The sequence below is a fragment of the Oreochromis aureus genome, linkage group 8 (genome assembly GCF_013358895.1).
Source record: "Oreochromis aureus strain Israel breed Guangdong linkage group 8, ZZ_aureus, whole genome shotgun sequence".
Taxonomy (NCBI): Eukaryota; Metazoa; Chordata; class Actinopteri; order Cichliformes; family Cichlidae; genus Oreochromis; species Oreochromis aureus.
Window position 1 is genome coordinate 15,510,383 of NC_052949.1, and position 572,727 is coordinate 16,083,109.

The window sequence follows — 572,727 nt, forward strand, 5'->3', positions numbered from 1 at the left end:
TCCTCTTTCAAACCATCTGTCCTCTCTGTCCAAAATGTGAACGTTGGCATCCTCGAATGAGTGACCTTTATCCTTTAGATGCAGATGAACTGCTGAGTCTTGTCCCGTGGAGGTGGCTCTTCTGTGTTGTGCCATGCGCTTGTGAAGTGGCTGTTTGGTCTCTCCAATGTAGAGGTCTGGGCATTCCTCGCTGCACTGTACCGCATACACCACATTGTTCAGTTTGTGTTTAGGAGTTTTGTCTTTAGGGTGAACCAGTTTCTGTCTGAGTGTGTTGCTGGGTCTGAAGTATACTGGGATGTCGTGTTTGGAGAAAACTCTCCTGAGTTTCTCTGATACACCGGCTACATAGGGGATGACAATGTTGTTGCGTCTGTCCTTCTTATCCTCCCTCGCTGGTGTCTGATCTTCTTTTCTGTGCATCTTTGCTGACTTTATAAATGCCCAATTAGGATAGCCACATGTTTTAAGTGCTTCCTTTACATGTGTGTGTTCCTTCTTTTTCCCTTCAGGCTTAGAGGGAACATGTTCTGCCCGGTGGTGTAGGGTCCTGATTACTCCAAGTTTATGTTCCAGAGGGTGATGGGAGTCAAAGAGGAGGTACTGGTCCGTGTGTGTGGGCTTCCGGTAAACTTCAATGTTGAGGTTGCCATTCTCTTCAATGTGCACGGCGCAGTCCAGGAAAGGCAAGCAGTTATCCTTTGTGTCTTCCCTGGTGAACTTGATGTTTTTATCCACGGCGTTAATGTGCGCAGTGAAGGATTCCACTTCTTGTCTTTTGATTTTGACCCAGGTGTCGTCTACATATCTGTACCAGTGGCTGGGTACTCTCCCTTTAAAAGAGCCAAGAGCCTTTCTTTCCACTTCCTCCATGTAAAGGTTGGCTACAATAGGTGACACAGGGGAGCCCATGGCGCAGCCATGTTTTTGTCTGTAGAAATCTTCGTTGTATTTGAGATATGTAGTGGTGAGGCAGAGGTCTAACAGTGTGCAAATCTGATCGGGTGTGAAGTTGGTCCTGTCTTCCAAGGAGCTGTCTTCTTGTAGTCGTTTTCTGACAGTCTCCACTGCCTCCGTGGTGGGTATGCAAGTGAAGAGTGAGACTACATCAAAGGACACCATGGTTTCATCTGGATCCAGGGTAAGTTTCTGGACCTTGTCTGTGAAGTCGGTGGAGTTCTTGGTGTGATGTGGGGTGTTCCCCACAAGAGGTGCTAGGACGGTTGCAAGGTGTTTCGCGATGTTGTAAGTGGCTGAGTTTATGCTACTGACAATGGGTCTGAGTGGGACACCTTCCTTGTGGATCTTAGGAAGTCCATAAATGCAGAGTATGGCATCCCCTGGGTAAAGGCGGTGATATGTGAGGCGGTCAATGACTTTGTCCCTTTCAAGGTCTTGAAGGCAAGCTATAACTTTCTTTTTGTAGCTGCTTGTGGGGTCTCGCTTTAAGGCTTCATAGGTATTGTTGTCACTGAGGAGAGTAGTGATCTTTGTGTGGTAATCCGTTGTGTTTAGGACCACGGTGCACCTTCCCTTATCTGCTGGTAATATAGTGATGTTGTGGTCTTTACTCAGGGAAGCGACGACCTTCTTTTCTTGTAATGTGAGGTTAGACGGAGGGACTTTGGCACTGGAGAGGGTGGCTGAGACTTTCATCCTGATCTGTTCTGCTTCTGTCTGGGATAATTTGTTAATCCGTATGGCAGTTTCTGTGGCTGTGATGAGGTCCACTATGGGCAACTGTTGGGGAGAAATGGCAAAATTGAGTCCTTTGGCTAAAACCCTCTTTTCCGGTTCAGTGAGATTCCGGTCTGAAAAGTTCTTCACCCATTTTTCCTGACTGTCCTCAGGTGTGTGTTCTTCGCTGAGTTGTGTAGATTCAGGCTGAGGGGGGAGGGTTTTCGAAAGTAAGGTGTGGAATTTCCTGCGTTGTCTTTCTTTTCCTTTGGAGTGTTGTGCCCGCTGAGCGTTGTCCACAAACTTGTAAACCTCTTCTAGAATAGGAGAGGGTAGAAGGGTTTCCAGTTCCTGCAGTGTCTGGCTAATCTTGCTCTGGAGGGCATCTATAGTGAAATGGACCTGTCTTATCCTTTCACTTAAAAGCTGATTTTGTGCTCTCTGTAGAATCAAGTCCGCTCTGTGTCCCCTGACAGTGGATCCAAGGCGCAGGCTCTTGGGAACAACTCTGCTTTGTCTGCATCTCAGGTTGAAACGGAGATGGTTCCTATAATCCGCTAGTTTTCTTGATTCCTTTTCATACTCCCGCACCAGTTGAAGGGTGTTCCTCCCCCAGTGGTGGGACTCTCCACCACTGATCCTTAGAACTGAAGAAGCTTCTCGGATGAGAGGTGAAACGTCTTCAAGCAACTCAAGAAGTCCAGACGAGTGTTGGATTTATTAAAACAAATATATAATCACTAGGAACTGTGAGAAGTCAAAAAAACTGAGAGATCAGTAATTACTGATTGCACAATCTTAATGTTCACCACCCACTTATGAGTGGAAAATCTGTCAGCACGGCCCTTCTGGGTAGTATGTGATGTAGAGTTGTAACAGTTTTGAGCAGTGTTTTTTAAGTGTTGCAATCCAAACTGTTCCCACTTGTGCTCTCTACTTCCCGTTTATTTCTGCCCCTCCTAAGATCCAACTCTCTGCCAAGGACTTTGAGAATGAAAAAATTGATCGTCAGAGCATGCAGCACCAGTTACATAAGGTGCTGAAGGAGCTTCGCAAGGCCCGTGATCAGATTGCAAACCTGGAATCTGCTGTAAGTGTTAGACTTTAATAATGGAGAAGAAATGTGATGGCTCTTGTTGAACACTGGCGTCCAAGACTTCAGTCCCATTTTTGTATCCAATTAAAGCACCAGGGCTTCTGCTAAATGAATGTATTGTCATGTTTTGTGTTTCAGAAGCAGCCAAATGCTCGCTTTTCAGAGCCCAGCTCGTATAATAGCCTCGAGTTTGAGCGTCTCACTATTGAAAACCCTCTTGGCCCTACATCCCCATCTAAAGTCACCAACCTCCTGGATGAGAGTTTCCTGGAGTGCCCAAAGTGTCGGGCGCCTTATCCCACCAGTCGTCACAGAGAGCTGCTGACTCACATCGATTACTGCTTTGCGTAAGCTAACACATCAGTCTAGATGAGTGATTCTCAGTGTGCATGTCCGGACCTCCACTTAGTCAAAGGGGTAAAAACAAACACAAGAATCACTCTACAAGATTTCTGATTCATTCAGGAAATTTGTGTTTTTGAATCTAGGTATAATAAAACGATGAACAGGCAGTTTTAGACACTGACTCTACAAACATAGCACTGATAACAGAGTATAAGATATTTCTTAAAGTCACTGGAGACCACTTGCATTCGATCCTCTTCTTTTATCGCAAAGTTAGAAATACCACCTTAATGATCATTTAACATAAATGTATAAAATATTCATTTATGTAAGAAATCATGGGACATATTGTGCATTATTTTCCAAGAATGATGGTCTGTGGTGTCCATTGAAAAATGATTTTAAAAAATTTTTTTAAAACAGTGTTTTGGCTTTTTTACTCTGTTGTTGTTTTTTTTTTTTGTTTTTTTTTGTTTTTTTTTTGTTTTGTTTTTTTTGTTTTTCTTCCCCCATTCAATATCCAAACAGGTGCGATACTTGAATGCTTGTGTAGATACGTTTTTTGTTTTGTTTTTTAAATAGAAGGGATTTGAAGGATATTCTTAACATGCAAATCACTCAAACATGTACTCCAGCTCTTCTTGCAAGTAGAAAATCACCAAATATCTCCTCATTTACAGTTAAAAAAAAAAAAAAAAATCTTTAATACTCCATCCATATAGTTACATCTGGGGCCTTTCTGTTTAGATTTTGCTGTTTGTTAAACTCTTGGTAAATTCAGTTTTGTTTTGGTGTGTGTGTGTGTGTGTGTGTGTGTGTGTGTGTGTGTGTGTGTGTGTGTGTGTGTGTGTGTGTGTGTGTGTGTGTGTGTGTGTGTGTGTGTGTGTGTGTGTGTGTGTGTGTGTGTGTGTGTGTGTGTGTGTATCTCACAGTATTTATTCTTGTGTTTTTGTTTTTAATTGGTGAACTACTGTCTCTTTTCAGTGATTTTAGTTTTATTTTGCTTCAGTATGTATCACCAGACAATGTTTTGCATTTGTATTGGCCTTCTTTGTATCGAGGGAATATTGTTAATGTTATTTTGCATAAAAGTTTACAAGCCTGTCTAATATACTCCACTGATGAAACGGCTAAACACACACTTTCTAAACTCCTCTTTTTATTCCTTCCATCTTCAGCGGCAGCAGTAGTCGTGTTTCTTTTTGGCTGGCTTTATGTGAAAGTGTTATGACCACCTAATTAGCCATGTGTTTTCGGTTATGTCAGTGATGTTTGTGTGATTGCTAAAGCGTTTCTCTGTTTAACATGTAAACAGCTGTGTAAAGTATCCCAAACCATGACCAAGTTTTTCTCCCAAAGCTGATCGCATACTTTTATTTGCCTGAACTGAACCAGACTTAAAATGTACAGCAGTTGGGAGCTTATCTAGTCACATGTGGGTGGTTGTCCCTGTATTCTTTCCTGTTCAAGTGAAGCTCACTTCAATCTCCACCTTGACTTTTCAAGCCTGCGGCCATTTAAAGCTGGAATGAGATTGCATGAGTTAATTCCTTGTGCTAAACTATTTAAGGCAGGGATTACTAAAGGTCCTCCCGGTAGTGGGGGAAAGTGGTTAAGGTGTCTACTCTCGCAGCCTTGGCAGTGTGACCAGTTGACATGAGACAAACACTGCTGTGCATCTTATATGTGGTTGTTTTGATTTGGGCTAGCTCTCATAGAAGATCATAGGATCCAACTTTTATCAACAAGTTTACCTGTGTTTTTTTGTTTTAAACCTGATTTATTTTAATCATGTACACCAAAGTAGTTTTGCCATGATCTGTACTGTACTGTACAAAAATGTGCAATAAAGATGTAAATCTCCTCCCACCACATCACCCCTGTTTAGTTTTTCTTTCTTTTTTTTAGTTGTTGATATTTTGGAGTGGTTCATATCAATCTATACTACAAGATCAGTTGTGTTTTCCAGACAAACTTTAACCTATGCAAATGTCAGCTAGCATGTTGCTATTTTGCATGTACAGTGTTCACAAAGCTTATCAGCTAAAGCAGGGCTTCTTGTGGTATGTTTATGGCAACCTCACTAGCAGAAGCATAAAGAAGTTCACACCCCATCCTTACTAATTTAGCAATTAGTACCCATTTTTAAAAAAAAAGCAAGATCATCAATTTCTTGTTTTCCACAAAAATCATATTAATTAAACTGATGTTCACCTCTGATCAGAATGCGCAGTATGTGTTAATTATAAATATATTTTTCCATGCTAGTTGCTTAACAAACATGTAAGAAGCCACTGCTAGAAGCTTAATTTGTACCCTCGTGTTTTTTCCCTTTTGCTTTGTTTTGTTGTAGCGCAATTATAAAAGATTTAAAAATGCAAAAAATTCTACTTGGCTGTACTTTTGATGTGTTTTGTCTGACTGAATCAAAAAGCAACGACATTAATTCATTATTTGCGATCCAGGAACGTAGATAAATATTTAAAGGGTTATAAAGAATGAAGTGAGCCACAATGGTATGAATGTTTTATTTCAAAAACTGGATCAAGAAGCACACATCATACGAAGAAGAAACAACTTAACTGCTCTTTTATGACCCTATAAATATATAGCACATGAGCTAATGTGTATCTGTGTATGTATAGTTAAAAAACAATATCTCCTCGAGGACTACAAGATACTGTGTGTTCATTAAGAACACTGAACCAGTGTTTTCTTTATAATAGACATGGTGGTTCTTACCCAGAGCTGCAGTACTGCTAAAAATTCAGGTTAACAGACAATTGTTTGTCACATTGAGAGAGAGCTGATTGGTTGATTACATAATCAGTCATTCTGATTGTTTTTTTTTAAATGGTACTCATGAGGGAATATAGGAAGGGAACAATAACAACCATCTTTCCTTTTATTTTGAGATTGCAGCTATATAAATGTGACTGTTCATAGTTCAGTTTTGGTTCATTTTTAAAGAAGAATGTTCTGCTTTTTTATAATAGAGATGGAGACAGAAGAGGTGACTAAGCAGTGGGATTCAATCCAAGATCAGCAAAGTGTCACTGTGGGTCAAGAGATGTGCCACTGTCACAGAAGCCTGCAACACAAGGGAGAGAAGTACCACTGTTAACTATACGGTAGCTTTAATGTCTTTATCTCATGCATGCATTAGTACTGAGCGTTTTATTGTCCTATATTTTTGAAAATATTGGCAATATAGGCTGGGCAGAGACTGACCACAAGCATTTTCAGCTTTTAATTTAGTCAATTATTCACTTGGTCTTTTACCCTATTGAATGACGGACTGATAAAAGCCACAGATCAAAGAATCAAAGCATAGTCAACCCACCGGTGTGTGCAACACGTCTGTATTTGCCCAACAGACAGAGGTCTGTCTTCTTCTGGAGGACAACTAGCTGGTCTTCTGGCCTCAGGCCAGTTGGGTGACGAGAGAATATGAAGGAGTACCCATCTAGGCAAGTGCCATCAGCGTCCACTAGTCTGCAGGAGTAGTGGACCGCATAGTTGTCATAGTCAGTGTCAATAACCCAGTGGTCATCATCTAAGAGCATGGAGAGTGTGGAGGAGACGGAACAGGAGAGGTTACTTTTGCAAAACCATTCATTTACAAATTTTCAACTAACATACTGAGAAAAACACAAAAAACAACAAAGAAAGTATGAAGCCAAAATAACAGGAAAATATATGTATATATATATGTGTGTGTGTGTGTGTGTGTGTGTGTGTGTGTGTATATTTTTTCACTTTATTTTAAAAATTAAAGTAAAAATTTTTAAAAATATTGCTGTTTGATCCAGTGGTGGATACTGATATTTTAGTGATTGCATCCCATGTCTAAAATTATTACTTAACCTCCTTTTTCTTTAATAACACAGTAAATACATAGTCATAGCCTGACATTAAAATTGAACTCAACAAAAAACTATTCATTTTCCAGTGTCCAGGGTCACGAATTAAGTGCAGCAGTTGATCATTATGTTATATTATCAGTTGGCCTAAGGTCAAAACCCCCCCTGGTGGTGACTATCAAGTAACAATTACAGTGTCTGGTCGTTCATTGTTGAAAGGATTTCTTTTTAAAGTCTGAACAAAGGCAAATTTGATTCAACATGAAAGTTAAAGGTGCTTTTCACTTCATAACTTACTTCCTGTCTGCAAGTAGGATGCAGCTCCCCAGTACTTCATCTTAAACTTTGCAGGGTCAGCAGTCTCCTCGAATGTGGCAAACATGTGGGCACACATCTCCCAGTTGCTAGAGGTCAAACAGAGAGAATAAGTCATTACAAAAAATGTGAGACAAAAAAAAAATCTCATATTGCAAATTGCACACGTTCAAAGCAAAAGCCTCCACAGAACAGAGCCTACTTGAGGATGATGACTCTGCCCTGAGCGGTGGCAGTCATTTTGCCATCTTCTTCAATATTTATCTGGGCCACGATGTTGTCAAGCAAGAACAAGCCTTCTGGATCCTTCTTCCCTACAGCATACCATGTCCCCGCGTACTACGAGTAGAAGAACACATTAAAGAAAAATCACAGTGGAATAGTACTACTCAGAAATTATGCAAAACATTTTTTTAAAAATAACAACATAGTTAATATTTTTCAACTCACCCTAGTTTTGTCAAAATTCTGCATGACGTTGATGTTGGCTACCTGGCAGTCCTGTGCCCAGGACAGTGCCAGGAGAGAGAGGGCTACGACGTACCGAAGCATTCTACCTCCGAGGAAAGAAGAAGAGAAAGAAGGCACAGACCACAGACAGTTAGAGAAAAAAGGAGGCATAATGGAGAACAACAATAGAAATACAGACATGCACACTGCACTGCAAGTCCTCAAGATGAGCAGAATGTAATGAAACTCCAAAAAGTACTTCCACAGGGCTACAATAGTGTTTAAAAAATAAAAGCAATACCAGAAAAATTAGATATCTTTAAATATTTGACTGAAAATGTAAAAGCAAGAAAACCCCAAAACAATCCATATGAGTGTGTACCTTGATACCACAAAGACTCCAAAGAAATCCTCTGATTTTCAGTCTGGACTGGCCTTAAATACAGCCGGCCAGTATTACATAATAACTTCTGGAGACCCAGAGCGCCCCTGCTTTCCCCACAGCGAGTTTGCCTTCCATTGGACAAACATTTACATAACTGCAGACCCCACTCCTATTGATTTGTGTGTTCTGCACATTTGGTGGACCACCCCTCCCAATCTCCACCACAATATCTGTTTTTTCACTTATTGCTAAAGGATTCCTATTTTTATGAATGCAATGACTGCTAGAACCAGGAAGATCGGATCTACATGTATATGTACACATGTTGCACACGCTGAGAAAACAGTTTGTCACCAGACCTGAATAGTTTTTCAAAGAACTAACAGCTCATGTTTTCTCAGACTTGACTTTAATGAGTGAAATTCTTTTTGTGTGGATAGATCCATGTTGTTTGTTTGAAGAAAAATCACTAAATTCTTTTTTTGTGGCTCTTTCTGTATTTGCCAAAGAAATCATAAAGCACGCTTTGACCAACATCTGTGTTATTGCATCAGTTGTTTTTGTCTTCCAGCTCCGTGTTTGTATAACTGGAGCTCAGAGTCCACACTCGGCAGAAAATAATCAATGTGAAACAAAGGTGATTACGTCTTTTCTAAAAGCAAAGTCTGGAGTTTCAAACGGAGGTCAATAATGATAGGAACTGTTAGCACAACATACATGGAAGCTGATCTTTATGTATTTTAACCTTTGGGATTAATCCATGTCAATGAAATCCAGAGCGCTTAATGCTGTCGATCATAGCTGAACACAAAAGAAGTTTATCGATCGGTTCTTGTGCTGAAGAAAGTGGATCGTGCACAATCGCCATCAGGCATGAACAATATTGTGTTTCCCAAATGTTTCACGCTTGCATTATTCTGTTTTTTTGAGGGGTTTGCACATTTAAAATACACTTTGGCATAAAAAAGAAATACCTACTCTACCCTCCAAGACAGGTCTGTTTTTCGTCTGCTGGGGCTTTTTCTTTTAAATACATTGAAGCTGTTGTTTTTCACTAAGATCGTAAAACCAGTCTTCTGAGAGCTCGGCTGAATAAAGAGGAGCAAAAGTGAAGCCAAACATCTGCAGATTACATAACCAAAGAGCTGGCCAGCTGAAAAACAGGGCAATCACTCTTGAGTAGAAATAATAGCTCCTGGAATTTGGCCAGAGGTGCTGTAACATTTCACAATTGTGAACGCTGGCCAAGAACCTATATACACTGCACTGCCAGATTTGTCTGTGCGTTAAACATTTATTGTGTGCTGGTAAATAGGAATGTAGTGCTTAAAGTAAGAGCGAGTTTCTTTTTTCTTATGGAAAAATAAGTTAGTAAAAATCCCTGTATAAAGTTGGAACTTGAGTAAAACACCTCATGGCTACATCCACAGTCCCCATCTGAACTTTGGAGCTTTGAAGAGGGCAAAAGCACTGAACACGCTCCGATTGAATTTGGGTAAAGTGAGTAGTATGTCCCCTTGTAACATAATCCAATCAAATTCCACCCCTACCTGTGCCCTTAAGGGCCAAAATGTTGGACTGACATTGTCAAGAAGATGTATTGGATATACATTGTACAGATTTGATCATGATTACATGATTAGGAGTGCAATTTGTGAATCTCATCTCATCTTATCTCATCTTATCCAAATAGGTCACAAGGATCCATTAAGTGCAGTGTTTTTTAATCATTAATCGACCTATTTAACAAAATACTTTCAACTTTCTTATGTTCCAATTACTGGCATTCATAATTATTTTATTGTGTCTTTTTTTATTGTTGTCTTTTCTGTTATTATTCTGTTCCTCTACATAGTAAGTATATAAAGGATACTGAGCACAGAGCCTGAAAAAGTCACTTGGATGAACATTTCTCCCACTGAAAACACTACATCCAGATGCACAGAATCAACCTTTTGGGATATATAAAGGATAGTGCACATGGGGGTTGGGGGGAGAGGACACATTGTGTAACTAAGGTAAAACAAGTTCACATCTGTGAAGCTTAAGGTCCAAAGACACAATGATGTCAAACAGCGAATGAATAATTATCGACACAAATCGGGTGTCTGCATTATTTATAAAATCATTCTGATTTTGCTACAAATTCTGTTCATGATTGTTAATGTTACCATATGTGGACATTAACAAAAGTTAATAGTTAATGTTACATTAAGAATATCATCTATGTGTGATATCATTAGGGTCTTTAGAAGTGGTAGTAAAAACACTCCCTGATCACGATATGCAGTTATGGTATCCAAAACTTATTAACATCAAGAATCTAATGTTAACCATGCCCCAGATTATATAGAGATAGCACATAGACACATGCAAACACACAGGTCAATAGTCTGAGGAGTGAAAATGTGTCTGTAAAAACAATATGACCTGGACTTTGGGCACAAATTGGCTGAAGACCCTTTATATGATCCTTGTATGTAAGTTTGATTAAATTCGAACTAATACTGTTTCGTACTCTTGACACACAATGGATTCCACAAGCTCATGGGTCCTTTGGCTAGATGAGCTAACAATAAAATAAAAGCTGTGACACATTCAGGACTCCTGAAGATACCTGGTGTTAATCGAAACTGATTTAACTTTGAAAGTGTGACTTCATGTGTGACAGCTGAGCTGCCTGGTGTGTGCATAATTTACCATGACTGATCCTTTTCTACATATAGGTTTATATTTAATAGAGGGCAAAATGGTAGCGCTATGGTTAGCACCAATGGATGAAGAACATTGAGAAGATCCTGGATTTGAATCCATTGAGCTGCCAGGTGGGTTTTCTGTGTGGCATTGTGTTCTCCCTGTACCTGTGTGGGTTCTCTCCAGGTTCTCCAGCTTCCTCCCACAGTCCAAAACATGCTGTTGGGTTAATTGGTGATTATAAATTAGCTGGAGGTGTGAATGCTTTTCTGTCTCTCTGTGTTAGATGGGCAACTTGTCAAAGGGGTACACCACCTCTAACCCCATGACATCTGGGATAGGCTCCAGCCAAAATGCAAACCTGAACTGAATAAAAAGATGGATGGCTTTAATAGATAAAAATGTTCATAAATGATAATCCGCTGTCAGTGCATACTGTCATGTCATGAAGAATGACTCCTTAAAACACAACCGTACCTCCCCATTGATATCCTACTACTATCAGGAAGATCAAAAAGATTTGTTATGGTAGCATAAACTGCACATAAACACATCTCCTTATGTTTGCTAGTATGCATGGATCATGTAAAAGTAACAAACCATAACCTGAGTAGTGTGTGCTTATTAATCAAAGGTGCAGAAATCTTACAAAAAAAGGAAATAAAAGAAAGGATAATGAATGAGGGAATTTTTTTTTTTTTTAAATGTAAATGTATATTAGACTGAGAAATTTGGTGTCTTTGTATTTGGGAGGAAACAATTCCTAATAATGCCTATGCACCTGAGGCCTGTACTAGCTAGCTGCTTTTCATCCGTGCTGGTGGGCAGATAAAGTGTAATGGTTAGAAAATTTGTGTTTGGACATGCTTGATCTCACAGTGCTTCGTCTAACAAATGTGCAAATATGTTCCGACAGGACCTGAATTATGTTGGTCAGTGTTATCAAAGGTTCAGCTACTGAACTACTACTGAATGAATGGAATTGTAAAGAGATCAAAATAATTAGTCCCTTTGTCCATAGTGTCGTATCCTGAAAAGTACTCAAAACACACAAAATATAATAAAATGTTTTTTTATATTTGTAGAAAACACATATGAACACACAACCAAGAAAATACCCATCTGATAACTTTTCATATAGAAAAATAGCTGATTTTCTGTCTGCCTACCCTTCCTCCTCCACACACTAGAAGCCAACCACCTCCTCCCGCTGTGAAATTGACTAGTCTAATTTATTTCCACAAACCCTGCTAAATCCGCACGCCTACACACACACCTTTTGTAGTTCTCACTTTTGATAGGCTTGTCTCCTTAATCCTTACATCAGAAACAAAAATAAATAAATAAGTAGAAAAAGAATGGGACACTCCTTTTCTCAAAGGCCTGCCAGCAGCTAACCAGACAGTGGCGTTTGGTTAATAATAGCCAGCCATGGTTGTTTTGTACCCATCCAAGTCCAGCTAATTGGCCAATTTCCAGTTCCAGCACTGATGCCTCCACGAAGGTTTCATTAGAGCGCAGGTAGGCTGCCCACACACTGTGAGCTTTAAATAGACGATTATGCCCAGGGACACAATCGCTGCCAGAGACTGACGCTATTTAAGTAAACTACTTCCTCCACTGTAGCAGCAACCACAATAACACAACAGTGACAAACCTAAAGCAAGGTTGACTCGCTAGGAAAGCCCTCGATTTAATTCAGAACTCCAGTTAACAGTGACTGCACAGGGATTCCCAAAGTGTGGGCCGGGGGCCCCTGGTGGACTGCAGTAACAACATAAATTTAGTTCAAAACTACTTACTCAGTATGCACCATTACATATTTACATAAATGTATTTATTTATATAAAAAGTGAATTAAAACTGGTAATAGGAGATGTTTAGTTTTTGATAGTACTCATTACTCTGACCTAGATTTATTGGAGTTTGTGTCCCAGTGGTAGGTGGGTCATGCATTGGCCTTAACACTTTGCTTTGACTGGGTAGTATAGCTGGGCAGATCTATTTAAATATTGATGGTATCAATACTGATGCAGGTATTGGTATTAGAGTGATACTAGCCCAATAGTATCAATTAATATAATAGGATACCAGTTTCTATCCTATTATTTCAGTATGTAGGCCACTGAATTGTTTTAAATTAATTAATTTGTTTTGGAAATTACAATAATATACCTCAAACACTCACTATGAAAAATGACCCAAAGTGCTTAAGAGACAAAACCAAAAAACTCCCATACCAAAAAAAAAACAGTTTCAAAATAAGCACTGAAAGCTGTGTTTTGTTGTGTTAACTAATTGTTGTGGAAAGTAAAAATCACATTGATTATATGGTCATTTAAAATGTGTTCAAAATTTGCAAGCTGCTGCTGATTTATGTCATAAATCATAACACACCTACATAAGCTGCCTTTTGAAGTTAAAGGTTTTACTATCGGTATTGATATCAGCATTACTGGCTCTGCATTTGCTTGATATTGCATTGACAAAATTACTACTGGGTAGCACTAGCCAGTAATTTATAGCCAACAGTCTGTGTTGTTTATGCTGATTGAATAATATTTTCAAGGTAAAACATCATTTTGTCTTGTATTTTGATTAGAGTGAAGATTTAAGATTGAGTGGGCCCCATGAGAGTTTGTGGTTTTTGAGTGGGCCACAGCACTCTTGATTTGGGAATGGCTTGCCTGTAGGTTGGTAGAGGAAGTGACAGAGTACTGCTGTGTATCTCGTAGAAAGCTACTTTCAGCTGCTCGTTGTCACACGGGGTCACCACAGCATGCAGCTCCGCATGTTTTGTTTTGGCAGAGTTGGACGCCGGATGCCCTTCCTGACACAACCCCACAGGGGATTTGTGTCTCAGGCTGGAATCAAACCAGCAACCTTTCACCTGTTTGCTGAATGTGTAAACCACTAGACAATGGATCCACACTGATGTGACTCTTAAAAATGGCTAGAAATGAATATTAGGGCAAAAAAACCCACTTATTTTGGGGGCAAATTTTTAGTTGGGGTGCTGGCCAGCTACTTAATCCCCCTACAGCTGCAGGGATGCAAGTATCACCCAATTTCATGGCAGCCATTTTTAACCGAATCAGGTAAATACAGGTAACAGCATCTTACTAAGACGTTAATGAAGCTTCTGTCCCATTAAACCGCAGGGGCTAAATTAGCATTATTGGTAACACCTGTGTTGCTATTTCCTGTCCTAAAGGTAACTAAGGCCTGTGGACTTGAGTTTCTCGCCAAAATGCCTGACACCCTGTTTCTTCAGTGACAGCTCCCTTTTGTTATTCTTTACCTCTCCACCATGCCCAGCCTGACATCTGACCTGACAACAGTGTCTTTCTCCTCCCTCCACCTTCACATAGCAAGGATTGCCCGATATAAAATGATCTGCGCTGGGATTTGCGGCCTAAGGATGCTTAAAGCAGGAGGTTTAATGTCATGACGTCACGTTAATTAGCGCCACTCTGATCCTTTCAGCCTCTTAGCCGCATTCTGCCCTGTTCTGTCTGTCGGTTGCCACGAGATGCGTTACTCCCTTTGGGGACCGTGGAGGAGGATGCACGGAGGCTCAAACGGACACTATTGATCCATCCACCCCTGCAGGCCCCAGCACAGCTCCTACCCTCCAACTTGGCACTTTTTTCCCTGCAGGTGATGCTTTTTTAAAAGAAACAAAAAGAAAAAAGGGGGGGACTCTGGCATAAAAAAAGAAAGAAAAAATGGCAGATAAGGATAGTGTGGAAAAATATCTGGAAAACAACCCGCAGTTCGCAAAAGAGTACTTTGATAAGAAGCTGCGCGCTGAAGCTCTCACCGCCGCCTTTTCGGCCAACGTGGACATCAAAGACACCGCTTCCTTCAAGGATGTTAACGCCGTGCAAGAAGCCGCCATCATTTTCGAGCTCATCAAGGAGCTGCAGAAGCCGGGGAACATGGAGCAGTCCCTCCACAAAGTGCTGCAGAGAGTGGCCCTCATCATACAGGCTGACAGGCTCAGTTACTACGCCTGTCGAGGCAGAAACGGAACACTTGAGCTGGCCACCAGCCTCTTTGACGTGACTCCGACCTCCAAGTATGAGGCTAACCTGGTCGATCCGCAGACCGAAATCGTGTTTCCTCTGGAGATCGGTGTTGTCGGTTTCACCGCCACCTCCAAAAAACCGCACAATGTTCCTGATGTGTCAAAGGTGAGGAGTTGTGAAGTTTTGTGATAAAATCAATAAATAAATAAATGAAACAAACTCAAAGCAAAAGTAATAATCTAGGTTAAAAATAAATAAATAAAATATTTCTTTCTTTTTTTTTTAATAAAGGCTTTCATGCAGAAATCAGCTACTATAAAAAAGAGGCAATATCATAGTTTGTTTCCTACATTTATATTCATCTTCCCTGTATTATTTATATTTAATAAGGGTCCTGCTATAGTAAATACTGAAATAAGCTAATAACAGAGAGGTAACATATATTTTTCACATCGTGCCATGTATTTTCTAAACCAGGTAAATATCAGAATTATTTGTCATGTGTCTGCATCAACTGCAAAAATGTGCCTGCAGCATTGATCGTCTTCATCTTCTAACTAAAGACATTTACTAATTATATAAAAAATGTAATTTAGTTGTTTGTTTGAAAATTAAAAGTTTTGGTAGTTGATGAACATATGAAAATTTCATGGCCTTTGTAGTTTCAAATAAATAGTTTGGTTTAATAAGACGTGCTGTAAGTTATTTGCTTTTTCTCTCCACTCAGAATCCAAAGTTCTCCGACTTTGTGGACAAACAGACTGGATACAAGACCAAATGCATGATGACCTTCCCTCTGATGGCTGAAAAAGAGTGCCTTGGAGTCATCATGGCGCTAAACAAAATAGGAGCAGAGCATTTCACTCCAGAAGATGAGGCGGTAAGGATACAAGCTTAAGTGTGTATATATATACATATATATGGGTTTATCCCTAATGGCTTTCAGCGTGTGGCATTACATAATGATATTAGAGTGTCATCAAACGATTATTACGCCCTCTTTGTCTTAACGTCTAAACTGCATCTTATTTGGCAGTAATTGTGTTAAACACATGCGTAGTTGCTCTTCTTTTACTTTCAAAACCCTGCGCTGAAGCCATTTGAACTGTGCGGCTAAATAAAGGTTATTGGCGTAATTACATCTTACCAGTGGGGTGCAAAACACTCCAATTATGTCAGTGGGAGCCAATCAGACCTGAGTGACTCGGTGCGATTGCTTTCGAGCATTGACGTTTAAGTAAGGCATAAAGATTTAAGTATGATTCTGTTATCTCTGTAGTCTGCATCAGAGACCATTCACTGCTGCCTCTGAAGCCATACGCTCACAATGAGGCACAATTACTGAAAGATTAAACTGGGTCAGAAGGAAATTGTGTTTTTTTTACAGACTCTTGGGAGTCTGGCGATAGTGTCTGGTAACAGTGATGATTTTCAGAAGGAGAGAATTGGTTGATGATGTGCAGGGCAAAGCCTTTAACTCCTAAGATGAAAATCTTGCACCTTACAAACGTAATTTCCAGCATTTAAGAAAAAAAAACCACACGCACTTAGGATCAAAGTGAAATGAGATTTCACCTGCTTTCTATCATATTATTCCTACACAGCTACCGTTATGCGCCAAATCGTGTTGCGACGTTGCGCTGTTGCAGTAAAGGTTCTCATGTGTCACAGCTTTGAACCTGCTGTCTAATCTGATTTGGTCCTTAGCTCTTCCACAAGTACATGAACTTTGCTCAAGTCGTCGCCCTGCAGCACTACACAGCCTACATGTGGAATGTGGAATCCAGGAGAAGTCAGGTAAACCCAACTGTGCCGTGTGTTCAGTCTAAAATCACTGATGATTCTGTCTCCTTTAAAATCTGTATTTAAAGAAAAAACAAAAATAAGCATTTCCCCCACATGCTTTCCTGCATTCTGACTTTAGGTGCTGCTCTGGTCAGCCAGTAAAGTGTTTGAGGAGTTGACAGACATTGAGAGACAGTTCCACAAAGCACTGTACACCGTAAGGACCTATCTACAGTGTGAAAGATACTCAGTGGGTCTGTTGGACATGACCAAAGAGAAGGTTGGTTTTGCAGAATTGATTCAGTTATGCAGTTAGGTAGCTGCACACATAAATAACCCGATGCAGTCATTTCCTGGGTTTTATTTTCCTCCAGGAATTTTATGATGAATGGCCGGTGAAACTTGGAGATGTGGAACCTTATAAAGGACCCAAAACACCAGACGGCAGGGTAAGACGTTCATTTATATCTTCATTAAATCAGCTCTCTTTTTCCATGTGGCATTTTTACCTAATTACATTTTTTTGCAAAGATCATCAGGTTTGCTTTTTGTACAGGAAATCAACTTTTACAAGATCATTGACTACCTCCTGGAAGGCAAAGAAGAAATCAAAGTCATACCGTGAGCAACACCGGCTACATACAGATGCACTCAAACATTTCATTCCAATATACAACATAAAAGCAGACCAAAGTGCACTTCCCAAAAACGCTGACTTTAAGTAAGTAATTTTCTGCTCTTTATCACTTCTTCTCCTTCTCGCCTGTCAGCTCTGGCATCACTACATTACCCAAAATGAATAAAAAAAATAAAAATAAAGTCACCAACGAGGAGCCTATAGAGAGTTTATAGAGCTCCTCTTGGCACAGCAGTGCGTTAGGATCATGATATTCATTTGTAATTTAATTAGTAATTTAACAACAAGTCAAACTACTAATTAAATTGAGTACAATTACTTTAATAAACAATTTGATTACATGTGAATTTTCCTGGTAATTGTGTTGCATAAGTGCAAACTACAACTTTAAATCGACTGGAATCTGGTCAGATAAAACTTACTTGATTCAGTTTACCGCAAGAATGAATTATTTTAAGAAATAAACATTTTATTTTTATATTTCAGTTGCATTTTACTCAAAATTATTACCTCATGTTTATGGGGGCAAATAATTTTTTTCAAGTATGTGTCCTTGACTTGAAATTGAGAACATTATAAATTTTTCAAAATAAAAGTCCTAGTTAGTCCATGTACAAAATGGTCAAAATTGCAGGTAGTCAGTACATTTTAAAATACATGAAGCAGTCATGCTTGTCCACATTAATCTTCTATTTAGATCAGAAGTAATTGGGGGAGGGTCTGATGAATGTTATTTGAAGACTAACAAGATGTATATGAGTAAGTGTTCTTTGAAAGAGTCCCCACTGTTTAATATGCTTCTCACTCAAATTCACCTTGCTGTGTGTGCTCCTTTTTGCAGTGGTCCCCCAGCCGATCACTGGGCTTTGGTTAGTGGCCTACCAACCTATGTGGCAGAGAATGGCTTTGTAAGTACACTTTCTTTTTAGCTGAGTTACCAAAACTAGCAAAGAATGAAAGTAACTTGTGTACCCATCAACAACTGATGAAGTCTGATTAAAAACCAATTGTGCATATAACTGGTGCATTTATGTGGAATACAATCTGCAAACTTTAAAGGCCACATGCAACAATCAAAGATAGATTGATAAAAACTGTTGATACATGTGAAAATATTTCTTTGTGACTGCTTGCAGATTTGCAACATGATGAATGTGGCTGCAGATGACTACTTCACTTTCCAGGTGTGGGACTTTTTCCTCTCTTTGTGCTTGGATGGTTAACGCACATTAACGCAAACAACATAGAACGTATAAAACGCATTGCCGTGTCTTTCAGAAAGAGGCTGTGGATGAGACGGGGTTTGTCATCAAAAACGTCCTGTCGCTGCCCATCGTCAACAAGAAGGAAGAAATCGTGGGCATCGCCACGTTCTTCAACAGGAAAGACGGCAAACCGTTCGATGAACATGACGAACAGATCACTGAGGTTGGTGTCCTCTCTCGCCCTCGTTTTATGCCCCGTGACCCTCACACACAATGTCATGTTGTTGTTTGTGTGTAGAACTTTAACGCTCCTTCTCTGTAGCAGAAAATTGCATGAATTTGCATGTTGGCTGTATTACTACGCATATATTACATGAGGGAAAGTGTCCAGACATATCTGCAGCATGTAATGAGGTTTTTACAGGAGTTTGATGTAAATCAGGGTTATGCGGGGGTCACAGCTCAGTAGATCCTGCTTCTTTTTTCTCATGCTTTCTTGATCTCGTTGTTTGCACCAGGCCCTGACACAGTTCCTCGGCTGGTCAGTGCTGAACTGTGACACCTATGACAAGCTGAACCGTATGGAGTGGAGGAAGGATATCGCCCAGGAGATGCTCATGTACCAGACCACATGTACCACGGATGAGCTGCAGTCCATTCTGGTTAGCGTCACCTTGCCTTTTTCTTTCCCGAAACTTACCTCTGACCTCTCAGCATTTGTTCGAGAAGCAATTTAAGCAGGAATTTAAAGTAGTCAAAGGGTAATGCACTGTGAAAAGCTTATGGAGTAGCAGTCCTACATTACCAGCTATTAGAGGACTGATAGGAGGTCTAATGGATGATATATCCACTTGGCAAGAGAAGATTTGACAAGAGTTTACAAGGGTACTTCTGGGAGTAGTTGTCTGAAATCTCTGAAAGTATAGCGTAATGACAATGTGACGCATGGATGCAATGTAAATGTCAGCTGAAATGATTGTTCTCTCGTTTACAACCAGAACACCAAGGAGAAGTTTGATGCCGAGCCTGAAGACTGCGACCAGAAAGAGATGTACAAACTGCTGGTGAGCTGCTCATCAGTCAATCATTTCATTTAGTTTGAACCAAAATAAAGCTGGTCCACGAGAAAGACACTGTAAGTATTTCAGAGAATAATCCACGGATGTCCTTCTGTGTTCCTGTTCAGAGAGCAAACATCCCACCGGCAGACAACGTCAACGGCGAGAATCTGTACCTGTTCTCCTTCAGCGACTTCCCCGTGACAGAGTTCGACCTCATCAAAGCCGGCATTCGCATGTTCTTCGAACTCGGAGTCGTCGAGAAGTTTAAAGTTCCCGCAGAAGTGAGTCGTATAATCAGACGCTTGCTTTGATAAACCTGTTCAAACGAGACGCGCTCGAACTGCTCTCTCAGTTCTTTTATCATTTCTCAACGTGGCGTTCTTGTCCTTAAATGCTCCCGAAGCAAAGTTCTGATGCAAACATAAAGATGATCATCATGTTCCAAATCCTTTGGAACTTAAAACTGCTGCTATTTTATTAATAAGGAGAGAAGAGACGAGCCTTGGGGACACAGAATGTTCATGGCATCATCTGTGAATCTCTTTTGGCAACAGGCAAGCTGCCATGGCTCTGTTTCACTGGGAACAAAGAAGTGGATGCGATCCTTAATTAGACTGTCGAAGCGTGCCATGCTGTACTGCAGTTACAAATATGAGTGATTTTCTGTAGTGTAGCTGTAGGGCAAGAGTGGCTTTCCTTAGGCGTGGAAAGAAAGTGCACCAGCTATACAATTTCCTCTCCTTTTTGCTTTGTTTTTAAATCCGAACCCTCCCTTCCCCCCTCAGACGCTGACCAGGTGGATGTACACCGTGAGGAAGGGTTATCGTGCCATTACCTACCACAACTGGAGGCACGGTTTCAACGTAGGCCACACTATGTTCTGCCTGCTGCAGGTAAGGCCTGCACAACATCCAGTTCTTGCTACATAGATTAAGCATGAGCCTTTTAAACTTATCTAAGCTCTTATTTGACTCTTTCTTCTACTACAGACAGGAAAACTGAGGAAATACTACACTGATCTCGATGCCTTTGCCATGGTGGCTGCTGCTTTCTGCCATGATATCGACCACAGAGGAACCAACAACCTCTACCAGACAAAGCAAGTCAAACCGACTCTTTTATGAACGTGTTTGGCAATATATGGACCCGTGTCTAAACAGTGTCTTTTTCCCCCCCCCTGTAGGAGTGCATCTCCTCTGGCCAGACTTCATGGCTCCTCCATCATGGAGAGACACCATTTGGAGTACAGCAAGACTCTAATGGGGGAGGAGGTACGGCATTTTCTTCTTGTCCAGTAATTTCAGTTGTGATATTTAAAAAGGAAAAACACAAGCATTTGATCACTGTGATCTCCCGCAGAGCTTGAACATCTTCTGCAACCTCCAGAAGCGTCAGTTTGAGAATGTGCAGCACTTGTTCGACGTCTGCATCATCGCCACAGATCTGGCGCTTTACTTCAAGTAGGTTTGCTGCCACAGTTAATGCGAGACGTAAAAGAACGGCTAGTCGAAGACGTGATCGCAAAAGCTGTAAAAAAGCAGCCCAGTTTATGTGACCTGTTTCTCTTCACACAGAAAGAGAACCATGTTCCAGAACATCGTGAATGCCACGGAGCCAATGACAGACGAAAAAGAGGCCACGGCTTATGTTTCCAACAACCCCATCAGGAAGGAAATCGTCATGTATGTAAAGTGATTTAACGCGCTGAGAAACGTCTGTCCAGTTGACTTTAGAAACTATGTTTGAGGAGATTTCTGAGACAGCAGGCCACGGCAAATAATCAGCGTGTTGCATGTGCTGTTTTTTTTTTTTCTTTGTCCCTCTGACTGTGTGTCTGTCTCACACCTTCAGGGCCATGATGATGACAGGTTGTGACTTGTCAGCCATCACCAAGCCCTGGGAGGTACAGAGCAAGGTGGGTGACCTTTACAGCGCTGACATGGCCTGATTTCAAAATATCAAGTGAAGTTCACAAGAAAATAAAAACTCACACTAGTACGGGAAGAAATAAGCTATTTGTGTTATTCTGTTTGATATCAGTAAAAAAGTTCCATATTTATAGCTGCTAGAAGACATCCTGACCTGGTCCGGTGAAATCCCATGTGTAGTTTGAAGAGTACTGAAAATAACTGATAATGCTGGAGAATGGACTGAAGGAGTAAAATACATCCGCCTTATTTCCGCGGTGCTCGTGCTGTACTTCCGCCACTGCGTGCCTTTTATTTCCCTGCATCATGCTTTGTTCTGTTTGTCGCCCTGTTTTGTCTGCAGGTGGCTCTGATGGTGGCTGCTGAGTTCTGGGAACAGGGCGATTTGGAGAGAACTGTTTTGGACCAGCAACCAATTGTAAGAGCTGCACCCCCTCCTGTGGCTTTCTTCTTGTCCGTTCATGTTTTTTGGGTTTTTTTAGCATTGCAGAGCAACTGTTTGACCCTCTTTCACCTGAAAACTCTTCCTCTTGTCTCTCTCAGCCCATGATGGACAGAAACTGTGCCGAACAGCTCCCCAAGATGCAGTGTGGTTTCATCGACTTTGTGTGCTCATTTGTGTACAAGGTGAAAACTTTTTTTTTATTTTTACACTGTGCCGCCCTGCCAAACGATGACTAGTGGAGGCTGGTAGTGAAACAGATAAGAAAGGAAGGTCTATGTTGCAATAGTTTATCTGTATTTTTAAACAAGCGCCAACACTACTGCAACTGTGTAATCCTACTGTGAGGGGCCTTTAAGAAAGGCAGAGCCAAACAAAAATAACTTAGCACAGTCATTATCCTTACTCGGAGCCTTTACAGTGTTTCCAAGGCAATAATATTTATTTTCAAGCCCTCCTGAACCGCTCAATGAAAAGCCGGGTGTAAGTGTTCCCATATTTCATAAATAATAATTAGAACAGAGAGGACTCTGTGGTGATGAAGCTGAACATTCGATACAACAAAACGTCACTGCACAGCGCAGGAGCAAAAACATTCGTGGTGACTGCAAACTGGCAATTTCACACGCAAAGTCGTTATTAGCTTTACAGAAAGCAGCGCAGAGGCATCAACCATCTTAGGTTGTGTAACAGGATGTATTGAGATTACCTGTTGAGCCCAGAAGGAAGGTCAGCTACACGACAGGTGAACAAATTTAAAGAAACTACAGGACCTTTGACCCCTCCCCTCCCTGTACAGTGAGTTGCTTTGGTACTCGGTGGGGCCACCATGCTGGCGTGGTTTGGCTCTGTTTGTCTCCTGAGAGAAGAGACACAGGCATGTTCTGAGTGATCACCTTTGGGATTTTCCTAATCATGGCACAAAGAAACAAAGGACTCCGTCTGCACCTGATCAGTAAATTTATAGCAGGCGTCCTTCAGATACCCAGCATGCTCTCTGGTTCTGACTTTAAGCCCAGCCATTTCTTTCTCGGTTCAAGTTTGGGCATCAGTTCTACATCACTGGAAAGCGTGTATAAGAAATTTGTGTTGCTGTTAATTTGTCACCAGATGGTATTTACACTAGAATAAACACATAGGCTAGATCCATGAATCTGCTGTCCTTGCAGGCCGGTGCTGTGAGAGGCAGAACATATTAGTGCAAGAGGGAGAAAAAACTCCATTCTTCCAGTTATTATATAACATAAGTAACACATACTTACATTTCATTTCTTTTTCTTTTTCCAGGAATTCGCAAGGTTCCACAAAGAGATCCAGCCCATGTTTGACGGCCTGAACAATAACAGGGCACACTGGAACGAGCTGGCTGAGGTATACAACGCCAAGATGAAGGCCATTGAGGATGAGAAGAAGAGACTAGAAGAAGAGGAAGCCAAGAAAGGTAAGAATATCTTTGTGCGATCATTAATCTGTTGGCTTGACAGAAGAGTTCATCTTTCTTTTTTCTTCTTTGTATATTTAGCTGGTGGTGGTGGTGGCGGCAGCGAAGGAGGGAAATCAAAGACGTGCACCATCTGTTAAGTTCCACCAGCGCTTGGATCTGAACTGATACAGTCTGTTTAGGACTAATCTACACAACACTAGTCTTTCCTGGTCCGAAAGCTCATCTCATCGAAGCTTTTTCCTCGGTGTGGTCTCGCCTACACCGGTATAGTTCTGGTTATTCGCTGTTCACATTCATGTAGTCCGGTCCAGCCCTGTATGGTCTAGTCTGGTTCCGTGTAGCCTGCCAGGTCTGGTCTGCACTGCAGTCTGGAATAGACCCACCTAACCTTTTCTTCAAGGAGGGAAGAGTCAGAGACTTCACCGCGAAGTAAAGCTGGAAGAGAAGCTGTCCGACTTTGAAAGCACGACACGTTTGAATCTTCGTCCTTCCTGCTGAACAATGTTGTGGACATTTTTAATGACAAATCATACCGTCGCAAAAGTTCTGTAGTATTAACCAAAAATATTTCTGACATGTTTTAAAAGTGTGGCTGAATAATCTTAAATATTCAGGAAGGAAAAACTAATTATGCGTAGTTCAGATAGTGTGCAGCGTGTGGGGAGTACACATGCCAAAGCATGTACAGTGCTGCAGTAGACAATTCAGAGAGCGCTCCTGTTGGCAGTCAGTTAACACGCAGTATATTTTAATACTGTAGGTTGCACAACGCACTTAGCTGCTGCTATTTTGACAGTGGCAGACCTGATAAAGGGAGGGAGGGAGGGCAGGCTGGGACACGTAACGTCATGGCTACGGACCTGAGGAAAGGGGCTAAAGGAAATGTGTGAAATGAATTCCTTCACATAGGAAAGCTGCAATCTGAGGGATCTGTTAATGCTTTAGTGGCAATACCAAAAGCAAGGACTGATGTCTCTTACCTCAAAAGGCACTAAGAAGCTGTGTGAAGGTGTATGTATTTTAATATGCAACTCTATCTATATATACTTATATTTTTTTGGGATTCTTTGAGTATTTTGTACTTGGACTGTCTTGGAAGGAGGATGGAGGGGAGCTTTGAAAGAGGACAAATTTGCACTAGAATCACATCCAGACGTCGAGTCTGTGTTTTGAACTTGCGAACCTTTATCGTCAGCTTTGATGAATTCCTCTGAGCTGTGCTGAACTGGGAAAAGACACAGTTTTACTACACGGGTATTAAGATCGAACTTACAATTTCTTATCGATTCCATTTAAAAGTCTTTTTAAATGTGAATGATTTCACATGTTTATAGTTTATGGCATAGGAATTGTAAAATGTAAATTGTATAAACTTAATGAAAGTTGTAAAGGCAACTTTTGCTTCTTGTAAGCGGGCGAACGTTGCAGTAGATCTACCTCTTCTGTAAGAGGATTTGATTGCCAGCCAGTGTTTGCGATCCACACAGCTTTAAATAACCGTCTTACTGAGGAGGTAAAAAAAAAAGGCTTATCATATGTATGTGCAGAGACTTGTGTTTGTGAAGATGCAGCTAGAGCATCATTGATTGTACGGTCGTACAGGCCAAAGTCCTCTGCTTCTTTCTTCATTGATGCAACCGTGAGACAAATAAGGCAATAACTGCTCAACTCAGTGTAAATCTATGCCACCCACGTAAACCCAAATTGAACCGATCTGGTCAGAAAACATCAGAGTTTACAGTGCAAGCAGAGTGCACTTTCTTGTTAGCGCTGCGGCTGTGGCTTTCACCTTCCTATTACGCAATGTCTCCTCTAATCAATGGGGCATCAATCAGAGCCACTCGATCCTATCAGAAGGGCTTTGGAAGTACCTGGAAACTACCTTGTCTGCTGCTTGAGGTGAAGCGAGGAGCCGTTGTAATACCCGGATCCAAAACTGTGCAAAAAAAACAAACATTTACAGAATGTGAGAGATATGTTTCAGTGATTTCATAATCTTATCTTGCTGCACACATTTTATATGAAATCTTACACCATCAGTTCTGTCTCCAGTTATATAAAAAAAAAAAACAGCCCTTTGGCTTTTCCTTTGGATCCTTTGTGTGACACAAAAAAAGCACTATATACTTTCTACTTAATCCATCAACTGTCAATCAGACATTAGAACTATCATTTGATGTATGAAATGACCTCTGTATGAGTCATGAGATGTAATATGTGTAAGCAAATAAAGGATATTATGGATGCAAAAGAGTAAAGAGCATCGCTTTTTCGGGCTTGAAAATAGGACAGCACGTGCAGAGGCGACGCTTTCTCTCTTCTTCGTAAGTTGAGTTATGCACATTAAAGTTAAACACAGGCAGAGAGCGAACCTGAGATCCTCTGGGCTTAGCTGCGACAGTGCTCGTCGGAAAGCCATATATCACCGGGGGATCTTAGAGGCTCCAAAGCTGGATGAGCCATTGGGGAAAGAGGATCAGTGGATTGGTTGTGATCCCTGCCCGATTCAGTACCGTCTCACTTTTCTGCTCAGCGCTGTACCTGTGACCTGCTGTGTGCAAATTCTGCCTGGAGAAAGCTGGAGATTGCACATTGAAGTGTAGGAAAATAACACAATTAAGAGCGGCTGCAGCAGTGCAATCCAGCGTGTACATTGCATAGAGAGGACAGGATACTGCTGAGGCCTCCACTGACAATGTGAAATATGTGACATGAAACACAGAGCAGTAATTTATCATTTCGCCGAACGCTTCTGCGGCAATGCGACCCTTCGATCCCCGGAGAGTTTGGAGGTCGGCGAGTGCAACTCTCTTCACAGTCCACCTCTACTTGAATAAAAAGTTAGTGGCTTATTATAACTCAGATAGCTGAGATTCAGCTGATGTTAAGGCACAAGTATGAAAGATAACCAACCAATATCTAGTTTGAGGAGAATCTATTTTGTGGAAACTTGGACTTGAATACAGACTCGACTTTTTCTGGGTTCTTCAATGAGAGCGAAAAATTGGACGGTGTTACTTTTCATCTTCTAAATCACGAGGGAAAAACAGAAGCATACATTTCAAAGTCCTATCATCAGCTGGGATGTACACATTCCTTTCTGGATATTTGTTGAAGCCCTGTGCAGGCGAGAATTTTTATCCAAGAAAACAGACTTTGACAGCACAATTGATCAGCTGAAAAGGTGTACAAGTGTAGCTGCAGGCAGAATCGTATCCCGCCTAAACTCCAAAACAAGCTGTTATTGCTCAGTGGACTGTACTTAACTACCTGTTAGCTTACATCGCCATGAATCACACAGTGAAAGAGTGCTCCCGAGAAAGCAGAAAGTAAAAAAGGAGACAGACAGAGCAGTATGTGGTAATTGTCTTTATTTAAGCCAAGGGCTTTAATCCCCAGCAACATGTAGTTCCCCTCTGCAGTCAAAGATAATCCTTTTTTTTTTTAAGAGCAGAAGGTTTGACTCTTATGCAACACTTCACAAAACAATCATATATGCAGGTTTAGCTGCAAATGGGACGTGGGGACAAGGTTATTGAATTAAGACTTAATTAAGTTATGCATCATAAGCAAGAGGCAAGCTCCACGGCTGAAAAGAAACAGCATTTCCTCTATGTGCCACGAGGCTGGGTCGTAAAAAAGGGACATTAAAATGGTAAAATTTGCAACATTAAAAAAAACAGATATAAAGAGAAGGTGACAGAGACAGGCCATGTAAACACGATGTTTATTTCATTGGCAGTAATGGAACTCGCAGTGAAATAAACCTACATACAGTCAAGACTCAAACAGAACACCTTTAAGTATTCAGAAGACACACAGAAGTGTAGTCACAGCAGGGATGCCACTGATACCAGCGGATTCAAAGAAACATGTCTTCAAAGTACTCATCAAACTCTTCCTCCCTGAAGAGACACAACAAGCAAAACACAGAAATGTAAGTTCCTGTCATGCATGATACTGACACAAACTGTTAGATGCTTCTTATGGGGGGACCCCAGCATAACTCGGTCAGTGTCAGTTCTCTATATAGCATAAAATGATGTTGACAACACTGATCCACAACACAAACAAATACACAGTGAGGGGCAGAAGCAAGAGAGACTGAACATTTTTAAACAAGGCAAACAGACCTGAAATGCACTTAAGTTACCCACTATCACTTTCTTGACTGAAAGTAGATCCCAGTCTATACGATTGTCAGATTTGTAAGAGGCAGTTCTTTATGTTCTCCCTCATGACTTTATTTTTACATTAAAATAACATCAGTCTCAATAATATTCATTACACAGATTATAAAACCTAAACTAGCACAGCCAATATTTCGAGTAATAAGCCATTTGCCGCCAGTGAAATGGCTCAGAAGCATTACCATCATTATCCTATCAAAGGTCGGTGGAAGTTGACATAAATGTGTTCAAGATTTTGTGAGCAGCTTTACGCAGTGTATGTAAGCAGTTCTCATACTGCTATACAGGCAGCAGTAACCCATGTAACTGGTGACAAACGGGAAGCTTAAAACGAGCACTAGCGGTTAACCTCACCTCGACTTTTCCTCCACTGCAGGGGCAGGTCCTCGCCAGTGGTCGCCTTCTGATTGGTCCTCTGGCTCATCCCCAGCGTCAGAGTCTAGTAGGAGAGTTTCAGAGAGCAGTGAGTCGCACTCACAGCAAAGAAAAACTGGGTCAGCCGGTAACCTTTGCTCATCAGTTTCAATGTCAGGGTTTATGTGCACAATTCAGTTTTTGCATAGTGACTTAAATAGAGAAAAACCTTAGAGTTAGAGGTGTGGATGGAGTGTTTTGACCCAAATCACCTCCAACATGCGCATAACACACCCACTGAAACCCTTCAATAATATAAATGTAAAGAGTTGACATTTTCCTTTAATTTGTCACTCATATAGCCTCTGATCAACCAGTGAATGTTTAGGAAGTAAACTCCAAACCCTGCAGAAAAAAATTAGGAGTTCTTCTTCAAGAACGTGGCCTATTTCCTCACAAATTTATTCAGAAACAAGTTTTGGCAGGTTGTAGTAGACAAATATGTTATCAGCATAAGCCGCTAATTATGTGATGCTATACTGGGCCAAAGCAGCATATTTTTCCATTCATTTTCCCTGGCATTAATATAAAGTTTCTAGGGCACAAAGTGCTTCCCTGATATTAAAAATCTCTAACCCCTCTTTGAAAGCACTGCTTATACATTACACTAAATACCACAATCCGAAATGTAATGTTCTCCAACCTTCAACAATTGCTTCGAGCAAGTGTGACGCAGAAAGAAAGCATAAGAGTTTTTGTGTATGGACCTGCATGTGGAGCTCAGTGACATAACCTCAGAGTGTACACCTCCACCTACCAACCCATTTATCCAGCCAGACCTTGGCTGAACAAACAGAACAGGGACAAGGGGGCAAAGTCATACTTCACTTCATGCTGTTTCCAGTAAAGTTAAAAAACATACAGGAAAAAAAGAAAGAAAGAATGGAGACAAAAAGCATGCTGAGTCTGTCTATAACATTAACTACAAGGCTTATGGGAGTGTCAGGGTGCTTTCACTCCAGAAGTTTGGAGGAGAGTTTCAGTTCAGCGCTCAGGTGAAGGAGATCGTAAACTCAGATTCAAACATTTAAGAGCTAAAAAAGTTTTTTGCAACATTGGAAAATTTGGAAAAAATTGAAAGATATGTAAGATAGGTGACCGATCTTAATGTCAAAATGGCAAATTTCACCAAAAGGTTTAGGGAGCTGTGCATCCCTACATCATTTTAAAAATGTGTTTGTGGGTCTGTGTGCGTCAGGCCATCATGACATTACCTCTATCCGAGTTTTGCAATTCCTCTGAGCTGCTGGAAGAGGTGGAGCGATCTATAGAGAAACACACAGAGAGGCAACGATCAGAGTCACAGCTACCGGCCTTTGCTGACCTTAATGAACACTTTAAAAAATACTACGTGCATGACTTGCCACACTGTTGGCCACACTGATGCCAAATATCCTTGGGCAAGATACTAACTAACCCCAAGTTGCTCTTCGATGCATCCACAGGAGGATGAATGTGTGTAAATGTTAGATAGAAAGCACTTAAACAGAAAAAGCATAGAAAAAAGTGGATGAGCAAAGTTTTACAAAGCTCTGGGAGTGCTCAGTCAGGGCACAGAAAAGCTTTATATAACAATCAGTCCATGTACCATTTATAACAGCGGATAAATCAAAATTAAAGCGACAGTGGAGAGACACCCTTCAACTGTGTTATGAGAGTTAACATTGCACATTCTGTCCACCAGAGGGCACTCTGCATGCAACACTTTTTGCATAATTGCTAAAAACATAAACCTGACTCCTACAGCACCACCTATGGGTGCAGTACTTCCAGTTTAATGTGGTGGGGGAGGATAAATTATATGTTTCTAGTTCTTAATGTTTTTGCTGCACAAACAATTTAGTGAAAGAGGAGAAGACAGAACAAATAATAGCAGTTTTAATGCTTGGAGCTCTTGTAATAAAATAAGAAGATATCAAATGGAAATTATTACAACAAAAAAAAAAAAACTAAATGTCAAACACAAAAGAAAAATTGGTATTACATAATTTTGAAGAACATAATGCAAACAAGGTTGCTCCCAAGGGTATTTCTTCATCCTATTACTGTTTTAAAGGAAAGTTTATTTGGAAAGAAGAGCAGAGGAGTTTTACCTCGGTGCTTCTTGTGTTTGTGCTTCTTCGAATGTGACGACGATCTCTTTTTCTTCTTTGTTTTTGCTTTCGCTGGCTCCTGGTTCTCATCCAAGAGCATTTTAGTCTTTGGTTTTGCTTTCACCTCCTTCCTCCTGAACAGAATCACAAATTGACCAAACCGTCAGCCAAGTCACTGTTTCAAATGCTATTACGTGAAACCCTTCGTGTGGGTTGAATGGCACATCCAAAACACGAGTAAACTGTGGCTTTAATGAAAACATCTAATACAAGACTTCCAGCCATCCTTCAGCAGCTAAAGCAACACTATAATGCATACAGCTGCTTCCAGATTCAAAGAACTGTGATAAAATCATGACACTCTGGTAAGGTCAGACAGGAGATATGAATCATGTTTTGAATTCTAAACCTCTGCATGCAACAAAACAACACGTGCTGACTGTCCATGGTGACCTGGCCTACTTTTAGCAGACGAGCGCACTCTCAGAAATCAGTCTTCACGGGCAAACAGAGCTACATGTTCATGTAAAAGGCGAAGTGAAAGTCGGCTTACTTGTGATGGTAGTTGAGTTTGAAAGAGCATTCAGGGCAAAGTCCTAGAACAGAAACAATATGACATGTTCACAAACAGGCTATCTATTGTAGCGGCTCTAAAAATAGATCCACTGTTACTACTGTGATTGTTATTATAGTGACAGTGTCAGGGTGTTTGTGTGTTAATGCTCACACTTTTTGTAACTACTGAACTAACCTACTGTATGTCTATTATATAGTGGTTGAAAGTGATGCTTCTATAGAAGATTTCAGCATCACCCCGGTGTACACTGAGAAAATGTTCAACCTGATTCATATGCAGTGCTGAGTCTTCAAAAGTCTTGAGTCACCCTTCATTTCTTTATATTTGGCTTCCAAGAAGCGACTGTTGACATCAGGCTTCATGTATACAGTTTTTTGAGCAAGTTTTTCTGTGGACGATGTGGCTGCTTTGTCACCCATTTGTAGTCCAGTCCTTGTACCTGACCATTTCCAGAGTAACGTTTGTTTTTTTCAAGCAATTTAACACTGAACTCTGAATAATTCCCATGTGGAAAAGTCACCTCACCCAACAGATGAACCAATATAGTACCTACACATGACACACAGCTTTATCAAAGGACAAATTTAAAATTGTTACTAGCATCCCGTCGCAAAAACACATAACTAATTCTCATTTCTTTAGTCGAATTGATGAAAAAAAGCAAAAATGACACAATTTGATCAAAGCTAACACCATTTAAGATGCAGTAACTTGAGCGCCAGAAGGCAGCAGCCTGGGTTTGAATCAGACCTGTGGCCCTTTGCTGCGTGTCTTCCCCCCTCTGTCTCCACCGTCGCTATCTAATAAAAAAATGTTAAGAGGCATTAAGTAGTATTTTTGCTAGAAGCTATTAGCTTAAACCTTGGCATATCCCAGCATGTTATGCAATGTGTCCTTAAAAAAAAAATTGATGAAACTGGACAAAAGGAACGGGATGATCTGGACAGAGAACAGAACAAAAGCAGCCAACATCTAAAGAAGAGCCTTGAATGTCCTTCAAGAAGTTTGGAGAACTATTCCTGAAGACGACTCAAAGAATTGAGAAGAGAGCCTGAATAAGAGAGTTCAGGCTGTGTTGAAGAATAAAGGTGGTCACACCAAATATTGACTTTCAAGCTTGTTAGAACTGTACAAACTCTGTTTTTGTTTTGCACATTTTTAATAGATCTCTGGACCCATTTTCCTCGCTACATATAAAGAAAAGAGGGGTGGCTCAAGATTTTTGCTCAGCAGTATATAACAGTATTGCGCACATATAAGGGGAATGCTGTTGATAAAAATGAATCATCTGTGTATAAACTACAGAGAAGAAAGCATGAAAGAACCCAGTGGAGCTCATGTTTTTCTCCCAAAACACAAAAAAAATGATTCATAATAACTCTGCTCATGAAGCAATGCATCATCATCCTTATGGATTATATTTGTCCAGTAAAGCATACCCTGTTCATGCACTGGGGTTGCCAAATCACGTTTCATTACTGTTTAAACATTAGGGACTGTCTAAATAATGAATTTTAAATTGGTACAAATTGGGATTTTTTTAATTTTTTGTGAGGAGAAAGAACCTGGACGTGACCTGTAAGACCAGCTTGTTAAAAAGAGTCTGTCATTTCCTGCTTAACTGACTCCTCCAACTACAGTAATTATTTTCCGCAGTATAATAACCTGAAGGGGGATTATTATGACTAAGGTCATAGAGAGGGACCATTTGCTGGGCCACAGCCACACCTTTTCCAAAAAATTAGGCTATAAAATAAAGAGATGATTCTCGTCTTTTTTTCCTTACTGAGTTTCACCAGTGCGTTTCTCTTCTCCCCGTGTTCAACGTAGGCAAAATTCACCTCCCAGCTTTTTAGGCCTTCCTCCTTCTCGCAGCGTTTGTTTCCACACTGGAACTGACCTGGAACATGAAGGAGCTCACATGTACAAATCTGAATATTTCACACATTTACACTCATGTCACTCATGTCACACTTACACTCATGTCCAGTGTAGATAAATGTATTTTTTATTGATATAATGACTTACTGAGGGCTCCAACCAGCCGCAGGTGGCTTATGATGAATGTTCGTGTGAAATTCAAAAACTTAACAGTAGAAAAGTGAACAGAATAAAAAGATGTATTTTAGTAGTGACTCAGACTAAAAATCTCCAAACAGATTCTGTCAGGCAACCTTCAAACCCTGCTGCTCACTTTTACCCACCGCAGTCTATCTCTACACCCCTTCCTCCTTATCCCCTTTCTCCTTCTCATCTCCCTTTCTTCCCCTCGTCTCATCCCTTCAGGCCTCCCTCCAGCCGCTGTACAGGCTGCCTGTTATCCCCAGAGGAGCTTAAGGTGGCATTGATCTGGTCTCCGGGGTTCCTCCAGATTGCAGCAGAGGGAGCGAATGCGTCAGAGCCATCCAGTCTTGGCACGAATTCCTAACTCCGCGAGAGGAAAGTGATGCCTCTCCTCACCTGGAAAGGATTGCGACTCTGTAAACATTCAGGTGAGATGACGCAGGGCCCATGGCCTCTGGCCACTTTGAGCCATAGGGCGGACTCTCTCTTCACGTGCTGTATGAGATTAAGATCCAATGACGTCAGCTTAGAAGAAAACACTTCTGGCTACGGTTCAAATGAGGTTTACTTGAGTTTATGTGTGAGGGGAAGACACTGTACTTATAAAAGAGAGCCATGAAAGAATCCAACAATTTCCAGTCAAAAACAACAAATATCAGCTCCTTGGTGAGGTCACAGAGAACGTCAGGATGTCACTAAAAGTATTTATATTACTTGAAAATGTCAGCATATCCTGTTCCCCCCTTGTTCTACGTGGGCGTGACTTGGGTGAGGGCCATCTTCTCATCTCTGTGCTGTCTTAACGCCACGATTAGTGACCGATACCCAGAGACCTGGGAGAATCCTATACAGTCTTCACCCATTATCAGTGACCTCATTTACGATCATGATGCCTATGATAAAAAATTATTTTCTTATCTGCTGTTAAAGCCGGACGTAACATGTGCAAAGAAAGACTCTAAAAGGTTCTGCTTTGCATATTAAAAATACAGAAGCGCCCTTGAACATCATTCTGAGTCCCCTTGCTCCCTTTGAGAAGCAGCTCAGTGTAAAATAGAAAAGGATGTGATTTATTCGAAGGTTACAACATGGAGCGTTCGAATGTGTGGAGCCCTCCAGCTACACACAAATGTGACCCTGGGAGAGTGGAGTCAATATAAATCTGTTTCCAGGCAATTTTTTTGACAAATAAATGTCAAAAACTAAATACAATCAAGGCCAGGAAACAGTTTGTCAACGTATTTCTGATAGTTTTCAGTCCCTAGGCCCAAAAATTTCACACTTGAAACCTTACAACAAGTCCCCGGTACTGTATTTGGAAAACCGATTTAAAACAAAAAACTGGGACGCAGAGAGAATTGCTGCTTTATAAAACAAGTTTTATACACAGTGATGGAGTGGTGGTGACCTGACCGGGGTGGCACACCGCTTCTTTTTACCCAAAGCCAACTGTGGTAAGCGTTTGGGAAACCTGATGGATGGACGCGAGCTATATCGGGTTTTCTGGTGAAAGAAAAGAAGGATTTCCACTGTTGAGAGGCGCCAGGTATTTTCACACATCAGGGGAGCCTCACGTGCCACACGAAAGAGAAAAAGAAAAAAGCCGATGAATCCTGTTAGGAGAGGAAACTCCGGTCCTCCTACGTCATTGGTTAATAATGCCACCAGCCAGTGGCCCGAGATCAAGACGGATAACTACCACAGGACAGATGGGTGCACGATTAACAGTGACTGGATGATGTCAAAGGGAGTGACCTGAACTAGCGTGCATTCACTTTTTATTCACTCTTGGATAACTGCCAAGTCCACACGATGATGCGAAATGACACATTTGTCTGTTTTTTCCCCCCTTCTATCAAAGGGATTGCTATCAGGCCAGACGTGCCGTGCTGGGTTAGACAAAAAAGATCCAATCCACTTTCATGTGAAGCTACAACAAGGGAGCCAATTAACTTAGATTAGCACCGTGTGGAACTTGTGGAAACACACATTAGCAGAGCTGCACACAGAACCACACCTTAGTCTTGCTGCTAATTTTTCCCTGTGGTCACTTGTGGTGCTGCAGTAAAAAATTTAAAAAAATAATTCATTAAAAATCCCCTGCAGCCAGAAAAGGACTCTGGCCAAAGACCACTATTATGAAAAACTATTTACAGGACACAACCAACCGAGCACAAACATGGACAGTAATTGCTCTTCTTATAAGGGCTTGGCAGGCATCCAGCTGAGCGAAGTCACTGAACACACTTAAAAGTCTAACACATCGAACCCATAAAAACTTTTTCTTAAAAATCACAAATACCAATGCTTGTAGTTTGTTTTCTTTTACTTTTTAATTAGTAAGATGAAGAGAATTTGATTTTCTATGGACAGAATTTCTAGGCACAGCCAGGTTGCCGAGTGTCTCTGTGTTGGTGGGCTCAGGATCCCATCTCTGTGTTTTGTGGATTATCTTTCTATGTTGGCTTCATGAGAAGGTGGCGTGAAGCTCGCAGTGGAACGGTTCGAGGTCAGTTGTGAGGTCAGCGGGAATGAGAATTAGCACCTCCAAGTGTGACGCCAGATAAAGGTGGAGTGCCCACTCCGGGTCTGGACGAGTTGGTGCCCCAAGTGGAGGAGTTTAAGTACCTCTGAGTCTTGTTCCCAAGTAAGGGGAGGGTGAAGCGGGAGATTGACAGACGGACTGGTGTGGTGTCAGCAGTGATGCGGGCGCTGTAGCAGTCGCTTGTGGTGAAAACAGCGACGCTGTCGATTTACTGGTTGAGCTATGTTCACACCCTCACCTATGGCTACGAGCTCTGGGTAGTGACCAAAAGAATGAGATCGAGTAATTGGCTTTGAAGGGTGGCTGAGTTCTCCCTTAGAGATAACATAAGGAGCTCAGTCATTCAGGAAAGGTTCGGAGTAGAGCCGGTACTTCTCATTATTAAATGGAGCCAGTCGAGGTGGTTTGGCATCTTGGACGCCTCCTAGGTGAGGGCACACCTAGGACATGCTCTCTCGGCTGGCTTGGGAACACCTTTGTGCCCCCCCGCCCGGATGAGCAGGAGGATGTTAGCGGAGAGAGAGAGAGGCTGCTTAGACTGCTACTCCTAAGAGGCAGCAAACAGACTGATGAATAGAGATGAAGAGATGCTGGCAGGCCGACTTTATTGCCATAAGACAAACAGACAAAGCGATGATACACGTCAACTCCTGTTTCTTAGGGTCAGGGCTGTGAGCAAAAGCAAATACGCAAGTTTCCCATAATGCTGACCTGTTTGTTTAATATCACGATCATCACAAAGCTGCTTGTCACATGCAACAGCTTCTACTGCTGCAAGGTGAGCTGACTCTGTTCAAAGGTACATGGACTGTACTGTACTCTTAAGTAACTCAACCAGATCTGCCCCAGCCCAAAATGACCCTTCAGATCATTTAGTGAAAAGCCTGTGAGGATGCAGACTTAAGGTGGTCACTGTGAGTGTCTGCATCCGCTGTTGTTTTTCAGCTAAATCTTGATACTCACCAGGACTCTAACCTTGCCTATTCCCAGAGTGAAATGCCTTCAATAAAAGTGCAGCCTGTGGAAAATATATGGTTCCCTCAGGCAGACTTTTCAAATATTGGAAATGTAACTAGGAATCAGATGGATGCTTCTCTGACCACCCACTCCCACCTCTGATGCTTGATCAGATTTAGCCTGTTTTTTGTTTTTTGGGGGTCTGTCTTCCACGATGACTTTGAGTTCAGTGCTCAGACTAAATAGCATTACAAAGTTCTATGACTGCATTCTATACTCTATCAGCCCAAGAATATCTGCGTTACATCTATGTGTCCCTCTTTAAACCACAGAGAAATATTCAAATTTTGACATTTGTAAGGCGCACTCTGACACTCACACTTTGAAACAATAGGAATGGAGACACTGACACCGGCCGCTGTTAGACTGGGTAACTCTGAAAGGTTTGTGCACTGTCGGATAATGAGCTTCCACTTCTCACACTTAAAATACACTCAGTTACTTCTCTGGAGCTGATGTATTTTGTCTGGCAAATGAGAGCCCAGCAGGACATACTTACTACGTGCAAAGCCTGCCTAGAACACAGGCCGAGCCGAAGCAATCATTTAAAGCAACAGAAACGATCTCACCCCTCAAATTGGCTTGTCACTTTTGTTTTACTTAAATCGAAATTGAAAGGGTACCACCAGGATGTAGAATAGTATATAACATTATTTGAATTTGCTCATTTAAGGGTGGAGTAATTGCTTTATATGAACCTGACAACAATAACAAAAAAAAAATGTAGATGGAGCAGAGGCAGGATCAAACGTTTAGATAGGCAATGTGTGCCAGTGAGAACAGCATTACAGTAGTTGACTTGACTCAGCAGATCCCAGCAGTAATTTAAATTTTATATTTTATAACACTTGTAGAGGAATTTATGTTTCAAAGAATGAGGTTCTCGCTAAACTCTGAATGTTAGAAACATCCATTTCTGTGTCTAAACAGCAGATTTTTGCAATACAACACAGTTCATTGCCCTATTATCATAAACAGATTGGGGTCAAGTCAGCAATTGCATGCAATCAATTCCAAACTAATAACATCTTAATGTGGTTTTAACGCCAATGATTGCAAGCAGTCGCAGACCTGTCCCTAATTTTGTTTTGCCAGTCTCCAACCACTAATTTTTTCCAGTGTGACAGTAGTATAATGCATCACAACAGTGCAAGCTAAAAGTGGCTTCACATCATTCACAGCCACCAGTGGCATTTATTCCAAGGCAGCAGAAGCTGGGTCAAACTTAACTCCTGCTGTGTCAGTGTGTACCTTGACAGGAGGCCCGCCTACAACAACCTAGCCTCAGCTATCTTTGCTCTTTGCTCCACATGTTTTTATTCTTGCACTTTAAAGCAACTGTCTTCTGATTGGCTGCCCCTGATATTTAAAAATGACCAGCAAGTGGTTTGTGTTTCTGTGCTTGCAGTCAAGAGCAGTCTGACCTCATTATCTGAAACTTTGCTCATTTTTTATATGAATATGTCACTATTGTAATGGTATCCATATCTATTTCATAGTCAGAGGGTGAATACATGTCCATGTGCGCTCCATGGAAATCCACAGTCCACAGTTATACTCGCTTGTCTGCAAGCAAGTATAACTCCAGAAGTTTTCATGCTACTCTCCCATGGGTGGATGCACAAAGTAGAAAAACATCACTGACACTATGAAAGAAGACCAAAGATAAAAAGGCCAGATCGCTCACGAGGAATTATTAAGTAAAACTAATTAAACAAATACAAATGACAACTTCTGTTTTTAAAAAAGGAAACCAACAAGGTACCTTTAAGATCTGTTAATATTAGGCATTTGTAGCTTTCTCTTATATTCAACTACAGGAATTCATGTGGAACTTTCAGAAGTATAAAGGCACCGAGATGAGAAAAAGAAAGTTAGCAGCAAGGACTAGAAGCACATCTCATTCTTCAAAAAAAATCTGCAGCAAGACTCCAGTGGGAGGATAACCTGTGATCCCCCCCAAAAAGAAGAGAGAATGAAACCTTTTGGTACTGTGCACTCCTTGATCCAATATAACACTATAGCAATGAAAAGAAAGGTCAGTGTTCTTCGTGATCCAACCTTATTGGATGGAAACTAGTCAGCATTATCCACCAGCATGATCTGAAGTGCACAGAAAGCAGCGATGATAAGGGGATGGTGTCCAAAAAAGGTATTCATGCCAGAGCAAAAGTAAAACGTGGGCATCAGAGGTGGTACAAGATCAGTTTAATTGACAGGAAGCAGTACTACACACGAGCTCGGACTAGCAACACTTAGTCCAAGTGGAACTGCTGGTAATTGAACAATAAATCAAAAACGTTCACGTTGATGACTCGCCAACAGATTGTTGCCAAGATTCAAGTGTCTGTGATTGATGACACTCTATATCAGCTTACAAATCAAATCAAACTCCTGTTATACTCAATCCATGACAAAGACTTGCACCAGTGTATTCTTCACGTCTGAACGGGGGCGTCAGGCCCAACTTACAGAATTTATTTAGTATTGATTTCACTGGAGAGGGTTTAGTCCCATGCTCTAAACAGTACTTAAGGAGCATGTCTCTGGTAATTATTAATGTCCACAAATCACAGCTGAGGCAGCTAAAGTGCAGTGCATCTGACCTAATCTAATCCCACTTGCTGTAGAGTACTGCTACATGGCTTGAACTGTCAGAGTCCAAGATTACACCGTCTTAATCCGGAACAACATATTGGCTTAGTCAGCTTTCCCAGACACGCTGTTTGTGTGTTTATGAGGTTGTACTGGTATAAACATAATTATAATAATAATTTAAATGTTAAATGACTCTGCATATGTGTGTGTGTGTGTGTGTGTGTGTGTGTGTGTGTGTGTGTGTGTGTGTGTGTGTGTGTGTGTGTGAGATTGTGTATGTGTGTGAAGCTCACTTTATTAATGAGCTGTCAAGGCAGGCTCCCTTGCTGAGCAGCAGCTATTGTCCTTCCAGGTAAACTTATAAATACCACTGTCACACAAACGCAGCGGTAGACAGAGAGGTGTTGTACTAATCCTGAGCAATAATAGCAACAGTAATCATGGAACCACTGCCAAACTATCAAGCTAGTCCAGTGGTATCAGAAAGCTACAGTGTTGGGTATCAATGGACAGATTAATCCGTGGCTGCTTAAGATGGGAAGCCACAAGCAAACACGGAAAGAAAATTCAGATGAAAGGTCAAATCGTTTAAAGATTTATGACGCCATTCTGGAGAGCCATAAAGTCAAACCAAATTGCAGCAGGCAGATTTTTTTAAAGAGCCTGACATGTGGAGAGACTCCTGAGGGGAAGCACCAATCATAGGTGATGTACTGCTGTGTGAATTGTCTTTATCTCTGTCTCCATCTAGTGGAGAAGGTTGTGAGGTGTGGGTGAGAAAGCTATAATCCCACTTTACTATGGTTCACTGAGGTTCACTAAAATGTGAATTTAGAGCATCACTGCAAGAAAAAAACGTCACAAAGAGTAATTAAAATATCCCGTTTTCCAACAGCTTTCTGAATCCGGACTTTATGTCAGCATTACATAGAATATTATGTAATAAGGATTCAGTTCCAGCCTCTTGATTAAATCGGATCTCTTTGCTCAACAAGTATGCTTTTTACTGCAATTTAAGATCACTTCTCCCCTTAGGGGTCATCACAGCAGATCATCTTCCTCCCTTCCCCCTATCACCACCACCCCCTGCATGTCCTACATGCTGCCTTTCCTGTCTTCCTCCCCTCACGCAACCAGTCGTGGCAGATGGCTTCCCCTCCCTCAGCCTGGTTCTGCTGGAGGTTTCTTCCTGTTAAGAGGGAGTGTTTCCCGTCCCACCGTCGCCTTGTTCAAAGGGGGTAGTCTGATTATTGGGGTTTATTATTAATATTGTGTATTACTGTATTATTGTAGGGTCTTTACCTTACAATATAAAGTGCCTAATTTCTAATCTTGTCCATCCTGATCACTCCCATTTAAAAATATAAGCATCTCTAGCTTGGCTTCTTTCTCCCTCTCGTTCTTCCTTCTGTCACAAATTATCCCTGACACTCATCTCCACCCACTCCACCCTGTGAGCTCTGCATTATTTTGGATGGTTGACCCCAGGTAATTTATTCTACCTTCACTACCTTTGCTCCTTGCAGCATCATTGTTGCACCTGTCTCCTCCTCATTCACACACACACACATCTATTCTGTGTTGCTTCAACTGCTTTGCATCCCTCCTCTCCCCAGAGCATACCTCCACCTCTCCAGGCTGTTTTCCAGCTTATTCTCTTCCTTATTCCCACTACAGATCAAACTGTAAGTGCTCGATACAGCAACATTAGCAGGAACATGCAAGCATATAACAGGTGTATGCCATACCTTTTCCAGAGACAACTTCATTCTCTGTCCGCCATCGAAATCCAAACTGTTGGGCACAGATTTTTTAAATGAGGATAAATGAGCAAAATCATATACACGAAACCGACTAATGCATCAGATCACTTTGTCATGCATATAGCTTGCAAGCCATAGCTGTGTTTGCCCCACCTTTTAATGCTTATTAGTTTTCAAAGGCAGTTGGATCAGAAAAAGAACTGATAATATAAGGACTGCATATATTTGTGTTTATTCACCCATGCACTCTTATTATTAAATGCTGTGCATGCACATTAACTTGTTAATGTAAACACATCTATAGTAAGTGGTGTCCTTTTGACCCGAAGTACTGTAACTCGCCCTTTATAATTTTATTCGTAGGCGTTCTAGAATAACTAGTGAATAAATCAGGTGCACAACCTTTTTAGTGTTTAGCGGCTTCGACTTTTTCAATTGAAATGTTTCAATTTACCTACAGTGCCGCCAATAAACATAGATAATTCCAGGTATTCTGTATTGTGCTCCATGTCGGACGTGTAAGCGTAAAAGAGATCTGTGCACAGAAAACTCATCAGCACAAATGCAGGAGATACTGAGCTGGGCCACACGTGTGCCACTTTTCATCAGTTTTAAACGTTGGCCTCGCTCCAAAAAGGCTCAGCGATCACTGGAGACAGAGCAGAGCGCCAGAACACATCATACCCCCAACTTCAGGCTAAAATGGGCTCGCTATTATGGAGATTAGTGAGACTTAGATAATATTAACCTTTACACATGGCAACACCGCAGGGATAATTAGTGTAATCTTTTTTGGCATACTGGAGCAGGTCCTGGTAACGCTGATTGCTGAGGTGCCTACGGGCACTGTAATGTTATCTTATAGCACATGTAGGTGCGTAAGTGATAAATCGATTTCTAGGACTTAGAAATTGGTTCATAATGTTAGTAGTTTTGACTCCGTATACCACTAGCGTGGATTTGAAATCAAACAATCAAGATGCGACTGATCTGTAGACTTATTTTAATTGACAAAAAATGACATAAACCTGTCAGAGGGACAGCAGAAACTTTAGGAGTAGTGGACAGCTCAGCAACACTAAAAAGCCTGAAAGACCCACAGAAGATGGCTTTGACAGTGCTTCACAGTACAAATGGATAATGACCCAAAGTATGGTGCAAAAGCACCCCGTGAGTTTCATCTGATCTCCACTCAATGCAGCATGTTTTTCAGTTTAATGAAGATAAAGCTGAACGCAGAGAGACTCACAAACAAGCAGCAACCCATGGAGGCTACAGTAAAATCCTGGGAGAGCATCTCAAGAATAGCAACAGCATTTGGTGACAACAGTGGGTTCTAGGCTTCAGGCAGTCATGGACTCTAAAGGAGTTTCGTCCAAGTATTAAAAACAATATTTATATTTAAAATGATGTCAGTTTGTCCAATTAATTTTGATCCTCCGAATATGAGAGACTCTGCATAAAAGAAATATAAAAAATTGTGTAAAAGCCTCCGAATTAAAGCTGAAAGTCGGCACTTCCGTCACATCTTGACTGTTTGATTTAAAGGCAACTGCTGTGACGTCTCTGTCTGAGAGATTCTGAACCTAACTGTGCAAGCAGTCACAACACTGTGAACCTGGAGATATGTCGTGATCCTTTTACTGTTTTACCTTCTGTTTACTTTGATTTTAACTGGCTGCTTGGTTGGATTTGGGGGAAAATAATTGCCCAAGTGTGTTACTAAGTCACGTTATAGGGAGCTAAACATGGGACCTCAGTAATGAGGATGGGCTCACTGATCACGAATTAAACTTTAGTACAAAACCACAAGCATTACCTTTTGGCAATAACTGACACATGTAGTTTACTAAAGTATAGTAAATGTGATGTGTGCTTAAGTTGTCAGACTGTAATTATAATCCATTCTTTGATATAATGCAATAAATAATACTACATAAGTCTACATAGGTAACATGAATATTACGCATGATTAGCCAACATCAACATTCACTTTCTATCAACTTTATACTAAAGTTTATTTAACTATAAACGTATAATTTATTAAGAATGGTATCATGAAGTGCTACCTTCATTCGAACCGTAATTTAAGGTTTTAATTCCTGCACCTTGTGCGAAACTGGCTTTTTTATATGACAATTTTTAAATGCTTTCAAATATTCAAAAATGCTATCATATCATACTACAGAAACTGCTTTATATAAGCTGTATTACTGTTTAAAAATTGGTAAGAAATCAATTATATTTCCATTTCTCTCACCTTGTTTTCCTTGTATCTGCTGAGGTCAGCTATGCAGTATTCTTTAAACAGCTTGTCATAATACTTTTTGGCCAATTCTTTTTCCCTGCAACAGAAAAAAAACCCACAAGCAACTAAGAAAATCAGCACACACATCATTAACTTCTAGTGTAACATATAGACTTTTAAGAAGAGAACTGAACAGGTAAAAAACTAATTCATTATTACTGATGCCACTAAGTTGATCACCATGTCATGTCCTCCTCGTCCTCATCCCTCCAGAGAAAACGATGGTTTTCACGCAGCACGTCTAGATCTGTTTTGTCCTTGGCTCTACGGGGAATAAATGTAAAATGACAAAGTTTATGAGCGCGCAAAAACCGAAAAACAACTTCTGCAACTATCAATTTTAATGAAATGATTAACTGGATTGCAGTGATGTATAGACATATTGTCATTATTTTTGCCTGGAGTGACAGCAGCTGACTGTTCCCCAGAGTTGACTGTGAGTAAGATTACTCACGCTGAGCGCTTGAAGTCAACCATCTGTCCTCCGTAGTACAGTATGTAATCACCGACAAACTTCTTGTGCCGCTCAAACTGGAGACATCTGCTTAAGGTCATTCTGTTGTTCAATGTTAACTTTTGCAACTGTAAACACAGCCTAAAATTTCCCACCGCATCACATTTTAATATCTTAAAAAGTTACATTTCATCAGCCTCTTCATCGTCTACTCACAGCCGAAAGAAATGATAAATTAAGAAAGGATACAGCGTTCATCGATATCAGATGGGCTCGTCTGTTCCGGGCTTCTTCTCTAAACAAAACAAAAAAATATAAATATAAGTGATGCATTTTTCTCAAAAAAAGACAAAAAAACAAAACAAGATAATGTGTGATAGCTTGCAAAGAAAAAACAATCCACTGAGAGCATTTAATCAGAATAAGAAGTGACATTAACTGTAGTGTGCATCGGTAAAACGCGTGCAACTAAAAACCATTAGCACTTCGTCGATCTGCTATTAGTCACCATACCTGTCCACTTCATTTGAGTGCAAGCTGCGGTGAGCCACCTTGGAGTGGCGACCTTTCTGAAACGGCTTCTGTAAGATTTCCTCCTCATGTTTCCTGTAGAAGGTACACATAATAGCAGAAAGCTTGTGTTAGTGGATGGAGATGTCTACCCACACCAGTGTAAATGTAAACTAGTGAAAAAAATGGATTAAAAACACTTGTGTTTACTCCTATTATCGTTTGTACAATCCCATCTCATTTGGTCAGCACAGATACAGTACCAGGAGTTCGGTTGAGCCAAATGTGAATAACGCGAAAAAGTATCAATTAGCCTACGTAATTCTTTAGCCTTCATTTGACCTTTTAAGGCCTCTCTGTGAGGACTCTCCCTGTCCATCTTCATCACTGAAGTCAGAGTCATAACCGCCGCCCCCATGAACCTGAGGAAACACAGGAAGTGATTTGTGAATCATATCTGATGATACATGTTGCACTTACCCACACACTTTCTGGCAAAATTAGGCACATTAGATAAAAATGCATGTGTACACTTGCACTGTACATCCTAACTGTGAGACATGTATTACAACGTGTGACACGAATAGGGTAATGACTGATCTTATAGTAAACATGACACTATGTATTAACATCTGCTGCACACATATACATATATATATAAAACCATTAAAGGGTGCATTTCTGAATGAGGGAGGGCATTTTTGCATATTTCCTCTGATCAGTGCTTTCTCTGTCTGAAACAAAACAGACTCTCAGTCTCATCAGTTTAAGTCAACTTTCTTTTGATTGTCGATAAAGAAAGGGTTTAAACAGCAGCTGGATTGAGCTCCTATTTGCTTAAATCAACCATATTATATTATAGATGGCTCCTCACTTTCACACCATAGAGACCCAAAGGTGGGGGGAAAAAATAAAACAGAAACTCGGCTGCAGCAGTCTCACCTCATTCTTTCAAACATTAATCATGTTTAATACTGTAAGGGTATAAATATAACAGAAAAGAAAGAAAACAGGAAGCATAACAGGTCAGGTTTAAGTTAACTAGAACATATTCTATGCCTTTATAATTTGATCCAGGTCAATTTATTCTCGGGCCAAGCATTCCTTCATAAAAAGTGTCTACAAGTTTCCTGTCTGATGTGAATAAACAGAGAGTAGGAGAGTGATTTTATTGTTAGGTTTTAAGGTATTTACAATACTGCTTTTTGGAGAAAAGCATCTATTGTCACATAATTGTCCAATATACTTAAGACATGAAAACATAAAAACTAGAATGATCCCATTCTATTTTATTCCACAAGTGCCAGCCTCCGCTGGAAGTGGAGCAAATTTGGTGGGAACACAGACAGTTCTCACGTCTCATGAATGTTTCAAGCTTCCATAAAATCATCTCTTCATTTATTTAACCAACACTGGTTGATCTAAAAGTCCATCTTAATGGATATGGGATGAATTTGACCCAGTGTCTTGCCCCAAAAGTGATCGTCTGCTGAAAAAAATAATATCCGGTTGGCCTGTAATTTGTCAAACATGTCTGCACAGCTTGATGACATCAAGTCATTTCTACCCAGAAATAACATTCCTGTGACAAGTAGAAGCTGCAATCAATATTTGGAAATGTAAATTTTATATAGCCTTTATTTATCCACGTGAAAAGTTTCCTTGACATTAAAAATATGTTTGTCAAGAAAGATCCTGCCTTGGGTGTAGCAATAAAAGTGCAACAAATATAACAAAATACCTCTATAAAGGCATTTAAAGTGGCCAGAACGGTCTGTATCGATAATACATAATGTTGAACAAAAGGTTGGTACAATAATGCAGTCATAAAAATACTTTCAAAACAGGTAATTTCTTTATGCTATATGTAACCCCTTCAGAAATCCTTTTGGCTGCAGCCTACTTATCAATATAAGCAACGATATTAGCCATAGAACACACCCAGAAATCGGAAATTACATTTTAATGATGTAAAAAAAAAAAAATTGTGTAATTTATCTCTCAAAGTCACCAAATGTCTGGCTAAAAGAAGACAATTGGAGTAACTGTTACAACGAGAGACTATAGCAGCAGCTTTCCCTTACTCAGTGTGGCAGAGCAAGTGCTCAATGGTGGATGAAATAGTGAACAAAGTGAGATATTTTGGAGGTCCCGTCATCAGAAACGAGCTATGACACGGTAACAGGTGCACGACGACTCTGACTGCTGTGAATTTCACACAGGCACGCGCTTTAGCTCGTGCTTTGACCGCTTTGGACCTGTCACGCGCCACAGACACCGCTCATCCCTGACTGTAACCAGTGAAGCAGTCAGGAACCAACACGGCGTTAGTAGGCATACCTATCTGTGAGGGGAATAACTGGCTGCTAACAAATACGCGAACACGTCCTCACAGTCTTGTTTGCAAAAGAAGAGACGCGACTTTATCACATGTATAAAAAGTTTACCTTCACAAGATCATCCATGGCTTCTTTTTTTCCCCCTGCGAACTGCCGCTGACTGTTTACAAAATGTAATCGCCATGTGATGACGTAAGAAGTAAGTCGCGGTATGATGACGCAGGCAGACATGAATTATATTTAGAAGAATCTGAGAAAGATTAAGAAATAAGTCCAAGAATAATTTATCATTTCCTTTTTTTATGATATTAAAGCTTACATTGGTTTGTAGTCAGTAACTAGACTCTAAAGTCTAATTTTGTGTAAGTGTAATTGGCTGATAACAGTTTCTTTAATCGGGCATCTAATTATTTTCTAATTTATCAGTTCGTCCATCATCTAATTTATCTAATGACCCATTCATCAGGGGGCAAGTCAGCGTCACCAGGTGAAATGAATAATCTATTGGGGATGAAAGGGGGGGTGCAGTACAACATCGCGAGCATCGACATTCATTTTAGAACAAATGGCCCAGTTACACGGATCAACCAGCAATTGATTCATATCGTTCACTTCCGCTGAGGGACACTGGAGGATGTATTTGAATTGTGGACGGAAAATAAAGAGGACATTGTACCGTGTGAATGTTTTGAGTTTAATTCGGACTCGGGGTTATGAGATATGGTCGGGGTGAAAGGCTGACACAGCCAGTCCGGGAACAAAAATGCAGTGTTCCCTGACTTCCCATGTAACCCACCGAACCCATCAAAGGACCTCATCTGGGAAAGAAACGGCACAGCTCTCATCATTTAATACTGAAAAAATATGTCGTCCTATTAGCTATTTAACCACACATATTCATCCCTTTGGATAAACAACACAAAAGGCTTTTTACATACATGTCAGGCAAACACATCTGTTTTTAATAAGGATTTAAAACGAGTTTAAAAACCACGCAATCCAAACGGATGGAAATTTTTATTTGAAAATATTTTATTCATGAAACCCTATGATATGTTTCCCCGTGTATGCTATTCCACGACATTCATTTTAATGAACATAATATAAAACACTGCTCTACATTTTTTTCCCCTGTGTAATGATAGTCTGGAGATCAGACTTTACCAGCCATTTCTTATGCACCAATATCTGATTGAGTAGTCTTTTTGATGTATTTTTAACCGTATATTATGCCCGTCGTCTTTTCACATTTAATGTCATTATTATGCCAGAGAAGGGAAGAAAAGAGGCAGCATTTGAATGAGTGGGGCAGGTGCATTTGCACAGAGAGCCTCATGAATAGCTGCTCCCCCATTAGCCATGCACGGCTCTGAAGCGCGCATAAATAATAGCTGGCACCGCTGATAAAAAAGCGCACCTTGGGGCCTCTCTCACCCTCTCCCCCCTCCATCTCTCTTTCTTTCTTTCTTTCTTTCTTTCTTCCGCTCGCTTTCTCTCTCTAAGGGCATCTTCTTCTTCTTCGTTTTTTTGTCTTTTCTTTTAGCACAGCCTTTAGGCTACGGGACAACTCCAAAAAGCCTGATTTTTAGCCTTGCCTTTTACTTAGGCATGACAAAAATCTGAGATGTTTTCTGCTATTATGTCCCATCTGCCCCGCATTTGTAATCCTGCCCCTTGCAGAACAAATCCACTGGACTGGTGCCTTCCTATTGAGACGCTAGAAGCATAGAAGACTGCCTCCTCAGAGCGCTCTATCATTAAAAGCAAACAAGACAGAGGACCTCGGCTTTAAAAAGCAAAGCGATCAAACAATCTGAAAGCGTCAAATTAATATTTCCCGATTGGCTTTACACGTCGCAGATTTTGCTTGTAAGTTGCATGTGCGTGAGTGGAAGTACTCGGCTCGGGACAGAAGGAATGGGATACCCGAGCAGAGCAGTGAGGGGATGGAGAAGACGGAAAGGATGGACGCTCTTGGTTTGGGTCGTTGTTGTCAGCTTGGCTTTAGCTGACGGACGGAGAGTGAGGCAGCCCAGATGCCCCCACGGATGCACCTGCACAAAAGATAATGCACTGTGTGAGAGTGTCCGATCTGTGCCCCACACTTTCCCATCCGACGTCGTTTCACTGTAAGTGATGCTGCATGAAGTGGTGAAGTGTCAGAAAGCTGATTACATTCTGTGTCATATTTGCACTTTGATTTGTTTCTCCTTTTAATCAGATCTTTTGTCAAGTCTGGATTTAATGAAATTACTGGAGGAAGCTTTGCGCACACACCTACCCTACACCTGCTGTGAGTAATAGCTTTTAATCTATCTATTTATCTATGTATCTATCAATCTATCTGTTTGTGTATCTGTCAATCTGTCTGCCTATTTATCTATCTGTCCATTTATAATTTATGTCTGTCTGTCTGTCTCACTGCTTCCTTGATTTAAAAGTAAGGTTGTGTCTTAACAGGCGACTTGCACACAGGTTTAGACTCAGCTTTAAAGGGGGATTCTCTGTAATGGTGTCTGGATTATGCAATAGACCACATGGCTACAGCAACTAACAGCAAGAGGAACAGTGTGTGTGTGTGTGTGTGTGTGTGTGTGTGTGTGTGTGTGTGTGTGTGTGTGTGTGTGTGTGTGTGTGTGTGTGTCTTCCTTAGAAACAGGGTGGCTGAGATAAACAATGAGCATGTTCTCTTATTCTCCTGAAGAATTCAGCCCTAAGCTGTAGTCAAATAACAGGCTTGCACACGAGTGTTCACCTTCTCTTAACAGTGCTGTTGATTAATGGCCTTCATTATTTAGTATCTTGACAGGACTTGAGCCTATTGAGCAAATGCGTTCTTGCAAATCCGCAAATTAACAGCAAGGTCAGACTTAACTGTACTCTACGCCGCACATAATAACATGCTGTCAAGCGTCAGTCTAGCTTTCCTGGCACCGGTTCCTTCATTCTCTCAGATGACAGTGAAGTCAAGGCTAAATGTGCATGAAGCCTCAAATGTAGGAGGACGTAGCATCACGCATCTGAAGACTGAGCTTGTGACCGTTAGGAGGGAGGTAACTGAAGATGAGTGAATAAGTGCACTGCCTCATCTGTTATTATTCCCTGCAAAGGTGACTTGAAGCATCTTAACCTCCATTAAGGCATGCTTGATCAGTGGCACTTTTTTGTAGTCTGCATTAGCCAAATGTCAGGGTCACTGGCTTCCTCATTTTAAAAACTTTAACATCTTAGGATTGTAATATTTCAAGCTTGATATAATAAATAATATTGATGGTACTTTTGTTCAATATTTAAAAGAATAGAGCCACTCTGTACAGTAAACAAATGCCAGCTTAATAATAAACGAAAACCCTTTAAGATTTTTAATAATCTGGTGGAGATGAGGTGTACAATATGTTGCCGATGGACACGATTCTTATGTTAGTTATTTAAAAAGTGACTCAGAAACAAGTGGGAGGGAGGGGGGGGGGGTAAGAATATTGATTCTTTGCCATTTCTTATGAGAAATATGTAGGAGTGAGTGGCTGTTTCTCTGTTTAATCTGAGTCATTCATTGACCACATACACAGTGGGTATGTTGAATGAGTCTGTTGTCTATTACAGTATCCCAGTCCCCCATCCAGTTTCTCTGCTTTTTGCAATAGACTTACTGCCACTGACATTACGTAAACATCCATGACCACATTTTCTTATTGTTCACAGCCCACACAAATCAATATCTTCTTGAAGTTCATCTCAGTTAAGTTGTAAAACACAAACAACCAGCTGTTAAGAAAAATCTATGTACAGTTGCTTTAAATATGGCAATTTGCATTAGTCTAAACGCTTCCATCCTTTATATTTTGCTTCCAAAGAACCAGACTTTATCTATATAATATCTTTATAATTTTTAAAGTGGTCTTCAGCAACAGTTTTCCAGGCTTTCTGAAGACCTTTCAAAAGTTTACGTTGGACATTGGCTGCTTTTTCACTCATTTTCAATCCAGTCGTTCTACCTGACCATTTTCAGAGGAATGTTTCTTTTGTTGTTGAGCTACTTTTAAATTGCATTTTAGGCACTGTTATACTAGCCTGCCACAAAAGTGCATAATTTGTTTCCTTTTCTTTAGTTGAATCTATGAAAAATGCCAAAGATAACACTGTTTGACAGGCATAAAATAATATTTTTGATCCAGCAAAGAGCTATTAGCTGAAAACTTGGCATATCTCAGCATACTGTGCAGTGTGTCCTTTACGAAACTGAGGAAAGTGGACAACAAAAGTACAAGTACAAAAGCACAAGGCAACCCCAAAAAAAAAAAAAAAAGTAGATGAATAGTGTCTGAAAGTTATGTCAAAAAAGGAAGAAATTCAGCGAAGACCTGACAGGACCTGAAAAATGCATCTGGCCCTTCAGTTGATCCGTCTACTGCTCACTGAAGCCTCATCAGAAATGTCATCAGTGGAAGGGTGGCTGTCAAGAGCATTTCATAGGGAAACAGAAAAAGGTTCAGGTATGCCAAATTACACAAGAAATGGACTGAAAATCCGCAGCGATCCGTGTTATGGAGTGATGGATCTAAATTTGAAATATTTCATTCATCTCTATTCATGTATGGAGGAGGTCAGGAGAGAGGTACAATGTGAGTGTTTGAAACTGTCTGTAAAAGACTGTCGTGGTTTGGAGTTGGATTTCAGCCAGCGGTGTTGTCAAAAATCTATGGAAGTATGAATGCAGAAAAGTAATACCAGATTTTCATCCTATTCTTATGAGAAATAATATCTATCTATCTATCTATCTATCTATCTATCTATCTATCTATCTATCTATCTATCTATCTATCTATCTATCTATCTATCTATCTATCTATCTATCTATCTATCTATCTATCTAATTTTTTAAGTCATTTTTTGGTTTGTTTTTCCTTCACAGATTGTTCACAGCAAACTCATTTGATCTGATCGATGAGGATGCATTTCAAGGTTTACCACATCTTGAATACCTGTAAGTAACTGTTTTTAATTCATGTGCAGAAAACATTTGCTTACTGTTGTATGAAAGACTGTATCATAATTGCATATTTTTTGTATTAAACAAATACGAGGCACATGCTTTTTAATAACAGCACTATGTAAACCTGTGCGGAAATATTGCACTCAAAACCTTACTGTAGTGCATGCTTGGTTACATGATGGCATATAAATCTATCTGAACAATGAGGCTTTCCCCATAAGCATGTTTACACTAATGTTCCCTGTTTGGGTGCTCCATCCAACTACAACCACAGCTTAAGTCAAATTGTCTTAAATGGCTGAAAACATTTGTTTGCATTTTGAATGTGTTTACTGTATAATTTACTTTGACATGTTTTCCCAGTGTTTTACAAGCCTTAGCCATCATGTAAAACCCTCAATAGCTTGATTGCAGTAAACATCTCATCATCACAGAGAACACCCAGGAAGCTATGGCATTCATCTTACAGGATCACAATAGATTTCAGTATTCATTGTGTGTAGGATTTCATGAATTACTCTCATTCATTCTGCTTCTCATTCACAGATTTATTGAAAACAACAAAATTGCTGAAATATCCCCATATGCTTTCCGGGGCCTGAAAGCACTAGTACATCTGTAAGTATTTTGGTTTGAAAAAACTTTAACTCAGTTCTTGTTATCCTCTTTCTTCCTCCTGTCTTTACTTATCTTCTCCTTAATCCCTGTCCAGGGAATAGTCCCATCTCTCGTTTGTTCCTTTCTATTTTCTTAGAACTTGTGGCTTTTTCCTTTCTTCACATTAACCATCTGCATTGTCCCTTTCACACGTCTGTTTCATTTTTCGAGTAATCTGAGGTAAAAACTAACTGAACATTATTTTTCAAGGTATCCCGACATACCCTCCATCAGTTTGCCTTTTCTGTCCCTGTTTCACTTTGTCACTGTCTGGAATGAAAAGGTAGGCAAAAGCGCTGCTGCCAGTAATCATTTCTCAAGGTGACTGAAGATGTCAGCTGGATCAGGTTGCAGAAGGGCAGGTCTGGATGTTTCATTGCAGATAAGCTGTTCATAAATTTTAGACAGTAAAATAGACTTGATTTTGTCAAAGTTTTTCTAAAACCAAAAAAAGAAGCTGTTAGTGTGAATATTGGATACAACTGCTCAAAATCTGCCTAAAATAATTTATAAATCCACTATTCTGTCCTGTAGAACAAAACTATACGAAATATATGTATATTGAGTGCATGTCTGTACTTCTGGTATTTGAAGATTTCTTAAGATAGCATTCCATGTTAACAGAAATCACACTGACAAAGTCATTATGCATAAAAGATGGAAACACATTCTTAACAGTGTTTTTTCTAAACACAGTGACAATGTCACCTCAAAGCCTGCCAGAACTAAAGGTAGGTGAGAGCGCGAGTGACTTATCGGTCAAGTTAAATATAACTGTGCTGTAACCTTAAACCGGGTGACCTGTCACTCTGTGACGCTCCAACATGTTTTCCCTTTAACATCATGCAGCACAAGGCAAACAAGATTTTAGCATATTGGCCTTCCTTGTCATTCCTTCATCATCCTTATGATCACCACCATCTTATAAACTATATATTGTTATGAAGAGGAATAAAAATCAATTATCCCAACATCAGCAAAGTATAGAAAATAGTTTTATCTACAAGAAATCACAAGCAAATGGTTTTTAAAAAGATTTGCACTGAAAGTGAATCCACTTCAATGTGCTATGGATGAAGAATTAAGATTTAACAGCAATCCGTAGTCTCCAAACTTCAACAAAACAGGTAGCAAACATGCAAGAAAGGTAAACAGATACTGCAACAAGGACTAAGTGGAAAGGCAGGACTATTTATACACGTGAAGGTAATCAGGGACGTGCAAACAGCTGGGGGAAAGAAAAAGAAAGACAATCAATAACAGTGAGACAAATCAAACAGAGGATACATGTCCACAAACCCTCTTCGAAAACACCTGAATACCTGAATTAGGCTAGAGTTAACAAATCCATGGTGTGGTACTTTAGACCAACAGATATTCTGATAAAAGCAACATAATGAAACCTTGTCTATATAAGAATAATTATGTAGGTAACGAGTTTGTCAAAGTTAAAGATAACTTTACAGATGGAGTTTTCCTGTAGGCCAGATCATAATCATTTCAAAGGGAAAGTCAGATCCAAGCTCCAGTAGGGGATCACTGCTCTATAATTAAATCATTTTCCAATAATAATGTTTACAATAAAAGATGAACAGCTCAAACTGTCAGCTAAGATTTTTTATATTGCTAACATGACTCAGAAAGTGCCATAGTATGTAGGTGAAGATGCCCTTTTTCGGTTCCCTTGTAGAAAAAAGTAAACAAACCCTGATACCACATGCAGTATCAGAGGACACTTTAAGAGCATCACACACAGTAAATACATTATTAAAGGGGCATCTGCAAGGGGTTATATTTGAATCCTTTCCACTCTGCTCTAACCCCATGTGTTTGCTTAGTGCATTCTTGCATAAACTGTAAAGTTAAAAGGTCTCTCTTCCTTGGAGAACCAACTTTCATATAAATAATGCAGTGTTCATGGATTACGCCAACATTTCATTTCATTCACATCTCTCTGTGTGTTTTGAAGTTCAGTCTCTAGCTCCAGGGTTTGTTTTTGTTGGAGTTTTTTCACTGTTGGCCAAAAAATACCCTGCATTTGACAGCACCGGAGAAGCTAGACTATATACAAGGTAACAAACAACCACACACTCACTTATGACATACACTGAAAGCAACAACTCAGCTACATCTGGGGGAAAAAAAACAACTGCATCAGTCAGATAAGTGCAGAACATGATCAACTAGAAGTCAAAACATTTAATTAACACAGAACTTGGAATATGAAATAGACCCAGGCAACAACTTCTTCTCTTCTATCAATAATGACTGCTGCTACTATACAAATCAACAGTACAACCACGGGGCTGGGGTGAGATGATCAATTATCTAGTTTAACTGTAGAAGTCTATATACAAATTTTATTAATATCAAGGAATATCTAAACCAGTCTTTACATACATTCAGTGTCATAACCTTATCTGAAACTTGTATTAATATGGATAAAGGAATGGACTTTGAACTGAAGGGTTATGAATTCACGTATATACTTTAATAACACAATGTACTGTATGAACCTAGTCCCTAAAATAACCAGATCTACTAGAATCACATCACATTGTGCCACTCTCATAGACAACATTTTTACAAATGACACTGAACATAAGACAGTAAGTGCACTTCTGATTAATGACATCAGTGACCATCTTCCTGTTTTTACAGTCTATGATAGGAATTACAAGATTAAAAATATGGACAGAAAAAAAGTACACACGATTTAGAACAGAGGAATCAATAAATGCTTTTAAAAACGATTTCATGAAACAGAAACAGGTGAAATATATCAAAAACAAGATGCCAAGTAAGTATGATGAATTCCTTAGATTATTTACATTATATTTGTATAATACAAACTGTCCAATAAAGCAATATAATAGAAAACATGAGTATATAAAAATAATATTAAAAGAATATGAGAAAAACTGATCAGTGTTGTAAAACGTGGGTCTACACTAAACAACCATCACTGAACCTGGGATAACAGAGGAAAAACTGGATACCTCAATAGACAGAAATCATTATTCAATGCTCCAAGCAGCTGTTGTTTTGGAAATGGTTAAAACATGTAAAAATAAGAAATCCTTGGATTAAAATGATATTGATAAGTCAGTGGTTAAGAAAGCTCCTAAGGCTATTTTAAGATTTAATTTATAATTTATCATTTCAGACTGGTATATTTTCAGACAGAATGAAAATAGCAAAAGATAAACCTTTATACAAATCTGACAACAAACACCATTTCAAAGACTACAGGCCTGTTTCTTTACTACCTCAATTCTCAAAAAATCTTGAAAAACTGTTTAACAATCGACTGGAAAAACATATAGATAAACATAAACTACTCACCGAGTGTCTGAGGGCTCAGATCAAGCGGATCAACATCACTGGCACTATTAGATTCAATAGAATACATCACAAATTCCATAGACAAAAAGCAATATGTGGCTGGATAATTCATAGATTTAAGCATTTGACACAATAGATCAGGATATATTAGTAAGAAAACTGTAACATTATAGTGTCGGGGGGTAGTTTTAAATTGGGTTGGGAGTTATTTAAGAGACAGCAAGCAGTTTGTGAAATTAAATGGTTGTTGCTCTGTATGCATGGACATTGCTTGTGGTGTACCCCAGGGATCCGTTTTGGGGCCTAGATTCTTTAATTTATCAATGACATTTGTGAAGTGTCCAGAGTGTTAAAATGATACTGTTCCTGATGATATAAACATTTTCTGCACTGGTGAGGATCTGCTGCATTTATTGGATGAGGTAACTAATGAAATAATTAAATTAAAGCTTGGGCATGATTAAAACAAATTATCATTACATTTGAATAAAACTACCTAATAGAACTGTTCTTTGGAAAGAGCAGATTAAGTACAAACGTAAAAACTCAAATAAATGGTGTTCATTTTGAAAGAGTCAATATAATAGATTTCTTGGGGTAATAATAGATGAGAGACTTAATTGGAGAGCACGCATAAGATATACCATAATTTTCGGGCTATAAGCCGCTACTTTCTGCACAAGCTTTGAACCCTGCGGCTTTTAGTCAGGTGCAGCTAATGTATGTACAAAACAGGATTTTCCCCTGATTTTAGCTTGTGCGGCTAATATTCAGGTGCGCTTTGTAGTCCGGAAAATACGGTAATCATTCCAAAGTATCAAGAAACATTGCAATACTGAACAAGACAAAGGAGGCATTAGACTGAACATCACTCCATATTCTATAAGCTGTTGTGCAGAGGTCTGGGGCAATAACTATAAAAGTACATTAGATTCACTTTTTATTCTTCAAAAAAAAAAAAAAAAGGGGAGTTCAGAACTACCAGGTGACATTCAACACATGTTTTTTATTTTTGTTTTTTGAGATAAGGAAGCTATAACTTAATGGGTTTCTTCTTGAAAGCTGTGAGTTTGTGTAATACCAGGAACAAAAAATAACAAGTTTTTGTTTTTCTATGCATGGAGTGAAACTGTGGAACAATTTGAGTGTGGAGTTGGCCAAACATAAAGCAGTTCAAAAAGAGTTACAAAGATATGATTTTATATTTGTACAATTAAGTTTTTAAAAGTGGAAGTATTGGCTTTGTTGTGTGGAGGCTTAAAGAGCTACAAAAACATAAAGTACAAATTATCAGAGTATTATGTGTCATATACGTTATATTAGAAATATTTTCATTGCTATTACTGAGGTTTGTATCAGTAAGGAAGCTAAATAAATATTAACTGATAACTTATGGCGAGGAGGTGGGATTAAATAAGTGTGCACTTCTTCCCATTCCTTTTTAATATGTAAGTGAATCAGAACAGGTGAAGCGATATTGATATGTATTTTGTTTTATTTTGTATAGTACTTTTTTCCTTTTCTTTGCTAAATGAACTCCTGTATATTTTTACACAATTGAAATAAATTGAACACAAGTGTGACTAGTGTTATCAGAACACAAGACACAGTACAGTAACGCACAATTCAGGTATGTGAAGGACAGATCAGTGTGATTGCTCTCCTTTAGTTTTTTAATTTGACTTTTACATTTAAAAAACAAACAAACTGCTGTATCAAAAGAAAAATCCCACATCTGGGACAAATAGTATAGTAAAGTAAACATATTGCAGCTTAATTCGTTAATGTTTTTTTTATTGCCTTCCATTTCAAGCACCTGTTACATGTCATGAGAGGACTCTAGAAGTAGTCAGGTTTTGTGACATGTTTATTTGTTTGTAATGTCCTTGGTTTTATTCTGTTTCTCAAGTCCTTCTGGCCACCAACCAATGAAAAACACATTAAGGGAAATGGATATGTCGGAAGAGATGCACTCTACATCTAATGTAATCACTTTGTTTATTATTTTTTTTCCTTTTTGTTGATTAGGAGTCTGGCTTACAACAACCTTGAGACACTGCCCAAAGATGTTTTTAAGGGCATGGATGCTTTGACCAAAGTGTGAGTCTGTTTTTTCCTTAATCCATCCTTACAATGCAAATATACACTTTAGTTATTACTAATATGGTCATCAAGGGTTCATTGTATTTGTGTTTGATTACTATTTATATGCTGTATGTTTAGTCCTTTTCACACAGTTTGAAAAACATAAGTAGTTGCTAAATCTATATTAGTTTTCTCCTTCTTTTCAAAGAAAGAAACGATAACTGTGCAAGAAGGAAAATGAGAGAATAGTCTAAGGAAGTAAATCATCATAGAGGAAGCTATTACATACTGCGGTTGAGAAATTAAAAGAAAATACAAATCTAGAGAAAGGAAAGGCTGGGTTAAGATGCCACAATGTCAGGGTAAATGGTCAGCAACTCAATTACACAACAAAAGAACTAGATACTGGCTTAGGTCACACTGACACAATCAGCTAGATTAATTCCTGTGTCTCTAGATTCACTAGACTCCACATTCAAGCTTAATAGCTATTCAAACTGAGAGTGTGTGATAAGCAGAGACTACCCAGGAGATGGGACACGTGCTGTGCTTTAGTTGGTTTGAAGCTAAAGGGCAGCCAGGAGAAGCAGAGGGTATTAAGCAAACTGATCAGTTCTTGGAAATAAGAGGCCTCTAAGTTTTAAAAAGAATAAAGAAAGCAAGAAATAAAGAATAAATATTAATGATTTCATGTTGTAACGTTAGTGTTTTACTTGATTGTCATGGCAGGTTCTGGTTCTGTGGAGGTCTCTTTCTGTTAAAAGGGAGTTTTCCTTCCCACTGATTGCTGATTGATCCCATCTGGTTGTTGGGGTTTTGTCTGTGTTATTGTAAGGTCTTAACCTTACAACGTAAAGCACCTTGAGGAAACTGTCTAAATAAAATTGAACTGTATTTTACTTGTGATCCATTCATGTAGGGATCTGCGAGGCAACAATTTGATCTGTGACTGCAAGCTCAAGTGGTTGGTGGAGTGGATGCACCACACCAATGCCACTCTAGACCAAATCCACTGCAGTGGCCCACCCATTCACCAGGGGAAGAAGATCAACGACCTGCTGCCTCACTCTTTTGACTGCATCGCAGCGGGTATCTTCCTCTTGCACATCTCCTTGTATCACAGAAGCTAAAGCGACTGCTTCAGCATCTTTTTCTCATGTCTATTTAATTGTTATGTCCCACCTTTCAGAGTTTGCCACCTATCAGTCACTGAAGTTTGAGTCCATTTCGGTGGATGCCTTCACTCTTGGTAATGAACAGTATGTCGTGTTTGCCCAGCCTTTTGCTGGGACATGCAGCTTCTTAGAATGGGATCACGTGGAGATGACCTTCAGAACATATGACACCATTGAAAGTGAGTTGTTTTTTTTGTTTGTTCTTTTTAAAGTCAATACGAGAATGTGTAAATATTCTCACCTGGAATGACCTCAATGTGTATTATGTAAATGCATAAGAAACCCTATATTGATTGTACTGGTCTCAGTCTGGTTGGCTTCCCTATAGAACTTCACAATACAACTTTTAAGGTGACTGCAGTTGAGTATATATTTGATTGATGTAATTACTAGTTCCCATTCAAAGTAATTACCCGTTTAAGCCAGCAGTATAATAAGAGATGTTTGACACAGCATACCTGCTAATGCAGAAAATTTCCTCTGCATCCAGGCATAAATGGAGTGCCTGGATGTAGAAAGATATCAGATCCTAGCACTAGATTGTGCTATTTTCTTGAGAACATCAAGATGATAACTTCCAATTTATTGGTGAAGGCATCTCATCATGGTAAAGAACACTTCCAAAAATTCCTGAATCCAATTCCAGTTGTAATCTCTTCAAAATTCGGTTAAATTCCACTTTCATGTACATCTGCTTATATAGTTTAAGGCAGAGGTTCCTAAAGTGTGGGGCCCGCCCCCTAGGGGGGGGGGGCGCAGAGCCATTGCAGGGGGGACACGGTATGAAAAGAAAAAAGAAAAAAAAGAGCGCTTGGACACTGTGGACAGGTTTTTGAAGGGGCTCCCACACAAACGCAAAGCAGGAGATGAAGCATCGCCAAATATGTTTCCAAACCAACTTCCTTCCAAGCCAAAGACAGGAAAATATGGTGAAGCATATCTTCCCTTTGGCTTCACCTGCACAAGTGCCAAGGTAGGTCCCCTGCAAAATTAGTTTCCCTGCGTCGGGAGCACGCGCTGTACTCTCCAAATCACGGACAAACAGGATCCCACATTGTTGATTTTTAGTTCACAAACACTTCTTGTAATAACTAACTACTCCTGACATTTTGGACATGTTACTAACATGCCCAAAGCACGCGCTGTGCTCTCCAAATCACGGACAAACAGTATCCCACATTCTTGATTTTTAGTTCACAAACACTTCTTGTAATAACTAACTACTCCTGACATCAAGAGCTAACATGAGGTTAGCTCTTTATGCAGTAAAGTTACAGTGGGATACAAATAATATCAGGCTGATCCTGCCGTAATTTGTTCCCCCTGTTCAAATCACGGACAAACAGTATCTCACAGCTGTTTATGTGTTTAAACCCATTTTGCACAGAGAGGCATTTTTTGAAAAATGTATTGATAGCAATGTTGAATGTTATTACACAGGAAAAAAAACAACTACACGTAAAATAATTACACCGTGACGCCTCTGCCTTTCTAAATGGAGAGACAGTAACTGCGTGTGTATATGTAAGCGTGTAAAACCTGCAGATAGTCAGATTAACAGTATTTTGTCTCTATCTGCCATTCTGCAATTCATCTCATGTAAACAATAACGTGGCGCACAGCTTGACGTGAAAAAAGGCACATGCCTTTGACGTTGCGTGACGAACTCTGTAATCCTCGTCCACACGTAAACGCAAAAAAGGAGTTTTAAATAATCTCCGTTTTCGGTGAATCGCAACGCCCTTTACGTGTTGACGAAAAGCCCAAACGCATAGAAACAGCTGAGTTTTCAAAAATACCCGTGTAGTTGTGGACGTAGCGTAAAAGAGTTAGTAGTATATTTTATTACTACCTGTAATTTATTGCCGTTTACTTGTATTTGCTTAATTGTTTACTAAATGTTTGAGGTGTGAAATAAACCGCAATGGAGTTTGTAAACAAAATATGGGTGTGCGTGTTTGGAGGATGTGTTTGTGCGGGGGGGGGGGTTAGGTGGTGGGGGGGCGCGAACATTTTTCTTGTAAAAAAGGGGGGCCTGGCAAAAAAAGTTTGGGAACCACTGGTTTAAGGAATCCCGGTAGCAAACAGACAAATTTAACCAATGACTTGCCCCTTTTAATTCAATATTATAAGATCCAGATGCCTGTCAAATGTTAGACGTTCCACCAAAAAGACCTTTCCTCCCTAGTCTTCCCACATTGTTTTATTACAATAACTGCTCAAGGTAAAAGAAAGGAAAGTTGTCTAGAAAGGTGAATAGGTGAAAGTCTGAAATACAAATTTATGTGTCTATGGTTTCCTTTTATCTTCTTTTTCTATTAATCAACTCTAAACACCTCACATTTAGCCGACGAAGGCTCTTCTGAAGACTTTAAGACCATTTTGAGATCCTTGGGCAAACTATATATAAGAACCCTGAAGACCTAACAGTCAGATCTTTGCCAACAGTGATGCACATAACATTTTTATCAATCACAGAGGCTTACTTTAACCACAGAGTTACATTACTTCATTAAATGGTTTTGATAAGGTTTAGCTAGATGTACTTGAAAAAAGGAACTATGGGTTTCATGTAGTATTTGTAGTTGGACACTTTTTATTGGATGAAAAAAAGGTTAGTGAGCCTAATTGTTCTTACATTCTAGTACAAACAGTTGCTTGGGTTCTGTGCATGTACCGAATGTGTATTTTGTTCTCTCTTTTACTCTTTAGGCACCTCAACTGTCGTCTGCAAGCCAATGGTAATTGAGAACCACCTCTTTGTCATTGTGGCCCAGTTGTTTGGGGGCTCACACATTTACAAACACGATACCTCCGCCAGCAAGTTCATCAAGATCCAGGACATTGACATCCTAAAAATTCGCAAACCCAACGACATCGAGACCTTCATGATCGACGGAGAGTCTTTCTTTGTCATCGCTGACAGCTCTAAGGTTGGGCCTCTTTTCTGTTTTCTTTCACTGTTACTCAAAATCAACAAAGTATTTCATGGCAGGTGGCATAAATTTGCATTTCGCTAGTGATAGTTTATTTTTAAATGAATCCATTTCAGGATTCAATTGGAAATTGCATTACTTGTTTTTTAAAGTCTCAGTGGGTTAGCACTCCCTTACTTAACAGAAACCCTACAGTCCTACTGGAGCACAGAGGGCTTTGAACCAATGGCTCTTGAACTCTCCTTGAACTCTCCTAGAGTCAGGCTTCAAAGCAGAGGCGTTAGGGCCTTTTCAGTGGTGGCTCTTAATCTTTGGAACAACTTACCTTACTTAAGACCTGCCAAGTCCCTCAATCATTTTAAAACACCTTTTAAAATCTATTTGTTTTTGCTTGCTTTCAAATCTAGTTGAGCAGAGTATCCTGGCCTTTAATATGCAAACACAGTCTTATTTACTGCTTTTATTTGATTTTTAGTGCATAGTTATTGTTGATTTAGCGATCATTGTATATAGTGTATATTCTATATAACTTGTACAGCACTTTGGTCAACTGGGATTGTTAAAACATGCTACAGATATCAATTTTGACTTGACTTCAAAACAACAGTTACTGTAGACATGTCCTTATTACTGCGTCCAGCCCCTGCATGAATAAATATCCTCTAATCTACTCTTCCCACCACGTCAGCCAGTCCTTCCCCAGGCGTCCTTCTCTGCAGCATGTCGGTCTGTGTCTGCTCCTGCTGATTAGCTTGTATTGCCAAATGTTCACATATGCTCTCACATATGCTTGGGGACAACTCAGGCACACAAGCACACACACACCACCACACTCTGGTGTTTGGCTTCATGCAAAATTTGAAGTTTGGTGCCTAATTTTTTTTTCTTGTTGAGCTATAATTGTTTTCAGCTGTAAATCACTATTGAGTACTTAATTCAAATGCTTGTTCAAGTTTTGAATGAAGTTGGCTTAAGCTGATGATTTGTACTTATTTCTTCCTGTAGGCGGGCTCCACAACAGTGTACAAATGGAACGGCAATGGATTTTACTCCCACCAGTCACTCCACCCTTGGTACAGGGATACAGATGTAGAATATCTAGACATCTCCAACAAACCCCACCTGATTTTGTCAAGTAGTTCCCAGAGGCCCGTCGTGTACCAGTGGAACAGGAGCCAGAAAAAGTTTGACCGCAGGACTGACATACCGGACATGGAGGATGTCTTCTCCATCAAACACTTCCGAGTCCAAGGTGAGAACCATGCAAGCAAAAGGACACTGTGCAAACTCCTAGTTGCATCCATTATTTTAGTGCACCACATGCTTAATAATGGACTCAACTTTTTTTTTAGTGTGGTTAATAAAAACATTTATGACTTACTCTCTTAGGCTTGATTTATTACGCTTTATTTTCCCGCTGCATATTGTCGGCATTTATTTTGAAGGCGATAAGAGGCAATGTCACTGCCATAAAACCTGCACACAAATCATACTGTAAAACATGATAGTGGGGGGTGGGGGTTTCTCTCTCATACTGTATTAACAGGTTACCTATTAGTAGCTGATGTCAGGGAAAAGTTAATTTAAGGAAAGCAGTTTTCTTTCAAGGTTTACAACAGCTTCCGTATGTGTACTGGACACAGGTCTCCAAAGACAAATGACAGGAAATTAATTTGCAATTCCAACTTTATGGTTTCTCCCTCGCCTCAGACCTCCCAGCAGAGAGAAATGTGGTACACCAGGTGTTCTGCCTACCAGAAGAGACTCTCAGCCTTCTCTGAACAGGCAATCTAGGGTCTATACATAATATTATGAGAATATTATGGGTTTGCCATAACAGCTAGCCTAGTTAGGAGGGCTGAAAGAAAAACTGAGAGAAAGCTTTATCTGTCATCAAAACAAAAATAGCACCATTCCCAGAGTAACATCTGCATCCACTTCTTCTTTCTCCCAAAACAGTGCATAAGGCTGAGATCAGCCTGGCTCTGCTATATGAGCAGACAGGGAAGACACAGCCCAAGATCACAGCACACAATGTGTGAATATAAAATGAGTGAATGTGCATGAATAATGTAGCTCGAAATGTCTCCCACAGCTGAATAAATATTTGTAGCAAACAATGAATTATATTTGGGATTACATAATCTGTTTTTTCGTGAGCTTTCCTGTGTCAGATCCGCATTTAGTGGCTGAATGTGTAACTAAACAGCCCCTTGAAATCTTTGTCCTTTTCAAAGGTGATCTGTTTATATGCTTGACAAGATTCATCGGGGACTCCAAGGTGATGCGCTGGGACGGTGCCATGTTCAAAGAGGTCCAGACATTTCCTTCCCGTGGCTCTATGGTGTTCCAGCCCGTCTCCACCGGCAACTGGCAGTATGCCATCTTGGGCAGCGATTACTCACTGACGCAGGTCTACCAATGGGACACCAAGAGGGGCCAGTTTGTCCCATCTCAGGAGCTGAATATCCAGGCGCCTCGGGGATTTTCTCTGGTTTCCATTGACGGCCGGGTGTTCCTGCTGGCATCCAGCTTCAAAGGAAAAACTCAGATATACGAGCACCTCATGATCGATCTGAGCAATTAGGCCCATCGTCTAAATGCCTTTTCCCTGAGATTGTCGCTTTCGTCAGTCCCATTTTAATCAACCAACAATTTCCACCTTTGCTCAAACAAAAAAATAGATTTGTCAAAAAATAATGAGGCCCTTTAGATTAGTTTGTAGCTAAACCTATACATATTTTGTAATCAGCTGCAGTGGTCTGCCAGTCCTGTATTTATATCTCAATCCCTTAATATTTGGAAATGCTTTATTTTCCATTTGAAGCAGTGAAGTCAGTGATCTTCTTCATCTATTATTCAACTCCAAAGGCAGAAGACATTCACACATGAGTTTGCTATTAATCTACATACAGTTTTGTTTTCTCCTATAGGATTTTGATAGTGCTGATTACCATTCCTGTTTTTTTTTTGTTGTTGTTGTTTTTGTTTTTGGAAAAGGGGGCGAGAACGTTTTTGTGTCTTCGTTAATTAAACTGTACATTTCAGGAAAATTACCTCCAGTGGAAAATACATTATAGACTATGGGACATTAACCTACAATACTAATAGGTGTGTTGTGTTTAAGTACTGGATTTATTTGCTTGTGTAGGCTAGTCTCATTCATCCTGTCACATGAGCCATTCAACTGACAGGCTTGACAGATACCGTACAGAAAACAGACAATCTGACAAATCTACAAAACCCCCCTTTTCACCTTTAAATCTATGATTATAGATGTAGTGTTGTACTTAGCAATAGAGCAATTTGTCAGTATTTGAGACCTGAGCTTCATAATAATACTACTTTCAACCAAATGCAGGTAAAAATTGGACTACTTGCTGAGAACTGTGTCCTTTCCATGGCAGCTAGTTGGCAGCTTGTAATTATTTCACCCTTAGTGACGAGTGCTTCAATAAATGGAATGACAAATCTGCTAAACACTGTGAGAAACTGAGTTTAAAAAAAACCTGCTTCCTCTCTGCTCTCAGTTGAACAAGACTGTATGCGCGATACATTCATGGCGTCGATTTCTGATGAATGCCTCGCTAGAAGCATCCCACTGTGTCACCCAGCCCTCTCTCTTTCACTGCAACCTTACCCTTTTTCTCCCTCGCTGACAAAGCCATTGTTGTCTTTACTCCGCAATGAAAAGCCAACCACTGTGCCACACATACTACCTATGCTTTCACGCGCGCCTCTTATTCTGACACAAAAGAAGTTTGATGACAATTAAAAACTTCACTAACAACAATTTGCCAAAAAATTAATGTTTACGTTTTTACAATATTGTGTAAATTATGTTACTTTTGTATGGAGAGGGGACCACACTCGATGCTTCTTTTTTTAGTGTAGATATAGTGATAAGATTTGGTGTAACATGATACTTCTGCTGTAGACTTACTTGTGTCACTTTTATCTAGTTAAGTAAGGACAGAGGATATTAGATGTCCCTTTTGCCATCTTTTCTCATTTTATTTTATGTACAGTGGTAATAAAATACTAAATCAGCAAGCGACTTCTCGTATTGTTTTTTGTTCATATATACTTACAAACTGAATGAATTTAGTCTTTATGATTTGATTTGTATTCAGCTGATTCTCTTGACCTGATAATAAAAAAGTGTTTCTTTTTTTTCTTTTAAAAACACAATGGCATCCAGTCCTGAGGTGGAAACTGTATTGGGTCACCACATGGTGGTGGGAATAAAGGATTTAACATTACTGTTTTCACAAGGATACCAATCTATTAATGAGCAAAATGTGTGTTTCTTGATAAAAAATACTGTCAAAATTAATTCAAGCTAAATAAATAAAATCCTGAAATCTCATTATTATTGTGAACTAGGTTTACATTCAGAAATGAATGACAAACACTAAAACTAATTTTTCTGTTCAAGGATGCAAGTAATAAAATAAACACAAACCTACAAACAAATAGAACTTGTAAACTTTTGCGTGTGTGGACAGAGAGACCATTGTAAGGTTTATGCCACAGCTGCCATAACAATAACAGTATTGGAAATGACCAAGTCTATATTTCTGTAATGGTTAGTTCACCAGTAGAACTTCTTTAATTAAAAATGTAAATGTATGAAATGGGCATGGACGTTTAGGAACATTTTAGTTGCCTAGGAGACTTGGTTTGAGTCCACTTCTGCCCCCCCGTGGGTAAACTGAACACCGCACAGTCGTTAACAACCTGCCCCCTGAGATAAGATTAGTCATTAACCTCGTCTTCTCAGTCACTCAGGACACCGGGGAAGTCGCACGGTACTCTCACTGAGGCATGCTGCCGCTCAGCCGTCGCATCTTAGCATGGCAGACTGTAACCACTGCACGCACGAGCGGGCTTTATCCGTAGAGGCCGACGTTACGGTGGCGTTTTACAAAGTTGACAGCCATGACAAAAACAGCGCCTACGACCGACAAGAGCCTGGCACTAACGACCGGGCACCAGAGAGGATTCATCTGCGGAGCAACGGCCGAGCTTCGTGCGAGTATGATGATGAAGATGATGATGATGAGCAACTGGAGGTCGCGAGAGGAAGGGGAAATTCACTGGAAAGCAGCGGCGAGGAGAAAACGTCGTGCCCACCGGCGTTTTGCGTCAGAAGCAAGCCCCCATCCCCAGAAGGTAGAAGCGCACGCGCACGCACTTACAGTTAGCATAAAGTAATCGGCGTCTCCCGCTTTTACGACTTTCTCCTGCAGATAAACTTCGTCGTGTGACTAAATAATGTACTAATACACAAACCGTGACTTCCTGCGTAGCACCACGTTATACAATCGTTCAACGTCACGTATCGGTGATAGCGGAGATATCACGTGTATGCTACTGGCCTATAACTGTAATACAGTCAAGTTGGATTACGCACAATTTTTATATAAACTTATAACATCTTTTTTTTTGGGGGGGGGGCTTATTTGATAATAAAACATCCGTTAAAACACCCCATCTTATTTGTATGGTTATTTATTTCAGAACAAACTGGTAATGTTAAATAAAGTTATATACCAAATTATACTTAAAATATGATAAAACTATGTTCATCTTACAGTGATTCTGCCCAGTAGTGAACCTGGTTGGCTGGTGAAGCTGGTGGCCCAGTTGTTTGATAAGCCAGCTTAACATTTTCCATCGTGCTATAAAACGGATGCATGACTGTGCACTTTTCCAAAAGAGAAAAAAAACAAACCAAAAACGTGCCTACTTTTAAACAGGAGGTGGTTTATACATACTGATGTGAATTCTCTAAGACTAACTCTAAGTTTCTAAGTTTAACTTGTATAGGACTTGGTCCTGTTTTACCACTGGTATATTCCTGTACAAGGAAGAAGGGGGTTTATATTAGAAGTTGACAAGGAAGTAAGAAATTTCCACAGGACCTTTACATACCAGTTTTACTTTATTGCTTTTTGGTTACCTTTGTAGCTGGTGCATAATTGCTAAGTAGAACAGTACAGGGTATAAATTTGAACTCCCATCTGGTCCAGCTGTACACTTAAGTTTTTACAGATGTTGAATCAAATTATGTAATTAAACTATTATGTAGTTAAAATCAAAGAAAATTCCTTCTATAAAAGGATTCTATGACAACAAGTCTTACAGTACTGCTTTACTGTGACTAAACATTGCCGATCTTCTTCCTCGCCTGTGGCTTTGTACAAAGTTTGGAAAGCGAGCGGACTGGTGAGTACAAAGAAAAATCCTTGTTTAACCTCAGGCTGAAAGTCTATCCCTGCACACATATCAGTTCACAGTCAGGGTTTGCAAACACCACAGCCCACAATTTGGCATATCTTTTGTTTTATGGTCTTTGCAGCTGAATTACCCAGGCCACATGGGGTTCAATAACATATTCTGCTCCTAACTTCGCCATCCAATATGGAGTGCTGTATTAAGAACAACATAATATATTTTTATAATTAAAAATGTAAGTGATTTTCTTCTTATGGCCCTTCTCTTACATTCTTCTGTCTTTAGACTTACTTAAACTAATGCCTTCTTTTCTCTTTTTCCACAGGCCCAGAGAAACCAAATAGATGCCCAGGTCTTGGCTTGTTCTATGCTTTCCTGTCCACAGTTTTCTTCTCCATCATTACCCTCTTGGTGAAAACTATAGAGGGAATTCATGCTATAGAGATCAGTGCCATACGATGCTTCTTTCAGATGCTGTTTGTCACACCAATAATCATCTATTGCAAGTAAGCACGATAGCTGGTTTAAGATTTACACAAGCTGTAGAGTATATGACATAATTAAGGCCAGTATTTTTTGGTACATTTTCAAACCAACAATGTTTTTGGTTTGAGCAGATTATAAGAGGATAAAGTCAAAGAGATGGCGCATATCCTCACCTGTAATTTATCTGTCATTTTATCCCCTTTCACCAGGCACATGTCCTGATTTCACTGTCCAAACATGAGGTTTACAAAATATTGTTAGAGATTTGTTTTATTCCCCTCACTGTTGTTGATGGAATAATGTGCATTTAAATTCAGTGTGGGAAAATGTTTTGAATAATACTCCCACATCAAGTTATATAGCCACCTAAAATTAACTCCCCATTTCATAATCAGAGCTTAAGTATAGTCAAGTATATTAAACAAACCACTTGAGGTGTAATTTTTACACATACATAGACTAATATGCCAACAGGCAAACAAAATATAATCAAACTGGTTTGGCGGTGATTTGGCGGTGTATAAATAAAATTGAATTGAATTCTTTTTTCCCCTTTTTTCCCCCCTGTCAATTTATTCCACTAGCTTGGTTTGATTCCTTTAATACTGAGAAATATAACTTAAAAAAGGCACTGAACCTTGTCACCCATCCTTCTGTTCATCCTCCACATACATTTTAACTTTGATTTATCATTTACAGATCTGCCTCTCTTCCCTGTTTTCAGCAGCATCCACTCATGCATCCATCACTGTCATTCCCACATTACCTAAATGCATCATTTTCCTTAGCCATCCACTAATTTGTCATCCCTTAACTCCCTACGGTACTCGCATTTTCTCCATCCGTCCCTCCCTGAAATTTCAGTTTATTACTTCCTCTATCAGTCATTGTAGTCATCCTTCCATTCAGCCATCCCTTCATCCATCATCCTCATATCTCTGCTCCTCCAGGACAGGTTTTCTTGGTCCCAGAGATAAACGTTTATTTTTGATGCTTCGGGGTTTCCTTGGTTCCAATGCCATGATCCTGCTCTTCTATTCAGTTCAGCAGATGCCGCTGGCAGATGCCATCGTTATCACATTCAGGTGAGAGCTGCTTCAAAGCTCATTTATTACGTATCACTTCAAATAACGCAAACACTACAGATGCATTGCATCCTCCTTGAATTCATCAGCTACATTTACGCTTTTTCCATGCTTTTTTTTTTTTTCCTTTTTAACTCTTTCTCTGATTGAACCCTGCCCCCAGTAATCCAGTCTTTACCTCCCTCTTGGCTTGGATCTTCCTGAAGGAGAAATGTACAATCTGGGACTGTGTTTTCACTGTTTTTACCCTCACCGGAGTCATCCTCATTGCCCGACCGCCATTTCTCTTCGGCGAGAATGTTCATGGCATTGAGGGCGACTACACGAACCACATCAAGGGAACCATAGCTGCATTCGGAGGTGATATGATTTATCCAAACATTTACACTGAGTATTTTGCTGAGGATTTTGTTTGCTCTTATGGTCAAGTTGGCCATGGCAACCAGGGGAACTGAAACACATTTGTATGAGAGGGTGGAGTGCAAAATGAATGGAGGACAAATGGATATGTGGCAGATCAGATGAACAGTATCTGAAAGTCACGTCCTAATGAAATAGGAAATATTTTGGCAAAGACTTGACATAAGACCTAAGAGACGTATCTGGACCTTAGGATTATCCATCTACTGTTTACTGACACTCAGTTGCAGGACGAAAAGGTTTGCCAAATTACACAAGAGCGCTTGCCTAAGAGAGTTCAAGCTGTGTTAAAGAATAAAGGTGGTCATACCAAATATCGACTTTCAAGCTTATTAAGCATTGTACAGGCTTTGTTTCTGCATTTCATAAATCACTGCACCTGTTTCCAATTTCTCTAGCAAAATGATGGTGATGGGTGGCTCATGACAATAGCTAGCAAATATAGGAGCCTCCTATGCCACTCTGTAGAGGCATAATGCATGAAAAGAAACCCTAAAGTGATTTAAACAGGAAGGTGAAGGGAAAAATTGGCCATGTTGATGAAAATTGTTTGTTTTCATACCAGTGAAGTTACACTGGGGTCTGTGTGGACGGACTTTTATTAGAGTCCGCCTCAAGTGGCCACTCAAGGAACTGCAGTTTTTGGCACTTCCATGTTGGCTTTATATGTATGTTTTTTAAGAGCCAGCACGTTGCTGCTTGATTGAATGCTAAACATGGGTGACAGATTGTTTCCAGTCAATTGTGGCTGGGCTCAAAGCTGTCTTCTTTCTTTTGTAGCAGCTTATTAGTTTCTGTAAAAGAGGTTCGTTAGGTTTCAAAGCATGATACCCATATTGGATTCTCACTGAGTAACAGTTTGGCAAACATTTTATGGACTCATTCATTTCGAAATTTCAATCTTTGAATCAGCAGGAATGATTAGGAATGCACAGATGTTAATACTATATAACAATAAGTAATAATGTGATCACAAATGTCACACGACGAACCTCAAACATACGGGTTTAGGACAACATTTAACCTCAAGTAATTCAATCAGTTTAATAATAGCTTTGTAGCCCTGAAGCAATAGATCCGAACATACCCTTTAGCTGTCCTTCAAGTCTAAAGTGGTTCTTATGTATTTGATCATTGTTATTATTCTGCAGATTGATTTATTCGCTCTGTGTCTCTCTCAATGGTTAATTTATGTATAGGAGCAATTGGAGCTGCGTGTACATTTGTTATTCTTCGCAAGCTGGGCAAGAGTGTCCACTACTACATCTCCGTGTGGTACTATGCTGTCATCGGGTTAATCGAGTGCATCATCACCGTATCCGTCCTGGGTGAATGGAAAATCCCATTCTGTGGCCGCGACCGCTGGATGCTGATGTTGATCGCCATCCTGGGTATTGCAGGCCAGACCTTCCTCATAAAGGCTCTGCAGATTGAGAAGGCCGGACCCGTAGCCCTGATGAGAACTGTGGATGTGGTGCTGGCGTTCATCTTCCAGTTCATTTTCTTTAGCCGTGCACCGACATGGTGGAGCCTTGGGGGAGCGCTGTGCATCGTGGTGAGCACCAGTGGAGTAGCAATAAGGAAGTGGTATAATAGTTCCCGTAGGAACAGATGAGCAGACGTATCGTCATTTTAACTATTGATTACTATTGATTTTTTTTTCTCTTTACCATCATATGGTCTTAATTAACTTCTTATTTTACTTGTTATTTATATGCAAACCTGAGTGGAAGTTTAAGCTCTTTATAGAGTTAGAAGCAGAATTAGATCAGACCCAGTCTAATATGGGGCTGTTTTGGCTTGTGATGTATTCAGAAATGAAGTCAGTGCATCTATACACGTTGATTCTAAGAGTCAACCTGTGCAATTTAATGCTTGTATTTTTTTTTTTAATTAATCAACAGGTTTAGGTTTTTTTTAAAGAAACGAGAAAAAAAGACTTCTCCTCAAAACTGTACGCGGATCCCTGGAACTAGTGTGTATATGTACACAGTATAAATACAATGAAAAACATCCAATTTACTCCCCTTTTACTTTAACCTGAATAAAATAGCCAAAGAGAGGATAGCATAACCATATTATACTAAAAAGTGTGCAAATTTTGATTTTTATTATGATTTTACTCAAAAACAGAAAAATGTTTGAATCTGTTCAAGCTAAGACTACAACTATGATCGCTCTGCCATCGACAATGACAACAAAAGAACCACAAAATCAAGAAATGCACTTTAATACAGTCAGTCACTACAAATAATACAATAAATTCCAACATTGTCATGCTGTACTATTTTCTCAGGGATTTCTCAGCAGGGTGTGATGTTGGTTAGCACTCCTAGTGCTAGTCACTGGACCACTTGTATGTCCTCCCTGTGCATTTTTCTCCAGGTTCCCTGTCTTCAACTTTGCAGCCCAACCTCTAGCTGTGCACTGTGCAATATTTAAAGTGCCTTATGTAGGAAAGTTTTCCTTAATAAAGCGGCTCAGATCTCAGATAACTGTGCAAACTGTGCAAATACACATGAAAATGAATAAGAATTAGGGTGCTAAGAGAATTTTGTACCTAAAACACTAACTCCCACCCCCGCAATAGGCTGCACTGATTTCTTTATCAGCACAAGAGTCAGATCCTGTCATCACCTTGTGCCATTTTAGCAGGCAATTAGGGCATAATCGGTTCAGAAATATCTTTTCTATGATGCTAAAAGTGGGATGTCATTTGTGCTTCGTCTCTGCCAGAGGGCAGAGCAAGTGTGAGTAACCTGTCACTATAATTCAGCAGATCAGCTGGTAAACAACTGCGCACAAAGATCGCTTAAAGTATCTTACAATAAAATCTTGCTCATTTATTTCAAGGAGGTAAAGCAAAATAATGAGAGGTGAAACGGCATAATGAAGCGCAGGTTTGTTAATATAACCGTGCTCGTCAGACACCCCTCATTACTCAGGTGAATAGCTGCAAAACAGTTAGACTCAGTCTTCTATTTAAAGGCATATGTTCTGGTTTTGACCTAGTAGGGTTTTTTTTTTTTCATTTCTTTGTTTTTTTAATGATTTTTAGTTGATTTATAAAATCCCAGCAAATGTTATAGAGACTTTAAATATTTGAAAGCACAAATATAAAAGCTTCTCTGCTAAAAGCAGTAGTTTTTTTCTTTCTTTCACACTCAAAGAGTGTTTTTGCTGCCTCTGATGTATGATTTATGTCTAGAAATCTGGCTTTCCAGCACAGCTGTCTCTATGTTTTGTGTTTGTATCTGGTAGAAATTATTTTGGTATTTTTAACATTTAACAACAAGTTTCCCAGTGGCACGACCAGCGAGGTCATTTTCGCAACTGCAGTCCCGTATTTGACACAATTTAATTGGGTCCAATACAGCTGGAAAGGGAAAGCAATTAGTGGTGCTAGACTGCTACTCTATATCCTGCGGTGTTGTCTTTGCTGTTTTTCACACTCTCCTCTTTCTGTTTTTTTTTTTGTTTTCTTTTTTTTTGTTCAACTTGTGGAGAACTGTGTCTGCAGCACAACCTGCACAGTCAACACCCGTTCCGGCTATAATTATTCCTCTTATGCAGTAAATGTTAGTGTGCACACTGTTGCTTCTATGCAATGCGACAACTGTTTCCTTGTGTTATATAAAAAGTCCAGCTGGCTCATGTTGGTCCTGTAGGACATGACACGGTGAGCTGTAGAAGACTAAAGCAACATAAACTTTGTGTGCAATATAAAAATGCATTTTATCTACAGAATTCGCTGTGGTTGAAGTAAATCCCAGACGTGCTCTGAGATATTATGTAAAGAAGAAGCACTCAGTTTTATTGCCAAAATTAATTACTGATTCAAAAAAACATATTAGCTTGGAAATTAGTTGTCTCACTCGTTTTTTTTTTAAGGAACTAGTAGAAAATAAAGGCACTGTGACATTTGTCAGTTGTTCATGCATGTGACAGTCACATCAAATGTCCACAAGTTAATTTTCTTAAGTGTGTTTTGGTTTTACATTGAAGTTATTATTATTATTATTAGTTTAAATGACATGAATGCTGGTAGTGTGAGCACAATGTGTTGTTTTTCATCAGCTGGTAAGGTGAACAGTCTCAGGACCTACAAGCCTTAAAAACCTACTGAAGCTGTTTTTATACTATCCTTATTATTATTATTATTTATATCATCATTATCATCATTATTATTATTATCATTGTTATTTCTGCAATGTTTTACAGAAGCTCAGATGTATGTATTTCCACACAGTGAATAACTTTTTAGTATATTATAACTTAAAAATAAATCTTATTTGAATTTCTAAGTCTTACCCTTTGCCTCCTGTCTTTCCTCTCATAAAGCACTTGACCATCACTTCTTATTAAATCATTTAAATGTGACAGAAGTTTGTGGAATGCACACAAACTGTGTAGAGGTTTTGTTTCTACTTAAAACTATTGTCCAAACACCCATGGTGTTAGCCATAATGCTCCACTAATGGCTCAATAGGTGACAATGGTACAAACCAGGCCATGGGCAAAGAAGCTTTCAACAAACCACTGAGTCAGGTAGCTGTACTGCTCAGAATAGAACCTGGCTGAGTGAACACTTGTGTGTTCATACTGTGGCTTTTGTTTATCACACAACACGCAGTTGTGAGAGCTGTGTTTTTCCATGCATAATAACCGAGTTGCATTTGTACCACAGTAGAACCCATATCTTGCAAAAAGCAAAGACTTGTGCCTTGGGTTTAGGCACAGTTGCAGGGTAATTCTTCAGCCAGGCACTGAGCTAAGTGAAGTGTGAAGAGCCTGAACTAAAACAGTAGCTCTTTGTTTTTGAGGTAAAGAATAAATTTGAAAATTAAAGACAAAAAACGCCCCAAAACATGTGCAACAATGGCTTTGAAGCACCCCGCCTCTGAAAGAATATCTGGAGGAAATAATTGGAAATATTGCTTTGTTTGACGTTGTAATATTAGTGGTACAGGCTACTTTCAAATATGCTTACCTTAACAAGACTTCCTAAATAAAGAGGCAGTGTCATCCAGCAAGATATCTGGAGAGATAGCCAGCATCTGGATAAACATGTTTCATAGGATCAGCAGCAGATGGCTCCATTTCCACTCTGCTATTAGTTGCGTTTGTGCTTCAGCTACAATGAATACTTTTCTCATCAGTCTCTTCATTATAACATCACCGGGACAGCAAGGAAGTCATGCATATGTAACGGTTATGTTCTGACGGCAGAGGGCAGGATCCACAAAAATAAGGACGTGCCCTTGAACGCATCAGTAGTGCCACTTAAAACTTTGAATGGGTAGATGAGGATGAGGAATAAAAGCAGTCCAGTCTACATTAAATAAACAACAGTTAAAGTAAAACTGAGGCCCTCAGTGAGGCCCTTACTATGCGAAGATCCTCACGTTGTGAGAGAGTGTATTTTTTTAATACAACAGTGATTAAAAAGAAAAACAGTGGTTTTGGAGTACGATTTCACTTGTGTTTTCTCGTCTCTCACAGGCATCAAGTCAGTAACATAATCCATGCCTGCCTACATGGTATCTTCAGACCTATGTTTCAAATGGTGTTGTCACAAAAGTCATCTTCCACGAAACACGTGGTCCAGCACTGCAAATGAGATCTATCTACAAAGTTCCAGCACCTGTGGAAGAATGGAGCAGCCCTTTAAAATGAGCACTGCGCCTCCAACAGAATCCAGGAAAAACACAGTGCTTAAATTTTTTTTTTTTTTTTTTTTTTAAATATGAAAAGTTGCCGTTTGTTCCGGACAGTCACTTTGTTCGAGAAATCCTGTTGCTGTTTGTTCCGGGCAGTCATGACACTCAAAGCGTGCCTGAGCTTGTCGAGGTATAGAGGCTTTTTGCCCACGGGCTAAGGTTTCCTGGATAAATCCGTGAGAAATGGAAGGACTTTTTCCACAGCAAAGTGAGACTTTGCCCTCTGGCATATGTGTGTGTACTGACTGTTGCTTCAGTTAAGCTTAAAAACTGTTATCTTTTTCTTTTTAAGATGTCTGAAACATGTAAATATGAAAAGAGGGGCACGTGCTTAATCTACAGTCACGAAGGGGGGGGGTCCTTTATCTTCTTCTTATTTTTTTATTTATTTTACGTTGTTTTCCACAAAAATACGGGAGATAATATTCTCCCCAAGAAATCCTGCATTGCATTTAATGCTTCAGTTAGATTTCTGAATTTACTTTTCAAGAGGATAAAGATTTTTATCAGATTTTAAAGTAGTGTGGCGAAGCTTTAGGTCACATTTGACTTGCTGGAAGAGCTACCCGCCCTCTTTTTTTCTTTTTCTTTTTTTTTTTTATCACCAGGGAACCAGGGATTCCCAAAGGTTTTGCACTTTGCACGCTCCTGGGTGGAGGAGAGTTGGAGGGATGGAAGGGTTGCACATTCCTGTCGGATGGCATAAGACTTCCCATCAATGGAGTGGGTGAGGAGAGGGGGGGATTGGGAAAAAAATCCCTCATTTTCCAAGTTGAAATAGATGCAGTAATACGCTGTGAAGTGGAAAAGGGGTATCTCTTTTCGCGCACGTGCTTTTCGGCCCGCCGCTCATTTTAAGTCCCGGGCGGTGATAATCGTTTAAAACAATGACACAATCAAGACACCCCCATGAATCCCGCCTTTATCTGTCGGAAGAAAGCATTGCGCGATTCCAAAACTATTCGTCTTTTGATTGAACTAGTGCCTCACAGTGATCTGGCTGTTTCGCCGAGGTGAGATCTGTGTGTGTGAGACACGTCAAAGGATGGCAGCTGATGGCAGACGCTGCACCGGGGCAGCTATTTACCGGAGTCGGCTGTCAAAATGATTTCTGCGATTGCCCCCTGAGTTAAACCAAATGGTCATAAAGAGCTTTCCAAACGTTTGACTGGAGTGAATCATTCTGGGCTAGTGGCAACAACGTATAGGACATGCGGCATAAATAAGTGAATGACTGGCTACGGTAAGGAACTGCTGCCAGACATTCCAATGGAGTGACACACACACACACACACAGTAGGCCTGCTACAGGGAGAAGTGTTATTGTCCTCCTGTCTACGGCTCAGTTGGCTAAATGAGGGAAAGCAATGCTGCCTTCGGGTGCTATTGGCTATATTGCAGTTACGGGAAATACTGCGGTTAGGCTTGATGCGTTAAAAAACAGTCATGATGAGAGCAGGCAAACACATATACAGCATTTACCTGCATTGCCATTTCAATTGAGTTTTATCTCACCTCAAGGTGCTTTATAGTGTGAGATAAAGATCCTAAATTATTATAGAGAAAACCCCAGCAATCAGACGAGCTCCTATGAGCATTCACTTGGTGACAGTGGGAAGGAAAAACTACCTTTTAACAGGAAGAAACTTCCAACAGAACCTGGAGGGGAGTAGAGGTGTGGGGGAGTGGGGTCATCTGCCACAACCTCATTAGGGGTAATGGACAAAGCAAAACAGAACAAAACACATGTTGTGGAACAGAGCCAGAGATTAATAATAACTAATGATTAAATGCAGAGAGGTCTATTAACACATATTGATTGGAAAAAAAGGTGAACGAAGAAGAAACAGTGCATCATGGGAAGCCCCCAGCAGCCCAGGTCTATTACAGCATTACTAAACGAGCATTCAGTGCCCCAACTATATGCTTTATCATGTTTTGAGCCTAATCTTAAAAGTAGAGTGGGTGTCTGTCTCGCAAATCCAAACTGGGAGTTGATTTCACAGAAGAGGGTCCTGAAAGCTGTAGGCTCTGCCTCCCATTCTACTTTTATATTTTTTATTTATTTATTTTGGTCCTTAAGATAAGATGGGGCCTGATTATTGAAGTCCTTGTATGTGAGGAGAAGGATTTTAAATTCAGTTCTGGATTTAACAGGGAGCCAACAAAGAGAAGCCAATATGGGAGAAATATGCTCTGTCTTTCTAGTCAAGGACTGCTCTGCCATCTTTTACAGTAACAAATATGCATCCAGTTTGATTGTGCTGATCCTATATAGAGCATATTCACTATATAAAACAGGGATTATAAATTATCCTGTGCAAAAGTCTTAAACACCCCTCCTCAAACAACCCCGTAATTATCTATTTAATGATCTTATTGTAGGAGCAGACTAGGCCTGAGAACACTACATACTAAAATAGCTTAATTAAAGTACATGCCTTCCCATCCACTTTCCCCACCAGCAAGGAAGAAATACAGCACTGATGCCGCTCTCAAACTTTAGCACTTTTAGTAAAGTAAACTTTTAGTAGAGCAAATTCTTGTGCAGATAAGGAATGGATGAAAAAGAGGTGAAATAATAATAATAATAATTATAAAAAGAATGAGATAAGTGAATTTTTGGCTTTGGACCTTTACTTTGGCAGGATTTTTATCGGGTCTTGGTCCCGCCTAAGATAACATACTGCCCACTCTAACTGAGATATGAGCCAAACAGTGGCACTCATTGTTTTGCAATTTTATTGAGTCACACACAATACTAACAAATCACTCATTGCCCACTTTTTTGGGTATAGTGTTTCAGCTGCTGTTAACATGCCTATGTAATCACCCAATAACATGGATCAGTGCATTTAGACAAGTAGACTTGGTCAAATGAGTATCATTGAAATGGTACAATATACCTCAGTGTTGTTCCTAATGATGTGCATCCCTTTATGCACTGCCTTCTCAAAGACTGCAGTGAGTTTACTGTACTCCACAGTCACCAGATCTTAATCCAGTAGAGCACCTTTGGTATGTGATGCAATGGGAGATTCATGACATGGATGTGCAGCTGACAAATAAGCAGCAACTGTGTGATGTAAACATGTCAGTACGGACCAGCATCTCTGAGGAATGTTTCCAGCATCATCCTGAATCTAGGCCACAAATCATTAAGGCAGATCTGAAGGGAAAAGGGTGGTGGGCCGAACCAGTGTACTTATATTAACTAGACTAACATGTTTAGATTTGCCATCTTATTTCGTAGCTAATTTAAGTATTGTGTTTGAAAGAAACAGTTAAATGAAGGAAACACATCTGAATACCTAAAGATGATTTTAACAAATAACTTGTTGTAGGCGAGCTTTTTGATTAAACTGCTTTCTGCACAACAAATGGTCACCATAGTTAGGCTGTTAGGTCCATTAACATTGATGACAGAGGGCTGAGTCAGTGAGAAAGGACTGACTTAGTCACAGTTATCAGAAGATAAAGTCAAGGTGGGCCAGACAGTAGAGCAGGAAAGTGAAAGGTCAGGAGGACATACTGGCTGGGGCAAAACAACAACACCTGAAGTTCATTAAGGATAAGTATTGTTTAGGCTAGGGCACTGAAGTTGTGGGATCTGGCACAAACTTCAGAGCATGACACCAGCCTGTGAAGGGAATCATCTGCTCACCTCCACAGGCCCTCCATGATCCCGGCAGATCGAGGCAGCCTTTCGCCTTCCAGAGGGCTTTATTCTTTTCCCCTTATCAGAGACATAATGATCATTTGTTTCATTGATGGACTGCCTAATCTTCAAAATTCTGTCCTGATTTATTGAAATGGCTATAACTAGGACACAGTATAGCTGGATGCTAGGGTATCCGAGTCATGCCACGGGCACAGATGTGCTAAAGAACGTTTTTAGCTTTAAGGCTGCCTTCAGCGACGAGCACCTCCTTCTGGTTTGTTTTTTCTGGCATATTTTGATAAATCTGGTAATCAGAGCGCCTCAGTTTCAGTCTGGTTGAAACTGAATTGATAAAGAAAGGGGAGGTGGATTTGCACTTTTAGCAAAGTAAGTAAATAAAACAAATTCATGAGCAGAGCAAATCGTTTGAGAAATCAGACTTTTAGTTGATTATGTAGTCTACATTTATGCAAGTGTGTTTGTATATGTGTTCGAATTCAGTTGGAAAGGCTTTTATTTCACCTTCTACACACTGTAATGCTATAAAACTTTAGAGCCCTAGGTTACACATTGCTTCGTATCCACATGATAGGTGCCATCACTTTTACTCCTGCTCACGCTAGTTAAAAGCTGGCTCTTGTCTGAGCTTTCACTTTCCCACTCTGTCTGGTCATCCTCCATCTCATCCCCTGATGAGAGGCAGTATGTCCTGCTGTCCACCACAAAGGACACTGAATAGAAGTTTTGCTTTGAAAGGGTTAAATTTACTGTGCATTTCTCAAATCCTGCTAAATTGACATTCAAAATCTCAAATTGAGGAATCAATTTGGTTTGTAGCAAAAGAATCATGAAATCTGCAAAAATGTTATTATTTAACCTCATTCGTTCCCATTAAAGCATTTCAAAAACAAATTTCCGTCTTGTCTGTAAGTTAAACCCCCATGAATGTGGTACCACTAGAAAGCCCAGGATGTTCTTTTCATATACTTTCTATAATCAGGGGTGTCAAACATAAGGCGTGGGGGCCAGAGTTGGCCATGCAAATACTCCAATCTTGTCCAACTGGACAGTTTTGGCAAATGTGAAGGAAAACATAAAGTTTGGACTTTGAACTATAGTTTGAAAGGTTGTATAGCTTTATCTTTACAGATAAAGGCCTCCTATGTGGCCATCCATGCTACACCCAAGTAATTTGGTAAAAAAAAAAAAAGAAAAAGAAAAAGAAATGACAGTAAAGTTCCTCTTTTTTCCATCTACAATAGAAGTTTCTGTTTTTTTATTTTAGTGAATTAACAAATACTTTCTATTTTATAACTCAGTAAGTTTTATATAGTTTTACACGAGTATTTCTTACAACTTAAACACAAAGAGTCATACTGCCAGATGTCTTTAATTTACTACAGTAGCTTGTCTTTATCAAGTAGAGATGTCCTGTTGAAATTACGCGTTTTATTATATTAAGATATCTAAGGATTAAATGTGTAATTAAACTTTTTTACACTGAGAGACTTACACTTAATATCCAGCCCACTTAGCATCAAAGTGGGCTGTATTTAGCCCACTATGTAAAATGAGGTTGACATCCCTATTTTAGTGTTATGTATGCATTGGGAGTGCAGTATTCCGAGGGCCACTGAATGCAGCACAGCACTGAGCGGTTTTTCCCACCGCACACGAGCCGCTCCATCAACTGTATCGGCAAGAGTTGTGAAGCGAGTCAGTCACCGAAAACTTTGCACAAAGTGAGCCGTACATGTCTTCGTGCGGCGTTTAGGTGGATGCTGAGTGGATCTGACACGGCTGGTAAGTAAGTTTGTGTCACGGTGTCCTCATACGGTCAACTCACGTTGAGTTTAGGTAACCCGTGGTGAGTGTTTTGGTTGAGAGAGCGCGGCTTGTTTGTAAAGTTGGCTCGTAGCATCCGTGGTTCCCAAACTGATGTCCAGGAGTTCAGCATGTAGCCAAATGAGCCCGTTAATAAAGCTTGTTGCATTTTTTGACCCGAGTGCTAGAAATGAATGTAGGCTGACATTGTTTCACTTTTCTTACTGTGTTAAAAATGGGCTTCTACTGGCTTCTAACGAGTAGAAGCAGCACATGTGCTTTAATCCGCAGTGTTTTGTATGGATGCCTTATTTATATTAATAGCTTTGTTTTTTTTTGTTTTTATGTATTATTATTATTATTATTATTATTGATCTTTCGCTTGAGGTGTGTGTCCTCTCACGCGTGTTATTTTTGAGCCTGACAGGTGAGGTCACTGTTTGCACCCCTAGGCAACAGCGACCTTTGCCTGAGTTTCATGTGATGTTGCTTCAGAAGTTGCCTTTAAGTCAACAGGTGAATCTGTTCCGCATTCAAATGAACGAGAATCTGCAGGAGACACATACATATGAAGCAAGTAAACAAATATGCAAGGATATATAAAGATAATAGTGCAGACAACATGCCACAGTGAGAGATGCAAGCATGTAGTGAGATACATGCTTACGTGCGTGGTGTTTTTGAGCTAATAAGTAGATCTTTTTCTGGGCAGAGGAAAAAGAATCACCATGAAATTGAACGAGATGGGTATTGATAGAACTGAACGTCACAGCATTCATAAAGAGGGGATGGTTTATTTTACAAACACAACTTTTGCCTCTTCCCACATTAATATGGTTTGTTTTTGTGTATTTATTTAAGTTCCACCCAGTTTGTGTGTTTCGACATCACATCATGGCACATGACTGGAGCTGGGGAACACGGTGTCTTGAGATAGAAATCTGAAACAGACAGGAATGGTCTAGTTGGACTTGTTTCTAAAAAACTGGTGTGCATCCTCCCATCCATAAACTCAGGCATGTACAGAGGAAGTAAAGTACAGAGATCCTTGCCTGACTCAGTCAGACCTGACATTAGCTGGTCTTTAACCTTCCAGCTTCCTAAGTACAAAGTCTGTTTGATCCTGCAGATGTGCATGTAGCGTGTCTGGTGTGTCCATGCATGTTTGCATTCCAGGTTGCTCCTTCACGTATAGCACGCGGTGCGGTGTCTGAGGCAAACTATTTTCTCTGGATTGCTATATGCGAGGAAGGACCACTGGAAAAGAAGTTCTTTTGTTTTTCAACATATCACCATTAGTATGTGCACCTATTAACTGCCCCTTAATGCAAATGACTTATCAGTCAATCATATAGCAGAGACACTGTGCAATTAGGCCTGTAAACATGGTCAAGGCAACCTGCTGAAAGTGAAATGGAGCATCAGAATGATGGTTATTGATCTGGGTATTTCATAAAAAGGTGATCTACTGGGATTTTTCCGCACAACCATCTCCAGGCTTTACAGAGAATGGTCCGAAAAACAGAAAACACCCATGGAGTGGCAATTCTCTGAGCAAAAATTCCTTGTTGATGTCAGAGGTCAAAGGAGAATGACCAGACTGCCTTGACCTGACAGGAAGGCAGCAGTAACTCAAATAACCACTCCTTACAGCCAGAGTATGCAGAAAAACATCACTGATTGCACAACATGCTAAACCTTGAGGCAGATGGGCTACAGAAGCGGAAGACAACACCAGATGACTTTCCCAGATTTGATTTCTGCTGCCACATTCAGATGGCAAGGCCAGAATTTGGTGTAAATGACATGAAAGCATCGATCCATCCTAACTTGTATCAATAATTCAGACTACCGGTGGTGTTGTAGAAGTGCGGGGATGTGTTCTTGCCACATTTTGGATGCCTAAGTATCAACTGAGCATTGTTTAAACTCTGCAGCCTACCTGAATACTTTTGCTGTTCATGTCCATCCCTTCTAATGGCTGCTTCCACCAGGATAACACATTGCATGACTTGAAAGCTCAAATCATCTCAAACTGGTTTCTTGGAGAAGACAGTGAGTTCACTGTACTGAAATGGCCTTCACTGTCACCAGATCTCAGTCCAAAAGAGCACCTTTGTGATATTGTGGAACAAGAGATTGTTATCACAGATGCAGAACTAACAATTCTGCAGCAAATAGGTGATGTTATTGTGTCAATATGGACCACAATCTCTCAGGAATGTTTCCTGCACCATCCTGAATCTGTGCTATGAAGAATTAAGTCAATTCTGAAGGCAAAAAAGGGGTCCAGTCCAGTACTGGCAAAGTGTATATGAGTGTCTATGACTTATGCTGCACATTGGGTTACTTACAAACACTTTCCTTGCTTGTCTTTTGCTAGGAAATCACTCTCTTGCCTCTACAAACCACCACCATGCAGAGTTTTTTCAGTGAAAGAGGCACAAACAGCTGGGGCCAGTGTATAAAGCATGTGTATGCTGCATGAAATAGACCAGCTTGTAATGGGGCATACGTGAGGCCGACCAGCTGGTCAACCGGTTCGGGCCAAGAACATTGGAAAACAGGCGATTCCAGTCCTTGGCTGGTCGATCGTTGCACCTCTAATACAGACAAAAGGTGCTGGCATAGCAGACATGAAACGCCTCCAAACCAGTGCACCACTTGCATGTTAAACACAGGTTTGAATTAAATCGATCTGTCCCATATTAACCGTGTCTGATCTCACTATTTGAATCAGAACGAGACCAATGTCCGATTCAGATATCTGCCCTTTTGCCTGGTGGACAGACTCCAGCTTCACGTGTCACTACGCCAAACTCACAAATGCCATACCGGACTATTAATGCTTGCTGTGTGCCAGTAGGGCTGGGCCACTGGATGATGAGGCTCACAGTCCTCAAAATGTTGAGCTCAATCGTGGAGCTGAAGATTTGTAAACACTGCTTTATTCGATGCGTCACTGTTATTGCTTTCCAGTTAAGCTTATGTCATTTGTTCGGTCTTGCCTAGTGAACGACATCTATGAACAATACCACCAGTCCAGATCCCATGCAACAGGTCTGAGTGTTAAACCAGTTTTCCATTAACTCAGATTAATGTCAGGTTTGAACTTACCTTGATTCGGGCTTGTCTTGACAACAACTGGGAATTGACTAATTACCTGCACAGAATAAATACTTTACCAAGATCCTGACTGGTGCTGTAGCTAAAGCATATGTTTTCTCATACAGTTATTGGCCTTTTCCCCAAAATTTTATGTGCAGATTACAGGGAGGAGACTTCACAGATGAAGTTCATTTGATTTTAAGTAGGAAGCACATTGTTGTACAGAGAACACAAGGCTATAGTGAAAGTTTTGTAGCATATGTAAAGCGCTGTATGGCCACGGTTTTACATTTGTCATGCCACAACAGCGCTCTTTGTGTTGCTGCTGATACACGCGCGCAAACACACACACATTTACAAAGCAATCCCACTTCTGAGTCATCTTTTATTGTGCCTTTGTTTACGAGCACACGCTCACGCCACATATACACTGGTGTGCGTGGGCTCATCCACCGTGACAACACTCTTGGAAGCAGCCCTCTAACTGTTGGACACACAACCAGATATATGCACACGCACGCACTCACACAGCACCTCTTTCTCTTTCTGCAGTTTCCACTGGCGTCTCTCTCTGCCCTGCCCTCTAATCAAAGCCATATGTTCTCCAGATCCTTTGCATGAAAAGTCTGTTCTGTTCGCAGCACTGCTCTCAGTGAAACCAGCCACTTGCTTACTGACAGACGGAGTCACTGTAAAATTAAAATTAACCTGCAAAAGACTACAGATTTGAATTTCTGTTTCGCTCTTTGGGCGCTATCTAGGTCAATTTGACAGCAATATATTTTAATGACGGGAAGGTTCACACTTTAATCCATAATCCAATTCATATTCCTGTTTCTCAAGCACTTGTCTGCTTGTTTATAAGCTGATCTGGTGGATGGGTTTTAGCCCAATCTTAAAGAATCAAAGAAATTCTGTTCTTTAGCTTTGATTGTTCATGACGGATTCGGTGTACGTAGAATCCGAAACCTTCCCACTTTCGCTCATTAAAAGGGTCGTAACCATAACCTGCGCTCTTGTTATATAAACACCCATCAGAATCTGCACTGTGATTCATTTTAGGTCCCAAATGTTTAACAGTAGTTGATTTGAATGATTGTTGATACACACCTTAAATTACTGTAATGAAGGGATGTGGCATCCTGTTATTCTGGTTATGGATAAACTGCAGCGTCTTGTTATTTACAGGCCAAGTGGAAATCAATTTCAAATTTCTGCTCCAAATTTGGCCAAGTTCTGCCTTTCTGGTATGGCTCAGTTCTATTTCTTCACATTTTTTAAAGATAAAATTGTGCAATATCTTAATGTTTTAGCAGCAGAAGCACTACAGAAGATTTTTGTTTTGATTACGTTCGGGCATTAGCATGGTTGCAACACATTAACTGTGGCATTGATCCTTTTTCGGGGTGGAACCGGAACCACGTCGCCTTATGGATGAATGCCTATATCTTGAGCCAGATCAATACTTCTCTGCCCAAAATGCAAAGAAAACCCCACAACAACAAAAAAACCAACCCACAAATAAAGATGTCTTGCACATGTTGTAAACAGAAACATTCATTCTTTATTTGTCAGACGTGGTTTCTGTTACATTGTGAAACGCATATTTTTTTAAATCTTCCCACCAACGCCGACCTTCTTTTCTTCTTTCATTTTTCAGCTGTGAAAACTTTTAAGGAATGTGATTCTATTGTATTCGCTGTAGTCATATGATGCATCTTTTCTTCTCCAGCCCCATGTTAAAGAGAGAAGGAGGGGTGTTCTTTGTCCCAAAGAGTGCAAACTGCAGGAGGAGTTTCTGTTACTGGATCTTGCACTTGGCTGTATCGCACAGTTAGAATTTCCAGCACAGCTCCACATCATTAAAAATTTACTTGAAGTTATATAGTCTAAAGTATGTACTGGGTTCTTCGAAAGTAAATGATTTCATGGTTCTATTGGTTTTTAGAAGACTCTTTTTAACTTTCCCATTACGGCACCTCAACCTTGTGTTTTTGTTTCCAAATCATTTCTTTTTCTTTACAGTTCTCTTGGCATCAGCGAGGTATTTGTGACTAAAGAAATAATCTGCGTGAAACCTGGTTTTTTACTGTGTACAGTTGGGTGATGCGTCATCCTTCTGTACTCTTGTGACATCCTTTTTCTTTTTTCTGTGACCACCCCCCGCCCTGCACAACAGAGAAGGGGATTCCTTCTCTCCTTGGCCTACTCTTTGTGCTGTTGGAATGCTAAAGATCCAATGTTAAACCTCACTGGGCAGTATTTAGCAGAGTATTTTAGAGGCTCAGGAGGATAAGTGGCATTTCAGGTCTGTTTGAATGTAGATCTCGTTTTATGTTCAGACTTCTTCAGTGCCATTTTCTCTGACTGTCCTTTTCCCAATTACTAAGCAATATTAAAGTTTGCCTAAAAAGTAATCGTATAGTAGTAATCATATCAAGTGTAAAGAGCTTTTTTTTTTTTTTTTTTTTCTAAACCACTAACCACACTGTTCCTTTCTACCTCACTGATTGGCATTTGCATTCCTGCGCTCCATCTAAGGGTGAATCTAATGACATACTGGGCTGTGAGTCATCGTGTGGATGAGTTGTGAAATAATCCCTCATGAATGAAAATGAGAAAAAAAGGCTTTTATGCAAGACTCATGGCCCCCTGCTGAGGGGATTCACAGAGAGTGATTGAGGCCAGAGATTCAGAGGCTGTTCTACCTCCTGAGACAAACTCATTAAGCTAAATTGCTGCTCCTTTTGTTGCATATGTATGAAACAAAGGGTTGTTACACAAAAGGAGCATTAGTGTTCAAATCCACAATTTTGATAGGTGGAATGTCTTCAGTTAAGAAAGTGCCTTACTTTGAAATGTCAAATTTCAATTATGGCATTAAGCTAACATAGCAGTATATAGTGACACATGATACATACTTCTTCTTCAATCTAAAATCTGTCCAATTGTCATTATATTTCTAACTCTGAATCCAAAACTAATATCAGTGCATTGGCTTTTTGCTAAACAATTTATCTGGCCATTAATCGACTGTAACTTTAGAACTCAAGGAAATGTATTTCACATTTCATTTGGTAATACCAAACCTGTTGAACTGCTTCAGTCTTCATCACATACGTTCAGAGTATGAAAGAAGCTTTGTATAACTTGCAGTTCAAAATAATCCTTATGTGCTTAAGTTGTAGCCCCTCATCTAATGCCCGAAACAAGCTGCTTTAGCTACCTTCAAGGTCACGCACTCCTATGGCCAGCATTTGTTCTGATTGGATTTGCTTTGCAGGCAGAGGGTTTGAACAGCTGGTGGGCGTGCTTCTGTGCTAGCAGACAAACATGTCTTTCATATTTAAGATTTTCACACGAACTGACATCGCACAAGGCCATGTTTAGAAAGGAGAACAACCTAAAACTTCAGCTTTTGTTTCCAAAGAATTTCATACTCCTATATATGGATAGATGAATGGATATGCCAGAAAGTAAGTGAAGGAGTCCTGTGATGGCAAAAAGAGAGTGCTGATCTCAACATGACATGAGTCTGTTTGGGATTCTACAAAGACACACAAGAAGAGGGTAAATTCCGAAAAGCTGTTGTGGAAGACTGGGTTGGGAAAATCCAGCTGCTAAATATCTACAAATCGCATGCAACTGTGAAACTCTGTGCCAGAGTTTAATTTAATTTTTTTTTTCTATTGACTAAATTTTTAATTTTAAGTTGATTGATAAGCAAAAGCTATCCGTGGCTGTGTTTTTGACAATTACTCGATATTTCATGCGCTCCACTTTGTAAGCCAAACTGTCGAGATAAACGAGGGAACAGCCAACACACATAAAAACACATACTCAGCTCTTTGTCAACCATCTGACTGTGATTAGACCAGTTTTTTTTAGGACTTTCAGAGATGCTGAGATCATACCCTTTTGCTTTCATTACCATGTGTTGCACTTTATTGCAGCATGGGAAATAATGAACCCTATTGGATAGACTTGTATATAAAAAGATGTGCAAACCTTCAGCCTTTGCACTGTTGTGGTTGATGTTCACGAGTTTTCCTTGGGTCGTGTTAACAGATGCAAGCTTTCAATAACTGCAAGAGTTCATTCAATTATTTAACTTTTTACTTTATTGTTTTTCATCAAGTCTAAAACTGTAAATATTCGGTATTGGTTTCTGAGAGTCTTATGGCACTAAGAAAACTTCAGGATGTGACTTTAGGTTGAGAAACAGGCCCACTTTGTTTTTATTCTACAAAGATTAACGTGCTAATGAATATACTGTAGGTATAGGAGATTGTATAGGAGAAGTATACTTCCTAGCATGTCACAGTTTCACTTTAGAGATAAGAAATGATCATCATTTATCCCCCCCCCCCAAAAAAACAAAAACAAAACACTGACATATAGTGTATACCTCTTGACAGAAGAAGCCATTCACAAATATTTCACAGTGAGGAAACTCTGTGCCGCTGCCAGCTTTTACATTGTGTCACTCACTTGGATGTGAAAGCAAAACTTGTGTGAACCATGCTCAGACTCAAGAAAACATTTTTGATTGGCTGCTGAACTTGTTGTTGAAAGGCCATCCTTCATGTCATTTGTTGTCACACTCTCGCTCTGTTTAACACTCAAACACTTGCTCTCTTGCATTGATCCTGTCTCTGTCTCTCTCTCTTTTCAATAGACAGCAAGCGGGAATCCTGAATCACCTGGTAAATCGGGAGAATTAGAACGCAGAAAGCACCCAGAGCCACGTATCTAACTTTAAATGTAAGTATTGCCTCATTATAATTCCAATCAAATGCTGTAATCTTAAAAAGAGGATTTTTTTTTTTAGGTAAATGAGAAGCTTGGTATGAGGATTGCTGGAAAATATTTTAATAACAAGTGAAGTAGAAGTGATTGAGTGTTTTCTTGGTCAGTGCACTTGTCACTACATGTGACCTGATTTCCAGCGCGGGTGTGTGTTTGTGTGTGTGTGTTTCAGTCTGCGCTTTTAGCTCTAGGCTGAGATTTAGGCTGGAAGAGCCATTTACTTTCCCAGCCAGGGTCACAGTTCAGTTGATAACGAGAGCTACTTTAAACAGTGTGTGTTTACGTGTGCGTTTGAGTGCATGGTTGTTTTTATACCCTCACTTTCTGCACAGATTTGTCTGTTTAACAGCCATTTCTAGTCTGTAAATCTCACCTTTCTTGAACGCATAGGAACAATTTAGTTGTTCTATAAGTCATGAGTTGAATGCCAAATCTCACTTTGTTCGCACACAAATCCATTTTAAGCTACCGCTGTGTGGAAATGCTATCCTGTTGCTAATTTCAGAATGATTTGATGGCAAGAACAGCTGTCTATCGTGCACATGGCTCAGGATTTAAAGCTACAGTGTGCAGGTTTTTGCCTTGAGTAATGTAAGTGTTATCCCAGCACTGCCCTCATGACCCATATTTGGACAGGTTCATGCCCTAACATGTGTCACAGTTTGTTCATACACTTACATAAAGCAGCAGATGATGAACATGTGGTTTCTGTTTATAATGCCAGTGCTTTCTATATTTTTGAAGATGTCTTCTGCATATTTATTTCTCTACTCTTCCATTTTTCATTTTTTTGTGTTGTTTTGATTACTGTCATTGTCATGACTTGTCTGTAGAGTTTGTTAAACCACACCCAAGTTCAATAGCAGGTGCTCTACACATCATACAGGCAAAACTTGATTAGGGATTTAGGGCAGTTGTGAATAGAGGCAGGCACACACAGGTTTGCAGGAATATTTAGTAATATTGTATTATAATTGACACTTTTCGTAGTCATTATTTAGAAAATGCAATGTGAAACATTTCATTTGAGTTCATATCTAGCAGGAGGGACCATGTTGCAACAAATGCTGTAGCGGGAACTACTCTGGCAGGTGACTAATGTTGCACATTTTGTAAACTTTTGATATTTCTGGTTAAACGAGTTGGTTAACTGTGACGCACATAGGTGAGATTCATGTTGGCGCATAACGATCTTTGTCAAAGTAATAAAAAAAATTGTATCTAGTACCATAACAACTTGCTGCTAGTGATATTAGTAATATCAGCTCCTGGGGGTTGAATTTAATTTTCTTAGCCTAAACATACAGTAGCTGAGGCTTTTCTTGCAAGTATTACACAAGTGAGGTGACAGTTTTCTCATCTCATCGCCATGTCAGTAGGGCAAGTGTCAAAGACTGCTTCAGGCAGTTTGTGTCCATGTGTTGGAGTTTCGGTTAATAAGCACAATATTAACATTATTTGCTAGGATTCATTAAATTATTACATTATATAAAGCATGTTTGTCTTTTCAGAAGTTGCTATATTATAGTGTTACAAATGTTTAAAAAATGTACTTTTATATTTAAGTTCTGACGATATTTACAAATAGCACAATGACAAGATTGCATGTGGGCACTAAAGGTGGGCGGATCAGTCAGGCCTCAGTGTCGATACCAATGCTGGTATGTTGGTATGGCACTAGCCTGATAGGATCTATACTTTGTTTCTATGAGTTCAGTATGCATCCCAGTGAATTGTATTAAATAAATATTCTTATTTTAAAAGTCGGGTACGAAGTACGAATTTTGCGCTATGTGTTTTACTGCAAATTGCTGGAATAGTTTATGGAGAAAAATTTGTTTTATTATTTTTTTTGCACTTGATATTGAAATGAACAGACTTTGCCCATGTTTAGAAAATGGTGTAACTTTTGTAAATTATCTGTAAAAACTAAGCACACCTATTTGAGGATTGTGCTCACGTGGTATTTTGACCTGTTGGGTAAATCTGTCTCTAAATGTAAACTGTAAAGTCTACTTATTTTAAAATTATACTTAGGGAATCCTGCATCTTGGCATATCCTGGTAGCTAGTTTTTATTCTTTTACAATTTTCTCTGCAGCACTGATAAGAGTAATGCCGTGTCATCGGTGCACTGTCTGTTTCGTTTGTGTGAAATGTGTTCGGTATTGAGCACAGCGAGGAAAAATCAAGCAGTGCTTTCTGTAACTGTGGCTTCTTTAAAGGTTATAAGATTTCCCGTATTCAGTTATCAAATCAGTCCGATCAAAAAAGCCACAGTTAAGCTGCAAATCAGCAGTTGTTGGAGGTTAGATATCACTGCAGCTTACGAATGGAGCACTTGTCCTTTTTCATCCCTTTAGCCGAAGTTCTGTCTGATTGAAAGTAGCATGGAGCTTTGAAAAGACTTGAAACACATTCACCTTGATATGTGTGTGCATCAGTAGTCCTTTTTCTCTCCTGCAAACTCACACTAAATGTCTTGCTGGTCCACCCTCTCTGTGTCGGTCCCACATTCCTGCTGAGGCCCACACATTTTGGCAGGGAATAAAGGGCTGTGGTCACTCTAATTGTGAGGCTTTGGACGCTAGTTTTCGGATTTATTCATTGCTGGCCACCATGACGATACCATACACCACACAATTAGTATGTGTACATGTTGTGGTTGACTGTATCTGCTAAGGATATATTTCATAGTAACATGGTTCATAAATGTTCTCACTTTATTGCCACTGTGCTAGCAAAAAAACGTGAAATGAATTTTTCTTTATGTCACTTTAGAGAAATCCAAGAGTCCTGATTTATTGAACAATGTTTTGTGATTATTGCTAGCCATAAAATGAATTGTTCATGAACACAACTATGTGCATGAGCACATTGCACAAGTGCTACACCTTAAGAGATGAAGATATACTGTTTTATTGCCATTGCTGCAGCTGGGTTGATGAGTGTAAAATGAGTCTTCCCACAGTTCATGCTGTTTGTACAACCAGAGTTTCAACAAAGTTAGGAATCCATGTAAAACCATAATGCAACAATTTGTATATTTCGCAAACCCATTTTTTTTCAAATTCACAATAGAACATTGAAAATTGATCAGATGTTTCAAGTGAGACATTTTACAATTTAATGAAAAACACTGCCTTATTTTGTATTTGATGGGATCAGCATGCCTCAAAAAAGTTGGGATGGGAGCAACAGAAGGCTGGAATAGTAAGTGGTTCTAAGAAGAAACAGCTGGAGGAACATTTTACAACTAATTAGGTTAATTGGCAACAGATTGGTAACATTGGATATAAAATGATGGGTGTGTTAGAGAGGCACAGTTTCTAAAGATGAGCAGAGGTTTATCAAAGTTTCAGAATAACATTCTTTAATATAAAATTGTGAAGACTTTGAACATCTCATCAACTGCAGTGCATAATATAATCGTAAAAACTGGAGAAATCTCTGTGCGCAAGGGGCAAGGGTGAAAATCAGTATTGGATGTCTGCGATCTTCAGGCCCTCCGGTGGCACTGCAGTAAAAACAGGCATGATTGTCTCGTGGAAATCACGTTTCAGGAACACTTTCAAGAAACTATTGCCTGGGAACACGGTTCACCATGCCAACAACAAATGCAGGTTAAAGCTCGGTCCCAAAGAGAAGAAGCCACATGTTAGCATGATATCCAGAAGCCACTGTTTCTCTGGGACAAAGCTCGTTTAAAAAGGACTGAAGCAAAGTTTAAAACTGTTCAGTGGTCGAAATTTGAAGCGAGACTACATTAGAACCTTTTCAGATTTAGGGTTGTAGTCATTTACTTTACTAATTTAGTTCTTAAAGCTGATGTGATGAAGAAAAGAGACACAGAAGAAAACTCTAAAAACTGCCTTCACTTGGATTTGCTGATGATATGTTTTTCAGTTTTGGTTTGACTCCTTATCCTTTGCTTGTATTTGTTTTAACCTTGCTAGCTGTCCAACCTTGTCTTATCTGAATGTGTTTTAATGGCATAAAAATTGACAATATTAACTCCTTTTTTTTATGTGTCTGTGTTCTCATTGTTTCTCAATCCCAGGGCCTAAAAAGTGGATAGTTATGTCGCAGATACGCATCCAGGTTGAGACAGACCCAGCACCCACAGGGACACACGTGGCCTTGTAAGCTGTGGCGGCGACCGTATTATCAAGGAAATTCCTGAGTCCTCCAGGGTCACCTATCTGCTGGCTTCTCTATCTGCTGGTTTGTACAGCTGTACAAGCTTCTGTTTCCACAACACTCATACACAGAGCACGCTCAGCACTGATGTGGCGTCTTAGTCACTCAAGAGGTCAGCAGAAGCTGAAGCTATCATTTGCTACAGCAAAGGCCTGTGCCTATGGTGGAGCATAAAAACTGAATAAGAAACGAGGTGTGGGCTTAATGCAACACATACTTTAAAATAGAATTGATCTTTATGATTAAAGATTGTCTGTGAAGGTTCTCAGTCATCCAGGTCATCGTAGTCAAAGGAGTTTGCAAAGAAAAGCGTCTGGACTTCTTTGAGTTGCTTGAAGACGCCACCTCCTCTCATCCGAGAAGCTTCTTCAGTTCTAAGGTCAAATGGCCGAGAGTCCCAGATTTAAACCCAGTGGGAGTATCCCCCCAAAGAGGGACAAAGGACCCCCTGGTGATCCTCTAATCACATGCGACAAGGTGTGAAAGCGGGTGTGGTACCTAATCAGCCAGGGTTTCGGGTGAGCTCATTGTGAAACCTGGCCCCACCCTATCATGTGATTTCCTGAGGTCAGATGGCCCAGGATGTGAGTGGGCGTTAAGGCGTCTGGCCAAAGAAGGTTTTAGCCAAAGGACTCAATTTCGCCATTTCTCCGCAACAGTTGCCCATAGTGGACCTCATCACAGCCACAGAAACCGCCATACGGATTAATAAATTATCACAGACCGAAGCAGAGCAAATCAGGATGAAAGTCTCAGCCACCCTCTCCAGTGCCAAAGTCCCTCCGTCTAACCTCACACTACAAGAAAAGAAGGCCGTCGCTTCCCTGAGCAAAGACCACAACATCACTATATTACCAGCGGATAAGGGAAGGTGCACCGTGGTCCTAAACACAACAGATTACCACACGAAGATCACTACTCTCCTCAGTGACAACAACACCTCTGAAGCTTTAAAACGAGACCCCACAAGCAGCTACAAAAAGAAAGTTATAGCTTGCCTTCAAGACCTTGAAAAGGACAAAATCATTGACCGCCTCAAATATCACCGGCTTTATCCAGGGGATGCCATACCCTGCATTTATGGACTTCCTAAGATCCACAAGGAAGGGGTCCCACTCAGACCCATAGTCAGTAGCATAAACTCAGCCACTTATAACATTGCGAAACACCTTGCTACCATCCTGGCACCTCTCGTGGGAACACCCCACACCACATCAAGAACTCCACCGACTTCACCGACAAGGTCCAGAAACTTACCCTGGATCCAGATGAAACCATGGTGTCCTTTGATGTAGTCTCTCTCTTCACTTGCATACCCACCACGGAAGCAGTGGAGACTGTCAGAAAACGACTACAAGAAGACAGCTCCTTGGAAGACAGGACCAACTTCACACCCGATCAGATCTGCACACTGTTAGACCTCTGCCTTACCACAACATACTTCAAATACAACGAAGGCTTCTACAGACAAAAACATGGCTGTGCCATGGGCTCCCCTGTGTCACCTATTGTAGCCAACCTTTACATGGAGGAAGTGGAAAGAAAGGCTCTTGGCTCTTTTAAAGGGAGAGTACCCAGCCACTGGTACAGATATGTAGACGACACCTGGGTCAAAATCAAGACACAAGAAGTGGAATCCTTCACTGCGCACATTAACGCCGTGGATAAAAACATCAAGTTCACCAGGGAAGACACTAAGGATAACTGTTTGCCTTTCCTGGACTGCGCTGTGCACATTGAAGAGAATGGCAACCTCAACATTGAAGTTTACCGGAAGCCCACACACACGGACCAGTACCTCCTCTTTGACTCCCATCACCCTCTGGAACACAAACTTGGAGTAATTAGGACCCTACACCACCGGGCAGAACTTGTTCCTCTAAGCCTGAAGGGAAAAGAAGGAACACACACATGTAAAGGAAGCACTGAAAACATGTGGTTATCCTAACTGGGCGTTCATAAAGTCAGCAAAGAGGCACAGAAAAGAAGATCAGACACCAGCGAGGGAGGATAAGAAAGACAGACGCAACAACATTGTCATCCCCTATGTAGCGGTGTATCAGAGAAACTCAGGAGAGTTTTCTCCAAGCACGACATCCCAGTGTACTTCAGACCCAGCAACACACTCAGACACAAACTGGTTCACCCGAAAGACAAAACTCCAAAACACAGACTGAACAACGTGGTGTATGCTGTACAGTGCAGTGAGGAATGCCCAGACCTCTACATTGGAGAGACCAAACAGCCACTTCACAAGCGCATGGCACAACATAGAAGAGCCACCTCCACAGGACAAGACTCAGCAGTTCATCTGCATCTTAAGGATAAAGGTCACTCTTTTGAGGATGCCAATGTTCACATATTGGACAGAGAGGACAGATGGTTTGAAAGAGGAGTGAAAGAGGCCATCTATGTCCACTGTGAGCGACCATCTTTGAACAGAGGCGGTGGTTTACGACACCAACTGTCTGCCATCTATAATCCAGTTTTGAGTTCCCTCCCCAGACGCCTTAACGCCCACTCACATCCTGGGCCATCTGACCTCAGGAAATCACATGATAGGGTGGGGCCAGGTTTCACAATGAGCTCACCCGAAACCCTGGCTGATTAGGTACCACACCCGCTTTCACACCTTGTCGCATGTGATTAGAGGATCACCAGGGGGTCCTTTGTCCCTCTTTGGGGGGATACTCCCACTGGGTTTAAATCTGGGACTCTCGGCCATTTGACCTTAGAACTGAAGAAGCTTCTCGGATGAGAGGTGAAACGTCTTCAAGCAACTCAAAGAAGTCCAGACGCTTTTCTTTGCAAACTCCTTTGACCATGATTAAAGATTAATGACGACATAATTGATGCAATATAAATGTTATGTAAACAAGCAGGTTATTGTGGCTAAAGCGCAATCTATCTGTCTTGATCCGGGCTTGGTAATACTGTTTATCTAAAGCAGCTGAGTTGGTAAACATGAAAATGCCATAATTTTACATAATTTATGACATGTGAATTATTTTATGACCCCAGCAAATTTCATTTCCTCTTTCTGCTCTTTCAGTTACTTTGTGACTTACTGAATCATGAATTACATTGGAAGGTTCCAAAGAATCTCAGAGGTTTTACAGGAATTTATTTGACTTCTATTGCAGATTTTCTCTATAGGATTTCAGGAGTTTGTGAGCAGTAGTGGTTGTAATAATTCCTGTAGACTTTGGCAAAAGTCTGAAGATGTCTTGTTTTGATCTTCGAAGAGTGCAAAATGCAAAGATACTTAGAGGAAAAACAGAAATTGTAAACCATCAGAATAGTTGTCCGTCAAATCCACTTATCCTTACAGCTTTAACAGCAGTGTAACCACTTTAAGAAAAAAAACCCTCAAACCAAACCAAACCAGAAACCAGCTTCAGCATTTCTTCTACATTCTGTCATCATCAGTAAAGTGTTTCTTCTTTTCCAAGCCGCAGGGAGACAAAAGGACAAAGCAGGACACCGCAGGCAGACGTGATGGCCACTGAAGGAACCCAGACACAGGCTGGGCCAGCGGTACTGGCAAAGTCTGCTTCGCCTCTGTCCGCTGGGAGCAGACCGAGCAGAGAAGCCAAACATGCAAATAATGGCCAGGAAGTGTGGCGAGACGCTGACCAAATGTGTCAATCAAAACAGTCGAGCGGCCCTTCTCTCCCCTTATGTAGGAAGTCATCGTGTGACAGTGGGGAAGGCACCATTTTGGACCAAAAATATGAGTGCCACGATTACAGCTCAGAAGTCATAAGCACTAAAGAGAAACCTTATCCAGAGCTCTCCAAAAATGAAAAAATGATTCCAGTACTTAGGAAAAGTTCAGAGGAATCTCTGTGCCAGCTGGACACCACTGGAGACAGCGTGGATGCAGGCACTAACAGAACTGGCAGCACCCACTGCTCCTGTACCCAGTCTAGCCATTATACCAATGCGAACACCTACTGTTGCCACAGCTCTAGGTCCAGTCCAAGCCCTGGCTCCAGCCCTGTTCACAGTCCTTGCCTCAGCTGCAGGCCCTCTGGCCCCAAATACAGACACATCCGCCGCGGCAGCCTCCCTGTGTCTATGCTGGCTTTCCACAAGGTAATTAAACAAATGGTGCTAACCCGGTTTTATAGCATTTTTAAGATAAGCAAAGCAACCCTCACTGTCCCATAAATGTAAAGCTTTGCTCCATATAATAGCTCACTCAAGACACTGCTGTGTTTTGTTCTCTTGTTTTATGCTTCTAGACCTCACCCTACCTCTCATCCCAGGGCAGTTCCTCAAGCGAACCAAGCTCTTTGACATCATCTCCATCTAGTTCTCCTCTTCCCGTCCACTGCAAGCAAAACGGCCACATCCATCTGCACTGGCTCAAAGATGGGTACTCAAGTTTAGAGAGGCTCAACCGAAGGCCCCGGGTTAACAAATGCTCTTTGGAGAAACTTTTCCTTCGAAGGTCTTCTCTTGAAACCATGTCGTCGACCCCTGTTCACAACGAAAGGTCACCTGCAGAAGAGACGAGGGACTGCAGCCAGGATCACAGCAGTGATGAGGGAGAAGTAGAAGCGCATTCGGATAATGTGGATAATGATTTTATTCGGAATCGTAAAGAGCGCTCAACTGTCCTGGTGAGGCGGTTCTGCAAGAACAATCAGAAGGTGTGTATTTAAATTGATTAACATCATCATTTGTTAACCAATTAATTAATCAGTGTTTTTTCAGCTTTATTTTAAGGCTTTAGAAGTAATCTCAACTGCCTCTCTTTTCCATAAGGTGACCAAGTCGGTGTGCACTGGCACCAGAGCGATTGTCAGGACACTGCCGTCGGGACTCATCTCAGATTTTGTCTGGGCCGTGGTTGTTCACTACAGATGTTGGACTCCCAGAAAGGAGGATACATGGCTAAACGTAAAGCGGGGCGCGGGAGAAGACTTCAGAAGATGCAAAGAGATGCTGCGCTTTGCTGGACTTAAACTACATCAGGTAAGAGAGTGAATACATGCAGATAATGGAAGAAGGCACATGCTGTTAAAGCTGTTCGAGGACAACAGTGCGCTGTATTTATCCTGTCGTGGGTTGTTTATCTTTCACACCCACGCTACTGTTAAAATGCTTCCATTAAGACATAACTGTAGCAGTGCACCCTAAAAGGATTTCAGACACAGCTTTACTACCAGCCGTTCTTTTAAATAATTGGTCTAAGCCTAGGGTTATTAAGATTTTTTTTACGGGTTCAGCAAATGTGCTGTTCAGTCTCTAGTAGCGGAGCGTGATATATTAGTGTCCAATATATTATTGTCACATAGGCAAGCTAATTAACTGGACCATGAAGGCCACCCAAAAACCCCGGGCAGCTTTTGCACGTCTGTTCTTGTCTTGTTCTCTGCACTGCTGCCTTTTCGCACCGCTGGGACTGATCAGCTCCTCACTCGCACAGAGCAGAGACCACATGGCAAAGCTCTATCTTACTCAAGCCCTCCACATTTTGCTAAAAGTATAAACCTACATATAAATCTGCAGAAATCTATTCCATCATTGATCCACTGGACCAATGCTGGTGCATCTATGCTTTGTGGGTTTATGTGTGGTTTGCTTTTCAAACTCAGCTACCATGGGGAATAAAACAAAAAAACAAAATCTCAACACTTAATAGCTGTCGTGGCACAGGAGTGTTTATGATTGATTGTTTCATCTGAGGAAAAATTGTTCTTGCTTTTTTGGTGGGTTTTTTTCTGTTTGCATTGAAATTGCTGCCTGCAAAATGTGAAAGATGAATAATTTGTTCAAGGAATATGTAAATAGACTAACAGAGACATACTCTGACACACACGGCAAAGCGCGCACACACTGGCTCTTTTGTTCGGGGTAGGCCCCTACTGCGGAAAAATGATTTATTCTCTGTTGGTTCTGCTCCCCTTATTACTGACAGACTGAATGACTGAGCCTTCTGTGTGTGTGTGTGTGTGTGTGTGTGTGTGTGTGTGTGTGCGCGCACCCGAGTGAGTTTAAATGGACTGAGCAGGATTGGCATCTGCGTTAAAGTTACAGGCATGGAAATTGGAGAGAGGGCGAGCGAGCAAGACGCGGTGAGAAAGTTAGAAAGTGGTGGAAGATGAAGGAAAGGAGACTGAGCCCAACAGAGAGAGAGAAAGCGAAAGAGCGATCCAGGACACACTACTGTTTTTTTGTTTTAAAAAAAAATCAAGTTTCCAAGCAAGAGAGTGTTTTACACACATAAAAACCTCTCGCAGGAGCTGTTCAACTTTAGCAACCTTTGCAGGGAAAACGGCGAAAACTAGCTGGCAGTAGTTTCAGTAGATAAATAAGCCATGCTTTCCAGCCTTAGAGGTGCACATATTTTGTAGGGACTGAGAATCAGCAGCATTACGCATGCTTTCCTGTTGTTTTTTGTTATCTTATTCCTCCTTTTCCTGTAAAAACTTGAAACACATGGAGACTGAACGATACAGTGCAACCACTAAATTGCACAAGACTGAATGGCCAGAATTTCAGCAGTGTCACTTCAGATATTATGATTCCTAGTTGAGTGGAAAAGAAAAGTTTTAGAGGCTGGGGTTTAGTTTGCATCTAATGAATGTGATAACCAGAACTCTCGCCAGCATTTAGATCGCTTAATTCAAATCAGATCCCGAAGCTGGAGGCGTGTCTGTGCAGGAACATGAGTGTGTATCTGCATGTCAATGTGATTTTTAATTTTTTTTTTTTTTTTAATGTGTTACAATTTTACAATAAAATTTTGAAAATGTGCATTGTTATACGTGTGCGCCTAATTTTGATTTATGTTTTTTTTTTTTTTTTCCTTTTTTTTCCCTCAACAGAGCCAAATACTGTCTAAAGTTTCTCACGTGTGGAGGGCGCTTATGCACTGATGGCATTAAAACACACGTAGTTCCACTCATGTGCGCGCTGCAGCGTGGTTTCTGACTTTTGCCAAAGAGTTTTTATGAATCCTTTGTGGTTGCAGAATTATGGCTTAGGGAGTCCAGGGAGAGCTGCTTTAATAATGAGCCTATTGAAAACTGGGGAGCTGCCAGCAGTTCCCTTGTCAAAACACCAGCTGAGTTCCTCCAGTGAAGGGTCAAGAGAGAAACCCTGACAACACCAAGCACCGAGGAATAAGTTGTCATCAAGATCATAAAAGAATTGGAGAAGGAACGCATCCATTTACCAAATTATACAGTGAGACATAGATGCACTGATCCCCAAATCATGAATTTTCTGCTTACTTACTGGCTGATACACAGCAGATAGTCACAACAGGCTTTTTATTATATAACAGCATGTTTCTTTCAGGTAGCCGGTCATAATGCTACGGGCATTTTAAGCGATTGCATAATTTTTAACAAGATTCACACAAATTTGTTGACGCAAACCCTCAAACATTTACGGTCCGCTATGGTGCCAAGCCCTCGTGCACACAAACACGCCTCTAAGCAAATCAGACTTTATAGCGTGCGGGCCTCCTGCATGTGGCGTTTCTGCCTGACTCTGCAGTAATCGTGTTGAGGAGTTTTCTGGAGGTATCCTGTGGGTTCGTGTGTTTATTGCCTCAGCTAATCAAGCGAGCCAAAGAACACAGGATTATGGGAAGGAGGGACAGGAGCAGGGCAGCGAAAGAGAGTAAAGGAGAGGGGGGTAGGAGAGAAAGAGAAGGAGAAGATGAAACTTTAACAGTGGAAAAAGAGGAAAATTTACTATGGAAGAAAAGTGAGAAACCTCGTGGTGGTGGTGGGAAGAGGAAGTCAAAACAGCTATTAACCCAAGACAAAGCTGTGAACCTGAATGTTTTTATGTGCTGTAATTAATGAGCCTAAGCAAACCTATGCATTGTCACGACTATAAACTGTGGCCTAAACTGCTTGCAATACAAGCCGTGCATAGATGTTATAAAATATTTAAGATCTTAAACTATTATTTCTCTGATCAGAGTTTGCTTTTCTGACATCTGCATTTGTGCACTTGCCTAAATACAGCCCTCAAAACCAAACGGAGCTCTTTAGAATCATACTGCAGCTACTATGTCTAGTGGTTTTGCACCTTTATTTTTTACTTTATTTTTCAAAAATGGTTCCTCCGCATCCCAATTTCTTTATAAAATGTGCAAAAATCCTTATCAGAGTTTAAGTATAATTGGCAATCTTCCTGTTGAACTTTGTTCATGCTCTCCATGATTCAGTCTTTCGATCTGAAATTGCCAAAAGTATCAGGGAAGTGTAACATAAGAGGAAAGGGAAGTGTCTCAGTATGTTACGTATGTGGGTGAAAGCACTCATACACGTACCTGGCATGAGGATCAAATGGTCTCTGAAGCCAGAAACATTTTATGTTTGCCTTTGTGGAGTCTACCAATTAGAGTCCTGCTGAGTCCCTTTATTAAATTGCACTGATGTCAGGCAAAGTGGTAAGTGACCATTAAAAACCTTTAACATGAGCTGTATGGGCTAAGTGGTTATAGGGCTGGGAGATGGATGCTTATAAATATATCTTCTACCCATTACTGAGGATGCAAGTAGTTTTTAGGAGCATGAATGCATTGTTCTCTCTGGGGATGTTCTGTGCTTTCCTGTTTCCTCAGTGTGTCTTGTCATAAGTAGATCTATAGCCAATATGTTTCCATTTCCAGGAATATCTGTGGTGGGAAAATAGATTTAAAATGCCTTGTGCTGTCTATCAAAAACTGCTGTCACTGATGGTTGCTGAACAAGGCATCTTTAAAGCCAATACCATGGATCAGCTGCTAACAGGAGGCTGTCGTTAAAATGTAATCAGCTCACTTATGTAATCATGATAATGTGATGTGTTGTTAGAGTCACGTTCCCTTTTTATGCTGCATCTCTAAAAAGTAGTATGGTTTTTTTTCGTGATTTTGGTTTGGAGAACAACCTTTAACACTATAGTGTGTGCTCAACATCTCTCCCAACATCAGCTGGATTAAAGTCCACCCCTTGACCCCCTTCTAGCTGCACCTCTGTGCAACCCCACGTGGATAAGCAGTTTAATGGAAAAACATGTAACTCTATGAGAATATCAATGAGCCTCACTTTATGGTTTGCTGAAGAACAAGTCAGGGCTGCAAATTATAGGTGCAACATTATACAGAAGTCCATAATGTGCTCAAAGAGTTCTTCAAAGTGAATTAAGTAGTTTCACCTCACTGTTAGCAGCACACACACTGGAGGCTTACATGTGGTGACAGAATTTTGTCAAGGAACCAGATTATTTTCAGGTGTTTACTGTTGACGCAGCCAACAGAAGGCTTGTTTTGCTTTGAAATGCTCTAGCCTATGAAAATAACTAATGTTTAGAACATTTTAAACATTAGTTATTTACAGCAGATTAAAGTTTAGATTTCAAACTTTCTTTTTCATGGTTATTTCCTTTTCTTTGGATCCCACATTGTTACCTGGGGTCAGTCATCCAAAGCGACAGACAGTGCACAAGAGCGATAATGAAGAGAGAGCAGGCAGGGTGGAATGGGTGGAGAAGAGTGTCCGGGGTGATTTGTGATATAAGGATAGTGGCAAGAGTGAAAGGGAAGGCTGAGACCTGCTATGATGTATGATTTGAAGACAATGGCTCAGACAAGGAGACAGACAGGACAGGACAAGACAGGAGGCTGAGCTGTAGATGCTGAAATCTTCATTGGGAGTGACCAGGGTTAGAAATTAGTATTTCAGAGAGACAGTTCAGGTTTAGTGCAAAGTTAGAGAGGCAAGGGTGATGGTTTGGACGTGTGCAGAGGAGGGGTAGCGAATATATTGCACAAAAGATGTTGAAGATAGAGCTGCCACACAGACCACAGAGAAGATTCATGGATATGCAGTAAAGGAGGAAGTGGAGAGGGTTGGTGTGACTGAGGAGGATGTTAGACAGAGTGGAGGAGATGGAGACAGATAATCTGCCGTAGTAATCTCTTAAAGGAGCAGCTGAAAGAAGAGGAAGAATTGATTTTTAGAAACTATTACTCTTCAAACATTTTGAGTGTCTCAACAAGTGAACTGACTCATGGATCTACTCTTTAACTACTTCATTTTTCTGCTTTTAACATATATATATATTTTTTGTTAAATCGGGTGCTAGAAATACAAAATATCTGGCTACTAGGGCCACATACAGCCCACTTTGATCTTAAATGGACCAGACGAGTGAAACTGCACTTTCAGTCAATTTTAAGAGATTTAACTACACATTTAATCCCTGAAAGATCTTAATTTAGGATGAAGAAATGCAATTTCAACAGCATGTCTCAGTTTTTCTACATGCCAAATGTAAAATTACGAACAAGTTCTGGTAGCTCACTGCCCACACTGTCCCATATTTATAAAAAAATAAATTTTTAACTGAATTTTTTCACAGTAGACAGTAGAAAATGGGAACCTTTCTGTCGTTAAGTTGTTTATCTATTGCTTAATTACTCTGCTTTGGTATGAATGTCTGTGAGTGAGGTCTTTATCAGCAGGAAAAGCTGAAAAACCTATAAAAATAAAGTTAAAAGTCCAAAAATGTATCCCCTCCTTCATATTTTCCAAAACTGTCCAGTGGACCAGATTGGAGTCTTTGCCAGGCCAATTCTGCCCCCCGGGCCTTATGTTTGACACCCCTTCTCTAATAGATATTTGGCAGAGAATTCACTTCCAATAAACTGTATGAATAATAATTTGCTTTTGCTTTTTCAATACTTGGTTTGGCCTTGACATTTTTTGGGCTGTAAAGTTAAAACACTGTAAAAATACACAAACGCACAGCAGCTCACAATTGTTCAGACTCAGACATATAAAATAGATTTTGAAACACATTCTTAGGGCGAAATGACAAATTAAGTTTCTATCTGAAAACACACAAGGTGTCACATCCATCCCGGCTCCTTGTACTGTATGTGTATGGTTGTAGCTGTTGCAGTTGCTAAGAAAGCTCAGTTTAAAAGGCAGTCTACCAAAATCGGTTGCAGTCAAGTTTGATTCACAAAAACAACAGTCCTTGAACACACATGTCATTTGCTGCGTGGGTCGATTAATAGAGCAACCTCAGCTCTCATTACACGACTATTTTCCCTGTTTTTCTGTCTTTCAGACAAAATACAGGAAAATTTAAGTTGCTCAATTTTCCCCTGTGTTTGTCATCGGTGGTAATAAGAACCATACACACACGCTTCAGTTTCATTCAATTTACATTCAGTTTGAAAAGAAAAATACGACAGCTAAACCTGAAGATAGCCCTCAGTACTCTCCAGACTGAAGATGTTAATGTGTAACATGTTTATGCTAAAAGTTTAATCTCAGTCTGTGCAGTTAGTTTTTTTGCATTCGATCTAACTTTTTTTTGTTGTATAAAAAAAATTAACCTTGTCTCAAAGCAAGTCTGAGTGCGCCGTATATGAGTGTGATTTTTCTTTTTTTTCTTTTCATTACATCTCTGGAACAAATTTGATAACCATCCTCAAGGCTGTGGCTAATGTCAGTCTGACTTGCAGTACTAAATTACAGCTGATTATTTCTGCTGTGCAAATATATCTGCGCTGACCCGTGCAATAAGAGTGCAGCCTTTGGCATATGGCAGCTCCTGTTAAACTTCTTCATGTTTGCTCTGTTGAATGCCGTGTTCCCTTTAAACCTTTACTAGTTAAATATCCATGTGGAAGACGGCTTATGTAAGAGTCAGATAATTACTTCTGTATATGTCTCTACATCTTGGTTACCAATTAGTGCTCGCTTAAAATGTCCAGAAAATATCCGGTTTTAGACCTCTCTTTTAATGACAGATGTTGACATAAGCTCAGCTTGCATTGACTGATTGATTTTCCCGATAATTGTTTCTGTAAATAGGCTGGTTCATTTTATCCTTAGGGTCAGAGACCCGGCATTGTTTTCTTTCATTCTACGCATATTTGCACAGAATGGTACATTTATAATATAAAAAAACAAAAAAAAGTGCTGTATATGTGAAAAACTCCTTTCGCTTTGCAAGGATCATTTTGAATGGATGTCAGAATCTCTTGCTTACAGTGTGAGATGGTGATACCTGTGAACAAACATAGTAATCTATTAATCTAAATAGGTTAAGGTTAATAAAAAGGTTAAAGTGACTGAAGTTGCAGTCAAACTCACAGATGGAGCTACTCCACATGGATACCTTGTTTAATTTTTTAAGCCCACACTTTATGTTTACTCATTTATTTATTTAATCAACAGCTGGAAAAAAAAAAATTTCCATGATGAAAGTAAAGAGGAAAAATATCTAGATGATGCCAGGCTGTAAAATTTGCCTGAGCATGCCACATGTATATTTACAGGATAAACAGTAGTTATGAAACATTGCGTCTCACCAGCTTAGTGCAGGAAACATGCTGTTGTTATTTGTACGCCTAATCAGCAAGGAGTAGAATTTAGTTACATATATTTCATATACACACACACACAGACACCTATTTACAGTTGTGTAACCATGTTTATATATTTAACTTTTTATAGGTAGCATTCACTCAAAGTAATTGTTTTCTATATGACCTTATCAATTTCTCACATCATCGTGGAGGAATTTTGTCCCACCTTTCTTTATAGCGTTTCTTCAGCTCATTGAGGTTTGTGGGCATTTGTTTAAACTCAGCTCTCTTATGGTCCTGTCACATTGTTTAAGTCTGTTTGTGGTCTGGATTTTGACTGGGCCATTGCAGCATCTTGATGCTTTTCTTTTTCAGCCATTCTGTTGTAGTGTTGTTGTCTTCCTGCCAAGTTCTTTTTAAAGAGAAGAGGCTCTTTGGAATAATATTCAGAAAAAGAGATAATATCGAGTGTGTAGGAGTTCTTTTGGCGAAAACGCCTTGTTGATGTCAAAGGCCAGACTGCTTTGAGCTAATTGGAAGGCAGCAACAAGACAAATAACCACTTGTTACAACCCAGGTATGCAGAAGAGCATGTCTGAATGTACAACTTGTCAAATGTTGAAGCAGATGGGCTACAGCAGCAGAAGACCAAACCGAGTACCAAAATCTTTGCTTGACTCTAAAGAGACTTGACTTTAACTCCAACATTCGGATGGTAGGATCAGAATGTGGCATAAACAAAATGAAAGTGTGAGAAGCTCCTCAGTACCGATTAAGCAACATTTCAATTCCACAGCATACCTGACCATGCTCATGCCTTTAGGACCAAAGTGTACCCATTTTCTAATGGGTTGGGACTGGTTTCTTTAACATGACAGTGAGTTCACAGTACTTGGGTGGCCTCCACAGTCACCAGACCTCAATCCAGCAGAGCACCTTTGGGATATGGAATAAGGGGAAAAGGAGTTCCGACCAAGTACTAATGAGGTGGCTTGTGTGTTTGTGTTGTCTAAAATATTGCTTTGAGACAATAGTCTTTTCATTCTTGATTTTGAATTTTTTTTAAAAATCACACACCGACCCTACAGGAACACACACATCGTCTTACCCACAATGTATGTCACACTCATTTAACCTCGTGTCTATCCCTCTTGTGTTCTCTGTGTGTGCTGTGCCACTACAAAGGAATGTGCCTAGCAGGCCACTTTCTGGCCCAGCTGGGTGTTGTAGCTTAGCCAGAGATTAGTCTGTGTGTGTGTGTGCATCTCTGTGTTGACACTCTTGGTGAGTCAAAGTGCTGGTAACAGACAAAAAAGGGTAGGACAGTAGATGTCTTGCATGCCTTTGTAAGGTGTACTGTTTTGTGACAGTATCTCAAAACAATGTGGCCGCTCAGGTGTTAACACATGCTAAAACTCCATTCTCAGATTTTTCCTTTTTTAAATTCTACGTATACTTAAATCTGTTGCACTGGAGCACATGTAGGAGCTGTGATTGTATTTGTTGAAACAGATTTTACCTGCTGGTCTTCTGGAGTGACACAAGGATGTCAAAATGGCGTGTGTGTGCGTTTTCACTTTGCTTGGTTAAGAATGCGCGCTTCTGTTAGATGTTAGTTCAGGCCTCTCACACCTCTGTGAAAATGTAGGAAAACTGCACATCTTCAGAGTTAGGAAAGCATTCCTGCAGGGACACTTTCACTGTGTTGCAAGATCCAACGCACCAAAACAACTGTATAAAAGTCAAGATGAACTCAAAGCCTATATGTGTGACTCGTTAGATGAAAACCACAATATAGTGTAGAAGCTAATAAAAATACTAAAATTTTGCCCTTTTTGGCCAGTTTATTACCCTCTAACAACACGGTTTCTGTATGTATCACAGTATTTCCACACTTCTCTAGTGATATAATCACTGGGCCACACAAGCCACACAAACCTCTAGCAGTTTATTCGAAAGACATTTGCAGGCAAATGAACTAGCAATATTTCTCCAAAAAACAGATAAAGTGAGAGCCTGAAGCAGTTGTGGGTAGTGCTTTTGTTATTGTGTTATTGTTGAAACTCAAAGAATAACACAATTGCTGCAAAAAATAGCCAGCCACCTCCCCTTCCTAACGCTTTAGCTCATAACTTAACAGGTCAACCAGAGGGGATTTAGCTAAAATTAAACCCTTAAGCTTCGCAGGATGCTGTCGAGTGATGGTTTTAATTGCATCATTCGCTTTTGCATAGCAGCACTTAAATGCATCACCAAAGGCAGTGAGATTTAATAAAATAAAGTTTCTTTTGGTGTAATTTCAAATTGAACACCATTGACTAAACTGATAAGGCATATCTGAGTAGTTTTGGGAGCTCCCATACACAAACACAATCAAAGCTGGCAGCCAGCATGAGGTTCATCAAGTGCTGCTTAAAATATAGACGACAACTTAAGAGTTAATGAGCAGTAGCCATGTAGTCCTTAAGCCTTGATCTGGATTGAAAAAGCATTGCATTAAAGTGCTTTGCTCATATGCCCTCCCCTCTTTTTTTAATATAAAAAATATAATGGCAACTGCTGTGATAAAGAGAGAGAGAGCTGGTTGAACTGGGACTGAGCATAGCTGTATAAGTCGGCCTCTGGTGCCACCTAGTGGAGGATAAAATGTTTTATTGTGCAGATGAATTTGGATTGCTGAATATTTTTGGTATGTGAGCGTCTAGGGCTGCTGAACCTTGAGTCTTGATTAATGTTTCATGAGAAATCAGAAATTCCTGACATACAATCTCAACTTACTGATGCTCTTTGATCTCCGTTTGGCGCGTGGGTCCGTGCGTTTGCGAGTGTGTAAGAGAAGGATCTGCACATTTTAGTAAATCTGTGTCTTTGTAAGTAGAGTTACTTTGAGATGAAGGCTGTTGGTCAGGAAAAAAAGTCGGCAATGTCACGGTTTTGGAAATATTGATAGCCTTTTTTTTTCTTTGCTTTTTTGAAAGTTTCCATAGAAGATGAGTTGAAACTATTATTAAGCTGATAAAATGACTGCTACTAGATGTATAGGCTACTATTACCAATTACTGCCTTGCCTTCAAAATGTCAGAATGAATAATGTTTGTCACGTTCTTTAAAGCTCAGAATAACCTGTTTAACAGCCTCATTGTACCCAACTAGAAGTCATATACTGAAAGTAATAAATTATTGTTTTTTTCTGGACAGTTTTTTTTTCTTTTATTTTTTGTAATGGTTTACATGCTTATCCACCAGATGGCAGCATGCTTTTTAAATAAACAGTACGTTGCCATTTTCAATATTTATCTTTTCAGACTGTGTGTTAATATAATCTATACTTTGTAATAAGGACTCCAGTGTGGGGATGGCTGGCGTCTCTGCTCAGTGGCTGAAAAATTTGCAGTCTGTCGATGACAAACTGCAGTATATCATCGCCTTAATTAATATTGATCCAATAACATGTCTTCTAAAGGCAATTAACGCAGTAGATGTTGTATGATACATGAATCTGACCCCTCATTACTGGCTTAGGAGACCAGACTCATTAACTGCGTATTGATCAAAGCAAAGACCGAGGGCAGGCCAGCTGTTTGCTTTGTTCTGAAGACCACTTTGATGTCAGCTGCGCATGAAGCAGATTCATTTTTCCACTTGATTAGGCGCACGCAATAGGACAGACTGTATTCTGTTAGACCTGTGACTGTTCCGATTATGTGTGTCCACACCGGAGGGTACGCTCCGATTCCCCCGATTATGGCACAAATGAGCCCAGGCTTGAGTTTTTAAGCAAATTCAAACACCTTAATGTGTGGTAGCGTGTTTTTTTTTTTTTCTTCTTCCCACTCTTCTCTGTTGTAAGTTATTACTGGTTACACTTCAGCATAACAGATATTTTCTCTCACAAAAGCCACTTGTGTTTCTCCAAAACACAAGTAACTCGGTCGCCGCGCGTGTTTAATAAATCGATCATCCCCACACCGCACGTTTTGTTTGCCTCTGCTTATCCACGTAACTATAATCAAAGAATTCTTCTGCTAATGTTTTAAACTTGGCTGCCATTAACTTTCCTCTTTTATTTATTCATCTGTTGACCGTCTCTGATGTGTAAGCAGAGATTGTGTTTGCACACATAATAATAATACAGAGTTTGTTTGTAATAAACTGCAAGAGCTGTGGGCTACCACGTGTCTGCTGGCTTCAATAGAAAAGCTGTAATACTGGTCCCTTAATTAGAGGTTGGCATAGAAACACTCGCCAGAGCAAGGCTAATAGCAAGCGTCAAGTGGCTGTACCTCAGCTTCTATTGGTTTATTGGTCCCATAGCGTCACCTGAATAGCCAAGCTATGGTACATGGATATTGTGTAGCCATTATAAAGCTGTAAAGGTGACAACAGGTTTAATGCAGGAGGGTCCTGCCTTTGGCTTTTTAAGGATCGTAATTTAATGTTGCTGAAAAAAAATTGAGTCAATCAAGCTGTTTAATAAGCAACACCACACATTCCCTATTAACAATACATCCGGTGTAACCGTTCTTAGCGTGTTATCTTTGTTAACGCAATATTTTTTTCATCTTAGGCTGAAGGTCAAACAGTAATCAGTTGTAGCTTTCCTCCCGGTAATTAGTTTAAAAGTAAAATGATATAAGGCTGTAGTTAATTGGATTGTGTTTTTACTTTACTTCTTACCTTTAAGGTTCACAATAGGCTCAGATCAATTTCCCGATCTTGTTCAGGAACCACACGTTATCTTCTTGTATTCTTAAACATAACTAAGCACCTTTGGTTTGGTATCTCTTCTCATTTTTGATCCAGTTAAGTGACTGATGGGGTCTTTTTTTTGTCTCTTGAGAAAAGAGGGGTTTCAGTGATTAATTACAGGTTCTGTGTAATTGTTTTGAATGAAAACACAGAGGCCCCGTTTAAGTTCGGTCAGACATTGTTTACACATTGGACAGGCTCCTAGAGAAGGATCGATTAAAACCTTGTATACCAGCGTTGCCTGTGTTTTTGTGTGTTTATAGTGTGCTCCCTGATAAAAATCTTCCCTCTTGTTGCTGGGTTGTGATGGGCTTGTTGCCTCTTAACCTAATATGGGGGTACCCTCTCTGTTTAGGGAGAGATCTGAGTCGCCGTCTCGTTTCTTTCCCTACTTTCTTTCTCGCGCCCTTCTTTCCCTTCTCTGTTAGTTTTTCAGAGATCTCTTACACTCCCTCTCTTCCTTCGTTTCTCTCATGCTCTCTGCCGGTCAAGCCCTCCTCTCTCACTTCTGTAAGTGTGCACACACACACTAAGAGGGATTGGAGCTCTGTGCTTTTCCTTTCTCTTCAATAGATCAGCTTATTCTGTGCTACAGTAAGTAAACTGCTTACTACAAGTTCTTGCCATACTTAGAGAAAGAGGGGGGAAAACCCCCCTTTCAGCTTTAAGCATCTTTTCATTCTGTCTTGTGGCTGTAGGGGACTGTGCTCTCAGATCTTGCTGTCTGATGAGTGTTACAGCAACAGGCTTTGGTGTAGTTCATTAAGTAGAATGTCTTATGCAACACTGAACACAGGGAAAGTCTCGCATGGTGCTATCAACATGCATTTGAACTTCTCTGCTGTGTTTGTGTTCGCTTGAATGTGGAAGAAAAGAAAGCAGCGAACTTTGGAGGAGCTTTTTAATTTCACCTGTCAGTTGATGGCTTGCTAAAAGTGTCAAGGTAAGAAAAGCAAAATTGGTATCCACTGTACCCTAACAGTAATGCGATATAGGAGTAATAACTTAGCCATTGTATTTCCTCTAACTCTCTAAAAAGACACCTTTCTTTGCATGTAGTAGGTGGAGTTATTTATGCCTAAAACTTTCAAAAGTGAAAAACATCCATCACGCTTATCTCTGGCTGTCTGACCAAGGCTGTGTGCTGTTATTTAAACGAGTGTGGTGGCTCGATGTAGTATGACATCATGAGAACTGTAAGTGGGGGAGGGTGGTGGTGTAGTGGGGTCCCACTGGGTGCTCTGGGTAATGGGTTTCAGATTGTTTTGGCCGTCACGATGACCCCACTTTTTTTCCTCTCTCTCTTCCTCTCTCCTCTGTCTTTTCCGTTATGCTTCCTCATTTGCCCTCAAACTTCTCTGTTCTTTTTTTTTTTTTCCTCCTAATTTAAGTCCTGCCTCCTTCACGTGAGGATAGCAATGGGATCATGCTCATCAGCAAGGATTCACACCTTTACTTTGTACTTTTTAACCATAAAGAGACTGCTTACATGACCACATATTTGCTTCATTGATTGTTTTGGTTGTGGGCTGGATCGTTGCAAGAGCACCCATCAGCTCTCTAAGCAGCTGCTTTGTGGCACACTTTGTGTGCTGTCTTTCTGCTCTTGCATGTATTGATTTGTGTCCACATCGCTGTAAGTAAAAACAGTGAACTTATATTTAACATGAATAAATATTATTCACCTTAACGTGAAGTGGATCGTAGATACTACCTTATAATTAAGAGTTAAAAAAGCAAGATTACTTATTCCATCTATAATTATTTTGTTATTAACGTGTTACCACTTTCTAATGACTTATTGACCTGATGTCTTAATTCAGTTCAATTGAATTCAATTTTATTTATCTAGGACGCTTCATAATGTAAGGTACAATACTGCAGAGAAGGCCCCAACAATCAAACCACCCCCTGTGAACAAGCCCTTGGCAACAGTGGGAAGGAAAAACTCCCTTTTAAAAGGAGAGTCCTCTAGCAGAACCAGGCTCAGGGAGGGGCAGCCATCTCCCTGACTGGTTGGGGTTGATGCAAGCTTACAAGTATGACAGTTGGACTTTATTATTTCCTGTCTGCTCACCAATTACTCTTTGAAAATTAGATTATTTAGTCCTTTCCTGTGCATACATTTATATGTTGCAATTTCTCTTGGCTCTCGTTTCCTTTGTTTTTTCTTCTTTTATTCTTGCATGACTTTAAAGGATGCCCAGCAAGTCCAAGCACAAACTTAGAATCTGTGCAGCATGTTATTGTAGTTGCTGCATTTCAGCTCATGTTAACCATTTTGTTTTAGTTTCTACTAAAGTACTGTGCCCGTAGTTTTTGGGGTTTTTTTTGTTTTTGCCCATCACTCTGCATTTTTCAGTGCTCTCAACTCTGAACACAAAGTACACACAATAATACCCTAAGCTTGTTAGAGGTGTGAGGCAGTGCTTGGGAGGTGGGCCCAACTCTTGGATCTCTGGTAAAACTGCTCCTTGTGAAATTCAACGGGGGGATTATGATTCAAGTCACCGTTGGCCGTGCCTCTCCATTTCCTGTGTTGTGCTCCCCTGTGTTTTTCTCTTTTTCACCTCCCTTTTTGTATTTCCTGCACCACTGTCTTATTTTTTTTGTATCCTTTCCCCTCATTTCTTTTGCCCCCTTCATTTTCACCTCTTCTTCCACTTAATCTTGTCCTGTTCGTTTTCTTAATTCCTCTCCTGTTTTTTGTTGAGCTTCGCTTCCTGTTTTGACAAACCTCCCTCAGACGTTTCTAATTGTTTGCTTCCTATCATTTTGACCTTTTTATGCTTCTGCCTTGTACAACCAGGCTTTCGGACGCTGTACGGGATGCTGAAACCTGATTACACAACAAGGGATCTAGTAGCAGCAAGTGGCATTACTAGTGGTACTTCATGAATAATGGGCTGTGATGAAACAGATTTAAATGTATTTGGAGTTCTAATATATACCTCTTGCGACTATATTTTTATTTTTGTTGTTATCACAGTTGCTTTTTCCCTGTAACAATCAAAGGGAACGTCAGTGGGAATTGAGAATCCCTTGAAATCATTTTCCTTTTTGTGGGATCCTAAATACCCACATGCTTACAACACCCACATTACAATGACAGAACAGTATTGCATGAATCTAACCCACGATGACCCTCCCGCTGAACCACTGACCTATAGTTATATCTTCTGTGTCAACTGAGCGGATGCTGCTGCCAGTCTGGCACTCAATGTGCTTCTGATGTACCGTACACTCCCCTCGTCTCCAGTTTCATCTTTTTTAATGTGGTTGACAAGGCCGAAGCGCTCGCTGAGATGACGTTTCGTAATCCTGAAGCCAAGACAGTGCATGAAAAAACAAGTGCAAGCTTTGTGTTCATGAATATTCAGTTCTGATTCTGTGCAGCAAGTTGTAGGCATTTTTTTGTTCCTGAGTTCGTCTCTAATGCGTTGCAGGTGCTTGACTATGTGAATGCATTCCTGGCACCCCCCCGGCCAGTCCGCTTGCTCTTGATTTCTAATTTCTTCATCACATGTTTTGATAAGTGAGACTTTCTCAAGAGATTCTGTGTTTATGTAGACCAAAGTGTGGAGTCTACTGTCTTATTCAAAGCAGATACTCGGACTCAGACATCAGGCTTCTGCAGTCTAAACACTTATTCTTCAAAAGATGAGCTTGCAGGCTGGACGTGTGTTTGTTCAGAAGTATAAATACACAGATCATAGAGTAAATACAGTGTTACATGTATACTCAGCCACTACAAACTGAGCGCACACTTATAAAACAAACATGAACAACAGCACTTCCAAGTCCGCGGCCCTCTTAGATGCATTGTTTTTGAAAGACAAAATCACATTTAATTGTTTAGAAATGTTGTAAATGGACGTTTATGGTTAACAGAATCATTAATGATTTTTAATTGAATGCCTACAGAGGCCCATTTTCAATGTTGCAGCATTATGTTGATGACAAAATAAAAAATAAATAAAGCAAAGAAACAACTGTCTAGTCCAGTGCCAGATTTTGATAGCATGCTTTCCTGCTTTAAAGTCAAAAACTGGCTTCAACTTTGAAAGGAAGAAGTGGGAGGCTCTGGAGCGTGAGCAAGAAGAAAAGACGAGACTGAGAAACAGATGCCACTTCAGGAAATCCGACGATGTTGGGCATGATCCCCAGTGTCCTTGAACGTCACTGAAATAAACACACTTTATGTGTAAGAGTGCTTGAAAGTATACCAGGGCTTGAAGTGATGGGCAAGGAAGACCTGCTGAAAATCAGTTACTTCAATTTGCAAGAGAGGTGTGTCGTTCACACTTGAATGTTTGGTTATTTTCGTGAATGAACATTAACATTTTATAGAGCCTGCATTTTTCATTTAATGCATAGCAGTGTAACTAAAAATACATTAAAAGAGCTTGTACACAAAAATGAGACATAAATGTACACACAAATGAGCACGGCACTCAGTCAGTAGTGAGACTGTCCAGGCTCAGGGCGCAGGAAAGCAAACATTACCTTCTGGAGACAGTAATGGCAGGAAAGGTTAGAACAGAGCAGGACAGTTCGGAGAGTTTCTTAGTGATACAAACCAGGATTAGAGGTTGCCGGGATAAAGAGGATGGCGTGATATGTGCGTACACATAAATCTACACCGGTGATTGGAGAGTAAGAAACACGTTTGCACCTTATCACATGTTCAGCCCGAGTGGCGGGACGTCTTCTTGGCATGTTTGGGTTTGCTTGGTTTATGTCCTTTGATTTGGTTTACACTTTTCCTGGGGAGGGTGGGGTTACACTGTCCCTGTGCTGAGATAGAAGAGCTGCTGTCCATAACTCGCCCCTCACCTTGCTTTCAAATAGACTAGGCCCAGTTGATTTAAATGTTCTCATCGTGTTGGGTGGGCAGGTTTTCACGTGTTCCAGCTTCGTCGGCTTCGCTTTCGCCGCATTAAAGCAAACACACAGTCCAAAATCATGGGATTGAGTTTTGAAAGATTAGGCTGTGCTGCATGTAAAACTTCTAGTAATTTGTAGTATTTCAAGAATGATGTTGTGGATATTCAGAGAATTACAGAGTTCATTTCTGTGCTTTGAGAAGTCAGTTTTTGGCAGTTCGTGAAACCATGAGTTTTTAGTTACAGTGCTTTTTCTTCATACTCTACTATATAATTTATTTGTATGTTGTGCCTCTTTGGTCCTTGTGTTTCAAGGCACAAACTCTGAGTAAAGTTTCACTTGGATGAAAAGAATAAATAGCTTCTAATTTATTTTACTTAAATTTGCTTTGGGCACTTTTTGTTAAGAAGAACTCAGGGCTGCTTTAATATGAAATGAAAGAGAAGCCTTAAATATGTTAGGGTCTTCTTGAAAGAGAAGAAATGTATTCATGCTAATCTTTAATGTAGAAAAGGGTAGGTTCTAATTTTGATATTATTTATTAATCAAGCAATTAAAATCCTCATAGGATAATAGAATGAACTGAAAATTCAGATTTCAGGTTGAATACTTTGAATGGACTAATTAGCTTGTTTTTATGCATTTATCAGTCATGAAATCTGTCGCGTTTACAAGAAACTGTCATTGTAAACACACACCTACATTTTTCTTCCTTCCTGCAAAGCATTAATTGTATTGGAAAATGTCAAAGGAAGGGAAAGGTTAAGACTGACATATCTCCAGTGACCTAGCCCAGAATAACAGAATACACCCCTCTGCTAACCTCAACTAACCTAGACCCTCCAGGATGCTTCTAAAAGTAGATGTAAGTCAGAATGATGCATTTCTGTTCCTTGAATGTCAGCTTCGTGGGAGAGTGCGTCTGGGGGGGGGCATGGTACTATTACAGTGGTTTGTCTAATCCCATGTGTACACTTGTGTTTAATTGCATGATATCATTACCAGATTCAAGTGTGTGTGTGTGTGTGTGTTTGTGCATATATGGAAATGGTGGGAAGGCAAGTGGAATATACAGTCGCACCGTCTTTTCTGTGGCATTTTGCACTTGGCAGCTGAGCAGTGTTGAGCCTCGGTACCTAAACTTTGAATAATATATAAACAGACGTATTTGCAGAGGAGTGTGTACGCACACGTTGGTGTCACTGCTAGGAAGACACTGTTGATGGAGGGCAGGGGGTGTCATTGTGAGTGTGCATGTGCGATTGGTCGGAGAGATCAAAGTAAAGAGTTCAAGATGTGGATCGTTTGGATTTCAAAGGGATTGCATGAGCCTCTTCCGTGTCCAGCATGCTCATACATGACTGTATGCCTCTGGCATGATATACATTACGGCACGGGCATGAGTCACAATGGGGTTGCGTGTCTGCATTTTAGCATGTGTTTGCATACGTGTGTCTTTGACTGTGTGCATTCCGGCTCGAAGTTCAGTAGTCTGTGTGGTGCCCTGCAGTGCCCCTTGCTAATCCATTCCCAAAATGGCTGTTGCCAGGCAGAGAAATTACCCAGCAGGGTGCTAATGGGACTAAATAGGAAACTCAGCTCTGTAGGTTTTATTGAACTCATAGCTTATATGTCAGGTGTAATTTTATTTTCTTAATATGCCCAATTAACTGTTGAAACCATTATAAGCATCACACAGTTGATTCCTGTCCTCGGTTTAAGGTGTATGGATGTCAGCAAGGCTCAAACAAACGTGCTCATAGGAACATAGCAGAACTGGACCGTCACATCGGTGATGCTATTTTGCAGCAGTTGAACTCAAAGGTGAAAAGGAAACCATCTATCTAAGAGAAAGGTATGAAGGAAATGTCAGCTGTCAGGAGCTAACCTTGGTCGCAGTACTGCTAGAAGGTAGGTTGACACCATATAGTAAGTGGCAGCAACAAATGACTTTGAGTCCATGCTTTCCAAATGTCCAGGAATGGAGAAACAACATCATGTTAGATTTTACAACTCAACTTAAATTGTATAGCTTAAAGGATACTGAATAAATCCAGTATATAATTCCTATGCAGCACAGTTTTACTCTAGCTGAGCACTTAAAGCACTATAGATTTGTCCAGAATGGTCCAAAATACAGATCATATACCAAACTGTAGGCAGTTACTTTAAAGGCAATCAGCCAAACTGATAATATGTTATGTCCATGGGAGCTGAGTGGGTGCAGCCGGTTCTGGCACTCACAATTCCCCTAAACTGAGCTTAAGTCATTAGCATTTCTTGCACATGCACAGTGTAACATGAGATACAATGCTATATTAGTGGCAACTAACTGGCTGAATGACAAACTCAGCAGTGTTCTATAGTATGAAGAAAAATGCGCCTGTGTATGGTGAATATATGATGACCTGTAGTTTTGGAGTGTAGCCTCAAAAAAAAAAGGAGGAGGTGGGTTTCCTTTTAACTGGAAATTCAGCCTCTTTCCCCATGTGTTTGCCTGAAGTTTGATAATGACTTTGTTTATTTGTGTGTGTGTGTGTGTGTGTGTGGTGCATATGTGTGAGGACAGCTGCTCTGTGTCGATCAAAAGCAGCAGCAGCAGATTCCCTGCAGTGTCCTCTGGAGTTGAGCTCACTTTAGCACACGTACATGCTTGTACGCACTCTTTTTCTTACTTTGTTAGTTCCCAAATTTCAGGTCTGCTGTGCTACTAAAACATTTGTTACCTATAAGAAAGAGTAAGTGTTACAGGAGAAGAACAGACTTGATGTAGCCCCATGTGATCGCCACATAATGGATTACCTTGACTTTCTTCTTGTGTCTAAAAGAGCTGCTAGACTTATGGACCATTGTTTAGTCTGGGATTCATTGTTTTGGTCTTTCTCAAAAGCTGTTATAGACGGGGGTTATTCATTATCACAGCGACTTATATTTAAAAGTCTTAAAACAGTTGGGCGCTTTACAAGTGTCTTTGACTGCCAGATATTTTACAGGAGAGGAGAATACCAGGAAAAAAGTATTCGGCATGATAAAAAGAAATCCTTGAATCCATCCATGAAAATGAGGCCACATCTTTGGTGATTTAATCAAATGTCTTGTTATGGCTTATGAAACGTTCAAAAACCACAACATATTTAAGGCTTTTTATGATTAATAAAAGGATCAAACACTCATATCGGAGAAAAACAAAACAAAACAAAACACTTTGATAATTGCTTATCAAAATAATGTACTTTCTTTTGACTCTTTGAATCAGTTGCACCTCTAAACAGTTTATAGATGTAATTCTGTAGTCTGTATTTCTTCTGTTTTGGGGTTATTTGCAGCTGCTTGGCCCACTGGCATTTCTGTCGCTTTGATACTCAGTATTGGAGCATTCATGCAGTGTTTACTAGCAGCGAAACTTCTCTGCCCATGAATGTTTATTACTAATGGGAAACAGAAAAAAAATCAAGCTCTAATTAACTCAAATTCAACCCCTTTTAAAATGCAGAATAAATATTAAAAGGCACGAGCGCTATGCTTGACCTGGGTCAAACATAGCGTTCAATGTGGAAAAACTACCCTTTTAAAGTAGTAGACTTAATGTCTGTTCGGTGGACATGCACAGTCTCTAGATGCCAGTAAAGGAAGGTCTTTTATGAGAAATGTTAGATAAGAAGAGGGAAAAAAATGGGAGAGGCGATTAGCCCAAATATGTTTAATGTCAGTTTTATTTTTTTTCCTCCAACATGTTGTTTAAAGTTTAGGCTTTTGGTAATTACGCTCACCCGCGTGCGTGTGCGCGTTTGTGTGTAACCCTCCTTCTTTGTGTTTCTCGCTCTTGACTCCGACTCTCTAAATGTGCAGGCTGGTATGTCTCCTTTCCCTGGGGATGGTCCAGATCTGACAAGAGCTAGGCCTACACCCCATGCAGGAAACCCATCCCACTGAGATATAATATGCACGGTTGTACATGTGCATATTATGCCACACCAGTGCCAGTCAGTGTCTAGTATTTGTGTAGACGTTAGCTTTTCTGCAACCTTGCTCCTTTTGCTTTTTTTATCAAGCAGTTGATGATCATACACTCGAGGAATATGTCCTCATTAAACTTGTATTGTGCTCATTCCCCACTCTGCCACAAGTATTGATTTTTTTGCCCCATTTTGTGATATCCATCCTCAGCATGAGTGCCCGCTTACAGTGCCACGAAATCTTTTTCTTAATAGCGTTTCTCTGAAATCTGTGCCAGCAGAGCCCCTGTGCAGGTTCACACAAGGACAAGGAACAATCGATATTTTTTTGATAATTCTTTCCTTTAAGTCAGATGGATTTTGTTCTGAGAAGAGCATGAAATAAAGGTCAAAATGTTCACCCAGTAAAGCTTGACACCTGCCTCCAGCCTTCGCCTCTCCATCTTCCTTGTTATTCGCCTTTTTCTATATACGACATATCTGTGTGTCTCACTCTGTCTAGGTCTTTTTCCTCCCTTTCTTCCTATCTGTTTTGTGCCTCCATGGCAGCTCTCTCAGTTAATTATTTCTTTTGAAGCTTTGATTTTTTTCTTTTCATTGAAGAGAAATTGCTTCTAGGAATGACTATGGCGAAGAAGCTCATGATAGTGACCTCTAATTCAAATGTTACGCAATACACTGCAACGACACCGGATTAAGTACATTTTTGTTTCATCTTAAGTATTCTATTAGCGCGTATAAGGGTATTCAAGGTTGTTAAAGATGATTGACTTCACCACTTCATATAGTACTCATTATGTATGTTCAACTTCCTGAAAACAAAACCTTTAAATGGAAGTTACTTTTATATAAATAAAAGCCAACGCAATGTATGTATAGTGTTTAAAAAAATGTAAGTTTTATGCCACTGTTGCCCTTAATTACCAGTGCTGGTACATCTTATAATTCATGTTGTTACACATGCATTTTCAAATGTAGTGTTTAACAAAAAGCTGAGAAAATATACTAAAGCACATTGTTATTTTTTGAGTTTGATTATAGTTGATTAAAATTATAGTTATTTACTCAGATCCCTGAACATAAAAATTTGTTTTAGTGGTTGAATTTTATGATTTGGGTATAAAAATGGGATTTTTTTTTTTGCCAAATAAATAATATTTTAATTTTTAGATGTCAACAATTTTTGCCAGATTTCTAAAATGTTTTTTTTTTGTTTTTTTTTTTTTTAATGACAGTTGGTTAGAATTGCTTGTTTATATAAGGTCTCTTTCCTACAAATAGGTGTTTCCATTTTTGGTTCTTTGCAAGTGAACATTTTCGTAATGGTTTCCTTTACAGGTTAACAACTATGTGGAGGAAGGAGAGGAGGTCAACCTGATTCATCCTGCCAAAAAGCTCCTGTTGTTGTGCCCTGGATGTGTCTGTCTCAGGGAGTCTCTCTGGCCAGTGGACTTGGTCAGCAGCAGCTCAGCCATCCTTGATCTGAAGCCCTACATTAAAACTCAGCACTGTCATCCATCTTACACCTCCAGGTTTGGATATTCATGTTTTTTTTTGTCTGAAATGTTCTGTTTAAAACCAAAATTTGTCCTAAGGGAAATGACTGAGTCCACAATAAAGAGAATAAAGAGAATTTAGGTGTGAAATGATACTGCATGTGAGACGTATGAACATAATTGGGGGCAAAATCTTGTAGAGAATATTCCATTACTTTCCAGTTCTTAATTGGTCAAACCATTAACTAGTAAGAGTTTTGCTAACAGATTAATTGACAATGGTATCCCCAAAATGCTACATATTTTACCTTCAGTTATGTAATCTGAGTGCTCTGGAAATTACAGACTGGATATAACACGAGATATTTAGATTAAAATTGCAAACTTTATTTCCAGGTTTTATCGGTCTTGTAGCCAGAAGACGAAGTTGAGTTCCCTGCTAACTGGAGCACTGCTAGAGGCCACACTCGTGCTTGGTGCTCGCACAGCACTCCTTTACCCGTTGCCCCAGTGCCCCAACAGCCACGCTGTCTTGAAAGGTAGGCTTCATGCTGTTGTTTGCATGCATGTAATCTTGGGAAAATAACTTAATGTGATATAGAGTATGTGTATCTTAAATACACAGACAGATGACACATTATAAAGAAAAAAATGACTAAATTATGCTGTGGAGGACATTTTTGCTGGCATGGTTTGATCCCACTTATCCTACTTGTTCTGAGTGAAACATGCTCTCTGCTATAATGCCCGCATCCACAGGGCATGAGACGCCATAGAAAGGTTTGAGAAGTATGAAATGCTATCCTATTTGCAATCATCATCTCAATGCGAACAAAGAACTGTGGAACATTTTGGACTGACAGCGCTGTCCACCATCATCAAAACACAGAATGAGGCAGTATCCTTTGGAAGAGACTCCTGAGACTTGGAGGATCTATTCCAGTGCACACTGAAGCTGTTCTGGCAGCATGTGGTGGTCTAACACCTTACTAAGACACTTTCTGTTAAGATTTCCATTAATTTGACACCTGTCTCAACATTATAGGATAATTGGCTCTTATTTCTGCTCATAAGATAATAAACAGAGGTGCACAAATTGGATCCCAAGTGAAGCAGGAACTTCTGGGATTCTCATTATTCCCCTGCGGTCTATTGCTCCCCTCGTTTTCCTCCTCACTGCACTTTTCCCACATGATTCCTTATCCACAGCGTGATCTGGGTATGTTGGGGTCTGTTGTTGATCCCAGTGGTTGGCCTTTCCCTCTTTCCATTCTCTTTTATTTGCCTTGCTGTGTTCTCTCCCTTCACATAGCCCTCACCGTCTCCCCCTTTCCCTTCTATTCTCTAATTTAGATACACTCGTGCTCAAGTGGTTTAAGAAAGAAGGAAAAACTTCCAGACATCACAGAGTCTACACAACACTCATTACACACGTCGGGTTATCTGAAAAGAGGCGATATGCACTTCAAACATGCTTGCGCTGCTCCCCAGAAAAGCTTAGGAATCACAGCATGATAGACTTACATTCCAGCTTTTTATGCAGCAGAGGATCATTAAGCTCTGCCCCTTTAAATGCTTTGAGGAGTAAATTAAAACGTCAGTTCTGAGAAGATAAGACAATAAGCTAAATTCCATCGTGCATATAGCGTTTCACCTCTTTTTCTCACCCTCACTGCCCTTTTTCCTCAGTCTCCACATGACTTCATTGTCCAGCCAGTCAGGTTGTCGGTCCGTTGTTCAGCTGTCTGTCTACCTTCTCTGCAGAGATGTTACGTATGACTTAAATGTAAGCCAATACTGTCATTAATTTCCACTGGCAGTGAGACAGCGGACAGGCTGTCTCTGACAGGATCAAGGAGACACACACACTCAGATGCACACACAAGTATGCAAACACATTTTTCTGTTTCTTTCTTTTTGATTTGCTCTCAGTCGTGTTAATAATAATAAAGCATTCGTTTTTGTCGGGCCAGCTTTTTTGAGGCAACACACAATCGCACACAGACGCACGCTTACACAGTGCATATCTTTAACGTGACACACTGTTCTGTTCTAATGGGTGTTACAGGAAACAGAATTGAGCCAGGCACGCGCACACATAGCAGCTTAGAAGTCTTGCTCATGCATAGCATGAACCCCCGCCCGTCAAAACTCGTAGAAGGTGTAATCAAGCAACAAAGTTAGTTACCCATAGCCATGTTATTATGCTTTTAAATAGGCATGTGTTGCTATTGTGATGTAATATATTTATTGAATCTAATTTGAATGATTTTATATTTAGAGTTTAGTTTATTTTTAGTTCAGAGACCATGATATCCCTGTAACAAACACATGCTGTAGTTTTCCTGTTTTAAAAGCTCTGAAGCACTTGCGAGTCTAGAAGTAAGGAGTGCTGAATCGAAAAGTCAGAAGTGGTCTTTATACTGTAAAATTGGCCTTGGGTAAGGCATTGACTCCCCCAGCTGACATTTTGTCAGGGCACAGGTTTAAAGACGTGAAGGCTAAAGTGATTATCTGATGTCATAAAAGACATTTTATTATCCCGAGTTTGGGCAAGTTCTGCACTAAGTTTCAAACTTGGATAGTGTTGGTGTTGTTATTGCTTTCTTACCATTTTTGGTATTGTTCCTCTCTTCGGTGCTCTAACCTGATTCTGGTCTTTATGTTTTTTTTTAAGCTTTACAATCAAAGTTATGTAGCTGTTAAAGTAACTAGTAAAGTAAACAATACATATACAGACATATTTACAGATTTATTACCAGATTATTTTATTAATTCATTTCTTATGCACATTGTGTGTCCACTATATGTTTATATTTAAAGTATGGATCTCATACCTGATGATATAAACATCGAGATTATGAGAAGTTTACTGTTCCTAGTGGATTCAGACTATATGCACATGACAATTTTAGGATTTTCGATACAGATTATTTATTTTGAAACTTGCTCTGCGTCTCTGCCACAAATGCTCTAAATGGCTGCAAAGATTATTGCTGGACTAGCCTTGGTCTATTCTTAGTTTTCCTATGAGTGCTGAAAGGTGGTGTGTTTGTGGAAGGCTTTACACGCCACTGTCGCTCTAAAGAAATTAAAAGGTTTTGCTCGTTCCTCATACATATATTTGTATAAATGCGTTATGTTTTTCTGTTGCATCAACATTTGGTTCTAGAGGCAGAGTGGGAGAACCATTTTGAAATGATAAACGTAACTCATGTTGGCATGTGTTTGAGCCAGCGTGACAGTCATGTTGTTGTGAGGGGAAACATGTGACACCTATGAACACAAATGCTGGCATTTGGAAGCAAAAGGGTAAGGACAGGGTGGTTTATGCTGTTAACATGCAGGTAAAGAGGAGTACAGACCAATGGAGAGCGCGCACGGCCCTGTGGAGAATGCTGGTAGTTAGGGTTGCAGTTGTTTATGAAACGTGTGAAGCTTGACGGCCAATCAGCTGATGCCAAGCGTTGTTCATGTTTGATATATGAAAATGCACATATGTGATTACGTGCTTCTGTATACATTGTTTGTGGTTGTTTGTTTGTGTGTTTGCATACAGAACATGCAAAGATATTTTAAAAGGATCTCACAACATTCAGGAGCTAACCCACGCTACGAGCTAAAATGTTACTTTATATGTGTAACATTTTCAATCTGCTTCAGATTACAACAAATGTAGGATGTGCAACTCTGGAGTCTATGGAGAGATTTGAATGAGGTAGAAAGGCAGAAATTAAATCAGAATTTCTCATTCCACTTCAAAAGCAGGAGTAAAACGCCAATAAATTAACAAGAGCTTTGACTTTGATTAGGCATTCATGCATAGATTGCATGTTGCCAGTGCAATTGCTTTCAAAAATGACAAAATAAAACAACCATTGACAAAAGTATTTGAAAAACCACCAAGCTACCAATCACAAGGTGCTTTTCTTCACCAAACCCGGGCTTGCAGATGAGTCAGTTTCATTCCCACGTCCTGATTCAGCAGATAACTCGCTTACACAACTCCAGCCTCACTTTAGGCTCATTTGCTTTTTTTTTTTTTTTGCGTTGTTTAAAAAGCCTCTTAGTTACACGGGCTCGACTGAAGTGTTGCCTTAGCGAGTCAGCCGGCTAACACAAGATTTGTAATTTCAGAAAACTTGTGCCAAATTGTCTTATGATTTAACGCTCGATTGATGCACACAGCTTGGGTTTGCAGGGATAAAAGTTCTGTCATTAACCTTTATTATTATGTGTTGCTTTATTAGTGGGCTTCAAGTGTATACTTGTCTTTTACAGCTGCTAGATTTAGATATAGTGTTTAAATACGTTTACACCTTATCATGGCTGTGTTAAATCAGTAGTCTAGTGAAGACTGATGTATTTATTCCTCCTCTTAATGCTAGCAGGTTGTGTGAATAGAGTCAAAACAAAATATATTCCTTACATATACACTCTCTGCTTAAATGTGCGATCCTTCAGGACTGTGAAGGAGGTGTAACTCTTCAAATAGTGTATGTGTAATCCTGGCACTAAATGTTTACGTCTGCGGTGCTTTTTCCCCTTAAAGCATACAGACTCAAAAAAAAAACTCGACTGAAGACCAGCGGGATTTAGCCATATTTATGTCAACTCTAAGTGGGGGTTGTTAAAGTGATTTTCTTGAGGTCATTTCCTGCGTTGTACTGCTCAGAAGGAAGTAAGTGGCTTTAGTTTACAGGCGGCCATCCTTCTAGCTGTTGGTGTTCCTTTCTCCTTACTTCTTCATTTTCTTTCTTCCTCTCTGTTGTCATTGTACATTGTGTTGCTTTTAAGACCCATTGACAGCAGATGTGGTGGGGAATCAAAGGGAAAGGAACTCTCAGGGATTACAAAAACATGCATTGTTCGTATGCCCATTTCAACTAAATATACATTGACTTTCCCATTGTGACATGATATACACACAGTCATTAAATTTTTTCACTTGTAAAGCTTTAAATACTGCTTCGTTTTTGGGACCGGGGGTAAATTGGCTATTTATTTCTTCATACCTGATGATTAATGTAACAAAAGTGAAGTAATTTCACCTAATAAAGTTGTAAAGGACATAAAAAGGAGCACAGCTGTGTAGATTTCCCAAGTTTTTAATGATCTATATATGTGATTTATGACAGAGTAGTGGGATAGTATGCTGGGTCTGACTGTAGCGCATGGCTGAGAACTATGTATAGTGTCATTGAAGAGGGGGTGGGAGACAGAGAAACAGAGATTGTGTGTAATAAGAGAGAGCGCAAGTGAGAGAGTGAGAGGAAAGGAGAAGTGCGTGTAGTTAGGAGACATCGAGGAAAGACCGCTTTGGTGATGAGGACACGTAGTGAAGCTGAGTGACTGAAAGAAAGTTAAGAGGGAGAGAAAGATAAAGCGTTAGTTAGAGAGAGGTCAAGTTAGAAATGGAGTAGGTGAGAGAGAAAGCGAGAGAGAGAGAGAGAGAGAGAGAGAGAGCACAGGCAGCTGCAAGAGAGACGGGACTGGCGGCTCAAATGTGGACGAGTGTACCTCGGTCAGCCCGGCACTGAGCTGTCAGTGTGGGAGGCAGCGTGGCCAGCTGTAGCTAGCAACCATGAAGCACTCTCACAGAATGGACTTCAAGATGATCAGTGAGTAGTGGAAATGTGAGTTGCAGTGCAGAGCAGTGTCTTCACACAGTTGAGAAATGAAATTGCGGCTTTGTGCTGGTTTCAGTGACTCAGTGGAGCAAAGTGAAAATGCAGTTTTGCATGTGCTTTGTGTCTGATTCAGATCCTCCGTCTTCATTCAGTTGTTGACAGAGAGAAACATGCTGATTTACCGCGGATTGACTTTTCATGCTTCACTGTATCATATCGTGGCCGTTGGTGACATATGTTGTCAGCAACGGACGTGTTTCTTTATTACATTACTAAGTTATTTAAGTTTCATTATTAGTCATTTTAAAACCTGGAGAATCTCATAGACTGTGTGGCTGCTATTACTACTTCTGTTCTTGCTTTCTAATTGGTGCAGAATGCAGGCATACACTTTCAGCAGTGCAACCGTCTTGTGGTTTTTATGTGAGAGATGTCTTCAAAGAGATATCTTCATTTATATATGTAATTTTAAGTTGTTTACTGATAAAGTCAATGCGTATGTCACTAAACACAAATCAGGCTTTTTGTGTAACAAGACTTAAGACTTAAATTTAAAGTGTGATAGTGATCAACTGTTGTTGCTTTTGTCACATTGAGGCATCAATTGAGGCAGGGGGCAGTAGAAAACACTGATTTCAATTTTTAAAAAAGTCATTTTGCTATTTAAACATTTGACGAATGACGCAAACTTTTTGAAGACTGCATGAGAAAGTATTCTGCATTTTGACGTATGAGACGCTGCATAAATCTGGGTGACTTCACGTTGAATTGATCCTTAAAGTAAACACTTTGACTAAGTTATAAAGATATGTGGCAGAGGTCTGTTTTTCTCCCTTGTGATGCTTCTCAAATAAATGGACCTCATTCACATGACAGTGTAACACAATGACTTCCTATATGAATGACAGTTTTAATAAGCAACAACAGTTAAGACGGTGTAACTTTATGGACCTGTTTGCTTGATTAGCTTGAACTTTACCTTTGTTTTTGTTTTTTCCAGTCCTCACTGAATGTTACATCTGCACCTCGTTCTTTGTGTGTAAGAGAGTTCATATCTGATCCCAGTGGTATACTCCCTGATAAGCCAGCAGTCAGACAGATCAGTGCTCGCTGCTGCTGCTGCTGCTGCGGTGTGTCTGTGAATTTTACTGCAGTTGTGAATTCCAAGTACTTGCACTGTTTATTCTTGAGTGTTTATGTTTGCTGCTGTGCAAGTGTTAGTTTGTGCTCTACTACTGTGTACTACTGCTTGTTGATTTTTCTAGTGTGAATCGGGCTCACTTCTGTGTATTTTCATGTGTATATGTAAACGCAGGGGAATATCTCGGGTCATATAATGGACTGAAGGTCTGGTAAGCCATTAATTGAACCAAAGACCATTGAGTTTAAAGTTTCTCGCAGATAGACTGTGCAAAAAGCAAAAAGAGCTACTCTGCATTTCTTTATGTTTTGCTAGGAGATGGGAAATTGGAGCAACAGTTTATTTAAACTTGTGCAAACAAACATGGTAATACAGTTGTACAGTTCTAACGAGCTTGAACGTCAATATTTGAAATGAGCCCCTTTATTATTCAACACAGCCTGAACTCTCTCAGGCAAACTTTCTTGTAATTTCTTTAAGTAGTCTTCAGGAATAATTCTCCAGGACTCTTGAAGGACATTCAAAGCTCTTCTTTGGATGTTGCCTGCCTTTTGATCTGTTCTCTGCCAAGATGATCTCACAATGCTTCAATAATGTTAAGGTATGAACTCTGGGGAGGCCAATCCATGACTAATAATGTTCCACTGTGTGTGTGTTTTTCCTGAAATCCATGTATGCTTTCATTGCATTACCATTTTGTTTGGGATTACAGTCAATTCAGATCTGACTGTATTTTTCTGCCTTTCTAATTTGATAAATTTCAAAATTGAACCAGTAGCTGTTCCTCCATGTTTTACAGATGGTTGTATAATATGGCATACTTCGACCTTTTCTCCCAGGTTCTCTTCCTTAAGAATGGCTTCTCGACAGCCGCTCTTTCATTCTGATGTGGCTTTGGACATGACTTTCAGATACTATTCAACTGCTGTTAATGCTGTTTTTGTATGTTTTTTTTCTCATGCCTGCTGCTTCTTTTGTCCTCTGCTTTTCCAGTTTCTGCAAATATTTTTAGGACACACTGCAGACCTTGCTAAGCTATGACAAGTTTTCACCTCGATGGTGCAAATGCTTAAGGAAACCACTTAAAGTTGGTTCTTTAAGTACTTTGGCTTAACAAACAATAAGAAATAAACAAAAAAAAATCTATGAAAATGATCAGGTGCAAGTACTGTAGTAAAAATCGCTGTCAAAAACTTTAAAAGACCTTCAGACAGTCAGGAGAATTATTAATCAAGACCATTAAAAAACAAAAAAACAAGAAAGTCTGGATTGTGAGAAGCAAGATATTTATTTATTTATTTTTAAAAGAGGGGCAACTCAAGACTTTCGCACAGTACTTTAAAAAAAAATAGCATGTTTCCAAACATATTGGTGATATATTTATAGGACACGTTTGTGCAACACAAACCGCCTTAGACCTTAGACCAAGGCTGTTTGTGCTGCACCTGCTTGCTCAAGTATGTAGGGCACATGGAGAAGTTGTCATCAGCTCTAAACGTACTTCTGAGAACAGTACATGCAGTGTGTGTGCATGCACTTGGCTGGCAAACAATCATGTTCAAGGTTCATCTTGTTTGGTTAGTATAAATAAACGTGATTCACTCAAGAAATGCTTCTCGCGTTTCGTTTCGTGTTGATTGATCATTTGGACAAGAGTCTCCTCGTGTTGCTTCAGTTTGCTTTGGGGCGAAGCTCTCAAAGCATGTGCTCACTGCATGTAATCAATCAGTGCTGATTGATAAGACTGCTGAAGTGATGATCACGACTGAAATAAATCGATAATGTGGCAAAAGTAACTAAAGTTTAAAGTGTTAATTTTACATTTAAAACTGTAATAAAACTGACTTATTGATGTATCTAACACAAAGTCCAATATTTATAGAGCATGTTTTAAAAGGGCCACGGTTGATTAAGGTGCTGTTCACATTATAGGGCAGGGACGAAGAAGAAGAATATATCACAGCACGGAAATGGGATCAAATCAAAATGTAAATAAAACAAGTGAGATAAACCTGATACCTTAAAACAGAAGACAAAACTAGAATTAATATATCAAGAAAACAAACAAAAAAGAAGGAAAATCTGCACTTTAAACATTGTCATTTCCCAGCTCTCAGTGGCATGCTTATTTGTTAAAACAGAGGTTTAACCATAAAAAGGATGTTCAGCCCATGCACTTGATCCACAACTGTATTTAGAATGCAAACACACACACTCACGCATATTTATATTCCGCATGCATTATAGATGAGGAAGCCCATACATAAAATACACGGGGACATCATGGTCATTTAGTCCGTGTTCATGCTCTTTCGATCTCTTGATGCATGTTAGGTTTTACCCATCAGTGTTGCTCAAACTAACGATTACAATCTGTAAATTGTAAGCGCCCTATTTTCCTCAGTCCAATCTAATCCACAGCCTTCTTCCATTGAGTAAGTGCTCCGTGCGGTTGTTTATTTTTTGTCACTGTTGACATAGTGCAGTATGCGTGCAGCTTGGCCTGAAGAATTCAGAGATAGCGTGCCCGAAGCAAGCTAATTAATGTTACCATTTACTTTGACAGAAAACATAGATTGTCACCTTTTTACAGTTTGGATGTTTCTTTCTGTTTTAATGCACATTTGCATTTCATTAATTCTGCAGAATCTCTTAAGACCTTTTTTGTTTTCCCTTTACTCCCTTGGCTGACAGCTTCGTCCATCTGTGTGTTGTCTTGTTTAAAAGGATGAATAAATGAATGATTGAGAACACTGCATGGTCATGAAATTCATATAGCTAATTTGAGGAGTGTCTCAATTTCCACTTCACAAGGCTTGCTTGCAATAACACTTCTGGGGTAGAATTGTGGAGATTGATTATCTATATGAGAAAAACTATCACTGTCATTTTAATTATATAACACAAATTAACTGTTTTAAAGTCACCTAATGGAACTGATGTTTACAGTTAGTTCGTTCTGATAGAGCTTATAAAAGTATCTGTATTTTAGAGGCAACAAGAAGAGCGTCGACTTTATGTTATCTAGGCTTCGGATTCGATTCAGCCTTTTCAGTTTCTGATCTTTTTATGCAAGTTAAAATGGTTTTGTTTCACAGCATTTGTGTGAAATGGCATGTTAAAAATGGGATAATATTTATTCTACGTAATCTATCTATGTAAGCAGACTCTTCAAGCCACATTTCTCTTTTTCACCTGTCAAATTATTTCTATTCTGATTCATTAAATGCACAAGTGTCTTTGAAAAATGTGCTCAGGCCTTTTACTGTGTAATGCGCCATCATTTATAACTTGCAGTTCTGTCTCTCCGTAGGACATTTAAAGGATTTAGTGGTTTCTGCTGTCTCTCTAACTGTGATAAATGGCTACAACTTGCTCTGCAATGTAAACTATAAACTTTCCAGCTATTTTTACTGATTCCTTCCTTCCTACCTGTCTTCTTTCTTTCATTTGCTTTGTTAATTTTTCCCTCGGTTTCCTCTATCCTACTGTTTTATTTCTTATGCAAAGTATTTTTTTCCTCTTCAGCTGATATTTTCCTGCTTCCCTACTTTTTATTTTAGTGGTTAAATTATTTATCCTTTCCTCCTGCTTCCCTTCCTTCCTCCTTGTCTCCTATGCTTAGTGTGTCCTTCTTCTTATCCCACACACACACACACACGCACGCACGCACGCACGCACCGTGAGTTCATTACACAAGCTGTGAGACCGGATCCACAAATCAAACTGTGTAAATAAGCAAGTTTTGTTCCTGTGGAGCAGCCGCTGCTGTTGCCATGCCTACCTGTTGCACATCTCAAGGGTTACCAAGGACGACCTTTAAGTGTGCGTCTGCTTCTGTATGCATCCGCGGTGTTGTATCGTTGTGACTGTGGGAGGGGGTTGGAAGGTTTCTGTGTATGACAGTTGACAATGACCAGAGAGTCTGTCTAACTCCTGCTGTTCATTTTATTTCAAGTACGTCTCCTTGGATTTCACGAGGTTTTACTGTCGGCAATCTAATTCCCATTAATTCAACACATGAAGCTGATTCACTGACTATTCTGTGGCAGACAATTCACTCTAACATCTTCCTCCCAACATCCTTAACCATAGAGATATTGGTGACATCTCCTTGCTTTTGTCTGAATGTTATAGATATTTTTTTCCACTTGTAGGAGCATGGAGGCTTGGGAAAGTTAGTAATTTTTAGTCATTGGAAAAACCTGTTTTATAGCTGAACACAGGTGAAACTTCTCAAAGAGTGTTTCCTGACTGAGTGATTTCTGCAAAAGCTCTTGCAGTGAGAAAGTTGTGTTTATGTGGCATCCATCCCAACAATGTACAGAATGTCTACCTGGCAGCTCCTGCGCCATTGTAGGAACTGTCCATTAGTCCTTTGTTAGCAGAGATGAGGACAGGTTGTGTGTGTGTGTGTGTGTGCGTATATGTGTAAACAGACAGACTAATGGGCCTAACTGAAATCCAAACATAGGATCTGGCAGGTGATCAGTGGTGTTTACTTCCCGTGGGTGAAGTGGAGCTTCTCTCGGTGGATGGAGGAATAGAGACTGTATAGTTTACTGGCACTGATGGATCACAAGACTTGGGGCATGCACAAGAAAGCCTGAAAAACGAGGCTTTTAAATTTTTATAGTGAAAGTTAAGTATCTGTTAAGATAATGTTTCACTGTTAATCCCTCCTCTCTCCCTCATTCCTGTGATACCTTCTTTTAACTGGTGCGTGCATGCATGGTCTCTGCTTTGCGCTCATTTCTGAGAGCTTCCTTTTACTCAGAATTGCTGGGCATAGATGCTGATGTATAACCTGACTAAATCTTTTCTTGTCTTTATCTGTGCACGCAGAGCGTCAGCTGGCCAGCAGCATGACCAGCAGCAGCACTCTTCCTCCCAGTGTAAGCGGGATCAGTAAGGAGCTGGCAGAGCTGCGCCACCTTGTTCAGTTCCCCGAGGAGATCGCCTGCATCCTCACGGAGCAAGAGCAACAGCTTTACCAGCAGGTATAAGAGATTTTATATAAAATATACATGAGGGGGGAAGCAGAGGCAGGAACGTGCAATTACAGCTATCAACATTATCCTTACACTTTATTTGAAATTGTACAGCAGTGTTTTATTGTGTGGAGGTTTAGCAAAGAGGTTGGATGAGGAGAATAGTAGGTGGTGGTAAGTAGTGTCTGTAATGAAACAGCAATCCCAGTCATTCATTGAGAGTCTGCTGTTTGTCTGCAGGTCTTCCCTTTGGACTACCTCTATTTCCTCACCCGAGACCTGGGCAGTCCCGAGTTTCAAACTAAACGCCACCCAAACCTCAAGGCTTCACTGTCAGCGCCCGCCATGCCCACTCAGCGAAGTAACGCCGTGGAGGAACTGGTGGCACGATTCAACGAGGTGGGAGGGGCTTTCTGTCTACTTTGTCTGCACTCCACGAATCTTTTAGCACACATGTGAATGTAGTCACACAAGGCCGTTACACAGCCTGTCTTGTTCTCCGCAGCTCAGGGTTTACAGCAGGATTTCAGACTGGGTAGAAGCACTTCAGAATTGACACTGAACAAACGTAGCTTAACAATTAAAAGCCTTGAGTGACTTTTTATATACACAGACATGTGTAGTGCATTCAGGAGACTCTCACATCTTACGCAGATGCATTTAATGAAGTTGTGCCAAGGAACCATATGAAGATAGTTTTCATCTTAAGAGAGCACTTTTCAGTTAATAAGAAGTTAGTTGTCCTTTGAGGATTAAGTGGCATTGAAATGCAGTTCTTGCAGTAACATGAAAAATGAAATGGCATACCAGTAATTTTTCTCTTATTTGCTCTGCGAGTTATACGGACCTATCATGAGCGCAACTCACTCGCGACCGTGTTCACTGGCTTAAGTTACACCCTCCGAGCCTCGCCTCATTCATGGTGAATGACTTTGAGAATGCACAAATGCACTGCTGCGAAAGAGAAAGTGTTAGAGAGATTGATTGGGGATGATGATGTCATGTTTAAGTCGCACGCCTCTTCGCATCAGCTGGTTTTCATTTAAGTCAGCCAGAGGAGAAACACGAAAGACAGTTTTCCAAATGTGCAGTGTTGCCATATATGGTCATAGTGGAACGAGAGTCATATTGACAGCACCGATTCTCTCCTGTTCGTACTGGTGAACCCTTCAGCTGCCTTTAATTGTGTCAGGTTGGGTTTTACCTTTCATTTTTGAACTGTGGAATATATTTCAAGGTGAAATTATTATTAGTTAATTTGACTGACTATTATATTTAATTACCCTGGTTAATAGTTCACAAACATTTCATGTCACTGAGTGGATCCACTGTTTTTGAGACACTTGTAAGACAAGACTTTGCAAATAAAATGAACAAGCCTCGCTTTTTTGATAGAGTTCATTTTTAAGGCATGTGTGGGAGTGAAACATTAATCAGTTAAACAGGATTGAGAAAATTGGGAGGCAGGGAGTTGTGAGCAGTTTGGGCCTCTTTGTGTCCGTCCGAAGTGTTTAGCTTTGACGGGACCAGTGTGTGCTCGAGTTTGTAATGGTTCTCTGTTATATTCCGTTATGTAATTCGTGTATCAAGGAGAAACTGACCCTCACAGATGAACTAATACCACAAGCACAGATGGCGACAGACAGACAACAGGACAGACGGATGGACAGGTGGACAAAGATCAAAGTGGGGGATCATATAGCCAGATCCAAATTTGTATGTGAGTGTGTGTCTGAACTAATGTCAGACTGCTCTTCAAAACTGCTTTTTCATGCTTCTATGGGAGGCAGCTGTATTCTTGTATCATCTCATATTTACCCTTTGCTGCTTTCCTGTTCCATTATATGCTCTGTGTACATTTGTACATATATATCCTCACATCCTGTCCTGCTATTTGTCATGCACAGCACTGCATACGCACTTTTGCTATCTGGAATACCTGAAAAGATGCCAACTCAGTGCGATCCCTTGATGTGTGGAAGTGCAAAAAGCCACTTTGCAGATGGACAGAATGATTTAGATGGTGACTGTAACTAAAACCCCGATGCTGACATGGCTTCGCATTATGTCATAATGCTGAAAGTGCACGATACAAGATTTTCATGCGTGGCACGCAAAGAGCAAGGGAGTAGCAGATAAGAGACTGGAGGTCTGCAGTGTTGTTTTTCGGTAACCAAATACAGTAGATTGCAGAACGAGCTTCTGCTCAACCGAAATGGTAACATTTAAACCTCGAAAGCTCCAGGAGGGAATTTCTGTAACTGATTCCCTGTATCTGATCAGGCTGACAGTGATTACAAATGTCAGAGGAATTTCTGACTCTCTAATAAAATCAGCCTATTAAAAGTGCTGTCTATTTAATTGCAGTAAGTCTCCTGAAGACAAACCTTTAATTTTACTGTCAAAGACAAGAAGATCTAATAATGCATGTACCTGATTTCTGCGCTTGTTTGTGCTATAGTTCATGGACAGGTAAGGGGAGTGTATGAGAAACATTTTTGGAACATTGTAACAGTTTTTCATCAGGCAGTATGGAAATGGAAACAATAGGAACAATAGTTCCTGTGTGTGTGTGACTTTATTTAGTCCCTGTCAGGTCAGACGTTGGTGGGCTTTACTGATCCTTACGTAACCCAGTAATAGATCTCTGGGTCAGGGGGATGTTTTTACCACCTCCAAGTGGATTAAAGAGTTTCAGTTTTTTTTATTGTGTGCGAATGCAGTCATGAGGCGCTAATACAAAGAGGAAAAAGACACCAGATAGTTAAAACAGGCCAGACTGAAATCTGATCTTTTCCTGTGTTGTGTACCTGTGCTCATACAGAGAGGTCGAGCCTGATACATATCTGCTGTTACCGTCATGTCTTTTGCTTGTGCTTGAGGTCAGTCAGTGCAGAGACGCAGCGCAACTGATAGATATCCGATTTCATTCTTTTTTAATGTGTGTGCATGTGTGGAGAGGTGTCGGGGTGAAAGTGTGAGGCTAGCTGGTGCAGTCCTGTGCATACATTGCCACATTAGGCACAAGTTTCCAGAGCAGAATTCATGAGCGCAGACATGACCGTACACTTTCAAGAATTTTAGGTGGCTTTGGATGTCGTCCCGTGTCCCCCATGTTTTATCATACCTAATACCAGCCTTGTAACAGCACACCAGCACACTTAAAAAGTTATCCAGGGATTTAGTATGATGTCACCTGTTATGTGGATATTCCACTGAGAAATTGTCATAGAAATGTGCAGCATATTGCACTAGTACAGTAACAGCATTTCTAATGTATACTTCCGGCTGCTCCCCTGCTACAAGGGGTCGCCAAAACAGGTCACTTAATATATTTGAATTGGCAGAGTGTTATGCCACATGCCCTCCTTTACCCAACGCCAGTGGGAATATGTGTCTCCAGCTGTAATCAAACCAACTATGGAGGCATTACAAGCCTTTCCAATAATAATTCCAAAACATTAGGGGCGTATAAGTTACAGACAAATTGTATAGTGTTTTGAGTGCTCAATAGAGTGGAAAATAACCTGTTTATTTTCCACTTCCCATGAGGTTTATATATATTTTTAAAAATGCAAATATTTCAAAATCTTTCTGATTGTAATGCATTCAAAAGGCAATAAAGTGCAAGTTAAACTAATAATAATAATTTAAAAAACAGCACCATATTGGGTATTTTCAATGTTGGAACTTAATGTTTCTTTAAAGCCAAAATGTTATTCCCTCCAAGGGAAAAAGGTGATGAATAACCAGACGAAGACGGTGCTGTGAGTTACTAGGGAGGTTCTCTGCAGTTTGTGTGTCAGCTTACTTTATAAGTAAGATAAGAGCGCAATAAAGTGCAGCTGTTCTTGGTGCTTGATTAAGATTGTAACAGTTGGCAATACTGAAATGCGAAATTCTGAACACACAGGTGAGTTCGTGGGTGACGTGGCTGGTCCTGACTGCAGGGTCCATGGAGGAGAAAAGAGAAGTTTTCTCATATCTGGTCCATGTCGCTAAATGCTGTTGGAACATGGGAAACTACAATGGTGTCATGGAGTTCCTGGCTGGACTCAGGTTTTAAGAAACACAATGACGCAACTCAAATACACCCACCTACTGAATATACAGGCAATTTATTATCTGCACTGTTCTCACACAAAAATATCAATGTGTTTTGTTTTGTTTCATTTTTTTGCCCTTCAGATCTCGTAAGGTGCTGAAGATGTGGCAGTTTATGGACCAGTCAGACATCGAGACCATGAGAGGTTTAAAGGATGCCATGGCTCAGCATGAGTCCTCCTCTGAGTACAAGAAGGTTGTGACCAGAGCTCTTAATATCCCAGGATGCAAGGTGGGCCTATGTTTACTCCAATGACATTTGATCCTCTAACTCACTGACCTTCACTGCACTGTAATTTTTATTTTTGGGGTTTTTTTTTTCTCTTACACATATACACTGTAGGTTGTGCCATTCTGTGGGGTTTTTCTAAAGGAGCTAAGCGAAGCGTTGGATGGTACAGCAAGCATCATCAGCCTCAAACCGTCTCCTGATAACACAGAATACTCGATAGAGGTGCAGAAAACACCCGCAGTCTTCCGCAAAAATACACAGATCTGATAAAACTGACTGAGACATTACATATTTGATATCCTGTTTGTATAATCCATCTTGCTGTGCTGTTTCTGCCTCCAGTTTGTGTCCGACTACAGCGGCCAGCGCAATTACTTGTCTCGATCTGGCCCAGATGGGCTCCATGTGCCAGAGAAGGAAGCTACTGTCAGCAACATCCTTCAGATTATCAGGTATGTGCATGCTTAATGACTAAAGCGATGGTGTTTGACACAGTCGTGTCTCCTGTTCTTTACTTTATCCGTCTGTTTGACTCAACTGTTCCTGCTCCTTAGATCTTGCAACCGGAGTTTAGAGGCAGAAGATACTGATGACGCGTCCACCAGTCCGTCATCTACTGGCCCATCCCCTGCATCCAGAAACAACTCCTTCAAAGACCGCAGCCACAATCAGTTAGTTCAGTTTCTTCTCCCCCCCACTTTTTTTTAGTGTGCCATCCAAGCTTTTGTTGTGAGATATTTCAGCGTGCAGTGTCAGGTATGAGACCCTAGAAAAACGAGGTGTCTTGTTAAAGAATATCCCAGAATAGCATCTGTTTACCGTGACCGGGTCTTGATTCTTTCCAGTTGAAGGATAGTGTGTATTTTAACGCAGTGTAAGGGATGTTCGTGTAAGTAGTTTAAGGCATACAGGAGAAAGTATTAAATGGTACATAGCATGCGACCAAATACACCAAGACCCAAGGACGTCATGAATCACTTGACTGGCTTTTATTTTTACTATTTGTCAACTGCCGATGAACTCTGCTTCATCATCCTGATGTGTTGATTTAATACAAAAAAAGCAACATTTTGCTGTTCTTTCTTTTTCTTTTCGACTTTTCTTTTGACTTCCTGCTCTCACATTGCACAAAAGTTAGTAATACTCCTGCTCTCACTTTACCATTGTGTTATTTTACATTTTTGGTTACATTTTCGGCCCTCTGTTATGGCAGCCTGAAGATTGTATTGTGTGACCCTGTGACCCTTTCTAGCAAAGGTCTGTTTCCAAAATTGGATTCTTTATTTTGCTGGTCATTCACAGACAATGACTCATGGAGACAGCAGAAGAATGTTATATACAGATTTATATCAGAACTGCGAATACTGCCATGCTGTGAGGGCTTGGCTTTGCTGGTAGCGCAGTTCTGAGCAAAATCACAATAGATGCACTGCATTCATTAGCTAGCTTACAAATGTGCAGCTACAACAGCCTCTGTTGAAGCAAACAAGGCACTGCAAGTTAGTGATAGAGAAAAGTTTAACATTTAACAAAGCCACTAAGCCATAATGATTTATGCACAGCTATTTTAAATGTAGGGGATATCCTCAAGTGCCAAGTAGACTGGATGTTCACCAAAGTCTTATTTTGGATTAGTGCGCAGTTTTCTTTCATAAACACCAGCAGGAGATAACGGGTTTGTGAAGGAACACATTTGCAGATTGTTACTGAGATGAAGTGATGTTGACATGAAATCTGTGTGGGGCAGAGTAAAAAAAATAGATAACAGGTTAGTTTCCTGTCAGGACAGGAAGGAACAGAGTTCTGGTTGTTGTCAGCACTCTGGTGGCAGGTAACTAATAACAAAGGCTGGGATTTGGAGGACGTAGAAAGTCATTTAATTCCAGCTGTGATCTGTTATGTTTGCAGTCAGGAAACCTGGATCATTTTATGTGTTTATAAACTGTTTTCTCAGATTCAGACAAATTATTCGATGTTAGCACAGAATTTGGAGTTCATTTCAGCTAGCTTCATAGTGTGTATCTTTCTTAAACATAGACTACAGTTTAAAAAAAGTCACCTTCTCTTCTGTGTTCTGGATCTTTTTCCCACCAGCACCCACTTAAAAAAAAGACCTCAAAAAACTATCGAAAGCTCTTTATGCGTTCTTTTTTTCGTCTCACATCCTCTCTTCGTTCTTTGTTTCCTGCTCCCCTTCTAGTTCCCTTTCATTTAAGACGACACCAGAAAAAAAACATGTTTTGTAAGTTGTTTCACAGTAAAAGTTACTGGAATTTGAACAATGCTTGCTATCATCAGTATGTTTGATTACGGTTTAATTAGAAGCATGAGCAATGAAGTGAAGGAATGAGCGGTGACTAATGCATGGTACTTTTTTCTTTTTTTTTTGCTTGATCAAGCCAATGCCTGCAGGATAGGTTCAGTTTCTGTTTGGTTCTTGTTACTTGAGATGCAGGTCATTTCTTATGTCTGATTGAATTGCTTTTTAAAAATAAAATGAGTCCTATGAATCCAGAGATGTGCATTTGGAAAATCGCCTCGGAAATCAGCATGCAAAAACTTTAAGAGCCAAAGATTTTGGCTTCTTTTAAACTTTCTTTCCAAACCCATCTAACCCCCGTCCGTCTTCAGATTCACGGTCGGAGACTTGTCGGATTCAGATGGTGACTTGTCTACCGAGCCGGTGGTGAAAGAAGTGGAGTTTCAGGGGACCGAGGAGACCCACAGAGCTTTTAGCCATGGCACGGAGCTCATTCCCTGGTAAGAGACTCAAGCACACATGCAAACACATCCAGCTGTTGGTGCCTCAGCAGACGTGCGACAAACTCTGTGTTGTCTTTTTCCAGGTATGTGCTGTCACTACAACCAGACATTCACCAGTTTCTGCTGCAGGGCGCTACGGTCATTCATTACGACCAGGACAGCCATGGCAGTGCTCGCTGTCTGCTACGTCTACAGCCTGATAATACAACACTCACTTGGGGTAAATTGCAGAAGTTTAGTATTAAGAAATTTGACCTTATCTGCTACTGAGTTATTCAGCAACCTCGTTCTTCATGAGTCATATTCATATAGGATTCCAGTTTACCAGTGTAAGAGGGTGTGGGAGGCTTGATATGCTGAAATCACTGCATCAAACCTTCCTTTTCTCAGAACTTTTTAACAAGAGCATGTTTATACCTCGAACAGACGAGACCAATTTCCTCTCTCATTGTTTCTCTTTAAACAGATTTAAAGGGCATTATATAAAAATTATATTTCCCGAGTCATTTGTGTGCTTTAGGTGTTTATCTATGGAATAAAAGCCTCAGTTTAAACTGCTTGTAAATTTGTGCATTCATGCAAGGGCTCTTCAATTTCCGTTTGCCGTTACGGCAGCTCAAACAGTCCATAAATATGTTGATTTACGGCAGGTAAACCTCAAAGCGGAGGCCCTTCCCCTGCAGAGCAACCACTGGGATTGGGGCAGCCTGTAGTGGCTGGGCTAGCAGAAGGCCTGCTGGACCTGGGAATAGTGAAGGTTTGTTATAAATAGAAATCTTGTTTAGTTTTGTAGATTTTAAAAACCTTAGATTAGCTTTCAAATTCATAACTTTGTGTTTATTTGAATGCGCAGGCAGTGTTTCTGGGCCATCAGGGTGTCGATGTTCATGCTGTATGTTTGCAAAACAAGCTGAGCCAGATGACAGTGGAGGAGAATGGCCTCAGCCTTCTGTATGGTCTGAGTACCACAGACAATAGGTTGGTGCCTTTTTATAATCTATTCGGATTTAAATGCACTTTTATACAGAGTTACTGTTAAACTGCTAAAATATTTTCATTCTACTTAAAACTGTAACTAATCTCCTCACTGATGCCATTAGACTTCTGCACTTTGTGGCCCCCAATCACACGGCACAAATGCTCTACAAGGGCCTGTCGGAGTTGGTGAATGCAACCAGGAAATTAAAGAAGTTTCCTGACCAAAGGTTGCAGTGGCTGAGGAAGCAGTATGTCAGTTTGTATCAGGTAAAACTCTAAAAGTACATGTCTCTCTCCCATCAATTTTTAAATTATTATTATTGACACTGACTGTATTTTATAAGCCTGTAAAAATGTTCAGCACACAAAGAATGATGCGAGAGTTAGATTGATGAAAAGAAGTGGTGTGTGTTTAGTTAACAGTAAGATTTGTATGCGTCGTCTGTTCTAGGAGGACGGCAGGTATGAAGGCCCTACACTAGCCCACGCCATTGAGCTTTTTGGGGGTCGGAGGTGGAATATGGGTACGGGTGGTGGAGACAAGGTTGGAGCCCAGAAGAACAACCCTCTGTCGAACGAGAAGGCAAAGAAGAAGAAGAAGGTTCTTGTCAGGGTCAGTAATTTGACCATTTGCTGTAGTCATGGATGCTAATTTTAAAAAGCTATGTTGCAGTTATTGCTCTCCATTTACCTTTTTTCCGGCCACCTACCTCAGATTTAGGTTTTTCACAGACTCATTTTTAACATTTGTCTTTTTTCCCCCCACACCTTTAACAGGGAGACAGTGGGGATGCAACCGATGACGAGATGGTTTCCAGGAAAACACGGAGCTGTAAAGAAGGACTGTATCGAAATGGACCAGAGTCTGACAGCATCGACCAAGAAGATCCAGGTGACGTTACCTCACTCATGGTAACAAGTAGAAGTTACAAGGCCAGATCAGTTTAATTAGGTGTTTTCTAGAAACCCGACCAAATGCTTCAGATCCTATAATTTTCTGTCTGTGTGAGCGATCTTTATTCACACTCAACACTCTTTGCCTCCACAGAAGACAGCATCCCCGGACCACTCTCCCTCACATCCAGTAAAAGCCCCGGATTGCTATCCTCTTCCTCTTCTTCCTCCTCTTCCTCTAGCATGGCAGGATCCAACCAGACCCGTCCGCAGTCTTCTCCAATCCTTTCGGGAAATGCTAAATCCCAGCCAGGGTATGTGAAAAATGACTGTAGCGGGGCAAGTTTGACCCCACTGACATCTAACACTTTATTTTTTCCATCCCAGCGAATATATTTTTCCTTTTCTTTGGCGCCTGCAGGGCATGGAGCAGCAGATCGTGGCACGGCCGGGGTAAAGGCTGTTTCAAAGGTTTTCAGAATCTCATGATTTCTGACAGCACAATGAGCTTCATCGAGTTTGTCGAGCTTTTCAAATCATTCAGGTAAATGATCTGATCTTGTGTTTCTTACATTTCTGGTGCGCTTTAATAAGATTTCACGTTTCCAAAGCAGAGGGAGAGATGTCGGCTGTGCTGGCTTCATTCAGTTCAAGTTCTGACTATTTAAATATTGTTCTGTTTTATCTAGAAATGCATTTTTCTAGCTAAGTGTAATGACTCAATGTTCACATATGCTGTATGTCATATCACATACTGCACATGCCCTGTGCAGTGCTTTTGGAGCTCAGGCCCTCTTGTTATATAACTACTGTTCTTATCAATAGTAGCTAAAGACAGTGATAAAACATATGCAATAAAAAATACCTCTCAAGGTTATCGTGCCAAGGGCATTTTCCAAGCATTCTTCATAATATTTAGCTTGCATGGATTCTTCCCCAGTCAAATGGATGGACACACATCTTTTGCCTAGACAAGCAAAGGATTGTTTTAATTTTAGCCCTTCTGCATTTCTTAGATTGCAGAGTGTCCTCTCATCTGCTGCCCAGCAGATTTCTTAATAATTTCTTATAAAGACAAAAGCTCTTGGGCAGCTCTTCAAACTCTCTCTTGTAAAAGAAATTTAGAGGCAAATAAATGTATTTCTGATTGGGTGGCCGCCTCCTCCCCAGTTCAAGTGGCATGGCTGCAAAGCTGAAAATTAAAGAAGAGCTATTGTTCTGATTTCCATTTGCATACTTTTTTCCTAGACTCTAGAGTAGCTTTGCATGATTCACAATTTGAATTAATCCTACTCTTGGAGCAACTCCCAAGTTCATCTTCTGTCTGACACAAGCTTCTCTCCCCTGACCATATTAGGGATATCCACACTTATTGACATTATACAGATAAGCCAGAGCTTTTGGCTCACAGGGATTGCTTGCGTCTACACTTACTATTTGAAACTCATGTTTGATTTGAGAATCTTCCATTGTGACGGTATATGTATAAAAACCCCTTTATATAATAATTTAATTTAATATACTAGGGGCATGGGGACATGATCTGCTGCTAAAACTGGACTCCACTCTGTAATTTGTTTTTCAACAGTATCCGAAGCAGGAAGGACCTGAAGGAGCTGTTTGACACCTTTGCTGTCCCCTGCAGTCGCTCAAACCCAGAATCATGTCCTGTTTACACCAACCTCAGGATAGATGACAAAGACACAGGACTGCAGCCAGACCTTGGTAAAAGATCAAAGAGAAGTTACAGAAGTCAAAAACACACACAACTCTTTCTCTTTTACTCTAAATCTCTCCCTCTCCTCTGCAGACTTGCTAACCCGTAACGGGTCGGATCTCGGCCTGTTTATCCGGACCAGGCAGCAGATGTCCGACAACCAGAAGCAGATTTCAGATGCAATCGCAGCAGCCAGCATTGTGACCAACGGGACGGGGGTGGAGAACGCGTCGTTAGGCGTCTTGGGACTGGCTATCCCTCAGCTCAATGACTTTTTAGTCAACTGTCAGAGAGAGAACCTGAGCTACGATGAGATTCTCAGTATTATACAGGTAAAGTCTGGATTCTTCAATTCACAATTTCAAATCATCTTCTCGGTTAGGGGAAAGATGAAGGAAGAAGAAGAAGGGAAAAGGAACTCACCATTTTTTTTTTTCTCTTGCAGAAATTTGAGCCTTCATCAAGCATGAGACAAATGGGTTGGATGTCATTTGAAGGTTTTGCAAGGTATAGAAAAATTATACTTCAAAGTGCATAAAAATGTAAATGTACAGAGCACAACATAAAAGTTGTCACTGTTGTAGGAAGCCTAAGGGGGTAGAGCTCTTGATAAGTGCTAAACTTCTACCAACTCCCTTTTGGACTTTAAACATTTATTTACACCATAATGAGTTTGTGTAGCCTCACTGATGCATTTTCCTTTTATATTTTATTTTTATTTTTATTTTCTTTCTTTAACATGCTTCATCGCATGTTGTTGGCATTTTTCTCTCTGTATCAGGTTCCTGATGGACAAGGACAACTTTGCTTCACGTAATGAGGAATCTCAGATGAATCCAGAGGAGCTGCAATATCCTCTGTCTTACTACTACATCGAGTCTTCTCATAACACCTATCTGACTGGGCACCAGCTCAAAGGAGAGTCCTCTGTTGAACTCTACAGCCACGTAAGACGGATCGTGTTTTTTAACCAAGCCCGCTGAGATTGTGCAGTTTGTTGAAAACTGCCGCTTACTTGTGAATGTCTCGTTTGCTTAGGTGCTCCTGCAAGGCTGTAGGAGCGTCGAGTTGGACTGCTGGGACGGAGACGATGGCATGCCTGTTATTTACCACGGCCACACACTCACCACTAAGATACCCTTTAAGGTTTGAAATGCACATGAATAATTTAATTCATAAAGGAGAAGTAGATTGTTGGGGCATCAGTCGCTGGCTCTCTGCTCCCGTACCTCATCTCACGGACTCGGTGGAAGCCTCTAGAACAAATCCGTATCTTTAAACACAAATGCTCTCTTATGATAGGCTCAGTGGTGACGGATCCAGAGAGGAATCCCAGAAAGCCAAACGAATTGTGTCAGCGTTATTTATTTTATGTAATCTGATTTGGGGCCTACAGCTGCATCTAATTTGAAGCTGTTACTCAAAGCCGTTTGAGTTTTATTGTCACATATTTGACTTGCAGTGCTTTTATCGACAATTTCTTCCTTTTCATCTTCTCTCCTGTGGTCCTTCAGGATGTGGTGGAAGCAATTAACCGGTCTGCGTTTGTCAATTCTGATATGCCCGTCATCCTGTCCATAGAGAACCACTGCTCCCTTCCTCAGCAACGAAAGATGGCTGAAATCTTCAAGGTATGAAGGCAGCCTAGTCCTGTCTCTGTCCTTAGAGTTACTGTGTTTCTTGTGTGTCTTTAATTAAATTTTCCAGTTACTGATTAGTAAGCGAGACAGATGAGAATGCCACTGAGCAGATAAAAACGAAAACTTCTTTTCAATTGGATTGGACATCTCATAGCGTGACTGTGAGGTAACTTATAAATTCACCCAATTAGAAGCTTCGTCTGTCTTTGTTTAAATCTCAGAGCGACACTAATTTGTGGCAGAGGGAAAAATAAACAATAATAAAAGAGGAGGAACTAAAATCCTTAGTTTGGCAGCCATGCTCCTTGTTCAGCTATTCTATCCTTTATATTTAGGGAATGACATTCCCTTTCAAGTGTTTGTTGTACGACTCCACTCATTTGATTTCCTTGACCCTTGCTTTTTTCCAGCTTTTCTGGGCATTCAAACTGGCCAACGTCCAGACGCTTGCTTTTTTGAACTTCAGGCCACAAATGACCCTTTCATCTTCTTCTTCTTCGTCTTTTTTTTCCTCTAAATTATGAAGCCCACAGATATCTTGGCACGACAGCTATATCGTGGAATATCATTGGGCTTTCATCTCGCAAAACTTCCGAGCGTTTCATCCTCCTTGGAGACTGACTTCTGAGTAGCTTGATAAAGGAAATTCTTTTATCTGCAGACAGCTCTGTGCCTCAGGCCAGCTAACATCACCGTGGTCTTGTTTATATGTAATGTTGTTTTGCATGGATAAAATTACTTTATTTGTATTTGGAAGATTCTTCCTCAGCCTCTGAATTCCATCCTTTCACTCGATGCTCCTCTTAGCACTCGACTTTCCTGATGGTGTGGTTTTTAATTTTTTCTTTTTTAAAATTAGACTGTGTTCGGCGAACGCCTTGTGACGCGCTTCCTTTTCGAAGGCGACTTCAGCGATGACCCGCATTTACCATCGCCGCTGCAGCTTCGAGGGAGGATACTGCTCAAGAACAAGAAGCTCAAAGCCCATCAGGCACCGGTGGACATACTCAAGCAGAAGGTGAAGAAGAAACGCATCTTCCTCACACATTTGTGTCAGCAAAACTTGTTCAAATTTTATAAATAATATAAGAACCTTCCAGGTAGCTCCAGCGCATTAAACATCTATCATTGTTGGTCATTAGAGTGCAGTCAAACATGAATAATGGATGGAGCTGTGCTAAAAGGTTCACCCCATCTTAACTTTCAAGCAAGAAAAATGCTTATATCTACAGTATAGATTCTGTGTGCATAGGCACTTATATATATGCTTTCAAAGTAGAAGTTTCTAATTTTCTTTATTAATAATTTTATTTGAACCCCTTTCACAGGCTCACCAGCTCGCCCACATGCAAGCCCAAGCAAGCAACGGGTCTCCAGGAGTGACTTCACCCAACAATCATGCCAATGAGGAAGAGGAAGAAGAAGAAGACGACTATGATTATGATTATGAGTCTCTATCAGATGGTAATGAGGCCCGCATTGCGGTGTGTGTGATTGGAAACGTGTAGAATTCAACTGAAGTGTGCGACCTATCAGATTTCTACATCCTTTCAGGCTTAACTAGTGCACGACTTACTCGTAGATTCTCGTGTTGTAACCTTTAAATCGGTTTCTGTTCACTAGGTTTTTCTGTTTCTCTTCTTTTTAACACTTAAGTCTCGTTTTATTTTGACACCCTGTTCTTACTCCCTCACCCTTCCTATTTTATCTTGCTTGTTTTCCACTTAGCCGATGGCCTCGCTGCCTCTACTGCCTCGTATGGCCTTGAAGGTAAATGCGCACCTATGATGTGCCTTTCTAAGTATTTCCTTCTGCTTTTTTTTTCTTTTCTTTTACAGATTCATGCTGTTCTTCAAACATTACATAATTGAAATTTCCCTTATTACTGTTTACCAATTGCTACACAACATAATATATTCAGTTGGGTTTTAAGACAATGTTATGATTGTTGGTGCAAATATACAGCACTGTGCAAAAGTCTTCAGCAACCCCTCTTTTTAAAAATATTTTGCTTCCAAGACCCAGATTTTCTTTTAATTTGTTAAAGTAATCTTGAGCAATCGTTCTCAGGCTTTCCAAAGTTTTTCTTTGGACAAAGGCTGTCAAGAAGCCATTCTTAAGGAAGGTTAGCAGGGACAAAAAACTGAGATATGCCAGTGGAAACAGATAATATAGAGTGATGAAGCAGTATTTGAAATTTTTGGTTCAACTTGTCGTCAGCAGATTTGGAGGAGAGGAAAGTACTATAGAGTGACTACAGCCGTTGTAAAACACAGTAGAGTCCCTGTTATGGTTTAGGGTTGGATTTCAGCCAGTGGTGTTGGAGATCTTCCAAAACTGGATGAAATAATGAACACAGAAAAATATTGTCAGATTCTGATCCACCATGTAATTTCATCTGGAGTGTCTGATTGGCAGCGACTTCATTTTTCAGCATGACAATGATCCCAAACACACTGGCAGAGCAGTAAAAGCAGGCCACAGTGGAACACCAGCAGTCATGGATTGGTCTCCCCAGAGTTTACACCTCAACATGTGTGGGAGCAGTGTGGGATCATTTTGACAGAGAACATAACAAAAGGCAGAAACAACCAAAGAAAAGCTTTGAATGTCCTTCAAGAAGCCTGGAGAACTATTCCTGAAAACTACTTAAAGGTGGTCATACCAAATACTAACTTTCAAGTTTATTAGAACTGTACAAACTACATATGTGTCTTATATAGCGTATTTCTATTTCTATTTGCATGTTTAAAAAGCAAAATATAAAGAAATGATGGGTGGCTCGACACTTTTGCACAGCACTGTAGCTGCTGATCTATTGCTGCAGAATAACTAGACACAAGGGTTGGAAAGCATTGGTATGAAACATGCGCTGCTGTGCTGCATCGCTGCTTTGGACTTTTTCCTGCATTCCTGTTGTAGCTGCTAGCTTTCTTCAGATAGTGCTGTGCTGTAGTGTAACCATGTTCCATGGTAACAGGCATTTCGAAATTTCACTGTTACATAATATCTGGAACCCAGGAAAAGAAATACTCCATCCAGTCCATTTGATATCAAAGAGTTGTTTGACAGAAACGAGGAAGAATAATGTGGTAATAGTGTCAGCCTGAGCGATCAGGGAAAACATTCTGCCTCAGGCACCACTGACAAATAAGGGCAGCCATCTGTAGCACAGATATTCACTATTCACTCGGGTACTACTCAGGTCCTGCTTTAGAGTTATTTTAATTCATAATATTGTGAGGGTGCCACCTGATTATTTTAATCAGTTGTAGATTGCTAACAAAGGATGATTAGTGAGTGATCAGGAGTGTTTGTTATGATGTAGACTTGTTTTTATCGCTCTTATGTAATTTCGGTAGCATCCCTACCTCCTAGCTTGCCTCCATACTTACGCCAGGTTTCCCTGGAAGCAATATCAATATGTAGCCTGTGACTAGATACTGTTTACTGCAGTACACAGACTCTACCCCCCTCCCAAAAAAACTTTCCTCAGTTGTATAGATGCAGTGCTTGGATTTGACAGCATGTTAAAAAGAGAAAAACATACTTTTTATATGTGATCAAACAATATACAGTCAGCATTATGTCTCTTTCTCCCACAAACGCATCACCTCCCTTCCTCCATCCCTCCATACTGTATTTGTCCGTGACCTCGCCAGTGGCTGGGCAGGCTCATCAGGGAAACAAAACAAAGCCATCTGGTTTCTCAGGCCCTGCGCTGCCCCTGCACTAAACAACAGACCAGGGGAAACTACCCTGTCCCAGTCCCAACACTGCTCGCTCCTAATTCCTCCACTATGCTCGTCTCTGTCACAGGAACTTACTGGTCATGGACCAATTTAAAAACAAAAAAAAAACATCTCTCTCATCTGAACTCTTTAGATTGATTAAGCTTTGCTTCTTAATACCTATAATACCTAGTGCCGCTGTTATGTAATATCAGACACTGGATGTTAAAATTGGCAAGCGAACAATTCCCGCCCCAGCCTGACGTCTTCATTTCACCATACACGTTTGGCACATCCGCTGGCCCCGCTAATACAAACACTTTTGAACTAAGCTGCCAACTTGCCACCCTCTCCCAATGAGTAGTGGCTCCCCTCCAGTCACCGTCTGGTGCAGCTCACTTCTCTGGCTGCTGTCTATAGCTTAAATATTCAGTGTCAGCTCCTTCTGATAAACAGTTGTGGGGTTTTTTGTTCTTTTTCTAAAGAAGAAGATGTCAAGAATCGAACACGTCTGTGATAAAAAGCGTCTGCATTTTCAAGCTGCTGTGTTTCTTGTTGTGGTTTTGGCTGCGATTAATGAGTAGGAGGAATGGGAAGAACTCCCCTGCTGTTGCTCCTGTTTACAGTTGAGAAACTTTAAGTATTAGTAGGAAGGGGCCTTTGCGCGCTTTGGCTTCGGTGCTCCTGAACCGTGCGAGTAGTCAGCAGAGATTTACGAGGTGACTGCTTTCAGCTAAAACCAAAAATTCTTCTTTTAATTGTTCCCAGCTGTGAAGCGGGTCATTGTGGACAGTCAGTCGTCAGTATGATATAAATGCTTTCATTAAGTCTTTAATGCGAGTGACCAGAATGACTTGAAACAGGTAAATCTAGCGGCCACTCTGTTCTCTGAGAAAACAAGAAAAATCCTCATTTAAGTTGCTTTTGTTTTTACAAGCAGTAGATTCCCAGATGCTAAATATTCTTCTTCCCTTCTTCCCTTGCACGCTATGTCTTATTGGTGATTTAACGTACACTATATCAGGAGCAGCTCCAGTGCACAAATGTTATTTATGGATCTTTGACAGGCCAGTTTCTGCCTTAAATATACTGGATCCAATCTTGCCTACTTTGACCAATGAAAAATATGAATTGGGGATGGTGCATTCAGTATACTTTGATTATCAGAGTCCATATTGCAAGCATTAGCACAGTTTGCTTTCTTGATTGACAGGTATAAGGCTCGCTAATTTTGGTGGCTGCATGTTGCCATACAGTCAGCTCGGTGTAAATCTCAGGTGTCACTAAAACCCGCTTTTTTTGCCTATCCTCTTCTGTATAGATAATATCCTCGATGACAAGCCAGAAGGCAAGAGTTCGGCCGAGAAAGAAGAGCAACCTGCTGATGAAATACCCAAAAGGATGAAGAAAGCTGATAGCACTACGCAGAGCAAAGGAAAGGTAGAGATATAAATGTACCTAAAATCAAGGAAAGTCGCCCTTCGTGCTGCTTCCTTTAAAAGAAATTCTAATAAGATTGATTATGTCAGATTACTGACAAAGAAAGACGTATTAGGTTCAGAGTGTGGTCCAGCCTCTGATTCAGCACTACATTTACGCTTATATAGTGAATTGCTAGCAGTGCTCTCCATGTCCCGTGTGTGTCTGCACCTGTAGGTGTTCGACATGGAGCTCGGCGAGGAGTTCTACCTTCCCCAGAATAAGAAGGAGAGTCGACAGATCGCCCAGGAGCTGTCTGACCTTGTCATCTACTGCCAGGCTGTGAAATTCCCTGGTAGGGATCGCTCCGTCTCTTTGCCAAACACATCTCCCTGTTCCCTTGAATTTCATTAGAACAGACTTTTCTTCATCTTACTTATATATGCCCACTCCTTTTATCCACCCATATTCTGCTTTCCCCTCTCTCCTTTTAATTTTTAAATGCTGTCTATTTCATTTCTCTTTTTTTCTGGATCTTGTCCCACCCTAATCCCCTCCCATGTTATATTTAAGAGGTCAAACCTTTCCCCATGTTTTCAGATTTTTTTTTTCTCTTTGCAAGACATCCAATATCCCTGTGTTACACTCCATTCCTATCCCACACAGGACACCCACTAAGATGATGAATCATCTTCCTCCCATGGAAAAGATACAGTTACTTAGTTTTGCTGTTATTCCCCGAACGGCACAACAACATAAGTTGTTTTACGCCGGACAGTAAGAAAAAGTTTTGCGGATGTCCTGGTGGATGAGTGCAGTTCAAATTCGAACCCAGGGTCTTCGTCATGTCATGTCGCTCTCTCATGCACTTTCATTGCCTTCCTATGAGTAGAAAGTGAGAAATGCTCGAGTTGGCTTCAAACTTTCTTTTTCTTTTCTTTTTTTTTTTTTTAAAAAATGTGCTTATAAAACGTCGCTTATCTCGCCCGTTTACGGGAATCTGCCCTGATTGCATGCTTGCATTTATCTCGAAAAGATTTCTCTTTGTCCCTTAAACATCAACCTCTTATCGCCTCTTCCCTCGAGCGTCCTCTTCTGTTTGTCTCCTCTTTTCTTTAACTGACATCTGCCCTTATAAACTTGCCTGCGTTTCCACTGGTATTCTGTTTGTTTACCGTTTCCAGGGACCCGAGATATGAGAAAGAGGAAGTAGGGCAAGTGGTCCAATTCAGACAGGCAGCAGACTGCTTGCAGCTTTGTGTAGTCGGGAGTGATTTTTAGATGAACGTGCCACTTATGTACAAGTGTCTGAATCAATTTAAAAACACTCACCATTCATAAAATGAAAAGGGCATTTCTCATCTGAAGTATTTTCAGAAGGGAGACTAGAGTACTGTTGCTAAATAAGAAGTAGGACAACATCATTTGCATGCTATTCCTCTCCATTGATAGATGATTAATTTCATGGCCTTAATGGCAAACAACTTTTGAGTTGCTTTACAGAACATGAAGCCCAAAATATAGATCATAAAACACCTTTTTATGGCAGATTTAAGTTTTTAAATTAAATTCCCTTCAAGTGAATGCTGAAAGAAAATGGCTCTGATATGTTTTGGTTTTTTCAAGCAAATTACGATTAAGAAGAGACTCTTGGGATACTTGTGGTGTCTCTAGTCTGTCTGCCTTTCATTAATGAGTCTTCTCTTCTGTCTGCTTCCTCTGTGTGGGAACCCAGGCCTTTCTACTTTGTCTCCGGCTGGCTCTAGCAGGGGGAAGGACCGAGGCAAGAGCAGGAAGTCCATATTTGGCACGGCTCCTTCTCGCAGCAGCGCAACAGGGGAGGTCACGACCCAGAGCCGCACCCCTGGGAAAGGTGAGCCTGGCCCGAGGAACTCGGCGTTAGCAGAGGTTTATGTGTGCGGGTGCATATGGGAAACGTGAAACACGATGTTAAACTGCCAAACCAAGTTTTTAGTTAATGCTGTTTTATCTTAACTTAAATCATGCAGGACCCACATCACTTAATGGGGAAGTTTTCATGGCCTTTAAAAGTGTCTCTGTCCCTCCCTCAGGTGGTTCGGAGCGACTCAGCTGGGAGGAGCAGCAAACGTCTCCCGTCCTCAACCCCTCCACCTCACTCAGCGCCATCATCCGCACACCAAAGTGTTACCACATCTCCTCCGTCAACGAGAACGCCGCCAAGCGCCTGTGCCGCCGTTACTCTCAAAAGCTCATCCAGCACACGGAGTGCCAGCTGCTCAGAACCTACCCGGCGGCCACCAGGATCGACTCAACAAACCCCAACCCTCTGCTTTTCTGGCAGCATGGCATCCAGCTGGTGGCACTCAATTATCAGACTGATGGTGAGCGTATGTCTGTATGAAGAGACATTCACTTCTGACAAACAGCACGTCTTCAGAATTTAATATAACACTGTAGTAGCCAGAGGATGATAAAGGAGAAATGACAGTTTTATCATTTTATTGAAGCCCGTTTTTTTTGTTTTTACAGGGGTGAAAAAAAATAATTTCATATTAGGTTTGGTGAGACTTTTTGTGCATGCACTCACTTAAACATGGATGTTTTGTTTAAAGGAAAATCTCTTGTCTTCTACACCAGCAAATAGACAAGAACGATTTTAAATTGTCAAACAACTGACAGTATCCAAACGACGTAGCGCTCTTTATGACCTGTTTTAGAAAAACGTACTCTCTGTATCCTCCTCAGACCTGCCCATGCAGTTGAACACGGCGCTGTTTGAGGCCAACGGAGGATGTGGCTACGTACTGAAGCCGTCAGTGTTATGGGACCGTAGCTGTCCACTTTATCAGCAGTTCTGTCCGATGGAGCGGGATGTGGAGAAAATGAGCCCTGCTGTCTACTCCCTCACAGTGAGTTAGGAAGACGTACGCAGCACAATGTCCTCTTCACCCTTCAGCCCTGAACTTTGCTCGACATTACATGCCACAGCTACGTGTTAGAGCTCAAACACCTGACATAGTCATATCCAACATTAAACACTCTTGTCAGCTGCCTAGTACAAATGCAGACAGGTCTTGGTAGCAGGTAGTCGTCAGGTGAGCACACAGCAAGCGAGTGAGTGTCATGCCCACTCAGGTGGACCCACATATGAAGCTACTGAAGCCTAAAGCCTACATGTGGGTTCAACTGAGGACCTGATAATGGCTGAATTTCCAATTTGCATTTAAGTATTCATAAATATCCCATAAATATTTCAATATTTATTTAAAAATAATGGGAAATCCATATGAATTTGTTACATTGATTTCTATCTTCATCTACTGTATATGGTGCAGTTTTTGAATTCTCAAGGCCTTTAAAACTTAAAACTCACCGACATACCTGCATCTTTGCAGCGCATTAAAGTGCTCAATATATTAATAATATAATCAGTATAAATATATTATATGTTATATTTAAATTATACAAATATATTTATATTTTTGCTGGTATATCTTTACATACTGTTTGTGGGTCTCTCATACAGGTTTGTTATAACTCAAAAAAAGGCTTAATCTTAATAATTGGTAGATTTCTATTTTATTGCTTTTAATTACAATAAAGTCAAAGTAATTTGTATATATATCTGTTATACATATATAAAACCAGCACTGTTTGCAGACAGTTGATCTCAAATGATATCATACACGTTGAAATTTTTAGTTTGTGTGTGTGTATATTGGAGAATTAGGTAACTTTAAGAAATGTGAGGTAAAAGAACATAAAATAAATTCTTATATTCTTGGGTCGTCTAATGTGGGGATTAATAGTCTTTAATGATATGACACCTCCACTGCTCTTTTCTGCTCAGATTGTGTCCGGGCAGAACGTTTGTCCTAGTAACAGTGCCGGCAGCCCCTGCATCGAGCTGGATGTTCTGGGCATGCCCATCGACAGCTGCCATTTCCGTACCAAACCGATCCACCGCAACACCCTCAACCCCATGTGGAACGAGCACTTTCAGTTCACTGTGCATTTTGAAGAGATGTGTTTCCTGCGATTTGCCGTGGTGGAGAACAACAGTTCCCAGACCACAGCTCAGAGGACTCTCCCACTTAAAGCCCTCAAACCAGGTACAAATACCAGATAATGTACATCTGATAAAAGTTTGGCTCCAGGCTTTAGATGGGACTTTTATACACCAATAAAGATATGATGTAATCAGTCTATTTCAAACCACTAAAAGGTTTTCAAGACTGTTTAATTTTTTGTTTTTATGTGTTTGTGTTGTAGGTTACAGACATGTACAGTTGAGAACACAGCACAATGAGTCTCTTGAAGTCTCCAGCTTATTTATCTACAGCCACAGAACAGAGGAAGGTCCAACAGGGGGCGCTACTGCCTCATCTTTGGTAAGATTTATTCAGGTTTGCTGCTTTTAAGAAAAACTGTAGATCAGATTCGGCTTCTTCGTGTCACTGTAATTTTAAGAAACTTCTTAAAGGCGCACTAAATAATGCTTTGCAATCCAAATAAATTCAGAGAAAGTGGAGAAAGTAAGAGGGAACATCTGGCATTCAGTGTGTTTTTATAATGACCTGCTGCCTTACATCTCTCTGACTCCCCTACACAGCTGTTCAGTTCTGAGGAGAAGCATGCGTCCCAGCAGCACAGGGTGACGGTGCACTGCGCTCCCGGTCCTGAACCCTTCACTGTTTTCTGTGTTACCGAGCAGACCACCGCCAAACAGCTGCTGGACATGGTCAGTGCTGTAGAATCTGTGGAACATTTACAAAGGCAGAAATCACAGGAGTCGCACACTTTAAAGCTTTATCTCTTCTCTACAGGTCGTGGGGTCAGCGGCAAACCCATCCGAATACTTTTTGTGTGAGGAGAAGGTTCCCCTGTTGAAGGAGCGCAGCGAGGTGAAGCGCTGCCCGCAGCACCGAGCTCTAGCACCTGAGGAGGAGGTGGTCAGGGTGGTCTCCAGCTGGAACACTGAGGAGGGATATGTGAGGAGACTGTGCCTCAAAACGAGAGAGGAGGTACACATGTTTGGTAGATGCAGTTAGAGTAATAAGCTGTTTCTCAAAAGCTTTTGTGAAGGCTATTTTGCAGACTCTGGCGCCCCCTTGTGGTTGTGTCATGCACTGTTTGACTGTTACTGTTGCTTTTAATTGCTGCAGAACTTGAATGAGAAAAACACGGTGGTGGAGGGAGAGGAGGAGGTGACCGTGGGAGGCAGAGAAGGAGCGGGAGGAGGTGGAGGAGGAGGAGGGGAGGATGATATGTTCTTTGTCCAGGTCCATGAAGTTTCACCCGAACAGCCTCACACTGTCATCAAAGCTCCACGCTACAGCACGGCTCAGGATATCATACAGCAGGTGAGTCCAGGGAAAACAAACACATTATATAAACAAGCATGAGTCACAGCAGAAAGCACATCCTAATATTTTCATTGATATTTCTCCTTTTTCTTCGTTTTTTCGGCCAGACTTTGTCAAAGGCTAAGTATTCCTACAGTATCCTCTCTAACCCTAATCCATGCGACTACGTGTTGATGGAGGAAGTGACCAAGGACGTCGGCTCTAAGAAGTCCTCGTCCACCAAGCCTCTTCAGCGAGTGCTGCTGGATCACGAGTGTGTCTACCAAGCTCAGAGCCGCTGGAGGGGCGCGGGAAAGTTTATTCTTAAACTCAAAGAGCAGGTAGCTCTGAGCACAAGGACCAATTTCTAGTTCTAGAGACTCTTTAGGTTTTTTTCTTTTATTTAATATTTATGTGTATTGTAGCAATACTTTTATGGAAAAATTTTGTTTTTTTTGCTTAACTTGTTCACGTCCACAAAGGAGACAGTTTTATTTGTGCAACTTTGCTCTCAGCCACCATCTTTCTAACATGCTGTTCTTTCTGGGGATGCAGCGATACATCGGGCGAACGTCTATATTGGTGATAACAGCCTTGTTGTATCAGCCGATAGCATGACCAATATCACTCAACTGATATTTATCTGCCGAGTTGCATCCATTTTTGTGCTGATTAATGGTTTAAAAATAGTGATGAAGAGCCGGAAGGCTAAATGGGTGTTAAAAACATCAGTATGAGTGTTAGCCCAGAGTTTCATAATCGCTGCATGCCTAGTTCCTGCTCAGTACGCTGTTGCTTGCTCACCAACGTATTTTAGCATGCTTAATTGCCTATATGATTTAACCCGCTCCTGTGACCCTTATTTCCAAAATCTTTCATATGCTGTGCTGTTTTGTGTTTGCTTTTGTGATTTCCTTTGTAGTGTTTTCCATCTGCTTTGTTACTAATGTGCTTATATAACTCTGTGCTCTGCACGTTTTAATGCTTTTAGCGTTTTATTTATTTGTCGATTTTTGTTTTTGTTTTGTTCTCGCTCTGACGACTTGGAAATAATGTGTTTAAATTTCCTGCCTTGCTAAATAAAGGTCTAATGCCTGTGTAAGCTCTATTTGTTTACGTTTTTTTCATCTTTCTTGAGACAAAATTTGATCTGAAGAAATAGAAAAAAGTAAAGGGGATCGTGTACATTAAGAAAAAAATTAAATTGGTGTTTTCTCAGCTCTTATGAGTCTGCTCAGACTCTACTGGCACATTTCTTATGCTGTAAATGCGTGTCTTTAACACGGATTCACTTCTGTTTCCAGGTGGTGAGGGAGGACAAAAAGAAAGTCATTTCCTTTGCCAGTGAGCTCAAGAAGCTGACTAGTCGCAGCCGCAGCATGACGACTGGCAGCGGAGTGGATGGCCCTGCTCAGAGTAAGGATGATAGAGCTGCATGCTGTGTGGCTCTGACAGAGCTCCAGGAGTGAGGCTCACACTCTGCCTGCCGTGTTTGCATGGAAAAGCAACAGAGGTACCGTATGTCATCTCTAACCTCTAACATTCGAGAAGTAGAACTCAGTGCGAGCGGGAAAAATTGCCGCTCTTTTTGAAAAGTACAGGCAGGGTTCGGATGGGATAGATTTAAAATTGTACATTGTCATGTAAGTACAATGTAAAAACCAAAGGAAAATATGGCAACTCTCAGGGTGATCGACCTTTCTTTTAAAGTGCCTTACACTCTTTTTCTTATTACAGTTTTTTAAAAGTCTCCCAATTGAGATTTTGGATGATACTTATTGTTTTTTTATGTTTTATTTTTGCAAAGGTTTGTAACTTTTATGGAAAATTAAAGTCATGTTAATAATGATAATAATAATAATAATAATAATAATAATAATAATAATAATAATTAAAAACAGACTATTAACTCCAAATCTGCTCCAGGCTGCAGGATCTTCTGTCACTGACAGTCTCCAAGTTGATCTGCAGAGTCTTTGTACAAAAAAAAGAAATAAAGTGAAAATGAATGGAAGCATATTCAGTTTTTATCTAACTCTAGGTGTAAGTGGTGTTTCTATCCTGTGTCGAGCTTCTTCTTGTACCGCAACCTGGACAAATTTAATGTGAAATTGGAGCTAATAAATGAATAAAAAATAAATAAAATCCCTGCAATAAATAGAAACATTACAGTGTATACACTCACTGAAGGTACTTAGTCTGCTGCACCAGACACTAGACAGGCCAATGTGTTAACATTATGAGGAAGATGAATGCCGTGGCAGCCTGTACCTGTCAGGCTTAGTCTCACAGAGGCATCATCAAAATGCAAAAGCCACTCATAACTGTGGCAGTCTGCATTGCAGTGATAGGTAATTACATTTCTGACCGGTTGATTACCTGTCATCATGTGATGATGTCACCGTTTCTGACAATGACGCCCAGTGTGTATTCTTGACATTTAACAAATGTCTGGAACTTTTTTCCCCCTTCATAAAACAATTGCAGTGCCCTTTTGAAATCTTTTGTCATTCAGATCCTGTCTTCTTCTTCTTCCTCTTCTTACCTACTTTTGCAGGCTTATTGCTGGATTCATTAGCAGTTTATCATCACAGCTAGGTTAGCAGATGTGTGTTAAAACAGCAGAAATGTGTATTTCATGACCCACATGAGAAGATATGCATGAGAGAATTACAGTAACGTGATCAAATATTGCTCACCAGGGCAACGCAGTCATCAAAACCACCCCTTTCTCCTTCATTTAGGATTGCGTTTTAATGTCATTGCAGTTTTTTAATTGGGACTGAACCCTCTCATACTTCATTCTAAAAGTAGTAACAATACTCCCCTTGTAAGGACTTTGAAGTAAATTAATCCTAATTACAGCCTATGCTACAAAGAAGGGTCATGCAGTACAAGGCTAAGTGGCAATTGTCACCATCGGTCAGCTGTACAAGACGTGTTTAATCAGCACCCTCATTTGCGACTTTCAATTTAAAACAGATTAAAAAAATGAGCTCTGAAGAGGCAAAACCATGTGACAAATGTGCAGGTTATGCACAATAATATGCTAACTGGAATGCACACGCAGAAAAAGATTTGTATTTGTGCTTGTGGTCACTTTTGCAGTTTACTTCAAAGTCTTTTGTTTTAAAACCCCTTACAGTCTAATATTGAAACGGTAGCCATTTTTCACATTTTTAATAGCAGATCACTTTGTGGTGTAGCAACAATTCATCATGGTTGTGTTATTAACAAGTGTTGTGTTGTGGTGTGTCTTTCTTTAAACTCTTTTTTTGTTTCTTTTTTAACTAAATATTGAAAAAAAGAAACAGAACCATAAAAATAAATCGTATTTCCTCCTCAGGGTACCTGTCTGCAGCTGCAGGTCTGAGGGCATGGGTGACAGAGGGCAGGGTGGGGGCTGGAAGGTTCCTACAGGCCTCCTCCAACTCTTTCAGAGGGGAGCTCCTATCTGTCCACCTTCCCACCTCTTCTCTGACCCCTTCAGCCTGGAAGCTTTACCTCCTTAGGAACTGGAAGATCCACAAATGAGTTCCAGACACAGAGAGACTTGCACCGACTACTTCTTAACTTGGAGAATTTCTCTTTTCACAAGGTGTTTTCAGTGATGGTCTCGTGCATTGTCGGGTTCTGAGAGTCCCTCCTGTCAAAGTCTTGAAGGAGTCCGATCCTACCCTGTGTTAAATGAGCAAGTGAAGGACAGGATTCAGTCCAGGCTCTGTTACTGGGTTAGGTGACAGGTAATGAGCCCCTTTTGCTTGGCAGGAGATTGACGAGCCCACCCATTGTCATCCAAGAGCTGTGATGGTCGTGGGCTGGTAGCTCAGCTCCTCTTGGGGCAGCTGTTTTTATTGAAGTCCGCTGGGACATGAAATGGCAAACTGTCCCTCATATTTCAAAGAAATAAGAGAGGAGAAAAAAGATTCCTGAGTCACATTCAGAGAATAATGCTGGCTTTGATGGTTGCTAAATTGCCATTGGATTTATTGAAATAGTAAAACACAAACTATTTGGAGTATTTATTTTCCCTTGTCAAGGACTATTAAATCTCCACAAGTGACTACGCGGCTTGTGCACTAGCATAATTGTTTGAATAAATCTTTTGTACAGTATGTTTAAAGTAAACAAGTAAAATCCCCACTTTGCTAGTAAATGTTAAAATGGACGAAGAGATGTAGGAGATTGTTGTTGCTTCCTCAGGTATGGGCTCATTTGGTTGAGGGCATTGTGAAGGAGGCTGACAAGCTGGCTTGTTTGGTTCTTTTCCTACTGTTCCAGTTTCACAGTACTGTAAGAGCACATTTCGGGGCAGTGCAGATGAGCAAAGCTCACAGAAAGACGCAGCAAATGTGAGGATAACGAATCGGAGGCTTCTGTTCCATTTAAATGTCGTAAAAATAGAAGCAGTTTATCGGACACTACCGTATATGAGGAGCGTTTTAAGGCGGTGTAGGCACACACTATTATATTCTGCAAATGCAAATGTGGAGCAACTTCTCACTGTTTTGGTAAAGTTGTCCTGTGTTGGTTTAAAATGTTGCAACACTGCCTCCAACATTTGATGATTTTGTGGCTGTATCTCTGAGGATGATCTGCTTTGTTATACAGAGTATCTTATTGCTCACATCATTGTGCACAAATATCAACCATATCTCACCTTGTCAGCCAAATTGAACAGTTTAAAAAGTTAAAAATGTATATATATGAATACATATATGTGTACATATATATATATATATATATATATATATATATATATATATATATATATATATATATATATATATATATATATATATATATATATATATATATATATATATATATATATATATATATATATATATATATATATATATATATATATATATATATATATTATTTATATATATCATGTAATTTAAACATGGGGTATTGCATTATAGCGTGAATACAATGGTATCACCAGAACTGTTAACCATTTTTTGCGCATCAGTTAGCTTTCTGAATATTTACATTGTTAAATGCAAAACTGGTGGAGCCCAAAACATAGTTACAAATTTAGCCAGACATTCATTACTTTAAAGATGGAAACGTTTCCTCTGTTGGCCCTCATTATAATTGAGTATTTCCTGCAAATTCCTACATCATTTTATTGGTACAATGATGGTTATAGCGCTAAGATCCTTTGGAGAACATCCCGGTCTTCTTCAAACAACGTTTTGCACTTTTTGTTTTCCTTTTGCTGTCGTCATCAATGTTTTTGTGTTACTGTCTAATTAGTGACAGCGACTTGATTGTTATGGTTAGAACTGCTTCTGTCTCGTTTTGTCGTTGTATTTATTGCTTTCAATTTCAGCCCGGTCACAAATTTAGTTTTAAAGAAAGCACAAGTATATTTTGGGGGAGTTTTTTGTCAGACTTATAAGTATGTACTCGGTGTTCCCCACACAGAATTGAATGTTCGTAATGCAATTGATTGGTTTTTCTTTAATTTATTGGTCTGGACTTACTGTCCTTGATTTTAAGAGCAGCATCTTTATAGATATTTAATGTAAGTAAAGGCTAGATTTTTTTTTCTTTCTTCTGCACATCTAAATCTACATTCAAAATTCATTTGGTGCCACTTTTCTCTCTTTTAATAAGCGACATTTCAATATTTTAGGACTAATAGTAACTTTTATTTTACTTACTCCCATTTGGTTAATGACGTTACCAAATATACATAAAAAATTAATAACATTAAGATGTAAAACGACATGATACATCTTGATTATTACACAAAAAGGAGCCGTGACACAAAATCAAGTCCATCATCAAGACTCAAGAACACAGACCTGCTGTATTATGGATGTTTTATTTCTCCATTGAAATTTTCACTCAGAAAAATCCCTTTTGAGTCTCTTAATTGAAAGCTGTTTCAATTCATTCCTGCTAACTCAGTTTTAGGCTTAATATAAATCCTACTTTTATAAAAACGGAATCATTTTTTTTACCAATATTCCAGAATACAAAAAATTTAACAAACTAGAATTATTTGTTTAAAGAAGCTTAAAAACCTTTCAAAACTGCTTAATGCCAAGTAATGAGTTATAATTTTAGTGCAATAGTGAAGATCTGTTCATATTTTTAATACCTACAAACGACTGACATGTTCCACTTTAACTCATACTTTCAACTTGTGACCGTCAATTAATGGGTTAAATTTGACCTGATTAATATCAATCACATGCACGGATTATGTTTTGTTGGGAGTAAGGAAGTAGGGTGGGACCTAAGGCTTATGATATTTAAGGTAGATGAGACTGTGATCCCAGAAACCACAACTCTATATCGGTGATAATTAAGCTGAAATCCTTTAATCCAGTCAGGCTTTTGTTACTCTGTTTCTAATTTAAACTTTGGATAAAAAAAGCCATTACGCAAAGCAAAACCTAATCTTTCACGAAATGGTCATTACAACTACATGCCTGGATGAAAGCGATATCAGCTCTAATAAGCGTGTGAAATCCACAGTGATTCCACACAGGAAGGGACATTTTCAGTTTTAAATCTGTGAGTTATAACACCACCACATCTTGTTTCCTTTTTTTCTCTAACCTCTAGACCTCGTTTCTGAATGTAACAGTTCTTAACCTGAGACAAATATGTGTTTGAAGTTATTTATTTGAATGTGAAGCCCTGGTTGGCATTTGTGTTGTTTATGCGTAAGTTCCTGTAAGTAGTTATTAGTGTTTATTTATTTCAGTATGTGAGAGGGTGAACTCTACTGCCCTGACTTTACTCAAACTTATTTAGATATGTAAAGAAATATTTTACTGTAAAATATTTAGTGTATTATTCATACTTATGGCATGTTATTCTGCAGTATGCAGCATTTTATTTTCCATAACTGTGGACTAAATCTGACAATTTGAGACTTTATTTTACATTTTGGTGTATTCATTATATCCACGTGTATGCTGTCAAGCTATGTTTTCATTGTTAGCACTTTCCATAAGCGGTCCACTATACACTTTAACATCCGCTCTCTGTGTTATGCCATGACTGTCAAGTGAACATTTGTCTATTTACTTGAATCTTTAAATGGATGGTAATCGGTGGATTTTGTTGGGTTTTTTTGTCATATGAATCACAATAAAAATGGGAAATACTTTGATCTCTTTCTTATGTCCAGAGGATGACGTATCCATGATTTATAGAAACTGTTATGCATTTTGAGATTGATAAGACCACGTGGCAATTTTCCACTTGATCATAGTCCGTCTTCAATGACGAGGGATGGGCACATTTCCAGATCCTATTTATACAGAATTTTCTCGTTGCATGGTAGAGATTTAGAGTTTCTAATCGGAGTTTACAGAGGATGGTCCAAAAAACTGAAAATATCCAATGAGCAGCAGTTCTTTGAGCAAAAATGTGTTTTGATGCCAAAGGTTAGAAAAACGTGGCCAGACTGCTTGGAGTACCACTTATTGTAACTCTATGCAGAAGAGCATCTCTGAATGTTATGGCAGCAGAAGACCACACTGGGCACTAGCTAGTTAGCTACTAGCTAGTCCAATCTTGTATCAATGGTTCAGCCTGCTGGTGGTGATGTAATGATGTGGGTGATATTTCCTAATATTCCCTTAGTAGGAATAACCTACCTGAGCATTGTTGCTGACCACATCCATCTTTTTATGACCCCAGTGTGCCCATCTGTCCGACTGTGTGATGCTATCGTGTCAATATGGACCAAGGTTTCCAGCACCTTGTTTAATCCATACCATGAAGAATTAGCTATGATAGAAACCCAGGTCCAACCCAATAATGGCAAAGTGTACAAAATAAAATGGCCTGTGAGAGTTTAAAGCCAGCTTCTTTGTAACCTGTCAGAGTCATAATATTTTGAGCATTTATAATGAAGCAAACATGATGACTCACTTTGTTTTTGTGATGAAATGTTCTGTCTCACAATGTTCCAGCTACTAATCAAATCTCTGGTGCCTGTGTCAGAGCTTAATGAGCCACGTTCAGCCTGTCTTCTCCAGTAAAACAGTGGCCTCCGGAATCGGTGACAATTTTAACAATCAATTTTGTTGAATCAGTGTTAGCCACTCAGATGTGTCCTTCCTTCCAGAAACTGTTTAAAATATGACTCTGGTACACTCCACTAATTCCAGGTAATAAGGAGCACCCAGTTTCAAATATCACCACCCGTACTGCACCCTCTGTTGATTTCCTTAATGCAAAATTATGTGGTCATCCAATTAAAGGTGAAAGTTTTAAACCCTGGTAATTCTGGAGCTTAATGATCCCAGTCTTTCAAGACTTCAAATAAAACTGTATGCGGTTCACAATTAAAAAGTTTCCTCCAACCTTATTGTGAGCAACTTTGATAAAGGAGAGGGCTTCATGTGCCAAGTTAAGTAGATTTCTTATGGTAGTGTGGAATTATAATTAAAAGGAATCTCTTCTTTCAGTATCTTCTGATCAATATCAGTTTAAATAAAATTTAATTAACTATTAATGGCGCAGAAGAAGTAGACATTTTTTTTTTTTTGTTCATGAAATTAAAGCTTTGGTTTTACATTTTTGGAAATATGTTCCTTCTTGCAAGAGAAGATCAATAAGAGAAAACTTGAAGAGAGAAAAGGCATGAAGACTGGAAACTGCATCCATGAACTTCAGTAATTAGCATGTTGCATCTTTTTTTTTTTTAATTTTATCATTTATTGAATTCATTTATAAAGTATGTAAAATTGACAAGATTGGGACAGAGCTGTGACTTTTTTTTTTACTTTACTTTTTTACTTTACTTATCTTTCCTCACTATAAGGTTTCTTGTGAGTTTGCATCTACCTCTGAACCCCAAATCTCCACCACAACCTCGTTAACCGTCCCTCAGAGTGACAGCTTTAGCCAAGCTTCAAATGAACTCTAGCTGTTTCATTTGGCTTGATTCTCCTGCTTTCTTAATGTTGTGGAGATGCTGTGCTTAGCTTGTAGGTGCATCTTCAAATGGGAACTACAGCTTTTAAGACCTAACCAACAGTTCTTATCACCATAATATCCTGTTCGCTAGCTTTCAAGCCAAAAATTAAAACAACTGCAGCAACACTTCTTTGAAATACTTGAGTCTGGTTTCCAAATCAAGGAATGCCCATAGTCTGTATACAAAGGATGGATACAGAACCAATGCTGCCAACCATAGCATTAGCTTTTCGGCTAATAAAATCCTAGAATGTATCGAATAAGCTGTACCAAACAGTGGGATGCATTGTTTTTTTAGAAGTTCCAATAAAAATATTCCAAAAAGCACCAACCCCATAAAATCAGGTAACAGGTATTCACTACAAGACAAGGCTGTAATTTTCATATCTCAAATTGCGAATTTAACATATCACTCTACAGGGAGTGAAGCTAGGCTGAAGTGCCTGTTGGCAAAAAGCAGAGGTTTTGACTTTACAAGCACAGCTTCTACCTAATTTACTGAAATATGCCGTTTTAGTAACTGTTCTGAAATTCGGTTATCCAAATGATTCTAGGCCGGTTGCCCGTACAACAGCAGTGATGAAAATCCTTGTAAAATTAGTTAAGACGGAGCTTTTAAGGAAAACTGAGCCTGTGCTTTAACCCCTATGCAGTTTGCTCGTCTCTTTCAGTGCGCCCCAGGGCAGCTGTGGCTACAATGTAGCTTGCCATCACCAGTGCGTGAATGTGTGTGTGTGAATGGATGGATGACTGAATGTAGTGTGAAGCGCTTTGGCTTCCTTAGGGACTAAGTAAAGCACTATACAAATACAGGCCATTTACCATTTAGGCCATTTACCAAAGAGAAGAGTAGACAACGCCACTGTGAGCTTATTGAACCTAATTATCAAAAATGTTAAAATAAAATATTGTTGATTTTTATTTGGCCTTCAATACAATTAAATTCCCTATTTTAATATGAAAATCTTGAGGATCTGAAACCTATTTGATCAAGTCTGCTCCTTGACTGGCTCCACAGAAACAAATATATGTCAAAGGCTTTCAAACCTGTGCACACTGGACCAACGGTGTGTTGCTGCACGTCCTACTGGTACACTGCAGAAGCTGTATGGAATAATCAAGGTGTAGTCCCAACAAAGTCTTCACCTAAAATCAGCAGCTAGATAGTTAAATCTTGTTCCAACAGGACCATGATACCAAACACATTTAACTAATTTTGGAATGAATAAAGCAGGCTAACATTAATCTTCTGAAATAGCCTCCCCAAAGCCTCAACCTCAACTCTATTGAAAATTTGCGGACTACGCTTAAAAGCCGTGTCCGCGACAGGAAACCAAACAATTTAAAAAGAAGGGTGTTGAAGTTCAACCTTGGCTCCTGTTTTTCAGCCTTCAAGGTTGCAGCTTGGGGTTTAGCAGCATATCATCAAGTTAGCCAAACTCCACATTTCAATGGCTGGAATTTTATTTGGATAAAGTCTGCTAAGCAACTTTACAAGGATAAAAAGGCAAGTGTGAACAATACACGACTTCATGTGTTAATGAAACATGTCAGGCAAATTCAAGATGAGTTGCATCAGTAGTTGTAATACTGAATGAGTCACTCAGTTCCATACAGACACCAGTCGCTTAAAGGGCCATTAAAAAGTTCACGCACCTTTACCTCTGCTATCAAAGTAGAAATATAAGTCCTCTCAGTCTAGGTCCAGTTTTCTAAAGGTGTTGCAGCTCTGAAATCAGTTTCAGGGGAGAAGGTACAAAAGTGACATTTAATAAGTAATCCAAATAACCAATTAAACGCCAATGAATTTGTTCTATTTTTGCTTCAAATATATTTCCATCACTTCTCTGAATGCAAATAAAATAAATTAAGTTCTACTAGCTGATATGTGAGGAATCTTCCATCACAGACAACAGAGTAGCAAATCCTGTAATTAGATTTCTTCTAATTGACCTGGAGCATCCCTGTTAGTTCCACAACTAATGAACAGGAATCATGTCTGAATGTTTCAGTGATCTTGGCAATATGGAACGAGCACAGTGGCGTAGCGTTCAGTCAGAGTTTGGTCATGGGTATGTGAAGGCTGTTCCACGGCCCCATCCATAACTCCTCCTCGTCCGACTGCGTTCTGTCACTCGGGCACTCCAGCGGCTCTCTGATGACGAGTCCGTCCGTGTCGTCGTTACTGCCGTCTACCTTGGACTCTCTCTCGGCTTCTTCCGACTCGTTTCTCTCCACTGTGCTCTGGGGCTGCTCCGTGCCTTCCTGCACCGCTTTGAGCAGGTTCGATTTCGACGCCACGCTTTCCAGGCCTGCGTTGCTGGTGCTGGTTGACCCTAAAGAAACGCTGGATTGTTGCGTGTTGAACACATTCAGCGTTTTGCTGTCAGGGTTGGAGAAAGAGGACGTGGTTGTTGTGGTGGCAACCGTCCCCGAGCTCTGGAAGGTGCGGAGTGTTTTGCACCCGCCATCCGGCGTCGTTCTGAAGCTGTTCAGGGGAACTCTTTCTTCCAGCGTGGCAGCCATTTTGTCTAGTTTTTTAAAGTGCTTGGCCAGCCTTGAGCTGAAGATAGGAGAGGGGAGTTTGAGATTGTTGTTCGTAGTGGTGGTTTGCGTGGGCCCTGTGGTGTTTACTGAGCGTCGGGTGCGGATGATGGAGCCATTCTGGGCCACGTAGATGCTCCCATTAACGTTGACTTGGCTGTTGTGGGTGGAGGACAAGCGCCCACGTTGGGTTTCTGGCGCGCTTTCCTCACCCGTGGAGCTGGTCTCGTACTCTCGGTCAAACACCAACTTGACCCGACGTTTTCTGCTGCCCTGCTGAGAGAAACACATCAATAATGTGACTTTAAACTGCTGACCTTGAGAGTTTCATTGAGGCAAGAGAAATGAATCGTAAAAGTGATGATACAAAGCACAAAAATTGAACATCTGCTGTCTGCTGCAAAGTGCTTTTTCGATAATGCCTCAAAACTCCTTCGGTGAACTGTACTGAGTAGTTACCCTGATGATGTATTGTGGTGTGCACTGGGGAACTTCACACAGTTCACACATCTACTCACAAAAGGCCATCGAAAGTTTAAAACTGAAATTAAAGGCATTTTGGAGGATAATGCACTCCTTCTTCCTTCTCTCACTGGCAGTAAGTGCCTCTGTGGTGTCTACATTGAGGGGGTGTCAAAAGCTAGTGTACTTCCTCTGCCAGTCCCCAAGCCTGGATAAATAGGAGGGCTTTCTCAGGAAGAACTCAAGTCTGTTTACCCATCTGCTATAGCAAACCCTTGGGAAATAGGTGCATTTAGTTCCACCAGCAGCTTTGCAAGGCTGTATAAAAGGTTGACAGGGTGATGGCGTATCTCTAATCTTTTTCAAAAATAAAGATTGACTATGTTTGACCCACATAAGTATTCTTGATTTATGATTTTAAGCTTCATCTCCAAGGTTTTGGTTAGATTTAGGCATACAAACTAGGGTTAAAGCCTTTCACGATATTAAACAGCTTTCTTTGCTAGCATTAGAGACTTACCAGTGATGATATTAGCATCCATTTAACAAACAGTTATTCCCACAGTACATAGAGGTGTTACTACAAGTTGTAACAACCACTTGGGTCTCATTCCCAAGGCGTCAAAGCTGCTGGTGTCTTGCAGAGAAGCACAAGGAATCCAGTGGCATCCCTGCTGTGATGCATTCGGTGGCAATACTGGGGCAAAACTGAAAGATGTCTCACTCCCAACTCATTATGTACAGTATGGGCGCTTGTAAAGAACGGCCTTGTTTTAACTTAAATAGTTTACGATGTCTGAAAATAAGCAGGAGGTAAAAGCAACAGCAAGAACTATTCGGCGAGTGAAAATCAAGCAAAACAAAAAGTGCAAAGTACAAAGCTTCCAAACAGGACATGGCCCGCTGGCTGACAGAGACACTGTGATTTATTTATGTGTTGCTTTTTAAAAGAGGACAGTTATCTCTCAGCATCCAGTGCTACCACTGCCAGTGCATCAAGGCAGCTACACCAAAGGACACCTTGTGTGTTTCTCTGTGACAGCAGCGGTATATGACAGAATAGCACTGTGTGATGGGCTAGGAAGACGATGTGTTACAATATCAGCTTATGTAACTTGCACAGTGGCTTTCTGGGTGAATACAGTCTTTTAGGAAGACATCCTAAGAAAAGCTGTGTATAATCTATAACTAATAATAAATGATTTGACTAATTTTGAACAATGAGGTAGCGTTTATGTTTAGGTTACATTGCATTCAGAGCTCCACAGCCAGAACTGGCCAAAGGACGAGTTCCACAACCCTGATTCCAAAAAAGTTGTTACACTGTATAAAATGTAAATCAAAACACAATGCAGTGATATCCAAATCTCATAAACCCATGTTTTATTCATAATAGAACACAGAAAATAAATTGAATTTAAAAAAAAAAACTGTTTAAACTGAGACATAAATTAGCTCGCTTTGAATTTGATGAGAGCAACTCACCTTAAAAAAGTTGGAACGATGGTAACAAAAGCCTGGAAATGTAAGTGATTCAAAAAAGGAACAGCTAGATGAAAATCTTATAACTGATTAGATTAAGTGGGACTAGATGGCCACATCATTGGGACTAAAGAGGACTATCACCATCCGGTTTGATATCAGTGCTCAGTTCAAAAACCTGCATCCTTGATGGTATGGGGGTGCATTAGTGCCCTGGCACCTTATATGCAGGTTTTAGAGCAACATATGTTCCCATCTACACAACTTTATTGCCAATTCAATTCAGTTCAGTATAATTTTGTTTATATAGCGCCAATTCACAAAAACTATCACCTCAAGGTGCTTTATATTGTAAGGTAAAGACTAGTGCTGTCAGCGTTAATCTTGTTAAAATGACGTTAACGCCATAACCGCATTAACGTGGCAAATCTCCATTAGCGAGTTAACGCGGATTGCCCCGTGCGTGGGGCTGCACGGCGCTAACGCGTTAACAAGCTAACCACGCTAACGCATTAGCGCCGTGCAGCCCCACGCAGAAGGCCTTACATATTTCAGCAAGACAATGCTAAACCACATACTGCATCTATTACAAGAATATGGGTTTGTAAGAGTTGAGGTGCTGAACTTGCCTCCCTGCAATCCAGAGTTTTCCCCAACCAGGAAACATTTTGCACATAAAGGAAAACTATGACAAATAAGACCCTGGACTGTTGAGCAGCTAGCTTCACGTATCAGACAAGAAATGTCCAGAAACTGCTCTCCTCTGACTAAAAAAAGGGGTTAAAGTTGGGACTGTTGCTGCCATCAACTTTAAATTCTTCACACAACAGCCCAACGTTTATGGAATTGAAGTTGTATTTCAGGTGATATATGTATTTATAGGGAAATCAGGCTATCTACACCCAGGCTATCTACACACCAGGCTGAAGACATACCAAACCTCCTCTGGTCAGAAGACTCAACATTTCCATGTCATTGCAAAGATTTTCATTTAATTGCTGTTAAAATAAATGTTTTTTCATTTTAAAGTCAGAAAATGAGCAACAATCAAAAAAGCACTTTGACTCACTGCAAATACAAAGACATGTCAGCAGTGTGACTCAGCAAGGCAGACTTTGGATCATCTAATAATGAGGTTTTTGTGTGTGTTTTTTAATAAAAGAATTTGAAAAGAGGAAATGATTTTGGAAATATAGAGGATGTTGGTCTTGGATGTAATCTTTTATAACACCAAACTAAATTATTTAAGTTTAATATAGTAGGTCAGGGTCAACACTGCTACATGTTCACACACACATACACACCATGTAACCCTTAAAGATCTTTTTTTAATTGTGTTTAACCTTCATTGTATAGAAGAAAGTATATGTTCTCCATTACAAAGAAAGCATCTTTTCTTCCTGCTGGTAAACGCTGCTGGAAGAGCTGACTGCTAGCAGAAGAATGAGCAAAGAAAGAGAAATGACTAATGAAAAAAGCTTGAGTAAACCTTAAGTGCAACAAAGAGAGGTCAGTAAATAATCTCTGAGCCGCAGCAGGAGAGAAACAATCAGCTGGAAGTGGGAGCTTTCACAATCGGAAAATGAGACAAGTCGGCTCAGGGGGAAAAAACTGTAGATGTAAAGCAGACAAGCACTTCACGAAGACGAGAGAAAGGCTGACTGGGGGGGGAAAGGGGGATTAAAGTTACAAGTCAAAGAAAGAAAGAAAAAAAAGAAGAGAGACAGTCAGAGAGGGCAGCAGAGGACACGCCGACACTTTAAATTACAGTGGATGTAAATCACGCCAAACAGGAAAACACACAAAAAGAGAAAGATTAAAGTTATAAATTCCACTCAGGTAATGACTTCACTCTCAATCCAAGCATTTTCACCCAAGACCTTACTGAGTGGCAAAGAATTTAATCTCGGCTCAGCTGACTCCCAAATCCCCCTCTTCTTCATCTTCGGGATCTTCACCTTCTTCCCCATTGTGGTCGCTGCTTTTCTCCTCCTCCTCGTCCTCTTCGCTGTCCTCCATGATTGGTGACAAGTCGTCCGAGCTGTCCGTCGGGCCTGAGCTGATGTCCGACTGGGTGTGACTGGAAGCTTGCCTGCTCGTTGACGGCTTTCCAAATGCAGCACTTTTTACCTCTTCTTCAGATTCCTCGCTCTCTTCTTCACTCTCTGGCTCTGTTGCTTCACGTGGAGGCCGTCTGGAAGTTTTGGGCCTGGAACTAGAAACGGTTGAACGCGAATGTCTAGAATTTTCCGAGTCCCTGCTGCTGTTTCTATCAGTCTCTTTGCCGCTCCTGTCTCGCCGTCTGCTGCTGTTTTCCCTTCTAAAGCTCCCTCTACTGCTTCTGCTTTTATGACGTCTCCTGCTGTTGCTGCTCACAGAACTATCACTAACTTTTCTTTTTGCCGGTTTTCTACTCATTTTTTTCCTCTCATCTTCCGTCTCAGACTCAGACCACTCTCTCTGCTCATCTTGGCTTTCCTCTTCCTTTCCGTTTCCTGAGTCGGACTCAGTTTTTTCTGTTTCTGTGTCATACTCGGCCTCATCTGTTTCTGCCGGGACACCTAATGTGTGGCTGCTTGCGTCTGAGAAACTGAATTCCGACGGAGACTCTTTGCTGCCACTTCCTGTTTCCGAATCACTTTGAACACCGCCGCGAAATCTTTGTTCTTTTCTCCACCATCCCTCAATGGAGCTGTTCGGCTCTCCGAACTCCCACCTCCTCCCCTCCTCTCCTGTGGCTCCCTCAGACACTAAAGCAGAAACGCTCATATCTCCTATGGAGCCATACATCTTCCCTGTGTCCCAGCTTTCGCCGTTGCTCCACTGTCCACCTCCCACCCTGGCTGGTCCCTGGAGCCTTCTGGCTAGGGAGATAACACTGAGGGCCCCGCTCAGCTTTTGTTCCATTGCTGGGGGTTTGCTTGCTTCAGTGGACATCTGGAAATAACTCCCATCTATGACCATGGTGCCATCCCGGCTGAAAGACTGGCCAGAGGACAACAGTCCAGGGAGCCGTCCCCTGTGCTCTGGCCTGATGCCTCCTCCTCCTCCTCCAACTGCATTGTTTGAGCCGCCATCTCTGTTGCTTCTCCCCCATGTTTCCATTTCTCCTCTTCCTCCCCTCTCCCTCCTTATTTCTACTGCTTCATCTCTCCCTACTCTTTTATTTTCCCTCTTCCCTGCTCCCCCATTCTCAAACCCAATTCTCACTCCTCCCGCTTTTCCCTCCTCCACTTTTTCTCCTCCCCTGCCTCCCTCCTCTATCGGTCCAATTCTGGCTTTGTTCCACGGAGGGTGAATGGCAGGAGGCTGTCCAGACTTTTTCCCCGCAGAGGACAGCGTCGTACTCACTCGCATCAAAGCCTTCAACCTGGTAGCCGCGCTCGAGCTCTTAGGTTTAGTGTTAGCAGTTGTACCACCTTCTTGTTTTTTGTCAACCTCAGTTCTCACGTGTCCGTGGGTCTTTCCCGGGGCTGGAATAGGTTGAGCCTGAAGGTGGGAAGGGTGTGGAGCTAATTTGTCTCCTTGAACTTTTCTCCTCACCTGGTGCAATGATGACATTAGTTCAAAAACAAGTTAGATTACACTAACATTTGACCATAAAGAGCTACTAACTACTAACTTTACAGCACGCTTTCAATATGAATAGTCACATAAAATGAACCCATTTCATTATGTAGTACATTGTAACAAAAATAAAAAAGATGCACTGCAACCTTAAAAGGATAGCTGAACATTTATGATTAACAGACAGATCCCAAATAGCATCCACACTAATCTGGGTTACTTTTAGCGCTCGCAAATATGGGCCAAACACACATTGCCATCTGAGATGAGAAAAGCCTGAATTAGGCTTTCTTTTTAGGATAGTGCTGTACAGTGTTTTTCTTTCTAGCTAATTCCTCCAGTTTCAATCCTTCTGCTTTCAGTCACTGTAAATCTTGAGCCACCCTTCATTTCTGATGTGCTGATTTATTGCATGTGCCAACATATGCAGGAATACGAGGGATTCTAATGATCCTAGGAGTCAATATGTGGTATGAACACCTTTATTCTTCAGCACAGCCTGAACTCTCTTAGGCAAGCTTTATTATAACTTATTTAAGTAGTCTTCAGGAATAGTTCTCCAGGCTGTGTCGAGGATATTTCAAAGCTCTTCTTTGGATGTTGGCTGCCCTTTGTTCTGTTCTCTGTCACGATGATCCCACACAGATTCTGTAATGTTAGGGTCCAGGCTCTAGGGTGGCCAGTCCATGACTTTTACTGCACTGGCAGAGTGTTCGGGATCTTTGTCATACAGAAAATTGAAGTTACTGCCAATCAGACATCCGTCCAAATGGTTTTTCAATAGTGGATCTAAATCTGACTTTTCCGACTTTCTGTTTTGACAAGATCCCCAACACCAGCGGTCCCCACCCTTTTTTGCGCCACGGACCGGTTTAATGTCAGACAATTTTTTCACGGACCAGCTTTTAAGTTGTGGTGGATAAATACAACCAAATAAAATCATATGACCATGACAAAAACTGTGGTATTTTGTAAATATAATACTAAACGCGAATTCACCGTGTAATTGTGTAACTTTGTTAGCAGCGTCCTCCTGAAATGCGCCAACAACATTGAGAGTAACATCCTCCGCTCTCCCCCTTAATGCTCTCTGGTCGCTATGGTAACACATAAATATTTCTTTCAAAATAAGACACACAACTACAACACGGGAAAAGACCCAGGGAAACCGAGTCAACAATAAAAACCCTGAAAAACATCAATTTCGCACCCAAGCCTCGACTCTCGCGGCCTGGTACCAAACGACTCACGGAACCGTAACGGTCCATGGCCCGGGGGTTGGGGACCACTGCCCAACACCACCGGCTGAAATGCACCCGCAAACCATGACAGAGCATCCACCGTGTTTTACAGATGACTGTAGACGCTCACTGTTGTAGCTTTCTCCTCTCCTCCCTGCCTCTGCCTCTATCATCTAATTTTAGGGTCAAATAGCCAAAACTTTAACCAAATTTTCAAATTTGGATTCATCACTCCAAAAGTCCTGTTGCCACCAATTGTCAATCTAGGTCTTGGAAAATTTGCTTCGAGCTTTTCTCCCAATTTTCTGACATAATAATGGCTTCTTGACAGGCACCGTTCCCTTGAGACATTTTAGCTCTTTGGGAATCACATTGTTGGTGCAAAATGACTAGTTTATGCCTACAAAACTGGGTAATTTGGGCATTTTTTGCTGAGGAAAACCAAAGAAAAAGGAATAAATTATGTGATTGTGCAACAGACTGATAGTAACAAAGAAGCTAAATATGCTATTTAAAATGAGCTTGTTGCTAAGGTCTGTGTGGACACTACACCAGTTCATCACTTGAGTTAAGTGTATTATGCTCGCATGATTTATGGGTCGGTGTTAACAAACTCTTACTCTGAAAATCATCAGATACAAACACTGGACTGAACATGAGTAAAAAAGCAGCCAATGTCCAAAGAATATCTAAGTACTGCAGTTTAGCACAGTAGTGTTGAACTATTCCTTTAACCAATTCTCTACAGTTACACCAACTAACTGTGTAACTGTAGGTTCATTATTCTCTGGTTTTTGAGAATATCGTGAAAATCTTACGGACTCTGTTACCAGCCTGTATAATCTGCTCTCCAGCGTTTCCCTTTTGTATTCTAATTTTATATTTTCCTGCATTTACCTCTCCATCAGACTCCTGTGGGCTGTAGTAGTAGCTGCCGTCATCGTCAACAACGACTTCTCCATATTCATCATAGAGGCCAGAGGGCGAGATCAACTTCCTGCGGCTGCCGTACTGAGGAAGGTCGTACCTGGATAAAAAAATCAGAGGGAGGGGGGAAAATAGCAGGATGTTACACATAAGCTACAATCAATAAGCGCATATGCAGAGCAAAGTTGAACCTATACTGAGTTTTAAGTTATTATTTTGAGGTTTCTTTTTTATTGTTGGCTATATTAATAAGCAAACAGAATCCACTGTGCAGCCAATCAGAAGTAAAGACAGGAGAGAAAGCTGCTTACAGACAAAACTGACGAACTTGGCTAGTGCTTATTCGCAGACACTTACAGCGATAACACATAGGGCCACAGTGTGGTTCATGCCAATGATAAGCGGCGTCTAATGACTTGCCTAGGCAAAGCTGCCTTAATCACAAAAGGAGCATTTTGTTGCCAGGAGACATTTTGTTAGCAGAAAACACTGGAATCGATTTTCCCCCTTTTGTCTCTCTTTGTTGCCTGTTGCCGGGAGCGCTGCCTGACTCCATCGACCGAAAAAAACGTGTTGTGTATCACTACTTAGGCTCCGTGCCCTGCAGCAAGCAACTCGGGGAGCCAGTGGGTCAAAAAGCACATCTTTTCAAATGCCATTCTGAAAACAATATGTCCCAGTGTGATTAAAGTAACAAATGTGCTCCAAGTCCTTTGGCTTCATTTAGAGAGCTGTGCAGAAATGTTGCCCTGTGTAATCATTCTGCTTACAGTCAACTGGTGAGAAGTCGCCCTCCCATTACATTAAGTAGCAAAGTAATAAACAAATGGAAAAGGCACGTGGATGATGGGTGAGGGGGAGAGAAGAAGGAGGTAGAGGTGTGTTAAGAGATAAAAGGGAAAGAAGAAAGAATGAGTGAAAAATGGAGGGGGGTCAGAGCAGAAAGGCTGGGTAATACATAAAAAATGTCACATTTATAAGCCTAACAGTATGGCCCCTGAACGCTAAGGTAGTGTATCTTAACTGTTCTCTTTCACTCAATGATAGGATTTTAATTATTAAACTGCAGACTCAAACAGAAGTGTTCACACAGACATATTACTCAAAGGCAAGTCTCCTTCTTTCATCTGAGGAGTCTTTCCCCCTACTTTCCCCTCTGTCTTCAACTCTTGTCTTCCCTTCAATCGTTTCACCCTTTATCACTCCATCCCCCCACCTCCTGTGGCCACTAGGGGGCAGTAGTAACATGAGTCAGAGAAATGTCTTCTGCAGCATCAAGATACCAGCATCAGTCACTGCCAGCGCTTCATAGTATTTTTGTAGCTATGTGTCAGAACCTAAATGGACCAAACTGGGTCACTGGTGGATCTCCAAATGGTAAATCATGAGTCAGTGTGTGATCTCATTTGTACACAGGTAGAACTGCAGGGTGTACGTGTTCACTAACTGAAAAAAAAAAAATGGTTGTCATCACATTTTGGACAAAATTTGTTGAGATTTATGTAGATATGGAGGAAACAGTTTCTTAATAGGCATTTAAAACGTATTTGGAACCGGGGCTGTCCCTTACTGAAGGATTAATCCACGGAAGTGTTGATTCTTCACTTAGTCCACACATTCATATAGTTGTAAGAAGCTCTTGACCTTCTTACAACCACATGAAGCTAAAGCCTGCCAGACAATAGCAAGACATGGCATAGCCAATCACCACCTTTACAACACGAAGAAGAATGAAATGTGTTAAAGGTTTGGTCTGACTGGTAGTTGCAGAGATGTCCGTGGATTCTTGACTTTGGGTAGTCATTGACTGCAAAGAATTAAACAATCCTTCAATTAAAAAGATGTTATTTCATCCCAGTACTTACAAAAATGGCTGTAATTCTCAAGCAGTTAATTAAATACTTTCGATAGACCCCTTGAATTAAAGCTGAAAGTCTGCACTTTAATCACAACCTGATTACTTGATTTAACTTTAACCGATTGCCTGTATAGTATGGAGACTTAAACCTGTTCATGTAACTGTCAGTGGGTCTCCAAATGCTAAAGCGTTAGAACGTAGGATGCTATAAACAAGTGTACAAAAGCTTTCCATGTACTTTACACTTGTATTATATTGCATATTTTCTTTTTTCCAGGCTTGGTTCAAACTTGAAGTTATGTCAGAACTCTGTGAAGAGCATTAAAGAATTTAAAGGGTGATTTTTCTGCCATTGTATCTTCCCCTGACGAGGTCCATTTACTCTGACAGGATGGAAACATTATTGTCTTGCTGCTTCTTTAGATTGGATGTAGAGATGGAAAGAAAACAGTTCCTACAATAAAGTAAATGGATCATGATTTAAAAAATACAGAACCTTTCCATGAGACAGGACAGTTCTGTTGTGTTCAAGATCTCAGTCAAACCGGGCAATTCACACCTGAACCACACTCGGTGGACAGACTAGATCACAATGTGAATATGATTTTAGGGTTGAGCTGTCACTTTAATACAACGTGCACCTAAAATAAGCTGGACATGACTTCAGCTAATCCATTTGTATTTTCTGCTCTCATTCAGCTAATCTTTCCACGTTTTCTATTGTCCTCACATTTCTTTTTATGTGGGTGCCCTAACTGAGCTCCTATCAGCTCCACGGCAGTCACACTGCTCAACACCCACACCAATAACAGTTTTGGAAAAGCGAGGTTTAATCCCTTATTGCTCTGTAGCATTTATGGATTGAGTATTTCACTCTTGACTAGAGGGCAACATGAATTTGGCTCAGTTTGTTGTTTTTGTTGTTTTCCTTTTTTTTTTTTAACACAGCATCAAAACATTAGACCTGCGCAACAAATGGTTCCAGTTTATATTCTGCATCTGTGTAAATCCAATCAGAATCATGCCAGCAGCAGATGGCTACATTCCCACATGCAGAGAAAATCCCATTTTGGCCTGATATTTTCAAGAAAGTTCAAAGCAAAGGTCAAAAGGTTGCCAACCAGGCTTTTGGAAGTGTATACTGTAAAACAAAAAAAAAGGATTTGTGGAAAAACAAAAATCAGGAATGAGAAATGAGAAATGTTAACCAAAGCCTGAGAACTGGTTCGGTATTTGCTGGCACGGACTGTTTACGCCTTTTATTTGCAAGTGAACGAAACAAAGTGATTAGATCTCAGTCCCACAGGGTCACAAAGTCTGATTTTCTGATCCGGTGTGCGTACAGAGTCAGACACGAGTTTGTGGATGTTGCTCTAAGCCACCAGCATCTGGCCTATTGTCTGCTTCCACGGCTGGCTGCCTGATTAGCTGCTACAGTATTGCAAAGCTAGGCAGAGAGAATTAGCTGTATGTGTGTACGCGTATGCTATGCACGTGTGTGCAAGAACGAGCAAGAGAGCATCTGAGTGATTGTAAGTGCGAGTGAATGAACGTGCTTGCCGTAAGAGAATTTGTGTGTGTGTTCTTCCACTGTGCGTTTATGAGTGTGCGTAGGTGGGTGTATAAAATCAAGTTCTCTGGAGTCTGCAGCTAAAATTATAAAAATTACACAATGCATCACAGATGGCAAGCTCTGTGTGTGAATAACACACACACACACACACACACACACAGATACAGGAGGGATGGATTTCGGGGAGTCTTCATGAGGCTTGCTCATGAACACTTTGACCTAAAGTGTGTGTTTTTTATATACTGTATTCTTTTTACCTTCAAGCAACCCAAAACACACACGGAACAAAATCACCTTTCTGAAATCTCCTGACTTCCTGTAGTTTGAAGGATACACGAGCGGCGTAGTATGAGGCAGGTCGCCGGTGTCAACATTTCACAGTAGCCAACACACTGTGTGACTGATGCAATCAGCTTGATGTCAAAGCCGCTGCCACGTGGCTGACATGACACTCAGCTGGATAAAGCGAACACAGTGAGGTCCAGACTCACGCAGGAGGAAACGTGTTGTAAGGGACCCTTGCTATCAGTGCTAGCGGTCAAAGGTTGGAGATGGAACATAGCAGAGTTGGCCCGCATTCATTTCCTGGAGATTTTTTTTCTCCGCTGTGTATCACTGTTGGTAAATGCTGCATTGCTCTGTAACACCACAAACAGTAAAGTGCCAGGTAAAGATAAGAGCTGAAAGAAATCCGTTGCTACAGTTCTGTTCACGCTGCTATGAATGACTGCTGCTAAAACATGAGACCTACTGAATGTTTCTTTAATGAATTAAATGCCGTATTTGCAAGTTCAACATTGAAACTGACCGTGTGGTTACAATCATGACCATGGAAATAAAACCAGTAATTTTATCTGTATAAGCTAATTTTAAAGGTGGTTGCATTATGTTAGATTATTTCTGATTATATATCAACACAAACCTTTTGTGAGAAACATGAACTCTTCAATAACTCCTTTTTGTTCGTAATTACGCCGTGCTACTTCGCGGGTCTTGTTACCGTTAATTTGTAGATTCAAGCATTAAAACTAATTTTAATTAAACAAGTGAAATTTTTAAAAAATAGTAATGTGCTTAACTATTATTTTTGCTTTTTTTTTGCAAAAGAGCAACTTTGAATATTCATGTAAAACAACAATAATTATATTTTTGCATTCAAAATATGTTAATTAAAAAGCTTGAGGATATTGTTGAATTAATCATTACAGAAACATTAAACTTATTTAATTAATGCTGTTAATTTAGGGAAGCTGTTGCATAAACCTTGTGTTATGTTGGATGGCGGTCTAAAAAATTTGCACTCTACAGCATAGATGGTCACTATTAACTTATTGGACTAAGGAACAAGACTGTGCCAGTCGAGAGCGAACTGGGCTGTTCGTTCCAGAGACAATAAGCCACTGCTGCAAACACATCAAAAGCAAAATAAATTCTTTTTTTGTAATACAATCTGTGACGCTAACACAAAGCTAGCAGCCAGACACCCCCAGACTCACAATGATGCATAAGCTGATTTTAACCCAAGCCCAACCAAAGAGCTTGATTTTCAACGGGTGAAAGAGGCAGAGATGAACAGGACTGTAATGTCTCGTCACACTCCACACAGCAGAATCAGTGTAACCACAATATTTTTCTGTGATGTTATCTGAAGGCTGTTTTTCATCACCTCTGATATCAGATTTGTGGTAAAATTTAAATAGACTACTACTAAAAAAGATCTTCCATGTGTCCTTCTAATTAGACAGAAAATATATAAGAAAATATATAAGATTAAAAACTAACTTCCTACAGTAAATAGATTTTTACTTCCTATAGTAAATACGTAAAATAAGTAATTTCTTTAAAACAAGTAAAAAGTGTGTAATAGATTACTTTTATGAGTAACAACACTGCTTGATGACTGGTTGAGACATTTTGACACAACTGTCTAGAAATTTGTTTTTTTTTTAAATTAATTTTAATTAATTTTGAGTGAGGTCAAGTTAATAATTTAAAATTTATTTAAAAATTTGGCTTATATCCACCAAGATCTTAAAGGTCAACTTAATCACTTAGTAGTCTAAAACTGAAAAAAAAGGGTAAAACTTAGAAACTGTGATTCTTACAAGTGTGGCCTGTTAACACATAGAAAGTACTGTATAAAGATTTAAAACATCATGTAACATTTGACCTCTGACCTCTCCTTCTAGGTCAATACATTGATCTGAAGGTCAGAGTTATAATAATGCTATATAGAGCTATTTAAAACTATGTTTCTTACTGTCATTGTTTGTATTGACCACACATAGTCACATATGGGGAATGAGTTATAAGGATTCTAAACAACACATTACTTTGGACACGTACTCTAAAATATTGTCAAGAGTAAGTGAACGAGCTGCCTAGTTAGGGATACACTTAAGTATAATATTATAAGTTATTCACGTCCAGTTATTTGCAAATCAATACCTATTATCAATTACCCACTGCTACATACTGTTTGTGTAATCAAAGTAAAGATCTGCCATGCTACTCTCATCTGATTTTTGTGCTTAAAGACACGTAACCTTGATCATTAAAGCATAAAAAAGCACTGACTTAAAGGGATGGAGCCAGTGATATGTCTACACATAACAGACAACTTATCAAAGAACTGATTTTAAATCTTTAGGTTTGTAATTAGTAACAAAAACCCACCGTTTGTTCAAATTTCTGCACCAACAATGTGTTTCCTGAAGAGCTATTATTTGAAAACGTGACATATTTTCGCCAGGTGTGCAGTGAATCCTTAAAAATTTTATGAAAATGTGAGACAAAAAAGAAATGGCAGGTCTAGAAAAAATATCTACAGCAGATGTGAGCAGTATCTTAAAGTTCTGTCCTTAAAAAAAAACGGAAAAAACTCAGCAAAGACCTGGCACAGGACCTAAAAAATGCATCTGGCCCTTCAGTTGATCATCTACTATTCACTGAAGCCTCATCAGAAATGGTCTCAGTGGAAGGGTGGCTGTCAAGAAGCCATTCTTAAGGAAGGGAAAGAACCAGAAAATGCTGAGCTATGCCAAATTACACAACAACTGGACTGAAAATCAGTGGCAACAGGTCTGATAAAGAGATGAATCCAAATTTCTGGTTCAGTTCATCAACTTGCCACTTGATTGGCAAAAGCTTCATTTTTCATGACAACGATGTCGAATACAATGCCAGTGCAGTGAAAGCATACCTGGAAGTTAAAACACACGATGGAACACAATCAGTCATGGATTGGCCTCCCCAGAGCCCGGACCTCAACATTATAGAAACAGTGTGGGATCATGTCATCAGAGAAGAGAACAAAAGGCAGCCAACATCCAAAGAAAAGCTCTGAACGTCTTGAAGAAGTCTGGAGAACTATTCCCGAAGACGACTTAAAGAACTTACAAGAAAGCTGTTTTCTTGTAATGAAGAGGGTTTGGACTGTGTTGAAGAGTAAAGGTGATCATACCAAATATCGACTTTCAAGCTTGTTAGAATTGTTCAAACTCTGTTTTTCCTCATATGCTCTATTTCCATGCATATTTGCAAATGCAATAAATGACTGGACCTATTTAATTTTATTTTCCCAGCAAAATATAAAGAAATAAGAGATAGTTTAAGTCTTTTACACACAAACCTTTACTGTGTAACTAACTTGATTGATTTGTGGGGTTTTTTGTTGCTCTTTCCTCTTATCTTGTTCTGTATTTGTTTACTTGTGATTCCATTTATTTTTCCCTCACTCACTAACATCAGCTATTGAAAGTGAAGTCGTACAGCACCACCCTAAAACATGCAACATGCACACACATATTTGAATATTTATGTATTTTTTTTCCCTGTTATTTTTCAATGTCTTTTGTACGTCCTGTCTATTGTTGAAAAATAAAGCATGGAAAAGAAAGATGAGCTCTAAATAGCTTTTCTTTTGCTAACTGCATTATTTTAAATTTGATATTCTCAGGTTCATTGTTGCTGACTTTAGAGCTAATATGAACGTTTTCAAAGCCTGACAAAATTTACATGGAAAGAAAACACCAAAACGATAAAGGACGCGTGCAAAAACAAGCTGGGTATAACAAAGAAGTACAATTTGATGTGCGGCGACGTACTAACCCGTGGTCATAGTTGTAATAATCCTGTGTGTAGTAGTCATGGCCAGGATCGATGCCAGATTCCATTGATAGTTCCTGTTAGATTGACAGACCTTTGTTAGAAGCTTCCCACACACACACACACACACACACACACACACACACACACACACACACACACACGGATAATTTTATAGGACATGACTACACATACATACACACTCATAGTGATGACTTTGACTGCATTAAGACTTCCACAAACCCATACTCCAACAGACAGACACCCATAGGGATTAAATAAGTACAGAAACAAGAGCGAGACTGAGTACCTCAGGTCGGAGCAGAGAAGGTCGGAGAAGTTGTTGCGTCTACCAGAGGGACAGAAAAGTGGTGAATGGAAATAAAAAAACAAACAAAATGGAAGTATTTCAGTGCTGTCCCTCAGAAATGTGTACATTTATATTAGAAACATAAAATCGATAGTTGATGCCCCGCCATTCAGTTTCTCTAGAAAGCTCAGGATCCAATGTATGTATATGCTTTCATTTGATGTTATCTGTCAGATTGTAGGAACGTGGGAATGAGGTTTTATCAAGCAGCGGATATAACTTCTGAACTCAATTTAAGCTGAAATTGAGTTTGAAAATGCATGCACTGCACAAGTGACTGGATGACTCTTTATAGGACAGCAAGACCAATGACATGTATTTAACAATGGGGACGTGGCAGAAATGTCCAGGATGTCTAAAGAGCCAACTCTTTGGAATCTTGAAAGACTGGGTAAAGTTTTTAAACATATATTTAACTTCAAGACTTCCATGTACTGTAGTGGCCTTTTTAAATTATAACTTATAAAGCCAGTTACATGCACTGTGTACTGTAAATGCTCTTTCTTCTTGATAGCATCAAACAGAAAAAAAGATGGAAAGCAAACCAAGGCATAAATGTAAGTGAAAGCATGCAGACATGCAACGACAGCATGCACACCCAAGACACCTACCTCATGTTGTCCATATCCACGCCTACAAGATGAAAGACAGCAAAAGTGAGACCGCTAGCCTAATAATACCAAGAAAACACACTGTCTGGGCTATAGCTCTGTCTTAACATACATGTCAGTGCTTTGATGAGAATCTTTTCTTCCTGTAAAGGAAATGTTTAAATAATTAAAAAAAAAATAAATAGAAGGGGCTTACTGGAAATATTTCACAACGAGTGTAAATTAACCCAGTTTCCAGGAAGGAAGCAAGAAGATGAGATGCGTCTAAGTGATTGTATGGGATTTTGTGTACGTTGAGAAAAATGGATAATGGGCGACGACTTTGTAAGAGAGAAAGAGAAACACAGCCAAATGAAATTGAAGCCATTGTGTCATCCACGTCTATTGTTGTTGTATCTTTGCAAATATTGTGATTAGATTTACAAATGCAATTTCACATCTCATTTGCAACTCATATGAACTCATTCTGCTGCTGAGAATACTGTTAATGGTGTATGTCAATATTAACCAAAGAAGTAATAATCATATTTCAGTAAATGTGTAAATTCCAACTAGTTTAGCAACTGAGTACATGGGTACTTATTCTCAAGATCAGCAAAGACTTGTGCATGGAAACACATAGGGAAGCATATACTGCAGGTGATACTGTGGTGGCCCATGCAGTGCTGTGAAAAAGTATTTGCACCCTATTTGACTTCTTAGTTTTTTGTGTGTCACAAAGATAACCTGAGTGAATACAAAATGCTGTTTTTAAATTGTGATTTCATTCACAATGGAAAATTCATGATTCTATCAATTGCAGCAAGTCTCCCAGGTCTTGAAGCAGCTAAGCAGCAAACATGACACTACCACCACCATGTTTGACTGTTGGTGTGATGTTCTTTTTCTGAAACGCTGTGTTAGCTTTGTGCCAGATGTAACAGGACCCAAACGCTCCAAAAAGCTCAGGTTTTGTCTCGCAAGTCCACAAAATATCACTTTAACAGTCTTGGGCAGTGTTGGGGAGTGACGGAGTACATGTACCGGCATTACGTATTTAAAATACAAAATATGATACAGTTACCATTTTAAAAGGGGATAATTAGAATACAGTTACTTTGTTGAAATAAATGGATTACACGGCTGTCTTTTCCTGTTTCATATGTTAGGATATCCCTTCTCTAATTTTGGTAAATCCACGCATTGCTGGAAACCCAAACAAAACATGAAATAAGAGGCTCTAATGTAAGCATCCTGTTAATGTTAGTGCTGTGAGCTGCACAACGGACCTGAAGCCAACACAACAGAGCAAGCAGTACCCGGGCAGGAATGCATATCTTACTTGGAAATTCCGACACAACTTCTTATTTAAATAAGAAAGGAACGGGAGAAATCTGACCGTTCATTGCAAAATCTGTTTGCCAGCAAACAAGCTGCTCTCAGCGTCAAAAGACTCCACCTCCAACCAAAAAAAACATCTGGAAGTAAGTTCTTTTTAAAAACCTAACGTTAGCTTACTGCATCTACCTTGTTTTAGTTGTGGTAGCTACCCGAGTTATGTGACACTTCGGTAACTTTGATGTACTATTGCTGTTTGATTTATTACTATTACTGAAGGCTACTACACCGAGCTAACAGACTGCAGACTGTTAGACTTGGTGGATAGCATTAACAATCTGCTAGCTGCAAATAATCATGTGCAGTTCTGAAAGCAGTCGATGAACTAACCTCAGCCAACGCCAGCTAACAATGTTAGCTCGGTGGCGAGTAGCCTTCAGTAATAGTAATAAATCACACAGCAATAGTACATTCATGTAGTTGTAAAAAACATGACAATATATCAAGTAATCCAAAGTATTCAGATTACATTACTCACACTGAGTAACTTAACGGAATACATTACAAACTACATTTTGGGGCATGTATTCTGTAATCTGTAGTGGAATACATTTTAAAAGTAACCTTCCCAACGCTGGTCTTGTCGATGATCCAGATGTGGGGAAGAGGTGAGCAAGTAAAGAGGTAGATTAGCATTCACTTTGCCGCATTAACACTCCAGACTCTGCGTTTCTTAGCTGTTTCCCTGTGCTAAGTGAAGCTAATTATCGACTAGCTCGACAATAGTGATATCCTTTTTTATGTAACTTTTCATACTTCTTTTTTTGTATCCCTGCAATAACACGTTCATATGATTTGACAGAAAAAAATAAACACTCAGAATGTCAACAAACATGCAATTAATTTTACTGTATATCTGATTGGATCCATCCAGCAGCTAAGTTGATTATGTATGCGCAACACCTTAATGATGTTTACAGTACTGTGAAATTAATACTTGTTGCTATGAGAAAAAAAATTGGGCAGTATGACAAAGAGAGAGCAAGAAACCACAACTAAGAGAGAAGTAGATACATTGAAGGTAGCAGACACTTTAATAAGGGGAGGCAGGAAATGTGATTAAAAGGAAGGAGGGTAAAAAGCAAAAAAAAGAACAAATACAAAGAGAGAAAAGAAAAACAGCCAATAACCTGTCTGGTCTGTCTTAACTATGCTGCACAGACTGTACTGTCATGTGAAACAAAGGTAATGAGCTGGCAAAATGAAGACGTATCACACATCAACAAGCAGACTTTTGGAGGACACATCACATTCTCCTGTCTGCTCTTCAAGTGCAAACACACGCAGGCATCCACACAAATTGGTAAATCACTCGAGCATCTCATTAATTCATTTTAGAATTTCAGATGTGCCTCTTAAACACACGCAGGCGCACGCTCCCAGGAGGACTCACAGCCTTCCAGTGGGTATCAAAACGCGGCTAAAATACGAAGCTGAGGATGTCGGATGGGGCGGATTACCGCTGATGGCCGTATGAGCAGACAGGGTAAATGGGTGAGTGAATGGAAGGAGAGATGAAACGGATGGTTTGGGGTGATATACGGGTTCAAAATGTAATGACCCTTTTCACAGTCACTGTATCTTACTTTCTACGTTTGAGCTGCAATCAGAATATGCCTCCCACCGTGTGCGTATATTTCTGTGGAAGGATAAGTCTATTTTTCTTGCCCTTGTTGCTCTGACAGACACATTATTAGGTCCTCTCGAGACAAAAAGGCACAGACGGCTATCTGATCTCCACCGCTCACACAAACATACACACATTTGACATGATTGACTCTCGCTCTCCGTGTCCTCTCCACCTTGTCTCATAGTGTGTATGAGAAACAGGAGGGGAGAAATATTAGCTCTTACAGCACAGACTCAGACTATGACACCCAATAACAGCCTCGTCTTCTTTTCTCTTTCTTCTTAAGGCTTTATACTCAATTTTTCTGTTTCACCCTCTATTTCTGCCTTCTGCACCTCTTGCCACATTCCTTCCTCACCTATTTGTCCTTTCATTACAGTCACATGTTATGTAGAAAATACCAGGTGTGGATGAGAAAGCAGGAAAGTGCCCCGGTGTGTTGCAAATATGGTTGCGAGTTCAGGGCCATTACAGATATTGTCTTAAACAATTTTCCTATTTGCATTATACTGATTCAGCACTTTAACAAAAGCTCCAAGCTGCAGTGCCAAAGTCGTTACATAGGTTTGATTTTATTATTTTGAGCCACAGCATCTTGTAAGGCCAACTTTTTAAAAAAAATTAAAGCTGGTCAGGTAGTCCAAAATCTAAAAATGTAATGCCACTGGCTCAATTCCACTGTAATTCCACAGAGCAAAACATCAAAACTACTTGAATTGCTAATCAGTGTTGAATATGTGAGCAGTGTTTTAGATTTCTGGAGCCGTGCTCAGTCGAGTTATTTTTATAATCAGAACAAAAACTGCTACGTTTTATTACATTTTAGGCGATGCAATAATTCTCTATCAGGATCACAACGTGTGACATCATCATGATGGTCAAACCTGAATGTAGTGGTTAACACATTTGCCTTACAGTTGGGAGAGCTCTGCTTCGAAATCAGATGGTGACACAAATGAATTGTGCTTCTAGTGTTGGTCTCAGGTCCAGATAAATGGGATGGCATAAAGCGTCCTTTAGCTTCTCCCTTATTCACAAGAGGTGGATGGATCTGCATATTTGATGTGGTAGATTTTTACACCAGGCACAACCCTCCTAGGAATTTGTGTCTGCTCCCAGTCTTAAATCGGGATCTTTCATATGTTAGGCAAACATGTTAACCGCCATATTATTGAGCCACTGCTTCAGGAAGCACATTCAGCGTACAGTCAATCAACACGCATCTCCTTTGGAGGTCATCGTGATTACTTCTTGGGAAATAACGGAGCAGCTGAAAACACCTAACAACACTTTGATGATGCCTTAGGTTTTTTTCTTGAAGTATAGTCATGGATGAAAAATAGTTCCAAAATGAAAGTAGACCTGGAAGTCGTGTATATTACTACAACATCTTTTAGAGTTACTTCTTAAATGTCACCTGGGCATGCTGTTAAAAAAAAACAACTTTCTTTTAGTACAGCAAAAGAAAGTTTCTGTTTCAGAAATGGTTTCAAATATCTATTAGAGTATGATTTTTAAAATAATATTAAAAAAAATCTTCAGTGGTGAGACACTAACATTGCGGAAAGAGAGGGAATAATTGTAAGAGTCTGGAGTGTTAAATTCACCCTGTGACAAATGAAACAGACTTTAAATGCACAAAACTATAAATTGCTTAAAAGACCCCAGTAATACTAGTTTGAGTTTGTGAAAAAGGCGTTGTGTAGACGTCACAACATTACATATTTATCAAGTTTGTTTTTTGCAATACTCTGGTCTAATTCTCATTCGTCACTCTGACCTCATATCTACACAGAATCAAAGTCAACACCTTCTTTTTTGAGATTCACTTAAAAAAGTTATGTCAGGTGGTTTCTCATGACTATGTTAAGTAATTTCTAAGAAATCAACTGTGTTTTACTTGAAAATGTTAATCTTAATGAAAAGCTAAAGATAACTAGCCAAAACTCAGCCCAAAAATGAAATCTCACTACTGTTGATTTAAAGAATTATCTTTGGGTGGATTTACTCAACATATTAGTCTTTTTTTAAAGTTGCTCGAATCATTACAGGAACATTGCTTGAAATGAAATTTTTTGACTAAATATCTGTTTCTGCTTTCCCACTGAACCATTTACAGTGCCCAGTTTTGACCATGGAGATGACTTTTTGGTTTTATCTGGGTACCTACATTCTCAAATCTCAGGCTCTACATCTATATATGAGGATTTTCCACATCTTTGTTTTCCTTTCAACATGTTAATGTTGCAATGGAGTTTCTAAAAAATCATCACCGAGTTTTACAAACTCCATTTCGTTAGACCTAAGAAATAATGACCAGTAGTCACAAATAGAAAAACCAGATGTCAGGGTTGGCAGACGTGATAATGCAACATAGCAGTACTGATGATCAGTGTTGGTCAAGTTACTTGAAAAAAGTAATCAGTTACTAATTACTGATTACTTCCCCAAAATGGCTACCCCCAAAATGGTAGTCAAAGACTAGCGGTCCTGTTGGTCTATTTTCACCTGTAAAGCAGGACTGGGGTAGGCGGAGGTTTACCCTGGTGCAGGTGTGCCGCAGCGGTCAGTTGAAGACTCCGCGAGTTTCTCTGTGAATTTCCCATTACAGTCGTAGCGCATTCGGTGCTTGCTTGGAAGTTTAGGGGGGTTTTTTCGCTGTAAAAAATAAGTTTTCTTCCCACGCACAACGGACACTAATGTTTTTGTCACTTTTTATGGAATCAAACTCAAAATAAGGTCAGTACTTCCACGCTTTAAACGCTGCACGCTCATACTCTCTCCCGCACTCGATATATTATCCATTGTTGATCTGCAGACAGCTGTTGTCACGAACGTCGCACTCGCTTACGTCACTGTCATGAGACATTCTCGCAAAAAACTCACGGTTTTAGTAACGCAGTAACGCAGCGTTCCTACGGGAAAGTAACGGTAATCTAATTACCGTTTTTGCAATGGTAATCCCTTACATTACTCGTTACTTGAAAAAAGTAATCAGATTACAGTAACGCGTTACTGCCCATCTCTGCTGATGATACACACACACTAACATGGTAAATAATCTTGTAACTTTTTTGTAGAGTTAGTGTTACAGAGTCTTACACTTGTTATTTTTAAATTGGTAAAAGAAAACAATAATGGTAAACAAACTGAAATAAATATAACTGTTAACATCATATTTCTTTCTTTTTAATGTGGCACTGCTATTTTGCAGTGACAACACAGCTGTGTGACAGCTTGAGTTTGGCTTACTCCAAGAAAAGTGCAAAACGAGAGATCACTTTAATGTAGCCCGACACACATTATGTTAAAAATAATGAAGGTTTACACCGAAGCATTACTATTTCCTTTGTCGTTTTCAGTGGCTATTTGCTGCTTCAGTGACACGGACACAGACCTGCGACTTTAAAATTACACCCGACTCTCAGCGGCTGTGTCTCGCACCTGAGTTTTCAGGTAAATTATACATAATTGCCGAAAACAATACACTTTCTTAAAGGTGTCTGTTCTCCGGCAAAAGCGCACAATACGAACTGAAAGGCTGCAAACAAAATGTGTCTGTGAGACAATGAAGATATGCTGTGTGTGCGTATGTGTAAAGACACGCAGCAGACTGAGGGTGAGAGCTAATCTTGACATAAAGCATTTCCAGCCCAGTCAGCTGAAACAGTAGCTCTGCCTGCAACCCGTTTAATGCTGCTGTGTAGTTGTGTGTGTGTGTGTGTACATATTCACACTCCTGATTATGCAAAGGCTCTTGTGTGAATGTGTGATTGGGCCTTTGTTTTGGGTGCACAGAGCCTTTTATTAAATCAAATCTTGACAGTACAACACTCATAGCGGAATTATGTGCTGTGTGCTGGGAAGAAAAACGCACTGCTTAGAAACAAAAATGATGACAAAAAACCCAAACAAAAACAACAAAATCTGCAAACTCTATTGCGACAGTACAGCACGAATCCACAGGAGAAAAGAGTTTGACATCTCACATCGTAAATCCTCTCACAGTGCAGAAATATGAGCATCAGGGTTTGTGATTCCCTTTATGACAACGTGTGTCTTGGAAGACTTGTTGAAACTGTCAGTGACTTGTGAAATCTGCAGCTGACAAAGCAAAAAACAACAAAATTTGGTGTCACATCAGAAGAATTGTAGACAGTCAGCACTTTGAGAGGCGTCCATGTCTTTCAATCAGTTGTGTTGACTGCACAAAAGTGAATTCCTTGGGAGTGGAAGGGAATGACCAAGTATTTACAACGCACACTACTACACAGTTTTCAAACGATGCCACGCCACAGCATTTGGCATAAAATATTCAATTGATCTGTTTTTCTTGGCAACGTCTTCATTTGTGACTGCCCAGTTAGGTTTCATGATTCATTCTCCAAGAATGACGCACTCTTTCTTGCTTTAAAAAAAGCCATACTTGGTTTAAGTTTGGCTAATTTCCCTTTCAAGATTATTTTCTTGGGCGGCGTTGCAATCATATCACCATAGTCACCTCTCACCACATGCATTTGTCCTCCTGTATTACACATGGGAACTCCTCCAGTGTGTATTAACAGCCATCTTTGGACTTGAGTTTCTTTTTGGGGTAGGAGGACAAAGAGGGAAAGACATCTGGCAGTGGGGCTACTGATAAGCTCCGATTTCATTGATGTATCTAAAAAGATAAAAATCTCCTAGAGTTTTAGTTAAAGGCAGACATTGGTATCATGGCAACCCATGGTCATGACCTGAAGCCATATCTTTGAGTTTGGAGAACACAAACTTGAACTGAAAATGGCTTTTTTTTTTTTCTCCGCATGGTAAAATGGTAGATGTGCAAGTGTCAAAGTCAAAGTGAGATTTGTAGGAGCTGTACTGGAAACAGTCAGGAGGCGCGCAAGGGATGCACATTTGTACAGCTTTATGATTACACCTCATCAGAATAAAAGAAAGTTGTACCCACTGAACTGGAGAATGAATACAATGACACATTGTGACATGTGCTATATGCTGCTATAGTGATGTCGCTGACTCTACCTGCTCCTTCCTTTCTTTCAGGCATAATTTTAACCTCAATTTTATTTGGGACTTTTGGCTGCTCACTTATTTCCCAGAGGGTCATCACAGTGGATGGGTTCACACGTTTGATTTGGCACAGATTTTGTGCTGGGTGCTCTCCCTGACACATTTATACAGCACCAATTCACAACAACAATCGCCTCAAGACGCTTTATGCTGCTATGTAAAGACAATATTTGAGCCGATGGATCCCAGGATGCAACACACCTGGTAGCACTTTGATCATTGTTGTTCAAAAAGACTTGGAGCTAAACTCCTCGTGCTTGTCTTCCCAGGAAGCATTGTTTTTTTCTTTTTTTACCTACCTCCACCACCTCCATTTCTTTGTTCTAAGTTTAATTTTATTCAGTTTGTTTTTTGCTTTTTAACCCCACACTTACGTGTATGTTTCCTTTAATTTTTCAGCTGTGGAGTAAATTATGGGCCAATAAATGTCAGTATGCAAGCTTCTTAAAGCACAGCATTCCTCATATAAAGTGAGTGAATTATTGTGGTTTCTTTTTAATATGCTTCGAGACTTCAAACACTGTACATATGAATACTTCGACATAGTTTTCTGGCACATTTCCACCAAGACGAAGACAACTTGCAACTATGCTTTCATTGTCAGTCAGTATATATTCCATTTTGCACATGCCCATGGCACTTCTCGCTCCTCCCCGAGGCATTTTTTAAGGGAAAACATGCAGGAAACACATGCACAAGTGGGGTGTCTAACTTTGTTTCTGTTCCAAAACTAATGTAAAGCGGTAGAGTGAAAACTATCTAGAACAAGTTCATCCGAGGAGTTTTTAAGAGATTGCTGTTCAAGTATTAATGCGCTGAATAGCTTTATTTATGCCTGCCATTGAATATATCCTGTGTTCTCAAGTCATGTAAAAGTAATTTCAGATTTTCATAAAACAAAAATGTCTTGGAGCCTTTTGGTAGCACCACATATTTTATTGAAAATAAAAATCTAATTTTCTCGGCCTTTTTTGTATTTTTCAATTTATTCACACATTAAGTACCCAGAGAGGTCCGCCCTCGAGAAACCCTCGAGAAAATCTTTGTGAAAAATGTAGCGCATATTGTTAACAAAAACATCAAACCGCATGAATGTTTTAGATTTATTTTTAGTTTGGCTATTCACCCATCTGCATAAATCACAACTGTGTCCTTGAAAAAGAAAACAAGGCTCATAACCTTATAGGACATTAAAAGAGGCTGGGGCCATTATGGATGAGCAGACCACATGGGTCCAGAGGTAACAGAAAAGATGCAATTACCTAATGACATGAATCAAATTAAGGAATTAATGAGAGATGTAGAATAACAAAGAAAGCTGGGAATCAACCCGAGGAACTGAAGACAAATGAGTGTTTTTTTTTTTTCCTTTTAAACACAAACTATCAGCTACATGAGAAAAACACACAAAAGATAGAAGAATGTGGCCACGAGTTGAATTCCTTAAGTTGAAACAGTATAAAAAGACCAACCCTGTCTCCTAAAAAACATGATCAAGAACCACTTGCAACAGCAAGTATAATAGTATTTTTTGGAACTTAATATTGCCATTGAGGTTTTTTAACAGCTGTTTTGGCTCTGGCAGTAATTTGCTAGGTCAGGGAACGTCTGACACAAGGGTCACCACAGTAGGCAGCTCCACATGTCTGATTTGGCAGATTTCTGTAACACCAGATACCCTACCTGATCAACCCCAACCAGGGATTTTTGCAAAAACCACTACAACAATGGTGTTAAACTCATTTTAGATAATGGACCACTTTACCAGACCAGAAACCTGCCCTTCTGTCTGTTTTAATGTAAGAAAAATAAGTATAATATCAACAGTAAATCTCAATTTTAGAGAAATGTTGCAGTAGTAATGAAAAAAATCTGTCAGCAGACTAATCAGGTTAAAGTTGTAGGAAAATGTGTAAAATCAAAGAAAAAGTTCTTGTAGATCACTGACTGGCCTGTAATTATAAAACAGACATTTTTATTAAGTTTTGTTAAAATCTCCTATTTTATTTTACTTTATTTACTGTGAACTCATTGTAAAAAAGTTAATTTCTTAATAGTACATAACTGTATTTTAATTGTTTATCGATTAGTTGATTACTTTGGTGTTGTATGAATGACCATTATCGTTGGAAAAAGCTGTAAAACGTATGAAAATCCTTTTTAAAATCCAAAAGTCACATCTTTTAAAGCTGTCCAGTCTTTGCCAGGCCAATTCTGGCCCCCTGGGCTTTATGTTTGACACCCCTGCACTACACTGTGGAGCCAACATGACACACAACATGACAATACAAACAGTCTCCTTACATTACAGGAGCAGATGACACAGGAAGTTTGTTCACAGAATTACCAGAGTCGACATCACTGTCAGTTCACTTGAAGCAAACAAGATAATTGCAAATACAGTCCGAACCCTCGAAACCACTGCCCCTTAGCAAGCCGGCAGCCTATTTTACATCCCATCCTGTTTTGCAAGAACGGCTCGAATTTACATCGCCTTACCATCAAAAACGGACCCATTAGGCCGCCTACGTTAAAACCATGAACAGGTAAAATATAAAGTATAAAATCTCATTATAATAAAACGTCCGTCAGTGAAACTTTGGGTCGTGGCACAGATGCTACTTTGACACATACCACCCAGGTAAACATTGTTAGAGACAAACAGCATCTCCCCACCCCCATGGCAGCCTGATGGTAGCAGCCTCTTCCAGCAGGAGAATGAGCTCTCCTGCACTGAAAAAACAAATGCTCGGGGACTGTTTAAGGAAACAAGAGATAGATCTGTGTGTTTATTTTAGTCTAACAATACCTCTGTAGCTACCTATGGGGTGGCAGATCATTATAGGTTAGTGAAGCTAACTTCACTCATCCCCCAAAACCTTTAGTTTTTGCAGCTTTTTTTTTTTTTACTTTGTGTGAAAAGTTATAGTAGTGTTTTTTATTTATTTGCACTTTTTTTTTTAGAAACATTTCTCCCCTGACATGGTGTCTCTTCTTTATATGTCATCTTAGTAGCTGGTGTAATACCATCTTCTAATCCTGCTGTAAATCCTCTTTTTAATGGATGGCTGGACGCTACACTTCATTAAGGACATTTTTTTTGATCACCTTATTAGAGCTGGAAGACTTTGGGCCTATTTTAAATCCTAAATAGTCCCTGTTTGTTTGCTTTAGGGATTTTCTTTTGATGGAGCCTAGAACTGGGAAGGTACTTCAGACTTAACAAGGAGAGAGGAAGATGGTTTTAATATTGTGGCTGGGCTGTGCATATGAAACAACATTTTTAGGAGACTTAACAGAAAAGGATAAACACAGCACCGCTCAAATTAATAGGAAAGATGGAAATATGGTTGCAGACAGCAGCCTACTGATAGGGCAAGACAGAAAATGTAATTGTACAGGGGAACAAAAAAGACTCTGCGATGTTACAGTACAGATGACAGCACTTTGTAACTGTGTAACAAAGAATAAATCAAATGGAAAAACTCAATGTGGCAGTAATTGCATCAATCAATAAGCATCACCGCTCGTTGCTCTGTAAGAGCATAAATACTGCAACAAAATTGCCCATTTGAAGACAAAGAATCCCCGTCCGGCAAATATCAATCAAGGTTGTCGGAGTTAACAATGTTCTTCCTTGTCTGATTTTCTTTTTCACATCCGATACATCTGTAATCAACTTGTTTCATAGTTCATAGGGAGCGTTGAAGCTGAGTCCAGCTTGTAATCAGTTTCTCATTACAGCAAGTGTCTGTCAACAACTATGTATCTCGTTAAATATCAGTGTGTGAAAAACACAGACTCCTGCTGACCGAGCATAACTTTTGTTGACAAGTATGTAATTGGCTTTACCTGAAAAATATACTTCACAAGTTTTGTTTCAATAACGCCCATCAGCGAGACTTTTAACCTTCTTCTTTTTTGTTCATAGCAAGAACTATCAGCTGAGAGAAAAAGGATTTTTCTTTTGCCCGTAGAGTTTACAGTATATTCGGCAAAGTTCTTTTTCTGATGGTGTTGAAGTTGAACATCCGTTCTCTGACAGCTTTATGATCGACTCTGCAGCAGTGTGAAGAACTCCCAGAAAAGCAAAGGCTAGAGCATTGTTGACTGAGAGGGGAATCGCTTCTCAAGCTCCTCAACGATGGAGTTCATGTTAGGGTTGGGCTGAATCTGTGGAGGTGGAGGATCTTCTCCTCCTCCTCCTTCTTTACCACTGTCTCCCCCTTCTTCCCCTCCAGCTGGTAGCACATCCAAGGAGTCGAGAGAATCCAGGGAATCCATGGAGGCCCGGCTCTTCATTACCTTTTTGAGCGGAATCTGCTTCTGATCTATCTGGCTGAACATGTTGGCCACAGACTTCTCAATGTCTGCTATGTTTTGGATGTTCTTTAAGATTCCCTTCAGCTCTTTTCGGGGAGGTTCGGGTTCCACCGGTAGGGGCGGAGGTGGTGGTCGGAGGGACACGGGCCGCAGAGCAGGCACCTCTGAGAGTGACGGGAGGACAAACATGGATGGACGGTGGACTGAGGGCGATACTGGGGGAGGGAGAGGCGGAGGCGGTGGAGGTGGCGGTGTAGGGGGTGGAGGAGGAGGAGCCTGTTTTTCTGTATGGTTACACTGTATGGATGAAGCTGGAGAGCCAGGAGGTTGGGAAGGAGGATGACATGGAGGAGGAGATGAGGGGGGAGGAGGAGGTGGAGGTGGAGGAGGAGGAGCGGAGGTTTGAGGCTGCGGTGGTGGAGGTGGAGGTGTTGAAGGAGGATCAGGAATAAACTCTAAGTGGACCTGAAGTCTGTCTTCTGAACCCTGACTTCCTGTTAAATTTGCCCCAAATCGCCGCAGCACTGGAGGAGTTGGCTTATGACTTGGCGGAGGGGTCCCTCCGTCACTCTGAGTGACGATGATACTTGGGGGTCCCTCTCTATTCTGAGGATTCTGGACACTCTGCGTGGGGGCATGCTTGTAATGCTGAGGAGTTTCTGGCAAAACAGAAAGTAGAATATCAGGCGACAGAGATCCTCGGGAGTCTCTGTTTTGCCTTTGTCTCATTTCCTGGAGTGCCTGTTGCTCAAACTGTCTGGCTTGTTCTTTCACTGTCAGTTTGGGTTCCAGACTTGGGCTTCCCATTACGTCTGAATCCAGCCCACGATCAAAGCCCGAATCCAGGCCAGCATCTTTACTTTCTTTGAATTCGGCCTTTAGGAGCTCCAGCTCCCACTGAACGGGATCCATAACTACTTGGCGCCTCAAAGCGTCATACATCTCTCTTCGATGCAGTCTTGATGGGAGGGTCCAGCTGTGTCCACCACCTGATCCCCATCCACTGTCACTGCCACTGTATCCACCAAACCCCACATCACACACGGGAGAGCTGAGCCTCAGCCAGGCCTCTCGAAGGCCTTTCCTGGAAGGGGAGAAATTCCCAAGAAGATCCTTTCTTCTCTGGCTTCTTCCAAGAGTCTCTGGACTACTCAAAGTCCCATCCTCATGGTAGATGGGATTTTTAATAGTCAGTGGGTTTTCATCAGAAAGAAAGGTGATGTTGGATTCAGATTTGGGGAAATTGTGGAGCACTCCTCCATTAGCAACGCACTGGCGATGGACCGCAATCGCTCTAGTGGCAAAGTCTGAGATCAGACGTTGGCGGTCACTTTCATCCAAACTGCCACCACTCCCGCCAGCACCACTGTGGTTTGAACGGCTGGTACATGGAGGGAGGGGGAAAAAATGAGACAGAAAATGGAATGAAAGAAGAAACAAAAGAATTACAGATAAAATATGAGGGACAAGGGTAATAATGAATAGGAAAAATGTAACTATATAATTCAAAGCTAAATGAAATGGAAGAAAAATTGTGGCTGAATGAAATTTAAATGAAAGCACTGTATTGCACTGATAAAAATAAAATGAAATGTTTTACAATGAGAAGAGACAACAACAGAATCAAGAGGAAGGGTAGAAAGGCAGATAAAAGAGGACAGTCTGCTAGACCTGAGGTTGGACACGTGTAATGACAACACACCTCACAATAACAGATAAATGTAGAAAAGATCGGGAAGCAAAGGCGGAGGGATCTTAAGAGGTAACATGTTTTTATTTCGGTGCTGTTTTTTTTACCAGGGGGGCCAAAAGATGGAGCACAGAAAAAAGATTTGAATAACAAAGGAAACTAGATTTTAAGCACACCACAAAGATGTTTCTACAGCACTGCTATAAAAGATGCCACATCTGACGGGGGGATAGATTACTGTGTCATGAGGCTTTGAGAGTATGCAGATTTTCTTACAACAAAGGACTGGTTACGTTCTCTTCTCTCTAACGAAAGTATGTTAATCAGTGAATTCAGTAGTGTTAGTTTGTGACAGTGACGAAACTCTGCAGACTCTTGGTGTCCCATAACCATACAGCTTTAAAAGAGAATCTAACGGTTAACACATTTGCTGTGAGATCTACCAACCTACCATGAATATAAAAAAAGAATAACTACTTACTATCCAGGACAAAATTAGAACAAAAACGTCACACATTCACAGAGTTACACTCCTCGTTACAGATATGACACAGCTTTCAACATCCTACTCACTTTTGTCTGTCAGCGGTGGATGAGGTTGGGTAGAAGAGAATAAATGAAGAAGATGATAAGATGTGAAGAAGATTAGAGTGATAAAATTAATAAAAAAATCATAAAATGGTCAGAGTTGTGAAAGATAAGAGCTCCAGGCAGTTTTAGAGAAACTTCATTAAGACTTAATTTAGAATAATCTACAACAGAACTAAAAGACTGGATTATCCCCCCCACCTTTTTTAAATAAATGAGACCTATCTTATATCAAGATAAGAGATCTTCAGAACTTAATGCATCATTGTCAATCAATCTTTGCCTATTTAATACCATTCTAAGTGCCAAAAAGAAAGCCTAACCATCCAATCTAATGCTCACTGGCTACTGACTTGAGATTGACAAGGCAGCAGCCAATGATCATGCAGTAAACATCCATCCATTCGCTTCTGCTTATCCTTTTCAGGGGCGGGGGGGGGGGGCACTGGAGCCTATCCCAGCTTTCATAGGGCGAGAGGCGGGGTACACCCTGGACAGGTCGCCAGTCTGTCGCAGGGCTAACACACACAGACACACAACCATTCGCGCTCACATTCACTCCCGCATTCACACCTATGGGCAATTTGGATTAATCAATTAACCTATCCCCACAAACTGCATGTCTTTTTGTGGGATGCAGTTAACAGTCCTCTCATTATCACCAACATCATCATATCCAGTTTCAGATTGTGACAGACAATTTGCTGATCTCGAAGCTTTACAACTGGCCTTCAGAAACCAATGAGTGATGTCACTGTAGCATAGTCTATCTTCTATACTGTCTATGGCTGGAACCAACACGCTTTAAAAGGTGGAACATTTTCTTGGAAGTCTTATTAGTTTCAGCTAACAGTGTGGCATGCAACCACTCAGCTACTGGACAGGGAATACACATTTTCCCCCGGTGCCTGGAGGTTTCCAGGAGGTCACTGACTGGTTTATAGGCCTGTGTGACAGAGGCTTTATGAAGGAGTAATTTGGTCAGTGTCTATAGAACATGGTAGCAGATCAGACATAAGTAGAGGAACACTGGGATGCTGTTTTTTAATATATCCATTTATTATATCTATAACTTTTGTGCCCTGGTTTTGCTGCTGTTGAGTGTTAATGCAGTCTTCCTTGTTTTTATGGCATTCATTTACCCTTGATAAATACTTTACTACTATACACTAAGATATATACTATATACTAAGATTTGACAGCTGTTTCAGCAATGGGGGCTGCAAAAACACCTTAAACACATTTTAGTGTTTGTCTAAGATGTACAGAAGCGTTTCATCTAAAACTTTTATTTTGATGTTTTGATTAAAAAAATGTAAATAATTTAAAAATGATACGTCATTTTAGAAAAATCCTTTTTTTCCTAATTTCTTTAGTTATTGCTTATGTACATAAGCACCACTAAAGAAAAGAGAAAAAAAGTCCTGTATCGCCATGGATACAAGGGGACATTATGCAAATATACATATTTGAACAAATCTGGACTTATTCTACAGATCTGGTTATGTAGCCAGCCCAAGAGATGAAATATGCTGTATCACTTAATAATGTGACTATTAATTTAACATTTAAAAAACATGCTTCATTTAATGTGCTGCTAATAATAAGTTAAGAACACCTAATTTTTCACAGGTAATTGAAAACAGACATTAAAAGCTAAGTCTGTCAAGAGAACAGCCAAAGGTAATTACATTTAAAAAAGCCTTGAAAATCAGTCTACTGAGCAGTTTGATAATGGGCTTTAATTATAAATGTGCAGACTTTTGCACTCTGCCGGGTTTTATGGTTTTTAGAGATTCAGTGTCTGCAAGAAGGCAGAGATGCAGATACAGTAGTATACATGTGGAAGTATTAGGGAAGAAATCCTGGTAAACACACATACACGCACAAATACAGGAAGATCCCACTTGAGTTAAACACGAGCTGCAGTTTATCAATAGAAATAATTATCGCCCGGGGCAGTCTTTATAAATTACGGGACGCATTTATTTCAATTATCTCATATCCAAGTTCATTTCAGCACACGTTTTTCAGGGAATCGCTTGGGCTTTAATCATCTCACATCCACACACACACGCACACAATGACAAACACACATACAGTTGGAAATCCCTTGTTGTCATTAGCAGATAGTTTCTACTATCTTGCATATGAATTGCTCTCATGTTAATGGGAGTGGGGAGGCATATCAAGGACAGGCAGGAAACCAGTGATGCATGTAATGCTGATAAGAATTCCTCTCAACTTCTCCTTAACGCTCCAGTAAGGAATTGTAAATGAACTATCTGTGTGCCTTCATTGTATGCGTGCATGAGCAAGTCAGAAAACTTTCAGATAAAAGTTAATATGGTGTCTGTACGTACAGCTCTTATTAGAAACTTGTTTAACCAAGTCAAATGTATCAAACTAGTAACAACTGGGAATAAATTAAGCACAGTTTGGTATAAAACCGACAGAAACAAGGGACCTTTTAAGGCCACGCGGAGTAAATGAGCAATAAAACCTTTCAGTTTTATTGCCCATCTAGTGAGTCGAAATAGAGGACAAAATTAATAAAAAGTTAAAGTAATTTCACAATAATCACCTAAAAGCCTATTTGTATTGCTTCAGCTTACTGTCAACGGTCCATGACCATATGATTAAACAAATAAATTACTTGCAAAGCAAATGCAATCAAAAACAATCTGGCATGAAGGCGAGTGAAGAAAAAGATTGTTTTTAAATTTGATCGACCTAATATAGACTACTTGCATTTGGCACTCAAAGCACTTTAGACTGCAAGACACATTTTTAATCAAACATTCACAAGGTGCTTTATCCCATATATTTTTTTAAAAATCAACTTCGCATCCATTAGCCATTTTGCAGCACCAGTTAACCTAAAAATGCATGTCTTTGGAGTGTGGGTGGAAAAGAGTACCCAGAGGAAGCCCACACAGGCACAGGGACCATCCAAACTCCAAACACAAAGCCCCAGATGGAGTTTCAGCCAGCAAAATTCTTGCTGTGAGGTGACGGTGTTACCAAATGGACCATCCAAACTTAAAAGTTTGACATTTCTAAAAATGTGTCATTAACCTCTTCCCTCCTGTTCTGGGTCTGGAGTGGTGCCATTTTTCAAAGGTTACCCATCATGGGACATTCAGTGAGAAGGCCGCCTACGACCATCATGACTAAAATGGATGTGGGATCTGTTGGGCCTTATTTGTGTTGCATCAGATTTTAGAACAGGTTCAGTGTCACTGACTCATTATCTTATAGGTTTTTTAAGGCTGACAATTTTGTGTTATGTGAAAGTAAAGTTGTCAACATCTGATGGAAGCGCAAGGACACTTGAGCTTATTTTTTTAACATTTTTTATTTTGACCTTAACGTTTTGCAGTTGTTACTAAACCGAATTTGAAGTTTTAGGTTTGTATAGTTTTCCATGTGAATAGAATCAGTTGCCCCTGAAGTGACTGCTGCTGTAAGGGCAGATTGGCTGACCTTCAGTTTTTTTTTAAAGAGAGGACATTAGTATGCATTACAATATGTAAGAAAGAGCAGAGAGTGAGTTTCAGAGTTTATCTCTGACTGTTAACACATTCAAAACTCAGAGCTTTGTATGGTGTTAGTTTGATGCAGGGTTACAAGGTCTGCTTGATTAATCTAAGACTGTGTCATCTCTGCTTGTGTCAGTTTCTCTGGCCAGTGGAAAATGTGAAATAAAGCAAAGGCCATGTCCCCCGCCTCCCCGCCGATTAAAAAAAAGACTACTTTCACAAAAGCCCAAAGATATTTTAACTTGGCATATAAATCCTTGAAAAGTCTCTCGGCCAAGGAGTGATTTGGGAAAGTTCAACAAAGCAACTCAAGTGTGTTGATAAATCAGTGAGTTCTATTCCAGTGAAAATGCTAAAAAATCTCAGCGTGTTTTATTCAAACTATCAAATTTACTGCATTTTTGTATGATTTGCCTAGTACTAAAAATCACCCAGTAACCAGACTTGTAGTTAAAGCAGCAAGCTTCCCAACAATCTGATGCAGACTGCTTTTTGTGTGAGCACAGCCTTCAAAGCATTTATTAGCTGGACATAACACTGGCTCAAGGCTTTCTCCAATTAGTCTGATTGCAAATCTTTGCTGCCAAGCTTTTAAATATGGTTGTTCAACAAGTCTGTCAGTCATGATGATATGTGCTGATTAAGGATCAAGAACCAACACAGTCGACTTTCCCAATAATGGGTGCAGGGTTCACGTATAAGAAGCACTCAGTAATAAAATACAGTGATGTTATAGTTTGTGTAACCACGCTCCGAGTTCTGCATTTTAATTTGTTATAGAAACATGTCCAGGTGGCGATCGCTTTCCTGTCAACACTGTTTGGTTCCTAACAAAGATTTTTCATATTTCGAATGAATCCCTGATACATTTGTATTAATGATATGTGGTATATTTACATAGAATGTGCAAGGTTTTGTGTATACTCCCACCATGAAGCCTTAGTAGTTTAACAGAACCAACCTGGGATAATATTTAAATTGCACAGTTGTAAGTTGCAACTTTTATTCTATTGGGAATCGAGTGCACGCTGAACGGCAGGAACATAGTTCACAGCAATATTGAAAATGTGTTTAAATGGTCTGACTGCACCACAAAGCTCCCAAAGCGCCCACACTGCCAAAGTCTGAAGTTTAACAGCCGTCAAAATGTGAGCTAACGACTGTGCTTTGGCTCATCGGTTTAAATGCCACTTTCACACTTCACTTACATGGCGTTGTCACCCAGCTCTTCATACAGGTTGTTGGCAGTGCCTCCCCCAGGTTTGCCTGTTGGCAGTGCCATCTGGATGCGGGCTGTTTTGGCGCACTCTGCTTGGCGCCTGGACAGAGCAGAGAGGAAATGCAGAGTTAGTTATCTAAAGTCAAAGCAAAGCCATTTGAACCAACCTTTGAAAACAGTGAAGTAGGCATAATCAAGCACGAAGGCTCTAACTTTCTACTTTCTCTAAAATGTCTCCTCTGTGTTCTATCAATACCTTGTTATTAAAAAAAAATCATTTCACTATCCAGTGTCCGCTGTAGAGGAAACATCAGTCTGTTCTGCACTTTAGTTCTGACTACACAGTCCCAACTGAGGAAATTATTTCTGTCAAATTTTCCACAGAGATTCATTAGTCCACGGGGATTAAGATGTCTGAATGTGGTAACCTCTGACCTTTTCATTACTACCACAGTGAGGCTGACATTTCTGGCCTCATATTTACATTTTCCATGAGGATGCACTGTCATGACACTGGTGATCCCTTAAGATTTTCCCTGCGGCAATCTGTCTAAGAATATATAAGCCTTGGCTGCAATTAGGAAATATCAGCATAATAAAATGCTAAAGAAAGACAAATGCAAAAGAAAGTTGTGTAACACTGTATCAGAGCATACTACTATTGTAGTATTTTCAGATTCAGTCTTACAGATACTGTAGCACTCCTATAATGCACTGCCAGGCTAAAAAAAACAATAAAAAATCACCACCTGGATAAATAAGCAAATAGGTAAGAGCCTTCTGCTGGATAATTACCACAGTGATTAATAAGTGTTGGCTTGCAATATATTATTTAATCCTAACTAATGCAGTAAGTAGCTTCTTATTGCAAACTCTGGATGGAAATAAGGTTACTGCAACAATGCCACAGTGAAAACGTGCTATCATCAAATCTAAAGGCCATCCAAAGAAATACTGGAGTCTGCAAGTGCTTTTTGTGGCAGGGTAGTTTAGTTTCTCCACCCAGTAACGACAAACCTCTATTTCTTGTTGAGGTGCAGCATGTTAAAGTCCCAAACTACTGAAGTTTTAATGCATGGGATCATAAAACACGGGGGAATGCAGAGGCAAGTAGTGAGAACTCAAAATAAGTACATTGCCTGAGTAATATGAATCACACAGCATAATGCAGTAAATGTTTGCTAACATCAGACGCTGCAACAATATGTTGAAATGACTGCTTAAAGTTTTATATCCTCACTTCAAATAAAAACGTGGGAGTGCTATTGTTATCCACTCTACATAATCCTGACATGCACTACTACTTGACGCACAAATGAAAACACACACACACACTCTAATAAAAGCATCTGTTCTGGACATTTATGCTCCATGTTCTTCAGGATTCATTTGTTTGATAGTCTGCTGTCCTCTCCGTTTCATAGCTCTTTCTGATCTCATCCATCTTATTGTACAATGAAAGTCAACAGATTAATCAAAGTGAAAGGTGTTTAAGACAGCCATGACATTAATATTTTATCTTGGGAAAATAAAAGCGGTACTCACTCTTTGAATCTGGTGGCGACAGATGCGGCAGATGAGAGAGAGAAAGATTAGTTATTATTCGAGCCATTAATCACAGTTCTTCTTGTTAGCCAAGTTTACTTACTGCAATTTACAAGCAAAGTTGGACAATTGGTCTTCATTAAAGTAATTTAGCAAAAGATACTAGTGATTATCATGCTGATGATTGCTTTTATGTTTTTTCTGTCTTCATATTCCCTCTTGTTGTCTGTTATTTGTCTCTGTTTCTCAGCAGGATAAAAGGCTCTTTCCAAAATGCACCGATTTAATTCAGATGTGTGTGTATGTGTGAAATGGTTCACGCGTGTTTGGGAGATGGATAAAATTAATAGCCTTTCACTGTGGTTAGCTAAACAAACTATTAGAATTGGCACTCTGGGGGCAGTCTGCCATGCTGAATAGTCTGGGGAACTGACTGGCCCAGGTGATGATAAACAGTGGAAAAAGAGCGACTGTCAGTTCTGCTCGACTGCCTACATGCTCTTGAAAGAAATTGATAAGTTTTCTATATGGCTTGTTATCTTTGCTACACTAGAAGTCAAATCCTCCATTCATACTGATTAGTTTTGAGCACCTAAATGCGTGCATTATAAATTTGTTGAGCCAAATTTATGCTGATGATTTAACTTCATGCACACGTTTTCCAGCCACTGACATAATTGTGCTTGAAGTGAAAATGCCAGCATCAGACATACATTACAAAGAGCTTCAAAAGAATTTGAACCACTCCTCATTTGTTGATATTTTGCTATAAAAATGGGAAATCGATGCAATAATTTATTTATTTTAACATGTGCCTATATATGAATATCTATATATACAGTATATAAGACAAAGGCAGGGTTTGTACAACTCTAACAAGCTTAAAAATCAATGTCTGGTATTCTTCAACACAGCTTGAATTCTCTTAAGCTTTCTTGTGATTTCGTTTTCTTGTCCCTGTAAGAATAAAATCTCAAGTGTTTCGTTGAACTAGAACAAAGCGTCTATATCAGGCACACCTAGGCCACCGCTACCAGGTAGACCCAGTGACAGAGTGCACAATGGCGAGGTGTTTTTAATTGAGCTATAAGATTAAATAGAGTTACCTCCCATTTCTTTACAATTCTAATGAGCTTGTTAGTGACTATTGGATAAGACCGCTTTTATTCTTCAGCACAGCCTGAACTCTCTCATTCAGCTTTCTTGTCATTTCCCTTAAGTAGTCTTCAGGAATAGTTCTCCAGGCTTCTTGAAGCTGTTCTGTCAAGATGATCCCGAACTGCTTCAGTAGTGTTGAGATCTGGGCTCTGGGAAAGCCAATCCACAACTGATAGTCCTTCACTGTATGATTTTTCTATTCAGGTATGCTTTTACTGCACTAATAGTGGTTTTGAGATCATTGTCATCCCAAAATACAGCTCATGCCAATCAGTTTTGACAAGCTCTTCGATACCACTTACTGAAATACAGCCCATGATAGAGCCTCAGCCGTGTTTTACAGTCCCTCTTTAGACTGTAGACACTGATAACAAAAGAAAAACTTCGAATTTGGATTTCTCACTCTATAAGAGCTGTTATTATTGAGTTTCAGTCTAGTTCTTATGGACTTTTTCTCAGTGTTTCCCTTCCTTGAGATAATTTCTGATGAGGTTTGGGTGATGATGGACCAACTGATCTATCAGGTCCTGTGTCTGGACTTTTGGGGGATTTTTATATTTCACAAGACTTGACTTTCAGATACTGTTTATATTCTTTAGGTCTTCTTTTTTCTATAATTAATTTTCTGAAAATGTACAGAAACTGGAAGCCAAGGAAAACTTGGCTTCCAGTTTCTTCCAGAGACCTTTAGAAAGCCAAGAGAACTATTTCCCAAGACCACTTTAACAATAACTAGAAAGTCTGGCTGCTTGGAAGCAAAAAATAAAGAAATGAGGGGTGGTTGAAGACTGTTGCACAACACTCTACAGCTGACTTAACAGATTCCTATTGTGTAAACATTTCAATCAACTGACTCATACTTGACTAATACACATTTTCACCAAGGAACTAAAACTGAATCGCAATCAAGTGAAAAAAAACCCCACAACAAAACAAAACAATAAAAACATGGATAAGGTGGTTCTTCATACGACCTTCCTGCCCAAACAGTTTTTTAGCTGTAAAACAGTTTGTTCCTAATAAATAAAAACATACTCTGAATGTATTAAAAAAAAACACTCAGTTATTTTCTAAAGTGGACGGATGTTTTTGTTTATATCAAATGTTATTCAGGCATTAAATTAATGATGCATCTGGTTTGGAGCATTTTTAGCTGTGGCTCAATATGCCAGGAGGACTCAAAATAAACAACAGCGCTCAGGTTGATTATAATGAAGGAACACAGTCACTTAGTGCAGCATGCCCATATTACATATTTTCAGTGTCTTTTGAGCAACAAAGGGAAGTAATGAGCTCTATTTTACGAGCTTTCGCTACTCATTTAACTATTTGCGGGACCGGTTTGCTTTTGGTAAATTTTTGGTCTGTCATTCATTTGTTCACAATAGGAAATATGCAGAGTATTATCAGCCTTATTCTTTAAACACAAGATCATCACAGAAAGCATCTGTAGAATATATAAATCGTACTTACTGTTTGTAGGTGATTATGACAATCAGTATGGCGGGTACACAACAGATAATGATAATGACAGCCAGAGCCAGCAGCGCCCCCTCTGTGTAGCCTACAGTCTGCATTGCTTTCTTTACACTGGTAACCACTTCAGGGGTTCGGATTTCCAAAATCCGGCCACCAGGAGGGAGAAAGGGCTGAAACTCTTTATTCATGTCCAAAAGTTTACCATGAAGAAACCTTGGATAAAAGACAGAGAGAGAGAGAGCATGCATATCTGTTGCATATTTCATATAAAGGCTCAAAGTACGCAAAGCAGAAATTTAGAAATAGCATAAAAACAGCAAGAAATTCAAAGTTAACAGTCTTTCTCTTGTTTTCTATTCTCTGTTCTCTGCATCTCCCATCAGACACATATAACCTGAAGCAAAACCCTTCCACACCTTTATATAAAAGACAGTTGTAGCCAATGGGACGTCATCCACTGGTTTGTGAAACCTTCAGCTGAGCAATTTGGCCTTCCCAGTTTTTTGAAACTGTACATCATCTTTTTGATACAGTCTACAGATTCAGACCTGGCACTCCTGGGTAAAAAGCCCTCTTCTTAACCCAACAGGCCACTGAGACCACTCTTACTTGCTCTTTAAGCTACTCACCTGATCCTGTCTAAAAAGGCTTAAGACCCATGTCATGGGCTAGATTATCTGAAGCCTAAAATAGAGCCAAGAAAAGGTGACGGACCTGAGTTCCCCCTCAGACTTGAATTACCATCAACTAAATGATCAGTATATATTCTTTAAACATACAGTCACATAAAAAGAAACAATACCCTTTTAAACTCAAATATTTTATGAATTAGAATATAATAGAAATGGTCGGGTCCTTACAGGTCTTAAAATCAGGTAAATAAAAACTCAGGAGAACAACAACACATGAAATATTACACCGATTCATTATTTATTTACCAAAGACTAAGCCAAAACACACCCTTAACGCTTCCACAGGAATTAAAGGGGTAGCAGCCAGGTGCTGCTAATAAAATGCAACTTGATTAACAGATCATCAGCAAGTGTGAGCACCTCTATAAAAGGAGAAGTTTTGGCAGTTTGCTGCTCTGAAGCATTCAGCTGAGTGTTAACGCACTCACATTAAAAAAGCAATTGTTGTTGCCCATCAATCTGAAAAGGGTTATAAAGCGATTTCCAAACAATTTGAACGGCCATCAAATTGTCCATCATTCTACAGGTTATTCATAAGTGAAAAACATTCACAACTGAAATGTAGGAGGATAAACGACTGCCTGCAAAATCTCAATGAACTGAAGCATTTCTATAAAGAAGAGTGGGCAAAACCCCCTACAACAATGTGAGAGACTGAGAAAAATCACACAGAAAACCATCACTTCAAGTTATTGCTGTTAAAGATGGTTCTAGAAGCTACTCAACCATTGGGTTGTTCTTAGTTTTTCACACACTGTCTTTGGATGTTGGCTCAGTTTTTGTTAAATAAATGATAGCATGGTGTATGTGTTGTGGTTCACCTGTGAATTTTAAGAGCTGCTAAGGACAAGAAAATAATTTATGTTCTGATATGTAAACCTTAGAACTTAAATAAAAGGTGGACATTCTTTTTACCATGACTGCATTGAATAGCCCTTTATTGTTGGTGTACATGTACAACAAAACTATGGGATATAGCCTAACCCAGTTTTAATTGCAAAGCCACGTAGATTAATTTCTGTTCTTTTCTATATATAAAGCTAGCTTGTTGGTAAAGTTCTTACTTGTAGAGCTCCTCCCTTGATACAGCTCTATTCGTCAGTGGGTCGATGGCATAAATCATAAGGTCTGACTTGGTGTAGTCTTCCTGCTCCATCCCATCCCCATGGCGGTGAGGCCCGATGGTTTCCACGACAACCTTTGCTCCCGGTATCTGTTCCTGGACATAGCGTTCCAAAATGCTGAGGATTGAAAAGACTGGATTTAGATATACAGCATCAAAGCATTATAACCCCTTCAGTATTCCCAGCATGACATCCACATACACACATTAATGTACAGAAAAATACTGTTTCTTAGATCCAAACAAGCTCTCATATATATGGACAAACAAAGCCGTCAGACTCTAAACACATCACACACACACACACACAAACACACACATACACACACACCACCACATGCACATTTTTAAAAAATCCTGTCAGCCAGGCAGACTCCTGCTGCGCAGTATTGATTTCTGTCCCCCCAGAAACACCTGCTCACAGCAGGAACACTCTAACTCATGTGTGTCTGCATGTGCATGTGGGTGTGAATCAGACAGAAAAGATGACAAGTGCTTTAAAACATCATTAACAAATTATACTGTATTTGCGAGGCAAAACAAAGCATCAGTCCAGCACCAGCTGTGCAGAGTATTTGCTACGTGTCACAGAAAGGCCCACTGTTGAATGTGTATATAAAATATCATATCATGCAGTGAATTACACATTTTGTATTTTGCTTGACTGTTGTCACACAAAAGAAAAGGCATTTAGTGTTTTACTTTCCAGCTGCCACTGATGTGGGGATAAGGTCAGGTACTTTGAATATAGCAAGTGATATTTTACAGAATGCAGAGAGAGTAGGGGGCAGAAAAAGGGGATGACTGATAGCATAGGTAACAAAATAGCTAATGTTTGCCGTTAGAGGCTTTCAAATATCCTTTGAAATTACTCTCAACAAAAGAGAAAACAATACAAAAGCTGTTCAGTACTGTGAAAAAGTTTTTAGTTACTGCTCATTTCTTTCTGTTTTGCTTCCAAGTAACCAGATTTTCTTTCAATTTTTAAAATGGTCTTGAGCAATAGTTCTCCAGGCTTTCAGAGTTTTTCTTTGGATACTGGCTGTTATTTTCATCCCACTTCTTCTGGCTGACCACTTTCAGAGAAATTGTTCTTTTACGTTTGTTTGTTAGGCAATAACTGACCTATGAATCATTCAAGGATAGAAAAAAAGGAAAGAAACCCGGACAAGTGGAGGACAAAACAAAAACTGGCATGCCTAAAAAATTATCTACAGCAGATGAACTGTATCTGGCAGTCAATAAAACAGGAAAGATTCAGCAAACATGACACAGGACAGGTGTGCTGTCCCGTGTCTCCACTGAAACCATCAGAAATGGTTTCAGTGGAGAAATTACACAAATTACAAAAGAAGTGGACTGAAAGCAGTGGAAACAGGAAATTGCAATCAGTATTTATGGAGGTCAGGAGAGAGCTGAGTGTCTCAATTTGTCTACAGTTTGTAAAACACGGTGGAGGCTCTGCCATGGTTTGTTTCTGCGTTTCAGTCACTGGTGTCGGGATTTTGTTACAACTGATGAGATTATGAATGTAGAAATGTACTGTGAAATTATGATCCACCATGCAGTGCTATCTGAAAAGTATCTGAGTGGGATTGGCTTTGTTTTTCAGCATGCCACTGATGCCAAGCAGACTGCCAGTGTAGCAAAAGCATACCTGGATAGAAAAACACACAGTGGAACATTATCAGTCATGGATTGGCCTCCCCAGAGCCTGAACCTCATGCAGTGTAGGATCATATTGGCAGAGAACACAACAAAAACCAGCCTACATCCAAAGAAGAGCTCTGAATGTTGTTCAAGAAGCCTGGAGAACTATTCCTGAAGACTATGCTAAGATTTTACAAAAACTAAAAAAAAATTCAGAGAGAGTTGAGGCTGTGTTGAAGAATAAAAGTTGTAATATTCACTTTCAAGCTTGTTAGTATTGCAAAGAAATGAAAGGGAGCTCAAGACTTTTGCACAGCACTGTATTGAAACTAGTAGCTCTTAACATCAATTAAAAATGAACAATTGCCATTGTGCACTCTGTAAGTGTGTTGGTTTGCATGTGCCTGTTATAGAGATTGTATTCTAGTTTAATGAAACACTTGAGATTTTATTCTTACAAGGACATTTTCGGAAATCATTATAAGAGCACATCTAGATTTTAAAGACAAGAGTGTTTTTGCTCTTTAACTACTGTTGTTGAAAACCCCATGTGACAATTAGAGTTTAAGTCCCTCCTGTGGGGAGACACCATCGCTAAATCAATAGACGGACTTCAAACTGTGCAAACTCGAAATAAATCAATTTGTGACTTAAACTTAATTTCAATGCTGAATGACTTAAAGAAAAGTACACTTAGTCTGAAAACTTTTACAGGAGTTCTCTTCTTGTTGCTTGCACAGAGCTTGGTATGTCTTTCACTTTTGTTACTCTGCTACTTGATGACACTGCAGGTATTTCAAGTACTGCTTTAAGTATTGTAAGGTAACCAGCAGTCTAGTTTTGGTCCGTCTTATCAAGTTTAGTAAAACACATTATCCAAGCACCAACTGAAAAAGGTGTCAAAAAGTATATCCCTTATGTATTAGCCTTTATTGTCTAAGGAGCTTGGAAAGAAAAGCATCTGGACTTCTTTAAGTTTCCTTGAAGACATTTCACCTCTCATCCGAGAAGCTTCTTCAGTTCTAAGAGCAACTGGTGGAGAGTCCCAGATTTTAAGCCCTATGGGAGTGTCCCCAAGAGGGTCATGGACCCCCTATTGATCCTCTACCTAATCGCACGAGCCAAGGTGCTTCTTCTCTTAGAACTGAAGAAGCTTCTCGGATGAGAGGTGAAGCGTCTTCAAGGAAACTGAAGTCCAGATGCTTTTCTTTCCCAGGTCCTTAGACTACGATGACCTGGATGACCGAGAACCTTCACAGAATTATTAGCCCTTACTGTTTTGACGCTCAAGATACCATTACCAAGCTATATTGCTAAAGGGCTAAAGGTATGCTATTTAGCAAATAAAAAAAAAACTTTTGCACACTCGATTTTCCTGCATATACTGCCTGTCTGAAGTCCTCTCCCATCCCTCCCAGTCGCTCTGGGATTCACACGTAGACTTTGACAAAGCCATACCATTATTATACTTGGACACAAGCTATAATGCTTCCACTACTAAACTTTACATATGAAGTTCTTTTTATAAAAAGCTTTCTTTGGTATGTACTAGAACAATTTACTGCTTCTTTGGCCAAACACTATGTTTAATGTTTTTTCCCATCCAGAGAAGATTGTTCCAAAGGACTAAAAGTTCTTTGCGAAACTGTACTTTTGCTTTAATAAGGTTTTTGGACAGCAAAGACTTTTTCTGGCACACCTGACACACAGGTCAAATTGATCTCTTTCTGGTGTACAGCCATGCCCTTTGACAGCTGGCATAGTTACCAGGAGGCTCCTGCTGGCAGTCGGTTAAAATAAGGGATGATTTCTCTTAGAGTGAAATTATTTATTTCAAATAGAGCTCTTTCAATCTTGGCGTGTTGATGCCACACATTTCAGCAGGAAGGAAAACACATGACCTTCATATATTTAAGTGGAGGACCGTTTATTAAAATCCACTGCTTCAGAAAGGATTAGATGTTTGCCTCTGCAAACACCACAACACTGCCTACAGAATTTTTTCTGTCTTCTAGATAAACTACAGTCATCATGTTGGATATACAAATGGTTAAACCCAAGCTTTTTGCTCTATTGTAAAAAGCATCAAACGTTACCTCAGTAGCTTCTCTTTGTTTTTCTCCACGTATGTAGGAGGGACATTTGATACAACGACCTGCATGTCCAGCTGGTTCACGACTGACACCTACACAACAGGAAAGGAAAACTGAGATAAAAACTTGCTGAAGCACTTAAAATAAACCAAAAATAACATCCTGGGCTCTGATTTTGGTGCATCTTAACAGACAGAACCTCTACGTGTATAATAAATGCAGTCAAATGAATAACATTTCCCTTCTACAGCACACAAAATGTGCTTCAGGTTTGCCACAAATTGAATTTGTTTTTACACTTACCTGCTAAAGGATTTATGTGGCAGTGTAAGGGAGCAGTGGAGCACATGTAATTTAGCAGTTTGATTACTTTTTTTTATAGCTTGTTGGTGGTTGGACTACGTTCATATTTGCATAGTGTACTTTGCCATTATTTTGTCTAGGGTACTACAGAACCTGCAAGCAATTAACTTGACTATACTGGATATAAATTAGTCACATGTATTAATTATTCACAAATCAAGCCTTCTTTAGAAGTTACGTGGTTAACTGAGCAACCTTGGACTATAATTTTTTAGGTTAAAGGCAGGTGTCAGACTAGAAGACACAAGATGCAGAGCTTAAAGTGGGATGTTTGATTTTTTTGCCTTATGTGGGACCTTTGTGTGAACAAGTAGGAACTCAGATGAGCAACATTTTTTACTAATATGTGATTTTTTGGTACTACATTTCATAAGAGTTTCTTATCAAATGTGCACTCTCACTCTTATCATATTTTTTTAGAAAAATGAGTTCAAACTACTCTCTCTCATTAGCTTTAGTTAACCAAAGACGATTTCTCCCTGCAGGCATCGTTTTGCTGTGTTTACTTGTTCCAGTAAGAAGTCATTAGCAGCTTGCAAAACTATCCTTTCAGTGTAGCTTCCTTCACACTATCCTAAGAGCAATAAAAATCTCATTGCACTAATCATGTCACCCAGTTCATTTTAGGTTGGACGCTTTAAAAAAAAAAAAAAACTCATCTAAAAAAGTAATCGTAAACCTGCCATTAAAATGTAATCATTGTAAAATAACATAAATTACACATACCACTATGTCCGCTTTGCTGCTGTGTCCTTGACCATAGTTGTCTGTAGCAACCACCTCAAACTTAAAATACGACCTCCTCATATTGCGGTACATGATAGCCGTCTTCACAACGCCGCTGTGCGGTTCAATGATAAAGCCATCTTTGGTGTCTTTAGTGTCTTTACTAGCTGGAGGGGGGGCGATCAGATGGTATATTATAGAACTGTAGTTACCAGTGTCTTTGTCCAGGGCCTGGAAAATAAGAAAAATAAGGACCATTAGATGGTATTACTGTGATCATAATTACACCGCCAAGCATTACCATAATCACTGTCATTATGAAATGTCATCATCATCATGCACGCAAACACTATGATCAAGCCACTGTTGTCTTTTTAGGGTTTTTTGTAAAACAAATTCCATACGCTGTACTTATTATAACGCTGTTGGTCTGCTCTTTGCCTCCTTACCATCATCATTTCAGTCCAAGAGTTTGACACTATACAAGACACTGTCGTGTACACTGAGTAGCGCAGGAGTGATAGTGTGTCTCAGCTTTTACTCATCATGAGGTCACATATTATTTTAGCTTTTCTGGATTTTAAAACCTGTTCAAAGGCTTTCAGTTCTTTAATTTTTTTAATGTGATATAATTCTGAATCAGAGGAAGGGTAAAAAGAATCCTTTGAAATCTGAGCAGATCATTTAATCTATGATTCTGGCTAACTATCATGTCTTTTCCTTGTTCAATATACATGCAAATCTCACATTAAAATCCAGACACACTCTCAGACAGACATTGATTTTATGCAGGGTTATTACAAGAAGGGCTAGAAATGTAGATATAGACACCCGCCACATCAAAGGTACGATATGGTAGATAAAAACAAAGTAAAATGGTTTTTTTTCTTAGCTAGGGACTAAAGAAGCAACAAAAAAGAAACAAAGGTAGTAAGGAGAAAGATGAGATGGGGAAGGGGGGCGTACTGAAGGAAGAACAAATGTATACATCTTTTCCTTTTTCTGGGTTCTTCCTCGCAGAGGTGCATGGCTGAGTGAGGATAACTTTTCAGCAATACATTAAAATGTGCAGTAGTGATAAGCACTGCTTTAAAGTGCACAGGGTGCAGGTCTCTCTGCTGCACCTATGAAGAGATATGTCCAAATCCAAGCAGGCTTGTGTCGTTCTGAAGTCGCAGTTTATTTGCCTTTGCACCTGTACAGTTACCCAACTTCCTGTAAACATGAAATATATGAAAGATGTGGGCACAAATGAATACTTCAATAAAGTTGAGCAACAGCTGCAAACACTGCAATATGCTCATGCCCATTTTTACAGGAAGTCAACAATTTGGAACCAAAAATAACAGCAAAAAAACCCCCTGAGTCCTCTGCACACCTAAGAACTATTCAGAAGCATTTTGCACAGATGACGCCAGCACTTGGTAAGCAAGGTAGTACTCAGCCCAGAAGCAACGCTGCATCATCTAGCGAGGCATTTCCTGATCAAACAGACGCTGTTCCCATTAAAAAAAAAAGAAAAAAAAAAGATTGGATTGTAGCTCTGCTGTTTACCTTGTAATTGGCATGATGGAGGAAAAAAAAAAGTCCCAGCACTGGAAACTCTGATGAATTATTAAAGCTGGACGTTGTGTCTAGTATATTATCATTTTATCAGTACCCATAACAACACAACCTCACCAAGCAGGCCTTTGCTTTAAGGCAATTTCTGGTCAACACACTAGTTAAAAGAGAGAAAGAAGCTTAAATGTCAACGATTTACACAGCTGGAAAAGTAGAAATAGCTACATTCAGCTGGGTTTACCACATCACATAGTTCTGCATGTGTGATTTAGCAGTTTCACACAACCCCAAAGGGGATTTATGTCCCCAGCTGGAAGTGAACCAGTGACAGATGTGTAAACCACCACACTACGGAGGAAGAAATGCATCAAGAAAAACATTTTTAACATTTTTAAAAGGCAAAAAGTGAAATTAATGAATTTAGAAAAAAATAATGGAGATGAGTGAGCTTGATTGTTGACTAGTCTAATCAATATTTGAATTATGGCATCCTCCGAGGGACAAAATAACAGATCAACTCCTCCATGTGCAAATTGTAAACCCTAAAGGCAGAAACGTCCTGCATGTAGCAACACACAGACAAAAGAAAATTTTGCCAGAAGAAGACGATTTGCGTGCTTCAGACAGATGAGATAGGATTATTCATACTTGAGATTGGAAAAGCACATTTCTCAAAGTTACTCTGTAGCTTTTGTCTCACTCCCTTTTTCATTTTGATGCTATCGTGTGTACAGCTAGCATCCCTGTCCATCTTTTTAGTCACCCCCCGCTGTTATCTATTCATCCACCATAGATCATGTATGTCTTCCCTGCTTTTTTTCAGTCCAGTCAGTTTGTCTCTCAGCAGGATGTCAGCTCTCCTTATCTAACCATCAATCCTTTCTCCTCCTTTAACCTTTAGATATATTGCCTCACTCTGTGGCGATTGAGCCTGCAACCAGTTTTTCTCTCTCAGTTTATTTAAATTGTTTAAAAAGCTGGTTCCTGTAATCCAGCTTCAACCAAACATAGTTCTAACCCATACAAAACCCATATGTAAGCCCCAAACCTCAGGTGTTTGAAGCAGAGGAATAGCAAATTGAGGTACTCGGTTCATGAGTGAGAAAAACACATCGTCTGAACTTGTGAAACATGCTCTCCTAATGCTCTCATCGTTCCTGTCACTCTCGCTGGGATGATCTAATGAAGGAAGAATATCTAAGAATGATCTTAAAAACTGTAATCAAATATTAAAGCGCATACTTTTCTGCCAGGGACCCTGCCTGGGTCTCTTGTGGCATCCAGGCTCATTAAAACATATTGCAATTTCTAAGATAGAGGCTGAAAGAGATAGGCTCCGTGACCCATTTAGGGTCCTGAAAGGCATTTTAATAATAGGCTCAAGTTGTTTACAGTTACATGAATCTTTGTAGCAGTCAGGTATACGAAAGGGAAACAGAGAGATTTCTCAATCAACAGAGAAAGAAAAACATACCTGTCAATCATGATTTTTGTAATACTTTCTTCAATTTTAAAGCAAGAAAAAAAATCTATTTCCAAACAAGCACTGTGTAAGCAGTACCTTACAATATATTAAAATCCATACTACAAGCCTAAAAAGTACATAAATCAGGGTCCTGTTTTAAGCCTCTACTGTAATTAGCAATTTGAACTGTATGTTTTATGCTATATGTGTTAATAGGCAGATCTTTGTGTAGTTGTACCTGTACTTGCAAGACTGAGGTGAAGGTTTTGGCGTCTTCTGCAACTCCTCCAATGTAGAGAGGTCTAGTGAATACTGGTGCATGGTCATTTTCATCCTGGACATCAATCACCACTTTAGCTGTGTTAGCTAGAAAACAGAAACACAAAATACACATTGTGATACACTTTTCCATAAAGGAGTGCTTTTGTGAAACACATACAAGGACAAGCACAAGCAGCATTGACTGGCTGCAGTGTTGTAGCACCAGTAATTTTACCCTTCAGGTTCCAGTCAGCAGATTGTTAATCGAGCTAGCTAGAGTTAGCCGATGGCTAAAATAATAGCAATGGCCTAAAATACTAGTGGTGAAGGTTCAAAATGGAGCTTCACAAAGCAAAGGGAGACGTCCCAGTGGGTACATCATATTTTATATAGAGTCTATGCCTGTGTCACATAACAAATGTGTTTCAGGTGGCGGAACATTAATCAGATTTACTCTGATCCATGTTATGAGTTCAAGACATCTCTTTTAGATTTGATCACTTCCTTTTTAGCCCTGTAAAGCCTGAATCATAAAATAACTGCAAGAAAATTGTAATTTTTTATAATTAAGTATTTATTGAAACTTCAGACTATTTCAATTTGCATATATCTGTTTTAATTTGTATCATTTTTGCTACATTTGGCATTTGTGTCCAATTTATTGCTTACAAATGTATTGTTTCAGTGTTATTAGCTGTTTCGAATTGATTTGAAAGTTTGATTTCTGTGGTTTACGTTCATATTATCATATCCGCTCACTGGCCATAGCTTCAAAAAGAATGCCACTTGATTTAGATTTATGTTAAAAGCACATTGCGTACTCCTAGGAAGTGTATATGTATAGGCAAGTTGGTGTATCCAAAACTGGTCTGAGAATGAATAAGAGCTTAAAATTTATAGCTAGAGTTACAAATTATTGCCACCATTAGCAAAGGTGAAAAAAACCCTCTCCCAACCAACCAACCCCCCCAAAAAACACCAAAAATAAAAAAAAACCTCAGCGTTAAAGTACCTAATCACAAGCATTTCCCTTCATCAACAGCTATGATTAATTCGGCTACAATTAGAAGCCTCGAATGAAAAATCTGATTAAAAGAATCTCCTCATCTCTTTCATCAGTACTCTGAGGGTGGGCTCTCATCAGATTTCATTAAAAAGCTTTGGTATTGCAAACCATCCCAAACATCTATGCTTCCATTTTGATTCAAATGTCCCTAAAGTCATTGGTGTGCAGTGGTATGTGAACTATCTGTCAAATGAAATAACCTAGACTGGTCAATGAATGTTCTATGTATTGAATTGAGAAGCTGGAAAACAAACTGCATTTTCAGGGCATTCAAAGGATTTCAAAACATGGGTTAGTTATGTGAACAATGACTAAAGGACTTCAAGTTCATCATCTGAAAGTATGCTGTGAGATATTTAAGACACTGCTCAATGTGGAGTATGTAAGTAATGGAGCAATAACATTGACCTGAAGGATCTGATCTGATTTTTGAGACACATGCGTCAAGAAATCTCAACCCTTAATGATAACTGACAGCATCAGAGACGTCTTGGCCTTTCCAAGGCAACTGTCTCCACAAGCAATGACTTGCCAAGATTAAAAACCAGATTTTGCATCAATAATTCACGTTTTAGTACTGAAAACACATGCATAGAAAAAGCTGCATTAAATGTCTTACATATCCTTTAAATAGTCAGTATAAGCTACTGTCTTTTGTATTTGTTAATTGTACCTCAGAATGACTCACATTCAGTCTTTATCTGGCCATGAACAAGAAATTCTGAATCACACCCACGGAAAACTGCATCACGATAAATCAACCCGACTCGGTTAAAAGGTGAATCATGTCAGAAAGACAGCACAAACCCAGGATTGTGAACTTTTGTTTACTTCAATACAGACGAAAGAAGAAAAAAATTCCCTTAATAAACTTCCAATGCTGACAGGATAAAGCAAACAATATTCAGCTTATCTTTAACAGGCATCCTTAAAGCACAGGAGCAAAACATATAGTTTCAAGCCATATCTTCACTTGAATTAAAAAGCAGGATTAACATATTGTTGAAATCTCCTATTGATTTGTTTCCTGATTAAAATGCGCACCGAGAAGAACTGAAGGAGTTCTGCTAATGACTACAATGACTTGTAGCTTTAATCCCAGCAGAATTCTTCAATTCAAATCGTTTAAATGAAACAAGAACAGCATGTGGTAAACACTATAATTAAGGAAGAGAGACCTTGGTAGCTGAACATCAATTAAGAAGAATGCAGATATGTTTTCAAAGCAAAAACACCAGCAGGCAGATGGAAATCGCAGAAACAATTAAAGAGTGGAAGGAAAGCCACAATTTTGGTTTTAGTCAACACTTGATCTCACATGCAATTTTGGCAACAAAGAAAGAAAAAAGAAAGAAAGACTTGAAAACTTAGATTACAGCTGGTTTACCACTGAACTGACCTGCACAGATCACTGAGTACCAATGCTCGGGACAGACTGGAAAAAGTTACAGCTTTACAGATATGATCTTCAATCTTCCAGCCCGCTTGCCAGCTTATTTTCCCACTTTGATCATAGCAAACGCTTTTTGACATTTGAGAAATAAATTCTGGGCAGTTATATAATTGCACATGTGCCGAGACCTCCAGTGAGAGCCAATGAGACACACGTCTAGGATTTTTTTAACAACATCAACAGTGAGGGCAACAAACTGGTAAAACCTGCAGCTTTGATAGAAATCTAAGCGAGAAGAAAAAGTTGCTTGAAAGGCAACACTAACCGCCAAGGTAGAGTATAATAAAAAGTATAGCTTTGTAGAGCGTGTGGTTAAAGTAGAGAGATGTAAGCTGTTTTAACACATGCACCGGAGCTCTGATGATATGATAATGCAAATGTTAAATTGGGCAGAAAATGATGTTTACCTGTCAGAGCCCAGGAGAAAGTTTATGTGATGTCAGATTTCAATTTGAGAATACTACAGAGGGCCAAGTCCACTAAATTCAAAGCGTATTTCATAGTAGTGTCATAGTAAATGTCAGTAACTGAGTATATGGACCAAAGTATTCGGGAATACCTCCGCAGGTGCATAAAATCAATCCCCTATTTGTGCAGTCTCCCTTTACTAACATTTGTAAAAGAACGAGTCATTCTTAGGTTCTTACTGAAACAGGATCCACAGTTCTAACAATTCAGTTTATGAAATGTATTCCCTCCTAGACATTCCATGGTAATCTGTGAGAGGTGTTTTTGTAAGGTGGAAGCATTTAGGAACCACAACAACTCAGCAGATGTTCAAACCTCCTCTAGCATTAACATCAGCAGAAAACTGTGCACCAGGAGCTTCATGGGATGGCCTTCCATAGCCGACCAGCTCCTTTAGGTGGCCCAGTGCTTTTATCCATAAAGCGCACCAGTATATTAAAAAAGCTTAAGCAAAAGTCAAGGTCATGAGTTGTCTCTTGGAAGAGAATTCAGAAATACTGTCAGGCACTTACTTTTTGAGGGAGCTCGCAGGTTTGAAGACACCACTCTCATGGAGTCCGCCTCTACCTTCAAAACATAGCTGGCATTGGTCTCATAGTCCAGGGGCTTGGCAGTGTAAATTACTCCTGTTGTTTCATTTAAAGCAAACACACCTGGGTAGAACAAGACAGAACAATGAAGAAAGATAGAAGGGTGGCATATAGTTCTATAATGTCCTGTATGAATCAGTTAGTGAGTGGGATGCTGATAGCTAGTGAGTAGCGTTTTATAGACTGAAGTGGAAGTCATATAATGTCTCCTGAGCATACAGTAATAGATTTTGAGCTCCACAACCGAACACAGGAAAACTCTGTATAACCAGCTCTAAGTTTAAAATGGTAAATGGCCTGTAAGTTTACTCACCACCCTCGTTGCCTTCCATGATGGAGTACACGATAGTTTGATTGACAGCAGCTGCTAAGATGACTCCCACTGGGGTTCCAACAGCAGCCTCCTCGCTGACTGGCAGAAACCTGGCAATGGATCAGTCAATCAATACAAACTGATGAGAAAATGAAATATGTATGTGTACACTGTGGGCCAACCTTTTCTCAAAGGGTAATCACATTTTGGCAAGTTCAGTAGACATGAGAGTTGAATCTGTAAAATACTTCCAAGATATTCTTTTTTTCCTTCGTTCATGCTTACAGCTATATGATCATTCAAACCCCAGAGACAAAGTCTATAAGTAGTGTTTACATTTTTAAAAAGCTGGATTGTATAACAAATGCGTGAGAAGTTGCTCTTTGAAACTGCGCTTAGAGATAAAGCAAGACTTGGCTGCTGAACAACAGCTTTTTTAATGCATTTAATAAACAAATTCACTTAATCTTTGACAACCCTCCTGTTTATATTCACCAGTACAGTAATGTCAAACACCATAGATCAGTGTATTGCTATTCTCCAGCCAAATGTCAGTTATAGGATGCCAATGACAGTGTGACAAAACACAACAGTCAAAACAGCCTCTGCTCTCACTGATAACATGAGTTGCACATAAAAAATAAAGTCAGTAAGGATGTTCTTTAAGCATCTATGTGTTGATTGTGAACAAATAATAAAATACGCAAACTAACTGAATGGCATTTATTCAGGCATCCTACAAAATACAGCTGAATCAGCAACCAGCAGAACAGCTGATGGATCAGCTGTTACCCTTTTATAAATCCTTATTAGCAAATAAACAGGCTGCTCCATGTAAGTCGCTTTAGCCTTCCTGCAGCTTTGCATCTGCAAAGCTGCTTTGCAACCCACCTCCCCTCCTTATCACGCCACGCCTGATCTAATCAATGCCATGTTTTTTGTCAGTGATGTCTACTGCATTCTCTAATGTAGACTGTTGCTGCTGCTCTCACTGGCTTAACATTCAGTTGGACGTGCAGTTCCGAAAATACAGTCAAAGAGCCAAATGCGACAGAAAAAACCCCCAGAGCACCAATGGCATAGCAGCTCATCTGATCCACACAGTTCAAAGGTAATATGACCTTGATCACTGTGTGTAATATTTACTAAAAACGCTGCAGGAGAAGTGGTGATTCTTATGATTTGTGGATAAGCTCATTGACCCATTGGCTAATTCAAACGTCTGCTGAATTTAAATAAAGGGTTTCATTCCTGTTTAACCAATTAACTCGTAACTAATAAGAACACTGTTAATTCCTATCAATTAAAACAGAGAAAATCCTCCCATTTCAGAAGCTATTGTGACTAACACATTAAAAATATGTGATTATTAAAATAAAGAAGTCGGTAGTTATTTTCTGCTGATTAACCTATGGACTAAATAACAAATTATTAGATGATCAATCCAACCTTAATTAGTGATATAAACCATATGTGACATATGTTAATGGGCTTTGGTCGTTTGATGAAGGCTTACATTATGTTTGGATGAAACTTGCTCTGATACAGCACATTTGGAACAACTTGTCTGACAGGTCCCATTAGTGGCCTGAGCCAAGCCCTGAAATTAAACCATCAATAGCTTTTCAAAGGGAACCCATGCGTGGTCTTGTTTTTGTCCACCTGCCTCTTATTGCGTGTGGTGCAGTTTTCCCTACTTACAATCCTGACAGATTTTCTAAGAATCTGGCAAATCTCAAATTTCCAGCAGGCTTCGCTCCATTAAATAAACCCAGTCCAGTCATTAGGCCAACCGTCACAGCTGGCTAAACATTATAACATGGGCTACCAACTGGCTAAGCTATCAAGCCATCACTATGTGATAAATGGGACTGTTGGAGAGTGTGAGAGAGTGTGTGCTGAATGTGTTTGTATGAATTTTAACTTCCAGTCCAGTCAATTGCTTCTCTAACCACCTGTTCTATCCAAACACTCTTGTAGGTAATGGTATAGTAAACCTGAAGCTAATCAAATGAATACAGACTCAAATAGGGACCTGTTACTGTCAGGAAAAGGAAAATAAAAACACAAGCTACTAGCGATATCTCTTTTCTATTCATTGTACTATTTCATTGCAAGGTATGACAGTGTGACAGCAACCCATCATGCATTTGTACCAAATCCCTGAAAGCCATCATTCATTTCATTCTATGTGAATGTAAACATGTCAAAAGATCTCCTGTGAAAAAGATCTATTGTGTCTGCAGTACAGCTCCAGACTGCTGCTATTTAACAAATGAGTGAAATGTTGCATAGCTGATATTGAGGCTATTTTCCTTCCTTATTACACAGTGTACAGTAATTAAAGTGTTGACAGGAAAATAGCACAAAGAGACAAAGCTAACAAAAGGACCTGGGCACTCTCAGGAAAACTGGACGTTGCATTTTTGTCACTTGCCTCTGCAATCATATCCAAAGAGCAGATTTCACCACTTCTACAAGCATAGAATATCCATGCTTCCTTCCTTTCTCTTATCCAGTTCAGGGTCTCAGGGGTGCTGGAGCCTATCCCAGCTGTCATAGGGCAAAAAGCAGGCTACACCCCAGACAATTCCCAGGTTTATCACAGAGAGACAGACAACATTTCACATTCACGGCCAATTTAGAATAGCCAGTTTACCAAACCAGCACATGCAGTCTTTTGGACTGTGGGGATAACAAGGTGCAAGCTTCACAAGGAAAGGTCCCAGCAGGAGGGTGGATTCGAACCCAAGACTTTCTTGCTGTAAAATAACAGTAATCATTAATTAATTAACTAATCATTGCACCTGTGTGGTGCTTACCAAACCCTGAAAATCAGGATTCATTTCATTCTTTGTGAATGTAAACATGTCAAAAGATCCCCTGTTAAATAGGATCTGTAGCATCATAGCTGATACTGGGGTTATTTTCTTCCTCCTTTACACAATGTGGCATAAGTAAAGGGTTGCCAGGAAAGAGAAGCAGCTATAATACAATATAATATTCTTTGCATTGTATTAAAAATAATAAACAAATGCAGTAATATTCATCCATAAATACAAATATCTTTGTGGTAACGATGCATTTAGTTTCTTCAAGCGTGCTTACTAAGAAGAAGAAAAAAAGAACACCAGGAATACAGCTAGCCAACAATAAAGAATAAACATGAAGTGATTTTTTGTAGTGCAACAACTTATCAAAAGGCTTAGAATAAATTACTTCCTTCCTTTTGTTGTACTATTAAAGCCAAGAACGCCTCTGATTTTAATCATTTTAAATTTAATTTTGTAATTGCTTTGCATTCATTTATTGTGTTATCTTGGTATAACGCTCATTCTCTTGTGATAACAAGCTAATTATTTAGTTATGACATGAAAATAAAAATTTTTATTCCAGCACTGTTCCTCCTACTCCCATTCTCATGTCTCTATCTTTCCCATTTCTATAGTTCATCCCACTAAAATCTCAATTCCTCACTTAGACTCACTCCATTCATGCCGTCTAGATTCCTCATCCTGCATTTTTTCCCCTCCACGTCTCTCTTTCGGCCTCTCCATCTTTCCCTCAGGCTGCTGCTTCCAACCAACATCCCAGCAGACCTCAGCAACTACCAGCTATTTGTTATCCTTTCTTCCAACCCTCCACATCCACAGTGGCTACTTGACAGGGATGAAGGAAGAAAACTGAGTGAATGCCCACACACATGCACGCACATGCACACGCACCCATACACATGCCCGAAACATCATGCTCTGCAATATGCGCACCTTTAAATTGCACATACACACAAAACTGCACATGCACGAAGCTCATTACCAAGCCTATGTCACACCCCCTCCTGCACTCTCTAATCATTGCTGTTCTGACTACTGCAAGCTGGACTGATACTGATAACAACAGAAACACACACACACACACACACACACACACACACACACACACACACACACACACACACACACACACACACTCCTAAACTATATTTGCAGATATACTGTATTGACTGTCATTCATTCCCTAAAAGCTTACTACATGTGCAATGTCATCAGAATTTCAAATAAAACCTTACAACTAGCTCTAAAAAAAGCACACATACCTACCCAAAGTACACATTCTGTATAAATACAGTTTACAGGACATAGTCTTAACAGAGTTTTAACAGTGTGAAAGGACAGACAGGATAATGAGGAAAGTGATAGATGCTGGCGATGATACCCTCCCTCCTTGTAGGTCTTTCTCTCAAAGCCACAGTCATCCATTTGTCCCACTTATTGTTTTTTTCCCCAGTTATTATCTTGTCTATTTCAGCTCCTGTTTCTTTATGATGCATCATTTGGCCCTTCTTGTCATTATTCTTCCATCCCTCCCCACACTGCTCCCTTTCATTTCTCTATTTCTCTACAGCAATTCTGGTCTGGTCCTTTTCTGCTGTGTCCAGTACCGGGCATTTCTTTGGCTCCGTTTTGCTTTGGCAACATCACTGCACAAAAGCTTTTTTGTTGTTGTTGTTTTTAAATCTCAGATCAAAGTCATGTTTGATCTGATGCTTTACAATGCGTGGGAGGGCAAGCCTGGTTACACGCTGACAGATCAATATGGGCTGTTTTGCAGCAATGTTTCAGATTCATTCATTATCAGTTAATTAGTCAAAATATGTAAAAATACTGCTTCAATAATATTTAAACAAGATCATTACAGTTTCATTACAAATCCTTTGAGAGCATCTGCTATATCAGTTGGTGGAAAGATGAAGTGTTCAAACTGAAAGGCAGCCCAATACACAAACATGCAGGGAAATCCGTCTGATTGTTCAGGCAACTAGCCAGACACTGTAACCCCCTTAAAACTGAATATCCGAATGGAGCAACACAAGTTTGTGAAAGTGAAAATTGGTGGTGAGCGGGTGGGAATTGATTCTGCAGAATGTTTTGGCTATTAAAGCACCAGCCTATACAACTTGTCAAGCAATCACATCCAAAGGCTAAATCATTAAACCACCATCCAAATGGCCACATTGTAAGGCTAGACAAAGTAAGTGGATCAAGAAACACAGTGTCATGGTTGTGGCTGAGAGTCTGCCAGCTAATGGACATGGTTGTCAGCTACTTTATCAAGTAAGGTGGATACAATATCACAGGGTCCTTTCATTGATCCTATGCTAGCAGTTTCTATGAACTTTCTTTGGTAAATGATCCCATTTATTTTGATGCATTCGTACATTTCAAATAAAGGTTGATTCTCTTCACACCCTCTACGGCTCCCTTGCCATCTACATGGGTCCATTCACATCCAGCACAGACAGTCAGATTTCCAATAAGACGAGCCCAGTTTGCTTTGTGGTAAGCATCAGCCCTGACTGCTGCAGTGCTGTAACGGTGGATAAAAATGACAACTTGCTGTTCACTCCTGCTGGTTCCAAATCTCTCAGTTTATCATCCTGCTTTTTCAGTAGGTTTCTAATTAGCTGCAGGATTTTCATTAGGAGACTGTAGAGTGAGGTAATAACCTTCAGAGGTTGGCTAGAGTTTTCTAGCCGTAGCTGGAAGGTTTAAGTTTTTAGTTAACATACCCTTGCTGTAATAAGAGCTTGTTGTGACATGATGGTTGAAAGCGCGGCTTTCTGATGAAGAAGTGGGGAGTTACAAAATCAGATACGTGAAAATTAGATTTTGAAACTGTTGCTTTTGGTCTGTTTAGAATGTGACATTAGAGCAGCACGCTGCAGTTAGAATATTGTGATGGTGAGCCAATATTGGTGATTTTATTACAGTTGCCGGGGCATGTAACTAATCTATTTTTTCTCTGTTTCTCATTTCTGCTCAGCACTGTCGGAATAATCAAAATTCATTTTCTGTACCCCCTGGCATTCTCCTGTCTCTAATCCCACATCTCTCTCTTCTACCTCTCTCCATTCTGCTGTACTAGTCCACATGGAGCCTCTCCCTTTTCGTCACTCCTCCTTCCTGTCAATCACCCTCTCTGGTTTTTTGCAGCAGTCTTTCCAACTCTAAAACTGATTTTCTCCTTTTTGTATTCTGTCAGCAAGTGTCTTGGCATATTTTCCCCTTTTTACGGGCCTCTTCTCACCTTTTACTTTACAGTTTTGACACAATTGTCAACTCAAAGTCGAACGGCTTAATACATCTCAAGCAGTCTGAACTTGAGCGAAGCAACATTCAAGTAGCAATACATAAAACATGTGAAATGGCATCAGACGGACGGTTATATTGATTCTTATAAACATGCAATAAAAGCAACAAAGGACGAAAAAGAATGAGAGAGTGAAAGAAAACCAAGAAGGGGGATAACTAAAATATATGTCCATGCCTGTGTGCAGATTGTCTGGGAGGAGAAACTTCATCTAACCTCACTTCTATAAGCATGCAAACTCACAATCTAAGCATCCTATTCTTGCAGTAAAATTGTATTTTAAGCCATTGAATCTAATGAATTACAAAGACCTTGGCTTATACTACTTTTAAATTCATTGGTACTGCATGGCTTAATAGACTCCTTGTATTGACATCCTGATGTATGTTTTTTAAACTGAACATGAAAAAGTATGTCTTGGGTCAAACTATAAATATTTGAGGGCATGTGCATGAGCATACACAGGATTGCATTTACATGGTGTTGTTCAAAAGATAATTTTACTGCATTTGTTTTCTTGGCAGCTCAGCCAGAGGCAACGAGTACAACAGGTTTCCAACAGATCCGGCATTCCTATAATGTTTTTCCAACAAAGCTGTGCATCAAACCAGGTGTTAATGATTTTACCCAAACTTAACTTTTAGCTGGTGTAAAAAAAAAAAGACATGTTCATATTAGCCGTTGTAGCATATAATATAAGATATGGAGACTTGCTTTCAATACAGAATTAAAAGATAAAGTTCAAACAAGCAGGTATTAAAGTCCAGGATGGCATTGCAGTGAGTTGTGTAATAAGCTAATAGGTAATTAAATCTGATTTTTATACAAAATACTCTCAAGCAAATACAATTTTAATGTGCTCCAATGTGACGGTCCTTCCAGCTGACATCGTAGAGAACGTGACGGACACCCCCCTGCACTCATTTGTTTTTCCTTTGCATCCCTGTCATGCGTTCATGCATGCAGATGTCCATAAAGTTGCAATAGAAGTGCTTCAGTATGCAATGTTTTTCAAAGACATTCTTCAAACAGCACAAATATGAATTGTTTCTGTGCAATTCAGGCACATAGTATATTTGCTCACTAAAGATACAGTTGCTCTGAGTCTATTTCACAAGAAGATAAAACAGTTAATAACTATTCTGGAACTCTCTGGCTCTAAATTTCAGATCTGTGGACTAAGTGGTCACTTTTTAAGAAACAACTAAAAACCCATCTTTTTAGACTTCCATTTAGTTAACTTGCATTTAATTTTAATTTTTTTTTGGCTGTCTTATTTTGTTGCGATGTACTTTGTAATCATTGTCTCAAAGCGTGCTATATAAATAACAATAACTTTTTACTTGCTTACTTACTTATTTAAATAATTGTCCAGACTGCCAAGTAATAGGGCTTATTTCTAAGGAATGTAGTTGGCTAAATCCACAGATAACACAGCAGGACAAGTCAGCAGAACTTATGTGTATCCCACTTTAATTGTACTTTAACCTCATACCATGCACGTTTTCAGAAGTGCTCTCGTATACCTATTATTCTGATCTAGTTTTATCCTTTCAACTGAAATATGCAAAAAAAGATAGTCTTCTTTAACTTTTGGACAACAAATTTAACAATGGTCTTTTACACTAATCAAGTAAATAAAACAAAAATAAGAACCAAACAAACGTTACTGGAAGAACAGCGTCGACTAAAAAAAATTCATACATTTCCCCCTCAGTCTCTTAAAAATGCCAGACGAGCCTCAGAAATGCAATTACGTAGTTTCATAGCAAAAAACCTCTCATCTTTTTTTGGCATAGCACACTTAAAAAGGAGCATTGGTTATATATTTTAAATGTCACAGTATGTTTTTTTCAACTGTACTGCACTTCTGATTCTAATAGAAATGAAATTAAACAAACGATAATGCAGTGAGTTTAACTCAAAATGAGTTTTTATGTCTCCGTCTGTGATTTTACAATTTGAAGAGTATTAATGAAGCAATGTGTCACTTTAATTTCTTATCTTTATCATATATTGACCTCGACCTCTACAATGCCATTAGTTAGCTCTCGGGATAAGTGAACTTTTGTGCTGAGTGTAATAAAAGTCCCACAATCCTCATATATCTCATAAGGAGGACATGATATTACTATGACCTTAGCCTCTGACCTTAAACCACAATAATTTAATCAAATCATCTATGAATCTGAGTAAATGTTTGTCTGAATTTGAAAATATTAGTGAAAGTGAACTATCAGGCTGAGAATCAGGCATGAAGACACAGCTGGTGTGTAGGTTTGTAAAATGAAAAATAAAATTACTGAAATATTTAACAATAATGTTGAAAAAGACATACTTAACAGAGCTGTGAGAGCTAATTAAGAAAAAGGAGAAATAGACTAGTGTGGCGTTATACTGCAATGAGTCAAAAAGAACTGTGTATAGAGGTATATTTCACAAACTTTGTTCAACCTTAAGCCTTGAGAATTGAGAGAATATCTTTACTTGACCAAACACACATGCATTTTCCGACGGATTCGATCCTGGCTGATGAAATTACTAATTTAAAAGCTATCTGCTTCTTGTTCGTGAGCTGTCTTCTCAAATTTTTTGGCCATCTTTTCTGTGTCTCTAGTGATTTCCAGAGTAATACTGTATGTGACATCAGCTGCTAAATGCCAGAAGGAGATAAATTTGAATCACCACTTTAACACAAGTATACGAAAATACTGAAGTGAAACTAATTTTATAATTTAGTTTTTGGCCTAATTAGAGTTTTTCTGTATGTGATTATTTGATTACCTTTGTCAGTCACTCCATGGGAGACTGCCTTTCTCTACACATTATATAACTGAAACATAGCCAACAAATCCACATAGATTTCACTCTTGCAGTATTCTATTATTTATATATTGGTTCAACAGCACAACAAGAGCTTTGTGACATGGCACGTTATCCTGCTGGAAGCAGCCAACAGAAGATACTGTGGTCATAAAAGGATGGATATGGTCAGCAGCAACACTGCGGCCTAGACTGTGGCACTTGGTACTAAGGGGCCCAAAGTGCACCAAAAAAATATTCCTCACACTCAACTGTTGATACAAGGGAGAATAGACCCATGCTTTCATGTTGTTTACACCAGATTCTGACCCTACCATCTGAATGTTACAGCAGAAATTGAGACTCGTGAGACCAGGCAGCATTTTTTCCAATCTTGTGTTGTCCAATTTAGGTGAGTGAGTTTACTGCACTCAAATAGCCTGCACAGTCACCAGATCTCAATCCAAAAGAGCAACCTTTGGGATGCGGTGGAATGGGAGATTTGCTATCTGGATCTGCAACAACTGTGCGATGCCACCATGTCAATACGGACCAAAATCTATAAGAAATGTGTTAAGTGTGTAATATGAAGAACTAAAGTAGTTATGAAGGCAAAGGAGTCCAACCTGGCATCTGCAAGGTGTATATCTCTATAAAGTGTCACGTGAGTGTCGAATGCATTGGTAGCTCATAGTCAGTATACAGCAGCAAATGTCCGATTCACTGTGCACTTCAAAGGGAGAAACCAACAAATGCTGTAGAAGGATTTGGATAATAGTGGTTTGGGTAATACTTGACACAGTCTCAAAATGTTTCTTTTCCTCCTTGTGCTGATGTTAACACTGGTCCAGAACTACATTTCAGTAACCACAAATATCAAGATCTTTTCAAAATGCAACGTGGAACTTGAAAGAGGCCGGCCTTTCAGGGAATGGCAGACATGCAGTCTAACATTGTCAGCAACAGATTTTCTGTTTAAAGAAACCGTCCAAAATTGGGGTTTTTACAGTGAACCCAATTTAACTTTTTCCTTTGATCTGTTGGTTTGGTAATCTGGGTGTCAAAGGCAAGAGAAATTGTCTGCACAAGTGAGAGAAGTGAAATAACCTGGACCCTTTAGAATGACATCAGCCTATTCAAACCTATTCTGACTGTGGCTGCCATCCTTTTCATGAGTTTCATGTGAAACTCTGGTTGGTGTAAGGTCACAGGAAACTGCAGAATTCACAAAGTCATGCTACAATCTCCATTTTAAAAACTTGAAATATTCATATTAGCCTTGCCTTGTAATACTTCAGATACTTCAGGCTCATTTTAGCCCTTAGGTAGACTAAGCAAATTTAGGATTTGGTATGCGTTGTTTGTTTGTTTTTTAATAACACTGATGTTTTTATGAGCTGAAACTCTGAATTTGCTGCAATATATTAAGCATAAAATCTGAAAGATTACACATGAAAACCATATGTCTTCATATCAACAATATGTGGGTACAGATGTCTACCTGACTGAGTACTGACTGATCTTAAAAGCTAGTAGAATATTTTGATTGGCTGTCTGCCTGCCTATCAGTTAGATCGGATATCTCATTGTCCATCTGCATTGCATCGTTTCTCTGTTTGAATCTGTACCTGCTTGTATACTTCAGTCTGCTTCAGTCTGTCAGCTCATCTGCCACTTTAAAGACTTTTCCGCCTGTATGTTGATCTGTCTGCACACATGTGCGTCTGCCTTTCTGCCTGTCAACTTCAGTGTGTTTTTGAAACGATGGATTCTGGCAGCACTGTCACTTGTTTTCGCCTTTTTTTCTAACCTCCTCAAACTTTTATGGTTGTATTCTCCCCTGTTCTCCCACTCCTCACATTTTTCCCCCTTTACTTTCCATCTCCTACTTTTTCTTTCTATCTGAAACTCACACTCCACCATCTCCCAAACTGCTTCAATGCCACTATGCTCTCCCGACATCGTTGTCTGTCCTTCTTATTTCTGTCTCCCTCTTCCTCCTCACCACTATCTCTCTTGCTGGCTCCCAACTGCAAGCAGCAAATAACGCCACCGATGCTGTTTTCCATTTGTTGTCTGAGTCGTAAAAGTGCCAAGAGCACAGCATGTGTCTGTGTGCAACAGTAAAACAAGGTAACCTTGAAATGAACGGTTTAGCAAGCTTTGTAGAGCAACATATTAGATGTGCTTTAATGTACATTTTTATACCTGAGAGTACTATGATTTTCGAACAACGCTCACACTGTTTTAACAAGGCCGTATCTTAAAAATGATATTGTTAAGGTGTCACATTTTTGGCTGACTATATTAACAACACGACCAACACAAGCATTTTTCTAATGAAACTGGAAAAGTTTCCATTTAAAAGCTGCAAATGATGAAGCACTAATGCTGTGCATAAAGGTCTTTTTTACTAAAGCTACAGGTGCTGTACTGTAGATGACTCTAAATTTAACAGGTGATTGGTGTGTAAGTTTTATCCATTGTAATTCACAGTTTTACACTTTGGTCCCTTTTGTTTTGGAAGATTTCAGGTTTAAAAAGTGCGTCACTGGTCAATTTTCTGCCCAGAGGGTTGTGATTGTTCAACTACTACTTCCTGGCTGATTTTTTGGCACTTTTATTTTCCCTTTCATTTGAGGCCTCTGCATTGGTGCATTGCTGGATGAGGAAAAAGATATATACTGTACATTTTGTTTGCTTTGTGCTTGTCAAAGCAATTTTGAGTCACCGGGAAATATTAAACCTTGCCTGACCACGAACAGTTTCTATCCCTCAAACTGAACTGTGCATTGGAAATCAATATAAGAAAACCAAAAATGACTTTTAACACCAAGTGAAACAAAGCAGATTTTGTTTTGCTCACTGACAAGTTTTTCTATTACGATCATTGACGTTTTAATGAAATAATTAGCATGTTGTTCTTGTTAAAGGATAAAAGCAATTAAAACGGCACATAAGTAAATGCTGTGTATGGAGGTCACAATGGTCACAAGTCTCATTATCATGTCAACATGAGTGTTAATTGTTAACTGTGTTTAATCTATTTCAATATTTTATTACATGCCTACATTGATGTAGGGTTCTTTGATCCCACACCAACACCACATGTTGTATTGACTTTTTGGCACTTTTATTTCATTCTAGTTATTAGTAGAACAGACAAATGCTCTCAATCCGAGTGAACCCAAAATACTACACTGTGGAACTATACAGAAAGATTGTTGTGATTCAACACAGTTTATCACACTATAAAAATAATAATTGGGCAAAGCAGGTATGGAAGGGAAATAGAGTTTAGGTAGGAGATGAGTTGTGGGAGGGCAATGAATATGTAAGGGTATCATACAAGAACTCATTTAAAGCATTGCCATCTAGTTCTCTGTTTTTATCGACCAGTGCTCTACAGTTTCACCATTTCCTTTCCTATGCTTGAATCATTCACAGGTTCATGTTACAGTAAGTGTCTTAACACACAAACAAACATATATATATAAAACAAGAGAAAACAATGAATCGCTCAGAGAATGCAAACTTAATGCAAACTACAGTCCCGATGAAAAGTTTAAGACCAATTGAAAAAGGGCAAAAAAAAACCATATTTTGCATGGTTGGATCTTATCTAGGTTCCAAGTATCTTGATGATCAAGGAACTGACCTTACAGCCCATTGTTCATTCAGTGGTGTTAGTTTCAGTCATTATGCGATGTACTATTTATAAGGTTGGGAAACCTGCAGTCAGCTGAGACTGAAGAAGTCACTTGGATGAGTGACGAAACGTTTCTCCCACTGAAAACTTTACGTCCAGATGAACAGAATCAACTTTTTGGGAAGGTTCCAAGTAAAGCTTCAACATGCAACAAGAAGAAATGGGAGCGAGACGAAACATTTTCACGAGCGTGCAATTTATTGAAAACAACGCTTAAACTGAAACGGGCTGCACTCCAATTTGTTGCATGTTGACGCTCTACCTGGAACCTCCTCAAGATCCAACCATGCAAAATATGATTTTTTTTGCCATTTTTCAAGTGGCCTTAAACTTTTGATTGGGACTCTATATGTATATTTTGTTGTGTTAACATTTTTACAAAAAAACTTACAAAAAGATGTTTTCAAGGGAGACATGAACATTATGTAGGAGTAAGTAAAGATTTTTTTTGGGGGGGGGGGGTGTTAACAGATAAAAACCTTTACCTCTGGTCAGGGACAAGGACTGGACTGAACACAAGGAAAGTTCAAAAAAACAAAGCAGCAAATGTCCAAAGAAAAAATTGGAAAAACATTAGGAAAGCCTGGAGAACTGTTGCTCAAGAAAACTTTAAAAATTGCAGGAAAGTCTGGCTCCATGGAATAAAAAGATATGAAGAAATGTGAGGTGGCTCAAGGCTTTCGCACACTACTTTATAGTATTAGACTGTGTTTGCTTTGTTTATTGTTACAGTTTCATCATTGTTCGTCCGCCGTTGCACAACCCTGTAAACAATAAAACATTTAGCACGACCGACGATGTTTGTAAAGCTAATGATTTCTAAGGCTTAACTATTGCACACCCCAGTGCTTAATTTGACGTGCAGAAGAATGTCAGCAACCCTGAACACAAAAAACATTGGAGCTGTTTGAAATGGGCAAAGAGAAAAAGCTGTATAAATATTTAAACTCCAGTCCAAAGGAGAATACCTATTTTGAGAATTGCATTCGAAAATGAATCATAAAGCAACTTGTAAAACCACAAATGCTGTCCTGAAATTTTTAACTTGTATGAAAGATACAGAAATAGAGTTTGACTAATTTCCATTCAGATTGTCAGCTCTACAAAGAAAAGCATCAAAAAACTCGACTGTCTGTATTCTGCAGCTGCATCTATTATGTGAAGAGGGACCGAGGAGGAGCAGAAAAAAGAATCTCTTCTTCCAACCACAAGATTAAAGCTTTAGTCATGATGCTGTAACACTCGATCAATTTACCGAATGTAGCTGAACTCTATGGCATCTGCAAAAAGTTCAACAAAACTGCTCTTTGATTCTTGAACACGCAGCGTCCTATGCATCCGTTTTGAGAAGCTGATTCAAAACAGCCTGACTGAGTTGCTTGCCATTGTCTTGTGTCTCATCTCCATCACTGTAATGACGTACACTGAAGAAAGTGAAACATCCGTGTCATTTAGTTGAATTGAATTGATCTGGATTTCTGGTTTGAAACTGTTTATTTCACTTTACCTGAAATTAAAAGTACACATGTAATGCACTGCAAAAACTGTTGTGGAGACAAACTGTTCAAAAACTGGAGACAAAACCAAGGAAAATGTCTGAGTCTGTAGTCTCAGTGTCAAGCTCTAAGCACTGGATCAGCCAAAGAGACGTGTGAGCATAGATGGCTTATATGTATTCGAATACACTTCAGGGAAGTGTAAAGAATTTCTATTAAACTATACCGGAAAGGAAGAGACTTTAATTTGAGAAAAAATCTGTCTGTCATATTCATTTTATTTAAGTAGCTGTGTTTGCATAGTGTTAGAAATGTTGTTAATGTTAATGGCTGTTACATTCCCAATCCAACACGTTCTCATTCCCAAAGCTAATATTTTACGCTAGGTGACAAATTGTCAACCTATTACGCTTCCCTAAATGATGAGATTGGAAAAAACGAGGAAACATGAGAACCGTTTGGAATCAATCTACATGTGTTTGTTCATTTTACTTAAATCTCTTTGGAAAACATTATTTAACGTCATTAAAGTTAAGGTTAGGGACAAAGTTAGGGTTAGAGCTGGAATACATGGCTGGAACGTGTATTACTGCGGGACCATCATTCTACTGGATTTCACCCCTAACCAGGTGCATAGCATAAGAACGCGGAAGGTCACCTTTGGCGTTCCTCAGGAACGCCGCGGGATGTTACAAATCGTCGGGATGTTACGCCTCGGGAGTGAGAACGGGCTGACCAATCTCATGTTTTAAAGGTGAGATGTTCAGTTCATGGGTTTGGTTAGGGTGGGTGGGGGTTGGGAAGTGTTTTTTTTTTTCTTTCTCTTTAGCAACTGTTGTGTAACTGAAGACTTCAGTGCTTTATTTTGTCATTTTTATTGTATTTTTTGTACATAAAAGGGAGCCTTTGTTTGAATAAATTCAGTCCTTCAAAAGAGAATTTATCTTTATTTCCAGCAAGTTGATTGTGACAAAATCTTGATTTTACCTTAAAGAAATCAGCTTTTTGCAAAACCAAAGTTTTTGTTTGTGGATTTTAAGGAATAAAATAGATTTTTATGACGTGTTATTAAGTACGTTTGAATCAGAACATAAGAAACCAATTTTCAATTATGTATAAGTAGAAATTGTATTTTATTACACTGACTAAAAAGTAGAAGTTGAACAAATTTCCTTGTAAAAAAAATGTGAGTGCTTCAATTAACTAAGTCAAAAGAACAAATGTACTTGGAACTCACTCAAACTATCAGGTTTTACCAAAGTGAAAAATCTCTGGAAAAATAAATATTTTTGACTTATTTTAAATACAAATTTACACTTTCAGTCAAATTTGAATAGTCTGAGTAAAACTAACACATTTAGCTGTAATAAATTAGAGTAATTCGGTTCAAAGTACATTTTTTCAGTGTAAAATGAAGCAACATGCAGCCATTTTTGATCAATTTTTAAAAAATTAAAAACTAAGCTTTGATGTTTAGAGGCATTTAAGCTCTCAGATGTGTCTCCCTACTTTCTAATTAGATTCGTTAACAAGCGAGCTATGAGGCATTTTGATGGCATGGGGGTGGGGCGGGTGGGGGGGCTGTACCTACAGATACACAATTGCGTGCATGGACACACACATGACTGCACACACATATACAAGCAGATGAGCGGAGGGAGGGCTTTCAATAATCTTTGAAAAGCTAATATTTTCTTTCTGTTCACTTAGCCTCATGCTGATAATTGCCACTGGGTGCTGATAACTATTCATGTGTACATGATACTGACTGCATACTAATTCTGCAGGTGCAAGGTTGGCACTACGTCGAGAAAAAGAGGGGAAGGGGACAAATTCTCCTCGCAATTCTACACTCAGTCGCTACAACGATTTAACAAACTTCCTCTTTGGCTCGTTAAAGGTTTTATTAGATGAAGGAGGAAGAAACAGCAAACTGTGCCAAAGCTTTACTTGTTTGTTGTCTTAATATACTGCGAGCAAGTGTGGATCTGCAGCTGTATTTTTAATACACCTCTTCAGACAAACCTTGTTTCATCCAGAAAAACACTGAAGACATTGCTTTCATTGTCTTTCATAATTCACATTTTCAAAATACAGTCTACTGCGAAAATTCAACTCTAGTTTCTGATGTTATTAAATAAGAAGACGTCGTTTCAATGAAAACTACATCTTTTAAGAATTTGGTTAGCTATGCTGAAAAACTGCATTATATATAAGCATTTTGAACTCTTCTGAATATTTGTTTTGAACAGTTCCAAGCGAGAAGGCCAGTGTTATTTATGGTTCTAGCTTATTGAGGGTATAAAAGGTTTAAGTTCTGACTTTCAGCCTTTTCAGTACACATATACATATACATACTCCTGGGGGTGAAACTGTGGGCTACAAGTCCTGTATTGCTCACCCAGTATGGATTTAACCAACCTACATGCCCCTTGAAGCAGTTTGCTGGAGAACTGAACTGAGACATATATTACCGAGGCTTTTACAGCTGCATTTCTACCATACATTTTATTGCACATATGTGACTCAGCACAGGAAAAGCTGGGCAAAGACACAGAAAGACAAAAAAACCTCAATTGTGCACATAAGCAAGCAAGTAATGACAGAGTCAAGAACAACAGGACATTCCACTATTTCCAGTGTTTGTTGTCTTAACTTCATTGTCTGCGAATACAACCCCATTTCCAAAGGAAATTTGTCAGGCTGTGTGAAATCAATTAAACTGGTACACCTCTCCAAACAACATCTCAAAAATGTAATTTACGGAACATTTTCTGGTGCATAAACACACTATTTTGCACCAGATCTTTGGCCAGCAAATCACTTGGCTATGATGTGAAAACTGCTCGGCACAGCCACATTATTGGTAACAGCAATGCCCCCCCTCAGTGATGATGCTGACTTTACCAACTTTAGCCTAATAACGCTCTTTTGGCTGATGGTTATTTTTAGTTTTTATACGTTTTTATGAGTTTAATAATGTACAAACATGATGCAGGTGAATATTTCTCTACTTGCATGTTTACTGAGTGCATTTAACCCATCTGGAGCGCAGAATGGACAAACTTTGGACAAATTGCCCAAAATGCGTTGACAGAGACATTTCATGGATTTTGAGTCATTCTGCGCTCCAGATGGGTTAATTGCGTTAAAGATTTTAATCGCGTTAATCGTGATGATGGATTAATCCACGCGTTAACGTTGACAGCCCTGATAGAAAATAAACAAAGATAGACAAGTTCCATATCACTATGGAACTTTTACATTTTAGGAAGCAAGTACACCATAAATAACAGTTTTGGACTTTAACACTGTTTTCGGATGTTGTGTCACATAAACCGATGCCAGGAACCCCCATTAAACTGATTCTTTTATATTTTTTGTCTTTTATTTGTTAAGCCTAAAGAGGACTGCTCACCAAAAACAGAAAATTCACTGAAAGCTCCTTAATGCATGTTCAGTGCACTGATACTACAAGTCAAATTTTATGATCCGCTACAGTATAAGAATGTAATTTGATGCACAGTGTTTTCTAAAAGTCTCAAGTCAAAGATAACTGGACCAAATCAAACAAATACTCCAACATGTTGGGGGGAAAAGAGGAAATTTCAACAAGTCACTTTTAACAGATGCCCTGTTTCAGCGCTACTCTCTTTTTCATTACAGGAATCAATATTACTAATTCAGACTCGGCCATGGCTGGAAGCCGGTCTGCTGAAACCATGCGAAATCATTAAGCTGCATTAGCTAGCTCTCAAAACCACACTGGTACAATGGTAAGCTTTTATTCTATAAAGCTGGGATAATTAATTCAAAGCTGGTACAGTGTAGACTGTGTGAATACGACAAGGAATTGCAACAACACGCACGCACGCACACAATGCTGTCTTTTACACACACAAACACATTAAAATACTGTACAAAGTAAACATGCACAGACACATTCAAAGACAGGCTCATACAAAGACAATACGCGCAAGAAGGGACTTTAATGTGCACGAACGACAATGTGTGGATGCATGCAAATACAGTGAACTGTGTGATGATTAACAAATACAGAAAAATACTAAAAAGTGCACACTCACACAGACACGCGCACGCTCTTTTAGCTGGAAGCTATGTTACATATTCATAAATGCAGTATTATATGACATCTCTCTCTTGCCTCCAACCCCTTCCCTAAAAATAGACAAGAGCTTTACTCTGCGTGAAAGACAAACCTTGACGTCTTGAAATGTGGTCTGCACAAGTGAGACGTGTGTCGGATTTGACACGTTAATGTTGCAATTACAATGTGCTGAAACATTTAGCCGTGAACTCGTGGTAGCCAGTGTTTGAATAAAGAGAGTTGAGAGCTTTGATGTGAGTTTTAATGTCAATATAGATACACTTTTACAAAATCAGTATCAAAGGTTTGATTTTTTTTTTTTTAATACTGAATATTGAGGTGTCAGAGACAGCTGGTATGTCAGCCACTTGAAAAGTGAGTTGTATCGCTGCAGCTGCCTACACATATTCTGCATAGAAAAATATGGATCGCTTGGAGATATGACGAAGGCAGACTAAGAAACTAAAATGAAAAGAAAATCTGCAAGAGTGAATAAAAGAATAATACAAAGTATTACTACCCTTCGCATTGCCAAGCGTTAACAGAAAGTCCAGCGAAGTGAAAATATTTGAAACACTTAGAAAAATATGATGTTTAAAAGCATCTTCTCCTGCAATTTTCACTTTTCCAGTCTGATGTCTTTGATATTGTGTCTGACAGCCAGCATAACAAAAGAGCAAATGGAAAGAGAGCAATTCATTCACTCTAACATCAATGAGGGGACAAACAGACATAGAAAGGGGCTGATAAAAACCAGGATAACGGAGAACAATTTTTATGAGGAATAGATAGAAAGAATGACAGATCAAAATAGAGGGAAAAAAAGGATAATAGGTAGACATTATGGGACAATACCACAGCCAATTACAGAAAAGAAAAGCTGAGGTGACACCATGACCTCGCAAAACGAGCACCGACTGACAGAGTTGTGGTGACGACTTGAGAATGAGTGTGTATTTGTGTCTGCTGATGAGGTAAGGGTGTAGATCGGCCGGGTTTAGTCAGGTTTCGCTTGACAGAGTGAATGAAAAATTGCTGTCTTAAAAAATATATTTAGCCTTTGCTTCTTTTAAATCTCCTGTGCAGAGACATTTAAACTCACACTTTATTAGGCAGAACTTGCAGGTACAGGGGTTGGACCTCTGACTACCTTAATTCCTTGTGGCATACGTTCAACAAAGTTGGAAACATTCCTCAGAGACTTTGGTCCATGCTGAACTGACATCATCATCATCAGTGGATGTTCATCATGTGAATGTCCTGCTCCACCGCATCCCAAAGGTGCTCTACAGGATTGAGATCTGGTGACTGTGGAGGTCATTTAAATGCAACTGCCATTTGATTGGCTGAGTAAATAGTTGTGTTAATGAGCAGCTGAACAGGTGCACTTAATAAAGTGGCCAGTTAGAGTATGTAGCTCTATAATCAAAGGAGATGGATTACACGCTTTATTGAGATAAAATTACATACTGTTGCTTTATGACTTGAATATGAGTCAATATTTTGACACAATGTAATTTAAAAACTTCAGTGTAAGGTTGATTCTTTTACAGACTCTTGTGGATGAGTTTTGTCCTTTAGCTGATGACAAAATTACTGTTATCAAACACATAACACTGCTCCTCAAAGATGAAACAGGCATGCTCTGTGGTAGCTAATTATAGTGTGTGACTTAGTGTTGTTGCAAAACAGGTGAGTGTAAACAGCTTTCGCAGAATTCATAGAAATACATTTGTGGAAAGCTCACCTTTAGAGCTTGATGCTGATATACATATTTGTTTTGGCAAGAGAAATTTTGCCAAATTTGTTGAAGTTATTGTGAAGAATTTCAGCACAGTAAAGCACATCCCTTCACTTCTAATCAAAACTGAATTATAGCAGCAAACATCAATCATGCTGTTCAGATTTAGCACCTTCTGTGTTATTATGTGGCAGAACGTCTGAGTTGAGAAAACAGTTACCAAAAAAGTTTTCTGATGCTCTGCAATATTAGGATTATATCCCTATATATATATATATATATACACATGTATGTATGTATGTCTGTGTATGTATATAGCGGTCCATGCTGAAATGTGGCTGAACCTTACTAAGTGCTTTGGATTTTAATCTGTCAGGGAAAATTAATTCAGTTCTCCACCTTATAGTTTTTCTTTCCTATATTCTAATCACCCGTTAAATGAATGCACTTCATTAATTTGCCAAACAAGAAACAAATTGTCCATCTCACTTGGGAGGCACAACAGAGTGCCATCCAGCATTTCTTATGTTTTTATTTAGTTAACTGTGAGAAACTGAGATGTGTGCCTGCCTCTTGTTCCACAGGAATATAACCTTTGCAATAATTCTCCTCCTGGAGGGAGCGAGTATGTAATTAGTTCTCTTTGTTTGTCTGTCTATCTGTTTGTTAGTAGTCTAGCATCCACAGTATTCAAGATATCATTTTCAATTTTTGTGTGATGCTAGATGTGGTGGAGGTGTGGCTCAGCTGCAGAGGAAGGGTGGTGCAGTGAGCTCAAGGTGCAGTGCCAGGTGTGTGGAATGTACCTAATGAGCTCTCCCTCTCTTCCTTTGTAAAATATAGTGAAACTGGGGCTGAAAGAAGAGGGCACATTGGAGCACGTCCGGAAAGCTGCACGTGTGGGTGCCGAAACAAACAAAAACAAACTGACAAGACGTGTGTTCTCTCAATAAAGAGCAATAAACCTCAACAGTGGGTCCGTCTGTGGTCCTTTTTCACAGTAGACAACAGCAACAACTCAAGATCATTTAGGAGAAAATCAGGTCAAGGTCAACCACATGCGAAAAATCTGTAAATTACCCACAATTCTTTATGGATCATCTTTAAACTACACAATAATATGCTAGACTTCGGGGAACATGAATACCTAACGGTTGGCTGAGCAGCTGATTTTGACCTTCATTGTTAGCACTTAAGGTCAAAGCTGAGTTAAAAAAAAAATGCATGCAGCCATATTGAGTAAATATACTGCGATTATTGCTTTGCAACAATTCCACTAATAAAAAACACCACCTGTATCTACTTGGGTCGGCTCTGCTTGACTCGACTCGGTTTTTAGAGTTTTACATTAGGTGATAGTACCTGGTACCAGATCCTTTTTTACCTACTCGGCTGGGGTTCCCAGTGATGCGATCCGAAAATGTGACGTGAACAGACGTCATGACTCATGAGATTAGCTCTCACGAAAATCAAAACAAAAATGTTTTTTTGAAACCTGGCAACAAGGGAAATGGCTGCACAAAAGCATCATCGCGGTCCTCAAGTCTGACAAAAGCCATACAAATCTAGCAGCAGGCCTTGATATCACCATATTGTATTGTTTAAAAAAAAAAGGCTGACGTTTAATTTAAACAATGGTAATGTGTGTGGCACATACCTGTATTCTTCCCGGGTGAAGACAGGGATAACAGAGGGCTGAAGGACTGTGATCTCTACCAGAGTGGTATTCTTCTTTACAGGCTCACCATGATCGTAGGCCACCACCACCAGCTGTCAAACAAATATAGACAAAACCAGAACATCACCACGCCATTGATACCCACGCCCCTGCAAGACTGCAAGATGGCTGTCTGATGCCGCCGCCGCTCTCATTTACGCTCGCTAAATGAGATGTAGCTAATGCGTGACAGCCCCGCAATAAACCAGAATAAATGTGTACTTTTCTCTTCCTGCACATGATTCAGATGGGATTTGAAGAACAGAGAGGGTGTGTGTCCCACTGGTGTGCTTGAGTTTTCCTGCCTCGGCTTTTATTCTTCATTTAATTGGGGGGCTAACTGCTGTTAACCAGGCCCAAAGGATTCCTAATGAGGGCCAACCTTAAATATCAACACACTGAAATATTGTGTTTCCTTCGTCTCCTTTAGTCAGGTGAACGCTACAGCCCATGCATCCTGTTTAATATTCATACAGTAACTAGTGTTTTAAATAGGAAACCGCTACATGCATAAATAACTCTTTAGCAGTTGTAACTTGGGACGTGATAGTTAAGTGGCTTGCTGATTCTCATCACAACTATTTTTTCCTTCCGACTGAGGATTCCAATTGGTTACTTTGCACAATTGCTTACGCACGCTGAATTGCCCACCAAATTCGTTTTTTTTATGCTGTGGTGTCTTTAGGCAAGCGAGTTGGGTAGTAATTAGCTACACATCATTTAAACCGTCTTTACTGTGTACGAGTACATTAGACAAGGTTTATCTCAGTCATAAGCCAAATATTGTACTCAGTTTTGGACTGGTTCATTTTGTTTGAGTTATTGGAGCAAACAAGGTAGAATTAGTCCCTTGAGCGATATCTTCAGAGGATGCTGGATCCTTGTTGTGTTAATTAAAGCCCAATGAAAAGATGAAATTAGCAAGGCCCATTGAGGAATGCAGCTGGGAGAAGGTAGATTTGAAACTAATAAGCTACTGCAGTATATTTTGTAGAGTGGATAGGGAATTGTTCAGAGTCCCCTGTTCATAAGTACTACATGCAAGCAAATCAAATCTGAAATTAGTAATCTAATCATTCTGACTTATTTTGTATGATGTCGTTCCACGCCTCCACCTACTGAATACCAGAATCCAGACGATAAAGCAAAAAGAAGGTCATCAGAATAAATCTTCTCAAGTTATGATGTATTAAATAACAATCGCTGTTATGTAAGATGATGCAATTAAACACTCACTACGAAATGGTTACCTTTAATGAAATATAGGCATTATCGAGTAGGACCGAGTGGGTCGTGACTTCACAAATGTAAAAACCTGGTTGCAAATTTCAAGGTTTTAATTAAAAATACTGCAAAAGACTTGTAATGATGGGTCTGATGTAGCAGCAGTACAGTTACATCCATAATTTGAAGATGAAGATGCAATATTTGTAGTTTTGCCTTGCTGATGAAGATGAGTCATCTTCATCGTGTTTTACCAAAAAAAAGAAAGAAAAATAGATTTTTAAAAAAAGACGTCTGTGCACACTTACGCTGAACTTCATGTTCGGCTCCTCGTTCAGGTTTACTCTGGTAACCACATGTCCGGTCTGTTCTTCTACGCCAAATATACTGGCTGAGTATGGATACGCCTCCTGGTCCACCTTATAACGCACTAAACCTGCTGGAGTACCCTATGATGACAACAGAATAATACCCATTTTAACCATTAAAATAAAAAATAAAAAACTTGAAGTAGATTCAACATAAAACTATAGGATGAAATGCCTCATGCATGGTTTCAGGAAAACCATTTCTTTTTTTCTAATGTCTTCTGAACTGTAATTAAATAGTATGGTGATGGCTGTGTAATGAGTTTTGCAGTATTTAATATCTAAAGCAATTAGCAGGGATCCAAATGTTAAGTCTCTATATAGAAATAATTGTGAGCGTTCTAAGACATATCATTACTTTAAATAAATGTGGTTCGAATGGTCATCAATTAACCTCTTAACTGTTGCTGATAATGAGCAGCCATAAGTTACTATGACTGATTTGACACAAAATGTCAGGAAATACATACATTTACATTGTAATATCTACATATTTTAAGCAAATACTCCGTATTCGTTAATGAGCAAAAGATTCAACAGTGAGGAAAAAAATAGCTGTGGAGGAAAGATAAACACACCAACAAATTAAACTCCGCGTTTAAACTTTTCCTTGAACTTTAAAAATACACACTGACAATGTAATAAAACTGGTGCTTTTGCTAGTTTATTTTCGGAAATTGTAATATGTGACAGAAGCAGTTCATTTATATCTTCTTTAAAAAAAAAACGTTTTCACTATAATCCTTACATATATTGTCTGTGTTTTTACGCTTGATGTAATGGTTTGAGGGACAACATTTACAGCAACAAAAGTTGTTCCTTTGGCTAAAAGTCACACAGTATATCTGCCCTCTGTTTATTCTCAGGGGACGAAAGGTTCTTGCTACATGTCTTGCTTGTCATACAGACTTTACTCACTTTATCTCCCATAAGGCTGTAAATCCACCAGCGAAAAAACAACAATGACAAGTCCGCTAAGGTCATATTTTCACACGGAAACGCTGAAAGAGTAGTGGCAACGAGGGAAGTTAAAGAGAAACTCCAGCATGTAAGGCTCAAAGCGTGAGACAAATTAGATATTTTTAATTATGTAAACAGCCATTTTTCAATCCAGCCATCAGACGCTCTAAATTGAGTTCACTTTTGCAGAAGCGCTGCTGTTGCGAGCAGTATTTCAGCAACTGTCTACATCGATGTAACACTTCCTTGCATAACAGCTCAGAGTGAGTCAGCAAAACCCGATGCTGATAAATTCTTGAAAGTATTTTTACTTTCGAGGTATACTTTAGATCTGGAGGGTATAAATGGAAATTACACAGAGATATATGAATATTATAGGCTCCGGCGCTCAAACAAGGTGCTATTTAGTACCTTTGTTGAGCACTGGGGAGGTCCTTTATAGCATATAGCCTGGACTTTATAATGTTGTTCTTGACCCAAGAGAATCTCTCATGCTTAAATCTAAAGTGTGAACCAATTCAGCTGACACAGGAAGCAGCATGCGCAACAGTGAAAGGAAAGCGGTGCTTTAAAGAGGCTTATGTGACAACACTGCTGGTGTAGAAGATCCTGCATGAAGAAGGAGGAGGGAAAAATAAGCTCATGGCATCTTGAGCAGTAATGCAAAATAAAAGCACTCCCAGTGCTTTTTCATAAACACCTGTTTTGTGAATAAAATGCAAACGCATCAGCTGGTTTATTTTTGTTTTTCTAATATTTTTAAAAAAAAGTGATTTTCCCAGTGTCGCTGCATGATTCAATGAAGCCTCGTGAGGTATTCTCACATACTACCGATTATGAGAATTCTGTACGAGCATGTTATCACCTTATTAACCTACAATTACATAAATCAGACTCACATAAAACAGCTAAACCTCATTTTACAACAACCAGAATAAAGCAGTCTACATAACAAGGATGCTCAGCATTAAATGTTCTCTTGAGATTTCACCTTGTGACACACTGAGGTATAAAAAAAAAAAATACTCCACTAGAGAAAGAAGTGAAAATGCATTAAAAACACACCTACACACATATACACACTGACTGAAGACAAGCACCATTATCTTGCATCATTCCAGTACACAATTTGAGGAACAGGCTGTGAAACAGTTTGATTGAATAGCTGCATCTGATAATGCTCACCGCAGGGTCAGAGTCATTGGCCATCACTGTGGTTACGATGGTTCCCTTGACAGCATTAGGGGCAACCATGCCTCGGTACACTGACTGGCTGAATACTGGAGAAAAGTCATTCATGTCCTGGAGAGAGATTTAACACAAACACAGAGACGGTACGGCATTAGCATTTTTAAAATGCACTGCACCAAGCTGGTTTTCGTTTCCTTGAAGTTCCTGAAATGTTGGAAATTTTAATAACAGCAAATTACTGTAGCAGTTTCCTCATAGGTTTGGGAATATATGTATACATATATATATATATATGAAAAGTAGTGCATATAATCTATTGCTTATGCTGAGTTTATTTTACTTCTTGGGCTTGGATTTCAATTTATCTCTGAATAGAACAAATGCTGTAGTGAGTAGAATAAATGGGGTGTTCATGAAAACCTGTGGGGCTTTAATCACAGCAGGCGTCAGCAGTACTAGAAAACATCAGCAAGGGTGAAAGTGAGGACACCACAAAACAATTGTGCTTTTAATTTTCCATTGGCTGGTTAAATGATGGATTTTAAAACTTTCTTTCACAGTTGTCAAACTCAAAAAAACTCAACAAAACAAAAACACACTATGTAAACTAAATGTTGTATAAAGCACAGAAATTGTCAGCTTATTTCTCCATAACTCTAAAGTTTCTGATCTCGGAACCTCAACTCCATAGATTGCATAGATTCATATGCTAATGTCTGGTATAGTCACTGAGTGTCAGAGACAACAGGATCAGAAATAGTAAACTCCATCCTGTGTCTAGCAGCACCACAGGAAAGAAAAACAAAGCAGGAAGACATTGTGCTGTTTTAGCTGTGTAAAATGAAGATGCTGCGATGCTGTGATGCGTTTCCTTGATTACAAATAATGGCATCTACTACTCTAATAGCAGCCATGCTCTGAACAGAAGTTCAAGGTCAAGCAATCAAATAGACGAGCAAGTAGAAGTTTAAGATGAATTTGAATGTGGTGGATGTACATCTGTTGTTGTGTATAGTCATCCTAAAGTATGGTGAGATGACACACAACTGTGAACTATGTATGAATGTATGAAAGACAGGATTTTACCACATACTGTATATAAGAGACTGATGTAGTCAAGGCTAAAGGCAGGAAGTCAGGACTGTTTAAGACCAAATGTACAGTTTTACTCTTTGACACTTTGCTCAAATTCCTGAAATTTCATAGTAGATGCAACATTGGGTGAAATGATTGTACACTATACATCAGCAACGACAAGAACTGGGTGCACAAGTTTGAACTTATTTTTGGATTTTCTCTAATTCACACAGGGTCAAAAGTATACATATAGGCTTGCATTTATATATACACGCCTACTAATGTTTGGTTAAATGTCCCTTTGCATATTGCTTTGGTAGCCATCAACAACCTTTTGGCATAACCCTGTCTAGATACTTGATCACTCTTCGTGTTAGAATTCATTCAAATTGGTTGGTTTCCTGGCACAGATACTGTTTTTAAGAACAGTCCACAAATTTTTAAAAGGGTTGAGGTTGGAGCTTTGTGTCCAGTTACATGTTCGCCTGCTTTATCCATTCCAAAACCAGTTCTGAAGTGTGTTTGGGATCACCGTCCTGCTGGAACACCCAACTGTCCAAGTTTCAACTGTCATCTGTTTTGTAATAGGGACTTCTTTCTCGTTCGTCACTTTGTTTTTCCATGGTGATGTAAAACTTGTTTCACTGTGGACAATCACACTGGTGTTTCCAGCAGTTTTCAGATCATTTAGGCTTGAGCATTATATGCCTCTGAATAGAGTAGTGTGCGATCATGATCACTAGCAAGAGGTTAATAGGACTGGACCTTGTCAGGTCAAAAGTCATTGTAAAACCTTCAGCACACTTATTATTAAAAGAGTAAAGAGTAATTGTATGTATATTTCCTCACCCATTCATTCAAATCACTGAATTGAATGAGTGGGTGTTCCAGGTGTTCCACTCACTTCCATGGCCACCGGTCTATAAAATCAAGAAATCACACCGTACAAAATCACACTTCTCTGGCAATCTGACGGATGAGTCTGGGTTCAGTAGTTGCCAGGAGAGCGGTACTTGTCTTACTGCACTGTGCCAAGTGTACAGTTTGGTGGAGGGGGGATTATGGTGTGGGGTTGTTTTTCAGGAGTTGAGCTCAGGCCCTTAGTTCCAGTCAAATTAACTCTCAATGCTTCAACAATAAATGCAAGCATTTTGGACGAGTTCATGCTCCTAACTTTGTGGGAACAGTTTGGGAACCTCAACCCAATAGAATACTTTTAGGATAATTTACAGCAGAGACTGTGACACAGGCCTTCTCGTCCAACATCAGTGTCAAACCTTGGAAATACCTTGGAAGAATGGTCAAAAATTCCCATAAATACTTTTCCTAAACAATGTGGAAAGCCTTCCCAAAAGAGTTGATGCTATTATAGTTGCAAAGGATGTGCCAACATTATATTAAAGCTTATGAATTAAAATACGTGATGTCACTCAAGTTTTTATGCATGTGATGGCAGACGAGTGAAAACCTTTGGCAAAACAATATATTTGAGCCTATATGTATACTGTTTTACACTGAGTGTATCCACCCACAGCAGTCCACCATGTGCTTCTTCTGGTATATTGTAGCACCCCCTGTTTCATCACCAATTGGTTTGTAAACCCCTGTTTTGTATGATTATGAGCATCACTGTGTTGCTTTTGGAGCCAGAAGTGACCGTATTTGGACGAGAGGGTGGAATGCTAAGTATCTGCTAACACTAGCAAATGTGATTAGCAAGTTGCATCCATAGACTTTATGGGTGCATTGCACAGACACAGATACCTGCTAATAAGAGCATAAAAATAAAATACCCAACTTTTACTCACCAAAACTGGAAGACAGACTTCTTGGGAGGTCTGTTAGTATAATAATTAATCACACAGTAAACCATATTATTTGTCAAATATTTACATTAAAAATGGTCCAAAGCCACCAATACTTTAGTTATTTGAGCTAGTAGGTACTGCCACCCATCTATGACTTAAAGCAGCCTTGCTCCAATAAATGTAAGACTTAATATGATTTAAACCGATGGGTTTAAAAAGAATTCCTCCCACATATCTGATTTAAAAGGAAATGCAGTTTTTGGTGCTTTTTTCAGCCCACTCTACACCAAACAGATGTTGCAACAATCTTTTCTAGGGCTGCCAATGCCACTTGGATGGTAAGTTAGCAGTTATGTCCACCAATTTGTACTTGCCATTTTACAATGTAGACCACACTATATTTTCACACGCTGGTTCTGCTGCTACATCACAATGCCAGTTTACTTTTCTTCAAACTAAAGACACTTTACTAAAAGAGCAGCAAATTTCACCCATCTTTCTGTCCACACAGAGAAACTAGCTTGTAGACACATACCCACGCACTCACCATTATTCTGACTGTAACGGAGGCTAGTCCAGGAGGCATGTTTCCCTTTGTGTCCAGGGCCTCTACAGTGAACGTGTATGCGGGCTCTGACTCAGCCAAAGCCTCGAAGTCCAGAACCTTGAGAACTGAAAGCTCGCCTGTTCTGGAGTCGATGTGGAACAGCTGAGTGATGTCCTGGTCCGAGCCTTCGGTTCTGATTCGGTAAGTAAGGTTGGAGTTGAGGTCAGCGTCTATCGCCTACAGAGAAAATGGAAAGAAGAGCAATATCACTGCAATGTGAATTTCTAATACTTGTCAGTAGGACAAGAATCCACCAATACCTGCTCGTAACACACTATAATAGTTTAAATGGTAAATGGCCTGTATTTATATAGCGCTTTACTAGTCCCTAAGGACCCCAAAGCACTTTACATATCCAGACATCCACCCATTCACACACACATTCACACACTGGTGATGGCAAGCTACATAGTAGCCACAGCCACCCTGGGGCGCACTGACAGAGGCGAGGCTGCCGAACACTGGCGCCACCGGGCCCTCTGACCACCACCAGTAGGCAACGGGTGAAGTGTCTTAGATCTGTGTTGTGTTGTTGTCAGAAATGCCTGTGGTAGTCACCTTTAAATTACAGCTGGTGGTCCATGTCTTATGTTACCGTTTGCAATAATTCTAAAGTGTAGCTGTGCAGCTTTAGTTCACATTCTGCTGCAGTGTGCAGCGTGTCTGCAAGTGTTATCAAACTATAAATGTTCTATCACTGCATGCAGCATAAATATAATTTTCAATAAATTGTGCACAAATAACTTTAAACTAGTCCCATAGACTGACATCATTGGGAATTTTTAAGATAAAGGGATTTATTAAGAACATTAAACATATATTAGCTTGATCTGTATATAAAATAAATGCAAACCAGCTGTTTCAATTTGTGTCTTTGCTAAGGAATGCTAAGATTTGATAAAAAAATGTTCTTCTAAACCTCTACAGTGCTATAAAGATTTAAATGATAACACTAATACTGAGAACACAAGAAAAAGTGATGTTTTAATTAAGAAACACAAACATATAAGCTGTGATTGCTCTCAGAAATACACTGAAAACAAACAGAAAAAAAACAATTGTTCTGGGAAATTATCGTTCGTTAGATCAATGGCTGGTGGGGCAATACAAACAATTAACGCACACATAAAAACAGCATAAGCAATATAGAACAGTTCCTTTAGGAATCCATTCATTTGTTTAAAGACTTGTGGGCAGCACCGAGTTGGATCTTCTTCAGATAAAAAATACATGCCAGAGTTATCTGGTGAAGAAATTACATTTTATAATGCAGGTCGTTTTCTCAAAAAATACCTTACTTTGCTGCACTGTTTATCTGCTGATTCAGATATAACTGTATTAATCTAAAACCAACCAATGCATCAGCAGAGGTGATTTATTTGTCATGATCTAGTTTCAGTAAGTTTTTTTTTTTGCAACAAAGCCTTATATAGAACTTTTACCAAAAATTTAGATATAAAAGTTCCAATGAACTACTGATTTTTTTCTTTTTGTTTGATACGCTAAACACCTAAGCTACAAACCGACCTGTTCCTCTTACAGACACTTACCTTTAATTGTAATATAACAGTGCCCTTTGGGCTGTTCTCCGGTAGATTGACATTGTAAGTTTGTTGGGTGAATATTGGGCTGTTGTCGTCTACATCCAGAACGGTGACATGAAGTGTTAATCTGGATCGCCGTGGATTCTCTGCCCCATCCCAGGCTTCAACCGTGAGATAGTAATGGCCTTTAACCTTCAGGAGAACATAGATTCAAAATTTAACATTAACAAAGCTGCAAACAAAAATTGCTTTCTGACAGCTTTCTTCCACCAACCACTCAAATTACAGTTTGCATTCATGTCAACCAGATTTAATTTTGAGCTGCTGGATATGTCACCACTATATTGTTTGACAGTACTGTGCAAAACTCTTCAAGCACTCCTCTTTTCTTTACATTTTGCTTTTAAAGGGCAATAGTTCTCCAGCAACAGTTCAGAAAGGTGTTTTTTGGGGAGGCTTCTTTTGCACACATTGTAAGTCCAGTTCTTGTAACTGACCATTTTCAAAAGGAATGTTTTTTGATTCGTTTGTTATTGACCTATATTAGCATAAAAGCAGTACGTAACCACTGGGATGATCCATTGTAGTGTTTAGACATAACTTCTCTTTATGCACTTTATTATTAGGAACAAAAACAGTTTTTCTACAAAAACTGCCAACAAAACACAGTCTGAAAGGCAAAACTGTTTATTTTTCCACATAGAAGATGATTCATAACAAGCTATTCGCTGAAAACGTGTCATATCTTGATATGATGTGCAGTGTGTCCTTAAAAAATTTGAGCCAACTAGACAACTGGAGGACAAAAGAACAAGTATTAGCCCTGAATGGCAAGTTTGCAGCATATGAATGGTTTCTGAAAGTCATGTCGTTAAGAAATGGGGAAAAAAAATCCAAGAGAAGCTGCTGACCCTTCCGTTGATCTGGATAGATGCATCTTTACTGTGCTGACAGTTTATTCAGCCCAACAGTTCATCTTTCACTCCAAGGGAAGGTTAATGCCAGATTTTGACAAAACTCCTCCAACATCATCAGAAGATCAAATTTAAGAGAACTTGACATATAGATGGATGTGCAAACCCCAAAACACAATTCTTTCAGCCATTCCCGTCTGTGGAGTTACATCATAAAAATATTATTACCGTTTACAGTTGTCTGCTTCGCCTTAAACTAATTAGGAACAAAATCTGCAGCTTCGTCTGACCTCTCTGTCCAGTGGCACTGCAGTTGTAATGGCTCCAGTGGCATTGATGGAAAACAGCCCCTGGTGGTTGACGAGCCGATAATGGACCTGACCGCTTGCCCCCAGATCTGGATCTGTAGCCTAAACCAGACAGAAAAAAATGCACACGCACACACGTAATAAGAAAGGGGAATTCAAGGGTTTAATCAGCTGTTTTGAAATGCAAGCAGCACTTCAGGCTGCCTTTGAGGTGAGTCATTCTTTTAATAAAAAGTCCTCTCAAATTAAACAAAGTACATGTGTAAATCAATGATGTACAACTCTTAACATTTTTTTCAATCTTGTTAACAACTGCACAGTTTCTCTTTTGAAATCAGGAAAGATACTGGGTGGGTAAGGGGGTGAATCAATGTATGTGTGAGAAGGAGAGATAGCTGTGAATGATGAGAATTATTAACAGCATTTCCTGCCGTACAGTTTCATAAGGGGCTTTATGTATTTGCAGACTTTTTGACAACTTTTGCCAGCATGAATTGAAAGCGGGTCAGAGTTACATGAAATGATCTGTCCTGCCACATCGTCTGACCTAAACTTTATTCGACATTCTTTTAGCTATTGCTCCTATACAAAAATCTAAAGTTTTTTTGGTTTGATTTGGCAAGGGTGTCGAGACAAACTCGAGGGATCTGCTCTCTTTTCCCCTGTTGTTGGCTCTCTTTTCCCACTTATTGCAACTTGTCCAAAGGCGTTAAAGTTACTTCCCACCAGCAATTCTTAAACTTTTCCAGAGTTAATGAGACAGTGGTTTCAATTTTCACTTGGAAGAAAGTAGATCACTGTCTTCTTTCCTTTGTTGCACCGCTTTTATCTGGCTACCCCTCTGCATCTGTTCTCCAGTCAAACCCTTCTCCACATCATCTCTTTCAACTAATACAAAAAAAAGGTAGTGAGAAGGTGACAAATTGCAAGCTGCTGTTCCTTTCACCCTGTCTAAATGTTCATCTTGTCCAATCAGCATTCTCACTGCATTAAAATAGATGAGGCCAGAGCAGGGGAGAGGAGAACAGAGGAAACATTAACATGACGCGCGCGTGTGCATTTGTGTGTGCGGGCCTAGGGTTTGCTTACATTGCTGTTTCATACAAGTTCCCAGAAGTGAAATATAATTTGAAAGTCAGTGGCAAGTGTTAAAAATAATTGCTTCACACCTGTTCTGAACAGTAAGAAAACTGCGAGTGCACGTACTATGTCTATGGCATAGTATGGCAAGTTATGCTCAGATAATTAGCAATCTGTTTATACAGCATTATTAAACAACCTTAAACAACTGTTCATCAGCCTGGTGTGTTAAATGGTTGGAGTAATAAACTGTGATCCCATGCCTTCGAATTTCAAGTTTTAGAACTAAAAATGACCTGTAAACACCACGGTTGCAATTATCTATATAGCTTTGGGGCTAAATTCAAATGTTAATGTCTCCCTAGCAACTAAAGACTGCAAATGGCTCATGGAAGTAACTGGTATGTGCTTGATAAAAGTGGTTACAAAAAAAATATATGCTGCTGCGCCCAAAACCTTCTTACAATTGCTTTGGTCACTAGTGGATTGCAGCAGTTGCTCATTGTTTGCATGGAAGTTGCCAAATTGTCTGCAAACAGTTGACATCTACTCTCTGAGTTGTTATGAAACTGTAAAAATTGCAACACAAACAAAAACAGGAGACCATTTGGCTTCAAAGAAAAGGTTGCGCTTTTTCAAACATTTTGGCTGAAGCAGTACGACAAAACTTTTACGTTCTCCGTTTCCGTTTTGCGAAAATAGAGAATGTTCCATTTCTGCCATCTGCTAGTGACCAAGGCAATCACAAGGAGATGTTTCTGGGGCAGCATCATACTTAAACCTAACGACCATCAGCCACCGCTTGTCAGCAAGCTGGGGAGTAGAGAATTTTTTCTAGCAACCAGTAAGCAAATTCCATGTGACTGAAGCCTTGTATTTGACAAAAGTTAAAGAGAAGCTTACATCAACTCAGCAATTATAAATTACTAAACAAACAAATGGACACACAAAAACATAGAAGATGAGAAAAGACATTGAAATGAAAGACTAAAACAAAAACACAGTATTACAGCCTGATATACTTAAGGTTAAAATAATGCAGCCATTAACTGAGATGTAAATTTGTGGAAATTGAATTTTTTTTAAAACTGAGTTGCAGATGGTCATGTCTTTGGAGCTACTAATATGCCAAGGGTTTTCAAGAATGCAGTGATGAATGTGATCGTGAAGAGGTTTGCTAGAGGTCATGCTGACCTGTTGGAGCAGGTCAGAAAACTGAATGGAAAGTGAAGGGAACCTTTAAAGGAGTCCATGAATGCTAATTATCTAAGGGAGAGTTTTCTCCTCAGACAGAAACAGGTCATGGTCAGATCCCTTCTCAAGTCATAGTCTCTATTTATTTCACAGTAATTTGTAAAACGTTGTCCCCAATGTCCATCTGAACTCCAGAATGAGCAAAAATTTATTTTCTGCTTGTTAATTCTCAAGGCCAACCTGAACTACTATATGTTTAAACATTAGCTTTAATTAAAATTTGGATTATGCACAGTCTCTTTACCTGTGGTCCTTGTGTAATTACTTTGCAATCCATTCCATAGATCGGAAGTCCTGAATAAAGGTGCCAAGGGTGCACTGATCACAAGGTGTTTTCCAAGTACACCTCTTAATAATTTGGTTTGAAGGTGGCGTTGTGATGCACTTTGAAGGTAAGGGTTAATAGACACTCACGGCTGTGGGCACACTTTATTCTTCTACCATCTGGCTTACAATTCCAAAAGGATTCCAGGGTCACATAAGCGTTCTTGTCTAGATGGCAGAACTAATAAATTTGAAGCCCTGTATGAAAGTCTGTTGATCAAAGGGTATTCTCAGGATGGCTGCTTTACTTATGGTTGTTGTTTACATGTTCAGTGTTGCTGATTTGATCCTATAGTCTAGCTCTGTCAGAACCAACTTTCTTCCAGAACTTCAAGGGGCTCTTTGAGGGTAAAAATTTAGTAGTTTGTCAGATACAATTTGGATAAATTCTCTTTCAATGAAGGTAATACCTTGACAACTATCGGCTATTAATAACTGTACTCTTAGATGAGGATTAAATACTGACAAAATCAATTTGAGATCAAGGTAACACAAAAAGCAAAGTGTTTTTTGCCTACTTTGCAACAACACTGTGGAACAAGAGTGTACAGTTATGCTAGCAAACTGACAGCACAGCAGTGCTTTGAGCATTATATATAGAGTATACAGAATGTATGTCCCCATTGTAGTCAATGGGGACACATAGCATAGTCCCAAATCAGCCTTCTGTTTTAACAAAAAAAGTAAGAGCATAAAGAGAAAAGATATCTGACAGCAAATCCCCCAGAACACACTCACAAGGTGCAGATGGGGCATCTGTGTTACACAAATTCAACATGGATGGGAAAGTATCACATGCAAAGGCTGACATGCTTAATTATGCATGATTTTAAGGATGTTAATGTATTCACGAATTACAGTAAGAGATAGTAGTTTGACGAAAGAAGTCCTAACCTTAAAGCTCCCTTAAGAGATGGTAGGTGTACAGTACCGCATAAAAATCTCGAGCCACCCCTCAGTTCTTTGTATTTTGCTGTGAAACTGGCAGAGGTTCAGCAATTCAATAAAATGTGCAAACATAAAGATACAATATATAAGGCAAAGCCAGAGGCTGTCCAACTCTAACAAGCTTGAGAGTAAATATCTGGTATGACCACCTTTATTCTACAGCACAGCCTGAACTCTCTGACAAGCTTTCTTGTAATTTCTTTAAATAGTCTTCAGGAATAATTCTCCAGGCTTCTTGAAGAACTTTCAAAGCTCTTCTCTGGATGCTGGCTGCCTTCTTTTCTGTTCTGTGTCGAGATGATCCCACACTGCTTTAATAACGCTGCGGTCTGCACTCTGGGGATGCCAGTCCATGACTGATAGTGCTCCACTGTGTGTTTTCTATCCAGGTGTGCTTTTATGGCACTGGCAGTGTTTTTGGGAGAATTGGCAAGATATTACTGATCATGGCATTGCATGTAGATCCAAATCTGACTGTATGTTTCTGCATTTATTTTGACAAGATCCCCAACACAAGAACTGAAATACAATAGCTGAATGTATGAAAAAGCCTCCACACAGTGTTTTTATACTCATTCATCCTTCTGTCATCCTTCTGTACATACAGATGTACAGTGATGACAATTTCAACCCTAAACTTCAAATCAATCACTCCACAAAATTGTACGTCATGCCAAGATACCTTACACCTTGTTGGTGTAAAAATACTATTTTATGACTGTCAGACTGTTAATCTTTGGCATTTTCTGTTTTTTCAGCCACAGAAACAAATTATATATGTCTGCGACTGGCTGCTAGTAGTCAAGTGCCTCAAGGTACTGATTTAAAATTGGTTGTATGATTGTTTTATTTATTTTTTTCTGTTTTTTTTTTTCAGGCCTGCTACTTTCCAATCTACCTAAAGATCCAATTTAAAATGGTCTCTTTTCATTTGTTTCCTGTCATGTTTAGACACAACACTTAGATCCCTTGAGTTGGGTGACGTTTTAGAAAGTAACAGGTCAGTATTAAATGGATTTTTAAAAGGTTCCTCTGAAAATGGTCAGGTACAATGACTGGACTGAAAATAAGTGAAAAAGCAGCAAATGTCCAAAGAAAACTTCGAAAGACCATCAGAAAAACTGGGGAACAGTTACTCAAGACCATATTAAAAATACAATAAACTCTATTTGGAAGCAAATTATAAAGAAATAAGTGGTGGCTCGAGACCTTTGCATATTACTCTATGTTATATTATTTTATTGCGAAACAATTTTTTTTTTTTTTTTTTGTAGAATTTTAGTTTTCCAGATCCTAATGCGCCGTCTCTTCCCTAAAGCAAGCCATCAACAAAGAACCTTTGAAGGTCAAAAACTATCCTGTACAGGTGCTGTGTGGTTACAAGTTATTGTGGTTATAGGCAGGACTACTACGGCCTCATCTACACTAAAATTAGTACAGTATTTTTCGGACTATAACGCGCACCTAAAATCCTTCAATTTTTTTTAAAAATGACAGTGCGCCTTCTGGTATAATCCGGTACGCCTGATGTATCAATTCTGGTTGTGCTTACTGACCTCGAACTGATTTTATGTGATACACTGCGCTCAAAAATCTGTCAAAATGTTTTAGTATGACTTTGGTAAGCTACGAAGCCGCTTGATGGATTGTCGGAGCATTACAGCTACTGTAGTCAGGAGCCTTGCGGAGTGATACATCCTGTGCTTCAACATAATATTATGCTGTGTGTATAAGGATCCCAAAATGGCACCTGCTAAGAGACATGCTTACAGGCCGAATTTGCCCAACTGTTAAACTCAGACAGTGATGATGAACTTGATGGATTTGTAGAAGAGAAATGAACTGAAAAACTGAGAGCATTTTTCTGTATTTTATGTGTTACAACTGAACAATGTTGAGCATTATTGTGAATGAGCTGAATGAAGTTTGACTTATCTGACAGTTTTGTATCGCCTTATAATCCAGTGCGGCTTATAGTCCGAAAAATACGGTCCTATATATGGTTTTATGGTTTAATTATTTTCTACCAAAAATTCACGATCATGAGCTTTATATCCACTTTAAAAGCGCAGCTGGGTTGACAGCAATTATTGTGTGAAACCAGCAAATGGTTTTTGGGTCACAAAAAACCCCCAAAACAGTGTAAGGCTGAAGGCTAATGTGTAAACCTGCCGTTTTTAAAAGCTTAAAGACTTGCTACAATAAAACTATCTGTAAAAAGCTAGAATTACAATTGAATAGTATTTAGTAATGATCTCTGAAAAAAATAGCCACTAACCAAAAAAAGAAACAGGGGCCATAGATCTTTACTTAATAAGAGGAAAATCCTTATGTAAAGACTTTAATAGCAATATTATCAACATTGTCAGTTGAATAACTTCATCTAACCCCCATTACCTTCTATATTTACCTTCTACCTCATTTGCTGTACTCCAGTCACTACTTGCTAATGCGGTGACCCATTTTTGTCTGTTTCCCCAATTTTGGATCATTAAATTTTCATCGCATCTCACACAGCGACTATTAGAATTAATGAAAATTAGACTCCATCTTGTCAGTGTTATGAAGACTAAGAAAAACGAAGTCCTCTTGATGTGATTCGTATTCAGTGATTCATTACTATCTGGGGGTAAAACTGTTAGAAACTTAATAGAGCATCCACATATTGGATGATTATCCCGTGTTGTTTGAAGAAAGGCGTGAAAGAAGTGAGACACGGAAAATAAATGAGAGAGCGAAGGTAAAAAGGCAAGAAGGTAGAAAAATGCAGTTTTATAGCTTGAAAACAAGGAGACGTGGACAAAATGTGTGTGCTTATTTTCTTTTCTTACTTTTATGTGTGTGCAAATAAAGTAAATGGTTAGTCTTAAACATTTGGGGAAAATGAAGTGGAGAATTAGACGAAACGACTAATACCACACACAGTCATTTGTTAGCTGTAAAACCCACCAATTAGCTTAGCTTAGCGAAAAAATGCAAGGATAATCAACGAGCCTGGCTCTATCCAAAAGTGACAAAATGTCTTTACTGTGTACAAGCACAGTTGTAGTGCTTATCAGGTCATTAACGAATGTAAGATTTATGTCACATTATGCCATAAACTAACAGCACTGATAATGATCCGTAATGGTTAATCCAGCAGTATACACAAGGTCTTTAATTTAAATCAGCTCAGAAAAATTAGCTTAAATGCTTGAACGGTGTGCTTGATCAGTTTCCCACTTGAGAGAAGATCAGTATACCGACTTAAATTTGATCTTAAATGATTAAAAACTAGGTCTGGGTATTGCAAAACTGGCTTAGGCTGTGTTGAATCATATTGTTAATGTCACGGCTGGCGAGGCAGGCCATGTAGAGGTGCAATAAGGACCCAAACGCAGGCACTGAGATAGATCCGGAGATTGAGCTTTATTTTGAGGTGAACAGGATGCAGGAGGAACCGAGAAGGGCATACAGAGAAACTAAGAGAAAACTAAACTGAGGAAACTAACAAAACTGACATGAAACTATCATACGGCAGAAACACAGGGAGACTCGGGGAGACAACACAGACGGACCAGCAACAAGCAAAAGGAAACACAGGGCTTATATACACAATGGTGTAATCAGGGAATAGGAGACAGGAGAGAAACACAGCTGGGAGAAATCAGAGCTAACGAGACAAGGGGAAGCAAAACCAGACACACTAGCATAAGACACGGAACTTCACAATAAAACAGGAAACTCAACATACCTGTGCAAAAATAAACTATAGCAAACTAAAAACATAAATCCTATGTATTTGCCTAATACATAACAATACAATTTTTTTTAGATTTAAACAAGTTCTAAAACATTTGTTACTTTTATGACACCTGCTAAGCGCTGTGTCATATTGAAAGTATTTCTAAGTAAGCAGTTGTTGACTACATTAAGATTCTGTACTATAATAAAAAGTAATTGTTTTTAAATTTATAAGACAATGATTAAGAGTATTTAGTGTCCAAAATATTTTTGCTTCCATAAGAGTTAAATGGCAGTGGCTTTAGGTAAGGACAGAATTGAAAATTGTTATACTTTTTATAATGGGTTAAACCCCTGCAATGTGAGCAGCACTAACATTTGCTTGTGTTTTTTTCTACTAAGTTAATCTAGCCAAAGCATCTTGGACAAATGGTAAAATGGTATCAGTCTTCTTCTCCATCTGCAGTGTATTTCCAAATAATTCTAAAAAGAGAATTTTTTGTCAAGATGTTGTACTCAGAGTCCTTGAGTGTTCTTGGAGAGAAAGTTAGAGAAGCAAGGCTGAGTTGTGGGTTTTTTGGGGGGGAGGGGGTTCACACAGGACAAAGGATGTTGAACATTGAGCAGATAGACAGTAGGAGATGCAGAAGGTTTGTGTGAGAGAGGAGGATGCTAGGGGATAGGGGGAGATGGAGGCAGAAGATCTGCTGTGGCGACCAGGTGAAAGAAGAAGAAGGGCCCCTGACTGTTGCTATGTATTTTTGCATAAAAGCCAAACAGTTTGAGCTGTAATGATCTCAGTTAGCCCCAATGATTTATAACATTTCCCCTAAAACTCACCTTTAAGTACAGTAAAGTTGTCACAACATTTTACACGCTGGATTGAATCACTTAGACTGATTAATCACCTGATGTTAAACATATTGATGACTGCAGTTCCCAGAGTCGGGTGCTGCAGAAGGTTTGAGCGTGACTTTTCACTCTGCTTTTATTCTGCCTCTTCTTCTGCTCTCTGTCCTCGTGTCTTATCCCTCCCTTAATGTCTTTCTCACAGTTATCTAAGCGTAATTACATTGCCAGACAGTTAAAAGCCACGAACACAATAGAATTAATGTCTCAGCTACCTTATGCCTGCAGCTTTTCAACAGAGACCGACTCCAGAAAAAAACCCACCTTAAAGCCTGAAATATGAACTCTTATCTCTACATTCACAAGTTCTGCCTGTCATGTTCAGGTGCACAGGCTTCTTTTCTTTCAGTTCCCCCCCTTTCCCCCCGCTTCTGTTTTTTTTCTATCCCATTCTCACCTCTGCCTTTAATTTAATTCCTAAAAGAAGTACCTGCAACTGAAACTCGATTACTGAGATATTTTTAATCTGTCTCTGAGCACATTTCTTTCATTTCAGGTATAATAACAGCATGTAGGTCTTTTCTAAGTAGGTTAGTTACTATACAGACAAGCCCTTGCTAGTCGTCTCATTCCTACAATGTATTTTAGTGAGTTTTTGTGGAGTTGCTTCTTTTTCTGTTGTTTCTCGTCAGCTTTTTTTGCTATGAGGTGCCATGTTAAACCAGAACTGATAGTTTTAAGGAGGTGTAGCACAGTCATGTACACAGTATAAAGGGATATCGATAATGTGTGGCCTATTTCCTAAAAGTTTACCCCTAAAAGATGTTTTTCTTACCAATCGATTTAAAACAATTTACAATAAATGGCCAGGCCAGTTTCTGTGCAACACATTTCCACTGACAGTACACAGAAAGTTATCAGTCACACAGTGACAGGTAATCATGTAATGAACAGCCAACAGTCTGTAGCAGGTCATTTCACTGATGTATTCTCAGGCTGAAGAGCTGAGAAAGACCTCCCAGTCATCCATTGGGGATGACTGCCTAACCCTGCAGTTGATGGATAGACCAAACTGTAAACTGATTAAGAGTTGATATGATGCATCTCACTATGAGGCTGTGTCTAACATTATGCGTTGCTGATAGAGCTGGAATATCAGACAATAAGCACTCAGGAAGGCGGTACTTCATTGTTCAAATCTACATCTCTTCTTATGTTTGTAGACAACTTGGCAAACATCTATTCCTGGTACTGGTACCGACAACTAAATTTCTGGCATAGTGATGTCTCTATTTTAAATTGGGGAGGCACAGTGGTTAGTACTGTTACATCATAGCAGGGAGTTTCATACCTCCTTGCCTTGCTTTCAGGCTGGCTTCATTCTCCTTGCAACCCCAAGCAGGACAGGAAGGTTAAGAAAATGGATGGACAGATATGTTGAACTGTGGACCATGCAAAGTAACTTTAGGGAATTCAAGGAATGAAAATATGGTGCTAGAAGGACTATAACAGACCTGCTTTTAAAACAGCCTGCTTTAAAAGTGTGAGGTATTTGCTTCCATTTGCAATTACATAATGAAAATTCAGTTCATGTTGGGGCTTTTTAAAACAGCGAAAAACTGAATTCACTCAATCTGTCCTTTTTCTAAGCAATTATTTAACCATGTGTGTTAAATTCATGACAGGCAGTTTAAGAATGAGGCTCTTAGCTCTGGCATCCCACCTTTTATTCCCTACTGTGGTCCTCCCACTTCTTCCTGCCACCCAAGCATTTTCACATCTTCCCCTGTTCCCATTTACCTACTAGAATCAGCAAACCAAGGTCAGGTCTATTCATTCTTCCGGAAATCTTTTTAATGCTTACAGCTACGAACCCTGGTTTGGAATGTGGCCCAGAGTCGTGCCTTGATCAGCCCACTGAGGGATCACATAGTCTGTTTTGGTTTGGAATATATCCAAGGGTCCTTGAAAGGGAGGAAGTTCAGGATTGGAATTCTTTCAAGTGCCCTCTCCACAGATTAGGGTGGGTTTTTGGATGTTGAATTTGGAACATGGCCAAAGATCTGAGTGAAAGTAAAAATCTGGAATGCTTGGAATGAAATATCCTCTTCGGGCATAAGGGTTGGAATTGTGCCCGATGGTCCGAATAAGAAACACTATTGAAGTTTTTAAGTTTGGAACCTGTTAAAGTATGACTTGTTAAAAGTCCTGGACAAGCGTGTACAAGGGCCATGTATTTATCTCAGGAGAAGTCCTAGTGTTGAAGCAAAGAAGCGTGATTAACATTTAGAACCTGGCAAAGTGTCAGGCTGATCAAAGACCCCCTGACATCGCTGTATAAAGCCTATGAATTAAGCTTGGAGCAAATCCAAGCAAGCATGCAACCAAGTGAGCATCTTTAAAGATCAGAGCCTATCAAAGTGTCAGATTTACCCATGGCCCCTGTCTAGGGAATACATAAGTCCGTTATTAGGTCTGGAACAAGTCCAGGAGTCTTTCTGGTAAGTGGAGACCAGAGTGCTGATACAGGTGAAAGCAAAGCTAGCCTTTTAAACCTAACTATTTATTTTCCTTTTTTATTGTTGTTGAAGTTGTTGTTTTTGTAGATTTTCCACAGATTTAGAGATAATTTTCATGACACTGCTTTAACACAAACACAGGAAAAATAAAGGGAATGTAACCAAGAATTCTCATCCAAGTTGAGTTCCATTACCAGGTTAAAGAAAGAAACAAAAGAAACCCCAAACAAAAGAAAAACATAACCATTGCACTTTATTGGGAAATGTTTAGTCTCAGTTTTATTTTTTCTTGTTGCAAAAGAAAGAAAGAAAATAAATACTGCAAATTGGTTGAAACTTCATAAAGGTCTTTTTCTTATTTATAGTGCCATCGTTGGTGCTTCATGTGCTCATTTACCTCATGGTTTGTGCATTTTTTTTAACATGGAATATTTGGATTTACACACAATGTGTATTTGTTCCCTATTTTCTGTAAGGTTTTGTGTACAGTAATAATCCTAATAGACACTACTCCACACACTTGCACCACAGGACATGCACGTATTTCCTTGTATCCCCTTCCACCTGCAATATGCACTCAAAGTCCTATGAGTATAATAACAATCCTAATTACAAAGCCACGCCAGTTTAAAAAGTTACGTCAGTGATCTTTGGTCCCCGTTGTAAAAGGTTATAAGAGCCAAATTCAATTAGAGCCTCTGTGAATCAGTGTGCGCATGCATGTATTGCATTACTTATGCTGAGGGGACAATAATCCGTTTACACAGTCGTATTGTGGGATCCTTCCGTCCTTCTGGGGACAAAAAAGCCAGCCTGCATGATGCAAATTAACACATTTTAAGATGAAACATGTGACAAACAGAAAGGTCAAGGAATCTGCAGTTATAACTAAAGAAGTGAGACGTCTCTGGTGACAGCGACCTTACATCAGTTTCACAGAAACATGGCTTAGATTCAGATATGATGATTTGTGTCCCAATAACACGAGAGCTGTGCAACCAGTTCAAACACACTGGTGTGAGCCACTAGAGAAATAACAGAAAAAAGTAATCTTGCTGTACCGCTGTGTTTGGGTTTTTAATTGAGCATGAGAATCAGCGTTTCTGATAGAATGAGATAAAGTCCCATCTAAACTGTCTGTTTGTTCATGACTCATCATTATAATAAAGGATTAGTGTAAGGAAATAAACTAAAAAGGTAAAGCAAATGCACAGTCAGGGACGAGTGGAAAATGAACACATTAGCATACAAACTTGCTGTAATTATACCTGTTCACACACTACAAATATTAATTACAGTGAGTGCTTAAATGTATTCAAAAACATGTAGTGAACAGCGATGTAGGAATGTGAGAGAAATAAGGTTGGTCATGCAGGCTGCTTCTCTCCAAATGATTTAGAGTGTGTTGTGTGCAGCTCTGTGTGTGTGTGTGTCTAATCTTACCTTAACCTGTCCAACGTAGGCGTGATTCTGCTCCTCAATGACAGTGAGGTTCACTGGCAGGGAAGTATTGAACAGCGGGTCGTTGTCATTAACGTCTGTCACCACAATGTTCACCGTCACTGTAGACGTCTACACACACATGCAAACGACCGTGTTAGTGTTTAGTTCAAAGACTAATTATTGTACAAACCTTTATTTTTTTAAATGATGATTATCAGAATACAAACACTAAAACTGAATCACTACATTTCAAAGACTGTGGGTTTTGTTTTACCATCTTAGTCTATTTGTCCCTCTTGCTAACCTCGTCTTATATAACTAACTAAAGAGTTCATTTTGCTTGCAAATTTGTTGTAATCAGGCCCTGGCTGCCATATCCCTTTGTGCTAGTAAGAACTGTTCTCTCTATAAATAGATTTAAAAACTGCTCACTGTTGGTCCACTTGTTCTCTCTCTTGATGTAAAAGGTCTGTTTGTTTTAACCCTTTACACCCTGGAAGTATTGCTGTGTGACATTTATGGTGAAAATAGTTAGCAGCCACTTCCCATCTTACATATTGCCAGTACTGTGTTGGACCTCCTTTTGCATTCAAAACTGCCTTAATTCTTCATGGTATAGATTCAACAAGTTGCTGGAAACATGTCTCAGAGACTTTGGTTTATATTAATATGACAACGTCACTCAGTTGCTGCACAGCCAATCTCCCATTCCACCACATCACACCGGCCACCGGCCATTTGAACACAGTGAACTCATTTTCATGTTCAAGATGAGATCATTTGAGCTTTTTGACATAATGTGTTGTCCTGCCGGAAGCAGACATCAGAAGATTGGACACTTACAGGGATGGACATGGTCAGCAACGATTCTCAGGTAGACCATGGCCTTTAAATGATGCTCAGTTGGTAGTAACGGCTCTAAAGTGTGTCAAGACAATATCACCTACACCATTACACCACCAGCACAGCTTGAACCATTGCTGTCATGCTGTTTATGCCAAAGTTGAACCATCTGAATGGCTCAGCAGAAACTGAGAATCATGAGACAATGTTTTTCCAGTTTTCTGTAGTGGGCTGATGTGAACTGTAGCCTGTGCTTCCTGTTCTTAGCTGACATGAGTGGCACCGGTCCAGTCTTCTGCTGCTGTAGCCCATCTGCTGCAAGCTTCAATGTGCTCTTCTGCAAACCTAGGGTTGTAACATTTTCACCCAGAGAAGTGCTGCACACTGGATATCTTGTCTTTTTTGAAACATTGTCTTTAAACCCTAGAGATGTTTGAGTGGGAAACTCTTAGTAGATCTGCACTATAGTCCATCTGCCATCAACAACCATTTAACAACCATCATTTAAGTCACCTTTCTTCCCCATTGTGACGCTTCATTTGAACTTCAGCAGGTCGTGTTGATCATGTTTACATGCCTTGAGTTACTGCCATGTGATCGACCTATTAGATATTTGTGTTAATAAGCAGTTGAACTGACCTATTTATAATGAAGTAGCTGGTGAGCATAGATGATAACAGAGACAGCAGAAAACCTACTATTTCACTGTGGATGCATTTTTGTCATTAAACTGTTGCCGCTGCCATTCTTGCCATCATATTAATATCTTAACATAGTTTACTCCCTTTAAATAATGAGGGTTTGTGCTTTTAGAAGATCAATGTGAATGAGGCAGTAGCATTCAAAACACAGTGTCAGACTTTTCACTTGGCTTGAATATAGGCCAGTCAGTGTTAAATGAATAATTAAGAGTGAAATGTGGGGGCAGACAAGGGTTAAAGAGGGGCTGCTTTCAGACTGAATTCAGGCTTGTGTGGTTTAAAAACACTGCATGCTAATTTAAAAGGGCTTTTGGCCCTGCTATAAAAAACTTGAACTAGAAAAAAAAAAAAATGAATCTGAATGTTTGCCTTTAGATTCTAGGAATGAAAAATGTGTCAGCAAAACAGATGACGGATGGAGTGTGATCTAAACCTGATTGCGAATGAGAGGGAGAAAAGTGTCTAAGATGGGAAATAAAATCAACCCAAACAAACCCGAGGCTTTGATGTATATTTGTACAGGTTTGTAAGAGAAAATCTGTTTTACAGAAAATTATAAGCAAATGTAATTTGTCTTACGCTTTATCTCACTGTGTAACCAAGAAAGAGTCGGAGAGGGAGAGGCCGTAGCTGATTAGATGTCACCAATTTCTTAATGTGACTTTCATGAGTGGAAGAAAGAGAGTCATCCAATATTTGACTTTTAAAGAATGGAATTGGGAGGAGGAAGGGCTCACCAGTTTACATCAGTGGGATTAAAAGAAAAGAGGCAGTATGTGTGGGCCTGTGTGTGGGGAGAGTGACAATCTCAGAGGTGACAACAGCCTATTGAGGCTGACAGGGAACATTGGTGATGCAAGTGATCTAAGGTTAAAAACTCACACCTGACAAAACTGTTTATCTGCATGGCAGTGTATGTAAAGCAGAGAGAGCTATGACACAATGAAAGACGGTCTGTGAGCAACACTGTCAAACACACATACGGACACAAAAGAAAGAGATGGAGTAAGGTTCATTTTGCCTTGGGAGCTCTGTGAACATCACTTTTAAATACCCGCGCACCTCAGAGTTTATTATTTCACAGACACGGTGGCCATCTGCCATATTTTAACAATCACCCCGCCGGAGAACGCTGCATTTTTAAGGGTTTAGCTATATTATTTTTAGTGGTCCGCCAATGCAATGTCACAGCTGATAACTGACAACACTGCAGTTTTTGGGAATTGCTAAAACACTAAATCACATTCTCCGAGCCAAATGCTCAGCGTGTTGAACCCAGTTATTGAATCAGTCACTCAGCAGAACCTGACTTACACACAATCTGCAGATCTCATTTGTTCCACTTTCGAAACTCTAAACACACTTGGCGCCCAAGAAAAAAAAGATTTTGCAGTGTGATGTGCTCGTAATGAACGATGGCAACCAGGCAGAAGTTAAACACAATTAAGCAAAGTTGTTCACACTTGCTGCTAATGATGCAATGAAACCAACATAAGACAGCAGGGTGTACAAGATGAATCCTTGAATTCTTACTAACAATCAAGAGTGCAAGGAAGATGGCGAGAAGAACGAGGCCAAGAACTGTTTATTTATCTGAAATTGGAGGAACTGTGGTAGATTACTGTTCCTGTTTAATGACCAATGAAAGCAGGACGAAGAGTGCAGACTTTAAGCAGGTTTATTTTATGGTGCCAGTAATCAGAAGACTCAGAGCAGAGAACAGGTAACTCCCAGCACGATGCTCTCAGTGTTGAAACAGTCCTTCAAAACAACAGCATGAACTACAGAAAGATAGAGGTGTGAAGGAATCAACAGGGTCAGCATTTCATTTATTGACTGTGTCCTCCAGCACAACAGGATACGCACATGGAGTGAGTATACAGAGAACCCTTAGAGGAAGGATTAAAGATCAGATCAAAGGCTGTCTTCTGGCCCGACCCACAACAAAGACCTGATGCTGACTTGTTGTTGACTTTGATTTTGCAGAAGATACATTTAGTGTATAGTAATGTGCCTTTGCATTCTGAATAGAAAAGCACTAAATCCCCCCACACATTTACAGCAATACTGCATCGCCTGTAATAATCAGATGAAACTGCCTTTGCTGCATTATAAACAGAGCTTTGCTGGAGCCACTGTATATGCCTCTGACCTTGTGTTTCCCATGTTTTAATGCAGCGTGTAATGAAAGGTCAAAAGTAGTTTTAGTTTTATTGACTGTGTACAATGCGAAAACACTGATTTTGAATACAGATATAAAAGTACTTTGAGGAGACTGATATTGCAGGTAACACATAGATTGATGCCTACTTTTATAAGACACAGGAGAGCTTATTGTAATGCTGTCCTCTAGTATGCTGAAAAAATATCAATAAATCAGCTACAATTAACGCATACAGTGCATACAGTGACATTTAGAAGAAATACTTTTAGTTTGCGAACTGGAAAGATCACTTAGTTCTCTTTCACAAAGCAGAATACAAAGTTGGTAATGTTGCTTTTAGCTGTTATGCTCTAAGATCTTCTGTTCTTAATGTTCCTTGAATGTTTTATTCAGACTCATTTTTTAAATTCACCATCTCTGTTGTCGTAGTTTTTGTTTTTTGTGGCATTTTCTTATTCTATCTTTACATATAAGTAAAACATGACTGAATGTAGATTGAAAAGGAGTACTGAGTCTTCAATAAATCTGTCTTAGCAACTGAAGAGATTAATGTTGCACATGTATAGGAAAGATTTGCAGAATGTTGCAAATACAGGCCGATTTATTTTTCTACCAAGTACATGTCCATGCTACAGCCTGTAATTTTCGTCTGCTGTTAGGTGATTGCAAAGCAACATAATTGCATTATAATATGTAACGCATCATTTACGTTTTTTGGATGTAAACTATGTTGTTGTCATGAAAATAAAATAATATGATACTTTTATAAGGTTTTCTAGGTACATACAGTAAATGCTACAAATGGGTCATTTTAGCACATTAGTAGGCGGTTGCTAGGCAACATGATGACATTATAATGTGCAATATAGGTAGGAATCGTCACGAGCCTGAGATGTACTTGTGTGTACAGATCATATAGGAGGCATTTTCACACAGACAGAGAGTTTGTGTATTACAGTACGACACCTCGCAAATATTTTACTTGCCCCAAAGTTACATCTGCGCGGAAAAGAAGACGAGATGGTGGATGTGAGAAGAATGAGCACATTGTTAGTTTCTTGGGATTTAAAAGTCTGGCCTTGTCTGTTCCATATACAGAATAATTAAGTCTTTACATTCATTAACGTAGCAGCGCTAATCCACACAGGATTTATTTACTAATGCAATGACACAGTCCAACGCGGACCATTTGCTGACAGTTTCTATGGCATCCCACAATGCACACCGTCCTTACAGTAAAGCTGGTTTACTGCACCAACTTGTAGGGTCCTCAGTCTGTGGCAGCATGATGGATTCACTGGCCAAATAGCCAATTAGGCACTTTGTAGCCTGACACTCTCACAACAGGACATTTAATAATATGGGACACAAACGTGTGCGTGTGTATGTGCGCCCATATGAAGACAACCCAAGGCCTTCCAGGTGATTCTGATTAATGGGCCTGTATAAGGCAACTACACTCCAATCTCCTCTTCTCCTTTTTCCCCCCATTTCTTTCTTTCCTTGTCTTCCCTTCAGTTTCTCCCTGTAGCTGATATCATTCCCCTCTTGTATACCCTCTCTGTCTCTCTCCATTCACAATCCTATACTCTTTTACTCTCACTCAAAACATAATGGAGTGTCAAGCAGACAAATGTCCAAACTACTTTTATCCATTTTCTGACTTCTGGACCCTCGGGACACAAAGATAATACACTAATTGCCAAGGTCCAGAGAGCAATAGACTAACTACATGGCTGCATGAGCAAGAGTGTGTGTAATATCACTTTAGCACGAAACCACCGTTAGGGCAGCACCAGCACAATGAATACTTCTCCCTCCCACTTGCCATTTCCCTCCATATTCCATAATAAAAAAGGTCACAGTATTATAATCAACATTTTCTCCACAGTGGGATCTTAAACTTTACCTTTTGTTTTAATTGATGTGTGTGTGTGTGTGTGTGTGTGTGTACTTGTTTAAACATCTTTGTGAGGACCAAAACCTGGCATGCCACTATACTTTTGGGGACCAACAGTCTCTTGTCGGGACCAAATGCCAGTCCTCATGAATCTGAGGGCATTTTGAGGCTCAAAATGTGGTTCTAGGCTTAGAGATACAATTAGGTTATGCTTATAGTTAAGTTAAGGGGCTAAGGAAAGCATTTTATCAATTCGATCTCCTCAGTAAGATATGAAAACGAGTGTTAGTGTGTGTGGGTGTGTGTGTGTACTTGTTTAAACATCTTTGTGAGGACCAAAACCTGGCATGCCACTATACTTTTGGGGACTAACAGTCTCTTGCCGGGACCAAATGCTAGTCCTCATGAATCTGAGGGCATTTTCAGGCTCAAAATGTGGTTTTAGGCTTAGAGATACAATTAGGTTATGGTTATAATTAAGGTAAGGGGGTAAGGAAAGCATTTTATCAATTCGATCTCCTCACTAAGATGTGAAAACGAGTGTTAGTGTGTGTGTGTGTGTGTGTGTGTGTGTGCGTGGTTTGGAGGGGGGGATTGCAACACTGGTGGATTGCAGAGTGGAGAGGAGCACAGAAGCAGAAGGGGAGGAACAAGAGAAAAGAAGTGGGGCTCATCTGATTTTCATGAGAGAGCAACTGAATATGAGAAAATTGAGAAAATTTTAAAAAAGCACCCAGAAGAGTGAAAAATAGCTCTTGTTGTTAAATAAACATATTAAATAAGAAGGGTTTTGCCATTCAGTATTTTTGCGTATTCATACAGGTTTCCTAAGACGTAGAAAGCCAAGATGAAAATCCTGCCATCATAGAGACGGGGATGGTGCAGCTTTCATTTAAAATCATTTTACACAATACCTCCACAGAGACAATGATAGTGTTGCTGGATTGTTTACATGAAAAATGCTGTGAATAGTTAACGAATAAGAAAACAAAGACAAGAAGAAACTGCAAGCTTAATGCCAGGCTTCTGTCTCATGTCTGCACAGCTAAACGTTCACGGTGCGAAGAAAGTCAGATTATCGGGGAAAAAAACACACCTTCTATCTATCATCAGAAAAGTATGTGAGAGGGGTTTTGTGAAGCATTTGAGGTCATTCAGGTATCCTCCATGTCAATGGAAATGTCAAAAGGAATTCATCTTCTTCCAGCTTGATCATAAAGTCTGACAGTGAAAGAAGGATGTTAAGCAGTGAGGTTTCTAGCACCCAAACACCATCAGTAAGTGCAACTTATTGCCTGTGTTGATTAACTTATATTTAAGCATTTGATAAGATATGCAACAGTAGCAGTATGGTTTTCCTGCAAGGCTATTTGTATATACTGCTTCTGCTGTAAAGAGAGGTCAAAAAAAGCATAAATTGTGATTGTGTAAAAACAACCTACTTTCTATGAAAAGTGTCGTGTGGAAGGTTCGCAGTGCATTAAAATTTCAAACACCATACTTGAACTTGCGACATAGCAGTTAAAATTGAATGCCTCATGCTTCAGGCCTCCTGAGTGTGAAACCAAACTGATGGATAATCTTAAAAGTTGGCAGACAAAGCAAACATAAAACCAGCTAGAAGAGGAACTTAACAGCAAACAGTTAGCATTCTGTTGCCCTCTTTGGTTTCAAGCATATTTTAAGTTGGACCCTGTGTTCTCTTTGTATTCTTTTATGCCTTTCAAATACTCACCATCATTGTAAATTGGCTTTCAGTAAGAATGAAATGAAATGATATTACTGGGACTGTGTGCTTAGAAGGGTTTTTGGATGCCAATGTAACCGAAAAGCACAAAAGCTTTCCACCAACACCAAAACATCAAGTTCTTTGGATGGTGTTACTGAAGAGTATCGGTGTGAAAAAACACAGGCAGCGTGTGGACACACCATCATAGTGTTTGAATCATACTAACAATGTGGTTCAATACAGTTAGTATATATAAAAAGCTATCGACGGCCAGCTAAAACGCAGTATTGAGCCTTACCTGGCATATGGGCCATTGTATTCTATCAACATTTTTTGAGCTCAATAAATGTAGACATCTATTTCTTTATAATCAGTTGCTATAAATAGATTTTAGCTTTTTGTTATTATTATTGTGACTAAATGACAAGTAATTAAAACAATTCTAATAAACCTCTTTCTCAGATAACACCACATCTGTTGTTTGTGGAGCTTCATTGTGAAGGATGGAGAATTCTCTCCTGGAGCTACTCACTTCTCCTCTGGGGGTTTGAGACAACTCAAGTAAAACAACAAGTAAATATCTATATGACACAGTTGAGTTTCTTACTCCTTCTGGGTGTCCGTCTGAGGCTGTCACCACCAGGGTGTAATAATCCAGAGTCTCCCTGTCCAGAGGTTTGTCCAGAACCAAATAGCCTGAACTGGAGAGAGAACAAAACACACCGAGTTCTTGTTAACCCTTCAGCCAAAAGAACAGGAAAAATAAAAAGATGATGAAAGACTGTGCAAACCATGGTGAAACAGCATACTGTAGTTTAGTAAAAAAGATTAAAAACAGAGTTTAAATTCAAAAAGTCTTGATTGTCTTTTTACTTTAACCCTAGTGATATATGTACATATAACTGCATTAAAACTTTAACTCCCACAAGTGTATTTTTTCTGTGAATATGGGTATTTAAGTAATGCAGAAGGCGCCTCCTACTCACTTAACTGGCCAAGGGTGATGACTTGACCTGTTTTGCTTATCATGAATTAACACAAAACTAGAAAGGTGAAAGACCAGCGTCTTGAATTTTTATAAAGCCGAATGAAGGAAATATTAAGAGTGCTGTATAAAGTCATATACACTGACTCGAGCTACTCATTAACTACAAATCAATGATAAAAATGTCCAAAAGAGATGTATGTCTGAGTAAAAATGATCAGATCATCTGCTTCTGTGCAACTTTTCTGAAACTTCTGACCAATCAAAAACCAGGAAAAATGTTTGATGTTAGCCTTGGTTGACTTTTTGTATTTTCCAGTAAGGATTTCGATAATGATTGAAGTGTTTTTAATTTGAACCTCTTAAATGTGTTAAAAACCATCTGAACTGTCATGTGTATCAGGATGTGTGCGTGTGCTGATGCACAGGAAAATTTGTGTGTCTGTGTGCGCAGAAGAGTTGCCCTCAGTGAAAAAGATGTAGAGCTTTTTTTCTAATAAAAAGCAGTCCATGTTTACGTGTGTAGGTGCACTCACACACAGTCTAGTTTTCTCATAACAACGTATTTTCTTCATAAATCTCCAGTGTACATAAATTCCCATATGTAAATTGATAAAGGAACTATGTAATAGAATATGCAGACCTCCCATACACTTCAAACCTAAAGCCTAAATATGTTTTAAAATTAATCATTATTATTATTATCAGTAGTAGCAGTAATAGTATTATTAAAAGTAAAAATAGGACGGCAACCTCCTTGCAACCAACTATTTACCAGACTTGGAGCAACCCTCGATCTCTGGTTTAATGTGATTTTCTGTGTAGACAGCAACAGATTTGCAGTTTTCACCATTTTATCACTGCACCAAAGATGCTCTGAAGATTGCAACTGCCTGCAAATGCTCTCAGATCTGGTCCCTGTCTTTCAAGCAACTATTTCAAAATGCATGGTTTCCAACCACTGTTTTCCCTTCTGTACATGCATTAGTTGGTGATTATAAACTGACCATAGGTTTGATGTCCAGGGTATACCCTGCCTCTTGAGGTAGGGCAAAAAGGCTGAAAATGGATGGATGGATGGACAAATTCTAAAATATACATGTAGGAGTGCCTATATCCATCCACAGCTAAAGCACAGAGTGAAAATCAGACTCATTCTTGATGATTCAGATTTACAAATGAGGCTTTATAAATCTGACAAAATGAACGCATATGCACATTTCTGCTATACAGAGGGGTTTTTTTTCTTCACTTCCTCCTAAAGTGCACTTAAGCTGCACTCCTAAAACCACACAAAAAAATGAAAAGGAAAAAAAAAAAATCACTCCCTCCCACGCCACCATAAGTTATATGTTATATTATACTTGCGCAGTGGAGAAAGAACAACTGGGCGCTTCTTCCCATGGAGCCATAATAATGAAAACAGAGCTGAGACACTGAAATATTTGGCATGCATTAGAAGATTTTACCATGTCAGAAACAACCCACCAAATATCCCCAGAATGCAGAAATGAAAAGTCTTTGCTTAATTTTAATTTGTACTGCGAAAATCTTCTAAGCAATCAGCTCCTTTCCTCACACTTATTTTGTGATTTTAATTCCTCATGTTACAGTCACTCTTGCTGGTGATTTCTAATACTAACATTTTGCTCTTCATTTTTCCCTCCATGCCCTCCTCTCTTATCTTCTTTTCCAACCACTCATTCTCACCCACATCCCCCCAATCTGTATAATTCTGCACCAGCTGGGGTTGTTTTTTCACAATACAACCCTCCAGAAATTTAGACAGGATCTTACCCCCAGCTCCAGAAATGCATTTTTAATGAGAAATAAATGAATAAATACAACAAAAGCCCTCAGAGTCTGCGTGTCTTTGAATGTGGTGAATGTGTGCTTGTATGAGTAAACGTGTGTGTATATGTGTGTCGTTGCAAGGGCAGTGGTGACGTCCAATACCTGAATGACCAATTTCTGTAAGGACATATATATTCCCTCATTACATTACTGATTACGAGCAAATGGATTCATATACAGTTTTATGAATTTTGGTTAATCGGAATACAGACAAATTCTCAGAGATAGAGATTAGAGTTATATTTAATTAAATGTTTGTTTTAATTCAAAGTTTGCATTAATTAATGTGAAAGTTAGAAGCATCAAGAAATATTCCATGAGGCCCGGAGTTTAAATAATCTGTACATGCATTATGTTTTTATACTGGCTGTGCACACAGTGTGATCTGATGGAATTGACACACAGCCAAGGCCTTTCTGTTCTGGAAATTTAATGCCTCATTTTCACATTTAGGGCAAAAGGGCAAAAAAGAAAAATAAAATATGTCAGTGAAGTGTGAGGAGGGGAAAAGCTTCTTTTAATTCCAAAAAGTCAAGTCAGTTTATTTATGTAGAGCATTTGTGGTGCAGATGTTCAGATGTTGAGTAACGTGGTTTAAAGAAGCGCTTGGAGCTGAGTTCGAGTTTTGTGAGTGGAAAGTTTGCTGATCACATTGCCAGCTGTTGATTAGCTTACAAGCATTTCACTTTTAAAAGTTACAAGACGAACAATAAATTTTTACTGTGGTACTGTAAATTCACGCTGCTGCTGATTATCTAGACACAGCTGTTAAACAAAGGCTTGAGTATCAAAACACCACATGGACAAGCCACAACTGCAGTGTACAGAAATAGTAGAACAGGTAGTATGTGGTTACCTGTCCCAGAAAAACTCTTAAAATGAACAAATATACATTTTATATAAATACATTGGTAGAAAATTGGACTGCATTTGAATATTGTTTCCCCTCCATGGATATTATGATTACAGCGCTGATTCACATTTATTTTCTTTGTTTACTTAACTTGAAGTCTTGATGTAAAGAAACAGGTCAAGAAAAATCTTGATGATGTGGGTTTTGTATTTACTTCTACGTTACATTCAAAATGTCAAACAAGGTGTTATAGACATGTGACCACTAACCATGTTATGTTGACTAGTGAGCAATACTGGTTGTGTGATATTCATAAGATCAAGTGACCCAATCACAGAGGCCGAGAGGCTGGTCTGTGACCATCTGGCAACCACCTTTCACTAGGGAAAATGTATATTTTCCAACCAGTTAGCAAAATCTTCTTGAGATTGCAACATTACACTTTTTCAAGTTGTACTACTATTGGTCTACGAGTTAGTGTTTGTAAACAAACAAGAAGAACTATATGTAATATACTAGCAACCAAATCCATTGCGAGAGTCTGTAACCTCCAGGAACAACTGCTAAAGGTTAAAGGAACAGACGTTTGACCCTAGCAACCAGTTCTTCTATCAAATCTCGTCAAACAGTGACCATGTGCACGACATCTCCTGAGAAACCTCAATAGAGTGTCTATCCATACAGCTATCACGCACCTACATGCAATACTGACAGCACACTTTGTCACATAATATGACATTTTTGAACATTTATTTTATAATATGCATTGAAATGTGTTGTCAAAATTAACTTCAGCACAAGCTAGAACTTTTACTTCTACATAGAGAGTAAAGAACCGAACCCATGCTGAACTGGAATTGTGGGCCTACTTACTTTTGTTGTAGTGCAAAATGTCCCTGGACATCTCCGCTTTGGATTTTGTAGGTTATGGGGTCCCTCTCCCGATCCACTGCCTTAAAAGTAAACAGAGACAGGCACCAAGATAAACATATATGCTTTCTCCTTGTAGATATGTAATGTACATCAGTCAGATCTGGTGCTTTGGAAAGCACTAATGCACCATGGCATCTGAATGTAAACTAAAAACTCTGTCCTAAAAGCCCAATAACTACTGTGACTGTGTAATAGTTGGTATGACAGCATGTACCTGCAGATTAAGAAGTGTAGCCCCAGTCCTCATAGCTTCACTGATCTCCAAGTTGTATTGTTGTCGCGGAAAACGAGGAGGGCTCTGGTTGTTTGGTGGCAAAACTTCAATATAGACCGTAGTAATGGATGACCTAAAGGGAGAAAGAGAAAGAGAGAGGGTGAAAAGGCAAAGAAAAAAAATGGGATAAGGCGACTAAGACAGACAGCAAGTGTGAAGAGAAGCATCCTATAACAGGAAAAAAACAGCAGAGGAATGTTAGGAGGGAAAGCTACTGAGGGATACTGAGGGGAAAGCAGTGTCAGGGAAGGTGAATGGCCCATTATTTAAGTTAAGAGTGGCTGGCCAGTGTTTGTTTCTTTGCACTTCATGCTGAGTTTGATCAATAAGAGCATGAAGTCAACAGTGTAAGTGACAAAGAAACTGGATAGAACTCTATTACAAGGTCCCTAATGCAGTGTTTGAGGTTTCTATTGTGACTTGTTCAAACCTGAGTGAATGTTTCAATGATTCATTTATAAAGAACATGGGTGATGTCACATTAGGAGAAAAGACATCTTTAATTATAATAAAAGTATTTCTACACTATATATACACACAGAGAGTTACACTGTGTTCACTGTAGATGCTGTATTGTACAATTCTTTATCATGCCCTTTATTATCAAGTATTATAAAGTATAATATGCAGTGTAGAAGTTTGTCCTTCAGGTATTAATTCAATGTTTTTGGCATTTTTAACCTCTCCTTTAGCTTTAGTCTGCAAGGCTTTCTACGCATATAAACTATTAGCAAAATTACAAAGGCCAAAAAGTGAGTTTTTCTATCCAACAGTTGCAGAATGCCTGACTTGTAGGCTTTTGCTCTGGTACTTATTTGTCTCAGTATGTAATACAATAGCATATTGCCTAATTGCTAGTTTGGCACACCTTCAAACAAATCATGAGTAGTTGCTTCAGTTAAATCCAAATATAGCCAGCTGCCTAACAGGCTGCTGATTTTTCCTAACCAGTGCTGCTACTGCTACTGCTAATTGTTAAATGTGACAGCTATGAGAAAAGCACACCAGATGTTCCTCAACAGAGACCAAGTAGCAACATCCCCCCAGCAACAGAGGGATTCATATATACTTGGTGCTAGCATAAGGTTAGTGTGGCTAACATTGGCATCTACTTGTTTCTTTTGTTCTCCCTGTAGCATGATGTTGTAAAAGAAGCAGCCTATTAGGACTAATGTAAATCAGCTATTACATGTATTTTGGCTATAGCTACGTGAAAAATTGTAATTCAGGCAGTGCTGATAGACACAACTTCCAGAGTAGAATGCAGAAATGCCTAAAAACCACCAAATGGTGATAGCTATGGTTGTCCTGCACAAGTCTAACTTCCTGTCTTGACCTCTTTAAACACTTTCCAGTTGATTTTATGGACTCAGTCATTCATTTTTGTTCATACTGAATAAAAAGATTTACTCTGTTTTGTAAATTTTGTAAAATGTCACAAAATCTCAAGTCATTAGTTAATGAGACTCGTTCTTCTTGGTTACATCTGTTTCTTTGGCAACTGAGAAGGCAACGGTTGAAATGCTAAACTCGAGGTGTTTTAAAATGAGACTTCAGAAACTACTGTGATGTCACAGTAGCTAAAAGCACCTATTGACCAGCTGTTTTCCAGCATGCTTGGTTCTGATTGGTGACCAGCTCGTCCACCTCACATAAGTCTGTTTCATGCAAAACATGCAAACAGCAACATAGGCAAAGACACAGACTTTGCCATTGAAGACACAGAGTTCACCAAAGTAAACCATGTCTGTAAAACACTTAAATTTACCACTCAGCTAAACATGGATATTTTAATGAAGCTACCAAAGGGAAAGTGGCTACAGCTAAAGTGTGTGCAGAACTCACTTTAGCCAACCACAAGCCAAATACAGCCAGATAAGGTGGGTGTGCAGCAATTTTTACTTAAGTATTTGGACCTCTTTCCACCAGCAAAGCACTTTATTTTCAGTTTGAGAGAAAATCCTGTAATTTACCTCAGTTTGAAGAAAATGACAATATTTAATAATTTTAGTATGAAAATACCACTATTCCACTGAAAGTAATAATAATAATTTTAAGTTTGTTTATTTATGCGGTCAGTTAATGCTCTTAGAAAGAAAACCAAAATAAGTGAAAATTTATATCAGCAAAAACTTGGAATTCAAAACCAGGCACTAAAATTGCAGTCCTTGCATCCCTAATGTAAACCAATTCAATTAAACCTAACTAAACTTCAACTAACCCTGCATTAGAAGACATAAAACTATAATATAAGAATCTATATCATTCTACATACCAAGAAAAGCAGATGGAAATGAATGCAATTAAGCCACACATTCAGTAAACAGTATTAAATAAACTAAATGTGGAAATGTGATTAAAATGGATGATGAAATTATAATGCCTGAATAATGTTTTTAAAAGCAAAAAAAGAAAAATTTCCCCAAAACAAGTCTAAGAAATGGAAAATGGTGATAAAATATGGTTTTAAGGTCTAACAGCTTTATTTTGTAAAATGTAGTCACACTTTTGTTTAATCAGCATAACACTTATTCCAAATCAACATGTCACTGTAATGACCTAAAATTGACTGTTTATTTATGGCACTATAAACAGCCTGTTGTATTTTTTTGGTATTACAGTACTCACTGGCATGTGCTACACGATTATAGATAATTTAGTTGATTTTGTAGTGATTCTTAACATATTCTCCCCAAATACTAAGATCCACAAGAGCTTATGGAGACTATAGTGATGACTGCAGTGCGGTGACAAAATTCCTTTTTTCTTTTATATTACCCATCCCTTATAAAATAACAATGTGAGATGTTCTTTTCTGCATTCTTTGTATCTTTTTTCATGATTTCATTCGATATTAGTTTAATGTATGCCCAGAATTGGTGGAGACAAATGTAATGTAGGTTGTTTAAACACTTGAATGAAGCATGATAATGTTTAAACAAGGTGTTATAAGTTTAAGTACATCAACAGCCATCTAATGGAAATAGTCAAAGCATCCTATTGCAAACACAGGTCCCAAAACTCATTATATTTTCTAGCTTAGAAAATCACCGCAGTCATTTGAAGTCCATTTAAGAATGGATAGTTTTCATCTGCACTGCGTGAGCTAGCACTGACCGAACCATCAGTGGGTCAGTAAGCTTTGCAGCTTTGCACATTTTATTTTATTAGAATTATTTTCTTATTAGTGTTGTGGCCCACAGCGGCAGGCGGAAGATCGTTTGGATTAAATTGCAAAAACAAGTGCCACCACTCTCATAAATTACAGTCTTAAATACTAACCCTGCATTAACAGGTTTGAAAAGCTTTATTACACCCATTTCCTGCTTTTAACATCAAGCTCGACGGATCATGAATTTAAGAGAAAAAGAAACTGCAGGGATTCAGTTTGTGTTTCTACTTGGTGAGAGTGCGGAGTTTCAGCAAGGGGAGAAGCGAGAGATTAACTCCACTCAAACTGGATCATCGATTGAAAACGCCAAAGAAACCCAGGTCTAAACAATAGCCCACAAAATCTGTTTATACTCACAACTATAAATAAATAAAGAACTACATAGAGGCTGGAAAATGTACGCCACCAGAGAGACTGAGAGCCAGCGTTTTATTAGCACAATTCAGGCATTATTGATGAAAACCGATTGACTGGAGATGATTCAGACATGGTTTATACTGTAACTGAGACTTATTCCGCCTTCAAGTTTGACATCCTAGAATTCGGTCACAGATATGGTTGCATATCAGTGCTTCTCCTTGCAGGCACACAAACACAAAACCACAATCTGTTCTTTTAATCACCTACCTTATGTTCTTTGACACAAATTAAAAGGGAAGGCAGATGTTTAATCTCGACAACAATGGTCTGAACACAAATTTATAAGCGACTGACCTCGCTTCAGCTTCGAGTCACCATTCAGATTGATGGGAAACACAAATAACCTGTTTAGACTTTTAAAGTTTGGTTGTCCAACAAATCATTATTGAATTAAGTGTCAATCGATATATTTAATGTTTTTGGCATTAAATGGCAGTTCTAAACAAAAACAGAGACTCCTGTTTAACATTTAGGCTACCCTGCACACATTTGTTCACAAGTATGATCAAATTAGCATCATGTTCCTGTAGACAATGTAGAACGGACTGGCTACTTGTTATTTTCAATGCAAGCCAGCAATACAAACCACAAACCTTCCCTAACCCTTTCCACTGCTCAATGAGAATGTGTGGCACATGAAATGTAATTAAGACTCAAAGTTTTCCAAAGCTTCAATACCCAATGCATTTATGTTTGCACCTATACAGTACCATCCTTCCTGATTTCTTAGTTTTTTGCATGCTTGTCACATTTACGTGTTTCAGATCATCAAACTAATTTCAATATTAGAAAAAGACAACCCGAGTAAATACAAAATGTAGTTTTTAAATCATTTTATTTATAATTGGTGAAAAATTATGGAAACCTACCTGACCCTTTGTAAAAAAGTAACCCCAAGCTGATAAACAGCTGATAAACAAAGTCATTGACATCTATCATTCTAGAAGGGGGTAACCCAAAGGAGTGCCATTATTTACAAATGGAGAAAATTTGGAACAGTGATGAACCTACCTTCAAAATTCCCCCAAATCACATTAACAACCCACTCAGGAGGTCACAAAAGACCCCAGAATGATATCTACAGAACAAACAAGCTGCTTTGCAGATTCAGGCCCTGGATGACTTGTAATTGATGGAATTGTGAATTCTGCTCTCAAAAATTGAAAGTTTTGGAGTGCCCTAGTCAATGCCCAGACTTAAATCAGATTGAGATGCTGTGCAATGACCTTAAACAGGCCTTTCATGAAAATCATCCAATGTGGCTAAATTAAAATAATTCGGCAAAGAAGACTGGGCTACAATTCCTCACCAGTGATGTGAGAGACTCATTAGCAGTTATTGCATATGGCCTGATTGCAGTTCTTGCTGCCAAGTGAGGCACAACCAGTTATTAGGTTTATATTCACACATAGGGTCAGGCAGGTTTGGCTAATCTTTTTTTTTCTTAATCAATGAAGTGCATTTCATATTTACTCTGGTTATCTTTGTCTAACATTAAAATTGTTTGATGATCTGAAACTGACGATCTTCTTGGTGTTTGTCCTAGTGTGAGTATAGTATTCATCTTGACTTAAACAGGCAACCTCCAGGGCTGGAAAACCAGAAGCAGAAGTGTCAAAAACTCTTGTTTCTTAAAGCTGGCTTCAAACATCTCCATAGAAAAGCTAAGAGCATTAAAAACCATTGCATCCTGGTAGATATAGTCTTGATCTCCCTTTTCATGCTAACTGCATGGGGCTGAATTTTTAAATGCTTACCTGACTGAATTGCTAAAAGCTAAGGAGAATCTTTGACTAAAAGGCAAATAATACTGGTGGTTATACCTGTTGGCTTTTTCCACCTCAGCTAATTAAAATTACTGAACTGGACCTTTTGATTGTGTATATGGCGTTGGTGCCTTTTGAAGCTAATTAATTTATCAGCATACACACCACATTCAAAGGTCTCTGCTCCAGTTTCGGTGAGTGAATTTTTAGTATTTTTTTATCTTACTTAGCACTAATTAGCAAGTATTGATGTCTGGGTGATGCACATATACAGTCAATGCACCTTGTTAACTAAGCTTGCTAGCTGTAGTTGATAAGTCATTGCTTGTGCTCCCTTTCATAATTCACTACATGACATGTAAGGTACAGTAAAAATGATCTCTTTTTTGCAAATTCACTTTTTATCTACCATCTTTGTCTGTGTTATCTTCTCTCTCTCTTGTGGTGATTTATTTAATTATTAAAAGTTCCAGACGTCTAACGCGATACTTTTAAAATGCTCTCTTTTGTTTTTGTTACCTGCCATCATAATGAGGACGCAGCTCATTCTGAGTCCAGATTCATAGTTTTAACAAATCAGGTACTGTAGCACAGAGAGATATTGATTTGTCATGCAGGTTACATTTTCAGCTGAGATAAACGGGGGTCTGGGGAAATTTGGGGACAATCTCCATGCCAATCACTGGAACCACCTCAATCTGCAGAAGTTCACATTCTATATTGATTTGGCAGCTTCATGGCTGGAAAGATAAAAAGGATTCTAGTTTTGGAATGACTGAGAAATATTGCTCCAGAAAAGCAATGTGGCATGCAAGCCATAGGTTTTTCTTGCTCTACACATTAGATATTATCAGTCTTGCTGAATTAATGTGTTAGAGTTGGTAGGTTGATTCAGAGTAAATTTGAGGGCAGTAAGCAGGTCAGAAAATGCAAAAAACTTTAATGCTTTATAAAGTACCTGAACTTTGGGAGCTTGAGATGAAAGGCATTGGGCATTTTATTATTAGCTTTCCAAAATGTTATCAGACTGAGACAAATTTAACTACTATTTGACGTTAATAGTAAAACACAAAGCACAAGGGCACACCAGTGTCTGTTATCAAGAGGCAGCCCATGTGGTCTGGATATTTCTGATGTTTCTGTCTAGTCAATTTAACATCGTGATTAAGTTTTGGCAATAACCTCTATGATTGATTGTCTGAATAAAAATTAAGTTACTTCATCCAATTAGTGCAATTTCTCCAATGCAAAGAAAGCAAAAGTCACGAAATGACCAACTGCAATTTAGGAAATGTATTCTTAAATAATTTCTTAACCCTAAAACCAAGCAAAAGTTATATTATAATCATGTAACATGTTTGTGACAGGTCAGGCTAATAAGACCTAAGACTGAAGTTAATTTCTTGCTTCCAACTGTTTTGGAAGTCTTTCTTCTGAGTTTATTACATACTATAACTTCAGCATGAGACAAAATGAGAGAACTGTGTATTTAACCATGTGACACAATACATTTCTTGTCATTTATGGGAAATTTATCAATTGACCTGTCTGAGGTACAGTTGAAATCGTCAGGTAAATATTCACAAGCTACAGTTTAATATTTGCATTAAAGTGTTCATTTCCCAAACTACGTGTAGGATATTGCCTCTAAACAAAATGTCAACTATCAAAATACAACCTCTTTATTAATGAAGCTCTTACCTCATACATCATAAGTGAGCTGGGCTGCACTGTATTCTCAAATCTTGCCTATGCACCAGCACATACATTTGCATACATAACAGTCCATGAGTACAGTGCGTTATTCTGTCAAAGCTGTGGGAATATCTGAATGAAATTTAGGCGCAGATACTTTATTTGGAGTGACACTACACTACTGATGCTGCACACTGCTGATACACAGACCTTGTCATATGCAAAAACGTTCATTTTACACCTTCCAGCATTTTAACCACGTCTCAGGGGAGCTGATTGAATGCAGGTGCATTTTTGTCAGGTTTCTAAAGAGAGCACAAGTCTCCCCCTGTGCCCACTGACAGTTCAAATTAAATGTCCAAGTATTCAATCACATCCTCAAATGCATGTTATAATCAGAAATTCAGATATATTTCCCACTGACCTGCTCATCTTACATCAATTTAAAAAAAAAAAAAACTGACTTCCTGTCAAAGCAGCCTACCTAACAAGTGATAATCACCTGGGTATTGCCCTGTTCTTTTTCCTCAAGCGGTGTGTAAAGAAAAAAAAAAGTCTTGATTAAATGTTTCGCCATGTTTGCACCTAAGTGTTGCTTCTGTGCTTCTCATTTGTAAAGCAGGGACTCAGCTTGTTTGTCCTTTCTACAAGGACGCGCAGTGTTAATTTGTCCTTTTGCTGCGCTATTCCCAAGTGCAGAATAGAAAGAACAACACCCAAGCCGGCATCGAGTATCAGAAAGCTGTGTGGTGATGTAGATCAGCGTGTATGACTTTTGTTTTCATTGATGCCAATTACTCAGATGCTTTTGTGCAGTCTTCTTTATGGTGTTCCTCTATCTGATATACAACAAAACAAGAAAACAAACAAAAACCCCAAAACTGAGTGGAACACAAAAAGAAGGATGACGTACATCAAAAAGTCTAAGCGTAACTGTTATACACAAAAGCTCATGGCTTGTTCCCAGCGAGTCTCTTTTGTTTCTTGCGTCAAGTTGCAGCATGGAGCGGCACAAAACGCTCAAAAAAATCAAACTCTCTGAGAGTGTAGCTGCTACATCAATGTGTGTTCCAGTGGCTGAGTGGTTCAATGGCTGGATTTGCTTCTGTTCACAAATATTGTAGGGTAACTGCTGAAACTAAAATTTCACATCTCTGCCAGACTATAGCTACCAAATCAATACATACAAAGAGTTTACAATGTATTAGGAGCAGCTGCCTTTTCCATTTAATAAAGCTGGTTGGAGAACGGCAGGAAATTGTGATTTGCTTAAAGTTAAGGCCCTGACTGATTCAATTAATGATGTAGAGATGCAGAGCAGAAAACAGGAAAGAAGAAAACATTTAAAAAGTCGCCTTATCAAGTCTGTCCGTACCCCTCGAAGGCAACAGACCATAGTGCACTACATTTGGTTTCTTCCACTCTCTGTGGTATTTCAGAGGCCACGTATGTCAGTATTTGCTAAAATCGTTCCTTTTTTGAGTCACAGACAGTATAATTTTCTTTCTGCTCTCAAGAAGAGGGTGTCTTGAGGCACCCTTTTATTCTGCCTTGCTTCTTTCTCCCCCCTCACACTCACACTATCCAGTTTCTTGTTTCAGACTCCTTTTTAGCTCTATTCCAATTTAAAACTATAATTTATGATATATATATTTCTAAGAATGAAAACAACTCATCTGAAAATGGTGAATAGATAGAGTCACAGGAGAGGGGTAACAAAGTGGGAAGCGACAGAGAGCGATGTGCCGTGTCTGACGATGAGTGTGGATGCTCCGGAAATCTTTCGAGCTTCATCACCAGACAGACAAAGAAAATACCCGGCGAATCACAAAGTGAGAAACCCCTACCTCCGGTGAGGTTCAGGCCCGTTGTCCATGGCTTCTACGGTCAACGCATAGCTCTGCCCAACACTCAGCTCCACGCCTGGTGCCACCGTGATGATCCCACTGCTGTGGAAATAGTTACATTTATCTGATTATAAATACTTATCACACTTTCACAGTGGATTTTCTAACTTTACCTGAGCTATACAAGAAAACCACCTACATAACTTCCCTTATGCTATTATTTCTAACATGCATAGTTTGCAAAAGCCTGACAATTTAGCCTCTACATTTATTTGTAAGTCTAAACCACTTACTCCAAGCAACATCTTAGGCAGCAGTTCTATTCATTGCAATGCTCTGTTGGTTTCCTGGCAACCTTAAGGCCACAATAAATCCCAAGTGAGCATGAAGGCCCCTGGTCTCCTTCATTTCACTCATTGTCATTGTTAGACCTGTACATAATTTTTTTATTTCCACATAGATTGGGGCGGGCGAGCTGTTTCCCCTGTTTAGAGCCTTTATGTTTAGCTGAGCGATTAATGGTTACTGATAGCAATTTCAGTCTTCTCAAAATTGCAACAAAATAGCAAACAGGCATATTCCCTCAATGCTAAAGAGTAAATAAAACAAAAACAATGCCACTCATCAATTTACCTGTTGCCTATGACAAAGTGTCCTTGGTGACCCGCCAAAATCCGATACGTGATGAGACCATTTTGACCTGCATCGGAGTCAAATGCTGACAGCTAGGAAAAGACGCATACGCACACAAATGTGATGCATGTCCAAACACTCATCAACATGCTCCAAGAAAAGCTTTAACGAATCATGCTGCTAAAGCTGCCACAGACTAGACGTGTTATTAACCTGTATGTGTTTGACAGTGTGTACCTGTAACACGGCTTCTCCAGGCATCATGTCGATAAACAGGTTCACATTATAGGAAACGTTCGGAAAAGTCGGAGTGTTGTCGTTAGCATCCAACACTGTTATGGCCACGGTAACTGCAGTGCTCTCCTGGACACCATCTGATGCTACGAGCTGAGACAAAGGCAGAAAAAGGAACAGTGTTAACAAAGCAAAGAGCCAAAGTGTTCCTTCTTTAAAAAAAAGTATTGATTTTGAGAGCCTTGATGATGAGAAGGCGGGTGGACTATGCACTGAATCTGTGCTTGACATCTTGATTTTCCTTTACTTTGTATTTCTCTTTAAAAAAAAATTAAGGTGTAGGATTCTTTTGATAACAAGAATAATAATGTTATTTTTAAATGACCTTTCCTCACCAACAACTTCATTAGTTTCATCTTGAAGTATTGGGTTGGACCCCCTTTTTGTCTTAAGTACAGTTCATGGCACATAATCACCAAGGTGTTGGAAATATTTTGATTTGATTTGATATACCTTTATTAGTCCCACAAGGGGAAATTTCATAAGGCTGCCGACCTATTGCACGCAAAGGCGGCGCCATCTTACCCTCCGACCATACATACATTACACAAAACATCACATGGGGAAGACAGGTCAGAGAGGTATAACAATGGAAAAAGCACCACATGAGAAAAGCATAGCCTTTGGCCCACATTGAGGTGATAGCATCGCACGGTTGCTCCAGATCTTTGGGTTCCACCACAACCCAAAGGTGCTCTATTGCATTGAAAACGGGTGACTGTGGAGGGCACAGTGAACCCATTATCATGTTCAAGAAACCAGTTTGAAATCATCTGAGCTTTGTGACATGGAATATTCATAAAAATATCGGTACACCGTTGTCATAGAGGGATGGACGCGATCAGCAACAAAACTCAGGTGTTTAAACTATGCTCAGTTGGTGCTACTGGGCCCAAAATTGTGCTGGTAAAAAAAATCTCTCCCACACTACTACACCACCCCCACTAGCGTGAACCATTGATACAAGGCAGGATGGATCCATGCTGTTTATGCCATATACCCTAAACCAAGTTGGATGAGTTGTAGCCTCAGTTTCCCTAAGTGTCCCTAACTGAAAGGAGTGACACCTGGAGTGGCCTTCTTTTGCTGTAGACAATGTGCTTCAAAATTTAGCATTTAACAGAAGTTTGCAAAATACTCAATTTTCATTTCTATTCTATTCCATTCCTTCCCATTCTGATTAGAAATATGCATTAACAAGCAAAGAGATGTACCCAATAAACAGAGTGTAGTTACAAGATGCTTCACAGTATTTACCAAAAGAAGGGACATTAAAGAATGACAATAGTGAACACTGTGGAAACTCTTTAATCAGTGCTGGCTGTCTCTAATTTAACCTACACACAAGAGTACTCCTGGTAACTATCGCCATTTATAATGCATACATTCATTTAAAAATGCATATAAATAAGAAATAGCATTATCAGTGAGAGTTATGCTCAGTCAACCTCGTATAAAGAAGACTGAAAGGATACTGTACATAAAGGTGAAGCTGGCTGGCTTTTGCTTACTATCAAGTGAGCAGTAATGTTTTTCTGAAAGCAAACTGCTGAGCTCCTCTAAGTAGAACCTGTTCTTTATTATTGTGTTTTGCACCCTGCCACTTTAAAACATCAATTTTTGTGGCTTCATAGGTACAAACATGAAAAAAGCAAATCTCGACTTCACCTACTGGAAAATTCTGAAAACATGAGAGAAATGTCAAAAACTGACTGTCGTTCAAGTCTTAGGAGCTCGATTAGCTTAGATAAAATTAATCACGCTAAGTATGTTGTTTCTTTTTAAATCAACTTTAATGTCACAAGCATGTTTTTAGTCTCCGCTGTCCTTTAGTTCATGCTCTGAGATGTTCAAAACATTCAAATGTCAATTAAAGTGCTTCACATCTATGACAAATTTTGTTAATGACCGTGCCTGGTTTCATCTTTTTTTCCCCAATGTCTCTCCACTCGCCCATAAATGAGTCAGTAGCAGAAAAATTCAAGTGAAAATGTGCATTTCAACCATGTTTTAGAAATCATTCAAAGCGAATATCGGCAGGAAAGAAGTTTCTTCGCTGATACCAATCTTCTCCACAAGCTCATCTGCCAAGAAGCTGATTCACTCCTTCAAATGAAAATCACCCACCATTTCTCATATCTCTCTCTGCCTTGAGTTTAATTTCTCCTCCAAGGCTTTCATGATGATTACTGTACACCTCTGCCTTTAAATCAATACACCAGGCCTTCTGCTTTTTCCATCTTTAACTCCCAAATTGCTGAATACACACTCAAGGACACACAGAGCCACATACAGTTCCACCCACACACGTGCGCACACACACTGCCAGAGTCACCAGCCTGAGCTTGTCAGATAACAGCTGCTGTGTGAAGTAACAATGCTGCACATCATATACTGAGATGCATTTTGATACTCTGCTTGGCATTGGGCAGCTTACACGCGCCCTACCAATGAAGAAGCTGCTGGATTAGATTCCACTGATAAATTTACAAAAAACACAGGGAGAAGAGGGGAAAATGAAGAAAACGTACCAGATATGACAGACAGAAGCAGAAAAAATACAGAAAGATGTGGACACAGAAGGACTGTAATCACTGTAATTAGTCTTGTTTGCTACATTCAGTTCAGTAAGCAACAAAGGCATTAATTACTAGCGACAGTATAATAATTAATACTGTCATTGCAAACTCATTTTTTTAGAAGCACCGTTAGGACAGAAAATCAAATCAACTTTTAAAAACATATGAAGGTTGGAGAAATTTTGGTCTCCTTCCATGTTTGCCCTTTTCCTTCGCCTTCTCATGATTTTTGTACTTCAGGCCTCTCTATCCGCCTCCCTCCACAGTAGGTCTGTTGTTTGTGTTCTCTGTAACCTCCCGCTCTCCTCTTTCTAATCTGCTTTTTTTTGTGTGTGCTTCACCTGTACTCACATCCTCTGCATTTTCTCCACTCCTCACTTTATCTCGCTTCTCTCGCCTTACTGCTAAAATGGCTTAAAGTCGGGCTCAAGCATAGGTTAAGAAACCCTGTTTTTATTTCTCTGCGCATTCCTCTGGTGTCATTTTATTTTCATTTTTCACTTCTTCATCGTGAGATTTTTTGTTTTTGTTTTCCCAAGACCCCTGCTTTTATCTGACTTTGAAGGGGAGTTATTCAAATGCATTCAGACACTTATCTATCGCTTTTCCCCTCACATGCAAACACTTTGTGTAGTGCACACAGACATCAAGCCCATAGAGTACCGTGAATGTGTAGGAGTCTTGTGTCTCTCTGTCGACAGGCTGCACCAGAGTGAGGTATCTTTTGATTCCAGTAGCAGATACGGAGAAAACATGGGAATAGCTGTCCAGTGAGAATTGAAGCTGCGGATCCCGAGTCTGTTGAAGAGGGACATAAATGGAGGCATTACAACATTTAAACTTTTTGTTTTTACCCTTAAATCCTCCACTGGGGGATCGCTTGCACTCAGATACCGTTCCCTCATGTCTCACTATCATCTACAGTAATTACTATACATGCAAACCTGTAGTGAAGATTGGTTAAAAAATATACACAGAATTTTTGGCCAAGATGATAATTGATGGGCAAAAGTAGGCAAGAGCCAGCTGTCGAACTGTGTTTCTCTAAAATAATTATATATATATATATTACAGAGCTGAATATATCAGTGGCAAAACACAGTGAATCCACACGCTTCATAAGCAAAACAGCTGTGAACAAAGAAGTGCTTGGACAAGAGATCGGTTAAGAATATGAATGAAAAACATCCCTTGTGTTTTCTTGACATAACAAATTCTCAGAAGAGGGCTCAATCGGCGTGTGTCTGTGTGCTATACTCAGTGATGGAGAGGCAATCCTCATCCAAGCCCTCCTCTGACATTACCTACACAGTCATCTCTTCTGTGTGTGTGTGTGTGTGTGTGTCTGTATGTGCGCATGAGGGAGAGAGAGAGAGAGGGGAGCTCTCATTCCAGATAAGGCTGGCTCAGCAGGGTGGGGGGGTGGTGGTGGTGGTGGTGGGGGGGGGGCTGATAATACTGTCGATGTAGCCGGTGTGGATATTGAGTCATAAATAAGCATGCACGTACACACAGCAGCACAGTTACAGGCGCACACAGATACTCACATTTGTATGAGCACACACATAAATAAAAGTGATGGATGTCACATAAAAGCAATTAGGACTAATCATCATTGTTGGTGCTTAATGCTGGAGGAAAGGCCAGGGTTAGCAATATTAAAAATAACTCAATGTATATCACTTGACACACACATACACAGTCCCGGGAACACACACAAATGCACACATTATCCTCTCTAAGCCCATTCCAAGCTGTTGGGGTCTTTTAGAAAGCAGTGAACCAAAGCTTGTTTTTGTCAAAATGCCTATGCTACATCTTAAACAAACTAAGCTCTCGGGAATGCATCGGCGATAACAATGTTGCAGCACTGTAAATATCTTACATTACCGAGAGGCAATTTAAGAGGGAAATGGTTTTACTATCCAGATTCAGAGGGAAATTAGATAGGGCACTTCACACACTGCAAGCAAGGCACAAAGCCGAGATTCGGCAGAGCGAAAGAGGGCGGCGAAAACGGACACTTGAATAGACCAATCCCTCATTTCTGTATGGTATGATTAAATACTGTCACCATGCTTCTAGCTTTGTTTACATGATGGTTTAATTTTGTTTCTAGGCAAGAGCTGGTTTATTTACACAAGTGAGAGCAGGATTTTATATCAGAAAGGTAAAGAGATCCAAAGTGCTTCTAACAGCTGACCAGAAGGTAGACCCATGCCCTGATCGTTTAGTCATAGCTTTGGTAGGCCTGTCAAGATCGAGATTTTGCGATATGTTCTACATAGTGCTGTCCAGCAGCAAGGCATCTGAAGGTAATATACACTCACTAGACACTTTATTAGTACAACTTGCTAGTACAGTGCCAAAGTCTATTTTTTCTTTTAGGACTTCCTTACTTCTTTGCGCTGGAAACATTACTTTGAGAGTTCAGTGCATATTGACATGTTAGAATGATGCAGTTGGTGCACATTCATATTGTAAATCTCTCGTGCTCTACTGGATTGACTGTAAAGGCCATTTGAATATGGTGAGCTCATTGCCATGTTCACAAAAACATTTACCAAGTTGAGCGGTTTGATATGATGAGTTAAACTGTCTGGAGCAGCCATCAGAAGATTGGTCACTGGGGTCATGAAGGGCTAGAAATAGTCTGCAACAATTCTCAGGTAGGCTGTGGCATTTAAATGATGCACAGTGGGATGTGCCATGAAAATATGCCCCCACATCATTATATACCACCATATCTATCCTGAACTGCTGATCTAAGGCAGGATGGATCCATGCTACAATGTTGCCTTAATCAAAATTCTAATCCTACAATCTCAACATTGCAGAATAACTGGCAATGTTTTTCCAATCTTCTATTTTCCAATTTTGGTGATTAGAATTCACCCACGTGGAGAACATGAACTTTGTAAAACTTTATTTATCAGGCAACCCTCCTAGTAATAGCCATTAGAGGATAATATGCACCTGTCGATCACTCTGTTTATCATTTGCTCTCCTGGACTTAACTCTAAAAACCTGGAAGGACTCTGTTTCCATGTTATTCATATGCTGCTATGTTGATGGATTTTCCTTGTCCATTCCAAATAAAGATATAATTAAAAAAAAGGATTCACCCATGTGAATTGTAGCCTCAATTTCCTGTTCTTAGCTGACAGGACTGGTCTTCTGCTCTAAGTTCAAGAGATGCTCTTCTGCAGACCTTGGTTGTGTTGAGTGGTTACCTAATTTTTTGTTGCCTTCCTATCAGCTGAAAGCAGTCTGGCCATTCCCCTCTAATCTCTGGCATCAACAAAGTGTACTTGCTCAGAGAACTGCTGCTCACTGGATATTTTCTCATTTTTTGGACCATTCTCTGTAAACTCTAGCGATAGTAGCGTGGGAAAATCCCAGTTAACAGTTTCTACAATATACAGACCAGCCTGTTTGGTACCAACAACCATCACATGTTCAAAGACCCTTAAATCACTTCTCCTTCTATCTGATTTGAGTTCCTAATAATAATAAGTGTCCAGTGAGTGCATTTTATTTTGCTCTGAAAAAAATTATGAATAAAGTATCAGTAGTAAGTTATTAAAAGATGCGCTTTTGTGGCCCTATGTAAGCTGCTAATCATGTCTGACTAACCTGTCACTCAGTTTCCCTCTCTTTTTTGTTATTTAACAAGGTTCTTGAAAACATGAGATACAGCGATGAACAGAGACAATCAGCAATATTAGCTTAATATGTTAGCTAGCACCTGATAAAATAAAATTGTAAAAATAAAATAAAATATCTGCTAGCTTAAGCTGTTATTTTCAATCACCTGTGTGAAAAGTGGGCAGTTAGATAACAAGCCTTTTGTCTGCCTGTTATCAAGCATGTGCCTTTCAGCAGTTGTATTATTTACAACGAGTAAATCAGTAGGATAGCAAAGAGCTTGACAGGCCTACCGAGGTAAATGATCTCTAATACAACAGGAAGTAAAAGGCTAATGGTCTGTTTTCATCTAGTATAGTAAACTTTAACATCAGAACACCAGTGAGCACTGACATAAGTGAGTCATGTGTCTGTTGTTAGAAGCACAGTCCTTGTTAACACCACTCAGAACTCTGAAGGTCAAGATAGAAGGAATGCACCGAGCTGATACCTACAGGCGTCTTATTGAGTGCCAGCTATGAAAGAAGTAGATTCAACAGATCAAAATGTTGTAAGGGTTTTTACACATACTAAAAAATCCAAACCATTTTAAAACAGCTGCGTTGTTCTGTGTTTTACAAGAACATTTTCATTCTTCACTCTGTTAGAATTTGATTAATCAGTAACAACAATATTTATTTTCTGTTTTTGTAATCAATCACAGCTCTGTACATGTTCATCATACCTCCTCCACATCATTATCCAGTGCTATTATGGCCAGTGGTACAGATAAGCTGGCGCTGGCCGCTATGGTGGTTCCCACTGGCGATGCCTCACTGATGTAGCCATGGTAACTAGGCTGCAGGAAGTAGGGTGCCTGGTTGTTTTCATCCAGAACTTCGATTTGAAGGCTGGCAAAAGCTGGCAGGGGGTGGCCGTTGTCCTGTTCTGCCTAAAGGGGAGAGAGGAAAGTGTAATAACAACCAATTTAGCTTTGAATCTTCTCTAATTGACCAGCCACAAATCATGCTGCTAAGCCTGTATGTCTTTACAGTGGTTGACGAAATTACACACAGCGATATGACAGATGCTGCGACTACCCATGCATTCCAGTTACACATGCTGAGAATAGTAACAAGTGTGCTTTTTTTGTTTGTGCTGGTGATTCTGTTTAATCGGTCTGCCATTTTATGAAATGATTTCTCTAAGGAAATTGGTTAGTCAAGTTCAAAGGTTTAAGTGCTGCTGAAAAAGTATGGGTTGATGATTTATTTCTGAGTTCCAGTCTTTTTTTCTTTTTCTTTTCTTTTGTCTTTTAAAGTTGATTGAAGTAACCATGTAGAGTGTGGCGTCTCTGCTATTTTACGAGTGAAAAATGCTAACACGGATCCGTAATGAAGGTTCAGCTACAGGTGTGGGCTAACGTACTAATTTGAGACCAGTTTTTAGTCTACGTTTGCTTACATTTTGGCAACGTAACATTAGAAGTACAGTGGCTTGCAAAAGTATTCGGCCCCCTTGAACTTTCCCACATTTTGTCACATTACAGCCACAAACATGAATCAATTTTATTGGAATTCCACGTGAAAGACCGATACAAAGTGGTGTACACGTGAGAAGTGGAACGAAAATCATACATGATTCCAAACATTTTTACAAATAAATAACTGAAAAGTGGGTGTGCGTAATTATTCAGCCCCTGAGTCAATACTTTGTAGAACCACCTTTTGCTGCAATTACAGCTGCCAGTCTTTTAGGGTATGTCTCTACCAGCTTTGCACATCTACAGACTGAAATCCTTGCCCATTCTTCTTTGCAAAACAGCTCCAGCTCAGTCAGATTAGATGGACAGCGTTTGTGAACAGCAGTTTTCAGATCTTGCCACAGATTCTCGATTGGATTTAGATCTGGACTTTGACTGGGCCATTCTAACACATGGATAAGTTTTGTTTTAAACCATTCCATTGTTGCCCTGGCTTTATGTTTAGGGTCGTTGTCCTGCTGGAAGGTGAACCTCCGCCCCAGTCTCAAGTCTTTTGCAGACTCCAAGAGGTTTTCTTCCAAGATTGCCCTGTATTTGGCTCCATCTTCCCATCAACTCTGACCAGCTTCCCTGTCCCTGCTGAAGAGAAGCACCCCCAGAGCATGATGCTGCCACCACCATATGTGACAGTGGGGATGGTGTGTTCAGAGTGATGTGCAGTGTTAGTTTTCCGACACACATAGCGTTTTGCGTTTTGGCCAAAAAGTTCCATTTTGGTCTCATCTGACCAGAGCACCTTCTTCCACATGTTTGCTGTGTCCCCCACATGGCTTGTGGCAAACTGCAAACAGGACTTCTTATGGTTTTCTGTTAACAATGGCTTTCTTCTGCCACTCTTCCATAAAGGCCAACTTTGTGCAGCGCACGACTAATAGTTGTCCTATGGACAGATTCCCCCACCTGAGCTGTAGATCTCTGCAGCTCGTCCAGAGTCACCATGGGCCTCTTGGCTGCATTTCTGATCAGCGCTCTCCTTGTTCGGCCTGTGAGTTTAGGTGGACGGCCTTGTCTTGGTAGGTTTACAGTTGTGCCATACTCCTTCCATTTCTGAATGGTCGCTTGAACAGTGCTCCGTGGGATGTTCAAGGCTTGGGAAATCTTTTTGTAGCCTAAGCCTGCTTTAAATTTCTCAATAACGTTATCCCTGACCTGTCTGGTGTGTTCTTTGGACTTCATGGTGTTGTTGCTCCCAATATTCTCTTAGACAACTTCTGAGGCCGTCACAGGGCAGCTGTATTTGTACTGACATTAGATTACACACAGGTGCACTCTATTTAGTCATTAGCACTCATCAGGCAATGTCTATGGGCAACTGACTGCACTCAGACCAAAGGGGGCTGAATAATTACGCACACCCCACTTTGCAGTTATTTATTTGTAAAAAATGTTTGGAATCATGTATGATTTTCGTTCCACTTCTCACGTGTACACCACTTTGTATTGGTCTTTCACGTGGAATTCCAATAAAACTGATTCATGTTTGTGGCTGTAATGTGACAAAATGTGGAAAAGTTCAAGGGGGCCGAATACTTTTGCAAGCCAATGTATGTAGAAATGACAATGAGCAAATGAAAACATGCTTTTGAGAAATTGTCATTTTAAAAACGAAACTGAAAGAATCTTTCTTTGCAAAAGCATTCAGACCCTTCATCCAGTGCACTGGCAGCCAGTAGAGCTTCTTTTGGCAAAACCTTTCATGATTCATCACAAAGAATGGATGCCATCTGAAGGTTCTTCTATAGATATTCTGTGGGTTTCAAGTCCACCCAAGTATATTCAGACTTGAGTCAAATCCACATGAGTATGATCTCTTAAAAGATGAACAGTTACTGTGTTTTGGTTTGTTCATATTCTTTTTAATTCTGAGCAGCCTCTGTGTCGCTAATGGTGAGAAGCACTCTTTTAGCATTGTGATGCTATAACCATGCTTCACTGTAGGGATAGCATTAGTGAGCTTAGTGATCACCAGTGAGCTTAATGAACACCAGTGCTTGGTGCTCATCAGGCAGAGTTCTTGGAGTTCAGCCCAAATAGTTTTTGGCACATCGGATCGTATTTTTTCCTCATGGTCTAATAATCCTTCAATGCATCTGGCAAACTCCAAACCAGCTCTCATATATCTTTCATTCAGAGTGGTTTGATGGAGTGTAGTTGATCGTTGTCCTTAGAGAAGGATTCTAAAAGTCTACAAGAAACATCTGAGGCGGCAACCACTGAGGTGCTGGTCACATATCTGACCAAAGACCCTACTTTACCTGTTACTGTACTAAAGTCATGAAACGTCCTTCTTTCATTTGACAAAGGCCAAATAAAGTGTTTTGTACAAATAAATGTGTACCAATCCTTTTAGTTTACCTCAGGTGGCTTATTAAAAGACTGTGTATTTCTGTTCCTTCTGTTGCCTTTCCTTTCATTATTTATTCATTTTTTTGTAAGAGCTATTAGTTGTAATATTCTGTAAGTATTTAAGAGTAGGGTAAGATTTATATATATGTACTTTTAACTAAGCAAACCTGATATATGTTATATGGTTTAACTGTATTACTGGCCTTACGGAGACAACACCTACACATGCATACTAATGTAGCTAATGCTTTAAAGTTACTATCATTAAATGTCTTCATGGCAGACTACTTTTAATTGTCAGGAAATAAATAAACCTAATACAAACAGTCTTTATTAGGACTTAGAGATTTGCTGATCAACAGCTTGATGAATATTTGCGGATTAAAGGCAGTAAAAAAGCACTACAGAGTGAACTGGCGGGTTTCTTTGAGGTAGAAGAAACATGCAAGAAAAAAGAAAATCTCATTAAAACTGTCTTGTTTGCCGCTGCAGTGTTTCTCACCTTGATCACCAGATCAAATCTGCGGTAGTACTCTCTGTCGATGGGCTTCAGTAGCAGAAGTTCTGCCGTGGTTCTGTTTAAGCGGAAATATTCTACATAGGACTCTGGTTTGCCTGGAAGAGAGAGGACAACAAACACAAACAGTAAGAGCAAACCAAAAACACATTTTTAAAAGAAGAAATACTGGTGTGGGAGAGGGGAGGAAACATCAGTAATTTGTGTTAGAATCACTTTATGTTTGCTCGATGGGTTTCTAGAGGGAGAATCCAAGGCAAGAGACTTGGATAGTGCTCCCAGTTTAAAAATCTCAGCTTGCAACAGGTACACACACCCGTACATATATGATGCCTTGGAAGGCTACATTGTTCAATGGGGAAATCAAATTCTGGTAAAAAGAGCAGCAACACGGGCAGATGTACACAATCACCTTTCTCAAGTGTGCACTTCGGTCCATGTTACATCTTTACAGCTACAGCAGCTAGCATTGATCTGACTGGCTCTGGAGAGATGGCACGTTCCAATACAGATGATTTCTACTATGTTTATGGATACTTTGTGCCTCCACTTGGAATGAAATGTGCTACATAAATTTCTCCGAGTAAGTGCCCAATATTATATCTAAGGCATGTGCTTTTACCTAGAATCCAAGCTTAGGGGAATATATTAAGCATCTTAATTTTGCAAAAGCCCTTTCTTTTAATGTTATTTCTGTGCCTTTTTTGAAAGCAGTAGTGGAAACATGCAGGGAGTTCAGAAAGAATGAGGGCCAAGTATGACATGCAGCAAGAGTACAGCTGGACAGACGTCTTAGATGGAGGGCTTTGATTTTTTCAGCTTATTAAATGTTTCCTTCTTTTTACTTTTATTACTATTTACATTTTCATCTTTTTGAATTTCCTTAATATTTTCATTTTTTAGTTATTAGATTACTTACTTTGTTTGTTTTAGATCTAAATTTGTTGCCTCACAAAAGTGTTTCTCATCCTCCTGTAGAAATTAACTTTTTTTTTTTTAAAAGTTTACTCATATGTCTACATTTCCCTGTTAGATTATTAACTCCAGTCTTATTTTGATAGTTATTTGTCTCCTGTGTTTAATGTTTTACTCCCCCTCCAGTCTCATTGTCCTTGATTATCTTTACCTGTGTTTAGTTATCCCGTTGTGTCCTATTTCCTGATTACCCTTTTGTGTATAAATGTCTTTTTGTGGATAAATAGTTCTGCAGTTCCCATCTTCTCTGTGTCTTTTTACCTCCTGTGTGTTTCTTGCTTTTCCTGGTGGACTGGTGCATTTAGATGTTTAACAGTAAAATAAAAGCCTCACTTTTGGTTTATTTAGCCTGCCTCCATTAATGGCACTTCAAATATTTGCCAGATCCTTCCTTAAAAATCACAAGTAGTGGAACCAAAACCACTGCAGTTCACATTAAATATTCCTCAGCTTACTATCAAGAGTAATTTCCGTTTTTAGATTTAGAATCATAATGTTGGATGAGCTGCAAAGCTGCAACATCTTTTTTTGCCCTTTGTCACACTTTCTCTAATAATCCTCACTCAGTGAGAGATTAGTTTCACAGGAGGGGTCTGGGAAATTTAATCAAGCCCGTGTCAAGTCATGTCAGAACATTTCTACAAACTATGCATATCCAGACTTGTTGAAGTTGCTGTTATGCTGCATTTTACAGTTTCAAATGGTAATCAAAATATCTTGTATGGTGCACAGTTGTCCTATAGTTTTAGATACTTATGAAGCACTAACGAGAAACAATTCCACCTCTGTAATTCTGTAAAATCTTATCTTTCACAAACTGTCCAGAGCATACTTTTTCATTACTGTCTATTTAACTGGCTTCATCAAAAGACTTAGGAGCATTTTCTAACAAGTAATAGTTTAGGCCTGGTCTCATTCTCCACTCTGATGGCAACTGTGTGTGCAGCTGTGGTGCTGACTGTAGGTGTGTTACTTGATTCCAGTGCTAGTACACAACAGGCAGCTCAGGGTGCTTTATACTGTAAAGTAAAGGCACTGATTAGTGAGGGAACCCCATCAATCCAACAATCCCCTACAACAAAGCACCTGGTAACGGTGGGAAGGAAGAGATTCAAGAAAAACCTCTAACAAAAAAGGCTCAGAGAGATGCCCTCACCAACCTTATTACCTGAGGTTGGTGAGGGGAAAGAAATGACAGAAAGCTGAAACCATGAGCAACAAACAGGATGGAACACAAAACATAATGACATATATGAAAGGGAAAAGAAATAAATGGATTTCTCGGTGTATCATGAGCCTAGACAGTGGGATGGTTTGGTTTGGGGTCATTTGATCCAGGTGTAACTAAGCTTTATTAAAAAAGAACATTTTAAGCCTCTCTTATGCCATACAGGTGATGCATACGCTCTTAAAAGTAGAGAGCATGCATCTCCTGAACCTAAACCGGGAGCTGGTTCCGAAGGAAATGGGCTTGATGGCTGAAGGTTCTTGCTTAAATTCTACTTTCGGATCATCTAGGACCACCAAGTAAGCCTGCACTTAGACAACAAAGTGCTCTAGTGGAATAATATAGGCAGCCTTTAAGATACAATAATGCATGCACTTTTTATTTTTATATTAAAATTTCTGAGTGTGGACGTTAGCATTGGGCCTTAAATCTAGCCTAAGGAACCGCGATACCACCGATCTACATTTGACAAGATAATCTTGAAAGAACAGAGTCAGAGCGTATTGCTCTGTGTAAGTGGTATGTTAATTAATGTTTCACCAATCAGGCTTAAAAAAATTGTGAATTTAAAATTGTTTGGGTAAAAAAAAACCCAACAAAACATGAGGATGCTATTTTTCCTTTTTACCTACAGCCAATTTAGAATTAACAATTAACCAAACTGCCTTTTAGGCTGTGGGAGGAAGCCAGAGTACCTGGAGAGAACTCGCATGGGCACACAGAGTACAAGCAAACTCGACACACCAAGGACCAAGCAGGCCAGAGGGTTCTAACCCAGAACCTCCTTGCTGTGACCTGACTGCAAACCACTGTACCGCTTTGCCATTTATTAAATAACTTCCTAAAATGTTTAATAAAAACAAACAAACCTACCAATAAGGATGGAATATAGGATCCCCGGCCTGTCAGAGGGAGGTTGTATGTTCCTGTCCTGGTCCACAGCTTGTATGGGTGGAGTCACATTGAGTGGATTTGCCTTACTCTGGAGAAATATTTTCCATAGAGAAAGAGAGAGAGAGGGGAAAAAACAAAATGAATCAACCAAACTTGGACATAGAACAGCACTTTTAACATCCACTGCCAACGTTGTGTGTGTGATAACAGAAGCTCTGCTAAAATTAGGAGGAAGACATAGCAATTATTTAATTACTGATGGTCTGGGCAAACTTATTTTAATGCACAAACTATATCCAAGCAGAGAAAACATTGGAGCAGCAAAACAGGAAAATGTATTGTTGAAGACAACATAAAATTGGAGTAAATTTAAAATCACACAGGAGGGTAAATATGCACATCCACACACTAAAAGTTATTATATAAGTGCAGCATATAAATGGTAATATATATTGTGCACACACCCACGCGCACACACACTCAAACACACAAACACACAGTAGGAGTTGAGAATCTGGCTCCATCTGCATACTAACGTGGCCGGGCTATAATGTTGACTTACGACAGTGCAATATTGCTGTGGTCTGTGCAATGTGAAGACCCCCGATGGGAGAAATATAACATGTCCATGGGAAAAAATTATGATCACTAAGGAAATAAAATGCCAAACAAAGCACAACAACAAGCCTGCGAGTTTTTCTAAATGCGCATCCTCCCATAGACATGCATGCACCGTACACACCCGCTATGACACAATATTTAACTGCCGCACCTGTCATGCACCACTTAAAATCTACCAGCCTTCACCGAGCCATCTTTGCTGTTGCCTGAAGAGGAAGGGAGCGAAAACACCGGCAGAGAAGAAGTTATGGGGAGTAATGGAGTGGAGTAAAAGAGGGTTTAAATATATAGAAGGGAGATGAATCTGTCAGGAGTGAGGGGAGACAGGGAGATGTTAATGCAGCATGGAAGAAAGTTAAAGCCCTCGAAAGACAACCAGGTCGCTAAAACACTATAAGAGTGCCACTGTAATTTTAGTTATTGACACCATTTAACTTCACCAATGAAAAAAAGCACTGACAACAAGAACTACAAAAGCGATGTGCGAGTCAGCCTGTGATTTGTGACGGTCGAGGCAATAATGTTGCGACACTGTAAATAATTTATCATTCATACTGTCAATTACTCCATCACTCCCGCCACATTATCTACGGGCATACACAAACTTTGATATGATTGTGACGCATCTCCAGTGAAGTCACTCACTTCTATTTAAGCTCTTCATGCTGCTGCATGGCTTGGCTTGTTAACTGACTAGCTGGTAAACAAGCATGAAGAAATTCTTGAGTCAGTCCACGTCAGCTAAGCCCAAACCAGCAAAACTGATGATTTTTTTTTTTTTGTAGAATTTAGAAAGTTATATAAGCTCATACTTTATACTGGGTCATTTCACTCAATTAGGAACTTTCCTCAAAGACTACTTGACCACAACCTGATTTTAAAGCAGGGCTTTTGACTTTATAAACACACATCAGCTCAGTCAGAGATCTCTGGCTTTATGATTTTTTTTAAATCAAGGCTTTTGTATTGCATTGCTTTATTATAAAATTATCCTTCACTTATGTCTATTCATTTTAAGAGACGGTCCAAATTAAATTTTAAACGGTCAAAATCAAATTTATTTAGAAGTGTCAGGGCCCTGGCACTGTCACTGAATTGCTGTTTAGTATTTAAGTTAAGCACCTAACGATTCTGGAAATTAATAAAATAATAAAGTCCATTAATTGCCACAGCCAATTTATACACGTGAACACTTTTAAACCATTAAGAAAAACTGCTCAGTAATGTGATTGATTTAGCTTCTATACCATGTAATATTCTTACAACTTTTGGATATTGTAGTTTTTCTGCTTCTTTCATCTTCGGCTGGACTGGGCAAAACTGGGGTTACTCCATGAAGATCAACTGTCAGCTACTGCCACTCTTAAGCTTAGTTATAAACTTAAGAATTTTATTTGAGTATTTGGTTTAGTCTGATATAACTGGGCCAAATAATAAGCTGGGGGTCAAAAAAAGATCAGCATAGCAAGTCAAGTTGCAGGTAATACTGAAAGCTCTTTACTTGCTTTGTTCTTGAATAGGCAAAAGTTTGGACACACCTTCTCATATTTTTTCTTTATTTTCTTGACTATTTACATTGTAAATTCTCACTGAAGGCATCAAAACTATGAATGAGCACATATATAATTATGTAGTAAACAAAAAAGTATGAAATGACTCAAAACATGTTTTAGATTTTAGATTCTTCAAAACAGCCACCCTTTGCTTTGATTACTGCTTTGCACGCTCTTGGCATTCTCTTGATGAGCTTCATGAGGTGGTCGTCTGAAATGGTTTTCCAACAGTCCTGAAGGAGTTCCCAGAGATGCTGAGCACTTCTTGACCATTTTGCCGTCACTCTGCGGTCCATCTCATCCCAAACCATCTCGACTGGGTTTAGGTCAGGTGACTGGCGCAGCACTCCATCACTCTCCTTCTTGGTCAAACAGCCCTTACATAGCCTGAGGGTGTGTTTGGGGTCATTGTCCTGTTGAAAAATTAATGATGGTCCATCGAAACGCAAACCAGATGAGATGGCATGTCGCTACAGGATGCTGGTTCAGTGTGCCTTGAATTTTGAATAAATCCCCAACAGTGTCACCAGCAAAGCACCCCCACACCATCACACCTCGTCCTCCATGGTTCACAGTGGGAACCATGCATGTAGAGAGCATCCATTCACCTTTTCTGCATTGCACAAAGACACAGCAGGTGGAACCAAAGATCTCAAATTTGGACTCATCAGACCAAAACACAGATTTCCACTATGTTCATTCCTTTTGTTTCTTGGCCCAAACAAATCTCTTCTGCTTGTTGCTTTTCCTCAGTCGTGGTTTCTTAGCAGTTGTTTCACCATAAAGGCCTGATTCACACAGTCTCCTCTGAACAGTTGATGTAGAGATGTGTCTTCTACTAGAACTCTGTGTGGCATCTATCTGGGCTCTAATTTGAGGTGCTGTTAACTTGCGATTTTTGAGGCTGGTGACTCAGATGAATTTTTCTTCAGCAGCAGAGGTGACTCTTGGTGTTCCTTTCCTGGGGCGGTCCTCATGTCAGCCAGTTTCGTCACTTTCAAAGTTTTAGCAGTTTTCTAGACTGACTGACCTTCAGCTCTTAAAATAATGATGGAGTGTCGTTTCTCTTTACTTAGCTGATTGGTTCTTGCCATAATATGAATTCTAATAGTTGTCAAATAGGACCGTCAGCCGGGACTTCTGCACAACACAACTGATGGTCCCAACCGCACTAAAAAGGCAAGAAAAATCCCCAAATGAACCCTGACAAGGCACACCTGCGAAGTGAAAACCATTTCAGGTGACTATATCATGCAGCGCTGTCAACAAAGCAAAGGTTGGCTACTTTGAGGAATCTGAAATATAAGACATATTTAGAGCTATTTATCATTTATCTTGTATCTTGCTTCATATTTTTGATGTCTTCAGTATGTATCTACAATGTAACAAATGTGAAAAAAATAAATAATAAGAAGCGGTGTCCAAACTTTTGACTGGTAGTGTTTATATATATGCACTTATATATATATATGTGCATGTATATATGCGTATATGCTGAGGAACTAATGAGCAAATGGGCAGCAGCTGTGCAGGCAGGTGGCTGATCCAGGGAGCAGCAAGGAGATCAATAGAGGGGGGAAAAAAATCTTGGAGGGCATTTGGTGGTCAGAAGAAGCTTTGTGCCGGATACCGAGCTACACAAAAGTGCACGGCAAGACTTTATGGTGCAACGGGAACTTGTCACACTCCCATATAACTATATGTGGACAAGTAACAGATGTGAATTTGCAGAAGGAAGCACAGTGTGTCAGTGCAGGAAAAAAAACCAACAAAAAAATACTGTTATTACAGACAGAGTACTGTATTCTTTGCATCATGCATCTTGTTGCCAGTCAATTGCAGTATGATGTAATGACAAACAAAATTATTGGTCAAGTCTCGGGTGAGATGTTTACTGTACCATTCAATAATCAGGTTTATCCCTTACAGCTATGAAATACTGAGCTGCAGAGGCGGCAGTGTTTTTGAAGTGTATGTGTGAACATGGCCTGACAGCTGACTCCTCGGCACAATGACCAGCATCTTGGTGTGTGTGTGTGTGTGTGTGTGTGTGTGTGTGTGAGGAAGAAAGACACAGAGAGAGAATAGTTATCCTGGCTCCAAGGCTCTGAGGTTGTCATCTCTCATCAGTCTGATTAGGACTCAAACTATTATGGTGCCTTTTCTCTCCTCCTCGCTCATTCCTCCCCTCCCCAATTTTCTTGTACCAGGAACAGCAGCTTGTTGCTGTCCGTTCCATTCTTTCTATAGCTTCACCTATCTCCCTGCACCTCCTCGGTTCTTCTGCGCTTCCAAACCAACAGGAGACCTGCTGTTGGCATAGAAATACCATCCAGTAACTTAAATGATCATCAATTCTTCAGGTTAAACCTTTGAGTGTTTCACGATAAACTGTTGCACAGCATCACCCTTTACCCTTCTCTTCAGTTTCTGCAAGCTGTTCCTGTTTTTTCACTCTGGATGGATTTGATAATGATGTTTATGCAAGCTTTCTTCAGTTCTAAGACTTTTGGTAAAATTCAAATTGCTCCTTTCTCCTTGGTAATTGTGAAATGTGCAGAGCAGCTGCCACTGTCAAAGCACACAGTCTGCTCATTCATCTAGCCAAACTGCGACACTGCGAGTAAAGGCATCAAAGGCAACCGATGAGGGGAAAAAAGCACAGTTTAAGCATTGTGCTGATCATTTAAATGTATGTGAGTGCATATAATATTGTGTATTACTATGTATATAAACACCAATCACAGAGAGGGAGGAAGGTTTATGGCTGCAGTAATTACTTTCAAGAGAAATGATTAAATTTGACCAAAATAGTGACACTGTAAGGCATAACAGAGCACTGTTGGTTCAGTGATTTCAGTGTTTCAGTGTCAAAGTGTAACCATAAGAAGAAGAATCTCTGCACAGTGCACATGAAGCAAATCAGAAACAGAAAATATAACATACAAATTTAATATAGTGTGTGTCATTCAAACAGTCAAAGTTCTCATTATCCTGAAAGCTGGAAGTAGATATTCATCTACACTGCTGTCATGCTAGCCAAATCATGGGTTATGAGAAAAAGAGATTTTGCACTTATTTATTCCAAGAATACGTCATTGAACTTTTTTTCATCTTTAAGCAAAGGCCAGAACTGACAATTATACTGTATTAACCGAGACCACAGGGGTTGATTAATACAGACAAATCTTCCTAGAAGGCCTCAATTAGAGAGACACTCCTACTTTGACTAACTTGTGGACAAAGAAAATATATAAAGGCTTAAAGCCTGCTTTGCAAAAGCAATACTTGACTTTTAATGGAAAATGAACTACCTTGAAAAATGAATAAAAAGGTACAATTAAAGCAGTTATTTGTAGTGTTTTGCACTAAAAAAGAAGAACTTTAAAATTATGAACTGAATTCACAAAATTAAAAAAAACAAAGTCAAACCCATTCCAGCAAAATATCCTAAATTTCAATTCCAAGTAGGGAAGGAAGTAATCTCCAAAACTGCCTTATTTCTCACTTCCATTTCATAACATCTTTTGTTATATTCTTTCTGCCAGTGCTCATGTCTCTTACATTTCCATACAGAAATACAAAAGATATACAATTTTCCGGTGATCTGTGATAAGGAAACTACATTACTTTCTCTTTCAATGCATCCCATGACAAAAATAAATAAATAAAAACGTGAATTTAAAGTTCTAATTTCTTTATTCATGGGGTTTTTTTTGACAGTTGGGAGGCAGATACAAGACACAAACGACTTTGGTGTATTCTCATAAAAAGATTGTAGAATTGAGACAGAATCCATGTGTGTGAATGAGAGAGAAACAAGAGGAAAGGTGCACATGCAAGGTGTAGAGATACTGAAAATAGATGAGTTTAAATACTGTAGCTGGGGTATTTAAACCCATTTAAACTCTATTGTTTTGGATGGACGGACAGTACACAACGTAGGTGAAGAGAATGCAGGCAGGGTGGAATTGGTGGAGGTGAGTGTCAGGGGTGATTTGTGACAGAAGGATAGCAGCAAGAGTGAAAGGGAAGATTTACAAGATGGTAGTGAGACCTGCTATGATGTATGGCTTAGAGACAGTGGCACTAAAAAAAAGACAGGAGGCCAGGGTGGAGGTGGCAGAACTAAAGATGTTAGGGTTTTCAATTGGAGCTACCAAGATGCACGGGAATGGACATGAGTGTATCAGAGGGACGGCTCAGGGTGAGCAGTTTGAGGAAAAAGTTAGAGAGACAAGCCTGAGGTGGTTTGGACATGTGGAGAGGAGGGGTAGTGGATATACTGGACAAAGCATGGTGAATACAGAGTTACTAGAACGGCAAAGAGGACGATCACGGATCACAGATGTAGTGTCCTCCTTCAGCAACAAGCTGCATGTCCCCCTTCACTACATCACTGCATGAAATGATCCTCTGTGGTGGGAGCAGCCTAAAGAAGAATAATAAGACTGTATTCTTTAGAGGAAAGATCTATACAAAGGACCTTTTTCATTCGGACCTGTCATAGCAGTAAATACACAGCAGTCGTTTGCCGAAGGTAATCTGTTATGAAATTGATTTCTTTATGATTTTCTTTAATGATGATCATGTGGGTGCTTGCAGTCAACTAGTATTCCTAAATATGAGCCTTAATTTGACTTCTGCACTGCTCCCAACTCGTGTAAAGAGAGAACACAGTCTGAAATTCATTAATAGTGAATATAAAGTTTACAGAAAGATGAGGCCAAGCAACCACAGCTTATCTGACTGACTCCAATTTTTATTGCTGTGATTGCATAAGATCAGAAAAACTGAAATCAACAAAGTGTCTGGAGTAAGCAAGAGCTCTGTATTGGGAGAAAATCGACAAGTGAGAAACAATCTTCTGGTTTGAAGCAACTTGTGTTTTTTGTGTGTGTTTTTTTCCTATGTCTCTTTGGGTTTTAAACCCCTCAAGAATTTTCCCAGGAAAAACAGTTTGTTTCTGCCTAGCCCCTTTTTTCCCCCTATTTGTCTTTCACTCCCCGTCCACCAGATCCCCCCTGTATCTCCATCTTAAACCCTGTCCTTGTCCACGTACACTTACTCCTTCTGAAAACCACAAGCTGTAAAGTTGATTTACTCCTGTTTTTCCTCCCAGCCAAGACTGTCTCCTCTGGCTGGAAAGAGAGAGAGTGTGTGTGTGTGTGTGTGTGTGTGTGTGTGTGTGTGTGTGTGTGTGTGTGTGTGTGTATGCGTGTGTATGTGTCTGAGAGAGAGAGAGGGGAAAAGAGAAATCTTAAGGCAGAGAAGTAGTTCCTTCAGCCTGTCTGGAGCAGAGTCAGCACATGTGTGTGCATGCGACAACTATCTCAGTGTACAATAGAGAGATGAAGAAGACGGTGTCCGGTCCACGGCTGTGGTACTGGATTTATGTATGTGTGTGTCGGTGAATGCGGGGCATTAAGGCATGAACGCACTGCTAGCTTGTCACCATCAAGGGTGTGTGCGGGTGTGTGTATATGTGTTGTAAGGGATGAATGCACTGCTGACTTGTCAGAGTTGAAGATTTTGCCTAAAGCAACTTTTTCCCCCTTGTTTACAAAGTTGTATTGTGAGTTTCTCCAGATAATAGCATCAGCTAAATGCCACAGATACAAATGCAAAAGTACATAAAGCTGTGTAAGCATAAATATGGGCTACAGTGTTGCAGAATCTGCCCCGTAACACTTGTTCATACAAAAGAGAGTAATAGCTGAATCTATCAAAGACATAAACTTTGACTGTCAAGAACTCTTTGAAGGCCACACACGACATATTTTAGGATAGCAGTTTCATTCGCCATACAATTTTGCCATAATCGAAGGGAAAAAAACAGCTATTTGTATTTCAAAAATACAAAACCAAGACATTCCCTGTATACGATGATGCTCATTAGTCATTTGTATAGACACAGTAAAATCCTATTTTTATGCAAATTGTAACTCCCAGCAGACATTGCTTGACAAGGTCTTATCATTAAAATATCAGGGTTCCTTTTCAAATGGCTCTAATTGCTTACGAAAAACTTACAATGGGTTCTGCAGGAGTTGACATACAGAATGAAATCGCATGTTTTTTTAGAGCGTACGGAAAAATTTAGCCCCTATTCTAATTACATAGTCTGTAGTTTGCGGCAAAATGAGCTACATTTTAAATGCCAAAGTCAGTAAATAAATTTTTCATTTGTTTATCTTTACTGCAGGCTTGAATTGGCATTAGACCTTGATTTGAAAGCTCGAAGACAAGAAAGTGAAGATATCCATTGTGACGCAGTCTATCGATATACTGTGTAAAAGTAAAATGGAGATATGCATAAACAGCCCGAACAATTTAAAGCTTCTTTAGAGATCAGGTCTCACTCTTGATCTTTTCATAATTCTTTGTGGCATAGATTCAACAATATGCTGGATTCTTCAAAACGTCTGGTGCATATTAACACGACAGCATCAGACAACTGCTGCTGCTATTTGTTGGCTACACATCCAACCTCCCATTGCACCCAAAGTGTTCTCTTAGATTGAGAACTGGTGACTGTGGAGTCCATTTGAGTACTCTCAACTCATTGTCAGGTTCATGAAACCAGTTTGAAATGATTTGAGCTTTTGTGAGATGGTGCGTTATCCTGCTGGACAAAGCCATCAGATGATGGGTATATTGTAGTCATAAAAGGATGGACATGGTCAGCAACAAGACTCAGGCAGGCTGTGGCATTTAAATTATGCTCAGTTGGTACTAAGAGGCCCAAAGTTTGGCAAGAAAATATTCCCTTACTCCATCACCAGCAGCGTGAATTGTTGATACAAAACAGGATGGAGCCATGCTTTCATGTTGTTTACTGAAAACTACCCCAAAATTATCTGAGTTATTGTTGTCTTTCTTTTAGTTTGAAACTGTCATGACATTGATCCTCTAAATTCTGACCCTTTAAGGCATTTTCACCCAGTGAACTTTTTTTTTCTGTTCTTCACAACATTCTCTGCAAATCCTAGAAACGGTAATTCAGAAAAAACCCAGGAGATTACCAGTTTCTGAAATACTAAGACTAGCCCGACTGGCACCAACAATGCTCTGTCTTCCCCATTCTGCTGCTGTTTGAACTTGAGCAGGTTGTCTTGACAATGTCTATATGCCTAAATGCACTGAGTTACTGCCATATGATTGGCTGATGTTGTGTTATGAGTAGCTGAACCAGTGTACTTAATAAAGTGGTGGTGAGTGTATGCATGTTATCATTGTCCACTGAAGGCAGTAAGTGATCCACAAATGCACATTGCAACAAAAATGTAAAGCTAAAAATTCCCTCTGCACAGTACATGTGAATATAACACATTACAGAACAAACACAAACTTACCGGCTCGGTCAGCTCAAGCACATTAGCCTTATACGTGATGGGGCTACAATCACGGGTGTTTCCCACAAGTGTACATGGTAGAAACATGGGACCCAAATCATCACCATCCAGTACATCCACAGTTAGTGTGGTGGTGGCTGTTCGTCGGCCACTTGGATTAGGGGCTCGATCCTAGACAGACAGACAGATTTTTTTGGTGATACTGCACAATTATGTGGCTACATTTATCTTTGTGTCTTGAATGAAAAGCGATCAGGATATGATCAAGAAAAACACATAATAATACAGGCTGGTTTTTATCTCATATATTCTATATCTAATCCACAGCATTCATGTTCTCGTAGGCTGGTGATACAATATGGTTGATATGTTTGGACAGTGTATACACCATACTGTAATCTATTTCATGAATCTCTTTGGTGACCAAAATTTCACCCAAATACACATTCAGCAACATATTACATAAATTCCAGTAAAGTAGAATAACAAATATGGAAGTATAGCATGCACTGCTCCCACTCCCATCTGCTCCTGTATGATTCACCGAAAATATTCAAAACTATACACAGGAAATGATGTTCAACATCTGTCAGGTGTTTCAGCCTTGCAAGGCATTAACATTTTTATTAGAGAAAAAAGAAGGCTGTTTTCTCATTTCTTAAATGCAAATATATGCTAAGGATAAATTAAGTTCCAACATTTGGTCTCACCCACGTAAAATTAAGAAGAGAAAATAATAATAACACTTAATAATAATAATAATAACTTAGATTTGTATAACGCCTTTCAAGATACCCAAGTAGTAGTAGTAGAAAAAAAATCATATCAATAAAATCTTGAAAACCAAACTTTTTATTCATATTTTTGATAGCATGAATACAATTGTTTATTGGTCCACTGGCTGGACTAAGTTGTAGCACTGCTAACCCACCTTTCCCTTTTTTTGTAAGATTGCATAAAAATGAAACAGCATTGCTGCATTTCATGACATGCTTTCTGGTTGTTATGGGATTACAGTTAATTACAGTGAAAATGTTTTGAAGATTTTGCTTTGATTTTTTTCTAACTAAATGGCATTGATACAACAGAATTTGGTATTCTGTACAAAGTCAAAAACTCCCCCATGTGTTGGAATTACAGGTTGATTCAGTTTTGTTTATGTCTCTCTGAGTAGTCACATAAGTTTAGATTTTTTTGGTAAAAGTTAATTAAATAATGTAGTTTAAAACTCTAGAACTCGGAAATATTCTGCAGGTAATATAATTATCATATAGATATTAATTTAAAAATAGAAGGATATATGTAAGAGGTGTTTAAATAAATACATTATTTTTAAATGACCAATTCACCTGGTGGTTGATGACATTGACCTGAAAGAAGAAAACTGAATCTTAGAATTACTTTTCAGTGAGAATGTTCCTATTGTGGAAAGGTTTGAAGCTTTTGAAACAAGAAACAGTAGAATGTATGACCTTGGTACACACAAAATGAAAAATAGATGTGTTCACATGAGTTGTAACTCAAAAGAAGGCCAGTAGACCCTAAGCTGGGTTTCAGTGAAACCCTCATAAAAAAATAAAAATAAGTAAATCACAAAAAACACATCTGCAGTCCAGTTGAAAAAAATGATAGAAAGCAAGAAATAGCCAAATAAGGCTACTACTAAACTCCTAAACTACTCAACAGTCGGTGCGATCACCACATCTTTCTTACAGGAAGAAACCGATGAGATATTATCTGCTATTCAATGTGTGAGTCATCTAGATTTCCATCAGCTTCACATTTTATGTAAGCATATGAGGGAGCACTCTCAAACCCTGTTCAGATAAAGCTGCTTTCTGCCATTAAACTCTTCTAAGTAGCACAACTTAAGCACTAGACAATCAAGATATCAGGTATAAAACCTTAATTAAGTTTCCTCAAAGTTCCCGTTTTAATATTACTTAATCACATCAAATCATTGCAATACATTATACTCCCAATTACTCGACAGTAAAAGAAAGAAACCGGGGCCTCTGCCAAGAAATGATCTCCTCGAAACTATACTCACAAAGTTCCTGAAACATCTTTAATGAGCAAGATTGAAGATACCATTTAAAAAGTGAAATCAGATAACACAAATATGAAATAATATATAGTCTGATTATATATAGTTTAAAGACTGAAAAAAATCATAAAAAATAGTAGATTTCCATCAGGTTCACAGAGGAGTTTTCCCCTGCTGGCTTCATTACTGTAAGCTATGCTTGACGAGAAGCTGTGACATCACGCAGTGACTCATGATAAGCAATTTTGCCAACACTATCTTGGTGTTTTGAAAATGGACAAGACAAGAGAGAGATGGATCTAAAATTAAAACTGAGAGCACTGCGCAGTCATCGGGTAATGACTTGTGATAGACGAGTCTTGACTATACCCCTGGATAATTGTCTATTGTGACTCTAATAACGAACATACTTTGCAAAACGAACTTCATGTGTTATTTAACGTGGACTGAAACCGAGCCAGGTTTCATTTCACAGTTCCAGGAATTGAGGCCATGAAGTCATCAGGAAAGCGTTTACAGATCAAAAGAGCTGAGGCTCATCTTTCTACAGACTTCTTTACAACCTGAAGTCTTTTTACTACTAGAGACCATTAAAAATAATGCAATTTTAAGACAAATCCACAACGGCTTTAATTTTTTTAAACTCAGAGAATAAGCTAGGAGGACAGTCTATGACGTGGACACAGTTAGCACGGCATAAAGACTGAAACCACAGACTTTAAAACCATCGCTCATCTGAATTCACCTGAATTCATCTTTACTATAGTGAACAATGTAATCAAACATCTCAGGTTTTCACACAAGGTTTATATACTTTATCTGCAATAAATGTACATCTTAAATGGTCACCCATGTTTTGTTTTTTTTCTTTTTTTGTGGTTGTATGGGTTCAGTTAAGCTTAGACTTCTGTTTTTTGGGGAATTTATATACAGTAATTTCAAAGCTACTCAAAACACTCTAAATACTGTATTCAGACAAACAGTAAATATGTCACCCTGTTAAGTGGCCAGAAACACATTAATCTTACAGTGTACTGCTGACTCTCCATAGTGCTTTCAGGGCCTTGAGACATATGAATATTTTGCAGAATACTTTCTTGAGAACTGCTTTTGAAAGCAAGTATTTCTTAACACAATAAAAAAAAACTTTTTTGGCACCATCAGCAACACAAACAATTTTCTATCATGCTTCAGCTTAGCATCCTTCAAACTTCAACTACAATTTCCCATAACTGTGCTTTGCTTATTGAGTGAAAATCACTATAAGCCACCTTTATAAATAAAACATACACAGAGCTCAGAAATAAAAGGAAAACAATTAGGCTAACAGAGACATTAGTGATAATTAGGGGTGCTCTAAGAGATCCCTTAAGGCTCACACAACAATACAGAAATAGTGAGAAAAGCTGCATAACATTAATGTTGCCATGATAATACAAATTTACATAAAACAACACTCCAGGCAGCAGACTACACTCCTACCCATGAAAGAGATGGCTGATTTTCTTCAGCCATTCTCTATGACAGGTCCACATGAAGGTGTTCCTTTCAAGAGCTTTAACTTAATATATGATTAAAAAAAATCAACGTAACACAGTGCGACATAATAATACACAAATAGAAATGTTGAAAAAACTTACATTAGCTTGTATGATGACTAGGTATCTTGTTATATCCTCATAGTTGAGTCTTTCTCTGAGAACTACAGAGCCAAACAGTGTCAGCGGGATGTCAAAGGTTCTGTTAGCTGTCTGAAAAACAAACAGATACATTACACACATCAAGAGTGAGTCGCAGCAGGGTCGACCATTCACTCGTTCTCTTTCCTTACAGTTTTGACAAGGCATGCATTACACTTTTTTGGTTTAAGCAACGGATGTGACTGTGCAATTTCAGTATAAATATATTTTAGTTTTCTTGACATGATACAAAACTTTTAAAAAAATGATTCATGCAATCTATATTCATAATAATTCATTAAAATTATTATGATGAGAGAGAAAAATAAAGACTAGTATGTTTATAAAATAGGTGACATTCAAAGAAAAATCAACCAGAAGAAGACACAGTACCAGGGGTCGGCAACCCTAGGCACGCGTGCCAACGGTGGCACGCGAAGGGTTAACTGATGGCACGCACGACCATAGCTGGACTGGCCATTGGGCATAAGGGCATTTGCTCGGTGGCCCGATTATTATTATTTATTTTTTTTTGGTGGTGGATTGGCCAGACGCTGGTCGGTGTGTAAAAATAACTCAGTTGTTTGGTGTTGGCCATGGCGGAGCTTCCACAGATTCAGTAAAATTAACAAGTGGTGGAGGCCAGCAGGTGGATGAGGGAAGGGGAGGCAGGAGGAGGAGAGACCCGAGGCAGCTGCCGGTCGGAGCGTCAGGTGAACTGAACTTCAGGTAAGAAGTTATGACCTGCAGTCTATCTGGGTCAGATATAAACCAAGTTTAGGTGGAGTTTATTTTCCTTGTGCTGACTTTTTACAGTCAGTTACAATAACTCGTACTGCGTGCTAGCTTGCATGACGGAATTTATATACTGCTGGGCGGGTGCTATGATTTTATTGATAGTGAACTTTATTTTATTCATAAGGTTAGTTAGTAGAGTTGCCAACCGTCCCGCATAAACGATAATCGTCGCGCATTCAGAGAAAATATTACGCGTTTCGTATTGAGCTGAGAAGGAACACAGTTTGTCCCGTACTTCAGCCAGGATGGAAAAAGACACAAAGCTGGAGTTATTGTGTCTTTGCTGCACAGCTGCATCTTCTTCTCCTCTCATTCTCTCCCCTCTCTCTCCTGTTGTTACTTCAATCACGAAACTGATCAATGATCAGCTGATCAGCTTTTCTCTCTTGTTTGTTTATCGCTTACTTTGCGCCAGAAAGAGGAAACTGCCGGATGTCGCACTAAACAACAGCAGCACGTTTAAGCTTGATCAGCTGTTGTTAGAATGTATTTAATATTAATTTCTAGTATCAGCTGATGTTTGCTGGAGCCACAGCTGTAAAGCTGCTGGTCATGATGTCGGTTTGTATATCTGGTGAGAGATAAACATGAAGATGAAACCAGGAGATGTCCTTACTGAATCATCAGAGCTGAACAGGTGATGGAGAAACAGGTTTACCTTTTAGGTGACATGAATGAGTTGAAGGGAAGTTATGAGCTGTTTCTGAGAGACAAATAACACCAGGATCCTTTTCTATGTAGCTGACAGCTGGTAACTGTGCAGGGGCGGGTCTAGCAAAGTTATGCCAGGGGGCCAGGTAGGGCATTAACAGGGAAAGGGGGGGACAAAGAAATACTTTCTTATTCTCATTTAAAATGTCTGGCTGTTATTAAATAATTATCTAAAGCTTACAACCAAAGTTTTTATCTGACGTAAAATGAATAGAAATCATACATTTACCAACAAGACTGTACATCACTGTCAGCTGGAATCTACAGCTGTGCATGTTCATGGAGCTTGCATTTTCACCTGCTGGACATCACTACCTGACAACTTTAACTGTTTTCAGAACATTGCAGAGGCCTTATTGACAGTATTTGGCTCTACATATCTGTGTGAGCAGATTTTCTCTCACATGAGTGTCCTCAGGTAGCCGTCTGAATGTTGGACACTCGGAGACCTGTGTCTCTGAGTGGGAGACCAGAGATCACATTAACATGTGTGTCTCTGTATTAACAAACATACCATATTGGCCCAGTTTATTTTTCTTATCATTGTTGTGAGGAGACCATAAATAGCATTTGTATTTTCTGTTGTACAGTTCATTTGCTGTTATGGATAAAAAGTCTTTTTTTGTTTCAAAATAGCTGATAACTATTCGCTGATAGCTGCCAACATTTGCAAACAAATATAATTCTATAAAGTGGTTCTATATAATGGGTAACTGTTAATATAGAGCGTTATTAAATTTATTGCTAATGCAATCATATGGCACACTGACTTCTGAGGAAATTTTAAATGGCACTCGCCATCAGAAAGGTTGCCTACCCCTGCACAGTACTGACAACAATTTACTAAAACAAAAAACAGAAATAAAGAATTTATTCAAAGGAGCTGAGATTCAGCATCATCTTTTCTCAACTGCACAGATAACATCTCAGTGTTTCTACTAAAGCTTAATGTGAACAACAAGTGTTAATTTCTTTGACTAGTTTGTGTCAAAGACCTTTTTTCTGATGAAATCAAGACAACTAAATAAATGCATGAGGACAAAAACGAGATGTCAATATTATGGAGAGACAAGTTCCAATCAGAATTAATTGAGTTGTATAGTGAGGCGGGACGTGTTTAGAAGTCATCCAATCAGAAGTAATCAGAAGTTTAGACGCCTACAATTTGATCTGTCTACAACAAACAGTGTAGGGCTGGGCGATTTGAGGAAAATCTGATATTGTGATATTTTTGGGGGGCTATATCACAATACACAATATACATCACAATATGTTTAAAGAACCTCCAACAGCAAATGTTATTTTCAACCATATAATGCCTAACATCGCACTGGTATAATCATCCAAATTGACTATTCATTGTTTTTTCTAATTTGAAAACAAAAAACCCCCCAAAATCTGAGTGAATTGAAATGTTTTCATCAGTTGACACAGAGGTTTTTCACAAATGACAATACTGTCACAATAAGTCTCTTCCTGTGGTCAACATTAGGCCTTTAACAACAATAAGAAAAAAAGATAACTGCAACAAAAAAGTACATGAAGCAAGAATAGACGACACAAAATAAAACAATTCAAATTAAAAAGGTGCTCTTTTGTGCTTATAACATATAAAAATTGTAAAATAATTAATGCGGAGTTTAAACCAGTCTACTGCTACCTTTTGCGGCATGTTTTGCAAATTACTCAAATTACTGCATCTTGCTCTGCATGCTCCTTGTGAAATCCAGCGAATCTCGCTCGCCCGAAACTCCTCCTGTCCCCATATTTTTCCCTATCTGGTAGTAGATAAACACGCATGCTCAGCATTGTGTCAGGTCGAAAATTTTCCGGGATGGGCGGAGTTAATGATGCATTCGCAGTGTGTGGGATAAAAGAAAAACTCATGGTGACTGCTCAATGTTTACATGTCAATTTATACTCAATGGTTACGATAAAGCCATTTTAACCATCTTACGTGGAAAAACTCGTGATTCCGTATATCGCCCAGCCGTAGGTATGAGCTCCCTGTTTCTCATGAAAACGTGACAAAATGTCAACACACAAGGAGGCGATAAGTAGACATCCTCTACTGACACATTTAGCAGCTTTCACTGGCAAAGACAAACTTTTACACAAAACTTTTTGGTCAACTAAATCAGCTTCGAATAAACCTAGACTAGACTAAAAATAAAAGAATTTAGATGCCTAAATTATAACTAAAACTAAATGATGTTTTAGTCAAAAGACTCATTAAAACAAAATGAGAATTTGGTGTCAAAATTAACACTGATGTGAACATTTAAAGAGATAAGAAACGGTGCCATATCTGACTGCATGAAGAAGATTAATTGTGCAGTCTTTAGCAATAATCACTAATCTTTGTAATTTACTCTAAACAGCTTCTAACATTAATTATCGCTGAGATGAAAGTAAAGCATAAGGAGAATCTAATGTTATAGGCTACTGTTTTTGAGCATCAAAAGAAAATTTCTACTATTTTTTTTATTTCTTATTACATTAATGTTGCTATAATGTATAATTTATATAAAGATGTAAATGGGGAATTGTAAGTGCTCCTTTCTGGATGTTGGTTGTCTTTTGCTTAACTTTGCTGGTGTGCATTAGGAAACTGGAGACGATGGTTAAAAAATATGATTTCTAAGATCTGATTTGGCAAGAAGAAAAAGTAAACAGTTCTCAACTGTGATCTCAATCAAATTTTAAATCAGTACTGCTTTATACTCTATTGTCAGAAGAAAGAGGAAGAATAAAGAGGCAGAAGCACTATAACTGCTTATGCAGCTTTGCTGCTTGGTCTCTAGTGAATTTATAACCATGCTACACCATGTTGACAGAGATCAGTGGGCAAGTGGATGACCTACCGGGTCTCTCGGATTGTACTGGATGGTGTACTCTATCTGTCCATTGGGACCGTCATCAATGTCTGTTGCTCCATTGTTTCCTGAGAAACCAGAAAAGATAGTCGTTCCAACTGGGGTCAGCTGAAAACACAACAGAAAAAGAGAGTTTCAATACTTTTTTCTATACACCTTTAGTACAACAACCAACACTGTGTTGTTTGTTTATTTCTTTCAGTTTAGATGACCACAAAGAGAAAGTATACTTTGTAGCACATTTAGGTACTAGCTCATTCCCATCTTCCCTGGATAGGTTAAAAAACAGTGAGATCCAGTTCAAGTCTATGAGAGGACACACATACACAAACTCAAGTACCCGCACATATGGTAGCAAATGGAAAGCCACACAAATCAAAACGTTAATCAATAATTACATAAAAAAAAGAAAAAGTTATCATAAACTAAAAATCACAAACTGATGCTCACAAGACTGAACAGTCAAAATCCATTGTTTCAAATCCAGAGAGAAACTACAGAAATTTGCACCAGTGTTCAAATTGTTTTTAAGCATATTACAAGTTTTAATTGATTTATAGGAAAAAGCTGACTGCGCAAACTGGTGCCTTGCTTATGCTCATTTACTGAGAGCAAAGCTGGACAAATCCCCTCAAACATGGGAGAGCAGCATCATGGAGAATATTATTTACTAAACATCCATCTGAATAACATATTACATTATCAAAACTTAATATATTATATTTAGTAAGTATATGACATGACATTGACAGGATTTTCTGTCTATAACTTTGACTTGTTTACAAAAGGATCTAATTTACTTTATGTTATGTGACCAGAATGACATACAGTACAGTAATGAAAGTACAATAAAATCTTAGATGTATGAACTATTAATTAGTTCCTAATATGCTTAAAATAGTTTTTAGTGGTTTTTCAAGCTTGGGTCGAATCTTTGAAAATTGCCAAAGAGAACACAGTTTGACAAACATAAAATAGTATTTTTCACCACAACAGGATTCCCAAATTGTTGAAAACTTGTCATGGTGGTATCTTCACATGGTGTTCAGTTCCTTAAAAAAAACTGAGCAAACTGGACAAATGGAGGACAAAAGAAGGAGTGACAGGCTTAAAAAAAGGCATGCAGATAAGCAACATCTGAAAGTCATGCCCTTGAGAAATAGGAAAATACAGAAACGGGGGGAAAAAACACCTGACACAGGACCTGAGAGATGCTCGGACAACAACGTTATTGCAGCAGTGTGGGATCGTCTTGACACAGAACAGGACAAAAGACGGCCAACATCCAAAGAAGAGCTCTGAATGTCCTTCAAGATGCCTGGAAAACTATTCCTGAAGACTAAGGCTAAGAAATAACAAAAAAGCTTCTCTATGAAAGTTTAGACTTGTTGAAAAATAAAGGTCATACTAAATAATCACCTTAAAGCTCCTTTAAACTCATCGTCCTCATATATTGTGTATTCATGCACTGCATGTTTGCACGTTTCAGTAAATAACTGCATGTACTTCCCATTTTCCCACCAAAACATATAAAGAATGAGTGGCAGCTAAAGATTTTTGTACAGTACTGTAAAATAGCTTGTTGTTGCAGTTGTTTACAATAACTCACTGATCTATGAGCCAGTATTTTCCTTTAAATTCAATGTCACAGTCAGAAAAATATAGCTTACTTTCATACAGAGAACAGATAAGGCGTTCAAAAAGAATGCCATTCATTTTGATTTCATTTTTCTGACAGAAATTTTTAGGGTGGAAGACGCACACTTGCCACCGTGCATAGAAGAGAAGAACTTTGCCAATATATGTATTGCTGTGCTATATTTTTCGATCCATGTGCCAAGGGATCTGTGATTACATGTCAAAGCAGAAGTTTAATCTCCAGACAGCACTGGAAACAGCCGCGATTAACTTTAATTTAGCTGTTGCACCAATGATTTGTTACATCATTTCCCTCAACAGGGTTATCTTTGCCTCCCACTGATCTCACAATGGTCTTCAGAATGTCTCATGCTGTCACTTTGCCACTTCTGGATACAGCTGTAATGAAGCAACTCCAGACTCAAGCACCGGTGCCAGCTCATGAAATCAGCCACAGTGATCACCTTGTACTCAGAAAAAATACTCACTGAACTCATAAATTGTGCCCTAGACATCCTTATAAATAACCATATATCCTCTGTCTGTCTTATCAGTCTGACTCACTTGCTTGTAGCCAGTATTTTTTAGAAATAAAAAGCGAAGAAGAAGACTAGATTATAAGATTTCAGATGAAAGTGGATGAACACCTTTTGATTTCAAATTTACTGCTTTTGTTTGAGTTCTGGGGCCAATAGAAGTGAATTAGACAATAGTTGTCCACCTAATGAGCCCACGTCCACTCAGATCCCAATAAATGTGCTACTACTTTTAAATTACTACCTAGATCTGAATTAATGTTTTAATTTTTTATCTTACTACTGCAAAATAGAATGAATTTACCTTGGCCTTCCACAGGGATCATATTTTTTACAGTGCATCTTCTTAATTGTATTGTGAACCTTGATAGTGAATGGAGGAAACTATTATAGTAGGAGTAATGAGGAAGTGGAAATGCGTAGGAGGTGATGGGGTGGGAACAAGAATCGGCGACAACCAGAAATTTATAGAGTGTGGCAACGAAAAGGTTGGGAAAGGTTGAGAAAAGGTGACATAATGAAGAGGTGGGAGCGGTGAGGGGGCATGTGAGTGTGTATATGTGTGAGAGCCAGGGAGGGAGGGAGAGGTGTTCTGCAAAAACAGAGGAGAGGCCAAGAGAAAGAAAGGGAGAGACTGAGAAGACAGATTGAGTTGGACAGGCTGTGGAAGACTGTATAATGAGATATTCTACCGGGACCGCTAGGTCTGTGCTGGCAGCCGGCTACATGTATCCTTGTCCAGCTTAAGTTTGAACCTCCTCTAGTTATATTTTTGCTTCTACAGACTCTGGAGAACAAACTAACTGTGGGATTGGCATCATAAAGATTATTTTGGAAACCCCAGAATCACAGATATGGATCTCTCATATAGCTGCCCAAGAACTGAGATTTTTTTTTTCATTACTGTTCACTACCTTGCCCTTCAACTTTGGTACGACAGCAAAAACGCACACAAAAAGCCAGACAATGTGCACTGCTGCATTTCCTCTATAGAATATATAAAAGAGCATGACTGAAAGGACAGCAGTGGGAAGGCTTGGTGTACAGTACACTTGATATGTTGTATGCAGGTCGGTTTAACGAATGGCTTTATTGCTTTCTTTCTTTCTTTTGACTTAGCTTTACTTCACAGACAGAGATGGTGCGTTTTTGTGTGCGACTGGGTTTTTACCTCATTCACGGCGACGTAGTATCTCGGCTGCTGGAAACGGGGCGCGTTGTCGTTGCGGTCTCGAACAACAATGCGGACCTCGTGTAAAATCACAGTGCCTATCAGCTCATTGGTACACTGAACCTGAACCACGATGGAGTGAATGTACGAGGGGGGCTGGAAAAGAGGAAACACAGGAGGAGAAAGAGGTTCTTAAAATGTTAAATGTGCAGTTTTAAATTAAGTCTATTTATCTTGAGGAAAAAAGACTACACAAAGACTTTGTGTATTGTATTTACTTTTTGTGCCAAATCACAGTCAAAAACAAGTGTGGATTACTTCAGAACAGGATGATGAATGTTTACTAAGAGGAAAAAAGAGCTAAAACCTGCTAAATTTCTCACAACAGCACATGATGGCTAAAGTAAAAAACATATAAAAATAAATAAATAAGAGCTATAGAAATGTAAATGTACTTCCACTGTTTATGTCTCCTGGGGTCAATCGAATTAAAGAAAAACTAGGAGCAAAAACTGCATTTGCTGAAGCAGCAATTTTACTTTTAGTTTGGCATACGGCACAATGAGTGAACGTGACTGAAGAAAAGCTAGAATAAATCTTACATCTCTGTCCAGCACCCGTCCCGTGCTGTTCAGGTAAAGAGCTTGTTTGGAAGGGTCAAGAATGACCCAGCGATCGTTGTTGTCCCTCAGGGACAGAGAGATGGTTCGATCCGGACCCTCAGCCACACCGTTGATGTGCATGTTGTCCACCAACAATGTTCCTGAAATAAAATAAAAGCAGGTTTAATAATCCTTTGGCTCAAGAGACAGATGCAGCGTCCAGAGCTTCAGGATGTAAAAAGCAGAATTCAATTACCTCTGGAGTTAAACAGAAACAGACAGAGAAACCGTTTGGTCCAAAATGAGTAATAAATGAAAAGGAAGCAGGAAAAATTTAGACAGAACCCTCAGTTTTTCTTCATGTTCTCAATTAAATATATACCTGGAAATTATATGCCGGATGTAGCCAGAGTCAAGGGCAATTACATGGAGAAGCTCATAACATAGAGCCAGAGAGGAAGAGAGCGACATGAGGAGGGGAAAAAAGGCATTTAGTGGGGCAAGTCTGCTTCCTTCTGCTATAACTATACCTGAAGACTGAAGAGTGTCTGCAACGCAAAACATAACAGACAGACTTCAGGAAGAAACAAGAAAACAACAAATGTTTTAATGATTTAATTGCTTTTATCAGCCTGGAATTAATTAAAGAAAAACATCAAAATATTTTTAAAAAGTAAACATTTTAATAAGACAGATGGCAAAATGAAATAAACTCGATTAATTTAACATAGTCATCGGTGGGTGGTGAAGTAATTTGGGAATGAGAAAAATACTGGAAAGCGAAAACAAAGAGAGAAATACAATACAAACAGGAGGAAAAGATCATTTAAATGGTATCAGTGAGCTGTGGAAATTTAAACTGGGCATATTATCTGCAAAAACAAAAATTAAGCCATGTGGTCTGAGGAGGCAGATTACATGAGAAATGATAAAATGCACTTGGAAATGTCACAAAATGTGCTGTTATTTGTTGTTTCTGGGTGAAACTGTCAATGAAAATCAAACAGGGATGTTTGTATTAGTGGTGAACAGCTGATGAATAACTTGAGTGTTGGTCTAATGTGCTCCTTGTTATATTTGGTGATGTTCTCATGTCTTTAACCATAAAGTGCCTGTTTTAGTTTACGGGAAATATTTAAACAGAGAGGAGGCAAAAAAAAATGAAAAATAAATAAATAAAAGTGGAAAAAAACAACTACATAAAAAAATGAATCACAATGTATCCGCTCGACACCATTTGCACAGCTCCCAAAAAATGCAAGTGACCCATTACCAGATGCCACGCACTGCATTATTAATCAAAAACACTATTGTGCCCCATCCTGCAGCTGACTATTAGACGCCGGAGGCTTTTACTCTGTATTTGTTCTTACATGAAAGCAACAAATGGATTAGTTAATTGGAGGCGATAACTAATAACACATCTCACTTGGCATCTGCCCTTTCAGCAGATGATGGTACATAACGACCAGGGCTCTGTGCTACGAACCAAGTCCAACTCACCCAAACAAAAACTTTAGAGTGTCTTCAAACTGATTGCTCAGTAGGCTAAGATAGCCATCTCTGTGAACCACCTCCATAACACTGAAACGCAGGGCTAAACCTGAAGTTCACTGCTTTTCTTGAAACCTCCCGTCCTTTTGTCTGAGCTGTAAACTGTCAGCAACATTAGCAACTGCTTTGTAAAAAAAAAATGCTTTTATTTGTGCTCAAAACCAAACATTGTTTTTTTTTCATATGTACAGAAGAAAAATCATTCACCATTACACACTACAGCAAATCATGCGATGCCAGTCCTTTCACCCCCTTATGTGGCTGTCTTGCAATTCTGGATGACTGGTCTTGTTCTTACTCTTTCTCACCCTTCTCTCCTTCCTCTGCATCCTTTTCCTCTTAAACCTCATTCGTGGTTAGCGCGTTGGTTGTTGCCAACTGCAAAGTCATCAAGGCCATGTGACAATTTGCATTGGCACCTGAGTATCACTGCACTGAATAATAGGAGTTACGGTTTAGAATAAAATAATTCTGTGTGAGCACTGGTAGAGGAATAGAAGAAACAGTTAGCATGGATTAAAGGATTACAGTTTGCTTTTTTGTGTGTTTACTTTTTTAGTTTTTCCCTAAACAACTTATCCTTTCAAGCTGTTGCAGCACCTTCTTCTCTGTAATCTGGGACTCTCTGAGCTCCTGCACTGATATATTACTGAAATGATGCTAAAGATTGACCTTCTTTTACACTCATGTCTCCAACCGGACCGCATACGTGAAGTTACGAAAACTGAGTGGTGCACAGCAAGTTACGCCTCATTTGGCTCATGCCGTTGTTCACAAGGGCAACAGCAGTGGTTTCATCAACAGCACTGCTTGTAATGCAACCTAAAGTAAGTCACTTCCATAATCACTTTATATATTTCTGTATTGCAGTAACAAATTTAATTGCTCTACTAAATTTAGCAATCACTTTATAATTTCAGTTATATGACAAAGAAAGTTTTCACATGACCATAAGTAGATCTATGAAAGACTAAGTGCACCTTTACCACTTCCACAGGAATTAAGAGGGTAAGTAGCAGCCAGGTGCTGTTAATCAAATGCACTTGATTAATTGAGCAAATGTCACCACCTCTATAAAAGTAGAAGTTTTTACAGTCTACTGATCCGGAGCGTTCAGGTGTGCATTATCACAATGCCACAATCTTTCCTGCAGTCGATGTTCCGGCAAATTCACTCCAAGGTCAAACCATACTACTCTCAGAGAAACTTCAGAAAAACACAGAGCTACAGCTCACGCTCTGTAGGCCTTGGTTAGCATGTTAAATGTTCATGGTATCACAATAACAAAAAAAAAGAAAATAAAGAACAAATATGTCTTGTTTGGAATGATTACCAGGAGAAAGTGACATCTCTCTAAAAGAAACATGGTGACATGATTTAGGTTTGCAAAGCTGCATCTGAACAAACCACAAGAGATCCGGAACAACATTCTTTGAACAGATGGGACCAAAATGGAGATATTGGACAATAACGCACAACAATAAAAACACCAAATATCAGCACAAACACTTCATACCAACTGTTAAACACAGCAGTGGACAGATGATCATTTACACTTGTTTTTAAGCCGCAGGACCTTTGCACCTTGCAGGTATCAACCATGAACTCCTTTGTACGCGAAATAATCGTAGAGTGAAATGTGCCGTCCATCTTACAGTTTGGCCTAAATTAGGTCAGACAACAGGATAATAATCCAGAGCACAGCAGCAAATCTATAAAAGAATGACTGAAAAAGAAAAAGATCAACGTGCGGCTATAGTCCAGTGAACGTGGCTCCAAAACACTGTAAAAGACTGAGAAAATCTTATAGAAAGTGATGCTTCAAGTTAGTGCTACTGAAAGTGGTTCTATGAGTTATTGAATCATGGGGTTAACTTATTGTTTTCTGTACTAATTAAACTATAATATTGATATTCAAGCTAGCAAGCTGGGAGGATTAAAAAATAAATGTGCCTTTTTTATTTGCACTTGTCAATCAGCTGATTTCCTTTTTTCTTCGAGGGAGAAGAAAAACCGTATAGTGCTCTAACATTTGAGAAGTACAGATATTATTTTCACTTTTATTGCACAAATGGACAAGAATATTTATGCAAACTGTGCCCAGGCTGGAAACAACTGTCTACTGTTGCTAACGTCACATCCATTCTTTCCAAACATCTCAAAAGAAAATACTATTCCCTGCTGCAGAATGAAGCTGAATCTGTGCCAACCGCAGCCAAGCATGATTTCCAACAGGAAACATAAGCAGCAATGAGTCTCCACTCCTACCTGTACCTTATCTGAAATAAAAATCACTGTTGTTGCATCATTTTTTCATACATAGAGGATCGCAACCCTTGTGTGTTGTTCAATCAGCCTGAGAGCTATGCTGGCGGACGCCTAGGGTCACATGGGTCGCCAGGTACAGGTAGGAGAAGCTAGACTAAGAGTGATCTCTGTAACTCCATGTTGGTACAAAAAAATAAAATGAAAAGCAAAACCTTAGTAACAGAAACAACAATGTAGATTTTGTTGCTGCCTTAAGCACCCAAGGGCATACTAGGAGAACCCCACCTGATCTGGCCCATCAGGTTTTAGCAACAAGTGCTTTTGTGTGTAAACGATTACATCTGTGTTCATCTGTGCTCAATGCAACTCAATTTTATAAAACAAAATTACAAAAAACCCAAACGTATGTTGACCAATGCACCAAACAAAAGAGAGAAATTGGATACAAACAAAAAAAGGAATAAAGAAAAAAAAAAAACTACAAAAACTTCTACACCTACAAACTGCTGTGTGTATGTTTGTGTGCGTAAGAGAGCCCTAGAAAGTTTTGAAATTAGAAATGAGAGCTAAAGAGAAAGATTCCGACGTGGAGAAAGAGAGAAAAGTTGAGAAGTGAGCAGGATTGTGTTTGCTCGCTGGAAAACGTCTCGTCTGTGTGCACACACCCGTCTGCACACACAACAACATAAACACACGCGCACTGAGCGATCTCATATCTGATCTGCCAGACATAAAATTGGGTCATGGCCTTCTGTGCTACCATGGAAACCATGTCAAATGCTTTGCTGTGATTTGCTGATTTTATATAAACGAGGAACTTTAATGAAATTGGTTTCTTTATATGAGAAATGGGATAGAAAATGGAATTCATTAGGGGGCTTTCATTCCTTACCATCGTCTGGCTATCTCTCTGCTGGTTTTTCTGCTTCTTTCTAGCAAAAATTAAGAAAAAAAACCCCTCACCAAGACAGGCAAAGAAGCCTGATAGAAATAGTACCTATACCTTATATAACTGTGTCTAATTTGATACCACAGACCATCTAATGCAAATGGGCTCTTTTCACAGTGACCTCACTTTATAGGATGTGTGACTGAATACAGCACTCAGCAGCATCTGATTAAATTGACCCACGTGTTAAAGCACACGGGCAGAACCATATGAAGCCACTGGTGTGTGTGGGTGTGCACGAAGGAGGGAATTGCCTGAGAAAAAAGAAACACAAAGAACATTTAGAGAAAAAGGGAAATGAGAAAGACAGCAGAAGAGAAGAAAGATTGGGTTGAACGAGAGGGTGATATAAATAAAGAATAAAGAGAATATTAGGAGTAAATAGAGAGAAAATGAGCATAGTGGCAGTGCATTAATAGAATATTTTACAGGACATTAGCTTAACTGAATGTGGCTGCACTGCTAGTGTGTCATCCAGGTATGAACCATGGGCTGAAAAGTAATCATCACATCTACCTCCTTCTTGAGCGCTTAGTGGGTGGGAAAAGACTCAAGACAAATAGCACTGGATAGGAAGGACAAAAGAAGTAATGAGTGTTGGCTGGCCAAGGTAAATTCGCTTTATCTACCATTTAAGTTGAGATAGTTCAATGGCAGACACATAGAAAAAACATATTAGTGAACATTATAATTTCTAAAAGCATCAAAGTTGTTTTGACTCTTTTACTGAGGTTTTATAGCAGTTTGACTTCCTATAATTTACAACGTTATCGCGTGCAAAATAATGGTTTCTGCTATGTAGCGTTTACTACTCGTGACATCTGTTTGACCGCTCTAATCTGTTTTGAAAAAGGCTGAACTGGTCCCTCCAAAATGATAAAAGGAAGAAAAGTACCGAGATGAGAGACACTTTTCACAGATGAATCTTCTTTGAAACGAAGCATTCTTTTAACATATCAGCATTTTGAATTCATTTAGTCCATTTTGTTTGGTGTGTGACAAGGGAAGTTAAAATATTGCATTCACACAACAAGTAGAGTCAAGGGCTTTTCACATTATCTCTACCAAAAGTAAGAAAAATAAAATACAATAAATAAATAGGTAAAGGTAGTTTATCAGAAAAAGAGGTAGAATGTGGCCCTTTGCTGGTATTTCTGCATTTTCATTGTTGCATTTGATGTAATTCAATTTTTTGAGTGATAACCTTAATCCAGGGTTGGGCTAAACCAGTTCAGAGGGTGTGAGAAAGAAGAAAAAGGTAGCAATGAGAGTATAGGGAATTTAAATGTAGGGACTATAACTATTTAAGGGTGGGAGCTGGCTGATAGGAAGGAAACTAGATGTGTTGTGTGTGCAGGACACCAGGTGGAAGAGAGTCAAGGCTAGGAGCATCAAAAATGGATTCAAACTGTTCTACCGTAGGAAGGAAATGTAATGAAATATAAGTTATCTTGAAGGAAGAGTGCGTGAGTTGTGTTGTGGAGGTGAACAGATTGTAGGAAGTGGTTATGTTGAATGTGGTGATGTTGTATGGCCTACAATGTGAATGTCAAAAGAGAAAGAGGAATTCTGGAGTAAGTTGGATGAAGGAGTAGAGAGTCATGATTGGAACAGACTTGAGTGGACTTGCATGTGAAGGGAACAGAGGTGACGAGGAGGTCTTGGGTAGGAAGCAGTTAATAAAAAAGTGGGGTAGTCAGGGAGATGAAGAGAGTAGACAGGAGTATTGGGAGGCTAGCTCTACTGCAAAGAGAGGTTGCAAAGGAAAAAGCTTGTAGTGTGTGTTGTACATGAGGCTAGGCACTAAGGAAGGAGACAAGGATTTTCATCAGTTGACTAGAGCTTGAAATCAAAGCTACCAAGGATATGCAGAAAAGCATGCGAGGGTGGTGCAGGACATGCATGAAGTAGTAGGAGTGGTGGGGGGGATTAAATCATTAATTGGTTCTGAGCCCCTTCATGTTTGCATTGTTGATGGACAAATTGACAGATGAGGTCAATTTGTCCATGAGTCTCCGTGGGCTGTGATATTTGTAAATAATATTGTGATCTATAGTGAGAGTAGGGAGCAGGTGGAGGTATGCTCTGGAGAGAAGAGGAAGGAAAGTCAGCAGAAGCAAGACAGAAGACATGTGCGTGAATGAGAGGAAGGCAGATGGAATGGTGAAGATGTAAGGAGTAGGGATAGTGGTAGATGACAGGTAGATGAGTTTAAATACCTGGGGCCAGCACAAGAAAGGTGACGAAAAGAGTGTTGGCAGGGTGTAGTGGGTGGAGACAAGTGTCGGGTGATTTGTGACGGAAGGATAGCAGCAAGAGTGAAGGGAATGTTTACAAGATGGTACTAGGGCCTGCTATGATGTATGGTCAGGAGACGGTGGCAGTGACAAAAAGACAGCAAGCCAAGCTGGAGGTGACAGAGTTGAAGATGACAAGATTCATGTTAGGAGTGACGAGAAGGGATTAGAGAAGGACACCTCAGTTTGAGCAGTGTGGAGACAATGTAAGAGTGACAAGGCTAATGTAGTTTAGACATGTCCAGAGGAAGGTTATAGCAGATGTCTTGGACAGGATATTAAAAAAAATTTAAATCAGGGAAAGGGAAAACTTAAAGGGTGGCTAAAGTGGTCACAGGTGTTTATTGATGACGTGGCTGCCGATTGAAGTTGCAGGATGAATTCTGAAGTGTACAGGGCTGTACTCTGCTCAGACTCAGCCACTTCCATTTGATTTTCAATGATAATGACCCAAAGCACACATAAAAGCAACATATAACTTTCTCCAGGCAAAGGAATGGTATATTCTTCAATAGCCAAGTTGGTTACTTGAGTTCAACCCAACTGTGCATTTTTGTGCAAGTGCATGCTTTTTAGTTACTGAGGACAGAACTGAAGGCAGAGAGAAGAGATGCACAAATGAGCAGCAACAAAAGGGGGCTGTATTAAAGGCCTAGCAGAGTGTCTCAAGGAAGTAAACACAGCATTTGGTGATGTCTTTGGGTTCAAGACTTCAGGCAGTCATTGACTGCAAACGATTTTCATCAACTATTAAAAACAATCTTTTATTTAAAATGAAAATTGAAGACTGTTAAACATCTGTAATTACTAAACAGTTAATCCAACACTTTTGTCTGTACTTTAATCACATCCTGATGTGCCTCTTTCCAAAAACCTACAGGCGTAACTATAATGTCTAGCAACTTTGGTGGACCCTTAGTAAACACTGAGCTATTATATTTTGCTGCTTTTTCTCAAAGTGCAGACTAATAACTGTTTTATTTAGCGTGCAGCTACGTTATTATCAGTGCAAGCTAGATTATCAAACCTCAGTACATTTACAGCAGTACATTAATATTAGAAATAGCAGTAAGCAAAGCTGATTAGATACTATTAAATGCAAAAATTGAGCAAACATTTTCCAACTTGTTAGTCTCCCTCTCTTTTCTCTCGTCTTTCTTCGACTCTCTCCCGTTTGCTAACACCAACCCGAGATAATCACCCTAAAGCTACAACCTCTATTAAATCTGTAACACTATTTCACAGTTGTAGAGCAATACATGCCATAATGCATACAAACGATTCCAAGGCGAAATTATTCTTCACCAGCTCCGTTAGGAAGATTACGGCTTAAACAGGCACACACTTGGATATTCAATATGTACACAATTACTGCACCGACAAATGAATCACACAATGTTAAACAATATGGCCAAGCTATTACCTATGATATATTTAATTCAAACAAACTATTTAGTAGTTAAGAGACTTTTTTTTTTTAAATTAAAGGGTAGGAATTCGTTTGGTAATTGGTTACTGTCCCTAACAATTCAAAATCCCCCCCCAACTATCAACACTAACACTGTTAAGGGTGACTGTATCTAATGTTCAGACATTTCATTTAGACTAAATGTTCAGAAGTGTTCAGACCCAAAAATAAAATGTGAAGGATTTAAATGAATTTTACATGATAGAAAATTCATTTTCTATGTGTTATCTTTTCTGTCAGAAAACAAACCTCATACTGACAACATTACTCACACGATGCTACTGTATAGTACAGTAAAACCACACTATATACACTCGCCGCTTTAGTAGGCACGCATGTTCAACTGCTCATTAATGCACATATCTAATCGGCCAATCACATGGTAGTAACTCAGCACATTTAGGAATGAAGACATGGTAAAGAGGACCTGCTGAGGTTCAAACTGAGCATCAGAACAGGGAATAAAGGTGTTTAAGTTACTTTACATGTGGCACGGTTGCTGGTGATATACGTGCTGGTTTGAGTATTTCGGACACTGCTGTTGGTTGGGATTTTCCCACATAACCACCTCAAAGCTTTACAGACTATGTTCCACAAAAGACAAAGAAATCCTATTCAAATATTAAAAAAAACATGTGTTTCTATTGGTTTCAGCTCTCTGAGAATGTGTGGTTTTGGAAGGACAGCTTCAGTGCTGCTACTGAAAGTGTGTGACTTATCAGGCTCTTTCATACATATCTGAAAAAAGGTCTGAAGTGATTTGATTGAAAACACTAATGCAGTGAAGCTGAGAAATCTGTAGTTCTGACTGACAAAAGTACAAACTGTCTCTGATGAGTTCTGAGATTCAAATAGGGACTGCGAGAGCTGCAGCAAAGCGATCGAGAAAAGCTGCAACAAGGTTGCGAGGTGCTTCACAGAAAAACAAATGCAGATGTCAACATCTGGATTCCAACAGCTGCTTGAATGAAACCACAATGGAAATGTGTAAATAAAACTAAAACTAGTCATACACAATAATCATGCTCAATATTGTGCTTTTAACGTCTGATGTGATGAAACTGCTAGTGTTTACTCGCCTGACAAATCCAAGCTTGAATTTCAATGTCGAGTTATCTACTTATCTTTTCATTTTATCAACCAGTCTCTTTTTCTCAGACCAAAGACCAACACCCTGGAGTCCCCTATTCTCTGTTGACACTGAGCCCGGTGTTTTGTGCATTTAATGAAGCTGCCAGCGGAGGACCAGTGAGGCGTAGTTTTCTCAAACTAAAGGCTCTGCACTCGTCTTCTTGCTCTTGCGTGTGGTCTCCCACTTAATTTTTTTCTTTGTCTGATTAGTAATATTCGCTGTTTTTGGACTCTCAAGTTTTTCAATTTTCTCTAGCCTAATTTATTTGCTTCTTTAATCAGCAGAACAGTCTTCACCTGTGCTATTATAATTGGAAAAACTGGTTTTTTCCTGTGGTCAATCAACCTTTCAACATAATGAACTTGTATTAGGTAACAATTTTCTACAGTACACGAAAGTGATTTTTGCTGAAAATGAGACTCTATAGTACTGTGTAGATGTTCCACTAAAATTTTTTTTTAAAAATAACAGCACACTTGTTTGATTGATGATTTATAGCATTTATGATTTTATGATTAAATGTTTTCTCAGATTAAAACTATTTTTTTTTATCTTTAAACAAAAAACAACAACGAAAATAAAAAGAACACTAGTGACGTTTCACTAGTAAAACATATTAGTGTTAATTGAAAGCCCTACATGAAATCAACACTTCCAGGCTGATTACCAAAAGCACCAGGAAAATAAAAGGATAGGTAGCTTTGTGTGATGCATTAAGCCATTAACAGATACAGATGCCAGCTGGGTTTATGGAAGGCATTGCTCTCCTCTCTGTTTGGTTCTGCTATGCTAATCTTTGTTCACGTCAGTTAGGATTACTATAATCAGGTCTCACATTTTAAAACTTTGTGAAAACCAGACATAGCAAACATTCTCCTCCAAGCAGTAATCTAAAGGCTGGAGATACGAGAGCAATTTAACAATACAGATCAAGTTGTCCATCCATACTTTACCTTTATTTGCAAATCCATCTGCTTTGATCTACTTTACTAAAGCAGGGAATAAATTAATCCATCCCTCAACACATAATCTGCTCTGTATTACACAAAAATCATGATGCTAGACATGCCAACCTAAGTAGACTCTAGGAATGTGTGTTTGTTTACATCCCTTTGGTCTAAATGGCACAGATGTCGAACCAGGGTCCACTAATGAGCCATAAAGCCCTTAAACAATTTGAGCTGGAGACAAAAACACACCGAAGAGAAGAGAAGAGAAGAGAAGAGAAGAGAAGAGAAGAGAAGAGAAGAGAAGAGAAGAGAAGAGATATCCACATAATAGGAAACACAATTAGTTATAAACTCTAAAAATACTGACAAAGTCATCATAACCCAGCCTTTAAACACAAGATTTTCATAAACCTTAATATAGCTTGCATCAACCCACTTCACTTTTGAAAGTTTAATAAAACGCTCCTCTTCCATAGCTGTCGGTTTAATGTGAAGCTTTGTCTGGAGACAGTGAAACAAAGGTAACAAAACCGACCAGTAAGCAACTTCAAACCTTAATAATGAACACATTTCACCTCAAAACCAAGATCTTGTTGTCACTTCTAAGTTGCCAGGCAACTAGTAAAGACGCCAAGAAGTAACTGTGACCAGATCGAAATAGCACATATAGAAAAACACAATGGCAGTTTGAACCGTTCATTAGTTCAAATGAGATGAGGCTTCAACTATGACCCAGTTGGCACAGAATATTTTAATGAGGGCACACCGCATGCTATTCCAATCAGCGTCTTTTAAAGGTCAAGATTTTCCAACAGTGTTTGCCTAACATACGCTAAAAGGTGGTAATCATACTGAAGTGGTCGCCCATCACATCTTGAGTGTAGACCATTTTTTAAATCTCCTTGTGAAGCATTAAACAAGAAAGAAAAGAATACTTTACCATTGGGGCTTTCTTCATCGATGGCAACTATGGTAGCAGGAGGACCCGAGCGGGAAAGTTTACATTCTGGATAGAAAAATAGAGAAAAAAGAAACATATAAAGTTACCATTAATACACTACTGAATGTTGAGCTTCATTATTCAATTTCATTTTAAATGGTCCTCTAAGTACTTGGTAGTACTTAGAGGACAGATCTTTTTTCTTTTCTTTTTACAGGGTTGCACTACCATGTGTAAGAAAAGGTCTAAGGGCAACTCCAGAGAGATTGAAAAGGAAAGCTTGGCAGACATAATCTGTTGCTTATGACCTCATTTTTCTCTTTACAGAGAGAGGAAATGATTCTGTAGGCCAGTCGAATTATATCGCGGGAATGAAAGGCGTATAAATAAGGTGAGGTGGAGTAAGGAAGGCAAGAACTGACAGTACAGAGACTGACAGACGCAGCCCACTATAACCATCTCTGTAAGGTTGGCAAGGGTTAATAAACTAGCACAGTGACTGAACACACAGTTAACAGAGAAAGAAAAAGGAGGAATGTTCTCACCCTCATATTGCCAGTCTGCATCAAGAGCCAGCCCCACCGCACCAGGAAGGAGAGAGAGGGGAAAAGAAAGGTAGCAGTGAACAGAGGAGAAGAAGAAAGAGAAATTAGGAGAAAATTTTCACTTAAGATCAGAATTAACTATCAGAACAAAGACAAAAGGTAAAGACGAGGGAGTCAAACATGAAATGCAGTAAGCAGGTTCAAAGATTTGAAGATGATAGCCAATTTCTGCCAATCTTTCTGAGCTTTTCCAACATCTCTCAGAGCCATCACCCACAATTTACTGTATTACGAGAAGAAATTATTTCAAAACTGGCCAGAAGCTAAAAACTGTCTCATTCGGAGGGAAAAGAGCACCGAAATTCAAACATTCTCTTTCATCTATTTCCCTGTTCTTGTGAGATACGGTGAAAAAAAAAAGAACACCCACATTCACCTGACAAGCCGATATTACTGTACAGCTCTCGAGGATGGTTGGGAAAGTCCCAGAGGAAGGGTGGAAGATGGATATCTGCTCACCTAGAAAATAGACTTCATGGAACAATGATCACACTTTCTGTCTCTCGTACCCTCTTGCTCTGCCTCTCCACGATAAAGCATTACAGCTGTGTGACATCAGAGATTATATCAGATGTCGGTGATGTGGTGTGTTGTATTTTCATGTAGAATGAAGCTCCCAAATGGGAACTATTTGTCCGTCAAGACAAATAGTTCATATTAGCTTATCTTTCTGCTAAAAATACCAGATTTCCAGTTTGTCATGAATGTTTTCTTTGTCCATACTGTAAAAATCCAACCACGTCACTCACTCAATAAAAAAATCTATTGAAATCTATGAAATAATTCTACAACAGCTAATGTAAAAGCAGAAATGTAACTGTGAAAAAATAAAATCGAGGGCTACTCAAACTGTCTTACTCTATATTTCCTCAAAAATGGAATCCGGTCATGGAACAGGTGATAATCTCAAAGTCTTAATAGCTTTAGGAAACACAAACATATTAAACCTTAATAAATGAATGCACAAACACAACAACACAGATGCTCTCAGACAGCCACACTGCATGGCACAATTAAGCAATTAAAATTCAATCATGTTCCGTGTCAGCAGACTACCTACAGCAGGGTATTAAGGTAAACTAAAAATTGAAATGCTGAAATTAAATAAATTTAGTGCGGTAAATCTAATATTCTAACTTTATTTCCTTTCTAAAGTAATTGAAACTGAATACATTGGATTAACTTGTACTATTATATTGGAGCAGCACTAATGCAAAGCGCACACAGTGTGCCGCCACTTAGGTTTTAATTAAAAAGTAAGTAGCAAATGTTCAGTTTAGATGATGTTACAATAATGTTTTTAACTAATTTTTATATTAAGCTGACTAAATTCTGTGAAAGAGGTGAAGGAAAAAATAAGTTGCAAACTGAGATGACTTTGAAATGAATGAATAAATATAAAATGAAAGAATATTTAAACATGTAAATACTCAATCATTTTTCTTTCTCCACCTATTTCATTTGTGCTTTAAATAAGTTGGCATAGTAAATAACTGTTGCTCTTCTTTTTTCGCATTGCTAATGGCAGATTAAAGACAAAGGTGAAATGTTAGCATCACCAGCTGTCTCTGGTATTTCCACAGAGCCCCAGAACATAACCAGTAAATAATTATGCACAACCTCACAAACATTCAGAGAAAGAGAACATGCTAGCTGAAACAGAGCAGAAACACAAGTTTCAGTATTCACATTTAAATTTATTGCCATTTGCAGTTACAATGAAATGATTGCTAATCACTAGCATTGTACTACTAATATCAAATTAGCCTAGCTAGCTTAGTATCAATAGATGGTTAGTGTTGTCGTAGTACTGACTCCCAATCCAGGACTGGAAACCCAATCTGTCTCATCCAACTACCACTACCATCTATGTGTTCGTCAATATACAAAGCAGTACACCCTACGCTGACTGGTAGGTTGAGCAAATGGCTCATAATTTGTGGTGTGTGGGTAACTCAACATAAATTTACACCATTTTTTGAGGCTTCTAATGGTGTTCAGATGTACTGTTGCCGCATTCCATTTGTCTCAGGAGGAGGATGTCGGCGCTGGAAGTGACATCACTCCAGAGTTTAGTATATTGCAATAGTAAAGTTTATAAAAAAGCTTTATTTATTGATTTTTGCTCCTTAGGTAAAGCCATTTATACATCACTAGCAATACAGCACAATGCTTGTTTTTTTGCATTTAAAGAAGCGGTCAAAGCATATGTGAATGCTCACTCCTCAACTTTGTGAAAAACAATTACTGCGTGACGCCACAGAAAACATGGGTTTCAGAGCACAGTGTGTAAAGTGAAACAGCCTTATCTAATACCAGAGCCAGCTTGTCATTGGTCAAATCAGTAGGTTGCTTCTGCAAGATATAGGTTCCTCTGACTTAGTGGTTTGTAACTGTCATGCACACACTTAAACTCTGTGAGATACATAAATCACTCCTGAGCCAAACTACATTAAATTTGTGGACTTTCAATTCATCAACTTCAAAGAAAATGGTATAAAAGTGGTATGAAACTCAATCTTAAGATAAAGTTGTTCTGGGTTCATATGTTAGTTAAATTTAAATTTGATAAAACACAATTGCTGCTTTAATTTCCCATTTTTTTCAATATTTCATGGGAAATGAAAAAATCTTCCTTTACTGCACACAAGTAATAGTGTATAATATTATTTTTGTGGGTTAGATAGCTAGATATTTAAAGCAAAAGACTTTGGCACAGAAGAATAATCTTCTGTAACCCAAATATTTTTTATGCCTACATCATCCACAGTCCTGTTCATTTCTTGAAAAATACACATATTTCCCTGGATGTCAAGCTGTGTCATGGCTTCCAGGCAGGCTTTGAATGTTTTATTAGTTAACTCAGAAAATATTTTCTCCCTCAAACCAAATGATGTGTCTAGACATATTCATAAGCTGTATGTGTTTTAATTGCAAGTCTCTTGCGCAGCAATGGCCAGCATAATTATCTGGACACTCAAAGAGTAAGTAATCTACTCCAATACAACTGCTCTTACACATAGTTTAGAGTTTCACAAAGTTTAAGCATTTTCTAATTTTGCCGTTGTTGTCGAGAAGGCGACGGGCCACGATGTCCACGCCTTTTACCCCTCCGAAGCTTTTTTCTAAGGGTGGATTTCAGGTTAGCAACCGAGAAAGAGGATTGAGCCATGGAACAATAGTCACTAGTTACATCACACTCTCCCAGCTGGTGCATGAGGGTGTGGATGTGTGTGTGCGAACAGCAGATGACAGATGTGTATCCCCTGCCTCACTGCCTTTTTATCCTTCAGTGTAAGCTGATGCCCCTCATATATTACTAACCAGCCATTTGTTCTCCACGGGGCACCTCAGTTTCTCAGTCTCTCTCTACCCACCATCTCTCCCCTTCTCCCTGTCTCCTCTAATTTGCCTCCTTCTTTCTACCTGTCAGCCTGATTTCCCCCTCAAATAATAAAAATTAAACAGTATGAAACAGTAAACAGCCTGGGTTGTAAGTTAAAGTGGCAGATGAACATGATGAGATTTCCCCAGATGAAATGAGCTAAGTCTTTTAAGGTCGTGCTAATTTAAAGTTTCTCTCAAGTGCAGTGAATTCTTCCAGAATAAATATTGATTAAAGCAAATTCTTCCAAGTGTTTGCACAAAGATGGAATGAATTTTGTTGCCACTCTGTTACCAGTTTCCAAATTAAATAATGCATTAAAGCAATCCTCTGTTTCGCTGATGAAGAGTCACATTCACAGAAATTCAAATTCTCTGCTCTTTATTTCAAAAGGTCACAGGCATATTTTCACACCCATTAAAGTGGCTCACGAGACAGTTAGCATTCTCAAGCATACAGGCGCTCATATCATATCCTGCAAGTATCTACTCATGTTCACCTTCAAAACTTTACCTGTATATTTTTATTCTCTCATTGATATGTACTTGTCTTCCTGTAAGCGCTCACAGAATCTTCTTTAAGGATACACTTTTGCTCTCATCTTTCAAAGTTTCTTGTAAAGAAATATATAATCACTGAAATGACTTTGTGCACGAGCAAGTGAATAAATCCATCTAATGCCAGCTCCCTGTCAAGCTGATGAAAAGCTCCACTGAGAACTGTGCAAGGGGAATTGGGGTGAAGCATTCAAGGTGCGGAGCTCATAAAAAAGACTTAAAACTTTAAAATTCAGACAATATCACAGGTAGTGACAGAAAAAAAAAGAGAGAAAAGTTTAAATCCTTTCAGTTTTATCATCATCAAGCACGTCTTTATTTAAACTCAGGGCGTTTCAATCAATAACTCCTTTATTTACTATTCAAATGCAGTCCATCTAAATTTGGCAGGCACAATAAGCAGGTACAGGTTGCCAAGAGTGGCAGAGAAAAAAAGTCCCCATTAAGAACAAAGTTGACTAAGAAAAAACAGAGAAGTGACTTCGACTGTTAACGACCAAAGCAGTGATCCGCAGTCAAACCAGGCTCGAGCTTGCAGAAAATGACTGTCATTGTTTTCAGTACATACAGACCCATAACCAAGCAACTGTCTCCTTGGTACAAACATATGCATGTTGCTTAGGACATGTTTTCCACAACTCCATGTGGACACTGACACCACTTTACACAGTTTATACAATCTAACCCTTATGTCAGTCTGCTCCCGCACACACTCACACATCCTAGAGTTACCATAAAATATACATGTAGAGGCCGTGACTCAGTGGGACACCTGGACAAGCCTAACTGTGAGTTTCTATGGCTACGTTCACACTGCAGGCGAAAGCGCATCAAATCCGACTTTTCTGACCCTATGCGACCCATATCTGATCATGGTATGAAAGTTTGAACTGCACAAATCCGATATTTTCAAATCCGATCTGGGTCACTTTCGTATGTGGTACGGAATCCGATACATATCCGATGTTTTAGAAAGCGACTGCTGTTTGAACGGTCATGTCGCATTATATCCGTCTTTTACGTCACTGACACAAGACAGACGCCAATTATCAGCGCCGGAGAAGCGCCCGAGAGGACATTGCGAACGCTTCCTGGCCATCCAGTGTAGATGTTAGTGAAACTGTTGGGAAGACAACGTGAACATTTTATTTGTACTGTATAATCTGCAGATTCTGACAGAAATCTGCAACTATCCTTTGAAGCACCGCTCCTCTCTAAAACAGCGATAAGGATAATTATTAAATTATTAATTATTGTAAATAACAAAATAACATTATAACTTAAAGCAAAATTGGGAAACATAAAGTCAGAAACAAGTCTTTATATTAAGGGCCATCAGTCAAACAATATTGTTTGCTCTGGGTCTAAACAGAGCCCGTTGTGTGTGACGCCTTCTTCTGCGCATGCGGGCCGCTTTGAGGGTTCACACTAGAGCGCGTTTGCTGTCACATTTTATTTGTAGTGTGAACAACCAGACAAAAAAATCGGATTTGATCAAAAAATCGCAATTGAACATTAAGACCTGCAGTGTGAAGGTAGCCTATCTGATTGGATACAAAGAGTGAGTTACTCCACACTGAGAAGACAGAGTGCATTAATGCATTGATCTTGTATTATTGTGACCCAAGTAAAAGAATTATTTGACATTCCTTAATAATAAACATAGCATTTTAATTATTGAGTTTTAGAGCCAAGCTTTGGCTAAGGCCACGTTTCTCCATTTCCATTCCTTATTTTCATTTCCAGTCAACCTTTAAATGCATCTAGATATATGTGTGGCATAGCAGAGAAGCATAGACCTGTTGGGAAAATAAGTTAGGGGAAGCCTAGATGACCTGAAAGACACTAAATGTAAGAAATTAAGAGTTTTGACGTCAGTGAGTTTGCAGGCCACACATGATATAGACAGACTTTGTCTTGAACCACTGTGTGTCTTGAAGTTTTGCAGACCTGAATGCAGGGGACTAAACTAAAATGTATTATCATAAGCTCACATAAAAAAAGACCAAAAAAATTCCACTTTAAATTACAACATTTGCAATCCCCCTACAAAGGCCAAGAAATCCAAATACCAGCTATCTCTGGGTACACAAGAGGCACACAGCAATGTGGAGAACAAAGCAAAGAATAAGGAGAGACTCCGACAGTATATACACAAGATAACAAAGGGAGAGGTAACAGATGGGGAACACAGCTGAAACCAATCAGGCACAACGAGACAAAGCAAAAAACCAAGTCAAGTAAAAGTAAATAGAAAGCACCAGAGACACTGGGTGTCAAAATAAAGCAGGAAGCAAATAAACAGGGAAATACCTAACACGGAATCAAACACTTTCCTTGAGCAGTTGCAAAAGTAAAATAAAATGAAATAAAATGAAAACTCAGGGAGGGGTGCCCAAGGGTCCCCTTGCCCCACCACCTTTGAAACTTCATAGTTAGTCGCCATGGATCGAATAAGATCTAGCTTTGAAATTTATTTATGAACCTGTTCTCTGATTTCAGCTAATCCCCATGCTAAACCTTCTGAATATATCATTCGATAACAAATTAATAGTGTGTCTGCAGGAGTTTCATTCATGGCAGGAAGTCTGATGGTGTGGACTAACGTGACAGATTGCTGAGCCAAGGTTGCTTTCTTCCCAAATGACAGTGAAGAACACCACAGACATCCCTGATCTTTCAGAGCCATCACCTTGGCCTGCATCCATTTAAATAATTGATTCATTTCATCAGATGATGTTTCAGATTGGCTGTGTGAGTGATGTATAGTTAGCTATCTTACAGGGTACTTGTTATTTATGTATGTTAATATAAAAAAACAAATCTTCACATTTTGGCATACACATATAATCAATTTTTTGCAGATGAGAACATCAATCTTACTGCATATCTGTGAAATGAAAAGGAAGCTGTAGTGAGCTATTAAAGCTAGTTTAGCATAGCTACACACTGTATATATATAGCTCCACATAAAGGTTGCAGATTAACCAATCCAGCACCTAGGCCAATCCTGATCGCAATGACAATTTTAGTCAATTATTGTAGTAAATATATGTTGACTTAATAACCAGTAATATACCAGATTAATGGCAAAAACCAATTACATTTAAGGGTAGCACTGAGGAAGCAAAGTTTTCGATTTCTCGCAAATTGTTTTCTATCTGAATCTGCAATAGTTTCTAAAGCTTTTTAATCATTTTTTACCAGGCCATATTGAGAAAAAGCGCTGCTCATTTGAGCACGTTGTACTTGACTGCATTCTGCTTGTTACCATCTGTTATATATTTGCATGGCTTCTTTGCCTGAAGTATACACAGTGAAAGGGAAAACCCAATGATGGTGAACTACAAAATATGCTGGAGTAATATGTGAACATACTGTGGCAATAAAGGCAAAGAAGCGTAATCTCAACAGACGCCTGGGTTGATCGGATATCTGAAAAAAACAATATTGCTCTCTCAAAGGAGAGAGGAATTTGAAACTGCTTGATTGATGGCTACATAAGTTGAATCTGGCATACCAAAAAGAGAAAAGTAAACATTTTATAATAATACTGTCTAGTCTCATGAAAAAGACTGAAGTGTAATGGCAAATTTAACAAGAGAGGAGACTGAATAGCTTCATGTGTGGTGTGGAACTGTAATATATATATATATATATATATATATATATATATATATATATATATATATATATATATATATATATATATATATATATATCCCAATAAATCTTCCAGAATATCTTTTTGAGATACTTCAGAAAGATGCTTTGACTATCTCTATTAAATGGTCACTAAATAGAATAGCAGTGACCTTATAATATGTGTATAACATTACCACAGTATGTGTGGGTCTTTAGCCAGTTTGCAAGTTAAATTAGACATTCTTCTTTATACAACTTACTTAATCTCCACAAAAGGCCTTTCAAGACCATTTAAAAGCACAGTGTTAAAATAAATGAAAATGGTAAAACAAGAAGCCCAGCTAATATGCTTGCCCATTTATTCTATCAAATGCTGTGTCAGGGCTGCAGCACAGCACAAAGCATATATCAAATTGTTTTGCTACAGGACTGCCTGGCTGGCTGACAGGTTTGACTCCTAAAAATATACTACGGAATCTTTCAAACACAAAAATTGAGAGACATGGTTGTAAAAGGCTGAAATACATGAGCGGGCAGAGTGGAGAAAGGCTGTTTTTTCTTTTAAAAGTTCTCCTGTGTCATGTTCTTTTTAAGCTTCCATCAGCAGGTACACCCATCTACAGTCCCTGGGGTCCGATTTCTCTCTGTCTTTACCCCTCTACCCAACCAGCCAGCCATTCATCCATCACCCGTCCTATCCATCCATCCTTTCTACCCGATCCATTCATCCATTGAGGACAGAGCAGGAACAGAGGGGACAAAATTGGTGAGGAGACTATTTCGGGGGAATAGAGAAGAGAAACGAAGGGGAGAATTGGTGGAGCAGGGTAGGCTGAAAGGGGAGAGAAAGGGGGCAGTTGTGATGAGCGGATTGATGGGGAGTAGTGATGAGAGGAAAGGGGAAAAAGGAGGAAGAGGAGAGTAAAAGGAGGGGATTGTCGAAGAAAGACAGTGCGACCTTGTGTTAGATTGATGCATCTCTGGAGAAAACGGATTGTCGACCCACTTGAATTCAAAAAACGGAAAAAAAATGTATACACACAAAGACACGCATACGCGCACACAGACTCAGTGCTGTAGGGATCACCACTTTGTCAGTGTGCTGGCTTATCCATTATCCTGCCCTCCCCCCTTTCTCTTTCTCTATCTGCCTCAGTGTGTCAGGTCTGTTCGCAGCCAGTGCAGGGTTGAACACAGCAGTAGTGGCGATGATCGGACAGCAGTTAATCTGAAGACGCATAACGGAAATACATAAACACCTTCCCAGCACCCAAAATGCTTCTTGGGTAGCCTGCAACTGCACCAGGCTATGCACATTTCAATCTATAGATCCAGTCTGGCTATTGACTATACTATTAGCTGATGAAGTTAAAAAACTAAATAAAGGACTAGTTTGACATTTGTTCAATATGATCGACTGATACAGAATCCACAGAGGTGATACTTCCGAAACACCTCCCACAGAATTCAGAGAGACATTCTTGGATACCTTGCCCAAGTCCACAAAGCACATAGTTGTGCAAACTTCCACTCACCCTTAAATACCCTTGAGATGATAAAGATCTTCAACCATGACCAGGACAAAAACAGCATTTTTCCTCGTGAATCTGAGGTTGGACTACCAGACGGAGTCTCCTGTCCAGCACCCTGTTGTAGAGCTTCTTAGGGATTCTGAATAGTTTAATCCCCCTCCAGTGTCCATTGTTAGAGAGGGGAACCACTGTCACAGTCTGCCAATCTGGAGGCCCCTAGCTTAGTGTTCCAGAAGTGTCCAAACCAAGACAGGCCCACAACATCAAGAGCCTTAAGGAACTCGTGACAAGTCTCATCCACCCAGGAGTCCTGCCACTAAGGAGTTGTTTAACTGCCTCATTACCACCTGATGGGTGAGACACCACCCTCGTCCCTAGAGTCTGCTCCTTCTACGGAGGACGTGTCAGTGGGATTGAGGACATTCTCAAAGCCTTCCTTTCACTGCCTGACTAAAGTTAAAGTCAAGCAGCACCCAACCTCACTCATGCGAGGAGAACACTGGTTTTCCCTTCTGAGTCCTCTGATGATTTGCCAGAATTACTGTAAAACTGCTTCAAAGTTGGCTGAAAGCTTAACTAATCTTCGTCTACCGGTACCTGTCAGCTGCTTGTGGAGTCCAACAGGCTAACCAGGTTCAATAGGACTCCTTCAGCCTGATGGTTCCCTTTACTTTCAGTGTTCACTGTCTGGTTCAGGGATTAGCACAACATTTGCTCTCTGACCTATCATTGTGGATCGGTTGTCTTTTCTATGTTCACTTCAATGTTTCCCTCTTAATTTGAACTTTGAAATCTTTCAGTTCAGCAGAACTTTGAATATGTCCTTCAATACTATGTTATGCACATCCAAACTGAAGTTCTCCATACTAAATATTATGTTATGTTTCTGTTGTATGTGTGAGTCAAGTGCAGATGATTTGGTAAACCTCACTGACTTATCATCATAAATAAGAATTGGGTATGTGGAAAGTAATATACAGGGATGGAGACAGCAGCAGGGGGTAGTGCCAGTGGAATGACATAGGGAAAAAAAACAGCAATAAATGTTAGAGGGGTAAGGCTCCAAAAGCAAATGGAAAGGCAGAGAAAAAACAATCTAGAGAAATACCAGTCTGCTTCAGAGATGGGGTATAAGAAGAAAATGGTAGACAGGGAATAAGGGACAGATAAGGACAAAAAGAAGCTGATATAACAAAAGATGGAAGAGACATTCCCAAGCATCAAAGGAAAGCAGTAATAAATATTAAAATCACCTTGAAAACTCCACCCACGCACACGCACAAGGGAAAAATGTCTAACTAACAAATCGGTGTATGTCTCTGTATGTGTGTTCTTAGCTTAGCTTGACATCTCTTCGTCCCATCCACATCAAACTTGATGGATGTACTGCTAAGGACTTAAGTGCAGTGCCAAACACGAGGTGATTAGAATGAGGGGTGGCCTCATTTTGGAGGTCTCTTCCCTGCTGCTAGGCAAACAATCACCATTATCAAAAGCCTTATCATCAAAGGCAAATGTATGCTGTCATGACGCAATATATCAGTTCAGATCGTGTTATATGCTATACTGCAATATCATATGTGACCATGATGTCACAGGATGAGCTTGAAAGAAGATCAAAGTGGACCATTTCAAAGAATAAGATGTTAGGATTAGAATTTTAGAGTAATACAAGTTATTGGGACTGAAACAAGACCACATCCAAATAAAGTATAAGACAGCCTGGGCTAATAAGTGTATTGAGGTCGCTGTGGTAGTATTGTAAATCTTAAGTTTCGGTCTAATGTTACTTTGGATGTCAGAGGATTAGACAGGTATTTATTAAAGCACTTCAAAGTATGAGCAATCAAATAGACATTAGTAAGTCTAATAAAACTGAGATTATGCTATTTAATTTGCATAAGAACTCGGTCTGCAGTTATGCAGGCCAGAGTATTAAAAACAGATATCATTAGTCTTGTGCAATAGACAGGCAAGTCCCCAAACAAGTCTTTCTTCAGCAGCAGCAGCAGCGTTGTGCAAAGTTTAAACTAGTTTACAGATGATTCATATTCACTTGCATCTAGTCTGCCACTACCAAGCATACAATAATGACATACAGGTGATATAAGGTGCTGATACATGGAAAGACACTTGGTTACAGTCAAGAAAGGTAGCAATGCATTGACAAAATGCAACTGATAAAAAACAGCTAATAAACAACCTGATTGAAATGTGGCACCCCAGTTTAAAATGTTTTTGTGTCATGCAGCTAATGACAAAATGCCTAAAGAGAAGATGATTCTTTGCTAAGTTGTCTGTTATGTGCATGTTACACCAAATAATTAAAAATTTTCAGAAGCAGGGTGGAGGAAACCTTTGAGGAGTGGAGCTATGGACATTATATTCATCTTTATTGCACAACAGTACAAGATCATGATGGTGACGTGCAAACTGCATGCAAGAGAGAAACAGCTAAGTCATACTGCTATGGCAATACCAGCGCTTTCAATCCACACAGACAGCATGCTAGCGCAAAGCTAGCAAAGAACACAGGGTAATTTTATGGCTGAGTGCATGTCGACATATCCAGAGTATGATCTTCAAGTGATGAGTAGCTAAGCTCCAAGCATTGTAAAATTCATTTCTACCTGTTCCTGCTTCTTTTCTACAATCGCTTTTGAGACTCTTTGGTCTAATTTTCAATTTTGCTCCATGTTGTAAGTTTTGTGTTCACATGTATGCACTAATTATATTGTATATGTTTGCAATAGGATACTTGGTAATTATGTGAAAGTGTATTTAAGGTCATGATACAGAGTAATGCAAAAGTCATTCAACAAGTAACGACAAATTAAATTCTACTGTGAGTGCAATGAGTAATTATGTAACTTAAATACTCACTGCATTACTTTAAAGAACAATAACAAGTAATGTGTAATGCTTTACTTTCTTTTTAGCAATAACCCCAATATCAGTGTTATGCAGACAACACTGGTTCATCCTTTGAGATATTTGCCTTTTTTACAGTTAAGTGATTCATAGGTCGGTTTAACAAACAAAGAGAAACTTTGAAAGGCCTTTAGAAACTACTGCTCAACACCCAGTTTATTACCATCAAGATGAAAATTATAACAAAGTCTGGCTCTGTAGAAGCCAAAAAATAAAGCAATGAGGGGTGCGTTGGGACTTTTGCACAGTGCCTTTATAAACAATCAAGGAAATGGCTTTTCAAACACTAGGCTACATTAATAGCTTAATATCTTTAGTGATGGATGTGTCGTGCTGGTTCGTGATACACAATCAGCAAATGTATTTATATCCTCACTTCTAATGCAACTTTGACCACACAGCTGTGAGTGTGGGTTCATTCACAGTGTGAGTGTCACCTCATGGTGAACGGCTAGTGAGTAGAAGCAGGTTGTCACGCTCATGAAATTTTGTGTCACATCTTTTTCCCAGAACATCTAAAAAGCTTTCTGGTATGACAAAGTTATCATAACATAACATAACAGGGTAAAGACGAAGGGGAAAAGCGGGATATCCAGTTGATTATGTATTGTGAAGGTTTAATTTTTTAAATTTACCATCCTGACATAGAGGTAATTACTCAGGTTCAGCAAAACAAATTAAAGTATTTAGTCTTTAGAAAAGAGCATGTTGACCATCAAGCTCAATATGTGACCACTTGAGCATAACATTTCAGCCTTTTTTTTGACTCTTGTTCACATGCGTCGATAAGTCACAGTCAATTAAAATAAACAGTGACGCACCATGCACATGCTAGCTTCAAATTAGTTCATAATCAGTCAAGTTAAAACTTCAATTAATGTTTCTCACTTGTCACGCGGAGAAATTGTAGATGTGAATATGATGACAACGGCTAAAGTAAGCAATTTGTGTGCTACAAATCAAAATGATTTCAGCAATAAGTACTAAGATGTTATTAATCGGAGGTAGTGCCAAGTTTCTAGTGATGAAGACAAACAGGAGCAAAAGAGTTTGGAGTAATTACAACTTTCAACAGCTTTGCCCGAAAGCTTGATTTGACTCATTGTATGTTTAATCATCTTGGGATTGAGGCTCATTAAAAATATACTGGTACACTTCTCACCCGGCAAACGAAAAGTGAGTAAATATATTCCTACCTAGGGAGCAAGGCTAATTAAAACATCCTAGTACCCTTGTCGTGTGATGGTCCAAAAAGCTAAAAGCAACCGCTCATCCTGGGACATGAGCTCATTAATAAAACACCAGCACTTGTGTCATAAGGGGACCATAACTGAGTAAAACACTGTCAGTCAAAAGGGTACCCAGGCTCATTAATACATACTATTCTTGTTATAAGCAGTTCCACCAGGATAATGACAGGATCTGTTTGTTGTAACTGAATCCAAGTGGGCATGTGTGGTAGGGTTGGACGATGTCTACCACACTGCAAGACTATTATAAGCGTGTGAGTGTGAGTAATACTGTAGTCACACTTGTTTCATTCCACAGCACTACCAAATTATTGGAACCGTGTGCAATGACATTGCAGTATTCTTGCCTTTGAAATGGTTACTGCGAAGATGGGTACAAGGTCTCTGACCACTCGGACTCTGTTGCAGTCTTTAAAACAAATTTGGTACAAATTTGGTCAGTCCTCTATCAATCAGATTGTGATTGAATGGGATCAAGTTAGCAAGTGCATGCAGTCTGTTTGTGATAATACAAAGATTAACTATAAACATTTGACCACATACACTGAGATTAACTTTAATTCACTATATAAACTGTTTACAATCAGAGTCCAGCCAGAACCTCATAGATTTAAAGCAGTAATTCAGAAATTCTTACACAAATAGTGACATAGTTGTTGTAAGAAGGAAACTTAACTGCAAAATGACACAGGCACTCAGTAACTTTGCTTTGACTGCAATATATCCAGAATACAACCGGCTGGCAACTTGTTGAGCCAAGTCCTCCTTTGCTAAGAGACATGTGCAAACCTTTGTATTTGCCATTTAATCTGTCTGAAAATGATTGCAATCAGTTTGATTTGGATGACAATTGTTTGGAGACATGTTCCCTCCCACCAGGTTACCTGCACAGGAACTACTTGCTATTGGTCTCTGACTGCAAAACAATTCAGTTCAATCATTGGCTAACCACCAACGTTTCCTAACTGAACAAAACTTGTTGTTATATTTTTACTCTAGTATCACTGAGCTATAATATCTATAATATCTATATAGTAAATATATATATAGTGTGTTTGTTATAGCATGGTATTTGTTCTGTGTTTTAATGGGATGAGCCAAAAAAAAAAATGAACATGAATACTCTTGATTGAGCCTTTAAAGATGCTGGGTGTCATTTAACTTTGGGCATGTGTTACATAAGGATAACTTGTAAGGGGAAAGGCATTTTTAAAACTTAGTTTGAAGCAAGAAACCAAAATTGAGGCTAGTTTCTTTTGTTTTAACGTTTTGGGTGATCAGTGCACGTTCCCCTTCTATCTCTGCGCAGACGCATGGGCGCTCAAAGACGCTCACCTCTGACTAACACCCCTGTCACTTAAATGCCAACCAGATAAATCTCAAGGACTAAGAGTTAAATGGAATATTAATATTCAGATAAATTGAGCAGAAAGTCAAGAGAGTTTTACACTGAGCTCTCCCATAGGTGATGACTTCATTTATCCTTCACCTTGCTTCAGCTTCCGCTCGGTTCTGAGAAATCAGAATGTGGATATTTCTTCAGTATTACAATAACTTATTGTAGGCAACCTTTCCCCTTTAGTTATTGCTTGTGTTAAACTCATTGCATATTACTGATATATTGTGAAGTGATAGAAGAGATACTCTGTATCACTAGGGCTGTAAAGCAAGTGATTTAACACCTACCTTAACATTTACATTGGAATCAATAGCATGTCTTTGGTTAGGCTATTGTGCTTTTGCTTCTTCTTCTTGTATATTATTTGTAATTTCAATGAAACTTTCATATAAACAGAACTATTACATGACATTTACTAAATTAGCCCGTCTTTAATACTGTCTGTAAACAAGACAAAGGACTTTAGGTGATGACCATATACATTTACAACATGTCTAACAAAAAGACCCCCATTAAATTGCTATTTCTAACTTTGAGCTCTCAATAGGTTGCAGTTTCACTGCGGTGGTTCACTGTCAGGTTTGCCTCCCCAACTGTTTTTGGAGTCTTGTGAGGTTTAGTATCAACATTCTTATCCATCATGCAGCGCCAACAGGGAGGTGTCTAATTAGTCCCAAATTCATTCTGCAGCATGACAGCGGTCCCAAACATACAGCCAGAGTCATAAAGAACCATCTTCAGAGACCAGGAGTCCTGCAACAGATGGTATGGCCCCCGCAGAGCCCTGATCGCAACTTCATCATGGCATTCTGGGATTTCATAAACAGACATGAGCAACTGAGACGAACTGTGGCAACTCCTCCAAGACTTTACCTGCTGAACACGTTGAACAACTGTGTTCACGTGTCCGTCCCAAGCACCAATAAAGCCATTACTTTTTCATATACAGCTTCTTCAAACCACCATATTGGTATTTCAACAGCAGAAATATAGTTTGGTCTGCTGAACCAAGGTGCAATACAGTACTTTGAGCCATGACAGTAATTCAGCAAAAAAAAAAAGGAAAAAAAATCATCATTATTTTATGGATAATTGAGATGAAAATGTACTTTTTTCAGGGTGAGCAGGGAGGACTATCGCTACATGGTACACTGCATGTAAGTCATAAAATCAAAAAGAATCAATAATCCACGAAGCGTGGCTTAAACAGATGGTATTAATTCTGAAGTACTGGCAGAAATGGGTATAAAATGTAATATAAACAGGAAAAAAAGCTGCAGTAGATGTTAGAAAAAAAAGTAAAAGTGATTACATTCAAGATCCGTAGACAAGATCTTGTCACACATGAAATCGTGAAAGAATCAAAAATCCTGCACTTTACTACCTAAAATAAGCCTTGACTCAAAAAAGTCATGCACAGTGCTGATATTAAAGCAGACTGAATTACTGCATGAGACACATAAGACAAAACAAAGAGACAAAGTGGAGAGGGAGGACAGTGATCAGGACATGCAAAGAGAAACTCGCTTTACCTTCCGTGTCTTGGCCAAGGCAGGTTGATAGCATCAGCAGATACAGGACTCCCATTCCCGTTACACTTGACCATTTGCACCAGCCCCATGACAGCGGCCCCGTTAAGCGCATTCTGACCATCTTCACCACCGTGCTTCACCAAGCATCCAGCTGGGCAAACAGAGAGAGACAGAGCAGACAGTTAGTCCCAATCAACTGATTCACTTTTATCTGTGCAGTCTGCAACATTGAACGCAGCAGCATAAAAAGTGGCCTCACTCATTGAAAAATAGAGAAAAAAAAATTCAAGTAAATTGCAGGTGTTGCCTTTATGTAATGCCCAACCCGTACCCAGGATCTCAGGGAAATGCAATCTGGAAGCATATTTAGAGATTCTCTCCACAACTAAAAGAAACAGGCAGCAGGCAAAAGGAGTTGCAGAGCATTTGATTGCAAGTCTTCTGAGAGAGCAGAGAGGATCTGCAGAGGGTTATGGATATGGTTAAGCTTAGATTAATGTAATGTGAAAAACACTTCACCTGCAATCTACTCCCTTGCATTTGAATCTCAGCTTACCAAGTTTGACTTCTCGGAAAATGGGTGCACCGATTTCCCATCCCTTCAGTAGAAAAAGACACTTTCCATATTGACATCGCCCTCCGTTACATCCCTATGGGTGAGACACCATCCCAATCCAAAGCTCAGATATCATTTAATATTCGTTTTGTGTCTGTACCTCACAGCCACTTTGTGGCAATCTAACATCTTTGATCAATCGTTGTGCTCGTGCATGAAAGCAAATGATTGTTTCACAGGGATCGCCGCCACAATGGGAAATATAGAAACCTGTAGATGATGAGAGGGAAGGAAATATTTTTGTGCAGTGTAAAATGCCAGTGGTGCTAACACCATCTCAGATCTTGTGGTGGAAAATGTGCCACATTTGAAATGCTCCACAGAAGAGCGGAGAGATATATTAAGCTGGCGCGCATGCAGTCTTGTCTGTGTGTGTGCATGTGTGCGAGTGTGTTTTTACCACTTAGGATGAGATTCATTAAATGTCATAAGGAGAACACGGAGATGAAGGGGAAAAAGTTTCTTTGAAGTTAAAGAAACATTTGTATACTGTCTGACTCTGTGTGTACATATCTATTAATTGGTCTTGGATTGGTTTGTAGCGGCATCATTTAAAGTGAGTTCAGTTAAGTACAAGGAAAAACATCTTTCAGTCTTCAGAACAGTCACGATACTGACACACATTACTACATCAATCTAAACACTCTCAGTCAAGTGTGAGCCACACCTAAGCTCTCTTATGTATGATCTAAGGTCTGGTAACTGTCTGTTAATGTTCAAACCCTCGCAATTTTAGCTTTTAATTGACCGCAGTTCCTACAAATCAGACAGATATTTGGTAAATGTCACGGCTTAAACACAGAGGTGAGTACAAGGGAAATTCAAAATAGCACTCATAATATCAAATCAAGTACCTCCATGCTGTGCTTTCATCTTTCTATCAGAGCTGTAATTTTTTTCTGCACAAGGTTTCAGTTACTTACATCTGTAGCTACTGATGTGTCTTAGATTACAGAGGATGAGTCTTACAAGCACTGACACTGACGGTGTCTCTTGTTAAAAGTTCATTTCTCCCAATCACGGAATTCAATTACGTGAAATACTCAAGATAGTGAACTATAATATGCAAGCACCTTACCCTTGTTTCATTCTTTATCTGCTTATTTTTGCAGTCACACTGAGAACATTATTTAATCTGCATAAAAGATTACTCTGAGCAGGACCTTAATATACTGATACTGAACTCAACTAGGCTTATTCGGTTAGGACAACATTAACTGCTCCTCATCATGCAAAATCTGCTGTCTGTTTAATTAGAGACTAATTTATGAATCTCCCGTGGCAGAAATTCCTGTGACAGAGTCAAATTACTTTTGCCCAACCCTCTGAGTGGAGATAAAGTTGGCTGAGAATGAAAATAAAACTGTGATATTCCACCAAACCTCTGAGGGGAAACCCTGTGACTGGGACTTGAACTAAGAGCAGCTTTATTTAACAAGTGCCTCTTAGACTAAATGATTCTCATAACCGAGTATGACATATTAATAACAGGTTCGTCCAGCTCTACGCGCGTACGTTTCCAGCTTTAGAAATGACAGTGTCACAGCAAGCCTGCAGGAATCTTAAAGCTCCTTGGATATTGTAGAGACATGCTGTCTCAACAGAGAATGGATGTCTCAGCTTCAGAAGAGGGAGCCAGAACAATGCCCCAGGGCCCAGAAGGTAAAAGCAGCCCAGTATTAAGCGGGCCCTTCCACACTGCACAGAATGCATATATTTGCTGTCAAGTCCTGGATCTGTCTCAGGAGCCAGAGCTTAACTTTTTTTAATGTAGTTTACATTTTCCTTATGAACTGAATTTTAGCTGCACATATTTACTCAATTATTCCAAACTCCACTGATTAAAAATAGGCGGAGCTTCTGAAAAGTTTTGATGGCACTGGTCGTGCTGGAAAGTGTATTACTGTATGTGTGGGATCGCTTTTACGGCAACAAGTGTCTTTTAGCAGCATTTTAAGTGTTTAACAAGCCAAAGCAAAAAAAAAAAAGTTGTGTAAAGAAGAAGAGCAGAATGAGTATACTGTCAGGACTTGAGACTGGAGTGGCTGCGTCAATGAATTTGCCGAGCATAAGGTCGAAAGATGAAGTACGGATGGGCCAGCAGTTTGTCTTTGTGCTTTTGTAAAGAATTAAAAAGCATGTGTGGAAAATCTGTAAAACAACTAGAAGTTGATCCACTGGAAATGATTCTTGAATGAAGGATTCGATAATGAGGGATTCGCTTGTTTGGAAGGTTACCCCATCCAGTCAGTCTGTGGGGATCTGTGGTTAATGGGCTTCTCCATTTTTCCCCATGCCTGTAGACATCACAGTTGTTTTTCTGTTACTTTAGCAAGTTGCATTTACTCCAGTATGACGTGGCGGTATGTCTGCCCCGGGGCCAGTCACGGAGGTGTTAGGCCTGTGGGCAGATGGGTCTAATTTTTATGAGTCCTAAATGTTTCAAAACTTTGAGTGCACATCTTACACACATCATTGTTTTCATCCTGTACATTGATGCAGTGCCTCTTTCTATTAAATATGTAGACATTTTCAGATCTTTTCTTTCTCCCCCTTCCAACATGAACCACCCAGATCAATCAAAGCTTGAGCCAAAACTGCAAGCGAGGCTGCTGTTTATTCTTTTCTTTTTTTTAAAAGGGCCAAACAAAATTATGCCAGTGTGTTACATAATGACATACAGAAGTCACCGATAGAGGGTGAGAGTTTAAACAATGCAAACTAGCCAACACTGTTTGGACACGAAGGAGCCTTTATAGTGGAATTTCGGCTTTGCAACTGTGTTTAGCTATTAAAAAACCTATAAAACGCATAAAAGAAACTGAAAACCAAGCAATCAAGTGAGCAGACTAATAAACTACAGTGTCAGATACTCAGAAAACAGCCACAAAGTAACACAAGCTAAAGGAGATAAGTTGCTAAGCGATTGTCTTGACAAATTTTATGTGTGTATTTATGTGCAATGAATCAATTGCAGAATTGATTCATTGCACTTAAATACATACTGCAGAATGTGATTAATTGAATCAATTAATCATATTCTGCAGCTAAATTATGTGGCGGTTTGCACTGTGCATAACAAAATGCCAGCTCACTTTGCTGCTGTTAGTGGTGCTAGCGCTAGCAGGCTTTTCTTCTTTGCATCCATGCCCTTCTGCTCAATGTAGTTATGCATTGTTCAGGTTACAAGTGGGAATATGGCAGTTTACTCTACCACAGCCAAAATACAGCAGTGGGCTATCTGTGTCCTTTCATAAATAGCCATGTTACATGGCTAATGCTAGTGTTTTATGGCTGATAGCTGCTAAAAGCAACTGTGAATAATTATTTAGCCGTTTAGCTCCATTAGCTCCCTGTTTGTAACCACTATCTTCAAAGCAGTCTGTTCTTCCTCTTTGCCTGTTTAGATCAGCTCTCCTTTCACCTTGCTTGTTTACAACCTTCCATCACGGAGCGAGCTGCTGTTTGCTGAGACTAGTGGCAGGTGGTTGAGTAACATCTTACAACTCATAGTTTATTGCCATTAACAATAATATAATGACAAATGAAACACAAAACACAATTTGTCAGAGTTATAAAGTATTAGTGTTTTTTTTTAAACATAATTGGGTCAATTTTATATCATAAATTTAACCCTTTTCCCCATTATTCAACCACAGGTGATGTTATATTCAAGGTTCCCAAATAACCTTATCTCCTAACTAGCAAAATCCCATGATGCATATTTAATTTATACATTGAGCAACGAAAAGCATACAGATATTGTAAATTGTACAGACTAAATATGTCATGGCATTTATTATGAACATGATGTGTACAAGCCTAGCAGGTACAGCATGCAAATGAAATTTATTTGTCATTTGAGTAATAGTTGTTGTCGGTTTCCTCTAAAAATGGTTTAAAAAATAATACGCGCTTCAGGGTCAAGATGTTACCTTCGATTAAGCATGTAGCCACTCAACAACAATTATTTTTAATTGTCACACAAACAATAATGAGTCACAGTTTCCTTTGAAACCCAGTCACCCTTTGAAGTGAGAGTCTTATAAGTTAAAATCATTGAGTTCAAAACCTCACCTTAACAATCAGAGTAGAAAGTAATTTAAAATGGACTTGTTTAAGACAACAACATTGAGTAAAAGTGTTTAGTCACCCATTCTATAAAGTCAAAACTGTGGCAGTATTAATGGTAGATACAGATCTGTGCATTCTTAAACGTCATATGAAAAAAAATGAGGTGAAGGCCGCTGAGATGAGGTGATAAAACTGTGGTATCAGTTTGAAAACCTGGCGTCGCCTCGTTCTTAAGTTATCGCATTGACAAACTTGGGTGAGCAAGTGCTTAGAGGACAGTAGGAAGGAAAAACAGCCTTTTAACAGGAAGAAACCTCCAGTAGAACCTGGATCAGGGAGGGGCGGCCATCAGGGTCCGGGTGAGGGAAGGAATGTTCTTTTTCTATTAAGCTATTTAACACCGACCCATGAATCAGTCAGACATTAAAAAGGCACCTAACCCAAGAGATGAACCAGTGTTGTGTCTACACAACATGACAGAAAACTTCATAAAGAGCCCAGTTTAGATCATATCTTTGGCACAGCCTGTCACAAAGACACATAATTTGCTCCCATTTCTTTGGCTGAATCTATGAAAAAGGTAAAACATATCAAAGTTTGACAGGCACAAAACAGTATTTTTGCACCAACAAGATGATTCTCAAAGTGCTATCAGCCAAGAATCAGCCTCATATACTGGATTTCCACTTTTGTTTGCCCATGTTTCAAGAAGTTGCGGCACCTATTTCACATTCTCCTGGAAAATAAAAATGAAGGGGCTCAAGTTTTTTTGCACAGTACTATATTATCAACAGACATTTTTAATCAATAAATACTGATTTAATCAGAAGGTCTTTTGTTGATTCACTAAGCCTAAATGTCTACAATGAATATGCAAACAAGATGAGGAAGTTCATCTGAATGAAAGCTCGCCTCAGTAAAAGAACACTGTGCTTCTGCCAAGCAATATGACCCCAGCTTCCTGATTAAGTCTAGATCAATCACAATTAAAGAGATACAGACAGAAAATCACAGCAGCTTTAATCAGAATTATCAGGCTTGAAAACACTGACGGGCTGAAAAAGCTGCCACTTATTTTAAAGTGATATTGATAAAGTTAATGTGTCCTAAATTTGGTGTAGTCAGGCATCCACTTTAATAGATGCCAAATTTATGTTTAATTACAGAAAAAAAGGGAAAAAAGGCTTGGAAATCATTAGTTGTATCCATATGGAGAACTTAAATAGGACACACTTAAAAAAAGAAGTCTAAGAGTGCAGAAGAATTCATTTTATGCCAGTTGGCTTTCCTGGTTGAATAAATATAACTTTGCTTTATCAGTGCTACAGTCCACTCTAATGCAAACACGTGTTTTAGAGATTTAACAGTGGGATATTTGATGCTAGAGCTAAAAAGAAGGATTCTTTTTGCATCATGCATGACACAGAATATTTGATAGCAGTTACTGACGGCACCTTTGCATTATAATCACACAGTACTAACACAGTGTTAATACCTGGCCTGCAGTCCACATCAAAACAGCGCACTTGTTTTTTGCGTAACTAGTTAATACACCAAATTATACATTTTTTGGTATATTTAAAGGGAAATGTGCCACATAGATGTTAGCTATATTGTGCAATTAACAGCTCAAAGCTCATTTTTAATGCTTGTTCTTTGTCAGTGGTTGCCAGCGTTGTGCTAGTTGATGTAATAAAAGACGTCAGTACCAGACAGTTACAGGGAATTAAAACAATTTGGCTCAGTCAGACAGCTAGACAGATTGTCACAAAAAAAAATCAATTTAAGAACAGCAATAATCCATCTAAGGAATTTGTTGTATCAATAAAAACACATTTCCATATACATTTTTGGACTCATCTCTATGAAAAAAGAAGTTCTGGATCACAACTGTGAGACTCTTTCTGCGTGTGCATGTCTGTGTTGGGCAGAGTCGCTGCCTCATGTTTAATTCCCTGCTAAAGTTGACAGAGCACTCTGGCAGACAATAGTAGGCCATGTTGTAAGCGTCAGTAACCAGGATGAAGTGTATTAGGGCTGAAGGCGCTTCTCCTCTGGTGGAACTTCAAAAACTTTTATTCCTCCAGAGAGGAGCGGAAATACACCCAGAAGAGCGCGAGCGAGCGCGAGAGAGACTCAGACAAAGGAAACGAAGAGGAAACGTGGAAATGCAGTGGAAACAGAAAAAGGAAACGGAGAAAACAGAGAACAAGAGGAGGGGTGGGTGGAAGGGGGGGGATGGTGGTGGCAACAAGAGATCACTTAAGGAAAGAGGAAGCAAGAAACAAAGAATGAGACTTTGTCCATGTCAGTACTACACAGACAGAAGAAAAGAGAAAATAGGAAAGAGCCAGAGTCTGTGCCCTGAACTTTAAAGGTGACTGCTTTGATTCAAAGGTTTGCTTATTACCTTGATTTTTTTTCATTTAGAGTTTCCATTATTCTGATGTATTTCCAAACCACTTTTTATCTGAACAATCAGTTACTGAACCAGCCTGCTTTAACCGCGTATTGAGTGCTCCAAATGGTTACACTGCATTAGCAACCAGAGCATGTAGCTAATTAGCACTATTACATAATGGCTTTTTTAAAGTGTTGTATTTCATCCTGTTTTTACACCAATGCAAAACCTACTTCTATTAAAAAAAAGAAAAAAAATCAAAGTTAAATTCACCGCATTGCTTCAATAGGACACGTTAACAGACAATCCTGCTGCTTTGTCTTTGTTTACATTCATGCACCAAGTTGCTGGACATCTTTATCCAAAATTATGCCTCCCTGTCAGAACCTGATATTAACCAAGCAACCGAGAAGAGCATAAGTTATGACAATGATTCATTTGTTGATAGCATTCTAAATAGCTAAAGTAGTTATCTAGATTAGTTATTTGTAGAAAATCAATAAATACACTTATGTACAGCTATAATATATCTGAGCAAGGTTAACCAAGCCAAAATTTGGATCCTGAATCACCATCGACTTCTAGTCTTTTCTCAGCATCTTGTCATGATTGACAAAAATACTTCCAAAAAGTCCGATATAGTTCTTAAACATCACCTTTGGTGTCCTTTTGATATTTTCTAGCAAGCAAAAGCTTCTATACAAGAATTGTCTTCTACTGTTTTTATTGATTCGTTTAAACTTTCTTAAAAAAAGAATAATAACATGGAAATACACTTAAGTGATGACTCAAACCCACAATTTTGAGTCCAACATTTTTCCTAAACTCTTGAAGTTTTGTCGTCGTACCATGACCTGTTTTGACCATAGAGATGATGTAAGGTTTAATTTATGTGCTCCTTAAAACTCCTAATCAAATCTTCAGTAGATGGGCAGTTTCAAAGGCATTAAAATACTGGTGCATGGGACACTGTGAGCTTTTAAAAGCTCAGCTTAAAGGTGTGCTATAAATAAATTATGCTAATAAAAGTCTGTAAAAGGCACAATGACAACTGACTAGTTTTGTGAACTCAACAAGGGAAACAGCAAAGTGGCATTTTGGAAGGACAGGCGCCCCAGACGACGCATTAAAGGCCTAGACCTGGAAGTCAATACGTCACATGTTAACAAGAGGATACTGATCGCAGGGTGGGGAGGAAATAAGAAGAGGGTATAGCCAACATATTGGAAGGATAAAGAAGATAATAAGGTAGAAACTATGGCAAACAAAAAAGTTAAGGGCCCTAAAAACAAGCGAACAAATAAAACAGACAAGCTTTGGATCGGAAAAAACAAAACTTTGGGGTTTAAACAGATGAAATATTGATAGATAACATGTGTTTTGTTAAAAATAGTAATATAAAGAAGCTAAGTAAGTTAACCTGAAACAATAGGAGAAAATAGAGACGTTGACATGCTGTTTTAAGTTGTTCAGCTCCTTTTCTGTTTGTGATCAGCTTTGTCGTTGCGTGTGACTGATGAGAGGTTCTCGCCGTCACTCTGACTGACTGTATATGTGTGTGCGCAGAAAAAGACAACAAATCAAAATATTTTCCTTTAGCTGTCACGACCGACATCTGACTATGTCTTCTCTGTCAGTCCGTCTGTTTTGTCTGCCTGTGTTGCTTGTGTAAGTGTGCGTCTGTCTTTTTTTTTCAGTGTTCTGTTTGCTTTGTATCTTTCACAGTTCCTATGCTGCCAAGACAAGACAAGAAATTTCCCTCTTCTTTTCTGTTCCAACAGATGGCTGACAGCCTTATGCTGAGCAACTTACTGTGGGGTTTACTGTCAGGCTCAAGTGTGCTGGACAGAGAGCAAAATGATCCGCGACTCGCCGCTTGTAGGATGGTCTGTAACAGAGCCGCGGTGACACGACAGCAAAACACAAAGCACAGTGACGTTTTTTTTTCCCCAAATCCTATTGACTCAAACTTTTTCATTTTTGTGTAAAAATCATTCAGCATTTAAGTTGGCTTTGAAACATAAAACAAAAGAGTAGCTTCCAATAATCCTGCACACGTAGCCAACATTTAGAGTCTGCTTTTTGTTCCTTGTATAAGCTTGTATAATTCTGTCAAATGAAGTCTAGAGAACACATATAGATGAGATTTACAGTAATACGTGCCCCTGCATATGGAGTTTGAACAGCCATTACACCACTTAGGTGGGAATGCAACATGCTGATTAGGGATATAATGCAGCAGCATCAGAGAGCACAAACACACACACTCATATCCACACGGTGTGTTGACTAAGCTCGTTCTGTTCTGCCAATCTCAGCAAGTGTCACAGGGACAGGCGGCACCTGCTAGTGTGAAGAAATGGTAGCCAAATAACATCATTTCCCTTGCTGCACCCAAGTGGACAGAGAAAAATATTCAGTAAGAGACAGAAAGTAAGCGCATATTTTCAAAGTGTTTTTAAAGCCTCTGGTCTTAATGCTAAGGTTCTGAATTTATGGTTTTCAATAAGTGAAAAAGAGTGGTATTCAGAACAAGAAGAAACTAAAACTCCCTGATAAACAAAGTGAAAGGCGCAAAAAAAGAATATAAGAATGTAACCTAAGGAGCTTGGAAAGATAAGCATCTGGACTTCTTTAAGTTTCCTTGAAGACGTTTCACGTCTCATCCGAGAAGATTCTTCAGTTCTAAGAGTAATTGGTGGAGAGTCCCAGATTTTAAGCCCTATGGGAGTGTCCCCAGCAGGGTCATGAACGCCCTATTGATCCTCTACCTAATCACATGAGCTAAGGTGTGAAAACGGGTGTAGGTGACAATCAGCCAAGGTTTTGGGTAAACCCATTGTGAAACCTAGCCCCACCCTATCATGTGATTTCCTGAGGTCAAAAGGCCCAGGATGTGAGTGGGCGTTAAGGCGTCTGGAAAGGTATCTCAACACTGGATTATAGATGGGGCAGACAGTTGGTGTCGTAAGCCACCGCCTCTGTTCAAAGATGGCCATTCACAGTGGACATAGATGGCTTCTTTCACTCCTCTTTCAATGAGCAGTGCAGTTCTATGCTACCTTTATTATCCAGGGTAACAAAGTTCTTTCTGAGTAGAATAAAAAGACTCGTAGCCACAAGCTTCTACTCAAACAAGAGCAGAAAAGATAAACAAAGGCAGGAATAGAGCCCAATAAATAAGTTTATAAGTAAATAAGGAAAATGTAAAAATGCAATAAAGCTTTCCTTTTATTGCTAATTAAAGCTAGCTAACTGTTTGTATAGCAGTGAGATGTTTTAATACCACCTTTGAGCAAACTCTCACTCTCACCGCAAACTCTCATTATAAGGCTTCCAGTTTGTCTTTCGCTGCTTTGTGGGGTTTCATCTGTACTCAAGTTGCAATTTTTATATTTTCAGTGGCACTTGAAGCAATATTGGAGCCAGAATACTAAAAGATAGGATTACACTGCCACGTATTCATGTCAACAAAACTGACACTTGTCGCAGTAAGATTACCTCAAGTGCTACCAAATGAATGAAGCAATTTGTAGAATTTGTTTGCATCTGCCTCAAAGGGTTTTCCTTTTCTAGATGTAATCAGTCTACTATTGCTGAGCTCATGGAAAGCACAATAAAACAAAATGTAGGCTGTGGAAATATATGTATCGATTAGTCGTGTCAACCCAGAAGCAAAAAGAAGAAAATGGGCAATGCAGAACAACATTTGTGAATATACAACAAAGTGACAAAGCCAGACAGCAGAGAGGGGCTGGAAGTGCAAACGGAAGAAGAAAATGAAAAGCAAGTTTGCAATGGAAGCCAACTGTGAATGAAAAGATGAAAAGAGAAAAGACCGATGACAAAATAAATATGGTAACTTAAAGTAAATGAGGAACAGAATAAAAGATTCAAAGTAAAAGAAAGCAAGAAAAGTAGCAAATATCAAAGTGTGTCACATATTACAGGGTAATTATGCACTAAAGCATTAAAAAGCAGCAAGCTACAAACATAAGTGTTTCTTTTAATTATACTATATATTAGTAACACTATACCAGCAATACTATTTGCAGTCTTGAATTATTTAAATACAGCAGAGGTGGTAAAGCAAGAGCAGTTTAAATTAGTGGGCACTAAAAGACCCAATGAGGGAAGTGAAGTCAGCTGAGGACAATTTAGCCGCATATCCAATGTATTAATTCCACATAGGACAACCAGTGAGTCGTTCACTGAGTATGTTTTGTCACATCTTCCAAGGTCTGGTTGCATTTAGGGCCTTTTAATAAAATGAATCCCTTTAAGTTCTTTTCTCTTGCTTTTTAAATAGGAAAACAGCTCTCGGCTGGGTGGCTGTGAGAAAACTTACAATTGAATTCAAGGTTTACTTGGTATCAGAGTGGAAATCTTATCAGCGCTTCTTCAGTGAGTATGAGAAAAGCAAATGTAAATTAAGTCAAGGTTCTCTCTCTGCTCCTGTATTCTTAAGAAGTGGCTCAGAAGGCGTAGGAAACCCTTTATCTTGCCATTGTGGTGCAAAGTAAGTGCACAGGATGAGCAGGTGTGGCAGTTCACCCACCAGGTGCTTGACAGATAGATGCTGTTAACTAAAAACCTCAAGCCACAGACTGTATCTCAGTGTAATTCATGGATTTACTCGCTGGTTTGTGGACTCTGGTCGTTTTGGAGCCAGAAGTGACCAGTTTGGGACAAGAGGATAGAGTTAGTCCTCGGCAGCACAAGTCTGTTAACTGACCCCAGAAACCACCAGTCACCAGGGTAAAATGTGTATTTCCTTACTGGGTGATGAGTTACTTTGGTTACAAACATGTATAGCCTTCCTGCTATTGCTTTGGTCCCCAGCAATGTTGTATTGCACTTTTTTAAGTTTCACTGTCACTCTTTCTGTCTGTAGACAAGATGGCAACAAATACAGACAGCAATTTGGTGGCAACTAAAGCAATCGCAAGGAGGTTTGTGGTATAGCACACTCTTTGCAACCCACTGAACCAGCAACCTTAAATAACATCTCAAGTTGGTTGGGGAATACGCATTTTTCTCTCTAGACTGATGGACACCAGCTAAGGCAGCATGGCAGATAACTACCATATGGTTAAAAAACTCAATAAATATATAAATAAAGTGCTAGAATTTCAAAGACACTACAAAGACAGGAAGTAAAAGAACAGGGGACAAAAGGAAGGAAAGGCATTGCCAAAATAAAACAGGAAGTAAAAAAAAACGACACAGCAACAACAACATACAATTCAAGACACAGGGAGTAAATACAGTGACGCACTGGGAAAACCAGGAAATGAGAACACTATAAATACAAGAGTCTGTGACGAAAGAGGAACCAAAATTTAACAAACTTAAAACAAGAACCTGACACCGTGGTACTGAAAAGGACCCAGACAAACTGCTGGTTAAGCACAATCAAAACCCATGTGGCTAGAAAGATAGTACGAGTCCTTTATGACAAACAACTGTTTATCAAGTCTAAAAATCTTTAAACAAGATATTTTGAGAAGCTCCCACCCACCTCTGGAACAGACAATCATTGTGTGGTTGTTGAACTGACACCATTACTGTATTTAATCATTAACAATTAATAAACTCTGCCTTGCTTTGCTATATTTTGCATTTTGTCCAGTCTCCCTCTGCTCTCCCCCCCCCCAGTCACGATGCATGGGTGCTCCTCCCTGGGGCTGGTTTCTATGAAAAGGGAGTAAAAAAAGTTCTTCCTTCCCACGGTCACCACAAGCTCACTGATAAGGTGTCATGTGATTACTGGGATTCTTTACCTTTTAATATAAAGAACCTTGAGGTAACTGCTGTTGTAAATTGGCAATATATGAATAATTGAATTGAATTGAATTGCATACCACTGCTTGCACATTTTCAGATCTTTGCAAACTTAACTACAAGCTGTCTATCAGTGATCCCTGCAGGCACGGGCATGTCTAAAGGGGGGAGGAGGGAGGATAAGCTCCGCTGCCTAATTGGGTTTAAAGTTATTACGACTACTTGGATGCTGCTAGAGCTGTCCTGAAAGAGAGTTTGTTATTGCTCATGACTGACAGCCTTACCAAACAACCCCATACCTATTTAATCTTATACTGAGATTAAAAAAATCATCACTGGTGAGCTAAACCATGTGTCAGTATAGCCATAACCACCCCTCTACATGCTCTACATCAAAATATGAAGCCTATAGCTCCTGATTAGTGGACTGAACATTTATTTCCTGTCTTTCTTTAAGCCTTCATATTTTTTTTCCTTTTCTCTTCCTGGGCAGATCTTTGCAATGCATCACACAACGGAGCATAGTAATAGTGCATGTGCTGGTGTATTCACATGTTGCCTCTCACATGTGAGGGAGTGAATAATGAGGCATGCCCTGTGGTTAACATGGAGTAAGTAGGTGTTAACTATGACAGATTGTGCTGCCACTAGTGACCATGGCTGATCAGTCAGATAGCCTTCACCTCCCTTCTCCTCAATTATTTCACAGTCACATAACTGTACGGGTGGCAATAAATCTCACATCTCATTTAATGTGGTTGATTTCACCTCTAATGTCATAGCAGCTTCAATTTCACTTAGTCAGATACTTTTTTTTTTTTTTGGAAAAACTCCAGCTAACAATGAGTGAGCTTGCAACAGAAGCCACACATAGACGTGCGCTAGTTGGGTTCCAAAATGAGATATTAAACATTTAAACATTCAAAAGTGGTACCTGCTTTATACTGTAGCTAATTGTTCAGAGTCCCTATTCACTGCTTAAACAAGAAGAAGAGACGATGGTTTTGGTTTTCCGTTAATATTTTTGTGTCCCTTAAATTAATAAATTGTATATTTTTATGTTTTTCTTTATTTAAGTCTGAGAACATCTTGTATAAAACCAGAATGATGAGCTATATCATCATGCTATAAAGAGTTTAAAATGAAACTCTGAAATGTATTTACAAACTACTTTTGGTAAGTAATTGAAGACAAAAAGACTAAACAGCTAGCATAAATTTATAGCCTGTAAAATGGGAGTCTATAGGAAGGAAACCACTGTCACTCATTGTAGGGCATACATGGAATGACATCTATCACAAGGAAATGTCTACTGGGCTGTGACAGACATCTATGATGGAAAAAAAATGTGGGTTGGAATTCTTCTCTGTCTGCAGTGTTACATTTTAATAGGCTATATGTTTCCCTGAAAATTCAAAATTCATTCACTTCAAGGCTACTTCTGTCCATTTTGTTAACAGCAGGTATTCAGGAGTAATGGACACATTTATAACGCGTTCTTGGAAGTAGCTGGCATGGAATCAAACCCATATCACTGTTAGCTCCGACCAGGGCTCTCCATTCTCAGTGAATTCCCTACATTAAAATTTCAGACTTATATAACCTGCCTCTGTCAGCCTAGTGAACTAATTCCTACCCTCGCTGTGCAGGCCTGACATACTGCCCTGGAACAGGCTTGCACGCAATCCACAGCTGCCAACACTGCTTAAACGTTGTCACCTGAGTCTAGCTGCAACGCTGCTGATCCAATGATCTGCAGAGCACTGATCGGCACACACGGGACTTGGGCGCAAAGCTCCGTTTCAGTCATTATTTCATAACTTATTAATGAAGTGACTGAATAAATTAGCAAATGTGTAATCCAGTGATTGCAGCTGGTGAAAGCAGATCCTGCGTTGTTATATGTTACACTGTGTTAAAGAAGATTCGGATCCTTGGTTTATTCCCATCAGAGTGTTTTAATAATTTGTGAGAATTTTTACACTAAACACTTGACAAACAAATGAAAAACAAGTAAGTCAACAATAATGCAAAAGTGCTGTTGTCTCAAAGAACATTAAAAAAAACCTCAACTGCTTTCTTAAATGAACATTGCCTTGAAAAACAAGGTCATGAGTATTATACGGGATAGCAACAGAGAAACACTTACCATCTTCAAAACACTTCAAATCTGACAGCTTTGTTAAATATTAACAACAGCGGGGAGAATGAAGAACGGACGGGGGAGAACACACGGGTGAACGGGTGAAAATAATTGGTCGTAAAGGTTTTGGTCGGTTTTAGGTTGTGGGAAAGGGGGCAGGAGAAAAACACAGAGGAGGGAAATAGGTGACAAACTAAGTGTTTGCGTTTTCAATTATCTGCTTAGTCACAGCGTGTTCATCAAACATACATCAACTCCTGTACATCAAAGAACATTAAGTTGCTAATGCTCTGAAAAAAGGGAAAAAAATAAATCCACTATGTTTTTATGTCGTGAAAACAAAGAAAGTATTGCCCCAGTTTGACATGACACAGCTGACAAAACGGCTCAGATAACAGTCTGCTGATCCTACTAAAATCTTACTGCTTGCCTGGGATTCCACTTGATGCTCAGTCGTGCCATATTGTCTTTCAAGAAAAGTCTGAAAGAGGCTCAGTTGAAGCTACTCATTATAATACATTATTATGTAAAGATATGTTAATTCCCAACAAGATGTTTTGTAATCTGGAATGTGGGGAATTTTGGCAGTAAGGGACTAAACAAAAGGTCCGCAACCTTCAAACTGCAAGGATTTTTAGAAGTTGCTGCATATTTAAGCTTGTTGTCAAGTCTCCAAAACTGGCATTTAACATGAATGGTTATGTCGGTCTGTCTTTCTCTATTTCCACAATTTGTCAATTTATGTTCTTGTGTATTACGTCACAAAAATTCTCTTTCCGTGACCTTAAAATATTGTAGAATTAATTTAAAATGTAAAACTATTCAAATTAAATCACCGGTAAGAATCTGTAAGATTCGGTGCTGAAGAAAGATGGCCAAGTTTATTTCAGCTTCTTTGTGTTTTTATTTGTTTTCTCAACAAAGGAACAGTCAAACTCCTAAATTATTAAAATTCATCCTGCAATGCGCAGCACATCAATTCCATGTTCTCAGTCCATTTGTCATCAGCATGTCCTGGTTCTTCAACGCGGTTGAGGGTCTGGCCTGGGGAACCTTACTCGTCACATACCCTGGCCCATGATTTGAACCTATTGCCAACACATCCAGCAGAGGTACCAGAATAGGGGCAAAACGTGATCTAAGTGAGTATGAGTGTAGCATGACTGTTGGTATTTCAGAAAATGCTGATCTATTGGGATTTTCTCACACATTCATTTCTCCAAGAAGCAAAATATCCAGTGAGCGGCAGTTCTCTGGGCAAAAATGTCTTGCTGATGAGAGAGATCACAGGAGAATAGCCAAACTACTTTGAGCTTACAAGAAGGTAATTACAACTAACTTAGAAGAGCATTTCAGAATGCACAACATGCCAAACCTTAAAACAGATGAAGCGCACCAGGTGCAGCTGAGGCTACAATTCACACAGGCTCAGCTGAAGATTGGAAAAATGCTGCCTGGTCTGAAGAGCCTGCGTACTGATTGTAGAATTAGGAACAAGATGAGTAAACAATATGAAAGCATGGATCCATCCTGCCTTGTAACAATGGTTTGAGCTTGTGGCAGAGGTGTAATGGTTGAGGGATCATTTCTTGGCACACTTTCAGCCCCTCAGTATCAACTGAGCGTTGTTAAATGTTACAGCCTCCCTGAGATGTGTCCATCCCTTTGTGACCACAGCGTACCCATCTGATGGCTGCTTCCAGAAGGATAATGCGCAAAGTCTCAAACCTCAAATAATCTCTAATTGGTTCAATCAAATGGCCTCCACAGTCACTAGATCTCAGTCCAATAGAGCAGATTTAGGGATGTGGTGTAATGGGAGATATCATGGATGTGCAAACCTGCAGCAATTGCTATCATGTCAATATGGACCAAAATCTCTGAGGAATGTTTCCATCACCTTGTTGAATCTATGCCATGAAGAATTAATGCAGATCTGAAGATAAAAGGGGGTCAAACCCAGTCTATACACACACATCTGTGATTAAAAAAGGTTTTATCTATTTTTATGTCGGCTGTAATTTAGTAGCTGGTCTCTTTAGGTGTACCTGTTGGACAGATCCAGGTTAGCTGGACCTCCATTTCCATCTGTTGTGTTGTGCCAAAATAACCAGTAGCAGCCCTTTCAGCTAACACTCCACCAGCAGAAGCAAATATGTGCAATTCCCTGAATGTCTAACTATTGATTTGACTCAAACCACTTTATTTACCACACAGGTCCAAATGAGTAACTGTTAAGGCGGCAACAGTATTACAATGTTTTCCAAAAGTAGCTGGAAAAGTTTATGAATTTATAAAAAGTGAAACTATTTTGAAGCCTCCGGTGATCCAGTTTGAACTTTTTCGGAACAAAACTTTGTTGCTGGGCAATATTTAGCCGACTACACGAAAAGGAGAGTGAGCAGTGAGGAAAAAAAAAAGACATGGAAGAGAGGAGGAAGAGAGAGAGAGAGATGGTGGAATCAGTTTGATGCCAAGAGCTGTGCGCTGACCCTGATTAAATGCCTCCCCTAACTCACTGGGACCACTGATAAGACCAATACACTCTGGGCAGTGTGCGCGTTGTGTGTGCGTGCATGTTCAGGAGCCAGAGCAGGCGATAAGGTGTGTCTACACATGTGCATGCAGAAGAGTGTGTGTGTGTGTGTGTGTGTGTGTGCCTATGATCGTGTGTGTCCCAACACCAATTCTCCTGTGTAAACATGCTGACCTGGCACAACACCAGTAGACACTTTGAAGTTGGCAATAGGCACTGTAATCTCCCTCCTTCTCTCTCTCACAGAGCCAGAGGGGAGACTTAACACTGGAAACCTTCTGTGGCTTAGCATGTGGCCGCGAACACACAGACGCCCACACACGCATACACAAAAACACTCTATTGTTGCAGATGGTTGTGTATTCTGTCCCTGACACACAGAAAACAGCAAATTAATCACCAATAAATGCATAAATAAATCACATCTCACTCAGACCGTGTGCTTTGTTTTATTTATGTCAGTTACTTTTTTTTGCAGATGTGTGTGTGAGTGTGTGTGTGTTTAGCTAAAAGTGACTACCACTCTGGAGCGTATCACACTACAGCCCCAGAGCATCTTCAGATCTTAAATGAGAAATGCTAACTTTCCAGCGCGATCATCTGTGACTGTCCAAATGCAGCAAATTCTCTGAGAAAGCAAGACTTCATCGATAATAGGTAATATATATATGAAGTGTTTGCCTTGTAATAAACAACACATCCTATACAGCATGTAATAATAATACATGAATGCATATCCTTCACCCTACAGAAGAGCTAAAAGAGTATCTGAGGCACAGCAGAGGGTTATGTTTGGAAGGGAATGCACAGCTGTTGAATTATTTATCTCTATCTATTAAAGATTTTCCAGATGCCTGAGTAAAAGGAAGTATTGCCTATGCTTACGGACAATATTTAAAGGATCACTGTTTAACCGTCCACAAATTTTCTGCTACTCTCACCACTCTTATAGTTATTTTCAACTGCAGCAGGCAGATATTTTCAGCAAACCCCCAGAAAACACAAAAAACCTCAGGAATAAGCATGCTCAGCATCTAAAACTGATACAGTTAGCAACTAACTAGTGAACACAACAGCTTTTGTAACTGTTGGATGTTTCATTAGCTTCCAGAAATCTAAGTTTACAGTGCTGTTATGTAAAGATGTATTGTTCACTACTTGTTTGTCCTCTCCCCACTGCCTAAAAAACAGTTATCGAAGGATGAACGTTACATGAATTACACTAAGGCATAGATCTCTGTGATATTAAGAATATTAATCTCACGTCACAAATAACGCATTTCACGCTGTGGCCTTTTAAAGTAGACCCTAAATACTCACCTTTGAATCTGGCAACTTTGAGCCAAGTTTCTGGCCAAGTGTCAACTTGATTTTTTGCTCACTTTTGGTCTCCACCCTCACAAACACGTAACTGATTTACTCTGATTGCTTACTACATCTGTGCGCCATGTGGTGTTGAGCAGACAGGATGAAGTATTCAGCCAGCTGCTGCTCCTGAAATGAACATCGATTACAAAGGTAAGGTGTGAAAAACCACAGCAATAAGTTTAAGTCTAAGATGCTCTGGAAAGCTGCAATGTCTGTATAAAATGCTATCTGCATTTGTCACCACCAGTGACACTTCAGTCATGGCATGTAGCCATTTTATCTTTTTGCCCAAATCAAAATATTGACTGGAACAGCTATAAATGTAACTGCATGTTAACAATAGAAAGTGTAAATATGTCATTTTGTAATTAACTCACTATTGAGTATCCTGTCAAATACGTCTGCTGACTGTCAGGGTTTATGCAAAGAAGCTGCAGACCAGACTCTCTGCAATTAGGTTCACCAAATGGTGATAATTTAATCCCTTACATATGGATGTATATCCAGGAGCCCATTTCTTTTATACTATTTCCTGTGAGAAATAATCATTTTATCGATGTTTCCTCTCAGTCTTGTCTATATGGCGTCCATTTACATTAATGTTAATGTGATCTACACTAAAATCTTCATCTTGTCCCTGAGATGCTGTTAGACTCAGAAATAAATGGGATTCTGACCTCAAATAACTGCTGCAGCTGTGTTTTGAGAACACTGATGAAAAAGGATGCCGCCCTAGGTGGATGCAACATGGGTGAAAGGCTGGTACTTCATTAAGTCATTGCCCATTGGTTATGTCCTATTTTTAAAATCTCATCCACACTAAAAAGATTGCTATTGAACTAACTGTTGTTGGTCATGTATCATTGCATCAATATGTCAAATTATGAGTAAGTATCCACACCGGAGGTGGTGAATCCACGTAGGAAACATTGTAGCGTGTCTACCATGTCTAAGACTCATTGACAAATTCTCTCTAAATTGCGTCCAGGACTGGAGAGCTTTAGGAGCCCCTGATCAGATAGAAAGCTACTCAGGGTATTAAACTGGGGCAGGGGGTTCTCAGAACTTTTACCACACAGGATTAAAATTAGTTTTATTTAATCTCACCCTGAGACTCACACTAGTAAAGTTGCAAGTGCAGGAATCCATAACCAACAACTAAAAACTAATTTTTGACCCAGTTTAAGAAATTGCAGGTCTTGTGGGAACTGATATCTGGGGTGGGACATTAAGGTAAGCATGACAACAACTACATCTGAATTCGCTTGGCTTGTTTTTCCTTTTCTTTACTCTTTTTGTTTGCGTTTTGTTTTGCTTAAAAACCCTCCTTGCCTGTTAGAATTAATAAAAGGGGTTGCTTGTTTTGCACAGTTCAATCAAATTTGCAACACCCTTCATAAGTAATATACAAAATGAAAATTTGGCCACAAAGAAAATAAGTTCGACAGCTTTTGCTAATTTGTCTCTTTGTTTCTCCTGCCTGCGTTGCCAGATATGCAGATTCCAGGCAGTGTTTTGGCAAGCTGGCAGATAATCCTGTTAGGCACAATCAGCTTGGTTGTATTGTTGAATATAAACTCAATCTTTCAGACAGAATAACAAAATGTCAATAAGGATCAGCACATCTGCACTGAAGCCGGAGCATAACAATTGAAGTCGGGCAAAACTTTACCCAGTGTGAAGTGCCCACATAAGAATAAAGCAAATAAGCTCAAGTAAACTCTTGCTTGCGTCTTTGTCTTTATTGCTGTGAATAAATAAAACATTCACAGAATAGACTGGCGTCCAATATGCATTTCATTATGTTGGGCACCATGTTTGATTTCTTCATAAGCGTGCTGCCAGCAGTGAGTTTTCTGTATTCTCCGCTGACTGCACAGCAATTAACTGTTGTAGATCTGTTAGAACTGTCTGAAATCATAAATAGCTATTTCTTACTTAGCATGTGATAATATACACTCACTGTCCACTTTATTAGGTACACCTTGCTAGTGCTGATTCAGAACCTCTTTGTCTTCAGAGGTGCCTTAATTCTTTGTGGCACAAATTCAACAAGACTTTGATCCATATTGACACAACAGCATCACGCAGCTTCTGCCAGTTTTCAGTAACACATCCATGTGAAACTCCCTTTCATCCCTGAAGGTGCTCTGTTGGATTGAGATCTGGTGACTGTGGAGGCCACAGTGAACCTGTTGCCATTTTCAAGAAACCAGTTTGAAATTATTTGAGTTTTGTGACATGGTGTGTTATTCTGCTGGAAGCAGCCATCAGAAGATTATTACATTGTGGTGACAAAGGGACATTCAGGTAGGCTGTGGGATTGGATTCTCAGTTGGAACTATGGGGCCTAAAGTGTGCCAAGAAAACATCCTGAACACCATTACACCAGCAGCAGCCTGAACATTTGATAAAAGGTAGGATGGATCCATGCTTTTGTTGTTCTGACCGTACCATTCTAATGTGGCAGGAGAAACTGAGACTCTGTATATCAGAGAGTTTTTTTCAGTATTCTGTTGTTCAGCTTGAGTGAAGTTCAGCCTCAGTTTCCTGTTCTTCCTGTTTTGACAGGAGTTCTGCTGCTGTAACCCATCTGCTTCAACATGCTGTGTATTCAGATATGCTCTTCTGCATACCTTGGTTGTAACATGTAGTAATTTGAGTTAGTATTGCCTTCCTATTAGCTCAAAGTCTGGTTATTCTCCTCATATGTCTGGCATCAACAAAGCATTTTTGCCCAGAGAACTCCAGCTGGATGTTTTTTCTTTTCTGTAAACCCCAGCGATGGCTGTGGGGAAAATCCCAGTAAATCAGCAGTTTCTGAAATACTCAGACCAGCCAGTCTGGCACCGACAGCCATGCTGCATTCAAAGTCACTTAAATCATCCTCCTTCTTCATTTTGATGCTTGGTTTGAACTTCAGCAGGTCGTCTTGACCATGTCTACATATCTAAGCGCACTGAGTTGCTGCCATGTGATTACCTGATTAGATATTTTTCTTGAGGAGCAGTTGAAGAATTGTACCTAATGAAGTGTGGCGTATAAACCAAAAATGGTTTAGATTTGCTGCAACTACTCACGTGTGCAGATGCCAGACTATATCAGAGAGGCTATATCTATAACAGCTTATTGTGTGCATTATGCCAAATATATAATACCTCCCAGCAAACAACTGTGTTTGAAAGAAGCACTGAAAATGAGTCCTGTTGAACAAAAGAAACAAATGCACAAGCTCTTTTAATCATGGGGTGTATTTAAAAATCATTTGTAGACATAGAAATTGGATCCAGTCAACTGTTAATACACAGGCACTGAAGAGAGTATAGCACATTCACAAAATCCCTAATAGGATCTGGTAGAGAACATATGCTTTTGATATACACAAGGAATTGGTGAATGTCTCCAAAGGCTGCACATACCTCTACACGCGCATAGAAACTGCAGATCTCAGCAATATGAATAGTCAGACCTGCTTACACAAGTGTGGCTAATTCAATATGACATCTTTCTAATAGGTAGTCTGGCCACTTGGGGGGGGGGGCTAAATGCAGAGTGAGCAGATATTACAAGTGTGAGGTGTTGATGTAAATAAAACTATAATAATAAGGCTTTTTTGCAATTATAGTTAGTGCTGGAATTAATAAAGGGAATCAAAAGATTAAGCCCTTCTAGCCCTCGCAAGAAATTGGGACGTAACAAAACCATCCCACAACGCCCTGTTTGGAAATAAATCAGATGATTAAGTCACACTGCTATCTGTGTCAGTTATGATCAAAGAGAGTAAGAAATCACGATGCAGTAACTGCAACTGTCTTATACAACCCCTCTGTTTGCTGAAACATGTAGGCAGAACAGGTGTTAGTCTAAGAATTAGTCTTGCTTAAGGAGTGGTGTGAGTCGGGCACAAAAAGTGAAACGGTGCTGGTGCATGGATTGAAACATTACAATGAAATGCAAATATCCGTTTGAGCATTTAAGTGAAGGTCGTGAAAGGTGCTTTTTAAAATGCACCGATGTTTGGAGGCATACTCTCCTGTCTTTACGAAAACGGAACTTAAGAGCCAAAATATCCTTTGACACAGGGAAAGGTGAGGTGCACGACGAATGAGGGTGCTAAACCCAGACGTTCATTCCCAGTTGAATGTGACAGTTTAATCAGTCCAGATAATTCCCAAACTCCAGATAATTACCATTTACATGTTGGTAGGCTGCGCAAGGTCAAAAACCTTCTGTGATGAAATCTTAAATGAAGAAGTGGAAACTTTGAGGTTAAACCTTTTGACCAAAACTGTGGTTAAGGTGTGAATTTAAGACAGCTGCCGGGGTCGGAGTATTTTTAAGCATTTTATTGATGCTGGAGTGCGTGATACTGTTGGTGGAGCATTTCCAGGTGTCTGTAATGATATGAGTGTAAAGCTCTTACACCTATGAGAAACTGTGTAGAAATCAGCATAACCAGTTGCCCTCCATATGCATCTGTTCCACACTAAACAACAAACTGGTCTCACAACTGCTGTAATGACGAAATTCAGGCACACTGCCAGGTGAAAAATGGCAGCACAGTGGTGTAACGGTTAGTACTGTTGCCTCACAGCAAGAAGGACCTGGATTTGAATCCACTGGCTGGCTGAGACCCCTCTGTGTAGAGTCTGCATGTTCTCTACATGTACTCTGGCTTCCTCCCGCAAGTGCATAGATGTGAAAGTTAGTATGATGTATGGATGGCTGGATGAATGGCAGCAATCTAATAAGCTATTAATGTGAAGAATGTGGTGCAGCCATTCTAACACAGACCTTTGACAAACAGCGAGCAACAGCTGCTGGAGATGGTGGTATCAAGCTCAAACACCAGAGACCGAAACATTTCCCATAGACGATCACATTCTTGAGATCCATTTGGCTTTCTGCTTCATCATGTGTGAAATTCATGTTGGTACCATATGAAACATTTTCTACTGATTTTTTAATAGCTCCTCTCAAACTTTTGACATTTAATGCATTTTTAATAGCTCAAGTCAAAAAAAAGTTCTTTATTGCAGTGGATTGTACTGTACAGAGCCGAAGAACAAAACTCTAAGATCTAGATCCGTGATACGATGACATCACCTCGCATTCGTGTCAAAACAAGACAACTGAAAGAGATAAGCACTGGGAGTAGCACGACTAACGTAGCACACCTAATTGTGAACCTTGGGATTCAGAGCAGGAGGAGTTACCTTGCCAGAAGGTGTGTTTGAATTTTCGGAGTCTCAAGGACCCCCGATTGAGAACCACTGCAAAAACTGGACGGAAAGCATCAATTAAGTATCGCCAGATTTGAAATGATAATCCCTCAACTCAGCAGAGCTTTGTCTCTCTGACAGCACAGAAGAGCTTCTGTCAGTCAAATCACAAAATACTCAATGTCTCAATGTCTAGACCAGGTTACTTGGAAAAGACATGCTTATTTTCCTCAACAGTTTGAGAAGACACTTGTAAAACAAAAATAGATTTGAGCAAAAAGTCTAAAGGTAAAGATCACATTAACATTTTTAGGACAACAAATATTTGTGCTTAATTGAATCTGTGCTTAATTTTTTCTACACCTTAATTCGAACACAAGAACAATGACGTGTTTTAGCCAGTGTAAGAATTAAGATTTAAGCAGTAAACACATTTTATTTCTAATATGTGTGTTGCTTTCTCATGATTTTTGATGATTTAAGCAAGGCAATTGCAATGTAAGGTTAATGATCACAGTGTAAGTGCTAAACTAAAATAACTGAGTTAAAAATAAAGAAAAATATTTATTTGGGGGTATTTTGGGGGGAAAATGTGAAGGAAGAATGAGGCTTTGTTAAATGGAGAGGAGGTTAAAGTAAATTTGTTCTGCACTAATAAGTAACTAACTCAACAACAACAAAACACACAGTGAAACATGACTTCATAGAAAATCTCCCATTTGTAGGCAAGGACTAAGCCACAGTTATTTAAATCGAAGTCCTGGTGCCTCTGTCATCCAGCGTGACTAACAGGATTTGACATGGTGAGGAGTGGATGGGTCCCAGGTTCACAAAACACATTCTGTCTGTCTGACCCTCTCTTCACACATACACACACACACCTGCCTGTGTGTCTGCGTATTTACAGGAAGCCACACGAAAGCAATGCCACATAATCCACTGAGTACACTGTTACACAGCCTCTTACTTGGCTTCACAATGGCACCGCAGCAATTCTGTTTTTTTGTCATTATTGATTGCCTACCTCTACCTGTGTGTGCCAGCTACTCTCATACATGACTGAGCAAGAGTCCCATAATACAAAGGTTAATATGATGACACGGGATTAGGTTTATTATGGAATTATGGGAGCATCATAATGAAGCTTAAAAGAAAAGAAAACCCCACAAAACCATATTGTACCTGTTACACACACTTTACATCACTCCTAGCTCATGCCACCTCTGACTTTCTCCCCTGGCTATCTGCTTTGTGTTGAGGAGGCGACAGCTTGCAGTAATTTAAAGTAATCGGATGATTCTCTTTCTTTTCATAATCCGAGACACACAGGCTGCTGTGAGGTAACCTGCTTTGGACGGGACCGCTGCAATAGGCAGTCGACAGACAGCCCACGTACTGTAGCGTGGACGCTCTACTTGTTGAAAATAAATTACACTCTTTCAGACGGCATGAGAGCGATCTCTTACAAGGTAGTGTCGGAAACACCGCCGCTCTGTTAGAAAAGTGACTTACAGACCACGTGGTTAGGATGGGTTTTTAACCTCAAGACCAACATAAATAGAACTTAATTCACTTTATCCACCTTAAACGCGTGAAAAAAATACCCGTAAACAAGCATGGTGCTGGTGACAATAAAGAAATTATTAAAATTTACTATTACTCTTGTTAAGATCACAGCTACGGGATCATAAGCAATAGCTCGGTGATATATGAACTAGACTAAAGCTCTGGATTGCTTATAAATATGTAGACTGGTCTTGAATAAAGCCGACGTCAGTTTACTAAACCAGCATTAATAATCCCATCAGCCAGTTTCAGCACCACGGACAGCGAATCTTCTCACTGGTCCATAAACACAGTATTCAAAGTACTATATGATACTGTGTTATGGACTTTTTTTTCAGTGCAGGTGTCATATTATGCCTGTAGTCGTAAATCTGCCTTCTTTCCCCCCTATTTTGGTAGGAGAAGCGATGTTTTGTCTCCACACAAATGCATATTGCTTCATCTCTACCAAAAATAAAAAGAAAGAAAGAAAGAAAGAAAGAAAATATACCCCTGTGGAGGGGTTTGAACTGTGTGGGTTTATAATGCTCTGGAAATAGAAGCAGCAGCCAGGAGCAGAGCAAATACATGAAACAGAAGCGGTGCCTTTGGGTGACTAAAGTCACTACTACACACACACACACACACACACACACACACTATAAGTCAGAGATGTTTCAGGCAGTAAAGTAACACGGGCTCCGACTGGATGCACTGTACGACTTACCTTGTCGTCCTCGTTGAAGCCATATGTTTCACACACAAATCTACTTTTCCGCACACTGTTGCTGTCTGTGGGCCGCGGTAACACACAGCCCGGTGGAAAAAATCCAGGAAATAACATCCACACAACTCATCCACCCGCCTCGGTTAAGGACTGACCCCACTTTTGTGTGTGTTGAGGGAGGAAGAAGAAAATTCCGTTGCCGGTCCCTTCAAGACGAGAGAAACATCGAGTAGTTTATTTTCAATTCACAAAAAAGAAAGAAAAAGAAAAAGAGGAAGAAAAAGAAGCGATGCTCTTCATGCCATGCTCTTCGCCTTCGTGCGGTAAAGATAGTCTTCCTCTGCTCTAGTCTCCCTTAGTTTAAGTCCCCAGTGTGGGAGTCACAAGATAACTACGAGCTCTGTAGGAGAGACAGAGTAACAGTATATGTGTTCTAATGTTCTCCCTTGCTTTCCCAGCCAAAAAGAGGGAGAGAGAGGGGGGGAGAGAGAGGGAGGGAGAGGGAGGGAGACCGAGCGACACCAGCTGAAGGAAGAGAGAGGCGATGCGCAGTCAGAGAGAGAATACTTGTCTTATGGTAGCTGTGCAAGTACCGCAGGAGCAGCAAGCGGCAGAGATGGTGATCGGTGCACCGTCGGTGCGCCGTAATCTAATTATCTCAACGGCAAAAAGCGCCCGGATTAGCGGGTGGTTGCTCTGCTGTGTCCCGCTGCTCTGCTCTGGTCTTTGCGTCGCATGGCGGAGTGGGAAGCATAGGAGCACTATCAGACTATCCTATCAAATTTTAATTAGTCAGTACTCTCTCATACTCACGCACTTAAAAAAACAAAACAAAAACAAAAAAACAAAAAACAGCAAATGACAGAAAGAAAGACACAAATAATCATTCGAGACAGCTCATCACTTTCCTGCCCTGAAATTAAATGCCTTTTATTTGGATACTCAGAGGTAAAAACAAACAAAAATCGTCCTGATTACGTTTTTGTTTCTTTTGGCATTGCAGCAAAGGTCATTCTACAGGTGCGCGGTTTCATATTAAAAAGGCACACCTTGCCAACTGTGCAGGACCGGGTGAACTTTAATTCCCTACGTGCATTGTGGAAAGAGACACCAGTTAACCGCTGGATTTCATGCTTCTCTGGAGTATCAGTTTTTGAGAGCTGACTGCTAATTTGTTTCTTTCACTGTTCCAATACTTGCAAAGTCTAATTTCAAGAAGTCACCTTGCTCAGTTCTCCGTAATAACACCTTAGACATGTTCTTTTAAGTAAGCTAAGTAATGCTGCAGATCTCACAAGACACCACATTAAATACAATTAGGATACAGAAAGTTGACATTAAACATTATCCTGGCGTTGTACATTAAACTTTATCATCATTACATTCACAGTTACTCCAGCAATGGCACTCCCCAATGGCAGTGGTCTCTCCTGGACACACAGTGCCGCAGCAACATTGCAAAAACTGCTTAGCAAAGCATAACAGAGCTCAAAGAGCTGTTCAATAGTGCAAGGGGACTCCAAAGGTCTTGTCCTGTTGCACAGGGCCACTCAAAAGTGCCTTGAGGCAAAGCTTGTTGTGAACTGGTGAACTGGTGCTGTATAAATAAACAAGTTGAAATGAACTGTATAAATTTCTAGTGTATAAAATAGCAGTGAAGTCTATGGCAATTGAACATATTATCATTTGTTTTACATGCATGCATGCAAAGATAATTCAGCAAGTACCCTTTGAACAACACATTTATAGTAAGGCAGCAAAATGGAAAAAGACCTTAAAATTGCACATAAAAGAGTGCTCCACCAGTTAACCATCATTTGAATGGCACCATCAAACTCGTGATAGGCAGATTAAAAAAAGTGGGTTCAGAAAAAACAGACTAACTACTCTTCATTTTCAAAATTTGACCTTCACTTTACCCACAATACAATTCAGCCACGAACAGCTTGTTCGGATATTCATGTACATTAAGATTAGTATCAGCTAAAATAGCCTGAAGTCACTATCCTCATGCAGAGATCTGGTAAGGTCACATCTTTCTAACTCCCACACCCACAGGTTTTTTTTTTTCAGTTTTTTTTTTTAAACATGGCCCCACTACTTGAGGTATTTTGCACAGCTTGCTCTTTAACCATAAAAGACTTCATGTGGCTTTTCTTTTTTCTTGGTTACAAATACTGTAATACTTCCCAAGACCTGTAAACAGACTTTGATGTGCAAACTCGGAGGAAAAACAAATACAGTGCCCAAGAAAACGACTCAATGCATACTATTAAAGATTTCACGCCACAGGTTACCTACCCTTTATGTCTTTGTATGAGGAAGTAGCTCCATACAGAAACTATAGACTGACCCTGCTATAGAAATGAATCCCTGAACTGCTAATACACTACTACGCTTGACAGTAACATGATACAGAACATCAGCAAATGTTGCTTAACTATTTCCAAAATACTTCTAGATAAAAGTTTTACAAGCCTATATAACATGCAGTGTTTCTAATAAAAAATTCTGTAGTTTCAGTCTTTTTACACAGGAGGGGCTGCAGAATGCTGCTGGCTAAACTTGCTCATTTTAAAAGAGTTTCTTTGCAGATACAGAATGTAGATTCAAGAAGCATAACCCAACTCCTGCAGAATCTCTGTAAAGACTTTATAATTAATCTTGAGTGAGGGTTAATCAGTCTCTAAAGAAAATCCACCTCTGCACCTCACAACATCCTTATAATATAACAATTATTCTCAACCCACTGATCGTTTCACTCCTCCCCCACTTTGTTTTTTTTTTTTTTTTTAAAGATGACTTCACAGGCAATGACAAAGGGTTGTTTATTTTGTGAGTCATTGTCCTTTCCTCAAACTGCACACTGGCACTTGAAAAAAAAAAGGAAAATATATCAGCATAGCAGTAGAAATGGGCTACCTGAAGACAACAAGTGTAAACACAGACTTCATTTAGCCAGTGTCTAGTCTGTTTGCTCATCTGGACAGAAAAGAACAGTAAGCTGAAAGAAGGGGATCTAAAACTGAGTAATCCTTAATAATCAAGCTTCACCGCTATGTTGTTTAAATTGTGCAAGTGTTTAGAAACTGTGAGCAAACTGTTAAATAGCTTGTCTTAAATAGGCTACATTTGAACCTATTTAAGATAATAATTGCTACAAATGATTGATTATCGAATAAAAAAACCAAACTGCTTGAATGCCACTTGCTCAAATTATAATTTAGAATTTACTCTGATATCTTGAAAAGGTACAGGTTAGCTTCTGTTGGCGCTGCAATATGAAATTCACATGTTGTTGTCATTCTGTAGCACAAAATATAAGTTACAGCTATGACACGAGTTCATGAGTGCACTAGCTTGTGTTGCTTCATAGAGGTCAGATTTTAAATCACAGTAATTTAAGCACTATTTATAATAGAAATATAAAGCTGATAGTATTTTTTTTTCACCCTTAAGTAACATGTTGCATGGAAAGTAGAAAAAAAAAAATCTATAATCACCACGAGACAACTTCAGGATGTGGACCAGCAGGCATAGACCAGGATAAAAGTGCACCTCAGTTAAGAACAGATTTGGCTCCTGGCTTTATATTTGACTGATAAAACAGGAGATAGGAAGAGTGACAGCTGTAAAACAGAAACAATCTGCTTGTTTCTTTTATAGTGCATCTTGTAATTACCTTCCTTATTTATTAATTTGATGAAAAAGTCAGAATATGATGAATGTGCTAGACATTCTGTGATTCTTCACAATAACTGTAACAGCCATGTACTGAACAGTGAAAAAAAAACAAACAGAAGTGGCCCTGTTGGGTATGAATTGATGTGAAAGCAGTTACAGAGTTTGGCCACTTTAAATTGAAATCTGATTACACAAATTAAAAGTTTCAAATCGCTTCCAGTAAAAGGGGTTTGCCATCAGAGGGCCAGGCCAATTATAGCCCCACACCACTGTGATCTTACCTGTGTGTCCATCTGCTCCGCTCTGCTCTTTGGGATTACATCAAATCCTATTGAGCTCATGGGACAGAAGCCAAGATCAGCAGGCCTGAACCAATCATTATAAACCACCAGCACAAGAGAAGTTTGTCTTTTCTAACAAAGCACAATGTAGCTAACAAGGAATGATCATTATGTGATTATTAATGCTCAGCTGAGTGAGTATAATAGGTAGATATTTTAAAGTGCCGTTATGGAAATAATAAGTAGTGCAGCATGCGGTGCACAGTCAGGAGAGTCAGGTGGCTAAAGATACTGTCACATAACTGCTTGAGCACAACTGATTTTTAATACTGATCCATACAGATGAAATTCTCTTTCCAACCTCAACTGTAGTGCAGACTAAAGTTGCACATCCAGGATAGATGTAAATTTGAAACGCATATCAAAATGGTACCTTTTAATTTTTCTTATAAAAATTCACTCAGATTATTAATCTTAGCTCAAGAACTCTAACTTCTCTTAAAACACTCCTTTTTCTCATTGAGTTTGGTCTAGCTTTAATGGATTTTCTCAAGAAAACACCAATAAAAGAAAAAAAAAACAAAAAGAAGAAAAATAAACATGAACAAAATGAATAATCTTTATTTTAAGGTAAGTCAGTTTCAACTGAAATTTGTGCCATTTCTGTATTGGTAGTGAAGCCAAGTTAAAAATTCCCAGTAGAGTAGCTGACCACAGGTAACACTGGCTCCTCTTTTGTTTACATTGTACATACATGGAGATGCAAATGCAAATTGAATAAAAAAAAACACTGAAGAAGACAACTTGTAAAGAATTTTAAATCATGATTTAAAATTGCAAGTAATTCGCCTCTGTAAATATTTTATGATGCAACAAATGTTCATTTTTCTCAGACTCAAAGAAAACAAAATGGCTTTTTTTAGGTGAGTGAGAAAAAATTGTACAAATAAAACCTTTTTTTAAAGAATCAAAGCCCCACAGGTACATTTGATGTGTTGGATTCATATCAACTGTTCTGTTTTTCACCTTGGGTTTTATTATCGTAACTGGACATTGTGGTATATTTGCACCCGTCATTTCCATCCCAGACATTTGGCACAGATATGTGCATATTAGTAGCATGCTGCTTTATCATTAAACATTATAAACTCTACTTTTACTAGAGTACTTTTGATACAGTATTAAGGAAATTGTTGATTAGAAATTATTATCTTAATATGTATTGCTCATTATTTGCTGTAGCACATAATAACTGTGGTGAATTTTTACATAATTAAACACAAGACTACAAGTTTTTTATATTGTTTTTATAGCTAACACTTTTAAATTCAGAATATATTTAAATTCACGTGGGTTCCCTAATCTAAAGCCCCCATTTAAAGCTGCCTTGTCGCAGTTAACAAACCCGAGTCAAGATTTATGTGTTTAAGCTTCAGAAAACTGGGGATATATGAGATCTGCCTCGTTTATATTGAACTGCCTTAGAGATATTCAAGTATATTTATTAAAACATAAGTTTCCTCAAAGCTGAAAACTAATGCATTGCCACAACTTGCAGTATAATTTTTCGCTGATAGAGCTTTTAGGTGTATAAAGGATTACACAGAATTTCAACTGGCCCCATTTAGCACCCTAAATGATGCATTATAACACTTCCGCAACATAACATAGTAGCTAACTAGCATTTTAATACTCTAACAAAATGAGAAAGAGTCTTGGATATAATCTGCAGAGCAGTGTCCTTCGCAGGTTTCAAGGTCCACAAACTTTAAGTTTAACCGTGAGGGAAAACCACCGGACCAATGTTTTTCTGAGACAGTTTTTTTAATCGTTTCGATTGTAACTACTGTAGTCAAAATAAGACTGCTATTCCCTCACACAGCATACATTTCCAGCCTTCAATGAAAAGCCAGAAGCAATTACAAGCAGGTAAGACCTCTGCAGAGAACAGACGACATCAGTGACACTTATTATGTCAGACACAGCATGACAGGGGCAGCTGGGTTGCAAAGTGGCTTGCAACTGCATATATGACATTCCTAGAAGTGCACCTGTTGATTTGCTGTTATTAAGGCCAAGCTTGATTTTTTGGCCTGAACTCAAATGTCACTATATTCTAGAAAGACTTCACTTAGGGTTTTGCAGAATAAGACATATAAATATGCATTCTAATGATGGATATGCGTTATATGTTAATAAAATCTACCATTTTGTAAGACAGACAGCATTTCATTATCTAGCAGAGTGGGAAAAGTCTCAAATTTAAGTCTTTAATCCAAAACAGACCGAGGTCACGCACAGGGACTTTGTTAGATAAACAGTCCCAACAAGAAGCAGGCAAGAGGTACAGATAATAAACTTACTAAGTCTATACATGAGGAAGTCTATCAGAAACCACAGACAGTATAAAACTTGGAGGTGGCTACCATGACGTCACCAGCCTTAAATTTGATTCTGAAGCCTTGAAATGACTGTTTGACTTGTGATGAAAGTCGCTGGCCAATGAGCATGTAGTTTGAGAGATAATTGTCAACTCTGAATCATGGTATGACCAAAAGAGAATTGATTTTTTTCTCATTTTAATATTCAGCTATTTTTATCTGGTGGTTTTCAGAGAGAATTCAGGTTTTTAGGTACTTACACAGTGGCTTAATCTTTCCAACACAGAGCTACATCTTTGGGTTTTACTCTCTAACAGTAAAACAGGAAAAAACAGGGGACACAAGAAAACAGAACAAACAATGAGAAGGCGGCCTGAAAGCTCGACAGCTACGTTGAACAAAGAGACAAGAGAACTAGACAACAGGGGAGTAGTAGGGAGGTGATTCATTAACTGGCACAAGAAAAGAGCGAAAAATAGAACAAAGGTGAGAAACAGAACTGTGTGTACAGCTGGTTTTCAAAATAAAGCAGGAAGTCAAAACAGAAGCCTCACACTCTGGCAAACTATTTTGGATTATTGCTTTAAAGAATCCCTTAGACACACAGATGAAACCAAATTACCCATATTTCCTACAACCTATATCCACTTCTATAACAGAAACAGCATTATTTTCCATCTAAATCATCTTAAAAAATGTTAAGCAACATATGCAGCATATGCTGAGGCGATTACCACGTCAGACAGCAAGATATTACCACACAGAAAGGGGAGAGAAAATAGAAAAAGAGGAGCAACATGAAAGAGAACACTATATTTATTCTGCCCGCCGCCATTAAATCCATCTCGTGCTGGAGCTCTTCCTGGTTCATTTGGTAGAGCAGATGTTAATAGCTTAACAGGGCTTGGCAGTAAGTGTTTAATTAGGTCTGGGGAAAAATGATTTATTAAACACATCTGGGCTTATAAAATAACGCTCTCTGGACTCTGTCTTTTACGACTCCCACGCTGGAGCTCACTCTCCAAATTCTCCACCACCACTTATTCCCACCTGAAAATATAACTGTCTGTTTTAGCTTGAGCTTTCAGACTTGACAAAAACAATCCGCTGAAGCACAGTACGTCCTGTAGTGATGTCACTTCTCCTGAAGGGAGCGGGGAACAACAGCACCTAGTGGGAGGAAAGGCACAGCGGGGAGTGTGTCACTGACGATCAAGCGGTGCAGTACAGTTTTAGTGTCGCGGATTACTGGGATTTGTGCATGTCGCCTGCCTGCTCAGACCACATCAAAGCCACATGGTGCTAGGTGCACTTCTGTTAGGTCCTTTTAGGGATGATAGCTTTGACTTTGATAGTTTCCTCACACAAGCGTGCAGAAGATAGAGCTTTTTATCTCACAATGTGAATGTGTGGCTGCGGTGAGAGTGACCACACAGAGCGCTTAGCCTGGACAGTGATGGACGGATGCGGTTTCTGCAGGTGGCCACGTACTTCATGCAGATCAGAGATTGACAAGTGGAAAACCCCATTTAATTTAATTTAATTTAAGATCCTGTATATTTGCTATAGCTATTTTTTTTCCAATTTCCTGATATTAGGTGTTTGCCAGACAGTTTTTGGCTAATCTTTCCACCATAAACCTGTCATCCTGTCATGGCACACATTCTGTTTTGAATTACAGAAAACCAGATAGCTTGATTGACTGTAGCTTACACTAGCTGTTACAAACTCATGTCACATAGGCCAAGAGGCAGGCCCGGCAATCACCCACTGGTTGCTAGGGAAACAAGACAATTCCCTCATTGGCTGCGAGTGGTTGCTGACAGTACCTGTGAAACTGTAACAGAGTAACAGCAGTAAGTGACCCTCCTGGTAACCGCCAAGTAAAAATTTGTTTTCCCAGACACATTTTTGTGGGTGATTTCTTGCTGTTGCTAGGTGAAACTGATCTCAAAGAGGTGCAGTGCTATGTTGAAAATCACCATGCAGTTGCCTTGATTGCTAGCATATTGTAGTTGTAGCTGCCATTGTGGAAGACTTGTCTTCAAATACCTGTGAACTATTTACTAGAAGGGTATACACTTTTTTCTAGTGACTAATCTTGCTAGGTCTCTAGGTCTGTGTGTCAGAAGTCTTAACGAGGTAAAAAGAAAGAAAGAAAGACAAACTACATAAAGACATTTGATGCGTGGCTACAGCTACTTGGGTGATCAGCTGAATGACAGATTGGACCAGAGGACCAACAGTGAAGCCGTGTACAAGAAGGGGATAAACAGACTCCTTACTTACTGAAGAAGTTCAGATCCTTCAATCTGTGCAGCAAGATGCTGGAGATCCTCTACCAGTCTGTGATAGCGAGGGTCATCTACATTTCTGTTCTCTGCAAAGCAGTGGGGGTGAGGGTAGAGGGCAGCATCAATGCCAGAAGGATCAACAAACTAATCCACAAGGTTGGAACCATCACTGTCCAGAATCAGAATCTGGAGTCAGAGAGAAACAGGAGGTCACTGAAAAAAAAAAAACTGCAGATAACCCACGTCACCCGGTGCATTCCACACTATCGAGGCAGCAGAGCTCCGACTCCCTCAGACTTATTTAACCCTGCTGCCACAAAAAACGCTTCAGGATATCAGTTCTACCATTCTCCATAAAAGTGTACAACAGCTCTCCTTTTTGTGACAGCTGAACAAGTCAGTCAGGAAATGATCCCACACTAAATTCTGTATCAGCCCTTCCTGATGTTGTTTCTCAGATTCATAGTGTGGATGTTATTTATTAATACATGTGCACTAATGCTTTTTATAATTCTTTTTTGCACAATCATTAATAAATAACAAACTTTGACTGCCATTCCTGTCTGTTTGCAGCAAAGAAAACATGACAAGAGTAGCTAACGCTTGCCTATGAGTCATTCTGAATTCATCGAGTACAATGGAATATTGTATATTCTACCAAATGGGCAGGGCAGACGTCTATGCCGACTGGCCATAGCTGCTAAAAATGCAAACAATGGCTGTGACAACTTATGGGACATGTTTATTGTATTTCACTACAGCTTTCGACATGTGAAATGTCAAAAAAAGGGAAGTCGATGTGCAATAGCTAGTCGTCAAAATCTGCAAAGTGCATGCAAGTGTTTCCTTAAGCACTGTACAAAGCGGGCTATCCTGCTGAGAGCAGCTGCCATCGTGACTGAAAGATATTCATTGATTCTGGCTTCACTGCACAGTTTGACACATGGTCTAAACGCTGTTTCAAAAGAACCATGTAAGTGCAGGTTTCAAAGGAAACAGGGGCCTAAATACTTCCGTTGAGAAAACCCTTAGAAAAGCATCAGTCTAGGTGTTATGCACCTCAAAGTCTTGATTTGCACTGAGATGATATCATTTCTGTTGGTTTTATTGGTCCGTTTTTGTGTCGTGTAGTGTGTTTGCTGATTCGGGCATATTTAATTTACACCAATTAAAGATTTTCAGAGAAAATGATGAATCTATACCAGAAAGAGCCTGGAGGACAGCCAGTTAAATCAGCCTGGAAACTAATAAATGGTGCACATTTCTTCCCTAACGAGACCAGATGGCAACACTAGAGACTCAAACTTGCTTATGTGTATGTATATTTAATGAAGTCAAATTTGCTATGTAGGTGGGTGTGATTGGAGGCTGCAACTAAACATTTTAAATGTTCCTTTGTCAGGTAATAGTTTGGATATATTTTTAAATTCTTGCTTGATTTTAGCAGCATGATTTAGATTGTGATCAAGTAGGAAAATTGTTGTTCCAATAGACCTCTGGACATGGGGCAGTAAAGTGTTGTATGTCCCTGGGCATTCAAAGTGCCCTCTATAATATCATATCTCCAGCACTCGTCATGCAGACCCATATCACCCCAGTCCCATCTTCTGGCTTATCTGGTGGGAGTCAGGACTATGTTTTCGCTGAGGTATTCCCATCGAGGGTCATGCCAAATGTGCTGGATCCCTTCTGAGTTGAACAAATTCATTTTACACTCGTCTAACCACAGAATGTGCTCCCAATATGAAATATACCAAAAGAGGAAGCAAGAGTTTTGTATTTCACAGTTCAACCGCAGTTCACTGAAGCTGACTTTACGCAAGGTCCTTCACATTGTCTGAGCTGTCACAGTGATTCTAACTTCAACCGATAACCCCTGAGCCATGTCAGCATGTGCAGATTTGTACAAGTAGTGCGCTGCTTGTGACATAATTTTGTGACGATGGCCACCGAGGGTCTGATTAGTGGTGCTACAGCTCGATGTAGACCTAATTACTACTGCAGTAATCAAGCAGGAAGATGGGTGACCATAGCCACAGCCCATAGGTCAAAAATGAGAATGCTCACAGGATATTAGCTCAGCTGTAAATAACATGGGTACCAAGATCTGATGAAGGGAATTGAGAAAAAAAAACGACTGGTGATGAGAGGACAAACATTTTTATTCAGCAGAAACACTTAATGATCTTGGGGTTTTTTTGGTGCCGTGAGAACGCCAGATATCTGCCATGACCCGCTCGTCTCGTGTCACACCGCTGAAGTCCATTTTCTTCAGCTGAGGCAATACAGAAATCACGTAATTCCTAAACACACAGAAAGGCACACACGTCAAAGTCAGCTTTGACTCCAAGGGCACCGTGGACATGTTGAGTGCTTCCATATATGAAAATTCATATCAGCACTTACATTTAATTTTAAATAAGGACGATGTGTCTAAGTCTTTGTGAAGCAGACTTTGCTGGTTTTTCACATAATTGAGAGTATGAAATGAGATGAAAATTAAATCAAGAAGCTATATCCCTGAGATATCTAACCTAATAACCTGAGATATCTAATGTAGACATAAGCAGGTATCAGGGTATCACATATCTCAATGTGACATTTCTCTGTCTATATCTGTAGGTGTTGCAACAGATATATGATTAGATTCAGTGCATTAGTTATTACAAATACTGTTTATACTAAAGTATTATGGTACTTGGTACAATACTACATATATTCAGTTAAGATTTAGAAGGAACTGAAACATTTACTTGATGGCTATGGTCTACACTATGTTCAAGATTAAGATTTTAAGATTAAGGTGAGTCCCAGCTGATATATATTAACCTCTTAAATACAGGTAGGTTTTGCTCTCCTAGTCAGACTTCATATATTTTAGTTGTTGCATTCTGACAAACAACATGTTTAACTGTTAAAGGCCAAAGTACTATAGAACAAATAGTTGTTTTTTGTTTTTGTTTTTTTACAACCAGCAAAGCTGAGAAAAGTACAGAATGCCTCCAGCACGACCCTTTTCAAAAAATGGCATTCTTCAGAAAAAGGGAGTTTAACTTTACCAACTTTAGGTACATTTTGTACTTTAATAGGAAGAATATTTTAGCTCTTGTTTTGCCACTTTGCTAAAATAGTTATTACATTTCTGATCAAATATTCCCTCTTACACACCTGTGATTTTCCATTAAAAAAAACATAGCCCCCTGAAACAACTGTCAATTTACACTCAACATATGAGTTATGCTCAACATGCCGCAAGATCTATGAATTTGTGTAGAGCAGGTGTTGTCAGGGTATTTTTTTTCTTTCTAACTCTTATTTTTTGTTTTGCTTTTTCTTCTTCTCTGCTTCTGGCCTAGCCTCTTGCTATTAACTATCTACAATCAGTCTAGAAGTAAGAACCAGCCTGTGTATAACTCCACACACTGCAACTTGAGATCAGCTCTGAGAACAGAATGTCTGTCTTAAGTGAAATTGCTGAAAATGAGCTTGCACCTGTAGCCTTTGCTTGTTTCTATGAGATTGCCATGCAATGTGATTGTGTGCAGATGCTGGAGCTCTCTCAGCTTGTCCACTTCTGACAGGTTCCAGATGCTGTTGCCATGAAGATACAGCACACGCAGTTCTTTCAGCTCGCACAAAACCTGTAACAGGGCTTAGTTGTAAATTTAAATCCAGTAAAGTGCTGGTTAGCTTGTGAAGATATCAGAATTTTCTGCATTTTGGAGAAACAAATGTAGATATAAACATTTCTTAAATAAACAGGGAAAACAAATGTTGTGTATAATACATGTGTGTAATTATACATCAAAGACAGGGGATAATTTCAGAAGAAGACAGAGAGAAAACTGAAAATGAGCTATTAAAAGAACAAAAATGATTCTTACAGGTTCTATGCAGGTGATTTTGTTGAAGGACAGATCCAACCATCCAAGCTTTGATGGTTGTGCAAAAAAGTGGTTGATCGTGTACTGGAGGCCAACGAGGTCGGTGAGGCTGTTATTACTGAGACGCAGAGAGCAGCTCAGGTACTTCCCCTTTGAGTTTGTGGTTAAGGGGCGGAGCAGACTTCGGGGCAGCTCTCCCAACGCACCTGAACCAAAAATAACGTAATGCGACTCGATACATCATACGGGCAGCTTTGGGACTTGTATATATGCAGTTTTATTTCTGCTGCTTAAAGCTGCTGTATTAAAGTGATTACTGCAGTCATGTTCACAGAATTTTATACTCTAGAAATAAGACGTGATTTGAAGTATTTTATTTTAAAATGCTTTAAAAACAATAAGTTACAAGTTTGTGTGACTAGATTATGCTAGCGTGTAGACATTGCAGTATTTAAATTCATGCATTTTGATAACAGCAGTTGATACACTAACTATAGTTAACTGGTTTTGTAAGAGCAAGTGCTGTCCTAGAAAATACTTCCTACCACAAACTTGATCCCCCAGGAGCTATTAAATAATTATTATTGGAAGAAATATATTTAAAAGTAAACACTATTTCATTATCTACTTTATATTTCAGGATTTATAAAAATATACTACCTGCAACATTGCTGAGATTTTTAAAAGAAAGATCCACTGGAGGGCCATACATGTTTAGTTCAAACGGTCTCCAGCAACAGCAGAATGAATGTCCAGATTAAACCTAGAGCAGTGACTGAATACTGAAAACACATGGTTGCATGAGAAAAAAAATACATATTGCTTAGCGATGAAATTCAAAAGTCAACATTTGCAAATCATACACACACACACACACAAACAAAATATAGAATTCATTCAATTAATATAATATATATTTTAGAAGGAGAGAGAAGTAGACCAAACATTGATTGTCAAAGGAGTTTGCAAAGAAAAGCGTCTGGACTTCTTTAAGTTGCTTGAAGACGTTTCACCTCTCATCCGAGAAGCTTCTTCAGTTCTAAGGTCAAATGGCCGAGAGTCCCAGATTTAAACCCAGTGGGAGTATCCCCCCCAATGAGGGACAAAGGACCCCCTGGTGATCCTCTAATCACATGCGCCAAGGTGTGAAAGCGGGTGTGGGACCTAATCAGCCAGGGTTTCGGGTGAGCCCATTGTGAAACCTGGCCCCACCTTGTCATGTGAATTCCTGAGGTCAGATGGCCCAGATGTCCATGGTGTCCTTTGATGTAGTCTCTCTCTTCACTTGCATACCCACCACGGAAGCAGTGGAGACTGTCAGAAAACGACTACAAGAAGACAGCTCCTTGGAAGACAGGACCAACTTCACACCCGATCAGATTTGCACACTGTTAGACCTCTGCCTCACCACTACATATCTCAAATACAACGAAGGCTTCTACAGACAAAAACATGGCTGTGCCATGGGCTCCCCTGTGTCACCTATTGTAGCCAACCTTTACATGGAGGAAGTGGAAAGAAAGGCTCTTGGCTCTTTCAAAGGGAGAGTACCCAGCCACTGGTACAGATATGTGGACGACACCTGGGTCAAAATCAAGACACAAGAAGTGGAATCCTTCACTGCGCACATTAATGCTGTGGATAAAAACATCAAGTTCACCAGGGAAGACACAAAGGATAACTGTTTGCCTTTCCTGGACTGCGCGGTGCACATTGAAGAGAATGGCAACCTCAACATTGAAGTTTACCGGAAGCCCACACACACGGACCAGTACCTCCTCTTTGACTCCCATCACCCTCTGGAACACAAACTTGGAGTAATCAGGACCCTACACCACCGGGCAGAACATGTTCCCTCTAAGCCTGAAGGGAAAAAGAAGGAACACACACATGTAAAGGAAGCACTGAAAACATGCGGTTATCCTAACTGGGCGTTCATAAAGTCAGCAAAGAGGCACAGAAAAGAAGATCAGACACCAGCGAGGGAGGATAAGAAAGACAGACGCAACAACATTGTCATCCCCTATGTAGCCGGTGTATCAGAGAAACTCAGGAGAGTTTTCTCCAAGCACGACATCCCAGTATACTTCAGACCCAGCAACACACTCAGACAGAAACTGGTTCACCCGAAAGACAAAACTCCAAAACACAGACTGAACAACGTGGTGTATGCTGTACAGTGCAGCGAGGAATGCCCAGACCTCTACATTGGAGAGACCAAACAGCCACTTCACAAGCGCATGGCACAACATAGAAGAGCCACCTCCACAGGACAAGACTCAGCAGTTCATCTGCATCTTAAGGATAAAGGTCACTCTTTTGAGGATGCCAATGTTCACATATTGGACAGAGAGGACAGATGGTTTGAAAGAGGAGTGAAAGAGGCCATCTATGTCCACTGTGAGCGACCATCTTTGAACAGAGGCGGTGGTTTACGACACCAACTGTCTGCCATCTATAATCCAGTTTTGAGTTCCCTCCCAGACGCCTTAACGCCCACTCACATCCTGGGCCATCTGACCTCAGGAATTCACATGACAAGGTGGGGCCAGGTTTCACAATGGGCTCACCCGAAACCCTGGCTGATTAGGTCCCACACCCGCTTTCACACCTTGGCGCATGTGATTAGAGGATCACCAGGGGGTCCTTTGTCCCTCATTGGGGGGGATACTCCCACTGGGTTTAAATCTGGGACTCTCGGCCATTTGACCTTAGAACTGAAGAAGCTTCTCGGATGAGAGGTGAAACGTCTTCAAGCAACTTAAAGAAGTCCAGACGCTTTTCTTTGCAAACTCCTTTGACTACGATGACCTGGATGACTGAGAACCTTCACAGCCAAACATTGATTATAAATCACTTCATCTTTCTACCTCTTACAGATACATGCATGCATGGAAACCACAGAATAATATCCTGCAGTAATGCAGTCCCAATATAAAGTTTAAGAACACTTGAATAATTGCAAAAAAAATATCATATTTTGCATGGTTGATCTTAACAAGGTTCCAAGTAGAGTTTCAACATCCAAGCTCTACTTGGAACCTTGTTAAGATCCAACCATGCAAAATATGATTTTTTTTGCCATTTTTCAAGTGGTCTTAAACTTTTGATCTGGACTGTACATTGCCAACCATAACAATCACATCATGACGACGTGATTATTGAATACATTGCAAGTCAATCAGCTAAAGCACATAATAACAATGTTAGAGCTTTTGACTTAAATCACAACCTGGAATCAAGTTTTTCAGGCCGTCAGGAAGTCAAGGAATGCTCCAATCAAATATTTGGATCATATATTGTACCAATCCCAACTTAAAAAGCTGGACATCGTGTGAATGTCATGACCAAAAATCTTAGAGCACACGCCTGTATTGTATGAAAAGATCAACGCCTTTTACCTGACATGTCCATTTCCTCACACCATCTAAAAACATGGAGTCCAGATGAACTGGTGAGTCTGAGTTGTCCACAGAACCAGATGCAAACATGTTTACCTATTATGTTTTACAGGTGTGAAAATCTCACCCGTCTAGAATATATGTCACTGTCTGCTTTTCTATTATTGGGATATATATGCTCTAACTCTCCTGAATTGTGCATCTATGCTGACAATGTACCAATGAGCACAGAAAAATAAACAGAATATGAGTTTGAGAGGGCAAATGGAGGACATGTTCACAAAGAAGAACTCAAAGGACAGGAGAGGTGATCATGGAAAATTACATCCATCAGCCGGAGGTTTTCCTCACCTTGTTGCTCGCTCAAGATGTCGGTGCCTGTGTACGCCTCGCTAATAGCACAACAGCACCTCATTGAAAGAGTAAGGGCAGTCCTTCAATAAGACATGAAAATGACAATGAGCCATAGTGAAGGACACAGAGAGAGACAGAGACAGTGGCTGGAATCAGGATGGGTTTGAACAAATGTTTTGGAAGTCAGAGTATGTGAGGTATGTAAAGGAGATATCGAGTGTTTATTTACAAGCCGCATGGTTCATCCAATGTTTAAGGTGATCTTCAAATTTATGTCCCACTGATAAATTGCGCATAAGTATGTGGGCGGGTGGTGTCATTGGTGTGTGTGTGTGGCTGAGTCTCTTAAGATCATAGATCAGGAAACAGGGTCATTCAGATGAATAAAACATCAAGCAGGAGACCAGATGGAAAAATCTGGACTTCTTTCCTCCCTGCAAACGCCATGAGTGATGTGCTTAATACCCATGTACTACAGTGAGTCCATTCAGCCGCACACAGTAGGAAGCTGAAAAATCTGAGCAGCAGTGGTTTGAAGGGATTGAATATTCATGATGGCACGGTAACACTGTAGGCTATAGACCTCAGGATAATCAATATACACTACTGTGCAAAACTCTTGAGCCACTCCTTATTTCTTTATACATAGTAGTTTTGAACAAAAGTTCTCCAGGCTTTCTGAAAATCTCTCAAAGATGTTCTTAGGACATTGGCAGAGGAATATGATTTTTTTTGTTTGTTAGTTTTTATTAATGAGGTGATTCTAACAGAGATACTATTCAGTAATTTAGCATATTTCAGCAAGGTGAGCAGTGTGTTCTTAAAAAAGCTGAGGAAACTGGAGAGGTGGAGGAAAAAGAAGATGTGGCAGGCTTAAAAATATCCAGCTACACAAGACCGAGCATATATTCATCTGGTCCTTCAGTTCAGTTCAGTTGAGATTAACTTTTAACAGGTCTTACGGATCCGTTGGTTGCAAATTACATAGACCTTTATAGAGTGATGAATTTCACTTTGAAATGTTTTGGCTCAAACTATCATCACTATGTACAGAAAGGGTAAGAGACAGGTACAACATGAGTGTCTATGGCTACCTGCAAAAGACAGTATAGGCTCTGTCATGATTTGGGGAATGGATGGAATTATGACACAATAAGGTACTGTCAAATCTTGAACCATCATGGAATACCATCTGGAAAGCTTGTGACACATAGCATAGCTACCTAGTGAAAACAGACAGGGGAACACTGCAGTCATGGATTGGCCTCACCAGAGCCTGGACCTCAACATTACTGAAGCAGTGTGGGATCATCTTGACAGAGAACAGAACAAAAGGCAGACAAAAAATGTCTTTCAAGAAGCCTGGAGGACTATTCCTGAAGCCTACTTCAAAAATTTAGAAGAAGCAAGCTTGACTAACAGAGTTCATGCTGTGTTGAAGAATAAAGGCGGTCACAGCAAATGTTAACTTTAGACCCTTGTGCCCTCTCTCCAAATTTCCAAGCCAAATATAAAGAAATGGGAGGTGCCTTAAGACTTTTTCACAGTTTAGTATTTTATAGCTGTTTATTGTCTGCTGCACTGTCCACTGCTTTACTTGGAAGATGGCCGTCGCCAAGTCTCTTTCCATTCATTAGCACCTTACATCAGCGTGGTACTGGAAGTGGAGAACTGGATGCAAGTGAAACTGAAGTAGCTCTAAACTAGTTTAAACTTTCATTAAAGACTTGTTTGGGTAAGTGCTATCAGTGTGATGGGGAATGAGGAAATATCAGGGCTCAAGAAACATAAAACTCTGTTTTTCCCTTGTATACTGTATTTCTGTATTTATATAAGCTGAACACTTGCATATGACTAAAAAAAAACATGAAATAAATAAAGTCCAGGTTCTGATCAAGATTTAGTAAGATAGCTGAACTTGTGTTCTTAAGAGTCACATAGCAGAAAAGAAACAGAATGGACACTCTGGTCTGAAGAGCTAAACTCAAAGGTCAAAGTGATATAAGAACTCCACATGACTTCAGCTCCAATTCAGCTCACCCGCTTCAAACAAAAAAACAATTATGACATTGTACACACAGCACTGAAATGACTCATTTAAAAACAGCGGCTTGAAACATAATGCATGTTTTTGCATAATCGTTCAGCATCGATGTGCTGTTAATGTTTGGACTGCAGGATTGGTAGAGCTCGGGCAGCCTCAGTGTTTCACGTATCCCTTTAATTTCTTTCCGCACTTGCATCTGCATATTATATAGGTGGTATAAGCAAGAAGAACGGCTTAATACAGGCACATTTTCAGCCTGCAGTAAGAGACCTGCATAAACACAGCCGCTGTTGTGTAATACCAACTTCTGCGGCGTAAGTGCATCTGCCATTGTCCCCTGATGAAAGGTAATGGTATTAGAAGAATATGCCTGCTTCCTGCTTTATTATTAACTATCGTATTTGAACATTTAAAACAAAGGAGATGGATTTAAACAAGATTATTTCTTCATGTGACATTCTAGCTGATCAACAGCTTATTCAGCATGCACAACAAAACAGCAGCTTTCTCGCTGTTAATGTCATTTTGATTATCTTAACATTAACTGTGCTGGAAAAAAAATGATGCCATGCTGGTCAAGCAAAACAATTTTAACACTGTTATTTAGTTTTTGTGTTTTCTTCCGTTTGACTGAATATATATTTAGCCAGTCATACATCCAAGCTTGTTACAATAAATATGAGTGAAAACAGCTATTGCTACAGCAGAAATTTTTTCCATTTGAGGAAAGTCACACCCCTAACTCAATGCACTATGTATTTAAGTTACTGTTAGTGTTTGTTTGCTCTGTGCTTAATTGGTGTCTTTGCAGTACCAGTCAAAAGTTGGCCTTTCAGCAATATATGAGCATATCACCTACTGCTGTGCTGAAAACAGTGCCGACAGTTTATTGTCTGCAGTGTTATGAAAACAATGTTTAATTTTAAAGCTGTAATCATGGCCTTAAAGCCTGAGCCAAATTACTCCATTCTCTTTGATACTTGTTTTTACTTTTTGTACTTTAAATGTTTCAGATTTGTGCTTAAAAATGATATTATGCTATACTGTAAATGTGATTGTGCTGCATCTCTCAGTGTTTTCAAACACTTAAACTATGCTATCCTATCCTGGAGGTGCATAGATCCCGTACTCAAAATGTATCATTCATAGCTGAATATGAGAAATTTATAGTGGAGAGTTCATCGCTTATGCCCTTTGCCCAGGGGTACAAAGACTTACACACATTCAGACATACACAATGAATGCTGGAGTGTGCACAGTTACTGTAAAAGTACAACCATCTTGGCACACAACTGCATTACCGCACACATTAAATGACCATGGATACAATCAATATTCTGTGTTGCCCAAAGGGACATAGAAACGATCTTTTTTCCAAATTCTACCTCCATGAAATTTTTCTACCCCAGTGCTCAGGCTTTGCCCTTACCACGTCTCTGTCCCTTCACTCATTATCGGCCTCTACTCTACATTAAAAAGCACTGATATTCTCAATTTCACTTTCTAATTCTCCTTGTCTGCTTTTCAGTCTCTCCTATTTGTCCTTAACAACAGCTGTGTGTCCCTGTCCTTCAGAATCAGTAACAACAGACTTAAAAAGAGGGGTATTTTCTCACCGCAATTTCCCCTTTTCTTCTTATGTAATAAATGCGCTTCTTCTCCTCTTCATGCATATTCTTACCTTTGTTCTGTCACTCTCTCACTCTATTCTCCACCCTCCTCTTCTTTTAGTATTACGTAGGAGGTCATGCTATTAGCACACTGGTCACTCGGGCTTCTCATGGCATGGGCACACTTGGCTGCTTACCTTGTATTAAGAATATACTGACAGTCCATCAATGGCCTCCACAGTCAGTCACTCTCTTAAATTCTCAGTTGTGTAGTCAGTCAGAAAGCTAGTATATCTGTCAGCAAGCTGCCGTGTCAGATGGTCATTCAACCAGTCACGCAATGCATCAGTCATGTCAGTCAATTTGACAGGCAGCGTGGGTAAAGCAGTGTATCAGTCCATTAGTGAGGCAGTCAGATGGATGATGTATACTGCGATGCTACTAATTAGTTATCCAGTCAGTTGTACTGCTTTCATCAGAGACATACGAACACATAACAGAAAATAAAGAATCTTTACTATTGGTTTAGAAGGCGGTGTAACTCAAGTTCTGATAGTACTGTGTTTGTTTGCCTAGAATTACTTCCTGACATAAATAAATCAACAATTTCTTTCTCTTGAGATGATCCCACACTGTTTCAATAACACTGACATCTGCGATCTGGGGAGGTCAGACCATGACAGTGTGTTTTTCTTTTACTGCATCTATTTTGAGGGGATAATTGATCATGCTGAAAAATTAAGTCATTGTAAATTAGATGCTTTTCAGATGGTATTGTATAGTGGATGAAAATTTGATTTTCTTTGTGCATAAGTCAATCAAGTTTGACAAGACCTCAGATGCCACTGGCATAACTACAGTCCCAAACTGTGTCAAAGCCTCCATCGTGTGTTACAGATGGCTGTAGATTCCATGATTTGAAAACTTTTTCAGCAGAATATCTCATCATCCACTCAATGCATTGTTCATTTCCATCCAGACCCCTTAAAGCAGGGGTGTCCAACTCCAGGCCTCAAGGGCTGGTGTCCTGCAGGTTTTAGATCTCACCCTGGGTCAGCACACCTGAATCAAAGGATTAGTTCATTACCAGGCCTCTAGAGAACTTCAAGACATGTTGAGGAGGTAATTCAGTCATTCAAATCAGCTGTTCTGGATCAAGGACACGTCTAAAACCTGCACGCGAGACCTGAAGTCGGACACCCCTGCCTTAAAGCCATATAAATAATTGTTTATTCCATCAATTAGTTCCGAGCTATTACTATTTTTTAAAACAAAGGTAGCTTTGCTATATAAACTATGCTGTATTATTTAATAAATATACTTATGCAGCTAAATGTAATCAATATCATAAGATTAAGTAGGAGCATTCATTGAGCAGCTACATTTCTGTGGTTTTTACTTTTGTATTTCACCTTTATTTATACAGGTAAATCTCACTGAGACATGAGGTCTCATTTTCAAGAGCGACCTGTTTTAAATATCTGTAATAATACTGTGTTACTATCGTGTGACTCATCAGGACTGCGCAAAGAAATCCCCGAGGGTGTCTTGTGATGTCTGAGAAACCAGAACGTAGCAAAATATGTTCTGGATGTCGTGGAGGTTTGCGGGGTGGGAGCTCTCTGAATCTGGCTTGTTCTGACTTCCATAGATGCCAGATTGCATTTGGATCTAGGATTTTCGAAGATGGGTCAATGCCTCGGGCAGATTTTGTAGTGTGTAGCAGGTTGAAGTGTCTTACTGGCTCTACAGCAGTAGAGCCAGTAAGACACCCAGTTAGATCTACTGTAAGGTAGCTGCATGTCAAAGTGGCATCTAAATTGCATGAATATCAGAACCTATCTATTATAAGCAGAACATTACAGATGATTCTTGTTAAATCACTTGATTTGTCAATGATATATGTAAAAGTCCTCCTATCCTGGCATAAATATGAAATATTTTAAGAGAGCAATAGGTGCCGACAGTAGTTGTATTAGGCTACAGTCCCAGTGTTGAATGACTAAGAAGATCAAAACCCAAGTAGGCTAAGGATTCTTGCTAAAAAGCATGTATTTATTTCAAAGAGGGCAACTGAAAGATAAAACTAAAAACCTGGACAAAGTTGTTACAATTGCTTTCAGTCTTTTTCATACCTTTTGTTAACTAAGGATCACTGGGAGCCCTTTTTTCAATACAACCTGTATCACCCTCATTCAATTTAACAAAGTGACTTCAGGGAGTTGCTCAATACAGCTCAGCTGGAGCAGGTGGGGTTAAGTGCTTTTGTCAAGGGCACCACCAGAGAGGTTTGCTTGTGAAGAGTAAAAGCATTGCTCAAAGATCTGCTTTGCCTCGGCGCTGGGATGTGCACTCCAGTCACAGGCCACAATTTTCACACTTAGATCACTTACACCACAGATTTGTTTCAAAACCCATTACATAATTGGAATACATATAACTGAGAAAACCTAGCGCTCCTGTACAGAAAAATAAATCATGTTACACTGATCCTGTTTGGGCCTCCTTTTGATGTTTTACAAACCTTGGTTGAAGAACCACAAACAGTTCAGTTAATAAATTCACTTCAATAACTCATCATTTCCAAGCAAGATCAGAGAGTTCAGTATGTGAAACTTGAAGTAGAGCAGTCTACTGTCAAGGCTAAAGCCCGTAACATTTCAAAAAAAGTTAAAGTATGCATCAGTAAATGTAATCTGTCCCTTCTTTTCCCATGGCCTACTTCAGAAAAACAAAATTCAGCCTGTTAGTTTTTGCAGAATCATACTGAAAGACAGTCAAATGAACATCGGTGAAACATTTATCTTCACTGGAGTATTGGCCACCTCTGTAAACTGCAAGACTGACATTATATGCCAAGCTGTTAAACATTAAAACTTCTACCTGCTCAAAATTAGCGTGCCATGCTAGCCGTGGCCTTTAGCTCACAGTAACAGTATGCTTAAGTAGGCTCCAGTAGATGTACAGATAAACATATAACCTTAAAAGTTGAAATGCTGACACTTTTGAAGCAGCAGAACAGTCCTTGTTGCTCCAACCTGATTTTACAGACCTGAAGCCTGCTTCCCTGCTAATGTACAAAACCTTTCCTGGGTAAGAAGCTTTTAACAAACAAGCTTGCTAGCTAATAAGCTAAATTTTTAGACTGCTTGATTTAGCACATAAGTAATGTTTAATAAACATGGTTGCTAGCCAATATGCTAAATTTAAACTGCTTAATTTATCCATGTGATGAAGTTAGATGATGCTAATTGAAAGTCTAATTAGTGAATCATAAAGCTACAGTCACTCATGCTAAGTCTTTTTGTTGCACAAAAAGAGTCTTTGTAATGAGTTTGAAGTAAAATTAAGACACCTACTTGTTCTGTATTTTAGTATTTCATATAAGTCTCCTGTTTAAAACTGCATTACTAGCATTTTTTGTGATTAAGGGTACACAAAGGGATAATTATACTGCCTTAAATGAGCTGCATGGATTCATTCTCTGAAATTAATTAGTTTTCCATGATGCTTCAGGATGAGATTGCTATGCATCATGGAGGTTTGCATTTCATGGTCGTACAACTCATTTAGAAAAGGAGCATAGAGCTAATTACACTTAAGCCTTATCATTTAAGCTAATGTTTATGGGTAAACTTGTAAACATTAATTGTCTAGATCAGTTTTTCTTTTAGTTGAAGTTCAGAAGACAGGCATGACAGACCCCCTTCAGTTTCTGCAGACCTTCCAGAGACCCACAGAAGATTGATAACTTTCCATTTGTAGTGGATGACAAGCCCCAGCCCAAAAGGAACTGAACTTTACAGCCTGAGTGCTTAAGTGCAGTAGAAGAAAGCGTACTCTAACACAGATAAGTGTATTGGTTTCACACTAACCACCTGCTTCAGATTAACCAGCCATTTGAAATGGATCAAAGTGACCTTAAAAAGGTGCACTCTGATTTCTCATATGTGTGCACAGTTGGGTTTTTTGTTAGAGTTTACTGATTGTAACACAGTGTAGAACGGTTCATGTGATTGCTAATCTGAACAATAACTAAATAAAACTAGATTATTGTTTTAACAGTGTTATCCACCCTCTTGGCTTCTGCTGCTCCTAAAATCTTATGAATTTGGTTATATTCACTTTCATTACCAGGAGCATAACATTTTTTCTTTGCATTGCATACCAGTTACACCTTAATACAACCTCACAAAGCCCCTTACATGTCAGCATTTGTGTTGTTTTAGGGGTCACAAGACACATCTAATTGGTAAGTAATCTCACAGACTAATGTGTAGTCGGCTCTTTTTATCAGAATATTTTCATGTTAGACAAAAACGCGAAGTAGTGTAAACTCCCAAGGGCTTAATTATTACAAATGCATACTCAGTGTTTTAAACTTTAGCGGAAGTCTACTGAGGAATCACTTTAGACTGAATTTATCATGTATACCGATAAAAGAAACCCAACTCAACTCCTATGTGAGATTCAGCCAAACAGGCTTACACAAATTGGTACCAACATTATACTACAAAATTTCTTCAACATACAAACAAAAAAAGATCTTTACGAATGCCGACACTTAAAACCAATATTAGTCGGGTTGTGGCAAGTACTTTAGAGACTGGCTGGTGTAACTGAGAAAGTGAAAAAAAAGTTGATGGGGAACTTCAAAAGAGCGCATCTCAAGAATAAAAAAGTTTCTCTGCCTGTAAGGTTTTGGATTTAAAATAGACAGACCTGGAATTTCATCTCCAAAGTGAGATCTTAATTATAAAAATAAAACCCAACAAAGGCAAAAATCATAATTCCCAGGAGTAAAAATGAAGCACTGTGTACGCTGCGGTATGCTTATACAGATTAGGATGAAAGCATCATTCGTGTGATAGAACTGCAGCTCTGTTCAGCTACCTGCCTAAATATATCTTCATTAAGAGAAAAACCCTAGAGTGAAAAGGAAGCTTGGCAAGTGGGTGCAAGGATGTAGGACAAAACATTCCAAGAAGAAGCCTCAAAAAGTGTGTAATTATACTTTATTTATATTAAATATACATAATATTACTTATAGTTAAACTCAAATAATTGTTTTAAGAGGGATCAAGATATATATCTGCATTTCCATGAGTCCGTGTTCTTAGAACTGAATATTATTGGAATATTAACACCAGTTTATAACATGTAGCACTTTTAAAAGTTCAGTGCACAGCAAGAGCTTCTACAAATAAAGACAAAAACTGGTTCATCCCAAAGACAGATCTCCTAAACACAAACTTAACAACGTAGTGTATGCTGTACAGTTTAGCGAGGAATGCTCAGACCATCTGCATCTAAAGGACAAAGGTCACTCTTTCAAGGATGTTCACATTTTGGACAGAGAAGACGTGGTTTGAAAGAGGAGTGAAAGAAGCCATCTATGTCGCTGTGAATGACCATCTTTGAACAGAGGCGGTGGCTTATGACAGCGGTCCCCAACCCCCGGGCCATGGACCGGTACCGGCTTACGATACCAACTGTCTGCTATCTATAATCCAGTTTTGAGATCCCTTCTCAGACGCCTTAACGCCCACTCACATCCTGGGCCATCTGACCTCAGGAAATCACATGATAGGGTGGGCTAGGCTTCAAACTGGGTTCACCAGAAACCTTGGCCTATTGTGACCCACACCCGTTTTCACACCTTGGCTCGTGTGATTAGGTAGAGGATCAATAGGGGGTCCATGACCCTCCTGGGGACACTCCCATAGGGCTTAAATCTGGGACTCTCCACCGTCTTAGGACTGAACTTCTTGGATGAGAGGTGAAACGTCTTCAAGGAAACTTAAAGAAGTCCAGACGCTTTTCTTTCCAAGCTCCTTAGACTACAATGACCTGGATGACTGAGAACCTTCACAGACATACTAATGAAGATTTAAAGGAATTTGATTACAAAGGCTGAGCATGGGTCACGGTAATCTAAGTATATATGATACAGGTAAAATAAAGTTACATTTTTAAAAGCAGCAGGCTGCCTACTCTTTCAACATGTACTCAGTTTCAGAGCCTTTAATTTTCAAAGATTTGTGTCAGTCACATTTAAACATATTTGAAATGATATGCACTAGTGTGAAGCTGGTAGGGAAGATTTCATGCAGAGCTCAAGAGACTCCAATCCCATTTGAATAGGACAGAATAGGATAACTTCACTGTTAACGTGTTAGATATAATTACACGATGAAAAACACAGTACAGATCTGAAACACATTCAGTATTATGCTGCTGACACTGGTACTGGTTCAAAGGCTCAGGAAAATACACATCCATTTTGATTGACTTCTTAAAGGTCATGTAATTAAGAATGTAATAGGAAGATATCCATCTTTATGGCCTGTCAAGTGAATATTTGACATCAGCACATTGCACGCACAAGCACACACAAATGCACATAATCACAGACAGTCTTTCAAATGCGTGTTAACCCCTCAAAGTGTATCTGTGTGTGTGTGTGCTCTTGCACACAAAATCATAATTCATTATTATCTACAACGCCCAGGCAGTGACCTCTTAACATTAGAGGAATAAGTGATGGAGAGAGAATGTGCATGTCTACATGCGTGGAGTGAAGAATGATGAATGAGTGTGTGTTGGTGTGAGCGCATTTTGCTCCCTGTCGAAATAGGTTAAATATATTCTGAGGACACACGGTAGCTTTTTGACACCACATAAAAAGAGTGTGAAGGAGTGCATGTGCGTACAAGTTCTCTCAAAAATGTAAATCACAATAAAAAAAACACGTTGTGATGATCTGCTTGGCTTGTGGGGATCTAAAAAATGCAAATCACCATAATCACTGACTCTAACTTTAAAGACTTGCTTTAAGGTTAGTGTAAGGAAGGATTACTTTAAGGTAAAGGCTTGAGTTAGGTTAATAAAATCAGTGTAATGATTTCCATCTGAAGTGATGGAAATACAGCTGTGTGTGTGTGTGTGTGTGTGTGTGTGTGTGTGTGTGTGTGTGTGTGTGTGTGTGTGTGTGTGTGTGTGTGTGTGTAGATAAGAGTGACTAATGTCTGTCTATGGTGCCAAAGCTGAGGTTGTTACTGAAGGGCTTAATTAGCTGCCACATAACAGCCAACAGAAGGAAACAATACTTAACACAGCCCGCACTGAATGAGTGTGAATGTTAGAGGAAAGTATAAAGTATATGTTAAAACACAGCAAGATTTTCAAGCTTTTGTTTTTTTTTTTCTTTTTAGACAGCTATGAGTGACTTTCTTAAAAGTGGCGTGCCCGTGCGTGCCCGCTAATGCATGTGTGTGACTTTCTGTGAAATTATGATTGCCTGTGGAGAGCATCTTTGAAAACAAGTGAGTTTAGAAAAGAGTGTTTTGCCATTGGCCTATTTGGCAAGTGGTGAATTTAGAAAGTATCAAAGGCAATAGACTGTTAAATGATGAGCTGGAAAGAAGGACCATTTTAAAAATGCATGAACCCTGGCCAAGGAATCTGATCAGAATTTTGTCAAAAGCTTCTTATTTTTTAGGTCACAGATATCACTAGCCTTACATATTTATTTATTTTTAAAAACTGGCTATATTTTAAAATACAATGAAACTTTTTTGTGTAATGTGTTGGTTTTTTCCCTCTTTGTTAGATTACCTTAGTGGAGTTTGACAATTAAATTTATATGCTTTTTAAAGGGGGGGCTACAGGGAAGCCCCCCGATCCTGGACTCCAACATTACTGAAGTAGTGTGAAATTCAACTGTCCTGAAAACTACTTAACATAAAAGTGGTGATAAAAATAATAACTTTAAACTCATCAAAACAGTCAAAACAGTAAATAACTGCACCAATTTGCCTTTTTTTCTATCAAAATATAGAGAAATTAGGGGCAGCTCAAGACTTGAATATGAACATATTGTCTGTTTTATTTTTAGCGTATTCCCATTCAAATATGTGATGAAGCAATAAGGAATTAAAATTAATATGTAGTAATCTCTTTCTCAGGGCTAAAAGAGGTCAAAAAGTTTTTCATGTGCATGTGTGGCTACTTCTAAGAGGTTTAAGAATTATCAACAATGACTCTTAGCAGCCTTTACAAAGACTTATGTTTTTGATTTCTATTCTATTCTGGTTAGAAAAAGCCAAAACAGCTACTGTACAGCCTTCTTTAGAAAAACGGTACTCACATAAACTGTACCAGAATCACAGTCAATGACTGCCTGAATTCTGGATGTAGGGGCAAAACCAGGAAATTGTAGTGGTAGAACAATCTATACTTTATTTCTAAAATCATTGAAAAGGGTTGTTGGAAAACAATTATGTGACTATTTGCACAGGGAGGGTTTTTTTTAAAAGAGTTTTACTTTGGATTTAGAGCATATCATAGCGTGGACACAGCATGCTTTCAGAGTGCAGTATTACCTGAGGTTACTAAAGTTGTGAAAGTAAAATTTGAGGCAGAGCTTTGAGCGCCTCTTCTGTGGAACCAGCTCCTAGTTTGGGTTTAGGAGGCAGACACCCTACTATTAAGACTTAAAACTTTGATGTTTGACAAAGCTTGCAGGTAGAGCAGGCTAAGGTGACCCTGAATCATCCTTTTGTTACCCTGTTACACTACATGATGCAATGAGCCATTCCACTCTGCTCCCTTTTACCTTCTATGCATTTGTATGCCAGTATTGCATGGCACTGACTTTGTGTCCCTCACTTTTTCCTCTGTCTCTGGCCCTTGAGCTGCATTGCTTTTTATCTGCAGTTGGTGCCCCCCACCATACACACTGTTTATTGTTATATTTTGCCTCTCTATGTTTTTTGCCTTCTCTTTCCTCTCACCCCAGTGAGCCGAGGCAGATGGCTATCCTCCCTGAGCCCGAATCTGCCAGAGCTTCCTTCCTGTTAAAAATCAGTTATTTTCTGACACTGATGGCAACACTCATTCATAAGGAAACGCAGAGTTTTTATCTCTTAAAATCTGAACTATCTTGAGGTGATGAGGTATTTAACTACAAATAAATTTAACTAAAACAAGTTCAATTGAGTTAGAATTAAGTTACAAGACAAGATTGGAAGTTTTGCCAAGCAAAGTGTGTCCAGTGTTGGTTGGTGTTTTATTTGATTGTAAAGCAAGCTTTGCTATCTTCAGCTACTGTTATCCCAGGACAGTAATATTTCATTTTATGAAAAAGCTCAACTTTAATGCAGTTAGCAGTTTATGTGATAAAATACTGATATTTTACACCCCATACTTAATACACTATTACCACACATTAGTATGGCGGTAGTAATAGTATGGTGTATTGATTTGTCCCCCCCACACCCAGTCAATATTGGCCACTACAGAATTCCCAATTGCTGGTCTTGAAAATCTATATTAGTGGATCTCCTGTAATTAAAGGAACATGATTAGTTCAATCAAGCACTAAAAGTACTGCTTTTGATGCTTTGCTCCATATATCATATCTATCTATCTAAATCTATATCTATATACATATATATATATATATATATATATATATATATATATATATATATATATATATATATATATATATATATATATATATAAAAATTGCTACACAAAATAATAACAATAACATGCTCTATACATTTTTTTTCTCCTATCAGTAGTACTGGGATTATTTTGCATTTTCAAGAAAACTGACTGATCTGGGAAACTCAGACACCAGCCGTGATCCTTTTCATGTTCTGGATCAACTACCTCCATTATGGAGACATACAGATAAGGGACCAGTAAAAATCTAAAGAAGCATTCAGATACACGTTCTAGAAATATATAACAGAAGTATAACCCATTTGAAATCACTTTTTTGTTATCAAGTTTTACCAAAACAGTATTACTATAGGATAGATAGGACGCTTTGCAGCCCTTATAAGCCTCTTTGATTGATTCCCTACACTTTCTTTCATACGGCGCCCCAAAGATATCGGTCCTAATGTTGTTAAAATCTCCCAAACTCTTAAAGTGCTTCAAGGATCATCTGCTGTGAAGTCGGCATTAGTCTTCAGCCTTAAACGTGAAATGACTGAAACAGTTTGCCAAGGGAGCTTTGGCTGGGCACCAGTCCAAACTGTTTCTTATGTGATCAATAACACTTTAAAATCAATCCCAAACTGCAAAGTGGAGCCACTAAAGTTAATCTAAGATGGGACTAATATGCTGTATATTCTTAATTCTCATCAGGAGACTGCAGCATTTTAGGCCAACTATGCATTATTGGGACTTGTTGTGTTTGTAGTACATGGCGCCGTAATCACACAGAAATCTATAATTTAGAAAGACTGTCAGTGTTGTTCAGTAGCTCACTGCCTTGATAAGTTGTCATCAAAACAAACCAAAAAAATGTATCAATTCAAATCTTTTATATTCTAAGACTGAAAATGAGACTTGCGTCTTTTATGAATGGTTACAAAAAAAAAGTTTTTCCCGCTACACACAGTTCAGATGAATAACTAATACTAATTATACCCTGAACATAAAGAGGCCTCACCATGGCAAAAGAATGAGTGTACAATATTTGTAAGGAAGCTTGTTTTTTCATCTGTGATTTTTGTTTAATAAGTTACATTTGAGATGTGAACTGTCCCTAATTTAGAAGTGACTGATGGCTCCAGCAAGAGTTTGGCTTTTCCCTTGATGAGCGTTGTAATGGCTTGTTTTGCTTTGTACCCGTGGAAAGCCTTGTTCACACTAAAAAGCACAATCACCATAATTATTAGCTGGAAAACTTTATTTTCCCGGCGGTGTTGTTCACAGAGGCTTTGGGCAATGCTAATTTTCATCTATTCACTGAGCTTTAATTAAGACAACATGGATTTAGCGTCCTTCAATGACATGACCCACGGGACTAATTCAAGCTCATTTGCTTCCCATGACTCTCTAACAAAATAAAACATCTAAGACTGTTCAGTTTGGGGATTAAAATAAATTGGGCATATCCTATTTATTGTATTTTACACAACGTGGGACACCGAGCCTCACATGCCAGTTCCCATTTTATTTTTACGGGAAACAACATAATAGAAAAGATAATCAGTTGAAACCTTGTAACTCAAAGAAAAAACAACAACTTTCCAATCTCTAGAAAATATGTGTAGGTCCATTTTCAGATTCACAGCTAAATATTTTCTGAAAATCGTGTAAAAATAAATTGTGTACACCCCGGGCTCGTTGAATTTAAACACAGAATATCATAAACTGTTCTTTTAAGTGAAAAACACACACACATATATAAATGCTTGTGGAGTCAAGAGGATTCTTCATGATGGCAGAAATACGGCTCGCAGCCCTGCCTTTGATCATAGCCTACACTTCAAAGGCACAAAAAGAGAAATTAATTTACCATTATATGGAACATTTTCAGGAATATACAATTCCTACCTGAATTCACCTTGCATTACCTTACTCTGAAAACTCAAACAGAGAAGCATGTTTTTCATTTCATGATAGCAATACGACTGCTAATCACTCTAGAGCTCGGGAGATCCTTTGTTAATGACGTGGTCAGCTATGTCAGAGTCGGTGTCAATTTTACTTAGCAACTGTGCTCAGATGCTGAACTAAAAATCAATACAGCCAAAAACTTCATAGAGTATTGCCTAGAAAATAAAGGACTTCGAAGTTGTTTTATTATTTCAATTCGTTTTACAGCTAAATCTGTTCTTTATAACATTGTTTCAGTTCACTGAGGCTTAAGGGCGTACATTTAAGCGCTGCTCTCGTAAACTGCCGCCACCTTTCATTCAGATTGAGGTCTGGACTTTGACAGGGTCATTGCAACCCTGTGCTTTTTACTATTTGTTGCTCTGGTTGGGATCATTGTCCTGTTGCAAGGCATAATTCTGTCAAACATTAGCCATATATTGAGAAGTTCGTGGTCAACTCACGGACTGTAATGTGCCCCGGTCCTGTGGCTGCAAAACAAGCCCGAATCGTCCTCTACCCCACCACCATGCTGACACTTCACTTGGTTGTATTTTTGATGATAATCTTGCAGTTTGTTCAGAAGCACCATTGCAAACCTAAGCTGTGTTGCCATGTTCTTTTAAGAGAGAGGTTTTGTTTTGTTTTTTAAACAAAGGGAAACCTTTCCAAACAAGCCATAATTGTTGAGTCTTTTTCTAATTGTACTGTCATGAACTTCAACATGCTAACGGAGACCAGCACAGTCTGAGTCATAGCTCTTGGGTTTTTTGCAGTTTCTCTGAGCATTGCACGGTCTGACCTTGGAGTGAATTTGCTGGAACGCCCATTCCTGGAAAAATTGGCGACTGTCTTGAATGGTTTCCACTTCGGAATAATCTTCCTCACTTTAGAATGATGAACTTCAAATTGTCTGAAAATGGTCTGATAACCCTTCCCAGACTGATGGGCAACAATTGCTTCTCTAAGATCTTGGGGGTAAATCTGCTGTGACATCCTCTCCTGGGTAGATTGTGGCACGGTGTTATATCACACACCTGAATGCTCAAGGTCAGCAAACTGCCAAAACGTCTGCTTTTTATAGAAGTGCTCACACTTGATGACGATCAGTTAATCAAGTGCATTTGATTAGCAGCCACTGCTACTTACTCTTGTAATTCCCATGGAAGCAGTAAGGTTGTAATTAGTTTTTTTCACACAACTGCATTCAGTCTTCTGAAAACTTTCTTTTTCATATGACTGCACAAGTATGAAAACATGCATCTCTGAGAGTGACTTTTTATCCCATTTCACCAGTTCATACCCCTGTTGAGCATTTACTAAAGATAAAAGTAAATGTTTAGGGTTCTTGTCATCTTTTAAATAAAAAAAATTAAATAGGATAGGTACTGCATGACTATGAATGTCCCCAAAAGGTGTTGACCAAATTAAAATATTATTTAGCAAGCAACTAAGTTATGAACTGCTGCCCTCTGTATAGTCTGTGATTTGATTCTAGTTACCTTCTAAGGAGAATTTGGTTTTTCCTGCAGTATGTTTAGTTACAGTTTAGTTCCATTCTGTAACATGTTTAATGAGCCAATGTGTGGCCAGAATCTAACACAGTGTGTTTGACATGTATTAGCTCATTTTGAACGAAAACTTTGACTGCTTTTGTTTCTCCACCTGATTTTTTACAGTCCTCAGTTTCCTCATGGTTGAGTTACATCCGTTAAAAATGCTAGCCACTTTAAGAAACGAGTCCGACAACAGCATCTGTGAGTAGTTATGCGTGTGCGAAAGCTGAAAGCTACTGGCTGTGTATTAGTAAGATTAGCTTTGATCTGTTGCTGACGTCAAAGGCGAGTTCTTTAATTGATTTGTTTGATTAATACCCAGCTTGCACATCAAATGTTTAGTGCACTGGGCAATCGCTACAGTGGAGAGGTTGTTAATGGGTCTCATCATCTGTCACGATGACTCTATAGTGTAAAATATACTAACACCACCATTGTTACCATGATATAACTGAGAAACTGTTTAAAGGTTTATTACTCAGCTTTACGCCATTATAGCGAAACGTCCCCTTTGTTATTTGAAACTCAATTCTGGTTCTCACATCCAAATGACATTTAAAGAAACTGATCCACATCAATGAACTGCTTCATTAGTGAAACTCCAAATACATTATTGCCACTATAAATAAATGTTTATATTACATACAGTAAGGCTATTATACTATGCACAGATGGGCTCAAATCAATAAAGCCTTCCAATTAAAAATAAATTCCACAGCTTTGACTATTTGTTAGCTTTATTAAGTATATTTTTTTCTGTATAAGTTTGTCTAATCTTTCTTTTAATAGACATTTAAAACTTTAAATGTGCTTTTCTGCATTAAAGGTGATAAGAAAATAACTTGAACTGCTGAACCAACTGTAGACTGTTAATGTATATATATGTATATAATAATGATTTTAATAATAAAGATCATAACTGGGGTCATACGTGAGTAGGCAGTCCCTGTGGCAAAGGGATCAGTCTAAAAGCAGAAGTTAAACAATGGCACAAGGTCATATATGAGAGAATAACTGAAATACTGGAAAATGCTGGAACATTCATAAAAGTGCTGAGACAGACTGAGGGATATATGAAGCGTGGTTTTATGTATAGTGGGAGAGTGATTAACTGACGGCACAGAGTTGTGCCAGAAAATTGGCATAAAACAGAAACAAAGGGAGGAAGTAGAAGTGAAGGTAATAAAACAAGTACATTCAAAACAAAACAGGAAGTGACTATACTGAAACCCTTTAGATCGCTGCAATAATGCACCTCATGTTTTACCCTAAACTGTCTGTAGCAGGAAGATCGTTTTAAAGCAACAAAGTGCAACTTCTACAATTAAACTGGATCACACATTCTACTTTTAAAATGTTACCTGGAAAACAAGGACAGTGAAAGGAGCAGCTGATAGAAAGCTGGACCATATTTCAAGACATCCATGTTGCTGGTTTCCCAAATCGGCTTGTAGACCTACTTTTCTTTTAGGTATCCCAATGAAAATATGAGTTAGGATTGATTACTCACTTGCTGTAGTCCAGTTTCTGTAGTGAACAGATCACTGTAGGTTTGATGTTGTGAAGTAGAGACACAATCCCAAAGCCTTACTGGTTGGATTATGCCCTGATATCTGCTGGTACAGATGACACTTGTGTGGTTCTGCTTTGAAAGCAAAACAAATGTGACGACGATAAAAGTGGAAAAGCTAAAAGCATGGCCATGACTGGGTGATAGCAGGGGACCACACTCGTGTCAAAGTGTGTGTTTAGGATTCAATAAAGATAAAACTTTAAGAGTGTATGCGTGTCCCTGCGTGTTAGTGTACAGTAGCAGTGTCAGCAGTGAGATAGCATTAGTGAGGGTAGGGGAAATGTCAGCCCATCCATCAACATGACATCTGCAATCTCGCCTCCTCTCTGTCTCTCTCTATTCGCTTCGTTCTCATTCATTCGGTTACGCTATTCGGAGCTCTTTCTCCTCCTCCTTACTTCTCTTGCATTATTCCTCTCACATGCGTTCTTTTTAGTTTTCTTTATTCACTCCTTTAAATCTCTCACTTCTCTGTCTCTACCCATCTCCTTCCTATTTACCTCTGTTATTCTCTCTCCCTCTTTTTCCCGTTCTCTCAGTTGATACAGAAATCCATCTCGTTTGTGTGTTCCAGAACAGAGCAGACGGCAACATATTTGTGTGTGTGTGTGTGTGTTTGTGTGTGTCTGGTTTTTACATAAAAAACAATCAGATGCTCAGAATGTGGCTGCCCTTTAAAAAAGCTCTATACCAAGCTGCTTTTTTGGCTGAGCAGAGCACTTTCAAAAGTTGAAAACAACTGACCTTTTTCACCAGAGCACATGTGACATCAACTGTTGTTTTTATCAGATGACCAGTCATCACAAAAACCGAGTACTGCAGTTTCATTTATATTTATATATATATGTCTCAAAAGATGGGTGTGCAAGCTGTTGATTTTCTGCATTTATTGTTGGTTGTCAGCACATCACCTGCCTCGGTTGTGGTGTGGGTATGCATGTAATTTTGCATTGTTTCTACAGAGAGGATTCAGCACATAACTTATACAGCCTCAATCTTGAATTCTCAGCTACATTAATACCCTATACAACATGCTGGCTGTGACAGGAAACAAAATATATATATTTTTACAATCCCCTTTGGTACTCGGGGGACACAGGAGAGTGGATTTCTGGGGTGTTATAATGCTCCTCAGCCTCCCTCTTCCCTCTCTTGTCAGCTTGTGTAAACTCAGAAGCTGCCCCTATAAAGGCCATCAGCAAAGAGGGTCAAAGGTCAAATTGATTGAACTTTGCGTGGAGTGCCTTGACCACACGGCTGATGCACATCATCGGGGGCAGATCTACAGCTCGCTGAGGGGTACAGCTTCTCTAACAAGAGCTTGGACACTTGCAGTGGCTAGATCCTGCAAGATGGATTGAAAAAACAACAGGAATCCATCCAGGAATTGACGGGATATTAAAACTGATATATACACAATATGGGTCTTGATTTAGACACAATAGGCTTTCTATATTGTTATAAAGGTCCATGTGGATCAATAAATATAGTTTAAAATCCATAGAAAACAAAAAGGCAGTTATTGTGAGCTTTATAGAAGAACTGACATGTATCCCGGTGACAATACGGACAACGTGGGTTTAAATGCTGTTTAAAACTGATTACACTCTACACCATCTCCCTGCACAACAACAGTGTTTTGTAAAGTAATCAAGTAGTTGGCGCACACGCGTTAGTAAGAAACCCAAAGGGTAACAACATACTCTCCTGTGCCCTTTAGATCTGAAACTTGAAAGACAAATTTGTTACTGATTTTCACACTAGCTCTCATGTCGTTAGCAGCGGACACGATGATGAAACACAAGAATATGCAAAGGCATGCTTTCTATATCTCACTCACAGACACACGCGCACACAGTGAATGCAACCCTGCAGACTCAAACTGCAATTGGTTTCAGAGAGTTGTCACATTCTGGCCCAAAGTCAATTTTATACTCACTTAACTCCATAATAAGAAGTCATGTTGACAACCTGACAATACATCTTTTCTTTTAGATCGTGGGAGAGGAAGAAAAACAAGGATTCACAAAGAGGACAACTTTGAGGATCTTTTGATTAAAAAAGAAAAAGATGCTGAGGTGAGACATAAAAAAAAAAATAGTAACAAAAAGAACAGAGACTGCTACATACTCAAGGGTCACTTCATTAAGTGCACCTTGTCAGTGCTGTGTGGGACCTCCTTCTGCCTTCAGAACTGCCTTAATTCTTTGTGGCATGGATTCAGCAAGATGTCAAAAACCTTCCTCAGCGACTTTGCTCCATATTGATGTGATTGCATCACACAGGTGCTGCAGATTTGTCAGCTGCACATCCAGGAAGCAAATCTCCCATTCCAGCACAACCCAAAGCTTCTCTGTTAGGCTGAGATCTGGTGACTGTGGAGGCCGTGAATTCACTGTAAGAGTTCAAAAGAGTGCCATTAAAATATCCCCCACACCGTCAGCCTGAGCTGTAGACTGGATCTGTGCTTTTCTGTTCTATGCTGCTGCCATTTTAAACAATTCACCACTTGACTTTTCATAAACAGCCTCATTTGAGGCAAATGTAATCTTCCCATTAAAAATGTATTTGCAAGTTTTAATCTTAATAAAACTGTAATTAAATCAAACCATGTTTTGTGATCAGCTTTTTTTTTCTAAAAGAGCAATTCAGTGTACTCAAATTAAGTAATTGCACCTCTTATTCTATTGTAGTCTCAATTTTAAATGACAGAGTCCACCATTTTCACCCCGGGGGACTCACAGGAAAAGAGACATGCCTTCAGTATAATTTTATTTTGCAGTTCACAGCCCCACTGTTCACTGTTTGCTCTCTTTACAAAATCTCAGTGCTGTGATATGTTGTTGCCGATGCAAAATGAACATTTCACATTGCCCCCGTATTCAGCCGAGCACAGGGTGGCATTTATTTTTGAAGCGACCGCATGAAACCTGTATTCATCACTGTCGTCAGCGATTACTTCAGTCATTCATCATGTATCTAAAAATAGATAAAAGAGAAAAAATGAAACAAAAACATTTTGAAAAAAAAATTGAAAACCAGCTAATAAATCTTTTATGTAGAGCTGGAACATGATGGAGCGAGGAGCAACAGGCTGATCATCTCCAGCTCCTCAGCAAGGTAACAAATTTCCCCACACCTTGCTGTTCATTTACAATATTAGATCACAGTTCTAATGATTTTGGCTGATTTCTTCATTTAAACAATGCATTTTGCTTTGCTGTACTGCAAACACAGCAGTTGCCTTTCATTCGTGTTTTGGGGTATTTGACAAAGAATTAAACCACGCTCAACCAGGACAGAAATCAAACAAGGATTACAACTTGAGAGCGGGCGGATCAACCCAGGCGCCTCCAACATGCGAGACACGAGGTTTGGTTGCGTGCTACATCTTCCCCTCCCTGTGCATGAAGTATAATGCTTGCTTTTGTCAGTGAATGACGGCTTTGCCAAATGAGGTTTGGATAGTCTATGCTACAGACAGAAGAGCTAACACGGGCATTTTTAACTGTGTCGAGATATTATTTGTTATGTGGTTGCATATTGTAGTGCTACATTCAATATTATGTTTGTACATTTGTCAGGCAGGCAGTAACACTTGCTCTAGCTCTGACAAGAGCGTTAGTGCTCCTAAATAGTTGCTGCAGGCACTGTGCTTGTTTTTCTTGTTGACAAGGTAAACACACACTTCTTTAGCCGCCTTGTCTGGGAGCATTTAATTCAGGATGTCAGGGTGTGAGTGGGAAAGATTTTGGAAGGAATACTGTTGAGGAAAAAACCTTCAAATTTTACATTAACAGGAAGGTTTGACCTATTATTGACAGCATAATTGCTCCTTTAGCAAACTTCAGAAAGTCAAGTGCCACGGACAAACTTTCATTTTCTTGTCATGAATTCGTGCACATTTGTGTTTGTTTGTGTTTGATCCTGCTTCTTTTTTTTCCCCCCAGCAGAACATCAAAGGAGCGCGTGACATCAAACAGCCAATCCACGACACCGCTCGTCATTATCATCTGCCAATCAACTCCTGAAATAATAAGTTGCACTTCAGCTCCGCGGCATCAAACATGACAACTTCATCTCCGAATGCATTATTCATGCAGCCGCGTTGCAGTTTCATGCAGCACAATAAGATATGCTAAAACGGTGACCTTCATTCCGCAGCAGCAGTTTCGCAACACGCATCATTTACACAGGTCTGTTTGTCCGTCCCACGGACCCGCTAACACAAAGAGCCCACTTTGCGATAACCATCGTGCTGGTTAGCCTGCGTGCTTGTATATTTACGTCTCTCTGTATAAACAGATAATGCCAACACACTGAGATGTGAACTGTCTTTCACTCTGGCTCTTTGTGAATAGCTGAAATTATATTGGACCTCCTGAAGCGCCGATTTTGATCTGGTTTTTTGATGATAGAAACACACAAGGACAAAGAGCTGCCCTTCAGAGAGAAGAGAAAGAGATAAGAATGTATGTTTGTGTTATTGTTTCAAAGTTTTTAGCTTTAACTGGGGAATGGAGTGGTATTCATACAGCACCATTCTATTCAACTTGAGCTCTCTACTACTACAAATGTCATTCATCACATCAATCACACACACATTTATATAGAGACTTTTATCTAAGATTCACACACACACACACTGACGGATACATTGGGGGCAACTCTGGGTTCAGTATCTTGCCCAAGGATACTTTGACACATGGACAGGAGGAGCCGGTAGACCTGCTCTACCACCTGAGCCACAGCGACCCCCAAAATTTCAATGCTTGCTTTCCTCTGCTGTGGATTCTTGACTATGGCTAATGTTCTTATAGCTAAGGGACATTAATGTGGACAGAAAACTTAGAAAAGATCTTATTATTAATTGAACAAGCCCTCTCTAAGTGCAATTTGTTGTTTCTTCTGTGTTTTTGAAGTAATCCTGTTAGTACTGAAACAAGGGCAATAACCATGGCTTCTAACAAAGCCCCATAATGGTGAAATTAACTCCGCAGTTGATTTTAGTTCTTCACAGACTTGTTTGAAGTGACCCGAGCTCAGCTGGAGAGCTGTGGTGTAAAGTATTTCTGTTCCAAGTCACCTAGACTTCTCAAGGTTTCATCTTCAAGTCGCAAACAAACCCCACCTTGGTCTGGTGAGAATCAATCATGTCAAGTCAAGCCCCTCCTAGGTTCTAATGACAAGCGATTGTGACAGCTTCTTATTGATTTTTCAGCTTAGAGCAGATCTCTCAATCTGGTTAGATCTCATGAGGTCACATACAGCGTGGCCTTTTTTGGGAAGCGATGCCCTGACACTGCAGTTGACCTCAGGTGTCTCATGTATTTGTCTGTGTAAACCTGAAGGCCTGTCAGGGATTCTCTCTATCTAACTGAAGATGACGGGACCAGGCTGTTCCTTTTTAGACTTAAGGTTAGTCCAAGTCTTTTGCCTAATCAGGAAGGGAGCGTAGACTTGGGTAATGGCATAAATGTTGGAGGATAGCCTTTAGAACTGAGTGACGTTATCTCAGGTGCGTATTAATCCTTTTTCCTCCGTGCTGAAGCCACAATAAATGTTACTGAGTAAAGCACTGAGTGCACAACACACATTCACTTCTCAGGTCAGTGAAGTCACATGTTAAATCATTTGTAACTCAGGTGTTTTACTGATCTGTTTTGGTCAAGAGAGAGCTGTGTGAAAGCAAAGCTGTCAATTTACCGGCCAATCTACCTTCCTGACCTGACCTCACCGCAGTCGTGAGGTGTGGGTGGTGACATAAAGAATAGCACTGCAGATACAAGCAGCAGAAACAAGCTTCCTGTGAAGGGGGCTCTCCCCTAGAGACAGGGTGAAGAGTCCGGTCATTTGGGAGGGGCTCAGAGTAGCGCTGCTACACCTCATTTGGGCATCTAGTTAAGATGCCAGTGGATGCCTCCTAGGGCACGTGAGGTGTTCTGGGCATCTTTCAAGAAAGGCAAAGTGGAGAAATGATATCTTTTGACTGACCTGGGAATGTCTCGGTGTGTCCCCTGGATAAGCTTGTAGAGTTGGACAGGGAAGACGAGGTCTGATCTTCTCTGCTTAGAGAGAACATGAATCTATGGATAGACCCCAATTTTAACATTTCCATCTGTTCAAAGACAGTCGTCTTGGTTTTCAAGAACAAAAAAAGTTGTTGTTACCTTCTTTATACACCTTTTTTAATATTTGACATTTTGTGGTTTAACAACAAGCCTCTTTAAGCAGCACCAGTTAAGAGCCCGTCTCCGAAATGATGAAACCCTACAGCTCCAAAGTGATCTAAATCACACTGTTAAGCCTCACAGTTTTGTTTCCTACTTAAAAGTATTCAAAGATGATTATAAGCGTACTTTAGAAGTCTCATGGTGAGTCAAATTAAAAAGCTCACCATGCTAAATTAAAGAAAAGGTTATAAATGGAAATAGTGTAGGATGAGTGCAACTTTTTAAACGATATCCGTATTCCTTCTCTTCTTGCTTTTTCCTTCCCGCTGATTTATTTATCTTCATGCTGACTGACATCACTAAAAATACCTCATGTTTCATCAGAAATATCACATATTCAATTAAACATTTATAAAGCTCCTCTGATCATCAACTGTGCATTGTAAAGACTATAAACTAACCCTTAGCTAGTAAACAAAAGCATAGGTCTTTTAGAAAAAACTTCAAACGCAGAACGCTCGATCATCAAAAAGTATTCCATCTTAATTATGAATGAGCTAATCTCTGTTGTAATAAAATCAAGTCTCACTAACCCTGAAAATTGTTCCTTTGTTTTATTTTCCTCCCATTCAGTCCTAATAAAGCCATAGAAGGATTTATCACACATACCCTAGGAGCCCAGAAACCCTGAGGTGTGAGGAAACCCATTGAAGCATGCTTGTCATGGTTTTAGATTTCAGGTCTGTTCATTTCTGGTTGTGTCATCTTCCCTCATTTTTTGTCATCTTCCTCTTTTCTAATCCCTGGTCTCCTGGCACTCCTGTTAGTTTTGCTTCCATCCTTTGTTCTGTTCCCCACTCATTTTCTGTCACACCTGTGTTCACTCAGTTAATGACCCCCCTCAGTAGATATACATTGCACCAGCTGTTCACCTCCCAGTTGCCACATTGTCTTTGTACAACTTAGCTGTCAAGCTTTCAAGCCGTTTTCATGCTTTTTTCTTGTCCATTCCTAATGTCAGCGTCGCCTTCCCCAGTGCTCCTCTTGGTTTGGTTTCATTTTCTTCTTCTTTGCCCTCATGTCACTATTGATCTCCCTGCATATGACTTTCTGTACTTTTAAAAAAATTTTTTCTACCTTTAGCCTGCTGTTTACTATAATTATTTGCTTTGCTTGACTCACTTGTTAATGGCCTTTGCTCATTGGGCTTTAATCCCGGTCTATGTCATGCATTTGGATCCACTCCCCTGTGAGCTGCTAAAAATCTCATCCAAAGGTTGCTACATGTGGACATGGCCTCACATTTTAACAGATCCTCACCCCCTTCAAAAGAGCATGAGGCGGAAAAAATAGCAAAAACTGAAACTTAGCAAGAATTTATGCACATAACTAGGGATTCCATCACTTGTAGTAACAAGCTGATTGGCAAAGCCAGTTTGGGAGTCCTTTAACTCTTTCCAAATGATTGCATTATAAAAATCAATGACTATTAAAGTCTTACTTAACAGTTTACTTTAGATCGAACATCGTCAGGCGGCTCATATCGGTGTGGGTTCTCAGGTCAACAAAATTCTAGTTCGACCTCTAAAAAATGCCATATATTGATATTTTATGCTTTGGTGGTAATTGCTGTAATATTGACTGGTGAGTGTTAGAGGTTACCCCAGAAAGCTCCACTCATTGACTCAGAAGGGCGGCAGGCACACAGTCAAACAAGCATAAAGGCAAACACAGGTTCAACTGCATGAATGTTAATATATGCACTTTACATTCGTAAATATTAATGTATACCAACCAGTAATTTATGTTTCAAATGACTGCAGGAAGCTGTTTGACATCTCTGTAACTCAAAAAAGTATGATTCTACTTTATGGATTTTTTGTCCTCTCCTGTGTTTAGAGCATGCGGTGAGGATGGGAGAGGCCTTGCCTATGTGACAAGTTTCAAAGGAAAACTTATGCTGTCCCTGTAATCTCAGACAGAGTACCTTTTGATTTGTGACAAAAACAAATATCTTCCTAAAGCTCGAAGGAGGACTTGCTGCACAACGAAAGACACCGTTTGACAGAGTGGGCCACACGCAGAGAAATTCATGAAATGATTCCTGATCGTGCTTCTTTCTTTGAGTTGGTTTGTTTGTTTCTGGTGTAGCTGTTTTGCATATAACGTATTAATAAACTCTTCTCAAGTCAAACTGAAAGCTTATTTAATGAAAGCAGCGGCCTTGGAGCATATGCCAACGTTGGGCTCGATAGATACATACAGAGATCATGTACACACCATCACGCGCCCCCTCTGATGTGATGGAATACTGCCCAAAGCAAAGATGCAAACCACTCACAAGCATCTATTTATAATTATCAAGAAAATAAATTATAAATTATACTTGCAAGCTGCTTCTTCGCACTTTAAGCACTTGACAGACGCTTCCAAGGAGCTTTCATACAATCAAAGCCTTTTGCTATTGATGCCTTTCATCTCTTAAAAAAAAAAAAAAAAGATATTTTCTCTCCAAGAGATAAACCTATGAACGCCAGATAAGAAGGATGTGGCAAATGGTCTTCTAGGACACTTGGCAGAAAGAAGACAAAACCTCATTTTGTTCTCCATTTACAAGAAGATTTGTTCATTTGTTTGATATAAGATGATAAGGGAGAATTTTTCTTCTAAATGAAAGCAATCTCACTTATGAAGGAAAATCACATCTCAGTGGCACCTTAGACTACTGCAGGCATGCACAGAAAGACAAATCCCAGGCTCTATATTAAGGTTCTCTCCTCTGGCTTATTTGCTGGTTTGTCAAAAACTACTGGCCTGATTTCAGGCACTGTGCTGCAGCGGGGCGTACAGTTACCTCACAGCAAGAAGGCTTTGGGTTTGAACCTTTTTTATCTGGAACATTTCATTCCTCCCACATTCTAAGGTTAATTAGCAATACTAAATTGGCCATAAGCTGAAAGGACTGTCAGCCTGGTTGTCTGTGGTTGTCCTGTAATGGACTGATGACCTGTCCGGGGTCTACTTCACCTGCATATGTAGATCGATGGATGATTTAAAGTTTTGTGAGAAGTTGCATCAAGAAATGAGTGGAAAAAATTCTGGAGATAGTAACCGAGGTCCAGATCTGTGTGTATTACAGGCGCACAATAACACTGTTTATGTACAGTGACTAAAGTACACACGGTTCATATTAAGGTTCATAAAACCTATAAATGTCTAGTAAAACATCTGGACTACTAACATTAGCTTTTAATGTCAAGCACTCATAGACCCTTTTGTGAAATGGGCTTGGGCAGCAGCTGGATTTAAAGGGCACTGTAACAGCTGCAAAACCAGGGGGATGCAGTCACTGAATAATAAATGATCTGGGCTGAAACTTTGCGGACTTATGGGACCTTAATATCTTTAAAAATAATGGGGAAAGCATGCAAACACCACACAGAAAGGCCTCAGCTGACCAGGAAGTTCAAGCCAGGAACCTTATTGCTGTGAGGCAATAAAAAATATAAATAGAAGACTGTCCCGACTTTACTTCAGCGGAGCAGACGCCATGGCACACACGCGACACCTTGTCCTGCTTTCACAATCTGTTGGGCCGTCCAGCTGGTACTATATACTTTTGGATAGTGGCATTTTATTTATTTTTTAAGCACTTTTACTCTGGGAAACTAGGACTGAGTTCTTTCACCACTATATTTATACTGTTCCCGTGACCAAATTATTGGTCCACTTACAGGAAGTGACAAAGTATGACTGGTTGGAGCTCTAAAAGGACCTTTTTTCTCTTTAAATGTAAAGACTTAACAGAAATAGACCATAAGCCTATGCGTAGCCACCCATACTGCCCGAAATACTGGTTTAGTGTAATAACAGCCCTTATGATGGATGAAGTAGAAAGTACAGAATGAATGCAATGCGAATAATGTCAAGGGCAGTAAAAGCAAAATTTTACAATTTTGACAGTCAGCTTTTATCAAGGCCGACGTAAAATGACTGTGCAGGTGTATATTCAACATTTTGTTCAAGGACATTTTGACAGGACTCATGGATGTTGATGCGCACACTGTCTGCCTCTGAGATTGAATCTGTAACCTTACAGTAATGGGATGGTCTCACTAAGCACTAATCTGCTCTGCCACCTGAGAAAAAGAGCCAGAGAAATGGATAGACAGAGAAATATGAGCATGTGGATAAGAAAAAAAGGGTAGATGAGTAGAGGAAATAGGAAGACGAAGGGTAGAACAGATGATAACAGCGTAGGGACATAGACTATGGAGAGACAAACAAAGCGTGCTTGATGGTGAAGAGACAGTAAATGAATACCAAAGGGGAAGGGAAAAGCAGGGAATGACTGAGATGATGGAAAGCGAGCTGGTGAAATAGCTAGAAAGAGGGGAAGGCCCGAATTAAGGCAGAGATCGATGTGCAGGAAAGCAAACTGGATAAAGATAAATGAATATAAAAAAGACAGAGGTCACATTCATATCTAGGTCTTTCAGATGTGGTCTTCCCTGTCTGTAACTCTATTCTAAATACTCATCAGCCATTGGTCGGGCAGGAGGAAGTTGAAAGCACTGAACCCTGTAACCCCTCATTTCCTCAATGACAAATTCAGGTGTCCTTCGATTCCACTTGCTCTCTGTCTCACTTACCGCCAGCGCTGTCACATATTCTCATTAGTCACTGTGGCAGCTAAGCTATGAATGTGTGCGTGCAGGGGTGGCTGAGTTTTTCAGAGAGAAATAGAAACAGAGGCAGAAAATGTGAGCGTGAAAATGAGAGAGGGATTACAAAATGAACTGATGCGTGAGAGTATGAATGAGCAAAAGAGCTTGAATGCAAGAGGGCGTAATGCAGAGTTTATGTTTGCAGATGATGTGTGAGTGCAGGCTGTATACAGTATGATGGAATGTGCCTCATTTTATATATTTCTATACCTGCTTGTGTTTATGTTCTAATCTGGTATTTTGGCAGAGCATTCAGCAAGACCCGGCATTACACTAATCACCATATTAGTGTCACATCTGGCCTTACCTAGAAATTTATGCATGTATATGACTTCTCCATATGCTTTAAAAGAAAACAGTAGCTTGTAAGTCAAATCAACACATCAACAAGCAGTTTTGGTTAAAAGGGCTTATCATTGGTGGGCTTGGGTAGACATTGCTCACTTGTAGTAGGACCCATTCTTGCAGGCTGGTCAGTGACACCCTGGCAACTGTCAGTCACTACAATTTGTTTTTTCTCCAACCAGTTGGCAATTGATTGTCTTGAGCAGGCTGCATTAAAGGCACCAACTTCCAGTCAGCATTGTCCATGCAGTCTACAGGTGACCGGTGCAATCTGCTACCAGGAAAAACAATCACAAGAATGGTCACCTAGGGAAAGTCAGCAGCCTCAAGCAACTACCTGCCAAACGGTGAATGAATGCACATTCACCCAATGGTCACTGACCAGTCTATTTGTCTGCATAAACTTTCCATTCAGAATAAATAGCTGGCATGTCAAACATTAACCCTTAACTGGCACCAGCTTCTCAAGTGCAAGGACTTTCTACAGTTTTCAGTCATAAATGATCATCAGAATTGAATCTGTTTCAGAGTGATCCTGAAAAATGATTTTGTGCATTTATTACATCTAGGCTGGACTATAAAAACTCCCTGAAAAGCCTTCAGATGATCTAAAATACTGTAGCAAGAGTACTGACAGGGACTAGAAAGAGAATATTTCTCCTTTTTGGCTTCTCTTCATTTCTCCCTGTTAAATCCAGAGTCAAATTTAAAATCCTTCTCATCACCTACAATGTCTTAAAAATTCAGGCCCCATATTATCTTAAAGACGTCACAGTACCTCCCTTAGTTGCACTGCAACAGGTCTAGGCTGCTGGAGTTTCCCCATGATACAAAAGTGTTTACTCTTCAATCACCTTTAAAAAAAAAAAAAATTATATACACCACTCTGAATTTAATCATTAATTATTATTAATCTCTGGTTCTCATCCACAGTGTCTCTTGTCTTGTCTCCCTGCCCTAATTCCCACCTGGGAATTAGGGCAGGGAGATGGTCATCCCTCCCTGAGCCTGGTTCTGCAGGAGGTTCCTTCCTGTCAAAAGGGAGCTTTTCCTTCCATTTGTCACCAAATTCGCTGATTGTGGAGGTTTTCTCTGCATTATCTTACTATATAAAACACATCGGGGTGACTGTTGATGTTATTTGGTGCTATATAAATAAAATTGAACTGAATTGAATTAAATCAGAGCCAATACCTTGGGAAATTTTGACTGACCAAAGACAACACTTTGGGCTTTTGGGACCTGTGATGATGAACAGTCATCAAAAGAATTCATTATGGAAGTAAAGTGTTTGCTATGTGTCTGGACTACTAATATCAGGGTGTTAAATTCATGAGGCCTTTTCCTTGAAAAAAAAAAAAGTCAACCTTTTAGTGGTGCTTGAGGGAAAGTCAGTAGATCACAAAAGCCATTACAAATCATCTTCTGAGAACTCTTCAAAATATTGTGCCAAACCATAGACAGTGGTTAGCATATGGAACGGCAGACTGACATTGGTATCTCCGGAGCAGTGCCATAAAAATTACATTTTCTTGATTAAGTTATCTCTTAAATCTTCAGTATTAAAAGTGAAGAAGACAACTCTGAGGGAACAACATTCAAAGAAAAGTACACACACACACACGCACACGCACACACGAAATAGTTTTCCTTCCATTTTGTGCAGGAGTTACTGTTTTTCTATCCTATATTTTATCCATATTTAATTTATTCTATCTAAAACAAATCAGTTCCCATGATATACTGAATCCATTGACATTTTTGCTGATTCTTCTTCAGTACTGAAGTACAATATATTCTGAAATATGTACACTTGGGGATTCGAGATTAATAAACTCACACTAAAATAATTAGAATTAAAAAAATGCAATAAACTCTGAATAAGATGCTATGTTTAGAAAAAGCAAACGACAACCACATATGTATTGTGAAGTGAAAACAGCTATAATGAAGTTTTTAGTGCTCTCTTCCAAACTAGCAGGTTGTCCTCAGACGCGTTGTGGCATTGACAGCTTACACAGTGCCGAGAATGAGTTCAAACAGTCTGGACTGTGCATCTGTGCAGATTATGGTACTCCGCATTGAAAATCGTGACTGTAAGCAGCTGCCAATCCAGTTGGAGAAGAGACTCATCTACCTCCACATAGCCACAATGTTGTCCATCAGAACAGATTGGATTGTACAGACGGGAAAGACTCAGGAAAAAATCCTTTTCCCATATTTTCCTGTGAAGGACCTATTCCAGAGTGAGTCTCTTTGCAACCAAGCAGCAATGTCCACAATAAGGAGAAAATCAGTGCACTAAGAGTTGGAAATGTCTAAAATGTTGGTTAATTCTTTACTTTAAACACTCAGCTAAAGTTTTGAGTGACTGGCAAATGTTAATACATGAAAATTAGATGTTATTTGTTGCTCACCCCATATCCTAAGAAAATAAGATCTAGTTTCTGATTTAAATCCAGTAAAATTAGCTTTCATGCACAGATGTATGACAAATAGAAACCGGAGTCTATTTACCTGTGTCAAATGTGTACCCTCAAAATATATACAGTAGTATTGCTGTGTTTGCAACACATATTCTTGTATATTAAAGGCAAGTTCCAAATTATAAGTATTCTAATTTGTTGCCCACTGTAGGAGAGTTTCTTTTTCTTTTCTGTTCAAGATCTATTTTGAAATCAGCCTCGAGTTTGGCACAAGTCAAAAAATCTCAGCCGTATCCGAGCCTAAAAATGGGCTGAAAAGTTAAAGAGCCCCCTTAGACATATACTGACAAAAGACCATTTCTCCTCTCAGACACACACATGCAATTTCTCTTCAATTCCTTTGATAATGTGACAGCTGAGGTCGGCGATAAAGGGAGGGCAGCAGGGAGATAACTTTCAGAGGACGACAGAGAGACTGTATGTGTGGGGGAGAACTAGAAGTTATTGCATAGTACGGACGGATGACATATTAAAGGAAAAATCTGAACTCCTGACCCATTTAGTTGGGGGGGGGGGGGGTACAGTACAGATACAGTTATTCTGCTTCATCACTCCAATCCTGTGGTCCAATATTTTTATCCTGATGCAGTGAAAGTAGGAAGTATGAATCAATAACTCTTGCCTTCACTGTCTCCTGATCTTGGCCCAGTTGAATAAATATGGCTGATTTTGGACTGAAGCATCAACCATCATTAACATTAACAATACACAGTGGTTAAAATTATAAAGAATTCTTCTTCTTTCCTGGAGTCTTCCCATTATGGGGTCCACTGCATGTCTTCTCCATTTTTGAGTGTCCTCTGGGGCGAGATCCACTGCGCACATGTCTTCGGTGATTGCGTCCATCCACCGCTTCTTTTGTCTTCCTCACGGTTGGCAACCTCCAGGGTGGAGTCGCAGGGCTGTTCTTGACACTGAATTCTCCTCACTGCGCATGACGTGTCCATACCACCGCAGGTGCGCTTCCCTCATCTTCTTTTCAATCAGGGCAACTTCGAGTCGTTTTCGAACATCTTCACTCGTCACAAAATTCAAAAGAATCGAGTCCCATAAATACTCGGGCACAGTGATACTGTTCGTGTCCACAACCTTACCGTTTTTACATTATGCTGTTAGATTTTCACTGATATTTGTTCTAATACATGAGACCAGATCTCTATCTAATGACCTCCATGAAAAACCAATTCCCTGTCAGTAAGATCAGTCAAGTAATATGCTAACATGCTAACATATAGACCCTGTCTTTATTAAAGGGCAAACCCTAATAACCAGATTTGCAGATTTTTCAGCATCTTGTCTTATTTGACACAAGTGTACAGAATGACATGTTGGATGACTTACTTTATTTCCTGCCAGATTAGAAATAGGGTCAATGAGTATGATGACTCCTGCAAACCTGCCAGCCCGAGATTCTGATCTCTTTGAACTTGTGTTCAAAGTTTCATTGGGTGCACTTAAAAACTAGCGGGGAAAAAAAAGAAAAAAGAAAAGCTTGGAGGTGTGGGCTGCTACATTTACATTTCAAGGTTTTTATTAATGTTGAGGCAGGCTGCCCGGACAGGAAATGAACAGAGTTCTAATATAGAAACCTTAAAGGCTTTCTGTGAGATAGGGCTGATGGGGCCACTACTGTATCTCACACAGTAAAGGTCACGGGTTTTCATTTTGTAGAGCACATTTAAAGAAGCTACTATGCTAGCTAACAATGTCCTGATAAGAGCTATGCATTAAAGTCTAACTAGTTAGAGTGTTCAGGAAAAAAATGTACCTACTGTTGACCACAGTATACTGCAAAATGATGTAGCAGTAGTTCTGGGGATGTCCACTGATCTTTTTTTAACTTCAAGCAGGATTTGATAAAGGGTCCTTAATAACCTGTATGGATTTAAAAGAAATTAAATTTCCTTTTTCCGCCTTTGAGTGCTTCCTACTTTCAGTTTCTCATTTTGTCTCCCTCTCTGCTTGTTCCCTGTCAATCACCTCTCTCTCGACAGCTCAGTCAATCTACTGTATCTCTGCTCTCAGATCCCGATAGGCTCATTGTCTTCTTCTTGTTTCATTTGTCACTCAGCCATCTCACACTTTTCTCTGACGCCATTTTTGGGTTTTTTTTTAGTTTACATGACATCTTCAGTAAATGAAGACACATCGTGGCAGTTTCCATGCTAAAACGCAGTAAGCCAAATGGTTTATTTTCATTTATGTGTAAATCCCTATTCACACAGGACTATTACCAGGGTACCTCTAGTAATTTGCAATAATTGCAGAGGTCGTCTGTGATCTAAATCCTGCTGGAATCTCCCGTGTCTGTAATTTGTAAAATAAAAACTCTGCTGCGTATTACCATATTTCGGCATACACAGAGGTCTTGTGATAATATTAGGTGGGTAAAATTAATCCCATCTGAGCAGGGCTCAGGTGCTCAACCTGTTCCAGCACTTAGCATCTTCTCACTACTATTGTGTAAACACTTAAGCTGTACTCTGTTAAAAATGGCATGCATACACAGAGCAGTGACAGGGGGAAAAAAAACATTATTAAATGGATATTTTGGGGGTTCGAGCTAAGATCCAGCTAAAACTTCCAACAGCATGGTCCTTTTCTATTTATGTTGACAACAGCAGAAATATTCTTAAGTCGCCTCCTTAAAGCAACATAAACTAGTCAGTATGAGGCACATCATTTAGTGATTCAGTCTTGTATGTTTATGCATGTTTGCCCTTGTTTGAATTCCCTTTGTGTGAGCATTGTTCATCCATGTGTGTTTATATGTAGGAATTAAGTTCATTCTGAGTTTCAGCTTCCTCTAGTAGGAAGAGATGGGTTTTTTAAATAAAGTAAGAAGTGGGAAAGAGAGGAAATTATAGAAAAAGGGGGGAGGAGGAGGGATACCGGAGGGAGGAGATTAAGTAACTCCGAAACAAAGACAAATCATCAAATTCATACTATGGCTGAGAGGTAGACGGTAATTGTAGGTAGTGAAGGTGAAATTATAACTGAGGGTGATACAATATTCAATTACCTCTATTAGTTCACTTTATTATCTTGGCTCAGTTGCTCTAATTGTGTCAATATGTTATCGTGCCTCCTCTCTGCTGGCTTTATTTTATGTTCTTCTCCTTCTTTGTACAGATTGTGTGTGTTGTTTTCCCCTGGCAAAACACTGTACATGAAAAGGAAAGAGCTCCTATCAAGTCAGACAGTCAGGATTTAGACACTCAGTTCTCCTGCTTTACAGCAAATGAGGATCATTGGACAGGATTAGAAATGAGTATATCCGAGGGACAGCTCAGGTTGAGCGGCTTGGAGACAAAGTTAAGAGAGGCACAGCTGAGGCGGTTTGGATGTGTGCAGAGGAGGGATAGGAGATATACTGGACAGAGGATGGTGAAGATGAAGACGTCAGGCAGGAGGAAAAAGAGGAAGCACGCAGAGAAGACATGCAGGGGATTGGCGTGACTGAAAAGCGTGCAAGGGATAGAGTGAGAAAAAAGTAGCAGCTCAAAGATGAACAATCATGTCCCAAACATCTTATGTAAGAATCATGGACGGTCGCATGCCTCTATGATAGGATTCATATTTACCACAAGATGCAAATTTAGTCAAAACGCCTTCTCGACTTTGTTTTCTCAGCTGCTTTAGTTTCAAACTGGCCACTCGCTCACATATTTTACCAGCCGATGGTTGGATTGCCAATATATTTGCTCACACATCGATGCTGCCCTCAGGTTCACTTGTAATAACTTTGATGAGCCCATAAATGTTTAATCTCGTGCCATCAACAGGTCATATTTTTAATTTGTCCTGTACACGGTCCTTAAGGGTGCTCCTGTCACAGATGTACAACCCATCACAGCTCAGCCTGGGGCAGCATGGGGTGAAATTCAGTCCTACAGCCTTTGCTGGTTATCATCGTTCCATAAATCCATCTACACAAAGCAATGCATTTTCAAGTTAATCCTGGCAAATAAAAAGGGAAACTGGTACTTTTGTAGTGCTTTTCTACTCAATTTTAGCACTCAAAGCCTCATTCACACAAGTGCTTTTCATGAATGAGGGGAAACTCAGGGGGGGCTCGCTATCTTGCCCCAAGGATATTTCGATGTTCAGGATGGATCGGACTACCAACCTTCTGATTACTAGACAACCTGCTCTACCTGTCTCTCTTCCCTTTGCTTTAGTCTCCTCTCCACTGAGCAGCTACACTTACGCAGCGATAAAAGTGGATCTCAGCGGCACTCTGTGACAAGTCCAAAGAAAAAAGTCTGTGACCCCTCTCTGATTGCAAAATTGTAAGTGATGACCTAACAGTGGCTGAGGACCCGCCGTCGTCCACCTGGAGAATAAACAGGATTATAATAAATTATAGTCAGTGCCAGCTCTAAGCCCTTAAAATAACCAACAGGAAACCTCAGGATTTCTTGAGGACACTTCAGGTTGGTGAATCGTTTCAGCTAAATGAGCTTAAACCTCATCTGTCCATTTAAAGATCAATCTGCTGTTTGTGAAAACCCCATATGCTTTTACTTGTATAATTTAATAGAATAACACCTCCATTACTTTGGTTGTCTCCCACTGTAATGAAGTTATTATTGTACGAATAAGAAAGGCCCAGTTAATTATGGACAAAGGTCTGTGCTTATTGATTTAACATTCATCTGTTGCTGAGGTCATTACCAGCTTGATAGCTGTGATGATAATCTTAATTATGGCTGTATAGTTGGAGGGGTGTTACGAAGAAGGGGGAATATGGGGAGAAGAGAGGGATGAATGTGAGTCTGTCTTAAAAAAAAATAAATAAAAAAAATCTCAAGCCAATATTTTCCCTTGACATCCAGCAAAGGTAAGAAGAGGAGTAATAAATAAAAGAGACGACACAGCAAAAAGGATGGGAGGGAAAGGAAACCTAAGATATCTGTCAGTTCTGAACTTTGCTAAAAATAATATTTTCTTGATTGTCTTGATGAAAAACAGAGAAACAACTGCATGCAGGGGGAAGACTATGACTTCCTTATGGTAAAATATTAACATCTCTTTGCGACACAGTATGCTCGCCCACCATCATTACTGAACCATGATTAACTGATATAGGAAGAATAATGAAGTATTTCCATTGCTTGATGCTCTTTAATGCTCTTCCACAACATTCATTAAAATTCCTCAGAGTAATTGATGAACTTGTTCGATTTAGTAATCATATAATCGGTGCGTGGATAAGATCATGGCCACTGAATTTAAAGTAGAACGCATCAAACAAACAAATCCACGGCCGAGGTCCCCGGAAAGGCGTCGCTGCTGAAGCCCTTACATCTTTACTGTGGTTGAATGAAATAGAGAGGCGAGAATCTGTTTGATGGATCAGACTTTAGTGCTAGGATATCATATTCTCTTGGATTTTTTCCCTCTTTTTTACCATTTTGATGACAATCACCTCCGACAATTCAAATTTGTATTCTAAAAAACTTCGCGTTTAGAAGCAAATATCCAGTTTCACTCACTCACTAAGGCATGCCTTTGTCTTGATAGCTGGTCGAGCTTCCCGTTCATTCTTAAACATGAATTTATTGATTTTAGAAGTATGCTTGGAGGCTTCTTGTCTGAGATTTTTTGCGTCTGGCACAATTTCAAGGGCCTCCTGCTCTTTCGATTCTTCTTTCAGCTGAGCAGTTTCTTTCTGAAGAGCCTGACTGACTTCTTCCTCACTTTTCAGCTCAAGTTCTATTACTGATTGGTCGAGGTTAGCTCCTTAAGTCTTGCTTTCAGCCTTTCCAGCTCCTGATGGTGGACATCCTGTTCATCTGTCAGCCCCTGAATGATCCCCTGATCTGCTTTCATTCTTTCTGCATATCATTTTTGCTCTGCTGCCTGCTTCAGCATACAGGCTCATGCTGTCTGATGCTCAAACGCTTTCATTTCTGTCTCCAGCTTTATTGGGAGCTCAGTTACATTCTTCTATTGGGCTGCATTATGCTGCTTTACATTTTGGATGTTACCTTTAAAACCTCAGCTTGGGTGACTAGAGCCTCATATACTGTCTTATAAGCCTTTACTGCTTGGTCCACTTGCCAGAGTCTAATGACTCTAAAGGCCTTTACATCCAGCCCATGTAAAATTCATGCAAATATTTTCACATCACGCAATTTTGCTGTACGAATCTGAGGCATTTATTTTTTTCAACCAAGCTCAATTTGTCAGATTTATCAGATCTGAATAAACTGATCTGACCAATCAGACCATTGCATTTGGCAACAAGTGCACTGATAGCTTAAAGCATCCATCAGTACTGAACATACAATAATATGAAAGAGTCAAATGTTTTTCCTCATATCTGGGATCAATCTGAAAATATTTCTCTGCCTCCTCAAATATGTACGAAAGCAGTCGTGACAAATAGGGGTGGGTTTTAACAATCGATTCATCGATTAAAATCGATTCTGGCTTGAATAACGTGAAATCGATTCATTAAAATCCTGAATCGATTTTTTAATATAAATTTATTTTGCCCGAAATGCCAGAATCTCAGGTGAAACCTCACAAAATTTCAACAACCACCAAACAGCTAAGACAGTAAATGAGAGCAGGTACACGGATTCTGCACAAGGACGTAAACACACAGCGCGGACCCGCGGATCAGAATCAGTGAGATGTCGCCTTTCTCACCCGAAGGGCGCTGCAGCTTTAAGCGGCTGTGCGCGCTCCCGCGGACGGCAATCACTTTCTGGCAGACAATCACTTTTTGGCACAACAACTGCACGGACACGGTCGGGGCTGAAAGCCGACAGCTCGCTGATTCTGATGTTTCGGCGGGTCCGCGCTTTGTGTTTACGCCCTTTTTGCGCTGATTCTAAAGCTGTTAGTTTTATCTCTCTCCAAACAATATTGACTGAACCAGCAGCAAAAGAAGATCCAAACTACGCTTCACATAAACATCGTCATGAAATCACTCTGACTTTTACTGTTTTGCTTCCACCATGATAAAATCACACTTCATGCACAGCTCTCTCTCTCTCTCTCTCTCTGTACTTCAAGAACAGTTTCCCTAAAAATCTGTTTTCTGCATTATTCGCTTGCTTGTTGCGCATAACTCTACTGTTGTCTACAGCGCTGTTGGCCGCTGTTTTTTTTTTTTCCGTTTTACATACTTCCAAAAAGAAAACCTAATTTCTGCCGTTCAATACTGAACAAATTTAAACTTTTTAAAATTATGCAAAATGCAAAACGCTTAGCGTGTCTCTAATAAAACTGCTGTAACGTCAGAGGTAACGTTCATATGTTGATTAATGGTTTTCTTTCGTTTTTGATGTACTGCAGAATATTTTTATAAAATCCCAGGCCAGGAAAACCACCTTCATGTTTTTCTGTGTTTTATCTTCAGCTACTTGCTCACACCTTTGATAAAGTCTTGCGTGTGTCAGCTTCCTTTTTATAGATACAAAAATATGTAAATGTACTGATCTGAATTATAATATTTCTGACTGTCAAAATTTCGAATTTAATTGAATCGAATCGATTTGAATTGAATCGTGGATCGAATTGATTCAGGACCTTGTGAATCGGAAACGAATCGATTCTAGAAATCAGTGACGACACCCAGCCCTAGTGACAAAGCTTCAAGTCCTGCATCAAACCATGAATTTCTCCCTGCAGCTGGACTCGATGAACCAAGAATCTTCAGTTACTTGTTTAGAAACATGAGTACCAGCTCATCATCGCTTGATGTCGACTTCACCCTTTTTTCACTACGGTTCCTTTTTTTGTCTTTGATTTTTTGTGGACAAATTTTCCCGCAACAGGTTCATATCTGAACATTTTCGTGATGCCTTTTTGCAGCGTGCTTGGTGTGTAATGGCCCTTAGGCTGAAAGTTTGTCAAAGCCTTTGTCCTATTAAAAGGTTAGATTTAGAACCCAGAGGGTATACGTTTTTTTAAGAGCGATATCGCCACTGATATTTGGTATTATAAACAGATTTCCCTACCATTTGCTACATGCATCTTAGAAATGAGAAGATAATGACAATGCAAATTTGTTTACTTGTCACAACAAATGATGGTTTACTCATTTACGCTGTGTTAGACTTTGCTCAGATCAGCTGCTTGTCGTGCTTGTGATGTTCCAGTCAACAGGGAAGTTGCAGAGTGCCCTCTGGTGGACAAACTATGCAACATCAACACTCATAAAATAGCTGAAGGGTGTTTCTCCCAGCTTTTCATATGGTTATAAATGCAGGCAAGTAGCTAATATCAACCAAGGTCAACAGTTCTAAATTTTCTGGTCGTGTCGTTCCAATAAAGTAAATTTAAAGTTTTTGGGTGGTTTCCCAGTCCTACTTGCCTCGGGAAAATGTCAACAAAAACAAAACATCAATGATAGATCATCATCAAGCACTTCAAAATTTAATGTTGAACTTTTATCTATTACTAATAACCCTGGAGAGACTGGTTCAGACATAAATTCAGACTGAATGCACATAGCACCATTAAGAGCACATTTATCAAACACCAATATGGAATATGTGGCAAAAACAGCTATCCCCTAGGCAACAGGGACGTGAATGACGTTTAGCAAATCAGAAATTATGCTTTCTCTTGATGTGCATTAGCAAGTTTATGTGACTGCGTGTAAAAGAGTGAGTGAGACTCACTCTTTATGCCTTTGAGACTTTAGGAAGTATTAAAAAAAGAAATATTTAAAAAATGTGATTTTGCAAGTAGAAGCAAAAAGAAAGCAGCAAGAGAAGAGCCATAAGTATGCAGCACAGTAAGAAAGAGGTAAAGATGTTAAATCCTGCAGACCAGTGAGCACAGTACGGTTTGATCAGGCCTGTCGAGAAAAAAGTGCAAACACACTTACCTCAAATCTCAGGCTTAAATCCCACATGACTGTGTCATCCTAAGCTGTTTATTTTGTACAGTCGCCTCACAGACTACATAAGAGCCTCGCTAGTCATGGACAATGTGTATTCAGGTACAAATAGTGTCTGCTTCTGCATCTTTTCTGTATTTATTCACCAATATTAATATCAGACTTGTCATAAGCATTTTTGCAGCTACATAGAGGAAGCGGTAATTTTCTGTGACATGCCAGTTTGAGAGCTTTAGAAGCAGAAAAAAACAGCTCAGTGTTACTGCTGCTTATGCAGCCCAAGGCCTACCTAGCAATAATGTTGAGTGAGTGTTTCATTGTTCGATGAGAGCAGATTATGAGAAACTACTGTGTTCTGATTGGTCCCGATAGAATGTGTTACTAAAAGTGGAACAACACTATTTTGGTATTTTCTGCAAAAAGAAAAAAAAAGATGAGAGGCAATTCAAGCACCAAATCTGTTCTTTATGTCTTATTTTCAAGATTGAATGTGAGATTTATGAGATTTATAATAGAATTGAACTGTGTAACATTATGTCACGATGCATTTAAAGGCCCACAGTTTTGCATGAAGTGTTTTTTATAAAATAGTAGACTATCAGATAACAATGCTGCATTGTTGTCTCAGCAGAATATACACTGCAGACCGTAAAGTTTAACAACAAGTGATGTTGCGTAATGTAAACAAAGCAAAGGGGACAGTTGGCCAGCAAACAAACTGCACAGATTATGGCGCAACAGGGCACTTCGGCTGTGGTGAAAGGAAAGTGCTTTGAAGTACATGAGAAGCCATTCATTTTATTTCCCTTAAATTTAATTGCACTTTCAATATAACTAAAAGAATTTTACGGGAAGAAAATGAGAGACGCTGGACTCAAATTGAACTTCTGTTCCATGTTTGATGCTGAAACCTTTTTCAATCCACACAATCTGATTTTTAAAGAGTCTACATCCACATCTGCATACTAATACACACAATTTGAACCCAGCGATGCAACTAAAATGTAAACCATATTCATCATCATCCCTCAGTCTACTTGTAAGCATGCAAAACTTTGTTAAGCATTAAATGACGTTCCTTTTTATACTGATATATAAATGTGCTTATATAAGCATGCTTTCTATATGGCAGCCAAAGGTGGAAACAGTCTCTGCTTGCCCTCTGATGGTTACCTTTCCTCAGGCAATGCTGGTATCCAATACATGGTTAAACAGTATGTGCAGCCTCAGTCTGCTCAGACAGCTTTTAGCCAACCAAATATCCTAAAGTACCTGAAATCAAAGCTACAAAAAGGTTAATAAGCGATTAACTGAGTATTTTAATTTGGGCACAAGTTGCTAAATGAAAATTCAGAGGCTCAACAAAATAATTTCGCTGTATCTGTTAGAGGAGATAAATTTCCCCAAAAACCTAATTGTGACATTAGTGAAATAGAGTATCTCCAAAGTCAGTAAATTGTGATCCAAGGACCATTAAATCTGTATGAAATTTAGTGGCAGTCTGCTGCTGCTGGAGTTGGTGGACTGACTGTGAGAAAGACAGCTCCCTAGAGCCAAGTATCTATTGTGGTTGAAAATAACTTTGCGTGAGAGGCTTAAGAGAAGTATGGCTTTTACAAAGTCATAACATAATTTGTATAAAGGCCTGAAGCTGTAAAACATCCTGTGCTGTATATCAAAGGGTAATGTAAGTCATGTTGCATATTGTCATGTTTTTGTTGAAGTTATAAAAAATGTAGCTACTTTACTTGTACAGTAATATATGGAAATCTTTAAGAACTACGTTTCATAGCATTTCTCCTTTTCCCAGCTAAAATAAGCGCTGTATAGATGACCCCCAGCTGTCTACACCCGCCCTCGGCATGTTTTTCATTTTTCCGTACACCTTTTCTTCTCACTTACTCTGAAGTAATAGAAGCACATATGGGTTTGCACATTAGAGAGCCACATATGGGAAGTGTTTGAGCATACAAGTGTCATGCAGAGTTTGTTGTGGTTGTCATTGACAAACGTCTGCTCGAGCTGTCAGTTGGGGGTGCGCAAGGTAAGCCTCTCCCATCTGTCGAGCCACAAGCAGGTGGCCTGGATAATGATGTGGCGTAGCACAGCTCAAACAGGGCAGCAGTCAACAGAGATGGGCAGTCAGGCTATATCAATATTGCACTATGAAAATTCATCAAGCACATAACTTTACCTTGCATGAGTAAACTCTGACAAGAGGATGCTTGGTCAATGCACAGATTGTGTTGAACCCTTATTTTCAGGCTCAGCATCTATTCCTATTATTGTTTAGCTTGCCAAGACAGACCTTCTGTTCATATTACTGAGCAAATATGTTTTAAGATTGAAACATAGGTTGTAGATTAATGTCTTTTCCTGATTTTTATTAATAATAGACATAAAACATTCATGATTTTTGATGGAATATCTACATCAAATGAGCCAGCGGAGGCTCATTTACAGCAGCCTCCTGCGTGCAAATGGCATACTGTGCTCCCTAATGAAAGTTTATCATGTTAAAAGGCTGATTGGTCATTAAAAATATTTCTAATTATGTCAGCACAGCTGAAAACTGTTGTGTTGATTGAATAAGCAATAAATCCGGCGAGTTGAACGTCTGGTACATCAGCCTTTCTGAGTGTAGGTATAGTTTTGAATTATTTTTTTTTTCAGTTTTTCCAAAATCTGTTTTATATACTTCATAGAAAAGTGCAAACTAATTCTGTCAGATAACTGACCAAGAGGACAAGCAAGTCAGAGAGATTTGAAAAAAGTTGCCTTACTGCTTCTCAACTTGCAGCTTTATTAAAAGATACCTGCAAAAAAAACCATCTCAATTCAAAGGAGACTTCAGCATGCTGGCCTTCTGGGCACAGTTGCAAAGAAAAAGCCAAAAGCAACTCTGCCCAATCGAGGGAAGAGATCGGCAGAAGAACACAGACATTGCAGAGGAATACTGGAACACTGTGCTGTAAAAAGATAAATTACATTTTGAAAAAAAGAGTGCTTAGCAACATCTTTAATGCATGGTGACTCTGTGTAAAGGTTTGGGGATGTTTTGATGTTTCTAAGTGTGAGAAACAAATATGTGTTTAAGAAAAAAAGAACATGAAATAGTCATGATAGCAAATTTTAAGCTCAGTCGTTCTATTTGTGTGAATATGTTATCATGGCTCTGTTGGCTTTGAGTTTCTACATCTACCAATACCCATACATTGGTGGTGAGAACCTGCCAATACTGACCACTGATCTGATACCAGTGTTAAATTAATAATCCCTATCCTTCACTGTGAGGAAGAGTCTGGGATGATTTTTGTATGTGTAAGGAAACATCAAGCTTAACTGTAGCAGGTTTCATAACTTTGTAAAAGAAAATGCAACAAATAAAGTCATCCAAAAATATACATTTACTGAAGTTTGCTTATCTATTAGTGAAAAAACAAAATCATCAAACTGCTGCCATTTACAGTCACAGTAGTTTAAACCTTTTTTTTCCTTCACACATGCGTGGAGCTGACAGGATATGGCTGAGGCCAAATAATAATTCAACATATTGCCATGAACACATCATTGTTATTGTAAGTATAAAAATACTAGTGAATCACAGTAGTACCCCTTAGCCTCCTCGTAGATAGAGTACACGTATGGCATCAGTTTAAAAATCCAACGTTGCCTTGTCCTCAAGTTATCACATTCACAAAATTTTCAGAAAACATGACCTCCGAACTTCACCTTGATGTTGAGGTCACTGGGATTTGAAATCTTTCTAGAATTTTAGTTAACACATCTATGGTATCAATTTTAAACTCCCACCTCATTCTCGATTTATCGAATTCACAAACTTGAGTGTCCACGCCATCGGCCCACCTGGCTGGTTGACAATACCACATCAGGCTTTTATGGCTGAAGGGTGATAAAAACTAATCAGCATTTGTTAAAACCAAACCAACATCTTTCTAGCTTCTTAAATAATCTAGAAAGATGTTGCCCAAACATAAAGAAGTAAATGCGCTAGCAAGCAAGTGAGAGACACCATAGGTGTAGATTGATCTTTTCAGTCAGGACACATAACTGCAAACTGTGGTCAGCGTTTAGTAAAAAAGCTTTGCAAACATGTAAATACAAGTTGTTGGTGTGTCACTAAATAATACTTCCAGACTGACGCCCCTTTCCGGTTAGCTTCCTTCATGCTATGTTAGCTCTGTTGCTAGCTGCTGCTTTTGCAGAGCAACATAAAACTACAGATGCTAAAGAACATGGAAGTAGCTAACATGACCAAAAATGGCTTCTGAATTCCTGTTATAAAGCCTAGACATGAGCATTGTTGCCTTCACCATCTTGATTACAAAAAACCCCAAAACAAAACAGATATGATCAAGGGGTGAGCCTGACAGTGAAACACGCTCCTGGCAAGTCGTTAGCTACCGTGGGTTTTAAACCAAAGAAAATCCTCCAGTTTGAAGTACAGTATGAGTGAGATTTTTGAAACAATTACATTTTTTATCAAATATGACCCAAGATGAGTGACTGAGCCCATAAGCATCAAGAAAAGAGTTCACAAAGTTCAAGACAGAAAGTTTCCCATAGACTTCTATAGGACTGGATGTATTTTTGCAGCCACAGCTATCTCGATCTGGTGGCCTTCAGATAGAATGCATTAGGCCCTTCAGCTGATCCATCTATTGCTCGCTGAAGCCTCATCACAAATTGGTGTCAGTAGAAGGGTGGCTGTCAATAAGCCATTTTTAAGGAAGGAAAACAGGGAGAAAAGACTGAAGTATCCTAAAATACTGAAGAACTGGACTGAAAATCTGTATGCAGGGAGAAAGTCAGCAGAATGTTACAATATTGAGTGTCTAAAACACGGCGAGCTGCATTTCAGCTAGGGTGTTAGGAGTTTTGTCAAAACTCATAAGATTCTGAATGTTAAAAAGCAACATGAGTTTCTACATCTACTATGCAGTACCTTCTGGAAAGAATGTGATTGGCAACACCCTCAGTTTTCAGCATGACAATCATCCCAAACACACTGCCAACACAATTTCTATCCAAGTAAAAGCATACCTGGATAGAAAAACACACAATAGGATGCTATCAGTTATGGACTGGCCTCTCCACAGGCTGGACCTCAACATTATTGAAGCAATGTGGGATCATCTTAACAGAAAACAAAACAAAAGGCAGACAACATCCAAAAAAGGAGCTTTGAATGTCCTTCAAGAAGCCTGGAGAACTATTCTTGAAGACTACTTAAGGAAATTACAAGAAAGAGTTTGCCTAACAGAGTTCATGCTGTGCTGAAGATTAATGGCGGTCATGCCAAATATTCACTTTTAAGCTTGTTGAAATAGTACAAACTCTTTTTTCCCCCCTTGTTGTATTTCTGAGTATTTTTTTCCATGTTTCACTAAATTACTGCATCTATTTCCCACTGTCACTGTAAAATATTAAGAAATGAGAGGTAACGCAAGACTTTTGCATAGCCCTGTATTTTATCAGGTTCACTGTAAAATAAATAACCCGTTTACTGTGTTTGCAATTGAGATGAAATAGACATTATGGAGCATTAAATTGTAACATCAGGTAAAATTACAGCCAGAACAGCTGCTGCTAAAAAGGGTTAACCGATGCGTTCAACAGTGAAGTTCAGCACGAGCACACTCCAATCATAGTTCAAGACATGTAAGGGTTCTCAAACAAGACAAATCCTTTCATAAAGTGAGAGGGGGCGCATACGCACACACCGTGTCTACTCTTTGCCACTTGATGCTTTAAGAGGATATCCAATGAGGATTGAACTTGAGACTGTCTCCGACTCCCCTCCTCGACACGTGTGCACTCACACAAGCTTCAGCAGACGCACACAAAGTTTATCCCATGAGGATTACGACATGAAAAGTCCGAGACGCGAGACACAGGCACCAGCATGCACACGGAAACGCACACTCAAACACACAAGGCATGTGGGATGAGCAGACCAATGACCTCAGACTTGACTTTTATGTGGTATGAGACCATGTCACCCCCGATGAGAACACACACTCCCACACACATACACACTTAGAGGGAAACTGGCCCCTCACTGTCAAATCCTATTAAAGAGGAAGAAATGGTTGTAGGTTCTAATCCCCCCTGCTCAAACCTGAGCTGCACTGCATGACAGACCAACAGATAAAATGACAGGCAAAGAGAGACGGGGACACAGAAAAATACAGAGCAAAGTGTTGGTAGAGGAGAGACTCTGTGGTATTGCTTTTGAAAAAAATCTTTTCGTTTTTCTAAAGAAAATTTAAGTATCACTTCCTAAAGGAAAAAGTGGTTTCTGCTGACAGCATCAATTTGAAAACAACCTACCTTGAATCTGCTCCTAGTTATCAATGCTATTGCTTAAAAAAAAAAAAAAATGAAATGAAAAGAAAAAAGTAATTTCTACAAGTCAAGCTGCCTCAGTGGCATGGATAAATGATGGTTACATATTGAAAATTGCCCTGAAGAATTTTACAAAATATAGGTTGTCTAAGTAGTTTTTACATAGGAACTTTCTTTGCTGATATCTGGAAGTTATTCATTTAAAAAACACAAAAAACAATGCTTACATAGTTGTTTGTTTTCATCTTATTTAAATCCCGATTATTATTTTACACAAAAGAATGTTTGAAAAAAAGACTGTTTTGTTGGCATTTCTGTAATTGTTGAATTGAAAAACAATTTTCTGTATGACATTCAGTATTTTTGGAGCACACTTTTAAGACAGAGGAAAATAAATGATAGAGAAATATATAATATAACCTCCATACACTGTTCCGCTTAATTTTTTTATTCAGTTGCAGCAGTTCGGTATGTGCGACTTACGTCGGGTACAGAGAAACAGTGTTCACGCACAATGTGCAGGTTATGTTATATATTTCTAAGACATTTGAGTACAGAATCAGATCACGATTGCCTTAAAACAATCCAAGATCTCCTCTCAAAGGTACCAAACTTCAGTTAAATGGGTTAATTGGGGATCATTCCAATCAGAACCTTGATTTGACCAAATTAATACCTAATTAGGGAGACTTAAACTGATTTGAAGATTAAGAAGATAAGAAAGATAATCTCCCATCAGTGTTTTTTCCCCCCTCAAAGGCTCAGTAGCATACATAAGGTGGTTTAATAAAGAGGTTATTTGTCCAGTTCTAGTCGGCATTAAAGGTGTTCTACATTGTGTTCTCCTTCATGGGCTGTTTTACAAGAAAGTGATTGTGATAACAGAATAGTCTGTTTATTTATTATTTCATAGGCGGTGTAGTCACAAACACTGTTGTTCTCAATCACTTAAACTGTAAATTAAATTGTGCTGTGGTCCACAGTGTGCCTCTTAGCATCTTTCCCAAAATAGAAGAGAAAGTGAAATGTGCACAGATTTAACAGTGTGTTTGTCTGCTGTAATACAAGCTGCAAAGGTTAGCATCACACCAAGCAAACAAGCTTACTGCCAGCTAACCTGGAGACTAAAACATGGCTTTTCCAGTACAGAGGACATTTGGATTCCCGAAAAGAAGTTTTAGCAAGATTTAAACACATGGATTGTTAATTTTGTTTAAACAGTTTTGTTACTCTAGATTTAACTTAAAAACACATTTTTCTCATCAAAAACAACAGAACCTTATCTTCTTAAGCGTTATCTCCTACAAGGTAACACACGTCCACTGTTTATATTGCTCATTAACTGATCATGCCTTTTAGAGTCTATGGTTTCTTCTTTACTTTTTAAAAGTTTTATTTATGAGCTTTTATAAATGTCAGAACCGATATATCAGCAAATATCAAATATTGGCCTCTCAAATGATTTCATGTTTAGCACTACAAGCTTTTGCAAAACAAAACATGTGGTACTAAAGTTACTACTAGCTAATGCTAATAGCTCTGTACTCCATTACTGCAACTGAGAATTTGCCTATAATTTCAGCTCATACTTAAATTCTTAAAAGATGAAGATTATTATTGTTCAAAAATGCTAGCAGTAAATTACACAATAACTAGCCCCGGGTCTGCCATGATATTGTGTAGATTGCCCTCAACCCACCTGAACAGCTGACCTTTCAGGCCATGGACATCCTCCAGGGTTAGACTGTGGTGACTGGCACCTATGTGGCATCTTTTTCTGTGTTTATACACCACTTTGCATTTAATCATAACCTATTATTAATCTGTGGCTCTGTTTCACAGTGTTATTTTTGTCATGTGCCCCCACCCCCAACTGATCATGGCAGATGGCTGCCCATCCCTGAGTGTGGTTCTGCTGGAGGATTCTTCCTATTAACAGCAGAGTTGGCAAAGATACAGACATTCTGTACTTAAGTAGAAGTAAAAATACTACTGTCAAAAAATACCCCAGTAAAAGTTGAAGTACTGATACAACTTCTTTACTCAAGTAGAAGTAAAAAAGTACAGGCTCTGAAATGTACTCAAAGTAAGAAAGTAAAAAGTAGCTCTTTGGAGGATGTTTCTATTTTTGTGCAAAGTTAACTGAACTTTGTGCTTTACTAACATAACAATAAAATAATATCAGTAGACGGGAATGCAAACTTTAGACTAACTTTTTTTTTCAAATTCTATTTATACTCAGCTTGAATCTGAAGAAAAAGAAGGCAAATAAAAAAAATAGATTTTCTTAGTGTACAGGCTGTGATCAGCTATCCTTCTGCTCTTTGTGGATGTGCATAACTTACTTCAACAAGATGTGAGCAGATGTTTCATTAGTTGTCCTGGCTTATTTCGATCCTCTACGCCAACAGAACACTGTTTATGCTGTCTTTTTTCTAGATGGTATAAAGTTGGTATGCGTAATGTAACTCTGGACCTTTAGCTAGAAGCACACTGTGATACAAACTGACTGATGTTTGTTGAGCTGATAGAAAAGTTGCACTTCAAATGACCAGCCACATAAAAAAAAATCCCTCCCTTTATGCTTGCTCCTCTTCAGTAGAGCTAGAGCTAGCTACATGCCGATATACCACAACCGCAACTTAAGGACACTTGTTGTTCCTTGTGGAAAAAACAAAACAAAAAGAAAAAAAAGTCCCAACTTTAAACCCTGACTTTGGGACACGACATCTCTTTTTATGCGACGTCCTCTGGTGGTTAACAAACAAACAGGATTGCCTCTCACGCTTTACTGTTTAGGCTCAAATCTGTTTGATGTTTAAAGGCTGGCAGTGATGAAATAATAACTCGACTCAAATGCGTTAAACCAAAATCTGCGAACCTATTTTGAAAATGTAAGGAGCAGAAAGTACAGATATTTGTTTAGAAATGTCGGGAGTAAAAGTAAAAAGTAATCAGAAAAAAACTACTCAAGTAAAGTACAGATACCTGAAAACTGTACTTAAATACAGTAATGAAGTATTTGTATTTTGTTACATCCCACCTCTGATTAACAGGGAGAATCAAACTGAATAAAACATGTCTGGATCAGACTTGTTCCTACATCGACCAGTGATTCATAATCTGACCTGCATATGGGGACTTCGGAGGCTGGGTGAGCACTTTGGGCTTGTTCACTTGTTCCACTTCAAGAAAGCTGCTGTTGGCTAAGAAGAAAAGTACTTGGTCTGCTGTTCAGATAGTTGGTACATGTCAGAGTAGAATCTGCACGATTATCAGGACTTCAGATTTCCCAACTAATCAATGCAGTGTTACAATTTTATTCCCTTCACACATTTTAATGATGTAGCTGATTAGTGTGAATTTAAGTATGATACTTATCCATATTCTCTCCCTGTAGGAGGCATTCAAGCAGCTACATGCTCAACCAGAAAACCACTTTAATTGCAATTAAATTATAATGGTACATCTTCGACTAACTATCCTCAACCAGCAATGCAGGGCTATTGCTACTAATTATTTACATTTCTTCTACACGGACCATTAACTGACAAGGATACTGCAACAACAGCAATAATCTAAACTGCTAGGCTGCTGGTGATCTCAATGATGAAACTTGGGTGTGATGGTTGATTGATGGCTGGTAGAGAGAAGGAGGCGTCATATACAAGATATCAATCATAAGTGTGGGCTTAGTATTTTTTTGTAAGTGGCACAGAGGGATAGTGAGTGATGTTTCTACCCCTGAACTACTTAACAGTAGTTAACTGACAGCTGGGACAGAGAGGAAAGGGAGAAGAAAAGAAGTCAAGGAGATTAAAAAAAATGACATTAAAAACCTTTCTTCTGATGGAAAAGGATAGCAGTTTTATATAAGCAGACGCATCTGATATATAGACAGTAATGCGATGATCGATGTAAAATTACCGTAATTGATTGATTGCTAAAGTGAGCAGCTCAGGCAGATGAGTTGTTAGTATGAGGCCAGTTTGTCATCATCTGCGGATAATAAGGGATGATGTGACCTGTGAAACTCTCATTATTTCGTCTCTCGGTGAGATTGTCAAATGTCATGAAGAATTATAGCAGAGAGTGGAGTAGAGAGAGGGATGGACATTGATAGACATTTCTTTTTTAATTCATCAAAAAAAAAAAACCCCAAAAAACACTGTGGCACTAATGCTCGCGACCATCCATTTAGGAGGTACACTTAATCCCATAAAGACTAGATTAAAGAAAGAGAAATCAAACCTAAGAGGAGAACAAGCAAATAGAAAAACTGATAAGAAAAACAGATGGAAAAAGGTGGCAGAGTGAAGAGAAATACACGCCCTCTTCCCTCCATTTCCGCTTTTTTCGCCCCCTTTTTTGACACTTTTATTTCCCTAGCTTTCTCTCCCACTGTGTGGCTGTAGGCTATGATTATAGTCAGTGATGGGGTTCAGAAGGGCTTTGTCTTGTGCAGTCTGTATAATATGCTTCTTATGAGATATTACTAGTAAATAATTCATACACTCAGTCACACAAACAGGCACAAAAGCGCATTTACACATTAGCATGCATTTAACGTACTCAAGTTACACACACACTCGTATATCCACGTACACTTCACCAACAGCAGGCCACTGAATAGTTTTCCAGTTAAAGGGATAATTCTGCAATTTTTCAAGGCAATTATGAACGGAACAGCCTACTGGCAAAACTGCAGTCTAAGCTTTATATTTTGCGGCTTTAGCCATTTCACTGTCTTAAAGTATTTTGCATTTTACTGAGTTATGCCTCGACCTGAAGAGGAAAGCGAAGAAACCAGTAAAATCATCCAGGAAAGTGGTGTTTATCGGTGGACTTTCGCAAATCTACATATTAAAAAGGAGAATGAAAGACACATTTACATCTTATTAACTGCACGAGCCATTTGTATACACGGGCAATTTCCCGTTCTGTGCCCTTATTGCACAAAACAAATCTCTCAGATGACTAAGTCCATTTAAAGTGTTTCACTGACTTTCTTTTTTGATATGTGTTACTGCTCTGAGCGACTGTTTGTAAAGCATAATGCGTCAGTCTTTGCATTATGATGATTTGATGGTAATTAAATGAATTTTTAGCAGAAAGTTAAACGTAAGCATTCAAAATTTAAATTCAGAGGAGGAAACTTTTCCCTTCGAGTCCCAGCAGGTCATTACAAAGATGGCATTTTAGAAGATGAGACGAGAGACAGTAATTCATTCTTCTTTTTTTCTGTGTCTCTGACTTACTTTCTTCCCAAAGTGACTGATAGCCATAAACTGATTTTAAACCCACAAAATCACATCTGTGTGCCACACAGCCTCTAATGCGGGATATTAGAGTGATTTCACAGTGATATATTTTAAAATATGGCTCTATATCTCACAGGAACAGAGGTTCAAAGTTGGCTATTTTAATAATTTTGCAACCAAAGATAAACTGGGATAAAAATGATGAGAATGTCAGAAATTTAGGATGACAGCAATTCTTAAAAAGTTTAACAAACCACCAACAAGTGTTGATGCCACAGCTGCACTACATTAACAATACTGGTAATTACCAAAATACACAAGCTCTTTATTCAAAATTATGGTTTTATTGCTAAATTATTATAATGACTGTTTACATTGTATAATCTTTTTGAAAAAAGAAGAAAAGATTCCCCTGCAACCCGACACCGGATAAGTGGAAGATGGATGGATGGATGGATGGATGGAAGAAAAAAAATAGCACAATATTTTTTGATTAAGATGAAAAATTATAGTTTATTTGCATTTCTAAATATTTTGCATTCAGACAAAGAAATGTGTCACCTCAAATTTTGTTATAAAAAAGTGAACTCAGTTTCTTATTTGCATAATAAATAACAATTATATTTTTAGTTTTAAACAAGTTTTTCCAAAAAAATAAAAAATAAAATTACATATATATGTTTATTATTTGTCTATTTTGTGAAGCGCTGTAATGAGCTACACTTGCTCTTTAACTCCTAGCAGGCTACTGGGAAAGAAATGGAAAGAAGAAAAGCTAATTGCACGCTAATGTCCATCTTGACCTACGTTTCAGTAAGTAGTATTATTTTCCATTTTAAATACATTAAACCTGATTTTATTCTTTATTTGACTTGATTCATAAGCACCATGCCCCCCAAAAACCTACAGGATTGATCAGATTTCACAGCGTGTAGGTGAATTTATTCACAGGTGGCATCATCTGTGCCCTAAAATGTGGCATTCAAAATTAAATTTGTGTGTCAGACTCAGTGACAGAAGCTGTTTTTTAAGAGACAAAAGCGGCACAAAGATACAAACAGGACAGGTAAAAAGTAATAATAAAGAGCTCTGCAGCTATTCATTCCCTGAAGTGCTATGTCACTGTTATGTAAAAGAGCACCTGCAAGTTTGACATTTTCTTAAGTGTTTCCAATGAAGCAACTTTAGCCTGTCCCTGCTGATGCTGGGATACATCCCGTCATGACCAGCTGTTTGTCTAAATGTCCTGGAGAAACTGAAGTGTGAGTATTGCTGAATTCTCTGTCACCTGAGCCACACCCGCCAAGCAAAAGTAAGTAAATTATACATGAAGTCCTTTATATGAGACGCAGTGCCCTAGTTACACATCCCTGACAACAAGTTTGGGAAAGAAAATAAAAACAAAGAAAAAAAATCATGTTGACAATCTGTTTGTTGGGAAAAGAATGACTGACTACACACACCCAGTTCATTACTTCTCAACTTCGTTGTTTGTGACAATTTGATTATTTACGAAACAGCTCTTTAAGTGTGACACATTTGTTCTTTTTTCATGACAGTTTGCTTCAGGCAATGCATTTGGAGTCGCTGTGAATTCTCCCGAGTATTCGTTCGACATATCAGCCAAAAGATCCAATTTTGGTAAACCGTGGTGTGAATCGTTAATACGGCTGTCAAGGTCACGTCATACCTGTCACTGTGGGCAGGTGAAGAAATGTGCAAAAATGACCCAAGGAAACTGTCAGTTATTTATTACGTTTTTCTTTTTTAATTGTCAACACACCTTAGCATAGGAGATATTTTATGTGAGCTGGATACATAATTAGCTTCTGAACTCCATACATGCTTATTAATACAGAAGATTAAATGTAACGAACGTAAGAGAAAAAGATTTATAGAGTGCTTTAGTGTCATGTACGGTCTATGCAGAACCGATGATATGAATGAAAGCTGTAACAACCATCCAATTTATTTATTTATATGAACTATTTTACACTCAGTCACTTTATTAAGTACATCAGGAGTTTGCAAATTTTAAGAAAATGTTGTTCAAAGAGTGTTTCTTTTCTTCAGGTCTGATCTGATTGTGATTCTGATGTCCCTGACCAAGCCTCAACTGTTCGTTAGCACAAATATCCATTCAGCCAATCACGTGGCAGCAATTCAATGTGTTTAGTCACATAGACATGGTCAAGGCGACCCCATGAAGCTCAAAACAAGCATCATAATAGGGAAGAAAGGTGATTTAAGTGACTTTGAACATGCTATGGTTGGAAACGTATTGGTCTGAGTATTTCAGAGCTCAGATCATCCTGGTTTTTTGAACATGACAATGAGTTCACTGTATTCAAAGGCCACCAGTGCTTAACAGACTCTATGCCATGAGCTAAGACAGCCCTAAGGGCAAAACAGGGTCCATCCCGATACTAGCAAGGTGCACTTAATAAAATAAACCATGGTCCAGTTATAGAAAGTTGACAAATAATCTGAGAAGTTCATTTTTCAACATAATATTTGTGATATGATGACCCAAGCAGGGGTATTGTTAAGCACTCATTATCTGGTCTTTAAGTCTGACGTCATTAGCCGTTTCCAGGTCCAAACTCTGCTTCACTCTGCTCCAACAAACAAACACTGCGGCATCACTGAGAGTTACAAACTGTCTAAATTCTTTCATCTTTAATAAAGTGATCAGTGTTGCTGCTCTACCAGGTGTAACAATTAATTTTAAAATCCAGGCATCAGTGAAAACAGAATTTATTAAATTTAACAGAGTTTGAAGTTAGCAGGGAGTTAGCTCGCTAGTTTCCATCTAAAGATGATGTACCATGTTCAGAGGGATTTCTGAACAATTAAAATGTACAGCTCTGCTATCACTTCCAACATAAATGAAGACAGAAAACTAAACCACAATGACATTTGTAGGGTTACTGAAGTTGGACTAGCTGGTATATAATGATGTGCTCGTGGTGGCTAGCTACACAGCTAAGGTTAGCATAATATAAACGCATTAGCACAGTGAAGCTGGAGGATGAACGCTAACTTTTTTCCACTTGATAGAAGTTAGCGTGAGGGTTCCCAATGGTTAGGGACAAATGCAGGATCCTGTAAACAGACCAAACTTTAGTCAGGAAAACAACTGAGATAATCCATCTACAATACGAGGTTAGTCACTAATATACTGCTGCACGGACTGGGCTGTAGTTACATTGTAAGGTTTGAAAAACTGAGCTTTAAAATGTTCTGCCGATGAATAGTAGTAATAAAAACCATGAGAGGCTGACAGTGATCACTGACTTTTTTTTTTTTATAAAGGGGCTTGTTCAGATTAAATAGATCAAAATACAAAGCATTAAAACATGTTAAAACACAAGTTGTTTGGACACAGAAGCAGGGTTCATATGTCATCACCGCATACTTTGATATCTTGTGACCATACAATATGATAATCCCTGGCATTAATTAATATTTCATAACTTAATTTATATTTTCAAAAGGAAAAGTAAAATCCAAACGTATATGAAGTCAAAAAACAAACATGTAAATAATGGGTTTACCACGAATGTGTAAAGCACCAGGCACGATGTCCTGGATTTCTTTTATTTATTTATTTTTTAACATAATTGATGTAGGCTAGCACTCCTGCAACACAGACAGCAGCCGTATCATGTACATTCGTTCACGACCGCTATCTTTATGCTTTCTCTCTGAATGCTAGTTTACATTAATGCACCATCCTCTCAGGGGCATGGTAAGTCACATCACTTTGCCATGCCCCTGAGGACATTTTTCAATTATTAACCAAAGACTCGGGGGCACTCCACTGCACACAGTAACCTGCAGATCCACACACACTTTGACAGTCACACACAGTGAGAAAGACATGGGGAGTGTGAGAAAACCCATATTCAATATATCTAACATTATGTGGTCAAAGAAAACTCATTTTTGATAGGGAAAAGGGACATACTGATGAGTGGCTGAAGTAAAAAATCTGAAAAGGAAAATGAATTCAGTGTGTACTGAGCGTGGATGTGATAATAATGAAAAATATGTGTAGTGAGACCTGCTGTGATGTCTGGTTTGGGGCCGAGGCTGAGCTGGAGATGTTAAGATTTGTATTGGAAGTTACCGTATAAAGATAAATGACAAGATTAGAAATGTTAGAAAGAGAAGGCTGAGGCCGAGGAGTGGACGTGTTGGACAAAGAATGTTGAAGATGGAGCTGCCAGGTAGGAGGAAAAGGACAAGACCACAGAGGTTCATGCATGAAGTGACGGAGGACAAGCAGGGGGTTGGTGTGACAGGAGGATGCTAGAAATAGCGTGAAGGCACGTTTGGCTGTGGCGACCCCTAAATCAAGCAATCAAAAGAAGATGTGGTGGATTTTTACTGAAGATGCGGTTTATTTCAAAATGCTTCTTTTAAAGATATTTTCCAGTACACCAAAAGTTCTACAAGTAGCATTTTATAAAAAGTCTGCACTACATGGTTGCTGGTGAGAATTCAAAACATGATAACCAGATTTATAAATAACTAAACCAAATGTTTAAAAAAAGAATGTGAAAAGTGTTTAACTGAGGGATGGCTGTCTCATGAACTGTAAAAAATACAGAGCTCTGTTTCCTCCAGAGATGTTCCTGATAGGAGAGTAATTTAGCCTACTGTAATCAGGGAATACAAGCAAATATCAGGTTTTCAGGCTTTTTTATATGATTAAAAAATGGTTTGTAGTAACAGTAGAGTTAAAAACATGAATTATTTAACTATAATGTATTTTAAAAAATACAAAATTATCAGTGTTTGGCTCAGTTGAGTGTCAATTAAACGTAGAAAATTTTAAACAGCAACTGCGTTAATGATGGCATTTCATTGCCTAATTCTGATACAGAGAAAGCAATTGGAGACCAAATTGAAAAATCTTTGAATTCAGGTTTTTAGACAGCTCATTAACTTTGCTAACTGAAAACAGGCTAGTGAGAAAAGCCTGAAGCACCACAGGACTTTGATGGTTTGATGATATTTCATACTGAAGAAAGGCCAAAGTGTTGTTTCCTGTATTTCAATGCAGAGTATACTCAGGATGATATTATACCTATAGTACCTAATGTTGTAATACGTAGATACAAGTAAAAGTAGCAACACATTTAAGCATGCAGACATGGTCACCAACCTTTACAAATGGGAAAAAATGATTTAAGTGACTTTGAACATGACATTGTTGTTTCGAGAAACTGCTGATCTACTGAGAATGTGTGGAGTGTTAGAGCCACATTAAGACATAAATTATTTTTCATTTTGAGAATAAAATCTAAATTTTGAGGGAAAAAAATTGAGATACTGTTTTGAGAACTAAGTCTAAATGTGGAGATTAAAGTTGACGCTCCAAGTCAAACAACTGCTGTGGCTATTTCTGCTGTTTCTCTTTTAGCACAAAGACAGTGTGGTGATAATTACAAGGACACTGATGGTGCAGAAAGCTGCATCTGGTCAGGAGGGAAAACCTCACAAAATTGGAAGAGTCTGCCAGATTTGTGCAAATGATACAGCTGGCAATGGACAGATGCAAGGATATCGACGGTTACACCTTCGTGCAGTAAAGAGGATGTATGTTGTATCACAAGACACAATAAGCAGCCATGGCAGTTGTTTGACTTGAAACAACGACTATAAAATGCCATTATTTCATCTCCTCAGTCAACTATGTGAAATTTTTGCTAGAGTCAAAAAAATGGTTTTTTTTGTTTTTTTGTTTTTATAAAGTAACATATTCAATTCACAAGATCTGGAATCTGGAATGACAGATATGGAAAAAAACAAGTTAAAGATAAAATGCCTGCAGCCACAGCTGTCACTAATATGTAAGCATTAAAAAAATTGAACTGATGTATCCACATTGACGTGAGGTACGGTATTTATTAAATATGTGCTTTTTTATGCCTTGTGCTTGAAAACTGCTTCACAATTATTCAGTATTTTTTGTTGTTGTTGTTGTTGTTGTTGATGTTTTTATCCATCTCTGTACTTTAATTACACCTTACCACATGATGAAAACACCCCAGCATTTAATTTTCGGCGTTTTATTTCAAAACCTAGTTAATAAAATACTCCTGGAACCACACCACTGCAGTGATTTTAATCTATTCACACTCTGCAGCAGCGATGTAGCCACTGATGTTGGGCCTGGACCTCAGTCAGCATTCCAATTGATCCTAAAGGTCCTGGTTGCTGCTGGGGTCAGGGCTTTGTGCATCCATCTAAATAATCCTGCTATATAGGTAAACTTTAAGACTACAACGATAAACAAAGCCAGGCAATTGGGCAGATGTGGGTCCTGGTGGCCTGTCTCCTGTCTCGAGGCACCATCTGCATGCACTCGGGGAGGTCAACACACAACAAAACAAACGCACCCTCCAGACACAATTAAAACCAGTCCCATTCTGAGAGAAACTTTTAATATAGACAGGCACACACACACACACACACACACACACACACACACACACACACACACACAGGAGAGCTTATTGCTGGCTGTGCTGCCAGTGCTGTAAACAAACAACAAGAAAGTAATATGTGATAAGCTGTGACCAGCCACTAAATTTACACACACAGGATTAAAGAGGTGCATCAGAAAGAAAAAAGAAAAATGAAATAAAGCTCAAAGACACCTTTTATTTAAAAAAACCAAAGCTGCACTGCTTAATAAGTAATCACTTTAACATTTAACAAGTAGTTATAAAGTCTTTATTGCTGGTGTTAAGACTAAAATATTGATGGCAACCAATATTTCTGATCCACTTATTGTTCTTTGCTTTGTTGTAACATTTTGTTTGGGGGGGCGGTAATACATTATCTTGTTTTGTTACAATGAAGACAGCTGTGATTTCACTGGGGATGCACAATCCTTTGGAAACAATGGTTAATCTTTTTGTTTTCTGTCACCTCAATAAGCAGTGCAGCTTCTGCCAGAAAAGTTTGAGAAGCACGGTTACGGATCGCTAGCACTGCTATTATTTGCTTGTCTGTGTGTCTGCATGTGGTTGTGATCTGTGTCTTTGTCTTTGAAGCTGTCGAGCCTGTGATGGCAGGCACAGGATTCCAGAGAAGTATAAGGGGTGTAGCTATACAAGTGGCCTTTTCCTTAGCCATACACATTTTCTTGCTACCTGTCGTCACCTAGCATCCGTGGTTGACCCTTGACCTTTTTGCCTAACTGATTTCTTTTTATTTTCTGTGTTATTAAGTTGCAGTAATCAGAACGTAAACTGGTGCCGTGTTCCTCTTTGTGTTGTGACATTACTAGCCAGTCCTAACCCATTACAACATTTAGATTTACATTATTTCCACTGAAAAACAACTTTGTTCTGATGCTAAAGAGCACCTCAGTAGATATGGAATAGGACCCCATTAGAAATTCACGAATGATTCATCTGTGAAGCCTGCAGATTCCTTCTGACTTTTAAGATTTTATCATTTCAAAAGCACTGCAATAACTTGCACCAGGTTTTCATCTGAGAATTCTTCACCTTCTCTCTCTGCTGTTGCCAGTAAATTGCTGAATCGGTTGCTACTAACTACTACTCTTTTTACCCACTTACGTCTTTAGCATTCAGTACATTCTTCTTTTTTTATGGGTCTTTATTGATTCACCCATTTCCATCTATTTTCTTCCACTTATTCAATTCAGGTTTGTGGGAGGCTGAAGCCTACCCCAGCTGTCATAGTGCGATAGGCAGGGTACATCCTGAACAAGTTCCCAGTCTGTTGCAGGACTAACACAGAGACAGACAACCAGTCACACTTCCATTCACACCTACAGCCAGTTTCAAATAACCAACCTAACAAGCATGTCTTTGGACTGTAGGAGGAATCTGGAGTATCCAGAGAGAACCCAGTCAGATATAGGGAGAACATGTATGTATATACACACACTTTTAACTAGGGATGGGTATCGTTTAGGTTTTATCCGATACCGGTGCCAAACAGGTACTTTTGAAACGGTGCCGGTGCTTAAACGGTGCTCAAACCGGTGCTTAAAGAATGGAGAACACAAACTTTGTCCAAAAACCTCTCATGTTCAGCTGTTTTTTTTTGTAAAAAGATAACAATGTTAGCCTTTTCTGCAGCTATAGGGCATATATGGTCTCACTCTTGGCTGGAAGCAGTGCTTAAACAATGGAAAAAACACAAACTTTGTCCAAAAACCTCTCATGTTTAACTGTTTTCCACTTTTCTTTGGTCATTTTAGCCTTTTGGCCAGGGTGAAGGGAGTATCTGCCATCAAACAAGAAGACAGCCGCATGTAACTACAAGGGTGTTTGCTAGTTCACCTTACATGCATTAATGTAATAACGTGGTTAGCCTACTCAACGTTAATTACACACGAACAACATGAAGCTACTCACGCAGAGGAGAACGGCTGCTGCTGACATCATCATCCTCATCATTTCTGCTATGCTGACAGGGCTAGGGGCCAGGACTCTACTCTTTTGGGGGGATGTTGCTAACTCCAGGTCCGATAACAGGCACCACACCCGCAGTAGATGTGCACGGCGTGAGGTCTCGCAGCAAGCTATCAAACACGGCAAATTTCTCGGCTTTAAAAAAAACGCTATGCGTCGCCAGGTGTTTCATCACATTTGAGGTGTTACCTCCTTTGACAGTATCACAGTATCAGCTTAAAGCACTTGTTGCAGGCTGCTGAGTTTGCACCTTTTGCTGTGAAGTACAGCCAGACTTTGACCGCTTCGCCTTGGACATTTTTAATCTGTAGCTCTGCTCTGAAAGAACGTACGTACCTGGCCCCGCCTACTATCCTCGGAAACGTAAAATGATTGGCTAGAATTGGCTCAGGAAAAAAAAAGCACCGAAATAAAGCACCGAAATGTGCGCTGCTTTTCGGTCTGGTTACTACCGTTTATGTCAGAACGACACCGGTACCCATCCCTACTTTTAACAATGTTAATTATATTTTTGTCACATTACATTTTAGACATATTTCTTGTCTTTAAAAATAACAGGAAAATTCTGCAAAACTTAACAGGAATACAACATTTAAATTTGTGCAGGCACAGAGGGACAGCATGCAAATTCTACACAGAAAAGTGGATTTGTACCCAGGACCCTCACGGTGCTAAATTACACTTAATCTGTGAATTTTTTATAATCATGAATACCAACAGTGTTTGCTTCTGTCTGTAAAGCACTTTAGTCTACATGTGTCTATTTTTCTTGTTTCTGGAACTGAATGATGAACAAACAAACTTAATTTGAATATAAGTGTGATATGGCAAATTCATGGTATTTTTTTTATTTCAGTTTGACCCTAAGTTAATGCTGCTTATGTAATGTTAGAGTTCATTCTAATGTGAAAACAAGGAATCAAATATTAAGCTTGTATTTTTACTCTACAGGTAAATATCAGGAGATCACATGAAAGTGTGCACATGCCTGTTTGTGTATGATGACGAAACTGTGCAATTTAGTGTTTATTTTTCCTGAAAACTACAAATAGAATTTTAGAGTGTCTGATCCATCTTTCTCACCTTGTCAATTTTATTTTGGCACGTTCTGCGCTGCAGGAACCCAGGGTGACAATAACAGGGTGACTGTGTTCTGCATTAATTAGAACTGAGTCTACATGAACCTGGAAAGTAACAGTACAAAACTGCAATGAATTCAGGTAATTAAAAAAGTATATACGCGCCCACAGGCAGATGTAACCGAATGTCAAAAATTGATTTTGTTATTTTGTAGCAGTCAATGTGACATGAGGGCAACAAGTGTCACTTGTTGCTGAAATCGATGTGCAGCAGCATAATGAGTCCCACTGGTGTTGCAACTATTATGATGCCTTCAAGTGCTGTTGGAAGTACTCTAAACACAGAAGAATGATGCAAGCAAAAAGGTAAATATGAAATACAAATTTTACTTAGCAGCGCCTCAAATGTGTGTTGCTGAGGCCAAGATATCAACATTGTTCCTGGAAAACACTGCTTCCAGTCTCATTATGCCCCACCTTAATCCCTGTTTAGGTTACCTTATCTAAATGGGGACGTGTTTTTATTTACATTTTAACAGAAAAAGCGATATATATAGCACAGTTCTTATGCAGTGCTAGGATGTAAAAAGGCTTGAATGTTTCAGTGAGAGTAGCACTTGCCTGTTGGTTATCTTATATAAGAGCTGGGGTTTTACCAAAAGAGGGTTGTAAAAACATGTTTGCAAAATTTTAAAGGTTACATGTAATACAGGTGCAAGGTCCTTGTTGCTGGTCCCCCTATTTTTCTAATTATTCAGAAAAAAGCACAGAATTTTTTATTGATTTCTAAATGCCTCATGTAGCAATTGTGAGGTAAGTAATGTGTGGGTAGCAGGAGGTACAGTGAACAGTCTTGTGGGAGTGAAGGACAGGGTAGAAAGCACAAATCCTTGAGGTGTTTCAGGCACTGAGGGCCAAAAATAAAGCTCCTTAACGCCACAAACTGAATTCACATGACAAGAAATACCCAGATGGGAGAAAGTCACACTAACAGTATATTTTATACATATATATGTTTTTGTGTGAGTGTGTGTGTGTGCTTATATATGAAGGTCATACTGTGATTAGTTATTGATCTAAAGACTGAAGACATCTAATGTTTCTTCATAATTATTTAACCAGAGGCACAGAGAGAGAGTGTGTGTGTGTGTGTGTGTGTGTGTGTGTGTGTGTGTGTGTGTGTGTGTGTGTGTGTGTGTGTGTGTTTATCTATCTGTGGACGTGCCATGTGTACAAAATAAGCTTCTGTCTTACACTGCCTTTAATTTTCACTCATAATTATCATCTATAAAAACCATGTAATGATCCACGATAGAGACAGCGCAGAGCAGAAATGGAAAGTGGAGGTGTGTGCAATATGGCGCTGTCCATCTGGCCTGTTAGAGTCTTTAAACAACACTGATTTTTGAAAGTCAAAATGGATGCCAGGTACTCAGAAATACCCACTTGTGCACTGTGAGCCTTTATGATTTTTTACTAACTAAAAACAGAACAACAGCTGGAGCTTTTAATCTGGTAGCCGCATGCATTTCCCTTTAAAGATTAATGTTTGTGTGTTTGAAATGCTCATTTTATCAAAAAATATTCCCAAATGGTATTTGTAAAAGGAATATTTTTAAATGCACTACATGCATTCAAGTCAGTCTGAAGAATTTGCAACAAAATTGTCACTAAAGAAAATTAAAAAAATAATAATCAAGAAATACTTTGGTACCTTTTTTAAAAGTGCAAGATAAATTACTACAGTCAGCTTTGTTTGGCACAACAATCAAACACAGCTAGCTGCTTAACAGCTGCTTAAAGATACAAAAGGAGTGCTGGTGATGTTGTAGCATCCTGTACTGCTAACATAAGAAAGCAGGAGACAGGCTAACAGAAGACACAGGAGTCCCAGGAGCTAGCTAGATAAGGCCAAAGTTTTTCAGTTTAACTGATAACATTCAGAAATTATTTTTTTAAGATAAGAAATATTGTTCTTTGTTTAAAATGTTAAAGCCTATTTAAACTTTTCATTTAATTAATATATAACCAAAAAAAAAAAAACACCCAGCACGCCCCTGCGGGTGGTTTATCCTTCAAGCTCGGGTCCTCTACCAGAGGCCTGGGAGCTTGAGGGTCCTGCGCAGTATCTTAGCTGTTCCCAGGACTGCGCTCTTCTGGACAGAGATCTCCGATGTTGTTCCCGGGATCTGCTGGAGCCACTCGCCTAGCTTGGGAGTCACCGCACCTAGTGCTCCGATTACCACGGGGACCACCGTCACCTTCACCCTCCACATCCTCTCGAGCTCTTCTCTGAGCCCTTGGTATTTCTCCAGCTTCTCGTGTTCCTTCTTCCTGATATTGCTGTCATTCGAACCGCTACATCGATCACTACAGCCGTCTTCTTCTGTTTGTCTACCACCACTATGTCCGGTTGGTTAGCCACCACCATTTTGTCCGTCTGCATCTGGAAGTCCCACAGGATCTTAGCTCGGTCATTCTCCACCACCCTTGGGGGCATCTCCCATTTTGACCTCGGGACTTCCAGGTTATACTCGGCACAGATGTTCCTGTACACTATGCCGGCCACTTGGTTATGGCGCTCCATGTATGCCTTGCCTGCTAGCATCTTGCACCCTGCTGTTATGTGCTGGATTGTCTCTGGGGCATCTTTACACAGCCTGCACCTGGGGTCTTGCCTGGTGTGATAGACCCCAGCCTCTATGGATCTTGTACTCAGAGCTTGTTCTTGTGCTGCCATGATTAGTGCCTCTGTGCTGTCTTTCAGTCCAGCTTTGTCCAGCCACTGGTAGGATTTCTGGATATCAGCCACCTCCTCTATCTGCCGGTGGTACATACCGTGCAGGGGCCTGTCCTTCCATGATGGTTCCTCGCCTTCCTCCTCTTTCTTGGGTTTCTGCTGCCTGAGGTATTCACTGAGCACGCTGTCAGTTGGGGCCATCTTCGTGATGTATTCGTGGATGTTTCTTGTCTCATCCTGGACTGTGGTGCTGACACTCACCAGTCCCCGGCCCCCTTCCTTCCGCTTAGCATACAGCCTCAGGGTGCTGGACTTGGGGTGAAACCCTCCATGCATGGTAAGGAGCTTTCTTGTCTTTATGTCAGTGGCTTCTATCTCCTCCTTTGGCCAGCCTATTACCCCAGCAGGGTACCTGATCACGGGCAGGGCGTAGGTGTTGATGGCCCGGATCTTGTTCTTACCGTTCAGCTGACTCCTCAGGACCCTCTGCAGGTACTTGGTGGTTGCAGCTTTCCTAGCGCCCTCTTCATGGTTCCCATTCGCTTGCGGGATCCCCAGGTACTTGTAACTGTCCTCTATGTCTGCAATGTTGCCTTCTGGTAGTTCAATCCCCTCAGTTCTGACTACCTTCCCTCTTTTGTTACCATCCGACTACACTTCTCCAGTCCGAACGACATTCCAATGTCATTGCTGTATAGCCTGGTAGTGTGTATCAGTGAATCGATGTCTCGTTCACTCTTGGCATACAGCTTGATGTCATCCATGTACAGGAGATGGCTGACAACCGCTCCGTTTCGTAGTCGGTATCCGTAGCCAGTCTTGTTAATGATCTCACTGAGGGGGTTCAGGCCTATGCAGAACAGCAGTGGGGACAGAGCATCTCCTTGGTAGATCCCGCACTTGATGGTGACTTGTGCTATGGGCTTGGAGTTGGCCTCTAGTGTTGTACGCCACATCCCCATTGAGTTCCTGATGAAGGCTCTTAGGGTCCTGTTGATCTTGTACAATTCTAGGCATTCGAGTATCCAGCTGTGGGGCATTGAGTCATAGGCCTTCTTGTAATCAATCCAGGCAGTGCACAGGTTGGTCAGTCTGGTCTTGCAGTCTCGGCTGACCGTTATTGGTCGGTAGTTGGATGGGACCGGTCCCTTCTTGGGGTCCTTGGGGATCAGGACCGTCCGACCTTCGGTTAGCCATTCCGGGTGTCTCTCGTTAACTAGCAGCTGGTTCATTTGTGCTGCCAGACGCTCGTGGAGTGCAGTCAGCTTCTTCAGCCAGTAGGCGTGAACCATGTCGGGCCCTGGTGCTGTCCAACTCTTCATACTGGATACCCTTTCTTGGATATCTGCCACTGTGATGGTTACTGGACCCTGTTCAGGGAGGTCGCTATGGTATGCTCTTCTTCTCCCATATGCTCTTCCAGTATTGCTCCGTCTCCAGCCTTGGTGGTGCTGTTCTGTTGTTGTTCCCTTGCCACTGAGAGTACACCTTTGCTGGTTCTGTGAAGAACAGCTGGTTTATTCTCCTGCCTTCTCTCTCTCTGGTGTATCTCCTCAAGCGGGTGGCCAAGGCTGTGAGTCTTTGCTTGGCAGTTTCCAAGGCCTCAGGTATGGACAGCTTGCTGTATTTCTTATGCACCTTCTTTGTCGCACCTTTCTGCAACTCCGTTAGTTGGCTAACCTCCCTCCGTGCTACTTTGATCTTGCCCTCTAGCCTCCTTCTCCATGGAGGGTATTGCCCCTTGTGGCTGTTCAACTTGTAGCCAAGCATCTCACTGATCACTGCTGCCGTAGTGTAGATCAGCTTGTTAGTGTCGGTAATCGTGGTTGTAGGTATCATCCGTGGTGCTGCGTTAACATCATCTAGCAGACCTTCTGAGGGTACTTCACGTAATCTTGGTAACCGCCACGGGGATCCAGGTTTCAAGCTTGGCCATGATCCTATCCGTCAGGTCAGTTCCTCTGGCACTCAACGATCCTTCTCTTATCGCACTTGGGGCTATGTACCCAATCTCGGGTGGGGTGATGATATCTCCCCCTGACCTGGCGTCCTGACTCCTCCTTGCCGTAGCATTTATGTTGTACCTCGTCAATCTCTAGCTGTGATAGCAGTCCCTTCTTTCGAATGTTGGAACACTGAGCTACTAGTTGTAATAGTAATAAATCACACAGCAATATTACACCTTCCGTACAACCTTCCCAATACTGCTGTTTGGTAATAAAACCCACTGCGTTTTTCTGTGTTTTTTTTTTTTACTGTAAAACCTATGTGAAAAGCATTCAAGAAGGCCTGAAAGTTGAGTATTTGAAGGACCTTAGAACAATCATCTAAAGCAGGGGTGTCGAACTCCAGGCCTCGAGGGCCGGCGTCCTGCAGGTTTTAGTTATCACCCTGGGTCAACACACCTGAATCAAATGATTAGTTCATTACCAGACCTTGGATAACTTCAAGACATGTTGAGGAGGTAATTTAGCCATTTAAATCAGCTGTGTTGGATCAAGGACACATCTAAAACCTGCAGGACACCGGCCCTCGAGGCCTGGAGTTCAACACCTGTGATCTAAAGTTATTAACACACTGTAAATACTTGTACTGGCCAGTGTTGGGATCATTACTCAAAAAAGTAATGCACTTGTTACTCTTTTAATAAACAATGCATTACTTTACTTAACTAATCCTTGATCGTGTAGGTTCTCAGACTACTGAAGACTTAACAACTACTTGCAGTAACATCCTTTGCAGTAACATTTGTTACACTACTTATTACATTACTCCATAAATCTAATGACAACACAAGTTTCTGTTGTCATGTACTTACACAACATACACATGTAAAAATGGAGTCTACAGTGCCTCTATCACTGCTTTGAATAGCTGTGGAAGATCAGACTTTGACATCTTGGCTGAGGTCTCCAAATGTGTTAGCATGCTGTCTTTGCAAATGGTTGCGAAGACTCAGTGTCATGTTGTCAAGATTTCTTATAGACTTTCTTTGAACAGACTCTGACATCAGCTGATTATAGCCACATGCACAGAGAGGAAATAAACAAACACTGAACTTTGTACAATAAATTGTCGCATTACTTATTGTTACAGAAAAATCTTATTTGACTACAGTAACAGCGTTCCTTTGTGACACTTTACACGCAACACGGGTTCATCAGTCACAGCAGATTATATGAGAATCCCAGCTTATTCTAGTAAAAGATCCTAAAACTTCTTTGTGCAGAACAGTAACTACTGAGATGAGTATTTATGGTGATGATCAACTCCACATTAATGTAGTTCTAAAGCAATCTATTAGTGTTTTACCAGATCAACAATCTCAGAAAACTTTACAGATTTCCAAGTTGAATTTCAGTTTACTTAAAATTCACAGCATAACTATCTGGAAACTCTGTTTGATTCTTTTCACTTAACAAGATCATTTCACTTACACTATGGCCCACACTTTAAGAGATGCTGCCTTACAGAACTGATTTTTCTCTGTCCTTTATTTTTAAAAGCAGACAGCATGATTGTCATTTTTAGTCCTTTTTCAGTTAATCTTCCTGGTTGAATTGATATCCTCAGCAAAAGGTTGTGTTTTTACAACCAATTTAATTAAAAAACTGTCTTTACTTGCATATTTTTTTTTATAAAGAAAAAGCATCATGCTCTGAAAGTAATTTAAATTTTGTTCTTATTTTTGTTTTTATGTTTAAGCCCATCAGAGTTGTAGTGGATCTTGTCATGAACATTTCAGGGTAACTTTCCATTAAGGTTTCCACTTAATCGATGTCCTGCTCAAAGGTACACTTGCTTTACTCAGTTACAGTTTTATATAAAGACAAATATTTATGAAAAACCAAAATCCGTCTCCAACTTTGCATCATTACGCAATTTTGCTCCCAGTCCTACATCAAACTCTGCTTATGAATTGCTGTGATCTCAAGGGTTTCCTGCCAAGGGTGTGGTCCAAAAGTGTCCTTCAAACATAAGCAGCATTTCCTGGCAAGACACCAAGCAGCAGGTTTCAGTGTTTTAACAGGAGCTTGTTTTCATATGCATTATGATGCTTTTGATAAACAAAAAAGGCTCAAATGACTACTTAAAAGGCCTCGATTTCCTGATTACTTTCTGGACCAAGAGTGTTTTGGCACATCTGTTGAGCCTAACATCAATTTGTCTGTCCCCGCTGGACTATTTATTTCTAAAGCCTTCTATCACCATTCAGCAGCAAGGATGGATGAATAAATAAATAGACAAGTTTGTTTTTCTCAATCTGCCACGAGACAGAAAAAGACAGGGCCACACAGAAGATGAAAAACTAAATCAAGTCTATTCATCAAGCAACTGTATGAGCCATTTTACCTCTAATACTGACAAACCAGAAAAACCTCAATTCATCAGTTTAGATAAGAAGTGTTTTGCCAAAGATCATAAAAATATCTAAAAATAAATTAGTACCCTTCTGAAAAAAAAGAAAGAAAAGAAAACACGTGTCAACTATGATTTTTGTTTGTTTGTTTGTTTTAGTGTTATTTAAGTTGTGACAACAGTAACACTCAGGCACGCAGAAAATAAGAGTGTATAACCCTGTATATAAAGCTTATACTGAGGAGCATGCCAGTAAGAAAGCAGGGAAAGTAGAAAGTAGGAATAAAACAGAAAAGATGATCTGATCTTCCAATATAAATTCTGCTGGTGTATTTAGAAGTTTATATTTCTATGCATTTCTCACACACACACACACACACACACACACACACACACACACACACACACACACACACACACACACACGTACGTTCAGGCCCGGAGATGCTGTAGAAAAAGTCAGATAACATATTATCTGAAATCTGAGGCAGTGTCACCAAAGGCTACCTTATACCACTGCATTTCAAAAGCTTCATGATAATCATGATTATGATTTAATATTTGCATTATTTAATTATGCATATATATTTTTTGTATTTTAATGAATATTTTATTTAATTATTTTTCCATGAAGAATATGCCATATGTAATTCATATCTGATTACATATTTTGTGTATATAAAACAATAAAAGTAAGTTACCTACATCCAGTTGGCATATCAAAATCTATATTATCTGATATTTATATGTATAAACCACTTTCAACTAAATAAGAAAAAACAAACAAACAAACTTTACCCATTTACAGAAATATCTTTTTTCCCTTTACAAGTCTGCAAATAAAACAAATGCCAACAGCATCCTGGAGCTAGGTAATCTCCAGCTATGTATGGGTTTACATGTAGACAGATTTATGCATTTGCATCCTGTTACTTGCGTATGTGTGTGTGTGTGTGTGTGTGTGTGTGTGTGTGTGTGTGTGTGTGTGTGTGTGTGTGTGTGTATTTCCTGCAGTATCAGGTGCACAAGAGCCTTAGGGTTTATACAAGTATGCACGTCCAATCAGCCTGTATTAGCTGTTCGTGTATGCGTGCAACAGTCTAATTATCCACGTTTTTGTGATGCCAGATGAAAGAGCTGAATTATATACTCATACCTGACACTTGACAGACAAGACACTTATGCACATGCACAAGAGATTACCCAGCAAAAGAATGTCATTGGCAAAGGTTTAGTTTGCTTTAAGCCTCATTTAGGTACTTTTGTTTGTTCCAATGAGAAACATGAAGAGGGAATCTGAACAACAAACTGCACATAGTTTCCAGACTGCTGCACAAGCCTGTGCTGAAAATAATCCACATTAGGGCCTTTTTAACAAAACAGCTGGTGAACAAAAAAACTTTGTTGCTACGAAAATGCTACGTTCTACCTGCCTTACACTGTTCAGATTCCTCATCAGCTTCCCAAAATTAATTGTTTGTTCCATTGTTTCAGAACGCACAACAGTTACTATAGTGTTGAACAGCATGCAGCGAGACTGCAGATCAGATCTGCTGTATCTGTACATCACAACCTTTGGAAATGTCTTGGAAATATGCCTTGCAGTTGTAAGCCTCGAACAAGCCAAGCTAAAATTTACATCCGTCTCTCCCTCTGCTCCTCATTACTTATGGAAATGAAACGAACAGAAAAATTATTATCAAAGTGATTCGTTTCTTGAGGCCTAAAATTGTGTTTTGTGTGGTCGTGGTGATCTTTGATCAGTAAAATCTAATCAGTTCATCCTTGAATTCAAGCAGGCGGCCACAGTTTTTCTGTAAAAACCCACAAGAGTAACTCCCTTCATAAAGACGTACTCTAAAAATATATACAAGCATTTGCTTATCCTGTCCTTTGAAGTTCACATGTAAATTTACTTTTATTCGCTCACTGAGTCCACTTGCTTCCTTAAGAATGTTGGTTGGTAATATGTTGGTTGGTTGGTAATAGACTGGTTACACCAACAGACCAACTGAAGTTAACAATGGCTACTTGTTTCTATGAAGAAGGGAATTTCTAATTATAGACTCAAGTAAAGCTTGACTGTGAGCAGGAAACTGGCTGTTAAATTTTCCTTACAGAATGTTTCAAAATAAGCTGACTCTGACTAATTCCCATTATTCTACAAGTCTAAGTACTGCACTTCATAACACAGATTTAGATTCTTTGGGAAATGTCAGTAAAATGTCAGTAAATTAGTTTGATTGGTTTAACTTCTGTTACCTGGTTACTGCGAGTTGAGGAGGTTGCTTGCTGCTGTTAACTGAAATTGGTTGCACAGAGATATTTGGCGCTGTATCGTAAAAACTCCTTTGTGTGGTCGCTTGCAGACTTTGGTGGTTCCCCGGGCACTTATCTTGCCAACTTTTCCCTAAGCAGACACCATCTGCCTTTATAATTAAAGTTTTGCAAAGTTTTTCACTTACAAGTGAAACAAGCACATTTCCAAAGGTACAACTTTTACTTTGACTGTGTGGTCCATTTCTGGTTTGCATCACACTTTTAAGCTTTTATACCATGTCTTGTCAATCGGCAATCAGCAACTATAGTACAAGGAAGTTATTTTACCCAGCAATACCTCACCAACTGGTTTGGGAATACACATTTCTCCCCAGTGAAGAGAGGCTGCCAAGGTGTCACCAACGACTGACTTGGAATAAGTGAGACCTAACATGAAATCAGTCTTTTTTTAGTGGAGAATATTATATCACGTTTTACAAACAAAGGTAAAGTTCACCCTAAAGCCCAGTTTAGAAGCTTGAATGGCTTTACCATGGCAACAAAGTTCATCAAAAAGACTTTCAGTGATCTTCAGTAAGATGAAACTCCTGGTGGCCAAATTGATTAAAATCAAGAAAATATTCAAGTTTATCTAAAAAAAAATGTAATGAAAGCGACAAATGCAACTACAGTGCTGACTATAACTGCTGACTTCTGCTCTTGTTTTTCTCTCGAAAGTTTTACAGAACTTAAGCTGTAGAGTGCATAGCCAGTGCACTCAAATAATGGTAAGTTTTTTTTTGTTTTTTTACACAGACTAGTCCCACACATCCATGGTCCACCAACACAAATGTTTTCACTCCTTTTGCCTAATTAGCCCTCTTCCCAGGACTCTGCAAGCTTTACCCTGAGCAGAGGTCTAACTAACATGAATGATTAAAAGTTAGCAATGTGGGATCCTATTGTAGAAGCCAGTGTACAAGTAGCATTCACATGACCCCACATTCTGCTAATTATGGCACTGCTGGACGTGGGTTTAAGATACTTTCCAAGATACTTTCTTTCCCCCAAGTTACTTTCTTTTCTCTAGTATATAAACAAAAACCTTCCTTTTTTCACACATCTATGAACAAACATACTCATAGTTGGCCACTGTCAACTGAACATTTTTGGAATTTAAATGTGCGCACATCTGGCAAGAATTCACAGTACTAAGCCAGTGATTAAATGCATCACATTGTCTTTTGCACAGATGTGGCATTAGAAAACATTTAATGAATTAAAAAAAAAATACAAATTAGTGATTTTATTTTGTGTTCTTACTTTATATGTTATTTTACACTTTTTTCACACTGCTTTTGCATAGTTGTCTAATTTTTGTAAAATAATTAATAACATGGTGTAATATGGCATGTGCTGCTGTTCATCTGAGATTGTATTTAGCTAATTCTATGACTATATTCCTGCTAATAAATATGATTATTTTTATCATGTCTTGATCTTTAAATCCTTCTCCAAAAAGAAGGTGTACTTTTCACCATGCCGGTAAATAGATACTAAGCAATTTCACAAAAAAGTGACTTTTTCTCTTTTTCATCCGTCTTAAAAAAAAGAAAGAGCATTGGACCAAATAAGATTTGACAATATTTGTGCTCAGGAGTGTGGGTTGTAGGGGAAGTTGGCGATAAATAGCATATTGCTGCAGGCCTGTTCAACTAAAAACAAACAAACCAAAAAAATAATAAAAAAAATAATAAAAAAAATCTAAACCTGCTCCTTGCAGGATCCTTTGGAAGAATTCAATTAACAGAAGCATGACAGCAAAAAAGGAAAGGAAACCCGAAGGATGCATGAATGGTTGCATGCATGGATGGATGGATGGATGGATGAAGCTGCAATAAAACTTGGAGATAAACTTCAGGTTGCTGCTGGGCTGTTCAATTCACTGATCCTGAAAACCAGAAAAACAACAATCTGTTTTTATCCCCCAGCCATGCCAATAGTCCTGTGCCTCTACCTTTCTTTCCTCTTTTTTGACTCGTCCATCACTACTGCGCCTACCTCCGACCCCCACCTCTCAAAATCAATTTTTCTTGATCCATCTGTCTTTATCACTGCCTTCTCTCACTCTGTGTCTTCTTTCTTTTTCCCGTCTTTCTAGATTTATTTTTCTTCCCACTGATTCTCTCTCTCTCTCTCATTCTGGTCCATTGGGAAATCAAAGAACTTGAATAAGTTTCACATCACCATGGGAACACAAAACTCATATGGTCGTCATGGGAACACACACTCATCCTGTCACCGCAGGAACCGTTTCATTCAGTAGCCAGGGGAAACGTGACGATTTCATGTTCTTGGTCCCTTTGATTGGCCTGCCAAGAGGAAATGCCAATTAAATATAGCTGTAAGCCATACAAAACTCACTGAAGTTCAGAAACTTCTGAGAAAGAGAACACAGGGTAAAAAAGATGGAGGTTACAGCTAGATTAAAAAAAGACTCGCTCACCAATCAACAGACCTGTGGATGGTGGGGAATTAACATCTAAAAGCAGAGAAATGTCAAGGACAAAGACACAAAGGATGTTTTATGTGTTCAGTTTAATGATATATCCCGCAGTTTGCTTGTCCACCCTAAAGCAGTGCTTCCTTGGTAAATAGATAATCCTCTTTCTATTGGCTCAGCTTGGTTTGTTTTTCCATCTTTGACATGTGTGTATTCTCCACTATAATAACAACTACAACAGATTCAATGCAAATTATTTTTCATTATGCAGGTTGTGTTGTGATTCTGACTTTGAATGTGTTGAACCAAAGTTTTAGCTCCACAGCAGTGTTGTAATCCTATCATGTTTCTCATAAAAAGTCATAAGTATTGACGTTGAATTACATGAATTGTTTTGTCACTGGTAGATTGTCACTGGTCTGCAAGATGCAGCTTTTATTATTATTTTTTGTTTGCAACATAATAGTCATAATTTACACAACAGCTGGGAAAGTAGTTGGAGAATGTTTGCAGACAAGTCTTCCACTGAAAGTATGAGCTTCTGTGTGAATCAGCTTGTGACCAATGCAATCACACGGAGACATTGGTGCAGCTACATATACTTCTTTGTGACCAATTTCACTTTGCTAACAGTTACCAGAGGCTTGCTGACTGGTCTCCAGGTATGTGCGATTGGGGCTTTAGCAACCGATTTCATAACAAAAGCCAGCGACCACTCATTGACTGGTTGTAGAACACAGTAAGCGGTTCCAATGTGGTCACCAATCACTCTATAGGCCTGTGTCATTCCACCAAAAAGTTAGCAATCAGTAACAACCAATACCAATTTAATATTATATCAAATTTGAACATGAACATAAACATGGAGAGAAATAAATATTTGCTTTGAAACTGACACAAATCAGTAACAATTTACATAGATTTCCTAACAGCTTATATTTCTATATTTCAGTATCATCAGCGTTCATATTAGTAGCAGTAGCACGAACATTTTATTAGTGCCTATAAAGAACTTTTAAATGTCTCATTCTGCATGACCATATTCTACATTTAACAGGCATTTAGCTGAGAATTTACCCTCAATAACCTCCTAATTACTGCTTACTGATGGCAAATATTATCAGTGATCAGTAGGGAAGTTCTTGTGTATGCACATATAGAAGTGCAAGTTACTTCAATTCAAATATTTTTAAATCAATATATTCAGCATCCTCTCCAGCCTCCAATCCCAGACTTTCTCTTCAGAGTGGTAGACCTCAGCTGGTGACAGTAGTCCTTGCTCTGTGCAGTCTCAGTTAGTTCACTGTAGTAGCACATAAAGCAGCTCACCACGTGCAGAAAATTCTGGTTGGCCTGAATGTTTCAAATAAGAGCGGGGTTATTGTGCACTGGTAAATCAATGGCAGACTGACTCACTCTCCCAGACAGATACAAAGAAAACATCCAAGTTGTTTAGCTGCCATTAATATACCTGATGCATCTGCTGAAGTAAAATCTCTGCGTGGGAAACAGCGAGTTTAGGCAGTACATTTGGTTTCGGTCTTTTAAGAAACTTGGAGAAAAAAAATAATAGATGTGTTTAAAAATATCTGAAGTGCTTCATTAATAAATGAAGTGTGCTCTGCTTCATTGTTCTGCTACCACTGAATAGACATATTACTGGCACTGCACTTCTTGTAAACATCTGCTAGACTATAGTCGTGAAGCATCACTGCTATGAATATAGTTTTACACATGAAGCTGCTCATTAAACATCCCATCAAGTCTTCCTGTGACGCATTTGTGTCTCTCCTGCTCCTTTCTTTCCATCTCATTATGTGTTGAATCACCTTAGACAAACATGTGCACCCACGTGGTTGAATGTGTTTTGAAATTTGTAATTATCAGTGTAATAATTAGTGCTGCATTTAAATGAGCATTGAAAAGACTACATGTCAGAAAGAGCTGCTGACCTTGCCACGAACCCAAGATACACACAAATACACACAGGTGCCCAGTGAAACTGAGTATAATAAGGCATGCGCACAGTCACACAATTACTCTGATTAACAGACATCCACGGTATGTGGGTCTCAATGATCTCGGTTGAGTGGGTGCACGCCTTTTTGTGCTTGTGTGTGTTATTCGCAGAAATGCAGGAAAAAGAGGTGGGAGCTCAGGCACTGGAAGTAATTAAAGGCATAACATTTACTCATTTAACATTTAAATTAAAATCTGTTTCACTGGTGACAGTGAGGTTATGTAGGAAGAACTTCTATACTAGCTCCTACATTTGTTCGGTGTTACAGGCTACATGAGAAAACCAAAAAACTGTTCCAACTGCATTTCAAATGTTAGATTTAAAGTAACACTTACTGAAAATTAGACCCTTTTTTAAAAAACTTTTTGAGAATATGATTAAAGCCTATAATAAAAATTTCTTAAAGGTAACAAGTATATAGTATAAGTGTAAAAGAAGTCATAATGCAGTCCAGCTGCTCAACACAGTACCAAAGAGTTCTGGAATATGACATTCCTGATATCAGACAGGCAACTATCAGCTCATTATACTCTTTAAATTCACAGTCTGTCCGATTTCTAATCCTTTCTAATCTTGATGAGAATCCGAGTCAGTGCAGGATGTTGTTGTGCAAAACTGCTAAATCAAGTTCAAACAACAACAAAACGGAAAAAGCTCCCACCTTATGGCACTATTTAGCAGTTTGTCCTTACAGAGTTGAATTTTTAAAGAGGCAAATTAATGAAAGTTCAGAATGAAACAACAATTTTAAAAAAGATATAAAAATATATATAAAGATATAAAAATATAAAAACATATAAAAGATATAAAAAAATATCAATATATTTATTTAATCGGCCAACGCTACTGTGACATTGTTCAACCCAACGCACAAGGTTGTATCAGTAAAGCTGTATCACCATTACACTTAATAAACAGCACTGGTAATTACCACAATCATTTTTATATTTCTGTAATGGTTAATCCAGCAGTATATCATTTAAATTAAATGATATTTTTAATGCTAAAATATAATTAAAGTAAATGTGTTATCCATGAATTGTCAAATTCGCTGCTTTATAAAAAAGCTGAGCAGAGCGCATTATTAATTTTTCATTAAGATGCCAAATTACAGTTATTTACTTGCATTCCTGAACAGAAAAATTCATTTTAGAGGTTGAATGTTATGTCTGATTAATTATTGAATTGTGAAAGAAGTCTAGTGGGTATAAAAACATGAATTCAGTGAAAGCAGTCATTTTGTAGTTTTAAACAAGGTTTTACCAGATTTCGAAAATATTTGTTTTTATGACAGACTTATAGACATGCAAAAATTTGTTAAGCATTGACATGCAAGGACAAGGGCAAATTACTTTTTTTGGCCTTGTTCACCTGGAAATGATTAGTATTATACCGGAATTACTGCTGCAACAGAGTAAGTTCTCAAATCTAGGATAAGTAAAGTATATATTACTGTGCTATTTGGCTAATCATGAATCCTCTCAAGGCGCTGATTCAACAGATCAAATCAGTGAAGTTGGTGTTGTAAAAGGTCTTGCCCCAGTACATTTCTAATAAAGTTCAATGTAAGTAATCCCTGATGAGCAAACCTGACCTTTCTGGAATCTTGACCTCTGCTGGCTTCCAACCTCCAACTTCCTTCAAAATAACAAAAGCCTTTAAGACCTTTCTTTATTAAACAATGATCCCAGAGTGTTTACATTGTTATACATGGAGGAAAGAAGGAGGCCGTTTCAGTTTATGTCTGTTGCACTTTAAACAGACAAAGCAAAATTAAAAAAAGCTATGTGAATTGATTACCAATTTCCTTTCTTTGGGATTTGTAGCGTGCAATTAATACATGTTTGTATGGATATGGGCGTATCTGTGTTGTTGATGAGGTGAATCCTAATCGCCTCTGACAGCAATTATGATAGTCCCACAGAGACACGCATGTGCTGGCATTACAGACCTCACAGGTGACTCATTACTCAACAGATGGCATTGAGAGTTGAAAAACAAAAGCAGACACACAAAACGCAGGATAACCCCGGCCTCCCAAGCATACACACATTTCCCAAACCCATAACTCCTCCTTGTCCTTGGTTGCCCTGTGTAATGAATTAAACATCTATCACACGCCCCCACAAACACAAGAAAATTCAAAGACAGACAACATGAAGTCAGATCCCTTTGCCCTTAGCTAACCTATGATATTTTAGAAACCTGTCACCGGCTCTTATGAACGAAGGATACAGTTAGAAAAATAAAGGCACAACAGCTCTACGTATGAGAACTATTTAACATGTTTTAGAGGGGAAAAAAGCCAAATTACAGATTTAGATTTTTTGTTATACTTTGTCTTTTCTCTCATGACAGACCTGGACCTCAACATTATTGAACTAGTGTGAGATCACCTTGGCAGGCAGTGTAACAAAAGGCAGCCAGCAACCAAAGAAGAGCTTTGAATGTCCTTCAAGAAGCTTGGGGAACTATTCCTGAAGACTATTTAAAAACATCAGGCTGTGTTAAAGAATAAAGGCAGTCATACCAAATGTTGACTTTAAAGCTTCTTAGATTCATACAGAGTATGTTTTTGCCTTATATACTGTGTTTCCATGTATGTTTGCATGTTTCAATAAATTGCTGCATCTATTTAAACCAGTTTCACATCAAAGCATGAGCATGGACACGCCGGTCCACCGTGTCCATGCTTTGGTCATGCATGCTAAAGTTGCAGTTAGCTGCAGTACCAGCAGAGTGAGACATTTTATTTCAAGCCAAAATAATTATGTGAAAGCGTTTAAATAGACTTTACTAACACGTTTACATATACATACATATTAGCCACCTAGCTTATTGTTTCTGGTGTTAAGGACGTGGTTTGTACTTCACACCTTCCTTGGTATCACTGGATTGTGCTGCATATCTATAAATCTGTAAGCGTTTATCTGACAGAGACACTAATAGTGCTTTCAATTGATTACTTTCTCTTTCGTAGTGAATTTTTTGCTTATGAAGAAGAACAAATATTTTTATTAAACAGCCATTTTCGCCACCTCACTATATGCAGGGATAATATGAACACAGATGCGATGTCTGTTTTTTCATGCATGAGCGAAGCAAACGAGCAAAAACCGCCTGTAGGGTGGGCATTTGCTAAGAGAAAATAAATTTATAGTGCTGTGAAAGAGTATTTGCCACTTTCCTGAATTCTTTTCTTTTTGCGACACAAAAATTTTATAATTACTTATAATTTGTTTGATGATCTGAAATATTAAATCTGCAAAAAAATAAGAACTCAGGAAGGGGGAAAATACTTTTTCACAGCTCTATATATTTGCATGTAATTATTTGTTTTACTGGAGTTGATCAATTTGGGTAGCTCATTACTAAGCCTTCAGCTTGAAGGAGGAACAGCTTTTGGCAGAAAACCAGAGACGAACGGGGAAATGATGACTACTTGTTGCTATTTGTTTATCTGCATTTGGCATTTCTGTTTCTGTGTGCATTTCTTCGAGACTGTGTGTGAGCGAGAGAGAGAGAGAGTGTGGGTGAATGTGTTTTAATCCTAATGTGCCTCCTCTGGCTGTATGTGTTTTCCTAATGTACGGCCACATGCTGCGAGTACACATGCTATCACAAAAAGCATCCCTCTCAACAAGTACAAACAGCAGTGAGACGAAACTGCAGGGATACCATACACACAGACACATGCACAAACATGTTCAGCCGCCACTAAGAGCCTATTAAAAGTGTACACGCTGCTATTATTTGTTTAAAAAAAAAATGTGAAAAACATAGAAATGCAAATACAATTTGTCTGGTTGGTCAAAAACGCAGTAGGCGTTTGTTACTTTGTTAGCAGATTACAACAGAAAACATTATTACCTGCAATGAAGCAATTTGCTGTGCATAATGAACATAAAATACAATGGCTGTCAGTCACTTTACCTATGCTCACACCTATAATTGGTTGATTATTATGTCTGGTCCTGCTACTTTACATTTACATTTTCTCAGTGGTTGAGCGCCTGGGCATTTGTGTGTGCAGCATCTACAATGGATTCTCTTCCTTCCTACCGACTACTACTTCACCTTCTCCTTGTTCCATCTGGGGAGCAGGAGTGGGCGATGGTGGTACGGTTCAGAGATTCAACATAGTCTCCAAGGACGCAGCCGAAGGTCGTAAATCCAGATAGTGGTTGGAAATGTTTCACATGAATGATATTAAATATGTACATCATGTTGACATTAATAAATCATTGTGCATTGACTTCGAGCCATTACTGTAATTACTATAAACAGTAAAGCCATCTTCAGGATATTTGGCATCTTTAATGGACCTGTGTAGAATACATATACACTGCATTTGACCTTGCATTTGACCAAGTACAGGATCGTTGTGGCATTATACTAATTACATTTATTGTAATTGGCAAAAATTAATTTTCAAAGCTTGCAAAGCTTCTTTCAATCCAGAAAGCCACTATTTTTTATTTTTTATTTTTTTTTAACCACATACCTAGAGATGCCTCAAAGTCATTTAAGGTGATCCGTCACAGTAAATCATTTGCTGCCTTTAGTGTGTTTTTGTTAGAGCAGGCAGACCTGTTTCACTTTACCCACTGATGTTTGGGAAAAGAAACTTTTTAAAGCAGTAAAATGACAAATCCATTATACTGTACTTCATAACATCCATCTTTGCTCATTTTGGCTTCAGGGTTGTATTTTCTAACAAGATACTCTAGCTTGAAATGATGGCGTCTGTTAATCATTAACTTTTCAGGGCAGTACATTCAGTACATTATGAGCCTCTCTTAGTTTAATATGTTCTGGGATCCATGTAATTATTGTCAGAATAGACTATTTATATGTACATATGTACTTGAACTCGTGGAAAGAAAATCTTAGAGCAAAGAAAATCTGCACCTTTGCACTGCATAGGCTGGTTGAACCAGAGTGTGTGGAGCTTACTGAATTTAAACACTGTCCATGGTCAATTGTCCAGTGACAATTTAAACAAGAAGCACTCAGAGACAACAAACCTCAAATGAGGCAGCTCACCCTCTGGGCATTATTTACTTTTAGGAAGCAGTGTTGTATTTTGTGTACACACACACACACACACACACACACACACACACACACACACACACACACACACACACAACCCCGCTCAGCTATCTTAGTGAGGACCCTCATTGACATAATGGTTTCCCTAGCCCCTTACCCTAACCATTAAAAATGAATGCCTAACCCTAACCCTTACCCTAAACCTAACCATAACCTAATTGTAACCCTGACACTAAAACCACGTTTTGAGCCTCAAAAATGGCTTTAAATGCCTTCAAAAATGTGAGGACCGGGTTGTGTGTCCTCACAAGTGACTGCTGGTTCTCACAAGTATAGTAGAATGCAGATTTCGGTCCTCACAAAGATAGCTAGACAAGAACACACACACACACATAAATAAGAGTAAGTGACAAATAACAGGTAATGATTTGTAAATAATTGGACATGTGCAACTTGAGTTAATTAAATAATATTATACCACAGTAAATGTCTAACTAGCTGGGCTCATTCTCTTTCTCTTAACAATATGTTCTTTAAAGATATAACACAGTTTGGGGTCAAATTTTAAAAAAGGCAGATATGAAATGTAAAAGTGAGGTCAGTACAAATGTGATGTGATATTTTGATGTAAACCACAATATGATATTTTGAATCCACATATACGCTATCATTTCCTAAATATTGCCAATAAAAACAAAGTAGGATTGAAAGCACAGTTTTAAAGATAAAAGACGTTTTATGACAGTTTGACCTTCAGACTAATGTCAAAGTTAGAATCCCCGTATATCCTTGTTTCAATGCCTATATGTTCTCAATATAAACAATAAGAGTAGGAAACATAGTTTTAAATAGCTCTACATAGCATTATTATCACTTTGACCTTCAGAAAAATCCAATGTAATTTAAATCTTTATGTGGTCCTTTGTAGATTGACAGTGGACACTGCACTCATGTTTTGTTATAAGTTATAAAGCTTTTTAGTCAATAACTCATTATGCTGACCTTGAAGACCTTGGTGGATGTACGCCAAATTTAATGAATTGTTAACATGACTCCATTCTAGACCCCTCCATTTTTATTTCTGAATTCATTCAAAACCTTTCGAGCTATCGTGTTTACAGACAGAAGTCTTAAATGATTGCAAAGAGGGAAGTACAGCACAAGGCTACAATCACAGCCCACCTGAACCCCCAACTTGCCCCAAGCACCACGATTCTTTGTTTCGGTTTTGTTTGTTTAAGCTACAACTTAAATAATATGAATGTAACCTACTGTCACCATTACAGCATAAATAGACAGCAAAGAAGCAGAACCAGACACACGTTATAACATGTATGACCTATTCAGCTGATTTCTGTCCACTAATATGTGAGTAAAGTCATTAACCAGTGGAGGCGAACAAGCTCGTCTATGAGTCAGTGCCATTAGTGTATACATCACACTTACTCACCAACTACTTCATAAGATACGCCTCACTGGTAATATCCCAAAATGTGCTAAGAAAATATCCCCCACACCATCAAACCACCCTCACCAGCCTGAACCATTGAGACAAGGCAACGTGGATCCATGCTTTCATGCTGTTTATGCCAAATTCTGACTCACCACCCAAATGTTGCAGTAGAAATCTAGACTGTTAAACTAAGCTGTGCTTTTCAGAACTTCCTGTCCAAATTTCCTGAGCCAGTACAAACTGCAGACTGCAAAATTCAAAAATCAGGCTCCATCTTATCTTAATGACCTCATAGTATCATATCACCCCATTAGAGCACTTCGCTCTCACACTGCAGGCTTACTTGTTGTTCCTAGAGTATTTAAAAGTAGAATGGGAGGTAGCATCTTTAGTTTTCAGGCCCCTCTTCTGTGGAACCAGCTTCCAGTTTGGATTCAGGAGACAGATACTATCTCTACTTTTAAGATTAGGCTTAAAACTTTCCTTTTTGCTAAAGCATATAGTTAGGACTGAGTCAGGTGACCCTGAATCCTCCCTTAGTTATGCTGCAAATAGGTGTAAGCTGTGGGGGATTCCCATGATGCACTGAGTATTTCTTTTTCAGTCACCTTTCTCACTCACTATGTGTTAATAGACCTCTCTGCACTGAATCATGCTTGTTATTAATCTCTGGCTCTCTTCCACAGCATGTCTTTATCTTGTCTTCCTTCTCTCACCCCAACTGGCCCCGGCAGACGGCCCCGCCCCTCCCTGGTTCTGCTGGAGGTTTCTTCCTGTTATAAGGGAGTTTTTCCTTTCCACTGTCGCAAAAGTGCTTGCTCACAGGGGCTCATAATTGTCTGGTTTTTCTCTGTATGTATTGTTACAGGGTCTACCTTACAATTTAAAGCGCCTTGAGGCGACTGTTGTTGTGATTTGACGCTGTATAAATAAAATTGAATTGAACTGAAAACTTTCCTTTTCTTAGCTAAATGGGACACTGAGGTTACATCTGTGTGGGAAAATCACAGTAAATCAGCAGTTTCTTTAATAGTCTGGCACCAACATCCATACCATGAAAGGCCTTTTATTTTTATTTTTTTAACCATCCCAATGCTCATCTTGAACTTTATCAGGTCATGTTGACCATGTCTACATGCTTAAACGTATCAAGTTGCTGCCGTGTGACTGACTGATTAAATATTTGCAATTAAAAAAAAAAATTAAATTTTTCCTCAGAGCAGTGAGCGGCAGAAAAGAACCGCGGGCACTTGAACTGCTGTCATCGCAGAAATAGACTTTTAGATATTTGTGTTTTCTTGCTGCAATGCCGTATTTAATAAAGATTCCTTCCGTTTTGAACTAAATATAAGGAAATAAATAAATGCCCTCCTGTCTTAATACCTTGACTACTTCTGGCTTATTCTACAGAATGTGTGGTGCTGCTGCTGTCATTTGACTTGAAATTTCTATAATAACAAAACATATTGAAAAGAGATCACGGTGTGAATAAGCCATTGAGAAGCAGTCGCTAGTTATCCATTCATCACCATGGCCGATGGCCAAAAGGCACTTTTAGACTTCTGTCTTATTGATTTTTTTTTTTTTTTTTTTTAGACATTTTGTGACCACAGTAACACTAAAGGAGATTGATGTGTAACACCGCACAGTACAAGGGTGCTGTTCTTTGAGTGCAAATGGAGCTAAAGCTTTCAGTTTCTCAAAATGACCGACGGTGGAACGAGCTGGAGGCGGAAGTCAAATCCTTTGCTTCCAGCACGTGCATTTATGCTCGGTAAAGGGAGAATAGCTAAAACTAAACATGAACGTTGACGCTCGAGAGGTAGAGTCAGGATTTATGGCAGCTGTGGTAGTAATTAATTTTAATGTTATTTTTTGACAGGAAATAGTGTCATTACACGAGTATGTGTTCAAATAGCTACAGAGATTTTTTATTATAACGGTACAGAATATCCCATTATTTATACCCCATATTTATGCAGCACATGTGGGTGTTTTGTGTGTTTTTCTCTTTTATGGTGACACTGACCTTATGATCATCCCACAGGGATAACAGCCAAGGATTGAAGGGAGCGATATGTGACATAACAGGAAAACGTTCCTCCCTTGTGAATTTTTTTTTCTCTTTTCTCTTTATGTGTTTTTATTATAGCACCTTTTGTTCACACAAGTTCTGAAACAGTCTTTGTTCTACCTGTTCCCTTATTTGTAAACAAATCTGCGACCCTGATGAACTCATCCTCCTTTTTTTTTTCTTTGTTCGGTTCACAAATATAAGAATTTGACATGATTTTTCTCTTTATTCTTTTTTATCATTGCTTTGTATTAAGGAATGAATTGAATCATTTCTATTTTTACGACCCTGGATTTCATGTCAACAATTATTATTATTAAGCTCTATGCAGTTTTTTTTTTTCCCATTCTTGCTTTTTAAGTTGTCAAGGAAAAGTGCGTAGGGGGCAATCATGCCCTCCTGCATCATGTGACGGGCATAAAGTGACAAACACACACAAATTGCATCCCTTTATGCTGGTAAGGCAACTCCCTTAGCGTCTACACGTCCAACAATTTATTTTCTTATTACAAATAAAAAATGATGAAGTCCACTAGATGCCAATGATGACAAAACCAATCAATAATACCCATTTACTGGACAATCCATTCCAATCATGTACCTGTTTGGCAAAGGCCTTTCAAATATGTTTTTTTGCTAAAGCACAACTAAAATAACAGCTGAAAAAAGGCACACGGTATGAAATGAAATGACACTGCTCCACTTAAGAGCGTGTCGCCAGTCTAAGCTATCAAGGCCTTAACGCCCACTCACATCCTGGGCCATCTGACCTCAGGAATTCACATGACAAGGTGGGGCCAGGTTTCACAATGAGCTCACCCGAAACCCTGGCTGATTAGGTCCCACACCCGCTTTCACACCTTGGCTCATGTGATTAGAGGATCACCAGGGGGTCCTTTGTCCCTCTTTGGGGGGATACTCCCACTGGGTTTAAATCTGGGACTCTCGGCCATTTGACCTTAGAACTGAAGAAGCTTCTCGGATGAGAGGTGAAACGTCTTCAAGCAACTTAAAGAAGTCCAGACGCTTTTCTTTGCAAATTCCTTTGACTCTAAGCTATCAATGTGGCATTTCGACTGCAAGTATAGGAAGAAAGGAAGTGGGTAGCAAGTGATGTCGCATACGTAGCAAGTCAGTTTTTTATGTTGTGATCAGGCAGCTTTAAAACTCAAGCGAGTTCAAAAGCTGGAGGAAACTGATAATCCTTTATTATTATCTTAAACATTTTTTGGATCTTTTTTTAAAAAAAATATTTGAAATGTTTATTAGTTCTTAAAACATCCCATCAATAGCAGACCAGTGAGGCTTGCAGGTTTAAGGCAAACAAACTGCATCTGTCTGTTGATACTTAGTCTAAATAAATTATTAAATAAAAACAAAAAAACATTTTTTGCTTTATAAAGATAATAATAATAATACATTTTATTTGAGGGCGCCTTTCAAAAACCCAAGGTCACTTTACAAAAGAACAAAATTAATAAAAGGAGCAATAGTCAAAAATATATATAAAATAAGTTAAGATGCAATGTGCATTAATTATTTGTGGTCTTATTTTGTTTAGCATTCTTTATTATTGATTGATTTGTTTGTTTATTCATTTACCCTCCTTTTGTCCGTATTTATCTTTTATTTTCTTTACTTTGTCTTGCTTTTAGTTTTGGAAAAAGCTGTTTGTGACTGCTGTGTCTGAAAAGTGATAAATAGATATTTCTTACCCACCTGTTATAAACTATAAAGTGTACAGAAAATAAACTATAAACCATAATTACTTTTCATTTCCAAGTCCTAAATGAGCATGTAGTGGAGGACAAATTTGACTCTTCTATGGATGATAAGAACATAACTTTTTAAAATAATATAATCATGACCTCAGGGCTACAGCTATACCGACATCCCAGCTTGCTCACCCATTACTTTTACACTACCTTAGTACAACAGGCAAAAACTGGCGCTGAAGCAATGACATAAAAACAAGACCTGAAGCTTCTAACAATAATGTATCTCAGTGTACCAAGGTAGAGAAAAGCTCTTTTTTGTTTGTTTTATGCTTTAATTAAAAGATAAATTTAAAATGGTGTAAATTGTTTGCCTTAAAATAATTTAAAAGTAAGAAATATTGCTTTACTGAATAACTGTATACCAGTAACAACATCCCAACATTGTTTTTTTTTTTTTAATTATTATTTATGTATTTTTTATGTTAGCTTTCAGAGAATGTTTAAAAAAAGAGAACATTGATCCTCTAAAGGAGGGGTGGGAGACGTATGCTCAATCCATCACAGCTTATTTAAATGGCTAAATTACCTCCTCAACATGTCTTCAAGTTATCCAAAGATCTGGTAATGAACTAATAATTTCATTCAGGTGTGTTGACCCAGGGTGATTTCTAAAATCAGCAGGACACCGGCCCTTGAGGCCTGGAGTTCCCCACCCCTGCTCTAAACCTTTCACTTCATCCAAGGATGAGGATGTTTCTAATTAGTCAACTAAATGATTAAACACCTTGGTTTACCTTGGTAGTCTTCACCCAATATACTAATAGGGTAAAGTAAAAATCTGTTGTTAATTTTCAAGCTGTTAACTGGGTCTCAGGTGTTACACAGCCATCTGCCTTTAGCCAGGAGCAACAAGCAGCAAAATTAGAAAGCAAGACAGATAACGGCTGTCACAATAATAGAATTTCAGACTTGATACAGATACCCTGGAAAATACTCAATTCCCGATAATACAGGGAAAATAATGTTAAACGGCTTATAATATAATAATAATTGTTCATGTAAATGTATTCAGCGACAGCCTTGTTTATTTATTTTCCTTCTCATGTCTTTGTATCATATTTTCCTCGCTGTCTAGCTGCTTTTCTTAGCTTCAGTGTGGGACTTCAAGAGAAACATACCATAGTTCAGACACAAATAATTATGTTATCCTGTTAAATTAACACTGACTATTAATGTTACATACAGGCAGGACTGATAACGCATTAGTGTTATCATTTTATTATTAGCCACAGCTGCTAGACGCTACCGCAATGATAACAGATGGCTTGGATAATTGCTAAGGTTAAACAGCTAACGTTAGCATGAGTGCTGGTCATAGTAGCTGTTCTTTAGCTTTAGCTTTAGTTTAGCTGTTCTTTGTAAATTCTTCATAAAGGCCAGGTTGTCAGTCTTTAATACACTTCACTTAGTTTCCTGGACTACAGTTCACATGTTTACCTGCTAGTGATGAGACGCTGTGTGAAGTTGTGTGCTAGCTATTCAAGATAGCGATAGCACGGGTATCAATACTGTCACAGTTGAGTATCTAATACGATAGTAATTTTTAGCATCTAAATATCAATTTCTTAACAACCGTACTAAGTATATGTGCTCCCTACAGTACAGAGCACTGAAAAACATACTGTCACATTTTTAGTATTTTGGTATTAAAAGGGACGGGTAGCGGTTCTGGTGACGTCCCTAATTTCACCAATATTTTAAAAATGATTGTTATTGCTTTCAAATGGCTCCTAGATGCTTATTCAGTGCAAGTACTGACCATGTTTAACCTTGCCCAGCAAAGTCAGTGTAATCAATCAGTCTGATTTTCTCGTTTAATTGACAAGGAAATTAATTGCCATCATCACACTGGCTGAGGAGCTCTTACACGCTTTGTTGTTCAATTTGAAGTTTACCCTAAAGACTTTTCATAACAGTCCAACCTTGCCACGACCTCACTGTGTGTAAAACAAAGTTCTTGACCCCGTGGCCACTAACATTCAGAGGGATAAGAGTTGTCTGTGAAAAAAAGAGGTGCTGATATTAATTCCTCTTCAGACACAGGGTTTTAACTTGACAGAAGCTAGCCAGATCTCTCCCAGCTCCATTTAAATTTAACAACTCAAAGATGATCCGTGTGTTAATATGGTTTAGGAAAAACCAGCACTTGAGAGGATTAGGAAGGCAGAGTGGAGAGAAAGAGTAACAAGAAGGGAGGAAAGGAAACAGCAAAGAGGGTGAGATGAAGGAGTGGAAAAGAAAGAGGAAGCGAGGGGAGAGAGGAAAAAATGATTAGAAGAGGGGGCAAAGACAGACGGATCGCTCTGAGCTCTCTAATCTCGTCTTCCCAAAGGTACCTGACATTTCACTGCATCATGAGCTTGTGCCGCCACCCAACCGGACTGAGTATTAGGGGGAGACTACAGGATCAAATCAATAAGAAACACGAAAGAGACACAGACAAGAAAGGACTGCATGACAGACGGAAAGAAAAAGAGAGGAGGCTGCAGTACAGATAACCCAGTGAGACATAATGGAGAGTGTGGAAACCAAGATAAGATTATAAATTAGTGAGAAAGTGACAAAAAGAAAATGAGAAGTAGGAAATTTAAAACCCACACCAGAATGTCTGTTCATGAAAATGATTGAAGTAGGGAGAAAGTTGATAGAATCTCCTTCCTGTACCAATTTCTGGTAAGTTCATTTTATCTATAAGTCTAAATATTTCTTTCCCCTCTTACCACTATTTCAGAGAAACCATCTTTTTTTTTAATGTATTTTTGGAAATGGTGAGTCACAAACTCTAAGATGATTCAGGCATAGACAGTGTTAGAATAAAACCTTTCACAGAAAGTCTGAATATAAACTTTTACTGCCACAGCTCATTGTACAAGATGTCTTCTACCTGTCTGTGAGTATAATTACGCAGACAGCAGGACTCCAGTTGCTCAAAAGACAAAAACATAATCCTTGGCTAATAGTATTATTTTTTTCCCCAATAAAGATCTAAAGATAAATCTAGCATGACCGTGTTTTAGTTTCTTAATCACATTATATCCATCTCAAATATGTTTTTTGTTTTATATGCAAAGGTCAGAAGAGAAAACTTCAAGTTTTTTTTTTGGCATTTTAATATGTTCCAATGCTCAGTTTGACAAAGCAAGTGTAATGAAAAATGTGTCTGAAAAACAATATCTTCAATTCAAACTGTCTACCCGACCTTTCTTTTCTGCATCTTATCCTTTTTGTAAGTGTTTTTCTCGGTTAAATGTACCCCCTGTTCTATTTTGACATCAATGAACGAATGCTGTCGTTTCCACAAAAGCGCCCTGTCACGTAACAGCATTCTTGTTGTGACAGGCGACGTCAGACTTTGTTTTGGTACGAATAAAACCTTTAAAATGTTTAGAATTGCTAATGTGACGTCTCTTTCCAAATGGACCTGTTCACACCTCCCTCCGGGAGCCTCCAGGTAACTCTGTAACTATTGATTGTTTTTAAAAAGTGTAATCTTATTATTTCTAGCATATGCACACAGTTACTGACTAAACAAGAATAACAAAACAAAAACACAATAAATATAATCAGCATGATGCCCATAATAATTAAATAAAAAAAATAATGAAAGAAATTAATGGCTAAAAAAATGGAAGAGGTAATTAAACCAGACGTACTTTTTATTAAGTAATTAAACCAGCAAAGGTTTTGAGGGGAGATTTGAAACTGTGTACTGAGTTTTCTAATGTCAATTTAAATCTATCAAATAGCCAGTAGGGCTGTGCCATATCATACCATCCACAATAACATCGGTATAAATACTAATTATAAAAAGGTGTCATCTCATGATATTGCTGATATAGCATCGACATGCATTAATGTTCTGAGAGTGAGAGCAGCATGTCAGCCTGTAATGATGATTTAATACCTGAAAGGGGAGCTGCTTCAGTATCATGGGAGTGGTTAGGCAAGAAATCAGTCAAAAGTGTTACAGCTAAAGGTGGAAATAAAACCTTCACTTTCTATGTGAGACAGAAAACACACAACTGAGTACAACCAGACTATGAAGTTACACAAGGAGATGATACTAGCAGGCGATGATGTGCAACACAACAGTAAAAAAAAAAAGAAAAAAAAAGGAGACTCAGACCATTGCTTGAACACTTGCTAGCTTCACTCTAATTGACGAGCACTTGAAAGTATATGGGAATTGGTGATGTGGTTATGTGGGACGTATGTGGTCATGTAGCTGATTAAAAGCTGAATGGAAGCTATCAACACTTTAGTTATTGTTAAACTAAAGTGTTAAACAGTTGTTATAGCTACAGTTTCCAGGGAAACCTCTACCAAGAACTCTTTTGTACTTACATTTGAATTTTTCTGTGTCATTACTAAAGCACTATAAGACTGCTGGCTGTTTGCCACCTCTTCACACTTAGAATTAGGTAGCCTGTCATCAGTGACAGCACATCAAAGGCAAAGAAGGATGGAAAATATCCTTAATTTTGTTTGCACCAATAAATGCCTGCAAGCTGCAATCCCTTATAAAATGTTCTTTTTTTGTCTTGCAATGTATTGCATTGTAAATATTTCTGCAGATTTCCTTTAAATGTCACTATATAATTTGGGGCTATACTGCCCACCTCTATGTGATATTTTTTACAGCTTAACCTAATGTAGACCAATAGACTGTGGGCAGGGAAAAAAACTTATAGGTCTATAGACAAGGGCTGCACACTTCAGATGTTCATACCAAACTCTTTATAAGCAAATAATTCTGAAGTTAGTTGGGAACTTAAACAACACCTCTTTTTCTCTGGTGAATTGTGGGATGATTCTTAAAGAGGAATTAATTTCCTGCAATGCAGGCTTTGGCTTCTTTAATTAAATCTTTAATAAACTCTATATTCTCATGTAACAGATGTTCAACACAGAAGTTCAAAATATAGCTCTCCACCTGCCCACCGTCTGGTTTCTCCTGGCAGGAAGAAATAGTTTGTTTAGAAAGGACACATACACTAAAGCACACATGCATGCTTACCCAACTCGTACTATAGTGCAATAATCATCAGCTCCCATAGCAATTTATGTATAATTTTCTACTGTTCATCTTAAGGGACTTTGGTCCAAGTCCTTTGAACTCCACAAGCTTGCTAGATACATTCATATACTTCAGTCGCTCATAGTGCCAGATGATCTCTAAGGACTGTCTGGATTGCTCTGGTTTTCTGTCAGAAAGAGACCATAGTTTAGGAAGAGAGTCTTTGAATGACTTGAGCTGGATTCTTCAGTAGTTGCAGCAGGCACTGAAGGATTTGTGATCACTATGAGCTTAGGGAGGCTCCCAAGGGAACATGACAGCATTGCTGAAAATGTGAACTAAATCCATCTTGGGTGGAAACTGAACTTCATTTGTGACTTCTTGTGAAGTTGTTCAGGCTCCTCTGAAGTTTCTTTCCCTCTTGGTTCAGCTTGATCTTCTTCCATTGTTGACCTACTGCGTGACGTTGACTCAATAATGGATAGAGTATGTTATGAAGATGTCAATCAATGGAGACCAGTAATTGTTATCTGGTAGGGTACATGTTGAATTACGATAACAATAATAATTATGGTAATTAGTCTCAATAAAGAAAGTATTATAGCACCATATCTGAAATAAAGTTAAATAATTTTTTTCCTTCCATCACCTCCTACCATAAAGGGGAAAAATATGTTCCCATATATATATATATATATATATATATATATATATATATATATATATATATATATATATATATATATATATATATATGCATATATATATGCATCTGGGACTTCCAGATGCAGACGGACAAAATGGTGGTGGCTAACCAACCGGACATAGTGGTGGTAGACAAACAGAAGAAGACGGCTGTAGTGATCGATGTAGCGGTTCGAATGACAGCAATATCAGGAAGAAGGAACACGAGAAGCTGGAGAAATACCAAGGGCTCAGAGAAGAGCTCGAGAGGATGTGGAGGGTGAAGGTGACGGTGGTCCCGTGGTAATCGGAGCACTAGGTGCGGTGACTCCCAAGCTAGGCGAGTGGCTCCAGCAGATCCCGGGAACAACATCGGAGATCTCTGTCCAGAAGAGCGCAGTCCTGGGAACAGCTAAGGTAATACTGCAAGAGGACCCTCAAGCTCCCAGGCCTCTGGTAGAGGACCCGAGCTTGAAGGATAAACCGCCCGCAGGGGCGTGCTGGGTGTTTTTTTTTTTTTATATATATATATATCGGTCTCCAGGTCTATGTGACTGAGGCTTAAGTTTTGGAAAACCTGGATTTCTGTGCAGACAGTGTGTTGGGTGTAGTTCCAACACACAAACTCTTTTTGTCACTACATAAGACTCAGATGAGGACTGAAAATCAAGACAGCTTCATCTTCTCTTAGCTTTCTGTTCACCATGGTAGTCTGGTACCAAGCTTTGCCAATACCATTAAGACAGTGAGAAGCCATCATTTTCCAGTAAAGTCCTGAGGTCTTAGACTTTGGGGAGCTGACCCTCATCATCAAAGCTTCACACTCTGCTGCAGACACCCTGGCTGTGTGCTATAGGTCATGGTCCAGTGAAGCAAGCAAGACTATGTTATCAGTAAAAAAAAAAAAAAAAAGCCTTGATCGAGTCCAGAGGTCTTAGTTGTAACTAGAGATGATTAATCACATTTGTTTACCTCTCAGTGTGTACTGACTTACATATAATGGTTCTTAACCCTTCAAAGGAAGGGTATTCTTTAATAATCACAAAAGAAACATACATGTAAATATTATCTTAACTTCAATTGTTTGTTTTAATGAAGCTCTGCTATGACAAAGTTGGCACTACAGCCGTTGTTCTTGCTATGTGTATAGAATAGCCAAGAACGTTTTATGTTTGATCTCCTTTTCCAATTTCAAGTATCAGTGGGACTCCTTTGTATCGCTCTCTCATGTTTTCGGAAACACAGATGATAATCTGTTTTGAGGGATTGATTGACGTTTGTCAGTCCTTTTGGGTGTTTCAGGCCAGAACATTACACACAGGTTTCATCATTGTCTCCATTTCCTGTTTTACAGCGTGTGTTTTGTGTCGGTGTGTGTCTGCGTACGTGTATGGGGAGAAAGTAAGAGTGTTTTTTTTCCCCCTTCTTCTAAGAATAGAGTATATCCATGTGTACATGTCTGTGCACAGAATGATAATGAAGCTTGGGGTTTTGTCCACAATGTGAGGAAACCTGGGAGATGTCAAATGTCATGATGTTATGATGATGACACACTGTTTTCAAAAAAACAAAATAAAGATAAAAATAAGAGTCTCTTTGAACCCAGGCAGGACCACATTCTCTTGAACCCCCAAGTATCCCAAAGGATTGCTGCTGACATAAAATCTCATAAGTTTAACCAGGAGCCACAGAATTTGGAAACTTTTCTCTAACTTGCTGCAGTCCTTGAGCCTGAATGTGTTAGTTAATAGAATATCTAAATAACAAGTGCAACAGAACTATTTTCCTTTATCCTTCAACTGAGCATTGACTAAAACTAAATTGATTTATATTTTTTAAGAAGAAAAAATTTTAACATTTGAAAAAATGATAAAGTTGCTGTCATAAGCAAAATCATACACTAAATGGACAAAGGATTTGGCCCTCATTTCTTAATCATTGATTTTAGGTATTTCATTCAGTCCCTTTGCCACAGATAATAAAATCAAAGTTCTTAACCACATAGTGAGTCTTTACAAATATTTGTGATCTCAATGAATTCGAGCATGGAAGTGTAATAAGATGCCACCACTGCAACAAGTCAGTTTGTGAAATTTCTTCCCTCCTAGATATTGCACAACCAACTGTAAGTCATATTTATGCAAAATAGAAGCGTAGGTGGGTTCCCAGTAATTTTGTCCATATATTATACATTTAAACAGTTACAGTTTGAACTTTTTCTTGTTCAAATCCCATTTACAGTATACATGAACTACCGAAGGTCCAGTTAAAAACAAAACAAAACAAAAACAAAATCAATAAACCTTAAGAGGATTGTTTTATTGTATTTTTAGATGCTTATCACTATGATCTCCAGAGCAAAACTTAAACCAACCATGTTGTATTTCTGGCTACACCTCGGTCAGTGATGTCAAGGTGGATGTTAACCTTTTGCCATCACTAAAAGTTTTGTTTTTTTACCAGAAAAATGTTACTGTTCTCGAGAGGGGCTCTTTCCCATCTTTCAAATAAAATATACCTCGAAGTCGGTTTCATAATAAAAAATAAAGGCATTGACACTCATCTATATCTATTTACACTCAAACCCAACCACAAAATTGAATACATTAACAATGCTGGCAGCTAAAAGAGACAGATCATCTTCCACTGTAAATATTGTGTCAGTGCTCAAAATCTATGAAAATGTCCAACAAAGTTAATGGAATCTGTTAACAGTGTCATATAAGAATGTGTGAATTGTGCTTAAAATCTGAGACATATTGTTTCTTCACTGGCAAATGAATTAGTCATTTTTATCTTCTTGTAGTGTTTTACTGTGACAGGAAACAACTTCTGGCAAGAAGACCAGACAGTAGACTCTCTCAGGAGGATGATGCACGCCTCTACATTACAACTGCTAAGAAACACAACAAAGAGGCCAATGTGGTTACCTGGCCTTCAAATTCACAGACACCACTCCAATCAAGCACCTACAGGAAACCCCTATGTACAGTTGTGGCCAAAGTTTACATATAGTCATCAGAGGCATGAATGTCATGGTAATGTTGAGCTGGTAATGATTTCTCTGAACTAATCCTTTTCCAGTGTGGAATGATTGTACAGCATACATCTTTAAAGATGTATGCTTCTGAGGAAATTCTGGCTGGATATTTGACCACCGTTTTGGCAGAGTTTGCAGTTCATTCAAATTGGTTGGTTTCCTGGCACCAACTTGGCTTTTAAGCATAGTTCACAAATTTTCAGTAGGGTTGAGGTTGTGGCTTTGTGAAGGCCATTCCAGAACCTTAATATTGGCCTGATTTATCCAGTCCAAAGCCAGTTTTGACGGATGATCACTGTCCTGCTACCACCAAGTCAATACAATTTTATTTACAATGCACTGAATGAAAACAGCCACCATGCCTGAAAGTTGGTACAGTGTTCAGTTTTGAGATCCCTTCCCAGATGCCTTAATGCACATCCTGGGCCAATTGATCTCAGTAAATCACATGATAGGGTGGGGCTAGGCTTCAAAATGGATTCACCCAAAACCTTGCATGATTGTGACCTCACACCTTGGCTCGTGTGATTAGGTAGAGGATCAATGGGGGGGGGGAGTCCATGCCATGACCCTCCTGGGGACACTCCCATAGAGCTTAAAATCTGGGACTCTCCACCATTTGACCCTAGAACTCAGGAAGCTTCTCAGATGAGAGGTGAAACGTCTTCAAGAAACCTAAAGAAGTCCAGATGCTTTTCTTTCTAAGCTCCTTAGACTGCGATGACTTGGATGACTGAGAACCTTCACAGACATACTGTTCTCAGCGTTGATAGCCTCGTCTTCACTCCTCCAAACATGACCTCTTCATTTTGGTCAAGTAGTCTTTGTCTCATCTGACCATAAAATTTTTTCTAGAAGCAAGAATGTGGGCAGCTGCAAATTTTGGAGCAGGGGCTTTTTTCTTCGCTGATACCTTATCAGTATATGGCCATCTAAAACTAGCTTCTCTGTGGACAGTGACACTGGTGTTCCAGCAGTTTCCAGTTCATGGCAGGTTTAAAGCCTTGGTAGTTCCTTTGTTTTTCATAAACATTGTACATTACTTTCTTCTCATCTAAGGGTGGCAGTTTGCATCTGCTTCCAGACCTCGACAAAGTGGTGACATGTCTGGATAACTTGTATTTACATGCAATTTTTTGTACTGATCATTTTGGAATGCAATTGTTTAGAAATGGCTCCAAGACACCTTTCCAACTCATGCAAGTCTCTTTCTTCGATCTTCATTGATGTCCTTGGAACTGCCAAGTGTTCTGAGTATTAGCCAATCCAGTGGGTGCTGCCAAACAAATCCTTTTTATGCTGGAAAAAAGGAACTACCAGTTGTAGTCAATCATGATGACTAACTAGCCATTAATGTCCCTTGCCCTTATCAAGTTAAAATACACTGTAGCACCTTCAGCACCACTTATTAAAAAACAACAACAACAACAAAAAAAAAAAGATTTAAATGAGTCTATGTCTGTATTCGAGCCTGTATGTATAGTTTTGACCTTGTGCAGATTAGAGAAAATACAAAATAAATTAAAATGAGTGCATCATTTTTTTTTAAAGTAATTTAAGATGTATGCTTTACAATTATTCCATCCTGGAAAAGGAACAATTCAAAGAAATCATCAAAAGCCCCAAATTACCCAGACATTCATGCCCATGAAGAGTGTAGGCAAACTTGTGACCATAACTATAGTTTAGGTGAAGGCCCACTGGTTTGCCACAACGCATTATTAGACATATCATATTAAGGCTGGGCCTGATCAGAGTGTATCACTCATAGGCAGGGGTCTCCAACTCCAGGCCTCGAGGGCCGGTGTCCTGCAGGTTTTAGATGTGTCCTTGGTCCAACGCAGCTGATTCAAATAGCTAAATGATCTCCTCAACATGTCCTGAAGTTCACCAGAGGCCTGGTAACGAACTAATCATGTGACTCCGGTGTGTTGACCCACGGTTATATCTAAAACCTGCAGGACACCGGCCCTTGAGGCCTGGAGTTGGAGACCCCCGCTCAAAGGCCTTTAGTATTTGTCAGAAAAAATTAAATATTTTTAAGTGCAAGATAAACTTTAAAAGAAAAGAATGGCATCTGATCGACCCTTTTAACAGCCAGAATGAAGGAAAGCTTCCTGACATCTTTTTAACCAAAGTGTTCAATGTTAAAGTATTGCTTTATTTATTTTTATTTGGAATTTATATATAGTTATACCTGTGTGCCAGATTAATGCTGATTAATGTTTACTTTACCCTTTCCATAATGCTTGGTGAGCACCATCTGAATTTCTTTATGCCTATGCACAGCTTTCTGCTCTGTTGAGCACAGCATACAATAATTCGCCTTAACAGTGTGCATTGCAAAAATGTCTGCAGCAATACCTGTACGTTTGAGAAGCTGCACTTCAGCAGTGCAGTGGTTTGACAGAAATACTAATGTCAGAATGGCAGTGTTTAGCAGCTATTATGTTGAACTATGTTTTTTCTAATATAGCTTGGCGGTATTCTAACATTATTTAGCATTTTACTTAATGGGGGCCCCTCCAGTTCTTGACATATTTCAGTCTAGATTAAAGTAAAGATCAACTGACCAGCCATAAACCCACAAAGCTAAATAAAATAATGCTCACATGATTTCAAGTATAGAGCCCAACTTTCTCTGAGTATTTCACATACCACACTAAACTTTGTGTTTAAAATCCCTCAGATCCAAATGTAATACTTAAACAGGACACTGCTGCATCACATCTAACTGCATCTACCAAAACCCTACCAAAACTGCAATCTACCAAAACATGTTTTGGTTATAAAAATGATTTGTTTCTTTGCACAAAATATAGATGCTTTCTTTTATTTGGTGGTGGTAGGCTAATGTCAGATGTGCCTTCTATGCTTTACTATCCATGAACCAACTTGGCATTTTGGTCTATGTTGCCTGATCCTGGAAAGCTGCCACCAGACTCTTCAAGTCAAGTCAAGCCAAAGACGCCCAGACCGGAAAGCGTCCACCAGCTTGAATCTCTGCCAGGAGGCTGCAAGGGGCATTAAGCATGATGTCACAGGCAGACAGCTGCCAAGTTGTTTATTATCAGCACCCTGTTCCTGCATGCGAGATGTGAAACCAGGTGCTTACACTTCAGCAGCCTTGCTTCAATTGCTTAAGACATACTGTACCTTGAAAGAGACCCATTTCTCCAAAACCATTTTCCATCAGTCTCCCCTGAAGCCTGCTAAGAGCTGTGGACAAGAAACCACACACAGCAAAGTGCAGAGCCTCAGTCTCACCACAGTCGATCGAGCAAAAAAAGAAAAAGAAAAAAAAAAAAAGATTTCCTCTTACATCCAGACAGCCCCCTGCTGTGACACTATACTACTCATCCCTTTACCCAAATTTCCAGGATACCTGCACAGACAGCTTGAAAAATATTATCCTAACAGAAGTCTAAGTGGATCCTGCAAGCTCAGTTTTCACACAATATTAGTCTGGAGAAGACACACTGAAAATCAATTGGGTCTGGCAGCTAGAAGCAGAACTAATCGGTAAACTCTGTAGTGATGTCAAATGATGACAGCAAGAACTGGACTAATCCAACGTTACTTTAGCAACATATCTGGCTTTTAGAACCACAAAATTAAAGAAAATGTCAGCTTAGTTTTTGCCAGTATATCTGAACTGATATTATTATGATCAGCAGTAGAGAGAATAAACACCATTTCTACTCAAAATAGAGCACTGTAGACACATAAGTAGAAGCATTCTTAAGAGTAGACTAAGATTCAACCAGACTGTAAACCAGAATAGAAAGTGAGAAGAAAAGATACATAAATAAAAGAAAATTATGAAATACAATTATAACAGAAAAAATAAGCTGCAAATAATGATAAATGGGCAAAATCATTCAAAGGAAAAAGAGTGGAGGGTAAAAGGAAGACAAGATAAACATTTTAAAATGAAGCGGAGATGAGTGGGTAAAGACAGTAAATGTTAGGTTAGCCCTTTACCGTGTAGGCTGAAGGTAAATGAAATGTAATGGAAGTGCATGTAAATGAATGGCGATAATGGTAATTTCAGAAGTTCTGAACAACTTTAACTGCAACGTGACCTTCACTATAAGAGTTTTCTGTGCGCCGGCCTGCAAAAGACGATACCGCGGGAATTTTAATGAACCTTTTAGAGTCATATCAATGCTGAAAATCTTTGTTTATTTTCTTTCTTCAGGACTATACGACATCACCACAGAAATTTATATAATGTATGCCATATCTGTGCCACTGCACATCAGCAATGCACGACAACAACTGTGGTTAATAGGTGTGAAATAACAAAATGACAAGGATAACGTGTTTAAGAAAAAAAAAAAAAAAAAGAACAGCAATGATGGTGCGTATTTTTGGTCTGTAGATGCCTGCCTGTGATTGTAAATGTAAAAAAGAAAACAAAACAAAGGTAAATTTACTTTTTTCCTTTCTTCTTTTACACAAATGCAAAGTTCGAGTGTAGAGGTTCGCTTATCTTTAGATACATATGGCGGGTTTGTGTGTGGCTGTTTGATATGTTCTCTGTTCCATTAAGATTTAAGTCACTATTGAATAGCACAAAACTTTCCTGTCTGAATAATTTGCTGTAATCTATCCTAAGCAAATCCATACTAACCATAAAGAATAGTTATGAGGGAACTAATTTTCACTGAGGTGTGGATGAGTTATAGAAGAAGAAACTCCATCAACTGTCTGCTTGGGTTGAAACTGACTGTATGTGTGTTTCCTATATTGTAGCGTGCATTCGTGCACATAAACACATGCAGCATACAGACATGTTTGTGTGTTCATTAGCATGAGCCCATTACTTTCTGCATCTCTGTGCGTACGTCTCTCAGCTGACGACACAAACTCACCGTCCTACTGTACACCATTAAAATCAAAGGGAAACTTTGAAAGCAGAAATGTAACTGTAGCTCATCATTACCAAGCTCACATTGTGGCAGAAAGATCAAAGGAAGTCCCTTTGGCACCGATAACTACAGTGCATCTCTTAAAACCAATAAAATATAGTGAAACCTGGAAAAGGATTTGCCGAGCGAATCGAACGGGTCAGCATCTCACAGCAGTGAATGTTAAATATGAAGCTAAACATGAAAGTGTCCAAGAAGCAGGCTGTAAGAAAAACATCAGCAAAAATCAGAGTATGAAGTATGACAAGTTAACAATAACTAACTTAAACATTTTTTTTTTTTTAACTACTACAAAAAAAAGATTAACATAATAAGAAAACATTTCTGAGAATGACCTTCATTAGTCAGCACAGTCTCTAAACCCCTTACATGAAGGCTGCCTGCAAAGCAACTACAGCAATCTGGCAGATTACACAGCACAGAAGAAGAGGGACACGGAAGCTTTGTGACTCAGTTGTTGCCTGGAAAGTCTTAGGTCAGGTCATCCACTGTCAGTCATTTTCACACTCAGAAATAACCACTCAAAACTCTTTTTGCTACAGGCTCACCCATTCATACGTATACATTTCAATGGAAGCCTCGGGAGCAACTTGGGGTTCAACTTGGGGCACATTCTTCTTGATAGACACTTTGCTCTGATCCATTTGTCCAAAGCGGATGGATCAGAGCATAAACGATGCCTGGCAGGAAGTTTATTTTGTATTTATCATGTACAGTACTTACCAAATGTATTAGACCACCTGTCATAAAGACAAAAAACAAATGTTTTAAAAAAAATCTGTTAAGAAGTTGTCTAAAAACAAAATATATATTCTTATTTATTTAGTAGATAACAGATCTGACACTCTGTATTTCTCTGTGAATTCAGAAATTAATCAAGCATAAAATTCTACTACTAAAGCTAATATTTTGATTCAGGAATACAAGTAAATAACTATAATTTGACATCTAAATTAAAAATAATAATGTGTTTTACTACTTTTTCAGCTTTTTTTGTATGTAAACGAGTTAATTTGAAAATTCATGGATGACAACAATAATTATATTTTAGCATTAAAAATATTTTGATTAAAGAGTTTGTGGATACTGGTGGATTAACCATTACAGAAACAAAAAAAAATGATACTGTAATTACCAACTCTGTTAATTTAGAGCAACAATGACATGCACATTAGACCCGAGTGGTGGTCTCATACATTTTTAAGGACTAATAACTGCATTAGTTTGCACCAATACTGAAGCAGCACAGGTAATTGTACTTTGTAATAATGATGTGCAGCTGAGAGAGACGGCTTCCTGTTTTGTGCTACATGTGAATAAGGGCAGTTTCATACAATGCCAACTTCAGTTCTCCCAGTTCTTTCCGTTCATGTTCAACAATCAACAATTCTTGCTGCTCCTCATGATCCTGCTTCAACTCCAGTAGCGTGCATCCAACTATCCACATACACGTCCAATGTAGAGGTAGATGCATGTGGGTCAAGAAGGAGGTGAACAAAAATCAATGTGCTTTATGCATAAAAGGAAACAGTATTTTAATCATCTTAAATAAAAAAAAATGTAGCAGTAAAAGCTTTTATTGTCTCAGGGCACTTCAAATAAATCAGTCTATGGGAGAAACGGGGCTAGATCACCAAATATGCTTGGGCAGCTTATATACCTGGGCGAAGGGCCCAGGTAAAACGTGTGTGGGAAATACTTTTGCGTATTTACCAGCTATTGCTAAGTGCATCTAATAACAACATAATGGAGTATTTGGCATTTGCTCAGAAGCCACAGAAGACTACAAAGCCACTATTTTTAAATTACTTACAAACCTAGCTTGGCAATGAAGCACCAAGGTTTCTTGTTACTTATCAAATGACCAACCCGTCAAATGACATACCCATCAGAATCAATATGCTAGTATCAGCTAATGTATTGGTCAGATTGATTTATTGGCCTTAAGATTAAATTCATGCAAATTTTCTATCTATAGTGCCAAGTGGCAAACCTGTTTAAATAAAGATTGAAAGACATCAACACCACAATACAGACAAAAATGTGTAAAATAATCATCAAGAAAAGATTTTTCTGACATTTCTTCCTTACACTTTGGGTAAACACAAATAGCCACACGGAGATTTCTTTCTGAGATACCTTGCTTTGTTTTCTATTTGCTTATCTAGTGCTGTCAACAGTTTTATGCACTCAAGACCTTTTTAAAGGCCATGAAAGTAAGCCGAAGGGGGGAAAAGAAGTCTTTTTTAAGAACATTATTCCACAAGTGACAGATAAGGATGCCAAAACCTTGATCTCTGGTGTGATCCCACCTCTTGCATTTTAAACAAGCTTTAGATTAAAGAAGCTGGAACATTACATTGAAGCCTTTGCTGGAACTTCCACCTCTTTAACTAAAATATACATGACAGGTGGGGGAATTCTAGTGAAATGCTTTGACCTCTAGAAATTGATATGGGTTGAAATGGCTACACAACAGCTTCTCAGGCAGGGACCTAAATCTGTCAGAGGAAAAGATCTGCAGTCTTAAGTTTTTGATTAGTAAGTGTGAAAAGAAAGAACAACTTCCAAACTTTTCTGGAAAGAAGCCAATAATGTGATTTTAAAAAAGGGAAACAAGATATATGTTAGTTACATAACAGTAAAAAGGAACATTTCTTATGTGGTGCAGAGTTTCCCTTTCTTTCCATTCTCTACATTTTTATTCAGTTTGATTTTCTTCTATTGCGATCCCACGAATCGCAGTCTGTTTATACAGAGAAAACAAAAATCTCCCTACCGTTCACTTCCCTCTTGCACAACCCCGTGACAGATGAGAAATTGAACAATTGATATTTCTGACAGGAACTCAATTAAATCCCGTGGCCACTGTCAAAAAAAGCTACACATGAAGAACGGGAACGTGTGTTTGTTTACGTCCATGAGATTCAGCCACAAATCTATATACATGGGGTTTTGGTCCAATCACATGATAACTTATATTGTATCTATCCAAACATATTCAGCACTACTACGTTTGTATTTTATTATGGCAGACACAGACAAAGAAATAAAGCATGACAAACATAAGCTGAGAAAAGAGTGTGCAGAAAAAAGCAAAGATGGAGTGATGGAGGGACAGGCTAGCTGAGAGAGGAAAATAGTAAGTGAAAGAAAAGAGACGGGGACCAGAGACAAGCTGCCCCCGTGGCACTATGTGATAAGGACATTATGTAGATTGAAATGCTTCATGCAGGTTGAAATCAGCATAAAATGGTGTAGCAATTTTCTTTTTAAACCCGCGTCATGGCTTAACAGTCAAATTATACATAGACACCATGTTAAGAATGATCCGAGTGCAAATACGAGCTTCACATCTGAACTTGGGAGACCTGCAAGCGTACGTAGTGTCAGCACCTCAGAAAGAAAAAAAAAAAAAAAAAAAAAAAAAGGAGAAAAAAAATGAACAAAGATTTAAAATCTTGGAAAAAAAAATTCTCTTAAAAAAAAAAAAAAAAAAAAAAAAAAAAAAACAAACAAACTGTAAAAAAGTAAAGTTATATTAATACTTAAACTTGGGTTGGATGATCTGTTGCTTAATCTGAACATCATCGTCCTCCTGTGAATCACTGATGACCAAACCCATCATCACTGGGACAGCATAGCGGAGGCTAACATACACAGCCAAATCCACCCTCTACAATGCACAATGTGTGGCCCTTCCAAAATGAAGAGACACTTACACGTTAACACACAACGAGTGATTTAGCACAGCATAGTTAAGTAGAGGTATATCAGAGGTATATTGCTTGTCTTCTCTTTTTTTTCTCTCAACAGGTGATCCAGGAGATTTTTTTTTTTTTTTTTTTTTTCTTCTTTCTCTTTGTCTTTATAAGTGCCCTTTCTCACTGTCCCTTTTCCCCTTCTGTTTTTCTTTTCCTTCCTCTCTTTCTTTCTCCCTTTCCTATCCCCCAGTCATGTCTGTCCCATCTGTAACAACTGAAAATAAAATAAATAATAACAACAAAGCTTGATCAAATGGACCAATACGGCAATGCCATGATGATCCATTTGGCAAAATAAATCCATTTGGTATCCTTGTTGGTCTTCAGACAACAATTCTGACGGCTTAAGAACCAAATGGGACAGACAAAAAAAAAAAAAAAAAAAAAAAAAAAAAAAAAGAGGTATATCAGCCAAACAGCTTAAACAGTGTTAAGTTATGAAATGTATGCGGTGCTTATACATTTAAGGTCTACCAACTCACCCCATCCATTTTTACATGTTTAAGATGGCTAATCCATCTCTTTTACTCTTCTCACCATGCTCTCTCCACACATGGCAACGTTTTACACAGACGAAAATACCTGGTGGGGGGGACAAAAAAAAAAAAAAAAAAAAAAAAAAAAGAGGGAGAGGAGATAAATGAGTTACTCTCCAAGAGCGGTCACATCAAGCTGTAATTTAGCAATCAAACCCGCAGTCAGAAACATCCTCCTGTTTTCTGTCATGTCGTGATTATGGATCAGTTTGCGGTGCAGGTGTCGGTTATACATTGACACGCCACATGAAACCATAACGAGGCAGATTCAGTTCATTATGAATCTCATAATAATTACATTCATTTATTGCATCAATATGGAAAGGAGCTAAAAATTGCATTTTTTTGGACAATTTGTCACCAATCGCTTTGACCATTGTCAGTCTACAACACCGTCGTTCATTGGCCTAACATCCTAATACTAAGAAGGCATGATATGAAGTAGGGGTGGGCGATATAAACGATATACGATAGAAACGATATAAATTTGGCCAACGATAGAGATTTTGACTATATCGCGATAGCGCATGTTGATGATGTCATCAAGCTGCGCCTGTTTCGGTCGAAAGCATCGCAGCGGCTACAACCATTATCATCTGCAAATTATGCCGGGCGACAGTCATAGCAAAGAGATGAAGCACTTTTGAAATATGGGGAAAGCCAAAAACTGCGCTTCCTCCACTTCCGTAATATTGATTCATTAATGTTGAATTCTGTCGCAGCTGTTCTATTCCTATGTTGTTGCAGTATATTAATAACTAACCTTGTATTGTGGATGAATAATCTCAGTTGTTCTCCTGACTGAAGTTTGGCCCGTGTATAACATCCTGCTATGCGATTGCATTTGTCCATACAGAATCCCTCACGTTAACTTTTATTGAGTGGAAAAAAAGTTGGTGTTCATCCTCCAGCTTCACTGTGCTAATGTTATGCTAACATAGCTGTGTCGCTAGCAATCACGTAGCACAACATTATATACCAGGTAGTCCAACTTCAGTAACCCTGCAAACGCCACTGCTGTTTAGTTTTGTCTTCATTTATGTTGGAAGTGGTAGCAGAGCTGTACGTTTTAATTAGTGTCAAAAATCTCTCAGTCAGAACATGGTATGTCTTGTTTAGGTGGAAACTAGCGAGCTAACTTCCTGTTAACTTGTAACTCCGTTAAATTTAAGAAATTCTGTTTTCATGGATGCCTGGATGTTAAACTTAATTGTTACATCTGGTAAAGCAGCAACACTGATGATTTTATTAAAGATGAAAGAATTTAGACCGTTTTTAACTCTCAGTATTCGTTTGACTTTGGGACCTGAAGCGTACGAAGTTTGGGACCTAGATTACTCCGCGAAGCTCCTCACTACGGCAGCCGTAATGCTCTGACAATCCATCAAGCAGTGCGGCTTACCAAAGTTGTACTAAAACATTTTTAACAGATTTCTGCACGCCCAAATCGGTTCGAGGTCAGTAAGCACAACCAGAATTCATACATAAGGCACACTAATTTTTCTCAAAAATCGAGAAAGGATTTTAAGTGTGCTTTATAGTGTGGAAAATACGTTATACAGAAGAAAAGAATATATCGTGATATATATCGTTACCGCACATGCGTCAAATTATATCGCGATATGGATTTTAGGCCATATCGCCCAGCCCTACAACAAGGTGATTCTCAAAGAGCTTGTGGCCTGGTCTGGTTGAGCTGCAGGGAAGGGGTGGTGCAGCAGGCTTGAGGGGCAATGCCAGTAAGGCTGGGACGTGAGCTGCAGCCTCATCCAACCTCTTTTTTTTTTTTTTCCAGGTGCCAAGCTACCCTTCAGTTTCATCATACCATCCCTAACGATAACTGTAGAGTTGATGGAGGATGAAGACAGCAGAGAGAGCAAAAGAAACAGGTAAGAGCGGACAGGTAGTCAGAGTTAACAAAAACTATTAAAGCCAGTGTAGCTTCTGTTTTGAACACATTTATTGATGATGATTATACATAAATAAGCATCGAGAGCGTCCTGAGCAACTGCATCACTGTCTAGTATGGTAACTACACTGTATCAGATCGCAATACCCTACAACTGATAAGTGAGAGCAGCTGAGAAGATCATTGGAATCCCTCTCCCCTCCATCCGCAAAGCCACCAGCATTATGGAGGACCTCACACACTCCTCACACAGAGTTGATGGAGGATGAAGACAGCAGAGAGAGCAAAAGAAACAGGTAAGAGCAGACAGGTAGTCAAAGTTAACAAAAACTTTTAAAGCCAGAGTAGCTTCTGTTTTGAACACATTTATTGATGATGATTATACGCAGTGTATTATACTGTAATCAGATGTGGATTCTCATTAACCGCTTTAATAGTAACTATGTGTCACAAATAATATCTTATTAACAGATAGTGAAATAAAATGGTGATGAAGACAGTAACTCAAGAACAAGGGGCGTAGGATTTTTAATTGATACCATAGGTGCATCTACTAAAGTTTTGGGGTCAGTTTGAATATCAGTGACCTTGACCTCAAGGTCAAAGGTCAAGTTTTCTGAAAATCTTGTGAATGCTACAACTCGGTGACAGGAAGGAAGTCACCCAGGTTGTTCAAATTTGTACCTTAGGTGCATTTACTAGGAGGCTGAAGGGTTGCACTGGGGGTCATCTGTAGAGGTTTAGAGTCAGCAACCTGTCTGTGAACGTGGACAAAACAAAAGAGATGATTGTTGACTTCAGGAGAGCACAAAGAGCTCACTGCCCACTTAACATTAATGGATGCTCTGTGGAGGTCATCAAGAGCACCAAATTCCTTGGTGTCCACCTGGCGGAAAACCTCTCCTGGTCCCTTAACCCCAGCTCCATAACTAAGGAGGCCCAACAGCATCTCTACTTCCTGCAGAAGTGAAGGAAAGCCCATCTCTCACCATCCATTCTCACCACCTTCTACAGAGGGACTGTCAAGGGCATCCTGAGCAGCTGCATCACTGTCTAGTATGGTAACTGCACCGTGTCAGATCGCAATACCCTACAACTGATAGTGAGAGCAGCTGAGAAGATCATTGGAATCCCTCTCCCCTCCATCATGGAAACTTTTAGCACCTGCTCCATCCGCAAAGCCACCAGCATTATGGAGGGCCTCACACACCCCTCACACACACTCTTCACCCTGCTGCCTTCTGGAAAGAGATACCAGAGCATCCTGGCCCTCACTACCAGACTACCAGAACAGTTTCTCCCCCCAAGCCGTCAGACTCCTGAACACTCAGTGACTGGACTGGCACACACACACACCTTCACACATGTCACTACCAAGCACTTATCTGCACTATCTCACACTCATACAGACACACACACACACACACACACCAAGTTACTTTTGCACAATAATCAGCATTTTGCACCTTTCCATTGCACTATCTTGTGTTGTTTATTTTTGAAATTTTTTGCACATTGCACTTTATGTCGTCCTGTGTTTGTCCGTTATATGTCATATGTAGCACCAGGGTCTTGGAGGAACGCTGTCTCATTTCACTCTGTACTGTACCAGTGTACATGGTTGAAATGACAATAAAAGCCACTTGGCCTGACTTGATCTGTATTTTGTTGGGGTTGCTTGGAGATGAGTGCCATACAGTTCCAATGAGCATACATTCCAAAATATGCAAATTAGCCCCATACCTTATGATGACATATGTTCAGGGTATGAACATTCTATGCTGAAAGCTTATAAATATGCAACCTTTGACAGTTTGTCTTCAGTTGAACTTTTGCACAGCACAGAAGATTTTCACTGCGATCAAATTAGGTTCAAAGATGGTTCAAATTGGGTTCAAACGTTTTTTTCTCAGAAAGGTAAGTTTGAAGAGACTTGTAGCACATGTCTCTGAATATTTTCGTACGGTAAATAAGCACTTTTGAAGCTTTTAATGGAGCTTTATGGATGATTTCTGTAAAAACTGAATTTTGAACCAAATGAAGGATTTTGTATTTCGTACCATAAACTTTAAAACTCAAATTAAGGCATGAAGAAATTGTTTTTATTTTATTTAAACATATTCATAGACATCCACTTCATGAGCTGACTAAATTGATAAAAAATCTAAAATAATACCAAATTTTCTAACTGGACACTTTTCATGTAGAGCCTCTCTTGGTATGTTTGTTTTATGCCATTACTGATGTTGGTTTTCTTGTTTCTAAACAGAAATCAAAAAACCAAAACGTGGCAGAGAAGGAAATTCCTTCAACGTCTCAACACAGGTAAAGAAATGCGTGACTCTTTAATCTAATGTTGCTGGAGATATTTATAGCAGTGGTTTGTGTGAGCTGTTTTATTTCCCTTTTATTGTTATTTTTCTTCCGCCTTGTGTGTTTATATCATTTTTACTACTTCTAGTTTTGTCTATTATTTATATCCATTCAGAGATTAGTTGAAAATATAGAGTGTAAATGTACAAAATACATGATTTTGTTCATTTGGGTATTCCATAACAGTTATCAATTTTCATTTGCAATATCCAGGATGTACTCCTTGTTAAAAATTTCCACTTTGAAAAATAACATTTCCACTTTTGTCCTCATCAGCGTCCCGGAGGTTTCTGTTGCTGCCACACCACCTAACCATGAAAATGGTAAAAAGAAGAGGAAGAAAAGAAAATGGAGACACTTCTTCTGCTGTTTCTCGGTTTGCTTTTACAGAAAACATATGAAATGCACATTCTCCTTAAAATGTACTTGTTAGTTTTAAGTGACTTTACTTTTTTAATAACACTATGTTTGTTCGTTCTCTACAGGAAACTGACAGCGATACAGAGGCAGAGCCCACCACTGTAAAGCCACAAAAAAAGTCTCGCTGGTCTATTTTCAAATTCTGGAAGGTATGTTTTATGGAAAGAGTGACTGTCATCAAGCATTTACTCATCACAATGAAATGGGAGAAATTAAGAGCAATGAAGCACATGGCTATGTCCTGTACTTTGGTTTCCTTCTACAGAGAAAAAGGCAGGTTGCTCCTGAAACAACAGTGGAACCTGATAAAAGAGTGACAAGTGAGGGAAACTTTCATCTTCTCACTTTAAAGCAAAATTCTTTTGGGATCCTTCTGGTTGCAGATTTGATACTTAACATCCTTTTGTATATTTTTGCAGATTAAAGAACATGCAGCATGACTGTACACCTGCCGAGTCAGCACCGTACAGTTCAGAGGACTCAGTACAGGTCATTTGGCCCCAAGCAGGACAACCAGAATGCCCCGAGGACAAAACTACAGACAATCCCAGGTAAGTGCTTTTAATATTTTGGCTGATTGCTGATCAAAATAAGCATTAGATGGTTGAATGCTGTTCTCCAGAGAGACAATGTTTGTTTGTTGTCTTGTTGTGCTTGATATGCATCCCTGACTCCTTTCTTCTTTCTGCATCCAAGTTCCCACCAGGTTAAAAACACCACTGAAAATGGTGAGCCATCAGACCTGAGTTGGGACACTTTGATTATGGACTTTCTGGCACAAGAGCACGTACGGGAGCAGCTGTTTAACATGTAAGAGAAAAACGTCCTCCAAAATGTTTAAACTTCAAAGCTCATGCATACATGCACATACACTGCTTAGCGTCTTGACATCTTTCCTAATTGTGTGTCCTTGTTTTACCTTTTTACAATAGGATAGTGAAACATTTCAACGATGGAAAAATAACGGAAAATCAAATTCAGACTGTGGACCGCTTGGTGAGTACACGTGGTGCACAAAGACCAAAGCTCACTTTGTCAAAGTGGAGAAAATGACTTATTTTACACTGATACTGTAAACTTTGTGTTTGTGTGGCAGGTTTCCAAACATTGCAAACACCTGCTACATGAACTCCTGCCTGCAGAGCCTCCTCAACACTGAGGAGTTCATTAGAGACATCAGCTGTCAGGAGATTTTGTGGAGAGCAGTGCCAGAAGCTCGGCTCTTAAGGTGCGCTTCGTCAACCTTCTACTTTCTTCAAAACCTGAAGAACAAAGATATCTAACACCAGAAATGTCTGTTTACCCTTTCCTTTTTACAGAAGGCTCATTGACATCAGGGACTGTCATAATTCAAGAGATTATGGCCTTAAAAAACACCGCCTAAAATCTTTTAAGAAGGCATTCAGCGAACACGTTCCTGAATACAAAGGCAGTGCACAGAAAGTACGTCAGCAATTTGGACGTTTCGTTTTTTGCTTTACCTTCTAATGTTTATGTTCTGTTTTAAATCTCTGTGTTTTTCTTTCAGGATGCTCATGAATTCCTAACCTTGTTCCTCAATGAGGTCAAAAGCCTTTCACCTCACCTGAAGAGGAAAGCAGCTCTCCTGGGCCGGGTTATACCTGCCCAATAGAAGATCATCATGTTTTCAAAATGGAAAACATGAGGACATGCAAGAGGTAAGCCTGTCTTTCAGAAACACAGGGCTGATTGCAACATTTTCATATACCTCTTTTCCACCTACCCGATCGTTACTTTAACTACGTTACTCCTTAAATGTGTAGCTGCGGTCACCAATCATCACACCAAGAGGAATTCACTAGCTTGTCTCTTGACCTGGTTCCAGAGGGGTCTGTTGAGGACATGTTAGAGACATACTTGAAGGTAAGATCACAAATTCCAGTGGAGTTGTAGTATCACTGATCTTAACACACCTTTCTTGTTAGTGTTTGTGTGTGTGTGCATATGTTGTGATTTTTCTAACATAAAGCCTGTTTTCTCTGTGCTGTTGTTCAGGAACAAAAAATTGAATTTCTCTGTTATTGTGGAGGGACGACCTCGGAAGTGAAGCCGTCTTTTGATACACTGCCAAGGTGAGTAAGGTCACATCAGAATTGATCGACTGACCTGATTTCCAAACTGTGGAGCAGTAAACATCACAGTTTTTTAAGACAACACTTGAGCAGTCATTTTCCCCCATCTTCTGTTTGTGTTTGACACTCATTCTTCTTATTTTGTTCCTTGGGTTTTTTTTCCTTTTCTGCCAGAGTTCTCATCTTGCACCTGAAGAGGTTTGGCTTCACAAAACCAACAAGCTTCAGAAGGTGCATGACCCCGTCTGGCTGCAGAGGGACTTGGTGGTGTCATCCAAACAGGTAAAAACAGACTGCAGAACATCTCAGAGAATCAGCTTAATTATCGCACTGATGTGAGACTTTATGAAACTAACACTCTTTGGATTTGTTCCTTCTCAGGATGATGGCTGTTATAGCCTTGTAAGCATCATTAGTCACTATGGAGGCACAGAATCAGGTAAAACAACTGACTTGTTACAAACAGAAAATGATTTAACAGAACTTGCTACTTTTCAGTGAAGGACTCACACACAAAAGCTTTTGATGTTCTAAGAAGCACTAAGTCCAAATCATGAATCAGTTGACTTTTAGAAGTTGGATTCATTTGTCTTAATGTGATCTCAGGACACTACATCTGTAATTCCGTGCATCCTGAGGCGAGTCCGCAGGCTACATCAGATCCTTGGCTCACCTATGATGATGCACGGGTGCTCCACACAACTGGATCTGCAGTTTTTGAGGAACAGCAGCACTCTGCCTACATCCTGTTTTACAAGAGAAACGTAAGAAGACACAGCAGCTCATCCTGAATTGAGATCATTTTTAAATGTCCTATTACCTCGTTAATCAGTTTTGTCTTCATTCTAAAACAGGATGTGGAAGCAAGTTACAGCCATCATCATGCTGAGAAGGAACAACCGTCGTCTCAGACCGCAGGTAAGTATTGCCCTTAGGAGGAAGGGTCCACCCAGAGAGCCTGGTTCCTCCCAAGATTTCTTCCTCCAGGAGGGAGTTTTTTCTTGCCACCGTCGCCTACATTCACTGGTCTCATCAGCAGAGACATTGTTAACCTTCTAAGACCTGGACTCTTTCATGGCATGCATTTTTAATTTCTCTGTGCCATTTTGGGTTGATTGGGACCTGATGAATGTAAAAACAAAGAATTACCTGATTTTTATTTCGGTGAAAAATGAGATCCACATATGAGGACATTTGTTTTACATTTTGATGGAACAGTGGCAGTATGATGTCCTCATAAGTGGATATCAGCCCTTTGTATAACAACATTTTATATTTTGGTCTAGACAACCCAAAATGTAATGTCCACATATATGGACTCCAGGTCCTAGGAGGTTAAAACAAAGTCTACTAGAGATAGTCCTTTTCACGACCAGTGTTTGGCTTGCTCTCTGGGAACAACAAAAAATTAAACAAATAAATTAATAATAAAATAAAATAAAGAAATGATTTATTTATTTATTTTATTTTATTAAAATTCAAATAACAACAAAAATAAAAATAACTAATAAAAAAATAATAAAAGTATTCAACTGTGTTTTGTGAAATTTGTAATGAGTCTCAGTTAAGTTGATGTCACAGAAGTTTCTGTCATGATTCGGCTGTGTGGCAGGCAGGAAGTGGACCCAAACGCAAACTCACGGGGACACGGGGGATAAACTCAAAAAGCACAGCTTTATTGCTGGAAACACAGATCACAGGTTACAGAAGACTAAACTGGGAAAACTAAATATAAAGCGCACCAGGAAACACGGGGGAAAAAATCACACACAGCATGAGGGAGAACACGACGCAGAACTGAGGGAGACGCAGACATAAATACACAGAGGGGTAACGAGGGAAGTGGGAGCACGCGGGGAACACAGGTGACACTGATAATCATAACAAGACATGGCAGGAGTAAACGCAACACTGACGGGAGACTGTCAAAGTAAAACTCAGAGACCCATCATTTGTCATTTCTTTAGTTGAAGTTAACATATAACATAGTTTGAGGACATACAATAGTATTTTGACACCAACAAGGTAGGGGTGGGCGATATAAACGATATACGATAGAAACGATATAAATTTGGCCAACGATAGAGATTTTGACTATATCGCGATAGCGCATGTTGATGATGTCATCAAGCTGCGCCTGTTTCGGTTGAAAGCATCGCAGCGGCTACAACCATTATCATTTAAGGATGTGGAAATGTACATAAAATCAATATCAGACTCCACCAACAAAAAGGCTCTCAAAACAATATATATCTGTGAATTTTTGCGTGTATTCATATAATTATTACCTTTTTCTTTTTACCCCTGGTTTTGTATGTTCATGTTCTGTTCTTTTGTATACTTCATCTGTTTGTATGTTGTATACTCTTTGTTTGTTAAATAAAGTTCTGTTTAAAAAAAAAAAAAAAAAAAAAATACAACCATTATCATCTGCAAATTATGCCGGGCGACAGTCATAGCAAAGAGATGAAGCACTTTTGAAATATGGGGAAAGCCAAAAACTGCGCTTCCTCCACTTCCGTAATATTGATTCATTAATGTTGAATTCTGTCGCAGCTGTTCTATTCCTATGTTGTTGCAGTATATTAATAACTAACCTTGTATTGTGGATGAATAATCTCAGTTGTTCTCCTGACTGAAGTTTGGCCCTTGTATAACATCCTGCTATGCGATTGCATTTGTCCATACAGAATCCCTCACGTTAACTTTTATTGAGTGGAAAAAAAGTTGGTGTTCATCCTCCAGCTTCACTGTGCTAATGTTATGCTAACATAGCTGTGTCGCTAGCAATCACGTAGCACAACATTATATACCAGGTAGTCCAACTTCAGTAACCCTGCAAACGTCACTGCTGTTTAGTTTTCTGTCTTCACTTATGTTGGAAGTGGTAGCAGAGCTGTACGTTTTAATTAGTGTCAAAAATCTCTCAGTCAGAACATGGTATGTCTTGTTTAGGTGGAAACTAGCGAGCTAACTTCCTGTTAACTTGTAACTCCGTTAAATTTAAGAAATTCTGTTTTCATGGATACCTGGATGTTAAACTTAATTGTTACATCTGGTAAAGCAGCAACACTGATGATTTTATTAAAGATGAAAGAATTTAGACTGTTTTTAACTCTCAGTATTCGTTTGACTTTGGGACCTGAAGCGTACGAAGTTTGGGACCCAGATTACTCCGCGAAGCTCCTCACTACGGCAGCCGTAATGCTCTGACAATCCATCAAGCAGTGCGGCTTACCAAAGTTGTACTAAAACATTTTTAACAGATTTCTGCACGCCCAAATCGGTTCGAGGTCAGTAAGCACAACCAGAATTCATACATAAGGCACACTCTCGATTTTTGAGAAAAATTAAAGGATTTTAAGTGTGCTTTATAGTGTGGAAAATACATTATACAGAAGAAAAGAATATATCGCGATATATATCGTTACCGCACATGCGTCAAATTATATCGCGATATGGATTTTAGGCCATATCGCCCAGCCCTATTGTGAAGTATGCACTGGGATAATGTGTTAGCATGTTAAAACTTTAGCATGGTAAATACTTATCTAAAAAAATAAATCTTAGATATAATGTACATGTACAAAATTTGTAATTTTGGTCAGTAAAGATGTGGCCTAAACAACTTAAGAGAACCATCCCTAATACTAACAATACTAGATATATTATTATATGTACCAAATATGTATATTTGGGCATTTTATACAAATGGGTGGCAACCAGCTTAACACAAAACTTTTACTATGATGTATTGTCTATGTTACATTTTCTTTGTTTGACCATGTTTTTGCATTTATATCTATTGAACATTTGACAGGACACTAAATACCATAGTACTCGTGCATTACCGTAACACGTAAGGAATAACAGAAGCTCAAGTGAATGGCAAGACTGTCAGCAGAAAAAGCCCATTAACATTTATGTTGCCAGGGATTATGTAGGAATGCACAGATTGTATTATCTTAAGCAAAAACGCTCAAAATAACAATTTTGGTGTTAACTGATCCCCTCCTAAGCATAAGAAATGATTTTTAAAAAGAAAATACAAGTCATCTTTTCATCACTATATCTTTGAACATCAAGCCAGAACAAAATTGACGTGGCACATCACAGACATCAGAAAATGTTATCTTATTTGCCAATAGGCCGATTAGTCAACAGGGTGAATCCTGGCCAAAACTGATGTTCAGCCATGACGATACCGTGAATCAACCCCTCATTAAAAGAAAAATGCATGTCAGAGTTTAGTGATGAAATAAATGGTCACACAGGTCAACAAAAACCAAATGTGGTCAGATGAGTCATCATCGATAAGTGGGAGAGTGCATGTATGGCACACAGCAAGAGAACTGTAAAGGCCAGAATGCTTGACCCACAGAGTTGGAGAGCCCGGTTGCTTCGTCACGCTGGGGGAAGCATTTTGCTGTGATGGTTTGGCTGCCTGTAACCTCTTAAAGGAAGAGTCATTGCAAATCAATACAAAGCAGCTTTGAGTGATCACCCCCAACTATGATAAAATATTTCTATTCTGGTCAGGTCTCCTTCAGGATAACGATACCTAACATCACTAGAGCCCGAGGGTCACTAACTGGTTTGATTAGTGAGAAAATAATGTGAATGTGTTTTGGTCATCGCAGACACCAGTCAACTAACTAAACATCTAAAGGAAATTTTGGAACAACAAGCTAAACAATCCAAGAACTAGACACTACTAAACACTATAATGTAGTATACTTTGGAGATAACTAGTTGATTTCACAAGATACAAGAGTATTTTGAATTTTAAAGAGTATTTCAATAAGCAGTTGCAAGTTAGTGACCTTCGGGCCCGAGTGTGGTTAGGTATCGTCATCTTGAAGGAGACTTGACCAGAATAGAAATATTTTATCATAGTTAGGGGTGATCACTCAAAGCAGCTTTGTATTGATTTGCACCCACTTATGATAAGGTCAGAAAACTGTGACACTACAGTATTCCAGTTCATAAAAATATCTAAGATATAAAACAGATGCAAAGGCTGCCAGTCCAAGGAAAATGAGACAGTAACAACACAGGAAACAGGAGAGATTCTGTAATTACTGAGTTTCAGTGCCCTACTGTGCAGCCAAACTATTTCTGGGACCCCAATCTCATAATCCTCTGCCCGCTAACAAAGCATTTTCAAACTCATTTCCTGAGAGCATCGCGTCAGCCATAAAACCACAAATGGAGCAGTAAATAGCCTAATAATACCCAACAGTTTCTTTTTACAGCTGACTTTGTATCCAGTAGCGGACAGCTTAACTTGACTCTGTGATTTGGGAAAAAAATCCAACCAATTAAAAGCAAATGAGCAGGTAAGTTGTGGAAGAGTCGGTTTTGAACACTTCTTTTAAAAAGTGAAGGATAGGAAAGCAACCAGTCAATATTTCGATAAACTGGATAATGACAATAATCTGTAATATTGTAATCTGGCCTCTGTATAATAAAGATAAAACTGAAGGACAAACTTTCAGCTTTAATAAAAGTATTACATTAACTGTTTAGGAATTACAGACATTTTTATACAAAGTTCCAGAGGCTCAAAAGCAGTTGGACAATTGACAGAGCAGCAGCTGGGTGGGCAGATAAAGCTTTGTCCCTTCATTACTTCATTATAAGTTAAATAGATCTGGAGGTGATTTCAAGTATTGAACTTGCTTTTGGTAGCATTTCACTGAAAGTTTCAACTTGAGGTCCAAAGAGATGCTGATGCAAATGAAGAAGGCCATCTTTAGGCAAGAAAAAGAAAAAGAAAAAAAAAAAAAGGAAATCTGTTGCTAGATCAAGAATATGATGCATTCTTAGACAGCAGGAACGAACTGGGCATGGCAAAGCAACACCAAAAAGCCCGAAAGACTGCAGATGTGAAATGCATGATGACAGAATTATTTCCATGGTTGAGAAAACCATCTTCCCTACATCTAAGTAAACATTCTGTTGGATGCAGTCAAGACAGGCCTACATGAATGCACCTTGTTGTTGACAGAGTTTACAGAAACCCTCTGTAGCTCAGGAGGTAGAGCAGGTCACCTACTGATCGGAAGGTTGGTGGTTCGATCCCTGGCTCCTCCAGTCTGCATGTCAAGTATCCTTGGGCAAGATACTAACCGATTGAGTGAATGTGGCATGTTGTATAGAGCGCTTTGAGTACTCCGCGAGAGTAGAAAAGCAAAAAGGGTGGGTTGCACCATTTACAAAAACGTGCAACCCACTGGTTACACACAGAACAGGACATCTGGATTAGACTTAGGCCAGAAAACAACTAACAGATCCTGCACAGTTCCTTGGAAAAGGATGGAAAGAAAAATAATGATGAATCAGATTATAAGAAGAGGAAAGTATTCACAGGGAAACTTAACTACTCATGTTTCAAATTACACCAAATTATCTGTTAAACACGGTAGAGGGGAATTGGCATGTCTGACTGCCACTGGAACCAGGTCACTAGAGTTAATTGATGATGTGTTGATGGAAGTAGCAGGATGAATTCTGAAATGTACAGGGCTATGCTCTCTCCTCAGATTCAGCCAAATGCTACAAAACTGATCAGTGCAAATGGCTATAAACCCAAAGCATAATTCAGATGCAACCCAAGAAATTTTCAAGACAAAGGAATAGGATGTCCCTTCAAATGGCTCCATCAAAGCAGTAAAACATCTTAAGGGAGCCAACAGAATATTTGGTGATGTCCATGGGCTCTAGAGGTCAGGTTGTCAAGGACAGCAAATGGGAAAATGGGAAAGCTGTAAAAGTTTAAACAGTCGATGCTGTAAATTGTTTTTGAACTGCTTGAACTAAAGTTGATATTCTTTACTTCAGTCGCATCTCAGTTGTTTGATTAAAAACTATGGTTGTGTGCAGAACTAAAATTAGAAAAATCTGTCTGCTACAGCTCTAGCAAGTCTGTCTATTGTGTGGGTGTATCAAGAGCTCAGCTGCCACCCATTTCTTATGAGGAGCCAGTGCACAGTTAGCTTCATTCAGCAATCAGCCACCTGGCAGTATATACGCTAGTGAAGAGCTTCTCAGTTGGTGAGTGAACTGGCTGATCCACAATCAGTCCGGGTTGTGCTGCTTAACAGAAATATATGCATTTTCCTGTTATCTGTGACCACCACTACAATCCCATGTGATAAAACACATTGAGCTACCATCATCTTTGGCAAAGTTTATTAAAAGAATCACTGTCGGTATTAAATACGACTTTCAGGGTAAAAATAAACAACTGTACAAATGTATTTGAAACGTCATTTTGGGAGGGCTAAAAGGACAAGTTTGCATCCTTTAATGTTAAAAACACTATATGTTTTTATATTGTATATTGCTACAGGACATCCTTTACACTGTGTCCAGCCCTCCATTTGAGCTCCTGTTTCCTCCCCACAAAAAGGTAGTGATTCAAAAATGAGGCCTAACATAAGTTATCGTCATATCTGTCAGTATCAGTGTGTCCACTAACAATAAGCCAAAAATCGCACAAAAGCCAAGAAGAGGTGCAAGTTAGAAAATGGGTTAAAAGGCTGGTTTACATTTGTGTCACCGTTTCATGCTTGTACACAGTGTTGGGGGGGGCGGGGGGTAACAGAATACATGTACCGCTGTTACGTATTTAAAATACAAAATATCAGTAACTCTATTCTGTTACAGTTACCATTTATAAAGGTGGTATTCAGAATACAGTTACTTTGTTGAAATAAAGGGATTACACAGGGATCTTTTCCTGTTTCATATGTTAGGCTATGCCCTCTCTATTTTTGGTAATTCCACGCCGGTGGAAACCCAAACAAAACACGCATTAAGAGGCCCTAATGCCTGTGTCTCAATCTTACGTCTCATAATGACGTGAAGAAATATTTGTAAAAATGATTTAATATTAAGGCAATAGGCAGAGTGTTACAGGCATCGCCCTAAAGAATGTAGCCTCATGGGCAGTGTAGTCCGTGCTGCAGGGAGAATGGACTGCCATACCCGTTATGTGTCTGTGAGCGAGGGAGGGAGGAAAGAGAAAAGTATGAGCTGTCACCGACCAGAAACGGGAGATGGAAGCATGTAAATATAATAATAACCACTGCAGCCACAAAGAGTGCCTGACGAGCCCAGTTGTAAGTAAGCTATTAAGACTCGACTGTACACTGTGTTCGTGTTTTCCTCTGAAACAATAAGTTTCTGTTGGAGCATCCTTTCATCGCCTCTCTCTGTCTCTCGCTAGCAAAGTTGACCCAGACAACAAAGTAAAGCTAGTTTTCGGAGCCGCGGACGTGTTTTATATACGTGCAGAATAGTTTTCTATACGTGATCGCTGCAAAAAGTGCAGCCTTACCTAATGTCCACCCTACTGTTACTCATTTATATTAAGATTTAAAAATCCAGTTGGCATTGCTTTCAGAACTGCACATGATTATTACCTTCATTAATAGTAATAAATCACACAGCAATAGTACATTCATGTAGTTGTAAAAAGCATGATAATATCTTAAGTAATCCAAAGTATTCAGAATACGTTACTCTTATTGAGTAACGTAACGGAATACGTTACAAAATACATTTTGGGGCATGTATTCAGTATTCTGTAGTGGAATACATTTTAAAAGTAACCTTCCCAACACTGCTTGTACATTTGTCTGACAACAAAAACATGAAAGTATGTGATTAAGAATAGCTTCATATTATGAAATTCAATTCAATTTTGTTTATATAGCACCAAATCAAAACAATCACCTCAAGGCACTTTATATTGTAAGATAAAGACCCTACAATAACAGAGAGAAAATCCCAACAACTAAACAACCCCTTTTAAGCAAGCACTTGGTGACAGTGGGGAAAAAAATTCTCCCACTTCCCCCTTTAACAGGAAGAAAGATCCTGCAGAGCCAGGCTGATGCAGGGGCAGCGATCTGCTGCGACCGGTTAGCAGTGATGGATATAAATTAAGCTTTTACATAAGTTCAATAAGATCTGTATTCAGTCATCTGTCTGCTTTCCCAGGCATTTGGCTTCTACTCAATTCTTTTACATCACTTCCACTTTCCCATGCAGTAAAAGTCAATGCTGACATCATTGCCACAGTATAGTCCAATCATCATCCTGGCTGCCTTCTTCAAGCCAGTCAGCCTCCACTATGCCTACTTTAAACTAGAGATGGACCGATCCGATATTAGGTATCGGTATCGGTCCGATACTGACGTAAATTACTGGATCGGATATCGGCGAGAAATAAAAAATGTAATCCGATCCATTAAATATCAAAAAAACACCTCACAAAACTTGCGACACGGCGTAACTCAGCTCATAACCGTAGCACGTCGGAGCAGTGTGCCTCACGTGATAGAGCGCTGTGTTTATTTGTAGCCTCACTAGCAATCCAGCATTTCATCTCCGAGGAAGTTATCCCAGAGAGAAGTAAAGCAAGTGTGTAAGTTCATCTCTGAATGTTTGTAAAGCGTACCTACGTTAAGCTTAACCACCGATATATGGAGCGACTGCCTCTTCTCTCTCCCTCTCCTGCCGCTACTTCATGAAACTCCTTAATGATCAGCTGATCGGCTTTTCTGTCGGGAGTCCGTCTCTCTTCTTTGTTTTTGGCCCACTTTGCACCAGAAAGAGGAAAACAGCAGCTGAACAACAGCAGCACGTTTAAGCTTGATAAGCTGTCGTTAGAATTTATTTAATATTACTTTCTAGACCAGGATCCTTTTCTACGTAGCTGACGCTGGTAACTGTGCAGGGGCGGATCTAGCAACGTTTAGCCAGGGGGGCCGATAGGGCATTAACAGGGAAAAGGGGGCACAAAGACATACTTTTCTTTCTTATTCTCATTTAAAATATCTAGCTTTTAATAAATAATTATCTGAATCTTACACCCAAAGTTTTAATCTGATGTAAAATGTATAGAAGTCCATTACTGTATATAGTAACTGTTAAGTCTAATATACCCTAGTAAGCTATAGTACTTTTTCCTTTGGGAAGATACCATCTGTGCAGTCTGCAGTTCTGTTGAAGAAAGATGTTGAATCTATTTAATTATTCTTGAAAAATAATTTATTTCTGTGAATTTTTTTTCACACTGCATCAAATTAAAGTTGATTATGTCGATTAAGCATCATGAGATGGAGAGTGGGCGGTGGTTCCCTATTTTCTTTTGCTGGGAGTTTGCAACCCTATTAGTTAGGTTGCTTAATATTTCTGCTAAGTATTCTTTAAAATACCAGAATAGGGAGGATGGAGTAGGTTTAAGTTTATTAGATTGATCAATATTGATGAACTATGAAATATTTTGGGTGCAGTGTATTTTTTACATACAGGTATAACAGAATAGCTTTAGTGTTGTTGTTTATTTAAACTTGAGTATGAACTTATACAAAATGCAGCAAGATATTAAAAAAACAGTTTTATTGATTAAAAAACCCACTATATCGGATTAATATCGGTATCGGCAGATATCCAAATTTATGATATCGGTATCGGACATAAAAAAGTGGTATCGTGCCATCTCTACTTTAAACTGCCCTGCTCATCTTTCATTCTCCCTAAACAGCAGACTCCTGCATTCAGCTCACCTATTCCCAAGTCACTACAGCCAAGCCTCCATCTTATCTTCATCACCAGCATCTAGACTCCGAGCGGTCCTACCCTAATTCTTATCGCCGCTGGGATTTCATTCTGTTGCGATGGGCCATCAAAGGGTAATCACCAAATAGCATAATTGAATTTTGTATATCAATAAATCATGTTAAATAGCTTAATGAAATACCACTGATGTAAGCAAAGACATTAGGCGAGAAGCAAACAACAGTGCGGTTTGCCAGTGGGCCGAATATGGGCCCTGTGCTATTGCTGAAACATGGGGGTTGACACAATGTAAAGTCATGCCAGTGAATGTTGGCGGCCTAACAAAAAACACCAGGAAAGTTTGGTCTATAACAGAGTGTTCATCAGAGTGTTCACGCTGACTGCTGGAAGTCTGAGGTGTCGTGCTTAAGCTTATGTGCTGCTTGTTCCAACTGCTGTGTGTTTGATTAAACACATTCATGCAGTGAATGTACTTGAATGTGAATGTCTGCTCGACAAGATTTAGGTCTCTTCAACTTCTGATCACGTGTTGCTGCTCTATAAACTGAATGATTTATGTACTTGCGTTCAGACAGAATTATGAGGAGCTCAAAACATACATGCATGTGCAAATTCCCATAAATATACACAACAAAACCATTTTGAACCACCACAAACCCACTCTGCACACACTGATCCCCTTAGAGTGAGCGTTTTAGTGAAAAATACCCAAATTTTCTTTCACTTTATTACTAAAATTCCACTTCTAAATCCTGAAATCTTCACTGTTTATGTATTATGTATATATGTAAAAGCACACATTACAGCCCAACATGATAGATTAATTATGCATTATTTTCTAATCCATATTTATGCATCATTTCACTCTGAGAGAATCTGCAACTCTTTTGCATTTTCTTCCCCTTTTGGAAAACTTGAACTGAATTTATCTGAAGTGTATGCCCATCGTGAGGTTATTTTTGTTTACTAGAATCCTCTTTTTTTCTCGGATTTATTAATACTAAAATGATATCCACGAGGAGTCTGGATTTTTAAAAAAGATTCCCCAGTATGCCAAATGCCAGACCGGGGTAATGATAATGAATAGTGAAATCTACAAGAAATTACAGTAAATATCAAAAATGGGAATCTATTCTCATATGCTAAACACCACTGGAGGGTTTAACCTTCAGTAGTGCTATTACATCCTTTTCTACTGTATATGTACACGCTATATTTATCTTGTGAGCTTGCATGCAGTTGCTTTCACCAAAATATGTTATATACCAGCTATGTCAGTGATGAAGAAACTCTCACTTTACGCAATGCTTAATTTTGAATGCTTAAAACAAAAGAATTCTGCTAATTCAATGATAAGTAGTAGTAAATTGAAAGATTTTACACGACATTTATGCAGGTCTAATGGTTTTAATGGCTCGCAAGGGGTCACTCTGGTTTCAAAAAGACATCAGGTAAACAGCCCTTGGCTCCTTCGTCTTAAACTTCCTGAACAAACTTCCTGAGAAATTTATGGTTCGTTAGTTTCATTTTTTGAATACATTATGATTGTTAGTTATGGTTGAAACAGAGTTAAAAGGAGGATAAAGCAGGGTGTACTTGTGAGAGTCGCTACTGTAGGAGATTCAAGAGGAAATTAGGAGATTATTTTTGATTGTAGTGGCTGCTCACCAACTTACATTGGCAATTCAATCCATCCATGTCATCTCACAGTGCTTTCTAAAGCAGTGTATTGTCATTCACAGTATTCACCAAACATTGGCCCACTTCATGGTCACCGTTTGGTCATTGCTGTCATGTTTTTAAAAGTGATCTTTAGCAATAATTCTTCAGGCTTTCTAAAGGTCTTTTGTTCCAAATTCTTTTGTTGAAACTATGAAAAATGCCACTGATACATTTTTCCACCATCAAGGTGAGCATTTAACCACAATCCTGGCATTTTCAGTATGGTGCATCAGAAATGGTCTCAGTGGAAAGGTGCTTGTCAAGAAGCCATCCTGAAAGAAGATGAAAAGATTGAGCTATGCCAAATTCCACAAGAACACTGGCAATCAGTGGCTGCAGGTTTTAGGGAGTGCTGATTTGAAAATTGAAATTTCTGGTTTAAAATGTTACTGTGCACAGAATAGATTAAGATAGTTAAGACAACAGTAATTGTCTACAGTGGTCTGGAAGGAATTATGAACACAGAAAAGCAGTCATACTTGGATTGATGCAATATCATCTGGAAGGCATCTGACTGGTAATCCCACACTGCCAATACAATAAATGCATACCTTTATAGAAAAAACACAGGAACACTTTGGTTTCCAGAGCCTGGATCTTAATATTACTGAAGCAGTGTGGGTTCATCTTGACAGAGAACAGAACAAAAGGCAGCCACCATCAAAAGAGCTTTGAATGTCTTTCAAGAAGCCTGGAGAACTAATCCTGATGACTATTTAAAGAAACTACAATGATGCCTCCCTAAGAGTTTAGGCTATAGTGAAAAAAATGGCCATATCACATGTTCACATTCAAGCTCATTAGAGTTGCAAACTCTTTTGCTTCATATACTGTATTTGTGTATAACTCAGTAAATCTCTACTCTTATTTCTCAGTTTCACAACAAAACAACGAAGTGTGATTCAGGAGTTTTAATACTGTAGAATGCAGTTGGATCTTGCAGAGCTCATAATACAAATAACTTGTAAGTGAGGCGTGTCTCTTTAATGCACCACTTGCCTGCAGTATCCCACTTTAACCTCCGCTTGAATTTACAGCAAGCTATGAAAATGAATAATAAAAAAATAAATAAAATTAAAATGAAATGTTAGTGAATTTTCATGCAAGTTTTGTGTATCCTAGATCAGCTTTGAGGTAATTTCTCTTGCTCCTACCTGCACGCTCCGTCTGGCTTGGCTTTATAAAGTTGCCAAATATCAAAGACCTTATAACTACAAAGCTTACACCTGAACAACCCAAGCTTTTCACACTTTTCCACTTGATTTCCTCAGACCGTAGGCATCCACTGACTAGATTCACATTAGTGGATTTCAAAGACTCAACCCCAAAAAATAATAAAATAAATTAAATAAAACACACCCCTACACATGACTTCACCTGCACGTGCAGGCAAGACGTATACACTGTACACATGTGCGGTCACAGGCACACACAGTCAATCCGAGAAAAGAAGCAAAGTAGGAAGATTATTTAATTCACATCATATGCAATCAGAAGCAATTAGCTCCATGCCCTCTCTCATACCACCTAGTCAGACATTGTACCGGGTTTAAGCCAGCATCAAGCAAACTAAAGCTCTCAGAAATTTGGAAGACTTCCTTAAGAGACGCAGTGAGATTTTCATTCATACAAGCATGTGCAAATAAACAGAAAATTTATGACATCCTAATTCACAAAATTGCAGCATGACATCATGCTTATATCAACCAACAGTTTAAGGAGGTATATATGTCTATTGCTCTATACTTTATGATATGTATCTGTATTGCAGCAGAGCATGCACAGAAACTGCCTGGCATAATCTGACATTCAAAGAAAAGGAAAACATAGTGCTGCATGTAGTGAGTCATCAGTACTACAGTGTGCTGAACTGCTCTGCCTCAGGCCAACCAAGGTTTACAAGTCACCTCACGATTGGCCTATTGCCATATAAAAACTGTATCATACTGCACAAAGATGATATAGAATGGTAGCTCTGCTTTCTTCCTGCAGGTTGACTTTAGAGGTTAAAAGATCATCTCCAAATCGTTTTACCTGGAAAGTTTATTCTTGAACTTGTCAACAGATGTATCCCCAGTGACAACTGAGCAAACATTGTGCACAGAGAATGTGTAATGTAGTTGAAAGACCAGAAAAATGCCAGAAAGTGGATCCTGAGTTTGTCAGTCTAGCCGTTTCGTCAGTCTATTTCCAACTTAATTGCGATGCCACAGATGCTAAACTTGCTATGAATTTGAGGAAATGAAAAGCTGAAATGGTTGCTCAGTGGAGCTTTTTGTTGATTCACACAAAAACATTTGTCAGCTTTTTCAACAAGCAATTATTGCAGTCACTGTTTAAGCAGAAATGCCAAACATTCTCTTTCTGAGTTGAACGTAAGCATTTAGTGATTTTCGGCAGGTTTGCAGAAAACCTTGCACCTTGGGGCTAGCAATGTAATGATCTCATCTCAAGAAATCATAGTTCAATATTTGAGCTAGTTTTCAGGGAAGTTGTACAGTTTGCACGATTAAATAAATCTTCATGAAGCAAAAGCTTTTCTACTTCACACGAACAAAGCAAGAAGGAAGCACTTACTGGTTGTAGTATGCATCTGGGAGGACATCTGCCTTGAAGAACACTGAGCAGACTAACGTCCTGAAAGAAGTGATAAAGGGTTGGAGATCAGAACTTTCAGAAAACTTGAAAAGGTAAAAAAAAAGGAGACAAATTCTGCTTTTTCAACTGATTTGATACATCTGACAGATTAATCACTTATACATCATTTAAAACAGGAAATAATCTTTATGTTTGGCATCATCTTATCGATTTAAAGGAAATTTTGATTGGACAATGTACTTGCTATGGAATAATGACTTCATGGTTCCTCATAAGCTTCACTTTCACTATGCAGTTCTGTCTGTCATCGCGCATGAAATCTCTGAAGAAAACAAAGGTTACACTCCACAATAAGTAGGAGGGACAAGTGCCGTTTCCCTCGGTGTCAAGGTTTGCTGTGGGGCAGGCAGGAGGAAGGACCCAATTGCAGGACTCGAACACGGAAACGTAACTTAATACGGCAGCTTTATTGCTGGGAAAAACACTCCATTAAATAAACTCATGAAAAACAAACAAAAAGAAAAACCTGAACTTGGAAACTCAGAATTAACACTTCAAACCAGGGAACAAAGAGACAACACACAAAATGAAGCAGATACAACACGACAACTATAAAAGAAAAACACAGGACTTAAACACAAGCCGGACAACGAGAGGATGGGGAACAGGTGTTAACACAGCTGGGGCAAATCAGACCTAACAAGGGGAAGCAAAACCCGATACACTGCACACAGGACATGAACTATCAAAATAAAACACAAGACAAACACAAAGACGCAGACGAGACACTGAGACAGAAACACGACTGACTGGAAGACAGAGGGAACATGGAGACAAAGTCCAAAATCCTAGGACTGAAAATAGAAAACAAGCAGAACCAAAACCAAATGAATTACAATAATCAAAGAATATAACTAAAACACACACAAAACACCTGGTCACAGAGCCAGTACCATGACACTCTGAGTACCTTTTGGTCTGTGTTTTGGACACTGGGTAAATTGAGCAACTGTGTAAACTGCGCCAGGCAAAAGAAAAGGAGAGACCTGCTGCTTAGAGAGGCAAAAGGGTACAGATAGAACATTTTAGAAACTGAAAGTAAACCTTGGATGGGCATTCAATTGACGGAGAAAGCTGTAAGACTTGAGAGGTTTCAAAAGCAACATTTAGCTGGCATTACTTTAAGTTGATCAGTATCAAAACCTGCGATTTGGTCTGTGCAATAGCAGCGCTGGGGAGGGGATGAGTGTGGGGCGCTATGATGTGATAGGATTGTCAGAGGAGATATATCATTTTCATGTCAAAGACTTTCTTTGGGGGGGCTGAGGGCAGGTGGCTGTGTGTGGCGCGGGTCTAGTTTATAGCCAACTTTATCTATAAGCATTAGAGGTGAACCTCCAGCCCTGTCACATTCTGCCTCCTTATAAAATCATGTTTTTACTGCATATTCATCATTATTATTCATGGATTTTTTTTACCAGCAATACTGCATTCACTTAATTTACTCTGCAATCTTTCATGCCGAGTCAAAAGCTTTTTGTACATCGACAAGGCGGTATATTTCTAAACCCTGCTTTCTCAATCTTTCTTTTAGACACACACAAATATACACACAATGCTGGGTCAGACTGAATATCTTTAATCATTTATGAGTCTCCAACTCTGCTAATGCAAGCCGCACACCAATACTCACTTAATAATTAAAGCCTCGAATTGATTGTTGCATTACGAGGCTTGTGTAAAGGGACATTAGTCAGCGCTGCTGATGATAATAACACGGCTGATTCCCTCCTATAAAACTAGTCTTAATTCAGGGAGTGAGCAGAGACTTAGGGGAGCAGAAGAAATGAAAGAACACAGGGAGGCTTTTGGATGACAGACTGAAGCTCAGATGGACTGAAAGGAGGTCTTGAGAGAAACTAGAATAACAAACTGTTGAAACAAAAGAGTGCAAAGAAAAGAGGCAGTGAACCACATTGAGAGAAAGATTGAAGGAGTTAATTAGTGATTACAGAAACAAAACCAGTCTGTCATTTCAAACATTGTTTAGTCAATAATGGTCAACATGGAGAAGGATTTGGCCTACTCCAAATAGGGGATTATCCCACTTACTTTAAAAGTAAGTCAGTTTCCATCATCATAGATCCATTTTTATAACTACTCAACCAGCTTGGAGTTGCACTGGTGGTGGAGTACACCCTGGGCAGGTGACAAGTCTCTTACAGGGCTAAACCAACAACCAGTTTAGGTGCACCAGTTCACCCAACATTCAGGTCTTTGAACAAGGAATTACAAATTAAAAACATACAAGAAAAAGGTAACTGCATTTAGTCATGTAAGCATAGTCAATACAACCTGCTAAAGTTCAAATCAAGCATCAGAATGGGGAGAAAGGTCATTTAAGTGACTTTGAATGTAACATCATTGCTCAGGCCAGATGTGTTCATCAGAATATTTCAGAAACTGCTGGTTTACTAGGATTTCTATTTGGGTGTCTTGAGTATGGCCTCAACAGTCACTAGATCCTTATCCAACATATGTGGAGGAACATTTGCATCATGGAAGTCCAGCCAATCTGAGGAAACTGAATGATACGATCTTGTCTCAAGCAAAATCTTTCAGGATGCTTCAAGCACTTTGTTGAATTTATACAGCTAAGATTTATTTAAGGCAGTTTTGAAGACCAGAGTCCAACCTGGTACTAGCAAAGTAGTCTACCAAATAAAGTGACTGGTGATAAGATAATGCTAAATCACATCCTGCATCTATTACGACAGTATAGCTTCGTAGCTTCGAAGGTTGCTGAACTAACCAGACCTTTAACTTATCAAAAACATTTGGAGTATAAGAATTTTTATTTGAATAGAAAAATAAAACAAAAAACACTACTGTTTTCAGTGTTAGTTTCTATTAATCTGGTTTTCCAGATTTAGTTTAGGGGATAAGCCTGATTCTGACAACTCATTCTGTGGTTGGCTGATGGTCTTCTTCCTTGTTTGTTTTATCCATGACTCCCATCTCTTTTTGCTTCTGTTTGTCCTTTATAGGAATCTGTATTTCCATTATTGTGGCATCTTAGATGTTGGGTTCCTTTAAGCCATAAATTTAAGGACCATAACAATACTATTATTTTGAGGAGGAGAAGCTGTTGAACAGACGTCTGGACCCTGATGGTACACTGGGACGAGAGTCATGTATTATCTCATGGTAGAGTGAACCGCACGAGTTGTGGTTGAAGTTGTGAATGATTACAAAGACTTAAATGAATGAATGAATGCTCTCAAAGCTTTATACCAGGTAACTGCAGCATGAAAAACTGAGTAGTTTGCAGTTTTACAAAGTTTCCTTTTGTTGTTGAACAGCAAATATTGATGGAAACTCTGGTAGTTGACAGATCAGTGCTGTGATATTTGATTTTGATCATTTCGCTCTAGTGATATTCTCACTGCCTCACATTTCTAAACCTATAAACCCATGACCCATAACTATCTCAAGGTGTAACTGGAATTAAAAGTTAAAATGAGACCAGTGAACAGGAAGATAACCAATCTAAAGTACAATGAAGTTCACGAACCCTTTGGAATTACAATGTTTCCAACTATATTACTAATAAATGTGATCTGACCTCCATCTAACTGACAGTTATTCACAAATACAATATTGATTGCACAAATAACACTTTATCCATGTCTTTATGTAGTAGTGATGAGTATTTGACAACTAACAGGTGTTATAAATGAGAAGAGTTCAATATTTGAGCTAGTTTGAACCACTTGAAACTTATGGAAAGATAGTGCTTGTATGAAAATACTCCACACTTAACTGAACAAAAATGCTTTAAAACAGACCCCAAGGATAATCTATGGAGTAGTCAAGGACACTGAGAGGTTGAATGATCCAACGTGACAATTACCCAGAGCACACAATTAAATCATCAGCAGAACAAATAAAAAAACAAGAAAAGCAAATAAAGAAAAAATCATGTTTTGGAATGGCTACATCTGAGTCCTGGCCTTTTCCCAGTGCACATGTTGTGGCCCGCTTCTGACAACAGCCGTTCAAGAAATGGTCCAAAATTTCTCAACTCTGTCCAAGTCTCATAAGCATCTACGAAAAATGCCCGATAGAGGTTCTTGCAGCAAAATGGGACTGCAAAATTACATTCAAGAGCTTATTTACTTTTTCCAGCCTGCACTGTGAATGATTGCTCAGGGGAAGACATGAAAACGTAAAAAGTGTTTGTGTGTTATTAGTTTGGTCAGGGTGTGTGTTTTTTATATATATATATATATATATATATATATGTATTTGGGACTTGATGATGAAGATCAGACCATACTTTGCGGGTGAACACAGCAAAAAAATTCTGGTGTTTCGACAACAGTTCACAAACTTTCCCCCCTGAACTATAGATATGAACCATCTACCATGAGACTCCCATTTTGTACTACAGAAAATTATGCAGCATTAAAATGTTCCTCGGATACTAAAAGAGGGGGGAAATAAGGCCAGGCTGAATACATTCAATGGAACAGACTTCTACGCCTTATGATGTGCATCTCCATCTGATATGAGTGCCATAAACTCACTTTGAAAATGATGTGTCTGAGTACATCTGAGGTATAAATGGCCATTCATAAATGCTATAAGAGTGGTGGAAATAATCTGTCAAACTAATGACTCTAGACTAAGTGCAACCCTCTGAACATATTCTTAACCTTATGATAATATGCAGTGTGAGGGCATCATTCTAAAACACCTCACTGCATATCCATTTTAACAAATGTTTTACTTTAGCTTCTTGTAAAGAAAAAAAAGAAATATCTACTTGAGTGAATGCCTAATTGCAGCAATTGCTCTTTATAAGGAGCTAAAATTTGTAATTTACATTATCTTTGATTCAATTTTTACATAGCAATGGAGAACAACCCACAAGACAGCAGTTCCATCATTTTCAGCCTTAAAGGGATTAGAAATAAGAATAAAAAGAATAAAATAGGATAGACTACATTAATCATTTTCCAGAGCTTGGTTACTGTTGATTCATAAACAGCCAAATTTCGGTTAGTGATTTTGGGTAATGCTTTCTGGTAGTGGACAATGATGCATTTTTGTCATCATGATGGATTTTAGATCAAATATTTAAGATGTAATTGAAGTTTAGGCTTTTAGCCTCAAATTTAAATAAAGTGCTTATTAATCTGTTCTGCTTTCCCCTTCTGGTCACCTGACAATTTGCCAGGTTCTGTATCATTTTGATACAGACTGAAAGTCTTATTCTATGGCTTCATCTGAGTTTTTGCTTCAACCTGTGCCAGAGCTGTGCTGCGGTTTGCCTGTCAGTACCTGTCAGCTGCCTCCAAAGTCTCACAGGCTAACTAAGTCAAACGGGGCTCCTCCTTCAGCTCAGTGGCTGCCTGGTCAGCTTGTTCACCACCTCTTGCTTCATAACATCCAGGATAAGCTCCAGTCCCTTTTGTTAAACACCTTGAACGTCAGCATTTCAATAACTTTTTGATTATTTGATTGAATCCACTGCTGTGGTATCTGTTGCCAAAATTATACAAAAGTGTATCATTATGCACAAACAAACCGTACATGGAATGAAAATGTCAAATGACAGAGGCTACAGGTGAATAAGGCTGTGCAACGCTGGGAGAAAGTGAAAAGTCTCAAAACTTCGATCTGATTGGAAAAAATGAATTATTCCAGAAGTACAAGAGTTTAGAGAGTGCATCTGCTCAGAAATTAAAAAAATATTTTAAAACGTTTCAAAGGTATTTTACTCAAACACATCTTCATGGACATTTAGGCATGTGACAGTATAGCAGTTATTGTTTCCCCTTGGGCGTAGCCACAGCAGTCTGCTACCTACAGTCTATCTGTCTACTACCAGCATCAGAGGTGGATTGAGGCCTAAGTCTACAGGCAAAAAGAGAAGATTCATCTCTCATCGCCTCATAGACAGGTATCACTTCCTGCTAAAGGAAGGAAACTCAAACGTGTGATTTGACAAGCTGTTAGTTCCTGTGAGACGAGTATCACTACCTGGCCACTTACATCCACTAGTGGCTAGCAGCTGTCATTCATACTTTTAGTTTTCATTCTTATTGGACATTTTCTTACATAATATGGTCCCCTTTAAAATATTTTTTTCATTTTAAGAGTTCTTTTTCTCACTCTCGTTTCTTTATCTGTGCTTTCCATACTGTGCTCTCGCTTGTGCCCATTCCTCTATCTGCCTTCAACAGTGAATTCTGTCTGCTCATTCTTCTTTCAGTCTCTTATATTCTTTGTTCTTTCTCTCAGTATCCACCCCCTCCTTTTCTCTGTGACTCCTCGCTGGTGTCTTCTGACAATGTCCATTAAAATGATTTAATAAAATTACATTATTATTATTATTATTATTAAAAGATAGTTTTCATATCATATTTGTGTTTAAATCATTCAAGTTAAAGAAATATTTTATACTACATATATTGGCACAATAATCTGTCACTGTTATTATGATGCTCATCTTTAGCTTAAATTAAACCTGGAAAAGTATGTCTTTGTTAATTGGGCCCACATATTTAAACGTTACCAAGTCATTTTTATGATTGTTTTGAACCGTACAGGAGCAAAACACTTAACCAGGATTAATTGGCAGTGGCTCTTTATCTCTGATCTCAATCACCATCTGTTTCTTTTCTTCTTAACCTTTACAACCTAATCCCACATCACATAGTTGCTATAGTTAATTCACTTACCTAACCATCAAGTAAAGATACACAGATTAAAATGTTCTTTTCCCATTAAAATTTGTTTTCTAAATGAAAAGTACCGATAATGATTTTTGCCTATTCCAATTTTCTTTCTAAGAATATAACAGACAGCATTTACAAACATTTTCCCCGAAACTGGAATTAATTACACGGCCTCTCATTTGTGTCTCTTACCTGTGAAAAGAGGTATAAATAATTAACTGAAAATGAGTCGTTACACACCCGCCTTCTACTTTTATTTTACTTACTAAACAAAAAGAGGTCAAACTGATTTATGCAACAAAACAAATATCAGTCACTTAAATAAATTTTCCTCTGTGTTTAGAAATTGACCAGTTAACAGGGATCAACTCTTTTCTCTTTTTCACTTAGAATTTACTTTGTAACTGCTTGGATTCTTTTTTTTTTTTTTTTTTTTTTTTGTCTGTCCCATTTGGTTCTTTAGCTGTCAGAATTGTTGTCTGAAGACCAACAAGGATACCAAATGGATTTATTCTGCCAAATGGATCATCATGGCATTGCCGTATTGGTCCATTTGATCAAACTTTGTTGTTATTATTTATTTTATTTTCAGTTGTTACAGATGGGACAGACATGACTGGGGGATAGGAAAGGGAGAAAGAAAGAGAGGAAGGAAAAGAAAACAGAAGGAAAAGGGACAGTGAGAAAGGGCACTTACAAAGACAAAGAGAAAGAAAAAAATCTCCTGGATCACCTGTTGAGAGAAAAGAAGAAGAAAGCAAAAAAAAAAAACCAAACAAAAACAAAGCAACATACTAAACACAACACCATCACGTTAATCTAGCTAAGTGTGAACATCAGTAAATACTAAATATTGAAAGTTGTTGTGCAGCACGCAGGACAGACAGCGCACAATGTGCTTTGAAGTAGCAGCTAAGAAAGGTGTAGTTTATGTCTCACGAACAGTGAACACCCGTGTGCACACCTGTGTGGATCAACGCTTTGTATACAAAAAGGTTTCCCCATGTAACGGTCTGCTAGAGGGTGTGGAGGCCCATAGCCCCGTCCCCCAGGGCATGAAGCAGGCATGGAGGAGATCCAGGCTCCAGACATCCAGAGGCCCCAGAGTGCGAGAGCCCAAGGAGCACCACCGGAGGGGCATCCGTGTCACCTTCCTGCTTGGATTCTTTGCTCATGAGGTTTATGGCTTGTGGCGATCTCTGAGCTCCAGATAGCTTTACACACTTTGCTTTTCTAGTTTCTGGTAATCTCCATGATCAGCTGGATAAAGGTGATTTAAGTATCTGATTAGAACTGATGTTACTGACAAGTGATTACACCTGTCTAACTTCATTTTTACTACTCTTGTGTTTTTATGACTGATGTAAATATATAAATTCCTGCACTATCTCATATAAGCCCCTTACCGGGCGCCTGCTGTACTTTGATATAACTGTGTTGGTTATTTGCTGTGTATTGTAGACTGTACTATTTTTACTCTTCATCATGCTGCTGTAACACAAAAGTTTCCCTTGTGGGATCAATAAAGTATCTATTTGCTTTCACCACTGTGCTTGTGTTGGGCATGCATGAAACGGAAAGTCTTGTAACTGAACTTACGTGAGACTGAAAAACCAGTCACCAGTCTGCAAAATCAGCCCATTCCAGTACCCAGCCAGTGGACTGGTGTGTCTCTAAAAGCAGACACATTAGAGACAGCCAGTGTTTAAGCCAGACTTAGAGCGAGTTCACAGATGATGTCTATTGTTCCATGGGATTGTATTGACTATATATCTTTGAAAAAAATGAGTTCAAGAATGTTTTTGTCATGGTTCCTGGGTCTGTGTTTTGAGTTTTGGGAATGTTTAGGAGTTTTCTAGTTTGTTGTCTTTAATTTTTTATTTCCGTATTTTGTATTTGTTGTCATTCAGGATTTTGTTATTATGCAGTTGTGCCTGTGACTCATCTCTGTCATGTCTCTCTGTTTATCTCACCTTTTTCATTCCTGCCCACCTTCCTGTTTTATTTTGATAGTCCCTGTCTCATGTGCTTTGCGCTCAGTTTGCTTCCCCTGTCTCGTCAGTTAGATTATGCCCAGCCATGTTTCCCAGGTGTTCCCTCTCGTTATCCTGTGTATTCAAGTCCTCGGTTTTCTTCTGTACCTTGTCACGTCGTCAGTCTTCGTGAAAGTCCTCCTGTCATGTTTCTCCCCGTGCTCTGTGGTCCATGTTTTGCTCCCTAGTTTCTAGTTCCATGTAAGATTCATGCCTTGCCATGGCAAGAGTTTAGTGTTTTGTATTTTAGTCTGTAGTTCAGGTTTTGTCTCTGGAGTCATGCACTTGGGTCCTCATCCTGCTTGCCACACAGCCAGACCTTGACACTTTTTTCCTTTCCTTGACTTATAATAACCCTGCAATTCTGCCCAGTATTGTTTACTTTACTGTTGTCCCCTATTGAATGCTTTTTGTTATAACTGTAACGTCAGATGAGCACTTTATTCAAAAGTGTGTGAATGAAGCCAGATACAAATAATCTGTGTAACAAATTATGCAATATTTCTAAAAGAAAGTTAAAAAAATTAATCTTCAAGCTACGCCATCTCCATTTACTCGCAGGCAATTTGTTAGTTAGGCAATTCCTAACGAGCTAGCCCCAGCCCTTTCTAGAAGTGTGCCCAAATTCAGTTATTGCATCTTACGAAGCATGCACCTGTGTCCCCTGTGGTGAAATCTTCTTAGTTTTCCTAAGTTTGCATCCAGGGATTGGCGGAATTGCAATGGTTTTCCCTTCTTTCTTATTTTCTCTATGTTATCAGAACAGTTTTGAAGAAGATGGGCCTACAGGAGAAGGTTGCAAGGTGCCCTTGCAGGCTAAAAAGAAAGGGGCCAATTTAAAAAAAAATCAATTTAAATATGTACATGTGTAATCAAATAATATGATTTTAACGCAAAACGTTAATAAACATATTTCCTAAAATTTTCTTTGCGGCTCCTTTATCAACAGTCATTTTTTATTTCATTTGCTTTCTGCAAGTACCCAGGGTGAAAGACGGAGTCAGTGGGAAGCCCACTGATGCTACTTTGGCTGTGCTTTGTCCTCATGGACGAGACGTTGGGACAGAAATCTTCCATTAGGCCTCCTGTCCTAATAGCTGTGCAGCAGTGGATGACCAAAAGAAGAAGAGCACGAGGAAAGGAATGTGGAGAGCAGGGAGAGAATGGACTGATTGTTCTCTGTACTTATAAAAATTAGTTGTGAAATAAGTTATGTTTCATGAATAAAGCAATTACAAAAAAGAACAGATAATTGCCTAACATAACATAATAGGTTTACAGTAGTTCTTTTATATGTATAAACATAAAACAAGTGTTACTGATAAAACGGCGTTGCTGGCTCTTTATGTTAAGCTTCTCAATAATAAAGACTATTTTATTTACTAGACCTCTGTCTGTTTTCCTTTCATTCTGTTCTGGACCCATTTGTTACTGGTCCCCTCACTCGCACGCCTAGACCCCTTCGGGGGGACGTAACAATAAACATAAAACTAAATTGGAATACTTTAAATCCCTGACATTCAATGCATCCTCCATCTCCAGGGATACAATCCAATGGAGGTGGGTAGACTGATTGCCTGTGGGGTGGGCTGTGGTGGAGCACCCTGGGTCATGCATCGATCCAGGCCAGCCCACGTTCACGTCAGTGAAGGCCCCAATGGTCACAAAATGCCTACAGGACAGTAAATGGGAAGGCTTTCTTATTCCTGTACCTCTGACCATCAGGGCAACTTGAAGGCTTGATTAAGGTTTGGCAGCCATTGACTGCACCCACTGCTTTTCCAAGTCCACAAGACACCACAGCCTGTTCCAGTGTTGTATGCTTTCTTTCTAAATCAGCTTTTAATTAAGTCAAACAAAAAAAAGAGCTTGTTTTCAGCTTTGTGATATTTTTCTATGCACACAGACAAGCTAGAAGAAAATTTTTAGTTTTTAGTCTTTTAGTTCAATTTCATTTTTTTAGTTATTTAGTGCATTCAATCGCAGTCTGTTAAGGTATTCATTAAAGTAACTAGCTAATGTTAACATTAATCTTTAATAACGTACAGATTAATCAATCTTACGTGATATGAACATGATTAGCTCTGAGCCTTAGACATGCCAACGATGATGGTACAGCTGCTGAAGTTCTTCAAGGATTAGATAAATATTTAAAAATGTCCAGACTCCATTTTTCCACCTTCTTTTCCACAGTTAGGTAGTTAGCACAGTCATGGTCAGGGACAGCTGGTATGAATGGGCTGACGGGGCTAAGCTCTCCCTACCCTTTTGAATTAAAAAAAAATTTATTGCAGCTGTCGACTTACACACGCGGCTGCAGCTTTTTGGCTACAGCCCACACACATCAACAACAACAGGACCTAGTTCATTCTGTTTTAAGCCGGGGAGATGCGATTGGGGATGCTGCTCAGACCACGCCCTGCCACTACTCTGCAGTCAAAAACAGGCTCACTGCTGCAGCCACTAAGAGTGAATAGTATTAAACTCTCACTAATTTAATAATCCACAAGTTTCTGGATTTCTTTTTTTATAAGACTAAGACTGTACTTAATTTTTCCATGTTTGGCAATGTTCACATTCTGTTTAACTTGCTTTTTTGAAGAAGTGGTGCAGATTACTGAAGGATTCATTGTGAATGAGTTTATTAGCTAAATAAAATTGCAGCAAGGCTTTTCTGTCATTGTACCACTGCGCTAGACCGAGGTCGCCTACTGCAAATCAGAACAAAGAGCGCGACTGCCACCTACAATCCAAGATGGCTACGTTAGTGTTTATCTACAGGACGAGAGAGTCGTTTGAGAGACAGCTCATTACTTTATTTGTCACAAAGTAGTGCGCAAATTAAGGTCTTCCAGAGGAGAAACACATAAACAGCAATAGCTCTTTTCTGACCACCCACACACATTTTATTTATTTGGTTTGTTTTCTTTCTGTTACTTATTCTTAATTTGATGCCAAGGAAATATTTATTATAACAGTTTTTTAAAGTGCTCGTTACACAATCTTGGAACACTTAGCCAGTACAAAATTGTTACAGTAGATAAACAATTGCCAGTGTCATTAATACTTATGATCTTTTTCACCAGTTATGCATTGGGAGCCAACAAGGCCTATATATTCAAACAGCTGAACTGAATATACATATGCATACTGCCATTACTGCAAAGTTCTAAAATATAGCATTTCTCCTGGAAGAAAGAAGAATGGATCATTATATCACACACAATGCTTTTACACACGTACATATATAAAGTCTAATTTCTCTTCTGATGTTTTCCCATCTTCTACAAAGCAGCCTGCCTGCTACGTATGCAGATAGGAATGTCAGAGTCTAGATGTTACATGTAAAAATGTATCACATACAAATCTGAGTAAGCAAGGCAACAATGTGGGCTGTGTGCATGTGTATATATATTTTTTTATTTTTGTAGAAGAGGGAAGAGAAAAAAAAAAGGAAAAGTGGAGATGGAAAGGGAGCATACTGAATGTGTGAGTACGAGCATGTGCACTGTCAGTTCCCCAATGAAAACATGGCATTACCCCAAAAGACGTGGTTTCTCTGATGTTGACAGCCAGCTTTTACACTGATGCTGCTTCTCCAGAAAGGCTGAATAAAAAATATTCCCGCAGTAACTGTACATCATTTATCATCATCACCTTTATTTACAGCCGGTAGCTTGACTGAGATTGATTTGAAGGACCGGAGCCCGACATAAGAAGATTTTAGCAAACTATATAAGAGGCAAAACAAGAAATCTGACCTAAATAGTTACAAATATTTTAGATGATCATAGTGCTGCATGTATTAATGTAAAGATTCTGTTTTTCCTTTTTGTGTGTGTCTTTTATGTAGATCTAATTTACGTGTCGTGCTGACTCGTGCCATATACTGACTCTGACAAAGATCACAAACAACTCCAATTACAACACAGCTGAACTTGTGCCTGGTTTCAGAATCACTTAATTTTAAAGGGTATGTATTTTCATATACTATGTCATTAAATGCACTTTGACAGAGTTGTTGCACAGCAGCTATGCAGCAGGTTTCCATAACCTTTACAGAGCTCTACATAACTTCTTTACTTTAACTTTAGCAGCATCATTTTTAGCCAAACACGTGTCAGGGACATGCATGTCAACAAATGGCAGACTTCCAAATGGATGCAAATCATGTTTAACTTCTGCTGAATATGAATTTAATTACAACATTCTTAGGTTATAGTTAGTGGTGTTCATTATGATGGAATATTTGGTAACATAGACCAAAATCTTTGAGCAACGTTTCCTGCACCTTTTTTAATCTATGCCACGAAGAATGGGGTTGCTATGAAGACAGGGTTCAAACCCAGCAAGCAAGATATAGCAGGTAGGTATAGACAGGTATAGCATGGTACACAAAGTTGAGGCACAGAAAAGCTGGAGTGGACTAAATAAAGATAATTAGAGATACAATTATCATGCTAAAAAAACTGAACAAGCAAGCATGCAAACAAACCTGAGGATCAAGGTCACTGTGGGATATAAGGAAATTAAGGTGAGAATCCGGAACTACAAAAATACTAATAAAAAACTAGAAACATTCAAGACTACAAGAATGAAATGATGCAAAGGTTTGGCAGGACGTGGATGCAAATGCAGGACTCACAAAAAAAAATAAACAAATAAAGACTTTTAAAAACCTAAATTATGCCAAAAGTCCATGAAGAAAACGCAAAATCCAAACTCCTCGAAGCACTTATGTAGCACACAAGAAGATTCTGTAAAAGGACAAAAGACTCAAGACACAGTTGAAAAAAATCAAGCATGTGAAAGAAGAGTCAGTGCCAGTAAATACACGAGAGGTATTAATATAAAACAGGAAGTAACATAACATCGATGTCATAAAAAGGCTGTGTGCGGCAGGCAGAATAGGACCCTAAAGCAGGCTGTAAGAAGGCCTTAACTCAAAAAACACAACTTTATTTGCTGAATGAAAAAACAATACAAAACTAAACTGGGCAACCTAAGACTGAACACAAGGGGAAACACAGGGAGACTCAAACAGCCACGAGTGAGACGCTGACATAAATACACAGAAGGATAATGAGGGAAGTGAGAACACACGGGGAACACAGCTGACACTAATTAACATAACACCACAGGGGAAGCAAAACTAAACACACCAAACATGGAAAACAAGACTTTCACAATAAAACAGGAAACGATGGAACATGGCACAGGACTGGAGGAAAGGCAGATGAGAGGGAGCGAGGGAACACGAGGGAGAGAGGAGACGAGAGAGACATGACAGACTGGGGAAACATGGATAAACATGACAGGCAGGGGGGAACAGAACGAAACACGAGGAGGGAGACAAGAGACAAGAACTCACACAACATATATAAACACAGGCACACAGAGGCCAAAAAAACAAGGGGAAAATACTAAATAAACAGGGAATATAAGAAACTCAACAGATCAACTAAGACTGCTACTGAATCTGAACACCAGAAACTCACAAACACTGGATCAAAAGGACCCAGGACCATGACAATCGAAACACTTAACATAGACTTGACAAAGTTAAGAGATGAGGATACCGAGGAGGTAAGACTAATTTGGAATACAAAGAAACAGATATTGATAGCTCATTAAAAAAAAAAATCTTGAAAAAAGTATGAGCATAGAGGCATACTAGGATTTCACCTGCCACTGGTTATGATGACCCCAGCTATCAACAGTTTTTTCAAGTTTAAAAATACTCAAGAGCCCTAAGATTTAAGTGAATTGTCTTCTCTTGCTGATGAGCAGTGTTGGGACTAACGCGTTATTAAGTAACGCGTTACAGTAACTACGTTATTATTGTGGTAACGAGCATGGTAACTAGTTATTATGCCAAAACCAGGAACGTATTACTCGTTACTGGGATTTAGATAGGCTCGTTACTCGTTACTTCGTGTGGTGGCTATCGCGGAGCTTCGACAGATTCAGTAACATTAGCAAGTGGTGGAGGCCAGCAGGTGGATAAGAGAAAGTGGAGGCAAGAGGAGAGACCCGAAGCGGCCACCTGTCCGAGTGTCAGGTGAACTGAACTTCAGGTAAGAAGTTATGACCTGCAGTCTATCTGGGTCAGATATAAACCAAGTTTAGGTGGAGTTTATTTTCGTTATGCTGACTTTTTCGTACTGTGTGCTAGCTAGCATGTCGGAGTTTCTATACAGCTGTGTGGGTGCTATGTTACTGATGTTGAACTTTATTTTGTTCATAAGATTAATTATTAGAGTTGCCAACCGTCCCCTAAAAAACGGAATCGTCTCGTATCCATCACCCACTTCGCGCAAGAAAGAGGAAACCAGCGGATGTCACGTTAAACAAGAGCAGCACGTTTAAGCTTGATCAGCTGTTGTTAGAATTTATTTAATATTAATTTCTAGTATCAGCTGATGTTTGCTGGAGCCACAGCTGTAAAAGCTGCTGGTATGATGTCGGTTTGGATATGTGGTGAGAGGGAAACATGAAGATGAAACCAGGAGATGTCCTTACTGAATCATCAGAGCTGAACAGGTGATGGAGAAACAGGTTTACCTTTTAGGTCACATGAATGAGTTGAAGTTATGAACTGTTTCTGAGAGACAAATAACACCAGGATCCTTTTCTACGTAGCTGACAGCTGGTAACTGTGCAGGGGCGGGTCTAGCAAAGTGTTGCCAGGGGGCCAGGTAGGGCATTAACAGGGAAAGGGGGGCACAAAGAAATACTTTTCATTCTTATTCTCATTTAAAATATCTAGCTTTTATTAAATAATTATCTGAGTCTTACAACAAACAATTGATAGATTGATACATATATACCATCAAGACAGTGTACATCACTGTCACAACAGTGTTTGTTTTCACTCAAAGGCTTTATCATTTTTCCTATAATGGTGGGCCGGTCTCTAGTCAAAATGATTTTTTTGTCCCAGTCCAGCCCTGGATGCAGCTCATCTGCAGTCTGGTGTTACCTACATCTTCCTATTCAGAAGGCAGAATTTCTGAGTTCTGAGTACAATCAAAAGCACCACGACTGCAGTTTTTGTGTTGGATGTAAAAAGCGCACATGACGCTGTGACGTAGGCTAGAATCATGGCGGCAGTCGACAATGGTCCAGGCGTGGGATTTCTCTCGTGAAAGTATGCACATTATTTTTTCCTTTCTATTGGTAGGTGGCACAGTGCACTTGTGGCAAGTAAGCAAGCTAGAAGACTGGCAATCTTGCTGGGTATCCAGTTACGGAAGCAACACATTAACAAGAGAAGTCTGAGTAAAACCAAAGTTACTTTCCCTAGTAACTAGTTACTTTTAAAGTAACGAGTAACTTGAAGTAACTGAGTTACTTTTGATGGAAGTAACTAGTAATGTAACTAAGTTACTAATTTAAAGTAACTTACCCAACACTGCTGATGAGTCATGGGAAATCCGAAGCATGCTAGTTATCCTTTAGCATCACACAGGAGAGAAAATTACATGTTAGGGTTAAATTGTCACACTTGACACTGCATGTTCCACATCTCGGTGACAAAGCTGAAATAATGCACACCCAATTCTTCTTTGTATTTGTGAATCTCATAAATTGCGTTATCCATCATAACAGGTACATCTATATAGATTATTACAAATTACAGAATTCAATCTTCCAGAAAGGTTAGGGTAATTATCTTTCTTTTGTTTTGCATTCAGAATTATGCAGGCAGTTTACTCAGTACTAAAAACCTCGACTGCACTTACTTTCCTTAGAGTTTCTCTCTTGTTTAACTGTTTGGAGCAGTACAGAAACAGTGCTATCTTTGCCTCCTCCAGCGGACACAGCACCACTATAGACAGACAGGCACATGGCCCCTCATTAGCAGCTGCAAAACAAAAGCTAACACCCTGGTATTTATGAGGAATTTAGTGAGGTCACTAAAGTTCGATTTCAACAACACTTAGTTTTAAACAGTTAGCATAAATGTTGACCTGGCTAACATGCACTTAAATGTTAGCATTCAACTATTAGCACTTACCCAATAGCCACATTAGCTGTCTCTTAAGTTGTCACTAGGGTAGCAGATGGCAACTGTGGCTAAAACAGTAACATTAATATAGGAAGTGGGCAACAAACTTCACATGTTCTGCTCTTACAGGAAGTGATAATTTAAAAGTTGCTTGTATCTAAAAGTAATATGTTTCTCTTAAAGTCCCAGAATGAAGATAAGAAAAGTCTAGCACTTTACTTTCCTACGCAAACAATACTTACAGTATTTCAACATTTAGCAAAACTATTCAAGCATAAATGTTTGAGTTTCACTTACCATTGTTAGTTGTGATAATATAAAAGTAGGAGTGAGAGTAGGTGGGGGGATGAATTCCAGTTTAGAGTGATCTGGGCCACTGCTGATTGGTCAGATGCAATGGAAGCATTTTCGCTAACTGACTGGGATAAATCCATGTTTTAATGACTTCATGGAGAGGGATGTCAGCTTTAAGTTACCATATATGGTTCCTCGTCGTATAAATGGTTATGGAAGAATATAGATGTTTAAACTTTTTTGAAAATAAGTCCCACTAGCTAAACAGAAGGCACAGGGTTCACCGCCACTGAAAATAATGGACAGCAGTAATTGTGGCTGTAAAAAATGGTCTTATCTCAGTATGTGTTTGTCTTTAAAGGGCTGACAGAAATTGGTTTTTGGTTGTTTTGGCTAATTTTTCTCACCAGCAGTGTCCGTTCCCAGATAATTCAGTTTGGATCAAAGTGGAAATACAATTCCAATTTAAAATTCCAATTTAAGTTTGACATTTTCGTACCACATGTAATTCTCGTGCTTGCCATTCTCTACTGTAATGACTTAATGTTATTGTTGTACAATATATGTAACATTTCAACTATATCATAATTAAGGGACAACTGAAGAAACGCAAGCTCTCATCAAGTGGTGGGCGGTAAACGAGAGCTTTTTTACTGGGAGGAGAAATTCTTTAAAGAATGGATGGGAGTATGTAATGATTTGAGTGCTTGTATTATTGCCTGTGTGTATTGGAGGCACACTGGGAGTCTCCATCTATTTTTTATATTTTACTGAAGTGGCAATGTGTCGCCTTTTGTTGCTTATTTAATTATTTGTATTTCCTCAGGGACTTAGTTGACTGTTCGGGCCTGGTCATAACAGCCAAACAGCCCAAAAACAAATGAAATCACTTTCATTTTCCTGCCTGCTTCCTTTTTTTTGTTTTAATGGATTCACTTTAGTTTCCCAGGCTTTACATGTAAACCATTCTTGTTTTACACAAAATTGGGTTTGAGACTAAATACTTTAATCATGGTAATATTGTAATTAAAACATTTGGTCCCCACTTCCCAACAAAGGGGTAGTTACAGACATCAAGCAGGTACTAGTGCAGTAAACCTGGCTCAGACGCAGTTTACTGACAGCCCCCTGTCAGCACTTACGTCCAAGTCTTCCCTCCAAGTCTCTTGGAGAACATCATGGGAGCAGATGATGCTGCAGCAAGCCCCCACAACTTCGGAAGCAGAGGCTGGATCTCAAGTGCTCACAGGAAGATTGATTGCCAGCATGTTTTAAGGATGCCTTAGGTACCCTCAATGATGTTTCTGGCCTTTGTGTGATGTCTATCGAATCTTTCTTCTATGTGATCTGTAAAAAAATACATAATTGAGCCAAGAGTCACATACATTTATTCTGTGCTCAGGAAGATTTTGGGGAGGGATAATAACTAGGAGAATAATATTGCTTTTGTTCTCATAAAGTTCCACACACTCCCACACTATTCGAGTGCTCATAGGAAGATGGATCGCCAGCAATGTTTTAAGCATGTCTAGGGTGAGCGCAGTGATGTTTCTGGGCTTTCAGTGATGTCTGTTGAACACTTCTTTGACGTATTAAAAAAAGGAAGCAAAGAAAATAAAAAGTAACTTCCAAAAAAAAGTTCTTTATTTGTACTGTATTTAAATATTACTACTAACAACGGCAGGAAATTACAGTAATATTATGGGTAAAGGAGAAAAAAAAACCTTTAATCAATTAATTTAGCTTCACAGTGTATTTTGGCATTAAATAACTGTCCTGTTATGCTTTAGCTGAAACTTGATGTTAAAATGTTTCATAATAACAGCCTAGTGTGTTTTGCCACAGGCTGATGATATGGGGTCATCTTTGAGTCTGGGTACTGCAGGCATGGGTATCCTCCACATCCTGAGAGGAATAAGCCTGCTGGTGGATACACGGCCTGTTTGTACATCGCTGAATGCCGAGGGACAAGTGCATCTTGCACAGATCCTGAATTGCAAAGGTAAACATAAAGAAATGCACCTCTGGCTTCACAAATACCCTGCAGTATAAGGTGAAAAGTTTCATAATCGTATATATTTTTATGTAACATGAAAATGTCATATCTGCTCTGGGAGCATCATCCGTTTATGTTGATCCAAAATCTAGACAAGTCCAGGCATGTGTGAGAGCAAGAGCAGTGTGTTTTTTGGACATGTCTCAGTGTTAGAAATACTACTATTATCAGCTGCCTTATTGTAGCTGACAAGGTGATATCCACTAAAAACGTCTTCACCGAATGTCTCATCCTCCATTTTATACATAAATACAAAGATCTTTGTTCATTAGATATGTAGCTGACTTTCCCGTTGTTAGGCAGCTCATCCAAGGCAAGTCCTACTAGAGAAGTACACAAGAATATTATAAATAAACAACAACACACATCTAATCGAAAATGTAATATTCCCTCTTAATGCCCTGCAGCTAGTCAGAATAAATGCAAATGAGGGGAAAATCTGCATTATAATAATAATAATGAGAGCTTTTTAATTTTTATTTTTAACCAAAACCACAGAAAAAACATCAGTAATGATCTTTTGTGTTAAAGGCATTAAATACTTTTAAATAATAGAAAGGCAACTATAACAGGTAGAGTGAAACTATGCAAAGCTCCAACTTTATTATGGAGTAATAACAGCAACATATAGAATTATCTAGAGCGCTTTCTTGCTTGATGCCAAGCACAGCTGCACGTTGATTGAGAAGCTCTCCTACTGGGCGTGATACAACCAGAAGGAAAGAATATTTATTTCTAGTTGGCGAGTGGTTCCTGGAAGTTGTTGGTTTCTTAGTTTTTTGCACACTTACGGGTGCAGATCATCAGACTAATTTTAATAACAGACAAAGGTAAGCTGAGTAAATACAAATGTCAATGTGTACATTACTGTGAAGGAATATTGGCCCACAGGTTTTTGCAGGATTGTTTTAATTCTGTCATGCTCTAAACTGGTTAAACTGATTCATGATCAGTTTAACTTTTCTTATCCACTAATTTTTTCCTCGGTTATAAATTTTGAAATGCAACCACTGTCAAATACTATCAAAATGTTGCAATTTTATACCCTTAAAAAGCATCCAGCAACACTACAGTCTTTTAGTCTTGTTTAAAAACTTGTCACACATCAATCACGCTGATGTTGGAAGGTTTTCATATGTTTTGGCTCACAGCAGGGTCCGAGTTAACATTTGAGATCTACTGGGTTAAAGAGAATTTCTATTCCCTCATGTCTCGACTGAGCTCTGGATACAGAGACGTTCTGCGTCTGGAAGGGAAGGACCCAGCTGTTGTCCGTGGAGCGCCGGATCGCTGTCATTACTCTGGCTTCTTAGACAGCAGATCAGCAGTTTGTATCTGGACTCTCTCATACCTCTCTAAGGTATTTCTGACCTTTTGGCAGCACGCTTAAAACTTTAAGACAAGGGCCTTATTGACTGTCAGCAATGATTTATGTTAGTAACGACTGAGGGCGGGAGGAGAGTGAATAAGAGTCATGGAAAGAAGGTAACAGAGCAAAAACAAGCAAACTGGCAACAACTACCATCTTTTAGTTTATGTACAAAAATTCACACACGGAGGGCAAGATGGAATGGATTACAGCAAAGTTACTTGTTGCTTGTTGTTTTTTGATTTGATCTACAAACCTTGTGGCCAGTGGATTGGAGTGTTTTCTTATTACCCTTCATTTGAAAAGGCCAACTCAAAGGGTGCCTAAGTTACTAATTACAGTAGTTTAGTTATGGTGTTAAATGTTGCAATTATACCAATGACATTTCCCTGAAATAACACACTATCAGCCATTTAAGACCTGCAGAAAACTTAAAAACACCTTGTTTGCTCTGTCACCTCTAACATGATTTCAGATTTTGCAGTCTTCCTGCTTTTCTTGCCCACTGCACATATCTATGCTTCTGTGCATTTCAGTTCACCACAAATATATATATTTCTCTACTCCTTAGATGTTGTGACTGTTGCAACATACCACACATCAGGGCTTTTCTTAGATGTCTTTTCTTAATTTCAGAATACAAGATGTCAGGAATTCAGAAACAAGTTTTTTAGGCAATACAATTGTAGGCACAACAGATACTGTTAGACTTTTCAAGCTCTTTATTTTTCCAGTTTTTCTCAAGATCTTTAGCCTGCTTTTCAAAACAAGAGTACACCTTTCCATCCAGATTTAGTGTAAATACAAGGATACAGGAAAAAGAAATGTTGAATTAATATTAATGAATTAATATCCATCTACCGCTGTGGTCAAAGTATTAGGACATGGTTGGTCAAGATAAACAGTTTCCCGATTGGGTGCCTGTAAATGGGTGCAGAAGTAGAGAGCATGAAACCATGGGTTAAAAAAGGGCAAGGCACATCCTTAAGAGTGAAATTTAGAAAAAAAAATAAAGAAATAAAGAAAAAATGGTATTGATGTTTTGCCCATTACTTTTTTTCTTTGGTCTATTGATTTGACAATGTTTTCATCTCCCGCTAGTTTTCATCTCTTCAGGGGAGCCACAGCTTCAGTGAATGCTTAAAACACAAGTCTCCCTTAAATTGAAAAATGCCCACAAAGACGGGCAGATCATGACCATTTTATGCCAGTCCTTTTAATGATCGTACACACACAGACAAGTGGTCTCTCCTCAGGGTGAAAGCGTCCAAAGTCTGAGGCTAGACTCTGACCTCGGACTTTCAGTCTTTTGATCATCACCTGCTTATATGCAGGATTGGGTGACTAGAAGAATATACTGACTCTCTGCAAGGGACAGACTCAATCGGAAGTTGTCTTTAGGGACCAGTGTTATTAACGGGATTTCTATCATTTCAGTTTGCTAATTCAGTTGCCTCCTTAATAACGTATTCGATAAATAACTTGTAAAGCACAACAGATCAGCAACTTTTTTAAAATTCTTGAAAGAACATTAATAATCTCAAGGTTAGAATTTTTTTCAGTAAAGCGTGTCACTATGTTTAAAGTAATTTAATGCACCATAAAGAAAGGCACTAACGCAGTTAGCAGTGTTAACCACTGCTCCAGATGAAGTCAGATGAACTCTATGAAGTGTTGCTGACTTCAGATGTGCTACTAAAACAGTATGGCCCCTGATCTGTTCAGTGCCACATTGAACTCAGTGGTAAAAGCCACTTTAGATTTAAGTGAAGTGTGACTGACTTACAGATTGTCAGCTTTTAATTCAAATTGTTTAACAAAAGTATTGTATTAACTTTTTAGGAATTACATCCATTTTTATACAGCATACACCCCCCCCGTCTACAGGGCACAAAGTAAGTGGATAATTAACTGATGATTGTTTCATGGCCAAATGAGGCCTCTCCCCTTGTTATTTTATAACAGCATAAGCAGAGAGAAGATCTGCAGTTGATTGAAATTGTTTACTTTAGAAGCAGAATAGCTATCCCTTTATTATTTAATAGCTTTTCAACTGAATTGTCGATTTAGTTCAAAAGAGAGGTCAATGCACCTGAGGGAAGCTGGAAAAAAACAGAGAAATGGCAAAAAATTGTCTCTAAATCAACAATCTGGTACATTCTTAAGGAGGCGTCCACTGACCAGCTCAGCAATGCAAAAGTCTGAAAAATTTGTGCCATTTTCTAATACAAATTGTTCTGACTGTAAATGAAATACAGGCATACTTACTATGCACATGGTAAGACAGACTTACCATGTGTAGTCTTGAATTTACAAAGGTTTTTCATCATAATACCTCAGGGAAATTAATATCAAGCACCACACAAAAGCATTGCTATACTCTACAGTTTGCTATGATCAAAGAACAAAAGATAAGGAAAATAAATAACTGAGATATTACTGACTAGCATGAACTGTATGGAATGACAGTTAAAGGGGATGCTGTGGACAAGTATCTTCCCGTGTGTTTTATGTCTCAAACACACCTTTTTTATGTCAGCTGCTAACGCTCCCATTGTTTGCCTCTTGTCTGAATTGATGTTTTTCATTTCTTTTAATCCTTTTTATTTTCCGACTCTATCCTATTCGCCTTTTCTTCCTTTTTTGCCATCTTTGTCTCCATTGAGATTTCACTTCTCTCGCCATGTTCACTTCATTCTGTGTGCTGATTGTTTCTACACTGAACCTTATCTGAAACTCCCTGCAGGATTGGTGCTGGGTAGAAGTGCACACACACACACACACACACACACACATATCCAACTCCTTTCTTTCTTACTACATACAGCTATTAAAACAAAAACAAACTGAACAAACTGTCATGAAGCAACACACAAATGGCTTAGCAGAATTTCCTCTCTTGGTTTAGAAGAATTGAAATGTCACTGCAGTCATGATCACAAATCAATAAACCATTCTCACCGCTGCCATTTTAGTGTGTGTGTGTTTGTACATGCTTTCAGGCCAAAACTCGTGAAAATTTGGACATACCTCCCCAGTTCTGTTTTCATTCAGTGTGTTTTAATCCCCTTAAACATCCCTAAAGGATGAGATGAACTTCACTGATCTCCAGGAAAAGAAAAGAAAACTTTGGCAGAAAAAGAAGATCTAAAAACAAGAAGCTTGTGCTCTCTGCAGTATTTACCTTAAAGGGAGTAGGTAGGCATTAGATAATATGTATTGATTTTTACATAACTGTACCTGATTAACTCAAATGTATTGTATAATATTATCCTACGACATCTCTAACTAACTAACTAGACAGCTCATTCTCTTGATAATACCTTAATGGACCTTGGCGAAGAGGTCAGAGGGCCAAAATAATATGATATTTAGATTCTCCATATATCATTCCCGTATGCCATGTCAATAAAAACAATCACAGTATGAAACAGTTTAAACGCTCAATATAACATTATTATGACTTTGACCTTCAGATCAGTCTATTGGCACTGAAAGACATGTCAGAGGTTAAATGGGACATATATGTGATATTTTAAATCTTTTATAGGATACTTTCTATGTGCCTATATGTATATGTATTTCTATATGTTGACAATACACACCACACTTGTAAAAATCATAGTTTCTAAGTTAAAAGGCTTTTTGTCAATAATCGACCAATTAATCATTAAGTTGCCCTTGAAGACCTTGGTGAGTTGTTAACATGACCCCAGAAAGACACGCATGCACGCAAACACTACCAAAAACATAATCTCCTTTGTGGAGGTAAAGAAATATGAAAATATCTTCCCTTTTTTCTGCAGTGGGTTAAAAAAACCTTTGGCTATGTGCTTTTCTACTTCACCTCACATATATTGTAGGCTGGATCCATTCATAAAAGGTTGCTGGTATTTTATAGAGCCGTCTATTGTTTGTCCAGTGTTGGTGCATAAGTCCAGTGTGTATAAGACAACAATCTGTTGTCCAGTTTGCAGTAATATATATTATAGTTACATAGAACATGACATATATTGATTTGGCTGTAATATAGAGAATATTAAGCTATTTATTGATGTCAGCACAGTGTGTTTGCTACTGGCATTAGTCCCACATATCCAGCAATATTCATTAAAAAAATAAGCATTTCAAAAATTAGAGCCCAACCAAATTCTTAGTGGACCAATGATATTTGCTGATATTATGTATTACCCAATCTATTTGTATTGCCATTCATAACACCAAGTCCATTTTAATTTAAAAAGTAAAAGAGAAACACCATTCAGTTGTGTTTTAAGTGCTGAAGTTGGCTAGTTTGCCCACCAGAGGGAGCTCTGCAAAACATGTTCGAAATGCCACAAACAGAGAAACCAGCTGATCCGAGCAGAGCCTAACATGTGAATGAAAGGCTACACATAAACAGGAAAATGTCGTTATGATTTGTGAGTCTGGAAGAAAAAACATCTTTTATTCGATGTAGTACGGTATTGTGTTTTTAAATCTAAATATTAATATTGGTCTTGGAAGTCAGCTTCTGACCTCTATTTTTTTCATCTGTAGTGTGTCCAGTCATCTTCTCATTGCCAACAGGTCAGATTATAATTAAAAAAAGAATTCTGAGAATTCAGAAAGATTGGTAATGATATGGTGAAAATGTGCAGAGGGATATGTGGATCACGATAGAAATCTGATTCATTCACAATTAATCCACGCTGACTTTGCTACGATTTCCTCCCTAAATATGGGATCCTCTTAGTTTCCACATGCTGAAGCACTTTGTGAATTAAGTACTTAGTTTTGGATTTTCCTTTGATCAGTGCTACAGACTGGTATCCTCCTCAATCTCCTGCTGGCTGAGTTCAATGTGTCACTGAACTCCAACATAGCAACGAACACCCTAATTTCCCTAGGGAGTGTTTCGCGTGCCCCAGTAATGGTGCATTGCCTTTTGTAAGGCCTAAGTGAAAGCATGAATAATTCTGGCACTATATTACACTTGATATGTTGTTGGAAAAGGCACGGAAGGTGATACGGGCAATGCAGGGCAGAATAAATTTATTAGTTATGCCACCTCAGCAGGGATCTTCTGCTGCAGCCGTTGAGATGCTCTTAATGGTTACTTTTTTTTCAGCACAGCTTTGTATATTTAAAAACTTGATGGCAACAATAGACAAAAGTAACCAACATTAAAGAGTTCTTCCTGTATAATTATTTTTGAAATAACCAATGATATGAAATAAGAAAAATGACAATGCTAGTAGTAAAATAGTTTTAAAACCATTTTTGCTAATTGGGGTTGACTCAAACATAATAATTTCTTGTTAATCAAAGATTAAAAATTAACATAAAAATGCATTTTACTGTACAATGACCAGTAATATACTGCTGTGCCCCCCGTCCTCCGCACAGGCCCATTCTAAGCCATGGGAAAGTCTTCCATTCCAGCTGCTCCAGCTCCGTTTCCTCTTGGCTGGATGTCCTGAGCAGTGTCTGCTGCTTGTTCATCAGCATTTAAAAATGATTGATGGTTCCCATATCCTGTGAGATCAAGTCACTCTGGCCGATGTCAGACTTTTATATTTGGGAAAATGGTCTAGACGCTTTTCTGTCCGTGCACTTAAGATATAAGACCTGACATGCACTTAACTTTATGTACTGCAGACAAATAATAGTGAATAATTCCTGCAGAAGTTAGGTCTTAATAAATCAAACAATGTAAGTCTCTAATGCATTATCTTGTCATATTTGTGACACTATTTCATATGGTGGCCTCATCCGGCGGTAAGCTGAGAGATCAGAGATGAAGCCAGAAACCAGAACATTTTAGGGGAGTTCAGATAAAGTCAATGATATTTAAAAAAGTAGAAGGAATAAAAGAAACACCTCTGTGAATGCTGCAGTGCAGTTCAATAATACCACAAATCACACCTTCAATAAGCTCTATGGACACCTCTGTCATAGAGTTTCAGCAATAAATGCCCATTATAATATACAGTACAGGCACTAGCTATTTGTTCAGTGCACCTGCTCAATTACTCTTTAACTTATATATCTAATCAGCCAATCACATGGCAGAAACTCAAAGCATTTAGGCACGTAGACATGGTTGAGACAACCTACTGAAGTTCAAACTGAGCATCAGAATGGGGAGGAAAACTGATTTAAGTGACCTTAAATGGGCTTGGATGTAGTTGCCAGTGTGAGCATTGCCTAATTTCTAATTTTGGCATATAACTGTCTCCAGAGTAGCCCTGTGACACACTGGAGATCTTGGTTGCACCCCACCTCTCGCCCTATGGTAGCTGGGATAAGCTCCAGCCGCCCCATGACCCTGATAAGGATAAGCGGTAGAGGATGGAAGGATTAATGGATGGACAATCTGGGGGTTAATGGTCCAAAAAAGTGAAAATATCCAGTGAGTGACAGTTTTCTGGGAGAAAATTCCTTGTTGATGTCAGAAGACAATGATCAGACTCCTTCAGGCTGATAGGATGTAACTCAAATAACCACTCATTGCAAACAAGGTATGCAGAAGAACATCTCAGGATGCACAACATGTTGAACCTTGAAGCAGATGAGCTACAGTAGCAGAAAACCACGCCACATGGTCCTTCTGCCAGCTGAAAACAGGAAACTGAGGCTACACAAGCTCACCAAAATTAGACAAGAGAAGATTGGAAAAAGCTGCCTGGTCTTATAAGTAAAAATTTAAACAAGGATCCACAGTGCTTTGTATCAGTGGTTTAGGCTGGTGGTTTAAGTTTGTGGTTGACTTTTCTCTGCACTCTTTGGGTCCCTTGATCATCATTTAAACTGTCTTCATGACCACAGTGTATCCATCTCCAGAAGGACACACAGATGTACACTTTGGGATGTAATGAGATTTGTGCAGCCAACAAATGTTCAGCAATTGTGTGATGCCATCATGTAAATAGGGAAAGAAAATCTCAGAGAAATGTTCCCAGCACCTTGTTGAACCTATGCCATGAAGGATTAAGGCAATTCCGAAGGCACAAAAAGGGCCATACTCAGTATTGGCAAGGCATATTTAACAAAGTAGCCAATGAGTGCAGATAAAATGTATAAAACCGCATTTGTGCTTTATTCATTAGTGGTTAATAAACCACCAGCTATGTATAACAGTCCAGGTAGATGGCAGAAAAACAAATTACTTGGCACTTCCTAACCAAGTCACAGACACAGCTAAAAGAACCAGCAGGCAGCACAAACAAAACAACAACACACACAGACAAAGGCAAGAAATATTAATTGTTAAAAGAAGTCTACTTAAAACAACTAAGGGATTGGCAATGTGGCCAAATTACCACACATGAACACATCTGGCAGGAGCAGCTATATCTTCCACTTGCATGAACATCTGTATACTTGTTCTTCCCAATTAAGCAAAAGTTTACATAAACAATGTACTGTATGCCTCAAAGCTAGCTTCAATTCACTTAAAATTAATGCCAACAACAGCAGTCAGACAGAACAGACAGAAGCTGGAGAAATATGTCCGTCGTGTGTGTTTCATCCGACAAACAAAGCTTGAAGTCCCTGTCCTGTCATTTGTGCATTAGACACAAACAACGTCAGCAAGAGGTTTTAGGGCTAAATTAGCAGCTATGAATTGTGCAGGTAGTCTTTTCATTTAGAAACAAGCCACAGAACTGTGGCTTTGAATTGTTTTTCACTTTGAATTATTTAGAAAACCTTAAGGTTAGCTAACTCTCTTTGAATAAGCTAGCTAGTCTCACGCACCTTTTGTGACCTTTCATGTATGACAAGTTTCTGCAGACTTGTTTTGCATTTTGCAAGATTCACCCAAACACTACAAATAAGGCTGAAATATAGTGATTAGAGCAAACATCTGTAGGGAAGCAATTGCATCAGTTTGTTGCAACTCAATTTCTTTCTGTTGGTCTCTCGACGCTGGTTGAATGTCAGCGCTGCCAAACGTCTGCCCAGATGACTTTGGTGCACAGGTGGTATAGGAGTGACAGGTTCTGGATTCTCAGTCGACACAATTTGGCATAAATTAGTTTCTGTTATTTTTTATTTATCTTTTATGTATTTATTTTGAAAGTGAATAGGGTGAGTGGATGTAATGCATCAATCCTTTTGAACAAATGGCAACAAAACTATGGTAAAGAAGAGCTCTGTGCTTGTGTATTCAAAAACGTGGCTCTGTGAGTGAGATCTAAAAAAAAAGAGAGTAGACTCAAGAGAGGAGAAACAATCAATTAGGAAAGAAGAACAAGAATAATCTCTCTCTGAATGAGATCAGCGACTGCATGCACACACACTGAATGTGTAACACAATTGGAATTCATAACCAAAACTTGGAAAGAGTGATTCACATATGCTGCTAATACTTTCCCCCAGAGCAGTTCTCGCTTTAACACACACCTCACCAAACCTATTTTACCCCATAGTGAGAAAACTAATCATGTCCAACAACTATTCAGCTGTCAAGCTCTTCCTCTGGCAGTACCACAAATGTCGCCCTGTTCGTCTCTTATGTTCAGCCATCTGCTGGAAGTCCCTGAGTCACCTCAACACAGGATCATCACCTATTCTTCTCCTTTTAAATCAAACAGACTCCACTGAGGATTTTTCAGTGCAAACCTAATCCATCATCAATGCCTGACATCACTTCGCCGCATCAGAGCCAAAGAAATTCATCATCTTCACCTCTCTTCACACAAACAATGCAAAACTTTAATAGATTTGGCGGCCTAATATTGGAGACTATCCTATTCCAATGCATGTCAAAGTTTTTTGAAGTGCCTAGCCTCATCTCGCTGTTTTTGACTGCTGCTTCTTTTTAGATTCTTAACGTTGCCAGTGTGACATGCGCTCCTCTACAGACACCCAGAGTTGACAGCACAGATATGTTTCCGTGTCGAGCCCACGATACAGGATTCACGGTTTAGAAAAAAAAGGTGAGTTCTCAAAAAGTGAAACTGAGCTTGAGAACTACACCTACACTTTACGTTTACATTTTAAAGCAGTCATTTAGAATTTTGAAAATTATATCTGTCCATAATCTGTATTGTCTTGTAAACACATCATGTGTCCAAGTAAACAGGAAGTAGATTTCTGAGACTGCATCCACACTGGAAACAATTTTCTCGTTGTACATCTCCAATGGTGAGGGCTCAGATGTTGCTTGCAGACACTCCAGTTGCCTCCAGTTCATATGCCAATTAGGCACAGTCATCGGCTATCTATAGATTCCGAAAAAAAATTATTGGGATGGACTGGTTTCACAGTCATGTAGTAAACGTGGGTGTATCTTTGCATTTTCAAGCTAAAGCTAGGGAAACGGTCTTCCTAATTATCTCAATTTTAGGCATTCTTAAGGAGCGTTCTATAGTTGTGGGACATTTTTTGGCCCACCAATAAAGTGGATAATAATCTGTGCCCTAAACATACATTTGTTCTCTAAATGACACCTGTCCTGAGACAAGTTGTATGCTAATGCCATGGGCCGACCAAAGTTCAGTCCTCTTTCATATAATTCGTGTCATCCCAGTGTTTCCTGATTAGGCTGCGTCGCTCTCATTGATGCGACCCTGCAAACCATATTAGCAAAAAACAAAACAAAACCCCAAAATAAATTAATCACCAGGCTTCCTTATTTTAATTTATGCATTTGTTCTTGACTTTCACATAAACCTGTTAAAACATATAAAATATTATTAAACAACAATTCCTGAATATTTATTTTTCAGATGTATGGCATACTATACAAAAATGAGTCATATATTCCTTTGGCCCTGGTATCTTGTGCACGCTGTTTCTCTCATTTTAACCTTTTTACTATATAACAATATAAAATAATAATTTTTAATATCATAACCTTAAATGATTTTCTTGGCTTGCAAGGGTTTAATCTGTTTAATCTGTTTAATCTGTCTTTGTAATTATTTTATGAATATTACATTTGACCAAAGATAAAAACTTAAATTACCATTAAAAAAAACATGAGTGACTATTAAAAGCTACCGTGGGCAAAGTAGAAAGTTGGTTAAATTTATATAAGTCTTATCTGGCACTGAGACTGATTATCTTTAACTTAAAGGTCAAAGATTTGGTAAACGGTAGTTTTAAAATCTGCTTTGAGGTGCCAGAGTATTAATATTAGCAGTATAAATGCTCACAAATGGACCATATACACTAATCTTTTATTTTACAAATAGAATTGTGGATAGTAAAGCATAAGCATAGTGGTTTTAAAGAAAATATATCAAAAGTGTCAAATAAAACTGTAAAATACAAAACTATCCCCCAGGTCTTTACCAACACATTTTGTTTCATATAACTACTTGTTTCACATTAGAGAATTTTGGTTGAATATGTGTGATGTTTTTGTTCTTCCAACCATTTAACTTCCCCGTGCAAACTGTGTCACAACAATAACATTTAATAGACATTCAAGGAAAGAGTTTTGTTATTCGATTTTGTGCCCTGACAGTGTCTCTCGGCCCCCACAATTGAATTCTAAAGACTTTTTTTATTACAAGAAGTGAATTTCAATTCTGAGAAGTGACTGTAGAGTTATATAAAGATTTTAGCTGAACTGAATCAGCAAAGATACTGAAATACAATTTGAGTTTCAACTAAATTCAGTTTTTTACGTTTGCTTTTGGATGCTTTTATAAGGTGTTGTGAGTGCACTCACCACAAAATGGACCATTTTAGCCCCTTGCTAGGTGGTTGCCCGGCAACATGATAATATTAAAATATATAATGTATAATTGAGCTTTAATAGATATAAATATGATGTTATTATCATGAAATTAAAACAACTGGATGGACTGTTTGGTGTTGCAGCTGCAGAAAGTCAGAAAAAGTCATTTTCGAGTGTTGCTAGGTGGTTGCTAGGCAACCTGATGGCATTAAAACATATGTATGTAAGTTTTTATATAGGTTTTGTGAAAATAAATTACGTGTTGACATCAAATCAAAATGATGCAAAGCATTTGCAAATGTTAAAGATACTAATGCTAAAAACAGGCAATTTTGGTTCCTTGCTAGATGGTTGGCAATATGGTGATGTCATAATATCGGGGGCCTAATATGTACGTATATGCCAAGTTTGGTTGCTCAGCTCCTGATTGTGTAAAAGAAGCTTGCGTACAAAGAAACAAACCAACACACAGACAGAGATTTTGTGTATTATATAGTGCTGTCAGCGTTAATCTCGTTAAAATGACGTTAACGCCATAACCGCATTAACGCGGCAAATCTCCGTTAGCGAGTTAACGCGGATCGCTCCGTGCGAGGGCTGCACGTGTTAACTCGCTAACGGAGATTTGCCGCGTTAATGCAGTTATGGCGTTAACGTCATTTTAACGAGATTAACGCTGACAGCACTATATTATAGCAAGATTCTATTTCAAATGATTCAATGCCTGAAACTCAAATTTTTAGTGCACTTCTTCAAGTAAAACAATTCAAAACATTCAACTCTTAAATTTAACTGCAATTAGTCAAGTTGATTCAAATATTAAAGATTCAAATTCAGTATTTTTGCCCTCATATTTCAACCAACAGATCAGGTTTAGCAATGTGTGTCTTTCAAGAGACACAAATGTAAAGTGTGGAATAAAAATACATTTATTACAGAAACACTTGACATCAAACAGATAAGAGATGAGCATGTGTCTGAAGTTCCCAAGCCTGAAGTTAATCTGTCCACAAAGAGTTTTCTTTATAATAGCTCCCCTTCAAATAAGGACAAGCAGTGAACGTCTCTCAAACGACACCCAGAAAACAAGCAGCACTGTCCACGAAGCCTCCATAGCTGCAGAACAGACCACGCCAGTCAGCCTCCACCAGTCCTGACCTTTCCAGGCCTCTCTGTAGTATTAGCAACTCACTAAACAGAGGGAACAACTCTAGAAAGTCCAAATTAATTATGGCTGCCAGAGGGCTTTGGTACTCCATAAATGTAAGTTGCTGACATAATTGATTGTCTTTTCTCTTGGGAGCGCTGTCTCTGCCTGTCCCTGACTTGCTGTCTGCTCTCTTGGTACTTGCTGAGAATGACTGAAGGTCTTGTAGGCTAGCCAGAGCTATTGCTTTTTTGTTTTGATAGTTCAGGATGAATCACCCTCATCACCCTTCAGACAGGTGGCAACAGTCATGGCATCAGCTCATGAGTGCAATGCCACTTAGGCACCTGGGTAATTGGGATTTTTTGTTTGTTTGCTTTTGTTGTGCATTCAGGCGCAGAGAGCTTTATCAAAATGATGCAATTCTCACCCACGTTTATTAAATCAGCACCAACACTTTTCTCCTGGCTACAAGAGAATGCATCATCCCGTTGCAGGGTAGACGACTGTGTGACAGTCATACAGTATTAGAAAAGCATAAATATGTACAGTGTTTCCCCCAAGAAATGTGTTCTCGTACAGATTCATCATGACTCAGTTTGCACTGCCTGGAGCAAACCTGTGCCTGCTCACATCTTTTCTTTGACTTTATATGCAAAAGTGCTTTTCTTGAAATTCATCTCGCATTCACCATGAACATACCTTAAGGCTCTAAGAATCTCTTCTACCCGGTCTCGTGTGCTTCGCCCTGTCATGAGTGCAATGGATTTAATGGGCAAAGTCGTTTGGGGAGCATAGCTATGACCTGGATTCACACAATAATGGTTCTGTTACACAGAAAGGAGGACATGTGACATTCAAAGAAAGAAAAATATCAGTTTCAAATCCCTTTGCTTTCGTCTCAAGAGCTGAAAGTCTCAAACAGGGATGCACTGTAAACAGGTTTTTCTCTCACTGTGTTTTTCTTGTCTGCTTCTCAAGCATGACTATATACCTCTGAGTATGGATATGTGCGTGTGTATTTGTATTACTCGTGTCTTGGGGACTTTGGTGTGTTTACACAGTCACAAAAATTAGAAAATTGTTCCATTTTAAAGTGAAAACCTAGTTGGATCCTGGGGTGAAGTATAAGACGAGGTGTGGGAATATCTACGCCACATGTTCTCAAGTGATGGAAAGAAAACTGTGATTCTATGAATGCCTGGTTCTTGCTTTTTGCTACCTGAACTGACATATTGCCAGAGTGCATGGGTAAATTGCAATGTCAACCATTTCTATTGATGCCAATCTTCTCAGAAATGTGAGTTCATGTGTGTGAAAGTGTATAAAATGCATATGTGTGCCTTTTGGCACATTCGGTCCTCAGCAAAGATATTTGCACTATACGATCAGTGGGGTGTCCGATTGAATTCATTCTGCAGTGTGACAGCGACTCTAATAATGGTATAGCTCCCTTAACATCCTGATCTTGAAATCGTTAAGCCAGTGTGAGATAACATAAAGAGACAATGAGACATCCTAAAGCCACAGGAGAACTCTCGCAGGTAATTTGATTTTCTTTTTTCTGTCAACTGAAATTTTCATGAAGTTAATTGATAGAAACTGCTCACGAAATTGTTTCTGAAGTCATCCTCACTTCCCTTGTAGTGCCTGAAATTTTTTGCCTGCTACTGTGTGTTTGATGTTGTTTTATTTCGTCCTGCCCATACGTTTTTCTGTATTCTCGATACGCTGGTGTAGATGTCGTTGCGTATGTGTGTAAAGCTTACCCAAATGCATGCTGTCTCATCATGTTGTTGTGCTGCTCCTCCATATAGTGTTTGTGCTGAATAAATCAGCTAGGAGCAGGGAAGAAGTCAATGATCCCATCGCCTCTCAGTAAGAGGCTATTACAGGGGAATATCTCTGCCACTGGCACAAAACCTTCTAAAGCTCCGGTGTTTGAGGTATTTCTTCTTTTTAAACTTCACAGGGTCCTATATTCATGCTGTTAGGAACCATAAAAAACTGTTAGTACACAATCAAAATGCTACTGTAAAATTTGACCCCTATTTAATATCAATATTATTAATAGTAATTATTATTTTTAATCATTAGCTTGTCTTGTCCTGTCTTCCTCCCTTCACCCCCAACCAGATGCTTGTCACCTTCTCCCTGAGCTTGGTTCTCCCAGAAGTTTCTTCCTGTTTAAAGGGAATCTTCCTTTTTGCTGTCACCAAAGCACTTGCTCATCGTGGGGTTATCTGATTGTTGGGGTTTTCTCTGTAATTAATGCAATCAACTTGAGATCTCGTTGTTTTTGAAATGGTTGCTTTGTAGACAGGGACAGGTCTGCAAGCACTCGCAGTCAATTGTTATTATCAGAACAATAAAGCAATACTATGGCAATAAAACAGCAAAATGAGAGTTTGTCCACTCTCAGTTCGGGACTGAATGGTTTCAATTTCATGCAATCTGCTTGCATGATAGGATAAACTGGCAAAAATCACAAATCTGTTGCCATCTGCTGGAAATCTGTTGTCATTTATATGCACATTAAACATAAATTCCTATTAACTACTTACATTCAGACCCCAGCTAGAACCTTGTAGATGTGAATTAAAAATCCCTCCACAGTTAGTGATGTAGTTGCTGCAGGAAGGTGATTTCACTACAAAGTACATAGGCGCTCAGCAAACGTACTTTTATATAGGAATAAAACCAGTATACTGTACAGCCAGTTCACTGGAGTCTCATATTGCAAAGAGACGTGCCACAGATTAGTTATATTCATTGGACTCAGATTGAGTGTTGGCTCTATGTTTATAAATTAGATGATAATTATTTGCAAATCTTTGTCAGTCTGTCTGAGAATGATTGCAGTCAGTCCAAGTCAGACTGCGATTGTTTGGGGACAGGTTGCCTACCACCATCTGGCCTGGCAGCTTCACAGTGGAAATCGGAAATTATTTAGTGCCGTCACCATTTGATAGATGTAAAAAAAAAAAGTCCCAATAAAATGGAAAGAATATTTCAATCTCGGGTGACAATGTTGTTTTTTTTAATTAGCAAATATTCATTATAATATGAATGTAGTGGTTTGACGCTATTCCTGTGTACTCTTGTTGTAACATCTCAAGATTTTAAAAAAAAGGGACTTTAAGGTGACAAAACCTGACTGATTATTATCTTAAGCAGTCATTTCTTTGATAAGTGTCTGAACATCCAGTCCTTCTTTTGCGCTGCACATTGTGCAGCAGAATGTTGCTTAGCCGGAGCTGAAAAAGTTCAACCTAGCTCGGAGATTTATGCGAGCTTCCCTTTTCCCTCTAAAATAATGTCTGAATATCACATCCTCATTGTTACGCCAATGGATTCATTCACTCACTTCATGCCAATCCCTCTGTCTCTGCCAGAGAGGCAACCAAGCATTGCCAGTCCCTTGTGCTAGTCCTGGCTCAGGATACAAGATCCCTGCATGTACATGCACAGACTGCGTATGTGAGTGCAGATGAAGGTCCGGTACCTGTGTGCATGCATAGAAATGCATGTGTCTGTCTGTGCATACACTTATGTGCATCCCTTTTTATTTCCTTAGAATTCCATCCATTTTTTCCCCCATATTCCTGCCTTTTGTTAAGGCGATGGCTGTGACACCTGGACTTAGTCAGCTTGTCAGGTGATCAGTTGAACTGTTTTGTTTGTTCGCAAATTAATGAAGAGTTTGCTCCTAAAATGTGTCTCAGAAATGCCAATGACCTGGTTGACATTTGTTTTTTTGCCACTCGCAAGTGGTAATATTCACTTAATGACACTTCAGCTCATGAGACAACACATGCAGCAAAACAATAACCATCTTTCCATTACATTTGCAGTCTGTTTATTCCACTCTCAAGGTGACTCAGGTGGATTCTGGTCACCCCCTGACCTTGCCATTAACATAATGGCTGATTTTTACCATGACATACATTAAGTGGATTATGCTTACCTGCTCTAAATAGATCTGTGCACCCCAGGGGATTCATCCTTTGGATTTTTAACAACCCCTCTCTGAGCACCATCTGCAGGGAAAGCATTTTTACCCATTGTATCTAAAATTCTAAAGGTTAGATTGTCATAAGCAATTTCCTGCCTCCTGCAGAAAGTGCCACTTTACTATTGACAGCACTCTGACCTTCTCACAAGCACCTCATTCAAGTTATAATTTACACTTATATACAAAACAGTAGATTCAATTGAAAAATCAGTGCAATACTTAATACATTACAGATATGCTTATGCCAATATTGATTAAATAAAGAGAAGATTGCCTCTGCAAGTGGATTCTGGCTCCACTGCACCATAAAGGGGCCACTGAAACTCAGTGAGAAGTATTATTAATGAACATATGCCTGTTTGAAAGGCATACATCGCATTCAAACATGCTAAGTGTTGTTTCTTATTCCTATTGCGCTCTTTCCAGGGTTTCCTTCCTCCTTAGCAGCTGTGCAGACAATGTTGCTTCCATAAAAGAGCCCGGTTGCTTTCTAATAAACAGTTAGCAACCAAGGTGTCTTTGAGTGCACCACTCCTTCAGAAGGTCTTTATAAAAAAAAATATATCAAACATCCATAATTCTGCATGAAAAAAAACTTTCTAGGCAAGAGAAAGCATATTTAGCTTGTCAGCTACAGCAGTTTTATGAAGAACTGTTTTAAATCCAGGCCATTGCTTTGTACCAAGGACTGTAGCCTGAAGCACACTACAGCATCTTAATATTAATATGCATTGTTAATATACACTGCCAGGCCCAAAAAGGCACTACTTGGTTATAACTAAGCAAGCAGTTGCATCCATTAGATTATTATATCAGTGGTTAAAATATTCAGCTGGAAACAGTTATTAGACTGCGCCAAGCTAAGAAAACAACTGAAGAGAGTGTTAAACTACTAACACCTGATTAAGAAATGTGAAGTATCATCATTGAGGAAGAAACTTTGCTCAGGAAAAAAATTGTGCTTCTTCATGATCTTTTAAATGTAGAAATGCAGAGATGGCCCTGACCAGCTCCCTTAGAGTAACTCTCTGTCTCCTGGAATCTCCTCCATGCTCTTCAGACTGTGCTGAAAGACAGCCAACATTCTGGCAATGTCATGTATTGATGTGCCATCCTGGAGGAGTTGGACTACCTGTGCAACCTGTGCAGGGTCATCATGTTGCCAGTAGTTACACTTACTTCAGTCAAATGCAAAACTAGTGAAAAACAAAAGATGATGAGGGGAAAAATGTCAGTGGCCTCAACCTGTTCTAGGGGTTCTCTCATTGTTGTCACTCTAGTGCAACTTTTTTTAATTTTGTTAATACTAAAGCAGCTGAATCTGATCAACTGATTAAATGCCTCAGGCAGCAGAAACCCAAAGAAGAAGAGGCGGTAAAAGAGGAACCATCATGGAAGGACAGGCCCCTGCATGGCATGTACCACCAGCAAATAGAAGAAGTGGCTGATATTGAAAAATCCTACCAATGGCTGGACTGAAAGGGAACACAGAGGCACTAATTATGGCAGCACAGGAAAAAGCTCTGAGTATAAGATTGACAAAGGCTGACCCTAGGTAGAGACTCTGCCCCTGAGACAATCCAGCACATAAAAGCAAGCTGCAAGACGCTAGCAGGCAGGGCATACATGGAGCAGATCCCAACAACAACATCCCAGATATGTGTCCAGAGGAGGGCAGTCCTAGAAATAGCAAAGACACTGTGCAGGACCCTCAAGCTCCCAGACCTCTGGTAGAGGATCTGAGGTTGAAGGATAGTGTTGGATTCAGGTTTAATGTTATGAATGCATTCCTAAACTCAATGAATAGACAAATATTAATGACAGTAACAACACTGTTGCTTGAGTCAGTGTCTTGTATCAGTTGTTGACAGTTATCTTGTATAATTACAATTTTGCAAGAGAAGTCTTATGCATGCTATGCCATAATGAGTTCTTCTGTGTTTGTGCAGTATGATAACAGTTTGCTCGTGCTGTGTTTTGTTGACCTTTATGTCAAATTTGGAGAGCAGTGAGTAGCTAGTTTGACCATCCCTCTGATAAGTGTAACAGTGAGGGAGTGCTCTGCTTGCTGATAAAAAGGAACCACTGATTGTACACAGCATCATTTGCAGGTGGTATTTGCAGCTGCCAAAATGTTCTCTCAATAATCCAAATATTTAAATATCAGTGGTTCTGAAAGATATTAGTCCATATCTTTGACCATTTTTTAACTGACCCACTTTTTCTCCTCTCTTTTTCTAAGTAAAGGATGCAACTTGAAAGGATTTTTTCACCCCTTTCTTTTACACCCTCCATTTTTCCTTTTGTCCCTCTGTTTAAGGAAAAACTGCTCTTTCCTGTTCAGTTACTCTTGGTCCGTCTGTCAGTTTTTACTGATGTCAAAAATAGACCTTTTCATTCCTGTTCCTGCCTCTTTCCCCACCTTTTTGCTCTCGCTCACCTCTCTGTTCCACTCTCCCTCTGTCTTTCATAGGTGTCAGAAAGACATCTGTGTGCTCTGAATGTGGAGTGGAGGTGACGTTTGGATGTTTTGAAGCAGAACTGTCTGTCTAACCGTCTGAATACAGAGACCTATTGATTGCTAGTTTACGAAGGGATCAGAAGCTAATCTGTATGGCCTACTCACATACAGAGAGGTGCACGCATACACGCCTGTGCGTGGACCAAGCGCTCGCTGTCAGTGAGCTTTTCTTAATAAGTGTCCATGCAGAGATAAACAGTAAAAACAGATTAATTTATGATGACCTTCACGTGGGTATATAAGCAGCTGAATATGCTCAAACGCACAGACACATGCACGCGGAGTGGGGGTGGGAGTTTACTGTAGGGCATAAGAAAGATAAAAATGTAAAACCCAGCAGAGTAACCAATAAATTAAAGTTTCTGAATATATGAGAATCAAATTTATCATCTATTTTATTTATGATTTTATGGTTGGTTCATTCACAATGAAATACACGAAAATGTGTGCATGGTGCTGAATGTGCTCACACTTTAAGACAGTGACATGAATTGTCTTATCATTTTCCATGCTAAGTGATTTGGGAGGCTCCCAGGATGAGTCACTCACAGCCTGACACTCCCAATAACACAGCCCTGCTTCATGAATTCTGCACTGTCTCGCTCTCTTCTAATCACTACTCCATTCATTCATCCACTTCATCCGTATGTTCTGCCTGTTGTCATGATGATTTGGGGTGAACCTCACGTGGAAGAATGAAGCAATCTGCACTAAACCAGACCTATATCCTCCTCTGAAACCGACTTCTGACCCTGAAGATTTTTATCTAATCATACTTGGAGTATAAATTGAATCTGAAGTTGACGTAATAGCAGAAGTTGTCCAGTAATGCATTGATAGGATTACAGTAAACCTTTAAAAGAAGGGGATTGATTGCAGTGATCTGCGGAGTGTCCCGGTTTTTAAGCCGAAGCTGAGAAGATAGCACTAATAGGGAATAACTGGTATGTCTAAGTGTTGCGTCGTCTGTCATGATGATTTGTGATGAAATTTAGATGTAATAGTGTCCCAAATGGAGCCAAACTGTTTCCTGAACTTAAGCAGCATTATCTGCCTGACCCTAAGGCAGCTGCTGCAGCTCCCGCTGCTGTCGGAGTGAGAATTGTTTCCCTTACAGCTTTAACTTTTCAGCCTTTGCACGCCTCAAAAACTGATGCAGCATCCAAAGTTAGGTCCAATAGCTTATTTAAATTGGGTACAAATTGTTCTGGAGATGTTTGTGTCAGAAAATGGATTTAAAAAGTTCTTTGCATGAAAAGGCTGCTGACAAGGATGGATGGATGTCTATTTTCACATTCTTACATATATCTCACACTGCATACAATCAACATGGGGTTTGACAATACGAGCCAACAGCCTGTAAATGCTGGTAAATTTTGACTGCTGTTGTTTAGCTGTGTGTATTCTGCCACCATGGCAAGTATCCAAACCGGCATATGGTGGTTCACTTAAAGCACAAAATTACTTTGGCTGCTAGAATAATAGAAGTGACTGACGAATTTTGGGATGCAGAAACCACTATGGCCAACATCCAAGAGAAGATTTGTTTTCTGCTTAGAATATAATCGAGTAGGACAGGAAGTTTATAGTTGCTTGAATAGACAAAGCAGATACATGCTGCTAGATTAGTCCCGAAAGTTAGTGATGACAAGTTTCATGGAGAAAGACAAGTTGTTCCTCTGAGGAAAAAGGTCACATGGAGTTTGTTACAATGAAAAACGGAAAAATAAAGGCTCAATCATCTAAGAAGCAACACCATAGGTTATTTGTGGAAGATGATAAAGCAGCCTGATGATATAAGGATGACCTTATAAGTAAATGCACATAGATTTTGTGGTTGTAAGGGACCAGATGGAAGAGGATTCAAATAAACACCAGGAGGCAGATCCAAAATCCAAATCTTTAATCTGCACAAGCAGTGGTCATACACAGGTGAACAAGTAAACAACTCTTTTGAAGGGCGGGAAAAAGTCACGCACGAAGGGATCAATTATGAACACAAGGAAGATGCGAAGAACACTGAGCCAAGAACCAAGAAACAATGGACAGAAAGCCTGAGTAAAATCCATCTGGGAACTGGGGAGTGACATGTAGAAGGTGTATATACTGAGGGCTATGGGAAAATGGGGTCACTATCTCTAAATTTTGAATGATATATTTCAAAATTTCCACTTAGAAAGTATCTTGACATTTTGATTTACCTCTGAGTAACTCACAATTTTGAGATATGATACTTCAAATTTCAAGTTTTGTTGAAATTTGGAGATTTTAACCCAAAATGAACAAATGAAGTTAATTCTGAATATCTCTAGGTCTGATATATGAAGTAAAAGTTCTTGAAGTGAATATGTTGGATGCTGAGAAGTGGGATGGTGCAAAGACATAAGAGTAACTCTGACAAGAAGCTAATCGTAGCACGCCTGAGATGATAAAGCCTGTTTATAACTCCTGGTGTCAGCAATGGTAAATACCCACAAACACTAATCTGACAATAGACAAACCACTGACTTGCTACAGAGTACAAGTGATCTGCACAAACAAATCTCCTGGCAGAGAGGCAGCTGCTTCAACTCCTAAAGGCTTTACGGGATCTGCTGCTAATCTCTAAGAGCAATGGGCACCATCAAATATCTTTTACTCTACCAAAGACTGCATAAGTAAGACAGACACAGGGAAATTTAGTGATTAAGAATTCATTATCAATTTCGATATCACTTATTAATTCTCATCGGTTCTCGCAGTTGCTAAGCAAAGACATTACATTTGTGTAACTTAATTGCATGCTGCGTGGTCTAAAGTTTGTGCATGTTAGATGTATTTCCCCTCTTTGTTATGATCATTGTTACTCAAACAAAATGAATGCATTACACATATTACACAGATCACTGTTCTTAAAGGTAATACATTACTTTACTGCCAGGAGAAAATAACTTGTTGCACTACTCGTTACTGTATATTACTTTTGTGTTTCTCTGTAAAATGACCTGAAATGCATTGTCTCATGATTACCATTAAACAATATAAACCTACAGGCTACAGTCCCACACACCAACACAAGAATCCTTATCCTAATGAAGACACACATATGATCTTTCTCTTGGTATTTATGTATAAACACAAAGCTGAAAGCATTTAGCAAAGATGAAAACCAGCACAAAGAGACTTTAAAGTGATCGCCACACTGATTCTACTCTAGAAAAATGAAAAGGTAGAAATAGAAGCTGCAGCCTGACTGCTCATCACTGCTTTTGTTACCTGTTAAGGTTCAGGGTCTGGCTGCAGGGCTGGGGTCAGCATTCACGCAGGTTTAACATCACTCTGGTTTCTTGGCTAGCTTAGCATTAGCATTGCTGTCTGCACAGGTGCTTGCAAAGAGCAGTTATGCTATGTTAATGCAAATATTTCTGTCCTGGATTCAGTTTGCAAAAAATAAAAAAACAAAAGTGATGTTGTAGATCACACCACTATTTTTCTCCTCTGGCACTCAAACTCAAATCAGTTGACTGCAGCAAAAAGTGGAACCAAGCCGAAACGATTGTCTAACAATTCCAAGAAATTGAACTAATGGGAACCAGTTCTCTACAAGAATTAGTTCTTTATTCCTATCCCTACCACCAAGTACATAAAAAAAACAATTAATTATACTTATGAAACAAAAAAGGTTGCTTTTCATAGTGTCCGTAGGTATTTAGCTTAGAAAAACTCTGAACTGCACGCCTGAAGCTTTCTCATTATTTCTTGCTGGTTAAATTGTAAACATAGTCTTTGAAAGTTTATCATAACACATGTTATGCAACAGCACAGTGATGACAAAGGGCACTTCATGAAGTCACTGTGAAAACATGTTGGATTATTTGTACCTAACACAATTAGTAGTTGTTATTTCAGTTAGTTAAACATACCAAAGAGGTAGGGAGGTTCTTCAGCCCTCTGCAAAAAATGGATAAATAAATGAATGACACCATAGTGTTCAACTAAAATAGAGCCTGACCGTTCAACTTGTGGACTGATGTTATTGACCAATTTCAGCTATTTGCCAGTGTATCAGTATCAGCATTAATAATGGTAATTTTTTTTTTAAATTAGAAAGTAAACAATAGATGAGACAAAAACCCACTGACTGTGTTATTTGTGTTGAAATTGCACAATGTGTCCACCAGAGGGACAAATTGGTGGAGTTTGGAATTCCAGTTGGCTAACTTGTGACAATAAAGTTATTTTTTTGTTTGTTTGTTTGTTTTTTACTGCATCATCACATTATGTTAGTACGGATTCATAAATAACGTTTAATCTGTCTGAAAGAAAACAGTTTTGGCAGATGTATCCAATTTTATATTCCTAAATTTCAATATTGATCTTAAAAAGTCATTTCTTCGTTATTATTTTTGAATTAAAATGTGTATAAAAATTTCCTTTGGTTTGGTTATAAAGTTAAAATTATTCTCCAGTTTTAAAAATGACTTTAAAAAGGAGCCTGTTTAGCTGACAAGGTTGAGCGGGCAACCTGTAAGACTAATGCAGAGACCTGGGTTCAAATCAACCCTCAGGCTATTTACGGTGAGTCTTTCTCCTACTGTTTCAGTCTTCTTTTCACTGTCTCACCAAATAAAGGCTTGAATCACACAATCGCACTATTTTATATTCAAACTACACTTGTCTTACCCTTTTTTTTCTTTAGTGCTTGACAAGTGTGGATGTAGAAAAAGTACAAACCACATATTCATTCACTTTACAAACACAATGTTTCGTCCTCTGATTTATTGTGGCCTCATACTTGCCAACGATTTTTTGGAAAAAGATGTATGCTGGTTATTTTGTGTCTGTCAGGGATGGAGAGCCAGAGGGTTTTAAAGTGATGAGTCGTGTAAGAGAATATAAATACAGGACACAAACAACAAAGCTCAGTCGGTGCTGTGCCACATGGTGAGATGAAATCATATGATGCCAGAAGACTGTCCTATTTCAAAGTTTGTCATCTGTTTTAACAGGACACCATCTTCATTAGTGTACCAGATTTGCGAAGCAGACTGACAACGCCCATTAAGATGAAAGTACATTGTTGGAGTCCAAAACAAGTACAAGCTGGGCTTTCACATTATTTGCAAGTCACTCCATCCAGTCCTCCATCATATCTTCACCACCGGCTAGACTCTGGGGGGTCTTGCCCTTTTTCCTGTGACTGCTGGGATTTCATTGTACTGTGATGGGCCATCAGAGTCTAGCATCCAAATAGCATAATTGAATTCACTATATCAATAAATCAGATTCAATTGAGTCTAATGATCTTTCCTTATTGAACTAAAATGATAGCATCACACAGTCGCCGCAGATTTGTCAGCTGCAGATGTATGATGTGAATCTCCTGCTCTACCACATCCCAAATGTGCGTCACTGGATTGATGTCTGTTGACTGTGAAGGCCATCTGACTACAGTGAACTCATTGTCATGTTCAAAAAAACAGTCTGAGATGAATGTGTGTTATCCTGCTGGAAGCAGCCATCTGTTCTTCATACCTTGGTTGTAACAAGTGGTTATTTGCCTTCCCATCATCTCGAAGTGGTCTGGCCATTATCCTCTGACCCCTGCCATCAAAAAGACATTTTCACCCAGGGAACTGCGGCTCACTGGATGTTTTCTCTGTTTCACATCATTCTCAGTAAATCCTAAAGATGGTTGTGTGTGAAAATCCCAGCAGATCAGCAGGTTCTAAATTCCTCGGACCAGCTCGTCTGGGACCAACAACCATACCACATTCAAAGTCACTTACATCACCAGCAGGTTGCATTAACCAAGTCTGCATACATAAATAAATTGAGTTCGAGCCATGTGTTTGGCTGATTAAATACTTGCATTAATGAGCAGCTGAACAGGTGTACCTAATAAACTGTCCGGTGTATATGTCACAAATACTGTATACTTATATACAACATATTTTGTGTTCATTTGGCAGTTAAGTGGATGATGTTTTTATTGAATTTCTCTATCATGTCAAATGATATAATGTGGGATTTATAATGCACGAGAGATTGCCTACTGTAGACTGAATACCGCGCCAGGCCAGAAATAATGAAACGGCTGCTTTGAATTGAAGCCAAATACCCATACTTAGGAGGACTCTGCATCATTCACTCGAGACTTAAAGTAGTACTTGAATTGTTAAAGTTTAACAATAATAGAATAAAAATAATCAAGGCCTTGGCACAGTCCGAACCCTTAATCTCAGTTTGAAATCAACCTTCAAAACCAGGTTTTAATCTTAAACTGTGATGTTTTTGCTTGAAAATGCAATCCACAGTCTTATGGACACACACAAAGTAGTACAGATGTTTTTTAATGACTCCATCATCATCATTACAGAAAAATACCTACAGTAGCCTTTAGAGTAAAGGGGTTTTTGGGGTGGGGAGATTCTGGGTGTATTCAAATAACTTTCAGAAAGGTGCAGACCCAGACAGGTGATGTCTGGTTTTGCCCCATTTTCTGTTTCATTTCTTTGCCAGAATAGATAATGGGATTGCAGAGTGATACAGAAAGAAAAGGTGAGGTGAAGGTTGCCAATAGTAATAGCCATTATTGGAAAATCAACATTTCAATCTCAGACCATGGGGATTTTCTCAGTTATCCGCCATGCCCTTGAACAAGAAACTCAACATTTCTTGTCACTTTTAGTTACTTTTACTCATCAACGTGTAAGTTGGAGAAACATCCCCAGAAAAGATCCCCAACTCTCCTGCCATGAACTCTCCGGACTGACTTAAATAATGAAAGTTGTACAAAGAAAGAGAAACGATACCGAGCTCAGAGCTGATTTTGGATGCAAATACTTTTGTCCAGTTCTTTCATCAAGTGTGGCAACATGGCCAAATAATAATAACAATGCCTTTGATTGCCTGACTTACGAGGGAGGACACTCCAATCAGTGCAAAACAAGCTTTTCATTTTCGGAGTTGTTGGCAGCATGAAAGACGCGTCATGGACTCCTTGATGAAAAGCTGCTGTTTTGGAGCCAAAATTCGGCTGATACTAATTTCACACTGACAGGAAAGACGCAACCTCTGCCTCTTCGAGTTTAATGAGATAATTTGACCAAGAAGTTTGGTTTAATGGCTAACCCCACGAAAAGTTTGAACTTTCAAAGATTTTGTTCAAAACTCTTGAATAATCACTCATTTCTTTATATTTTGTTAGAAAAATGTGAAATAGTTGCCTTGGTTTACTGAAAAATCTGCAAATATATCTGGAAATACAGTCGATTAGGCAAAAACAGAGTTTGTACAACTCTGACAAACTTGAAAGTGAATAATTGGTGTGAACAACTTTATTCTTCAGCACAGCCTTGGGTCTCTTAGGCAAGGTTTCTTGTAATTTTGGTGAGTGGTCTTGAGGAATAGTTCTCCAGGCTTCTTGAAGGACATTCAAAGCTCTTCTTTGGATATTGGCTGTGTTTTGTTCTGTTCTCTGTAAAGATGACCCAACACTACTTCAGATCTGGTGGTCCTTTTATGCATTTATAATTATTAAATTCTGACAACATCCCCAATAACCGTGAGTCTCCACTGTATTGGCTGTCAACACTCTCTCTTGTACCTCTCTCCTGACCTTCTCCATACATAATGACAACAATTTCACATTTGGATTCATCACTTCATAAGACTGTGCTCGCTTTTAGTCTTTTGGCATATTTCAGCCTAATGTGGCATACCTCAGCTTTTTCTTCCTGTTTCCCTTCCTTAAAAATGGCTTCATGACAGCCACCCTTCCACTCAGACCATTTGTGATGAGGCTTCAGTAAACAGAAGATGGATCATTATGATGTGATATTATAGTATATATATCAGAAATCTGTTCACTATTTTTATTACAAATTATATCAGTAAGGAAGCTGACTAAATATTAACTGATCATTTATGGCAAAGGGGTGGGATTAAATAAGTGTTTACTTCTTCCCACTCCTTTTCAACATGTAAATTAATCAGAACAGTAGCTATATTGAAATGTATTGATTTTTTTTGTATAGTATTTTTTTTCTCTCTTATTTTCTTTTCTAAATGTACCTGTATATTGTTTACATGTTTGAAATAAATTACCAAACCAAACCAAACCAAACCAATCAGCTGAAGGGCCAGATGCATCTCTCGGGTCCTAAGTCAGGTCATTGCTGGACTTTACCTATTTCTCAAGGACATGACTTTGCTGCTTCGAATTGGGTTTTGGGTGGGGGTTTTAAGTCTGCCATTTCTTCCTTTGTCTGCCACTTATCCAGTCCATGCCAAGATATGCCACGTTTTCAGCTAATAGCTCTTTAGGAATCACCTTCTTGGGGCAAAAATACTATTTTATGCTTGTCAAACTGTGTTAACTTTGGCATTTTTCATAGATTCAACAAAAGAAATTGGAACAAATTCTGTGTTTTTGCAACAGTGTGCTTGTAAGGTACTGAAAATGAATCAAAACACAATGTAGAAAAACTTTGAAAGGCATTCAGAAAGCCTGGAAAACAACTGCTCAAGATCACTTGAAAAAAAAATACAAGAAATACTGGCTCCTTGGAAGCCAGAGTTTCTTGTATTGTATAGCGAGACACTATACTACTGCCACAATGTGAATGTTTTACTGTTACCAACTAGGCAAACACAACTATTGAGGAACCAGTGGCAGTATGAAAAAGTACAACAATCCTACCCTAAAAAAACAGCAGGAAATGGCATCTTTGCAGGGTGACCTCAGTCACCTGCGTGTCCTCATTTGTAGTTGGAGAGAAACTTCCTGGAAGCCTAGAAAATAGAGCTTTTTAACACTATTTAACCTTTTTAAAGGGTGTGTTTTAACCCTAGACCTTGACATTTACCTATCTCAAACCAAGTAAAAAGTACCGCCGAACAATCATTCCTTAAGTGACAAGGCCCTATATGCTGTGTCAGGAAATTTGTATCAGGAATTTCAGACAAATGTTTCAAATATCTGTTTGACAGCTGATCACATGATATTAACAAGAAAATCTAACACACCAGTAACATTTCAAGACCAATTTGTAGAATTAATCAAGGGATAAATGTACAATTTGAACTACTTACACTTTGCTGCACAGCCCAACATAACAGTATTGGGCATCTGTTGCAAAATTCTCCATTTCCCACTCATTTTTGTGAATACTAGCTTTTATTGTGAGGGGAATATCCAAACCTCATACCAGGTGTAAAGCTTGGTGGTGGAAATGTTTGGAGCTACTTCACTGCCTTGGAGACTCAGCAGCTTGCGGTCCTTGATTCAACTATAAATATTCTATTCTGCATCATATAAAAGAGAATTTGAAGGTAATGTGTGGCCATCTGTCCAAAAGTTGAATTTAAAATGGAAGTGGAGCATTTAACAGAATGATGATACAATAGAAGGCTGTGGAGTTAAAACACAGAATTAAAGACATATTTAGTTTAAAAATTACAATAATTACAGAGCTGAGGAAGAAAGCTGATATTGTAAGAAATATTCTAAGAAATTTTAAGGAAACAAAAAGTATTCCTGAGATTAAAGTCAAGAAATCTGTAATGGGGCATTATTATGAATTACAATGGATTGGTCCAGTTAAGTGAAATAACGAAACAGATATCTTTAAAAAGTCCATGCATGAAAAGCTTTAAACACCACTGCTGACAGTGAATTTTGGAATGGGAAAAAATAACGAAAAATATCTGTGAGCCGATATCAGAGGCTGGTAGACAATTATGCCAAACGCCTACAACAAATCGTTTTTCCGTAAGGAGGCAGTACCATCTGAGGTTGAGAGTGTACTTGCTTTTCATCTATTGATATTTTTGTTTAAAGATAATTACCACCTCCCACCTTTATCTACAGGCACTGTTTCAAAGAGGATCAAATGTTTTCTTGTCCAAATACGTCTTAAAAAGCCCAATAATTTCTATTCATCTCATGTCTGTATCTTTATCTTGTCAAAATGACAATGAGGGAACCACATATGGGAAAGAGAGAAAGAAAGAAAGTGGCAAGTGAACAAATAAGAAAGCAAAGATAAGCCAGTCCAGTTATTATTTAGGCTGAATGCAGAAAAAAAGATAAACAGATGTTTAATGGAGTAATTACTCCTGTGCACTTTTTTTAGAAATATCTAAGATATATCTGGAGATCATGATGATTCATTTGACAGCCCCGGCTGACAAAAAGAATTGAGCTGAGATAAAGAAATGTATAAGCGAGAGGGAGAGAGAATAAGATGAGGGCAGAACAACAAGCTGAAAAATAAATCTGAGCGACAGTGAGTCAGAGAAACTGAAAGACAAGAGTCAGCAGAGAGAAAGGGAGACGCTGAGATTGTTGCTCATTCATCCAGACTTGCAAACAACAGAGTTACAGAGTCTGAGACAGACGAGGGAGATGGGGAAGAAGAAGAGAAAGCGAGGCAAAGAGAGGAGGATCTTGTTCGGCAGAGAGATCACAGAAATACAGATCTATTTACAGATTAGTAATGGTTCTGACTTTGTGTATGTGTGTGTGTGTGTGTGTGTGTGTGTGTGTGTGTGTGTGTGTGTGTGTGTGTGTGTGTGTGTGTGTGTGTGTGTGTGTGCGTGTGTGTGTGTGTGTACAGCAGGTACCAACACCTACAATGTCAAACTCAGAAACACACACACATAGCAAACATACCTTTGGCAGGTTATCCTCGTATCCCCCGAGTAGAAAGCAAAACCTTCCTGCTCTTGCATTGTGTTTATTATCAGTTGTAATGGGCTGCAGGTGTTTTTGCGCCATCTAGAGAGCGTAAATATAAAGCTTTTCATTTTCATCTCTGGGATTGTGATGCAGGAATGAATTGCAAAACTAGAAACATGGAGTCATTCTGTAAAATTCGATACTTAATGCTGGAAACAGAATGCCTTCCCAGTCATGTTTGACCAGGTCTGCCATTCTATGTCTGGAAAATTCCACCTGTTTTCTGCTGCTCATCTGTGTTCGGGTCATGGGGGCAACAGTCTAAGCAGCGATACCGGACCTTCCTCTCACCTGGCCATCTTTTTAAGTGTAATTTATGGTTCTGCAAATGTGCAGACACACTCCTGTGGAGTCTTTCAAAATCCTGACTGTCTATCTGCAGAATGCTGATTGGTTGTCAAGTTCACAGAGAACTGTGAGAAAAATAAAATCAAAGATCAGAAAATACAATTTGAAAAGCACTGACAGTGGCTGCAGTGATCAGTCTTCATTGTTATTAATGCTCAGTTTCAATTCAGCTCTTTGCATGTTATAATTCTGCTCGGTGACAGACCAACAACAACAAGACTACCCACTAATCGGTTGTAACACCAACTTTGTAAACTGTCTCTATCTGACAACAGAGCTCTCTGCAGTTAGACGGGCCAATTCCAGATGACCAGCAGACTGAGAATATGCTACTCCTGCTGGACCATCAATTCCTCTTCTGCTCCTTTGTGGAAACTCCAAAGTATTCCAGGCCAATCAATAGACATAATCTCTCAACAATGTCCTGGGTCTCCCCCCATTAGGACATACACAAAATTTATTACCTAGGAGATGTCAAGGAGTTATCGTATTCAGATGGCCAAACCAACTCAATTGGTTCCTTTCACCACTTCGCAGCAGATAGAAATTCTTTTCATAAAAATTATTAACAGGATTGGTGACAAATGACAGCGCTGGCAGAGTCCAACACCCACCAGCAACAGATCTGACAAACGGGCAGCTCTTCTCCTGGTCCACAAAACACATGTAGACTGGCTGGGCAAACTCAAATATCCTTGAGAGGATAAAGAGCTGGTCTGCTGTTCCATCACCAGGACGGAAAACTCTGAGGATCCGAGGCTCGACTAACAGACTCATCTCCTCTTCAATAGCTTAACCTCCAGACCTCCTCGCTGTTGAAAAGATATCTCAACCACGACAGCCCCACAGCAGATCCTCAAACAGATCTCGTCCAACCCAGGGGCCCGCAACCTCACCGACCTTTGTCTCCTTTGTCCCCAGAATGTGCTTCCTTTAAGAAGGCACACCAGTGGATTCTCAAAGTACTTCACCTTCATCCTCAGAATTCAACAGCACCTCATCCCTGCTGTACACGCAGTGTGAGCAGAGCATTGGTTCCCCTTCCAGAGTCACATGTCAGTTTGTCAGAATTGCTCCAAGGCCGTTTTCTTCAGCCGTTGTCAGAGCTGAATTCCAGTTGATCCGCTGCAAGTTAACTAAGCTTGATATGACTCCTTCCGCAGATTGATGACTCCATTTAGCTTGGGTGTCCACCATATAGGTCAAGAGTTACAGCTACAGCTGGCACTGACCACCTTACTGCAAGGACCGCAGGATTGGCTCCAGGATGGGGCGGATGTAGCCTAAACAGGGTAACTAAGCCTGTCTTACTTTTCCATCCAAACTGACAAAAAAAATGCTGCTCTGTACTTTCATCATACCAAACATAAAAAACCCAAACCCAAACAAACATGGGCAAAATTTAATTAGATCAATCGCAACCAGTGACAATAAAGAGATTTATGTTGCTGTTGTCATACCAGATGCACTAAAAACACAGAAGATGAAACAGATAAAGAAACACCGCAGACTGTAACAGGTCTGCCTCATAGGAGCTTGGCCTCCTCATCAGTTATTTCCTAATATTCCCTTTCACGAACATGATGGTGCGAGGCTGAACATTCCAGTTTTATCTGACTGCAAATCTTATCCTTTTCATGCTGGCTTCATAATAGCACTCGATGGTCACCAGGCACATGCTGATTTTGAACACTATCATCTTGAGCAAGAAACTGCACTGGCAAATGTACCGGCAAATGCATCTGATGTCAGTTTATGACAGAAATCATCGCAGACACATTCAATTTATTAGTTCATCGAGCTTTACCTATTCTTGTCATAACTGGTAAATTATTTTCCGCGTGTGGATGTACCCCTTCAGACTCCTTCAGACAGGACTATGACTCGGTTAGAAGATTAAATTTTAATGTCTTCTGGGGGAAACTTTAGCTTCATAAGAGAAATGGGATACAACTAGAAAAAAAGGGATGCTTGTATGAAGATGAACATAAATATAAAATTTATTAAAAAGCTGTTTCAGCTCAATAGAAATTCATTGTGTGGCTACCAGTTGGAAATGTCATCAACTCTTCTTCCTCCCTTTCCACTGGCACCTTCAGGTTGCCCAGCTGAGCTAGCTGTGCCACCAGCTACCACCGGCTGTCTCTACCAAGTTTTGCAGCTGCAGTGCATTGGCATTGAGTAATTGTAGAGTGTTACATTATGTTAAAGCACCTGAAACTCAAGATGAGCATGCTCCTCTGCCCACTCTTGCCCTCTGTCTCTTTGTTGTCACATCAGAAGTTGTGTCTGAGGTAACTCCACTGCCTCACCCTGAAAGATGACAGGTGTTACGAGCATCCTTCTGTTGGCATTTAGCTTTGAGTGGCAGGATAATAACACAGCAGAACCAAGAAGTATAGACAAAAATAGCTCCAGGGTGCACATTTTAAATAAATAAATAAATAAAAGATGCAGGCTGCATCTATTTTACATGTATATCTTGGTTAAAAAACACTCGGATCAAAGCGGAGTGGACCATTTATAGCACAAATCGTTATACAGATGAATGGCGCTCAGTACTCAGGAGGATGCACGCAAGAAGAATTCAAGAAAGTATGCAACAGACTCCTCAGGGACCGCAATAAACCTCCCCTGGGGTATAACAGAAGAGAATATTTGTCATGCACAATGCAAGAGATGTCAGAATTATCATTATTATTAGCAAAAGTGGCAGCAAGGAGAAAGCATGGCCAAAAGCAGCTGATTAGTTTGAATCTAACTGGAGATCAGCTCTTATGAAACAAAAAGAAAACGCCTAAACTTAAGACCAGAGTGCACAAATATTTGTGTCATAACACATTTTGCAGTCAACAAACTGTTATTCCCCTTAAGGGATTTTGCCAAAATTACTGTAGCGGGGGAGAAATTCTGAGCTGTGTATTTTATTCAATAAAAAAGCAAGTTGTCCCAAAATTATTAATACTTTTCAGGCATAGCAAAATGTTATTCCAGCCACTCTGTGTTTTCACATACAGAGCTGCATAATAAAGAGTATAACAGCTCTTTGAAAAGTCTCCAGCTGCTGATGGACCGCATTGTTCATGCACTATGACATGAACAAAAGCCATAATTTTATGTAACTATTTGATCTTTTATTTATTTAAAAACTCAAGCGTAAGAATGACATATTAGATTAATCTTTTTGAAGTTAAAACCCCTTTTTCTGCTCTCTTACAAAACAATTAAGACTTCCCTTCTCTTCAAAGAAAAAAGGAATAGCTCTCCGTCTTTCCTGCATTAGAGCAATCAGTACCTTAATATTTTGTTATTTTAAGTTATTATTTTCTAATCTTATATGCAGAGCACAGATCTCTTGATGTGTGTGTTGATGAATATTGTGGTATTTCAAAATTAAATATCAATGATGTGTCAATAATGCACACAGTAGGATAATATACATGTGAAATCTTGTGTCTTGTGTGAAAAACACAGTCCTAGATGAATCTGACGATAGCCTTAAAAAATTAATTATTACTTTTTTAAAAAATTAAATAAATAAATCTGTAGATATTGTGATAATATCATCATTGGAAATTGTTCTGTTAGCCCTGATCAATAGGCTGCATGGATGAATATATAATAGTTTGCCTATTCATCCCAGAAACTGTTCCTATGCCGGCATTTGTGTTTTATTCAGTTTGATTCAATTCAGTTTTATTTATAGAGCGCCAAATCACAACAACAGATGCCTCAAGGCACTTTTTATTATAAGGTAAAAACTCAATAATAACAACAACAATAACATTTCTTACCACAACACTTCCTTTCATTTAAGGACATTTTTTATTCTGATAAACAATTTTTGATAATCAAGTTAATTCCACAGAGTGACTACTTTGATATTCATTACAAACTACAAGACAGAATATGTACATTCACTGGTTACTTTATTAGCTACACCTTGTACTGGTTTGGACACCTTCAAAACTGCCTTAATTCTTCCTGGCACATATTTAACAAGATTCATGTTTAACAACATAAACATAGATTTTGGTCCATGTTGACATGATAGCTTCGCACATTTGCTGCAGATTTATCAGATACACATCTGACATCTGCTCTTTTGCTGCTGCAGCTCATCTGCATTGAGGTTGGGTGTGCTGTGCATTCAGAGACAATCTTCTGCAGAACTTGGTTGTAACAAGTGGTTATTTGAGTAACTGCTGCCTTCCTATCAGCTCAAAGGAGTCTGGTCTGGACCTCCAGCATCAACAAAAGAACTGCCGCTCACTAGTTATTCACTTCAACCACCTTTCTTCCCTATGCTGATGCTAGTTTAGACATCCACAGGCCATTGAGATCATGCCTGCAGGCCTAGATGCACTAAGTTGCTTCCATTTGATTGGCTGATAGACATTTGACTTACAAGCAGTTCAACAGGCGTACCTAATTAATTGGCAAGTGAATGTATTTCAGCCACATTGAGCTCTTATTAC

At 39.2% G+C, this 572,727-nt stretch overlaps 10 protein-coding genes across 18 annotated transcripts in view; 6 read left to right on the top strand and 4 right to left on the bottom strand.

Annotated features, from left to right (window-relative positions):
* cep55l (centrosomal protein 55 like) overlaps nucleotides 1–4,995 on the top strand; it is a 13,502-nt gene extending 8,507 nt beyond the window's left edge. The window contains exons 11-12 of the mRNA XM_031751933.2: nucleotides 2,642–2,767; nucleotides 2,912–4,995. Of these exons, the coding sequence (XP_031607793.2) occupies nucleotides 2,642–2,767; nucleotides 2,912–3,124 (339 nt within the window). The 3' untranslated portion in view covers nucleotides 3,125–4,995. The remainder of the gene's footprint in view (nucleotides 1–2,641; nucleotides 2,768–2,911) is intronic.
* A 635-nt stretch (nucleotides 4,996–5,630) lies between these two features.
* rbp4 (retinol binding protein 4, plasma) lies at nucleotides 5,631–8,281 on the bottom strand. The gene is made up of 6 exons (XM_031751932.2): nucleotides 8,129–8,281; nucleotides 7,747–7,849; nucleotides 7,499–7,635; nucleotides 7,279–7,385; nucleotides 6,462–6,674; nucleotides 5,631–6,209 (listed from the first exon to the last, which is right to left on the bottom strand). The coding sequence occupies exons 2-6, from the start codon at nucleotides 7,846–7,848 to the stop codon at nucleotides 6,172–6,174; spliced, it is 597 nt and encodes a 198-aa protein (XP_031607792.1). The 5' UTR covers nucleotide 7,849; nucleotides 8,129–8,281; the 3' UTR covers nucleotides 5,631–6,171.
* A 5,951-nt stretch (nucleotides 8,282–14,232) lies between these two features.
* pde6c (phosphodiesterase 6C, cGMP-specific, cone, alpha prime) lies at nucleotides 14,233–25,604 on the top strand. The gene is made up of 22 exons (XM_039616154.1): nucleotides 14,233–15,021; nucleotides 15,584–15,736; nucleotides 16,564–16,653; nucleotides 16,781–16,921; nucleotides 17,016–17,090; nucleotides 17,198–17,262; nucleotides 18,120–18,186; nucleotides 18,415–18,462; nucleotides 18,557–18,706; nucleotides 19,002–19,145; nucleotides 19,482–19,547; nucleotides 19,670–19,825; nucleotides 20,330–20,437; nucleotides 20,534–20,643; nucleotides 20,728–20,815; nucleotides 20,904–21,004; nucleotides 21,119–21,226; nucleotides 21,396–21,459; nucleotides 21,816–21,890; nucleotides 22,016–22,099; nucleotides 23,202–23,355; nucleotides 23,437–25,604. The coding sequence occupies exons 1-22, from the start codon at nucleotides 14,554–14,556 to the stop codon at nucleotides 23,493–23,495; spliced, it is 2,574 nt and encodes an 857-aa protein (XP_039472088.1). The 5' UTR covers nucleotides 14,233–14,553; the 3' UTR covers nucleotides 23,496–25,604.
* Nucleotides 25,605–26,712: 1,108 nt separating this feature from the next.
* fra10ac1 (FRA10A associated CGG repeat 1) lies at nucleotides 26,713–46,426 on the bottom strand. The gene is made up of 14 exons (XM_031751953.2): nucleotides 46,339–46,426; nucleotides 44,234–44,313; nucleotides 43,895–43,987; nucleotides 43,631–43,676; nucleotides 43,382–43,458; nucleotides 43,108–43,191; nucleotides 42,880–42,964; nucleotides 40,605–40,650; nucleotides 32,419–32,532; nucleotides 30,609–30,651; nucleotides 30,056–30,189; nucleotides 29,177–29,227; nucleotides 27,903–27,987; nucleotides 26,713–27,263 (listed from the first exon to the last, which is right to left on the bottom strand). Exons 1-14 carry the CDS (start codon nucleotides 46,354–46,356, stop codon nucleotides 27,221–27,223), a joined length of 999 nt encoding a protein of 332 aa, XP_031607813.1. The 5' UTR covers nucleotides 46,357–46,426; the 3' UTR covers nucleotides 26,713–27,220.
* Nucleotides 46,427–47,718: 1,292 nt separating this feature from the next.
* lgi1b (leucine-rich, glioma inactivated 1b) lies at nucleotides 47,719–65,478 on the top strand. The gene is made up of 10 exons (XM_031751934.2): nucleotides 47,719–48,359; nucleotides 48,452–48,523; nucleotides 51,143–51,214; nucleotides 51,770–51,841; nucleotides 57,254–57,325; nucleotides 58,230–58,399; nucleotides 58,500–58,664; nucleotides 61,198–61,418; nucleotides 62,427–62,673; nucleotides 63,659–65,478. Exons 1-10 carry the CDS (start codon nucleotides 48,109–48,111, stop codon nucleotides 64,006–64,008), a joined length of 1,692 nt encoding a protein of 563 aa, XP_031607794.1. The 5' UTR covers nucleotides 47,719–48,108; the 3' UTR covers nucleotides 64,009–65,478.
* A 500-nt stretch (nucleotides 65,479–65,978) lies between these two features.
* Nucleotides 65,979–73,962, top strand: slc35g1 (solute carrier family 35 member G1). Its single transcript, XM_031751903.2, has 5 exons — nucleotides 65,979–66,596; nucleotides 67,987–68,167; nucleotides 69,098–69,232; nucleotides 69,396–69,592; nucleotides 70,852–73,962. The coding sequence occupies exons 1-5, from the start codon at nucleotides 66,278–66,280 to the stop codon at nucleotides 71,265–71,267; spliced, it is 1,248 nt and encodes a 415-aa protein (XP_031607763.1). The 5' UTR covers nucleotides 65,979–66,277; the 3' UTR covers nucleotides 71,268–73,962.
* Nucleotides 73,963–80,672: 6,710 nt separating this feature from the next.
* plce1 (phospholipase C, epsilon 1) lies at nucleotides 80,673–174,210 on the top strand. Of its 4 annotated transcripts, none has more exons than XM_039616854.1 (46): nucleotides 80,673–80,836; nucleotides 88,644–88,729; nucleotides 92,834–92,997; nucleotides 96,426–97,071; nucleotides 97,221–97,631; nucleotides 97,747–97,956; nucleotides 120,244–120,437; nucleotides 120,798–120,940; nucleotides 132,018–132,172; nucleotides 132,404–132,562; nucleotides 136,077–136,222; nucleotides 136,352–136,499; nucleotides 136,611–136,721; nucleotides 136,842–136,951; nucleotides 137,054–137,170; nucleotides 139,131–139,259; nucleotides 139,346–139,482; nucleotides 139,913–140,019; nucleotides 140,116–140,240; nucleotides 140,363–140,507; nucleotides 140,692–140,853; nucleotides 141,018–141,132; nucleotides 141,289–141,448; nucleotides 141,556–141,678; nucleotides 142,723–142,859; nucleotides 142,945–143,183; nucleotides 143,297–143,358; nucleotides 143,633–143,798; nucleotides 143,890–143,997; nucleotides 144,366–144,482; nucleotides 145,351–145,509; nucleotides 145,820–145,955; nucleotides 146,220–146,261; nucleotides 149,544–149,662; nucleotides 149,879–149,996; nucleotides 151,377–151,514; nucleotides 151,714–152,004; nucleotides 152,369–152,532; nucleotides 153,474–153,735; nucleotides 153,896–154,014; nucleotides 154,236–154,364; nucleotides 154,450–154,647; nucleotides 154,789–154,986; nucleotides 155,097–155,309; nucleotides 156,273–156,481; nucleotides 174,131–174,210. In XM_039616854.1, exons 4-45 carry the CDS (start codon nucleotides 96,472–96,474, stop codon nucleotides 156,435–156,437), a joined length of 6,987 nt encoding a protein of 2,328 aa, XP_039472788.1. In that variant the 5' UTR covers nucleotides 80,673–80,836; nucleotides 88,644–88,729; nucleotides 92,834–92,997; nucleotides 96,426–96,471; the 3' UTR covers nucleotides 156,438–156,481; nucleotides 174,131–174,210. The 4 variants fall into 4 exon arrangements, with proteins under 4 accessions (XP_039472788.1, XP_039472787.1, XP_031607774.2 ...); XM_039616853.1 differs by lacking the exon at nucleotides 174,131–174,210 and adding an exon at nucleotides 158,315–159,663; XM_031751914.2 differs by lacking the exons at nucleotides 146,220–146,261; nucleotides 174,131–174,210 and adding an exon at nucleotides 158,315–159,663.
* Nucleotides 166,571–376,282, bottom strand: LOC116329820 (protocadherin-15-like). The gene is made up of 41 exons (XM_039616856.1): nucleotides 376,152–376,282; nucleotides 349,736–349,886; nucleotides 333,445–333,459; nucleotides 332,900–332,965; nucleotides 321,342–321,502; nucleotides 320,740–320,895; nucleotides 317,383–317,502; nucleotides 312,971–313,081; nucleotides 309,284–309,454; nucleotides 299,734–299,842; nucleotides 296,643–296,755; nucleotides 292,997–293,203; nucleotides 289,288–289,422; nucleotides 285,989–286,138; nucleotides 285,752–285,843; nucleotides 285,119–285,220; nucleotides 276,159–276,291; nucleotides 275,885–275,964; nucleotides 271,927–272,020; nucleotides 263,983–264,111; nucleotides 251,825–251,944; nucleotides 250,627–250,812; nucleotides 249,017–249,253; nucleotides 245,579–245,695; nucleotides 243,374–243,514; nucleotides 241,782–241,894; nucleotides 220,119–220,228; nucleotides 219,728–219,868; nucleotides 216,206–216,333; nucleotides 212,940–213,170; nucleotides 211,854–211,942; nucleotides 208,049–208,225; nucleotides 206,287–206,505; nucleotides 203,656–203,664; nucleotides 202,100–202,210; nucleotides 182,669–182,690; nucleotides 181,998–182,036; nucleotides 181,691–181,764; nucleotides 174,120–174,249; nucleotides 170,373–171,957; nucleotides 166,571–166,746 (listed from the first exon to the last, which is right to left on the bottom strand). Exons 2-41 carry the CDS (start codon nucleotides 349,854–349,856, stop codon nucleotides 166,709–166,711), a joined length of 6,282 nt encoding a protein of 2,093 aa, XP_039472790.1. The 5' UTR covers nucleotides 349,857–349,886; nucleotides 376,152–376,282; the 3' UTR covers nucleotides 166,571–166,708.
* A 10,665-nt stretch (nucleotides 376,283–386,947) lies between these two features.
* LOC116329825 (leucine-rich repeat-containing protein 51-like) lies at nucleotides 386,948–535,196 on the bottom strand. 5 transcript variants are annotated; one of them, XM_039616806.1, is made up of 10 exons: nucleotides 535,111–535,196; nucleotides 534,836–534,921; nucleotides 534,499–534,545; nucleotides 518,552–518,633; nucleotides 518,291–518,350; nucleotides 392,428–392,510; nucleotides 389,336–389,457; nucleotides 388,676–388,881; nucleotides 388,284–388,432; nucleotides 386,948–387,094 (listed from the first exon to the last, which is right to left on the bottom strand). In XM_039616806.1, the coding sequence occupies exons 7-10, from the start codon at nucleotides 389,385–389,387 to the stop codon at nucleotides 386,953–386,955; spliced, it is 549 nt and encodes a 182-aa protein (XP_039472740.1). In that variant the 5' UTR covers nucleotides 389,388–389,457; nucleotides 392,428–392,510; nucleotides 518,291–518,350; nucleotides 518,552–518,633; nucleotides 534,499–534,545; nucleotides 534,836–534,921; nucleotides 535,111–535,196; the 3' UTR covers nucleotides 386,948–386,952. The 5 variants fall into 5 exon arrangements, with proteins under 5 accessions (XP_039472740.1, XP_039472739.1, XP_039472741.1 ...); XM_039616805.1 differs by lacking the exon at nucleotides 518,552–518,633; XM_039616807.1 differs by lacking the exons at nucleotides 534,499–534,545; nucleotides 534,836–534,921; nucleotides 535,111–535,196 and having other exon boundaries at nucleotides 518,552–519,832.
* Nucleotides 502,378–504,870, top strand: LOC120441520 (ubiquitin carboxyl-terminal hydrolase 26-like). 2 transcript variants are annotated; one of them, XR_005614144.1, is made up of 9 exons: nucleotides 502,378–502,533; nucleotides 502,625–502,748; nucleotides 502,834–502,984; nucleotides 503,090–503,189; nucleotides 503,322–503,398; nucleotides 503,573–503,680; nucleotides 503,780–503,837; nucleotides 504,005–504,162; nucleotides 504,253–504,870. XR_005614144.1 is itself a non-coding variant. In XM_039616809.1 (4 exons), exons 1-3 carry the CDS (start codon nucleotides 502,430–502,432, stop codon nucleotides 502,936–502,938), a joined length of 333 nt encoding a protein of 110 aa, XP_039472743.1. In that variant the 5' UTR covers nucleotides 502,378–502,429; the 3' UTR covers nucleotides 502,939–502,984; nucleotides 503,090–503,190. The 2 variants fall into 2 exon arrangements, 1 of the variants encoding a protein (XP_039472743.1); XM_039616809.1 differs by lacking the exons at nucleotides 503,322–503,398; nucleotides 503,573–503,680; nucleotides 503,780–503,837; nucleotides 504,005–504,162; nucleotides 504,253–504,870 and having other exon boundaries at nucleotides 503,090–503,190.
* Nucleotides 535,197–572,727: the final 37,531 nt, after the last annotated feature.

Coding starts and splice junctions, on each gene's coding strand:
- slc35g1 (XM_031751903.2), top strand. CDS start 66,278: ATGGCAGACTGTAACCACTGCACGCACGAGCGGGCTTTATCCGTAGAG. Junction 68,168..69,097: donor CCAATAATCATCTATTGCAA/GTAAGCACGATA, acceptor CTGCTCCTCCAG/GACAGGTTTTCTTGGTCCCA. Junction 69,593..70,851: donor AACCATAGCTGCATTCGGAG/GTGATATGATTT, acceptor ATTTATGTATAG/GAGCAATTGGAGCTGCGTGT.
- pde6c (XM_039616154.1), top strand. CDS start 14,554: ATGGCAGATAAGGATAGTGTGGAAAAATATCTGGAAAACAACCCGCAG. Junction 20,816..20,903: donor AGACTCTAATGGGGGAGGAG/GTACGGCATTTT, acceptor GATCTCCCGCAG/AGCTTGAACATCTTCTGCAA. Junction 21,227..21,395: donor ATCAGGAAGGAAATCGTCAT/GTATGTAAAGTG, acceptor TCACACCTTCAG/GGCCATGATGATGACAGGTT.
- plce1 (XM_039616854.1), top strand. CDS start 96,472: ATGGCCACTGAAGGAACCCAGACACAGGCTGGGCCAGCGGTACTGGCA. Junction 97,957..120,243: donor CTGGACTTAAACTACATCAG/GTAAGAGAGTGA, acceptor TTTCCTTTACAG/GTTAACAACTATGTGGAGGA. Junction 145,956..146,219: donor TTATGAGTCTCTATCAGATG/GTAATGAGGCCC, acceptor TTTTCCACTTAG/CCGATGGCCTCGCTGCCTCT.
- fra10ac1 (XM_031751953.2), bottom strand. Junction 32,533..40,604: donor TGAAGTTGTCTCTGGAAAAG/GTATGGCATACA, acceptor TTCATGTTCCAG/GTCAGTTCCAGTGTGGAAAC. Junction 27,264..27,902: donor GCAGTGGAGGAAAAGTCGAG/GTGAGGTTAACC, acceptor GTGTCTCTTCAG/GGAGGAAGAGTTTGATGAGT.
- LOC116329820 (XM_039616856.1), bottom strand. CDS start 349,856: ATGGTCAGAATGCGCTTAACGGGGCCGCTGTCATGGGGCTGGTGCAAA. Junction 286,139..289,287: donor AAGACTCCTACACATTCACG/GTACTCTATGGG, acceptor CCTTTGTCTCAG/CTCGTAGCATCAGATGGTGT. Junction 276,292..285,118: donor GGGCCTGAACCTCACCGGAG/GTAGGGGTTTCT, acceptor TTCTCCCTTTAG/GTCATCCATTACTACGGTCT.
- lgi1b (XM_031751934.2), top strand. CDS start 48,109: ATGTGCGTGAGTGGAAGTACTCGGCTCGGGACAGAAGGAATGGGATAC. Junction 58,400..58,499: donor TTTTGACTGCATCGCAGCGG/GTATCTTCCTCT, acceptor CCCACCTTTCAG/AGTTTGCCACCTATCAGTCA. Junction 61,419..62,426: donor TCATCGCTGACAGCTCTAAG/GTTGGGCCTCTT, acceptor TTCTTCCTGTAG/GCGGGCTCCACAACAGTGTA.
- rbp4 (XM_031751932.2), bottom strand. CDS start 7,848: ATGCTTCGGTACGTCGTAGCCCTCTCTCTCCTGGCACTGTCCTGGGCA. Junction 6,675..7,278: donor ATCCTACTTGCAGACAGGAA/GTAAGTTATGAA, acceptor CCATGCTCTTAG/ATGATGACCACTGGGTTATT. Junction 6,210..6,461: donor CAGACGTGTTGCACACACCG/GTGGGTTGACTA, acceptor CTTGTGTTGCAG/GCTTCTGTGACAGTGGCACA.
- LOC120441520 (XM_039616809.1), top strand. CDS start 502,430: ATGAACTCCTGCCTGCAGAGCCTCCTCAACACTGAGGAGTTCATTAGA. Junction 502,534..502,624: donor CCAGAAGCTCGGCTCTTAAG/GTGCGCTTCGTC, acceptor TCCTTTTTACAG/AAGGCTCATTGACATCAGGG. Junction 502,749..502,833: donor ACAAAGGCAGTGCACAGAAA/GTACGTCAGCAA, acceptor TTTTTCTTTCAG/GATGCTCATGAATTCCTAAC.
- LOC116329825 (XM_039616805.1), bottom strand. CDS start 389,387: ATGTATGGCCCTCCAGTGGATCTTTCTTTTAAAAATCTCAGCAATGTT. Junction 388,882..389,335: donor AAATCTCAGCAATGTTGCAG/GTAGTATATTTT, acceptor TTTTTGGTTCAG/GTGCGTTGGGAGAGCTGCCC. Junction 387,095..388,283: donor GAAACAAGCAAAGGCTACAG/GTGCAAGCTCAT, acceptor CTGTGTGTTTAG/GAATTACGTGATTTCTGTAT.